At 33.8% G+C, this 527875-nt stretch overlaps 15 protein-coding genes, 1 long non-coding RNA gene and 3 other non-coding genes across 24 annotated transcripts; 10 read left to right on the top strand and 9 right to left on the bottom strand.

Annotated features, from left to right (window-relative positions):
• Positions 1 to 5507: 5507 nt before the first annotated feature.
• Positions 5508 to 6848, bottom strand: LOC129946897 (ATP synthase subunit gamma, mitochondrial). The gene is made up of 2 exons (XM_056057266.1): positions 6689 to 6848; positions 5508 to 6617 (listed from the first exon to the last, which is right to left on the bottom strand). Exon 2 carries the CDS (start codon positions 6604 to 6606, stop codon positions 5710 to 5712), a length of 897 nt encoding a protein of 298 aa, XP_055913241.1. The 5' UTR covers positions 6607 to 6617; positions 6689 to 6848; the 3' UTR covers positions 5508 to 5709.
• Positions 6849 to 9175: 2327 nt separating this feature from the next.
• On the top strand, positions 9176 to 35161 carry LOC129944454 (NCK-interacting protein with SH3 domain). Its single transcript, XM_056053887.1, has 10 exons — positions 9176 to 9318; positions 9500 to 9684; positions 18891 to 19040; positions 21408 to 22364; positions 22439 to 22636; positions 22709 to 22817; positions 29013 to 29222; positions 29303 to 29472; positions 29547 to 29734; positions 33313 to 35161. Exons 1-10 carry the CDS (start codon positions 9315 to 9317, stop codon positions 33368 to 33370), a joined length of 2229 nt encoding a protein of 742 aa, XP_055909862.1. The 5' UTR covers positions 9176 to 9314; the 3' UTR covers positions 33371 to 35161.
• On the top strand, positions 19391 to 21295 carry LOC129944455 (uncharacterized). Its single transcript, XM_056053888.1, has one exon. The coding sequence runs from the start codon at positions 19716 to 19718 to the stop codon at positions 21069 to 21071; it is 1356 nt and encodes a 451-aa protein (XP_055909863.1). The 5' UTR covers positions 19391 to 19715; the 3' UTR covers positions 21072 to 21295.
• Positions 35162 to 38851: 3690 nt separating the features above from the next.
• On the bottom strand, positions 38852 to 59429 carry LOC129946706 (branched-chain-amino-acid aminotransferase, cytosolic). The gene is made up of 8 exons (XM_056056989.1): positions 59072 to 59429; positions 44953 to 45153; positions 44666 to 44875; positions 40854 to 41084; positions 40661 to 40782; positions 40233 to 40414; positions 40008 to 40162; positions 38852 to 39932 (listed from the first exon to the last, which is right to left on the bottom strand). The coding sequence occupies exons 1-8, from the start codon at positions 59087 to 59089 to the stop codon at positions 39744 to 39746; spliced, it is 1308 nt and encodes a 435-aa protein (XP_055912964.1). The 5' UTR covers positions 59090 to 59429; the 3' UTR covers positions 38852 to 39743.
• LOC129948640 (U4 spliceosomal RNA) lies at positions 56139 to 56278 on the bottom strand. The gene has a single exon (XR_008781928.1). It is a non-coding gene; the product is annotated as a U4 spliceosomal RNA (small nuclear RNA).
• A 26987-nt stretch (positions 59430 to 86416) lies between the features above and the next one.
• On the top strand, positions 86417 to 88102 carry LOC129947575 (thrombin-like enzyme acutin). Its single transcript, XM_056058193.1, has 4 exons — positions 86417 to 86553; positions 86622 to 86787; positions 86857 to 87133; positions 87625 to 88102. The coding sequence occupies exons 1-4, from the start codon at positions 86487 to 86489 to the stop codon at positions 88003 to 88005; spliced, it is 891 nt and encodes a 296-aa protein (XP_055914168.1). The 5' UTR covers positions 86417 to 86486; the 3' UTR covers positions 88006 to 88102.
• Positions 88103 to 93568: 5466 nt separating this feature from the next.
• LOC129948623 (U2 spliceosomal RNA) lies at positions 93569 to 93762 on the bottom strand. Its single transcript, XR_008781915.1, has one exon. It is a non-coding gene; the product is annotated as a U2 spliceosomal RNA (small nuclear RNA).
• Positions 93763 to 100747: 6985 nt separating this feature from the next.
• Positions 100748 to 103513, top strand: LOC129946603 (trypsin alpha-3). The gene is made up of 4 exons (XM_056056852.1): positions 100748 to 100900; positions 102027 to 102222; positions 102299 to 102590; positions 103078 to 103513. The coding sequence occupies exons 1-4, from the start codon at positions 100828 to 100830 to the stop codon at positions 103432 to 103434; spliced, it is 918 nt and encodes a 305-aa protein (XP_055912827.1). The 5' UTR covers positions 100748 to 100827; the 3' UTR covers positions 103435 to 103513.
• A 5631-nt stretch (positions 103514 to 109144) lies between these two features.
• On the bottom strand, positions 109145 to 138795 carry LOC129948387 (ras-related protein Rab-27A). 2 transcript variants are annotated; one of them, XM_056059369.1, is made up of 3 exons: positions 138478 to 138795; positions 109873 to 110126; positions 109145 to 109809 (listed from the first exon to the last, which is right to left on the bottom strand). In XM_056059369.1, exons 2-3 carry the CDS (start codon positions 110047 to 110049, stop codon positions 109273 to 109275), a joined length of 714 nt encoding a protein of 237 aa, XP_055915344.1. In that variant the 5' UTR covers positions 110050 to 110126; positions 138478 to 138795; the 3' UTR covers positions 109145 to 109272. The 2 variants fall into 2 exon arrangements, with proteins under 2 accessions (XP_055915344.1, XP_055915345.1); XM_056059370.1 differs by having other exon boundaries at positions 138648 to 138795.
• Positions 124795 to 124988, bottom strand: LOC129948622 (U2 spliceosomal RNA). The gene has a single exon (XR_008781914.1). It is a non-coding gene; the product is annotated as a U2 spliceosomal RNA (small nuclear RNA).
• A 6062-nt stretch (positions 138796 to 144857) lies between the features above and the next one.
• LOC129946559 (migration and invasion enhancer 1) lies at positions 144858 to 145346 on the top strand. The gene is made up of 2 exons (XM_056056798.1): positions 144858 to 145010; positions 145063 to 145346. Exons 1-2 carry the CDS (start codon positions 144985 to 144987, stop codon positions 145322 to 145324), a joined length of 288 nt encoding a protein of 95 aa, XP_055912773.1. The 5' UTR covers positions 144858 to 144984; the 3' UTR covers positions 145325 to 145346.
• Positions 145338 to 148241, bottom strand: LOC129946558 (molybdenum cofactor sulfurase 3). The gene is made up of 4 exons (XM_056056797.1): positions 148017 to 148241; positions 147740 to 147884; positions 147172 to 147678; positions 145338 to 146984 (listed from the first exon to the last, which is right to left on the bottom strand). Exons 1-4 carry the CDS (start codon positions 148087 to 148089, stop codon positions 145370 to 145372), a joined length of 2340 nt encoding a protein of 779 aa, XP_055912772.1. The 5' UTR covers positions 148090 to 148241; the 3' UTR covers positions 145338 to 145369.
• Positions 148242 to 152940: 4699 nt separating this feature from the next.
• Positions 152941 to 154777, top strand: LOC129945371 (la-related protein 7). Its single transcript, XM_056055062.1, has 2 exons — positions 152941 to 153261; positions 153335 to 154777. The coding sequence occupies exons 1-2, from the start codon at positions 153039 to 153041 to the stop codon at positions 154687 to 154689; spliced, it is 1578 nt and encodes a 525-aa protein (XP_055911037.1). The 5' UTR covers positions 152941 to 153038; the 3' UTR covers positions 154690 to 154777.
• A 3163-nt stretch (positions 154778 to 157940) lies between these two features.
• Positions 157941 to 160119, bottom strand: LOC129945588 (activating signal cointegrator 1). Its single transcript, XM_056055417.1, has 7 exons — positions 159894 to 160119; positions 159714 to 159829; positions 159121 to 159650; positions 158598 to 159052; positions 158415 to 158536; positions 158151 to 158345; positions 157941 to 158079 (listed from the first exon to the last, which is right to left on the bottom strand). Exons 1-7 carry the CDS (start codon positions 159959 to 159961, stop codon positions 158006 to 158008), a joined length of 1560 nt encoding a protein of 519 aa, XP_055911392.1. The 5' UTR covers positions 159962 to 160119; the 3' UTR covers positions 157941 to 158005.
• Positions 160120 to 167105: 6986 nt separating this feature from the next.
• On the top strand, positions 167106 to 484359 carry LOC129944419 (mannosyl-oligosaccharide alpha-1,2-mannosidase IA). 4 transcript variants are annotated; one of them, XM_056053835.1, is made up of 7 exons: positions 230799 to 231704; positions 265579 to 266643; positions 478353 to 478965; positions 479042 to 479266; positions 479337 to 479475; positions 479544 to 479805; positions 482557 to 484359. In XM_056053835.1, exons 2-7 carry the CDS (start codon positions 265978 to 265980, stop codon positions 482707 to 482709), a joined length of 2058 nt encoding a protein of 685 aa, XP_055909810.1. In that variant the 5' UTR covers positions 230799 to 231704; positions 265579 to 265977; the 3' UTR covers positions 482710 to 484359. The 4 variants fall into 4 exon arrangements, with proteins under 4 accessions (XP_055909812.1, XP_055909810.1, XP_055909809.1 ...); XM_056053834.1 differs by having other exon boundaries at positions 230799 to 232002; XM_056053837.1 differs by lacking the exons at positions 230799 to 231704; positions 265579 to 266643 and adding an exon at positions 167106 to 168180.
• On the top strand, positions 434518 to 435172 carry LOC129944420 (uncharacterized). The gene is made up of 2 exons (XR_008781432.1): positions 434518 to 434695; positions 434774 to 435172. It is a non-coding gene; the product is annotated as an uncharacterized LOC129944420 (long non-coding RNA).
• A 6271-nt stretch (positions 484360 to 490630) lies between the features above and the next one.
• LOC129944208 (uncharacterized) lies at positions 490631 to 521904 on the top strand. Its single transcript, XM_056053485.1, has 7 exons — positions 490631 to 490855; positions 490944 to 491111; positions 515537 to 515699; positions 515764 to 516097; positions 516159 to 516381; positions 516438 to 520545; positions 520615 to 521904. The coding sequence occupies exons 1-7, from the start codon at positions 490810 to 490812 to the stop codon at positions 520949 to 520951; spliced, it is 5379 nt and encodes a 1792-aa protein (XP_055909460.1). The 5' UTR covers positions 490631 to 490809; the 3' UTR covers positions 520952 to 521904.
• Positions 521905 to 522165: 261 nt separating this feature from the next.
• LOC129944207 (putative nuclease HARBI1) lies at positions 522166 to 523738 on the top strand. 2 transcript variants are annotated; one of them, XM_056053484.1, is made up of 4 exons: positions 522166 to 522501; positions 522554 to 522986; positions 523045 to 523186; positions 523251 to 523738. In XM_056053484.1, the coding sequence occupies exons 1-4, from the start codon at positions 522368 to 522370 to the stop codon at positions 523427 to 523429; spliced, it is 888 nt and encodes a 295-aa protein (XP_055909459.1). In that variant the 5' UTR covers positions 522166 to 522367; the 3' UTR covers positions 523430 to 523738. The 2 variants fall into 2 exon arrangements, with proteins under 2 accessions (XP_055909459.1, XP_055909458.1); XM_056053483.1 differs by having other exon boundaries at positions 522554 to 522989; positions 523251 to 523725.
• A 129-nt stretch (positions 523739 to 523867) lies between these two features.
• On the bottom strand, positions 523868 to 524756 carry LOC129944789 (uncharacterized). Its single transcript, XM_056054452.1, has 3 exons — positions 524737 to 524756; positions 524492 to 524678; positions 523868 to 524440 (listed from the first exon to the last, which is right to left on the bottom strand). Exons 1-3 carry the CDS (start codon positions 524754 to 524756, stop codon positions 523868 to 523870), a joined length of 780 nt encoding a protein of 259 aa, XP_055910427.1.
• Positions 524757 to 527875: the final 3119 nt, after the last annotated feature.

Raw genomic sequence — 527875 nt, 5'->3', positions numbered from 1 at the left:
GAACATGTTCTAGGAAGACGGCTGAAAAACGACAAATCTCTGACTATTCAAGACAAAAGTTCTGTTTCATTTAAACCCCAAATTCTCCCTATAGAGCTGTGTCTTTTTGATGTAGTTTTAATAAATCGAAAATCGTAATAAGATTTATTCCAATATTAATATTTACCAGTTATTCAGCCTTATTGCGAAGATCAACCGATTGACGGTTGATAGACTATATCAATTCAAATCAAAATCGGTATTGTGAAAATCAATTAACAAAATATTGTGCTATTGTGAATGCCTTCAAAATTATTTTATTATTCTTGCAACCGACAGAAGTTTTGAAAACAAAATAAAAATGACTTCGACTGAATTATTTTTTGGTGATGATGAGGATTCAAATGATTCTGACCTCATTGAATTGGCGAGAATGCGAGGGAGTTTGAGAGATGCATCCAATCCTTTGGAACTGGAAAGCCAAATGTGAGTAGGTATAAAGGTTTTGATTTTCAGACATAAATAACTTAATCTGTACCTGCTCTCCTTCGTTTTCAGTTTTTTTAAAAAACTTTCGGCTATCCAAGTATGCATTTCATGATCTTTTTCAAAAAATAGAGGACAAGTTAAAGCCCTCCAAAAGTATTCGAGCCGTGCCCAATATTTCAAAACTAGCAACAGTGCTAAGATTTTGTGCACATGGGAACTACCAGTTGAGTTTAAGAAACGACTTTAATCTTGGTATTGCCCAATCAACTACATCGCTTGTCCTAAAGAAAGTCCTTGGTGTAATTGAAAACTTTTTGTGCCCAAACTGGATAAAGTTCCATTACATTGATTAGGAAGAAAGGAGGGCAAAAGTTTATTATTTTGAGAAAAGTGGCATTAAGATCATAGGCCCAGACAAAAATATTCGACATTACAACCGAAAAGGATTCCATAGCGTTAATGCTTTGATCGTAAGTATTTTGAAATAGATACATTTATTTAATTAAAGAAAAACTTAAATTGCATTGTAAAGGTGTGTGATCATTTAATGTGTATATATATAATGTTGATGCTAAACATCCACGAGCATCCCACTACTCGAACATATGGAATATGTCCGCACTGAAAGCAAAAATCGCAACAGATTACCGAAATGGACGCAACGACTTTTGGTTTCTTGGTATGTACTCAGCTTATATTGTCGTCTGAGAATTGCAAAGTCGAATGTGAAAAAAAATCTTCGATTTTGTTTTCAGTTTTCTTCTTCTTTGTTTTGCATTTTAGGTCGACCCATACTCTTTGCCACTTCTCTAAAGTAAGTTCTGGTGGCCCTAAGCTATTCAGCTTTACAGAATTTTTTTCCCATTTTGAATGTGCTCCATCTTTTGTGCAGAATCCCTTAGCAAGTTCAGTATTTTTTTCCATCAACTGGACTAATCTGCATATCTGTTTTTTGTTACTAATAACTTTTTAAGACCTTTAAAATACAAAATTAACGATTTTATAATTCGAAACTCACATTTGTTATTGCATTGTTTTTAGAATTTATAATTTTTTTCTTTGAAATGTTACAGCTTTTAAATTATTAGAGTCTCTACCACCGATAAGTTAAGCATCCCATCAGAATATTAATAAAATCTATTTTCAGAAACAAGAATTGTTAATCATGATTTAGAACCCCAGGAAAATTGCTGGGTTCTCCAATAAGAATACCTAATATGCATTGAAACCAATTTTTTTTCTACAACCCATTCTAGGAACATATGTTTTCTTACAATTACAAAACTTCAATTTGTGTCATTTATCTGGGGCTACAGATAAAACTTTTTTCTTCTGGTCCAGCCATTATTGTGCTTGATAATAGACTTGGTTTGGATAAGATAACTATTTAAGCTTAAACGTCTTAAAGAAAAACTACTTCTCTTTACTAACATTATTGTTTACACTATTGATTGATTCACTGGAAATATTGGACGGTGCACACCTTTTGACTTCTTCTGAAAAAGTTGAGGTTATGAAAAATTTTTTTAATATTCAAACCATAATAATGTTCTCGGCATGAACCCGGCCATTGCTTACATTTTTTATCTATCTTGTGCGTGCACTCAAGGGGTTATGAATACCCTTATAATGAATAAACACACTGCGAGCAATTGGGAAGAGAGGACAGAAGAAGAAAGGAGATACCGATGCATTTTATTTTTGAATGTCTACAGATCGTAATGAATGGGAATTATTGAACCTGATAAAGCGTTCTACATTCGTCTAGTGCAGCCAAAGAAAGAGTATCTATATTTAACAGTACAAGATAAATATAGATACTCTTTCATGATGAAATCATAAGACTTTGCGGCGGTGTTCAAGAGTAGCAAATATCTCAGTAATAGAACGATAAACATTTAGAGCTCTTTTTCAATTTTATCCAAAAGACTCAAGTACGTTATTGGAGCACTAGCTTAAATATGAGAATAATACTCGAATTTTGGACAAATAAATGCTTTTTAAATTATAGCCAGAGTTGGGGGAACAACGATTCCTGCGCTTATGTATGCAGATGATAAAGTCTTCTTTGCTGAAACGGTGGTTGGAATGCAACTTATGATGAATAGATTAGGAGTTTACTGCAAACACTGGAACCTGGTAGTAAAGTTACAAAAATCTAAAATGATGGTGTTCAGAGGAGCGGGGGGGGGGGAGGCAGACTCTCGAAAAACAAAAAATGGACCTTTAATTGAGATGCTGTGGAAACTGTGCGAGAGTACAAATACCTTGGGGTCCTTATAACTTCAAACCTCAACATGAAGAGACACCTGGACCGAAAACTATCCGAAGCAAAACGAGCGGTTTCTGCTGTATGGGAGCGATGCATCAAGAACAATTACATCAAACATAGTGCATAGCAGAGGTTATTCCGCTCTACAGCAGCATCAATTCTTTTATATGGAGCGCAAGTCTGGGGTTATCTTTCTTTCGAAGCTGTAGAGAAATTTCTTCGATACTTTTTAAAAAGTATTTTTTGTCTATCAAAAAATAGCCCAAACTACATATGTATATATGCTTTAGAAACGGGAACACCACCTATGATAATGGACACTCTTAGCGTGGATTTTAACTATGTTGTCAAGGTTATGGAGATGAAGAATTAAATAATTCCAAAAATCATTCTTAATAACATGATTCGGACGAGAGGATCAATGATGGTGGAGTGGGAGAGCGTGTCAACCGAATGCGGTATAAATTTATTGATTGGTCAAGATGAAAATCTTCACTAAGATTCAAGTTCAACGACATTCTCGAAAAACTTGGAAAAGTTCTGTATCACAAAAATGTAGTGGAAGCAAGATCCTCGGTGTTTAGATGCTTTTACACCGCCTTGAATACAACCTTATAAGCAATACGTATCTACTTAACGGCAATTCAATTAATAAGATAAGCATTGTTTTTAAAACGAGAGGGGAATTATTGAATTTGAATTATGTACCGCACAGATCTGATCTTCCAATACTTTGCAGCCTCTGCAATATGAAGATGCGAGAAGATACCTGTCATTTCATTGCAATATGCCCTGTTTGAAGGAGTTTCGGATAAGGTATTTTGAGAAGAGTTGCCTGAATGATGACGAGTTGATTAGTATATTAAACGGGGTGAGAGGATGGGATGTATTGAAAAATTATAGTTACATATATGTATGTATATAGTAAGGTCTTTTTTTTGTAGCTTTATTGATATATTTATATTCAAAATGTCAATCTGGTAGACGGCCATAGGCCAAACCATTTAGACTTAAGTATATATAATCACAGTTTATAATTTTATATACTTTGAAAAATAAAGTTATTATAACTAAACTAAAAAAAAAACTAAACTATAGCCAGATCAGAAAGGGTAAAAAGCTTCTTCCAAAACTAAACACTTAGCAAAATTGTTGGCGATGTCAATTATATTATAACTCCACAACAAGTGGTTTCTGATGCTCATAACTAGGACTGAAAGCTGTACGGTCTCATCGATGCAAGTAGCATTAAATTCTACATGGATTTTGATTTCCCATTGGACAACGCTGAACCGAATTTAATGAGTTTATCTTACACTGCCGATTGTAATCCACATCCGAAGAAAAAGGATTACAATCTAAAAACGAATATGAAAAGATGAGAGTATTATCATCAGCGAAACCATTTAGTAGGTTAGAAGTCTCAGACAAAAGATCATTTATAAAAATAATGATGAGTGTTCAAAACAAAACAGAGCCCTGGAGTACACTAATTTGAATTCAAAAGTTTTAAATAATTGTCTGTATATGGTATAGGATCTGAGTTAATCAAGAAACATCCGCAAAAACCCTTCAAAATGTCGAAAACTAGTTTAACGATGAAGAAAGGTCCTTGCTTTTCTTTAATAAATAATTATGTTGTTTTATCTCTATCAAAATATCTTAATTGGAAACATTTAAATTAAGCAGAAAAAAAAATTGGGTGTCGCAACAGTCTGTTGAGAACTAGGGCTTAATGACATACAACTCTCAACCATTCCTGTGGGCGAGTACTGTTGTCAGGAATGATGGTACAGGCAGGGATTGAACCCAAGACCTCTGGTATGACAGTCCACACGCACTAACCATCATGCTACGGGTACTAAGCAGAAATAACCATGATAAAAAAATGGATAACCAATTTAAGTAAATTTCACTTTGTTTCACTTGAGGCCAAAACTAAGCAAACCAAAGCGACCAGCATTGGCAGGAAGTTTAGGAGCTACAAATTCTATTTTCGACAAATTAAGCAATTATTTTAGTCTTTAATGAAGCTTAAGGATTTAAATCCAATCATTCCGGTAAAACTGATAGTAGAGGGATAAAATGAAATATTTACAGGCACTCAAGTAGTCTTGAAGTTTTGAATATCAAAAGGGAGGAAAAAAACCGAGTTGGCTAAAGCATTCCACATTCGTGATGTGCGGTTAAAAAAAATATTTGTAGGTCCGAAAATGAGCTTAGTTTAAACTGATGAGTATAATACACCCAATCTTTATCAAGATCCTCACCGCCTATCGCTTTAGTCTGAATCAACAGCTTTGACAAATTTAAAATTTGTCTTACCTTAATTTAATTCTTTAGGTCACTTCAAAACTTAATATTGACTTAAGGAACATTAATCCTTTTTTGGTGTTAAGGGAAATTATTTCCAATTTATTTGATGAGCCTGAACAATGTTAACTTTTTCCCAATAGTTGGGGGTCGTATCCATAAAATTTGAATGACAAATTGCTTGCGAAGTACATACATACAAATTATCCATCTACAGTCTATATTATCCCTTGACCTAAAGAACGATGTTTACAAGAAGCTTTTGTGGCCTAAGATCTAGCGCGTCTATCAGCAGAGAGGGTCGCATTTTCAAACAAGTGGCGTTGCTTAAATTGAACCCATCTGTTTATTTTCATGTACATGTATACCTACCTTAATATGGATTATTTATGAAGCACCTATTTGCTTGAAATAGTTTTTTTTAAGGGAATTCCAAATGAACAACAGTATCGTCTTTATTTTATTGGAATTTCCATTTATTCAATCTTGGATTGCAATTACATACATTTAGTTCTTATGTTTTGTTTGAGAGTTTGTCTTCGCTTAAGTTTGCAATCAACTTTCGCATAATTATATAACTAATCGAATATTTTTTGTTGTAGTTGTTGTTGTTGGATTTATTAGACAAAAACAAATAAATTATATTACAACATCGTTTATGTCAGAGCAGCAGCACCAGAAATAATTTCAATAAGTTCTCCAGTGATGACGGACTGTCGGGTACGATTGAAAGTCAAAGTCAACTTGTCAATCATTTCTCCGGCGTTCTTGGACGAGTTGTCCATGGCAGTCATACGGGCCGATTGCTCAGAGCAAGCACCCTCCTTCATGGTGTAGTAGATCAATGAAGCCATTGAATATTCCAAGTAGCTCTGGATGACTTCGGAATCCAACGAGTCGTAGACGACCAATTTCTCGGACTTCTCTACAACTGGGGCACTGTAGACGGGCAAAGTGCTCATCTCGTAAGAAACCACAGACTTGAACTTGTTGTAGACCAGTTTGCCTTCGGTGAAGTCATAGCCACAGGTCATGACTTCATGGGCAATGCGAGAAGCATCCAAGAAGGTGGGTGGCAGACGTCCAACTTCGTTGGCTACCAAGATGATGTTCTTGCTGTACAATCGCTGCAAAATTGCACGCGATTTGTCTCCGATGCAGATGACTTTGGTCTTGGTGTCATCGACGGCCAAAGCGTTACGAATTTCACGAGCCACACCACTGTGCACTGCACCACAGAGACCACGATCAGAGGTGACGGCGATCACAAGTTTCTTGACCTCAGCCTTTTCGTCAGCTGGAACTTCGGTCTTTTCGAAGAACTGCTTAGCTCCAACGCCATAGGGACGAGCCTGCTTCAGATCACGTTCAGCACGGGCGTACTTGGCGGCTGAGACCATTTTCATGGATTGCGTAATTTTTTGAATGTTCTTCACAGACTTCAATCGCATTGAAATCGACTTGAGGGTGGCCATACCACGCTGCTGCTGGAGTCCATTTTCAACAATTGGAAACAGGAGGGCGGTGGTGTTCAGTGCAGCGCGTTGCATCATTTTCGTTCAAGCTAAAAAATATTGTTTTTTAAATTGTTTAAATTTAATTTGAGTAGAGAAAGAAAAAAGAAATTTTCCTTACCAATTTTTCACGATATGACCGAAATGACAGAGGAATGGCTAATGGCTTATGTAAGGTGAAAACAGTGCTAGTAGATGAGTTGAAAAATGTATTCTATATGCACCGGTTTTTGACAGTTGTTGAAGTTGTCAAATAATTGTGTTGATTTTCTTGAAGTGTTTCAGCAGACACAGGAAAATGTGAAATGAATATTTTTTCAAAGTGCCGAGGAAATTCGATTATTTTGAGTATTTTTTTTATTTGAAAATAGGGTACTTTTTAATTTTATTTTAAATTTTAAATTCTAATTGGATTGAAAATACTTATTAGGATATTTTGTGTATTTGCATTGAGGGAATTTTTCAACGGAGCGCTGCAATCGTATGATTCCTTTCCTAGGGTACACACTACATCAATACCATCCAATAGGCCGGTCGCACTTCAGCAGTGCTAATTAAAAACACACAAAGTCATTTGACAAATAATTATTATAATTAACAATTATTTAATATTTATGGTCTGTTGTAAAAAAACGAAAAAAATACATATGTATCTGTTATAAAATACTGGATTTGATAGATTGTTGGCTTTTTGTCTTAAATCATAAATTTTAGATGACGTTTTTTATATTTTATGAAAAATGTTGTCAATTTATATCCATTTCGATGGCAATCGACAAAATTATTCACACTGATTACAAAATCCAATGAGTAGGCTGCAGAGGGAATCAAAATTCAATTTTGATACTTCTACTATAGCAAAAGTGGCAACAAATTACTTCATTCATTCATTTAAGGCTAGGCGCGCACATGCAACTTTTAGTTTCGAAACTGTTTGGTTTCTAAGCTGAGCCTTATAGACTTATATGAGAGTCCACGCACATGCAGAAACCATTCTGTCGCCCATTCGAGCAACTTTTTAGTTTGTGTTTTGACACAAACTAGACGATCACATCAAACAAATTCCTTAGTTTGTGTCACAATGAATTATATGTAACTGTGCGGACATTCAACTAAATCGTTGAATAATTTTCTGTAAGTGCAAGAGAGAAAAAAAATTAGTCAAAGTGAATAAATTTTTCCTGTGTATTGGTTTATTTCGTTGATTACTTTCAGAATTGCTTATGTGCGCGAGGTTTGGGCAACTAACGATCGAACTATTTGGTTTCGAAAAAGTTGCATGTGCGCCCCTAGCCTTATTGATGGATTTGGTATCTGTAATCGGTATTTTTCTAATATTTTGCGTTAATTTAGGCGTTATTCCCAGTACCCAGTAACCCCAATAAAAAATAGCTTTATAAATAGTTAAAACTAGAAATCAGCCATAATTTAAACACCAATATAGCAAAAATTAAAAATGCAGTTCTCATTTTCTGATGATAATAGTTAACGTAAAACCAGGAGAAAACACTATGAGTCCATCACATGACTTTATTTATTAATTTATTTCGTACAACCATTACTAGAAACTTCTATCAGAGGCAACGGCCTAGTTACCTTTTAGAGGCATAAAGAGGTCATAACTCAGATATTGTCTTCTGTATTTGTATCTATCATATTACTTTATAGTTCCGAGACATTTAGCTTCGATTTCGTCTCCGAATTCCACTTTAAAATGTCTAGTACTTGCTATACCTTATAGATATTGGTCAAAAATATTACTTTGCTAATGTCATTGAACTGTTATTTAATGGGTGTTTTTAAGGCATTTATTTCTATTTTAAATAAATTTTCAAAGTTCACTTTTCCACATACAACACACAAAAATGGGTAATTTTGACATTTATTACCTGTTCTTTGTTCTATACTTAATTTTTTGTTGGAGATTTATTTAATTTTAATGCTCAAATGTAAAAATTTCTTTATACCCAAACTCACACCCACTCAAATCCTATAGTGATCCGAAGTATGGGGGTTGCAGGCCTTACCATCAGTTCAAACAAAAGTTATTTTAGGCAAGTACAAAAATAGTAGGGTTGAGTCCGAAAAAGAATATATGACTTAAATATTTAAAACATGTTCTATTGAGACTCTTACCTAACTGTAAATAAATCAGAAGGAAATTCGTGGTGCGGTATTTATCCCAAAATCATTTTTAAAACCATGAAAAACCCTTATTTTTATAATAAAGCTAAATATTAAATTACATGCGGTTTATTTCTTCTTCAAATCCATACTTCTAATAAAAACACCTTCTACAATGTACAGTTTTTAGATTTACAAAAGTGTTTATTATATTTGAATCAGAATATTAACCAACCAAAAGTATAGTGTAGAATTAATGAACTGCACGATACTTCTATATCAAAAATTAGATATCTGTATATCTGCAGTTTTTGCGCCCTGGTCTTAAATTTCCTGAATGCAGCCACTATGTTGCTTCATGTAACCCACTCAAATTTTCTCTTACTTTGAACGCACCATTATGGTGGGAAAATACAAACAACAAAGCGCATTTTTGACATTTTCCTTTGTGCACGGTTTTCGCATATTGAGTTTTGATTTTGATTTGATTTGAGTTTTGAGAGTGCTAAAAAATTTCGCAGTACATTCGTGAATGGGTGGGTAGTTTTTTCTTGATTGCGAACAGAATTTATTTTAAAGTAAACAAAAACCCGAAAAAAGTCTAAATAAATTCTGGAATAATCATGGGTCAGTACTGAAATCTTATTTAGAATAAAATTTATTCAATTTGTTAAAGTTTGTTCAGAGAATTCCTTGTGTAACAAAATTTTCAAGAATGTCCTTTGAGAATATATATGCCTGTTCCTGTTTTAGCTAAAAAAAACGGGTCTTTTCCTGGATTTTCTTTTGGTTTTTTTTTTCGAAACAGAAACAATTGAAATGCTAAAAGCACTCTACGACTTCCAAGCTGTGTATCCAAAAACAATCAGCTTCGACGAAGGTGAATACTTTATCCTTTATCAGACGAGCGTTCGCCAAAGGAACTGGTGGCAAGTGGTCAGCATGAAGGGCAACATCGGATTTGTTCCATCTAATTACGTAATGACAATAAAGGTAAGGTGTGTTTGTGTAGACAAATTTATATATTTATAACTAGGTATGTGCGCGACCTATCCCCAAATGAGGAACGACGATGATATGGCCTTGAAAATCAAAAACGAATAGGTAGCCGAAGGTAATCAGATTTCAAATTGTGTTACAAATTATGTTACTGCGCTCGGCTTAGTTCGCTCAGCACAATTCAAAGCAAGGGAGCGAAGCTAACTCGGACAAAACAAAAGATATTTATGTCAATAACCGTGAAACAACCAGCCTTATATGATCGAGTTTATAAATGCACCTTCCTATCTAGATACCTACATCATAAATATATGATGAAAAATAGTTTCAATCGATTGTGTTCTGACTGAACATTAAAGTGCATCATCCTGGCGGGGGTACTTTTGTTTTGTTTGTTTTGCATAGGCGATTAAGGAATTGCTTGGCATGGGGATAAATTGCCTTTATCGAAGTAAATCAGTGCCAATCGGTACCCAAGTGAGTTCTATGGATATGATCGACAAGAGAGTCGAGAAACAAACGATGCATTCAAGGCTGAAGCATATAATTTGCGCATTCGATTCGATTATCTGGCACATGGACGACAGAGTTATTGTTTTTTTGTTTTGTTTTATCTTTTGCTCCTATTTGCCTTGTGTGTTTGGCTTTTTGAAGTGTCTTCTTTGGAAGCTGACACAGACCCTTCTTATAATGTCCCAATTTATTTTGAACAAGTTAAAAGAATGAACTTCCAACTACAATGGAAATTAATACAAACAAATTTATATTGCATAGAACACTGGAGAGAATGAAGGGTACAATGTTTGTTTTGGAAAATAGTGACTCTTTTTTTTGAAAGGCAAAGGCATTCACATGTTAAGCGATTTTAAAATAGCATTCTAATGTTTTAAATATCCAAAACTTTTGGCAACATTGATTGATGAATTTTTTAAGCCTTAAGATAATATTATCTGTTAAACAATTTTGTTAAGCGAGACAATTCCTTAAAAATTCATCCGGGATAGTTTAAAAGGAAACAGATTAAATTCAATGCATGTAATTTGTAAATTTGCATTGCTAAACATTAATAATCTTCAAGACATTTTTGCTCATTATTTTTCTAAATATTCAAATTATTAAAGAATGAATAAATACCAATTAGGTTTCAGTTTTGCTCCTGTTATTATAGATCGAGGTTCTGTTACTATAGATTTAGGTAAGGAATGAGTTGAAATTTTGTTGTTTTAAAAACCACAGTGAACCGCAAACTTGTTCGATAATAGGAATATCCGCCCGTTTGATATGTCTTTAGCAATAGATAACAGCCCAAAAAGTAATCATCCGCGCGCTGCCCACATTTGTATGCTTATGAAATCAATACAGAAACGAATACCACTAAAACCCCTTTGGAAAAGAAAGATAATGTCCAAAAAGTTAGATACATTCACCAGATACATTTTAAAGCTAGTTAATATAAAATAAAAGGCTATTAACGCTCTACACATCATTTGTTAATACCTTGACTCTAAAAATGTATTGTGGAAAGAGGCAAATGTCTTTTTTGTGACACGCGAGCATTAAGCAAGCAATAATTCTTTTTTTTTCGAATGGAAAGATTTTTACTGTTAAATAAGCTTATAAGAAAGAAAACGATACGATTTCATTTTATGGAACTAAAACTGTCGTTTCACTCCAGTGTCCCATCTCTCCCTTTTTTAGAAGGAATGTGATAAGTTGTACCATAGAGATGTGGTAGAAGTGTTGGTAATGGGTTTAACCTTTCACCATTTAAATGCCCTTTTCAATGAAGATGAATGGATTCTTCTATTGGATTTTAGTAAGATAAACAACAAAAAAGTGTTTTATTTTAACATCCTAGGTCTTCGAGAAGCTTAGGGTTAGTTTTTGGTGACTCTAAAAATGTGCTATTCCGGCTACTCTCCTTAGATGCTTAACTAAAACATGTCGCTCCGATGCCAGACTAGAATAACGGAGGTAAATGTGTTATTGAGGTCTGGACAATTGCTGTGTTTGGAAAATGATGAAAAATAATATAATGGGGTTCTTAAAGCACATGAGACTATCAAGGGATTCAATGAAACATTATTTACCCAATCCCAATGCATAATTGAGCTTTCTCCTAGTGACAGCACCACAGACACACAAACTGTCCGTAACAGGGTTGTTATATTGCGAGTACACCATCTTCCTCAGCAACGGCAAGTTTGATGTGCATATTCCCAGATAGTGTAAAATTAAACAACATATTTCTGGTAATAGATCCATACGAAATATTCGCGTTGTTTAAGTACACACGGAAAAACCAAAGCACTCATGATAAAGCACTTCAAAGACCGTTGCTTGTTGACCAGCAACAAATTTCTTCTAATAAATAAATTAGGCCAGGGATGGAGCAGACCTACCGTTGTTTAAGCAGTATACGAACGGCTAATTTGAGAAAGCACTTTTCATGACAAGATTGGTTCTTGGAGTATTTTTCAATTCCTCGATGGCACAGGCAGAGAGAAAAAAACTAATCGAGAGAGCCAAATTTCGTCGTCTCCGTTCCTTTGAAACCTCTTACTGTCATTTTTTATAGCGTGTTGGATTCGTATCGGTGTTTACATGTTTTCACCTCGGAGAAAGAATTGAGACATTTGATATTTCTTTCTCTCTCTGGGTTTCACAAATTAATTCTAGCAAACAATTTTCGTTTGTCAATAAATTACGGTAAACGTTATAACGGTAGATCGTGGTGAATTTGTTTTCCTTTTCTCTTTCTTTGAGTTTGAGATGGCATTAACAACCAAAACCAGAAAAGATGTATTCAGAAAGAGTGGAACAAGGTTAAGGTTTTTTAGACTAGACTTTATTTGTTATGAACAAGTACATGTTTTTTATAAATGTATGTTATGTTTATTTCAATAGCAATACCTTAACTAATAACTTAACTGCTGTTTTACCTATAATATACTGCATTGAATTATTTTACATCGAATTAATTATAAGAGGCGGAAATAATAAAGGTCTACAGTTTAGCGGGAATATTTATAAAAAATATCCATATCTTCTTGAATTGCAGTATATTTTCTGGAACTTAGTGTTTACGTAACATTTATTTGTCATAAATTAGCTTTTCAGCTTTTTTATACACCAAACAAATGAATTTTGAAATTTGACTGCGATAATAATTACTTGAACACAGCATTTTCTATGTTTATAGTTATTCAGGTTTATTTATGAATAGCCTTAAAAGTTTAGCAAACATCTATGAATAAGCCACAATGCACTGTCAGAGAAACTGTAGTTAGAACTTTCCCTCACAGATTTTTCTTGTCGCTATATAACTGAAAGATAAGATATAAATTAATAATAGAACTGGAAAACTTATAAAAATGATGCATAAGACTTAAATTTTGGTTGAAGAACAAATTTGTATATTCTTTTCACAAAACCACTGACCTAGCGAGAATACACATATTTTAACTGTTGTACAAAAGTACTTTTCGGCTTACAGTGTCGGACAAAACAATAGCACTTAATATCATTGGGTTACAATTTCTTTAAATAAGTTTCAAAACTTGATAAATTTGAATGAATTTTATTAGGTGAGCTTAAGTAACCTAGCTCTTGTATTCCAGAAAAATATATATATGTACATTACTTACATACTAAAGAAAATATAACAAAAGATTTAACAATTCATGGAAAATAATGGCGACAAAACTAAAGCACATAATTAAATTCTGTTCTTGAAAGCACTTGTTTTTCAATATTTTGTTGCGTAACCATAACTTTAATTACTGCTTGACATCTACGAAGCATTGACTCGATTAAGTTAGTTATAATTTCCTGAGGGATACTTTTCCAAGCAATTTCAGTTTGAGCAAAGAGCGAATCCTTATTCTTACAGCTACTCCGGTTAATCCGACGATCTACAATGTATTGAGATCTGGAGACTGAGCTGGCCACTTCAAAACGTTGATTTTATTTTCCAAAAACCAATTTTGCACTATCTTAGCCATGTGTTTTGGATCATTGTCATTTTGAAATATCTACTTTAACGGTATCTCTTCTTCCGCGTGTGGCAGCATGATGTTTTGAACGATGTCTTTATCCATAAAGTGATCCATTATGCCTTCTATGTTATGAATTGGACCGACTCCACCACCAGAAAAACATCCCCAGACCATAATATTTCCTCCTCCGTGTTTTATTGTTCCTCTTGTGAAACGTGGGTTTAATCTTTGGCCTTAAGGCCTGCGGACTTGCCTTTTTCCATCGGAACCCTGCAGATTAAACTTGGACTCATCCGAAAATAACACCGTCTTCCATTTAGCAACAGTCCAGCCTTCGTGCGCCTTTGCAATCCTGATCCTGATAAGTACACAATCAGTGTATTGACGCCTCTAGGCACATCGGACCATAGTGTTATATCTGCTAATTTCTCGTGTCAAACAAATCCAGTTAAAGAAAGAGCTCCAAAGAGAACCGTTTGGCAGTACGAGAAAGCCAACTGGGACGGTCTCAATAATTTTTTCAGGATCTTTAACTGGTCGCTATGCTTCCTCGATAGCGACGTAGACTCCAGTGCAGATATGATTTCTAGTATGATTCATTTGGGAATGGAAACGTTTATCCCGAATAGGGTTAAAAGTATTAAACCCAAGGATAAATCATGGTTCGATTCGAGCTGCAAAGAGGTTATCAAGGAGAAAGAGGTGAGCTTCCGGTGTTTTAAAGCCAACCCAACTGAGGAAAACCGGAAAAAGTTTAAGCAAGCCAGGAAGGCCTGCAACGCCTATATTCGAAGGACCAAATTTTTACATGACCAAAAATTACGGCGAAAAATACTGCAATGTCCCAAAGGCAGTAAGAATTTTTGGTCATTTGTAAAAAACATGAGGAATTCTTCCTCTTCCTCGGTTCCTACGCTTGTTGTCAATGACACCCCTTTAGTTAGCTCTATTGATAAAGCTAACTTATTTGCAAGGCAGTTCGCCGAAAATTCCACCTTACCAGATAGTGTCATGACTCCTCCAGTTCTTGAACGCGTAAATGATTCTATGGGACCAATCTTTTTTCGTACTCGAACTGTGGCGAGAGTTCTTAAAGATCTCAACATTCATAAATCCGCTGGCCCAGATGGTATCCCCGCTATTATTCTGAAGAGGTGTTCTTCCACGCTAGCAAAACCACTGCGTAAGCTTTTCCATCTATCCTATTCTTCTGGGCTCGTTCCGAGTAGTTGGAAAACTGCATTTGTTCAGCCAATTCCAAAAAAAGGCGAATCTTCTTCTCCCACAAATTACTGACCGATAGCACTAACGTCCCTTCTTTCTAAGGTCATGGAAACGCTGATTAATTATCAGCTTAAGAAATATCTTGAGGAACGGAAGCTTCTTAATGACCGGCAATACGGCTTTCGTAGCAATAGGTCCACTGGTGATCTCATGGTTCATCTCACCGAACAGTGGAACAGATCTTTACATCGTTTTGGAGAAAGTAAGATTATTGCACTTGATATTTCAAAGGCATTTGATAAAGTTTGGCATCTTGCTCTCTTATCGAAAATGCGTGCTTTCGGTATCGACGAATCTCTTCTTCGTTGGATTAGAAATTTTCTTTCGAACCGTTCAATACAAGTTGTTTTGGACGGATTCAAGTCTGAAACTCATAAAATAAACGCTGGTGTGCCCCAGGGCTCCGTTTTGTCTCCGACCCTCTTCCTCATTTTTATAAATGATCTCCTGTCTGCTACTTCTCATCCAATACATTGTTTCGCTGACGATAGCACTCTTAGCTTTTCATATTCGTTTCCAGACTCACAACCCTCCTCTTCGGATGTGGACCTGCAACGCCAAAATATGATTAGCTCATTAAATTCCGACCTACACAGCATTGTACAATGGGGAATAAAAAATTGTGTGGAATTTAATGCTTCGAAAACGCAATGCTGTCTTGCTTCGTTAAAGCGAGATAAACCGTCTTTGCCACTATCTATGAGTGGCACTTGCATCAACGAAACAGAAAATCTTGACATCCTCGGAATGTGCATCAGCAACCACCTTTTGTGGAGCGATCACATACGCGATGTTGCCAAAAATGCCGCAAGATGTCTAGGTTTTCTGAGACGTTGCAAGAAATTTTTTTCTCCGTCTGATCTGGCTACAATCTACAAAACCTATATACGTCCGAAACTTGAATATAACTCTCATCTCTGGGCTGGTGCTCCAGTAACTTATTTAAACCTCTTGGACAGTATTCAAAAAAGAGCTTTTAAAATGATTGGTGACATAAACACCATCAACTCGTTTACATCACTCGAACATCGACGCAAGGTTTCTTGCCTCACCCTTTTTTACCATTATTTTAACGGACTATGCTCTAGTGAAATAGCCAGTTGCATTCCTCCCCTTAAACAATTTAACCGTAATACCCGCGCTTCTAGGAATGCCCATCAGTTTACCCTTGAGCCCAACTTCGGACGTACTATGAAGTACAGAAATTCTTTTTTTAGCCGTACTACGCGAATGTGGAACGCCTTGCCACGCTCTATCTTTCCCTGTCATTGCAATGTTCAGAAATTTAAAACCAATGTACACCGACACCTCCTATCCAATCCTTCCCTCTTTTCCTAATGCTCACACTGTGTCTTTGGCATATTAAAGGTATAAAAAACCCTTTTAGTGTTTGCTAATTATAAAAAAAAAAAAAAAAAAAAGGTGAGTCTCGCCCGTTGGTTTCTCTTCGAGATAAAGGGTTTCCTAAGAGTTTTGTACGAGTGAAAACCAGTGTCCACAACTCTTCGTTGGACAGTCCGACTGGATACAGACAAACCTAGTTCACTTTTAATTGTTGTTGCCGAAATAAAAGGGTCCTTTTTAACCAGCCGGACTATCGTTTTATCATCTCCTATAGAGGTTTTTTTTGGTCTTCCACTACGATGCCATGTTTCCAAGCGACCTGAATTGCGAAATCGGCTTATTATTCGCGAAATGACGGAATAGTGAATCGCGTATTTTTTGCTATGCTGGTCACCGATTGACCTGCATTAAAATCCGCAATTATTTTCTTTTTAAAATCGGTGGGATATTTGTTACGAGACATTTTCATAAATTTTACACTTAACAAAATTGCAACTACTCTGTGACTTTTATATCAATAAGATGATTATTTTGTAAGCTTAAGTTATCCTAAATAACAGTAAAATTTATAATAGAGTAGAAAGAGACTAAGCTATTGTTGATAAAATGTGTACGTGCTATAGTTTCGTCGCGGTTGAAATGCAAAAATCTCTCTATTTGATGTTGTATTTACTTTGTATGAAAGTATTACATTTATTTTTACTCTTTTTTAAAAGCTGAAGCATATCCTCGCAACCCAGAAAAAAATCTTTTAAATATATTCAACTTTAATAATTTTATTAAGAAATATAAAATAAAGCTTAATTTAGTGCTATTGTTTTGTCCAACACTAGCTTAGTGGAAAGCAGTAAAAATAGCTAATCGCCAATTCACAAATCTTATGCAATGAAAATTGGCAACAGAAGTAACAAGTTGACGATCTTTTTATTTAGTCTATACTTAAATCGCTTATTTTCTGCATTTTGGAAATGTCGTGTTCGAGCGAAAATTAAGCGCAGCTAATAATAAAAAAAATAATAGTTGTAGTGCTTTGAGAGTTTTATGTTTCTACGTCCTAATTCTCATTGGACTGTTGCACCACCTAATTTATTTTACTTACTTAATAATTAAAACTGGCTTCAAATAACTAACTAATATTTCTCTAAATGCGTAATTTAGAATTGTAAATATTCATTTTTCTGGCACCTAACAAGAGTAATTAATTTCACTTCATATTCGAATAATATTAATCCCAAACGAACACAATGAGAATAACAAAAAATTGTTCATTCAGAATTTTGAATTTTCTTTGAACACCTCTGAATAGCTGACTTCATCCGCCATTTTTAAAAGGTGTTCGCCATTTTTCATGTGTGGGGAGTATGCACATCTTCTTGCATAAGTATTTGTTCCCCACATTTTTTTTTATATGGAGTTAATACATATGCAAGTTTATGTGTAAATAGAAGCTTGTAGGCAAAAAGAGAGCAACCGTCGAAGTTGGTTCTCTCGTTTAGTTTTTTTCTCTCTGGTACAGGCAGGGATTAAACCCAAGACCTCTGGCATGATAGCCGTACCGTACGAACTAATAATTGTGTATGTGTATCTTCGCTTACATTTAAATATAGCAATCAAGCAATTGTTGAGGGAAATCATTTTTATAAAAGAAAAAAAGAAGAGGTCTTAAGATCGAACCATGAGGAACCTCTCTAGTGGTCAGTATCAAAATTGTATTTCTAACTGAAACAGTTTGTTTTCTATCTCAAAGTAAGTTAGAAAGCAAAAGAACTGCCGAGAAAGATATATCATAAAATGATGAGAGCTTGAGGCATAGATCAGCATAGTCTACACTCCTACAGTGCCGAACGCCTTTTGAAAAAAAAAAAATCAAGCAGTACATAGAACGTGACATGGTCATCATCCAAAGCAAAGGTGATGTATTCAACTATGTTAATCTTTATGATAACAGTTATGCAGCTATAATTTTGCGGAAAACCAGATTGCTTAGATAAAAAGGATGAGCTAATGTTTGACTTCTTTATAGCGTCTGGCATTAGCAAAAGTTTAGCGATCGCCAAACGTTATAAATGGGTTGTACTGTAACATTTCTAGCGAGTTGATCTGCTTTACTATTTCCTGGAATTTCTCTATGGCCAGGCATCAAACAAAGGTGAATTTTAAACTGTTGTGCCATCTCCATTAGAGACGATCGGCAGTTATGAGTTTGTAGACGCAGAGTCCAAAGATTTGATAGCGGCCTGACTATCGGAGAAAATACGGATAACAGATGTTGATATAACGTTTTGCTACAATGTTTGGAAAAGCGGAATGAAAGTCTTAGTTTTAACCGTTCGGAGGACACGACTCCAACAACGCCAGCATTTGTTTTTGATCCATTTGTATAAAAGTGTAATTCTTTGTTTAAAACAAACAATCTTGTTGGCGTATTACTATTGATTTTTACTGGAATTTGTATTATTAGTTCTTTTTATGATGCTATTGAAAATTCCAATAAATGATTTATCTTAATATTTTTAAGTTGTGATATTACCAAAAAACGCTTAAATTAAAATAAAATATATTTTTTTCTTGTAGGTGCAACCAGACTTTTTGATTGGCTTTCTCAACTCCAGTATTGAATCCCTAGAACTTTCTAAAGACACAGAAATCAATGGAATCATAGCCAAAGATGAATTACTAGATCGACTAAGGGAGAAGAAAACAGCAATTGAACGTTTTTATTCCGTAAGAAACCTATAATCATTCACAATTCAAATAGTCCTGGAAAAAAGAAAGTTCAAAATAAGCAATCTGCTCGTTGAGCATGAATTGTAATTGTGAATATGCATTGGACTTCGTAAGTCATAATCGATTTGTCCGTCTTAAAAAATGTATGCAATAATCACCATTTTATTTGTAGAAGAAAAGCATATATGGGAAATTCTTATTTTCCATAAATTGTAGAGAAAGATATCAAAAAACTATTCGAATAGTTAAATGGTACAGTTTAAATTCAATACTGTCCGGATGGATTCCGAATCCCTTTTGGCATCTGTATCCGGAAAGTGTTGGATCTAAAATGTCCCATATAACCATCCGGATAACCTTTGCAAGGCAGTCACCTTGTAGTGGTGCGAAGGCTTAAGTTTCAATGATTCATTTGACCTGCCGTTTTTGGGTTCTCCTGATTCGGTAGTGATTTTGAGGAGATACGAACTAAGAACTGCCCCCCTTAATCCAGGGTGTAATGTGAACCGTGCCCATTGGATGGTTTGCAGTCAGGGGGTATACCGACTGTATTCTAACGGTGCCTCTCTGAAACCAGGTCGAATCAGAGAGTAACTTAGACCTTACCATACTAATGCGGAGCTCTTGTATGGTGGAACCCATTATTTCTCTAGCTACTCGTGGGAACAAAATATGCCAAAACAACAAAAACAAAAATACAATCAAAACTATACACAATTCAACACTCAGCGGGATGTTACCGCGAGTGAATACACAGACCGCATGGAGAGAGATCTCTGTGGAGTCGGTCCTATTCCGGAATACATGAAACATCTACAAAACCGGGAAAGCCTAGGGGCAGCATTAACCGGCAGCGAAGGGAGAATACCTCCCACACTTAAGGAAAATGACATCCCTACTACGTCAGGCGCTGGCGAAGTTAGAATACATGCCAAACAAGAGGTAGATAACACCCCTAACACATCAGGTGTAAATCAGGGGAGTGTACCTCTCACTCCAGCTGATGCAAATAGAGCCAAAGAAGACAACGATGATGGGAAGACACCATCACATTCCATTATGAGAATAAAAAAAACGCGAATCAAACCAGGTGCCCCAGATGATCTTTACAGGAAGGGTCTTAGTGGTGCAGGTTGCAAGTGGTTTCTTCGGTTTATAAAGCAGGGTATACCCCCTCTAGAAGCCAGGAAGATGGTTGACGAAAGGAAGACAAATCCAAGCATATTGGTAGAGTTTAAGAGGAAAACCGATGAACTAACTCCTTCCAATAATCAAAATTCCAAGAAAAACTTTATTCAAAGTGAAGCTGACACAGCTAAACCCCTCTCTCTGGCGAGTGCAGCTAACAGTATCAAAATTGCAGTTTTACCAACGAACTTCCCTCAGTCTACTCTCACTAGCTATGAACTTATAGTACTAAAAGAATTACTTATTAAGGAGATGTCTCTTGGTTGGAATCACAAGTTGAAGTTTAACGGGGTGCTTTTAAAGACTGGGTTTCTTTTAGTTAACTGTGCTGGGAAAGATACTGCTGACTGGCTAAAAATAAATGTACCCAAGCTCAGATCTTGGAGGGGCATCAAATTAACCACATGTTTGGAATCCGAAGTCACCAAAATGCATACGGTTACTGTGTTCTTACCAAAGAGCATGGATCAAGATGAGATGGAGTCCTTGGCATTAATCCAATCTCAAAATGAAGGATTAAATGTCCAATATTGGAAGGTAGTCAAGAGCAAAACTGAAGGAAGAGGTCAGCTGCTAGTACTAAGCATAGATGAGCACTCAGCCAAAAGGATAGCAACTTTGAACCACAAACTCCACTATAAGTTAACTATGGTTAACGTCGTAGGCCTCAAGAACACAATGACATCAAACTTGGTTGAGTCAGGAGAAGCAACTGATCAACAACTTCATTCAAATATTACCTCCATCGAACCGAACATCCCCTCCACCCAAGCCGACATCTGCACCACCCAACCCGACATTCCCATTACCAATCCCTCCTTTATCACTTCTAAAAATTAATTCCCTTACAATCCTGTCGTCCGTAATTTAATTTTGCTTTATTTTAAATATTTACAAACTTCTCTCATCAAAGATTCAAACTAAAGTTATTAAATTTATATAAAAATGTACCTTTAAAAATTCCTCAATTTCCGAAATAAAAATGTATCCAGATTTTTGTACAGAACCATTATGAAAACTCGTATAAACAATAAAATGCTCATGTAGATCTTTAACATTCCAAACCTTCCGTTTTTTCATTTAAATTCGCTCTCCGCTTTCAAAGACTTTCTTTTTTCCTCGTCTTTTGTTTATCTTTGGAAGAAGAATGTTTAACTTATAAAAATTATATTGAAGGGTGAGAATGAGAATGATAAAGAAGACAGCGAGACTTCAGAAATAGAACTGAAAAATCGATCTTCACCTCCATCCATTTCGCTGCACAGTCAAATGGAAAAGCAAATGCAGCCCCAATCAAAAAGATTAGATTGTGGCAAGAAATCTATGTCAAGCCCTGCTGTCGGAACAGCAGTTCCACCACAAATGATCCAAGAAAGCCCCAGCATGGGTGTTATTAGCAGTCAAAAGACTAACGAACCTCCACACAACACAGACAATCGCGACAACAGTATAACTTCAGAACCATCCGAAACAACAACGACAACCACAACGACAAGTGAAGAAGTGGTCACCATCTACAAGGATTCTTCATGCTTAGTCCAAACAAATGGCGCTGGGACAGATGCGAGTGAAATAACAGAAATCACACCAGTTGAAATTAAGATCATCGAAGATGTGGCCAGTGACGAGCAGAGTGAAAAAGAAGCAACAAACAGTATCAATACACATAATCATCCACACTTCCAGCACCATCATAATCATCCACAGCAAACAGATAGCGACAATGAAGATAGTGCAACGGCTGCAGCAATTATTGCAGTATCTGCGGCTGCAGCAGCTGGGAATGATGTCAAAGTCGATTCGGCAGATGTTTATCAAATTGTCGAAGTTATCCGAAGAAGTACGAATTTAAGCTTTGATTTGTCTTGCGAGGCATTGCGAGTGGTCCTCACTAGTTTGGAGCAGTTGTACAATGGTGCTATCAATCCGTACCTGGAGGCAGTGGCAGTTCATGTCACCGATAAAGTCGAAACGCCCAAAGAGCTCTTGGGCGAGACACACGATTCGAAGCGTCTGCAAGACATATTTTGTCAATTGGCCGATTGCAAGAATGACTCGGAACAACGCACGTGGATGCTTTACGAAGATGAAGATGATATTATTCAGTTTTTAGAAGAGCTTGTTGATATTTTGGTAAGTTTTAAAAATTGCTCTAAAATTTCAAGGACCTTAAATTTCAATTTTTTTTACTTTTTCTTCTATTTAAGGAAAATGCCGATGAAAATATTTGTTGTTATGAAATGTCTTGCGATCAATACGAAAGCCTCATCAATATGGTACAATTCTACCAAATGGAAACTAGCTGGCCAATTAAAAAACTCTTACTGAGAGCATTTACAGCTGCATGTCATTTGGATAAAACTATTATCGATATTTTACTCACTTCAGTGCTTCCTCTTGAAATTGTAAGTAAATGAAAAAGTAAAAATTTCTGCTTAAGAAAATAGAAATACATTTTTATTTATTCTAATTTGAAGGTTGAAGACATGAAAACTCACTTTTCAAACGTTCCAAAATTTAAAGAACTTGTAAAAATGCTGACAACAATATTTTCACAAGGTGAACGCATGCCTGTAGCTCATGATGGTATGTTTATTTTAATTTATAAATTTATCAATTAATTAATAAACAGGAAATTCCGTACAAGAGTAAATAGTGAATATTTAAACGGCAACAACCATTTTCAGTAGCAACTTTTATTATTGCTTTTAATGAATTTATTGATACATTATCCAAATATGGTACTGTACGGCATTTTCTGTATACGCATGATCTAATCATTCTTTCGAAAACAGTAAATTTTAAAAATAATAAATGAAATATCGAGATCAACATCATTTTATAAAAACAATGGGCAGTTGAGGCGACATAAGGGACTTAAAAGTAAGGAAAGTTTCTAGTATCTGATTGGCCATCTGATCAGATCGAAGGAAAACGCATGGTTTGATGCGAGCTGTAAAAAGGTTATTAAGGCCAAAGAAGTAAGTTTCCGTTGCTATAAAGCCAACCGTACTGAGGAAAGACGGAAAAAGTTCCACCAAGCCAGGAAGGCCTGCAACGCCATTATTCGACGGAGCAAATTTTTACATGAACAAAAATTACGGAAAAAAATACTGCAATGTCCCAAAGGCTGTACAAATGTTTGGTCATTTGTAAAAAACAAAAGGAATTCTTCCTTTTCATCGGTGCCTACGCTCATTGTCAATGACACTTTTTTTGTTAGCTTCTTAGAGTAAGCTAATCTCTTTGTTAGGCAGTTCGCCGCCTGTACTAGAGTCAATAAGTGATTCTATGGGACCAATCTTTTTTTTTTCGCACACGTACTGTGGCAAGAGTCCTAAGAGATCTAAACACACACATAAATCCTCTAGTCCGGATGGTATCCCCGATATTTTTCTGAAGAGGTGTTTGTCAACGCTGGCAAAACCACTGCGTAAGCTTTTTCATCTGTCCTACTCCTCAGGTCTCGTTCTGAGAGGATGGAAAACTGAATTTGTCCAGCTCATTCCCAAAAAAGGCGAATCTTCCTCACCCTCTAATTATCGACCGATTGCACGTACGTGCCCTTCTTTCCAAGGTCATGGAAACGCTGATTAATTATCAGCTCAAGAAATATCTTGAAGTTTGAAAGCTTCTTAATGACCGTCATCTCACCGAACAGGGGAGCAAATCTTTACATCGCTTTGGAGAAAGTAAGATTATTGCACTAGATATTTGAAAAACATTTGATAGGTTTTGGCTTCAGGCTCTCTTATCGAAAATGCGTGTTTTCAGTTTTCATGAATCCCTGCTTCATTCATTAGTAATTACCTCTCGGATCGTTCGATACAAGTTGATGGATTCAAGTCTGAAGTCCATAAAATAAATGCTGGTGTGCCCCAGGGCTCTGTTCTATCTCCAACACTCTTTCTCATTTTTATTAATGATCTCTTGTCTGCAACTTCTAATCCAATACATACTTTCACTGACGATAGTACTCTTAGCTTTTCACTTTCGTTATCAGACTCACATCCCTCTTCTTCGGATGTGGAATTGCAACGACAACATATGATAAGCTCATTAAAATCCGACTTAAACAGCATTGTACAATGGGGATTAAAAAACCGCGTGGAATTTAATGTTTCGAAAACCCCTTTCCATTATCCATGGATGGCACTTGCATCGAGAAGACTGAACATCTCGATATTCTCGGTATGTGTATCACCAACAACCTCTTGTGAAACGATCACATACGCGATGTCGCCAAAAATGCCGCAAGGTGTTTAGGTTTCCTTAGGCGATGTACAAAATGTTTCACACCTTCTGATCTGGCTGTTATCTACAAGACTTATATACGTCCACAGCTTGAGTATAACTCCCATCTCTGGCCTTACCTTAACCTCTTGGATAGTATTGAACGTAGAGCATTTAAATTAATAGGTGATAATATCATCATAATTTGTTACCGTTATTTTAACGGTTTATGGTCTAGTGAAATGGCCAGCTACATTCCACTCCTTAAACAGTTCAACCGTAATACTCGCGCTTCTAGGAATGCTCATCAGTATACCCTCGAGTCCAACGTCGGCCGTACTGTCCAATAAAGAGATTCATTCTTTAGCCGTACTACGCGAATGTGGAATTCCTTGAAAGACAGAGTGTGTTTCCTAATCATTGCAATATTTAGGAATTAAAAACCAATGTGCACCGACATCTCCTTGTAAACCCTCTCTCCTCTTTCTAGTGCTCACACTGTGCCTCTGCATAATAAGATTAGTAATATCCCCTTAAGTGTGTGCTTATTATTAAAAAAAGTCAACTTATGTCAAAATGACAATTGATCATGTTTTTTAATTCAACTAAAAGCTGAACTTTACTATTAAATTATTTATTATTTATTTTCTGCACAACTTCATTTAATGCTTTCTGTAAAAAGGTTCCTTGTAAATATTGAAAAGACTAATGGACTTGTAGCTTGCCTGACGAGTGTATTGTAGAAAATAATGATTTTGGTAGATTTTGTACTTGAACTTGAAGAAGAGGTTTGTGAAGTAAAGTTCTGAATTTTAAATTCATGACACTTGAAAAACTAACTAGTTCCCTTTATCAAAATGTACGTTCAAAGAATGAAGTTGACTGCAAATAAAGTCCCTTATGTTGTTTGAGCCTTTCCAATGTTTTTGTTTGTGATGTAAAGTTCTGAATTTGAAATTCATGACACTTATGACACAAATTTACGTTCAAAGAATGTTGTCTGAACCTTCACAATGTCTCACATACATTATTTAAAGTAATACAAAACTATCACAATTTTCTTAACTTAACTATTATTCTTAAAAAAGTAGATGCATTAGTTTAATAATAACTTTTAAAATAATTTTTAATTCAAATAATTGTCTATCTATTCTTCAATTTATAACAATTCCAATTTATCCGACATAGCATTCTCCATTGTTGTTCATATAGCCGTGTTTTTGGCATCATTATACCAATTATTGTTCAATTGCTTCAGATCTTCAAACCATCTCTTTTTCGGGCGCCCTGTTGGTCTGCTCTCCTGACCAGCTTCATTTTAATTCTTTCGTTAACTGTATTACGTCAATTTGTTCTTCTTCTTATTTGTTCGCTGCTTATTATTTGCATTTGTTGTATGTTTAAGAGATTTCTTTAATTTTGGTGAGATATATTCTAAGTTGCTTAAGGTCACTCATAGGGTTTGTAACCCGTACTTTAAAGGAGGTAAAATTGTTTTGATTACTTATTTTCTAGTGTCACTGCTTTAGTTCGAGTTTAAAATACCTTTCAAACTCCAAAACTGTTTCCATCCAGTAGTTATTCGATTATTTCTTAAGCTTCTTGTTTTTGAAACGATTTTATTTGTCCCAATTACGGCTTTGGTGATGTCAGTAAAGAAATGGCAAAGTAGTTTTTGGAATAAGTTTTAATGTTTTTCGATGAGCTATTTTTTTGTCTGAAGATGGTCAGTGGTTAAGAAACGTTCGCTAAATCCTGCTTGCTCTTTTAGTTGCTTGTTATTAATTGCTTCTTTGGTTCGCTAATATATTGTCTTCGATAAAAGTTTATATACTGTAGAAATCAGGCTTATCGGTTTATAATTATTATTCTTATCCTTATCTCACGTCTTATGTGGAAATATTATTGTACTTTGTACAATAATACGGAATACGTTGTGTTGTCAAAAAATATTTAAACGTTGACAGCATGACACAACAGCGGTGTTAAATCGCATGGTCTTGGTGTCCAGTTGATAACGCCACGACGAGAAATTACGCGGCCAGAAAATGTCTCTTGCAATAAAGCAAGTTGTGTGGCGTGTGGCACCGTCTTGTTGAGCTCGAATTTATATGTAAATAAATGTAAAATACTTCATAATGTGCCGTAAGACCGGCCTTATTTCTAAACACGACGATGAATCGACACATTCGGGTCTTCGGCAACCCTTTCACTTGCAGTAGTAATATTTTCTGTGGTACGAACGATACGATGATGCACAGGCTTTACAATATCTGTAACCAATCCAATCTCTTTAAATGTCTTCACAATTTTACCAATCACTGGACAAATATGTAAACCATAATCTCCTTTTACAGCACCATATGTGGCTGTGGCAGATTCACTGTTTTTGTAGTAGGTTTTAACAATTTGTATGCGTTGTACGATATTTAAGAGATCCATTTGCGTAAATGTCAGATTTTCAACTGAAAAAAAAATGGTTTAACAACTTAGTTTGACAGGTGCCGAATTCCGTACCTATACTTTTGAAACCGCAAAATGTATAACCCGTTATAATAACATGGGGATGGGAAAGATTAATTTTTTGATGTTTTTTCTTATTAAGTGGTCAATTCTTATTTTCATTCTTACCATTTTATAGTCCGTTTCGGATTTCAAGTTACTGACTGCAGATACATCTTTCATTCTGGTTATTTTAATTTTTAGAACAATGTCATATTCGCTTTTGTATCAGGTGTGATCCGCGTCAACCTTTTTTAATTTTTTTCTGAAATTTTTCATTACGTACATCCAAGTCATAAGCCTTATTTCTTTATCAATATCCACAGGGCCGAATTTAGAGGTCCAGAGGCCTCGGGGCAGTATAGAAGCGGAGGCCCCATTGCCCCAAATTATTTTTAAAATAAAGTAAACCATTTTTTTCACTCAAGTTTTTCAATAACTAGTTTATTGTGAAACCAAGCAGATTCCTTTAGTATTGAACAAACACATATAAATATAAAAGAATTATCGATAATTAAATTTTAGGGTAACCGAACGGAACCTTTCGAGCTTTTTTCGTCAGAAAATCGTTGATGATTTCGTTGAAATCCAGTTCTCGGTAAATCGCTTTCAATACTCAGGAAAGAAAGTATATTTTATAATTTTCATTCTTGAAAATGATCTCTCTCCAGTGCAAATTGTTACCATCAAAACCAAATACATTCAGAATTCAATTTTGAGGTTGTTGAATGAAGTTCTGAAATTTTGATTTTCTAGAATTTGGTAGTAAAATAGTTCCGAAGATTGATCTGTTCCATAGTCCTTTTCCTTTTGTATGAGTTAATCAAAGACACAAATTGAACCAACTCATTACCAAGACTAGGCCCTAAATCACCCGGATACACTTTCACCAATGCCTCTGTTGCAGCGTGCAAATTTTCAGCATCCATCTTCTCGGTGTGATTCAGGAATCCAAATCTCGAACGTACAGCTTCATAGGCATGCAATCTTTTAGTAAGAGAAACGGATAGATGGTCAATCACTGGAATAAAGGCGGATACGCTTTCCCATAATCGAGTGGATTCAACCTCACATTTATCGTTCTGGTGCGGGTTAGCCGTTGACTAAGACTTTCTTGGCTTCAGCAAGACCAACGAGTGTCGCTGAGCCTTTTCAAGACTTAAACTGGTCGCTTTTCTTCGCCGATAATTTCTCAATCAGAATTTGGTGCCGCTCTGTATTGGTTGTGAAAAAATTTTACAAATTCTTCACGAAATAAAAGAGTTGAACAGCCGATGGACAAATTATTCAATTGAAGTCATATACAACAGTTAATTTGTTGAATTGAATACCCAACCTCCGAGGTTGCGGGCAAGTACCACCCCACCCAGCCATTAAGCGATTGGTGTACTCCTGCAAGATGGGTAGTGAATTGGAAGTACTTCTTATCAGGGCCATTTAAGATTTTGATATTTCACTGCCTGTTTGCCTGATTGGAGTGAACAAATATATACCAAATAATATACCAATCTCTGTAAATTGTGCACTATATATTTAAGATAAAGAAATAATGTTATATTTTTAGCTACGATAAAAATCAAAAAATCAAATATAGATCAATGATTTTTGTTATTTAAGATCAATATAATTAAAGGTAAAAGAGCCAAAAAAAAAATACATATCAAAGAAAAAGATGTTTACTTCTGTTTATTAGTTGGAATTTAAAACAAAGAGTGTCTATTGTGGGGCCCCGGTTTGTGGAGGCCTGGTTGCCCTCCTCTAAATCCAGCCCTGCATATCCATCATGTATAACTGCAACAAAATCAAAAATATTATAAACAACCCTTCATTGAACACGAGTCTATACTCGAAAATATTGAGCCTATCTCTTAAACTTCATAAACTTATCTAGTCCTTTACCAATTATATTCTTTTTTTTGTCATACGTACATTACATACATATATTTTTAAATGACATTCCTCGCAGCTATAGCTTTAAGTTACTATTTTATAATTTATTACAATAATACATAATAATGAAATTTTGATCATTTCCTTTCTTTAAAGCTTTTCTCGGAGTTGACTTTAGCACTTTTCTCCTTGAAATTGTCGAAGGCAATCATCCAGAAATATTAATTGATCTGGTCATTTATCTTCTGCTTTCGTATAATCTGCAATTTGAATTATATTATCAAAACTTTGTTTTACAAGCAATGCAAAAGCTACCAACGGTTAAAGTATTCACAGAGAAAATTCTACTTCTTTTAAATCGTGAAGGTAAGAGACTTAATATTCTATCTTTTATCTATTTCTTTAATTAATTCGTTTGTGTCTTTTTTGAATTTAATTTTTCATAGAGGATCCTCTCAAAGTATTTAGACATGCATTAGTAACTAATTCGGTTCTTAAAATGATAACTGACATCTTTACAATTCCCGAAACTGCCATGTTGGTCTATACAAACGATAGAATAGTTGTATTCGATATTGTTGTAAGGCAGCTATCCGATTTATGTGCTGGTAATCCTGTAAGTAAACATTTTAAAATACTAACAAAAACATTCCAATAACATGATAAAAAAAATTGTTTTTTTAATTTTAGATGAGAGGAAAATATCTAAACCTTTGTCGTTGCATGGTTAGGAGTACCAACTATGAAAAGAATCAATACCGCAAACAAGAACTTATGAAAATATTTACTCGCATTTTTTGTGAAGAAACCGAATGCAGTGCTGAAGATCAGAAATTAGTTCGTGCAATAGCCAATGAGTTTCCTCATATATTTAAGGCGTAAGTTGTTGGTTAGGAGTCAAAGACTACTTTTTATTTTTTATGTTTAAGAGCAATTTAATTAATTTTTTTTCTAACCAATGTAATGTGTTTCTTTTAAATAATTATACATTTTTGTGGGTAATTCAGTGATATTATGAGTGGTATAGATGAATTTGTTGTTTTATGAAAAAGATTCATAGACTAAAAAATATTTAATTATTTAAAAGCAATACACTTACATTTAATTCAAGATGAGTAAAACTAAACTGTTTTTACATATAAATAGATTTGTAGCTATTGAAAGAAGAATACATTGTATCAACAGTGCATTAAATTCTAGTCATCAAGTTGCATTTATGTCGAAATTGCAATAAGTGTAAACGTTGTGAATACTCAAAATATTTTATATTTTACAAAATTTGTTTTTGTCTTCCAAAAAATATCACATTTTGTTGCCATACAATTTTTGTTACATTTTATTCCCTGGCCAACCTCACTAATGTTAACTAGATATGTTTTTGTGAGCCTTATGTCAAATACCTCATTGTTTTATGTGATGCAGTAGATCTTATTACATCCCATTTGTTCTGAAACTTTGTTTGGAGTTTAGTGTTATAGCCAACTTCATTAGTTCACCGTTTAGTCTAATTAGGGACGTGCGTTTAGAGAATCGTTACATAGTCGCACTTTATAAACATGAAATAATTTATTTGGGTCAATATTTCCCACACATTGGAATATTAGAAGACGTTCCGGATGGTATTCCCGATTTAATTCTAAAGAAGTGTTCTTCCATACTACCAAAACCCATGCGCAAACTTTTCCATCTATCCTATTTTGCTTGGCCCGTTGCAAGAAGTTGGAAAACAGTATTTATTTTTTAGCTAATCCCCAAAAAGGTCGAATTTTAATTTACCTCAAATTATCGACAGATTGCGCTAACGTCCTTTTATTCCAAGGTCCTGGAAACGCTGATTAATATTATAAGATTAAGAAATATCTTGAAGAAGAAAAGCTTCTAATAGATCCATTGGTGGTTTCATGCTTCATCTCACCAAACAGTAGGACAAATCTTTACATTGTTTGGGAGAAGGTGGCAATATTGCCCATGATATTTGTAAGGCATTTGATAAACTTCAGCATCTTGCCTTTTAAAAATTCAGTGTCGTCAAAAAGCCTCTTCGTTACTTACTTACTTACTTAAGGTAGAGCTACATTCCTGTGTGAACTAGGGCCTCACCCAACAAACTTCGAGGCATACGGGACCGTACATCACACGAAGAACTTTTTTCTCGAAGCGACCCAAGGTGCTTTCATCCGCTTTTGCCATAGTCCATGCTTCTGCACCGTATAGCAGGACGGGGATGATAAGGGTCTTATATAGCAGCACTTTGGTCCCTCAAGAGGGGACTTTACCACACAATTGCTTTCTTAGTCCAAAGAAAAAGCGGTTAGCAAGAGTTATTCTGCGTTGTTTTCTGCGTTTACAGCGGAGCCTAGGTAGACGAAGTCCTTGAATACCTCAAAGTTACGTCTGTCGATGGTGAGGATTTGACCAAGACGTCGGTGTTGTATGTCCTTTCTTGACGACAGCATGTACTTTGTTTTGCCCTCATTAACCGTTAAACCCATTTTTGCCGCCTCTGCCTCAATACTCACAAAAGCCCCATTGACATCACGCTGAGTTCTTCCGATTATGTCAATTGGACAGACTTTTGAAAGATAGTGCCTCTAGTGTTGACGTGTGAGCTCTGCAGTATTCTTTCAAGCACGATGTTAAAAAAATCACATGACAGCGTATCACCTTGTCTAAAACCTTTTTTGACATCGAAAGGTTCTGTTAAGTTGTTTCCAACCTTTATGGAGCAGCGTGAATTCTCCATGGTCATCCTGCACAAACGGACTAGTTTGACAGGAATGAAAAAAATAGACATGGCTCTATACAGCTAGTCCCTTTAGATGCTGTCACATGCGGCCTTGAAATCGATGAAAAGATGGTGGGTGTCGATTTGGTGTTCTTGGGCTTTTTCCAGGATCTGCCGTAATGTAAATATTTGATCAAGTGTGGACTTTCCTGGTCTAAAACCACACTGATAAGGACCTATCAGGTTGTTGACGATGGGCTTTAGACGTTCACATATTACGGCAGAGAAGATTTTATAGGCTATGTTAATTAGACTGATGCCTCTATAGTTGGTGCAGTTAAGAGGGTCTCCTTTTTCAGGATCGAGCAAACAATATACTGAGGTTCCATTCATCGGGCATGCTTTCTTCCAAACATATCTTACAGATAAGTTGGTGCATGGTCCTAACCAACTTATCTCCAGCTGCCGCTTCGTTGGATTAGAAATTTTCTTTCGAACTGTTCAACACAAATTGTTTTGACCGATTCAAGTCTCATACCCACAATATAAATGCTGGTGTGCCTTAAGGCTGCGTTTTGTCTCAGACCCTCTTCTTCATTGTTTAAATGATATCCTGTCTGCAATTTCTAGTCCATCTAATTGTTTCGCCACTTGGAGAGTGATGAAAGAAAAAGATTGATGAAAATAACATCAGTAACCCAAATACGGAGATTTGCTGTCTACCGTACTACGTGATTGTGGAATGCCTTACCAATTTCTGTCTTTAAATTTCATTTTTATGTTCAAGACACCTCCTTTCTTATTCCTCCCTTTTTTCCTAATGTTTACACTAGGTTTTTGGCATATAAAAGGTAGACAAAACTCTTTGGGTGTGTGCCAATTAAAAATATTATAAACCAGCATCCAACAAATCTCCTCTTTGATTCTTTGCCATTGTTCTAATCGAGGAAAAATTCAAGAGCTGCCATTTTTTACTTTAGGACAAGATTCGTTCGATCTATGGTCAAACGTCTACATGAAATTTAATACGTTTGATACTCTAGTTCAAATATAAAATCCCCAACCCTAAGTCCACAATCTGAAATCCATAATAACTAAAAGTGGCTTTTAATGAATTCGACATCTGTTTGTTCATTCCCGTTCATAATAACTGCTTTGGTAAACCATGTGCACTACTTGCACTGGAAAAACGGAAAGACATGCATATAGATTTAGTTGATTGGAAGCTTAAGACCATTAAGACCATGAAGCTTGTTGGTTGAGGCCCAGGTCCGCCCCGGACTGTAGCACTACCTTAAGTAAGTAATTAAGTACGCTTAAGACCTGTATATGAAAATATCATGAACATTACAAAGAGATTGTAGATTTTCAAATTGGTGATTGGTAATTTTGGATATTATTTTTGTATGTCTCAAATGTGTTGCATTATAAAATTCCTTACAACCCATTAACGCTGACAAAAACAAAACTTAACTTAAAAAGAGTGAATATTCACATACTTGAATTTGTTTTGTAAAGTTTATGTTGTTGCCGTTCTTTATTAAAAATAGTCCAATCCTTTTCCTATGTTATCTGCATATCTTCCTTTTTTTCTTTTGCTTACACTCCATTATCTGCATTTATCTTAATCTTGGGTTTTTTTTCCAGATTTTATTTGAATAACATTGATTTTACTTTTTATGCATGAAATTTATTTTTGTTTAAGTTTAATATATTTTAATTTGTTTTCAGAGTACTCACAACTCCAATTCAAACATACTACAATATACCAAATCTTTCATTAAATTGAATACCATAAAAACAAATATTCAATTTATTTCAATTGTGCCAAAATAAAATTTTAAACATAGTATTAATAAAAAATCACATTTAACAACAACCACACACAAAAAAAAAAACAATGAACAAAATTAAATTGTAGAATAATATTTAAAGAAAACAATCTAATCAGAGAAAACTTTATTTATTTATTTGTCATATAGAACATATAGAAATATATTAGGTATATATATTTTACCATAGATCCAATTGCTTTAATTTTTCTTAGAAATTTTAAAAGTTATAAAACAAAGTAAATCAATATATTCATATACATTCACCCATAAATAAAATATTAAAAATCAATAACAAAAAATAAACTACAACAACCAAAAACAAAACACAGATTCTAATAAATAAATTTAAAAATAAAATAAAAGGTTAAATGTTAAAGAAAAAAAATAGGACTAATATGTATTTAAAAAAAAAAAGATATATAAAAGAAATCACAATTGAACACTGATAAACTTCGTCGCATTTGAAAACAAAAATAAATAAAATTCATTCCTAAAACTTTGAGAGATTTGTTCTTTATATCTTTTGTAGAAAAATAAACAAAAATTTGTATCTAAGGCAATTTTAGGGAATTTCAAAACTCCGACTTCACTCCCTACAAATGGAAGCACTTAAGCATTTGCAAAAAAAAAGAAACATTCTTCTAAAATTGTCTTTTTAAAAATTGCATTTCTTTCGATCAATAATTTTCCTACTTACAATTCACGGAACAAATTAGAAAATAAAACATGTCATTTAGAATGATCTATCTCAAAATTAAATTCTGCATTCAATCACACACTCACTCAATAAATCAAGAGCCAAAATCCATTACAAAAAATGAAAACTATAGTTAGATTCTTATACACAAAAAATAGTTTTTCTTAAAAACAAAAGAATTCAAACTGTCTCAATTTCTAAACTAAATTTACAAGATTTTTTATTCAAAAAACAAAAATATCTCAAAACTAATCTTTTCCCCAAAAGTAACCCCAAAAAGGTTTGCTTAAATTCTGAAATTCTGAAAAAATACATTTTAAAAGAAGTATTATTAAAATTAAAACGAAAACCAAAAAATGTTAAATTTGACTATATAATCTATAACACAAAAGTTATAAATCCAATTTTAATAAAATGTTATATGTATTTAAAAACAAAAGAAGAGAAAAAATATATAATAACATATAAAAGTTAAATTCTAAAACGAACAAAATAAACTAAATAAAATTAAAGCTCTTTAGAAATAATTAAACTTTAGATGATGTCTTGTTTTTTTTTTCTTTTGAAAAATTAAAGTAAAATGTACTTGCCAACAAAATTAATACTCAAGTTTAATTTTAATTAATTTAAGGTTTAATTATATTAAAAATGATTGTTATGTTAAGTATAATGATATTCATAAAAAGAAAATAAAAACAAACAAAAAATTGCACTGAAGCACACAAATTCTTGATAGTTAGGTTTACAATTAGTATTCTAAGATATTTTTTTAGGTACAACCTTAGTGATGTTAAAATGCATTAGAATCATGATTGTTATTTTATCCGTATCCTCAAAAATCGATTTGTATTTTGTAATAATTATTGTCATTATTGTTTTTGTTTTTGTAATTTTAAGGTTTCAATAATTCATATTATTATATAAAGTCATTCGTAAAATATGTAATAATTGAGTAATTTGTAAATTATGTTCTATAATTTGTTATTTTGTTTTTGTTTAATTTTTTTCTTTTCTTTGGTTCAAATAAACCAATCTATAAAAATCAAAATGAAATAAAGTGTCTTCTTAGTTCTTACTTGTATTAAATCTGAATAAATTAATTGTAAAAGAATTTATTTTAGTTGGTTAGTTTGGCTAAATTTATGTTTAATCTTCTGAGTGAATCGTGTGTCTTTGTTCTCAAAGTTTGCATTTTCCTCAAAAATTACAAAAACAACTGGCTCTGGTTTTTCTTTTCTACAGGGGTTTTCCAGTAAAAGGTTTCATTTAAAATTTTTCGAAACAACACGAGTAATTTTAAGAGAAATCAATGGATGTTTATTTTATTCGAAAGAGGAAGCTATCTCATTAACAATGGAAAACATTACCAAAAGGTCACAACGGCTACGATGGCAGCACAATATCCTTTTTTATGAAATTTTCCATGACCAATTGTAATTACGCATTTATTTTTCTCTAAAAATGGTGTTTTCTATTTCCCGGACGGAAATTCATTTGCCTGAACAGCTGATACTTTTAAGTTCAAAAGTGAAACGAATCGTTCCACTGATTTGTGTTCCAATTCCACACAATTCCAATGACAGATTTCTGTCAGTAAACATTTTCGGTGGATTTCAATCAGGAAATTATTTTTGATGACAAAAATTTTTACTGATAACTAAATATAAACGGCCTGCCAAAAAAAATTCCAGTGTTTGTTTTCAATGATGAAAACTAATGATAGCTATAACTAGCGCCTTACTCGAAATGTTATGGAAAAAAACATGTGGCGTGGTGAAAAACGATTTTATATTATTTGTCCGTTCCCTTAACTACAAATTTGAAGCTGCAACTTCTCATGAATATAGTGCATTACATAAAGAACTTAAAGTTTATTTCCCTTAAGCGAAAATACTACTCTTTTTAAAAAATATACTCTCATAGAATTTAAATTGCACCAATTTACTTTGGGGTCTAATTATAAGGTTCCCGGCGGATCGTTTTCAATTTGACTCGTGTCGTTTTTTCTTATTAAGGAATTCGCGGCGAAGCGAAAATAGTTCTTCCTATATTCCAGTGATCTGACACTTTTGTTTTGACTTTTTCTTCCTATATTCCAGTTTTGACAGCTTTTGGTTTTGACAGCTTTCCAAACATTTTGTTTTGTTTTAATTAAATTTATGAAATTTGCGGTGATATTTTTCAATAAACAATTTTAAATCTATAAAAAAGAATCAATTATGGTGTACCTATATTTATTCTCAAAGGGATGAATCCTCAAGATTATGGGTGTCCAGGAAAATGAATGACTTTTAAAATTGTGTATTTTATTGTAGATTGAGCATAAATTATAAGAAAATTAAAATAAAGCTAACTCACATTTTTTTATAAATACAATCAAGAAAAAATCCACGAAATCGAACAGTGAATAATAATAAACACTTTCGCCTATGAATCCTCAAAAAAAAACGCTGTCATATTTCAAACCAACAAACATTGGGCAGGTTCAGGCGATATAAGGGACAGTTTCTAGTATCTGATTGGCCAGCTGCCAAAAACATGCTTTTCAATTAAGGCAACTTTATTGAAAAGTTATTTAGAAAGTAAGTCAAGAAAAATCTCCCTAACTATCAAGTCAAGTCAACTTATTTAAAAATGACAACTGATCATGTTTTTTCATTCAAGTGAAAGCTGAGCCTTACTACTCTATAATTTATTTATTTTTTGCACAATTCCATTTAATGTTTTCTGTTTACAATACAAAAGACAAATCGTAATCGACTTGTAGCTTGTCTGAGGAGTGTTTTTTAGACAATAATGTGTTTGGTAGTTCTTGTACTATGAACTTAAAGTAAACATTTGTGAAGTAAAGTTCTGAAATTGAAATTTATGCCACTTGGAAAACTAACTAGTTGCCTTGGTCAAAATGTACGTTCAAAAAATTAAGTTGACTGCAAATGAAGTCCCTTATGTTGCCTGAACCTACCGATTGGCTGCGATCAATCTTAGACAGATAGGGTATCCGGATACCTTTTTCTTAGTGTTTTACTTGAAAAATAACAGCTAATCAAAAACAGCTGATATGTCAAAAAAGGAATGCAAAGGTATCCAAGAATTGCTGGGGTACGTAGGTTTCTGACAGAACAGCTGATTCACACATGGTTGAATTTTAAAAAACTTAAAAATTGATTTCATCTTTTTGTATTTGTTGGTTACCAAAAGGATACAAAATTAAGTTGTTTTTGAGGATGTTCTGTACATAATAGACGATGAAGAAGCTATTTGCCTAAGAATTTTATTATTAATTTATTATTATCTATTTTTATCTTACAATTTTTCTGGGCGTTTTGTGAACAGCTGAAAGTTGTCATTATTTTTTGACAGCTATCTCAATACCTTATCGTTCAACAAGGTATCAAAAAATCCACCTATCCAAGAACCAAGATACCCTATCCAACATGAGATTAAACGCAGCCGTTATGACATTTCTAATTCATCTTCGAATTCAAATATTGAAATCGCAAATATCGAAATGTAGAACATAAAAATTCACTTCGTTTTGAGTTCGAAATAAATGATATTCGATATCGATGAAAGCAAATTCAGAATTCTGATTTATATTTTGAATCGATTTGAATTTTATTTTGAGTGAAAGTGAAATCTAGATCCTAGCTTTTTAATTTGAAAGTAAACTTTAAATTTGTGCGAGTATCATCGGTGAAAGGAACAATTAATGGCATACACTTTTTGAAAATGATACGTACGTCTCAAGTGGTTCATTCAAGAGCATAGGAACTGCTATCTCGCGAATAACATGACTAATGTCAATCTTCAATCTTAGTTGGCTTAATTCTGAAAACTTGATACTTCAGATATCGCCATAGAAATTATGCGGTCAATTTACTGTTGCGAAACGTGAAATTAGGTTCTCACCAAAATAATTTTTTAATAAGTTAAATGCTTAACTCGCCTTATGACTATTAGCGCCTTCCTTTTAAAAGCAGATCTCACCTAGAACATAGGTTTGAAATTCAGGAAGAAAATAGTCCGTAAACAAGATTTTCCTCATTTTTGATAATATAGATTCACCCAATAAAAACCATAACTTATTTTTTCAAAGGTAAACATTAAGAGTGTTTTGGGTTGTCCATCGTTCCAGATCCGGCAATTTTGTGTATTAACGTATCCATTGAGTATTCTTAGAGCCCGTTCACATAAAATATGACGCAAATTCAAGTCTTCTGGCTTATATTCTTCCTCAAGAAAAATACGCCAGGTTGTCAAGTATCTTCGCGTACACTTTCAGCTAAAGCTGCTAGAGCCAGTCTCTTCCATTCAAAAACTCTCAGCTATAGCTGCTATGGTCTCTTCCATTCGTACTGGAACTTGGAATAGTGACTTCAGTAGGTCGATTATGCACACCGTAAGTTTTTCGAAACTTCAGAAAATTTTTCTCCAAGGACGCTAATTTTCGAATTACAGTTGGATATTTTGGAGACGCTGTTTTGATGTTCGTTTTCCATTATGGCCAACGACACTGAAAACAAATGATAAAGCAGTTAAGAGGTCACGCGTGATCTTCTTAAAAAAAAACCTATTGAAAATATTTCAGGGGGTTCTAAAGAATAAAGTCTGAAGATCACAAGAAATAACACTGTCAGGAAACTTAGTTTTAAGAAGTTTGATATATTGAAGCGAGTTTTTTTTACTAAACACATTCAGTGTCCACAATAATAATTGTAAATAAAACAATTGTAAAATTATTTCAATAAAGGTATATTTATGTATTTCAATATCTATACAAATTCGGTAAAAATTAAATTATGATAAACTTAAATCTAATAAATGCACATAACTCCGGTACGGTTTGTTAAGATTTTGTCTTTTATTTTCACTTAAAATCTAATAAATTTGAAAAACTATCAATATCAATGTTTGAATAGTTAGGTAAAGGTTACTCAAAATTGTCTGGCTTAGAGTTCCCAATTAAAAAAAGAAACCGCTCAGTTATTCGTTAAAGGTATCAAACCAATAGATTTCCTTACCACTTTTGATTCTGAGCGGTTAACAAAAAGTAAAACCATATACCAATTATTATTTTTAGTGAGATTTTATAATATTTATTCACATGTCTCTTTTTCTTTTCTTTTTAAAACGAAAACATTTAAAAAAATAATAAATATATAGGGGTACCATAAATTTTATGGAATATAAAAATTGAAATTAATTCTCTATGGAATGAGAGAAATATTTTGTTCACAACCATATTTGTTTTTATACAATAAAATCCAGTTAGTTGTTTAAAAGAAACAAAAATTAAAATTCTTAATTTCCTTAAGACATAATATCGTACATATTTACATATTTCTTCACAACTCATCAAAGTTTCATGTTTTCCAAAATTCACTATTCAAAATATTAAATTAAAACAAAACAAAAATGTTTAAGTAAAAAATATCTTAATTCTAAATCTTAAGCTATTAAAAATAAATATGCTTAAAAACTAATTTAAAAATTTCAATATCTAAAATTAATTCGAGTCTATCGGGACTTAATTTTTGTAAGTCCTCAAAATAGTATAATCCATATTTCTCCTTGGTTAGTTGTAGATTCTTTTCGGTACTGAGATTGTTTTTTTGAGAATTTCCAATCTAATCAATCGTAATCGCCCAGGGATGATCGATTTTACCATATTGGATATCCCTTAGTGTATTACGCATCTTCTCAAACACTGGTTTCTCTTGCTCCAATGTTGGAATGTACAAATTCTGGTCAAGATAGCTTATTCGATTTATTGGGCTAACGACACAAGCGGTTCCTGCACCAAAAAGTTCAAGCAACTAAAATTTTAGAATTAACAAAAAAAAGGATGTTAGTGTTTTGGGATCATGTTTTTTTGAATTCGAAGAACTTACTCGTCCTTTGCTTAGAAGATCACAAACCATGGGCATAGTGAAGGTGCCTTCTCGGACTTTGAATTTACCCCACTGACGGGCTAGCGTTAGTATTGAATCTCTTGTGATACCAGGTAAAATGAGACCGTTCAATGGAGGTGTGACTAATTCTTTTTCTGAAACAAGCAAAATTTTAAAATTCAGTAACTTGAAATGTTTTATAGAAATAAAAACTAAATTATTTACCTCCTTGATCGTTAATGTAGAACATGAAAATGTTCATCGTTCCGACCTCAGTCAATTGATGATCCTCTCCGTACAACCATAACACTTGCTGTAAACCTCTGGATGCAGCTTCTTTTTGTACATTAATCGTTGGTGCATAGTTTGAGCCCATTTTACGATCACCTACACCTCCTGGCCACGCCCTAAACGTAAATAATAAAAATTGAACATATTAATATATAAGAAACACAAAGAATATAATTTCATGTTTTAGAATAAGTGCTTAATTGAAATTCCGGATTTTAGAAATCGGTATCCGACAGACTTAAAGGTCTCAATCAAGTATCCAAATACTCGACTCTATCAGAACTGTTTTGAATCTAATTAGTCTGAATAGTTTAGTAGCTTCGATATTTCTTTCAATTACTACTATAATCTCAAGAACGTACCTTGTATATCTGGGATCGGCTAACAATGACACTCCAACATCTTTTCCACTAAAATAACTTCCAACAGGGCATAAAATTGAGTATAATAACGCAGAATCTGAAGATGCAACTCCTAAAGTAGGCTGTAATGATATTAAAAAAAAAAGTTTTAGATAAACAATATTTTTTAACATAAATTCTCTTATTAACTTACATCAATACCAATCATTGTTGGACGAATATATAAACTAGCTGCTTCGGAATGTGGAACCCATTCTTGATCGATTGAAATTAATCGTGTCATGCACTTAACAAATTCTAATCCTTCAAAGGTAGGAAGGCCAGAACGTTTAGCTGATAGATTCATACGGCTCATATTCATGTCTGGACGGAATAATCGTATTCTACCATCCACACCTCGGTAGGCTTTCATGCCTTCAAATAGCTATAAAAATAGAAATAAAAGCAGACATTTAATTTTGGCATTTTAACCTTCCATAGACAGACAATTAAATATTCAAACAAAAAACTACATTTTTGTACCTAATAGATTTGATTTATTTAAAATTGTGTCTTAAAAGTGATAAGGACATACCCTACAACTTATTAAAAGAGACCACCTACTTGTAAATATTGCTTAGTAACCTGGGAGCATACATTTTTAAACTGAGGTTATCAGACATTTTAGTCCAGCGAGACTACTCTTATCATAATTTAAATGATTAAGCATTTCCTGAAGTTCTGCAAGAATTATCAACTTTTGGCAGCAAGGGAAACTGGTTTCTTCCGAATTGTAATGATATTTTAAAAGTCATGTCTGAATCATAATCTGTTAAAACCTGACTTATGAACTTGGACTTTAATGCGCAGAATATTGAACAAGTTCAAAGGCTCGGTATCATTAATTGTATTCATATTTCCATCCAAATGTTAAGTTATTGCGGTTTTAAAAGAAAAAGTTTTGAGAACTTGACCCATTGACAGATGAGTTTTGTTTTGGTTTTAGTTCATAGACGGAGTGGCGGGCGGTGGTCTAATTTGTGAAGACTCATTTTTACGTCTTATTATTTCTACTCACAGAGGTTTTTATTATTAATGTTAAAATTGGTCGCCTCAATAGAGACTCATGTGAACAAGGTAATGGAGGTACAAGTCTGTGCAAAAATTTGGATCGGATTTTAAATTAGAAATCAATTTAATTTGGGATGTGGAAAATATATTTTAACAACTTCAAGCAATACAAAATTGTATTTATTTTACGAATGGATAACAACATTAATCAATTTTAATACTTTTTTTCTAACATATAAACAAGAATGCTTCTCAATATCTAAAACCCATTTCTCTGCGTTACTATTGAAAACGGAAAATGATGTCAAGGCAACTAATTAAAGAGCAGGCTCAGATAGCATAAGGTACTTGAAGGTAAGGCCAGCTGCAAAAATATTACCTTTCAATTAAGGTAATTTTATTGGATAGTTCACTAGAAAGTAAGTCAAGAAATATCTCCTTAATTATCAAGTCAAGTTCACTTATATATGTCAAAATGACAGCTGATCACATTTTTTCATTGGCTGCGTTCAATCTCAGACAGATAGGGTATCCGGATACCTTTTTGTTAGTGTTTTACGTGTAAAATAACTGCTGATCAAAAACAGCTGAGATGTCAAATAACCCAAAGGTATCCAAGAATTTCTGGGGTATATTGGTATCTGACAGAACAGCTGATTCATCAAATCAACTCGAAATTTTACCGCAAAGCAACTTCTGCTCCAAACTACAATGCCAATCACTAGGATGAGGCCACATATTGTTTAACCCGGAAAATTTTACTACATGAGAGTAGGTACATATTTTTTTAAAACAAAGTGATACAATTATAGGGTTAATTAGAAAAGACCGTTGGAATTTCCCTACATTAATGAATGAGCTACCTAAAAAGGATATAAAAAGTGAGTCACTAGGATGAGGCCATTGCGAATATTTCGTTGTAGAAGTTCAGATCAGCAATTTTTTTTCAAAATTTGGGTTACAATATTTAAGAACGTTTTACAAATAACTATTTTTATTAAATTTCAACTACAAATGGGTTCCGGAAAGACGTTGACAGTAGCAGAAAAGGGGACAAATCGATGCTTTCAAGGAAATGGGACTCTCAAGCCGAGAAATAGCAAGGAAGCTGAACAGAAGTAAGACAGTTGTAAACAACTATCTTGCTGATCCTCAAAACTATGGAAAAAACCATAAAGGACGCACAGCCCAAGCAACAACATCCCGAGAAAAGCGGTTAATTTTACGTATTGCTTCACATTCTACTCAATCAGCTACTAAAATAAGGTCCAAAAACGGAGTATCAGCCAGTATTTCGAGAGTCCGAAGGATAATAAGAAAAGATGGTACTATCCAGAGAAGAAAACTCAAAAAGAAACCTGTTCTAAAGCAAGTACACAAGAAGCTGCGAATGAACTTTGCAACAGAACATGTCTCTTGGAGCAGTCAATGGAAACGCGTCGTCTTTTCGGATGTAAAAAAGTTTAGCCTTGACGGCCCCGATGGTTACAACTTTTATTTCTATGATTTAAGAAACGAGGAACTAATTTTGGGAAGACAACACAGCCGTACATCAGGTGTTATGGTGTGGGGAGCTATCACCTACTATGGCAAAATCGAATTGGAGTTTCTTTCTCTAACAATGAACGGAAACAGCTACAAATACTTGTTGGAACGCTTATTTCCTAAGATGAAAAATATTTTTGGACCTCTGCCTTGGCTTTTCCAACAAGACAATGCCCCCATCCTCACTTCCAGGGTTGTCAAAAGCTGGATTTTATCAGAAAACGTTGGAACGCTCATTTCCGAAAATGAAAAATATTTTTGGACCTCTGCCTTGGATTTTCCAACAAAACAATGCCCCCATCCACACTTCCAGGGTTGTCAAAAGCTGGATTTTATCAGAAAACGTAGAGCTTTTGCCATGGCCATAATCGAAAACGTATTGGCATGGCTATCTCGAAAAGTTTATGAAGGCGGTAGACAATTTGAAGACAAGGACTCCTTAATTGAAGCTATCCGTGATGCCTGGGACGAGATTTCACTTGACTATTTAAAAAAACTTTATGATTTCCAAACCGTGTGACGCACTTTTTCATACTGTTTTTAAGTAGCTCTTTAATTAATGTAGGGAAATTCCAACTGTTTTTTCTACTTAACCCCTTAATTTTATTACTTTTTTTAAAGAAAATATCTACCTACTTTAATGTAGTAAATTTTTATTGGTACGAAGTTTCCAGCAGGTATAAAGAACGAAAATCGGTTGAAAAATATGTGGCCTCATCCTAGTGATTGGTAGTGTATATCTAGGTATTGTTATTTCATAACATTCCTCGTTTCTGTTAGGATAGTTTTCTGTTAAACGTTAATCGTTTAAAACCGGAGATTTCACAAGTAAATTATTAATCGTATAGAATTCCAATTGAGCTAAGAGGAATTTTAAAATTAAATTAAATTGTTACACACCTATCAATTAAACATCGTCCGACGAATTAGTTGAATTATCCATTATATATTTTATCTTACAACAATTTTGACTTCGAAGCTTAAATGTTTCTCTGCTTTTTGTGAAGAGCTGAAAATTGTTATTATTTTTTGACAGCTATCTCGATACAGCTACCCAACTAGTTCAACAAGGTATATAAAAATCCATCTATCCAAGATACGCTATCCAACACGAGGTTGAACGCAGCCATTCAAAGATCACTGTACTTTATTACTGTCACTTGAACATAATTAAACTTGACTTGATAGTTAGTGAGATTTGCCTTGACTACATTTTTTAACAGCTGGCAAAGCAGACTTTGAAAACTTGCCTTACCTCCTATTCCCTTGAATAGATTGAACCTGCCCAATCTGTCAAAAGTCACCTTTCTTTTCGAACATTTGACAGTTACAGTTCAGACACTAGTTTCTTCAAATAATGTTAAATTCGAATTCTTTAACAAAAAACAACAATATATAACTTTGACTTACCTCAACCGCATAATGTAAAACTTTTGCCGCAGGATGAATAACTAAATTTTCTAATGGAGTAATTGCAGGTTTTTGCCAACCACCTAAACTTTTATGATATTCACATCGTAACATATGATCTGTAAAATGTTTTCCAAAACCTAAATCATCTGCATCTGGTTTTGGTTGAAGTTGTTGTGGTGTTGCCAATCTGACAGTTAAGTCTTTTGCCTAAATTATACAAAGAAGGTAAAACGTCAATAAATATTTGTTTTTATTTTTTGAAAAATAATCTTTGATTGACTTACAGAAAATTGTTGTCCAACATCGTCGTCATGTATTATTGGAGATGGAATTGTTTCATATTGTGATGATATTGTAGTTATTTGAAAACCATCATCGTCATCAAGTTTTTGTGATGATTGTGCGGTTTTGAATGATTGTTTGCTGCATAATCGAATGTTTTGACGAACGAAACCAATAAACCGATGTTGATTACGAAAGATTTCCTATAAATAAATTAATAACATTTATTATAACTTCAATAAATTTAAAATAAAATATAGTATGCATATAATTTGTAACATTTCTGTAACTTAATTATCCTTGAATATTTACGCATAAATAAATAATGTGCATTTCCCTTCCAATTTAAAAACATTGAGGGTCTGGTTATATTATTTACAGTGTTTAATTAATCAAAACATAAATTCAATAACCTATCAAATTAAGGGAAATATGCTAATTTTTGTAATTATTCCATTCGATTTCAGTTTACAGCACGCGTTATTTAAGTATCTACCCTTAAATTGAAGTTTTTTGATTTATTTATTTTTTGTCACATTATTTTGAAATCACATTAAGTGTGTTAATATATGTACCTAGGTATGTTATGTGACCTTCCATTACGTCGTGAATACCCTTTTGTAATCAAAATGCATTCTTAATTTTTAATGGAATTTTCTTAAAGTGAAGTGATTGACATGGTGCAGTGAGGACATATTTTGTGCCTTTTAAATTCAGACACAGATTGCATGTTTGAGTTCTTTATTTTAAACAAATGAAGTGACATTTGGGGTGTATCTGTCAGTTATCTCGTTCTTATGGTTAGATCATCAAATTTTACGATATTTGTTAGTCCTAATTTTTGCAACGCTCTCGAAGCCATTATTATCTAACTCACTCGGGTTTGAAATCCTAGCCCTGTTGTCAAAGATTTCAAACCTTTGCATCTAAAATGCTATACGAAATGTCAATTGTCATTTTCCAATTCAATAAAAAAGGTGCGTGTTTTATAGAGGTTGAATATTGATGTTATTCTTCTGATAAGCCAAATTGACTATAATCAGTCAAGTTCAAGGTATTTATTAAAAAAAAATATTTAACACTAACGTAACAATATTAAAATTGATAATGACCCAATGATGTAAATAAGTAGGTTTACCTAATATGTAAATTTTGTTTTTAAACAAATGATTTTGATTAAAGATATGGATTACATTCGACAAATTAATATTACTACCTTAGTAACAATCATTTTGATACGTTCTGAACTTATAAATTAGGTTAACTCAGTTGCTAGGTAGGTATACTGACTTAGAATTTTTATAGCTAATCTATTCTTAAACGAAAGGTTAAAGTTTTTTTTTAAATTTTTGTCTGTGTATAAATTTGTGTTGACGTAGGTCTATGTTCTTAAATACATATGCATGTATGTATAATTAATTGTATAGAAATTATGATTTGTATTATCTACAAGTATAAACCAAATTGCTTGAATTTCTTCAAACATACAGTGCATGACGCTTATAACAAATTTAAAAAAATGCACCGAGTTTTTATTAGTTCTTTAAATATAAAGAAATCAGTTTCTTATTGAATATCTTGAATATCTGTCATTTTTTGACATTATACTAAAAATAAACCGAAACGCCCTTTACAAACGCAAAAAAAGTTTGTGAAATATTACAACAAAAATACACTATGTGCAACACAAGCAATGAAGCAACTGCAACTATGCAAGAAGTTTCCTGAACTTGTTATTTCTTGAAAAAGTGATCCACAATCGTATGAAGATCTTAAAGATTTATTTTTTAAAGTTAACGTGAACAAGAAGCCACAAATGTGTAAATTAGTCACGGGAAATTTATAAAAAGGATACAATTGGCAAATTAATGTTAACGACACACCATCCTCTTTACAGTGAAATAAATATCTTTTAATTTCTATGAAAAAATACGAAATTTCTAATAATTACAACGAAATCTTTTATTTGTAATCTGCATACATAGGTGCTAAGGAATGTGAAAATAGAAGGTTCTTTGGTTCACGTTTATTTTTATCAATGTTTTCTTGTTTTCAATATGTTCTTATAAGCGTTAGGTACTGTATTCATTACTTGAATGAAAATTATCTTTTGGCGATTTGACTTTTACTTATTCTAACCAAATTTTTGTGAACTTTCAAACAATGTTATCAAATTTAAAAAATCTGATCAAATTGATGTTAAAAGTATTAAAAGGATTTTTTTTTCTGAGCAATACAACTACTTCCATAAAATGAAAGTGCTTGCCGATAATGCGCAAAATCTTAAACAACCTATTGTTCAAGCAATTTACTGGTTAGCGATTCGCTAAATATTTTGCAGATTAGCAAAAGACTCCAAACTTTTAAACCCTTTTTTTCGTTTTGCTAACTGGTAAATTGCTAATTGCCTTCTATTCAAAAATAGACATTCAAACATGTCCAGAAAGTGACAGTTCATGAAAATAAACAAAGCAAATACGCTGAAACGGACCTATTAAATGGAATTCCAAAATATTGGACTATTGGATCCGCTGCTCTTATAAGAAAAAGTTCAGATGTCAAATGGATTTAGGAAATTGCTTATAGGCTTTTCACACCAAACCCAAAACCCGGTTTTCGGCAAAATGTTTTCGAAAACACGAAAATCGTTCACACCGAACATTTACACGTTTTCATTTGACGTTTAAATTTGTTTGACACTGGCTATCAAATTTTTTATAAATAAAACAAATTTGTGAGTAAAAAGTTTTGTAATTTGAGAAGATTCAAATTATTTGTGAATAAATGAATTCTGAACAATTGACATTATTTTGAATATATAAAAAGAAAGATGAACAAAATATAAAGATTTTGTTAAACTTTTTTTCATCATATCAAGCCTCTATCATGAAAAAAACGTCGTTTTCTTTTGGTTTGGAGTGACAAGCCTATTACAGTTAAATTATCCAATACTTGATTTTAACTCTAGTTAAATGTTAAGAGATACTAAAATGTTAAAATTAGATAAATCTTTTAATCTTAATAAATTGCTAAAAATGGCTTTAACATTTTACTAAATCTTTTAAAATTTTGCACCTCTGACTTTTAAGATACGATTAATTAAAAATACTTATAGTGCTTTTCGAGTTTAATAAAACTCTCGATGTTTTCAGTTCCTACGCTAAGTTTATCTCTTTTAGAAGTGTGATTATTTATGTTACAGTCAGGAAGAGAAGGTTCTTTCCTTGGTACAGTTTCCCAAGTCTTTTCTTGTTTGGTGCATGATTACTTCACTTTTATGCAAAATATGATCTGACTTAAAGTTGTTAAAAACTCTAGAACTGTCAATATGTGTTTCGGTCCTTATTCAGTTAACAGGGTGGACAGTGAGTATACTCGTTACTATTCTAAGGCTATTCTATCTAAACTTATGGATTTTTAAAAATTTGTTTCCTTTTAAAATTCTCAAGAATTTGTTGTCTGCCTGCCTTTAGAGAGTTCTTTTCAGTTGTACACCTTATAGATGCTATAATTTGTATTTAATCATATTTTTACCAGTAGAGTTCAGATCCTATCAGTGTAGTCGTGGCACTTATTTTTACAAGAACTCAGAGTTACTTTTTATTCATTTGGAACTGATTTGAGGATATTACCCTCATACTTTGAGGAAGTCAATGATAACGAACTCGCTAACCCTAGGGCTACACGAGCGAGTAATCGACAACAAGTTATTTACAATTATTATAAACTTTTCAACTCGCTACGTTTAGCAGCGAGTAATTTGACAGGCGATAGATTAGATACAGCTGCATTTCTATTATGTCAAATCAATTAGAATCTTCGATCATATACGTAAATGTTTTAGCTAATTCGTTGATAATTTTGTTGTTAAGGCAATTTTTCCTCAATTTCTTATTCCATTTCTTGAAAAAAATACGTTTGTTGTTCTCTTATACTGATAAATGCATTGATAAGAGATTTTGAACACTATTTAAATTTTCGAACAGTAAAATATGTATGGCAGATAAATTTCTATAATTATAGCCTTGAACTAAGTGAGTTAGTAAAATGTTCCCTATATGTTTTTCAATATCTAAGCTTGCTTTTAGGTTTTTACTTCGGTAGAAAAACCAAGAGAAACATTTTACTACCTAAATCTCAGTTATCTGGTTGACCTAAAATTTTTAGTAAAATTCCATTACATTAATTTATTTCATCATTTCTTTTTTTAGTAGGTATTTAATTTTATAATCTCATGAAATAATTTTTAAAAAACATTTCAGGCATCGTGTCCATTTTTAATAATAATTATTGTTATTTTCGTAATTTTAATTTTGATAAACAATCGACATGATGCAATGTAATCGATCATTTACTAAATGATTTGCCCTTAGGTATTATACATTTCAAGGGTATTTAAGTGAAGTTGACAATTTTATAGATTTTGTAAGGTTTTAAAGTATTGTCCAATAAAGTTGCTTATTAAAGGCTGCTAAATGAAACATATTGTTATTTATCACGAACGGTGAATTTTTGAAAGCTGGAATGGATGGGCGGGATGAAACAATTTTTTAACAGTACTGAAATTTCTAGATCCAAGAACATTTTTATTTTTCTAAAAACGTACAATTTGAGAAAAATAAGGAATGTTATAACTTAATACAAAAATAGCTAGAAAATCGATGTTTTGAAAAGCAATTTGAGGATGAGTTTGTCTTTGAACAACTAAATACATGGACAAAGAGGATATTTCACCTTATCGCTGATGTTCTTCTTCCACTTGGCTAGACGATAGGTATGATGTTTTGTCAAAGTTAACAAACACAAAACGTTCCAGTGTTAAGCGTACAATAACGAGTGACATTTGGTTCGATATTCAGATTTGCAGCTTCTTAGGTGTCACAAGCACAATAAATTATGGAATTAAAACAGAATTACAATCGGTTACACATATCAGAATACTAAGCACAAATGCTTACAAAAAGGGACAATCATTGGGGAATTTCGACAAAGGTAACAGCTGTAACTTTAGTCGCAACAAATAATACGGTGAATATAGTTAAGGCTGTTAATTCAAGGGTGCAATCGGCTAAGGTGATAGTTGACTGTCATTTTTTTGATAGTCAAATTGACTATCACTTTCATTCCGTCTGTGTCATATGATTCAACTCAATTCAATTCGATTGAACAATTTCATATTCAAACTGTCAAAACAGGTTGTTGCCTTGGTGAAATTTTAAATATCTAATAAGTATCAAATTGGTTGATTTTTAATGAAATTCTTACTTTTCTTGTTTCTTCGAATGTCATAAGCTTTGTCGGTCACAGGAATATGTTTTTTTAAAAAAGCAAAGTGGACTTAGAAAATTGTTCAGTCGTTTGTGTAAGCGTCTGGTAGCTCTATTCGGAATAAACATATTTTTTTGACTATCACACTTTTTTGTGACAGCTTTTTAGGTATCAATTTGACGAATTCATAAAATCAGCAAATAATTCAACAAGTACGGAAAACCGTATTGTTATTATTAAGGTTAGTATTGACTAGTTGCGAGATATCATTTCTGTATGTCACGGTTGGGCTCTACAAATGCCATCCATACAAAATGATGCTTGTATAAGAGTTGCAGCAAGCAAAACGACTACGGCAGACGGATGATGTTTGCAGAAGCAACGCTGGAAATCTTGACGGAAGACACTGTTTTTATTAGGAGTAGCTAATAACCAAAAGCCCCCTCGATCACCGGATTGTAAATATGTAAACCACGAACATTTGAAGCCCTAAAAAAGACAATAACCCAAGACATTTGAACAGTTCCACGCTAAATGCTTCAGAAACCAGAAGAGTAGATATGCACAACTTCTCACAATGTTTTGAGGAGTGTTTTGACAAAAATGGTAGCACTTGGATGATGTAATTTTTCGTAAGTAATTTGTAAATAAATTTGAGGTCTGGTGAAAAAATTATTTTTTTCAAATCATACCTCCCTCGCTGCAAAACCCTATAACGTTTGTTTTTCAACTAGTGCTTATTTCGTGAATAACAACATTTAGCTCACGTCTGACTTGACATATTATTAGTCGTTTCCTTCAGCTCAACGGATATTGTCGTGTATAAGCAACAACGGTTAGAGATGAACGGTCGTCATTTCAGATGAAGCTCATTTTGATCTTGGCGGGTATGTAAACAAGCAAAATTGTCGAATTTGGGCCATAAAAAACTCGCACGCATGCATTGAAAAGCCGATATACCCAAAACGAGTCACTGTTGAAGCGGATTTCGGTCTAGAGGCACAATGTTGAACGAATTTTCACAAAAGGAGGAGAAGGATATTGGCAACATTTGGTTTCAACACGGCGGCGCTACGTGCCACACAGCGGAAACTATACTCGATGTTTTTGCCGATTCAAACAAAAATCTATCATGATTTTTTATCATGAGATCCTCAAAAAAATCATGAGATCGAATTTTAAATAAAAAATTACATTTGAGATTTCATTTCATTTTATTAAGTTTTAAAATAACATTTAAGTGATATTTTAGAGACAAAAATAAATAATTTACATAATATTATTTAAATTACATATTTACATTACTATTGGTAATAAATTTATGTAGGCCCTAGTTCACACAGGACTGTAGCGCCACCTTAAGTAAGCATTGGAATAAGAAATCCAATTATTGCATCCTCTTCAAGTCTGTTCCTGAATCTTGTTTTGAATAATGTTACTTTTCAAAATATTCTTTCAGTGTTGGCTGAAGAATGTGGCAGTGTGAATATTTCAAAAACAAATTTAGACAAGAGTGGATATGCCAAGCTATATTTCGGCAAATTTGATTTGGGCAACACACCAAAATTCTTCAATATCGTTTTCCTTTGATTGGTTATTTGTTTTAATATTTGAATTCATTAGCATTCTCCATTAATTATCTATCTCTTGGTAACAATCGTCAGCCACTAGATTTGGAAAATGTTTAATTAGGCGAAAAATTTGCTGAACATTTTTGTTTACAACATTTGATATTGACAAAGATTTCATTTCTATGAAGAGACTATTGTTGAAGTTAAATCTGTAACGGATATCCTTAGTAGCTTTAACTAAGAAGGACAAATAACAAATAACAAATAATTGAAAGCCTTGAACAATTTGTCAATCGAAAAAAAGCTACTTTTACGCCGTAATACATATCCCCATACGAAAGTTGATTTCCGAATAATGTAAAATTTGATATGGCTTTATCTCCAAAATAGCTTGAAAAGTTTAAAATGCTTCTATTCTTTTAGGACTGTTCTGAATATACATAATTAGAACATCTCAACATAAGTCTTCAATACTTGAACATTCAAATGAAGCGTAGAGATGAAAGGAGTAACAAACTCACTATATTGTAAGTTTAGGACATCAGATGTAAATAATTGCAAACTGATGAGTTCCCATCATCACTGCAGCTCCATCGCCATTAATGCCTTTTTTGAAGGAAGATTTAAAAAATCATGAGATTTTCAATAAATCCATGAGATCATGAGATGGGAGTGAAAAATCATGGTAAATCATGAGATTCGGCAACACTGACGATGACCTGCCCAGCGTTACCACTTTACTTCAGTTGAAGTGGATCTACTTCTTTTTTTAAATAAAATAAAAATCAACTTCCTACTTCGCACCATCATCAAAATATTGAAATCTACTTCATTTTTAAGATCTGTGTTTTTATCTACTTCAATTTTAATAAAAATAGATTGAATCTACTCCTTTTTTCTCCATATCACTCTTGTATGTAGTCTTAAAACTTTCTAGAGAATCAAAAATCGCTTGATTGCATTTGCGGTGAAGTTCCGTTTAACCCTTTTGTGATTTTTACTTTCGACATATAGGACCTGAATGGCAAGTTTTGCATTCGTAAACAAATTCGAATTCAAGACTTTAATCAAACATCATTTCGATGGTTGAGAAGTCGAAAAAAGTGGGTCCGCCGATTTTGTCTGTATGTTTTTCCTGTTTTTTTTTTCAAACTAAAAATAACAATAGTCCTAATACAAATTTGTACCGCCAAATACCTATCGATAATTCGAATTTTTAAAAAACAAATCGATAGATTTTTTAAATTCTTGCTAAAATTGTGTTCTTAGTTTGGCTTCTTTCAATATAAAAAAAATGTTTTTTTATTGCTCCAGAATGGTAACTCCGTTAGAACCGTTATTTTGTTTTTAACTATTTTTTTTTTTGCTAAAAATGTCATTGTTTTTATTTTTATTCATTTCGAAATTTGATGTCTTGAAAATGGGTCATAATTGTTTACAAAATCGAAATGCAAGACGTCTAATAATAAGTTCAAAACTATATACCAAAAATGTTTATAAATTAAAATTCAAAAACGATTTTCAAATACAAATTATACAAATACAAACAAATTAAGGTTTTCTTGAGAAATCAAATGGAATTTACATTTTTGAAAACAAACTATTTTTAATTCTTAAAATACAGGAAATAGTTTTAAACTGACTTATTTTGGATAAATGAGTTGGATACCAGTCGTACATTTTATTTCTTTTCTGTTTTATAATGTTATTTGTGATAGTTGTGCTCTTGTGATATTTTGGATTTGATTTTTTGTTTTCAATATGAAAAGATATTTTGAAGTTGTCGAAAAACAAAGATAAAAGGTTTGTTGATGTACTGAAATTGTATTACGATTACAATAACTATTTCTTGGAGAACTCGTCCTTTGCAATCAAAACATGCTAAAGTCATTTTATTTGACCAATACGAGCCCGATCTTTGCATTTTGTTGCCAACTAAGAACCAACCAAGAATTAATTTAACTTATTGAATTAGACCTAAATAATTCTAGTTTTTTTTTTAATATTCTTATAGAAATAATGTAATTTAAAAATATGTGGAATAATATAAAAATGATAATTTTTGAAATCTACTTCCATTTTTCTCAATCTACTTCACTTTTTTCCTAAAATCTACTTTCACTTTTTTTAGAAGTGGTAACGCTAGTGCCTTCTTGCCTTCTACCTTACTTTTTTGAGAAAAGGAATTAATTCTATACAATAACGGGCGCCTTGATAATTTTTTTAATTATGTATTATTAATTGCATCAGCGTTTGCCGCTGGGCTTCACAAAAGTGTAACACATTTTTTTAAAAAACGTATCAAAAGCGAACAAAATGTAACAAATTGAGAAAAATTATTTAAATCAAAGAATGTCTTGAATTCAATTTTTGTTTTTAATAGAAACATAAGTTTATATGATGGTTCGAGTTTGAAGGAAAGATAACAAGATTTCGACTAAACTGTAACTGAACGAGTTCGATCGAGTTGAATGAAGGTGATTTCAACTCAATTTAGGACGTAGGTGTAAAAATAGGTGGAAGTGTTGTTTAAGCGCACTGCACACTGATTAAAAAAAATCATAAAGTAAATTTTTAAAGAAAAACAAAGTTTGGAGAAAAAAGTGTAACAAAAAGACAAAAAAGTAGCATACAGTAGTTGGCATAAATATTTTGACGAAACCTTTTTCTGACTATTGAACCTTGACTTTGCTAATTATCGTTAAATAATGGCGAAAAAATAATTTGCAAAACAAAGACTATGTTTTTAGTCCTATGCATGCCAAATTTTGTATTGTTTACATTTTGCATTCTCTTTTTGCTCATAAAAATGCATGTAAACAACGAATTTTTGTGTGGCATAAGTATTTTGACGGAATCTTTGTAAACCTGTTTTTACACTTTGCACGTGCAAACCAAACAACTTATGTAATATTAAACTTTATTTGAAGTGAAACGTTAATAAAAAAATTAAATTTGATCAAAAGTTATAACCATGGTTAAAACAGTGGAGTTGAGTTTGGTTATCAGATCTTCCATTGTAGCAAAGTCTAACGCTGGAATGGTAGTAAAAGATATTGTAAATGAGTTTAATGTGTCACGTCAAACTGTGTACTATCAAACTAATAAGTTTACAAAGCATAATGACATAAGAAACTTAAGAAGATCAGGTGCTACGCGCAAAACAACGCCCACTGAAGACCGAATCCTTTTACGGAATTTAAAAGAAATATTTTTGTTAAGCCTCAAGAAGAATTTGATGGCCAAGAATCCAATCAGTGAGCGTACTGTCCGATGACGTTAAAAAGAAGGAGATTTCAAGACAATTAACGTTAAGGACGTACCGTACATATCAAAGGTAAACAAATTTAAAAGACTGGCCTTCGCAAAGGAACATCATGGCACAAGCCAAAGGAGTTCTGGACAGATGAAAGCTCCTTTGACTATAACTCTTCAAAAAATAAATTTTTTGTAAGATTGCCAAAGGTGGTAGTAAGGCAAAAAAAAGGCCCGTTTGTAAAAAAGTGAGCCACCGTGGAGGCTCTGTCATGTGTTGCTTATAATGCACTGGGTGACTTGGTTCCTATCACTGGCTCTATGAACAAAAGCCAATATGTTAGTTCCCTAAATGATAATGCCTTTCCATCCGGGGATATGCTTATTGGCTAATCATTCATCCTGCAACAAGACAATGCCCCATGCCACAAAGCCCGGCTGGTAATGAATTTTTTGAAGGATGTTGGTGTTACTACTTTGGACTGGCCACCTCAAATTCCAGATTTAAATATTATAGAAAACGTCTGGTCTCTTTTGAAACGCAAAAGAACAGTTTCTAAATGAAACCAGAGAGGAGACAATTCCCTTTGGGATGAGATATCTCCAGATATTCTTCTAAATTTAGTGGATTCAGTACCGAGACGCCTTCAAAAAGTTATTGAGCCAAAGGAGGTTATACATTTTTTACTAAATTCCTCATTTCTTTATTTTTGTCAAATTTAAACTTTGTTTTCTTAATAATGCATACTTGTCAAAATACTTATGCCAACGAGTGAAATCAATAATTTATTTATATCTGTTTAAGTTTCTATGAAAAAATATTTGTTTGACTATTTTAAAGATTGTGTTAGTTAAAAGGAAAAATAAAAAAAAATTGTTTATAAAGCCATAGTTAAACTGAAAAATGTACGATTTTTATTTCGTCAAATACTTATGACGAATTGCCGACTAGTGGAGTAACATTGTGGCAACGCTTCATTGCATGTCTAGTGCAAATTACAAATATGCTAATAACACTTTGAATTCTACCCTTTAGTTAATAGTTATATAGTTTAGTAGAAAGTTTTAATGAATCTTGTTAATATTTTTAATTAGCTCTCTCGAGCTTGCAAAAATTGCCGTAGCGGACGGTTTTTCACGTCCTCATGGCGGGGTATTGGTTAAAGTTTTCAACTAGCAATAATCGCACCTCGGTAGGACCTCATTGGTTACGATATCGCCTCTGCGCAAAGCTAATGATTCATAATTTTCTGCTCTTACTTTAAATTTTTTTAACCAAAAGATAGTGTGAACTATAAGAAATTAAATGAAAAATTTTCTTAACATCAACCCTTAGTTTAACAGAATTGCTTTTTTCACCCTTAAACAACACAAGACTTTATTTAGTGTTTTTGTTACCCTGTGAGTTGTTGTTGTTGTAGTTTTGAAATCGAGTTTTTGCCTATATGTATCTTACTCAGCGCATGACTGGACCAAGGGTAGTTTTGTTTTCATTGATAGCCATATCTTCATAGCATAGGTGCGATATACCTACAGGTATTTTATTTTGTAAGAATCAATCCAAGCAAACCCAAGAGAATCTTGTTAATGGTTATGGTCGTACGAACCTTTTTACTACGAAATATGGACTACAGACAGAGCGTATTCATATCCAATAACTATATGGAGGTTTTTGTTTTCATTTTAACAAGAAAAGTGATACTATCAGGAAATATGCAGATAGAACCGTAAAACTCGAAGAAATACCAATTCTGAGTACCTATTTTTTATATATAAAAAAGTTCTCTTAAAAGGACATTTCGTCTAACTACTTTCCCCGATTGGTTTACCTTTTTTTCTTACACTATTATTGACTTTTACCTGTTGTTTTGTAGCTTCCTAATAAGTGCCTATTAAAACGGGTCATTAAAGGTGAACCCACATATCCGGGTTATCATTACACAAATTTGGTTACATGTACACTACATTACTCAACGCTTGAAAGAAACGCGTTTACTGGAAACCTGCACAAATTTATTTAACTTTAAAACTCCGGAAATGGTAACAAAATCTGAGGACAATTCAAAGCAATAATTCAAAAGAAAATTCCATTTAATAAGCAGTACCAAATATATACATATTTGCAAGGGAAAAAGTTTTAGTTTCAATATTGTCTGTATTCCTTTACTTTTTTGTTGCCTTGAACTTTACTCAAAAGTCAATAAGGTATCTAGGAGGAAAAACAAAATTGTACTAATTTCGAATTTCGTTTAAGCGTTGTTTACTGTATCCTTTGAGATTTGTAAGAATTTGAAATGATGACGGAGTAAACTTGAAACTCCATCGAGCTTTTCTATAACATAAACCATGCAACAAAGGTAAGGTATATATACATAACATAGGTACCGAAATCCCTTCCATTCTATACTAAAAAGAGAGTATTGCCGTTTACATCAGGTTCCAAAAAACATGCGCATGATAAGTTAAACACGTTTGGCCTAGAGGCGAATACTATAAATACACTTTTCTAATTCTTCCAATAAAGTAAACAAACTTTGTCTCGAATTCGCCTTTTGATAGTTCAAATACCTTTTTTACTGATCTCTGACTTTGAAGCTATAATTTTAACAAGCAAACGCAGGGCCAAGTTAATACCAAGGTATCTATAAAAATAAATAAATAAGGTTGCGCAACAGTCCATGAAGAACCAGGGCCTAGTGACTTACAATTCTCAACCATTTCTGTGCGCAAGTAATGTTGTCAGAGATGGAAGGGACCTACAGTTTATATGCCGAATCCGAACGGCTAATTTGAGAAAGCACTTGAACTGATTTATCTTGGAGCATTTGTCAATTCCTCGCAAGAGGCACAGGCAGGGATAGAACTCAAGACCTCTGGCATGACAGTTCAACGCACTAACCATCATGCCACGGGTACTACACCAAGGTATCTTTTTATGTTTAATCCAAACTCAAAGATCACTAAATTGTCAAAATTGATGCAGTGTCAGAAATTGCTCATTATCGACTTTTTGATTGATTGTCTAGATCGACTTGAAATCTTCTAAACTTCAAAAAATAACAAATAGAAGGATCATAATTGAATATTAAATGTGAAATGTGATAGGGAGACAAATTTTACTGATTCAAATGTGCAAATTTGTTCAGAATTGATAAGATCAGTTCTTCGTTTACTTTGTTTCGTTACTCTGAGTCCCGACTTCTGAGATGTCAGTTGAAAGTATAAAACGAGTTAGAAATATTGAAACAATACATTTGATTCTCCAATATTTTCGAATTAAATAACTGCGCAGAAATTAATAAAATGATAATGAGATTTTTTTAACCGGTTTAATCTTAAGACTTCGCTTTTTAAAATATTGTATATTATAATGTTCTTATTAATTATAACTGAAATACTAAAACGTGTGGAGAAATTGCATTCTAGTTTGTCGATTAAATTTGACACCTAAGTAGTAGTGAATAAATATTTACCCACAAATTATTTAATTGGGTCTTATTTTATAATGAAACCCCAACTTAATTTATTCCCAAACTATTGAAATTGGCCTTAAATCATTTATTCCCTAAAAGTCCTCATGCATGTACATATGTTAGATACGTACAAAAGCTGCAATAAACCCCATTTTTTTGCATAGAAAGTGTGATTAAAATAAATTGTCTATTAATAAAAATACTTTATCAATATTTGATTTTTTATTCAAGATTATAGGCTGCTAAATTTAATTTACATTTAATTTTTCAACAAACTGCTAAAATTTGGCCAAACTCATTTTTGAATTAATTATTTTATCGTTAATCGTTTTTTTCTGTTTTTCTGTTTCGCTGTTTAGTTCTTAGTTAAAATAAACGTGTTTATTTGGATTAATTTATATTTTTTGGATAAACCTACCTACCGCATTGGCAAATTGTTGTTACCAACCATGATAAAAAAATATTTAAATGTAACAAAATTCAGAAGGCAGGTTTATTGGTTAGGATAGGAGGTACCTAACTAAGAAATAAATTATTTAAATTTTCAAACTTACCTTTGCACTTATAGCCATTTTTGTTGAAAAAAAAGTAACAGGTATCACTCAAAGATTTTTAGAAGAGATGAAATCTTTTTATTCAAGAAAAACTTTATATTGTTGAACACAACCTTTTAAATCTTGATAATTTCACTGGATTTTTGTTTGTTTAAAAAACGATTTTTATTTCACTCAAAAATTATATTTAATATTTTGCAGGTAGTTTTAAGGTATCACTGGGATTAATTAATTAAAATTCACTTTATTTAATTTTTCAAAAATACACAATTTAAAAGAAATATAAATAATTCAATAAAATTAAATTTATTCTAAATAAAACAACCAAACTGAACTAGCCGATGTCTGATTAAAAACTGAAGTCAATTGCGTCCGAAAGTCGTCTATCTATAGACTGCCTCTGTCTCTGCCACGATCACCATAGACTAACACACAGATACAAAATATTGAATAAAAAGTGGATTTTTTTTTCTTATAGGTATTTTATAGATAGGTTCCCGCTCTTAGACTTAGGCGTTATCAGTATAACTATACGATGTTTAGTACTGACATCTTGTCTACTTGTTTCTTAGAAATCATCATCAGAATAGGGTACCTTACCTATAGCAGAGGAAGAGGTAAAAATAATTGAAGATCAAAAACTCAAGAAACTGGCTTTTTGTATCAATCTCTTCAAATTAACTAATACTTCGAAAGATTGAAGTTAATGAAGAAAAAAGTATCTAGCTGTGTAACCTAAAGAACAAGTATCCTGACTACGTATCTCATGGATCGTGCGTGTTTAATCGATGACTAGCAATTATGGTTGCCACTAGGAAAAAACTTTGAAAAATGTTAATTTGATTTAATAGAGTAGTTTTTTTTTTTAAAGAATGAGTTATTAATTACATTAGTTTAACGAAATAAAATCAAGTTAAAAATTCAAATATTTAAGAAGTGACCAAAATATAAAAATGTGCAATTTTGGTTGGTTAGTAAGAACTTTGTCATTTTTAAGAAAAAGTTCTCTAGGTTTTGTTTAAAAGGATCTTGGAGGAGTGCGATGGCTAATAGTGCTATTTCACGCTGGACCCATGTTCTGAAACTATCGGTATTTTAAACGAAATTCACTTTATCGCACAATCAAATATCCTTAGTTTTCACAATATACATGTTACAATATCAATTGGAAAACTAGGAATAGAAATGCCCTGAAAATGCAATGATAAGGTTATTTTTTGTATGTTTCAGAATAGTGAATCATTTATTTTAAAACTCAAAAATTAGCACTTGCATAAAGTAGCTGATAGCTGCTAACCAAAGACTTTAAGTTAACTTTAAATAAAACAAAGAATTGAAACTTAATAATGGATAAAGCTAAAAAGGTAGCAATATAATTTCAAATTTGATTTTGATATTTGATTTGAAAAGAGGCAGATTAGCAGAATTTATCCACAAAAGTAAAAAAAAATACTCTTGAAGAAACCAAAACACAGAAACAAAATCGTAAAAAAATATATATAACTAAGCTTGGCATCTCAATCCACGTCCCCATTAATTTATTTTGAGAATCACTGAAACTCGAGGCTATATTGGCCTGTTTATGGATACTCCTGATTGCCAATAACCCTTTGTTTACAAAACATGTGAGGGAGCATTACTTTTTTTAAGCGCTTAAGAGATTTTGAAACTAAATAAATAATCTTGAGCTTTCTCTTGCTTTCGTTTTGACATGTAAATATAATAGTTGTTTTATCACCTTTCAATGAAGGTCCAGTCCATAGACACACCATATAAAGACCGGAATCTTTCGTACGTTTTACCCTCCAACACCTATTTGTTTACATTGTTGTATTTGTAATTTTGACATTACGTCCATTTTGAAATGTGAAATCCAACAACAATTCGATGCGGGGCATTAACTTGTTTTGACAGTTTTTTTTTTATTAAATTGCTGTGGTGAGAATTTTAGATTTGATTTTAGCTGTCAAATGAAGCATTTGTTGTTTTGTTAATTTGTTTAAAAATGCAGGATCCAAATGAAGATTCCGAATGGAATGATGTCTTCCGTGCAAAAGGTATCCTTCCACCCATGCCCGAGAATGCCATTGAGAAGCAAACTGGTGGTGAGAAGCAGAAAAATATCGAAGACATGAACATGGACGAATCTGAAGACTCCCAAGACGAAAGTGTTCGCGAGGAATATCTTCATAAACGATTGGCATAGACGCGAGCATTCGCAGACGAGGCTCTTTTCGGTTCAGTGTGGGCAATTTTCGGACAAGATTATGTCAACGAAGTGACCAAAGCTGAAGAAGGTATCTGGGTTGTGTTGCATTTGTACACAAACGGTGTGCCGCTCTGTTCCGTCATACACCACCATATGCAACAGTTCCTGCGGCCGATAGCCACCACCTGCATCCCAAATATGGTGTGTCTATGGTCCAGTCAAAACCATATCCAAAATCAAAAGAGTTGCAGCAATCCTAATTTTTCCAGAGAAAATATATAAAGGAAACAAATATTTTTTAATGATTTGACAAGTTTTAGCCTCAATTACGAAATTCTAAATTAAAATAAGAACTCGATCTAGTAATTCTCCTTTTCGCCATTTTAAAAAATATTTATAACTAGAGCTTTTCTTCACATCTAATAGCATGTTTCCATCAACAAATAATCCGAGATTTAAGCAAGTGTTTGAAAATAAATCATGAGATGTTTCCACAAAAGAAAAGGAGATTAATTTGACGTTTGGTTGATGTTATAACAACCAAACGTCAAAGTATTCTCCTTTCGAAAAGAAAAAAAATATGAAATTTGTATTCATTTTATTGATTTTTAATTTAATATTTTTTTAAATTATGAAGTGTTAATTTCTTTAAAAAAGAATGAGTGTCGGTAACTTTAAACTTTTAGTGTCTCGTCGATTGATTCTTCTCAACAATTTGAAAGTGGTAATGAGTGTTTTGGACAGGAGAATTCACTTTTATAGAAAAAAAGCCGGAAGTGCTTAATAAACACTTTGGTAGCTAGAAAGAACTAAAAATCTATCCAAAATAAATTTTTAAGAAACCAGCCTATAAGAAAAGTCTGGGTTAAGGTAAGTGCAATGTACAACAACCCAGTCTATTGTATTTATTATATTTCCAATTTCACAGATTCCTTCAAGTACATTTTGGGAAGAGGATGTTATTAAGAATGACGATGAATTCTTTAAAGAAAATTTCCGTATGTACCGACAGAATTTTGAAGATCTTTCTTCTCATCTTCAGCATTTAATGTAGATTTATTATTATATTATTATAATATTATTAAGTAGTCTTTCTTACAGTATTGCATTTATTTGTAAATACAGACCCCATTGATTTCTTTTCCTTTCTGTTAGTGAAAAGAATTTAATAACAAATTCTAAAAAGAAAACAAAAAACTTTACCTATACATATTCGTTAAGTTCTGAATTTTCACTTTTATTTCCTCTGAAGTATATCCCACCATAATCTCTGTCATTTCCTTGAAAACGTGAGAGTTTTTTCGGGGCGACTTTCCATTACCGCAGCACGAATTTCCTTCTCATTTTTTTTGTACAGTTTGGTAGGGGTCTCAATAGAACATGTTTTAAATATTAGGGCGAGGAAACAACTTTAAGTCATAAAAAAAATATTTTCTTTTTCGGACTTAACCCTACTTTTTTGTATTGCATTTTTTGAGCCTAAAACAAGTTTTTTTTAATTGATATGACGGCGTACTAACAGCTAGGTATGTTAGGGGGGGCATGCTGCCCCCCTGCAACCCCCCTGCTTGGGGTCACTATAGGATTTGGGGTGGGTGCGAGTTTGCAAAGTACTTTTCCATTTGAGCACTAAAATAAAAGAAATTACCAAGAAAAAAAAAAACAAGTATGGCAACACTGAACAAAAAACAGGGAAGAAATGTCAAATTCAACCATTTTTGAGTGTTTTGTATGGAAAAAAGTGAACTTTAAAAATTAATTAAAAATAGAAATAAATGTTTCCTCGCTCTAAAATTGCTATAGTTATTATTTATTTTCACATATCTATCGAATATAAAAAACCGCGAGTCGAAATTCGTGCTGCGGTAATGAAAAATTGAGCCGTTTTTTCTCTGGCCGATCAAGTCAACAAAAACAAAGTCAGCCTGTTTGTCGGCCCACAACTCCAACAAAAGCGCTTCATCCTCCGCTGCCCAGGTTATTCGTTGTTTTTTTTTTTTGTATTTGTTCACTCATCATCTGTATTATTTTTGTATAGGAACTTACATTTTATTTCGTCTGTGATTTCTTGAAAGTTGTTTATTGTTTTGAATATGAATCATATGGAGACAGATAGTTTTTGTTGACATTTCCATCTGTCAATAAACGAAATTGGCGTTTAAATGGATCGGTTCAATAATTATTCTCCGAAAAAAAAGTTTGTTTGATTTGACAAACTAATGTTTCCAATTAGATTTCAATGAGTTTTATTTGAAGTCTTCATTTGAAGAGATTAAAATTTGTATAGTAAATCTTTGAGATTTCAAGGCGATTTGTGACAAATCTAGCTAATTCTAGGTTTAGTGCCCGGTGGAAACGTAGTATAATCATGTCTCTTGAACTCGGTTTAAAATCATTTTTAAGTTCTAGGAATTTTAGATCTCGATTGAATGGAACTGATTTCTGTTATTTTTGTAGCACTTCGTAGATAGTCTTGACTCGAAATTCTGACATTTTACGAACAAAATTAAAGAGACATTTATTTTATCATTTGGTTTTTGAATTTCGTTTTAAATTGGTATTTTTTTAAATTATTATTTTATAATCAATATACACATAATCGTGTTGCACTAAAAATATTTACTCCAATAAAGATCAAATGAAATTGGTGTTGAGTCGATGAATCTCTAAAGCACTATTCACATGAGCACGACGAACGACCAACGAATGAACGAATATTCGTCGATTTTGACATTTCTGTCATATGAGAGTTTTAAATCCGTCCCAAATGAAGTTTGACTTTGACAACTTTTTTTTTGTGTTTTTTGTTTTCTTTTGAAAACAAACGATTTAGAAAAAGCTAACAAAGTTATTGGTGTCCTTGTTAATAAATAAAACAAGAAAAAGATTCCATTTGCATCCATTTAATGCGCATCGGAAAATTGAAGGAGAATATGTTTCCTAACGGTTAACTGTTCATCAAACTCCTGAAATTATTTTATGTATTTATAATACTCATTTGAATTTTATTATCAATCAAATTTTCTTTAACTTTGTATCCATATTTTTTCAAGGTGCCACAGCTGAACACCATTAACCACCGAAATCGAAACAAGAATGTTTTTTTTAGGTTAAGTACGCGTTATTATTTGTTGCGAGTGTGGATAATGTGGAACGCGAATAAAGTTTGACAGTTCGTATCAACTACAATTTTTTAGCGACGAATAAATTTGTTTTCTTAAATTTAAATAATAATGATATTGAAAAGTAAAAGTATGCATCATAAATCAAATAGAAACTATATTGCTATCGTTTTATTAAGAATTTGTGTGGAAATATGCCTTCAAACGTGTAAAATTTACATTTTGTAATTCATTCGTCGTTCGTTGGTCGCGCTCATGTGAATACTGCTTAAGAAATCATATGAATCATGCAATTTAAATGATTGAAAGTTTAAAGAAATCTTGTAAATTCAGTCAAAAAATTATTGTTTAGACGAAAAATGCACTAATATTGTTAAAAATTTACTGTTTTTAAATATTCAGATGCAGATTATGTCAAAACTGGCGTCTTGTCTTCTACAAAACAGATTTATGTAAACTTTTATCTGGTTATTTTGTCTCTAGTTTTTTTTTAGATTTGATGTTATTTTACGACATTATTTTAAAAGCTCTTATGTCTCTTTGTGCAGACTCAATATTTCTGCAGACTTAATATTTGTGATCTTTATAAATGGTATAATGTATAATTAGTCCCGCCTTTTCATGTTATAAATACATTTGTACAAATAAAATAAAACGCACCAAAAGTAAATAGTTAAATAGGTTTAAATATTTGTGTAAGTTTTAGACTTTATGAAATTGTCAGCGTCACAATATGATCCTCCTATTTATAATTTTTTAATTTATATATATTTTTTAGTTTATATATTTTATAAAAAATATTTTATTATTACATATAAAATGTGTTTGTGGTCTAAAATTAGTCCAAAACCAAAATGAATCAAAAAGTTACATTGCTGAACCGAATTCTAATATCCTAGACGCCCAAATTTGAGAATCTAATAAATCAAAGTTCTACCTTAAACTGAAATCTACATCAGAGTTCTTACGCTTCTAAACTTGAGGAAGAAATGATTTAGAGCTCAATCAAGTTAGAATCTATCAATAAACCCAGTTTTAAAGACTAGAACTTTAAGCAGAAATTAACCGTTAGTGTTATTAATTAAGACTCTTTTCTCCATTATTCTGGGAAATTTTGCTTAAAATTTATTTTGATATTTAAAAAAGTTGTTAAATTTAAAACTGAATAATTAAAATCTTAGCCTGTGGTAAATTAGCAGGTATATTTCAGTTTAATTTATAAAAGTGGTAACCATACTAACTGTAAGGTTGATTGAACAAACTAAAGTATAGGGGTGCTAAAATGTGTACAAGTACTTGTATCTTGTACTAAAAAATACACTACTATGTAAGGTAGGTATCTATCTGTCTGGTTTTGAAGAGAAAAAAAATATTGAGAGTGAGCGTCAAAACATGAAGAAAAGTCTCTCAAGTCACACAATTTTCTCAAAGCAAGTATATTGAAGACTCCTACCCATCTAGGTCTAGGTATATCTTGTCTTTTTTCACATTTTGATGACCCCTCTCTTATAGTCTTATACATAAAGTGTACATAATGTGAGTAAAAATAAAAAACTGCACAAACTATGCCAACAACAATATTTCCAACTGATAAGCCAGGTATAGCTTCTCCTGATAAACACTATAAAAATGTTGGAAATAAAGATACAAACACGTGCTATGCGTAAACAAAACAAACCAAAAAATTCCCAGACCAGCACAACAATATGTTGAGTTTGGAAAAATATGCGTTTTACGTTTTGAAATTCAAGGGTAAGGTTTGAGGTATGTTTATAAACATTATACCATTAGGATGATGCAATGTCATGCTACGACGTCATCATAACAATATCAGAGATTCTCTGGGAATTTAAAACAGCGTGGTGTGTTTTTTTCATATGGTATTTTTGATCTCACATAGTTGTTTTGGAAGAGTGAAGACTGAAGATGCATCTTTATCAGTTACATGTAAAATACTTTTTGAAAACAATCTGTTAACTCCAAAATTAGATAAGACGCTACTGGGTATTTTGATAGGAGAATTGCTTATGAAATTGAAAATATGTATTACAAAAGGTGCTTCAAAAGATGTCTTTTTTTTAAAGCTTGGTTTAGGTCAGCATTTAAATGACAACCTTTAGAATTCAAAACAAAATAATGTTAAGTAAGGGAGTTATAGGTTATCAAATGATTAGGCTTTAGGTTACATAGGTACCTACTTACCTACTTGTTTGGTAAGACTTTTCCAGTAGTGCAATAGATGTTTATGTGATTTTTGATAATAGTGCCTTTGACATTTCAAAAAAAGAGGTCCAAAATGTTTAACTGTTAATTTCTTTAGATTAGATTCTAGTGATGGTGTAAATAATATCAATATATGTACAAAAATCTATCTATCTTAAAATATTTAAATTGCACAGGTTGTCAAAATTGTGAGTGTCGGATATTATGAATGATTGCAAAGGTGGTTCCAAAGTGACAAAAAAAACCAGCAAATCATTTAAATATGCTATTAAAATGAAATCTGGATTCACTTTTATTAATTTTAGCATAATCGCAGGATTTATCAAACATAAAACGCTTATAAGATTGTCTTGGTTAATATTTAACAACATTATGTTAAATTAAACAGAAAATTCATAATAGAACCCTTACACCTCTCCTCCAACATTGATAAATTTGTTTTTAATAAAACTTCAATAACAAACCGTCATTGATGTTTTGATGAATAGATTTATTTTTATTTTCATTATTCTCCACCTTTAAAGTTGTTAGGTATAAGTTTTGTAAACAATCTAACCTAACTCACCATATTTTTGTTTTGCAAAAAAGAAAAACGCACTTAATTCTACTCACAAAAATACTTTTGTGAAGAAATTGAAAGCTTCAAGTTAAGTCAAAGTAAACAAGTTGATTATAATAGTTGAATAAATGTGGAACTATAGCTTGAAGTTCCTGTGTTTTGTTATGGTTGCCTCCGAGCCTATCTCGTCATGCTATGAAAAACATACGCTCTGTACCAATACATAATGAAATCAAAAAATTCCATAAATGACGAGGATTAGAGAATATAATAATTAAGTTCAAAACAATAACAATAACGAAATATTATTTAAACCACCGAATGAGTGTGATGTTTTGTTTTTTGAATTCATATAAATAAATTGAGATCTTGACGTTGCTAGGAGTAAGAAAATTATAACACAATACTAAAAAGTCATAGCTATCTACATAGGTATACAGATACGAGTACACGTTTTGTTTTTATAACTATGCACATAGGTAAACAAGTCAAGCCCCCAAGTATTTAGAGATAGATAGATAAAGAAGGTAAGTTGTGTCTTGTTGTTAGTTTTAGTCAACAAATGAATGAAAAATTGAAAACAACAAACTTAGATATGTACGAGTATTTATGCAGATATAAGAGCAATAAAATCGTATCATATAAATATATTTTTAAATTAAAGAAGACCAAACAATATTTGTTTCATAAAAAAAAGTCGCAATAAGCTTTGTTCAGTCGAATATTGAATATGAATGCAATTTAAAAAACTGCTTTGATTTTGACGTATCACTACGGTGACCATATTTTCCGAGACAAAATAATGAACAGTACCCAAAAAATGAGAAATGTTGACCAGTTTTCAAGATTTTTTTTGTATTTCATTGAGTAATAGTAAATAAATATAATATAATATGAATAAATTAATAAATATAGTATAATTAGGAATATGTATTTATAACTTAAACAAAAAAGAACTTTCATCGATAATAAACAAAACAAACAAAAAAAACAACACAGATTTTTTTAGTCTCTAACTTCTTTACAAACAAAATAAACAAAGACTTAAACTCTCTTATATCATATTGGATACTAGAACAACTTTGTCATTGAATATATTAACATTGCTAAAATAAGTACTTTTCGGAAGAATACATTTTTTTAATTAATTCTGGCTTTCCTATTTAATAATTCTTATATTCGATGCAATTTAATTCATGATTGCATTTGCAAATTAAAATGGACCTGATTCTTTCAATGTTTTTATTAATTTTTTTCGTTTGTTCATACATTGTTTAAAATTGAGAAATCTCTCTCTATAGGGGCGTTAGACCCAGGAAGGCATTAAAAAAACTCTACGATTTTTGAAATGTTTTTATACTGTACCATTTTTTCATTGTAAAACTTGAAAACTTCAACCCACTTACCTCCAGCACTCATTTGGCTCTCCTTCCATTCAAACATTTTTTGTTAAGAAACTTAATTTTGTACACATGAAAACTCGTCGAAAACATCAGTGTCATTAATTGAATATTGCTTTTTTTTATTATATACATTAAACTCAACTCCACTTCGTCCTAGGAAGGAGGTTATCCTTATTCTTCATTTATTTTTGGAATGAAGGATTTTCCAACAATGCAATAATTCCAACAGTCGGAGTGCACTCTCAAAATTACTTTTGAAAATGTCACTGTTTCATTCACATTCACTGAAATTTATTTTTACCATTGTCATGGTCAGTAAAATTCCATGGTAAAATTAATTTTCAGTGGTGAAAGTCATGCTGTGCGCAAGTGTAAGCGTATTAGTTAACTTATTCCCTGTATGTTAGGATGTATAATATGATCTGATTTTTGTAATTGTGAGATTAGGAAGTGTTAAAAAGAAAGACAACGAATTATGATGTAAACAATGCACAAATAATGAGCAATTTCTTAAATAATGAAAATTTTTATGTTTTCCGATACACAATAATTCATAATGAACAATTTGTTCAAATAATGAATTGTTCCATATAAAACTGAACGGATGGTCACCGTATATCACTGATTTTTAAAATAGTTCTGTTTATTTACTCTTCTACTGACATTTTGTTTGGTTATTATCGGGATAAGTTTTTTCAAGCTTATTGCGATTGTCAATTTTGAATTAAATGTTGAAATTTGTCAACAATTTTTTCAAAACTCTATTGCGATTTATCAGTTTTCAATATGTATTTGAAAACCCTTTTGTGAATGAACACAAATCAATACTTTTGTCAACCACAATTTTTATTGTTGCTGAAGTAAAATGTAAATTTTTGATTAGTAGAACAATTAAAAACTTTTAATACCATAATAATTGAATAATGAAAATTGACTCGTGTAAAATGTAAAAAGTTAAATGTCCTATTATTTTTCGTTTCGAGCTGTCAAACAGAACCCGAGCTATTCAACCAATGAGATCGATCGTTCTATCTCCCAATAGGATAGCTCGTTGTAACTGATTTAAACAAAAAATTAAATAACGACTGGCACTCTTAAGGCAAAACTATAATAGGCATAAGCAAACATAAGCTTATGTCAAAAACCCAACAAATATTCACTTAAAGTTTGTAAAATTACTGCGGATAGCCATAATGCAATTTTGCTCACGTATCTACATGTCAGATTTTACTTATGCGGCGAGCGACTGGAATCGCTTTTGCTTAGGTTTGCTTAAGTTAACGAAATTGAGAAAAATTTAACGAAACGGAGATAGACTCCATTATGTTCACTCGTACTGAGATTCTTTGTATTCGCACGATAACTTATTGCTAGCTTATGCCTATTATAGTTGGGCCTTTAAAGTAGAAGTCGAAAAGAACAGGCAATTTTCGTTCTTTCGAGGTATTCTTCCCTATTGTATGTAAAATAAAGAATAAACTTTTGAGAGTATCGAAAACTTTATATTTTTAACAATAGTGCTAAAGTAGTTATCAATAAAGCGCAATTGACGGAACTGGTTATGCTTATGGAATTTTGGAAATTCAGGACTGTTCGAGTTATAGTGAAGCATCTGAAGTCATTGCACAAAAAAAAATCTTAAAATATTAAAGAAAATTTTCTCAAAAGGTATTCAAGAAGTGAACAATTGCAATTAAACTTCACAAAGTACATTTTACGGCAATAAAGTGGATATCAAAAGGAGCATTGAGAACATAGAACATTATATGCAAAAAATGCACGAAACACAAAAGAAATTCTTAAAATAACGAAGGAAAAGTTGAAGGCGTACAAAGAAAGTAAGCAAAATAAATATAACTTAAGACTGTAACGTTGGAGTTTGAAAAACAATAGCAAAATCTGATGCAGTCTTAAATACATGCCTGGAGACATACTCAGAAATATCAAAAAATTTGTGTAGGTATGTTGTTTTGTAGGTTCATTCCTTCATAATATCAAATTCAAAAGTATTTCACACTTAAGACTCTTATTCTAGAGTTTTTGAACTAAGCTGTCTTCTTCTTTCCAAAATATCTTCGTTGTCATGGTACCAAAACTCCACGAAAGTAATTCAACTAAATATTCTGTTTTAAATCATTCAATTATAATATGTCTGAATTTGTTTATTTTTCTTTTATTCATGCTTGATAAATTAAACGTCAAAAAATGGGCTCATTCACACCTATCAATTTCATTCACAATCCGAATCCGAAATGGTTAACAGCCCTATTATGGCTATCAACTATCAATTATTTGATAACTGATAACTTCTATAAATTTATTGATAATTTGGTATTATGAGTATCAAATGATAACTTTTCACCCATTGTGACTACTAATCAATATACGATTGTGAATAGGTTTTGTTCGGTGTTTGACGTTTGTCATTTGTGTTGAGTTCTTGTGTTTTGGTCTATAAATAATTTCGGCGGATTAAGTTGTTTTCATTTAATAAATTTCTCTTTTTTCTTAATAATATTTTGTTCATTTATGAGTAGAATAGTTAGCAACAGAAAACAAAAAGAAAGGCTTGTGGAACTAATGGAAGGGAATCCTGAGGTTGCCAAAGGCATTTGTGCTAAGCCAGTCCTAACCAAAAATTGGGAAATATCGCTCTGGAACTGAATAGTACCGATTGATGGTATTTATCAACGAAGATTTTGAAGCTGATAGAATATTTGATGTGTATCAATATGTTTGATAGCCGTAATACCGAGTTTATCAATAAAGCTTTTAATCTTTTAATTCATTATTTATCAAAAATATTGATAATTGGTCACCATAATACCGATTCATTAATTTTGTTGATAATTATCAACTATTATCAAATATCGTGTTTATATTTGATAACCATAGTAGGGCTGTAAGTCAATCGTAGTGTTGTTCTAATATCATACGAAAAAACAGCTGATGAACAAATCATTTCATCTGTTGACAAAAAAATCTTAGAAAAACCCAGCATTGTTGGTTACTCAGCTATCGAAAATAAAAAAAAAAAAACTATTTGTCAGCAACTGACTGTTCAACTTTTGTTTTCGTACCAAAAATACCGTCGTTTTTATTCACACACAAATAATAACTAGTTTCAATGTTTTCTGATAATTTTTCCAATTTTGGCTTCTGTCAGCCGTTTTGACTGATAAATTTATTTACTAACGTATCCCATACTACACAGTATCTGATGGCCTATCGGCAGCCGAACGCAACCATTGTCAACCCGAATGATTTTGAAATAGATGTAGGATGTGTTCATTGATCGTATTACTTAGTTACACGTCTACACTTGCCTTATAGCCTTTTCACACCAAATCCAAAACCGGGTTTTCCGCAAAACGTTTTCGAAAACATTTACATGTTTGCATTTGACATTTAAATTTATTTACCAACAACTGTCAAATTTTGTATTGAAAAAAAAAAAAACAAACAAACAACATTTTAGAATGAGCCTCAGAACTTTCGATATACTATGCAATGTAATAAAGCATCTGGAAATGCAAGATACAAACCTTAGACTTATGTACATATATCACCATTCACCACCCACCGTCTCGAATGCGGATAAAATGAATATATCCAAGTACTTCTTTTCACACAGTGAACGTATAGAACATCTATATGGTATGTATTCTCTCAAGATTCAATTTTTTGATAATTCTTGAAGTCCAAACATTCTACTAAGGATTTGGCTTTGCCGTCGACACCCTTAAGTCGATAATCCTTTCCTGTGCTGTGATAGAGCAGTATACCAGCGCAGACAAGGCCGTAACACTAACTCGTCTCGAAGAAGAGTTTTAACTGAAGTTCTGGGGACGGGTGGAATTGGCTCACGACATGAACCAACAAGAACTATAGCTATCCTCTTTGTTCTCTTCAACCGCACCGAACAATTCACTAAGCTTATTGTCTAGAAAATATATCACAGACTCAACAACAAACATTTTCTTCTTTTACAACAAATTCAATCTAAAATACTGAGCTTATGACTATTGGTTCTGTTGGCCAAACGTGCCTTCAGAATCGCCATAAATTGTGGCCATCCGAACAACTTATAGGCTGGGTTGAAAAGATTCTGAACGATTTCGTGTAGGTCCTTATGGCCGGAGCAGAAAAGTTTAATTCCTAGTTCCAGATTCGTACCAAAATCACACTCATCCAGAGCGATCACTGAAGTTTTTATAATGGGCTGCAATTTCTCCATGACTATCTCTTTGGATCTTCTTGATGTTATCATCGCTCTCTATCTTGTCTTTCATACTTATTCTCATCCACAAATGAACTTATTGCCTTTCTCATATCTTCCTAACCCTTGTTATTTGTTTTGACAGCAGCCATCAGCTGTTTTGTTTACATTAATTTGAGCGCTGAATGTTTCAAAAGGTTTGTTTGTTTAGTTCAACTTTAAATTACTACTAGTTTTCGAGAGGTGTCATATAAAACTTGTAGTTTACGAAAACTTATGAGTTTTCGATGTAGGTTTTCGGCCAAAACCGATAATTTTGCGAAAACCGAGTTTTTGACTTGGTGTGAAAAGCCTATTACACTAGGAATAGGGTTTAATTAACTGAAAGAAAAACTGTTGTATAAAGATATAGGGGAAATTTTCGAACACGATTTTTTCAGTCAAATAAGCTGGAAAATCAAATAAACGAGGTGCAATTATGTGGAAATTACTGATTACTGGTTCTTTCGCTGTAAAAGTCACTTCAAGTTTTCAAAATGTTTCATATCTGTAAAATAATGAACATTTGTCTTATAGAAGAATTTTAATACTTACTTTTCTTTGATCTCCTCATACAGAAAAACAATAAACTAATTTTAAACTATATTTAAAAAATAGAGAGATTGATATCTTTATCAGAGAATCTACAAAACTATAAACTTTCAAGTTCAAGTTTTGCTAATTTCTTGAAGAATTCAAAAATAAAAGAATAATATAATTATTTTGTTAAATAATAATTCCAAATGCAATATTTTGAACAAATAAAAAGTTTAAAGTAGTACAAATTATTTATTAATCAAAAATATTGTTGAAGTTCCGTTGTTTTTATTTTTTTTGTTCATATATGCTATCAACTTAATTGCTTTTATTTATACCTATCGCTTTGTGTATAATATCGAAATACGCATAATTTAAAAATTCCTATACAAAATTTGCTTAGGAACTATTTTACACTAATCTTAAGCTTTAGGTTTACCTACGTCTACCTACACAAGTGTTTTTAAAATCAGGCCACTTTTTTGGTGACGTTTATCTAGGCATACGACATACGAGAACCTACCTACCGCAGCCTAGCGTATACCATTTATGTATACGACATGTTCCTGTGATGGTATTCGGTGGAACACGAAAACAAATTTTTTAGCAAAATCATATTTTGATCACTTTGACACAAAATATCTTTTTATCATAATAAATAAAAATATCTTCATAAACATATAATTTATTAATCATACACCGTACAGCTTTTGCAATCGAACTTTCGGCATAGATCTATAATAATACGTTTTGGCTTTCGTATGGAATTTTACAAGCCTTCTTTTTGAAAAACAAGTCTTTTGGAGGTGTGTGTCTGCCTCTGAACAAGATACAAATCTAGATATAGCAGCTATAGGTCTAGAAACAGCTAGTCTTGTTTCATTTTCCCCTTACGTTTACACCCGTTTAAGAATGAGAGTGAGAGACATTTGATGAAATCTAAGGTTTACAAAAACGTGAACGTGAATACAAGAAAATAAGAGAACAGGTGTATGCTGTATAGGTGTCGTAACCTCTTTTTAGTCTTTTTAGCCTCTTATGGCTCTTTCATTTTACATTGTATAGAGACGAGCCCCACCAAATTCAACCAATCACAAAGCGTGTTTTTCAAAGAGACCTTGACGCTCCTATCTCTGTGTTTAGCTGGCTTGGTTGTAATTTGTGTATGTGATAGATATTTACCAATTACTGGTACTGAGGAAAGATCTAGAAACTTTACGGATCATGAGAGTATCTTTCATACACGTTTTAGTACACTCATTATATAGTACTAAAAAGATAAACTTCTGTTGATGTAGTTAAGGTAGGTAAAGGTTATTTTGTTTTGAATTATGATGAATGAGTATTACATATTTTAAAGTAGCCTAAATGGCAATGGTCAATTGAAAGGAAAACTTATGGCTGAAACACGTTACGTTGGGCCTTCTTCGAGTTTGCTTTGAATGACACTTTCAATATGAAATTTGTAAAATTGCACTTCTGTCATTAGCAGCTGTTATTTTTTTTTCAAATAAAAAAAAATATGAGTTTTGAAATCGAAAAAAATAAATTTATCACGGAAGTAGCTTACACAGCCTATGACAACCAATGGGAATCCCTCCAAAATCAAATCTTTTTTGTTTGTTGACTTTTTTACAGCTGTTGAGCTGTCAGACAAAGAATATGTTCTGCAAATTTGAACTAGAGCTTTAACATTACGTTATTTCCTTACGATTGTCGAATGAAACGTAATGTCGAAGCTTCATTATGATAGCATGCATTGCATTTCTATAGCTGAACTCGTAAACGTGAGGCGAAGCCGAAGCGTGCTTGTGTTTCAGCCATTGAAACCAAATTTTTGTTTTGATGAATGAAGTTTCCACAAAAAACCGATTTTATAAATTGAATAAAATAAAAATAATAAGAAATGTGTTTTTTGAAAGTGTTCAATTTCGCTTTTAATTTGACTTTATATGATATGAAAAAGTCATCCCCGATTCTGTTCAAAAAGGGGATCACCGATTCCATTCAAAAAGTGGATCCCCGATTCCTTTCCATCTGTCTGTCTGTCCACTCCCCTACAGCCCAAACTATTAGGTCGATTGAGTTCAAAGTTCGAAAGTTAGTTTTTAAGCCGATTATCGTTTTTTTTTGGTTGTTTTTTCATATTTTTTTAAGACTAAAATAACAGTAGCCCTCACCCCATACAAATTGTTTAGTCAAAAATCGAAAATCTGATTTATTTTTCAAAAACTGTCCGATAGATTTTTATTAAATTAGCTCTAATTTTTAACTTTCCATAGGAAGAAGTTATTTTAATGGGTCCGTTTTGTCAAATTGAAAATTTTGACATTTCTCGACGTTTCAAGGTCCCTAGATTCGAAATAAAAGATTTTTAGGAAGATGTCTGTGCGTCCGTACGTTCGCGACGTTTATTTCTTTGTCCATAACCTCAAGAACCAGAAGAGATATCTAGACTTCTAATAAATGTTGTTATACAGATAATCAGGCACAAAAATGCAGAAAGGCTCTCAAGAAAATTGCGCGTGTGGTTTTTTTACCATAGCATTATAAAAGGTGAACATTTTGGTTAACTCTTAATATCTTACGAACCAAAAACGCTAGCGACTTGAATTAAATTTTGTATAATATATTGCAATGTGATACGAAACAAATATATTTTTTGAAAAAAAATCAATTAACGGTGTTTTTTAAAAATCAAAAAAAATGGAAAGAAAACTTTTGTCACCTCGAAAATGTTATGAATGCAAAATGATTGTATCTCCAAAACAATTTTGTGCAACGAAAAATAACGTTTTTGGCATCTGGTCAAATTTTGAAAAGAATCGAATAGACAGTTTTTTTTACAAAAAATAAAAACCTAAACAAAAAAATTATTAGAAGTTGGTAAACATTGATTTTCGACTCAAATATCTTTTCAAAACCTTGAGATTATGGCTTCCAACTTATTTTAACTTATAAGGAATATTGTTTTCAACATTCAGTTAAATTTTGAAAAAAATCGAATTGACAGTTTTTTTTTACAAAAAATAAAAACCTAAACAAAGAAATTATTAAAGTTGGTAAAACTTTACTTTCGACTCAAATAACTTTTCAAAAATTAAAAATATTGTCTTCAAACTTTTGTTATTTCATAGAAAATATTGTTTTCGATATTCAGTATTTTTTTTATAAAAATCCAACAGTCCGTTTTTTTTTATTAAAAAAAAAATAAAATCTACAAGAAATAGTATGCAAATTTGATAAACATTGATGTTCGGTTCTTGATATCTCTCAAATTAATTTCATTTAGCCAATTTGTAAAAATTAAAGAAATGGTACTTAATTTGGTAAAAATTAGTTTTCGACTAAAAATCTATTTAACAAAACTAGATTTTCAAACCAAACTATTTGTTTATATGAAAAATATTGTTGGTAATTTTAATTTTTTTAAGAATAATTCAACTAACAACTTTTCTAACCCAAACTTACAAACTTTTAAGCAAGACAAATCGACAACGGGATGGGAAGTTATCAGTGTGGGTCGCATTTCAGCCCCTTTTTTTTCTTTAATTGGCTTTTTTTAATTTTATCCTATATAAAATAAAATGTAAAAAATATGAAATAAATTTAAAAGCGCTCTAATGATTTTCGAAAAAAAAATGGCATTTAAATTTTTGAGGAGAAAATTATTTTATAAGAAAATTTTAACATTTTTTAATATAAGTCCTATTTGTAAAAAGAGTCTTTGGATACAGGAGCAAGTTCGTGCGATCAAGTAGTGCACTTTATTTTAATATATAACTTATTTTTAAACATGTAATAAATAGTATAAGTCAATTAACTTTGCTTAGAAATAGGGCGATGATAGGTGATTATTTTATGTCATGATAGAAGATAGAAGGAAAAATAGTTTGTTGGCTTTTGAACTTGAGATAGGTGATAGATTTGCGTAAGAGATACAAGTAGTATAAGCTTGGTGTAAATTGGTTTTGGCATTACAGTTGTTAATTTCTTTTTTTTTTTTGCATTTTGATACATGGTGCTAAATTCGCCATTTTGTAGTCTGCGAAAAGTTTAAGTCTTGTGAGCTACGTGAAATTGACTGCCTCGGATTCTGCTGCATTCTTTTACGAACAGCGACTATGTTTTTGGTAAACTTAGCGTTTGGTTAATCTACGGATGTTGGTTGATTGTTCATTAAGCCGGTAGACTTGAATTTGGCCACGAAACGTTGAATTCGACTTGAAAGGACAACCAAGTACCTCATAAAAAGGGGTCAACGTGCGCATCGTTGTTACTAGAGGACACCTATTTTGATAATCTATATGTATATAATTTACGTGTCAAGATGTTTGTCCATAATGGACTCCAAAAGAACCCAACCGATTTCAATCAAATTTGTAAAGTGTGTACAGTAATGATCTAACTTGAAAGACATGATAGCTTACATCTTAATTTATGATTGCAATATTATTTTATTGCAATTAAGTAAGTATTCAAAATATGGTGCTATGTCATACTTCCTAATGGTTCATATAAGATTGAAACATTTAAGTACATTCGATTCTTTATTATAAAAAGTTTTAATTTTGAATTAGACTTGTAGGGGAGAAGGGGGCAGTTTAGGACGGGGGCAGTATAGGACAACTTCAAAAAAAGTACTAAAACAAAAACTTTTTACTATCCAAAAAATTATATTAAAGTGGCAGCACCATTACAAACAACCATCTGCTTAATATTGTAATGGTACCAGCACACAAAAAATGTCATAGCAAAAGTGTGTTTCTGGAAGGCAGTTGTATTTTTGTTTGCTCCACGATGTAAGTATTTAATTTATAAATTTCGTTCAAGTTTCAAGTGAAAAGTGCTTTGAAGTTATGTTTATTTATTTTGTGATGTGATTCGACAAAGAAAATTAACAATTTATAATGTCTTTATAAAATTTCAAGCTTTTTAGTTTTTTCTCTCTCTCGGAGCACTTTTGGACAATACACAGGGGGCAGTTTTAGACATGTCCTAATCTGCCCCCTAATTATTTTTGTGAATACTGTTATACATTTTTTTGTTTGAAATTACTCTTTTTTGTTTTATATTATTAGATATATCTCTGAAAAATATTCAGAAATTATCAGAAAAAAAAGGAATCCGCTCCAAATGAGTCTGATTTGTGTAAGGCCATGGAACTTGTATTGGAAAAAACAATGTCACTGAGGAAAGCTGCACAAGTTTTTGGGATATCAAAAAGCACTTTGGGGTATACCTATATTAAGTAGATTATTAATTTCACAAAGATGAAAATTAAATAGCCATCATTTTTTTATGAAATACAAATGGTGAACGGATGCTACGGAACTCAAGAGGTAGCTTGTTAAAAATTCTGGGTGCTATTGAGGAGTACAAGTTTTGAAAGCAGGCGGTACTTGAGCAAAAAAACTTTCCTGACTGCGAAACCTGTAAGAAGTTAAGTTCTGATTAAGGAGGTTACCACTTCTAAAGAAAACAAATTTTAAGACTTTATAAAAATAAAGGTGCTTAAGCGGAAGAATCTTTGATCTTAAGAAAAGTTCAAAACTATGCTCACAGCGTTTTTTGTTCCAGATAATCCTAAGAATATGTTTCTGTACAACCAATAAAGGTTGCATATTATTATAGTTAAACGAACCTCCCCGACAAACAAGCCCATATTGCAACTTCGATTTAACCAAGCTAAAACAAACTATTTCAAGGAGTTTTCGCGAAGCGAATTTTCTAAGATGTTACAAAATAAAAGTCATAAGTAAACGATACTTTTTCAATTTTAAAGTATGAGCATTTCAATTTAATTTATTATCAATCAATAAACCGAGGTACTTATACTCAGATACTTGTTCGATTGTAAAGCATTTAGAGAGCAGTGAAGACTCACATTGAAACTCAGGTCACTGTTCGACACAGTGCATACATTTTTGCTAACTCCAAACTGTTTACAATTCGAGCTGTGGAATATGAATTTAAAATTTAAAACTAAGAACATTAGCTTAGTTTTATCACTTATGACAAGCTTATGCATACCGAACCAATGCCTGGGAACTTCTAAATCGTAATTAATATCAGCTATTAAGTTCGAATATGTACAACCAATATTATCAGCGAAACCTGTTACAGAACCCTTCAAGTCGAGGTAGAAGATGGAATTTATATATATTAGGAATACAATGGGACATAGAACCTAGCCTTGGGGAACGCCAATAGCTATATCTAAAGGTCCACTGAACGAATCTCTTATTTTAACTTTTTGTCTTTTACCCTTAAGATATGAACAAAACCATTTGATAATGAATACTCTAAACCCAAGTTTTTCAAGTTTAATTAGTAACAGATCGTGATCAACAGTATCAAATGCCTTATTAATATCAATATAGATAGCAGCTGCAAATTTTCTACTGTTAAGACTGGTATAGATCTGGCTGCAAAATGGAAGAAGTTCGTTTTCTGTTGATTTGCGCGATCTGAACCCAAACTGATTTTTACTAAAAAAGTTAACTTTATCCAAATACAATACAATTCTGACTTTCATTACTTTATCGAAAAGTTTAGAAAAAACAGGCAGGAGAGATATAGGCCTTTAATTATTAAGATTATTAGAATAAACTTTATTAAAAATTGGTATAACCTCAGCCATTTTTAAGTTGTTTGGAAAAATTCCACTATAAACACAATTATTAAATACATGGTACAATACATCACCGACATTAAAAGCAATACTTTTCAAAAAATTGTTAGAAAAACTGTTTCGTTTAGCTTTTTCCATGTCTATGAACAATGTCCATTTGTGGAAGATTTGGAAAATCCATGTTATTTTCATGAATTTACAAATGCTAGCGAAAGACAGGTCAACCAAAAATATTGTGTACCGATTGGTGCTAAATTAAATTGCCGTGTCAGCTAGTAAAGTTATATATTATTTGCACGTGTTTTAAATCGATTTTGTTAACTTGTTTATATATAATATTTGTTAATTTAATGTCTTTTTTAGATTTGGTGTTATTTAAGTAAATATGCTTTAATTTTATTCGCTCTTGTACTAAAAGGAAATCGAAATATACAACCAAAAAACAATATAGGTATAATGGGGCGTATACGTACTTTTTTATTTTATTTTATTTTTCAACAACTTGTTCCCCTTTCTGTTTGTTAACGAAACTGTAGTTTGTATGTTGGATAAATATACAATTAAGAGTAGGGCTTTATCTATAGGATCAACTTAGCATTTATACATAAATATTGAAAAATTGTTGTTTGAATGCTAAAAACACGCATTCTAAGTACCTATTTTAATCGGTGCAGTATAAATTCATCATTCAACTCGTATATAAAACTTTACGTATATAAACTGTATATACAAATAATATTCACTTGAAAATATACTTAAATTTATTATTCGGAATATCATTCATTTCGACCCCCTAGCTCGAGTCATTCTGATAATAATAACATTTTTTTTGTCTTTCTGCAAAAACATCCAACGTCATTAGCTTTATCAAAAACAAAAAATTAAGCTCATTATTTAAAAAAGATTTAAATATGAAAATAGAACAATATATAAAATACATTTATACAATGAACGTATTTAATAATGAAAGACGCATGATTTCAGCGTCATTCATCTCATATTTTTTATACACAGATAAGAAAAACAGTGATATAGTGAAGTTGAAAAATTTAACCAACTTACATCGGATTGATCTAGGCGTTTGTTTTTCACTTTCTTTTTCAAATCGTATTTTCAAAAAGTCTGATTTATACAGTCTCATTGATAAGATAGGAAAGCTTTTAGCAATAATATCTCTGCCCTGTTTCCTTACAACTAATGTCAAATGTAATTTACCTTCCTTTCATCTTCTAGTTTGTAAAAGTTGTCTAAAAATGTCCCATTATCCCTCTGAAATCCACCAACTTATATACAGAGAAAAATATGAAGGTCATTTAAGTAAAGGCTGGTTAAATTTAAAGGGCCAATGTTGATTTCGACTAAAATACAAATTATTTAGACAATTATGATAATATTAGTATGGTTCAATGATGTATGAAACAAAATATCGTCCAAATCGCCGACCTCGGCGGCACACCTCCATCCTTCATTGTCGTTAATGTGGGGAATTATCTCATCATTTAACTCTTGAATTATTGCTAGCTTATCGACGTACACCTTTTATTTCAAATAACCCAAAAGAAAGAAGTCCGACGGTGTCAAGTAACATGATCTTGTCAGGTAATTGTAAAACGACACGAAGTGTGATAACACGGTCATTGAATTTGTGGTGCTTTTGTTTTGTTAGCTGTGGGGCAAGTGTCACCATTCTGTTGAAACTACATTTTGCTCCACTTTTTCGGACCATAAACATTTGTTGCTATTTCTTGCCACAATACTGACCATTACCATTGAAGAGTCTTTAGTTCTTGAGCTAATTGCACCTTGTAAGCTTGTATGCAAGCCTATATGCATAATGGTCATCAACGACGAGCACTAGAGGTGCAATTGTTGGGCACGACGAAGAGTTGAGATGGATGGCCTTTCAGTCACACTATCGCGCAACAATATTCCCTGCAGTACAACCCGAACGAGCATTCACTGGTGTTTTCAAATCTCCTACAGAATCGGTTCACTCGAATTTTTGCAAAGCTTTTTCCGACTGTACGCACATTTAAAAACCCCATTAAATTTAACGATTAAAAATCATTTTCATAATAAGCCTGAACGCGTTGCCCAACAACCTCGTATGCGGACGGATTTACTGTTGACAACCCATGCAAACGAAATAAGGACAACGAACTTCGGATATGTACGTGGAATGTTAGGTCCCTTAACAGAATACGTGCAGCCGAACAATTAGCGGAAGCCCTAAACTACTGCAAGGCAGATATTACAGCCATCCAAGAAGTGCGATGGGATGGACCGGGCAAACGTAAACTAAAAGACTGCGATATCTACTACGGCGACTGCTACCGAGAACAAAGACAGCGTCTATTTGAGTGTGGATTTGTTTTTGTAACTAGACTCAGGCAAAAAGTCTTGAGTTTCAACAGTGTGAGCGAGCGCATCACGACAATCCGCATCAAGGCTAAATTCGCCAACATAAGCCTAATATGAGCGCATGCCCCAACAGAGGAGAAAGATGAAGACACCAAAGACAGTGTCATATTCTTCGAGCTCCTAGACAAGACATATGAGCAGTGCCCTGGCTATGACATTAAAATTGTCTTAGGAGATTTTAATGCCAAGCTAGGAAGAGAAGACATCTTTGGTGGCATAATCGGGAGATACAGCCTGCACGACACCACCTCCGACAACGGATTCAGGCTGGTCGATTTCGCTGCGGGGCGAGACGTTCTGGTAAGCTAGTACGCAGTTCATACATTTCAATATCCACAAGGGGACATGGAAATCATCTGATCAATCAACCGTCAACCAGATTGACCACATTGCGATCGGCGCACGACACTTCGTTGTAGCCAAGGTACGTCTACGGATATCCCGATCCAAGCCAAAACAAGGAAGTACTGTGAGAAGATTCGACTTTAGACGGCTACAATCGCAAGAGACTGCCATGTCCTTTAAGGAGTGCTATGTTGCCTGCATTAAGCATTGAAAACCAGTGGGAATATTGCCAGGTGCTAGGTTGCACACGGTCACCACAGCTAAACCCCTGGTTTGACGACGAATGCCGGTAAGTGCACGCAGCTAAACAAGAGGCATACAAAACGGCGCTGCACAAAAGGAGTAGAGCTGCTCGCGAGCTCTACGAGCAGAAGAGGATAGAGGAACACCGGCTAGATGGAAAAAAAGAGAGCATGAGAAGCGCGCGTCACCATGGACAGCTATAACTTTGAGGTAGTTAAGGACTTTGTCTACCTAGGCACCGCTATTAACACAGACAACGACACCAGCGCTGAAATCAAACGAAGAATAAAATCGCTGCTTCTTAGAAGACTTAGAAGACAATTGAGAAGTAAAGTCCTCTCTCCAGCATCTAAAATCACCATCTATAAGACACTCATCATCCCGGTTCTCATTTATGGCGCTGAGGCCTGGACCCTGTCAAAGAAAGATGAGAGCACCTTAGGCTGCTTCGAGAGAAAAATTCTTCTTGTAATTTTTGGTCCCGTACGCATAGATGGAGAATGGAGGAGAAGATATAACGACGAACTGTACGGGCTGTACAGCGACACTGACCTAGTTAGCAGAATTAAAGTCCAACGGCTTAGATGGCTAGATCATGTAGAGCGGATGGACATCAACGCTCCAGCCCGGAAGGTCTTCGAATTCAATCCCGAGGGACGGCGCAGTAGAGGAAGACCGCGACTCAGGTGCAGCATCCAGGTGGGAGAGGACCTCAACCAAATTGGCGTGCGAAACTGGAGACATCTAGCTAGGAACTGAGCTGATGGCTGGAGACGCATGTTGGTTGAGGCCCAGATCCACCCCGGACTGTATAGCGCCACCTTAAGTAAGTAAGTAAGCGTTGTCCAATTGTGTTTCTTGCCATGAGAATTATGATATGATATAAAAAAAATTGACTTTAAGGTGTGGTTCACATTCAATATCAGATTAAGTTTTTAAAAATTCCATTAAGGGGGTCATCCCATGTGATGGGTTTTCAAAATTCGAAGTCGTTTTAAAGATTGGACTTCGGGCTATTTTAAAAGATAAAACAAATAAAGGAATCGGTGGAAAGGGACCAGGTAAACTTACTGATAAAGTTATTTAGGAAATCTTAAATCTTTAAGGTTTTGAAGGTAATTTGAAAGTAATGTCGGTTATGGGATACCCTATAGGCCGCGAAGCCCATACTTATGTTGAGAAACGTGATGAAAAACGAATCTCACGTTCTGAGCGGCTCGTAAGTGATGCCTTTAAACAAGCCAGAATTGATGCAAGAGCTAAACAAATATGCTTTGAAAGAGTTTAAAGAAGAATAAGAAGGAATACTCTATGGACTAGGCATCGCCGATTGAAAGGTAAGTTGATATTTTCATCGTTAAGAGTTTAAACAAGTTTTTCTCAAAACTGTGTTTTTTTGAAACTTTCCTCCATCGTATCTCAAAAACGGCTTGACCGAATGACTTGAAATTTGATGGGTTGAATTTAGCACATGTAAACGCATGGAATGAACTATCGACAAGCAAAACTTCGCAACTTTTTTTCAAATGTCTCCCAAAAGTCCAATTTTTGGTATACTCATTTGATGATAGTTCATCCCATGCCTTTAGGATCACAGTTTAAAACGCCTTTTACTTTTTTTGTCATAAATAAGCCAATCAGCTGGAATCGTGGTGAAAGTGCGAGCCCATTTTTCGACTTGGAGTTTTTCACACCGCACTGTAACTCGTGTTCTTTACAATATTTTTAATTTAAATTTTATATTTATACTGTCGAACTTTGTTAATAAATGATAATAAACTTAATAAGGTTGTATCTATTTACTGGTTATAAAAAAATCCTTAAAATTACTTAAAATACATGAGATGACCCCTTTACAATTCTGTTGGATTCTTTTTTCTCCGTGTAGGAGATATTTAGGGTTTAGGTTTACATTTTGTGATTGCATTGCCCGTGTTTTGTTGGGAAATCTATCCATAGTAAAGTAGGATTTTACACGAATAACAAAAACAATATCCATAGTGAGAATAACACTGATAAAAGTTAGAGTAGAATCTCACTATGGATAGGTTTTTGACATTTATACGAGCCTCGAATAGATCTTATGCGATTTCGTTCTCAAATGTTGGTACGATTGATATTGCATTTGTTTCTCTATGGCTGTGTTCGTTGAGTAGTTCTGCATTTGGAATCATGTGTGTTTTCCATTGCGGAAAAAACAAATCTATTACTGTTGATATTATTTAGTTTTGTTAGTGAAAATGGACTAACTGGGCTTATTTTGCAAGAAAAAACAATAGAAAAGATATTTATGTTTTGCTATGTTTTCAAAAAAGGGTTTATCTCAGTTTAGAATAGATAAATCTCAACTCGATTCAGGTATATTAAGAATTGAGGCGAGCTGCAAGCTCGCTTTAACACCACATGTTAATGTAGTAGTCTACGAACAAACCAGCTTTTTGAAGTTTTATTTTATGTCAAATTTGTTTGGTTAAACTTAAAACTTTGAAATCGACCGCCAAGTCAATTGTGAAATGGAAAGCAAACAGACACCTTCATTCCTGTCCTACCGTTCATTCTTGTGGTCCTCAGAAGCACCACCTTCAACAAGAAGCGCAGTTTGGTGTCGATGAAACCCATGCAGTTCACCTGCATCTTGCGATTGAATAAGTCACAAATGGCAGAAAATGGATTCCGTGACGAAGTCGTGGAGAACGTTTGCGGTCTCTTGTTGAATTATCTGGCCCATGAATCCGCCACTCTGGCTTTCCCCGATCTGGTTGTACCGACAGTAGTAGCCTTGAAACAGTATATGTGTATAGGGTGTTCCAAAATTAACGCAAGATTTGAATTAAATAGAAAACGCCGTTTTTAGTCTTTTGATAGTTATATTTGTATTGACTCGTAAAGTACACAGGATAGGGTTATGTATGGAATAACACATCGGACAAATATACTGTTAGCTGTCAAATTGCTTTTTTTTCAGGGTTGCCAACACTTCACTGCACAAATGGCGGCAAATTCAAATCTTGCATTAATTTTGGGACACCCTATACATACTTTGAAAAGGGTTTTTGATGCAACTTATTATATTAATATATTCAATTCAAGTGTTGATGACTTTATATAGTGTGCTTTAATATTTGTGCATGCTTTAAAAAGTTCACGTTTTTTCTGTACTCAATAAAGAGCAGGTAAAATATTAAACTTAAAAATAAATGTATATGCGTCTTGTTGCATGCAACTTTTTTATAAGATCTTGCCGTCAAGTGTAAATATGGAATCATGCTTTTTTCATTTCTTTAAAATTGGAGTATAACAATAAAATGTTTATAATGTGGATGCACTTGTTAAAGCTTAGATAATTTATATCAGCACTCAAAATTGAGTACATTTGTTATATTTCTTGTCAATAACCATACTAAAGTTCTTTTCTTGCAACAGTAATTTGCTGTAAAGTCGTGTCTAATAAGGTCTTAACAATGCGTGCACTAGTTTTTATTTGTTTTTGTATATTTTTCAAATATTCGTTGGCTATTTCCAATGAAGGTAAAGCAGTGTTTTTAACTAAATGCATACAATACAAATAAATCATAGTGACATTTTAAAAATTAAAGATGGAAGAATTATAAATGGACATTTAACTGGAAATTCCAACACAAAACATCAGGTGTCAATTCGTGAGAAGATCTTAGATGATTTCTATTTTGGTTTGGGTTTTCTATGCGGTGGCAGCTTAATATCTCCAAATAGTGTTCTAACCGCAGCTCATTGTCTTCTAGAGTAAATTTCTATTCCGTTTATTCCCTACAAATATTTGGTTTTAATTATTTTTGTTTATTTTTTGTATAGTTCTTCGGAGAGTCCAATAAATGCCACGGCATTAATAGTTGCAATGGGAAATCTTGTAAAGAATGTTCGAGATAATGACACATTGGTATTCAATATCAAGAAATATTTGGTGCATCCAAATTATAATCGGACAACCATAACATTTGATATTGCGTATATATTTTTAGATGGCAAAGTACCAAACGATCATCCAACTATTCAACCAATTAGTTTGGTTGATACAAAAATGCCTTTAGGAACCGTTTGTGAAGTTACTGGCTGGGGATACACCGAAAAGGTAACTCAATTCAAATATTTTGTTATTTATTTAAGTTATCGGTTAATGTTTAACTTAGTTGATTCATTTGTAAGTGTTTTTATCCGACAAATTTCAATAAGTGTTAAGTTAGTGAAAAAAATTGATTAAAAATTTAATCCCTCGCATGCACTATGTAAGCAAATCAAAGCTATCAGTTTGACAGATGACGTTTGTAAAATTGTGTTAATAATAATTATTGAAGAAATATCTTTGCCTCAAATGTAGAGGTCGTTCTAAATGTCCATCAAATTTGCTTTCTCTTTTTTGAAGTGCATCAAGCTAAAACCAAAAAATATTTGACAGATCAACTTACTGTCAAAATAAATCTATTTTTAGTAGTATTCGATTGATGATGAAATAAAATTCAAGTTTTTGTATTTCATTGCACATGGATATTTAATAATGTAGAGTAGTTAATTCTGCTGTCAATTTTCAATAATACAAGTTTTTCTTATTTAAAACGATTTTAGGATGTTCCGTCAGATGATCTTTTGGCTGTTGATGTCCGAATTATCGATATCAATGTGTGTCAAATAGGCTATGACGGTATTTTAAAATTAACTGGTCAATTATGCGCTGGTTATATGACTGGTAAAAGAGATGCATGTGGAGGAGATTCAGGTGGCCCATTGGTGTGTAATGGAAAACTTACGGGAATTGTATCTTTTGGCGTTGGCTGTGGATCTGAAAGTAAACCTGGAATTTACACGGACGTTCTATTTTTTAAAACTTGGATTCGAAGAATTGCTAAGAATACTGGAAGTAGTTTTTCGACGAAAGTTTCTCTTTTGATTTTACCAATAATAAGTATTGTCCTTCTTAAAAATCATATTCAAATAATAATGTTATAGTTATAGGTATGTTTGTTAATAAAATTAAAATTCTGTTTATACACAGAAATGATTTATACAAAAATAAAATATAAATAGGTTTAGCCATAGCATGCATTCTAAAAAAATTTGTTTTCTTACTATGTTTGTAACACTTAAGAGTTCCCAATCCTTCTTGGTTGAAATAATATTCAAGCTTTGCTAAGTTTTCGAGTTAAACGATTTAAAACTTTCTATGCCTTTATGTACAATTAGGTCAAATATTATGATGATAAAATCAAAAGATGACGTTCTCTACGTCAAAGTGGACTTTTTGATGGCTACTTTATTACCAATTTTGAAGTCAAATACCTATATCGTGGCTGTGTCGAACTTTTTCTCCTCCATCTTCAGCTTTTTTTAATGGTTTGTTGACTATTATTAAGCAAAGTCTTAGCTTCAAGACTTTTTTTTGTGTACTCCAAAACCCATTTGTTTACATTGTTGTATTTGTAGTTTTGACATTAGGTGTATGAATAATAAAGTCCAGCAACAATTTGATGCGGTATATTTGCTTGTTTTGACAGTTTGTTTTTTTATTAAAGCCTAGAACGCTGCTGATGCGAAACGAAAATTTCCATACAAAAATGACATGACGAAATCATAAACTAAAAATTTCGCTGTGCTTTTCGTTTTTCAGTACGCTGTTGAATTACGAAATGTGTCATTTTAGTGGATAGCTGTACTAGATTTCTTAGTACAATTTTCCACTCTTTTCGTTCTCAATTTAATTGCCCGGCACATTAATTGCTTGCGAAATTTTGACGTTTAATTTTTTTATTGAAAACAAAAAATTGTTTAAAATAAAATGGATTTGTCTAATGTGTTCCAACAATACATTTCTGAATCGGAAACTCAGGATGTTGAAGATGTTATTTGTGATGTGCAAGAAGTGATGAAGATGAGCAGTGAACTTCAACTTCCAAAAAATAAACCGAAGAAAAAAAAATGATTTCTCTTCGGAGGAAAAAAAGAAACTGGCTTCGTTGGTCGAAGTTAGTGAAGCTATTTGGAAGTAAGAGCATAAGCTTCACAAAAATAATCCAGGCGTTGCGAGCCTCTGGAGTAATATATGTAGCTGCAGAAATGAAAAAACTATGTACTAACTGCTCAACAAAATGTGAATAAATAGAATTCTTTTCCACTTTTGCTTAACCAGCAGTTGACTGTCAGAACTTGTCAATTGTTTTTGACAGCTGACAGAACTCTCCAAAAATATTTTTCCGCTGTGGGTTTCGTTTTCATTTTGCTCTGCACTTTTAGACCGCCGAAAAAAACTCGTTTCACTTCAGCTGCGTACCTAAGTCGTGGCGAGGATTTTATATTTTCTTAATTAAGGTGATGTTACACTTTTATGTGTTTTTTTTTAATGTTGAAAAACTTTAATTATAGTTAAATTGTTAAAACTTATTTACCTTTTTTTAATAATCAAAATATGTACTTTTATGAAATAGTCATCATTTTGAAATTAAAAAAAAAGAATTATTAGAACATTCAAAAAAGATAATTTTTGGAACGCATAATTTTACTTCATATTACATTTAAAATAAAAAATAAAAAAACAATGTTTTTCTCCAAGTTTTTTCACATAATACAACAAATGTCTTGTTAATACAATTATAACTTTTTATAGAATTGGAAAGTGTATCTACTTAGTACAAACTTTTAAATGAAGTGAAGTTACAAACTAGCAATTTCTTGCTATTTTCGATCAAAAAGACCTCTGGCCACTAGGCCACCTTAAGAATCACGAAAATAGTACTAAGGGTTTATATCCAAAGATTCTACCTACTAAAATATGTATGCTTGGATTGGTGGAACAAATTTATTTTTATTTTAAACCGCCATCTCTTGTTTCTTAATCCCAACAAGCATTTTTGCTTCAGAAAGAAGTTTACTTGTCCGTCCGAAATACTTTGCCAATATTACACCATTCTTCTTTTAACATATAAATTTAACAAATTATAAAGAATAAGAAAGGTAAATTATTTATTTTTATAAGTTAACATTATATAATTATACATTTTGAAACAACCTAAAAACATGATATTTAAGTGACCAATTTGTTCTTATTAGATTTACAACAGTTTTCTTGTCAAGTTTATTATCTACAAAAACATACATAATTATAGGAAACAATATCACAAAATACAACACACTTTTCAGCCCACCCGATTTGATTTTGTATCCCTATATTCTGCATTAGATTTAATACATTCCAAAGAAATTCCCTTATTTTTGAATCTTAATCCATGATAGTCATATAAATAAGAAAAAAACGCTAGTTTCATTATTTCAAAAACAATTTTAAAGAGGGATTCTCGGGCGTATACGTACTTTTTTGTATTAAACTGTTCCAATATGTTAAAAGAACGTAAGCCGACTTAAGCGAAAATCGTGTTTTTAGTTTCACATATTTACCATTTTGTTTATCTTTCATTTAGTCTGGGTCCCATTACTCTATGACAAAAACTAGCAGTTAAATTTAAAAAAATCAAAGGAGCTTATGTTAAAATGGACAAAAAATGCATTTGCATAATAGCTTATGTCTATCTTGAGCCCAAATTGATCAAAACAAAAATAAAATATTTTTTTTTTGAAAAAGCTTAAGTCATGATATAGGCCCTTATTACATGTGGAAATCAAAAGAAATTATTGCTTAAGTTAACATAAGTTACTTTAAACCTACGCAAATTGAATCATTTAACAGCTTATGTCAACAGAAGCTATTTTAAAAAACGGCTTAAGTCCACATAAGCCATTTAACTACTTTAAATCGTTACAAAACACATGTCTTAAGACGACCTTAGTTATTTTTACGAATTTAACGGATGTCTTTCGCGGGAAATATGTGATTTTGCATATAGAATCATTTGTAAGAAGTTCGTAGAAGGGTAAGCTGCTCCTTTAGAAAATTTGGCCAAAGCAATGTTTTTTTTTGATTATTTGTTTGATTTCTATTTACTTCGCTCGTAAACATGTACCTAGTACAAGGGCGGATCCAGACTTTTCATCAGGGGGAGTCACACACTTAGATGTGTTTTTACTCACCGCTTAAAAATGTTCTCTAATGTTTTTTAAAGAATGCTAACAAAATTTAATAATTGCTAAAATGACAACTTTAGCTATCAAATTATTTAGAACACTATTGTCCAGCAAGTTTAAATATTTAATTTGGATGACTCATATGAAAGCATTCCAAGATTCTGTTGTCTAAATATGCCATATTTAAGGGCTAAAATACAATAGCTTAGAGCGTTTTTGGTGCATTTCGATCAGAAATGTAGGAAATTGTTTTGAAACGTTGCTTTTTTCCAAAAACAAAACACACTTTTCTTGTTTTCATTTCTATTAATGCGAAGAATGTTGCAAAAATTAAAAACTCCAGAAAATGAGAGAGAATCTGATATGTACAAAATGTCGGGCTTTTTTTGACGTAGTTTTTTCGAACTCAATTTCCGGGAGTCTATTATTACTACCTATCGTTATCAATCTGCTTACTCGTATTTGGATCTTAGAAAGGCGTCAACAAAACTTTAAAATTGTAGAGACAAAAAGATTTGGTTCTTGAATTTAAGGAAATAGTTGTATTTAAGAACATAATTTATCTAAAAATATTAAATTATAACAAAGTAACAAAGTTTTGTAGCACTCAGCAATTACACGTTTCAAAGCTTTTATATCAATAGATATGAAACGTTTATTATGATTTTCACTTAGCCATTAGTTAAACAAAAGTGTCACATGATTTTTTGGGACATTTATAGTATTGAAATTCATGTTTGAATCTCAGTTCTAGAGCATCCAAAGCGAAATCACTTCAAAAGTAGATTTATATAATTTTGTAAGATCTTTTGTATTCAACATAAAACCAATTTTGATAGAAATGAAATGCACGATTGGGTCGCAAGAACTTGATAATTTCTTCCAAAAAGTGTGTTTAAAACTATTGCCTATATTTTAAGATTTAAAAATGTACCTCAAAAATAAGTTCTTCTTAAAAATTTAAATGCCATTTTATTTGTCAAAAAATCTTGATTAACCTACTCTTTTTCGAAAATCATTTTAAATTTTGTCTTAAAAATATTTTTAGTATAACCACTAAATAAAGAGCTTATAAATATATGAACATTTTGTCATCTTTCTGAGTTATCGAGTTTTGTAAACAAAATTAGTATTTTATTAAAAATAAAAAAAATCATTTTTGATCATAAAAAATCATCATCACAGAAAGAAAAGAATTTTGAAATCGTTACATTAGTTCTTGAGAAAAATGAAGATTTTTTTGAGGGGTACCCTTCTGGAGCAATACAAAAATATGTTTTTCTTAAAGAAAGAAGCCAAATTAAAAACACAAAATTTTGAGAAAGTTTTAGAAAAATCACATGTTTGAACCAACAATTTTCTGTGGGGACTGCCGTTATTTTTTGTATTTATAAAATGATAAAAACTCCCTACACTAATCAGCTGAAAATCTTAATTTCAATCAAAACAATAGTTTGGACTGTAAGGACTAGGAAAGACAGACAGACGGAAGGAATCGAGGTACGACTTCTCTACCGTCGCAATGTCATATTTGATTAAAAACTCTAGGTTGAAATTGTTTACTAATGCAAGACTTGCTATATAGTTCCTATATGTTGCAGTTAAAATCACTTTAATAATCACTATTTCTGTGTGTCAAAAAAATGTAATAATAAAATTGAAGGCTAGTTTAAGGAATTCAAAGGCAACTTAATATAAAATTGATTATCTCTTATTCAAGGTTTCTTCTTAAGAACCTGAATATTTGCTCTTTTTCTTAGCAACAATTTTTATGAAAATAATTTAAATCATGACTTAAGTTTTTTCAAGTTCTAAGAGCCAAAATCAATATTTGAGTTGTTTTTAACAGCAAACCACTTTTTGGTGAATGTCGTTAAATTACTAATAAATCTTTAAATGAAATCTTTACTTATACAACTTAAATGTACAAGCTTTTTAGCCCATATGACCCCCCCCCTGGATGGTCTTCAGTCAAAAGTAGTACTTTTAGCAACAAAGTTTAAGGAAGTAAAATACAAATGTTGTTTTCATATACAAAAAATAAATAATTCATAATATAATGAGGGTCATTTGCATTAACACAATACGATTAGTTTTGAATTGAAGGGAATACCAACGAAAAAGCAAACAAATTATCCCCCAGGGGGAGTCATGAGCTGAAGCGTGTATGTGTATGTGTTTCAGCCATAAAAGAGGAATTCTCAGGCGTATACATACTTTTTTGCATTAAATAATGTTTAATTTAGCTTAATTACTAACAACTAACATCCACACAATGATAAAGTTTTCAATTGCGAGTTTTGTATTAAATTTAGAACTTATAACCGTGACTGTCCGTGAGTCTGACCCTAAAGAAGTCGTGAACACAATACATAACTACCGTTTCTTCTGAACGTCCACGTCCGTCCGCAGTTACATTCAAGATCTGAATAGGCAATTCATTTCAGTTTACAGAATCTGTAGATCATCTTTTCAGATTATTAAGTTTAGTATATTATTTTTAATTTGGGCCGATCCCGGCGGTACTGCAATACCGGGCCAACCCGCGACAGAGGTGGAGCAAGCCCCTAGCACTCCGTCTATTTCCAAAAATCAGTTTAACATTTGTTGTCCCCCGATGGGGGATCTATCAGATGTTAAGCTGATAAGAACAGATACTACACTTTGATCTTAGCCATAAGGCCGAGAAGCGATAACTTTTCCATGCTGCCCAACCACTACTTAACGTCGATGTCGACCATAAGGGTATGTGAATTTTTAAATGATAATTTTAAATAAATGCATATAAATAGTTGTTGGAATGAAACTGGATACGTATTTTTTTTTAAAACCACCCCAATTATTATGAAAAATATTTTTAGAAAAAAGGTTGAAGCAGCGTGTACATTACATACCTAGCCTATATCCATGGTCCATGGAGGACGAATAATAGGCATGTACAATGTACATATTATGTTACCAAAAAATTGTGCGAAGAGGATTGATGTAGTTAGGTACAAACTTGAGCAATGAGGAGGGTTTATGATTTACATAGTATTGCCTATATTTGTATATGTACTTCCTATATTTGTATATGTACTTCACAAATAAGAACATTAAAAATAAGAAATGTGATAAAGTTGTTCCTGATTAAATACAGTATTAAAAGGAGCAAGTTCATATTTATCTTCGTAATAAAAATAAGCAAGGCATCTATTAGGTATACGTACAGTAAAACCATCATAAGTGCATCTCTCTTAAGTTCCAGACCATATTAATACCTAAATTTATTTTTGTAAAACAATATTCTAAGTATTTTTTCAAATATAACTAATCTCACAAGTAACTTTGTCTTAACTGCCTTCCTTGCTTAACTGTCATTACTCTTGTGTAAGTATAGGTAAACATTTAAAATAAGCTGAATCCTTCAGAGTATTCTTTTATTTCAATTATTTTAGGATTCAAAAATAACTATCTTAATTAGCTACAAGGCGGGGTAAATTTTTAGTTTATAGTTTAAAGTTTTTACAGGTTTATTTAAGGTGATACACTTATCCAGGTTTTACTGTAAATTTATGAAATTGTCAGTACAGGCGTTGTTGTACATTAAAAATTGAAAAAAAAAATACCTGTGTAGTGTAGACAGGTAGAGAGAATACCTATGTATCAATCATGGAAAACAAAAAGAGTGCTAATGAAAGGTAAACATTCCTATCTTCCCTATACTGACAATTTTTATCGGAAAATGTATATGCACACATATGTATATAGTAGTACCCGTAGCATGATGGTTAGTGCGTTGGACTGTCATGCAAGAGGTCTTGGGTTCAATCCCTGCCTGTGCCACCATAATTTAAAAAAAAATAATTTTCGCGGGTACTGCCTCTTGCGAGGAATTGACAATTCCTTCAAGAGTAATTCTTGTCATGAAAAAGTGCTTTCTCAAACTAGCCGTTCGGATTCGGCCTTAAATTGTAGGTCCCTTCCATTCCTGACAACAGTACTCGCACACAGGAATGGTTGAGAGTTGTAAGTCACTAGGCCCTGGTTCACAACGGACTGTTGCGCCACCCCATTTGATTTTGATGTATATAGGATGATGCTGATGCCTTTATTTAAAAATTCTTAAAACCAATAAATATCTGTTGATTTCGGTACTTTTTATTTGTGGTGAGTAGCTACTCTGATATCAAAAGTCTAACATATGTTAAGGTAAACAACATTATTGGTCTAGTTAAATGCTTCTTGTATTAAGCAGAGTATACACTGATTGCATACAAATGTTGCTTCCTTGCGAAATTCTCTCCAAAATTTAGCCAAGCGTTAGTTAAGGTAAACTAACAACCACCAACTCCAGCTTTATTCACAATCTGTCAAAATTTTACACAGGAAACAAAGGTTTGAAAACACATACTCTGATGTTTATTCATATTTTTACTTGCAAAAAATAGGAACTATGTGGCAATTATTGCATTCGTAAAAAAATTGAACTCAAGATTTTAATCAAACATGACATTACGATGGTACAGAAGTCGATAAAATGGTTTCAACTATTCCGTCCATCTGTCTGCCTGTCTTCGCCCCTACAGCCAAAGCTATTTGGTCGATTGATATTAAACTTGAAAGATAAAGTTTTGAGCCGATTTTCGTTAGGCGTTTTAACAAAAATTGAAAAATGTTATATAAAAACACTCAAACTATTTACAAATACAAATATTGAAAAGTTCGGTTCTTTTTTTTAAATCAAACTGTCTTTACATTTTTGAAAATAAAAAATAACCTTTATTAAATTTTAAAATGTAGCAAATATTTGTAAAAATACTCTTTGGAGTCGGGTTAATATCATTTAAAAGCTATTTTCAAACCATGGCTAATTGGATTTGTTTCATATGTGCAACCACGATAGTGATTCTTTTTTGCGCTCGTGTAATCAGACTCAATATAATAAGAATTTATAAGCATTCAAAGCGTCTACAATTATTTTTGAAACACTTATAAATACTTAGCTGTCACTATTTGACTGACATAAAAAACAAATTTCAAAACTTAAATTAAAATGAAAAAAAAACTAAATATAAACGAACAAGATATTTTGTTTACTATTTCACCTGTCAAATATAGGGTTTTTTTGGCGCGGATAGATTTTTTTGCCCCGCTGCCGTGGCGGCCATTTTGTTTTGGTGACATCTGTCAAATCTTCAGTTTATTATTCAGCTATTTATGCAAAATCATCATGGCAAGTTACACGATTGAACGATAGACGTGGTTTCACTTCATAGTCGACTTTTTAACGTTTGGTGGCCAAATTTGAGACGACTAGTTCAGTAAACAATCAGCCAATACCCGTACATTTAAGGAACGCAAAATCGGTAGAGAACATCGCCGTGGTCCGGCAAAGCAGAACCCGATGCAGTCTATTCCTCGCCTTGCTCAAGAACTCGTCCTTTTGCAGACTTCAACTTGGCGAATTTCGCATCGGGACTTGGACCTAGACACGTACAAGATCCAACTGACCCAAGAGCTTAAAGTTCATGACCATAGACAAGGCTGTTTGTTCGCTGACTTGGCTTCGAATTGTTTGGAAGAGGACTCTAATTTTGTCCGAAAAATAAGATTAGTGATGAGACGTATTTTTGGATGAATCTGTGTTAACAGGAAAAATTGCTGTATATGGGAAGACATCAACCCACGCGAGGTTCACCAGGTGATAATGCAACCTCAAAAAGTTACTGTTTGGTGTGGATTTTGGGCCAGCGGCGGCGTAATTGGTGCGTATTTTTTTCAAAACGACATTAGTGAGGCGGTCACCTTAAACAATGAGTGCTAAATAACGATGATAACTAATTTTGTATGGCCCAAATCGAAGCCTATGGACCTAGACGATATGTGGTTCCAGCAGGACGGCGCGGCGCGGCGGGCGCTACGTGCCACACAGCACAAGAAACGAAATCTACACACAACATCTCTATACTTGGTGTTCAGCCAAAAACACTCTATTTGAAAATATACAGTTGTGTTCATAAAAATAGCAGTGCTGGTCACATTTTATTTGATTGTCAATTATTTAAATAACGGAGATTCTTACAAAAAAACTTAACATGTTACTTGCATTTTTAGCTTGAAGTTATACATTATACTCTACTTTTCACGGTGAACGCACATTAATTCAAGCTCTCTGAATATAGAGTGTTCATAAAAATAGCAGTGTCCTTGATTTTATAATTAAAAAGTGTTAGAAATTAATTTTTTTTGTTATTTTTCGGTAAATAAACATTTTACTTTTTAATAAAGTTTTAAGTATTTAAGTATTTGTAACATACTAGCATAAAAATAATTGATAAATATAAGCTCATAAATAAACAATGGAACAGTCAAGACACTGCCCGAAAAAAATTTGAAAACTTATTAGAAAACTTCGTTTGGAGGGAAAAATCTACCAAAATATTCAAGACATCCTAGGCTGCTCAGCAAAATTGGTCAATGACGCCTTAAAATGGCAAAATAAACCGTAAACGCGAGGCCCAAAAATGATGACTACTGCCAGAAGTGACAGAAAAATTGTTCAGTTAGCAAAACAGAACCCTTCCATAGGCTCTAGGAAAATAAGAAATGGACTTCAACTGTTTGTTGGCACCGTCACAATACGAAGACGTCTTTTAGAAGCGAAGTGACCAGCCCGAAGTCCCTGCAAGGTACCGTTCTTGACGAAAAGGCATGTGGCAAAGAGAATGGAGTTTTCCAGGGAATGGGAGGAATGTTCTGTGGAGCGATGACAGCAAAGTCGTTCTTTTCGGATCCAAGGGTCATCGAGAATATGTGAGAAGACCCCAAAATGCAGCAAAGGATCCACAGTACACTATAAAAACAGAGAAGCATGGTGGAGGAAAAATTATGATATGGGCTTGCTTTTCATACTACGGGGTCGGGCCAAGTATATGAAAATTATCGAGGAAGTTGCGTTACCCTATGCTGAAGAGGAAATGCCGTTGGCTTGGGTATACCAACAAGACTATGACCCAAAGCATACATATGTCAAAAAATGCAAAATCATGGTTTGCGTAGAAGAAGTTATCCGTTATGAAGTGGCCCACTCAATCCCCGACCTTAACCTCATCGAATATTAAGGGGATGTTAAGAACGCAGCTCATAAAGCAAAACCCAAGAATTCGAAAGAATTGTGGAAAGCAGTGCGTGATTCGTGGAACGCAATACCAATCAAAAGGTTTCAGGTTTTAGTGGACTCGATGCCACGTAGATGCGAAGCAGTCATAAAAAACAATGGTTATGCTACAAAGTACTAATTGTGAGCTAACACTATTTGTATACTTTCATATAACTTATTACAGTTTTTCTTACTTCTTACGTAATAGATCCAGTACTTCGTTATGCACTGCTATTTTTATGGACAGCCATATTTTTAAAAACGGTTTTTACTGTGACTAGTCTAACGGTAAAAAATCGATAGTCCTTTTTTTCAGTTATTATGAACAAAATATTTTATTTTGTTATTGGAAGTTTAATGAAATGTTTTATAACGTTAATATTGAAGGTCTTTTGGTTTTATTTGGAAAGCACCGCTTTTTTTATGAACACAACTGTAAATAGTTCGTACGTATCACCCTTCAAAACCCAATTGTTTACATTGTTGTTATTGTAATGTGGGCGAATTCAACGAGAAAAATTGTCGTGTTTTACGCATATTTTATGTATGTATTACGGAGTTTTTAGGGGAAATTTCATAAAATTAGATGAGAAATCACACGCATACTTAAATGAGTTTATGAGTCCGATTTCCGGTTTAGCTTGTAGGTAATATGGCTACCGAGGATTTTTGTCTTTACTAGAGTGTTTTTGTGTTCAACATTCAACTATTCGTTCAGTACTAAAAAAGAAATACAAATTTGAAGCACTGAACGTTCAAAGGTAAAAAAGAAGCACATTTTGTTGTTTGACAGTTCAGGATCTTCTCTGAACTAAAATCGAAACACTCTTTATATGCATACACACATTTTTAACTTATTTCTTAGTTTTTTTTAGATTTAGTTATACGTTTTTCTCAAGTTATTGTGTCACTTCAGTGAGACCGCAAAAATGATTTGAGGATTAAAACATATAATTTTCAAGCTGTCAAATAATTGTAGTCCAACTAATAACTTATTGGAAAACAAAAATAAAGTTAGTGAACTGGTAATTAGTTTTTCGAAAATAATTTGCGCTATCCCACCGATCGTCGAAATTTAAAAATGTCTACAATTTTAAACTTTTCTTGCAAAGCTCAAATCGAACACATTAATATAAGAGACTTAATCCGCCAGAAACTGAGCTGACGTTATAAACCAATTCTTTTGGATAGTTTTGACAGTACTCATGTAGGAAATAGTATTCACGATAGCAACCAATAATGTTATATTAGCAATCTCTTACGATAAAATAAATTCCCAGGTCTAAATTTCCATTACAAGTGTTTCTGAACGTACCCATTGGTGATCAACAGTATATCAACGTAAAGGTACGTTACCATTGAATACAATATTTAATATGGTTGTTATAGATACTCACCTTTTAGATCAAAAACTATAATCTGTTAAGAAATTTTATTTTGCAATAATAAAAGATATGAAAGTGAGTCCCCAATTAAACAAACAATCAAAATCCCATTGAGTCCACTTTAAAATTTCCTAAATGCGTGCGTTCCTATACCCAACACGCAATAAACATAAATATAAATGTAGGTAAGTATAATTACACCTTATACGAGTATCTATAGGAGGGTAAGTTTTTATAGTTATAATACACCTACTTACCTATCTCATAAATTCATTAATTAAAATTGTTACCCTCTTATCAAAGAGATATTATCTCTTTTAATTCAACTAGGTATATTGTTTCACAGTTATAGATTGTAGTATATCTATAGATATACTATAACTCTCATATATATATCTTAAAAAATATTTTTATAACATTGGAAATTCTTATCTTATTCTCTTATAGTGAAAATCAATAAATATGTTTTGAAGTTTTCTAATAAAAATAATATTAACTGTTCATTCTTGTCGTAATAATTTGCTCGTTTTCATTATTTTGAAGTAAGACATTTAAGACCAATAACTTTTTTGAAATTTGAAGGTACAATTTTTGTTTTTAGTAACACGCTTATACTCCAACAAAATGTGCCCTATCATTGAAAACCTCTAGAGAAATTGGGAGTCCCTCGGTTTTTTTTCGGTATCTTGAATTACCTTCGAAGGCAAATCGAATCCAATGACGGCTAAAATCCCAAAATATTTGTTTTTCTCGATATAAATTAGTTCTGCGAAAAATACTTTTGTGGTTGCCAAGTAAGTACATGAAATCACTTTAAAGGTGGCAACCCTGTACTTCTGTTTTCAGTTACTAAATATTCATGGACCTAGATACATAAACTTTTTTTTTAATCTCCAATCTCATAAGTTAAAAAAGGCCTTTTTGTATGATTCCAATATGTGTACCATACAAAATTTTGAAGTATCGATAAAATGCAACCAAAATTGTATGTGACAGATAAGATTTGACGTTTGTGCTTGCTTTTTATGCTTGCTTGAAATATCTATGTACATACATACATAAAAACATTTCCAGATATAAGAGTAATATCAATTAATTGAAAATAAAAATATTATATTGGTTTATTAGAATTTTTAAAAAGATCCAATTTTTAGTCAATCAACAACCAGTGTTCTGTCTACACTGCCATAATTTTTCACTTCGATTTTTTTTTATAATTTTAATTTTTTTGAAATGATTTTAAGATCCAATAAATTGACATTATGGCGCCTAAATCTGATTTTAATCTGTCTGATGACTTCAAAAAGTGAGTGAAATTTGTGGTCAAAAAGACAATACTCACCACAGTGATTTGACAAAAGTGATTTTTTTGACAACTACTTCAAAAAAAGTGGAAATCATTCGTTCATAAAAGACAAACATTTTACAAATGGTGACTTTGTACTTTTTTTTAACACATCAACAAAAATCAATTTTGACGTAAAGAGCACATATTTTGAACTCAGTTAATATTGATAAAATATTATGAATCATATGAAACTTACATCCAATTTCCTACAGATACCACTTTAAAGTGATTTGAGTTGTTTTGCTTTTCTATGCCTCATCAAGTTAGAAGGTTTTTCGTGTAACATTGGAATCACACAAATAATAATAATTTGATCAACGGATAACATACATTGTAAGAAATTGAAGTGTTATCATTCAAAGACCAAGATCGTTAACAGTGCCCTCTGTTATCTTAATTCGAAGGTGGATGATAAACAAACTAAAACAACAACAAAAAAACGATGGAATCATTAATTTATGACAAGGAAATTTGATTTAATTAAAAAAGGATAATTCAAAATTCAAATTTGTCCCCTTCCTTGCTTTCCATTTGCCAAAATAGATTTGTTTATTTGTTCAAATTTTCAGATTAAAATATTATACCAAGGCCAATTTTATTCAATTTAATTTGATTGTGAAATTATGTTGAAAATATTTAAGAAAAACGTCTTGTTTTTAGTTCCAATATCTTCTGAAGAAGGTAGATCAATCGAAAGATGTTCTAGTTTCAATTTGACAGATACTATGACAACTGACACTATACTTTAACTGTCAAGTAATAAAACCAACCCAATGAAATTCGTTTTTAATTGTGTTATTGTATGTCTGCGTAAATAGTTAGATTCCAATGCTGATAGCTGGAACTGAATTTGACATAACTCAAAAAAGAGAGTTAAATCATCCAAAAAGTTATAAGATCTACAAATTTGATTTTAGATAACAATAAATCTATAATAAAAATCAATCTACTTTTCCCAATGAAATGTAAAAAAAGTGTTTTTGTCGGATAAATTGATCTATTGTACCAATGGAAAACTTACCCGTACATTTATTGTTCTTATAAGTCAGAGCTTATATAATTATTATTTGTTTGATATTCACAGTTTTAATCATACAAGCCGACAACGATGATCCACAAGCTAGAATAATTAATGGTGAATTAGCAAAATCTGACAATACCAAACATCAAGTTTCAATTCGTATTAAATCAATGGATTATCCATTTGGAAGCGGACACATTTGTGGTGGGTCTTTAATTGGACCCAAAAAAGTTTTGACAGCTGCACATTGTGTATACAAGTAAGTTGTTTTTTTTTTTTTTAAATATTAAGTACCAAAGAAAATATTTATGTATTTTTTTTTTCTAATTATTCAGTTCTGAGAAAAAGAAATTCCGTGAGCCAAGAGAATTTTCCGTAGTTATGGGAACATTAAATCGATTTAAGCCAAGTGGAACAATAAGTTCTGATGTAACATCTTTAGCATATTTAAAAACATTTGACATTAAAACAATGACAGATGATGTGGCGATAATGTTTTTAAAGAAAGGTCTAGCAGTAAATGGAACACATCCAAAAATTCAACCAATTGCTTTAAATAATTTCACGTTGCCACCAGGATATATTTGTCAAGTTTCTGGTTGGGGTAAAACACATAGTAGTAATAAGGTAAGTAATCCTAGTTGTTTACAAATGGCCGGACTTGACAGCTTTGAATTTTTACTCTGCGAACGCACCCTTAAGCTAATGGTTAAACTATTAATGTCAAAAAATACACTTCGCTCATAATCTTCCGTTCGTGAGACAGTAACATTTAGAACGTTAAAGACATTAACGAAAAACGTTTATCGAATCGATCACAGGATTCGTATCAAATGTCATTTTTGACATTTCTACCATAGTACAAACGTCAAAAAATCGCTCCGAATCCACCCGCAAATCATTAATCGGATGAATATGCGGTATTTCAATAAAGGAAAAATAAAATATTATAACCATAAGAACACTTCATCTACAAAAATTTAAATAAGTGGTTTTCATGTAGTTGAAGTTGTCATTCAATGTTGTCAAGACCTTATTCGAAAAGCCATGTACCAAGAATTGGCTAATTATTAAGGTAGTCACACAATTTTGTATTTTTACTTTAATATTTCAGGACCTTCCGGCAGAGCTGCGCATCACAAATGTATCAATTGTTGCAAAAAAAGATTGCGTGGTTCCTTATGGCAACGCAATTAAACCTGGAATGCTTTGTGCTGGTTTGATGTTAGGTGGAAATGATGCTTGCCAAGGGGACTCCGGTGGACCGTTGGTGTATAATAATGCCCTTGTAGGAATTGTTTCCTGGGGTTCTGGATGTGGCCAAAGAGCGTATCCTGGTGTATATGCCGATGTGAAATACTATATTAACTGGATAACAAAAACAAATGCTAGTGGTAAATTAAGTTGGAGCATAAGAACTATGTCAATTGGGATAGTAATTTTGATTTTCAACTCAGTTAACTTTATTTAATATATACATATTTATATGTTTGTAGGTATTTAGGAACATTTATGTTTGTAAGAAAAAAAAATTAAATTATTATTACGTATTTTTTTGTTTTACTCGTTTTTGGAAAATATGTAAACTTCTTCTTTTTAAAAGTGGTAATCTCCACCTGGCCACTTGGGCACAGGTCTAGGGTTCAATCACTACCTGTGCCTTTTAAAGTTTTTTTTTGGCACAGGTACGCCATTAATGTAAACATTACTCATAGATAGGTACGGTTGAAAGTTGTAAGTTGTTAGGCCCTAGTTTTCAACGGATTGTTGCGCCACATACCAATTTCTATTCTTAATACTATGGGGAAGATTCTGACTTCGATTCTGTACATAAGGCTCACCAAGTGGATCGATAACACTAATCGTCTAAGCAAGTTTCAAGCTGGTTTTCTTTCGTGCTTTTCAACGATGGATCACATTTTTTCACTTACCAGTATTGCCAGGAAGTCTATTGAAAAGAAAAAGAAATTGTTTGCTTGTTTTGTAAATTTCAAAGCAGTATTTGATAAGGTCAATAGACAGCCTTGATGTATAAGCTCTCATTACTAGGGAACTCCCGAAAATTCCTGATGATTTTTTTTAAATTTTTAGAGTCACCAAGCGCCTCTGTATGGTATGGATCAGAGTTTTCGGATTGGTTTGAAACAACAGCGGGTGTTCCATAAAGCTGCATTTTTAGGCCAGTAATGTTTGCTTGGTTTATCGACGATATCTGTGATGAACTTCCACGAGGAATACTCTTCGCCGATATCCAAGTGAAAGTTTTTTTAGTTGTACTAGCTGAAAATCCTTTCACTCTGCAACTACAAATAATCAGATTGAACTCCTTCTGTGAGAGGTGGGGCTTGCATGTTAACATGCATACATTTTGAAACGCGTCAAAAAAAAGGCTGCCGGAAGAGAATTGGTCACTCAATAATAAACGTATTGAAGAAGTACAAGAGGGTAAATATCTTGGAGTTTTTTCACTTATAAACGGTGATTTTTTAAGAGCTTGAGAACTTTAAAAAAAAAAACGCGTAAAATTTGCAAAACTCATCGATTCTTTATTTGAAACGTTAGATTGGTCCATGACATTTACTTTTTGAAGATAATTTCATTTAAATGTTGACTGCGGCTGCGTCTTAGGTGGTCCATTCGGAAAGTCCAATTTTGGGTAACTTTTTCGAGCATTTCGGCCGGAATAGCCCGAATTTCTTCGGAAATGTTGTCTTCCAAAGCTGGAATAGTTGCTGGCTTATTTGTGTAGACTTTAGACTTGACGTAGCCCCACAAAAAATAGTCTAAAGGCGTCAAATCGCATGATCTTGGTGGCCAACTTACCGGTCCATTCCTTGAGATGAATTGTTCTCCGAAGTTTTCCCTCAAAACGGCCATAGAATCGCGAGCTGTGTGGCATGTAGCGCCATCTTGTTGAAACCACATGTCAACCAAGTTCAGTTCTTCCATTTTTGGCAACAAAAAGTTTGTTAGCATTGAACGATAGCGATCGCCATTCACCATAACGTTGCGTCCAACAGCATCTTTGAAAAAATACGGTCCAATGATTCCACCAGCGTACAAACCACACCAAACAGTGCATTTTTCGGGATGCATGGGCAGTTCTTGAACGGCTTCTGGTTGCTCTTCACTCCAAATGCGGCAATTTTGCTTATTTACGTAGCCATTCAACCAGAAATGAGCCTCATTGCTGAACAAAATTTGTCGATAAACACATTTCGAACCGAACACTGATTTTGGTAATAAAATTCAATGATTTGCAAGCGTTGCTCATTAGTAAGTCTATTCATGATGAAATGTCAAAGCATACTGAGCATCTTTCTCTTTGACACCATGTCTGAAATCCCGCGTGATCTGTCAAATACTAATGCATGAAAATCCTAACCTCAAAAAAATCACCCTTTAATTTAAATTTCTCTAAGTATGTCAAACAAAAAAGCAAAGATGCTAAAACTGCGTTGAGTTTATTATGGCCAAAGTTAGTTTCCAATCCAAAAATCGATCTTGTGTCAAATATCGGTGCTCAAGTTTTTGAATACTTGGCTTTCGGGGAGTTTGAAGCAATTCAAAAATATTTTTCCAAACGCTTGTTTAGATTACCAAATTCAACACCAAATTATGCTACGTGGAGTCTGGCATTACGCCAATATACATATACTCAAAATCTCAAAATGAACTCGGATTATTTGATAAGAGTGATGAAGAGGGATGAAAGACGTGTTCATAAAACCATCTTGCTAAGACTACTGCAACCTAATGCCACTCCTTTCAAAGAATGGAGTCAGCTAGTTATCTCACATGAAGCTTACTTTATTCGAGTCAAATGTAGATGAATTGAGCTCTATGTTTGCAAATATTACTTCTAAAATTGATGAAAGATATTGCAATCATCATCTCTCTAAAGCATCGTTAACATCCTCCAGGAATGCCTATAGGAACCTCAATCACCAATTACCATCAGAAGCTAACTATTTCAATAATGAATTATCGATCGAAGTCATATCTTTAGAGCACGAATTGAAATTTTAAATCTTAACTATGTGCCTCATCGAGCTGTTCTTCCACAAATTTATAATTTATGTAACAGAAAAGAAATAGAAGATATTCATCATTTTATTGCGGTATTCCCGATATTACAGGAAATTCGTCGATTACATTTAAATGAAAGCCATCTCACTGTAAACAGACTTCATTAGATATTAAATGGTTCGCTAGGATGGTCCACCCTATATAATTTCTGTAAGCACGCCCTACATTTCCGAAATAGTTTTCAAACGTAAAATCTAATCATTCCGTCAATTACCATTATTTAAAATATTTTAATTTTGTGTTTCAAATCACTTTAAAATTGTTAAACTTTTTATGTTTCAAATCATATTAAAATTGATATCTTTTTCAAAATTGTTAATGATTGCTTATCAAGTTTTTTCTATTGCTTAACTAATTTATTTTAGTATACGAATCCAACCAAATTGTTGTATTATTATAATTGTTTTTTTTTTTTTTTAATTTTCTAACATTTTTAAAATTAATTAATTAGTTCAATTATTTTACTTTTAATATTTTTCTTTTATTATAAAATGTCAAATCAGGCAGATGGAAGAATTGCCAAGTCCTCATTCTTAAGTAAGAATTATCGTTAAACATTAATTAGAAAAAAAAAAAGAATTTGTCTATCTATCTATTTATTTATTAAAACGAAGGTAATTTTTATGAAGTATTCTTTATTATGTCGGCAGTACCCCTGCGAATGTTGTCCCCCAAAGAGTCATCTTATTTTCAACGTAGACTAACGACTTCACATATTCAAATACAATATTGTCAAGCAGTGCAAAATTTCAGGATATTAGATTCCAATTCACAGGTCCTTAACGTAATACTTTACATTTAGGAAATGTTTTCTTCAATAAATCAATTGTGGCACGAGCTTTGTGAGAAGTTGCTCTACCATCATGTTGAAACCCCAGTAGAAAAGTTCCAGTCATCACGACTCGATAGCTGTCATCATTGATCATAAAGCAGACCATAAACAGTTAGTTTTTGTGGATGTATAGGTGTATCAACATTGGCTTGAGAATTATCATCACTCCAAGTCCAAACTGCATGTTTTTCAACAACGAACTTAGCCATGACTCTGATAAAAATTTCAAAGATTTTTGCAAATTTGTTCAAAGATACTTTCGAAGTACCGAACTCTTGTCAAACGCCTGAGTCATTGGCCCTCTCACAAAATTTCCCTCATTTAAATTCAATTCTTTGGATCTCTTAATCGTGAAATCGTTCGCAAAGCTTCAGAACTTGACGTTTGTTATAGCCCTGGTCCAGATGGTGTACCTTCTTAGACTTCAGTAAGGCCTTTGATAAATTGTGCCATAAAATGTTAACTTCCAAACTTAAATCCTAAGGCTTTAACGATAAATTCGTTAGTTGTGTTTGGTTGTACCTAAATAATAACAGCGTAGTTTTTAGGAATAAGCGGTCATCATATTTTTATACCAACTCTGGCGTACCACAAGATAGCCACTTAGGACCTTTACTGTTTATTTTAAGTTTATATAAGCTCTCATTACTAGGGATCTCCCGAAAAATCCTGATGATGTATTTTAAATTTTAAAAAGTCATCAAGCGCCTCTTAATGGGATGGATCAGATTTTTCGGGTTGGTTTAAAAAAAAAACAGCGATTGTTCCACAAGGCTGCGTTTTTAGCCCAGTAATGTTTGCTTTGTTTATCGACGACATTTTTGATGAACTTTCACGAGGAATACTCTTCGCCGATATCCAAGTGAAAGTTTTGCTATACGCGGACGATTTAGTTGTACTAGCTGAAAGTACCACAAGGTAGCCACTTAGGACCTTTACTGTTTATTTTGTACGTTAATGACTTACCTTCTATTATAAAACACTCATCTGTTTGAATTTACGATGATGACATTAAAATGTTCAAACGTATTGACTCACTTGACGACTGTTTACTCCTACAAGATGATCTAAATAGTTTTCGCGAATGGTGTTTTATAAATAAGCTTTTACTAAATATAGACAAATGTATATCGATGTGTTTTACACGCAAAAAAAATGTTTTGACTTTCAATTATCAATTAGACTCTTCTTATTTGACTAAACTCTCTACTTCCTCTGACCTACATACATTTATAGGTATTATTCTTGACTCAAAATTAACTTTCACAAATCATTATGACTATATTATTAAAAAAGCAAATAAGTCACACGGATTTATAAAACGGTTTTCACATGATTTTCACGACCCTTAAATTCTTAAACTTCTTTATATATCATTTGTAAGACCAATATTGGAATATGGCTGCATAATATGGGCTCCCTTTTATTCATTCCATATAAACAGAACAGGAGGAGTACGAACATTCATATGCGTCCGTTTCTTCACATGGTCCGATAGGCTCGAACTTCCACCGTACAATCACGCTCATAAATCTTCCATTGCTTTCTAAACACCGACAGTACATTCAGCTGTGCTTTATTATAAAATTAATCAATGGCTCAGTCATATCACCATCAATTTCGGAACAATTAAACTTTATTTATAGTCTTTCAACTATTAGAAGACAAGTTCCTTTACGTCCTACATCAAGCAGATCGAACTATGGTAAAAACCGTCCCTTCAACCAACCGTCCCTTTTACAACAAGTACTACTTTTTGGTATATTCCGTAAGCGATGATTTTAAAAGTAAAACATTTAAATTAAATTGTTTCAACACTTCAGTTTAGCTTCTTTTGTATGCAAATTGCTTAAAGCATTGTAAGTCTATTAATGTAAGATTAAATGTAATATTAGTCTAAAGTTCTAACGTTAGTTTGTTTAACGAATTCAATAAATAAAGACGTTACTCCACATACCAACTTCCCTGATGAAAAATAGGGTCAACGGCAAACTTGTCCCATTTACCGAGTTTCAGAAGCGTTTTATAAGCATCTGTATATTCACGTTGAAAAAAAAAACTGAAACTTAAAATAAATCCCATGACAAAATGGCCTACGGTTAAAATTTGTTGCCAACTTAAAGTTCTATACCTCTAAAAGAAACTACCCGTTAGATGCAGATGTTAGAGAACTATTACTTTACCTTAAGAGCCGTTTACTGCAAGACATTCAATCAAAACAATAAAATAATTTACACATTTTTAATGACAATATGTACCTATCAATATTAAAATACTCTAAAGAACACATTTAATTCAGCGACAGTTCAACAGTGGCAAAAATATTTTCCAATAAAAGTTTATACTAATAATATTAATAATACTAAATACAGCTATGTGAATGGAAACTTAACAATAACACTTCCTTTTCCTTCTACCACCTGAATCAAATCCTGAAGTGTCGATTTCATTTACCCCCAGCTTCACTGTATCCACCGAATAAAAATGGTTTGCAATACCTCGCTGATGGATTGGTAAATCAGTTTTACTCATCAGAAGTTCCATGCGATTCATGACCCTCTCCAGGAGCAAGTCGACTGCATGTCGAATATTTAAGCCAGTACAAGCACTTGTCTCTACATATGGCAGCTTATAACGATTTGCTACTTGTTGGATTTGTTCCTCACTCACAACTCTCTGATTATCCAGGTCGCATTTATTTCCGCACAGCACAACATCAGGATCTTCACAATAAGCGTGCATCTTAAGTTGTTCCAACCAATTGGTGACTTCCAAAAAAGATTTCTCATTTGTCAAATCGAATATCAAAAGAAAACCCATGGCATCTCGATAGAAGGCGGTTGTAAGACTTCGAAACCGCTCCTGACCAGCAGTATCCCAGAGTTGTAAGTGAATACGATGACTTCGTCCTTGTGTCGTGTACATCTAAATTATTAATACAGATCCATAAAATTCTTTGTCTTCGGGATTATAACAATATAAACTCACCACACGTTTCTCACGAAAGTCTATTCCAACTGTTGAAATGAAACGTGAATGGAATTTTCCATCTGTGTATTGATAGAGAAAGCTGGTTTTACCCACTCCAGAGTCTCCAAGGGCAAGGAACTTAATCAAATAATCATAGTCGATGGGAGGAAGCACAGATTTTGGTTTTTTGAGCATGATTTATTTTTGTATTTTATTTTTGTAGCAGAGTATCACAGTTTTTATTGTCAACAATATTATGTTTTTGTGTTATTCTGGAAAAAAGAAAAGCTATATTTAATAAGATACTTTGATCTGACAGAAATATGATTTATATCAACATTCTTCGGATTTAAAATGCCTCATGATAAATCTAGCAGACAAGAAGACATTTGTTAGGTTGACTCGCAGTGGCGTATACTTACTTTAAATCGTAGTACTTTAAAATAACTTTAAAATTTTTTAAAGCTTAGACTATTTTAATTATTTATTCATTCATACGACTGAATATTTTGGAAAGGAGTTATGAATAATTATCTCTTTCTTATTTATTAATCAATCAAAGTAAAATAAAAGTTAAAGGAAATGGTAAATGTGATACTTCCTTAAAATTAATTTCAATACATATTTAGATTAGATTTTTTTTCCTTATTTAATATTTCCTTGACTAAGACAGTAGTCAAACAATAAGTTCAAAAATGTAGGGTAATTAGTTACTTTAAAATTTAATTTCGTTTTTCGTAACTGCTAGTTTAAGTGGAAATAAAGTGTCCTCCAAGGTTTTGTTATTAGTATTTATTTTAAAGAAAGCAAGTACCCATTTAAAAACGAATTTAAAAAGGGTATAATTTCTTACGTTTTGAAAAATAAAAGCTGAGTTTAGTTTAGGTTAGGGCAACATTTTTTAAATTACTTTCTTTATAAAGTGCCTTATCTCCGTTTTTGTTTTTTGTTTAGATTCCAAAAGAATTAAAAAGGGACTGTTACCCACTCTGATAACTTTCTATTGATGCACGGTAAAGACTTTGCAATCTAAGATGTAAGTAACTGTTTTCTTTTGAGGTATATTGGAGAAGTTAAACAATAGAAGTATTTTTGGAAAGGCGCTGTCTTTATATGTGCAAAAAAAAATATTAACAACGACATTTATTACGAACTTTGAAATCAGTATTTTTCTTTGTTATCAAGATATTTAAGTCAAAATTCCATTTTAAGTACGCTTAAGTGTTTTTTTGTTTTAGGCTCTTACTTAATATTAGTTGGATTTTTTTTTTAATTTAACGAAATATTAATGACAAAAGTTTCTATAATAACATGAAAAAACTTCAACTTAATATTTTTCTTTGTTCTTCAGATACTTGAATTAAAAATGAATTTGTGGTGACTTTCCACATGCAGCGGCAACACTTGCCAACTAATCGACAGCTACATCAGTGCAATGGAACAAGAATAAATAAGCGACATCGTATGTTATACTACTGTTACTTTTTCATTTTTGTAAGCAGTAAACTGGAGAACAAGAAACAAAGCGATTCATCATTAATAAAATTAAATTGGGTGGCGCAACAGTCCGTTGTAAACCAGGGCCTAGTGACTTACAACTCTCAACCATTCCTGTGTGCGAGTACTGTTGTCAGGAATGGAAGGGACCTACAATTTTAGGCCGAATCCGAACGGCTAAATTGAGAAAACACTTTTTTATGACAAGAATTACTCTTGAAGGATTTGTCAATTCCTCGTAAAAGACAGTACCCGTGAAAAAAGTTAGGTGACACTGGCAGGGATTGAACCCAAGACCCCTTGCATGACAGTCCAACGCACTTTTTTTTTAATTCATTTTTATTAATTCAATCTTAAACCTATCTTAAAGACAACCTATCCTAGACAACATCATAAAACTAGCCTAATTATCCATATCTTACAACTAGCTTAATGGTCCCATACGGACACTCTAAGTTAAACTATAACACTTAAAATTAATGCCTTTCGGCCCTAAGATCTATTTTACTTCATTTAAATTTCATTTCATTTCTTTTTGTATTTATTAGAAAATTTGAACAAAAAACTAATATCAATATCCTTTTTTTATTTATTTTTACTTACAAACTACTTAAAGTTAGGTCCTTAAATAAAACTTAAAGCTAACTTAAACTACCTATTCTACCTATAAACTACTTAAAACTAGAACAACCACAGCAGCAAATCTAACGTTTTCGTTTTTATATTTTATTGTCTTTTTTGTACATTTTTTAATTTTTTTTTTGTTTTTTTTTTTTGTTTTTTATATTCCATGTTTTTTTTTTTAATTTCTTTAGTTTTTTATTTTTTTTTTTCTATTTTTTTTGTGCCACCATGCCTATTCTACTTAAAACAAAACCCTAAAACTATAAAACAAGTATGTAAGCCGGCCAAGGCTTAAAACCCCATCCCGACTACCAACTATCAAGTGCCGATTGAAGCCACCAAAACTGGTTCTCCTGCTTCACCCTATCACTTCGGTCCCGCTCGGACACAGCCCTACTGAACCGAAGGAGCTCTGCTCCGCCTTGTGCCATGACGTCCCGATTGTACAGGAGTCGCCTATCCACGGTTCGTCGTCTGACGTGGTAGATTAACGGAACTGCCAATCTATCCTGTATCAGACCGCATTTGTCTAAAAAGAGGAATGCCCCTGGTGGAATAAAGCCGCTCAAGCGTGCACTTTCAAAATACTCGTCGTTCGGATAAAACGCCCCGAAAATTAAATTGTTAGTCGAAGACATAGCTCTTGGAATGTGACCTCGAACGAGTTTTATCACGAAATTGTCAATTCTGTTGATTCGAGCCCCGTTGTATAGGACCTCGTTGGAAAAGTAATGCACATAAGAAGATTCGGCTGTTCGATATAAGCCGGTACAGCGTCGTAAACACTGCCGCTCGAACACCCGAAACATCTCCATCTGGGAAGGGGCAACGTTGAACCCCACAGGACAACCATACACGATCATTGGCCGTATGAGGGCCATGTAGCAAATTACCTTCACTCTGGGGTCAAGCCGACTGCTAAAAAACAGCCGTTTTGTCAGAGCGAAAGCTCCTCTGGCCCTGGTCAGAGCAGCATTTATATGTCTGTCGAAATATAAATACTAATCTAACCAGATACCGAAGTACTTCACTACACTTTTGCTCGCTAATGGCTGCCCGTGAAGATCAACGATGACCATCTTGCGCCAATTCTTGCACGTATCCCTCGTGGCCCTAGCCAACGGAACAGAATTGTCTCTGACTTTTGGACATTTATTTTCAGTTTCCAGTCGTCGCAATATCGCTGAACCTTGTCGAAATCACGCTGCAAGAGAATTCTAATAACTTCAACCTTTCGGGCCGTTCTGTACGCAATTAGATCGTCGGCGTACGCAATTGCCTTTGTAAGACTACCTATCAGATCGCTGGTGTAAATGCTGAAGAGAATCGGCGAATTCACCGCTCCCTGTTGAAGACCATTTTTAATTGAGAATGTTGTGGTAGACGTTACATTGCCACTTTTGACAACAAACTTTCTACCGTTAAGCATATCATAAAGTATGTACAACAATGGCTTGCTTATGCCAAGCCTGCTCAGTTTTAGGTAAAGACCCTCTAACCATACGGTGTCAAAGGCCTTTTCCAAATCAACCAGAACAGCACCTGTGCATTGTTGTTTTGATTTATTCCATTGGATATCAGAAACGAGTTTAGACGCAGCATGAATTGTGTCATGACCCGCCTTGAACCCGAACTGTTTATCCGGAATAATTTTTTAATTAAATTAATTAATTAATTAAAAGTGATTAAGTAGGGCTCTGTTTTCCAGGTCGTGGTTGGGGCGAATGCTAACATTCACCTTGTACACTTGCTGGAAAGCAGCTCCCACCGCCTCCACTTTTTCCTACGGATCTTCAATTATGTAAAAGTCATCGTCAAAGATGGCTTCCTCTGGATCTATTTGCGCTGTCCTGAGTACGTCTCTGTTCTCTTCAGTTCTTTGGAGTTAAAGACACGTTTTTTTTCCTGAATATCTTGTTGATTTTGGGGAACATACTAGGGTCACTCGAATTAACTGACCGGATCTTGCGGTCCCAGTACTTGTTTATTGATAACCTGTAGTTCTCCTTAATCAACAGATTGACATTTTTTATTGACTACTTCAGTGTCCTAACCTCCAAGTCGTGTGGGTCTGTAAGTCGTCTGTGCAAGTTTTTGAGTCTTGTCAGTAAGCCACTCTTGTGCTTTCGCAGTGCGTCAATTGTCGCGTTTCTGTAAGCGTCCATTTGGTCCCGTTCTCTGTACTTTGGGATTGTTCGTTCCATCGTTCGTTTTATTGTTTCGTCCATCTGTTGTAAATGTTGGTCAATTTCTGTATTTGTCAGGTTTCTGTTGTTTGGTGGGGCTATGTCACTCGAACGAAGTTCTCTCGCTAAGGCGTTGGTGAAACGAGGCCAACGCATCTTACTGTAATTGTAAGAGTGCGTTGCAACGTATTCCTCCAACTCCACGCGTTCGTTCGAATCTGCATTACAGCAGCCAGTCCGCAGTGATCACTGTAGTACTCGACTGTCTGTAAGCAGTTTCGCGGGTGATTATCCACTTTGTCTGTAACTGTCAGTCTGGTGTCGTACAGCAAAAGGTCCAGAAAGGAGCCGCTTCTTGGATACGATGGCCTTTCAGTAGCCAGCAGGTCGACGCCATATTCAACGCTGTAAAGATTCATCAAATTAAAAAGATGATTACCTCTGGGATTACTATGTTGATTTCCCCAATCTTCATGTTTTGCGTTCAAATCACCGGCCAAGATGAAATAGTTTTCTTCCAAGCTCAGTTTAAGTTCCCTAAAAACAATCTCGAGTTCTGATGCAAAGTAAGTGACCTGCGGAGCTCCAGCCGCATAAGCCTCAATCATATACATCCGCTTCCCTTGAGAGAGAGAGATGCATACAACGCAAACTTCTAGCGTCTTGAGCTTTCGCAATTCATTGTTGTATATGACTTTATAATTAATGCCTTTTCGTATAAAGAGAGCGACACCGCCCCCTTGAGTGGAGTCGGGCCGGTCTCTTCTGACGATATTGTAATTTTTATGAGTCAATTTGTGTTTGTGGTTTAGCTTAGTTTCGCTAGCCATAAACACATCGGGACTGTAGTCTTTCAACAATTGGAACATATTGGCTCTTCGTTCAATCCTAATCAGTGAATTTACATTCACAGCTAGGACTTTTAGGCGCGTCTCCGGCAGCGCGCCCATTATGGTCTAAATTGCGCCAGGCCAGGCAACAAAGAGTAGAGATGATCTACCCTTTTGCCTTGCTCCTTTATCTGACTTTGCAGTCCTGTTAGTTGACCTTGAATGCTCAACAACAAGGCTACAATGTCAGGCTGCACCTCTGGTGCCTTAGGCACAGAGGCCTTTGGGGCAACCGTTGGTGGAGCCTGTCTCGTGTTCTCATTCCCTGACACCATTTGGGCGTAGGAAAATTTGGGATCCACGAATTTTTGTGTTGGAGCCTGTCGAACTGTTTGACTTTTTTCGGCTTTTTGGCTGGCCTGTTTCTGTTTCATTTGTTGGACCTTAGGGCAACCCCTATAGTTAGCCGGGTGCCCTTGGTTTCCACAAAGGACACACTTGAGCAGGGTCAAATCCTCAACCCGCTCATTCCCCAGCTTACATTCTCCTTCTTTATGGGTTTCTCCGCACCTGACACAACGCAACTGCATATTGCAGTTGGCATTAGCATGGCCAAACCTCTGGCAGTTAGTACATTGTAAAATGCCGTCGTGCCTTTTTTAAGTATCCCAGCGTGCAGTTTGATAGTCGAGAGATGTGATTTTCTTCACACTTTAAAACTGCTTTGGGGCGATAATGTTACCAGGAACATTGGCAGCCTATAACCCCCTCGCCTGGACTTCACCGTAGTGAAAGGCTTGACCCCGATAAAATCGAGGTCGTCCGTGGCTTTTTGACGGAGCTCAGCTAAGAGCTCCTCCGGTTCCGTGCAGGAACTTATGCCCTTCAGAAGGACTGTCTTGAATTTTTCGCTCTTAGGCGTATAGCTTAAGAAGTCAGCGGTGGCCTGTTTGAGCACTTCTTTAAGTAATTTGTATTCGGCCAGTGAGAAGCACTGTACCGAATACCGCTTTTCTTTTTCATTAAGAATATTAATTAAAAATTTGGCCTTTGTGGCCGACTTACATACCTGTTTCAAGTCTTGCAGGTCAACCCGGTAGGTCCTAATTGGTGGCACCTTCTCCTTCTTGGGCTGTGTTTATTTCTGGTGTTGCTGCTGTTGTTACTGCTTCTGCTGCTGTTGTTTCTGCTGCTGCTGTTTCTGCTGCTGTTGTTGCTGCTGCATTGCTTTAGTTGAGGTTGATGGGCCCTCAACATTTGGGCCTGTCACTGCTGCTGGCTTCTTTTTATTTTGCTCTGCTCCTGTGTTTTTGGGAGTGGGCTTGGGTTGTGGTTGTTTTTGCTGCTGTAGTTGTTGTTGCTGTTGTTTTTGCGCTTCCTCTTCCTGTCGGCGAGCCTCTTGTTTGTGTCTGAGTGCGGTGAGGAGGGGCTCGATTTCCTCCTTGAGTTTGTTGAGGCTTTGCTCGAACTGGCTGATGGCTGCCTGTTTGGTTTGCAGGGCCTGCACCAGTTCGGTTTCATCTTGGAGGTCCGCCAATACCTCCAAAGTCTTCGTTGGCGGCGGGACTGGTTCTGGCTCCGATAGGATTAAATCCATATTCGGAGACCTGAAAAGCCCCTCTCCACCTTCGGATACATATTCAATTTTTTCAGACTCGGCGTAGTCTGAAAAATCGCTCTCGGTGGTAATTCCCCCTTTACCACTATGCTTCTTTATTTTCCTTTTTTTGTTGCTTGTAGCCTTTATCCACTGGTCAGATGCCTGACCTGATGTTGTTGCGGTTGTTTTTGGTACCGCTGCTGGCACCACCGCAACATCGCCTGATATGTTGGCAGAGGTATCTTTCGATACCCCTGCTCTTTTCTCCTTCTCCATTTCTTTTTCTTCCCAACAGATAAAATCAACAATTTCTCTGTTGTGAAAAAAAGCTATTAAATTTTTTGTTGACTCCGGCTGGGAATCGAACCCACGACCCTTGGATCTGCTTCCTGACGCCACTTCCACTGGGCTATTAAATTGTTGTTTATTAACTTTTAAATAAATATGAATAAAAAACACTTCTTCACACTATGGAAGTCAAAGATCGACTCAGTCCAACGCACTAACCATCATGCCACGGGTACTACCGCTATTCATCATTGACTTGGCATAAATCAAAGCGAACGGACCACAGTGCTCAAATAGCGAAAACTAAATGCCATTTTAATTCAAAATCTTTAACCTCATTTTTGAATTAAAATTAAATTTTTTATATTAAAAAGTAGTTTTTTTTTTATTTTTCATGTCGGAAAGCTACAATTGGTGACCCCGACGATGCCTGATGAAAAAGCCCCACATGTCAGCATGAGAGCAATCAAAGGACGCCCGACGAAGGTTACAATGTGGTTGGAGGCGATTCTCACGTCGTCAACTCGTATCGCATAAAGACACAAGAATTCATCAACTCAGACCCAGAGCTTTGGTTCTTTTTACTTGAGTCGCAGTTTGTGGTTAATCGGATTACATCAGACAACACGATGTACCATACGGTAATCTCGCAACTAACTCAAACTGTGGCGGAGAAAACTCTCACATTTTTGCGCAATCGTCCCACTATTAGTAAGTATGAACCTCTTAAGTAACGCTTAATTAAAGAATGTATGCCAAGCGAACAGGCAAAACTAAAGAAACTTTTGTCTCAAATGGAATTGGGCGGACGAAAGCCATCTAGGTTACTTGATGAAATGCGTAATCTTGCAATTGATTCCTTCGAATACAAGTTTTTGTCTACCCTCTGGCTAGGATGCTTGCCAGTTACCTTGCAGCAAATTCTTTCACCATGGAGCGAAGAGTCGCTCGAAAAGCTCGCTAAAATGGCTGATGGAATTCTGGAGACAACAGTTCTAGCTCCCCGTAGTGAATCTCAGTTAGAGAGGCTTGCAGATCGAATGTCGAATTTGTGCCAGCGCTTTGAGCAAATTTAGAATCAAACACCTGCATCTTCTCGAAGAAGGCGAGATAGTTCTACATTAGACAGTCTTAAAGGTTTCTTTTGGTTTTACCACAGGTTCGGAGAAAAAGCGACAAAATGGCACACCTTCATACCGTCTTTTAGTCTACGATAGTCTTACTGCACGAAATTTTTTAATCGACACAGGCGCCAACGTATCGATTATTCCTCCAACTAAACACAACTGAATTTCCCCGACAGCAAGTATAAAACCAAGATCTATGCAGAGAACGGTACGGAGATAAAATCTTATGGCCAGCAGCGATTGGTTATCTCTTTAGGTCTATGACGCAGTTTTTTTTTGGTACTTCATTGTCGCAAACGTTGAAACTCCCATCATCCGCGCAGACTTCTTGAATTTTTATAATCTTTCCGTAAATCTCCGCATCCGACAACTTATCGACAACATGACAAATGTTTTCAAATCTGGAGGGGTTTCTTATACACCACAGGAAACCTTGATAGACAATTCTAATAATTTTGCTTTTCTTTTGAAGGAATTCAAAACACTTTTTGAAGACCGACCTACGAAGCGCCAATATCTATCCAGCAAGGTTACACACTGTATTGAAAGCAAAGGCCAACCAGTCACTGCAAAGCCCTGTCGACTACCACCAGACAATTTAGCTGCCGCCAAAGCTGAGTTCTAGGAACTGATGGAGCTATGTATTTGCAGACCTTCATATGTTATCTAAACCTTCAGGGGCCTGATGAGCTTACGGTGATTACAGGCGGTTGAATGCAATAACAGTTGCAGACAAGTACCCAATGCTTAATGTACAGGATTGTGGACACATCGTTCACGGCCGCAAGATTTTTAGTACTATCGACCTTAAAATATCTTAAAACCAGGTGCCAGTAGATCCGAGTTTTTAGTTAGTAAAAAAATAGTGTGAAAATAGTTTTCTCTTAAAAAAAAAAACTAGAGATTAATGGATTTCACTCTCAGCTCCTTATGAAGAATTTTTAAAACAAAATTTCTCATAAGATAAAATTATATCCAAGCCAATGTCTCAAATTTTTGAAAAGTTATTTGAGTTGAAAATTAATTTGTACCTACTTTTGTTAATTATTTTTAAAATTCGATTTTTCTCAACATGTTATTCAATTTTTGCAACAGTATTTTTAAAAAATAATTGAATCGAAAATCAATCAATCAAATCAATTTGTACTAACTTTTATTAATTTTATTTGTGCAGGTTTTTATTTTTGTTTTTTAAACTGTCAATTCGATTTACCGAATGTTGAAAACAATATTTCATATAAGATAAAATAAGTTAAGAGCCATAATCTCAAATTTTTGAAAGGATATTTAAGTCGAAATCCAATTTTTAATAACTTTGACTAATGTTTTTTTTTTAGGTTTTTATTTTTTTTTTAAACTTTCATTTAGATTTTTTTTCAAAATTTCACTCGATGTTAAAAAACTTTATTTTTCGTTGCACAAAATTGCTTTACAGATTAAATCTTTTTTATTCGTAAAATTTTCGAAGTGAGAATTTTTTTTCAGTTTTTTTGATTAAAAAACAAAACATTAATTTTTATCAAAAAATATACTTGTTTGGTATAACGTTACAATTACAACGTCGTACGTACGCACGCACGCACGCACAGACATCTTTCTAAAAATCTTTTATTTCGACTCTAGAAACCTTGAAACGTCGAGGAATGTCAAAATTTTCAATTTGACAAATCGGACCCATTACAGTAACTTCCTATAGGAAATTAATAAATGTTGACTTATGCTGGTATGTCACTTTGCTTTTCCAACTACCCCCCGTCAAAACGTTATTCTTAAATACATATGAATATTCTAGAAGTCGGTAGCGTTGTTATATCGGGATATTTGGATACTTACTAATTTTACTTGTTTTTCTATAGTAAAAAAAAACACCTATTAATTTTTTGGAAAGTCCTTTTTGCATCTTAATGTTATTATCTGTAAAACTTTATTTGAAATACATAGATATCTCTTCGGCTCTTGAATTTTGGCTTAAGCCGACTTAAATTGTTTTTCTTTTGCATCAATTTTAAGAGTTGTTTTGTTTTTAAACTTAAAAAAAAAAAAACATTTTTTCCTTCACTAGAATTATTCAGATTCAAAATATTTTTTATATTCCGATGTGCATACGAGTAATTGAACATGATAACAAAATTCAAATCCAATAAAATAAAATAATGATGGTCTCTGTATCAAATAACTACAAATCCTACTTTTCCTAATTCCTGCAACTTCCTTGAATATTAAATTCCTGTAAGAATTTCATTTTTGAAACAAATAAAATGAAAAATAATACTTCTGATGAAGTTCAGTTGGTTCATCCTACAACACGCCTTTGCCCATCATAATCATATTTGAAAACTAACGATAGGATTTACTCTTGAGACGTGACAAAATCTCAAAAGAAAAGCCCTTGTAGGTTAAGTATAGGTAGGTATCACTTTACAAAGTTTTTCAGTGTCTGGCCGACTTTAACTTTTATCCCAACACTATGTACAGCTCTTCAACACACTCATTTGTATGGAGAAGCTATTTCAAGAAGATACAATTTTATAAAATAAAAATACTTTAAGATTATGAAAGTAGTTAAAAGGATAATAAAACTTTCTTAGCATTCAGTAGTTTTATAGGTATGCATAAGTAAAGTAAAGTAGTTAGCTAACTTTATTTATACCATTTAAGGCATAAAATTAATCCCTTTTTAAGTAAAGAACAAAAAGCTTGATAGGGTTGGTGGGAATATCATCATAAAGCTGGGAAGTTCTCAATTTTAAAGAGGATGACCCCTGTAGGTAAGCGTCTTTGCGTGCTTTAACTTTCTGATGAATGATATACACTTATACAGTGATTTCCCCTTTTAAGCCTTTAAGATAAAGCAATTATGTCCTTACCTACCTTCCACGATATTCATAATAATAAGAATAAGAAAAAAACAAGTTTCATTCTTTCTAAAAAGAAACTTAAAAGAGGGATTCTCAGGCGTATACGTACTTTTTTGCATTAAATAATGTTTTATTTTGTTTAACTAAGGCCCGGTGCACACATGCGTTTTTTGACGCCACGGTGACGCAGTGGCACAACACCGCTTTTGCGTCATACAGTACTCACAAATAAATGGAGTAGTGCACACACACGTGCGATGACGCTGCGTAACGGCGCGCGTCATTCTTGCGGGAAAAAATACTTGCAGGTTTTCGCGAGACCGCTGCGTCACCGCAGACGCTTTTGCTTTTGTTATTGATCGGTGCACACATGCGTCATTTTGCCGCAAATTAAATTTGTTAGAAAGATTTAAAAGATGGAAGAATTTGATATCGAATTATTTATTGATGAGATAAAAAAGTGTCCAGGAATATGGAATATTGCTTCCGAGGAATACCATGACCGGCAAAAGAACGGGTATTTCAATTGGGGGTATGGACAAACTCATATGTGTATCCTGAGACTTGATTTTTGGTGAAACTTTAACTTTTAACTCATCAAAAGATTTTACACTCATTCGAAAATAGTTAAAAAACTTTTCAGAATTTTCTCTTATATTTGTAAATGATGTATAAAATAATACTTTTGTTAGCCGATGATCAACAAAAGGAGTTTTTTGAACTAGATACCGAAAATCACTGGTTTCTTTTTATAAACCTCCATTGCTGCAAACCAAACGCAAACTGCAGATTGAGTCCTGCGAGAAAAACCCGCAAGTGTGCACTGAACAATTGCGGCACCGCTACGTCAAAAAACGCATGTGTGCACCGGGCCTTAGGCCAAACCAAACGAATGATAAAGTCATAGACAAACCAAAAAACATGTCTATGGATAAAGTTTTCAATTGCGAGTTTTTGTTTTTGTCACAAATTTAGAACTTATTATAACCGTGACTGTACGTGAGTCTGACCCTAAAGAAGTTGTGAGCACAACTACCGTTTCTTCTGAACGGATGACTGGACTGTTAGTCAAAATAACCACGTCCGTCCACAGTTACATTTGAGATGTGAATAGCAATTCATTTGAGTATAAAAATTTACAGATTCTGTAGAGTATCTTTATAGATATTATTAATTTCGTAAATTACACTGGAAAACAGCATGTTTGTTGCATGAGATTTCTTAAATGAATCTGAATAATTTTTCCACGCTGATTTCAAAAATATATGCTGTTTTTATGTGGCAGCTCTAGTTTTGGAGTAATGAAGGGATAGGATTTTTCATTGAAAATGCACATATTTTAAGTTTAAAAAATTTATTAAACATATTTATACTGAATAAAATTTTCGTTTTTTGGATTTTCTGGAGTGAGATGTATTATGAGAACTATTTTGAATGCTCCAACAATAATCAGCCATCATATGTTCATTCCAGTACCTCTGATACCTTTTCTCCATAGTGCGAATATCCTGGTGAAAGCGCTCTCCCTGTTCCTCGCTTAGGTCGCCGAGATTTTCAGGAAAATAGTCTAGATGGCTGTGAAGGTAGTGAAGCTTGATGCTCATGTTGCTTCCAAGCCGCTGGAAGTGTATCAGCAACTGCTCGACGTGCTGAATGTAGCCGTCAGACTTCCTATTGCCCAAAAAATTCCTCACTACCCAAACAAACTCTGCCCATGCAGATTTCTCGACAGCTGTCATATAGTTGATGAAATTTGTATCATCTATCAACTTCCTGATTTGTGGGCCATCGAAAATACTACTCTTGATTTTCTCACTACTCAATTTTGGAAACACTTTTACAATGTAGTTGAAACATTCGCCATCTTTGTTTAGAGCTTTTACGAACTGTTTTATCAACCCCAGTTTTATATGCAAAGGAGGCAATATAATTCGGTCTCTGGATACCAGTGGAGCATTAATTACATTTTGCTTACCGGGAATCAAAGCCTCCCTGGAAGGCCATTCTCTTTTTGTCCAATGCTCAGCTTTAGCTCGGCTGTCCCATAGGCATAGGTAACAGGGGTATTTTGTATAGCCACTTTGTTGGCCCAGGAGAAAATTTACCATTTTTAAATCAACACATAAAACCCAGTTATGTTCCTTGTACTTAATTTTGTCGAGAACTAAAGATATTGTAGGATATTCTTCTTTAACCTTTGTAGAATGAGCAATAGGTAAGGAACCAAGTTTGTTGCCATTATGTAAAAGTACACATTTCAAACTTCGTTTTGACGAATCAATGAACAACCGCCACTGCTCTGGATGATACTCTTTTAATCCCATTGCATACATTAGACCCGGAATATCAGTACAAAACACAAAATTATCTTTTTTAGTAAAGAAAGGAAGTAAATCTTTTTCCCTGTTACGGTAGTACGATATCTTTGTTTCTCTGGTCAACAAATTTCTTTCTTTCAATCGGGAAGCTAAAATTTCTGATGCCGTTTTAGACAGTCCAAGGTCCCTGATCATGTCATTTAGATCATCTTGATTTAGTGATCGGGGACTAACGTAGCAATCAAAATCACTGTTGCTACCATTGCCGTCGTTTTCGCTTTGTCCGCTGCACTGGTCTGAATTTTCCGAAGATGTACATGGTTGCTGTGGTGTTGATGTATAACCAATACTCAAAACTGGTCTTATGGCAGATTTTAAGTTGGGATATATCCACTTAGAGCAATTTTTATGGTTTATTCCTATGATTTTCGTTACACAGAAATAACAGTCGTCATGATGGTTGGATGGTTCACGCCAAATCATAGGAGCTTTGTACTTAAAAATGGGTCTTTTTTTGTTTGCCCACAGCCGCAAAGATTTAACACAACTTTTACATACCTGACTTGGTATCCAAGGTTTAGCATTTGATGGCAACGGAAACCCATAGTAGTCGAAGTATGCTTTTTTCACAAAGTCAGACACATTTAAACGAAATTTTTGGAACATATATCCTCCGCAAATAACACAAAAACAATCAGGGTTATTTAAACACGTCCTTCTTGAGGAAGACATAATGAAATTTCTAAAGGAACTACTTAAGTTACACCGCTATTAATAGAAACTATCGACTACTTAACGGTACCGTATCTCACTAAAGGTGGCCATAGACGACGAACATGCTCGCCGAACATGCTCGTGCTCGCCAGATATTCTTCGTGTATGGGCTAGTTCGCGAACGGCTCGTTGTTGGCGAAACATTTCGATTTTCTCGTGTTCGTTGGTTTCAATGTTCGCCGTGTATGGCCATGTTCGCGAGCAAACCTCATTTTTGCTCTAAACTTCGTTGAGTGCACATCAAAAAATAAACACATGGCCACAGCCAGCCGCGATTTTATTGAAGAATTCATCGAATTCTTACGAAATGAGAGTGCTATATGGGACTTTCTCTTTCACATAGATAAATTATCATAAGAGCAACGACTTGCTCCTTATCGCACATGATGTTTACTCTTTCGCGAACATTCATTTCGTTCCGATTCTTCAAAGAGTAAACATCATCTCATTTCGTAAGAATTCGATGAATTCTTCAATAAAATCGCGGCTGGCTGTGGCCATGTGTTTATTTTTTGATGTGCACTCAACGAAGTTTACAGCAAAAATGAGGTTTGCTCGCGAACATGGCCATACACGGCGAACATTGAAACCAACGAACACGAGAAAATCGAAATGTTTCGCCAACAACGAGCCGTTCGCGAACTAGCCCATACACGACGAATATCTGGCGAGCACGAGCATGTTCGGCGAGCATGTTCGTCGTCTATGGCCACCTTAACGAGAGCTGCTACAAAAAATCTGAGAGTAGATTTGAAATCAGAGAACCCAAATTAGTAAACAACGGTACAAAAATGTCATGCAACACAAAAAAGGTTTATTTTGTTTTTCTGTGTTATTTTTAATTTGGGCCGATCCCGGCGGTACTGCAATACCGGGCCAACCCGCGACAGAGGTGGAGCAAGCCCCTAGCACTCCGTCTATTTCCAAAAATCAGTTTAACATTTGTTGTCCCCCGATGGGGGATCTATCAGATGTTAAGCTGATAAGAACAGATACTACACTTTGATCTTAGCCATAAGGCCGAGAAGCGATAACTTTCCCTTCTTGTTCACTATTACTTAACTATAATTTTAATCAAAAGAGAATGTGAATGATTAGATAAATTCAATGAAAAAACTTCATGGAAATAGTTGTTGTATAATTTTTCTACCAGTTGTGAGCAACATTTCCTTCGACTTCCATACAATATTTTCGTTTTTGATGGGCACTGCGCAGTGCTGCAACCCCTATTTTTGTGATGATGACGTTGACGATGGGAATTGAGTGTAAACTACCCTTGTTTGTACACTTTGCCTACCTGAGTTTTAGAGCTTGAGTATTTCATTTTCTATCGCATTTAAGTAGTTGATAGTTGAACTATAGTAAATACCAATTTATATTTCTAGGTTAGGTTTAGGTCCCTAACCTTACCTGGCCTGTTTAAGTGCATTCAAAAGTTCTGTATACAAACAAAGGTACTCTGTACAGTTCAAAGAATTTTACATGTATCAGATCTTTTATGTTCGTCCTTTTGTGTTGAAAAGTAAAATATGTAAATGTACCTAATTATTATCAAGAGTATTCCAATCAAGTTACAATTCTTTGCTTAAATGATGAGGTATTGTTCATACAGTTTTCTTTTTTGAGGAAAGAATTTAAACTTTAAAAAATTTAAATTTAAAAGGGAGCCCATAGAGATGGACTTAATATGTATCAAATGAGCACATGCACAGGGCGCAAAATTGTCGGGGCGCATAACCAACAGCAAACAAGTTTTTTAACAAATACTGTATTATTAATTTTTATCAGAAAACTTATTGAAATAAGACCTTTTCATTACAAAGAAAAAACTATGTACAGCTAAAATAAAATGCACGACTATGTCATATCATGTATCCAAAGAGTCTGTTTACAAATATTTTCTGTACTTTAAAATTTGAAAATGGACCTGCAAAAAAAGTTTGTTTAAACGCCAAAAATTATGACCTATTTTTAAGATATCGAATTAAAAAAAAAGTTTAATATTATTAAAAAATCAAAAATAAAAACAACGACATTTTTTATCATCAAATATTATTGAGACACTATAACAACCTGTGCAGAAAATTCTATTAAAATCGGTTGATTAGTTCTTGAAAAGACTTAAAAACAAAACAACGTTCCAAGGGAGTGCACTTGCATCCAGGAAACCAATCAACTATCAGTAGGTACTAGGTATGTGTATTACAGATCACCTCTTATGGAATGATCACATATTCGACATCGCCAAAAATGCTGCCTTCTGATCTCGCTATAATCTACAAAGCTTGAATATGTTTTATTGATATTTTTACAAACAATGTTCTGTCAAATTAGCCAGTTGCATTCTACCCCTTAAACTATTTAGCCGTAATACTCGCACTTCAAGGAATGCTCATCAGTTTACCCTTGAGCTCAATTTCGGGCGTACTGTCAAGAGATTCTTTCTCAAATCGCACATCGAGAATGTGGAATGCTTTGGACAACTCTGTTTTTCCCTCCCATTTTGATGTTTAGAACTTTAAGACCAATGTGCACCGGTATCTCCTTTTAAATCCTTCCCTGTTTTCCTAACGCTCGCACTGTGTTTAAATATAAACATATAAAGGGTACTAATAAACCCTTGAGTGCTTTTGAATTATAAAAAAAGAGGCTGGGATGCGACCCACACTGATAACTTCCCATCCCGTCTGTCGATTTGTCTTGCTTGAAATATTGTCTGGTACCCGTGGCATGATGGTTAGTGCGTTGGACTGTCATGCCAGAGGTCTTGGGTTCGATCCCTGCCTATGCCATCTAAAGTCTTTTCACGGGTACTGCCTCTTGCGAGGAATTGACAAATCTCCAAGAGTAACTATTGTCATGAAAAAGTGCTTTCTCAAAATTAGCCGTTCGGAGTCGGCATATAAACTGTAGGTCCCCTCCATTCCTGACAATATTACTCGCACACAGGAATGGTTGAGAGTTGTAAGTCACTAGGCCTTGGTTCTCAACGGACTGTCGCGCCATCCAATTTATTTTTTATTATAAAATTTTGTCTATATGTACTCGTATCAATTTTTACCAAATTTGCGTACTATTTTTTGCAGATTTTATTTTTTATGAAAAACGAACTGTTGGATTTTTATATAAAAATTACTGAATATTTCTGTGAAATAAAATAAGTTTAAAGCCAATATTTTTAATTTTTGAAAAGCTATTTGCGTCGAAAATCAATTTTTACCAAGTTTTAGTATTTTTTTTAGAGTTTTATTTTTTGTAAAAAAAATGTCAATTCGATTTTTTTAAACATTTTACTGAATGTTAACAACAATATTTTTTGAAAGATAAAAGTAGTTTAAAGCCAATAACTACAATTTTTGAAAAGATATTTGAGTCGAAAATCAATTTTTACAACTTTTATACATTTTTTTTATGTTTTTAATTTTTGTAAAAAAACTGTCAATTCGATTCTTCTCAAAATTTGTCCTAATGTTGAAAACAATATTTCTTATCAGTAAAAACTTGTAAAAACTGTCAATTCGATTTTTTTCAAAATTTTGTGATTTTATATAATATTGTAAACAATATTTTTTGAAAGATAAAAGTTAGTTAAAGCCAATATCTTAAAGTTTTGAAGATATTTAAGTTTTATTAATTTTTTTTAGGTTTTTATTTTTTGTAAGAAAACTGTCTATTCGATTTTTCTCCACATTTTTCAGAATGTTTAAAACAATATTTCTTATAAGATAAAATGAGTTTAAAGCCTAAATTTCAAGTTTTTGAAGAGATATTTGAATCGATATTCAGTTGTTACCAACTTAGAGTAATTCTGTCAATTCGATTTTTCTCAAAATTTGATCAGATGTCAAAAACATCATTCTTCGTTGCACAAAATTGTTTTGGAGATTAAATCATATTTTAGTCATAAAATTTTGGAGGTGATACATTTTTTTTCTCAGTTTTTTTTATTTATAAAAAAACCGTTAAATGGATTTTTTTTCAAAAAATATACTTCTTTGATATCACGTTACAATATGTTATATAACATTTAATTCAAGTCTCTAGCGATTTTGGTTCGTAAGATATTTAGGGTTAACCAAAATGTTCACCTTTTTTTCAAACTGCTATGGTAAAAAAATCATCCAAGCAATTTTATTGAGAACCGTTTCTGCATTTTTCTGCCTTATCTCTTATATATCTTCTGACGTCGCGAACGTACGTACACATGCACGCACAGAAATCTTTCTAAAAATCTTTTCGACTCTAGGGACGTCGAGGAATGTCAACATTTTCAGTTTGACAAATAGGACCCATTACAATAACTTTCTATTTGAAGTTAAAAAATGTCATACTTTTGAGATATTATCCCTGATGATTTTCCAAATCTATAATCCTTTTCTTCAATATTAAGTTACAAAATATATAATATTTCATATAATATTCGAACAAAATTCAAAAGTTGAAAGCTTTCACTAACAAAATCTGAAAGAAACTGTAAACTATTTTTGCTATAATAGTTTTTTACAGAAAAAGGCAAAACGGTTTGAAAGTAAGTTTGTTTTTTGCAACGAATCTGTTGTCTAAACAATTCTTATATATCAAGTTTTTGAAATATGTTAAAAAATATAAAAATAATTTTGAAAAGGAGTCATTTTAAAACTTGAGTAAATAGTTAAATTAAGACCTTCGATTACAAATCAGCATTAAAAACTTAGTCCAAAAGGTATTTTCCAAAATTATAAAACTATTAAATTCAAGTTTTTCTCGAAACTTCATATACATATGTAGATTCCAATAAGGACTCAAAACTAATGAGAGTTTCCAGAAAATAAGTAAAATACAAAAATGCTTTAAAAAGTATCTAAAAGAAAAAGATTTGTTTATTTCAAAATCATCATATAATTCATTTTTAAAAGATATTTTAAGTTTTAACTTAACTCCATTTTTGGTTGTTTTCAGTATTTGTAAAGGGGCATATTTAAAAAATCTAATGGGATAGAAAAAAGGTAATATTCGAATTTAGGACATTTTAAAAAGTATTCTTTTGTGTGTGCAACAGAAAATAAAACGTAATTTTGTCGACCAATTCAAGGATGTGGCTTTTTTCTATAAGTAAAATGTCGATTGGGGTTAAAATTCCGAAAAATCGGAAACCCATAATTGCGAAAATCCAAAATCCCGAAATCTCAGAACAATGAAAACCCTGAATACCGAAAACTCAAAACTCGAAAAACCTAAGGTCCCGCAAACGATATATCGACAAATTTGCATACATTTTCTCTTGGGTTTAAGGGGTTCTGGATTCTCGGAACTATGGATTTTCTAGATTCAATATTTCGGTATTGTCCGTCTCCCGTTACTGGCATACCAATCGCTACTTATAAACTGTTGCTAATGCAAGACGCTATGAAAAAGGCAAACACCAGGTGGAACAACGGCACCACTTGTCAGGTCACAGAAAACATCTGGCCAACACTAGATTTTAAGCGATCACGGTGCTTGCTATCTATAAGCAGATCGCATATTAGCTCGATAATAAGTGCCATGACCGGACACTGTCTAATAGGAAAGCACGCCACGCGGCTAGACGTTTTTAGAAAATAACTTTTGCAGAAGCTGTATGGACGAAGAAGAGGAGGAAACAGTTGTTCACCTTCTCTGTATATGTCCTGCTCTAGCTGAAAAACTCAAGAATTACCTAGGAGAATCCTTCTTTAACGATCTAATAGATCTAAATCATATCAGCATAATCAGCCTCCCACGTTTCGTAAGGGACCCAAACTGATTCCATTGAGCTTAGGAGGAAGCCTCAAGATTCATGTGGTAACATAATGGGCCATTAAACTGGCCTAACCTTTTTAACTTTAACCTAACCTAAACTCCCGTGGACTGTAGGAAAAAAATTGAAAAATTATTAAAAAGTTCAATAAGAAAACTAGCATAAAATTCGAAAGTGACCTTAGTATGCTTGGTTAAGTATTAAGCTTTAAAAAATTGTCTTGAACAGAATTCAAAAGTTAAAAATGTCATTATCAAGATGAAAATGTCGTCAAGGTGAAAAATAAAGAAGATATGAAAGTGTTAAGCAATTTTCGATTTCACTCAAAAGAGTTTTTAAGCAGTTCGCTCAAGCAAAATTCTTTAAATTGGTCTAAGTTAGCTTTGGTCATGAACAACATTGTTTAGATAAGTGGAATTCCCACTTGTCGGGTTTACTGTAGGTTAACAAATGAAGTTGTTTTTCGATAAAGAAAACACTATTCTCGTGATATTTCATTTTTAATAAATCTAAACTTAAGGTTTTAAAAATGCAGTTGTAATGGTTGCCAACACATTTCACTACAAAAAATATTGAAAACTCAAATTTAGACTTCATTTTTGTGAAAACCTTTATTCATACTTCTTATTATTTGAATAATGTATAGACTTATCTGATACAAAGGTAGATTTTATAAGAAGATACATTTATTTGAAATTTTAAAATTGATTCTTAAGGATGAGATTTTCGTTTGATGTTTTGAAACATAATGTTTAACCATCAACATACATATCACATAAACATAAAAAGGGTCAACTTAACTTCTTCTTAAATAAATATCAAATGATACTTTATTTTACACAAATATACAGACAGAAAGTTAAATCTTCATTCGTCTAATTATAATGGTACGAGTAGGTATGGTGTTAGGAAGGTATACAAACAAATATCCCTTATTTTAAACATTTTCATTTCTGCCTGAATGCTTTTCACTTTGTAGCTACCAAAATTATAAAGGATATATATTATAATGTATCGTATACGATATGTAAACAGGCACTTAAATGTGATATATCATTTATATGGGATGTTCAATCTTTGAAGTTTCAAAAGGTTGAGAATCTTCAAATTATCTTTTGAAGCACACAAAAGAGGAAAATCGAAAGCTGTTAGGTATGACAAATAGCGGAAAAGTGATAAAACCAAATTAATAGGAAAAATGGATAAATGCCTAGGTAGCTAATTTTGTATTAATAAATATTAGAAGATGTTAGATATTAAAAGGTCACCATAGCAAACGCCGCCGCCGCCAGAGAGCTACTCGTAGGTGTAGCTTGAGATTATTTTACATTGAAAAACTTGAGAGATCTTTGAATTATATTACAACGTTTTTGATTTATTTATTGACTGTGTAAAGTTATAATACCTCTTAATGATCAATGTTATGGTTATATAACGCCGAGTTAAATCATTTTAAGGTAAATACTTTGCTTAGGGCCTACTAAATAAAAGTACTTTATCTGTACATAAGATACTTTAATTACACGGAAAGTGTCTTTTAATCTAAATAGAGCCTTAATAAACGCTTATAAACTATGCAATTATTCAATCCTAGAATATTTCGGTTCTCTTACGGTAGACGAATTTTGTTTCAAACCTACCTATAACAATGGTTACTTACTTACTTACTTAAGTTGGCGCTACAGTCCGGGGCGGACCTGGGCCTCAACCAACAAGCGTCTCCAGCCAGCTCGGTCCCTAGCTAGCTGTCTCCAGTTTCGCACGCCAAGTTGGTTGAGGTCCTCTCCCACCTGGGTGTGCCACCTGAGTCGCGGTCTTCCTCTACTGCGCCGTCCCTCGGGATTGGATTCGAAGACCTTCCGGGCTGAAGCGTTGAATTTGGACCCGAAGAATTTTTCTCTCGAAGCATCCTAAGACGCTCTCATCTTTCTTTGACAGGGTCCAGGCCTCAGCGCCATAGATGAGTCCTTAACTACCTCAAAGTTATAGCTATCCATGGTGACGTTTTGTTCAAGACGTCGTCTTTCGATGTTCTTTTTTGTCATAATTAGCTGTCATTTAAATTGTCATAAAATTGTATGATGTTTACCATCGATCCCTTCGCAATCGAAGAACGCGTTGAACTTATTAAAAATTACTAAAAAAAAATCATGTAAACATTAAGTGATGCTTCTTAATCAAGTGACGGAAATTGAAATACAGGGTTATCCATTTTGCGGTTTCAAAAGTAAACGTCAATAAAACACATATAAAATATTTTGTGTATGACATTTCTTTTTTTTATAAAGTTTGAGCATCGATTCTTTTGAGTTAATTTTCGACCAGTTTGTAACACATATTGGACTTATTTTTAAGTTGTGGAGCTGTCTGGCATGTGACCCCGTCTTGTTGAAACAACATATTCTGTAAGTTCAATAGCAGACAGAAAAATTCGGTTATCATATGATCATAATTGAAGGTGACAGTTGTTCCATGGTCTTACATTCGGGTCTTCGGCAACACTTTCACTTACAGCAGCGATATTTTCAGTGGTACAACCGAAACGATGAAGCACAGACCTTACAACATCCGTACATTTTTTTCACAATTTTGCCAATTTCCTGCGTATTTGGACGATTATGTAAACCATAATCTCCTCTTAAGGCACTATATGTGGCTATGGCAGAATCTCCACTTTTTGTAGTAGTTTTTAACAATTTGTATGTGTTGTGCAATAGTTAAGCGATCCATTTTCGTAAAAAAATTGTATTGACTTAGTTTGACAGATGTCGAACTCCAGCCCTATACTTTTGAAACCACAAAATTGATAACCTGTTATATAAACTCGAACTAATCTACTTGTTGTATAGGGTCAGTTACTTTGTAGTTTTAAGATGATAGTATGTCCATATGACATCTGTCAAACTAAGCTGTCATTTAAAGTCTCATAATATTATTTCAATGTTTACCATGGATCGCTTAGCAATCGAACAGTGCGTTGAAGTACAAGTTTTTTGTTTTCAACAAGCCATATAAAACAACGAATTATAGATTTATTGTGTGAGAACCTTTTTAGTAACTAGTAAGGCAAAGCTCAAAACTTATAACGAAATGAAATTTTCATCAAAAATGTATCACTGTGTGATTTTTTTCGAAGCCGAAAATTGTACGGCCCTATTATCGATATTACATCTAATTAAAAAGTTTTGAGTTTAAAATATTAAATGGGTTGGGTTGGGTGTGAGTAAAAAAAACACATTTTTTCAATGAATATCCTAATGATAATCGAAGTTAAAGGTTTATGAATTAAGCATAGTTAAGCTCCGCACTTAAACTTAAATTCTGAGAAATCGAAAATATAAAAGATAAAGTTAAAAAGAAGCAATAATCTTGACCATATAGATTTCTACGGGAATTGTAATTTTTAAGCTAAAATAAAATAAGCAATATATTAAGTATCACTTTAAGCATTAACTTTTAAGCTTGTATTTTCTTATATTAGTTTTTTTTTAACTTGGAATTTTGATTTTTTTTTTTGTTTTAAGAGGCTCTGCATCAAAAAAATTGAGACTACTTTGTAGCATACCTTAAAAAATGGGGATCTCCGTTTGTCTCTGGACTCACCCTTACATTCTATTTGCCTTATACACCTTTTTATTTATTTAAAGACAAAAAATAACAGCAAATTTGTTGATCAAAAATTTGTATTCTCAAAAACGATCCATAGACTTTTTGGATTTTTTTTTAACTTGGCTTTTTTGTGTATTGAAAGAAAAAATGAGTCTGTTATGCGACCCACACTGATAACTGCTCATCCGTGTCCGTCTATTGATTTTTAAAACTTTTACAAAATAAAACAATATTTGGTGTGAGACAATAAAACTCAAAGACAATTTTTTTCCTGGTTCTTATGACACTTGACTTGAAAGCCCTTTCTTACCAGTTTTTGCTGCTGTTCGTGCTTTTATAAAACTATTTTAACACCATTTTTTTAAAAAGTTTTTATTAACTTCCCATAAGAAGTTATTGTAATGGGTCCGATTTGTCAAATTGAAAATTTTGACATTCCTCGATGTTTCAAGGTCCAAGAGTCGAAATAAAAGATTCGTACGTTCGTACATCCGTACGTTCGCAACGTTTTTTTCGTAGCTCGAGAACTAGAAGAGATATCGATTTTAAATAAATTTATATATACAGATAATATTGCAGAAAGATGCAGAAAGGGCTCTCAAGAAAGTTTCGTGGGTGACCTTAGCAGTTTAAAAAAAGGTGAACATTTTGATTAACCCTAAATATCTCATGAACCAAAAACACTAGAGAATTGAATTAAATTGTTTATAATATATCGTAACGTGATACTAAACAAATATATTTTTTTAAATCAAAAAAACTGAAAAAAGAAAAATTGTCACCTCGAAAATTTTAAGACTAAAATGTGATTTCATCTCGAAAAAAATTTTTTACAACGAAAAATGATGTTTTCTTCATCTGATTAAATTTGAGAAAAATTTAATTGACAGTTTTTTTATAAAATTGAAAACCTAAGAAAACAGTATTCAAAGTTGATAAAAATTGAACTTCGGTCAAATATCATTTCAAAAACTTATAATTTGGCTTCAATTTTATTTTATCATATAAAAATTTTATTTTCAACATTAGGACAAATTTTGAGAAAAATCGAATTGACAGTTTTTTACAAAAAATAAAAACCTGAACGAAAATTTAACTAAAGTTGGTAAAAATTGATTTTCGACTTAAATATCTTTTCAAAACAAAAAATAATAACCTAAAAGAAAAATTAATAAAACTTGGTAAAAAGTGGCTTTTGACACATATATCTTTTCAAGACTTTGAGATATTGGCTTCAGACTATTTTTATCTTTCAAAAATTATTGTTGTCAACAGTAAAATTTTAAAAAATCGAATGGACGTCTTTTTTTCCAAAAAAAATAAAAAACTTAACAAAATTTGACAAAAAATGGTAAAAATTGATTTTCGACTCAAATATATTTTAAAAAACTAATTTTTACTTATAAGAAATATTGTTTCCAACATTCCAAAAAATTTTCAGAAAAATCTAATTGACAATTTTTTTACAAAAAATAAAAACTTAACAAAAGTTGGTAACAATTGATTTTCGACTTATATCTTTTCAAAACTTTGAAATATTGGCTTTAAACTACTTTTATCTTTCAAAATATATTGTTTTCAACATTAGATACAATTGTGAGGAAAATCGAATTAACACATTTATTTTACAAACAAATAAAAACCTACAAAAAAAAAACAATAATAAAACTTGGTAAACATTTAATTTCGACTCAAAATGCTTTTCAACAATTAAAAATATTAGCTTCAAAATTATTTTATTTCACAGAAAATATTGTTTTCGATATTCAGTAAAATAAAATCTATAAAAAATAGTACTCAAATTTGGTAAAAATTGAGACAAATCGACAGACGGGATGAGAAATTATTAGTTTGGGTCGCATCCCAGCCTCTTTTTTCTTATTTTAATTTAACAGCAAAATTTTGCATAGAATTAAATAATGTTGAAGTCAATATTATCAACTTTTCGCGAAATATAAGAATCAAACATTAATTTGTACACATCTTCCATTGTATTTTAGGTAGATTATTATTTTGTATACAAAAACAGAGTGTTGATTTTTTTTTATTTTAATAAATTTTTAAAATTATATTTTGTGTGTGATAAAATTAGTTTCGAAGTATTATGATTATTTCTTGCCAAGAAATTCGAGTCGAAAATCAATTTTAATTAGTTTTTTTTTTGTAAAAAAAAACGTTACTTAGATTTTTCTCAAAATTTTAGCAGATGTCTAAAACGTTATTCCTCGTTGCGTAAAATTATTCTGGAGAGTATATTATATTTTTGTTCATAAGATATTTTTTACTCAATACGACAATATTGACCGATAACAATGAGTAAATTTATTTTTGTTTTGCTCCAGAAAGGTACCCCCATAGAACCGTACCGGTTTTAATTTAACTAACTAATTCAATAGCCCGGAAGGTCTTCGAATCCAATCCCAAGGGATGGCGTAGTACAGGAAGGCCACAACACAGGTGGCGCACGCAGATGGAAGAAGACCTCAACTAACTTGGCGTGCGAAACTGTAGACACCTAGCTAAGATAAGGACCTAGCTGGCTGGAGAGACAGGTCCGCACCGGACTGTAGCGTAATTATAAAAAAAGAGGCTTTGATGCGACTAACACTGATAACTTCCCGTCCCGTCTGTTGATTTGTCTTGCTTAAAAGTTTGTAGGTTTTCGTGTTGTGTTAAAAAAGTTGTCAGTTGATTTATTCTTAAAAAATTCAAAATTACCAACAATATTTGTGATATAATGAAATAGTTTAGTTTCAAAATCTAGTTTTGTTTAATAGATTTTAAGTAGAAAACAAATTTTTACCAATTTAAGCAGCTTTTCTTAACTTTTTTTATTTCTTATATAAAGAAATACAAATTGGATGAATGAGAGATTGAGAATTAAGAACTGAACATCAAACATCGAAAACAATATTTTCTGTGAAGTAAAATAAGTTTAAAGCCAATATTTTTAATTTTTGAAAAGATATTTAAATCAATAGTAAATTTTTACAAAGTTTAAGTATTGTTTTTTTTTAGTTTTTGTAAAAAAACCTGTCAATTCGATTTTTCTCAAAATTTCGAATGTTGAAAACAATATTTCTTATAAGATAAAACTAGTATGAAGCCAATATCTGAAAGTTTTGAAAAGATATTTACGTCGAAAAACAATTTTTACCGACTTTTTCAATTTTTGTTTAGGTTTTTATTTTTTGTAAAAAAAACTGTCAATTCGATTTTTCTCAAAATGTTTGGAATGTTATAACCGATATTTTTTAGGAGTTAAAATTTGTTGAAAGCCATAATCTCAAATGTTTGAAAAGATATTTGAGTCAAAAATAGATTTTTAATATTTTTTTTAGGTTTTTATTTTTTGTAAAAAAAAAACTTTCAATAAAATTTTTCTCAAAATTTGACTGAATGTTAAGAACAATATTTTTTAAAAGATAAAAGTTCTTTGAAGCCAATACCTCAAAGTTTGCAAAGATATATGAGTCGAAAATAAATTGTTACCAACTTTGAGTGCTGTTTTTTTTAGGTTTTTATTTTTTATAAGAAAAATGCCAGTTTGATTTTTCTCAGCATTTTACCAGATGTTAAAAACGTTATTTTTCGTTGCACAATGTTGTTTTGAAGATTTTTTCTGCGCAACATTTTCAAGGTGGAAAATTTTTTTCTTCATTTTTTTGATTTATAAGAAACCGTTAATTTGATTTTTTTCAAAAAATATATTGGTTTGGTATAAAATTGAATTCAAGTCTCTAGCGTCATTTGTTCGTGAGTTATTTATGTTTAACCAAAATGTTCACCTTTTTTTAAAACTGCTATGGTAAAAAAAACACCCACGCAATTTTCTTGAGAGCCCTTTCTGCAATATTGTCTGTATAACAAAATTTATTTGAAATCGATATCTCTTCTGGTTCTTGAGCTATTGACGACGCAATACACGCGCACGCACAGACATCTTTCTAAAAATCTAATATTTCTACTCTAGGGACCTTGAAACGTCAAGAAATGTCAAAATTTTCAATTCGACCAATCGGACCCATTACAATAACTTCCTATAGGAAGTTAATAATTTTTGAGCAAGATATCTCAAAAACTGGTCAACATTTTTTAAAGGAATTCAAATCCATAAAGTAAAGCTTCTTTTGAGAAATATAATGGCATTTAAATCTTTAAAGTAAACTTATTTTGTCTGTACATTTTTAAATCTTAAAATATAGGTAGGTACTATTTTTAAAAGGACTCTTTGGACAAAGTATCAAGTTCGTGCGACCCAGTGGTGCATTTTAATCACTCATTATTTTATATAATATCGTGATACAAGCTATAGCCAAATAGTCATCACCACCATCAGATAAAACACTTATAGAATATTGGCTTACCTAAACCTTTATTTATTTATTTATTCCCTTTTATAATCTTTCTATAAAAAAAGAGACTCCATTGACATTTTTGAGTAAACACTGCAAATTTCTATTTTAAATCACTCATCAATAGGCCATAACCCTTTGTTTAAGCTAAAAATAACTTGCACTCTAGAAGGAAGAAGAAACCCCTTAAAGTAGGTAAGCTACCTAACCAACATAAATTAAGTTACTGATAACAACCAGCACAGAAAATGAGAGACCCATTTTCAATTTAAAAAACAACAATAATAGCACTTATTTACCTTAATTACTGATATTTAACTTGTTTCGAAAATAAGAAACTATACTTCTTGATGGAAGACCAACTATTTTTTTTATACTCATTAACTCTAACAGGTATTCTCACAAAGAGTTCCCCTGGACATCAGTTGTCCTTCTAGGGCTTTACATAATTTACGACACACAAACTTTTTGACACAATTTCATAAAGAATCTTAAGACTTTGAGCCTTTGGTAACACAATTTTATAAAGAATGTTCAAACTTTAAACACACAAAGAGCTAACTAAATTAATTGTCTCTAAGTATATACTAATTAAGGAACACAACAAAAAAAAAGCATCTATAAAATAAAGCAATATCCTGTTGCACGTACACGTTGTTGAATGCTCGTATATAGTGACGTAGATAGAAAAAGGATATCCTTCTTATATTCGTATGGAGCTATTGTAGAGTAGCCAGACAAACTTTGATTTTAAATAGACATCACAATCATGATATGAAATGAATCGAATGTAACATACCTACACCCTACACGAGTACACTATACACGCCACAAAAGTGTGTAACCAACATTAATTAGATTCCCGATATAGACGCAAAGATAAAGCCGGAAATTAGCAGAGGATTCACTTAAAACCACAGGAGATGAAGCTCGTTCTCGTCGTCGTTAACAAAACAAAAAATAACTCACTTGTTGCAAAAATTTTATAGACGAAACGACACAAAACAAAAATTAACAGACGGGAGTAGAAGTGTCTCTACTCTACGAACAGCCATCTGAATCTGATGCATAGACTTTCGAGTTTCGAGCAAATAGCAGCCATAGCATAGCAAAGCGTAGCGACAGACCCAGACGCAGACCACAGAAGGCACAAGACACAGCAACAGCACTGCTTTTTAGCTCTGGCCATCATTCATCAGTAAAAGCACTTTCATTCTTGGAAATTTAAACGGGAGACAAAAGGGTGCCAACAAAGTCGCCAGTGTCATCAGGATCTGAAAGAAAGAAGCTTTTACTCCTTGTCAATAATGCACTACGCATGTTCTAGTTCGTCCTGAATCCTGATGATGATGGTTAGGAAAACGTGAGTGCATTTTGAATCCTCACAACAACGAAGAGACACATATATACATACCTATTCGATAAGGTGAGAGAAGCTACAGACTATTGTTGAATTGTCGGAATTTATAGTTTAGAATTCAAATACCGACAAAGGACTTTTGAGAGCTTAGGTTTTGTTTTAAAATTAGTCTATTGAAAGGTTTCAAAGTACGAACAGTTTTAAATACCTTTACTTTTAGATAGAATCTTGTATGTGTTGTATAGATATTTTCGAGGGCTCTTACCCTCCAAGTATAAAACCTTTTATCGAAGTCAGTTTCAAAGAATTTATCTTTAAAAAGGTTTTAAAAATCTGTTTTTAATGAAAAAGTGTATAACTCCGAAAACTACTATCGAAAGAAAGTCTTAGGAAGCCCATTAGGAATGTTCAGCTTTTAGGACTATATACGATCTCGTTACAACATTTCGAGAAAGAAGAAGAAAATAAAAATACTTTATAGCATTATTCCCCAATAAATTGTTGCTTCGAAACAAAACCCTTATCAAAAGATTGTTTTTTTATATTGAGGTCATGGCTATGAACTTGTAATTTTAATTTATTCCTAAAAAATTAAAGATATAGCGCGAGTAACGAGAATTCTATCATGGTTTTAAGTATTACGCTTTGTTTTTACTTTTTAACGATATTATAATTTGTTATCTATGGAAAAAGGTAACGTTTTAACCTTGAACAATGTGAAGGCATAGCAATGGAATCAAAACAAAATCGAAAACAAAGTATTTCCATTAAAGTTATTCTGTAAGCCCAAGATATTGAACGAAACAATCAATATCGAGAGTTCAAGTAACGGATCTATGGGCACTTGGAATATGTTTTTTCTATTCGACTAGAAGCAGAAATCATAACGGACATTTTTCAAGGACGATTAATAAACTTCGAATTCAATCCCGAGGGCCGTCGGTGGAGTAGAGGAAGACCGTAACTCAGGTAACACACGCAGGTGCTAAAGGACCCCAACCAAGTTGGCGTACAAAACTGGAGACAGCCAGGCTAGGGACCGAGCAAGCTTGAGAAGCATGTTGGTTCATGCTCAGGTCCACCCCGTACTGCAGCGCCACCTTAATTAAGAAATTAACTAATAATGGACTCATCTACATATGTTAGTTTTGAATGATTGGAATGCATATCAAATGTTTCATCCAATTTTTCTTTTCAACATTGTGTCTTATATCTCACCAATAAGTGCTTAAATGTTGACTTCAAGAGCATCAATTGAAGCCTGCGTTGATTCGCACGATCTGGGAGGCCAATTCAACGGCTCCAAACATGAAATAAACTTTTCAACTCTCCTCTCAATTGGTTAATTGTTATTGAAATTAAAAAATTGAAACAAAATGACATTTCAAATGAGCCTTTTAGACTTTTCACTCCAAACACAAAAATCGAGTTTTCGACAAAAAGACTGTGAAATTTTGTATTGATGCGAAATTTGTAAGTACTTTTAATTATTATTTGTGAAAATAAAATGCATTCTGATCAATTAAGATTGAATTTAAATACATACAAAAAAAACTGAACAAAATATTAAGATTTTTTTAAACTTTTGTTCATTATTTCAAGCATCTGTTATTTGGGAAAAAAGTCGTGTGAAAAGCATATTTCAGGGATTTCCGATGCAGAGTATTTTTGACATGCTGTCACTTTTGCTGTCATTTTAGACATTTGACAAGTTAAAACTACATTATTACTAAAAATGTAGTGATACACGTCTAAAAAATATTAAACGTTTTACATTTGCAGATGGCATTGCTTAAGCACTTTTGGATCGTATCGAGTCTTCTCAAAATCATAGTTTATATTAATTTTTTATTTTATTTTCTGTAGCTATATGAAGCTACATGTTATTCGGCCTTACGTATTTGAAATCAAGCGGTACCGAGCTATAGTTGATTATGTAGGGCCCTATAGGAAAGACAACATTTTTTAACAAGATGGCGTTACTTACTACGTGCAAGCAACGAAATGGTTTGAAGTAGATTTTGTCAGAAGAAATTATAAGAAATGAGACGTCAGTGTCGACAGTTACCTTGATAACGCCGAATATCAAAATGAAATTGGAAAACCCTTCAAATCGGAAACTAATGCAATTAAAGTGAAAAAGCGATTTTTTGTGTTCTTAGAATAACACGTTAAGGGTTAAGCTAAAGCTGAGTATACATTATTGAAAGATTTTCCAATATTGGCCAAACTGTCAAAAGCTTTCCAATAGCAGTTTGGTGACAGTTGCAATTTCCTATCAAGTGAAAATTATCCTTTATAGGAATGGTTGATTTTATTGTAATATTCAACACCTTTTTTGGCCCAAACACTTTTTTTTTAAAACTAAAATATAAAAAAAAAGTGAAACAATTGTAAAGCAGTCAATAACGATTATCCTGTAAAGTTTGTTCATGGGTCCTTATTTTGCCAGATGGTCTTATTTCTTTTCATTTTCATAGTTAAACCACAATCACGGTTTCGCTCGGGCCGAGTTCGACATATTAAATATATACTATCCATTGCGAGCGAAAACTGGGTCGACGACTCTTTTCAGGTCATCTGACAAATATCTTGTTAGTTGAATGGCCTTATGAAAATGTTTCGCACCGTAGACAAATGACGACTTGGATTTGATTTCAAACCATATCACTGCATAAACTTGGCAAATAAACCTAACTAAATGTTGTAATGGCTCTTCTGGGTGTTATTTAGAAACATAGACTCTTAAAATGCGGTTAGCTGTCGTCAACCATCTTGAATGGACCATTGCTTCAGGATTCCTCGAAAAAATTGATCCTTCTTTGACACCATTACTAATGGCTGAACTCAGGCATTGTAACGATATATCAGGTAGGTTCACTTGAATGGTTTTGTAATCAGCCACGGTTAGATTCCGGCAGTTCTTAAGATCCTTACCAATATCACCAGGATATGCGTTTGGACCAGATCTTTTTCAATAAAATTTTTCGAAAAGGTGTCGTATTGGTAATTCGTTGCGGTGGAGCAATCAAATTGACCATTGCAAAGGTCGTTTAATTTTTGTTTTGATTTTTCGGATGATTCCATTTCTTATTCCGGTGTTATCGTTAGTACCATTGCACCCGATAAGCTTTAAATTATTTGTTGAAACTTCAGATTCTGTTAAACAATTAAATATAGCATTTGCTATGGTTTTTGATTTCCCATTTGGTGGTGTAACATGCCCAAGGTATCGCTAGTCAGGTTCTGTTAACAGGACAATATGTTCTTCATAGGAAAAGCCTTGTGCATTTTTTGTAACGTCCTTGCACCCTTCAAAATAAAGACCAAAATAGTCCAGTTCAAACGCACCTGCTTGCTGTGACCTTGACTTTGTCCTTTCCCCTCGAATTCTACTTCTGTCGATTATGTTTGACTGATCTGTATCATTTATTAGACCATAATCTTGTAAGACCGCTGTAACAAGTCTTGTTGATGCTTCAGTATCAATGTCTTCATCGGCATCGGAAGTGATATATTCTTGTTCGTTGTTATTTGTGTGTGCGTGTGCGTTGGTCGAAGTTTCAAGTGTGTTGAAGATGAAGGGCTAGGGCATGGAAAGTTTCTTTTAAGTGACTTTTGAAGCCTGGTGGATTCCGCAACATCGATATTCCCGATAACCATTTTTCTTTGAGACCTTTGGTCTTTCAAAAACAAACGTTCTTTACTGGCACTTTTTTTTCCTTAGGGCATCGACAAACTCCATTTTCACTGCAGTTACAAGCAGCTATATCAAATAGTTTTTCTCCGTCGCTTTTCAATTTATCCATTTTAAGCTCAAAAACTCCGGGCACTCGTCTACCCTTGGGCGTTTTAAGAAGACTAGCTCTTCTTTCGTTGTATTTAATAATGGCTTTTTTCAACACAGAACTTACCAACGGTCGGAATTAAAGACAAGTCATACATTTCCATGACTCTTGCAGCTGTAAGTGATATCCGCTTTTCCAAGAAGTTTCTTCGTTTTCTAGAAAAGTAAAATGAAGCGCAATATCTTTGTAAGTCGGTAACAAACGCGTCGACATTTTTTGTCCCATTCCAAACATTTGACAGACTTTGTTTTGGGAACGCGTTTCCATTTCACTTTGGTTTATTAATGAAAAAAAGATAATAAAAAAAAAGTTTATTAAATTTTGTGGGGGGTATAATTTTGATTTTGCAAAATTTTTGAAATCGCTATGGTCTAATATACATACAATGAACTCTTATGAGACAATCTGAAATGTTAGTTCAAGCTAGTGGAGGGCGTAATTCCACACTCAGGAAGCTTAATCGTCTGATAACCTAAACTACGACTCTTCTAAGTAACAATCTGAGTGTGAGTCCAATTTAATAATTGTGCTAAAAGAAAGAGATGAACAGATTATCTTTCTGATATGTTTCTCATCTTTTTCTTTGGCGGCAAAAAATGATCGTTCTCTGTGGTTGGTTGACAACTTTTGTTTCAGTGGTGTGCTCCGTAAATTTGAGTCAAACTTTGAATATTGTATTAATAATTCTTCTTTTTACTTCGGTTTAGATCGTTAATATCGTAGGCTCAAGCTTAACGCCTGAATACTCTTCATTTTGTCCTGTTTTGACAGCTGCCAACTGCATTGTCATTGCAATTTAGTTTGAGAATCTGTGCTAAGCAGCTGTTCAAAATAAAATAAATAAATAAAACTCTCTTCTCAACGCTCGACATTTGAAGCTTTGCTAATTCTTAAGTCAAGTTTTATTACACATGAAATAAAGTCAAATATCGTAAAGTCAGTAGAAAGTCTGTCAAAAGTCCGAACGACCTAACGCGTGGTTGTAGTTTAGCCATCATAGTTTCTAAACTCTTTCAAATTCCTGTAAACTTTTGTTATTGTTTTCTGCTCAAAGAATCTAAGCTAATTAAAACTTGGACGATATTGTTTACAAAAACATCATGCAATATCCAATTTGTAGATAATCGTCCAATTATTTGAAGATACAAAGGATGTAGACGAGTTCAAACGATTGCAAAATGCCAACCAATTTGTTGATAGAAAATATATCACAAATTATTTTTATCAAAAATTCACGATGATTGACTGCCATAGAAAATTGCCTAAAACTGTGTTGTGAAAAATCTACAAATCGTGCATACTTAGCTTTAAGCTGGCCATACACTACAGATAGAGCCATTTGGATCGCGTTCATTAGGACACTTTCCAAATTTGCCCGCCACTAATGACCGAGCCAAAGCCAATTTGATTATTTGATCAATTTTTTGAATGGCAAATAGAACTAGAGTAACTTATAAGAGGAAAATAGACATTAAAAATCTGTTTACTTCAATTATTGTATGAGATAGACTGAAATAGTTAGAAAGTTGTTAGACGGAACTAGAACTACTTGCCTCGTTGATTCCCCACACGCGACATGACCGAACCTTGTCTCCTTTGGTTCGGGCTCGATGATTTTGGAATTGCTGAAAATCCAGATGGACCGAAAGAGTTTCCCCACTCACCCTCGATTTTGGATCCATTTGGATATATCGTGCATAGCTTGCTATAATAATATCTTATAAGGTAGCACATGATCTAATTTTTATAAATTCTGATATTTTAAACGTGACAGGTTCTTAAATTTTTCATGGCCCATGGAATTTAAGTATGAATTTTATTAATTTTTAATGTGAAATTACTTTTTTGTACACATTTATAGCTTTTGTCATATTATCGTGGTTGTTCAAATTAAATTTAGTATCGCGATGTGATCCAGGCCTAAAAATATTTTTTTCGCGGACAAAATGTTGGTCATGACTGTACAACAGCCTGACTGACAGCTCTCTTGTAAACAAAAGAAAACAGCTGTTTTTTAATTTTATTTCTAATAATTTTGTATTTTATAATTTGTTATAAATTTATAAACTAAACACAGTCAACTTCTGATCTGATACCAATGGTAAAAGTCGACGTTGAGTATTGGTAAGAAATTCTAAAATATGTGTTTTCATACATAAATTTTCTTTCCTCTAAGTGGTCGTTGCAACTACGAATGGCATTGCAAAATGCTATCAGTGTTCCTCGAACAGAAACACCCTGGCACCGAGGTAACTTGTCACACAGGCCGACAAGGATCTTTTGAAGTGAAAATCGAAGATAGTTTGGTTCATTCAAAGTTACAAACAATGGCTTTTCCCGATCATGATAGTGTCTTGGAAAACGTCGAGAAAGCTGAAAAAGGTTTACCTCTAGACAAGGTCAAAGAACAACCAATAGAGAATTGTTCAATTATGTAAATAAAAAGAAATCTCATTTTTATTATTTATTTTATCAAACCATTGTTAAGTTTGTTTTAATTTGATTTGAATATCATCTCGACATGATATAAATACATTTTCCTTAAAATCAATCAAGGACACATAAATTCCGAATTGTATTTTACCCTTAAACTCTTTGGCTATTGTCCGAAGAGGCTCGATGGTCTTCTGACCGGAATGCTGATCAATGCAAACCATTTGGCAGCGTTTACAAAATCCATCGACTTTGAATCGAACACTCCCAATTGTGATTTCCTCGAAGTGGTTTTCCTCCAATGGGGTTTTTGTTTCGATTATCAAGTTCGCCCGAAACCTATCGACGGTAATGTCAAGATCTTCTTGTTCGGACTCTACCTTTGAAGCCAACCATTGGACGGAAGTTTTATTCAACAGAAGAAATTGTCCCTGATTAACAAGATTGAGTTCTTTGGCTTCACCATTTTTGGTCTTTCTACCTGCATTCTGACGCACCATCCGCATGCCAGGACACTCCAGACAGTCACTTATCCATTTTGCTGCCTCATCTCCACAATCCAAGCCTTCCACCATGTCATCACAAACCTTGCTCTGACAGACAGATGTTTGAACTGACTTCGCTATGCCTTCGGTGCTATGATCGAGGGGCACACTAATTGATGCCATACCAGGAAATGCTAGTTCCAAGACTCCAGCTTCAATATCGATGCGTGGCCTTATCAAACACATTCTGATGTGGGTCTTTTGGGTGACTGCCATGCCATTGCCATCCACAATCATCCAATTCCGATCGTATAGGAATCCTCGTTCAGTTATCTCCCAACTCCCATGGATTTCAAAGGACCCACAGCTCTTCACTGGATATATGCAAATCTTGGTCAAAGTTGTCTTCTTCAAACGTCGGGGAATATGTTCGAGGGCCCTGGGTATTGATTTAGAATTCTCCATCAACCTCAACCGCTCCCTGTCCGTTTTCAAATAACAATCGGCAATTATCCTCAGAGCTTTGTCGACATCATCCTTGCGCGTCATATAGCCAAACGACATTCGGACAGCACCTGTGGGAATTCCATCGATCAGGTCATTGTAATCACTGCATATATGACCGGCTTTGAATTGCTTCCGAATGACGTCATTTGAGAGTTTCAAATGATTCTGACAAGCACCAGGATTACAGAAGCATCCTGTCCTCAGTTGGACATTGAAAATAGCTGCTATGCACGCTACTTCTGCAAATCCCACATAAGTACCATCATCATGGAGAATATTAAAGGTTATTATGCCTCCCTGCTCCTGAACACTGTTGTAGTCAGTGTGGTTATAGAATTCAATAAGTTTCTGGCCGTTAGGATGCTTCAATTGACGCAAAACATCGTAGCAATATTTTGCCAAGTTAAAGACATGATTTGAAATTCTTTGGATTGGTTTAAGATCACCTCGTTGGGCAATCAATCGCTCATGGGTACGAAAACCTTCGAGGACTTTTGCGATCCCGAGAAATGATAGAGTTCCATCCTCGAAATGATCAGTGAAGCCATTGCGTTTTACATGGAAATCTTCGAGTGTCATTGAGATCTGTACAGTTCCACCGCCGTAGTAAGACTTCTTTAGCAGCTTTTCACCTCGTTTACTGACTATCAGGGCTCCAACACCTGTTGGATAGCTGATGGAAAAAATAAGACATTAATGCAAGAGAAAGAACAAACAACAGAAAGAAAACATAAGAACAGTCCACGGAAGGTTTCAGATTGTCACACGTTCTTCTACTAACCGTTCCTATTGATTTTGGTAAACGACGGTACCTATGCTTTATCAGTGACTAGACCGGTGGCCTCAAATGGTTTACTCACCCAAAAATCTTGTAGAATGATACACACACAAAATCGGCAGGATATTGGCTCAAATCAAGGAAATTCGTCGCAACAAAGGATGCTGCATCAAGACAGACATAGAAATTACTGTTGTCGGGACCAGAGGAGCTCCCGCGAACTCGTGTTCCCTGTGATCGCAAGCCATTTTTCTGAATGGCTGGAATAAGGCTTAATGGCAGTTTGTATCCACTGAAGTTGCATTGAGCTGAGAACACTACCAGCGAGTTGCTTGTCGCTTCTGTCAAATGTACATTTTCATCCCCCTTCAAGTTGTCCAACAGATCATCTTTTGTGAGGGCAACTAAGTCGTTGGTTCTAACGACTTCTCGCATACCCAATACTGATGTGTGATTTTCTTGACAGTAGTAAAACCTCCCACCTTCGCCGAAATTAAAACATTCTCCGGCCAACTTCAAAGCTGCCGTAGCATTGGCCGTGAAGACCACCGAATAATTATTAGCATCTGTGTTGAAATGATTGAGAATTCTAGAAATGTAAACTCTTGGAGCAACCATAGACATGGAACAATTATTTACAAGAAGCCTACCTGAACCGAACTTGGTCAACAAGATCACCAGTCACCTTACAGGTGTGTGGATTGCAAAACAGATTCTCTTTCAAAACTTTCTCAGCGTATTCAATTTGTTTTTCTGAATACAGAGTCGTTCCGGCGTGATCGAGGTAAGTGTTTTCTAAAATAAATAATAGAATAGAACATGAAGATAATCAATGTGATTCTTATCAATCAGCGCTTTTATCAAAAACAACATAATTCCGGAAATAGATTGTTTCGCAGTTTTGTTGATGTCATAAATTTACCCTACCCCCAAGACGTTTGAACTCCTGCGAAATAGTTTGAAGCTCCTCTGGAGTGAATTCTTCAATGAACTGTGTCATCTTTGGTTAGTATTTTCTTTATAGTTGTTAATGGAATGTGACAATTGCTAAGATAATTGTTATTTGAAAATTTGTTGTGAAATTCTTAAAAAACGATTAACTCCCAATGGCCAGAACCAACAGTAACAGAACAACAACCTCTTCTGGAAATTGAACTGTATTTGTTTTTATTTTTATATTTGATTACACAATTTTAGCCCGTACTGTACTTGATTTCAAATGAAAGCATTCAGAATGCATGCAATTTATGTGTAGGGTGACACATAGAAACAAATGTAAGAAATTAAAAGTGGGCCATTTAATCGAACCAAAACGTATCATATGATTTTGTTAGCATCATTCATTTTGGATGATACGTACATTCAAAAACACTGTGAGAACTTTTAAAATGAGAAATAAAAAACAAGGTTGAGTTTTTTAAGGAACTAAAGGGTTCCAAGTTTCAATTTGAATATCCCGTTATTTGGACAGGTGTCAGTTTTAAAGTTATCATCTTTTGACATTTAACACTACAAAAATGGTAAAAACTTTGTTTTCACAAATCGCAGAACTAAGCACTTTGGAGTCGTAGTGAAATCATCTTCTTGCCCGGTAATATTAAAACTCGTGGATAAATTTGAGTTGTTTTGTTTGTTTATACTGTGCGCCACTCAAGAAGATATAAAAAGAAGTGCCAGTTATTGGGAAAGTGGATAGGATTGGACAGAAGATATGGGAGTTGTACTCGAGTTTTGGACGATTATAGGCTTTATAAATTATACTCAGATCAGCAGGGATAAAACACTTCTTGCATCGGCTTTAATTATGTGCTTACTCCACAAGATATGCTTTGTTATGTACATATCGAGAAATGAATATTGTTCAGTATACCCTTGGATAGTGACATTGGGAGAAGGTTACGCTTTTGCGATAGTAGACAGTACTAAATTCTACATGGTTTTTGATTCCCTCATTGGACAATTCTCAAATTGATCATCATTTCCATGACCTTGGGAAGAAGTGACGTAAGTGCAATTGGGACAAGTGAGTTGTGTGAAGAATTGGAATCGCGCATGACACAGTATGAAAACCCATCTATAGGTCATAAAAAAGTTGTCCAACAAATTAAAAAAAAAAAAAAACTGCCAAATGAATTACTGTATCCATTATTAGTTTTCTAGAAACTAATGTAGTCATTACACCCTTAAAAGTGATTCCATCCTTTTAGCTACCATCTTCTACGTCGGTTTGGCGGACAAAATTAATGTTTAAACGTCATCTGTTGTTTCTTTGCGTCAAAAATCTTCTTTGACAGAAAAGAAAATAAAAGAAAAGAAAAGAAAAGAAGAGAAAATAAAAAAAAATAAAAGTAAAGAAAAGAAACTCATAATCATCTATTATAATAAAGTTTTACAAAACAAATAAAATACAAAATTAATTTCAAAAGTTTCTCCATATAACCGCTGAAACTTCAGAAGGGCTAGTGACGTTCAGAGAAACCAACGCGAAGTTGGCTACCAGCAGTCCATAATAGTATGTCAATGAATGAATGAAAGCTGAATGTATATTTGTTTTAATAGGGTAAAAGAGATCTGTTGAAATGAGAGGAAATAAGGAGGGGATTTAGGATAGGTTAGGAGCGCGGAGGATTCAATTACCACCCCATAAAGGTAGGAATTTCAATCAGTAACTCATCTTAAGGTTCGATTTGCCCAAAGAAACAAAATAAAAAGAAGGGAAACTCAACAAGATTTTCACCCTACAACATGATTTACATTACAAGGTTTTTATTAAAGTAAATGAAGTCTTACATACAAAAAGTTGTTATAACGTAACGATTGATTCAAAAAATGAAAAGAATAGAAAAACAGTTACATTAAAAAAAATTTGATTTGAAATTAATAGAAAAACGAATATTTATCCTTATCAGAATATGTACCCAGTGCGCACTTATATTATAACAATGCAGGGTCTTTTTCCATATGGAGGAGACTTTAGTCCCCGGGATCTCCCCAGAAATTTCCTATGTTTTCCTTTGTTCGGAAACGCTGTCTTTTTTCCGCTTGTACCCTACCTACGCGGCCCCGACGAACTCTACCCTCTTATGTACGGCTTTAGGAAAGGTACTTCAATTTTTTGGGATATTTAAATGATAATTTATGAATTTCAAGCGCTATTTAAAACCGATGTGAGATTGATTTTTTTTGTATGTAAAATTACTTGGTGATCCGGGAACGTCGACTAATCATCCCTCTGTACGAGTATTTCCTCGCGGCACCTCTTGATATTTACTGGATCTCCGCTGCTGCGGCTGCAGCAAAAAAAAAACAATCTCACTGCAATGTCCAAGTCGTATGTACTTTCACCACACATTTTATAATAATATTTCTAAATAACTGACCCTTATTCCTTTTTTTCAAGCTAGTCTTTCATGTCCTGTTGGTCTTATGTTTTTGTTCTTCTATGATTCCCCTTTTTATTATATCCTAGAACCACTACTGCTGAAGTAATAATGATTTGACTAGTGGTCTCTTAGCGGTTCAGCTATAATCTAACAGCTTAATAATGATTTGACTAGTGGTCTCTTAGCGGTTCAGCTATAATCTAACAGCACTGTCTACCGCAAGGTTCAACGGACTATTTCTTTTCAATTTTTTTATCTCTAAACCCTTGCTTTTAAGCTCGATTTAACTTCATTGTAATCCTATCCAGCCTATCTCTGAACCCTTTTTCTATTACTACATTCCCTTAGCTTTCCCATTTCGCCGAAACTTTAATTGAAATAATGTCTTTTTCTCTATATTGTCGACCTTGTCAAATATATCGGTTGCGCTGCCTAACCTCGTCATACTTTCTACTTTGTCTACTGTTCTTTTTCTTATTTATAACCCTGAAGGCCCAACTATAACAGACTTAACCGAGCTTAAGCCAGCTTAAGGGAACGAACCAATACGCAGATTTATATGTCACTAACCATAATAGACGTTCTGCTCAGTTTTGTTAAATTTCGCTAACTTTCACGCAATTACGCAAGAGCCATTTAAATGGCTTGAGCTTGAGCAAATGTCAAATTTCCTTAAGTTACTTGAATTCATTATGGTTACTTTTTATTTTGACGTAAACTTCTGATAACTTTTCGTTCGGTTTTGACTTTAGCTTACTTTTGGTTAAGTCTATTATAGTTGGGCCATTACCCTTTCTAACTTACTCTCAGTACGTCTGTAGTCTGTTCTGTTATTTCATCAAGTCTACAAGTAAAAGCGCGTTAACATAAATAAACACAACATTAAAAACAAACATTAATACCAAAATAAAAAATATGAAACCGGAAGTCAATTTAGGATTAGAAAAACTGCGTTGGAATGCCTAAGGTAAGTCTTTTCTTTCGCATATTCTGACCAGGTTCATTGACTGGAGTCTTAAGCAACATTCACATGAGCGCGACCAACTAACGACGAATGACTTACAAAATGTGAGTTTATATACGTTTGAAGACATATTTCCACACAAATTCTAAACAAAACGATAGCAACATATCTTTTATTTGATTTATGATGCATGCTTTTACTTTTCAATATCATATCAAATCCAATGGGGTGGCGCAACAGTCCGTTGTGAACCAGGGCCTAGTGACTTACAACTCTCGACCATTCCTGTGTGCGAGTACTGTTGTCAGGAATGGAAGGGACCTACAATTTTAGGCCGAATCCGAACGGCTAGTTTGAGAAAGCACTTTTTCATGACAAGAATTACTCTTGAAGGATTTGTCAATTCCTCGCAAGAGGCAGTACCCGCGAAAATTATTTTTTTTTTTTTTTTCAATATCATATATTAATACATTTAAGGAAACAAATATATTCGTCGCGAGAAAAATGGAAGTTTATACGAACTGTCAAACTTTATTCGCGTTCCACATTATCCACACTCACAACGAATAAAATAATCGCGCGTACTTTACCTAAAAAAATCATTCTTGTTTTGGTTTCTGTGGTCAAAGTCAAACTTTAATCGCGACGAATTAAAAACTTTCATGTGAAAGAAATGTCAAAATCAACGAATATTCGTCTTTGGTCGTGCTCATATGAATAATGCTTTACTCCATCCATATTCCTGGTCAGCCATTTAGGTATTTTATATTATTTTCTAATATTTTTAATTTTCCTTGCAGGAATGACAATTCTGGCCTATCGGTGGCCAGAACACTGTCAATATAAAAAGGTTCGTCTACAGACCAGATAATTTTATTACAAACATTTTATGCAGAAAGTGAAATATTGGAAGTGGTAAACTCAAAAAAGTAATTTCTGACTTCAAAAAGTGACGTTTCACTACAAATGTAAAATAAAATTTAAAAGTTCAAAAAGAAAAAAATAGGAAACCAATAACACAAATAAATTAGTAAAACTTTTTCTTCCTATATGTCCATAATTAATTCTTAGTTGCATTATCTTTAAAGCGGAAATACGGAAATAAAAATAACCTTAATTTCTGTCAAATATTCAAAGCGCAAATTGTTGTCGTTAGATGCACATCAAAAGAAGAAGTTAATCTTGGAATATCAACTTTTAAATTATTATAATGTTAAATAAGATAAAATTTTTCAATATTTACAACACAATTTTTAATCTAGAGAGTTTTATTTATATTTTTGATTAAATATACAAAATAATTCAAATAAGAAGAAAACACAAATCGTAATTTTGGCATATTTAAAGAAAATCCCATAATAACCACAAATGAATACATAATGTCATATTAGGAAGTATATCAATCACAAATTATATTTTGGTTATGAGTGTACCTCACCAATGGTACAGTTTGAAAGAAAAGCATGTCATGCGCGATCATAAACAAAATACAAAAGCCGAACTGTCAAAATAATGTGTGTCCTTTTCTTGTTTTCTAAACGTATAAAATACTTCTGAATTAATTTATGTTTTTTTGCAAAATAAAATAATACTTATTTCAATATGGAATCATCCACTGATAATACAGAAAATTCCAAAGTCAAAGAAGCCACAACATCCACCGTTCCAGAGTCTAAAGAAAAAGAAAACTCCCCTCGTAAAGGCGGCCATCGAAAGCGAAAACGAAAATTCCTCAATGCAATTCGTGAACAAATGGAATTTTATTTTGGCGATGCAAATCTATCCAAAGATAGATTTTTAATGCAACTAATTAGCCAAGATCCTTGTAAGTAGTCATAACCAAATAATCATCCTTGTACATCAAGTCTAAGTCCATTTTTTATTATTGTTTTTTTTAGTTGTTCCGCTTGAAGTGTTTTTGACTTTCAACAAATTGAAAAACCTCACTACTTCGACAGCGGACATTGTCAAATCTCTGTCCAATTCGAAGCTCCTTGAACTGGATTCGGATCAACAGAAAGTTCGCCGAAAGACTGCACTGCCCGTTGACCGGGATGTCGACCACAAGACATTGTATGTGGAGTCCCTACCGCCAACTGCTGACCACGACTGGGTGAAGAATATGTTCTCTCGGTTTGGAACGGTGGCATATGTATCCCTGCCAAGGTACAGCAAATCGAAGAAGATCAAAGAATTCGGATTTATTGAATTCGAGGAGGAATCAAGTGTGGAAAAGGCAGTTAAGGCGTTCCAACAATTCAATGGTGTCCTTTGCATGGAGACTGCGGATCCCGCTGAACTTACAAGTGTCAAGTCTTTCATTCGTGAACAAAACCAAGAAAAGGATGAGCAAGTAGGAAAAAAGGCAAAAAAACGAAGAAATTCCAGTGAATCGGGCAGCCAATCCGACACGAAACGTACAAAGCTGGAGTCATCTCAAGATGGAGCCACCTCAACTGCTGCCGAAACTGATGATCCCACAGAAAATAACGAAACGGAAGACGGTTCAAAACGCCGCATACGAAAACACAAGAAAAAGAAAAGGAAGCAAAACCTTAACGAAGACGGTGGCGAAGCAAATCCCGACGCTGATTTCGTTGAGATTCGTGTTCTACCCAAAAAGGATTGGAAACGTTTGCGAAACAAATACCTCAACATGCAACGCGAAAAGACCGCCGAACTGAAGCGAATGGCATGGAAGAATTCCCAAAACGAAATGTACACAACAAAACCCGTCGAAAAGCCTACCAAGAAGCTCGAGAAAATGAACATGAACTTCTACGGGGCTGGTAACGAGAACGACGAGAATCAAGCGGCCAAATTCAACGATCGCTCCAATGATCCACCAAAACTCAATCCAGCCGAGGAGAAGGCGCCCTTATTCTCCTATGAACCGGGCTTGATAGTTGAGGTTGGCTTTCTGGCGCCTTGTGTGACATTGAAGGAATTCAAGGCAGACATGCGTCAATATGAGACGGTTAAGTATGTGGATATCAAGGAGGGAGCTATGTCAGCGTTTCTACGCTTAGATTCTCCTCAATCAGCAGTTAATTTTGTGAAGCAGATCTCTTGTGCTGAATACAATTGTAAAGTGTTGAGTGGTGATACGGAAACAGAGTATTGGGAGAAGATCAAAGAAGATCGCGAAGCAAAGTTGAATAAGAAGGTGAAAAAGCCAAAGAAGCGAGGTCGGGAAAAGATGCAGAAGGTCATAATGAAACATATACGCTTTGGCGACGATGATACTGATTGAATTTCTAGGAAATTGAATTAAATTGATAAATGGAATACAATTGAATTAAGGATAAAAATAAATAATAGATTTATTGGTAAAAAAAAAATATTTTGTATAATTTTGAGATTCTAATCAGGAAGTAGTACTTGTGGCGTGCGTTGGACTGTCATGCCAGAGGTCTTGGGTTCCATTCCTGCTTGTGCCATCTGAAGTTTTTTTCACGGTAACTACCTCTTGTGAGGAATTGACAAATTCTCCAAGAGGAACTCTTTTCATGAAAAAGTGCTATCTCAAATTAGCCGTTCGGATTCGGCATATAAACTGTAAGTCCCCTCCATCCCTGCAGTTACTCGCACACAGGAATGGTTCAGAGTTGTAAGTCACTAGGCCCTGGTTCTGTACGGACTGTAATTTATTGATTTAATCAGGAGGTTAAAATTTGATCAATAGATTTAGATTAAAGAAAACTTAAATGGTACAGGAAAAGGACTATTTATCGGTTCCGGCAATCTTTAAAATGAAACATTAAAAAGCGCGGTTTGATTTCACTAAAAAAAATATATAATTCTTTTGCTTGTGAATTAAATGAAGAATGTTTGAAGAGAAACCGAAGATAAGTAAAAGTAGCAGTCACTTCGTTTGCGCTCTAGAAACTCTGTTAGCATTGAGTCTCGCCGCAGCTCCGTTTTGATACCATAACTCGTTTGACTTTGGAGTTGGAGCTAGGATTTAGTAAAGTCGATATAGAATTTGGGAATGCCTTCTATTTTAAAATATGAACTTCTAGATATTTGATTCTTAACCATGCCTGGGCTATTTCATTGTCACTCCTTTTTTAAAAGTCCAAATTAAGATAAAGTAACAACTTCTATATATATTGAATGGATCATCCTGCCTGACAGCGGAATTCAATTCTTCGTCGCCGTTATACAGTCTGCAGAAGTGGTCCTTCCATACCCTCAGCATTGACTGCGGTTCAACTATGATGTTTCCACTTTCGTCTTTGCAGCCTTCGGTTCTAGGTTTATGTACCTGTGAATTTCGTTTCACCTGTTCATAAGACTTTCGAACCTCATTCCTGCTTTTATACCCCTCAACATCTTCGACCGCACGCTTCTCATGCCCTCTCTTTTTCCTTCTGAAAAGTCGGCGCTCCTCTCGCCTCTTCTGCTCATAGAGCTCACGAGCAGCTCTCGTCCTTTTATGCAGCGCCGCTTTGCGTGCCTGTTGTTTGGCTGCATTTGCCTGCCGACATTCCTCATCAAACCAGGGGTTCCTTGTTGGTGGCTGTTTGAAACCCAGCACATCAGAGGCGGTTTCTCTGATTGCATCTTGGCAATGTTGCCACTGGTTTTCGATACATAGTGTTGGCAGCAGAGAACTTCGAGAGAGGTTACTTGTCACTCGGTCGGAAAAGGATTTGGCGATCTCTGGCGATTGTAGCCGTTCAACGTTGTATCTTCTCCCAGCACCTCCCTGTTTTGCCTTGGGTCTGGAAATCCGAAGTACTACCTTGGCTAAAACGAGGTAGTGGTCCGAGTCGATGTTAGCTCCTCGGAAAGTTCGTACATCCATAATGCTGGAAGCGTGTCTGGCGTCCATCGCAATATGGTCAATCTGGTTGACGGTAGATTGATCTGGAGAAGTCCAAGTTCCTTTGTGGATGTTGAGGTGTGGAAAACGCGTCAGAAGTGTTGTCGTGCAGGCTGTTCTTCCCGATTATTCCACCAAAGATGTCTTCCCTTCCTAGCTTGGCATTAAAATCGCCGATTTGGCATTATAAGGTTATTAAAAACCCTCTAGAGTGTGGGCTTATAATTAAAAAAAAATATCATATCATCATATGACTACCATAGTAGTCTTTGACTGGCCATAGTGGCCAGTCAAAGCTCCTGGAGAAGTTATGTAGACCTTCCATTAGATCGTCTTTTAGAAAATCTCACTTTTAAATTCAGTGTTGTTCGGAAGATAGACGGGAACGTTTTCGTGACAATTAGTTTAGGTTAGGTTAAAGTGGTTGTTCATGATGGAATCGGACACACTTAGGCCAGTTTAATGGCTTCTTCAGGCTTCCCCCTACGCTCAATGGAACCTGCTTGAGTCCCTTACGAAATGTGAGAGGATGATAATGCTGATATGATTTTGATCGTCAAAGAACAATTCTCCTAGGTTATTCTTGCATTTTTGAGCTAGAGCCGGACATGTACAGAGAAGATGAAGAACTTTTTCCTCCTCTTCCTCGTCCATACAGCTTCTGCAAAAGTTATTTGAGAATAGGTCTAGCCGCGTGGCGTGCTTTCCTATTAGACAGTGTCCGGTTATGACACCTATTATCGAGCTAATATGCGATCTGCTTAGAGATAGCAAGCACCGTGATCGCTTTAAACCTAGTGTTGGCCAGATGTTTTTTTGACCTGATAAATGTGACCTGGCGATGTTGTTCAATCTGGTGTTGCCTTCTTCATAGCGTCTTGCATTGGCAATAGTTTACATGTAGCGATTGGTATGCCAGTACTTGCCAAACGTGGTAGGATGGGCTGCACTGTACCGTTCCTGGCGAGTTCATCTGCCTTACAGTTACCTGGAATGTCTCTATGGCCCGGCACCCAGCAAGGATGAATATTAAACTGTTGTGGCATCTCCATTAGAGATGATCGACAGTTATGGACTGTATAGAGTTATTAGAGACAGAGTCCAGGGATTTGATAGCGGCCTGACTATCTGAGAAGATACGGATATCACATGTTGATATCAAGTTTTCTTTAAGCCAGGACAAGACTTCCTTTATCGCCAAAAGTTCCGCTTGGAACACGCTACAATGATTGGGAAGGCGGAATGAGAGACTTAATTTCAGTAGTTCAGAGTACACACCTCCACCAACCCCTTCTTTTTTTTTTTGACCCATCTGTGTAAAAATGGATTGACCCATCCTCCAAGAATGTCCTATTCTCCCAAAAAGATTTAGGAGGTATAGAAATCTGGAAGTTTCTGTCGTATTGCAGTTGGGGGATGGTGTGGTATGTGTGCTTTGGAACTGATTCTAAATACATAAGAATTACGGATTGGCCAATGTTGTTGTTAGCCCACTGCGATGAAGGCGAATAGCTGAGTTTGCAGCTATTTGTTGGCTGGTGTCCAATACCGCAGATGGGGTCGTGCGAAGCGATCCGCTTATACATAGGAAAGCTGAACGTGATAATTAAAAAAATTGTTGTTTTGATGTCTCATTGGCTGATTTTTGTGTTTTAAAAAAAAAACATAAATACATATATTTTGTACAACAATAAATTTGATTTATTTCATTTTTGTAATATTCCCATTTTAATACGCACTATCAAGTTTGTGCTGAGTTTTGTATACGAAGTAAGGCCATTGAAGCCGCTCTATGAACTTTTGGTTCAATTTGATCTACAATGAAAGAAAATGATGAATAACTGAGTTGTGGCCTTTACTTTGTTCTAATGGAAAAATGAACTTACAGATTTTATGTGACCCTTTGATAGGAAAGACCACAGGAAGAACTTGTGCATCTGTGCAAATAAAAACGTAGGGACTGTCAGACTCTCCATTGGGATATTTTTTCCTATATTCCTCTTGGGTGAGGACATCCTCGATATGAACACAACCAACAAGACAACCCGTTTGGTATTGTGATGGGAACTTAATTGAGTCATCTACCAGGATAAACAAAAAAAAGACAAATAAGATCCTGACTCATAAGGAAAGAATCCATCCAATCAAACCTTTATAGTGCGCTTTGTAGAAATCTTGAACTTCATTTATTTCCTCATTGCTAGGTTCTTTAACTGTCGATGCAATCCACATCCGACCACGATGACTGCTGTACCATGTACGTCCTTCATGTCTGAAAAATTGCCAAAGGATTTTGTTAAGCCCAAGTTCTGTTTTAAACTTATTATAGTTACTTTTTAATGCCATGCACTAAAAGAGTAGCATATGGCTGATGCATTGACAGACATCTGCGCATATCTTGCATTTCCATCAGTTCCTTGTCCTGCACCCGATTGTAAGCACAATCGACGTTTTCCATTCCATGGGTACTTTCAACTTGTGGACCGACTCGTACGTAAGATGGCTTGTAGCCCTCATTTCTTGTGTCGAATATACTGTTATCGTCTTGCGGATGCGCATTAGTTTTACCATTTGACCACTTATCACTTGTCTTGAATAACGTATCTTGAATTTCTTGACGCACTCTTTTCTCATAGTCTTCGGGAATGGCTTCCTCTTCTATTTCTCGACCAAATAAATCCATTTTAACTTGTCTCTCAGAACGATTCATGTGCCTTTTATCGTGCATTTCCTGCTTAAGACGTTCCAATTTTTCACGTTCAATATCCGAAAGCCAGACTGAGTTTTCCTACAAAAAACACACAATCTTAATATCTCCAATCTAGAGTAGCCTTTGATATAGGCGCTGACTCTTACTTGAAAATAATCTGATTCATCGTCAATGACCTCGGTTCTGACCTCACTATTGCGTTCGAACTCCAGAAGTCTGTCGCGTTGTTCGATAGCTTTTCGGAGAGCCTCACCGCCGCCTTTCTCCTGCAAAGTCTTCTTCAGATTCTCACCTTTTTTCGTCGAGGAATTAATGAGTTGCATCTCCTCCATGGAGCACACCAATTCGCCACAGAACAAACACGGTCCACTGCCCTCCTGTTCACAAACAATTCGACCGCAACTCAAACAGTTGTTGATCAAGTTGTGTTTTGAAGCTTCGCAATTGCAATGTCGGCGTCCTTTGAGCATGATGGTGTTTGGAATTTTGCCATCGTTGGTAAACAGGTTGACGAATTTGTTTTTCTTCTTTCCACCTCCAACACCACCTCCACCACTACCTCCGGCATTCCCACCGCTGGTGGTACCACTGCCGGGTGCGGTTTTATCTTGTTTCTTAGTAGTTTTTAACTGCGGTTGGGTTGGCATAGGGGCTTTTTTGCTTGGAATGATTTTGCCTAGAAATGCATATCATGAATCTCGGAGTTCAACTTATGTTAAAAAAGAAAGTTAAAACATACTGAAGAGCCTTTGTTTGCAGTCGGCAATGAAAAGACGATGTTCATCATATTCGGCATTCAGTAGACTTTCGAAGTAGTCATCGAGCTCTTCGGAGGTTTTGATGGTCATGATGAACCTGAGATTGGAAAGCTTTTTTTTAGGAAACACATTTCTTACTCCATGGCTATGCAAAGACTTACTTTACCATGTCATCTGGAACATCGAAATCTAAACAACAAGACAGGCGATCTTTGAGCCACTTTTCCATTCTGCAAATAAGTTAATATATTAGATTCCTGACGAAATTTCTTTAAAGTTCTTGGTTTTGTCTTGTGGTGGATCAATTCACTGATTTTGTGGGATTTTCTGTTCTTGTTGGAAAATGCAAGACGTTTCGTTTGGTGAAATTCTGACTCCAGGCTGACAGCTGACAATCTGACATTAGAAAAAGAAAAAAAACAAAACGTATAGTACACTTATGACGTTTTATTTTTATGGTCTATTTAACTGCAAGGTAGCGTTCTTTTTATGAGCCGAATTCGTTACAGAATCTTTGATTGAAACTTTGATGCTTCATTTGCATTTTAATTCAGAAAAACGGACGCTATGGAAAATTCCTTGACAAATAGAGATAAAAGGCCATGATGCAGAAGATATTAATTACTGCATTATAGGAAATTCAAGAAATTCAGACTATAAAGTTAAGAAGAACAGTTTTATTTTTGTTATGGCATCTTCGTCTGCAACGGTCGAAAAATTAAAGTATTTTATTGAAAGAACAAAGGAGTTGCCCCAAATTTCGGGTTTTGACATATATCTGCCTTTACTTCTTTGCACTATGCAGATGAATATCCATGTAAATTTACTTTTACTTTACTTTTTTGACTTAAAATAACGACATCATATTAATTGGAGAGAGAAAGTAGAACAAATATGGACAGATTTTCATTATATGGGAGGAGATTCGCAAATCATTAAAAGTCTTCAACATATTGGGTTTTCCCACATGCATTTACTCCACTATACTTTTTTTCATACTTACAAATCCACCATAATAATTAAGTATTAATCAGTGTATCTCAAAGGGTTTTCACACCAAATCCAATACCCAGTTTTCGTGAAATTATCGGTTTTGGCCAAAAAACCTACATTGAAAACTCAAGTTTTCCCATACATTTTTGGTAAACAAAAAGTTTTCGTAAACAACAAGTTTTATATAAAACGTCTCGAAAACTAGTAGTAATTCAAAGTTGAACTAAACAAACAAACCTTTCGAAACATTTAGTCATCGACATACTATACATGGACTGCTAGTAGCCAACTTCACGATGGTTCCACTTTTAACGGACAAAACACTAGCGCAAAGAGGGCTATGCGGATAAATTGTGTAACATTAAATACTTACAGCCACTGCTGTCGTTCTTGCTACTATAGTAGTATTTTACTATTTTCAGAGTCAGCTGCTACTCTACCCACGGACGAAAACTACTCCCCAAAATAAAACGGAAAAGAAATGTGTATTTGGTTTACTACAAAAACCAAAATTTAAAATATCCCCAATAATAGTGCAACAACAGAAAGAAAATTTTTAGACGAAAGCCTTATAAAAGATAAAAAAACAAATTCACTCAAGGTAGAAACGGTGAATGCCCTACTTACTGCTAAGGAACTTCTTAAAAACAATTTCACCGAAAAATGGGTGCCATCGAAAACTTTAATCTAGAATAACAAAATATTGTATAAGGTGCCAGTTATAGCTATCATTGGTTTTCATCATTGAAAACAAACATTGGAACTTTTTTGACAGGTCGTCTGTAGCTATCCTTAAACATTTCTGTCATTAAAAAAATTTCCCGATTGAAATCCACCGACAAAATTTTACTGAGTGAAATCTATCATTGCAATTGTGTGAAATTGGAACACAAATCAGTGGAACGATTCGTTTTGCTTTTGAACATAAAGTATCAGCTGTTCAGGAAAATGAATTTCCGTCAGTTGTAGAGAAAAATAAATGCGCAATTACACTTGGATATATTTATTTAAGCAGAAAATATATTACATTGATATCTTAACCTATATTGCACAATTTACAGAGTTACGGTATATAACTACCTTGCTACTGACTCAAAAAAAAATTCTTTGTGTGATTTCCGATGGATGATTACATAATTTTTATTTCTAAGTAAAGGGAAACATCATCAAAATGTTGTTCTGGATCGATTTCAGTGGTAGCTATAATTAACCCCTTAATGTTTGTAACTGAAAATATGAAACATACAATTTACAATAATGAATTTAATTTATTCATGAATATTTAAACATGTATGTTGATGTAAAATATAATTTTAATTGTCAATTTCTTATTTAATAAACAAAAAGTATTGAATTTAAATTATTTATTTCAACAATATTATTTTAAAATGTTGGCCTTTAAGCATTGAAAGCAAAAATTTGGTACGACATTACATCCCTCTATTTGTCTGTTTTCGGAACATTAACCTTCGCAATAGGCCAATTAACTTCGTATTTGGACATTATTATTTTCAGTTTTTAATATTGTTCAGGGGCCATGTGTTTGTTGTTTTTTTTGTTTTACTCCTTTTTTAAGAAAATACTAACCAAAATGACAGAAAAATACTTCTCCTGAAATTTTTAAAACGACAGCACTGCTCACAGCAAAAAAACATGGCATCGTTTATCTTCAACAAATTATACTAGATGTCAATACTTTCTATGTCAGAAAAAGCTTATCTCAACTAAATACAAACAGATGTCGCTAAATATTTCATACCTTTTTTGTCACTGGGCCTGAAAGGGCTAGTGTAGCTAATTTGAAGTGGAACCATTTTTATTAAAATTTTGTATGGAAAATTCACACCACTAGCAGTCCATGTATAGTATGTCAATGCATTTAGTAATCAAATTAATGTAAATAAAACAGCTGATGGCTGCTGTCAAAACAAATATTTAATTTTGAAATAAATTTGGTGGTGGTAAGTAATATTATTTATAAAAATTCCTTAGAAAATAAGAGTTATTGTTTTTTGCTTTTTATTTACAGAATATAGAAGAAAGAAAAAAAGAAAACTTCGGGGGAGCTGCGTGGCAACAGAAAAATTTACCAACGTCGAGCCCCGGCACTGTCGGTTCTTTTATAATCCTCCAGAGTTTCAAACGCTCTTTTTTAAGCGAGAAACGGGGATTCACTATGGCTAGTGGCATGACGACACAATGTGAACACAATGTCCATCGCCTTGATGGACAGCGATGCCAACATCAAGAAGATCCTCAGTGCTTTGGACAAGACAGGCGAGTCCTCAAAGATATAGTCATGATGAAATTGCAGCCCATCATAACAGCTTGTGATTTTGGTACGAATCTGGAACAAGGAATTGACCTTTTCTGCTCCTACACGAAATCGTTCAGAATCTTGTCAACCCCTGCCAGACGGCTACAATATATGGCGATCCTGAAGGCGCGTTTAGCCAACAGAAGCAATAGTTCATAAGCTCAGTATTTTGGATTGAATTTCTTGTGAAAGAAGAAGCAAGTGTTTTAAATAAAATTAATTTTTATTGTAACAGTTTTTTTATTATTGATTCTATGATATATTTTCTAGACAATTCACTTTTCCTTAGTGAATTGTTCGGGCCGGTTGAAGTGAACAAAGAGGATAGCTGCACCCAAGCGAGCTTGTAGTTCTTGTTGGTTTATGTCGTCCCCAGAACTTCAGTTGAAACTCTTCTTCGAGACAACCTAATGTTACGGCCTTGTCTGTGGTGATATGCTGTTCTATGACAGCACAGGAAAGAATTATCGACGTAAGGCTGTCGACGGCAAAGACAAATCCTTAGGAGAATGTTTGCATTTTAAGAATTTTCAAAAAATTGAATCTTGAGAGAATACATACCATATAGAACACCTTCCCTTTCAAAAGAAGTACTTGGAAAACGCAGCTAATGACAAATGTCAAGCTTACCCGTTCCTTTATGTGATTAGTCTAAGGTTTTAAAATTTCTATGTTCTAGCAGCCAAAGAAAGTTAGGACCAAAAGACTCTCTTAACCAAATGTATGAGCATGCTTTTCTTAAGAGTGGGTACCATATGTCACAAATTTGGTTTGTAAAGTAAAATAGTTGGGCTAGGCGCGCACATGATCCTTTTTCGTAACCAAATAATTCGATCGTTAGTTGCCCAAACATCGCGCACATAAGCAACTCAGAAAGTAATCAACGAAATAAACCAATATACATTAAACATTTATTCACCTTGACTAAATGTTCTCTCTATTGCACTTACAAAAAATTATTCAACGATTTAGTTTAATTACCACGCAGTTACCTTCAATTCGAGGTGATCTTCAAGTTTGTTTCGAAACACAAACTAAAAAATTGCTTGTTTACTTAATATGCGCGGATTCTCATACATATAAAGCTAGCATCACACTACCAGTGAATTCACTGACAACTGACAGGCTGTGACGTGAAAATTACGTCACAAAGTCGTCAGTGTGGTTGCGAGTAGTGTGATAGCCAGTTTTGGGACGTCAGTGAATTATGTCAGTGCACTGACGTGTTCACTGACAAGCCGAAATTGCGTCAGTAACTGACACGAAAAATGGCAAGTGTGATAAGTAGTCACTGAAATTGGGACAACTGGCTGACTTTTTTGACAAGAGTGTCAGTACACTGACAGTGTCCCATCACTGAAAACCCATGTAATTTCATGTGCTGTCAGTGTTGAAATCCTGTCAGTGAACTGGCAGGTTTTTTTGACATTTGCATGTTTTCTGCAGGGGGTTTTATTTATATAAAATGAGTGGAGGCAATAACGTGGCTGATTCCGAAGCATCCATTAAAGCCAAGAAGCGGGCTAAGCGTGAGAGGGCTATGAACCATAAGTGGATATTTGAGCAAGAGACGTGTCTAATAAAGCAAGTGGAAAAGCGACCACCGCTTTGGAACTGCACCCACCAAGACTATAAATACCCACATATAAAAAGTGATTTGTGGGGGGAAGTCGTGAGGGAATTAAACATCGACACGATCAAGGTCGAAGAAGCAAAAATCAAGTGGAATAATCTACGAAGCAATTTTAAAGCTTTTTTGAACAAGCAACGCACCAAAAAATATTGACAAGGTGCTATAGACGGAACCGCTACAGCTAAATACCCCCATTATTCGGAATTGATGTTCTTAGAATCGGCCGATGTGCAGCAATCATCGCAGTCCATCTCCACGTTGGAATTGGTAATTCCAGTTTAATTTTTTAACATATTTTATTAAGTTAATTTGAATTGCAGGATAATCCCATGACCGATGAAACCTTTTTGAACGATTTGGGTCAAGCGGCAGCAACGCAGGCAACAGACGACAATAGAGATGCACTTCCCCTGACTCCGACATTTATCTCTCAACATCGCAAGCGAGCAACATCAAAAACACCCGTTACGCCATCGCCTACACCTTCAAGCTCTGCAATGATTAAAGACTCGGCCCTAAATTTGCTGAACAAATTGGAAGACCGCTCTGAAGCCATCATACGCAAGGACCATTTTTGTGCATTCGGTGGCCTTATTGCGGGCCGTTTGCACCGTGCGTACCTTTGTAGTTGTAATAAAGACTTCCAGCGTTAGGTGGATCACCCACAAGAATCTTGCAAATGGCAGAAATAGTTGGTTGCGCTATGCGGAAAAGCAGTCGCAGGGAATTAAAACTCTCGCCGGTGGCCAAATAACGCAGAGTAAGTACGAGTCGTGCTTGAGCTGAAATACTTTGCGGAATTGCTTCACTGGCGTTAAAAGCACGTCAGTTTTTGAGACGTCACTGCCTGTCAGTGGTCAGAGAATTCACTGGTAGTGTGATGCTAGCTTAAGTCTATAGTGCTCAGTTTAGAAACCAGTTTCGACACTAAAAGTTGCATGTGCGCTCCTAGCCTTATGTAACGAATTTGGTGTGTAAAGTGAAATATTTACTTAACTTACTCAGAAAAACACAAACGCTCATATTGACTACTAATATTATGAAGTAAAACGGGTCATGCATTCCATGCTTAGAGTTGGCTGGGCTGAAATTTAACAACTGTCAAACTCAGTCATTCCGTTGATTTAGTGATGAGGCCGAATGATAATCGATTTTTGGCCGGTGCTTGTCTCGGGTGGTTTATAAAAGGTATAAGCAAGGTGGAGATGCCAAACAGAAAATATTTGAAGAAGTTTTTTTCAAGTCTGATGAATGATTTTGTCTTTAATGCAATTAGTAAAATCCTTCCAAGTAAACCTTTTTCTCTTTTTCTTTATTTTTTCCCAGATTCATATTGTGTAGTTTTTTATCCTAAAAATTAAGTAAAAAATACTTAAATAAATAAATTGCTCAGTTTAATTGTTTTTATTTTTACACAGTAAACTTATAAAAACAAGCGTGTGTTGTAAAAACATTACAGTACAAAGTACTTTCATATGGAAGGTAGCATGTAAGTGGATTGAAAAGTGTACTGGTGGCGCTTGTGATTTATAATTCCCAACTGCCACTTGGTCATTTCTATTAAATTCTATTTAGAAGAACATCAAATATTAAAAATCCCAAAAAAGATCACTGCTGCCAAACATTGCATGCACTATGAACATTAAATTTGAACTACCTTACCATCATCATTATTGTCTCCCATATCGTACAAATATCTTGACTCATACTGTACTCCAGCATAAACGGCAGTATTTTAATTCAAATGTCAGAATATACAAATGGCGAAAAACAGAGAGCACCCTATCATCATCCCGTTTCACTTGATAAGAGCAAATGAGAAAGTTACACAAAATTAATTTTAAAAAATAAAACGAAAAGAAACAGAGAAAAAATATACTAAAAAAAACCGTTTATTCAGTCAAAGAAAAGACGAGCGGACGGATAAATAAAGAAGAATTCTGTTATTTTGTTTTCCTAAATTATATACATCCCGTTATTCCTCTCCATTTGTCATTATTGTGTGGTCATTGTAATTTATAAATCAGCTGTTGCAACTACTCTACTCTCTCTCTTTAATTAATTAAGAGCTAAAATCGAATTGGAATTAAATTTGTTTTATTGAAAAGTAAAAAAAAGTCATTACACAGAATAAAACAAATCCAGATTTGTGCGTCTCGTTCTCGTCTCGCCTGTCGCCCGTCGCTTGTCGCCTTCGTTTGCGTTCCGTATTCGTATTTCGTTGTCATCCAAGACTCTGGCTGGTGTGGATCTCCTTTCTCTTTGTGGCAGATTCATTATTTTCGACTGCCTGCCTTTACATCTCTGAATTCACTACGAAAAGAATTGAAGTAAAAAAATGTCTTGCGGTTATTAAAATCGACGTTTTCCGTGATTTCTGTGGCGAATAAAGTGAAATTTTGAAAGAAAGTGCTGTCGATTGTCTCTTGCGGTGTTGATGTCAGCCAAGCTAAAAGAAAAATCCATACGCACACCCCTTTTTCTCTCGAACAATAAAATTCCCATTGCCAAAGCCTTTGCCTTTGCCTTTTGCCACCCCTAATTTATATCGTGCGTTGTTTTTTCTATTTTACTTCTGGTGAAATTTGTTTATGCGAAAATTGTATTTTTTTTCTATCGTCGGTCGTCGAGACTTCGTCAAGTCGATCAACGCAATCAAAAGTTAACTTGAAGTTGTGCAGTTGGCAGTCGGTTGCGGTTCTGTTCTCGCGGTTGTTATCCAACTCTGTAGGGAAGAAATAAAAATAAAATTTGTTGAAAACTTCTCCCACGACGACGACGACGTAACTAAATTCTTGTTTGCTCTTCCATCAACTTGCACTGCTGCCTGTCCTGTCGTTTTCTTGTTCGTTTTTCTGAAATCATGTATCGAATCGGTCCAATTGGACGGAAACCGAATTTCCATTCGCGTGAAAAATGTCTAATTGGCCTTGTACTGGCGACCTTGTGCCTTCTGTGCTTTGCTGGAATTTTCTTGCTTCCGGATAACTTTGGTGGCGAGCGCGTGCTCAAGGTGTACAAGAGTTTCCAAAAGGCCGGTCCTGAGATTTTCATACCGGCTCCACCGCTAGCTAACAACGGACATGGTGGCAAAGATCTAGATCCCCATGTGCTCGGGGATCGGGTGAAGTTGCAAGCCAAAATCAAAGAGGAACTCGGTGATATTCTGGATAAGCCAGAAATTTTACGACAAGCTAGTGATGAAAGTGTCGGTGGTGGTGGCGGTGTCGGAGCTGATCCTGGTTTGAATGAGAATGTAGGTGTGGCACCGGTTATTGAAAACGACCTTCAGTCGCAGCAGCAACAACAACAATTACTAGCCATGCAACAACAGCAACAACATCAAGTTGTTGGTGCCTTGCCACCGCCTGCTCTTAAAAATTCCTTGAACGATGATGGACAAGACATGTTGCCAGTTGGTGATGTTGCACAACTACAAATGCCCATGGATGGTCATCCAGATCCAAGTCCCTCGGTCGAGGAGAAACGAATGAAAGTTAAAGAGGTAAGTTAACTTTATTTTTAATGAAAGTGGTTATCTAGAGTAGATATTATACCAGTTATTGGAATTTAAGCATATAAAAATGAACTTACATTACTTTTATAGTTATGCGAGGCATTAACCTCAGAAAAATAAATTTAATAACAGTTTTTGTCATAAAAATAAATAAAATATCATTAAAATACTTCGGTAGTTAGTAAATATGTATTTAAGTGAAATGAAAAAAAAAAATGACGTAACTTGAAACTTCCTACTTATTTTGAATGGAGCTACCACATCATTTTGCTTATCAGTAGTACATATTATTTTAGTATGTACATTTGTACGTACGTAGGTGTCAATAGAAATGCCTCAACCTTTTATGAATCAAAAATATTTTATTAGATGGTACAAGTCAAATACATTGTGTACCTACATAAGTACCTACCTACCTAATTTGTGTTTGATCAGAGTGTGTTATAAAAAAGAAACAATAAACTGCTATTAGCCGGTTTCTTTGACAGTGCTTAAGTACTCAAGATTAGCAAGTAGGTAGATTGTTTTGTATACATATTATAATTTATATTTATAGTACTCATACAACAATTATTAAAAATGTAAATAAATGGAAGTAGAATAATAAGAAATCACTTATTTCGAAAAATGTTACAAACGTTCGATGTCGATAGTACCTATTTTATGTCAAGTTTATAAACAAACTTTTTGAACAGAAATTAGGTAAATTTAGTTACTTATCAAATATGTCATAAAACTTTAGCATGATTATTCGTAATTCTCGCAAAAAATGTACCAATTAATGACAAAACGATTCCTGTAGATAAAATAAAGGTAAGAATTCAACAGTAGAGGCCGGTCAATTACTTCAAAAAACAGCACTCCAAACTGCCTATGTATGAAGTAGGGGGTGCCCTTTGCAAATCCCTTACTTAGGCACACTATAAGAAACCAGTTATATTTATTATTGGTTTTCATCATTGAAAACAAACATTGGTATTTTTTGACAGGTCGTTTATAGCAGTCATTAAAAATGTCTGTCATTGAAAAAAATTGCTGATTGATATTCACCAACAAATTCTTAATTCGACGTTAATCTAACATTGGAATTGTGTGAAATTGGAATACAAATCAGTGGGCAAGTTCAGACTACATAAGAGACTAGAAAGTAAAGCAAGTTTGTTAGTATGTGATTGGCCAACTGCCAAAAAATTCGCTTCCAATTAAGGCAACTTCATTGGAAAGTTGACTCGAAAGTTAGTCAAGAAAAATCTCCCTAACTATCAAGTCAATTCCACATATGTCAATAAGACAGCTAATCATAATTTTTCATTCAACTGAAAGCTGGACTTTATTTTTTTATGATTTATTTATTTTCTGCACAATTCCATTTAACGTTTTGTGTAAAAGAGATCCTTGTAAAATTGGAAAAGAAATATTTCTTAACAACACAAAATGCAAGTCGTGAAGGACTTGTAGGTTGCCTCAGGAGTGTTTTGTAGACAATAACGTTTTTGATAATTTTTTTACCATGAACTGAAGGCATAGGTTAGTGAAGTAAAGTTCCAAGTTTAAAATGTATGTGGCTTGAAAAACAGCTAGCTAAGCTGCCTCGGTCAAAATGTACGTTCATAGAATGAAGTTGGCTGCAAATGAAGTCTCTTATGTTGTCTGAACCTGCTCAGTGGAACGATTCGTTTCACTTTTGAACATAAAAGAATCAGCCATTCAGGAAAATAAACTTCCTTCGGGAAAGTAAAAAAAATCATTTGTATCGAAAAAAAAAATTGGGCAATTAAACCTTTTTTTCTTTTTGCATCAACCCTGTACCTACCCCATATCCTATGCCGTGCCCAAGTATTGTTTAAACGCCATATTAAATTTTGTATTTACAATTTGTCATGTAACAATCTCACACATCTTAATTGTAATTGTTTATGTTCACAAAATTCCTCAGATTAGCCCACCCAAGATTAAAGGAATACCATTAAGCTTTTCCGACCAAGCTTAATATTTAGGCCTCATTTTAGACAAAAAACTAAATTGGAAGGCAAATACGGATGAAAGAGTAAAAAAGACTACTGTAGCGCTTTTTACTTGTAAAAAGGCCATAGGATCAAAATGGGGCTTCTCCCTAAAAATAACCCACTAGCTATTCGGCACTTCGGTAATCAGACCGATACTCATTTATGGAGTTGTCGTATGGTGGACCGCACTGGACAAGATGCTAAATCTAAATAAGCTCATCAAAGTGCATCACAGGAGCACTTCGCCAACCGCAGCACTGGAAGTGCTTTTAAACATAACACCTCTTGACATTTTCTCCAAAATGGTGGCAGCCAACTTATGTGTGAGGCTTAGAGCCACCTCTTAATGGAACAGTAACAATACTGCACATACTACTATTCTAGACAATTTCAGATCTATCCCAGATCGCTTAGACTATACCACCCAAAAATGGTATTCGGTAAAAGCTTCCATGTGTCCATCCCTTCAAGATCCTCCTGGGAAGAAGAGAGACCCCTGGAGGACGATGTGGTACACTTCTATACAGACGGTTCAAAGACCGATTAAGGAGTTGGAAGTGGTATCTATTCGGAACAACTGAATCTCAGTCTATCCTATAGACTTCCTATAGACAAATCAATGTAGTGTATTCCAGACAGAAGTAATGACGATTAAAGAAAACGTTATATCTTGCAAGGATATACGAATCTTCTTGGACAGCCAAGCCGCTCTTAAATCTTTCGCGTCTGTCTCCACAAACTCTCAAATAGTCCACGATAGCCGATCATCTCTGAATGAGATGACGGAACAGTTTAATATTGACCTCATTTGGGTGCCGGGCCACAGAGACATTCCGGGAAGTTGCAAATCCGATGAGCTCGCCAAAAACGGAACACTTTTGCCTAATGTTAGACAATGTACATATCCAGCACTCTCCATTAGAAGGAATAACTTTCTCGGTAATCCCTTCTTCGATAATTCCAGTAAATAATAATTTGGTATTTTTCTATGAAAAACAAATCAAAATTTTATACGAAGAATATCCGGGAACCTTCATATTACCACAAATCTTGGTAAATTGACAAATTGTTGTTTATCAAATACATCGCATAGCCTTTTTTTTTTGAATGTTTGCAGTTCTATAATATTTATATCATTACATAAAAACAAAACATTTGAATAATACCCAAAATGATGTTTTCCAATTACGTTATAAATATCTATTGGAAACTTTGTTTTTTATTCTTTTTAAAATCTCTATTTTAACCAATTTTCTTACAAATGTATTGAATATGATTACCAAACAACAATGAGTTAAAGTTTAGAAATTGTCATTCTGAACCTTTTGTTGCTCAATCTTGTGTTACCCAGGGAAGCCATCTTGGCTATTTTATGTTCATTCTGTCTGTTTACTATGTATCGTCATATCTACGCTCAAGTGAAGTTCTCGTTTTTGCTGACGACATGAAGAAAAAAAGGTCCACCCATGATCGTATTCTTTTACAAGCCGACATTAATAGTTTCACATTTTGGTGTGCGAAAAATAGCCTTTCACTCAAAACTTTAAATTACAAGACGATAACTTTTACTAAAAAACGAATCGGTAGTGTATTTGATTATTGTATATCACAGCAAAAACTCTGTCGCGTCTACACATTTAAAGATTTAGGTGTTCATTTTTGTCGCAACTTAGAATTTACCCATCACATTAATTTTATTGTTAATAAAGCAATGCATGGTTCCCTATAATTCTCTTTCTTTGTATGATTGCCATGTTTGTCCTCATCTTGAATATGATCGCAGGTTAGACTCCCTATTACGAAATTCATAGAAAACGTATTGAATCCTATGCCCTAAAGGGTCTTCCTTGGGATGATCTTTATGATCTGCCTCCCTATGAACATCGTATTCTGCTTCTTCTAATGCAATCTCTTCATCAAAGGCGTGTTAATAATGACTTTTTTCATCAAACCCATTAATAGTGAAATTGATGCACCTTGTTTACATTTGAATTACCGAGGCGAAACACATCACCTGCGTACATTTGATTTTATACATATTGACTTCCATAGAACTAACTATGGGAAGAATGAAGCTCATCAATAGATTTAAATTTAAAAAAAGTGGAATTCAAATCATTGTTGAGAACCAGTGCTTCACTATCGTAAACGTGCGCATTTTTGTTTTTATATATGGATTGTAACGATTTAAAATCATGAACTAACATTTGAGCAAATGACCTAGCTCATGTCTAAGGGGCCAGATATACATAGCTATCATTAACATCGGTCGGAAAAAATGTTTGAATCGATTGTTTACGGTGTTTCCGTTAGATTAGAAATGAAAATTATATACTGATCTATCGGAAATGGCACAAAGAATTTTTTGAGAAAAAAAGTGTAACTGCGCATTGATTTTTCTTTAAAAAATAATTTTCCTGAACATCTGAATCTTTTATGTTTCCACTGATTTTTGTTCCAATTTTACACAATTCCCATGACAGATTTCAATTTTTCGGTGGATTTCAATCAGGAAATTTTGTTCAATGAAAAACATTTTTAATGATAGCTATAAACGACCTGTCAAAAAAATTCCAATGTTTGTTTTCAATGATGAAAACCAATGATAGCTATAATAGGGCCCATACACTACACAAACTGTTTGAGCAAACGAATGTATTTTGTTGTTGTAAAAATGTTTGTGCAAACTGTTTGAGTGTCTTAAAAACCGCTTTTAAATATAAATTAAAATGTTAAATAAAATATTGCTTGAATACAAAATATTATAACAAGTAAAATGTTCCAAGTATCACTCTCTAATAGATTCTTAAAATATTCACAGCTTCCACCATTTTCGACTGATTTTGGTATATAAAGGGTGATTTTTTATATATTATCTTTTTGGCAACACTGGTCTAAACAGCTGACGCATGTTTCGTGTTTTGTTTCACTGCCAAACATCTTCAGTTTGGTCTATAATTTAATCGTCGTACAAACGAACAACGGTTGCAAATTATTGAATTTTATTATCAAAATGCGTTCTCTGCTAAGAAAGTTGATCGCGTGCTTTTTTGTCAAAAGATTGTGTTCAGCGATGAAGCTCATTTTTGGCTGAATGGGTACGTAAATAAACAGAATTGTCGATTTTGGAGTGAATATCAGCCAGAAGCATTGCAAGAGCTACCAATGCATCCAGAAAAAGACACAGTTTAGTGCGGTTTATGGGCTGGTGGCATCATTGGACCGTACTTCTTCAAAGATGATGCGAATCGTAACGTAACTATGAATGGTGAGCGCTACCGTGAGATGATATCCAACTTTGTTTTTGCCCAAATGCAAGAGCTTGACTTGCATGAAATGTGGTTTCAACAGCACGATGTCACCTGCCACACAGCACGCGAAACAATAGACTTATTGACAAGCAAATTTGGTGAACATTTTATTTCACTTCGGGACCGGTCAATTGGTCGCCTAGATCTTGCGATTTAACACCTTTAGAATTTTTTGTTGGGCTATGTTAAAGCTTATGTTTATACGGACAAGCCCGCTTCAATTGACTCATTGGAAGACAACACTGAAGCATTTATTCGTGAGATAATGGCCGATATGTTAAAAAAAGTATGCCAAAATTGGACTTAGTGGATAGCCCATTTGAGGCGCAATCAAGGTCAACATTTGCATGAAATAATCTTCGAACATTAAATTATATGAAAGATTTCATGAATTTTTCTGAATTGTATGCTTTTTTTTTTGCAAAACTTTCCTGTAGCTTTTAAAAAATCACCATGATGTGTGAACTTCTTAAAATTTGTTCAACTTTTTTTTTAAGAAATTTGGAATTACATATTCTGTAATTGGGTCTAGCCATTCATTTTTTATCAATACTAAGGTCGTTTTTATTTCTTCCACTTAAAGATAAACTTTTTTTGATTGAATTTAATCTTAATTAGGATACTAAAAAAAAAACAATACTGGAGTTTGATTTTTAAATATATATATCAAAGATTAAAATCATCTGATTTCGATTTTAGAAGCTAATTTAATTTTTTACCAAATAACGATATAAATTTCATAATTATCCTCCTCTTGCAGAATGAAGTAAACAAGTTTTGTTATTTCGTAAACATATAAATTGACTACTCCAAATTTGTATGCCTATAAATCGTTTGAAATACTTAAACTATTTATCTAAATGGAATATATGGTATGGAATGTATTTAAACAACTGTCGCTTGTTATCTATGTATGCATAAGTTATGGAGTTAAAGTTATTGTCGCGCCTTTTTTATTTTTCAAAACCAATCTCTTTTATAAGACAAACACCACTTAAATATCAAGTGACAATTGTTTAAACAAAGAACTCCAGAAGCCGCACTTTACGGTTTCCTAACAAATTATTATTTCGGGTACCTATAGTTCCATGCAGCAGTTTTAAACAAATACCATGCGTGTACCTAAAAACATAACATACCCTCCTACAAATTTTAAGTTTGTTTGTCGTAGATAAAATAAAAAAACGTAGATAGGTGAGAAATGATAATTTTGTCGTAGGTTAGTTATTTGAGGAGGAATGCTTTCAAAATAAAATTATTTGAAAAACTTTCATTGAAAGAATACAAAAGAGAGAAAAATAAGGATTAACACAAAATTCATTCATTCATTCATTAAAATAGAAAGAAAAGTTCTTCTGCAACTAAGTTGAAAAGTCTTACTCTTGGTTATTAAAGAAAACAATAATTGAATTATTATTAGGAATTTCTTGACAAATACCTTCATACATAAATATTGGCAGAGTTCTTATCATTAAATATGAACGAAGTTAAGTGACCTCTCCAAACAATCAGTAGATAGTGTTATTGGTATAATTTACTCCTCCCATAAATTCATCGAGATAAGACTTACAGTTTAAATGAATGAAAAATAAGCTAATGACAAATATGTACCTACTTAAAATATTGAAGTGGCATATAGAGCCTTCTACTGATTGGTATCAATAAAAATCTTGTTGTAGGAAATTTATTGATAACTCAGATTTATTGTATGTACAAATAAAAAGACCGGTGGCAGAGAGCACTTATAAGAGTATACTTATTCGGGAATGAGAGGGTATAAAAAGTCTAGGTGTATTAAAATTTATTAAAAAGAACCCATAAATTGTTCGTAAAAATTGTGTTCCACGATTTCTTGGCTTGAAATCAAAGTGAAAATTTTTGTTCTGGACTAAAGAAAAATTTAGAAAAAAGCAGTTCACTTCACAATAATGTTCAAATTATAAACAAAGATAGACTTAACTCTGTGTCTACAAACCCCTACTCTATCTCCAAGTGGTGATCGGGGGCCACGTGCAGCCGAACAATTAGCGGCAGATATTACCGCCATCCAAGAAGTGCGATGGGATGGACCGGGCAAACGCAAACTAAAAGACTGTGATATATAAAGACAGCGTGTATTTGGGTGTGGATTTGTTGTTGGAACTAGACTCAGGCAAAAAGTCCTGAGTTTCAACAGTGTGAGCAAGTGCATTACGACAATCCGCATCAAGGCTAAATTCGCCAACTTAAGCCTAATATGCGCGCATGCCCCAACATAGGAGAAAGATGAAGACACCAAAGACATATTCTTCGAGCTCTTGGACAAGACATATGAGCAGTGCCCTGGCTTATGACATTAAAATTGTCTTAGGAGATTTTAATGCCAAGCTAGGAAGAGAAGACATCTTTGGTGGCATAATCGGGAGATACAGCCTGCACGACACCGCCTCCGACAACGGATTCAGGCTGGTCGATTTCGGTTCGGGGCGAGACGTTCTGGTAGCTAGTACGCAGTTCACGCATCTTAATATCCACAAGGGGACATGGAAATCTCCTGATCAATCAACCGTCAACCAGATTGACCACATTGCGATCGACGCACGACACTTTTCCAGTATCCAGGATATCCGAACATTCCGAGAGGCCAACATTGACTCGGACCATTACCTCGTTGAAGCCAAGCTACGTCTACGGATATCCCGATCCAAGCCAAAACAAGGAATTACTGTGAGAAAATTCGACGTTAGACGGCTACAATCGCAAGAGACTGCCATGTCCTTTTTCGATCGAGTCTCTAATAACCTCTTAAGGAGTCCTATGCTGAGTGCATTAAGCATTGAAAACCAGTGGCAACCTTGCCTTGCAGCCATCAGAGATGCAGCCCCTAAAGTGCTAGGTTTTATACGGCCACCACAGCGAAACCCCTGGTTTGACCACGAATTCCGGCAAGCACATGCAGCAAAACAACAGGCATACAAAACGGCGCTGCACAAAAGGACTAGAGCTGCTCGCAAGCACTGCGAGCAGAAGAGGAAAAAGGAACACCGGCTTCTTAGATAGAAAAAACGAGAGCATGAGAAGCGCGAGATCGAGGAGATAGACGGCTGTCACAACAGGAATGAGGTCCGTAAATTTTACCATAAGGTAAAAAAAACCTCCCAAGGGTACCAGCCATGAACCGAAGCCTGTAAAGACGATCAGGGGAACATCGTAGTAGAACCGCAGTCGATGCTGAGAATATGGAAAGATCACTTCTCCAAATTATATAACGGCGATGACGAACCGAATTCCGCTGTAAGGGAGATAGAACCACTCAACCTCGGCGACGCAGATCAACAATTCCTCCTACCCGACCTTGACGAAGTGAAGATAGCTATGTCTGACGGCATCGCTGCCGAACTATTCAAAGCAGCAAGCGATGACTTGGTACGGAGCATGCACCAACTCATCTGCAAAATATGGTCGGAAGAAAGCATGCCCGATGAGTGGAATCTCAGCATAGTGTGCCCGATACATAAGAAAGTCTAAACTGCTCCAACTACAGAGGCATCAGTCTCCTTAACATTGCATATAAGATCCTCTCTGCCGTATTATGTGAACGTCTGAAGCCATTCGTCAACAACCTGATTGGTCCTTATCAGTGTGGCTTCAGACCAGGAAAGTCCACTATCGACCAAATATTCACACTACGGCAGATCTTGGAAAAAACCCAGGAGCTTCAAATCGATACCCACCATCTCTTTATCGATTTTAAAGCCGCGTATGACAGCATCTATAGGGAAGAGCTCTACCGAGCAATGTCTAGTATTGGCATCCCTGTCAAAGTTATTCGTTTGTGCAGAATGACGATGGGAATGCACGCTGCTCTATCAAGGTTGGAAAAGATCTCACCCATGCATTTGATGTCAAAAAAGGTTTTAGACAAGGCGATGCACTGTCATGCGACTTCTTCAACATCGTTCTGGAAAGAATTGAGCAAAACTCAACCGTCAACACTAGAGGCACAATCTTCCAAAGGTCCATCCAATTACTCGGATACGCAGATGATATTGACATAATAGGAAGATCAAAGCGTGATGTCAGTGGAGCGTTTTTGAGCATTGCGACGGAAGCGAAGAAGATGGGTTTAGTGGTCAATGAGGGCAAGACCAAGTATATGCTGTCATCAAAAAAGGACACTGAACGACGACGTCTTGGACAAAACGTCACCATGGACAGCTATAACTTTGAGGTAGTTAAGGACTTTGTCTACCAAGGTACCGCTATTAATGCAAAAAAAGACACCAGCGCTGAAATCAAACGAAGGATAACTCTTGCAAATCGCTGCTTCTTAAAAGTCCTCTAAAGTCCTCTAAAGTCCTCTCTCGAGCATCTAAAATCACCATCCGTAGGACACTCATCATCCCGGTTCTCATTTATGGCGCTGAGGCCTGTACCCTGTTAAAGAAAGATGAGAGCGTCTAAGGATGCTTCGAGAGAAAAATTCTTTGGATAATTTTAGGTCCCGTAATCATAGATGGAGAATGGAGGAAAAGGTATAACGACGAACTGTACGGGCTGTACAGCGACACTGACCTAGTTAGCAGAATTAAAGTCCAACGGCTTAGATGCCTAGGTCATGTAGAGCGGATGGACATCAACGCTCCAGCCCGGAAGGTCTTCGAATCCAATCCCGAGGGACGGCGCAGTAGAGGAAGCCTGCGACTCAGGTGGCGCACCCAGGTGGGAGAGGACCTCAACCAACTTGGCGTGAGAAATTGGAGACAGCTAGCTAGGGACCGAGCTGGCTGGAGACGCATGTTGGTTGAGACCCAGTTCCGCCCCGGACTGTAGCGCCACCTTTAGTAAGTAAGTAAGTAAGTAAGAATATAGGGGGCTTATATCTCTTTTGATCACTTTTGTAGGCAATGGCTCAGGATTAACTATCAGCAAGGCTTAAATAGATAAGATTACTAAATTTGCCAAGTGATTTAACAAGAATAAATAGCAATTGAACTCATTGTTTTTATAATTTACAGGCACTCAAGGGGTTATAAATACCTTTATGATGTTAAGAATAAAGTAGAGATAACGGTGCACATTGGTCTTAAAGTTTTGAATTCTAAAATGGGAGAGGAAAGCAGAGTTGGGTAAAGCATTTCACATTCTCGACGTTGATACTTGTCTCCGAAATCAAGCTCAAGGTTAAACTGATGGGCATTCCGCTGAATTGTTTGAGTTGGAAAATGCAATGTAAAAGTTTCGGTTATAGTTCTATCGTCTAAACTTGTTTTAGGGGCACATTCCAAAATATGCAAGTTATATTTAAATTTTGGACGAATGAAGGCAATAAATTACTGCCAAATGACCTAGCAGAATTTTTAAAAATGTCGAATATGTGATCATTCCATAAGAAATGATTTTTAATGCACATACCGTGTACTGAACGTTGACTAGTTTCGTAGAGCCACTCATGGATAAAGGTATCGGGGTGGGAACGCTTTAATGACAGGAGACAGAATTGAGTTTTTGAAGCATTTAATTCTACAAGGTTAATAATTTCCTATTGGATGGATAAAGCTGTCGAGATCGAAATTTATTGAGCTTATCATTCGCTGTCATTGAAGTCCACATCCGAAGGAATGTGAATCAAGAAACGAATATGGAAAGCTGAGGGTACTCGAATCAGCCACACAGTTAAATGGATTTGAAGTGGCAGACAAGAATCCTTTAGCAATATAAGAAAGAGAGTCGGAGACAAAACGGAGCCGTGGAGAACAGCAGCATTTATTTTATGAATTTCACACTCAAAACTTGTATTGAACGGTTTGAAAGGTAGTTTATAATTCAACGAAGAAGAGATTCCTCAATAAGCACTTTCGAAAGCTTGGCGCCAAACTCTATCAAATGTTTTTGCAATGTCGATTGCAAAAATCTTACTTTTTTTTTAAGGTTCCATTGTTAGGTTAGATGAACCTGACCTAAAAGTTCCACTGTTCGGTTAGATAAACCTGACTTCAAGGATGTATGAGCTGCCATTGGACGATAGTTAGAGGGAAGGAGAATTCACCATTTTTAGGAACAGGCCAGAAACATGCTATTTTGCATCTTCTCGGAAAGAGACCTGTAGAGTATTACAGTTGGAAAAGGCTTACGAAGCGGCTTTGCCCGCAGCTCTTTAATACAATAAAGGGATAATATTGATGCCAGTGGACTAATATATTTTAAGGTGTAAAGTAAAGAAATAATTTTAAACAAATGTACTACAAATTTTTAACATACCAATTTCGTACTCATTGATTCTAAAATAAATGTCTTGTAAATGAGTACCTCTAAATACCTACCTATTTATCTCACTATACTTATCTATATATGAGTAGCTATTTAAGCAGCCAAGATTTTTCTTTTCTTTATTAATTTTAATATAAATTCATGAGCCAAAGCGACAAATCCCATTTTTGAATTCAAACACATCGTTTTGAAATATCAAAAAAAAAAAATCTTACCTTTTGATAGAATTTTAAAATTCGCAAATATTAAGCAAATAAAAAAATGTGTAAAAATTCTTTATTCAAATTAAAACAAAATATACATACATATGTATATTATTTTGTGCTCTGAATTGTGAATCGCGTCAACGCAAAAATCTGTAAGCGTATTAAAATTCTATGGCTGACTTATAGATGTTAGACAAGGAATAAGTTCTTTCAGAGAAGAAAATGATTTCGTGTTAATATAATTATGTTAATTGTATTCACTAAATTTTATTGACTTAGAAGGTATATAAAACAAATCTAGTTTTTTTAATATATTATTTATAAAGTTCAACATGCAACTAGTCAGAACTTTTTTTATTCTTTTGAGACTGGTTTTTTCTATTTAATTTGCTAAAAAGAAATTTTTGGAGGAGGTATCGATAAAACATTTCATTTCATCATCGCCTAAAAGAAATTTTAAGACATTTCTGGTTAATTAATTATTATCCTTATCACACTATCGACAGAAAGATAAAACAAATTAAAAACAATTCTTATTTGTTTGTTAAATTAAACAGATACGAAGTACACGTCAATGAGCTTTATTTTTTAACATTTTTTTTGGAAATAATTCGTGGAAAATGACATGATAAATTATTACTAATGTTTTATTAAAATTTTAATTATATTTCAAATTTGCACAAAAGGTTCCTAATCATGTTTTGTTTGATTGATTTTCTAGATTTGAATGTTGTAAAAAAAGGTAAAGCTTGTGTGGATTAGGTTAGATAATATTAGAATTTTCTGGATTACTGGGTAATTGTGATCGCTTTAGTAAAATTTTTTGTTTATGTGGAACACCGAACATTTGCAATTTTCGAACGTTCGAAACTATCCCTTTTCTTTCTTTTTCTTCGTTCATACAGCTTGCATCCAGCTTATTAGTTCATAGTAATTTTCGTGTCACTAGACGTAGCGCGAACCTCAGAGGCCTAGCCCAACTATGTTAGCCAGTTTCAAGGAAACTGCCAAAGAAACAATGATGACACTTTCAACAAATCCAAATCCCGATACTGGAACGTCGATTTAGTTTGTAACATTTCTGAAAAAAAAATTCCTTAAAAGCCTATTTTTCGATCTTAAGGGTGGGCAAACCCCTTAAGTTTTTAGATAAGTGGTGAGGTTGGTACAGTGTTGGTTTGACTTGTTACTTAATCGATTTTAAAATGCTGTCCAAAAAAAGTAAAGCATTTCCACTTTCTGCCAATACGTAAGTTTGCAAATTCTTGCTATAGCAATTATTGGCACCAGTGTCGTGATTTCATGGCTATTTGGAAGTCTGAAAAGCCGATGTTGCTTTTTCTTTGATAACCAAAAAATTTGGAACGCAAAAAGTCTAACCGAATCTACGTCCCTTCTATTTCCCATAATGTTTTAATGTCTTGTCGGTAGAAACTGCCATTCTACTGATGTAACGAATTTAATTAAATTAAAATTAAACTGAATAATGATTTAAATAAAGAACCTAAGGTTTCGTTAAGTTTCGTTAACTGTCGCCAAATTAAAGCCCCAACTATAATAGACTTGACCGAAAGTAAGCTAATGTCAAAATCGAACGAAAAGTTATCAGAAGTTATCGTCAAAACAAAAAGTTACCATAATGGATTCAAGTAACTTAAGCAAATGTCAAACGAAATGCGTTTCAAATTTGACATTTGCTTAAGCTCGAAACATTTAAATGGCTCTTGCGTAATTGCGCGAAATTTAGCGAAATTCGACGGAACTGAGCAGAACGTCTTTTATGGTTAGTGACATATATAAGGCTGCGTATTGGTTCTTTCCCTTAAGAGAGCTTAAGCTCTCTTTTATTTGAGTCTTAAGTGCTATTTAAATGGCTCGAACATTCATCACAAATGTCAGATTTGAAACTCATTTCTACTCAATTTTAGGTGGAAATGTGTCTGTAATAAGTTTTGTAAGAGAAAGAAGTTATATGTATGACAAAATGATCCTTGTGTTTATAAAAACTGGGTCACTCCAATATCTTAATTTTCCGGAACGTGTTAAAAAAGTAGACATTGGTCTTTCTATCGCAATTTATAGGACGAACACTACTAAGTAGCCTTTTGAGCTTGTTTCGTTCATTAAATTTTTCTATTTTTTAAATAAATAAAGTGCTTTAAATGATTTTTAAGTTGAGTTTCGTAATACATTTTGAATAACTCAATAAAGTTTGTATTAAAACAATTGAATTGTGACAGTTGAAATTTAACATTTGCTTAAGCAACCAGAATCCATTATGGTTTTTGTTTTAACTTTTAACGATGACTTTGGAAAACTGTTCGTTTCATTTTTATATTACCTTAAGCTTGGTTAAGTCTATAATAGAATGTCATTATGGTGTTTTCCAATAAGAACTTGCAAACTTGCTCAATCGGAAAAAGTACGTCGTCACTTCAAATGGTCCACCGGCTACAATTCTTGAATCAGCGCTTGATCTTGTATGAGTGTGAGACTAAATACGCCATAATGTGGTTTAAGCGATGCCCAATTTTTGAGAATGCATTGAAATTGACTGATTTTGATATAAGGCTACGAATGCCTTAACGGCAGCGATATTGTACACACCTCGAACAAACAGTTTACGTACTGATTTTTGGGACTAAACTTATCTACTAGGGCTAGAACTACAACCGAATGTTAGAGTTAATGCTCTTAGAGTTGCTCGTTTGGGTTCGCTCATTACCATGATGAAAAAAAGATTTATTCCCAAGATTTTTGGGCAGAAATTGTTGGTGAAATTATCTTAGAGGTGGAAAACTGCCAAAAAAAGTGTGTTTATTGGCAAAAATTGTGTTCCATTTAACCAATGCGACGAAGCCAACCGAAAGGACGATGCTTATAACAGTCAATTTACGTACCGCAACACGACAATTGACAGACCAAAAATGTCTACCAAAAGAAATTTTTTGCGCAAAATTTGTCAGGAGAGGAAATTATTTACTCTCTCGTGCGAGCTCTCTTCTGCCCAAAACTACAAACATTTGGTAGTGTGGAACAGCATTTGAGCAAAATTTGTTAACAATTGGCAGTTTTGGCCAAAGTTGCGAACAGACCTAATGTTGAGTTAACTGAATAAACCAACATTGACAGGTCGATGATTAGTAAAAGTATTATTGTCAAATGTCAACGATAGATAGATAATAAAGACACACCTTAAGACTTCTACCAAAAGAAATTTTTTTGGGCAGAATTTGTCAGGAGAGGAAATTATTTAACTTTCTCGTTCGAACTCTTTCCTGCCCAAAACTACAAAAATGTGTGTTATGTGGAACAGCATTTGAGCAAAATTTGTTAATAATTGACAGTTTTGGTCAAACGCCAAAATATACAAATCCTAAAGGCCTGGTGAAATACAACACGGTCGGGCAGGAAGCTACAAAACGCACCACTTTCTGATTCGTCAAACAGAACGCGGCAAATTTCGGCGTTGTTTTGACCCAGTTTTTAAAATAAAGAAACTCTTTTTTTCTTTTTTTTTTTATAATTTGCTGCAAAAAAAAATAGCTCAACTTTCCATTAGCACAGCACGAATTTCCTCGTCTTAATATTTAAAACATGTTCTATTGAGACCCCTACCTAACTGTACAAAAAAATCAGAAGGAAATTCGTGCTGCGGTAATAGATAGTCGTCCCACAAAAATAATTCAGCAAACTATAATTCAGCTGAATGATAGTCACTTAACGAGTGAAATTTTTAATTTATGGGCATATATCTCAAACTCTCATGACATTATTGAGTTCTATGATTTTAAACGCGGAAAATTCGATGCAATGAATATATTTCTTGGTTCCATTGATTGGGAGACTATCTTTTAGGATAAAGATTTAACAAGCCTCTGATAGTTATATTTTAAGAAAAATTGTTAAAAAAAATCTCCAACCTTCCTTGGTTTAAGCCTTTAAGAATTATCTAAAGGATAAAACTATTTTGGTTAATCTTCATAAGTATTTAACCTTACAAAAAGAGTTTAATGTGCTTAATAAGTTTTTATGTAACAACTTTATCTTAAATGCTGAATCACAAATCAAGGTTGACTGTATACATTTTTGGAAATTTATTAACACAAAGAAAAAATCAACTGGATTACCAAATTGCATGGAGTTTTGCGGCAGCACTTCCAGTGATTTGTCAACCATATGCAATCTTTTTGCTGATTATTTTGAGTCGGTATATTCTCTTACATCACCTAATGTATCTCTACAGTTTTCACCACCTAATGTTGTCGATGTCGGTAGCATCAATTTAAGCATCTGAAGCTTTAAGAGGTATTAATGAAAATAAAAGTGCTGGTATTTCTTCTAAGATCATCAAAAAATGTGCAACATCTCTCGCGATACCCCTTTGCTTTATTTTTATTATTTCCCTGCCAACTTATCAATTCATAGATCTTTCATCTCTCCAATATTCAAAGCAGGATCGAGACGAAAAGTATGTAACTATAGACCAATTTGTAATCTATCTGTAATTCCAAAAATATTTGAAAAGATTGTTTGTGATAAACTTTATTTTTTTACCAAAATTGTAATTGTTGAATCTCAGCTCTGTTTCGTGTCAGGCAGATCAACAAATTTTAATCTCACTGTTTTATGTAATTCCGTAGTAAAAGGTTTTGATAAAGGTTTTCAGACAAACATAGTTTTCACAGATTTTGCTAAGGCCTTTGATAGGGTAAATCATGAAATTCTTGTTCATAAACTTTCTTTGGATAATGGATAAAATGGATAAGCCCAATTGGTCAAAATAGATAAATTCAAATCTAAAGCTATCAAAGTAACATCAGGAGTTCCACAGGGGAGTCATATTGGACCCTTGTTTTTTATACTTTTTATAAATGATGTTCCTGATACTTTTAAATTTTCTAATTATATATTGTATGCTAATGATGTTAAAATGTTTAAAACCATTAAATCTGTTAATGATTGTCTATTATTACAAGAGGATTTTGACGAATTAGCATTGTAGTGTAATAGAAATTTACTCTTTCTGAATGTCTCTAAGTGTCAAAGTTTTACGTGTTTTAGGAGAAAATGATACATTTTGTTTGATTACTCAATTAATGACATTGTTTTGGAAAAAGTTACTAAAAAAAAAATTACTTAGGAGTCATATTAGATCATAAACTTTCTTTTAATTTCCACATTGATTTTGTTGTAAATAAAGCTTATAAGATGCTCGGCTTTGTACGAAAGAACACAAAGGAATTTACTGATCCTTACGCGCTAAAATGGCTTTACTCAGCCTTTGTCAGATCAAATCTTCAGTATTGTAGTGTTGTTTGGAATACGTACTATAACACTCATTCCTTAAAAATAGAAAAAGTGCAGAAATCCTTCACTAGATATGCTTTTAATAAGCTTAATTGGAGTATTGATAGACCTCCATATCTTGTAAGGTGTCAGCTCTTTGGCATTCAAACGCTTGAGTTAAGAAGGAGATATTTTTCAGTAATAATGGTAAAAGATATCTTAAGTAACCACATAAAATGTCCTTTTTTTCATTGAATGTATTAATTTTATTTTTCTTGCAGAAGGCTCCGTATGGTTTTCTACCTACGTGATGAATTTTTTAGAAGCAATTCAATTCTGTTCAAGAGATAGTTTTAAAAGATATGTCATGTCGTGTTCTTTGTAAAAATCTACAATGTTAATTTGACCGTCGTGTTCTTGGTACAAATCTACAACTTTAATTTGACCGTCGCGTTTTATTTATAACAGCTTGCCTTGTTAGGGTGCGTTCAAAAATTGAAGCCCAAGTTATCAAATCCTTATTAGAAAACGCGGAATTATGTAAGAAAACATTTTAACAATCGTCGGCAACAACTGTCATGTGCAAATAGGTAACTGAACTGCAGGTCCGTAAGACTCTCAATTAAAATTCATAATCTATTTAACATCAAACAAAAAAAAAATTACATCAGTTAAGTAAATATTAAAACTGTCTGAACTCAAAAATAAGTACACAAATGTTTTAGTATCTACTTTTTTCTAAAAAAAAAATACAAAACAATTATTATTTTCTACGACTTTTGTTATCACCATACACTCTAATCATAATCTGAATAAATGAATAATTATTATATATTAATCGACAGGAAATCATTTTGCCGGTTGCTAATGTTTACACAAAAATAAATAAAATTCCATTGTATTGAATAGGCAAACTTAAAACAAATAATAATAACTAACAGAAAGACCCCTCCTGGTTTCTATTTCTACAATAATATTTAAAAAAAAAACGAAAAACATAAAATTAAATAAAAATCTGTTGGCGCTGCCTCCAACTGGTGTCAGTGAACACATTTTGACATTGGCCATCAGCCAAGTGGAACGCACGCCATTATTTACCGGCAAAATGCCTGGCATTTCTTTTTCAACAACTTAAACTGTTATGCATTAGCTTTGAAAAATTATTTATAACATTATTTTCGAAAAACTGATTATATCTCCACTGCGCCGACACTCCATACAAAATGGTGTACTATATGCAATGCAACAACGTGGAATTCCGTTTGTAGATTTTTGTTTGTCAAATCAAATTACCAACCTACACACATTTTACTCCGTCGTCGGTCGGTGGGTCGTCGTCGTTATTCGAGTATTGTTGTCACGTTTTCTAGATTTTCACTTCTTGACTACCGCCGCTCCGGTTGACTACGACTTAAATGCTGCTAGCAACAAAATGACTTGACTGAAATAAATAAAAATAAAATAAAATCATTTGAACTGTAGTTAAGTAGCCTATCTAGTACAGTCACAGTCATATACAAAACCCAGATTGTCCGAGAGATGTTTTGAACTTTGAACACTCCGAGATCAATTTTATTTTGTTCGAGTTTTCAAATGCAATAGGTAATGTTTTTTTTTTTGTATATGAATCTCAACACTAATGACGCCGCTCTGCCCTCGCACGCCGCAGCTTGCTGCCGACAAAATAATGATGATTATTTTGCTTTAATTTGTTAAATGTTCTAGATTTTAAAATTGTACGTATTTCTCGTTGGTGTGTTTTTTGAATCACAAATGAAGCCCAAACATAAGTTGGGGACCATATTGAGGTCACTATCGCCATATAAACGAATACAACGAGAAATAGGGTCTTAAAAAAAAAGAAATAACACATTTTGTGTGCAAATTGACCAAAGTTAAGAAGCTGTTGAGTTGCTATAAAAATAAGAAAATGCTTACTCTAAGCTCTAAGGTAAAAATAAAAATTAATAAAACATTTCCTCATATCCATGAAAAAAAAAGAAAGAAATAACTTAAAGAAAGTGTTTATTTTGATGGAAACAAAAAATTAGGTCAGTTAATGAACTTGCGTAGCTTTTTTTTTAAAGAACGTTCATAGTTGGCACTGGTGAAGACTGCGACGACGACGAAGACGGTGAGACCGGCTGTATGAATTTTAAATATTTTTTCTTTAAGGTTTTTTTTTAAGTTAGGTTATAAAATTTTGTTGGGTTGTATTGGATACACCATTGTTTAAATTTGAGGAATCATTGTGGAAGGAACACAAAATCCCAGTTTTTCTCATGATGATGTTTGAAAAGATTTAATTAAGTGTGTTAAGGTCTTATAAATAAGTAGGTATGTGGATTTTCAGAAAGAGATAAGTTGAGTACAGAGAAGAATATTGTACAGTGTTTATCTTTAATAGTTAGTGATACTTGAGGCTCCTGTATTAGACGCTTATCTTAAGTGTTTCTCACTTCTGATGAAGCGCATTACAATTTAAGTGGTCATGTTAACAAGCTTAATTTTAGATTGTTGAGTTTTGGAAATTCAAGGGCAACTCAACAGCATTAGTTTTTTCAATTGAGATGCATTAATTGGTGTATTGTAGTTACAGAAAAAGTATTCCAGAATGAGGTTCCAAGGTACTTTTTTAGTGAGTTTGATAATATCAACAAAAACAAAACAAAGCACATAATTTAAGGTTTGTTTAATAACATGGCTATATTATAAATCTATATTAAATAAGCAATAATGAAAACAATGCATACAAAATCTTCTACAAACAAAATACGTCAAAACAATGTCGGGGAACAAGATGTCTAGGTTTTTTGAGACGTTGCAAGAAATTTTTTTCTCCGTCTAATCTGGCTACAATCTACAAAACCTATATACGTCCGAAACTTGAATATAACTCTCATCTCTGGGCTGGTGCTCCAGTAACTTATTTAAGCCTCTTGGACAGTATTCAAAAAAGAGCTTTTTAAAATGATTGGTGACATTAACATCATCAACTCGTTTACATCACTCGAACATCGACGCAAGGTTTCTTGCCTCACCCTTTTTTACCGTTATTTTAACGGACTATGCTCTAGTGAAATAGCCAGTTGCATTCCTCCCCTTAAACAATTTAACCGTAATACCCGCGCTTCAAGGAATGCCCCTCAGTTTACCCTTGAGGCCAACTTCGGACGTACTATGAAGTACAGAGATTCTTTTTTTAGCCGTACTAGGCGAATGTGGAACGAATTGCCACGCTCTATCTTTCCCTGTCATTGCAATGTTCAGAAATTTAAAACCAATGTACACCGACACCTCCTATCCAACCCTTCCCTCTTTTCCTAATGCTCACACTGTGTCTATGGCATATTAAAGGTATAAAAAACCCTTTTAGTGTTTGCTAATTATAAAAAAAAAGGAAGCAGTAGTGAATGATTTGCTTATTTACGGAGTATTTAAACCACATATAATTAAAAAAGGAATTGGTGCAAAGGCCATTTTGTGGTAAGAACTGATAAGCAACATCATTCCTTATGTATATGGCGAGGCCATGGTGGGTAAAGAATAAAGGCACCAAGCTATACCCATGAATACAAAATTCAGCAGGATCGGAGTCCTCACCTACTTAGTGCCAAAACAGCCTAAAGTTACACTGATAATAATAACCTATCAGGCTATTGATGATGGGCTGTAGACGTTCACATATTACGGAAGAGAAGATATGTATGCGATGTTAAGGAAACTGATTTTTCTATAGTTGCTGCAGTTTAGAGGGTCTCCTTTTTTCAGTTTTGGGCAGGCAGTACTGAGGTTCCATATTTTACAGGTAAGTAGGTTCCTAACCGAATAATGTCCAGCTGCTTTAAAAAGTTCGTTATATAATCCATCTGTTCCAACGAATTTGTAAAACTTCAGCTTAGAAATTGCTATCTCTATTTCGTCTAAGTCGGGAAGAAGGGACTGTTGGAATATTGAATGGTCATCCTGTCTGACAACGGAGTTCGGTTGCTCATCGCCGTTATACAGTCTGCAGAAGTGGTTGTACTTTTATTTCCATTTTCGTCTTTGCAGCCTTCGATTCGATTCTTATATTTCCGACCAAATTCAATATGTTATTATACTCTATTGACGTCAAATGTTAACTCTTTCTTTGATACCCCAATAAATTTATTTGTTTATCGTGTTTATCATAAATAAATATAAATAACAATAAATATAAAAGAAAAGGTGGGGTGTTAGGAAAGAAGGTGTGATAAGACTTAACGCTGCACGTAAAAATGAATTCTTGTTTTTTATTATCTATGTGATTAATTAATTTATTTGATGAGTGTGCTTCCTGAAACATTTCATTTCTGATATGAATTTTGCTACCTAATTTACAACCAAAATATTATACCAATTTATATCTAAACAAACAAATGTATTTCTTTTAATAAATGCATAAGTACTTCAACTTGAATTTACAACTGATAATTAAATTCAAGCTAAACGATTGAGCTTGTTTTGCTTTTTATGAATAGAAACACAAATAAAAAGCTGCACATCTTTGAGTGTTCTTTGTTAAAAGTGGATTTAGATAGAAGTTTTTACATTTTACAAAATTAAACTATTTAAAAAAATATGAGAACTTTGCTTAAAAACGACAAATACTGATCTTTTGAGAAATCATCCTAAAAAAAGCCTTAAATTAAAGTTAAACGCATATAAGTTTAAGGTCTTAAGCTTCAAAAGAACCAAGAATAATAATTATAAACAACTTTTGGAATTAGCAATTTGTTCACTTAAATAAATTAGCTAATATTGATTTAGTTTTGTTTAATTTCTGTTCTAATATTTACTTCTCAATGATTAAAGAAACCGGTTAAACATTTTAAATTAACTGATATTTAATTCCATGCTTGACACATACTTACAATTTTATTATTTAAAAGTACAGTGTCATTCGTTTTTTGGTTTCGATACTTAATCAAAATAAAAAACACATTTTTGATGAAAATAACCTTTTTCTATAAAGTTTGAACATTGGTTATTAAATGTGAAAATCTATGGCATTAAAATGGCCGCGCCGAGAAATTAAACTTCAATAAATTTTTCTCATATTTCGGGTGGCAACTAAGCCATAAATAAAAAAAAAACTTAAAAACCATCCTTTGTGAAGTCCCACTGAAAAATATCAATTAATTGACGTTGTCACGGCTTTGGGAGCGTGTCGGAATCACGCTTTATAAATACCGTTTTTAAAAAATCCCGACATTTTTTTTTAATCCCGTCTTCTAAAAGACTGATTTTTTGAAATCCCATCTTTTAAAATCCCGCTTATTAAAAATCCTGATCAATTACAATCCCGTCAAATCCCGTCAACCCAACCCCAACGCTTTAATTAAGATGATACTACAACTTTACGGATTGCTTGCGTAGCCTATCAATTATTAAGACCATAACTGTGGCAACGTTTGACAGGTGTCAAATGACACCTTTACCAACCTAAAACAACAATATGAATCGCCCTAAACTATACTTAAATGATTTTAATTTGTAAGTGTTTACTTGCTGTAGCTTGTTTCAAGACTTAAACAGAAGAAACAGTTCTGCCATCAATAAGTGTCAATCAAAAATTGAAATAGATATTTTGTAACAAACTAGTAAACTTTTTATAAAATGGTATCATACTTCAAATGTTTAGTATCGAACTTTTTTAAATCAATTGATTGAGCTGAAAGAATAGAACTTGACATCTCAAGACTTGCCTTACCATCGCAACCCGTTTAGCAAATCTTAACTGTCAAATCTTAGTTCTTTGAAGTTTAAGACGCTCCCTGTCAGCTTAAGATATGAATTATTAACACAATGCGCTTTGTCACAATTACAGACCCGCCTTTATAATTTCAAGGTTAGGATCTTGGTTGGTAAGTATCCAAAGAACACTCGTTCTCTGATCATAGATATATCCAGTCCATTGATTTTTCGAAGCTATCGGAAAACTGACTGGGCTTCATTCAGGAACTCATTACAGAGTTTACTAGAACCTGGACTACCTAGTCCTTCCTCAAACACTAATGAAATTGACAAAAAAGTCAATGACCTTACCTCAGCTATGAACAGATCGCTAGAAATTTCTTGTCCACTTGACTCGCTTAGGAAAGAATGCAGAAAACTTTTCAACCGAGCCAAAGCCGCAAGACTAGCCTCTCACTGGGACTCTTACAAAGAATCCCTAAGAATCTACAAGAAGGCACTAATTAAATTTAAGCGACCTTCTTGGCGATCCTTCTGTGGCACGATAGAAGAAACCTTTGAAGCCTCCTGGTCCAGCGACAAATTCAAGTAATGAATGGCTTTACTTACTACTGATCCTAGTAGTACTCTTACCGAAACTTACAACAATTATATACGTTCAAGATCAAATACAACATATTTACAAGGTCTGATCACAAGGGACAAGCTAGAATGGGCTCTCAACAGCTTCAAACCATTTAAATCTGCAGGACCAGATGTAATCATACCAGCCGAGTTAAAAAACGACTTCTGCATAATTGCAAAAATCCTTGAAACAATTTTTACCAACTGTCTTTACCTGGTCCATGTTTTCTCGGCATGGAGAGAAGTTAAAGTTGTTTTTATACCCAAAGCAGGTAAATGCTCGCAAGTCAATCCTAAAGATCTACGACCTATAAGTCTATCATCATCATAGTATCGATACAAGACTTCTGTCTTCGTCTCAACATGCCTACTGTAAAGGTCTCCTCTGGAACCTAGTGGTGAATGAAATCCTAACTAGTCTGGATGCGGAGGGTTTCAGAGTAATAGCCTATGCGGACGACGTTGCTATAGCAGTTTCAGGAAAGCATCTTAACATCCTAAAAGAACTCTTACAAAATGCCTTGCACAGACTAATACTTTGGGCTGATCTGTGTGGACTGGGTGTTAACCCACACAAAACCGATCTGGTCTTATTTTCGAGGAGATACAAAATTCCATTTGTCAACCCTCCCTATATTAAAGGAATCCAATTTAAATTTTCAGACGAGGCTAAGTCCCTGGGTCTTGTCTTAAATAAAAAACTAAATTGGTTATACACATCGGTAATCAGACCGATTTGAACGTACGGTGTGGCAGTATGGTGGACTGCTTTAGAGAAAGGTATAAACAGGGATAAGCTAAATAAAGTCCAACGTTCAACTTGCCTATGTATAAGCGAGTCGCTTCGCACGACCCCGCCTGCGGCACTGGACACCTTGCTCAACCTAACACCTCTTGACATATTTAGCAAACAAATAGCTGCAAGCTCTGCTAAAGTTTCGTCGCAGTGGACTAACAACAACATTGGCCTCTCCGTAATTCTAAGGTACTTAGAATCAATTCCAAAGCACACAGACTACACCATCAACCAACTACAATTCGACAGAAACTTCCAGATTTCTATACCTACCAGATCTTTTTGGGAGGATAGGACATTCTTAGAGGATGAGTCAATCCACTTTTACACAGATGGCTCAAAAACCAAAGAAGGGGTTGGTGGTGGTGTGTACTCTGAACGACTGAAATTAAGTCTCTCATTCCGCCTTCCCAATCATTGTAGCGTGTTCCAGGCGGAACTTTTGGCGATTAAAGAAGTCTTGTCTAGGCTTAAAGAAAACGTGATATCAACATCTGATATCCGTATTTTCTCTGACAGCCAGGCCGCTATCAAATCTCTGGACTTTGTCTCTACAAACTCTATAACAGTCGATCATCTCTAATGGAGATGGCGCAACAGTTTAATATTCACCTTTGCTGGGTGCCGGACCATAGACACATTCCAGGTAACTGTAAGGCAGATGAACTCACCAGGAACGGTACAGTACAGCCCATCCTACCACATTTGGCAAGTACTGGCATACCAATTGTTACTTGTAAACTGTTGCAAATTCAAGACGCTGCGAGGAGGGCAGGGACTAGGTGGACCAACATCACCACGTGTAAGTCACAAAAACATCTGACCAACACTGGATTTAAAACGTTCAAGGTGCAGCAGATCGCATATAAGGTCGATAATAGGTGTCGGAACCGGACATTGTCTTATATGACTTTCTTAAATGACTTTTGCAGAAGCTGTATGAACGTGGAAGAGAAAGAAACGGTTCTTCATCTTCTCTGCACATACCCTGCTCTGACTCGAAAACTCAAGAATTACCTAGGAGAATTCTTCTTTAACGATCTAAACGATCAAAATCATATCAAGATTCATGTGGTATCACAATGGGCCATTAAACTGGCTTAAGTGTGTCCGTTTCTATCTTGGACAGCCACTATAACATAATCTAACCTAGGCCATATCAGGACAGTTTTTTTATTCGTTTAAATAGTTGAAGAACGTTGAAGACCTCAAGAACGTTAAAAGCCGTTCAAGAAAATAACTCAGTACCCGCCCTTATTTTTCAATTGCCGTTTAATCGTTTTAATATGTGGCTAAAAAAGCTATGGAAGAATTCTATTCGATGTAAAACTGTTGAAGCTTCAGTAGTTATTGTGACAGTTTCTTGCTTATTTATAAAATAAATGTTCACATTATGTATACAATTGCTTTAAAGTGTAACTAGTATAACTTTTTCGATTAATTAGTGGAAATACAAACAAAAAACACATGCAGCAAACAACTTAAACCTGTTTAAATGTTTATTTACCAAATAAAAATATAAAAGCATTCAAACGTCTGTTCTACTTACGCAAGAATTTATACTAGAAAATAACTCACAATAACTATAAATAGTTAAAAGCTCATGGTTTTTGATGCTGCTATTGGATTAGATAATCACGATTCACGAATAAGTATTTCGTTAAATGGTGTAATGATGTTAATCAATTTTTTTTTTTTTAATAATCGCTAGCACTTTGTATTGCATGCGGTTAAAAACAATATCAGCAACAAAATAAGAACTTTTAAAACAATAATTTCAACGATAAATTAAGAAAAATTAATAACTGCTAAAAATTGTGTAAGACGTGTTAAAAAGATGGACATGAAAATTCAGACATAACGAAGGGAGTGCCAATTAAAATTATGGTCCAAAAATTTGGTTTCAATTGTTGCATTTTTATTGTAAATAAGTTTTGGAAACAAAATTTTGAAGCTTTACAATTAAAAACAATGAACACATTCCCACTGCTAATTAAGACTTCCATCAACAAAACAAACTGTGAAAACTTGGTAATTTATATTATAAAAATGGCTTCCTGTCAGTTATGTTAAGCGAAAAGAAGTACGAAGCGACATCTATGGGAAAATCTTATAGCCGTCATATTGCTGAGTGCATGTTTTTATCTCATCTTCATATCGTTTAACCCGATTTAAAGACTATAACCAAGTAATTAACTCTTCTTTTTTTGTGTGTGTTGTATTTAACACAATTTGACTTCACAGTAAAAATATTAACTATTTACAAAAATAATGCCAACATTCCTGTCATTTGCAGCCTTTCAAATAATATATAAAAACGTCATTCTCATATTTTCCATAGAGTTATACCTACTCGTCTGCTTTCCCAAAATTTCACTTATCATAATTCCCAACGTATTACCACTGTCACTGGTTTGGCTTTGCCATTGTCATTATAATTTCTGAAATGCCGTCAAAGTTTGAAATTTTTTTAATTACCCAACATAGCAGAAGCAATGTACTCTTTAGGGGACAAACGCGATGATTGACGCTACAGCTTGACGACGACACGATTCCAACTAAAAAAAAAATAATAAAAACAAAATAAGTCCCATCCATATGCATACAAAATGAAGGTATTTATGAGACAACTGAATTTTTAATTAAATACGATTAACTGCGCATGCAAATAAAATTCACACCGCACACTGTACAAGTGTACACTGAATCTGCACTGCACTGTAGAAACTACTACGAAATGACGCTGTCAATGTTTTTTGAATGAAACCATTCAAAGAGCATTCCGATGAGAAACGTCATCATTTGACTTGTGCTTGTGTGAATCTTTTATAATATGCGATGCATGTGCTGACAATCTCCCCTGAGAATGATCCGTGTAAATGTAATTAACGTTTCTCTGACAGTTCGTTTCATTTAACTTGCATTATTTTATCACGATATCTACTTGAAGTCGTATAATCGTGTCGTTAAGTTTTGTATGTTTTCTTCGTTTTTGTTATTTTTGTTGTTGAGTAAATTTTTTCTGAGACATTTTACAGATCTACATAAACTACAGAACAGTGCTGTTGTTAAGTCTTCTAGTTCTTTTAAACGTTGACATGTCGTTTCTTCAAAAAAATGGAGTATTCAGGAATAAACTTGAATTCCCCATGTAGTAGTTTCTTGCATTTTCCACAGCTGCCAATATATTCATTTGAAATAGTATTAGTTTTCTTTGATTAACGTCATTTTGAAATGTTTCTATCAAATTATTACGTAAACTTTGTATTTGTGTTCTTTACAAATGTCAAACTAGAAATGACATTGTCAAAGTAAAATCTGACATTAGTCGCCATTTGCAAAAATTATATGATCTTCGATAACTTTTCCTCTGGATAACTGACGATGACAGCTCTTAGGCCACCTTGTATGTATTTAACATTAATTATTAAGCACTTACTTTTTTTTACAGCACTGTATATTGCACTTGTGGTTTAGACTTTATGATGTGCTGTCAGTCTTCGTGATGAAATAATTGACGTCTTTGTTTGGATCGGCCTAGATTCTTCCTAAAAACCAGGCCATTTACAAGATTTTGTGTTTGTTTTTGGATCATTCCTTTTCAAAACAAACAATTACTAAACTAAATTTCTCGACCCATATTTTTCTTAAAAAAATTACAATAAACAAATAAAAATAGACAAGGACATTGTTCATTCATTCAACCGTATTCCCGTCACAACAATATACGACGAAAAAGCTCTCTGCTGATTTTTGCGATGGGAATTCAAAAGGATTTTACTTCTTTCTCCATTTGTTTTTTTTATATTTTTATCCTTGGCCTGTGGGATATATGTATACATAATGTACACACATAGATCTATCGAAAGTAATAATTCATCCCATGAGGTGTTACTGAAAATGACAACGTTTGAATTTTCCACATCGAATTTATATATGGCAAATCGATTTTTATTAAATTATTATTTATTGATGTAAAATTTATAGCTGGAACATGTTTTTGATTTCAAAAAGGAGAAAATCTAGAATGTAATGTAATATAATTTAATGGAATGACGCTTGAGCGAATTTCAATGGAAAATTAGTTGATGCATCAAAATAGGCTTAGGTTTATAATAATTAATGGGATTTCTTTTGAAGTAATATAGAAATGTCAATAACTTAATTCCTCAATTCCAATCTCTTTAACTTTATCGTAGTTTTTGATCACTTCTTTAAATTTAGTTTGGATAATAAAGTATATTGAGTGCTGAACGCTTTCAATATGTTTAAACGCAGGGTGTTTTTCACAAACGTCAGTTTATTGTTTATGGGTGCGTTCCCTTATTTGCTTAGTGTGTTAAGAGTTTCAAAGTTGTGTTACTATTAAAGCTAAACTGACTATGTGCTTTAATGTGATTATTACATCTAACTATATTTAAACAATTGTTTAAAAAGCCGAAAAGTTGAAAAATCGACTAGTTGAAATTCGAATAATTGAAAGTTTTGAAAGTTTGAATAATAAAGTGTTTGAAAGTTGAATGGGTAAAAGTATGAAAAGTTGAATGGTTGTAAGTTTTAATGGTCGATTGAAAGTTGGAATGGTTACCACTTACTTACTTAAGGTACAGTCCTGTGTGAACTCACCCAACAAACTTCTCCATCTAGCTCGGTCCCTAGCTAGATGTCTCCAGTTTCGCGCTCCAAGTTGGGTGAGGTCAACTTTCACTTGTGTGCGCCACCTGATCCACAGTCTTCCTCTACTGCGCTGTCCTGTGGGTGTGGATTCGAAGACGGGCCGGAGCATTGGTTTCCATGCGCTCTTCGTGACCCAGCCAAGTCTACGTCGCTGTACAGCTCGTAGTTCCATCTTCTCCTCTACTTCCATTCGATGGACCGTATTTTACACGAAGAACTTTTCTCTCAAACTGACCCAAGGTGGTTTCATTCGCTTTTGCCATAGTCCATGCTTCTGCACAGTTTAGCAGGACGGGGATGATAAGGGTCTTATATAGGGACACTTTGGTCCCTCGAGAGAGGACTTTATCACTCAATTGCTTTCTTAGTCCAAAGAAACAGCGGTGAGCAAGAGTTATTCTGTGTTTGATCTCAGCGCTGGTGTTGTTTTCTGCGTTTACAGCGGAGCCTAGGTAGACGAAGTCCTTGACTACCTCAAAGTAACATCTGTCGATGGTGACGTTTTGACCAAGACGTCGGTGTTGTATGTCCTTTTTTGATGAAATCATGTACTTTGTTTTGCCCTCTTTAACCGCTAAACCCATTATTGTCGCCTCTGCCTCAATACGGCCTTGAAATCGATGAAAAGATGGTGGGTGATCTTGGGTTTTTTCCAGGATCTGCGGTAATTTGAATATTTGATCAACTGTGGACTTTCCTGGTCTAACATCACACTGATAAGGACCTATCAGGTTGTTGACGATGGGCTTTAGACGTTCACATATTACGGCAGAGAAGATTTTATAGGCGATGTAAAGTAGACTGATTCCCCTATAGTTGGTGCAGTTTAGAAGGTCTCCTTTTTTCAGGATCGGGCAAACAATACTGAGGTTCCATTCATCGGGCATGCTTTCTTCCGACCATATCTTACAGATAAGTTGGTGCATGTTCCTAACCTGCTTATCTCCAGCTGCTTTAAAGAGCTCGGCATTCAAGCCATCCGCTCCAGCGGCTTTATTACACTTCAGCTTAGATATTGCAATCTTTACTTCGTCTAAGTATGGAGGACGGAATTGTTGGCTTTCGTCGTCTAGTTTAATGGTTAAAAATGTTTTTATTCAAGCTTTCTACTGTTAAGTTGAATAGTTAAATAGTCGAATTGTGACAAGTTTGAAAAGTTATAGTTCAACTGAAAACTATTAAACCTTCAACCATTCATACTAAACTTTCAAACATTTGACTATTTAAACCATTTCACCATTCAAATTTTCAAACTAAGTTGAATAAATGACAGTTTGAAAAAAGTCGAATAGTTTAAAGGTTGAATAGTCAAATTTTTGAATTGTGGAAAGTTTGAAAAGTTTTTAGTTGAACTTTAACTTGTCAACATTCGACTTTTCAACCATTCGAAAATTCAAATTTTCAAACTAAGTTAAATAATTTAAAGTTTGAAAAAAAGTCGAATAGTTTAAAGGTTAAATAGTCAAATGTTTAAAAGTTTGAAAAGTTTTCAGTTGAACTTTAACTTGTCAACATTCGACTATTTAACTATTCGACTTTTCAACCATTCGATCATTCAACTATTCAAACTTTCAAACATTCGAACATTCAAACTTTTAACCATTCGACCATTCAACTTTTCAAACTTTCAACTATTCAACTTGGTTTGAAGTTTGTAAAATTTTAATGGTTGAAAGTTAGAAATTTCGAATAGTTGAAAGTTTTGGAAGTTAAGAAGTTGAACAGACCATTCAACTTTTCAACCATTAAACTTTTAGCCATCCAACAATTTAACTTTTAATTATTCAACTTCTCAACCATTCGACCATTCAAATTTTCAAACTTTCAAACATATGCAAACTTTTTAACTCTTCAACTTTCAACCATTCGACTTTTAAAACTTTTTAACCACTCAACTTTTGAAACTTTTAACTATTCAACTTGGTAGGTTTGTAAAGTTGAACGATTAAAAAGTTGAATGTTTGAAGAGTTTTCAGTTGAACTTTAACTTTTCAAACTTTGGACTATTTAACTATTCAACTTTTCATCCTTTAAACTTTTAAAACTTTTAACCATTCGACTATTCAACTTTTCAAACATTCAACTTGAACTCAAGTGTGAAAAGTAGAATGATCGAATGGTTGAAAAGTTTTCATATGTTTGAAAGATTGGAAAGTTGAATGATTGAAAGTTTGAAAAGTCGTTTCATTCAAATTTTCAACCATTTAACCATTCTACTTTTCACACCAAGTTAAACGTTTGAAAAGTCAAATAGTTGAAAGTTTGGAAATTTTACCGGTTGAAAAGTTTTCTGTTGAACTTTAACTTGTCAACATTCGACTATTTATTCAAATATTCCACTTAACATCAATTCGATTAGTCAACTTTTCAAACTTTCAAACATTCGACTTTTGAAGGTAGGTAATTAAAGATGGCAATCCAAAATCAGGTAAATAGTCCGCAGGACGAAGTTTGCAGTACAATGTTCTTTTCATGGATTGTTCATTCCATTTCCTCGATAAATACCTATCTTTAAAAAATCCAAAGTAAAAAAGATAATATTATTAAAATCATAATGTGAAGTGATTTTTTCTATATCATTTTTATTTACAGTAAAAAAACTACTTCTTTAAATTGCTTTTGCACTTTTTTATAGTTAAAAGATTTACCATCCAGAATACGACAGTTGTTACTTCAATCAAATTAATCACGAAAGAGCTCCGTCTTTTTATATCTTAAAAGACTCATCCAAGTTAAAATTCTCCTTTTTTATCTTAAAAAAATATCCTAGCAGTATATAAAAATTTATGAACAAAAAACAAATATAAAATCTGAAAAGCCAACATTTTTTCAATCATATAAATTTCTTTAGAGTAATCCTTCCCCGTACAATCCATCAAAGGTGTCAGCTTAAGAAAAAAATAAAAGAAAAGAAAGTCTCCAAGAATTTGATTGACATTAACTTAAGCTTCGTTTATAGTGATCCTATATACATCCTATACATCGTATGAACAAATTTGAATACATTTTTCCAAAGCTTATGTGTTTTCGTTTTGAAAAAAAAGGTATATCTTCTATATGAAGCCTCCTTTATCCTTTTTTCAGGCGATGCGATGGCAAAAATTGAAAAGAAGAGTGATGGTGCATTTTAGGTTTAACACTTTCTTTCCTTACCTTTTATTTGTATTTGTTGTTGTGATGAAAATCGTCGCTTTTCACAAATTGCGATAAGACATCATTTTCTTTCGCTATACATGCTTCGGATTGATGATGAAATCCCAAACGCGCTTCAGGGCATTGTTTGAAAAATATCACACTTGAACTATTTTGTAGACGTTCATGACATCAACGTAATTTTTTTTCTTCTTGGTTTTTCTCGTATGCGCTCTAGACAGGCTCAAGAAAAAACATTAAAAGTGATTATCCTGATTTACTGTACAGGGTGTTTTAGTGTTTTCAACGTTTTGAATGACTAATTTCTGCTAAGATAGAAATCTTAAGGAATTATTATACTAGATTTTTAATCCGGTATCTTACGATTTGATATTTTTCAAATATGAAGCTTTAAAGTGGAAACAAAAGTGTGTTAGAAAACAACATGGTGTATTTCCACATTTTTTCCGAAACACCCTGTTGTTTTTTTAACCCACAAGAATCTCATTGATGCACATCCTTCGGAAATTCTTAAGAAGAAGGACGACTACGAAGATGAGAAATAAAATCATAGGGATAGTGTTAAGAGTTGTAATGAATGTGCATTGGCCGGAAAAAAGCTTGAACGCTTCAAAAATCCATGAGAGATGCATTTTTAATAATACTGAAAGCAAAAACGAAAAAGTCACAAATAATTGCAAAAAAAAAAAAACAACGACGACAGCTAAAAGATTCCCTTTTTTCTTGGTTGACATTAAAGTTTGACAAAGATCATCAATTTCTATTGGACGAGGAGCATATACTGAACGTTAGATATGTTTATGTATGTACCTAAACATAAACATTAGTTGGTAATGAAACTGGCTGATAATTATTATGGAGATTTTAATGAAGGCTAAAAAGATAATGATGACATTGATTAAGGATACTATGAGGACACGGTATTGAAAATTATGAAAAAAAATGCTGTCTGCTTTTGGTCTTGAAAAATTTAATTTTCAAGGTTTTTTTCTCTTAAAAGAAACTATGCTTTAAGCCTGTATAAAGAAGCTAAAAATAAACATATAAATTGGTACAAAATCTTATTTCATTAAATACAAACAAAATAAAAAAAAACACCGACAAGTTTAGACATTAGCTTTAATCTTGGAAAATTATAAATTTATACTCGTATATTCAACTCAAGATCTTAATTTATACTCTTTTAACGCTTCCTTAAAAGTTGGAGCAAATGATATGATTTAAGTTAAGTTTTATCGAAATTACTCGTGGACAATTGACGTCGCCGAAACGGGAAAATACGTGATCAAATACATTTGGAATGCATCCACTGGCTTTAAATTTCTTCCTAATTTCAACTATTCTTGTCGTTGTCTGTCGGTAATGATGTGTCAAGTAAAAAAAAAATAAATTGGATGGCGCAACAGTCCGTTGAGAACTAGGGCCTAGTGACTTACAACACTCAACCACTCCTGTGTACGAGTAATGTTGTCAGGAATGGAGGGGACCTACACTTTATATGCCGAATCCGAACGGTTAAGTTTGAGAAAGCACTTTTTCATGACTTGAGTTATTCTTGGAGAATTGCTCCCAAGGGGCAGTACCCGTGAAAAGACTTTAGATGGCATAGGCAGGGATCGAACCCAAGACTTCTGGCATGACAGTCCAACGCACTAACCGCCATGCCACGGTTACTTTTGTAGCTTTTGTAGTATTAGTTAAATTTATTTTAACGCCTTGTTACATTCTTAAACGACCAATTTTCGTAAATGCCAAACATATTACGACACTTCAAATGACAGCTGAGTATGGCAGCTATCAAATGCCAGTGCTCCCAACTTGAAACCACGAAAATAATAACCCTGTATTTGGGTGGGGTTGTTTCTGGGTTGAATGGATGAATGGAACTGAGAATGATACTGAAAAAAGGAGACCCTCTAAACCGCACCAACTTTAAAGAAATTCGTCTACTTAACATCGCTTACAAAAACTGATAGGTCCGTTTCATTGCTACTTAAAACCAGGAAAGTCCACAGTCGTCAAAATATTCACATTACATCAAATCATGGAAAAAACTGAAGAACCTCAAATCGATACTCATCATCTCTTCATCGGTTTCAAGGCTGCATATGGCATTATCTACAGCAACGAGCTTTATAGAGCCATGTCTAGTTTAAGCATCCCTAACAAACTTGTCCATTTATGTAGGATGACCATGAAGTAATCGTTCTGCTCCATAAAGGTTGGAAACAACTTAACTGATTCTTTCGATGGCGATGTCAAAAAAGGCTTTAAACAAGATGATGTCATGCGATTTCCTTAACATAGTCCTTAAAAGAATAATGAAGAGCTCCAACGTCAACATTCGTTACGATGGGCCTGCTTCGAGGTTGCTTTGAATGACATTTCTAATATGACATTTCTAAAATGACACTTCTGTCATTAGCAGCCGTTATTTTTTCCTCAAAAGTTTGTTTTGATTTTTCGTCCAGTATAAATTTTGAAATCGACAAAAAAAAATATAGCAAAAGTAGCTTACACAACCTATCGTGGGAATGTTCTGCTCATGGAGCAAGAAGAAGCGCCGACTGAGAGACGTCGCGACGCGTCGGTGAGTCTGACAGCTCAATCTACGAAGTTCTTCAATCTATGAAGAGTTCTTCAAAAGAATAAACTTTGCAAAGCTAAATATAGAATTTTTAAAAGGTTTTCAATAATATGATAAAGAGAAATTTGTGTTTGCAAATGAGAGTGTGTTTTGAAAAGTTGTCGAAAACTAACACAAAGATATATCACCCCTTTTTGAAAATGTTGCATACAAAATCCTATCCAACGTACTGTGTGAGCGTCTTAAACCTTTCTGCAACAGAAATATCGGGCACGTACCAGTGTGGCTTAAGGCTAGGCAGAACAACGATAGACCAAATATTCACACTGAGGCAGATCCTGGAAAGAACCAACGAATTTCAAGTCGAAACCCACCATCTTTTCATCGACTTTAAAGCTGCGTATGATAGCATTCACCGTCAAGAGCTTATGATGGCGATGTCTGAATTCGGTATCCCGAACAAACTGAAAAATATCCTGGTTCTATTTATCAGATTTCTTGTTAGATTCTATCGGAAAAACTGATAACGAGATTCCCCAGGCCTTCCGATAGAATATATCAGTCTCTCCTGGTAACCCGTACCAGGAAAAATAATTTCCCCTCCGACAGAATATTATCAAAATTACTGATAAGATGTACCAGTTGCCTGATACAATCTAACAGGAAAAGATAATCATTTTCCTGGTACTTGCTACCAGCATACTGGTAGTATTTACCAGAAATATTATTTTTTCCTGGTAGAATGTACCTGTATTCTGGTAGAATTTACCAGGCCTTCGGGTACTTTTCCTGGTACCTGCTACCAGCATACTGGTATTATTTACCAGAAATATTATTTTTTCCATTTATTTACCAGTATTTACCAGTTTTTTTCCTGGTATATTTTATCAGAATACCAGAACCAGGAATATTTTTTGAGTGTAACAGCTCATCCGAGTTATTCCAAACTTGCGCAGGGTTTAGACAAGGAGATGCGCTGCCATGTGACTTCTTCAACATAGTCCTGAAGCAGATAATGCGTAAGGCAGGTGTGAGCACGGAGGGCACTATCTTCAACAAATCCACCCAGCTCCTATCCTATGCGGACGACATAGACATAATCGGTCGATCCAAGAGAGCTGTACTTGAAGCCTTCACAGCGATCGAAGAACAGGCGAAACTAGTTGGTCTTAAAGTGAATGAGGACAAAAAAGTACATGTTATTAACAAACAAAGCAACATCTGTCCACCGGCTAGGACAAAACGTCACTGTTGGTAGCAGCAATTTCGAGGTAGTTAAGGAGTTCCACTACCTTGGAACAAACATCAAAACTCCTCACTCGAAAGACCAAGTGTCTGCTATACAAAACTTTGATTTTATCAGTCCTACTCAACGGTGCCGAGTGCTTGACGATAAGTAAAAAAGGGGGAATTGATACTGGGCACTTCCGAAAGAAAAATTCTTCGATGGATTTTTGGCCCTGTATGCAACGATGGCGAATGGAGAAGAAGATACAACCGAGAACTGTATGAGCTGTACCCAGATGTGGATGTAGTGCAGAAGGCCAAGAAAAGACGACTACATTGGCTCGGCCACATCGAGCGAATGGACGACAATGCTCCAGCCAACAAAGTCTTCTCAGTCCAGCCCCCAGACGACAATGAAGTGCATGCGAGGGATCGTTCACAATGGAAAACTGCAGTATCTGAGGCTGAGACCCCTCATGGATTGTGAGCCGGATAAGTAAGTTTTTTGAAAATGAAGAAGTAAATAACAGTTAACAAGACAAGGGAAATAATTTTGACGAGCTTACTAATGAATGTCAGTTTTTTATACAGTTTTTTTTTTTTAATCTATCAACATCGTAGCCATCATTTAAGCGAATTTGACAGTCTAGTGTTCTTTTGAAAAGCAGTTGTAAATTGGAAACAAACTACAATTCAATAGCCAAAGGAATATGTGTTAAAATCTCTTGCAACAAAATTTTAGTAAGCACTATATATTGAACATCGTGATATTTTCTTATGTAGTTGGTGTTAAACAGTTCTTAAGAACAAAGGACATGTCACCAAAAATTGACATCTTGAGGTAACCCATTCAATTATGTTTTGGAAAAACTAGAACTGTCTTATTTCTTAGAAAAGATAGAATTCACTAAATTGTTTGGCCAGGAAAAAACACCTGAAAATAGTTGTTTGTTATTTTATGACCTAATAGTAACGTTTAATTTTTATTTGAACATTTTAAAAAAATTTTTACAAAACAAAAATACTTTTGTTAAAAAAAATGGTAGTACAAATTTCCGAGCAAGAATTTTCAAATCATATAATTCTTAAATTTTGAAAATAGAAGTTTATAATAGCGTTTTAAATTTAGAAAGTTATAAAGTTAGCATTTTAAAATTTATTAGGTGTTATTAGTTCACGGTCAAGTTAATCAGTGTTCTTACCTAACTTTTGTAAAATGGCCGAAAACAAATACTCAAACAAAATTATAAAATAATAGATAGAATTCCTACGCGGCGTGAGTTTGAAAAAAAGGAATTACCTCCGGAACCGGAAATTTAAAACATTGTGTAAGGAGAAAAAATTACTTCACTATGAAAATAAAGCTAAAATCCTAGTTAGTTGTAACACTACGAGTGAGTTCTGACAGAAAACGCAAAAAATAAATGGCAAGGTTTATGTTATCAATAGAAATCTCAATTGTGAGACTCTAAAAATGCATTATTTCCGACAGCTCAATCACTTGTCTACGAGCAGTGATACGATTCAATTTGCAGAACCAGCTTTTAACGAGGAACTTTTAGACGGAACAATCCAGGGGGATGAGGTAAATGCATCCATTAAAGTTTTTAAGGATGGTAAAGGTGCTGGTTCCGATAGAATATCTTCGGAATTCTACAAGTATCGGTCGGACGAGCTGATCAACAAGCTAACGGACATGTCTGTGGTACCACGGAATGATACCACAGGAATTTAAGGAAGCTCTAATTTGTCATATCCACAAAAAAGGTAGTACAATAGACTGATACAAGCTATTGAATGAACTGCAAGCTGGATTTAGACAAGGATATACAACCGTAGACAACATTTTTGTTCTACGTAGTATCGCTGATTTCTTTTTGGACCGAAACAAGAAACTATGTTTTTTCATTGATTTTAAGGCAGCTTTCGACACAATAGACCGAAATGCTTTGATGTATAAGTTGTATAGAATGGGAATGTCATATAAGTTTCGACGCGTACTGCAAAACATCTATATGGATACCAAAGCAGCTGTATGGGATGGAGAAAACGTTTCCGTAGTAAAAAATATGATACCGCAGAAAAACTTTTTCGATTTTATATTAAAAGAATATTTCGAATACCACCTAATTTTCCGAACTACATGCTTATGCTGGAAACCGGTATATTGCCACTATTTATTTAAACCCTTAGATGCCAAGTTGACTACATATGTAATGTTCTTAAAATGTGTGATGAGCGTCTCCGTAAAAAAGCAGCACTTCAGGCGATAAATAGCAAATCAAATTGGTTTAGAGATTGGATAGAGCTAGCGGAAGAAGCTAATATAGATCTTGCACCTAATGATTACTTAATGTGGAAACTCTCTCTGTATCAGCTAATTTATATTATAGATGATCGATTAAGATGTGAGTTTGCAGCTCAAGCATAAGAATCCATCTACAGAAACACAAATAGCAAGCTAAATTACAATCTAAGCCACAAAAACTACTTCCGTGGTGACTACACGACAGATCAAATATCAATGATTTTTAGATTAAGAGGTTAACTCCTTAATCTTAACTTTGCTATGTGAATTGTGTAATATGGGCGAAAGAGCGAACATTTTTCATTTTATAGGTAAATGTCCTGTTCTTTGAGAGCCTTTTATTTCTACCAAAATCAAGGTGGCGAGATTAAATTTTGCTCATGACCACATTAACTGGACTGATTAGATAATGGAGAAACGTACTCTTTTCGGACGAGTTCAAATTGAATTTCAAGGGTTCCGATGGTTGCCGTCGTGTTCGCAGAACAGAGAGTCATAGAGTCACTTAATCCACGTTACACCAAAGTTACTGTAAAACACAGAGAAGCTTACGTATTGTTGTGGGGATGTTTTTCACGGCATGGACTGGAACCGATTCATCAAATAGATGGTACAATAGATCGTTTTATGTACCGTGACATTTTGCAAAATATAATGGTGCCACACGCTGAGGATTAGTTGCCCCTGAAATGGATATTTCAGCAAAACATCGACCCAAAGGAAACCTCCAATACCGTTTAGACGAGGTTTAAGAAAACCCGATTGACGTATTACAAATGGCCAAAAATTTCCTCTGATCTCAACCCCATAGAAAATCTAAGTGAAAATTGTAGAAAATTGTCACTGTTATTTTCATGGTTAAGTTGTGTTTTAGAAGTGCTCCGAGAAAATATTTAATTTAAATAAGAAAAAGTGACAAAAATTAAACTGTAAAATTAAATATAAGTACATTAACCACACAACACATTGAAATTCTGAGTAAGTCCTAGAGCACTAAGCACCTAATTAAAGGCAACATTTAACTTTAGTTAGCTAACCTAACTAAATGAACAAAAGGGTGTTACAAGAAACCTCTCCAGAACATTTTAATTGTGAGAAGCGGTGAACCAACAACAACTTCAACAATATGTCATCGGACAACATAGCTGGCATCTCAATAGACAAACTAAAGGAGATTCTTGATGAAAAGAACAGGGAACTTGCAAAAGAACTTGTCTCAAAATCCGACTTTCAACAGCTTTATTCTGAGAATAAAGTAAAGATTGTGGAGTTGGAAAATCGCAACAAGCTTCTGGAAGAGCAAATGGACAATGGACAAACTATTGATGAAAAGCACCGAAACTAATGTTGTGGTACGCTTCCCTTCAGAAAACGGCAACAATCCCACGGAAAAGTCAAAATCTGTATGTGTTGGCTTGCTGGCAGAAATATAAATATAAGTGCATAGCTAATCCCTTTAAGAATCTCAAGAAAAACTATTCCACAATCGACCAAATATTTACGCTAACTAACATTGTTGAAATCTACAAGAAGAACCGCAAAAAGCTTAACGCATTTTTTATAGATTTTCAAGCAGCATTCGACTCTGTTTCTAGAGAGGAGCTTTGGGATGCGACCCACACTGATAACTTCCCATCCCGTCTGTCGATTTGTCTTGCTTAAATGTTTGTCTATATGTACTCGTATCAATTTTTACCAAATTTGCGTACTATTTTTTGTAGATTTTATTTTTTATGAAGAAACGGACTGTTGGATTTTTGAATAAAAATTACTGAATATCGAAAACAATATGTTCTGTGAAATAAAATAAGTTTGAAGTCAATATTTTAAATTTTTCAAAAGCTATTTCAGTCGAAAGTAAATTTTTACCAAGTTTTAGTATTGTTTTGTTTAGAGTTTTATTTTTTGTAAAAATTTGTCCAAATGTTGAAAACAATATTTCTTATAAGTAAAAGTTAGTTAGAAGCTATTATCTCAAATTTTTGAAAAGATATTTCAGTCGAAAATCATTTTTTACCAACTTTTATAAATTTTTGTTTAGGTTTTTATTTTTTGTAAAAAAACTGTCAATTCGATTTTTCTCAAAATTTTATCAGATGTCAAAAACATTATTCTTCGTTCCAAAAAATTGTTTTGGAGCTGAAATTATATTTTAGTCGTAAAATTTTGCAGGTGACACAATTTGAATTTAATTCAAGTCTCTAGCGTATTTGGTTCGTAAGATATTTAGGGTTAACCAAAATGTTCACCTTTTTTTCAAACTGCTATGGTAAAAAAACCACCCACGCAATTTTCTTGAGAGCCCTTTATGCATCTTCCTGTCTTATCATCTGTATAACAAGATTTATTTGAAGTCGATATCTTTTCTGGTTCTTGATCTATGGACGACGAGAAAAATGTCATGAACGTACGGACGTACGAACACACGCACGCACAGACATCTTTCTAAAAATCTTTTATTTCGGCTCTAGAAACCTTGAAACGTCGAGAAATTTCAAAATTTTCAATTTGACAAATCGGACCCATTACAATAACTTCCCATGGGAAGTTAAAAAAAATTGAATCCTAGTCGAGACAATTAAAGTTGATTTTGTTTTGGCCAACGCTATCGGCCTTTGAAAATGTCCACTTGAAATATTTTGGATTAAATAGACATTTTTTCTGGGATATGTTTTTTAGTTTTTAAAAACTAAATTTTTCAATAATAATTCCACAATACTGTTCCAATGGCTTCACTCTTTTTAACCTTCCGATGCCAAGTGGGGTTACCCATCACCCCACTACTTTTTATAAAATCTCAAAAGAATACTTTTCTCAGTTTCTTTTAATGTAAATACTCGATCTTTAATAAATTATAATAATTGATTTTCAGTTTCATTACTGTTTTTTTTTTATAAAAGGTGATTAGACGATGAACAACAGCAGATGCAATTCACTAAGGCAAAAAACCTTGTCTTCGGAAGGTTAACATTGAATATATCAAAAGGTAATTCAGGGTTCGAAAATGTATCTCAGACGCCATAATAAAAAACAGAATGAAAAGGGTTTTTTCTCATTTTAAATTTGTCCCCAATGGTGCTTGTTCTTCCACTCACCAGCGCACCGCACCGCACCGATTCAATTGTTTTTGTCGGTTTTATTCAATTTGTTCAGCCAGTGCAGCTTTTAGACTCGTATTGTGCATTATTCCCCATTTTTTTCTTCATTAGTATTCCTTCAATCCTACTTTAATCGAGTGCACGACATACAACACGTGGGCGTCTAGAGAATGTTCTTTTCGATTCATCAAAGTTCAGTGACATTTTACTTCACATTACCAAAAGCAAAAACAAATCTTCATCATCATCATCATCAGAAGTACAGTCGGCGTCGGCGGCGTCGTCGTAGTCGTAGTCGTAGTCGTCGGTCTTCCTAAGGGTGGCCATTGTACATAATATAAGAATTATAATCACTACACTGAACTGCGACAACCATCATTGTCATCAATTCCATCATCATCATCTTCATCATCCCGAATAAAATATAAGACCATATCCAACAATGAAGACACAAAATGACTGCGTCCGTCGTCGTCCTTATTTTTTTTTTTTACCCCATAGAAAGAGAGGTAGATAGTAAATCCGAATTCAAATCCGATTTCTTAAAAATCGATAAATGTTCTTTTTCTTTTAAATTGCTCAGCTTCCATTCTCAAGCTGTATGTTCTCAGTTCAGTACTGTTGGGATTATTTCAGCATCAATCATGATACCGAAAAAGGTGCACTCTGATTCTTTAGTATTTCCGTTTTCTATTTGAAAAAGAATTGATTTTGTTTTTGCTTTTTTTGAATGAACCACTTAAAAATGTCTGGTATATTTTTGCACAATTTGTTTACTTTTGAAAAATAAAAATAACAAATGAGTTTTTTATTATGATTTTTGATAAATAAAAGGTTGCCTTTGTTTACTTAAGCAAAATAAATAATTTATCATCAGTACAAATGTACTTGATCGCGATCAGTTTTGAAAGGAAAACAGTCTTTGAACAGACATTAAATTAAGTGTACGACAAAAATAGAATTAAGTAAAGAAAAATTTTAATGGAATTAAATTATAATTAAAGGCCAACGCTCCTTGGCTTTTGATATTTTGATTGATTGCTTAGCTGCGAATATTGTTTGTGATTTAAGACAGATTGATCTTATTTGATCTTGATGATAACTGATTGTCATTATAGAATCGAGATTTTGTTTGTTTTTTGAGTTTTGTATTTAAGATGCAATTCGATTCTTAAGTTTCTCAAGTGGCACTTAATTGATTAATAGGAGAGACTTTAGTTCGACTTGGTGGAAAAAAAGTGTTAAATTTGTCACTTTAGGAAAACGATGAAATCCTTTCTTCCATTGAACATATTTTCTTTTGATTTAACGCATTATGTTTATAATATAATTTATAATTTAAACTATTAGACATTTTGTTTGTCTTACTTTACTTTTGTTGGCGCTACAGCGTGCACATTGCATCAATGTTTTCTCTATCGATCTCTAGATTACTGTCTTCAGCATCAACTTGGTCGCTCCAACAGAGGTCTTTCTCTGCTTTTTGTTCCCTCTGGCCTGGCGCTAAACACGTTACGAACTTTAACTTCCATATTTAGTCTTTCAACATACCATCTTAACTGTTTAACACGCAGTTTTTTTACAGCAAGGATACAGCAAGACCGGGAGGATAAGGATTTTGTACAACGTCTCTTTATTTCTCAACTACTTCCTTAGTCCAAAGCTAGCACCACACTCTCAAAAACAATATTGAAACAGCTACATGACAGCTCGCTGCCCTGTGGTAATCCTCTGGTGGTTTTGAAGGTATTTGTTGAGTTTCTACCAATTTTAACGGAGAAGCGAGCGTTCTCTTTAATGTCATTCTAGTAAGGCGTATCAACTTGGCGGGAATATAAAATAGGTTGCTTTGTAATCGATGTAGAGGTGATGTTTATCGATCTTACATTCTTGGCTCCTCTAGAGGACTTGGTGTAAAGTAACATGGCCACATGTTAAGTGCCAATCAATTTGTTAGTAAGTGGCTTTAAGCGTTCCACTCGTGAGGCATACTTTCTCGTGACCAAATCTTGGCTACAATTATGCTCCTTACCAAATTATCTCTAGCATACTAGTTTTTCCTGTAGCCCGTCAACTTAGCTGCTTTGTTCGACTTCAGCCCCTTGATCTCATTTAAGTCGGGTGGGTCGGACTCCTGATCATCAACCAGATGGATTTGTTGAGTCTGTTTGTTGGCGCGATCTTGTACTTCATGGTCCATAAGCTGAAGATTGAAATAGACTTTCTAGGTTTTAAGCACTGCTACTGCACTATGGTATTTCCTTCCTTGTTTTTTGTAGGCCCGAGGGCGGCTGTTGAATCTTGAAGTTTTCCTTTTTTACTCCTCTGTAGAAGTTCCGCAATGAGTGGGAAACATTGAATCTGGTAAAGCATTCCACATTCGTGTAGTGCGACTAAAGAAATAATCTCTGTACTGTACAGTACGTCCGAAATTGGGCTTAAGGGTAAACTGATGAGAATTCCTAGAAGAACGGGTATTACGGCTGAATTGTTTAAGGGGAGGAATGCACCTGGCTATTTCATTAGAGCATTGTTTATGAAAGTAGCGATAAAATAATGACAGACATGAAACCTTACGACGGTGCTCGAGAGATACAACAGTTTCAGTTAGACAACGATCACCTATCAATTTTAGAGCTCTCTGTTGAATTCTAGAAGACGCAAGTAGTTTATAGGAGCACCTGCCTCAATATGGGAATTGTGCTCGAATTTCGGACGGATAAGCTTTATAGATTATAGCCAAATCAGAAGGGATAAAGAACTTCTTGCATCTTCGGAAAAAATCTAAACAAATATGTAATCACTCCACAACAAGTGGTTTGTAATGCACATACTTAGGACTGAAAGCTGTTCGGTCTCTTCGATGCAAGTACCACTCATTGATAGTGGCGTTGGCGTATTGAGTTTTCGAAGCATTAAATTTTACACGGTTTTTAATTTCCCATTTGACAATACTGTCAAGATCAGCATTTAATGAGCTTATCATACGCTGCCGTCGATAGTCCACATCCGAAGAACAAGGATGAGAATCTAAAACGAATATGAGAAGCTAAGGGTACTGTCAACAGCGTAACAATTATTTGGGTTAGAAGTTTTAGATAAAAGATCATTTATAAAAATAAAAAAAAGTGTCGGAGACAAAACGGAGCCCTGAGAAACACCAGCGTTTATTTTGTAGATATCAGATTTGAACCCGTCCAATACTATTTGAATTGAACGGTGCGAAAGATAATTTCTTACCCAACAAAGAAGAGATTCATCAATACCAAAAGCACGCATTTTCAATAAGACAGCTTGATGCCAAACTCTATCAAATGTCTTTGAAATATTAAGTGCAATAATCTTACTTTCTATAAAACGATGTAAAGATTTGTTACACTGTTCGGTGAGATAAACCATAAGATCACCAGTAGACCTATTACTACGAAAGCCATACTGCCGGCCATTAAGAAGCTTCCGTTCTTCAAGATATTTCTTAAGCTGAAAATTGATCAGCGTTTCCATGATCATGGAAAGAAGGGACGTAAGGGCAATTGGACAATAGTTAGATGGTGAGGAGGATTCGCCCTTTTAGGGGCAGGTTGGAGTAATGTAGTTTTCCATCCACTCAGAAAGAGACCCGTAGAATAGGACAGATGGCAGGGCTCACGAAGTGGTTTTGCAAGCGTTGAAGAACACCTCTTCAAAACAATAGCGGGGATACTATCCGGGCCAGTGGTTTTGCGAATGTCAAGATTTTTAAGTTCTCACAAACACGCTTCCATTTATATGATAAAACAACGGATAAATATTTCAAAGCAAAGCCTCAACGGAAGCTTACGTAAAAATAAGGAAGAATATCGATACTAAAACAGAACCTTGAGGTACTCAATTTTTTTTCTTTTTGGTACGATTGACACTTTTCACCATTTGCAAAAAAACTAAAGTACTTTTTACATAACGGTAGCTTTACGCTGATAGAACACTTTTGGAACATTTTCTACCTTTTGCAGGGTGTTTGATGCCACAAGAGGAGTCTTTAATGGCTGAATCACAAACATGCTTCAGCTTCGGCTTCACCTGACGTTTACGAGTTCAGCCATAAGAATTCAATGCATGCTATCACAATGGAGCTTCGACCTCACGTTTCGTTTGACAATCGTAAGGAAAAGAACGTAATGTAACGTAATGTGACTTCAAACGGAAGCTCTAGTTCAATTATCTGAATATTTGTTTTGTCTGACAGCTAAACAGCTGTAAAAAAATGTCAACAAACAAAATATTTGCTCTTTGGAGGGATAAAATAATAGATATGTCATTCAAATCAACCTCGAAGGAGGCTCACCGTAACGCAGACGAAGCCGAAGCTGAAGCGTGTTTGTGATTCAGCCATTACGCTTTCAAGAACAGGCATGTCACTCACTGGGAGCATTGAATTAACAGCAAATTGTGCTGCAAGCATATTGGCCTTATTAATAGAGCTTACAAAAAATTAGTTTCATTGGAAACAAACGTAGGAACTGACGATGACGTAGTGTTGCGCACATCTTTTACCAATGACCAGAAATTTGTACTACCTTTGGGGCTCTGTAGTATTTTTTGCCGTAATTTCTGGTTATGCAAAAATTTAATGCGTCGTATATAACCGTTACAGGTCTTTCTAGCTTGTTTGAACTTCTTTCGGTTTTCCTCAGTTGGGTTGTCTTTGTAATTCTGGAAACATAGATTTTTGGTCCTAATAACCATTTTATAGCTCTATTCAAACCATGAGTTTTCTTTGGTTTTGATAGATTTTACCCTATTCGGGATAAAATCTCATTCCACAAAGAATCAAGTTTGTAATCATATCTGCACTGGAATCCACGTCACTATCTAGGAAGCATAGTGACCGGTTTAACTTCCTGAAGAATTCGTTGAGACTGTTCCAGTTGGCTTTCTTATATTGCCAAACGGTTCTCGTAGGGTTTTAACTTTAACTGGCGTTGTTTGGCATGAGAAATTAGCAGATATGACACAATGGTCTGATGTGTCTAGAGGCGCTAATACACTGACAGCATATTTATTAGGATCAAAAGTAAGAGACAAGTCTAGAGTGTTGGCGGAATGACCTGCAACCTGTAGGCCTCTGTTTTAGCTTTGTTTTGTCCGGAGTCAAAGTAGGGATTTCTCGATGGTGGCTGTAAAAATCCTGGCACCACTTTAGCAGATGGATTGTCAAAAAAGTGTATTCATCGTAGTCTAATCAAAAATTGGTCATAGTTTGAAAGAAAAGGACCCAAAATGGACTTTTAAAGAACGAGTGTAATTGCACAATTAAATTATGAGTCGCTCAGAAGAAAGAAAAAAGCCCATGAGCAGCGTGGAGTCGAAGAGATCCAGGGATGTTTTAACAGGAAACAAGTGCGGAGCTTTTATAGAAAAGTAAAAAAAAAAACAAGGGGATTCAGCCGCCCTGGAGCCTGCAAAGATAAGGAGGAGAATACCGTAGTCGAGACGCAGTCAATGCTAAAAATCTAGAGAGATCATTTCAACCAGCTGCTTAATGGTGATGAAGTCAACGATTCCGCCAGCGAGCAGCCACTTCAAATCCATTTGGTTGACGATCTAGAGTTCCACCCACCCGACCAGAGTGAGATCAAACTACCCATCACCAGGCTGAATTCGAACAAAGCGGTCTGCAGGCGGAGCTTTTAAGTACGCTGGAGCAGATCTGATAAGGAGCATACACCAGCTAGTTTCTAAAATTTAGTCGGAAGAAAGCATGCCCGACGAGTAGAACGTAAGCACCGTCTGCCCAATCCATAAAAAAGGTGACCGCCTTTTCTTCGCCAACTACAGAGGCATTAGCCTTTTAAACATCGCGTACAAGATCTTATCAACTGACAACCGGGAAGGAACAACTCGAGGATAACCAAGTCAACCGACTTTTATTTTTGGAACACCACAATATTTAAATTTAATCTTAAGCCAATATATAAAGTTTGGCCCCTATATGCCTACAATCTATTTCATTCGAAAACAATGTATCTTATTAATCTTAAGACTATCTAATTCTATATATTAAAGTTCAATAAAAAAAACCTTGAATCAAGATCTTGTCCAGCGTATTATGTGAACGCCTAAAGCCATTTACTGACGAACTAACTGGCCCTTACCTGTGTGGCTTCAGGCCTGGAAAATCTACCATCGACAAAATGTTCACTCTACGCCAAATCCTGGAAAAGACCCAAGAACATAACAGCCAAACACACTATCTTATCATCGATTTTAAAGCAGCTTATGACATGTCTACACTGTCTACACGAACTATACCGTCCCGACTTATCAGAATGACGCTGGAAAATGCTCGTTGCTGCGTCAAAATTGGAGAAGACTCGACCGAAATCTTCCAAACCACCAGAGGACTTCGACAAGGCGATGCGCTGTCATGTAGCTGCTTCAATATTGTTCTTGAAAGAGTGGTGCTCATTGCGCAACACCAACGCCATCTTTCAAAAATCCACACAATTTCTTGGATATGCAGATGACATCGACATTTTGGGAAGAACCAAGCGAGCAGTGACAGGTGCTCTTTCTAATGTCGAGTCTGAGGCGAAGAAAATGGGTCTTGACATTAACGAGGACAAAACGAAGTATTTACTGCAAATAAAGTCGATTCACACCGTAGACTTGCTCAAAATGTGACAATTGACAGGTACAACTTCGAGGTGGTAAAGGAATTTGTTTATCTGGGCACTGTTGTTAATTCTGCAAATGACATCAGCGCAGAGATCAAACGCAGAATTACCCTTCCAGAAGCATGGACCATCTCCCAGGCGGATGGAGGACCTCTTGGTATCTTTAAGAGGAAGGTTCTGCTTACCAGCTATGGTACGCTTTGTGTCGGCAGGCGGAGAAGATTTAATCAGGAGTCTTACGAGCTGTACAGCGACTGCGTGTACAATGCTTAAGATGGCTAGGGCATGTCGAGCGAATGAACATCGAAGCTCCTGCCCGGAAGGTATTCAACGCCAAGTCTGAGGGAACAGAAGCAGAGGCAGGCCTCATCTCCGGTGGAGTGATCAAGTTGAGGCCGACGCACGTCTACTTGGTATTCGAAACTGGAGACAGCAATCTAAAGTTCGAGTAAGCTGGGGAAAGTTATTACTTGAGGCTTAGGAGCACAATGCGCTGTAGGGCCATTAAAGTAAAGTAAGTAAATTATGAGTTTTATCTTATCCAAGTAAATCGGAAGCCCATCATAAACTGATATGGACTGTTAACACATCTTAACATTATACTCTAAGGCAGTGTTAAAGTTTTGAACAAATTATTATGTATTAGATAAAAGAACAAAAATTCAAGAGTGGATTAAGACTTTAAGTCAGGGAGGGTAATAAACTCACGATTGTAAATCGATGAACAAATCGCCCACCTTCTGACATATCACAAGCTCTCAAAACTCCTTAAACCACAATAATTGTGATGGACTTATAAAATACTTCCTTTATAATATGAGAGAATCATGTGGTATTCTATTTCGCCTTAAAAGTTGCTATTTGATTTGTGGGCTTATGACCATCCAACTAAGTTATGACTTTTTTGTGTTAGCATGTAAATATATGCAAATAAATTATTATATTTGAAAAAAAAATAAAAGTTTAAACTAAACAAATCAAACTTAATATTAACAAAATATTAATACCATTTTTTATTTTTATTTTCAGGTAAGTTTATAAAATATTTGATGTCTAATTCAATATAACCATCAGGTATGTATTTTTATTTAACATTCCATAAATCAAGTCACTGGAATTTATTTTAAATCATGGAAGGATAAGTTAGTTTTAAAACCAACCTATCCTACAAATATAAGTGATTTAAAGAAGAGAAATAGCGTGCTAATTCCTTAAAAGGAATCATCCAAAGGGAACTCTAAAATGTGTTCAACAATTAAATATTTTAGATTTGTTTCAATTCAATTTTTCAATTTCAATTTCAAATGTCTTTATTCTTATTAACAAAAAAACTACATGGTAATCCTTAATAACTTATATATAAATAAGAATAGTTAGTGCCATAATTTATTTAAGAAAAAAAAATAGTATAAATGGCACATCTAATTAATACATTGTTTGTGTGGGGTGTACAATTAAAGGTTATTACAATTAAACATTATTATTAAACATTATTATTTATCAATAGAATTCAATACAAAAATAAACAGAATTAAAGAAACAATTCAGAGACAAGGTTAGTTAAATTGCAAATTGAAATAGCATTTCGATAGCATGATGATCCAAATCAAGAAGCCATATTTTTATTTTTTTCAAAAAAGACGTTCATATTTCTTATATTGCGAATGTTAACCGGTAGTGTATTAAACAGTTTACATGAAATAATTGGGTAAGAGTTTCTGTAACTAGTGGTGCGAAAAAAGGGAATATTGGCCAAGTAAGCAGAGTTGCTGCGAAGATTTCTAAGGTCCGAAATCGGACTTTGCAGATAACCTTTGATAAACACTTTGAGGACTTTAAAATAAAATAAATGACGAACAGGTAGGACTTGCTGGTATCTAAATAAATGCATTGAGTTAGCTAGTCGATGCGTTTTGCAAACATTTCGAATCGCAGATTTCTGTAAGACAGTTAGCTGATTAAGATGATTCACATATGCTCCATCCCAGCAACAAATGCCATATTCTAATTTTGAATGGAAAATTCCATAGTAGACCATCTTCAACATTTCCAAGGAGCAGTGTTTCCTCAAATGATAAAAATTCCGATTAGCTGAAAACAGATAGTTCTTTAAAAGCGATATGTGTTTGGTCCAATTTAAATTTTGGTCAAAAGTAATACCTAGGTACTTGAAGTCTTCTACAATTTCAATTGTAAAACAGTTTTTATTGCACAGTTGATAATTAGTACATTCATGTGAATGAAAAACTATAGGAATATCAGGCGATATTTTACGAGTAAGACTAAAATACATAAGTTTAGTTTTATTGCTGACTATAAGCTCATGTTTCGCAAACCAGCATCTAAGCAGATGAACATCATGATTTATTTCACATATTTGATTTAAGGGACTAGATGAACAGTAAGCAATTCCTAGGTCATCTGCAAAGGCTTTGATTCTACCAATTATTGGAAGCGAAAAAAGAGAATTTATGTAAATTAGAAATAAAACTGGACCGAGTACTGAACCTTGAGGGACTCCTAAGTGACTAGTTTTAGGGTCACTGAAGCAGTTTTGAATTTTCACTAACTGCATTCAAATCATCAAATGCCTTAGTTATGTCCACGAAAAGTCCAGTACAGTGATATTTACGATCTAAACTACTTTGCAGAATACAAACAAAATCTAGAAGAGCATCTTCCGCAGATCGTCCAGTTCTAAAACCGAATTGCATCGGACTAAAAAAATTGATTCTATTAAGATAAGCAAGCATTCTAGTTTTAATAAGTTTTTCGAAAACCTTGGAAATTGAAGACAACCAGGAAATTGGTCTATAGTTAGATTTATATTCTTTGTTTCCTTTCTTGAAAAGGGGAATAACTATACCAACCTTAAGTTCATCTGGAAATAAACCTGTTTTAATGCTTAGGTTGAAAATATGTGAAAGTATATCAACTATGTTCAATCCGATTCGTTTTAGAACTATATTTGATAAATTATCTCTGCCATGCGAAAAAGAGTTATTAAGAGAATTAATAGTTTTTAAAACATCAAGTCCCGATATTGGATCAAAGAAGAAACTATTGCTTTGCGAAATTTGATTTTCAGAAAAGTTACTCACGACGTTAGAACTCTGGGAGAAAGCATTCTGTCCGACCGACTCAAAATACTTACTAAATTCGTTCGCGACTTCTATGGGATTTGAAATCTTTTCATTACCATTACTTAGCACAATAGAACTTATATTATTCGAACTGTTACGGTTTAAAATACTATTTATTACTTGCCATTCTTTTTTTACGTTACCTTTCGCTGAGCTTATTTTTGAACGATAGTAATTATGTTTAGCGTCTTTTATTTCTTTATTTATATTTTTACACAGTCTCTTGTACCGTACTTTTAAATTTGAGTTGGATTGATGTTTGACGCATTTTTTCCATAATTTATTTTTAATTTTAATTTTTTTAATGAGAGATTTTTGTACCCAAGGCTTCAGACTTTTTTCCGATTTCTTTTGAGTAATTGTAGCACTAGATAAATTTATGTGGTCAGTTAAAATTTGTAGAAATAGGTCATATGCTTTGGATGCATCATTTTCAGACAAAACACATTCCCAGTTCTCAAAAAGCAATTTGTTATTTAAGCTTTGGTAGTTTATTTTGGAGACCGGGTTTTGAACATTGTAGTCTATTCTAAGTTTGCTGTATTTTAAACATTCTAAGTATAAACCTGTCATATTGTGATCGGTTATATGCAGATCTAAATTGATCCCATAAGGAAAATCAGCAGGAATATTTTTGAAACGCGCAAAAACATGATCAAGACAACTATAAGAACTTGGCCTTGTAATATTATTAACGTATGAAGTAAAACCATTTTCAGCAATAAGTACTTTGTATGTATCAGATATTGAACAATCAGTCAACATATCAATATTAAAATCGCCTACAATAACAAGATTTTTAGTTGAAATGTGGGACAAAAAATTGGAAAGTTCCTCAATAAAAGAGTTTGAAGAAAAGGCATGCAATCTATAAACACATATAAACGTAAATACTTCGCCTACTATATTGCAACACACCTCAATTAGATCTGCACTTTTAAAATCAATCACCCTTACATCGCAATTAAACAAGTTACTTACAAAAACTCCAACTCCACCAGAAGAAGTTTGTGTCCAAAAACCAAACAAACATATAAAGTGACACACAATAACAAGTATTAATTAATTTCTAGTTAGAAATTCAAATCAATGTTCCATCTGTAAGGATTATATTTCTAATTAATTGCAGTTATTTCGCACATTTTACACTCCCACGCTTTTCAATTAAATTCAAATTCTGACAATCACTTTTTTTCGTTATCAATTGTAATTCATTGCAAAAATTAGATTAAAATCAATGTGTTAGTCGTTAGTTTGCAAAATACCCTCACTAATTACATTTTAATGTCCAGGAAATACTTATATTGGCTATGGCTAGGCTATGGTTATGACCTTCCCTCAACACCGATATGTAGTCTAAATATTGTTAAAAAAGTATTCAAAACATAAAGCCCTTTAAGAATGTCAACTAACCAACCAACCAACCCCTATATTCAAAAGGTCTCAGTTTTTGTTTTGTATTTAATTCAATTATTTGTCAAATGTACTCACTCGTATACAGAGGGGTGAATAGGGTAGTTTTAATACATGCGATTTTCTACAAGGGGAAAAAGACTAAAAGTACCTACATATCCGGAAATAAACTTGGCCTTGAAGTCGAGCATAATTCCCATAAAAAGGAAAATTGATGGCATATGAAAAAAACGTCTTTGAAGCCGAATTTATGTAAAAATGGGTGTACAAGTATGTGCCTAGGAGAAATAAGGAATATAAAATGCACGACTGGATTCGCAAGTTTTTTCTTCGAAGGCAATGAACCCCCCCCCCCCAAACAAAAAAAATTATTTATGTCTACTTTATGTGCAAAAACATCCCACCATAAAAAAATAGAAATGTTTAAAAAAAACGACAAAAGTTCCCTTCAATTAAATTTTTGTATGACTCCAGCGAGTTGGATTTGAACGATGCTATGGTTACTTTGAATTGACGACTTTTTGACAGATCGCCATTTTTATTAAGAGTGTCAACTTTACGAATTGGTAAATATCAAAGTTTGACTTTTATCAAGTTAATTGAGAAGAGTTTTAATAGTTGAAAATGAAACAGATAAATATTATCGATGGAAATTCGTTTAATTTTAGAAGACGAAGTTTCAATATTTGTCAACATTCTGTTGACAGTTGACAATCGCATCAATTAGTAGTTGAAAATCGCATTAAAACAACAACCAATTTCGTACTTAAATTTTAGATTTCCCCTATCAATTAAAAATGACAATTACATGAGTTGTAGTTGACAGTTGATTAAAACGACAACTAATTTCAATCTTACTTACTTACTTAAGGTGGCGCTACAGTCCTGTGTGAACTAGGGCCTCACCCAACAAACTTCTCCATCTAGCTCGGTCCTGCATGTCTCCAATTTCGCACTCCAAGTTGGGTGAGGTCACCTTCCACTTGTGCGCGCCACCTCATCCGCGGTCTTCCTCTACTGCGCTGTAATGTGGGTGCGGATTCGAAGACTTTCCGGGCCGGAGCATTGGTTTCCATGCGCTCTACGTGACCCAGCCATCTTAGTCGTTAGACTTTTACCCTTCTGGCTAAGTCTACGTCGCTGTACAGCCCGTACAGCTCGTCGTTTCATCTTCTCCTCCACTCCCCTTCGATGCATACGGAACCGTAGATCACACGAAGAATTTTTCTCTCGAAGCGACCCAAGGTGGTTTCATCCGCTTTTGTCATGGTCCATGCTTCTGCACCGTATAGCAAGACGGGGATGATAAGGGTCTTATATAGCAACACTTTGGTCCCTCGAGAGAGGACTTTACCACTCAATTGCTTTCTTAGTCCAATGAAACAGCGGTTAGCAAGAGTTGTTCTGCGTTTGATCTCAGCGCTGTTGTTGTTTTCTGCGTTTACAGCAAAGCCTAGGTAGACGAAGTCCTTGACTACCTCAAAGTTACGTCTGTCGATGTTGTTGTCCTTACAACATGTACTTTGTTTTGCCCTCTTTAACCGTTAAACCCATTTTTGCCGCCTCTGCCTCAATACTCACAAAAGCCCCATTGACATCACGCTGAGTTCTTCCGATTATGTCAATGTCATCAGCATGTGCCAATAATTGGACAGACTTTTGAAAGATAGTGCCTCTAGTTTTGACGTGTGAGCTCTGCACTATTCTTTCCAGCACGATGTTAAAAAAATCGCATGACAGTGCATCACCTCGTCTAAAACCTTTTTTGACATCGAAAGGTTCTGTTAAGTTGTTTTCAACCTTTATGGAGCAGCGTGAATTCTCCATGGTCATCCTGCACAAACGGACGAGTTTGGCAGAGATACCAAAACTAGACATGGCTCTATACAGATCGTCCCTGTAGATGCTGTCATATGCGGCCTTAAAATCGATGAAAAGATGGTGGGTGCAGATTTTGTGTTCTTGGGTTTTTTCCAAAATCTGCCGTAATGTGAATATTTGATCAACTGTGGACTTTCCTGGTCTAAAACCACACTGATAAGGACCTATCAGGTTGTTGACGATGTGCTTTAGACGTTCACATATTACGGCAGAAAAGATTTTATGGAAGATGTTAAGCAGACTGATTCCTCTATAGTTGGTGCAGTTTAGAAGGTCTCCTTTTTTCAGGATCGGGCAAACAATACTGAGGTTCCATTCATCGGGCATGCTTTCTTCCGACCATATCTTACAGATAAGTTGGTGCATGCTCCTAACGAACTTATCTCCAGCTGCTTTAAAGAGCTCGGCATTCAAGCCATCCGCTCCAGCGGCTTTATTAGACTTTAAATTAGATATGGCAATCTTTACTTCGTCTAAGTCGGGAGGACGGGATTGTTGGCTTTCGTCGACTATATTGAATAGATCATCCTGCCTGGCAGCGGAATTCAGTTCTTCGTCGCCGTTATACAGTCTGCAGAAGTGGTTCTTCCATATCCTCAGCATTGACTGAGGTTCCACTATGATGTTTCCACTTTCGTTATTGCAGCCTTCGGTTCTAGGTTTATGTACCTGTGAATTTCGTTTCACCTGTTCATAAAACTTTCGAACTTCATTCCTGCTTTTATACCCCTCAACATCTTCGACCGCACTCTTCTCATGCCCCCTCTTTTTCCTTCTGAGAAGCCGGCGTTCCTCTCGCCTCGTCTGCTCATAGAGCTCACGAGCAGCTCTCGTCCTTTTATGCAGCGCCGCTTTGCTTGCCTGTTGTTTGGCTGCATTTGCCTGGCGACATTCCTCATCAAACCAAGGGTTCCTTATTGGTGGCTGTTTGAAACCCAGCACATCTCTGATTGATTTTGGCACTGTTACCACTGGTTTTCGATACATTGTGGTGGCGGCAGAGAACTTCGAGAGAGGTTACTTGTAACTCGGTCGGAAAAGGATTTGGCGATCTCTGGCAATTGTAGCAATGTTATATCTTTTCCCCGCACCTCTCTGTCTTGCCTTGGGTCTGGAAATCCGAAGTGCTATCTTGGCTACAACGAGGAAGTGGTCCGAGTCGATGTTAGCTCCTCGGAAAGTTCGTACATCCATGATTGTGGAAGCGTGTCTGGCGTCGATCGCAATATGGTCAATCGGGTTGACGGTAGATTGATCTGGAGAAGTCCAAGTTCCTTTGTGGATGTTGAGGTTTGGAAAACACGTACGGGCTACTATGACGTTTCGCCCAGCAGCAAAATCTATGAGCCTGAATCCTTTGTCGGAAGTGTTGTCGTGCAGGCTGTTCTTCCCGATTATTCCACCAAAGTTGTGTTCCCTTCCTCGCTTGGCATTGGGCACTGTTCATATGTTTTGTCTAGGAGATCGAAGAACATATCTTTGGTCTTGTCGTCTTTCTCTTCTGTGGGGGCGTGCGCGCATATCAGGCTAATGTTGCCGAATTTGGCCTTGATGCGTATAGTCATGAGGTGCTCATTGATGCACCTATAGCTCAAGACTTCTCGCCTAAGTCTGGCTCCAATGACGAAGCCGCATCCAAATAAGCGCTGTTGGTTTTCGTGGTAGCAGTCACCATAGTAAATATCGCAGTTTTTCATCCTCTTTTTGACCGGCCCATCCCATCGTATTTCCTGGATGGCGGTGATATCTGCTTTATAGCGGTCTAGGGCCTCCGCTAATTCTTCCTTAACATTCCACGTGCATATCCGAAGTTCGTTGTCCTTTATTGGTTTGCATTGGTTGTCAACAGTAAATCCGTCCGTTTCCGCGGCTTGTTGGTGCTTCGCAACTATGAACTATAACTTCAATCAACTTGTCAAATATCAAAGTTTGACATTTAACAAGTTGATTAGAAGAGTTTTAATAACTGAAAATGAAATACATATGTATGTTGATGGAATTTTTTTTAATTTTAGAAGACGGAGTTTTAATAGTTTTGAACTATCAATTGACAGTTGATAATCAAATCAACTGATTGTTGACATTCGCATTAAAACAACAAACAAGTTTGAACAATTCGTACTTAAATGTCATTCTAAATTTCTAGATGACCGAGAAGTGAACATTTTCCAACTATCAATTGATAGTTGACAATCACATAAGTTGATAGTTGACAGTTGATTAAAACTACAGCCAACTTCGTACATTCGTGTGAATAAGTACCGTTCAAAAGTCTTTTATTTCTGATAAGAAAATCGGGCTGAAGAAACCTTTTTATCTAACTATGTAGCTCTTCCCTTTATCCAAAATATATATTCATGTAAAATGTAAGCACCTTTGTTAAACATTAATTCCAACATCTAATTGTTATCTATACAAAGGTTACATTAATTTTTATTCATTTTAGCCCCCAATTAAACTCCATTGTTTTGTAGGTATATAAATGTATATTGTATTTACTTTCTGTTAATCGTGTTTACACTTAACTTTTTCTTCAAGACCCCAATAACCAAACTACCAAAGCGTATATACCTACCTTTTGCCTACCTAATAACAATTAATTTTCTCCACCACTAGCCGAGTGGAAATAAAATTATTATTCTGTTCGATACCAATTCCCATCTAGGGTAAAAAGCAAAACCACACATTTATTTTGTACTACTCGCTGCGGAGGAGCTTACTATACCGTTTAGTGTGCAATGCTTTCCCGCCCATTTCTATGCTTGAGTTTTATTTCTATTTCTATTTTTTTTATTTTATTTGATTACTTTTCCAATCAATTTGCCATTTGAAATAACCTTCCATTTGCACACAGCGCCCTCTATATCTGTATACAATGGCCACTTTAAGTATACATTTTGCCTTTATTACTGTCTTTCGCTTGAATTTAATTCAACCCTTGGCCGTGATGTGGGGGTGCGGTCGATAGGTGGATAGGGATAAGTATATTCTTATTGTCAGTGGTTTCTAAATGCTGCCGGTAGGGTCGGTGGCTTTTTTATTCCAAATGTACATAATGCTATTCGGGTTCTTTTTTTTTTTTATTGACTAAAGGTATTTGTATAGCACACAGCATGGTTTACCTATGTTTGCTTTGTAATGTGTAACTGGCTTGGTTTCGATACTTAGCCGAGCCGGTGAAGCTGTTCGTTTATATTGCTTATGGTTTGTTGATTGCGGTATACAGTTTAGGTCTAGGTCTACAAGCTACAATCAACCCATTTAACCATCATTTTTGATATCGTTTTAACCATTTTATCTATAATTTTCCTTTTTTTTTTAACCCATCCCATCCGATGACCACTAAAGACTGTGGCAGCGACACCACATGGTTAATTTCAGAAACACTTGTCTAGACAAGAGCCTTAAACACCAAACGGATTAGTTTTTGTTTCCATTCGCCGGCCTTATATCATTGTTGTCTCTGTCTTTAATGTTGGTGGTAAAAATGTTTAGCTGTCATATCATATGTCATTCGCTAGTTCCCTTAACTGTCACAACTGCTCAGTTGGAACTAATCCCCTCATTACAATTGGATTATAATAGCTTTAAAGGTTTTTTTTCCTATGATTAAACTTCATTTACTCATACGAAGGGTACCTTCTGATGTTTTAAGAGTTTAACATCATGATTTAAATCACTTGTGGCATTATGGTATTTTTTGATCCATGAAGCACAATAATTGTTGCATGTACACTGTACAGTACATATAAATATAAGAAAGGAATGTAGACCTTGAACTTGCCAGCCAAAAAATGTTCTCGTAAATCACAAATAAAAAAAAACCAAGAAAGGAGAAGCCTGAAAATTCAATTAGGGAACGGCATCCTTTACAGACTTTAGCGAGTTGTAAATCAATATAAATGTGTATGTGTATACCAAATGTCAGTACCAAACATTTAAATATGTACTAAAGAAACAAAGTCGAAGGTTTTCACTGCCTTGCATTCTCTTTTTGCATTACTAAGTTATCAACAATAAATCAAAAAAAGAAATAATGTTTAAGTAAAAAAGTTGTAAGTGAAACTGTTTCGTGAAAAAAGAAATGGTCAAATTTTTAACCGGGTTCCTACTGACGTATATCATAGTTAAAATACCCCAAATGACATATTCTTTGTCCATATTTTGACACTTTGATATTTTAAATGGCTGCGTTCAATCTCAGAAAGATGGGGTATCCGAAAACCTTATTGTTGGTGTATTACGTGTAAAAGAGCAACTACTCAAAAACAGCTCAGATGTCAAAAAAGGTATCCAAGAATTTTTGGGGTATGTAGGTATCTGACAGAAATGAGATCAAAATTCTTCCAAACTATATCTAGGTATTGTCAATAGTACTCATAGTCCGACGAATCAGTTGAATTAAATTTTATCTTAGAATAATTTTGACTAAACAGCTTAAAGTCGTTTTTATTTTTTGACAGCTATCCAACTCGTTCAATAAGGTATCTAAAAATCCACCTATCCAACACAAGATTGAACGCAGCCAATGTCAAATTAAATTATATTCGTTAAGTTTTTGTATCATTGAACTGTCACTGTCATATGGGCGTGTTCAACAATTGTCTTTGATAAAACTTATATTAAAATATAGTTAAATGCTTTTAATTCAGATAATTTTTATCGTGTTAAGAAGATGTAAACAGTAGGCTACTTAAAATTTTACGCCATTTTGCACATTTGGGTTAAAATGTCTGTTGCTATAATCGAGACGCACTTATTACCTTCTACCACCCACATTCGCCTCCAGAGCAAAACAAAAAAAGCAAATACGCAACAAATTCTGACATTCTTAACAACAGCAACAACAACAATATTTCTTATAATCCGAGGAACTTGTGCAGAAAATGACAAATAATAACACTAAACTATACGTTCGTTAAGTTTTCAATTGTTTTTTATTTTATTTAACATTTACCATTTGTAATTCGATTATCATTATCATAAAATTTAATGTTTCGTTTTATTTCATTTTCATATTTAATTTTAAATGAAATATTCAATGTAAAGCTGAGCGAGCGTATTTTGTAGGTATACCTACAACTATTTGATGTTGCGTTCTAGAAATTCAATTTCATTCGAGATTCGAGAGAAAAATAGAGAAGTTTTGTTTTAATGTTTCAATTCAATGAATTTCACATTTAAATATTTTGTTGTGCTGGAAAAATGCATCATAGAAAGAGGGGAAATTTTGTGAGAGAAAAAGATAGGTATATATACTAAAGGTAGTCAATCTTAAAAGCTTTTCGTTTTATATTTATTGTAGCTCAGTTATAGAGTTGCCACATTTAAGTTATGACAAATATGAGTATGATTAATGAATTGAAAGCTTTTGTTTGGTTTCTTGTTCTGTTTTTTTTTTTTAAATATATTTTGTTAAACTTGGGGAAAATAAGTGATTAAAATTTCGATAATTGTTCCCATTTTCAAAAAGTGAAAATGAAATATTTGTGCTATCGAAAATATGGTTTTTAAAAACCTTTGGCTGTCATTTAAAATAAAAATAAAGAAATTGGGTGGCGCAACAGTCCGTTTCAGAACTAGGGCCTAGTGACAACTCTCAACCATTCCTGTGTGCGAGTACTGTTGTCAGGGATGAAGGGACCTACAGTTTTAAGCCGAATCGGAAAAGCAAATTTGAGAAAGCACTTTTCATAACAAGAATTACTCTTGGAGAGTTTGTCAATTCCTCGCAAGAGGCAGTACCCTTGAAAAAAAACTTTAGGTGGCACAGGCAGGGATCAACCCAAGACCTCTGGCATGACAGTGCACAGTGCATCGCACTAACCATCATGCCACGGGTACTACTGTCATTTAAAGAATCCAAATTCGAGCTTAGAAGAAATTGTAAAATACAAACAAATATTGTTTTAACTGTAAATTTATTCCAAAGAAAATTCCCATGACCCTCAACAACTTAAGTAAACGAAATAAAGAATTTCCTGTAGCGATTAAACAGCTTTGAATGTTCACTTTTAACACATCCTCAAACAAAATAAATAAACTGACACTGTCAAAAGCAGAACACTCAAGCTGTTCAAAAATTGTACCTTAAAACATTAAAACCAAACATTTTTGAACTTGAGAACAAAATAATTTCCATAAAAACTGCTGAAAAAGTTAAGGCAAATCAAAATGTAAGGAATTCCAGAGGGAAAGTATCATTAAAAAAATGAAAAGTTCAGTAATGGAAACTCTTTTGCATTCTTTAAATACAAAAATTAACAAAAAAGGTCCTAAATGTTTAGCCTTTGGGTTTTGAAAATAAATCAAGGCTTAACAAGACAACAACAAAACTTTTAATCGATTCTAATAGACACAAGTTCACTTTGAACACATCCTTAAACAAAATAAATAAACTGACACTGTCAAAAGCAGAACACTCAAGCTATTCAAAAAAAAACAACTTTAAAACCAAACATTTTTTGAACTCAAGAACCAAATAACTTCCATTAAAATTCCTGAAAAAGTCAAGGCACATCAAAATGTAAGGAATTCCACAGAAAAAACATCGTTTAAAAATTGAAAAAAAAAAATGCTTAAGGTCAATACCGGAAACCCTTTTATATTCTTTAAATACAAATTAACTAAAAAGGTCCTAAATGTTTAGCTTTTGGGTTTTAAAAAATAAATCAATGCTAAACAAGACAACAACAAAACTTTTAATCGATTCTAATAGACACAAGTTCACTATGAACACATCCTTAAACGAAATAAATAAACTGACACTGTCAAAAGCAGAACACTCAAGCTCTTCAAAAAAAAAACTTTAAAACCAAACATTTTTTGAACTTAAGAACCAAATAACTTCCATGAAAATTCCTAAAAAAGTCAAGGCACATCAAAATGTAAGGAATTCCACAGAAAAAACATCGTTTAAAAATTGAAACAAAAAAATGCTTAAGGTCAATAATGGAAACCTTTTTGCATTCTTTAAATACAAAAATCAACAAAAAAGGTCCTAAATGTTTAGCCTTTCGGTTTTAAAAATAAATCAAGGCTTAACAACAACAAAACTTTTAATCGATTCTAATAGACACAAGTTCACTTTGAACACATCCTCAAACAAAATAAATAAACTGACACTGTCAAAAGCAGAACACTCAAGCTCTTCAAAAATTGTACCTTAAAACTTTAAAACCAAACATTTTTTGAACTTAAGAACCAAATAACTTCCATGAAAATTCCTGAAAAAGTCAAGGCACATCAAAATGTAAGGAATTCCACAGAGAAAACATCGTTTAAAAATTGAAACAAAAAAATGCTTAAGGTCAATAATGGAAACTCTTTTAAAAAAAAGGTTAAAAATGTTTAGCCTTTGGGTTTTAAAAATAAATCAAGGCTAAGCAAGACAACAACATAACTTTTAATCGAATCTAATAGACACAAGTTCAACAGGTAACCAATAATTTCCAATAGAGTTGCTACTATCTTCTTATTAACAGTTATATTAAATTGTACTAAAAAGTATTTTTAACTACAAAAAGCATTAAGTTAACTCTGTAAAAGCGTAAACAATGGTTTTTCGTTGGAGCTTTTTAAAAATTTGCTAAAAGCTTCATCACACTATAATATCTCACGAAAGCTAAGTAAGTTGTCATTGAGCTACCCCTTTGAATGTCTCTTTTATAGTAGCGTTCTCTGTTTACGTTTAGCCTTTCTTCCAGTATCCATAAGCTCCACTGGAAAATATTGTTTAACTGTACATTTGTACATGGGATGGTGAAGCATCCACTATAAAGCTGGTTATAGCTGCTACTGGTACTGCTGCTGGTTTTGATGCTGCTACTGGTGCTGGTTCTGGTGCTTTGGCTGATGGTGCCTCTGAGCTGATATTATGCTCCCAATAGGCCAAGCAAACTGATTGCTAAGTAAATTCTTACGATAACGTCGTTTTTCCTCTCATTCTCTTTTTTAGTTGAGGAGATATAACAACCACTTTTATCACAACGTTCTCGTGTCGGTCGGTCGTTCGCTATCGTTTTATCTCGCTTGCTCTTAAGCGAAATTCAAAGCTGTGCTGGGATATTTGCCTTTCGGTTGTTATTTTTGTTGTAGGTATATTTCAAATCGACAGGGAACGACCGACAACGAGCGACGTTCGAAAGGGTAGAGTCTCAATATAGCGAGAAAATTCATACAACTACAACAACAGCAACAACATCACAAAAATGACAAAGGAAAATCTGAGCCACAAGATATGTAAGAGGGAGCAAATAATTCCACTCTGCTCCGCTCCACTCTGCTCCACCTTGATGTTGTACTGCTGGATATACTGCTACTATACTGCTTTTGCTCTTTAATTTTGTTCTGCGAAGCCACCATTTAGTTGTTTACTGTTAGTCGTCGCGATTTCTGTCGTCTGCGGTTGCCCTTAAAAATAAGATATAACTTATTTTTTTTTTAAGATAAAAATCCGGAAAAAGCGCGTACGACGGGATGTGAAGAATTGTGTCTTTAACGACGAAAATTTTTTTGTTTATTAACTGCTTCGCCTTTCGCTCGTTTTTTATTTATCCTGTTTTTGATTTTTGATTTTTGCCAAAATAAAAAAAATATAAATAAATAATCTTAGATCAAATAAGTGGTGAAATAAAAAATTTTCAAGAAAGGATACAAAGCATAATCTCGAGAGATATGCACTTTGATCAATTTCACAATTGAACCAATAAATTCTAAACAAAAGAAAAAAGAAGTGTCGGTAACACAAACGGAGGATCAACAGCGGTAATTTGTTTGCCATTTTGTCACATCACGGCTCCTACGGGAATTCAACACAAATTCGCCGCGCCGTTGTGTGTTTGTTTCCATAAACAAAGACCACTGTGATCAATTTTGACAGCTGACTTACGTCACAGCTGATTTGATTGTTGTTATTTACACGAAGCGTGATCAGAAATTGCATTGCATCTTCGCCCGCTCGTTTCGAGTTCGAAATTACAAATTCGCCGTTGAAGATCGATAAAGTAGTGTCGCTGCTTAAAGAAGTTTTCGCAGTTTGTTTTTATCAGAATAAGACACATTTTGTGTGTTCTGTTCGATTTAAAGAGTGTAACGGAGTCAACGGAAGTTGACAGGTTGATTTTAGGTTTCCGTGTGATCGGTAAAAAGTTGTTTCAATCAAATTCGCCGTAAGTTTCTGAACAAGTGCATTCAACGATAATTTTTAAGAAAAAAATAAATAATTATAATCTGTGATTTAAAATATTTGCACATAAAAGTATTAATCAAGCATTTGTTATAATAATAATTGTCCTTTTTCGATAAAGTAGTTTGTTGTTAACGGCAGTTGTTGTCAAGTGTCAGTTGTAGTTGTCATTTTAAATTCTTTTTTGAAAAATAGTTTTTCGTGCCGAAGATAAGTGAAAACTGAAGTGAACTCTAAGCACCACAGAAAAAAATAGGAAAAAAGGAAGCAAAGTGAAAAAAGTAAATACCTACTTGTATAAGAAACAAAAAAGGAAATCCTCCATCCAAATAAAAATTCTTGGCAATAGTTTGTATTTGTTTTGCGTGGCACGCCTCCCCGTATATCTAAAGTGCAGACGATGAACGACGACGTCGACGATGATGACGACGGGGTTAAGTGTGCTGAGAGAATAATGAATAGAAAAGAATTGGGTACAAATTCTTATGCAGTTCGGTGCACAATATGCTAAAAAATCCTCGGGAAAAGCGAAATAAAGAAAAAAGGGAAAAACTATAAAAGCCGCAGGATTTAGCCATGCAATCGTGTGTCTCATGCTTTGCTCAAGCTTCTCATCGTCACCCTCTCCATTCCTTTGGCACCGTTTTGGTGCAGCAAGGGTCCAAACGACTCTACGTGAATAGTGTAGACTTTGGGGTACGAGAAGGGATCTTTGCTTTTTAGCGACCTGCGAGCTGCGAACAGTCTAAGCCACGACACGACCAACGAAAGGACGAACTAACTATATACATATACCGTTAGCGTTCGTTGATGAAGGATAACAATTTCTCTTGTATTTATATACACACATCCGCTTTCATTCGGAAAAATATGAGTCTCCATGTGTACGTTGGTATATCTCCTATTTCGTGTTTCTATCTCCTTTTTGTTTTGTTCTGTTTTCTTTAGTGTCCTTTGCATTTTAATTATTCAGAGCACATAGTTGTAGGTCCTTGTGGGTAATTGTATCCATGAGGCGGTTTTACCCTATTCCTACGTGTCCTGTCCAACTCCGACCCGACCCGACCAACCAACCAACCTCTCTCCATTGGGATTGGAATTTGGACTGGGAGTCATATTCACTGCAACGTCACTTACCTAGATAGATAGCATAGGTGAAACTTGGTAGGTTATGTTACCTACAATCTATAGCTCTATGGGTTTGTAGAAGGGGCGCTTCTGTTTCAGGTGAATTGGATTTGTTTATTTTTGTTCTCCTTTTCCTTGTTTGCGTTTTTGCTGTTTTATGATGTACACCTTCTTTCTTTGTTTCTTTTCTTTTTTTTTGAACTTCCTGATCCTTCCCTGTTTGCTTCTGCCTCGGGTCCTGGTTCTGGCCTGGTCCTCCTATGGCGATGATGGTATCGTTTTTGCAGTCTTTGTTTAAATACAAATCGAAAATTCATTGACACTCGGTGCTGTTTTCTGTGTTTGCTTTTTTTTAATATCTTCCTCGTGCTCTTTTTTCGTGAGAGTTGCTTCGTGTAAAGTGCCTCCAGGGTTCTTTGACTTCTTTTCTTGTGTTTTGTTGTGGACTTTAATGCTATGGAGTGTGAGTCATGTTTTATTGCAGTTAATTTAAAGTTCCTTTTTTTTTTATTTTTGGTGTGTTTAAATTTATACCTAATGCCATTAACCGAAGTAGTTTTTTGTTCGTGTTTATTTTTTATTAAACTTTACATTTTTATTTTTAAATTCTTCATATAAATGTGCAGTGCATAAATGTGTAAAAAGAATTGAGGTCGTTTTTTTTTCAATCTTTAGGGAGAGAATGTGAATTCGCCGCAGTTTTATTTTTCGCCTGAAGCAATATTGTTGTTGGTTGCATTTTTATGGTCTGGTAAACATGTTAATTAAATAATGTTATCTCTTATCCATGTGGGGAATGGATAATTTTGTTGATGTTTTTTAACTCTTTATCTTTTCATGAACTTGAAGATTTGTTAGATTGTTTACATAATAATATGAGTAAATAATTGTTTAATTAAAGAATGAGTTAATCATCTTTCTTGTTCTTCTTGTATGAATCAAATTTCTTTTACATTTTGTTCCTCCTTAAAATGTTTCCAATAGTTTTAATTTATACACTTATACAGTCCGGAACATTTAGATAGCGTCACGTATCTTATTTTATATTCTTTAACTTAATAATTTACGTAACTTCGAATTTGATGAGAACCTATGGAATTTTGTATTTTGTTGCAAGTTAAAATTGCATTTTTTTAAATAAGAGGAGCTTCAAATAGTTCCGAAATCGTCTGAAATTATTTCGTTTAGATACACTTAAATCCAATATTTCTTATTTGTAACATTAAAAGAAAACTACATCATTTTCTTTTTTAACCCTTAGTGGACACACCTCATTTAGGCCCATTAGTGGCCACACGGTGTAACTCATTACCACACGATGAAAAAGATGCTTTTTTAAGCCTTTTAGCTGATTTTATCATTTTAGGGGAAGAGAACTTCAACGTTTCTCATGGTTTAGATTTTTTAATTTAAAGTCGAATTAAAAAATAAACGCAAACGGCCACACGGGCTAACTAATTACACCAGGCCAAGGAAACTAACTTTTAAAACCATGCATTTGTGTTGGCTTACTATGTGGCGAAGGTACTTCTTAAAATGACCTGCCACCATTAGATGCCATTTGCTGTGTTAATTTAAAAGGTTTAAGACTTCTTATTTCACCTGCAGTAAAGAATTACCTCGTGTGGCTGCTTAAGGTTAAGAAAAGTATTTTATGTATTTGTTTCCTATAGCTTGAAAAATGTGTCTTTCATGGAATCATACAGGATTAAAAAAAAACGGGGAACACTTTTAATAAACATTACTATTTCGACAAGTGACAGGTCACATTTTATTAATTTACAACTTTAAAAATGTCAAAACTTTTTTTCATAAACTATTCGACAATTTGGTAGAAATGTAGGAAAATACCAAAAAGTTTTAATCTTTTTGTTTCATAAAGAAATTGGCATTGTCAGGAATTGTCCGACAAATTTGCCACTGTTGTTTTTGCGCTTTGCTCCGTTTTTAACTTCCCATGGGAAGTTATTGTAATGGGTCCGATTTGTCAAATTGAAAATGTTGGCATTTCTCGACGTTTCAAGGTCCCTAGAGTCGAAATAAAAGATTTTTAGAAAGATGTCTGTGCGTTCGTGTGTACGAACGTACGTCCGTTCGTCCGTCCGTTTTTTCGTCGTCCATAGCTCAACAACCAGAAGAGATATCGACTTCAAATAAATTTTGTTCTACAGATAATAAGGCAGACAGATGCAGAAAGGGCTCTCAAGAAAAATGCGTGGGTAGTTTTTTTTGTCCATAGCAGTTTAAAAAAGAGACAATTTTGGTTAACCCTAAATATCTTAAGAACCAAAAACGCTAGAGTTTTGAAACAAAGAAGTATATTTTTTGAAAAAAAATCCAATTAACTGTTTTCAAAAACTGAAAAAAATGTGTCACCTCGAAAATTTTACGAACAAAAAATGATTTTATCTCCACATCATTTTGTGAAACGAAAAATAACGTTAAATAACATAAAAAAAACATTACTCAAATTTGATAAAAAATTGACTTCGACTCGAACATCTTTTCAAAACTTTGAGGTTATGGCTTCCACCTAATTTTAACTTACAAAAAATATTGTTTTCACCATTCGGACAAATTTTGATAAAAATCAAATTGACAGATTTTTAAATAAAATTAAAAACCCAACTAAAAAAATTGATAAAAGTTTTTAAAAATTGATTTTCGCCTCAATTATCTTTTTAAACATTTGAGATATTGGCCTTAAACTACCTTCAACTTTTAAAAAATATTGATTCAGCATTGAGTACAATTATGAGAAAAATCAAATTGACATTTTTTTTACAAAAAAAAAAAAAAAACTTAAAAGAAAATTTACATAATTTGGTAAAAATTGATTTTCGACTCAAATATCTTTTCAAAACTTTGAGATTATGGCTTTAAACTTCAAACTCTTATCTTTTAAAAAATATTGTTGTCAACACTCAGTAAAATTTTAAGAAAAATCGAATTGACAGTTTTTTTTACAAAAAATTAAAACCTAACAAAAAACAATACTAAAACATAGTAAAAATTTACTTTCGACTCAAATAGCTTTTCAAAAATTAAAAATATTGTCTTCAAACTTTTTTATTTCACGGAAAATATTGTTTTCGATATTCAGTAGTTTTTTTTTTATCTAAAAATCCAACAGTCCGTTTTTTCATAATGAAAAAATAAAATCTACAAGAAATAGTATGCAAATTTGGTAAAACTTGATGTTCGGTTCCTGATATCTCTGAAATTAACGGTATTTTGTTGGAAAATCTATCCATAGTATAGTGGGATCTTATACTAATAACAAAAACAATATGCATAGTATGATTAACACCGATAAAAGTTAGAGTAGAATCGTACTATGGATAGGTTTTTGGCATTTGTACGAGTCTCGAATAGATCTCATGTGATTTCGTTCTCAAATGTTGGTACGGTTGATATTGCATTTGTATCTCGATGGCTTTGTTCGTTGAGTAGTTGTGTATTTGGAATCATGTGTTTTCCATTGGGGAAAAAATCAATCTATTACTCTTGATATTATTTAGTTTTGTTAGTGAAAATGGACTATCTGGGCTTATTTTGCAAGAGAAAACAATAGAAAAGATATTTATGTTTTTCCAAAGTTTCATCTCAGTTTAGATTAAATAAATATTCATGGTGTTTCCACCGCACAAAAAGATTTAAAAATGATTAACTTTGACAGCACTTTCTAAAATGCAAATGGTGTTTCGATGTTTCTTATGAAGTAAGAATAAGTAAGATAGTTTGATTCGTGTTAAACAACGAAGAACTGAATAGTTCAGCACCATACACAAATATTCTACCTTTTCCATGTGCAATTTTTTTTTCAATTTGATTAAACTAAAACTATATTTTGTACACAAACATTCAAATAAACAGACCATAACACATTATCTGTAAAACCAACTCCTCTACACAAGTTTTTCTTCGCAAATTTTGACTCGACTCCGATCCCCGACGGATCAACACCACATGTTAATGTTGCAGTCTACGAACAACACCCTCCTTGAAGCAATTGTTAAATAAACTTTTTTTTATAAAATCTCAATTTCCAGATGCTTCCTTACCATTTCTTCTTGAAAATTGTCCACTTCGGTAGTTTTAGTTAGTTTTTTTGCTAAGTTAATTTTAAAATTTGATTTTCACAAAACTTTCATCTATTTGTGTGTGTTTTTTTTTTAAATTATTATTCTGACAGATCTTCTTTCAGTTGTACCAATTTTTAAACACAAAAATCTGGCTAATATTGCGGTTCGTTTTGTTGGCAATTTCTCACTTCACTATATATGGAATACCAAAAAAAAGCACTTATTAATTTCATTTATCCAATTTGTAAAACTTTAAGAAATGCTACTTAAATTGGTAAAAATGTGTGTTTCGACTAAAAATCTAGTCTAGATTTTCAAACTAAACTATTTCTTTATATAAATTTTGTATGTTGTATATTATATTGTTGGTAACTTTAAAATTTGTATAAATAATTCAACACTAACAACTTTTTTAACCCAAGACGAAAACGTACAAAGTTTTAAGCAAGACAAATCGACAGACGGGTAGGGAAGTTATCAGTGTGGGTCGCATCCCAGCCTCTTTTGTTTTTAAACGGTGATTTTTTAAGAGCTTGAGAACTTAAAAAAAAAAAAACGCATACAATTTGCAAAATCTCATCGATTCTTTATTTGAAACGTTAGATTGGTCCATGACATTTACTTTTTGAAGATAATTTCATTTAAATGTTGACCGCGGCCGCGTCTTAGGTGGTCCATTCGGAAAGTCCAATTTTGGGTAACTTTTTCGAGCATTTCGGCCGGAATAGCCCGAATTTCTTCGGAAATGTTGTCTTTCAAAGCTGGAATAGTTGCTGGCTTATTTGTGTAGACTTTAGACTTGACGTAGCCCCACAAAAAAAATAGTCTAAAGGCGTCAAATCGCCTTGATCTTGGTGGCCAACTTACCGGTCCATTCCTTGAGATGAATTGTTCTCCGAAGTTTTCCCTCAAAATGGCCATAGAATCGCGAGCTGTGTGGCATGTAGCGCCATTTTGTTGAAACCACATGTCAACCAAGTTCAGTTCTTCCATTTTTGGCAACAAAAAGTTTGTTAGCATTGAACGATAGCGATCGCCATTCACCGTAACGTTGCGTCCAACAGCATCTTTGAAAAAATACGGTCCAATGATTCCACCAGCGTACAAACCACACCAAACAGTGCATTTTTCGGGATGCATGGGCAGTTCTTGAACGGCTTCTGGTTGCTCTTCACTCCAAATGCGGCAATTTTGCGCTTATTTACGTAGCCATTCAACCAGAAATGAGCCTCATCGCTGAACAAAATTTGTCGATAAAAAAGCGGATTTTCTGCCAACTTTTCTAGGGCCCATTCACTGAAAATTCGTTGTGGCAGATCGTTCGGCTTCGGCGGATGAAATGTCAAAGCATACTGAGCATCTTTCTCTTTGACACCATGTCTGAAATCCCGCCTGATCTGTCAAATACTAATGCATGAAAATCCTAACCTCAAAAAAATCACCCTTTATATCATCTTGTTGATAACTTTACATTCCTCATAAATAATTGAACTAACAACTTTTAAGCAAGACAAATTGACAGACGTAATGGGAAGTTATCAGTGTGGGTCGCATCCCAGCCTCTGTTCGTTTTTAGTTTCAGGCGCTTCAAATGTCAAGCACTCTTGATCAACATACTTATTGTCATTCGGCTAACTACTAAACTTCTACTTTTCATGTAGTTGAATTAAAATTTAATATTTTCTTGGCACAATTTCTCAAAACTTTTAGATTTAGTTTAAAAAAAGAAACAATATGTGAGCCTTTCCAATTATTACGGACTGTATGCATATCTCTTATATGCGTATGCTATGTTCCTGAATGCAACTGACAGAAAGAAGTGACTTGAATCAAAGTGAATAACCAACAAAGTTCTGAGATATTTGATGTATATTTCTATTCATTCTTGGACTTTATTACTTAATTTTAATTGACTTTTTCAGAACTCAGAACTATGACCAAGTTCTTATTGATTCAAAGAGGAAACTTTTTGATTTCTTAAAAATGTCTGATATGAATATATCAAATGTTTAAAGGTTTTCCATTGAAATTCTTTGAAAAGAAACGTTCTTTAACCTTTTTAAAAGAAATGGACCGAAATCACTTAAGCGTGCTACTTTTGTTACCATGAGAGAGACATTGACAAATTGTTCAAAATATACTTCTAATCGATACAAGAAAAATTGATTATGAATCATTTTTTTATAGAAATTCAAAATTTTTTAATTTTTAGAAGTGTGATGGATTAATTTTATTGTTATGAACCAAGTGCATGAGTTTCAGCTTAGAACAAATTGTAATCTATGTACTTCTAAACTAATATTATAAAGCTGAAAAGTGTGTTTGCTTGCTTGTTTGAACGTTCTTATCTCAGAAACTATTGCTCTGATTTGGATAATTCCTTCAGTGCTATAAAGCTTATTTATTGAGAAACAGTATAGAATATATATAACACTACTCACCAATAAAGAATGTTTCAAAATCAGGCATATTTAGTTTTTCCTCGAATGAGCTTCCACTGCGTGCGCTGGGAAGAACGTCAAAGTTTAGTTAAATAAATGTATGACTTACTTATTTCTTTGAACAATTATACTTATATTCATAGTTCTATAAAAATTTGGAACTAATTTTCAATTTCAATTTCCGAAAATGGTGATAGGAAATTTTAGATTAATGAGGCGCAATTGATTCCAGTATTATCAAACATCATGTAAAAGAAATATTAATTCCTTCACATAAACAAAACGTCGCCGTGCGTAGCCACTGAAGTAAAAAGCATATTGTGTAACAATCGACTTATTAGAACTTATCCATATAAAAATGTTTCTCAATCGAAAAGTGTGGTCCTTTCATTATCCGCTGGGTTTAACCACTTCCAAGCTTTTGTGTATGGGGCTACACTTCAGTCAGTTTAACTCTATCCTCTTTTTCACTAAAATTCCTGATTGTTGCTTTTCTATGCTCCCTGAAAAATATGGTATGCATCAGAACGACTAAGTTGGAAACACTTTTTATGGTACAAGTGGCAGTTTTGTAAATTCTGTCAAGTCTTTCCAAGAGGCAGTAAGCCGGATCAAACTATTGCTATTGTTCAAACTATTCTTAAGGTAACAAAATACAACTTTAATACTTACAAATTTGTATTTGTGTTTAACAAGCTACAGCACAACACTCAAATACTTAAACTCTTTAATTTCGTATTAAACAAAAATTGTGTAGTAATGACCCTACAAATTGACCAAAAAAAGACATGACTTATGCGATCAGAATTAAACTAGCAGCCATTTACATTCCCCTCATCGAAAAATTTAACCTTGAACTCAGTTTATCCTTATGCCCAACTTATAACGTTCTGTCAAGTAAAGAGATTTTTTTTTTCAGCCGCACATCAAGAATGTTAAACAGTTTACTCGGCTAAATGTTTCCCACAAATTCAATTCCAATGTGTATCTGAAATTAATTTAAAATCCTATCCCCCATTACTAACTTGAGGCATTGTGTTAAATATTTTAAAACTTCTGTCAAAATTTATCGAATTAATAATATTCGACAGTACTCCACCTTAAACGGAAAATCTTAAGATAAAAGCGAACATACAAATATATTGTTTGTAAGTCTTATTACTTCTAATGAAAGATCAAGATATTATATCTCAATAGGCTTCTTTTTTTATCTTACCATAACAGTCAAGTAATTATTCTTAATCTTGATTTGGTTTTTATTCATTACAAAGCATTACTAAACCAGTCATAAAACGAGTACTAGATTTTCGACATTCTCCTTCTTCCAAAAACCAACATTGAATAAAATAGTTATCTTGACCATTTAGGTAGGTATATACAGCTTTCAAATGTCTTTCAACTTGATTGAAAAAAAAAATAACAAAGCAAAGTCTTTGATTACAGTAAAACCCAAGTATGAATTCTTTATTTTTGGTTTCTTGAATCAACTCATTTGATGTGCTATTAATAATATTTCTTTAAGATCAAATCAAGGATATTTTTTTTTCAATAGTCATGTTTTAATTCAGGATAAAGAATATAAGGCATTTTACTTCCCAAAAGAAAATACTTAGATTCGTGTTCTTTTTGAAACGTAATTATTAAATTATGATGCACGTCAAAGCGTAATCTAAAGAAGATAGTGTACTTAACGTTCAAAAGGATCTTAAGGTTAACTTACTTTTGTTTACTTTAAGCTAATAAATTATTGTGAGCATAAATTAATTTTTCTTTGAATTCACATTTTATGAATTTTATTTGGAATTATATAAAAGAAAAAAAAAATAATGTCTTGATTCAACGAAGGTATCATATTAACATTTTAGTGTGTTTTTGACAAGCTTAAAATTGGAATACCTTTAATAGAAATTCCAAGGTATAAATGTTGAAATTGAAAAAGCTGTTGACAAGAACATAAATGTGCACATGTACATAAGTTAAGTACCACTTATGAACATCATGAGCAAACATAGATGTAGGTAAGGGAGCTTTCATTTAAACGATAAGTTACGTACGTAGGTGATGAACAAAATATCGTTGTCGTTGAAAAATTTAAGCAGCGAATAATGAATTCAAAGACATTCATAAAATTGCTGTCATCTGCAAAATCACTTAATTAAAGAAGTCATATGTCAAAGAATTTATGTAAAGTGATATGAATGTATAGAACTGACCGTGAGAGAATTGACGACAAAAGATAGCTCCTTTATCAGACCATTTAAAAAATACCTTAGACGTCTAGGGAAATTCCGTCAAAACTGAAGAGATTCAATTGCATACATTTCTTAAAAACTTCCAAAAAGGAGCTTCAACTTGAAATAGAGGTTTTTTGAAAAAAAATTCTGTAAACATTCCTGAACTAATATAAACGAAGAATAAATTAACCTTCAAGATTTTCAATAAGAATGCGTTGTGTCAGACTAAATTTGAAATGCCAAAAAACATGAGAAATTAGATGACCTACGCAGAAGACACGAAACGAAAATTGTTGAATTTAATTTCAAGTTTAAAAAAGGGCTAAAGAATTCAATTGATCAATTGATTGATAGTATAGGGGTTCTTCAGCAGGGAATGTTGACAAAAGTAACATTTTTAATCCGCCTTGAGTAAGAAAAGACGGGAGGGTAACTCCTTAAACCAAAAACATAGCGTACAGTGTTGTTAAACGTAACGTCTGTTGTTAGCACCACATTTGGAAAATATCTCAAATCCATAAGTCAGAATTGGGTTTTCGCTATCAAGAGGCGAGTTTGAATCGGCGTAATTTTTGCCTACGGCGTAGTTGATATGAGTGTCCTAGTTATGATGCGTTTTAAATGTCACTTAAAAGATTTTGACAGTTTGCACGTATTCAATTACAGAGCCATTAAATATTATATTATAAAATTGGTTCTAGACCAACTATAGATATTTTGCAGATAAGATTCAATAGAACTTACGCAGTTTTCAATAAGTCCGAAGGAACAGCTTTTGAATAATTGGACATCGTCAGCATACATGTGAATAGAAGAATTTGTTCTTTGCCTTTGAAACTCGTTCATACCAAGGGAAAAAAGTAAAGGTCCAATAATAGAGCCTTGTGGAACACTTTTAATTGTGAGAAGAAAACTCGAGCATCTGTTTCCTACAAAAACAGCTTGTTTTCTGTTTGCAATGTATGATATAATTAAATTAGCAGATCAAGGTTAAAAGTTATACTCGTACTTAGTCAAGAGTTTGTGGTCTAAGGTGTCAAAAGCCTAAGAAAAGTCGAGCAGCACGAGAATAGTAACTATATCAATGTCCATGGCCTGTCTTATTTCTTTCACGACGTTTATTATTTCCATTATGCAGCTGTTTTTAGGACGAAGATAGGATGGAATAAGCCTAAGAATGTTTTGATGTCTGATTTGTTTTTTGAAGATGGGACTTAATTTAAACAATTTTCACTACCTTGGCTAGTTTCAAGTCATTAGAATTGTGTTCTTTGTATGTGTTACAAAAAAAAGAATGATTGGAAGTACAGCTTTGATGAAAACTAGATGGAAATCATCCACTGCCATAGAATTAGATTTTGTAGAAATAAGCCTTTCAACAAACATCCTTGTTTTGCATTCTTGAAAAATTAAACTTATGTGAGTTTGTTGCATTTAAAAATTTGGAGACGTTTTAAATTTTATTCTCAGTATCGAAAGGCAATGTGACGAACTTTATTCTGCTATGTTATTTTTCCAACTTAATCCTAGTGTCCGAAAAATGTGTCTATAGCTGTCGACCCAGAAAAAGAAAAACTAAACCGTATCCTGTAAGCATGTGCCTATTAATGCATTTTAAAAGAGATAGCGACCTTGCTCATGATCCATTGTTCTTTATTAAAAATATGTTGTAATATCATTTGTGGAATGAACGATTCAAAAGATTGACTAAGAATCGAAAAAGCTGAGTTTTCATCAATTCTACGGGCTACAGTACCAATATTCTCAGTTGTTCTTGAGCGAAAAAACCAGCCGAGTTTTCTTCAATTCTACGTGCTACCGAACCAATGTTCTCAGTTGTTCTTGAGCGACGCACACGTTTTCGATTTAATATCATTTGTGAAATTAATAAGTGAAAACATCGAAAAAGCCAAGTTTTCTTCAATTCTACGGGCTACAGTACTAATGTTCTCAGTTGTTCTTGAGCGAAAAAGCCGAGTTTTCTTCAATTCTACGGGCTTCAGTACCAATATTCTCAGTTGTTCTTGAGCGATAAAGCCGAGTTTTCTTCAATTCTACGGGCTACAGTACCAATGTTCTCAGCTGTTCTTGAGCGACGCACACGTTTTCGATTTAATATCATTTGTGGAATTAATGAGTGAAAAGATCGAAAAAGTCGAGTTTTCTTCAATTCTACGGGCTACAGGACCAATGTTCTCAGTTGTTCTTCAGCGAAATGTTCTCAGTTGTTCTTCATCGATAAAGCCGAGTTTTCTTCAATTCTACGGGCTACAGTACTAATGTTCTCAGTTGTTCTTCATCGATAAAGCCCAGTTTTCTTCAATTCTACGGGCTACAGCACCAATGTTCTCAGTTGTTCTTGATCGAAAAAGCCGAGTTTTCTTCAATTCTACGGGCTACAGTACCAATGTTCTCAGTTGTTCTTGAGCGACGCACACGTCTTCGATTTAATATCATTTGTGGAATGAATGAGTTAAAAGATCGAAAAAGCCGAGTTTTCTTCAATTCTACGGGCTACAGTACCAATGTTCTCAGTTGTTCTTGAGCGAAAAAGCCGAAATTTATTCAATTCTACGGGCTACAGAACCAATGTTCTGAGTTGTTCTTGAGCGACGCACACATTTTCGATTTAATATCGTTTGTGGAATAAATGAGTGAAAAGATCGAAAAAGGCAAGTTTTCTTCAATTCTACGGGCTACAGTACCAATGTTGTCAGTTGTTCTTGAGCGACGCACACGTTTTCGATTTAATATCATTTTTGAAATGAATAAGTGAAAAGATCGAAAAAGCCGAGTTTTCTTCAATTCTACGGGCTGCAATACCAATGTTCTCAGTTGTTCTTGAGCGAAAAAGCCGAGTTTTTTCAATTCTACGGGCTACAGAACCAATGTTATCAGTTGTTTTTGAGCCAAAAAGCCGAGTTTCCTTCAATTCTATCGGCTACAGTACCAATGTTCTCAGTTGTTCTTGAGCGATAAAGCCGAGTTTTCTTCAATTACACGGGCTACAGTACCAATGTTGTCAGTTGTTCTTGAGCGACGCACACGTTTTCGATTTAATATCATTTTTGAAATGAATAAGTGAAAAGATCGAAAAAGCCGAGTTTTCTTCAATTCTACGGGCTGCAATACCAATGTTCTCAGTTGTTCTTGAGTGAAAAAGCCAAGTTTTCTTCAATTCTACGGGCTACAGTACCAACGTTCTTAGTTGTTCTTGAATGACGAATATCACTAATACCTCTCAATGCCCGTGGCATCGTGGTTAGTGCGTTGGACTGTCATGCCAGAGGTCTTGGATTCGATCCCTGCCTATGTCATCCAAAGTCTTTTTCACGGGTACTGCCTCTTGCGAAGAATTGACAAATTCTCCAAGGGTAATTCTTTTCATGAAAACTGTAGGTCCCTTCCTTCTCTGCCAACATTACTCGCACACATTAATGGTTGCGAGTTGTAAGTTACTAGGCCCTAGTTCTTAACGGACTGTTGCGCCAACTAATATATATTTTGTTTAATACCTCTCAACAGCATACATTTCTCCACCAGTGCCACTGGTTTTGTTGAAATCCAAAAAAGGTTAGTGGAATTAATTTGGTCTTCAAATCACAAACATTTAACTAAAATTTATGTCAGCAACATTTGTTTTTAACCAATTATTTTAAAACAGTTGCCACTGCTTTTTTTTTAAACTTCTTAAACTTAAGCTTAGCCGATGATATTGTTTGAAATTTCAATTGCTTGATACATTTTTAAAAATTCTGCTAAGCAGTTAACTTCCTGCATAGTTCCTAAAAGTGTAAATTAATATTTTTAGATTTTTTGAAGAACATCATTTGTAGTAATATTAAGTTAGTTTTTCAAATACTTCTAATAAATTATTTTATTGGAATTCAAGCTGTTATTTATTTTCTAAAAGAATTCGGAAAATATTTTACGTTTCTTTTTTTTTTATTAGTATTAATTTTTTCCCATTTCTGTTTACTGAAGTTTATTTATGATGACCTTTTGCGTGTTTTTTCAGCCCATCTCATCCAAAAACATAATAATATTCATTGGAATTTCATAGTTTTATGTTTAAAAAAAAAAATATACATGTGTATACTTTTAATTATGGGCCATAGCTGGTGCAAGTTGTTTTCCATTATTTAGCCATTTGATTTTTGCATCAATAGTTTTCTAATTAACTCATTCTATCCCAATCTATTTTATACATACATATGTTACATACCCTACACAACATTACGTTATATGTAACATATTTGTAAAATTGTTACTTAATCATCTATTTGTTTTCAAAAAATAAAACGGAAATAACAAAACACTGATTAAATATTGATTATTTTTTTTTCTTAATCACTTCATTGACAAAATACTGTGGCGTATACGTACTATTTTTTTTTATTGGTTTGTTTTGTGTGCGGTTTCAGGACAAAAATGAAAACGTGATGCAATAATTAAAATAATGATAATAATTTGTATCGTATAAACATATTAATACTCGTATATACATATTTAAAACAAATAATTGTGGACAATTCAAATCTAATTTAAAGCTATATTTGAAAAATTTTAATTAAATTTTGTTCTGTTCGATTTAGAGAATAAACAAAGCTTAAAGCAATTTCCCGCTGAAAACAAACAACAAAAAAGAAAACAAAATTATCATCACAGCAAAATCAAAAAGAAGATACGCAAATTTCCGACATATGGATGGGAGCAATTTGTTTTTCTTCTTTTATTAGTATTTAAAAAACGTAACAATACTTGATTGTCTATTTTAAGATCTTTTGCGAATTGCGCTATCAAAAAAAAATTGAATTATTTGAAAATGATAACCCGGTTCCTATAAATTAAATTTCAAATAATAGAGAACTTCTATTAATTTGTTCATCTTTTTAGTTAATGGCATAAGTTTCAGCACAAGGTGTTCTTCAAAAGGTTTCATTGCCTCCAATGACGCTATCTCAACTAAAGTCAATTGAAATAGAAATAAGATATTGCAACTATTATTATAACCTCGTTGTTTGAGTATAATTTAATTGCGTAAATATGATATATTATTTACTTAGTTTGGACATAAAATAACTGTATGTGATGTCAATATGGAGAAATTGGATATTGAAATAAATATCATTTTTCTTTACATACATATGAGGGTTTGTAATATCAATTAAGATTAAAAGGGGGATAGGCACATAAAAGGTGTTCCTACAATAAAAATGACCAAAGAGCTTAGAATAGATTAAATGTAGGTCAAAACTTATTGTAATAATCAAAGATGGATAGTGCAAAATACTCGTATTAAGGAAGAAAAATACGCTTGCTGAAAACTATTAGCAATTCTTCCATTAAAGGTCTTATACAAAAAAATGAGAAATTATTCTTGAGAGACTTTAACCAGACTATTAAATAATTTTTAAATTACCAAAGACAATATTAGTTCTCCTTACTTAAAGATGACTATTCCTCTGGACCAATAATAAGTCCTGAAATTGTCTACAAAAAAAAAGAAAGGATTAGCATCTCCCCTTCTTTGTATATTAACATTCGCATCTCTAAGCTGAGGTTAATTCGCAACCAAAAGGATGAATGCATTTATGACACTTGTCATTAAAAAAGTAATAAGTCTGACATTAGTAATTGCAGGCCAATATCAAAACTGCCCTATATTTCTAATCTGTTTGAACTAGTTGCTTGTGATAATATAACTTCTAACTGCAAAAATATTTAATGTAATTGACAACATGGTTTTATGTGAAAACATAACTCATTATTCTTAAGCTTTTGAGGGTTTCCTCCTCGATTCATATTAAGAATTTCTTCTTATCTTCAAGATATGTTTTTAAATTCAGAAGTTATTTCTCCCACATTGCCAGATCAGGAGTTCCCCAGGGTAGTAATTTAGGAACTCTACTCTTTATCTTAGATATCAATTATATATCTCTTTATCTCTTTATGATATACAAATTTTCAAAAGTATAAAATGTCTGTAATCTGCGTGTGAGACCAGAGTCAGGATCTTCCTTTGAAACGCTGTTCCTTGGGATTAGATTTGAATACCTTCTCGCCTGGAGCTTTTATGTCTATTCGCTCCCATCTTTTTAAGTCGGTGGACTCTTTTGAGTAGATCTGTCGCTATACAAAACGTACAGTTGGCCGTTGTATCTTTTCGTCTACTCCCCATCTATGCAGATGGCACTAGGTTAGGTTGGGTTAAAGTGGCTGTTGGTTGGAACACACTTAGACCAAAGTATGGTCGGTTGTGATACCACATGGATCAGTTGATCAGCTTAACTCGTCGAACCAATTGGAGCTCCGAATGTAGCGTAGGAGACAAAATTTTTTAGATCGCTGGTATCGTTGAAGTAGTTGTCTCCAAGGTGGATTCTACGTCTTTGTGATAAGGCAGGACATACGACAGAAGATGAGAGATTGTCTCTTCCTCCTCCTCGTCCATGCAACTTCTACAAAAATCATTTGGAGGGGCTCCAAGTCGAATAGCATGCCTTCCTATCAAGCAGTGTCCAGTCAGGACAACAATAACGTAGCTAATTCGCAATCTATTCAGAGAGATTAATGGTTTTGAGCGCCTGGCGCTAAGATTCGGCCAAATTAGTTTAGTCGCTAAACAGATGGTGGTGTTTTTTCACCTGAAGTTTGTTTTCTCTATGGTATCTTGTTTAAACATGAGTTTACATGTAGCTAAGGGGATACCTATACTAGCATTGTGAGCCAACAAAGGTAAAGTTGTTCCGCTTTTGCGAGTTCGTCAGCTTTGCAATTTCCTGGAATGTCTCTATGGCCCGGAACCCAGAAAAGGTGAATGTTGAACTGTGTAGCCATCTCCGTAAGAGATGATCGACAATTTAGGGCTGTTAGTGAGTTAGTGGAGACAGATTCTAGGGACTTTAACGCAGCTTGGCTATCCGAGAAGATGCGTGTATCGTTAGTTGATATAACGTTTTCTCTAAGCCATGATAGGACTTCTTTTATAGCCAGGATCTCAGCTTGGAACACGCTACAATGATCGGGTAGACGAAAGGAGAGACTTAAGTTTAGTCTATCTGAGTATACGCCTCCACCAACCAAATCCTCCGTTTTTGATCCGTCTGTATAAAAGTTTATAGGATCATCGTTCAAAAATTATGTATTCTCCCAAGAAGACCTGGGAGGTATAGTCACTTTGAAGCTATAGTTATTAAACTGAGGATGGGGTATGGTGTAGTCAATATTACCGTTTATAGTTCCGAACGAGTTCAAAATAGTGGTGTGGCCAATTCCATTATTGATCCACAGAGAGGAGGCTTGAAGCCGTATGGCTGTATTAGCAGCCATTTGTTTGCTGAAAATGTCCTGCGTTATTGGATAGAACAGAACATGAAGTGAGGCAGAGGGGGTAGATCGAATTGCTCTTCCCATACACAGGCAGGCTGTTTGTTGGAATTTGCTGAGTTTATCGCGATTGGTCGCTATATTTAGCGCCGTCCACCATACCGCTACTCCCTAGGTAAGGAAAGGCCTTATGACCGAGATATATAGCCAGTGTGTAATGCGGGGCTGTAGTCCCCATTTATTAACAATGGCCTTTTTACAGGAGAACAGGGCTACTGTGGCCTTGTTTATTCTCTCATAAATATTAGGTTTCCAACTTAATTTCTTATCCAAAATGAGACCCAAGTATTTACTATAATATAGAGGGGATAGGACACCACCTTGTGGCGTACCTCTGCTGACACGCCTTTGTGCAGTAAAATCGCCCAGTTTTGAATTGATAATCCTGCTTATCAGCATCTGATTAATCAATTCGCTGATCGACTTATCTACCTTCAGAGATGACAATACACGTGCAATTGCAGATTTTTCGACATTGTTAAATGCACCTTCTATATCTAAGAAGGCAACTAACTTCGATTGTACGTACTATACTGTGTATAGCCGTTTCAACTGATTTCCCTTTGTTGTAGGCGTGTTGAGCCTTTGAAAGGAGGGACTTATCAATACTTGCCCTTAAGTTAATGTTGATCAAACGTTCAAAAGTTTTGAGAAGGAATGATGATAAGCTGATGGGTCTTAGGTCCTTAGGGTTAACGTGGCTGGATTTTCCAGCTTTTGGAATAAAAACGACAGACAGGACTAAAAACCACACAAAGAATTTTTGTCTTCAATAATCTTTAGACTTTCACATCTTGCCTTGACACGGTCTATACCTCATAGCCATATCTGCGAACCATGATGAGTATCTTATATATGGTGACTTTAGTTGCTCGAATCAAACACCGATTTGCAAGAGTTGTTATTCGTTTGATTTCTGTGCTTGTGCCATTTACTGAATTTATAGTGCCGCCTAGTTATAGCTGTCCATTTGGAAATTTTGTCCAAGACTTCCAATGTCCTTTCTGGATGACAGCATATGATTGGTCTTGGCCTCATTTACCAATAAACCCATCGTCTCCTCTTTCGTCGTAATGCTTAAAAACACGCCTTTGGCATTACTTTTGATTTTCCAATTATGTCATTGGAGTATTTGAGTAACTAGACAAACCTTTGAAAAATTTTGCCTCTAGTGTCGACGATTGAGTTTTTCACAATTCTTTCAAGAACGATGTTGAAGAAGTTGTATAAAAGTGCCTCATCTTGCCTAAATCCTTTTTTAACATAAAAAGCTTTGGTGAGATCTTTTCCAACCTTGATAGAGCTGGTTGCATTTCCCATAGTCATTCTGCACAAACGGACTAGTTTGACTAGGATGCCAGAAACTAGACATTGGTTACTCTGTATAGATTTGAAGTTGATAGGTTTTTTCCAAGTTCTACGGTAATGTGAATATTTGGTCAATGGTGGGTGGACTTTTCTGGCTACACTGATATGTTCCTCTCAGGTTGTTAACAGACGGTCCCAGGTACTCACATAATGCTGCATAAAGGATCTTTCAGGCTATGTTAGGGAGACTCATTCCTCTGAAGTTGTCGCAAGTTTTGATTTTCCTCATCGATTGCTTACTTCTGACCATATTTTCGTACATATTTACCAAGTTATCGCCTGCTTCTTCAAATAATTCGGCAGCGATGCCATCCGCTCCAGCAGCTTTGTTGTACGAATTGAAAAATCAGAGAAAAGACTTGATCGATATCCAACATAAAGTGCTAATATTCCGAATCCCTCATTTGAAGTAATTTGGTCTTAAGGTGTAATACTTAACAGTTTTCTAACTTTTACATTATTGGCTCTTCACTTTGGTTGAAAATTGTTATTAAGTGTTTTTAACTCTTTTATAATTATTTTAAAGTATTTCAGAAAAAGCGTTATAGTTTAATTATCTGTATTTTGTGTGTGTTTCTTGTTATGTCATTTAAACGATCCTTTAAGCTCATTTTAAAACCATCTAACACTCTCCTCTATACATCGACACAAAATAAAATCCTTTGCTTTGAAGTAATTATAACGCATCCCTGATGATAGCTAGATTATAAATACAAGGGTACTTATAATGTTGCTACGAATGTACATATACATATGAATATTTTGAAATTTTATCACTGGTCACAGTCACACCTTTTAAATTAAAAAGAAAAAAATTAAAACCTAATCCGAGCCCAACATCAAAAGCTCGTTAAAGTGTCCTCAAAATTTTGTTTTGACACTTTTTTGTCTTGTTGTTGTAGTTGTTGCTGGATGGTTGTTTATTTTGTCATTCACCTTGATGATGATGAATAATAATCATAAAGTTTCTATTCATTTTCTGTATGTCGTCGTCGTAGCTCGTTCCAAACAACATAAAACTGATGGGTATATAGTGATGCTAAAAAGTATTTCCTCCCTCATTAACCCTATCAGAAACCACCACAAAAAAAAAAACGACTACAACTACGACAAGGACGAGGATGAGGATGAGGATGAAAATGACGATGACTACGACATGAATTCCTAGTTGTAAATTCCAACAAAAGCATAATTTACGCAGGTACCTAGTACCAGTATCAGTAGAAGAACAACCCAGGAACTAGCACGTGCACATAAACTTATGTACAATATCATATCACAACCCATAGCCAGCCATCAGAGAGGCCACAATAAGGCAACCTTCACCATATAGAAGCCGAAGCAAAAGCAGAAGCAGCAGCAGTAGCTGAAGCCTATGTTCTCAGTCTTAATTAGGATGGATGCATAGTTCTAAAGCTACCGCATCATCATCATCATCATCAGCAGGAACGATGCTGCAAATTCTATACCTATACTATTTTTTCCTTGTTTTTGTATTTTGTTGTTTTTTTGTTTAGACTTAATTATGACAGCAGAACATATCCTTGTTCTTCCTCTTTTACTGCCCATCGCATCGCATCGACGATGACGAAGAAGACAACGACAACAGACGCCACAAGGCTAACTGACCTTGTACCATTATCGATATACCTAATACAGTGTTGTTTGCAAAAGAATGTTTATAAACTTTTATTGTTTTCCTGTTTTGATTGACTTTTCAAAAAAAAAAAAAAATTTAATCAAATTTGTTTAAGTAGTTTTTGAGAGTGCGGAAAAGAGTCAATGATTTATCTCAAAAAACTTTCTATTGTGTGGAAACATTCCTATTTCCTTATCCTTAAATTTTTTGAAAGCTATGATGTTATATTTTTTTTTAATGAGGTTTAGAACTTTAAGTAATACCATACAAATATTTGTCATTTATTTTTTTAATATATTTTGATCGGTCCAATTTGCCACTAATTTTCTTTTTTTCCAAGACCATTTTTACAATTTGGATGCGTTATTCTAGTGTTAAACAGTTCATGATGTATTTTCTAATCTTGCAGAACAAAAGTGTCAACATAGTTTGACATCCCAACTGTCAAACTGTGATGCTTTTTTGTAGAAGGCTGAGGTAGAATCTTCGTCGCTGCAGGACATTCCCAAAGAAACAAACGTCTTCTCTGGAGACGTGTAGCAACCATATAATTCACAGTAGCTCTATGTAGCTCATATTATATGGATTCTCGATTTATTCGAGAAAATATGCTTCAAGACAAGGTGTAATGGTCATCTTCTGATGAGCCCAACCATTATATGGGGACGAAACGCATATTTGAACACCATGCTGGTTTATTTTTATATTCATTTTTCATGGTTTTAAAACATATTTATTAAATTAAAACAAACAGTTTAGAGGCTTCAGACTCAGATTGTAATCAACTTCTTGTAACTGTTAAGTTCTTAGAATTATGATAACACTAGTTTAAAATACGGATATAAAGACAAGTCTCTAACAGAGATTAAGGAATTGTAATCGGGACACTATCCGCGACGACAAGCTTTTCCGGAGTACTTGCAGAAGGAATATCGGAACGTTCACTGTCCCTAACAGCAACATGCCTAAGCCTTGTCCGTCGAACCTTGAATACTTAGAAAAAGTGGACATCGGAATAAACGGGGCTAATATTTCTTTGTTCCCCTGGCAGCAAGCTTTGTGTATTAGCAAGAAGCAATGTCCGTGAAGGCCTAGAAAAATGTAACTCCGGAATAAACGGTTGGAAAACTTTCCCTGTCCCCAGCAGCAAACTAGAAAATAATCGGCCGGCTTAATACCCGTCCATTTTACACTTTGCTAAAGTAAAGTAGATAACTTGTATTAAAGGAGTGAATAGGGAAGTGAGGAAAACTGTAATTGGAATTGTAAACGAGATTAGTGCTAGTACCCAATCTAACTAAAGGCACAAGACAGTTTTCTAATTGACATTTCACCTCCATATATGAAATTTCCAGTTATAAGTGACTGCGAATTAAAAGCAGGGGAATGAGCTGTCAAAAAAAAAAAGAATTGTATTTCTTAATTAGCTCAGCCTCATCAGAGCTCAGAGCGCCCCTATGAGCTATGAATAAAAGGACTGAGCTAATAGGATTAGAAAGCAGAACGCTGCTAACTTCAAGTTTATTGTGTTCTGTAGAAAACAGATGACAAATTCTTAAACTTTTGACAGTTCAGTTCTCTAGTGTGTTTGAGGCTCAATGCCAAATTGGGCTATTTTTCGGAGCTTGTGCTATTTTTCGAAGCTTGGGCTATTTTTGTCCTCAACTATGAAAGTTATAATTAGCCCAAATACAAACCTGAATAAATTTTAATCGAAGCTATTAGATTTTATTTAAATTGAAATTGGGCTATTATTTGGGCTACAATTTTTTTAATTTTTAAATAGGGATATTAAGCTTGTTGTGGTGGTAGCAGTTGTTCCATTTTTGTCTTTGTATATTAGCTATACAGATTTTAACAGTAGACTGGCAGATTGGGCTAATTATCTGAATTTGGAATATTTTTTTCCAAAGTTGAAGCGCAATCATAATTGAGCTACAAGTAGCCCAAATCTAAATCTGAATAATTAATTAATTGAAGCTTGCAAATTTGTTGCTCAATATAAGGCTATTATTTGGGCTATTCCGATTTTGGGCGTTGCCACAATTATTAAATTGGGATATTGAGCAAGTTCTGTTCGCACCTGTTGTACTACTTTCTTCTTGTATATCAGCAATATGAATTTTAGTGATAGGCAGGTTTGACAGATTGGGCTATTTTTCTGAATTTGGAATATTTTTTTTACTAAAGTTGACTGGAAAATTTAGTTTGAAGCACAATCATAATTGAGCTACAATAATTGAAGCTTTCAAATTTGTTGCTTAAAGTTAGGCTACTATTTGAGCTATTCCGATTTTGAGCTTTTCCACAATTTTTAAGCTAGTTCAGCACACGGCAACCCTATTGTGTTTCATAGAGAAATCATTGAGCTCTGATAAGACACTGTTCAGAGCGTACTCGACGTGCTTCAAAAGAAAAATACTTATTGTCTCAGCTTAGGGGTGATAGATGGAAAGTGTAACACTTCGATACGACCATAAACACTTCTCATGCAGCTACAAAAACACCCTTTTACCTGTTTTGTTCGAATTTATTTTTTTTGAACATCACTGTAGCTCGTTATTCGAATTTCCTAAACGGAATCGCTTAGTATTTTCTCCATAATGCAGACAATTCCGAACGGAAGTTGTGCTGCCGGCTGATGATGTTGGTTCATTTTAAAGGCAAACACAGTCAGCCATCGTTGTCGTGTTAGATTGATAAAACTCTATGATGTTGGTATAAAGAATATTTCAATCCTCAAAACCAACCCAAATCCAAAACCGAAGCAACTAATCAGATAATCTTGACACGTTCGACAATCTACAATGCTCCGTCTTTATGTTATTGGGAAGCATTTTTTCCGGAGCGGCAAGGCAATCGGAAATATACATTGTAGAAGGGTTTGGTTTAGGTACACCCCTTTTAGTTTTGAAATAAAATTGACAATTGGAAGTTGCAACTGCTGCAATATTGCATGATTTAGGTATGATTATCGCTCTTATTCAGCAGTATATGGTTTGTATGAAATTTGACAAATTGCAAATTGCTTTTGATAGTTTAAAATAGACAGTATAGTGATTGTCATTGCAGTGTCTAGATCGTAACTTATATACATTCGTAGTAGCAGCAGTCAGCAGCTTTAGCGGCATAACAAAGACTCGTTGTTGACAGCGACTGTTGGCAGCTGGCGGCTTTACTGACGACGTGACGACGCGGAACGAGGCGTGATTTGAAAGCCGGAAATAAAAATTTACTCTCTCAAGTACAAAGAGAATATTGTGATGTAGTTAGGGTGCTATTTGATGCTGCGATATTCAAATGACTGGCTGCTTATTATTGTTATTATTATTTTTCCGCTCCGCAAAACAATGATAGAGATCAGCACTGTTTGATGTTTGTTCAAAAATAAGTTCTGAAGAAATATTTAAAAACACAGACAAAACTATTATTAATAATAGTTATAAAAGATGCTTGAAACAGTTGTGCAAAAAAGAGAATGTTTAATGTTTTGACTCTAAAACGTCCTCAGTTGTGGAATAAGAAAGTGTTGAACATTTTGCCTTTGAAGTGCTACGAGAACGACAACGACGACGAGTAAAGAATTAGTTTACAAAAGTTGCAACTTTATAGTGTAAAGATTTAGTTCTATTTGAGTTGGATGGAACGTCTCTTTTATTTTTTGTTTTGTATGAATCATGATTTCTTTTATTTCTTTAATAAAACTTTGAACTTTCAATTGGTTTTCTTTTTAAAAGTCAAACGATAGTTGGCATTTAATCAACCGTCATTAGGTTGTTAGGTATTGAAATCAAATAAGAAACATCAAAGAATGAATACTTCGTATGCACATTCAACTTCTCTAACTCAATTTTAGCTTTGAAAACCCATTGAAACAATCTTAATCTGTTGCAATTTCTAACCTTTTTTCTGTTTTTATTTTCTAAAGCTGCACTTTCGTTTGTATTTATGTACAGGTGGAGGTTGAGTTCAACGAATTTAGAAATAAATCGGATTAATCCGATGTTTTGGAAGGTATAGTGTGGTAGAGCCACTAAAAAAATACCTATTTATAAATGAAAATACTCACTCACAGTTAAATTAACCCAATGACAAGCTTGAGTTTTAAAAACGCGAATCACCCCGTATTGCTATCAATTGAAAAACGACTTTAAACGTATTTTGGTACACTTGGGTGTATACGCAATTTTTTTGTTCTTAAAATGTTTTGATTATGTTATACTGGGTTTTTAAATAAGAGAGTGCGTATTTTTCAAACAATCAATGATGGTTTATTTTATATTCTAAAGAGGAATGAACTTCTCTTTTACGGTCAGAAAACTTTTACCAACATTGCTAATGTTTTGTTGCAATCCTGTTTAGCATTCATTAAACATCTTTCACTTCCTGCCATAACAAATCAGTTGTCATAAACCACCATAAATAAGGCCCGAAAACCGTACCAAACATTAGCACATTGAAAATTTAGAGGCTTAAATACTATCAAACTTGGATTTTCAAAGCTCTAAGTGTGACAATTCCTTGCTGTAAATCGACCAACCTCAGTTCTTTGATTTCATTATTTGCACACTTGGTTTGGTAAGGTTAAAGTGGCTGTACGTGATGGAATAGGACACACCTAGACCAGTTTAATATCCCATTGTGATACCACATGAATCTTCGGGCTTTCTTCTAAGCTCAATGAAACCAGTTTGCGTCCCTTACGAAACATGAGAGGCTGATTATGTTAATATGATTGAGATCGTTAAGATCGTTACAGAATAATTGTCTAAGGACTGCTTTGTCCTCTTTATCATCCATACAGCTTCTGCAAAAGTCATTTGAAAATACGCTTAGCTGTGTGACGTAGTTTGCTATTAGACAATGTCCGGTTATGACACCGATTATCGAGCTTATATGCGATCGGCTTAGAGATACTAAGCACCGGAGATTTGATAGAGACCTGACTATCTGAGAAAATACGGATATCAGATGTTGATATGAAGTTTTCTTTGAGCCAGGAGAAGACTTCTTTTATCGCAAAAAGTTCCTCCTAGAACATGCTACAATCATTGCAAAGGCGGAAATAGAGATTAAATTTCTGACGTTCAGAGTACAAACCTCCACAAACCCCTCCTTTTGTTTTTGATCCATCTGTATAAAACTGGATAACTCGTCTTCCAGGCAAGCCCTATCCTCTCAGAAATATCTGGAAAGTATAGAAGTCTTGAAGTTTCTGTCAAATTGCAGTTATGAGATGGTGTATACTGTGTGCTTTGGAATTGATTCTAAATACTTATTGTTACTGTTAATCCACTGCTACGACCTGTCAGGCGAATAGCAGATCTTGCAATTGTTTGTTATCAAAATAAAGAGCTTCAAAAATGACAGCTGCATATGTAGCGTGGTATTAAAAATGAAACCCTTCGAATAACTCCATGTTTGCGCTAAAAACTTGTAGAAAAGGAGTGTGATTGGATTCTAGTAAGTACCTTCTACCCACCAATGACATTCCTTCATTATCATCATTAAAATGTCTATATCTATCTATCTGCATAAATCTGAGCGCGCCAATGAACTATTCTTTATTCCTATTATACACCTACCTAACTACACAACCAATAGGCGATCGCTTTACAATTCAAACAAACATGTTCTGCCTCTTTCTTATCTTCAGATAATTTATTTTCCATCCTGGTTCTTCTAATATGAAATTTAAATAAAGCTCTCCAAATATGAAAATTGAATACACAAACAATTGTTTTCTTTAAGTATGCTTGCAAATATTTTTCATTTCCGGAATGAGTTGTCCTAGGATGAGTTGTGTCTTGGGATGAAACTAGCTTACCGACAAAAAATGTTGTGTATTCGATAAGTTCATTCAAATACACAAACCATTCCCTTAACATAATATTTTCCGAGTATTTCATATTTTTATTATAATCAAATTTTAAGATTTGAACAAATTATAAATTAATATTGAATAGAATACAATTCGCATGGTCTACGGAAAATTCTCTTGGTTTTGAGACCTTATGGAGAGCCTTAAAAATGGAGTTATTTTGACAAATTAAATGGCATTTATATCTTTAAGGACAAACTTATTTTACAGGTATATTTTTAAATCTTATATAGCTACTTTTTTAAATAGACTCTGCATAAAGGAGCAGGTTCGTGCATTTTATTTTTAAAACATATGGTGTTCAATCTCTCAATACTTTTTTCTGAGTTGTTCTTTTTGACAGCTGTCACTTGATTTGTCCTCAGTTCGGTTTGCCATTTCATTATGAATAGACTTACTTCTGAAAATTTTGCATGTCGTGGGTCTGCGAAGTCACCTGCAAAATCTTGCGATTTATTACCACTCGTCTATTTTTTATGCGGTTATGTGTCGTTTCTTGTTTATGCAGATAAGCCCGAGCAGTTTGACACCTTTGTAAAAAAAAAACATACTGCCCAAATGCTGCAGATATTGTCGAAAATTAGGCCTCTTAGCTGGAATGTATTGGACCCAGCTTTAGTGACCACTTGACTAAAATTTTGTGTATTATTTTCTTTATTGTACGAGTTTTATTAAAATCACGATATCCTTATTTTAGTTCCATTTTTCATTTAATTTTGATCTAATGACTTGTTAAGTTGTAATAATATCAACAAAAATATTCTTAAATTGCTTTGAAAATTTCAAATTTAAGGTAACATTTAATTTGAATTGGCTGTGATTGCGATCCCGTGTTGTTTTGTGAAAATCTAATATTGTATTGTAATAATATTTACCGCACACGATTCAATTGAAAATTGTGATTATATTGTCATAGCAAATTACTGTCATTAGTTTTTCTTTTCTATTGCATAATAAATTATAATGGTTTTAATAATAATAAAACATGACGCCGAGACGACTTGTTAAAACTTATTTCATAGTTTTGCATGTTCTAACAACTTTGATATAACGTTTATAGGTGCCCACTTGTACCACGAATAAAAAGTGTGTGGCCTTAATGAATAAAATAAATTGCATAACGCATAAACAGTGATCATAGAAAATTTGTTATACCATTTATCACTTCCGGTGTTATGTTATTTTTTACTGATATAAAAGATCACGATGCTGTAAGCTTGTTATAATAAATCAATCAATCATTTGAACTTTGATTTAAACACTTGTAAGTTGTAATCACCATTGAATACACTTGTAAACTTAAATTTGTAATTGAAGAATCTTAAGTTAAGCTTCTTATCATGGATGAAAGTGACATTTTACTACAACCTGTAGAAAGCAAAGTGCACATTCATTTCGATCAGCAAACTTTGCCTAAGAGTACCAGTCACCAATTAATAGTTCTATAAATAACATTTGTTTTATATCACTTGTTCATCGTGAGAAATGTATCTTGATACTTCCATAAAGAAGTTTACGCCATTTCTTGCCCAAGTATTTTTATACTTGACCTATTGACATGGGTTTGTAGTTCAAATTTAAACAGAAGCTTATTATGCACCTTGTTAGTTGGATCCATTAAAAGCTTATTATTATGCTAAACTACATTTCACTTAAGTAATATACAAACTTATTATCCAATGAACTTTGATGTGCCTTTTATACACATAAGTCTTATACTATGCGTGATCGCATACATATGAAGCAAGTCTTTGAGAATAATAATTATCTACTTATAACTTCCTATCTCACCCATCCAAGAATAGCGCATTCAAATGCAATTATTTCTTTTAATTAATAGAACTAACTATTTCTATACACATATTCGTAACGAATGTAAGCTTGAATTTACATAAATTCCTTTGATAAAGTCAAATAAAACAAAATAAAAGGAAAAAAGAATATAAATAATTTAACAGTTTGACCTACTTAACCTAAATGAATTGTCAAGTATAAATAATGTATGCACCTTGTACAGAGAGTACAGTAATCCTTACAAGGAGTTAAAACAAAAGATTTGTGGTTTAATTAAAAGAAGATAATAGGGTTATACCTAGTTTATTCTTGGTTTAGTTCATTGCCATACTATGAGCTCATTTTTATGAGTTTGTTTGTTTTCATCGCTTTTATAAAATTGAGTTAAGAACAATCTGATAAAATGTTCATTTAGCATTGAGAATAACTTTTGTGATATTATTAAAACTTGCAGTTCCAAGAAATAATTCGACAAATGATTTAATTGGACTTTTGAAAACCAATTATTGTTCGGTATGAATACATACATCAAGGATATTAGAGCCTTTTGAATGTTTTTTTTTAGACGTGTGGTTTTTAAGAAAAAATAAAACACATTCTTATCACAATATCCGATCGAAACTTAATTTTCTCCGAATTTTAAGAAATATTAGCAATTCAAGAAATATCACTTTAATTTTTCTCTTTTTAACTGTTTGTTGAACAAATTTTCCGGAGTTGCAACCGATTTATGCGAACTTTGTATCATTAAAATGTAAAATAAAAAAAAATTGTATAAGTCAGAGAATTTTACGATACTAGAATAGGGCTAGTAATTGTTCTGGCCAAGAATTTAGCTTCATAATTTAAAAAAAGTGGTGCAGCGGGCTTGATCAAATTCTAGCCAAGATGGCCAAGTTTCCACTAATTTTGACAGAAATTGAGGCCTTATGTCAGCGCTAATGCGTTTCTTCTTTCAAGGCGTCAATGGCCTCAGGCTTATATCCGAAGACAAGTAACTTTACGTATTTCGACAAAAAATAGTGTAGCAGTGATTAATCCGCACGAATTTTTAAGCCACGCTATAGGTCCGCGATGCGAGGTAATGCGCTCACCAAAAGTTCCACTAATTTTGACATAAATTAAGGCCTTATGTAAGCTCTAATGCGTTTCTTCTTTCAAAGCGTCAATGGCCCCAGGCTTATTTGCGTAGACAAGCAACTTTACATATTCCTACGAAAAATAGTCTAGCAGCGATAAATCGCACGAATTTTTAGGCCATGCTACACCAAAAGTTTCCTTCAATTATTTTATTGTTTCGTTGGCTGTATCGGTTCACGATCTATTATATTGGTAATAAACTTGCACGATTTTCAACTGTTGTTCAAAAGAGACCAACTTCGAAGAAAGTATTGTCAGATTAAAAACCAGTAGTACCCGTGGCGTGATGGTTAGTGAGTAGGACTTTCATGACAGAGTTTTTGGATTTAGTCCCTGCCTGTGCCATCTTAAGTTTTTTGCACGGGTACTGCCTCTTGCGAGAAATTGACAAATTCTTCAAACATAATTTTTGTCATAAACAATGCTTTCTTAAATTGGCCTAAATTAGCGTAAGACTGTAGGTCCCCTTCACCCCTGACAAAAAGTTTTCGCACACAGGAATGGTTGAGAGTTATAATCCTTTTTGTTAGATTAAAAACCATGTGTCTAAAAAAAAGAACAAACAAAAAAACTTAAATGTACGAGTAATAAAAAGTAGAGGTCCTAAATGGTTGCCCTGTGGAACTCTAGTCAAATATGAAAAATTTAATTCCTTTTTGAGTTAATATTTGTGCTTCTTTAAACTACTTTGGGAATCATTTATTTTCTTATCGTCATTTATTTAAATTGGGTTCTTTTTAGGTACAAAATCCAAACTCTTAATACTTCTTCGAAATACTTGTTCCTGAATGTTTTAAACTTCGTAGGAAAGTTATACAAGCTCTTAAGAAAAATTACATTGGTTTTAATTTCAGCTGTCATTTTCAATGTCAACAAAGAAGATGACTTTTTTTTCCATTTACGATAGCAAATTGCTTGGTAATTTAATAGTTGTTTTAGTTATTAAAACTTATTATAAAAGTGGTTATTGAAACATTCGATTTTATGCATTACGCGTTGTTTATAGTTGCTGTAATGGACAATAGGACAACAATAGCAAAGAATCCTTAAAATTGTGAAGAAATTTAAAGGAAGTAGAAGCGTTAATGAAGTAGTAAGGGCAGAAGATCATCGTTATGCAGGCTTAGTCGAAAATATTGCTTCTATTTCAATATCCCAATATTTGCAACAATTGAAGCCAGCTGAAAAAAAGAATCCTATTCGAAAAAAATACCGATTTTTGTTGTTGAATCCATACAAAGTGACATTTCGTCGGATTTACTAAAAGATGAGCAGACGGTTACCGTCAATTCATAAAGACTGATAACTTTTCTTGGCTGGTGATTGAAGACCATGGAAATAAAACGCCAAATGATTTAATTGGAAATTTGAAAATTGTTTTTTCCTCTCTGGATACATACCTTTTGTAGAAAAAAAAAACAAACAAAAAATCTTAAATCTTCGAGTTATTGAAAATAGAGGTCCTAAATGACAGCCTTGAGGAACCCTAGTTAAATATGAATAATTGACACTCTTGTTGGGTGTTTATTTGGGCATCTATTAACTTATATCCGAATCATTTATTTTCTCATCGTCATTGATTTTAATTCGCTTCTACTTCAGTTACGAAACGATAGCTCTTTAGATCTCTTCGAAATACTTCCTCCTCAAAGTTTCGAACGTTTTAATAAAGTTATACAAACACTAAAGAAAAATTGCAATAATTTCGTGGTTTCAATTTGTTAGCGCTGATATTTGAGGACTGTACGCTAGTACACTAAGGACTGTCAATCTCAACAGTCATTTCAAATGCAAACATATTAGATGAATTTTTGTCATTTACGATAAATGTTCCTGATTTTTCAAGTCAGTTGCAAAGGTATCGTTGCATCAATACAAAGTGGCATTTGGCAGTATTTCTTTAAAGATACCAATAGGCAGATGGTCACGGAGCGATATGGTCGAATTACTACATTTTCTTTGCCTGCGATTGAAGACCCTGACTTGGACGATATATGGTACCTACAAGACGTGCGCGACAAGCTACACAAAACTGGCGGGCGTCCTGAATCTTTTCCATGAGTATTTTCCTGGTATTCTTTTGACGTTAATTGACACTGAAATCATGTGGTTTAGGGTAAAAATGGCGATCTCAAGGCAACCTAGCCTGAGATCCAATTACCGCTGTAGTGCGTCGTTTGTACGGGTTTTGTTATAGGTGGGCCATATCTTCCTAAATATAATGCAGTTGGGTAAATTGCTCCACCTTCGGTTTGATTCAGTTTGGTAGATAGAAAAGATTTTACCCTTCATAGCACCAAGAGGAATGATAACCATTTCTGCAAGCGAGCTATGAAGGGTCGATCCTTGCCTGGCTAGCTCGTCAGTCCGTTCATTTTCCACGATATCACTATGGCCCGGAACCCATATCAGGATGACGCCGAGGTAAATATTCAGGCTTGCAAGCTCATCTCGACATTGCTGGACCAATTTAGATGAGGATGTGGCCGAGTTAATGGCTTTGACAGCTGCCTGACTGTCTGTGAAGATAGCCGCATTTAGGTTTTGGTTTGGGCTTTGTTTTAGTATCTTAGATGCCTCCGTTATTACCAGCAGTACAGCCTGAAAAACGCTAGCAAAGTCAGGAAGCCTAAAGGATTTAGGTACATTTAGGGACTCAGAAAAGATCCCAGAACCAACTCCGCACTCCATCTTAGAACCATCAGTAAAGATGGTTGTGTCGAATCCTATCGACACGATGTCATCCTTCCAATTTTCTCTGGATGGGAAAATAACGTTAAAACCCTTACTATGGCTCAAAGTAGGAGTGCAGTAGTCAGTGTCTACCGAGATAATATCTGAGGGAATCAATTTTGTTGTGTTGCTGTGACCATAGGGTTTTGACAGCCAGCTGTTTGATTTCTTCAGCCTAATAGCGCTGCAGGAAACTATGTACATATTTAATAAAAAGGCCGATTGGTAGAAGATCCAAAATAACGTTTAAGGCGTCCGTTGGGCAAGTACGCATGGCCCCTGTGGTGCTAATGCAAGCTGTTCTCCGAACCTTCTTTAGCTTATCAATATTATAGGCTTTGCTAAGAGCAGGCCACCACACAATCGACCCATATGTTAAGATCATCTTTGACTGAAGTCCCCACTTTTTGCCGAAAGTTTTGCTGCAGGCGTAGAAGGCAACACATGCCTTCTTAACCCGTACTTCAATATTTAGTTTCCAGTTTAATAGGGTGGTTTAAAACCCTTAGGTTTTTTTCCGGTGATGATACGCAAAAAACTGTTCTTCCCCTCAAATTCTTTAAACTAAAAACACAATAAAACCCGGTATTGCCCAAATTATAGCCGAGATACCAACGGAAATGTGCGAAAAAATAGTTAAAATATATCTCCGAAAAATTGTTTGATCTTTTTTAAAAACTGAAATCGTTGGTTTTCCAGAACCTGAGCTCTATCTTTTTTAAAATAATTTTTAACGCATGTATATTTCTATTTTTCTGTCTTCATTGATATTTGTTTCTATTAGAGCAATATTTTTGATCAGTACATTACCTTATCCCTTAAAGCACAAGTTTGTATTCTAATGAACACGTTTTCAAGTTGAAAGAGTTATTTTTATTCAACACTAACCAATTGAATATAAAATAAGACAAAAATACCCTTTAACTGTTTCAATTTCCCTTATATTCTTCTTCGTATAAAAATCGTCTCTCCTGGTGACAATTAAAGGGTTTTTATTTCCAACTTAATATTTACATATGTCCACACTTATTCATCCTAACTCTCTGTCATTAGTCAACCTTTTGTTCTTTTTTTGTATTGTTTTAAATAATTAAATCAATCCCTAAGCTTAACAAACAATCGTATTATTTTATAGTAGATACCCAAGTTAAGTGAAAAAAAAATTAACCGATTAAAAGGGATTCATTTTCAAGGATTAAATTATTTAAATCGCTGTTTTGTTTCGCTTAGTGATTTAAACAATCATGATGATGATGAATTCCACCAAATCAACAAAAAACAATTCCAAAGTCCAAAAAAAAGGAGTAAAAATAAAAAAACGGACATCAATCAACTCTTTGATGAGATAAAAATAAATTACGAATTATAAAAGGGCCACAATCGCACTTTCGAGCTCTGCGAGTAAATAAATCCCTCTGTTTATAAATATTTTATTATTTTTGTGTTTTGTTTTTTATTTGTTTTTGTATTTTAAATTAACCAGATAAAATGACATTGATGGTATCTAGGTATGTGTACTTGGTTTTGTTTACCCACGTGTGTTGAAAATAATATACCTCCTATGATTATATTCCTCGAATTTGTGTTTTTATTTTTGTGTAAATCTGGGCTTCATTTCCTATTCAAACCCATATGCGACCGACCTAATTCCTCCAGCATACTTAAGTAGATATCATACCACAAAATAACTTCCGGATTAAGTTACTCTGCTCTCGTCGTCGTTCATCAGCACAACAAATACTAACGGATGAGAAACAACAAAAAAATGACAAAATTGCAAAGAATTTTCCCTCCCCCTTTATCCCACCCCTCCCAAAACATAAAATAAAAAGGAAAACGCATGTGACAGCTTAGTCACCAAAAAAAACACAGACTCCAGTAAAATGTCAATTGTTTTTCCGTTTTATTTTACGCATTCAACGCTGCTGCTGTCACATTCGCAATCAATTCATGTGACGCAAAAGCTCTCTTGTTCTATTCAAATTCAAAAAATGTAAAAAATACATATATCCTCTTTCCACACAGGTATAAAAAGATAGAATCAAATAAAAATAAAGAACAAACCAAAAACAAAAATCTCTGTAATCAACTGACATTCATATCGTTTCGGTTTCCTCTCTGAATTGTGTCGTATAACAACGCCGCCGCACATTCACTCTTTGTAAACCGACCTACTTGCGCTAACAAACCAAATGTACGCGTCTCTCCCAAACAACAGTGCTCAAGATTTATTCACTAAAAAAATATAAAATCCAAAAAAAAAACCTTCAACAAAAAGATAAAGTGCCTTCCATTATTTTGGATTCTGTGAAACATACAAAATAAAAAAAATCAACGACAAAATTAAAATAACCGAAAACAAAAATTGTAACATCTCTGCCATCGCATCGGCCGCAAGCACTATTGCTGTGGGAAACGTCAACGATGTGCAGTACGAAATGTTGTCGTATGCCAACTCTGCTTGTCATTGGTATAACGATAACAATAGTCCTTGTCTTTATCACTGGCATCACTTTGACAAACAGTCTCAACATATCGAATATAATTAAGCTTCGTGAGAAGGTGGCTAGTGATTCGGTGAGTGCTAGCGCCCATCACCACAACAATCAGGGACGGGATTATAATTTGCTAGCGACAAATCATCCGAAAAATTTAAATCGCAATAAAATTGTTATCGAAATCGGTTTAAGGAATTACAGTGAATCGAATGATGGACCGATAAATGCGGCCGCCATTGGTGGCGGGAATATCGATTCGATTGTTTTGAGTTCAAATGCAAATTCGAATTCGAATACTAATGCGAATGGTGGTGGTGGTATGATAATGGCGGATGCTTCGGCATCTCCATCTTTATTGCTGTCATCGTTATCGTCAGCGTCAGTTTCATCGCCGTCTTCATCATTATTTAGTGAGAGTGAAACACAAAAGACAGAAGCAGAAGCAACGCCAATGGTAGCAGAAGAAGAAGTTGGTGAAATTGTGGCAGCTGTGTTGTCGAACAGAGCTAGAATAGCGCGGGAAAATCAGTTGGATATATCCGATCGTAATCCAGCAATGATTGATTTCGAAAAGCGAGAAGTTGTTAAAAAGGTAAATTTTCACACTTCTTGTTAACATTTTTACTTCATTATTTACTTTTTTTAAATGGAAGGTGTGAAATATTTGATTTTTATTTTTGTTGGTTTGTAATAAACTTCTAGAGTTGTGTTTTTTTTATTATCAATAGCAAAGAATTACTTTTTAGCAAATAAATAACGATTTTTCTTAGAAATATTTTAAAATAAACGCTAAGAATGGAATGAATGTTATTTTTATGAGATATAAATTTGTTTACGAGCGTTAAAATAGAAATAGACGCATTTGTATTTGGTATTTGCAGACATAACCATTTTTTAGCATTTACTTGCAATATTCAGAAACAGTGTTGGTCAAAACAAAAGCAACTTTAATTGCCTCGATTTTGAAATAATTAAAAAACAATTTTAGAATTCAGTTATTGTTTATTTTTGGTTTTAAAATTTAAATAAATATTTACAGTTTCGAAGTTAAAATAAAATATTTAATTGTTTTTGTAATAGTTTATTAAATAGAGTACAATTACTACAATCAGTTTAATATTAGACTGTTCAAAATAAAAGCAGCTTTTAAAAAATGTATATATTTTTTTAGTCTTACTAAAATGCGATGGTTAGTGCGTTGGACTGTCATGCCAGAGGTCTTGGGTTCAATACATGCCTATGCCATCTAAAGTTTTTTCACGGGTACTGCCTCTTGCGGGGAATTGTATAATTCATCAAGACTAATTCTTGTCATAAAAAGTGCTTTCTCAAATTAGCCCTTCAGATTCGGCTTAAAAACTGTAGGTGCCCTCGCACACAGGAATGGTTGAGAGTTGTAAGTTACTAGGCCCTATTTCTCAACGGACTATTGCGCCACCTAATATATATTTTATAGTCTTACTAAAATATTGCTAGTATTTGATAGTAAACCCCTTGTTTTTAATCACTATAGCACATCTTCGAGGCATGGAGTCAGTTAAATTGCTTATAATGCTGTTTGGGATATATTCGCAACCAAATCTATTTTGATATTTTTTATTTTTGCAATTAGTTCTTACAATTCATCGATCTACAATTTCCCATCGATTTTCCATGGGGTGAGACTGTTCTATTGAGACCTGGAGACTGTGGCTATTGTAACATGTTAACCCGATTTTCTTGAAACCACGTCTTAACCGTATTGGACCTGATAATATAAGGTTTGGGCGTTGTCCTGCCGAATTATCCAATTGAGAGGCAACTGAGCCTAAAAGCATAAAACGATCTATTATACCATCTGTACCAATCGGTCCCAGTCCATGCCCTGATAAACATCCCCCCACCATTAGGTAACCTCCTCCGTGTTTCACAGTAGCTTTGGTGCAACGTGAATTTATTGCCTCTTAGGCTGGTCTGCAAATACGACGAAAACCATCGGAACCCTTGAAATTGAATTTGAACTCGTTCGAAAAGACTGCGTTCTTCCATTTTCTAACCGTCCAACAAAAATTAGGGTGACTGTCCTACTTGGCTTATTTAATGAACGGTTATAAAAAATATTTTCTTTTGTGGTCTATTTAGAAGTAAAAACATAATGTATTGAATTTAACATAAAGATGGATGTAGTTAGTTGTTAAGGTTTTGACCAACACTGTATGCACAAGTCTTTCAATAGAGACACGAATCCCATGCTTCATTGGATTAGTAATTACTTTTCGGATCGTTCAATACAAGTAGTATTGGATGGATTCAAGTCTGAAAACCATAAAATAAAGGCTGGTGTGCCCCAGGGCTCTGTTTTATCTCCAACACTCTTTCTCATTTTTATTAATGATCTCCTATCTGCAACATCTAATCCAATACATTGTTTCGCTGACGATAGTACTCTTAGCTTTTCATATTCGTTTTCAGACTTACATCCCTCTTCTTCGGATGTGGAACTGCAACGACAAAATATAATAAGCTCATTAAATTCCGACCTAAACAGCATTGTTCAATGGAAATTAAAAAACAGGGTGGAATTTAATGCTTCGAAAACGCAATGCTGTCTTGTATCGTTAAAGCGAAATATACCCCCATTGCCATTATCCATGGATGGCACTTGCATCAATGAGACTGAACACCTCGATATTCTCGGTATGTGGGTCCAACAACCACCTCTTGTGGAATGATCACATACGCGATGTCGCCAAAAATGCCGGAAGGTGTTTGGGTTTCCTTAGGCGATGCAAGAAATATTTCACCCCTTCTGATCTGGCTGTTATCTACAAGACTTACATACGTCCAAAGTTTGAGTATAACTCCCATCTCTGGGCTGGTACTCCTGCAACTTACTTAAGCCTCGTGGATAGTATTGAACGTAGAGCATTTAGATTGATTGGTGATAATATCATCATAAGTTCATTTACTTCGCTTGAAGATCGTCGTAGGGTCTTTTGTCTGACCCTCTTTTACCGTTATTTTAACGGCTTATGCTCTAGTGAAATAAACAGTTGCATTCCTCCCTTTAAACAGTTCAACCGTAATACTCGCGCTTCTAGGAATGCTCATCAATATACCCTCGAGCCCATCTTCGGTCGTACTGTTAAATACAGAGGTTCGTTCTTTAGCCGTACTACTCGAATGTGGAATGCCTTACCACACTCTGTCTTTCCAAGTCATTGCAATATTCAGGAATTCAAAACCAATGTGCACCGACATCTCTCTCCTCTTCCTAGTGCTCACACTGTGCCTCTGCATAATAAGGGTAATAATATCCCCTTGAGTGTGTGTTTATTTAAAAAAAAAGAAGATAATAACATCCAAAGCTGCATAAAGGGCTTTGAAAAGATATAGTATTTTTTTTAACTATAGGAGCTTAAAAAAAGTAAACATTTTGCTTGGCCCAAATATAAATGCCATGACACAAAGTTAGTGGCATTTTAAAAAATAAAATAAATTTCCTTTTTTTTCATGGAAAATAGGTAGGTGACAAATACCTCGAATATTTAACGAACAGAAAATGATGTTACCCTAAGAATACCTTTATATAACGAAGAATAACGTTTTTAACTTCGAGTAAAATAGAAGTCACGGTTTAAATAAAAAACCTACAAATCACTATCGAAAGTTCGTAAAAATTGGTATACGACTCGAATATATTGGCAAAAATTAAATACAGTCCGTAACATTTGAAAAGCCTCACACATAATTTATTTTCCAACTTGAGATAAAAAAAAATTAAGTGATTTTAAAAATCTTCCGGAATTTTGTGAGGTGGTTTTATTTGTAGTCGCAAAAACGTATATTTTTTTGTTACATTAGAATGTCCTCAATATTGTTTATTTTGGTGAAAATGAAAAAAAAATTTTTTTTTAAGAACACAGTTTTATTTATTTTATGTAGTTAATAACATCATTTTAGTACTTTGTACAGCCACCATTATTTTGAATGACGTCAAAAACGCGATCTTTTAGGGAATCATCCAAAAATTTTAGGAGATCTAAAGAAATTTGTGCCCAGGCCACTTTAATGCCTTCAATAAGCTCCTCTTTATTTGCGTACTGCTTACCACCTTCATTAACTTTGCGTTTCAAACATTTTCGATTATGTTAAAATCTGGAGAGCGGGGTGGTCAGGATAATTGTTGAATATTTTGGTCTTGCAACCATGCGTTAATTACACCAGCAGTGTGGACTGTGGATAGATTGTCCTGCTGAAAAATAATTGGAATCGGTCCAAAAGTATCCTGGAACTGAGTTAGTGCTGTTCCTAATATAGTCTTGAAGTGTGCCGCCGTCATTTTACAATTCCCAAAATATAAGTCAATTGTGGCATAAAATGATGCAATATCTCCTTACTTACTTACTCCTCGCTCTCGGTTATGATGTCGATCTAAAAATAACTATTCCTTTCTTAAATCATGGGAGTAATTTTATATATATATATAATAGTTATATCCGTACGGCCCATCCAACTAGAATTTTTCTCTTCTGAAAATATCACTTTTCGCCAATCGTTTGAATGGCTGCTGCCATTGGCATTCCATGCCATTTGAAGTCTTGCAAAATTAAGCCGCTGTTACTTACGCCCATTGTTCAGTGATTGTTTTTTCTTAAGTGTTAGTCACTTTAAGTGTCCAGCACCTTTAATGACCCTACTTATGGTCATTCGGCTAACTTCTAATCCAACTTCGTGCCCTATCTTATTCATAGGGTAGAATTGTAATATTCCGCTTGTCTCGGCTCAAAAGTACTTTAGAAGTACGTCCTTTGTATTTTTTTCCATAAAATAAGGGATCTTTAAAATAATTGTTTATCACTTTTGGGCTCCAATTAAGTTTATTAGCTATAGATCGATTAGAAACCCCTTGATTACTATAGGCCTCTCTTTTGGCTATTTCCGTTGCAGATAATAAATTTTGTCTGCCCATTTAAACGATTTAAAGAAAAATTAAATAGAAACAGAAGAAATAAACTATTTATAAACTCCCGCCGGCTTCCACTTCCGATACTCACTCTGACAAATTTTTGCTTAAACTGTGTATTAAGTCAAATGAGGCTATTCTAATGCTGCAAACAAAAATGAACACTTTATTGACTGCAAATAATTTTAGCTCAAAAAAAACCGTTAATGTTAAGAAATTGGCTAAAAACTGTCTTAATCTCAAGAAAACTCACTTATCTTTAGATCTAATATGTATTTCGTTATTTTTTCATCAAAAAAGCATCGAAAACAGTTAGCTGCAAAAAAAAAAACAAAAGGTGATATTATCCAAATGTTACGGACTGTATATCGCTATCAAAAAATTCAGAAGTGACAATATTACGCAAAATTGCAAAAAATTGATGTTTGATTCGAATATTTGGACACTCCAAGTTTTTTCATTATATAGAAAAATTTGTTGTTAAAACGTTTTTAGAAAAATCCAATCAATATTTTTAACCTAATAAAAACTTTCAAAAATGCTGCTAAAATTGACAAAAATTAATGTTCGACTAAAAATCTAGGTAACAAATTTCTTCTGGGATTCGGATTAAAAATCGGAATGGTTCAGAGTTGTAAGTCTCTAGGTCCTAAATCTCAACGGACTGTTGCGCCACCTAATTATTATTTATATATTTTAACATTTTTGCCAAGTTTAGTTTAAGTTCTTAAAAAAAAGTCAACTTTTTTACAAAACACGATAACCTACAAAAACAACATAAAACTAATATGAGGTGGTTTTCGACCTAAGTATTATGAGAGCAAAGAAAATATTGACTCCTATTTTATTTTAATCTCACACAAAATATTGTCATAATTATTTTGTTCAAGCTTTAGCGAATGGACAGACTGACAATTATGTTTTTAGTGTAGGTCTTACCTTAGCCTCTTTTTAAAATAAGTTTTAACAATTCCAATGCATCGTAGTAAAGAAATTTATCAATAAAAGCATTTGAGCCTAAAAATACAAACAACAAATAAAGTTGCTTTAGCTCTGGCCAACACTGTACTGTAGGTACATTTTTGAACTTGGTTACTCTACAATTCCAAGGAAAAACTATAAAATAAACTCTTGTTTTAATATTTTCTAGTAAAGTCTTGTGGTGGTCGGTACCTATATTCATGTATGTAGATTGAACATACACACAAATATCAAATAGAAGATGTGAATGTTAATAAGAATTCAAATGAAAATCTCATTGATATTCGAAAGACATCTTTATCGATTAGAGATTCGTCGAATTATTGAGGTTTTCTTTATTTTTCCACCACAGCTGTCTTGTATAATGCACGAATAACATGTTCAATGCATTTAGTTTTATTTTTTCGTTGCAAATTTATTTTCAAAACCAAATTTTCTTAACGTTAAGTTTTAGCAAAAATAAAAACTCTATTCCGTTCCTCCGTTCACCACCAAAATTGAAATTTTAAGAGATGTACGTGATTTTAAGAGATTCTTTGAATCTCTTATTACTTATAACAATTTGCATCGTGGATATCTCTTGAATATTTTAAAGAAACTGTCCATTTGAATTCTTTGGAGTGGGAAATTTCCAGAATCAGAAATATAATGACATATGTTAGAAGATGCTTATTTTAATTCAGGCCATGCTTGGTCACATGTCAGTAAGTGTCCAGGTTTCTTCTCCAAAGGTTTTGTCTAAGGATTTTGAATTTATATAAGTTTACTGAAAGTTGATGCTGTATGAAGAAAATATTTTGTTTATATCTTGAATGCTTCTTTGGTTTTTCTTAAAGTTACGTGATTTAATGCTTAAAATTCAATGCAATTCCTTTCCATTACGTACTTAAATTCTTAGTTCTTTGAAGTAATAAAAAGTATTAAGAAAATTGAAAGTATTCTCGGACTTATGAGCACTGTTGCTAACTTATTCGTATTTTAATCACGAGTTTTTTATAATTCAGCAAAAGAAAAATTCTGCTTACAATATTCCAAAAACCCGAAATCGATGAAACCCAAAATGCAGCAAATTTAGAATTTCGAAAAGACAAAATCTCAAAATCTGGAAAAATGCGGAAAATGATTTAATTTTCTAATAACGATCAGCTCATTTTTGGCTCCCTAGAATTTTTACTTGGATTTTTGATTTGTAATTATAATTTAAATTTTCGACATTTCAAGGATTTCATATTATCGGTTTATTGGGTTTTTAGGGAATTTGACTGTGTCCTATAAAAATAATTGTAAGGGTTTATTACAAAAGTATGATAGTCCTTATTTTTAAAATTCATTTAAACAATACAGTCAAACTTCGCTATAACGAACTTCTACATAAGATCTCTCTATTACGAATTGATTTTGAGTACACATCTTTTTGGTTACTTTTTCGGTGTGTTTTGATCCTCCTTATAACGAATTTCCATAAAGCGAATTTTTCTATAAAACGAACAAATTTTGTTGCTGGAAATCCAAATCTCATACGTTTTTGTTTCCACATCACGATTATTTAAAATTTTTTTTTTTTTTAAAACAACAGCATGAGAAGAAAGAATAGCTTCCAGAATTTCTTTATTAAATCATAACCAAAAGGATTGACTAACAAAAAACAGATTTTGCTATGCAATTTAGGATTCCTCCCAGTAGCTTATATCAACAATTTTAAAAAACGAAGCAGTGACTTTAAAAAACGTAGAAGACGAGGAATAAATCACTAAACGCAAAAGACTTCGAAAATGTCTTCTCGAGGATATTGATGAAGCAATGAAAAATGGATAACTGCCGCGGTAGGAATCTTCCTGTCTCTGAACCACTGATGAGACAAAACCCAAGAAGTTCACCAACGCAACGGGACACGAAGAATTTGAAGCAAGTGCAGGATGGTTGGACAAGTTTAAGAAACGGCACGGAATCGTTCAAAAAATCAATCATATGTGGGGAAAGTGCAGATGTCAACACACAGGATTGTGATGATTGGGTTATAAATGTTTTGCCATGATTGGTACAAAATTTCAGCAAAAACGACATCTTTAATGGTGACAAGACTGGTTTGATTTTCAAATGCTTACCCAATAAAGCGCTGGCATTTAAAAATAAGAAATGCTTTAATGTAAGACAGAGCTAAAAGAGAATTACTGTCCGTATTGCAAGCAATATGGCTGGGTCGGTGAAGCTTAAATTGCTTGTTATAAAGAAGGCTAAAAATCAAGATGTTTTAAGGAAATACAATCTCTGGATGTAGATTATCAGTTCAACAAAAAAAAGGCATTACCTACAACTTAAAACAACATTACAGAAAACGAATTTTGTCGAACATATTGACACAAATGGACGAAAGTAAACCTGTTTCGGCCAAAGACTTGCTACAAGCCGTTCGAAATCTAATCTGGAATGTTAACGTCAAACCAGAAACAATTGCAAATTGTTTTTGAAAAGCAGCTTTTTCGAAAGATGGCATGCAGACTCATTGCGATGAAGATTACTTCCTTTCACTATCTGGTTTAGCTGCTTTACAGTCGTCATTTAGAGCAGTAGCAAACAATAGTGCATCATTTGAAGATTACGTTAATGTTGATATTGATATTCTGACAAGGATTAAAAAGGTCCAATGAAGATATTCTCTGCAGTGTTTTCGAAAATCGTGGAAATACGTTCTATTTCCGGAATGTATATTATTTAATTAGTTGTTTTACGTACACTGGATGAAGAAGAATTGGCCAGTCAAGAAGAATTGGCGAATACCGATACGATATAACCTACGACGTGTTTCGAAATTTTCTGGAGATGAAGAGTAACGCACCGACTAATTTATTTTAATCTCTTAATTTATTAGACAAAATGCAGTCCAAACTTAAATCACTGACTTCTTTAAATAAAAGTAAAAACAAAAAATTTCTGTATAAAGTATTTTCTAAACAAGCGAATGGTCCCGTGCAAATTCGATATAGCGAAGTTTTACTGTAAATGATGTGTGCATAATTCCTTTTTTTAACTTCAAATAGGAAGTTACTGTAATGGGTCCGATTTTGACATTTCTCGACGTTTCAAGGTCCCTAGAATCGAAATAAAAGATTTTTAGAAAGATGTCTGTGCGTGCGTGTGTACGTACGTTCGCGACGTTTCTTTAGTCGTCCATAGCTCAAGAACCAGAAGATCTATCGACTTCAAATTTATTTTGTTATACAGACTATAAGGCAGAAAGATGCAGAAAGGGCTCTCAAGAAAATTGCGTTTGTGGTTTTTTTTTTACCGTGAACATTTTGGTTAACCCTAAATATCTTATATGTAACGTGATATCAAAGAAGCATATTTTTTGGAAAAAAATCCAACTTACGGTTTAAACTGAAAAAAAAAAATTTGTCGTCTCCAAACTTTTACGATTAAAATATGATTTCATCTCCAAAACAATTTTGCGCAACGAATAATAATGTTTTTGACAGCTGATAAAATTTTGAGAAAAATAGAATTGATAGTTTTTTTTACAAAAAATAAAAACCTAAACAAAATTAATAAAAGTTGGTAAAAATTGATTTTCGACCCAAATATATTTTCAAAACTTTGAGATATTGGCTTTAATTTACTTTTATCTTTCAAAAAATATTGATGTCAACATTCAGTAAAATTTTGAAAAAAATCGAATTGACAGTTTTTTTTACAAAAATTAAAAACCGAATTAAAATTAACAAAAGTTGGTAAAAAATGATTTTCGACTCAAATATCTTTACAAAAATTTGAAATATTGGCTTCAAACCAATTTTATCTTATAAGAAATATTGTTTTCAACATTCGATGAAATTTTGAAAAAAATCGAATTGACAGTTTTTTTTACAAAAAATAAAAACCTAAAAAAAATGTATAAAAGTTGGTAAGAATTGATTTTCGACTCAAATATCTTTTCAAATATTTTAGATATTGGCTTTAAACTACTCTTATCTTTTAAAAAATATTGTTCTTAACATTCAGTAGAATTTTGAAAAAATCGAATTGTCAGTTTTTGTACAAAAAAATAAAAATCTAAAAAAAACAATACTAAAACTTGGTAAAAATGTACTTTCGACTCAATATGTTTTCAAAAATTAAAAATATTGGCTTCAAACTTATTTTATTTCACAGAAAATATTGTTTTCGATATTCAGTAACTTTATATAAAAATCCAACAGTCCGTTTTTTCATAAAAAATAAAATCGACAAAAAATGGTACGCAAATTTGGTAAAAATTGTTAGGAGTAAATATAGACAAACTTTTAAGCAAGACGAATCGACAGACGGGATGGGAAGTTATCAGTGTGGATCGCATCCCAGCCTCTTTTTAATATTTTAATAAATATGTTATTCAGGGTGATTCTTCTGAAAGCCAATGCAACCGCATGAAGTAACAGTGTGGTACCGATTGTCAAAAGTGAGAGTTACGAGCTATAGTAACCTTCATTCATGCAAGTTGGTGCCCCATGCCAGAAAGCCTATGCCGCAATCGATATTTGGTTGTTCAATTATAAAATTGTGTTAACATCCATCTTGTGATTCCATTTCCATGAACTTGACGTTTTGAAATTTCGAAATTTCAGTTGTTAAAATTTAAATAACTTTAATAAAAATTGAAAAAAACCATGAAATTCCACTTCAAAACGATTTTATGTATTTTGATGTACATATTTTTTATTTTTTACTGGACTGTATAGTCAAAAGGTACAATTTTGCTGCATTTTTATTTTTGGTACAACAGGGCGTATACTTACTTTTTTTTTAAACATTGATATCAAAGTAGATTTGTTTACAAAATCGAATGCATCACACTATTTTTTTTCCAAAAATTGGAAGTTTTGTTGTCAAATCCCTTACAGATTAGATAACAATTCAATATCTTTACCAATTACTACAGAAATGAAGGAATGCTATACGAAAAAAGCAAAGTACATATATTCTCAGAATGAAATAACTTTTCAGCCACAGTAATTCTTCCATAGAATACATTTTCTTAGAAATATTTATTTTGCCAATTATCGTCATGTGTTGAACCTTGAAATGTTTGAAAAAATAAACACTTACAAAACCATGTCAATAAGGAAGGCATGCTCAAAGTGAATGGTAACCACATTGATTACACCATAATCAATGAATCAAAACCCCATAGAAGCAGCAGCTGGCTTAAACAAAATTTAAGATAAACGTTGTCAAACCGCAGTTCATGTGCATGTGGAATCCAAAGAGACGACAATTTACCCTATATTCATATTTAAAGTAAAATAAAACCCTATACCCCGACGCACGCTGCACCACCATCAGCCAATCAATATTATAAATTTCCAACAAACATGTACTTATAATTAATTTCAATCATTAACCATAACCCATACGAGTGTGTGTTCAAAGCTGATAACACAGAGTTAAACCACAAATCCTTTAGCCTTACTGACTTACCATTTACTCTGCCTGCCCCTCCCCAAAAAGATGTCCTTATAAGCAGCAAATGTAATTGTCGCACCAACAAACTACGTCAATTGAAAATACATAACATACATAACTCTATGTCCCTAATACCGTATAAAACTTTTCGTGTTCGCATTCCATTGCCCCAATTATTATACCTACAGATATCCCCATTTACGACCTCTTTCTTTTTAGTTTTGATTTCTTTTTTTTTTCTCTACTTCACTTCACTTTTTTTGTTTTCGTTTTCATTCTCAACTCGAGAGTTTTTATTTAAACAAAAACAGAAACAGAAATACCTTTAACGCATTCCTCCTTTTATGGCAAGGAGTCAGCTTAGGTCGGCTTATATTCGTATAAGGTAAAGGTGCTCTTCTGCTTGGGCTTGAGCTTGAGCCTGAATGCTAAAAAAAACAATTCTAACAATTCCTTTGTCTTTTTCAAAAAAAAAAAAAACGAAAAAAAAGTTTTGATTGCGTGCGGATTGAGAGAATCTTAACAGAAAATCTCTTAACAAATCTTCTTAAAACATTTCTTTTGTTTCAAGAGGGAACAAAAAAGAGAATTCCATCTTAAACTATACCCATTCTTTAAATATATGTTCAAATATCCGACCTTTACGGGACCCAAATACTACTACCTACACATTATCTAATTCAATCGTATCGTATTTATAGAGAAAATTAATTTAAATCTAAGCTATAAGCTCTGATTTCAATTTACGGTAGGTTTGTATGGTCTTCATTATTTTAACTCTCTTCTTCGAACAATGAAAAGAAGAGAAGAGAAGATGAAAAAAGGTAACAAACAAAAATAAAATAAAAAACCATAAACAACAAAATTTCATCCTTAACATCTTTTGAATAGAAATTCCATATGCGCTATTTCTTTTTTGTTTGTCCTTACTTTTTAGACTATCCAACCCTACCCAACCCAACCCAACTTAACCACTAAGCTTCTTCTTCTTCTTCTAAGGTCCTTCTTTGCTTTGCATACCATGAAAATGTAAACCTACTCTTCTATACGTACTTCAAAGTTTGGAAGAAGTTTCGATTTAGAACTTTTGAAACAAATTTTATTCACAATAGAGGTTGACTATGAGACTTTCTCAAAAAAATATACATAAAACTAATATATATATATATGTATATATAAAAAAAGGAAGTAAATGAACCAAAAACTTTCTTTTCTTTGCTTCCTTCCTTTTTTCTTGTTTTTGTAATGTGCATCATCTCGGTGTCGTGTACCGGAAAGAACATTTGAATAGAATGTTATGGTCTTTGTCCAGACCAAGAAGCTCTCAGATCCATAATAAGGTATAAGGGATAGTTGTTTGGAGTTAAAGAAAAAAAAAATGCGAAATGGAATTAGTGAAGATTTTATAATAAAGATGATATTAGGATTATTACGATGCTAAAAATTCAAAATATCCTTGGTCGAGGAATCTTTTCTAAATCAAATTAATTTCGAATGAAACAAAGAACGGATTTAGAAATTTGGTAGTAGCAGGAATGGCTTTAGCCTTCACATAATATCATCTTACTTACTTAAGGTGACTGTACAGTCCTGTGTGAACTAGGGCCTTTCCTACACACTTTTGCATTCAGATAGGGACTGAGTCTCCAGTTGCACACTTCAAATTGGGTGATGTCATGTTCCACTTATGGGCACCATCTGATCCGCGGTCTTCAGATGCGGCCTTGAAATCGATGAAAAGTGTGTGGTTGTTGATTTTACGACTTTCCTCGTCTAAAGCCACAATGATGGGGACATGTAAGGTTGTTCGCTATGAGCCTTAGATGTTCAAATATTAAGACAAAGAAGATTTTGTATGAGATGTTGAGAAGGGAGATTGATTCCTCTAAATTTGATGCAGTTTTGAAGGTCTTCTGTGTCAGAATTTTGAAAACAATTGGTGAAAGCTCCTAACCAAATTATCTCCAGTTGTTTCGAAACGCTCTGCTTTTAAGCCATCTGCCCAACGACGATTTTAAAACGTCACAATATTTTTGTATCCCGTCAGTCATTGAAAATTACCAAAATTTCTTACAATCTAAATGATTTTGTGTGTCAATGTTGTCAGGCAATATTAGGGGTGACATTTAAAAGGGACATATGTCTTTGCTTTAGACAATTGCTGAATTTTTGTTCAGCCTAATAATATACCGGGTGTTCTTTAAAAGGCATATAACTTTAAGCTAGTAGTATTATTATAAATGTCGTCACGTTTCCGTAAATTAGCCTACAACATTGGCAGTGTTATTTCGGATAAACTTCACCAAACGCTGCAAAAAGTTATAAATTATTCAACCTCCTGATTAGACTACGCCTGAGCCAGCAGAGGTTATGTACTAGAAATCATATTTAAATATTAATGTCAGAATATTATCTTCAAAATAAATTAAATTCCATGTCAATTTAAAGAAATTAACTTTGCGGTTATTCATTTAAAAGTTCTATAGTTAAAAAAAACACCTTTTTCAAGCGATGGGAACTTTAATATTGTTATATTTTATCTCGTCTCTGCGACGACGTCAAGAGCTGTTTTTGGTGTGGATTTTGTTTTCTTGCCTGGGTTAAAATTTGATATGTCTTAAACGCCTTTACTGAAGTAAGTTTTTACGATTGTCAAAAACAATACGAGTGACAATGTTGCCAAAATAATCATTTTCAGTTTTGTGCCGTTGAAATTGACATATGTCGTTATTAAAGGAATTTTGAAAATTGCTGGCAAATTCATTATTATTAAGCTGGATTTTTTAACTATTATCCTTTTGGCAACACCGACTGGTTTTAACAGCTGATGCACGTTTTGCGTGTTTTGTTTCACTGTCAAACATCTTCTGTTTGGTCTATAATTTAACCATGAATCGTCTTACAAACGAACAACGCTTGAACGACAAAATTATGAATTTTATTATTAAAATGCGTGCTCTGTTTTCAAAGCAAATGGCGCGCTTTTTAACAACAAAATTGGGTTCAGCGACAATGGGTACGAAAATAAGCAGATTTGTCGACTTTGGCGTAATTATCAGCCAGAAACATTGCAAGAGCTACCAATGCATTCAGAAAAAGTCACAGTTTGTTGCGGTTCATGGGTTGGTGGCATTATTGGACCGTACTTCTTCAAAAATGATGCGAATCGTTACGTTACTGTGAATGGTGAGCGCTACCGTGAGATGATATCCAACTTTTAGTCCAAAATGCAAGAGCTTGACTTGCATGACATGTGGTTTCAACAAGACTAAGCCACATGCCACATAGCACTCGCAACAATGGACTTATTGATAGCCGAGTTCGGTGAACATTTTATTTCACGTTCGGGACCGGTCAATTGGCTGCCTTGATCTTGCGATTTAACGCCCTTAGACTATTTTTTGTGGTGCTATGTCACGCTTCAATTAACGCTTTGGAAGACAACATTGAAGCATTTATTCGTGAGATACCGGCCGAAATGTTGGAAAGACTATGGCCAAGGTCAACATTTGCATGAAATAATCTTCAAGCATTAAATTATATAGACCGTACTATCGATTCAAATAAAGATTTTATGCATTTTTCTGAATTAGATGTGTTTTTTTGAAAAACTTTCCTATAGCTTTTAAAAAATCACCCTACATAAAGGGTGGTAAAATTTTAAGGGCCGATGTTGATTTTGAATAAAAACAAGTTATTTAGGAAATGATTGTTATTTGTTTTTATTGCGATAATATTGTTATGGTTCAATTATGTATGAACCGAAATATAGACCAAATTTTTGATAACGCTGAGGCATAGTTGAGGTTCTATGTCGACAATTTACTGAATTATCTCATCCTTAAGCTCTTGAATTGTTGCGACGTGGACATTTTCCATCAATAACCACAAAAAAAAAGTCCAACCATGTAAAATCCTTTGATCTTAGCGGCCGATTGACATAGCCATTACGTGAATTAACACGGCCATTAAATTTGTCGTGTAAAAGAGTTATTGTTTCGTAAGTTGTGTGGCAAGTGCAACCGTCCTGATGAATCTACATATCGCTCACATCCATTTCTTCCAATTTGGGCCATAAACAGTTCGTTATCATCTAACGATCTCATTTTGGGAAAATGAAAATAAACCTCACCAAACACTCACCTTTTACGGGTAGGTACATTGCTTTTTCGCCAATCACTCAAATGCGGAAATTCTGCTAATTGATGAATCCACTGAGGTAAAAATTTCCCTCATCACAGAAAGTGATTTTTTCGAAAACTGATCATTCACTGTTGCCATCCCTTGCCACCATTCTGACTATTGAGGACGAAGAAACTTGGAATAGTCAAGAAGCTTAAGTTCTTGATTAAATTGCACTTCCTATAAGATTGTAAATGGAAGTCTTTATGCTTAATGTTCATCAACGATGAGCGTGAAAGGTGCAATTGTTGGGCTTCACGACCAGTTAAGGTGGACGGCTCTTAAGCCGCACTATCGTCAACAGCATCAATATTTTCTGCAGTACGAGCTGTTCGGGAAGCTTGCACTGGTATTTTCCTACAGACCGAATTCGCTCAAATTTTTGAACGATTTTTCTGATTGTACGGACATCTGGACGATTAATTGACCGAAAACGAAATTAACGAAGCTTACGTTATACATTTTTATTTGTATTTATTTCCATGGTTAAGTTAGTCTGAAATTAAGAAATGTCAAATGACAAAACTTAGCCTTAAAATTTGGGTAAAATTTCTTACAAGAATTTTAAACAAGGGAAGTGCAAAAATGTTGTATGTACGAGTATTAAGTTGCATATCAGGCTTTGACTGATATTCGAAGATTTTCCTTACTTTCTTTTTTTTGCTGTCCATCGACAAATAAACTATTTATATCTCAAAAAAACTTTTGATTAGGCGCTAGATATATTTTGTAGAACGCTGCTTCGTAGCTGTAGTTTCCTGAGGCAATTTTTTGCCACATCGTGATCACAACTAAAGTGCCAATTGTGGATTTAATGCTTACTCGAAGGACTATAAATTCTCTAACTACTTCTTTTGGTAACTTTTTCCATTTGTTGTTATTGGTGTTTGAGAAGATAATTTGAAAAACTAAACTACTTAAAAAAAGTTGGCGGTTGAGAACTAAAATGTGGTTTGTTTTTTAAATTGACTTACATTTATTTGAACAAAATTCTCTAGGGTTTTAATTTACTTCGCTCTTTATTTGAGTTCACATGATCTAGATCTAAGCCTAGGCTAACTATAATCAATTCTGGAAGACCTTCAAATAGATCAGTAAGTCCGAAACCCATGTTGAAAATATATAACATTTATCTTCAAAATACGGTATTGTAAATCTGAAAGAAACTAAGTTGAGTGACTACAAACGGCTTCGTACTTCTTAAAAACATACCAAAAACATTGTTTTCACTTATCCGAAAAAGTTCTATTTGTTAATTGCTAGAGATCGAATAAGAAAAATAATAATAAAAATGAAAATGTAAGCAGAAAGCAACAATGCTCATTCTTTCATATCAAAGATAAAAAGAAGTGGCCCTAAGTGTCTGTGTTGAGGCACTTCTGATTAAGCAATATTATTTAAGGTTTAATTTAGCAAGTCTTTTTCTGGATACGAATAAATTCAAGAGGTGAAGCTTAAACCTTATGCTTTAAGTTTATATATTAGTTCTGAGAAATCTAAGCAAGAAAGGATTATTTGAAGAAAAGTTGTAATTGTAATTTCAAACTGTTGATATAATCCATAATCCTGTGTCATGCGATTTATTTTCACGGGTACAGATTTTTGCAGGGAATTGACAAATCCTCAAAGAGTTATCGTTGCCATGAAATGTGCTTTATCAAATTAGGTTCGGATTCGGCTTAAAACTGTAGGTCCCCTCTTACCCTGGCAAAATTTTGAAAGCCACTAGGACCTAGGTACCAACGGACTGTTGCATCATCTAAGGTTTATATTTGGACATTGAACTACAAGTTAACAACGCCACGCATCCTTTGATCACAAAGAAACGTGGTCCTAAGTGACTGTCTTGAGGAACTCTTGATTTTGTAGTAAAATAGTTTTAAAGAGTTAAGAATGATCTCCCACATTGAACCAGATGTGCAAGATAACGAATGACGGAGGCAAATCTTTCAAGTTCAAATACCCTTTAACTTATCTGTGTAGCTAAGGTGAATTTCTTTTGTTCTCTTTCACAAACAGTTAAGATTCTGTATATAAATGCCAACAACCGTCTTTCGATCGTTGACTTAAAAACCACATTGCAGATAAAGTCACCCTTTTATTTTATTTGTTGAGCTTAATGGTATTAAAGTAATTGAGGGGGAATTACTTTTTGCAATAGTTCTGAAAGAATAACCATATTCCATCAGCCATAAGTGTAGGTATACAGCTATTATCCTTAAGTTCAACTACTTACGACCCCAGATGTGTATTAAAATTTAATATTGAATTTCATTCCTTTTATAGCAATGAAGTTAAGTTAAAAGGCGCAGAAGATACTCTCAAAGAGAATAAGAATGATATAAGGAAAATATGAACAAGGAAGAAGGAGAGTAGCAAAAAAAAATTAAATAAAATCTTCAACTAAAAAGAGTTGGGCGTTTTTTTGGGTGGGTGTTTATGGGTGGGTGTGTTTTTAAAAGCAGCTATCCTCTTCGATGTAATGTGTGTAATGTGTCTGACTTTTATGCTTAAGCAATAAACATTTCACTTGCCCTAAGCATGCATGCCATACACAATGAATATTTGTTGGATGTGGTCTGATGTTATATATTATCATCATCATCATATCCTTTTGGTCCTAGCTGAATAAAATAAAAAATAAGCCTCCTTCTCGTACTCGTACTCGTTCGTATGCATAGATTTGTTTATATGCTAAAAGTGAGGTTCAAAGGGTCTTAAGTCTTAACTCATCCCCTTAAGTGCACTATTATTGATTGGCCAGGAACAGAAGAACTGTGTGGTGATGTGTGGCCATTTATATGAAGCTCTCTTACTGAAGGTGATGGTTGTTTGTATTTTTTTATTTTTTTTTCGGGGCACAAAAGTATCCTTTTGTTGAGTTTGTTTGTATTGGGTTAACTTGTGCCTTGCAGAATTTCTATTTCTTTTTCTTTTTTTTATTGACATAAGCCTGGTATTTATGGAGATGATTTGATGCTTTTAAAGGAAAACAACCGACTGAAAGTGAATGAATGAATATAAAAAAAGAAAGAAAGATTGATGAAAATTGTTGTAAAAAAAAGCTTGCCAAAAAAATAAACGATGAAAACAAAATTGAATGGAAGAAGGGAATGCAGATTTATATCTATTTAAATTTGTTTAAGGGGTGAATTCTTAGAACGTTATGATTGTGTACTTAATGTCTTGAGATTATATTTAGTTTAATATTGGTGTATGTAAATTTTAATAGGTATATTAAATTTTATTTCATACATTATGTATGTACATAAAAAGGAGGTAAATTAAATTTATTGGTTTATGCTTTGAGTAATTCAAAAATTACTACGGTTTTTCATTCATTCAGAAAAGTGTAAGTTTTTAATAATAAATCAAATTTAAAAACAAGTTAAAATCTTGATTTCAAAATTAAATATTATTGAATTGAAAGATGGTGTAAATTATTCTTAAATTTAAATTATAGACTGAATTAATTATCAAAAACTGACATACAAAAAATTCTATTTCGACAAATACAAAGGGTTTCCAAAATTTTAAATTGTGTGTGTCCCGAAACGACTACGAACAAAATTTGGTGTCATCTGTGAAGTAAAATGTTGGCAATCCCGAAGCAAAATATTTGAAAGCTTGCAATTTCCGCAAGGCAATTAATATTGGAGACTTTTTAAAGGAAGCATGTTTTCATTGTTGAACTTTTAACCATAATTAAGAAAAATGCTCAAGCGAAGTTCAATTTATCATAAATGTTGGTTAACGGCGTGCATCATTTGATCATAAAGAAAAGTGGTCCTAAGTGACTGTCTTGAGGAACTCTTGATTTTGTAGTAAAATAGTTAGAAAGTTTTGAAATATGATCTTTAACATTGAACCAGATGTGCTAGATAACGAATGACGGAGGCAAATCTTTCAAGTTCAAAAACCTTTCAAACTTATCTGTTTAGCTGCGAAAAAGTTCTTCTGCTCCCTTTCACAAGCAGTTAAGAATCTGTGTATAAGCCAACAATTGCCTTAAAAATCCACATAGTTTTTTTTTTTTCTAGCTAATCGTAAGCTTAAGAAATTGAATCAAAACGTTCAAACCAGCTCCTTTGAGAATACTAATTATCTTGTCTCCAATAAGTAAACTTTTTCCGAAGACGCTCTTTTGTGAGTTTCCATTAAAATTGGGCATCTATAAAAGAAGTGGTCGTTTTCGTCAATTTAGTTAAGTAATGGGTAATTACGATTACATTTACTTGCTGAATCACTGGCCTTTGTTATAAACTCCTCTTTTTTTATCTACTGCGCTGATGGGGTCATAAATGGTTAAGTTTTGCATATGTGTGGTATGTTTTCACAGAGTGTAAGTTCAGAATGTTCTTGTTCATTTTAATCGTTTTAATATGAAGTCTACCTGCATTTTTGGATATTTGGTAGTTTTTTTAGGCAAATGATTTCGGGCAAGTGATCGAATAAGTTGGCTTGACAAAAATTTCAGCCAAGGTGCCCAATTTTCGACTATTTTACCGTGAAGGGAAGCTTTGGGCCCGAATGCCAGAAATAATGCGCCGAAAAGTATCTTTAAAGGTGTTAATCGTCTGGGGTTTACCTACATAGACAAATAACTTCACACAACCCCACAAAAAAAGGCCCACGACTCCAGGCAATACGCTCCCCAAAAATTTCCTCCAATAAATTGATGTGTCTTGCAAACTAATAAGTTATTAACTTCCCAAAGAAAGTTATTAAAATTGGTCTGATTTGTCCAATTACTTAACGTTTCAAGGCCCCTAGAGTCGAAATAAAAGATTTTTAGAGAGTTGTCTGTGTACGTTCGGGAAGTTCTTTTCGTCGCCCATAGCTCAGAAACCAGTACAGCTATCAACTTCAAATAAATTTTGTTATACAGATAATTATCCAGAAAGATGCAAAAAGGGCTCTCAAAAAAAATTGCGTGGGTGGTTTTTTTTACCATAGCAATTTAAAAAAAAAGGTGAACATTTTGGCTAACCCAAAATATCTCGTGAACCAATAACGCTAGCGAGTTGAATTAAATTATACGTTATATAAAGGGTGATTTTTTTGAGGTTAGGATTTTCATGCATTAGTATTTGACAGATCACGCGGGATTTCAGACATGGTGTCAAAGAGAAAGATGCTCAGTATGCTTTGACATTTCATCATGAATAGACTTACTAACGAGCAACGCTTGCAAATCATTGAATTTTATTACCAAAATCAGTGTTCGGTTCGAGATGTGTTTCGCGCTTTACGTCCGATTTATGGTCTACATAATCGACCAAGTGAGCAAACAATTAATGCGATTGTGACCAAGTTTCGCACTCAGTTTACTTTATTGGACATTAAACCAACCACACGAATGCGTACAGTGCGTACAGAAGAGAATATTGCGTCTGTTTCTGAGAGTGTTGCTGAAGACCGTGAAATGTCGATTCGTCGCCGTTCGCAGCAATTGGGTTTGTGTTATTCGACCACATGGAAGATCTTACGCAAAAATCTTGGAGTAAAACCGTATAAAATACAGCTCGTGCAAGAACTGAAGCCAAACGATCTGCCACAACGTCGAATTTTCAGTGAATGGGCCCTAGAAAAGTTGGCAGAAAATCCGCTTTTTTATCGACAAATTTTGTTCAGCGATGAGGCTCATTTCTGGTTGAATGGCTACGTAAATAAGCAAAATAGCCGCATTTGGAGTGAAGAGCAACCAGAAGCCGTTCAAGAACTGCCCATGCATCCGGAAAAATGCACTGTTTGGTGTGGTTTGTACGCTGGTGGAATCATTGGACCGTATTTTTTCAAAGATGCTGTTGGACGCAACGTTACGGTGAATGGCGATCGCTATCAATGCTAACAAACTTTTTGTTGCAAAAATGGAAGAACTGAACTTGGTTGACATGTGGTTTTAACAAGATGGTGCTACATGCCACACAGCTAGCGATTCTATGGCCATTTTGAGGGAAAACTTCGGAGAACAATTCATCTCAAGGAATGGACCGGTAAGTTGGCCACCAAGATCATGCGATTTGACGCCTTTAGACTATTTTTTGTGGGGCTACGTCAAGTCTAAAGTCCACACAAATAAGCCAGCAACTATTCCAGCTTAGGAAGACAACATTTCCGAAGAAATTCGGGCTATTCCGGCCGAAATGCTCGAAAAAGTTACCCAAAATTGGACTTTCCGAATGGACCATCTAAGACGCAGCCGCGGTCAATATTTAAATGAAATTATCTTCAAAAAGTAAATGTCATGAACCAATCTAACGATTCAAATAAAGAATCGATGAGATTTTTCAAATTTTATGGGTTTTTTTTTTTTTTAAAGTTCTCAAGTTCTTAAAAAATCACCGTTTATTATGACGTGATACCAAACTAGTATATTTTTGGAAAAAAATCCACCTCGAATATTTTATTAAAAAAATGATTTCATCTCCAAATTAATTGTGTGCAATAAAGAATAACGTTTTTGACATCTGGTAAAATTTTGGAAACATTCGAAGTAACTGCTTTTTTCTATAAAAATAAAAACCTGAAAAAACACTACTAAAATAAAATTGGGTAAAAATTGATTTTCGACTTAAATATCTTTTCAAAAGTTTGAGATTTTGGCTTCAAGCTAATTTTGTCTTAGAAGAAATACCGTTGTCAATATTTGGTAAAATTTTGAGAAAAATCGCAGACAGTTTTCTACAAAAAATAAAAACCTAAAAAAACATTACTAATAGTTCGTAAAAATTGATGTTTGGCTCAAATATTCTTTCAAAAATTTGAGATTATGGCTTTAGCCAAATTTTGTCTTATAAAAAATATTGTTTTCAACATTCTGTAAAATTTTGAGAAAAATCGAATTGACATTTTTCTACAAAAAATAGAAACCTAAAAACTCAATAATAAAACTTTGTAAAAATTTATTATCGACTTAAATTTCTTTTAAAAATTAAAAATAATGGCTTTAAAATTGTTTTATCTCAGAGAAAATATTGTTTTCGAGACTCAGTAAATTTTTTATAAAAATCTAACAATCCGTTTTTTCAATAAAAAATAAAATCTACAAAAAATAGTACGCAAATTTGCAAAAAATTTCTGACTAAAAATCTTGTTAACAAAAATAGTTTTTGAAATCAAACATTTTCAATATAAGGAAAATATCGTTGATAAATTTTCATGAATAATTTAAGTGACAACTTTTTTAACAAAACACGAAAATCGACAAACTTTTAAGCAAAACAAATCTACAGACGGGATGGGAAGTTATCAGTTTGGGTCGCATCTCAGCCTTTTTTTAGCAATTAAAATTAAGTCCATTCATTATGAAATGGCAAGCACTAGGTATAAATCAAGTGACAGCTGTCAAAAAGACTAATCCCATAACAAGCATGTCCATTGTTTTGGTGATTATGTTAAAAACCACACGTCTAAGAAAGAAAAGCATACGTTTCAAAATACTATTTTGATATTTCATACATATTGTAGAAAAATCGAATTGACAAACTTTTACTCCTTCAAGTTAATTTTTTACTCAAGTTTTATTGGGAACAAAAAAATATATCAAATTCAAACTTTTTTTCGCCTTATTTATAAAATTGTAATTATTTTAGGTAAAATTTAAAAAACTCACACAAATGTTACCAAAAATAAGCGACAAAATATTGATTGATCGTCTTACAAATTTACCAAAATCTCTTTTCAAAATATTCTAATGCTTTATTAATATTTAAACAAGAGGTTTTTGCTGAAAGAATGAGGTTTAATCTTATTCTTTACATTGTTTTTAAAATTTTGAAATGATAAAAATTCTAAAAATTGCTAAAAAAAAAATTCAAACTTATTTTGTCTTTCAAATATTTTTTTTTATAAAAATACAATTGAAAGTCCAAGAAAAATTCTACCAAAAATTCTTTTAATTTTTTGACATACCGAATATTTCAAAAGAATTTCTTTAAATGTCAATTACTCTCATTACGAAAAAATATGGCTCTAAAAAGAATCAATTGAAAGTTATTAGCAAAGGTCGCGTCCCAGTTCCCCTATTTTTTATTTGCATCTAAAAGCATCCTTGATTGATAAGGTAATTTAATTGTTAATTTAATGACTTAAATTGGGTTTTTGCAAATCCATAATTCGTATTGATGAACTTCAAATTAAATTTTGCCATAAACAATTCTCTCTTTAAATTATTGCTTTAAACGCATATCGATTCTATTTTAGGACAAAATTGTTTTATTTATCATTTTCTTTTGTTTATAAATACAACTCTCGTATCTTCGCTAAAAACTGTTATTCAACCCCTTGAAAAAAGGTTAATTAATTTAAGTGTTATTCCCGCCTTTCAATCACTTTATAATACCAATTAAACAAATTAATGCTTAAAAATCGATTAAACAAAATACACTTGAGTGCAGGCAAGCAATTTGTATGTATGTTTGTATGAATACGTCATCTTCATCATACACCACACACACACTAACTTGAAGACTTACAGAAATAAAACCAATTAATCTTAGGCTCTTCAAAGATATGAAGTACAAAAAAAACCCTTTATTTTGTGTTTTATTATTTTAAAGCTTTGGAATTAATCACAAGTAAATACGAATCCAAAAATATAGAAAAGGGCATACATGAATTATTATACTTTATACACATTCCGGCACACACATCAAAATACAAAAAGACTCGCAATGTTTTTGCTTACGCTTAGTGACTTATTTATAGCTGTGTCCAGAGTTGCCATGTCCCGAACTTTATCGATAGCCCAATTTAAAATTATTTTTAGCCCAAACTCAGAGGCAAAATAGTAACCTTAATAATAGCCCAATAAGTTTAAAAATTTAATAAAAAATACTATACTTATTTCGTTTAAATGTGCGAGGAAAAGTATAAACCAACATAAGATTTGGACTTCTTAGAACCCAATTATTAATGGGCTAGTTGTATACTAATTATTATTGTGCTTCTTATTGCCCTTTTTTTATTTGGCTGTAATATTAAAGTTTTGTCGTAACAAAATAGCCCAAATTCCAGTAAATAGCTGAATTTTGGATAGATAGCCCAATTTTCGATAAATAGCCCAATAAAAAGCAAACTTTAAAGCCCTATGTTTGGTAAGCAGACCTGTTTCTGAAAACTAGCCAAATAGTTCTTACCTCAATTTGCGATAAATATACCAATTTTCAATAAATAGCCCAGTTTTCGATAAAAAGGAAAAAAATCCGATAAATATCCCAGTTTTCATTAAATTAGAAAATTTCTGATGAATATGAAAATTTCCAATATGTTTCTCAATTCTATAAACAGCCCAATTTCCGATAAATAAGTGCATTTCCTATGAAAAGCCCAATTTCAGATAAAAAGTCCTATTCTTGATAATAGCCCTTTTTTAAAAATTTCCAATTTCCAAAAATATGCATATTTCCTATAAATATCCCAGTTTTCATTAAATTATATAAATAGCCCAATTTTTGATAAATAGCCCAGTTTGTAGCTCAATTTCTCATAAATAGCCAAATTTCCAAGAGATATGCATATTTTGCATAAATAACCCGATTTCCGATAAAAAGCCTAATTTCCCATAAATATACCAATTTACAAGAAATAGCGCAGTTTCCGATAAAAAGACACTTCTCCGATAAATATCCCAGTTTTCATTAAATTTAAAATTTCGGATAAATTTGAAAATTTCCGGTATAAATCCTATCCCATAAATAGCCCAGTTTCAGATAAAAAACCCTTTTTTAATTAATAGCCCAATTTTTGAAAATTGTTGCTCAATTTCCTATAAATAAATTTCGATAACTAGACACATTTTCGATAAATAACCCAGTTTTTATCTTATTTTCTGATAAATTGCCCAATTATCGATAAGTTCCGATAAGAGTTTTCAATAGCCCAGTTTTCGATCCAATCTGGCAAGCCTGGCTGGTGCTTCCTGTACCTTCTATACCAATTCTCACGTCGACACATCAAACACATATTTGTACATATATTTCTCACATTACGCATATTTATGTGTACGCATAAGCCATAAATAAAAGCACCCAATAAAGTTCATAACTTTATTAAGGACATCATATCAGCAAGCATACACATTGTGGGGGGTCGTTGTCGTGCGTCGTTCGTCGTTCGTTGTTCGTATTTAGGAATATCCTTCTGACATTAGGTACCTTACCGCCTACAAAAATATGTAATATGAAAACAAAACGTATACAGGGGAGAGTCCACATATATGATGGGACACAAAAGGCTCATCACAAAGTAAGGGAGAAAAGTCTAATTAATTTCTTATCCTCAAAAATAGCTCCTACGATCAACAACGCACATTACAGCGAAAGGTACTTAATGAAGCAGAAGATAGGAGCGTGTGTGGGAAGTGAAAATATACGACTAGAACTACCCTTAGCAATAAATCCACATCCCCAGTCACATGACGATGGAATTGTGAAGATTGCCATGAAAAGGAAAAATTTCTCTCTTTTTGTCTGAATTATAAATTTTGTTTTTATTAAATATTTATCATAGTTTGTATTCTGGGTAAAAGTTATAAGAACAACAACAAAAACAATGACAAACTGGTAGAACTCTTTAGTTTAAGTTAAAACCCAACTGACCAAATCTTAAATACCGTTTATATGTATGTGTGTAGTTAGTGTCCTCTTTTATAATTGCGACTACTGTTCCTTGAAAATGTTTTGGAATATATTTGCATGAATTTAAGGACTAAAATTTTTGATTGCCTTTATTAGTTTAATATTTTTATTTTTGACAAAGAATTTTAAACGAGCATAGGAATTATGGTCAGCCGAAAAGTATGATACTTTTGGCTCTAATAAAGTGGTGGTTCATTAGGCTCTTAATTGTTGGTAATGATATTACGTAGATAATTGCTATTTGGCATAAATATAAAAAAAATAAGAATGATGGATCTCTCAGGTTCAAAGTTTGTTCAAGTATTTTGGTACTGGCACAATTGCGTAAATTGAAAAAAATCGTTTTCATTACTACTTTTTTAAACGATTAAGTTGCTGTTAAGTTGAATTCAAATATCTCCTTAGAATTTGTCTACCACGTCAGGTTTTTAAAAAATGTCTCTATAAAAATTATAAAGGCAACCAAAAACGGCAATTTTGAGCCTTAAAACACTTCATTGAAAATCATTTTTCAAAGCAAAAAATCTTTGTCTTTTAAATACAGTTCATATCATTTTAGTTTCTAGAAATTATCATTAGTTCATTTTACTTTGTATGAAGTTTTGTTAAAGCTTTAATTTAATACTGTTATGGTTTTGAAATTACGTTAGTTAATCTTTAATACTGATTTCAAATCCAAACTTCGATATTAGGTATCTGCTCTAATTTTAAAAATACAATTTTTCAACATTACATTATTTTTAAATATTTCAATATTTTTTTCAAAGAATTGTAAAGCCTCGTTTAGGATTCGTTACAATTCTTCAAAAAAAAAAAGGTTTAATGGTTTAGCGTTTCTTTAAGATATCCAACACCTTAGATGACTTTCAAACATTTTTTAAAATAATGCAAATATTTAAACTGAATATTAAAAACAAGAATTATAGATTTGCAAAACAATCACGAATTGTTTGACAAACAAATACTTCATAGACTTACGACAGAAGAAGGCCCGCATTATTTTTACCTTTTTTCGTGAAATATCTCAATAAAATAGAATAAACTGATAAAACATAAACCTTTCAATTGTGATTATGGTGAAAATGAATATCAAAGTAATGCTCATATAAAATATAATGACGTTTTTGTGTTTCGAATTTTTAGCTTAGAACATTTAAAAATACTTAAATTCACCAATATTTCAGTTTTCCGCGTACAACTTTTGAACAGAGAATTATGTCTGCTAAAGTTAAGGAAATAAATGCATATATATTAGATTGATTAGATTATTATTAATTATATAATAATCAATTTTGTAAATTTGTTATACTTTTTTTTGTTGTAAATAATCCCTAAAAATTGCAAAAGCCGCTTAAATAAATGCAACTAATTTGTCATTTGTCCTAAATGCAAAACTTCCTAAAGTAGCATTTTCATGGAAATTTAAGACTACCATTTCTTAATCTTGTCTTCAAACGGGTTCTTCCTAAAATTTTAGAGTAGAAATTATAAAATATTGCTACTTTAAGAGGAAGAGTAACGATATTAATTATTGGGGTTTTTCGTTCTTAGCTTCTTTGTTGCGTGGCACGCATTCCAAAAGTACAATTTTCGATGACGAAACATTCCGTTTCTAATCTCTCCAAGAAATTTGATCACGTCTGCAATAGTGGTGATGACCCAAACATCCAATGTCAACAATCGTCCACCCAGTGCCTTTCCACGATACGTTCTCTGGAAAAAAAATATTGGGACATCATCGGTGGGTTGAATTCTCTTCGTTAGAAATTGACGATAAGTGACTTATTCGACAAACGATCTAAAAAATAACTTGTCTGACCAGTTAAACCTACTGAAATCGGATATTGATTGCTGTTTTCAAAGTTCGTCTTCCTGGCTCTCCTCCTCTTCCAATCAATTAAGTGATTCAACAAACGAAAAAACGTTAACGAATTGAAAAACATTAATTGTATACTTTCTAGTGTTTCAACTGCATACATATCTATTGCTTACGATCTAAGTAATCAAGAACAAAAATATACGAGTGTGCAACGTGATCTTAAAAGTCTTAATGTCCAATCGCTGAAAATTGAATCGCTTCTCTATGACTTCATAAAACAATGCGGCATACAGTCGTGTGATATCGGGAACTTATCCATTCGTGATGAAATCCATGCGGCGTACCTGGGTGCTGACCCTCTGCAACAATCCACCTCAGTAAATAGCATTGCAGAAGAAGAAGTTATCAACAAATGTGGCCATTCCTGGTAGTTATCCGATTGGAATTTAAGAAACAGTAGGCTTGAATCTGCTAACATGGTTCGTGCTGAATATTTGTCCCGGATATGCTGATGCTACAGGGAATCGCTCCTATTTTTTTGTGTGCGAATGTTTTCAATTGTCTGGAATAAGATTCAAGTTCCTGATTCCCTCCAAATATAACTGGATGTTTCATTACCAAAGAAGATATATACTACTAGGTCGAATGCGGCTTTCCAGAATTAGTATCATTAATAATTTAATTAAGTCCAACAAACCCAAACCTATTCCCAAAACTAATACCAAAGCTAATCCTGAAAAAAATATTGAAACCAACTGGACTCTTAAAACACAAATATTTCCAAACTTTTCTCTCTCTAACCAATTTTCGTCCATTCAACGGAAAACTTCTCTTACCTCTATAAAGCCCTCATCCAAACGTCCTCATCCTGAATATGCATGCCAAGTATGGTCTCCCTTCTATAAAAAACCATTCACTCAGAATTGAAAATGTTCAAAGACGTTTTGTTCGATTTGCCTTACGTGACCTCCCCTGAGATAACACATGCAACTTGCCTCCTTATGCCGATCGACTAAAACTTGAAGGTTTGCAACCCTTATATATTAGACGCAAAAACGCTGATATATTATTTGTTCACCAATTGTTAATGGGCAATAAAGATTCCTCGGCACTCTTGAGTGATATACATCTTAACACCAACCCACGAAATCAGCGATCTGTCTCCCATTTGTATATCCCTCATAACCACACTAATTACGGACACTTTGAACCAATGTCCAGTATATTTCGTCACTGTAACGCTGCTATGCTAGTCTTCGATTGTAACATTACCAAATCCCATCTGAAAGATACCCTTTACTTTTTCCCTTTTTGAGTCCGAATTCCTCATCCCTTTTAATTTTAAGTCTAATAAAATCAAAATTGTTAGCTTTTATGTGGGCCTTATTAATTAATGTTGACAACTGATAACAAGGACTTAAAAAAAACTTGTTAAGTTATAACTTGTATTAAGTTGAATAAATAAATAAGAAAGACCCACAAAATAAGGTCAAAAGGGGTCAAATTACACAATCTTGGTTAAATATGGATTGTGTCTTGAGCTGTGCAGCACGATTATTTAGAGCTTTGATGCCTTTGATGTCTTCGGTGTTTAAGTCGACCAATTCATGCCACTTTGAAAGTGGTGATGGCCTTGCCAGCATCATTTACGAAAAAGTACGGACATACCGCTGACGCTTCCTTCTCAAAATCAAAACCAAACAGTAACTTTCTTTGGTTGTGGAACCTAGTGAATCTTGCCTCAGATTAAGGCTCAAAGAACGACGAAAAATTCGCCATTTTCAGGTCTGCCACAGGCCAAGTTCTTGTGAGCGACTCGAAATTGACCGCCTCGAATTCTGCTGCACACTTTCACGAACAGCTGGGATGTTTGCATTTCGTAAACGTTCGGGCGTTGGCTGATTGTTCACTTATCCGGTGGACTCGAAAGCGTAGCTTCCAATGAAAATTTGTCTTTAGTGACTTAGCGAAAGAAGATATTTTGACAGAAATAAAAAAAAAAAAATTGACCGCACGGAATGGTCAAAATCAACCCGTCCCTACTGAAAAACCCTTTAAAATTTTTGTTTAAACTAGAGACTTTTTTGGTTTTCTTAATTCTACATTTTTAAGAAAAATTTACTTTTATCTTTAAAAATATTAACTATATAATATCTGCAAACAAAATATGTTTGCCCAAGATGTTCATGAATTTTCTGTCAACATTTATTTATTTATAATTCGTCAAATACTAAAGTTAACAATTCTTAATATATCCTTAAAATCTAAAGACTTTAACTAGACTGTTGCAAAATTTAATTTGTAATTTATACTTTTTATATTATCGTTTGGTAAATTAATACAAGAGTCAAATTTATTATAGATTTCAATTAATTGATTATCATGACACCACGGAAAGGATTGTAGACAAAAACGCAAAAATCTTTTCTGAATGGCTTCGAATCTTGTGACGGCTACGGCGGCGTAGTAAGATGACCATACTGTACAAGCATATTCCAGGACTGGTCTCACAAATGAAACAAAAAGTAATTTTAAAACATATGGATCACGGAAATCACGGCCAAATTTTTATAAAATTTTAATGTCATCAGCATATAGACAGTGATTTTTTAAGAGCTTGAGAACTTTTAAAAAAAAAAAAAACGCATAAAATTTGCAAAATCTCATCGATTCTTTATTTGAAACATTAGATTGGTCCATGACATTTACTTTTTGAAGATAATTTCATTTAAATGTTGACCGCGGCTGCGTCTTAGGTGGTCCATTCGGAAAGTCCAATTTTGGGTACTTTTTCGAGCATTTCGGCCGGAATAGCCCAAATTTCTTCGGAAATGTTGTCTTCCAAAGCTGGAATAGTTGCTGGCTTATTTGTGTAGACTTTTGACTTGACGTAGCCCCACAAAAAATAGTCTAAAGGCGTCAAATCGCATGATCTTGGTGGCCAACTTACCGGTCCATTCCTTGAGATGAATTGTTCTCCGAAGTTTTCTCTCAAAATGGCCATAGAATCGCGAGCTGTGTGGCATGTAGCGCCATCTTGTTGAAACCACATGTCAACCAAGTTCAGTTCTTCCATTTTTGGCAACAAAAAGTTTGTTAGCATTGAACGATAGCGATCGCCATTCACCGTAACGTTGCGTCCAACAGAATCTTTGAAAAAATACGGTCCAATGATTCCACCAGCGTACAAACCAGACCAAACAATGCATTTTTCGGGATGCATGGGCAATTCTTGAACGGCTTCTGGTTGCTCTTCACTCCAAATACGGCAATTTTGCTTATTTACGTAGCCATTCAACCAGAAATGAGCCTCATCGCTGAACAAAATTTGTCGATAAAAAAGCGGATTTTCTGCCAACTTTTCTAGGGCCCATTCACTGAAAATTCGACGTTGTGGCAGATCGTTCGGCTTCAGTTCTTGCACGAGCTGTATTTTATACGGTTTTACACCAAGATCTTTGCGTAAAATCTTCCATGTGGTCGAATAACACAAACCCAATTGCTGCGAACGGCGACGAATCGACATTTCACGGTCTTCAGCAACACTCTCAGAAACAGACGCAATATTCTCTTCTGTACGCACTGTACGCATTCGTGTGGTTGGTTTAATGTCCAATAAAGTAAACTGAGTGCGAAACTTGGTCACAATCGCATTAATTGTTTGCTCACTTGGTCGATTATGTAGACCATAAATCGGACGTAAAGCGCGAAACACATTTCGAAGCGAACACTGATTTTGGTAATAAAATTCAATGATTTGCAAGCGTTGCTCGTTATTAAGTCTATTCATGATGAAATGTCAAAGCATACTGAGCATCTTTCTCTTTGACACCATGTCTGAAATCCGGCGTGATCTGTCAAATACTAATGCATGAAAATCCTAACTTCAAAAAATCACCCTTTATTAGGACAGATGAATTTTGTATGATCTAAACCAAGTCATTTATAAATAAAACAAATAGAATTGGACCAAGGTGACTACCCTGGGGGACACTAGATTTCTCAACAAATTTACTTGAACACTCATTACTGAATTTAACACTATAACGTCTATCTTGCAAATATGAGGAGATACAGTTTATGAAACTGTCGTTTAAAAGTAATGTTTTATAAAACAATTTATCAAAGGCCTTGCTGAAATCAGTAAAGATACAATCTACTTGTTCACGTTTTTAAAAAACATCTAAACAAAAGGACGTGAAGTTAAACAGATTAGTAAGAGTTGAACACTTTTTAACAAAACCGTGCTGATTATCACAGACAATTGAACTACAGTGAAAAGAAAGGACGCTACTCAAATAGTTTAGTTATTACAGATAGTTTAGCAATTGGTCTGTAGTTTATTATTTCGTTTTTAGGACCTTTTTTGTGTACTGGTATTATGACTTAAAGACGTATTGAAAAGAACACTTAACGGCTCTGCTAAATACGCAGCACATTTAAAATGGATGATAGTACACCGTCGGGACCAGGACTAAAACATTCGTCAAGTTGTAGGATACTATTAAGGACAGTATCTTCACTTATAACGAAATTGATAAAATTTAAGTGGAGGAAATTTATAACAGTGGTAGAGGTGTTAGGAAAACTAATAAATAGTACTCGTTATATAATCTAAAAAAGCATCTTTGAAGTAGTTTGCAAATATGTTAGCAATTATTCTCGGCTTATTACTATTTGATGTCGAATCAGTCATTAAGTTAGGGTACCCACATGTTTTCTTCTTACGATTAACGAATTTCCAAAAAACTATCAGGATTATTTTTAAGGTTTAATTCAATTTTCCGAATGTAGTCATCATATAGAATGTTAGAGTAGTCAGTGAAAATTGTTTTATTATAATGAACGTCCTATAATCTTCATAAGTTCTTGTTTGACTGTACTTTATCCAAGCAATTAAATGCTTATAGAAAAATATCGTGTATTATTTTTAAGTGTGTGGTGTCAAAGAGTTTTGTTTCGAAATTGAAGAAAAAGGCTTTTTCATTAACACTTAATCGTATCTTACAAAATGTAAATATTTTAAATCAATCATAAATAAAGTATATTTGCGTGACACAGAAGTTGGCTTAAGTTTTTTTTATATTTATGTCAAAAATAGCAATAACAACCTTAATTGAGTTTTATACTTTATTATTATAGTTGGTAAAATAACTTGCAATGAACGAGTTTTACTATTGACGAACAACTTTTTTGGTAGCAATGGACTTAATATAGGGGTCTATCCAGTTTCTTTTATGGTCTCATTGCCATAACAAATTGGACAAAAAGCTCTCAGTTGAAATGTAAAGACTTTTTTTTAAGATCATGGTTAGGCTATTTATCTATGTGCCTTGTAACTGAAAAATAAAAATAGATGGTACTTCATAAAACTCAAAGACCAGTCCAAATATAATTCAATTGTGGTGACCAACGCATGCATTTTAGTCATTCGAAAAATAGCTTAAATTTTGTGAAGATTTAAATAAATTTTACAATTGATGGTTGATAGAAATAATGATTTCGGCTTTAAGTTTGCAAATGAAGTAACTTCATTGATTTAGATAGAAAAATGTATAATTTTATCTTCAAAAAGATTTTACAAAAAATGAGTATTGCTAGTTTAAAATAAGTTTTGACAATAACTTTAAGTTGTAAGTTGCCTGTCAGGTTAAAAAGGAAATTTAAAAAATATATAAGCTTAGTAAGTAGATTACGTTACATATTTACATGTGTTATGAAAATTCATTTATAATAAGATTGCGATATTTAATTGACGCTTTTAAAAAGTAATATAAATTTGAGTAGCAGTAGCCATTAAGAATGTTGAGAAGTTGAGAATGAGAAAGTATGCCGCTGCCAAGAAATTTTTTCCTGTACGTTTCGATTTCGTCTTATGAAACAATAATGTAGCTAGAGGGACGTTGAAAAACCCTGCGGTAAATCTGTTCCAATGTGCAGAGCATAGTTAGGCGTATTTCCGGGCAGTAAAAAGCATATTTTCATGAAGAAACGCTACAATTTTTCGACTTGGTTGTATTCGCGGTATCCCCAAACTTGAGCACATTACAACATAATAGCTTTTGAGGCGGCATTGTATATTTTCAACTTTGTTGAGTGTTGGACGGTATTGTCTCGCAGCAGTCTCGACCACGTTGCATTGATGGAATTCTTAGATGCTCCAAATGTGTTTTTTATAGCACTACGCCAAGATATTTGTACTGATTAGACACCTTTATTTCTGAATTATTGTACAACCATTTTTAGCAGACTGCTCTTCTTGCACCATTGCTAAATATTACTATTTTCGACTTATCACGATTTATTTCAAGATTCTATTGAATGCAGTAAGTTTTCAAACCCTCAATGAGCTGTTGCAAATGGGAAGGATTATCTGACAACAGTACGATATCGTCCGCATATAAAAGGGCGTTTATTTGAAGATCGTCTTAAACAATAACGATTAGAAGTTCCGCATGGATATCATTTAGAAACAGAACGAAAAGAAGTGAGCTTAGCACACATCCTTGACGAACACCTTTCTTCGTGGGGAAGAAGTCTGACAAACACGAACCATCCCAAACACCTGCAGTATCCTTATAAAGAGACTTTATAGTAGCCAGTAATTTCGAAAATATTCCCAGAGTCGAGAGCTTATAAATAAGAGCATTATTGTCAATGCTATCAAAAGCAGCCTTAAGAACGATGAAAAAAGCGTAGAGTTTCTTCTTTTGGCAAAGTTGAAGTTGAATTATGCTAAAAAGATTATAAACTTGGTCCACAGTAGAATAGTTGGTCCTATATGCACCTTGAAATTCATTGATGATGTTGTTTTTTTCTAACCAAGCTGACAGTCTGTTCAAGAGAACTGTAGTAAACAGCGTATAGAGCGTATCCACTATCCAGTAATAAAAGTTCTCTATAGTTTGACACAACATTTGCATATAATGGATTTTCTAAAAGATGATGGTAGCGTTGCAGTTTCAAGAATCTCATTGAATAACTTCTGTATTTCTTCAATAAGAGATGGACATGCATTTTTATAAAATTCATACGGTATTCCATCAAGACCAGGAGTTTTCAAATCTTTGATTTGAATGGGGTAATCTAACTCTGGAACATGTCGCTGAGGAAGACCGTACGAGATACTGAATCATTTGATTGCGAGAGTAAGCTTTCAAAATGAATTTTAAATTCATTTACTTTTATTGACGTTGTGGTTTTAATCGACTGTCCGCGTATTTGCTTAGCAATCTTCCACCACTTTCGGGCTGAATGAACATATTCAAGACTCCTAGTAAGGCTAACGAAATAATTTAATAAATATGATTTCAAATCATGAAAAATAAATAAAAATAAACCAGCATGGTGTTCAAATATGAGTTTCGCCCCGATGTAATGGTTGGGCTCATCAGAAGATGACCATTACACCTTGTCTTGACGCATATTTTCTCGAATAAATCGATAATATGAGCTACATAGAGCTACTTTGAATTAAATGGTTGCTACAAGTCTTCAGAGAATATAAATTGTAGCTATTTTTATTTCCTTGCTATGGGAATTTGAAGTTCAAATGTTTGACTGTTAATAGTCGAATTGTTATTTCCTCAACACCGTTTAATTTAATAAATGTTATTTAAAATCATGGAAAATTAATAAAAATAAACCAGCATGGTGCTCAAATATGCGTTTCGCCCCGATGTTATGGTTGGGCTCATCAGAAGATGACCATTACTCTTATTCTTTTAGTGTCAATTCTGTCAAGATTAACTGTCATTTATTAAGATTCTCTTTCAAATTCAATAGGGAATGTAAAAGTTGAACGTTCAACAATGGAAATTATAAAGTGGTCCCTCTGTTTCATCAATATTTTCAAGTGCTTCGTCCATTTTACAGTCACACATTTTTTAGATGAAAATAAAGTGAAGTAACATTTTCTTTTTTTGCGTCGTCGTCAATCCCTCATAAATTGTATTTTACAGTTTGAAAATAGGGATAATACTTTACTAAATATATCAAATTAAGTTTAATTTGACACATTTCGCTAAGACACATTTAAATAGTCAAATAAAAACTACCATCCTATGTTTCATAAAAATTGCTTATGTCAAAATTTAGTAAATTTTATACTTGTCTGTTAGAAATTAAGTTCAAGGTTTTATATTCTCAAAAAGCACTTAAGTTCAATAAATTACACTTTTTCTTCCCTGCAATCTCATGAAATGATACTATTAATGTCTTATAATGAGGTCAACCGCAGGCATCAAAAATAAAAAAAGTCTCCAAACCACATAAGTCATAAAATGACCACTAATATAACACCAACCTTGTATTATTATTTATCCTCTTGAATAAAAGCTTGTAGGATTATTTTTATTTTGTCTGACTAAAATAAATATAGTTAAAATGACAAATTGAATTCAAAATCAAAATGTCACAGTTCATTACCATTCATAGCTTTTGCGGCCAGCAGGCGGTGCGGCGCGGCGGTATCTATGCTCGTAGATAAATGAAAACAAAATAAAATAACAAACGACAAATACTCGTCGTACATAATAAACTAACAAAAATCAACGCCCTGAAATTATTGTGATAGTTTATGTAGCAGCCAGTATCCCTGTAGCCATCACATCAAGAATGATGCTAGGGAAGGATTAATGAGACTCCCATAAATCGCATAAAACATTTTGACAGATGGAGAGGTTCCTAAAGCACCAAAAATGTTGAGTCCATATTCGTAACAAGTACGACAATATGACTTTGAGAGAGAAAGCATAAGCTACAGTTTCAGTAGGATATGGTACGAGACAATATTGTGCCTTCAGCTATTACATACATCAGTTAAAGTAAGTAACGAATGTCATTTGTCAAAGTCGGTCTATAAATTTGGTCTATAGAAAACACACATAGATGGAAAATGCGTAGGCTAAATAATCATCAGAAGCTTAGTTTACTTTGAAGAACTGTCTTCTATACTTGATTATGAATGCCAAGTTCATCTAAGTACGAATTATGTATATTTTTGGTACTTAAGTAGGTGTTACTAGTCAGTCGTCAAAATCTTGAATGTTTAATAGGTTGATTATGATGAAATGTCAGCTGGCAGAAACTTAATAATATTCGATGGTGATTGTGGAACCAAACAGATCTAAAAATCTGTCAGAAAATAATGTTGCTTCTTTAGCATATTCTCCGCAATGAAGATGGCCGAACACAGTGGGGTAGCTGTCGCCTTAATTAATGACGAATTCGGAATACAAAATTCGAAGTCTGCAAGTTAAATCGATTTCATGTTTTAAGTTATAAGCTAAGGCTACACTTTGACATTTTGCTCATGGGTTCGTTCAACACTCTGGTTGAATTGTAAACGAGCTATTTGGGTCTGTTCAATAACCATTTCACAACTGCATACATGCTTTGACAGGAAGTGCTGCAATGGTGCTTGTTCAAAGATTTAATGTCGAAATAGTTTCATATGAGTTTTTTCTTTTGTCTTGTCTGATTTCGAGCTACATAGGTTCAGTTTGAATAAAGAAAATGTGGTGTTTTCCTTTTCTATGGCACCTTTGGGTCTTCTCATCCATTGAGCAAAGTGTTGCCCAAATAAAATCACTTCCGATCCGAAAAACTCGCCATTGACTGAAGTGTGTTTCATTGGTATTTATTTCCCTCGTTTTTCTTGTTCTTATTTTTTTTAAGTAATCAATTCTAATTTCCCGATTTTATTTTCATTAATTCGCAATAAAGTGCCTCCTCTTCGCTCGCGTAAAACCTCCTGCCCACGATATACCCAACCCATACCTATCTAAATCAGCCTTTTATCATGAACATCAGGCACAATTTCGTTTGGCGTCCGTCGTCGTTTCTGTGAAAAACGACTGGACCCATCTTAATGTCACATCACATCACAGATTCCTATACTCGACTCGTACATATTATTATTATTTCCACTCAATTGAGACCCAAAGCCAAGTGGTAAATTAAATTCACCTCTGTATCGCAATTTTAAATTTTAATTACCGCTCTCTGGCGGGCGTCTGGCCGTTGCTGCTGATGCTGCCGATGGCTGTTTTGAACGCGTCACGTTTGCATTGTGTGATGGTGTTATCATTATCGTTGTCATTGTTGTTGCTCTGGTCGTTTGTCTCGTCCTCTCTTCCTCCATACACGCTATAATAAATTGTACTTTGGAAATCTTTGAACAATGAAATCGAATTCGAATCCGAGATTTGTAGTCTGACAGGTCACAGTTCGGTATCGCGCCATTCATTTAAACTAATTATAAGGTATAAAGTCACATTTCACATATGTACATATATATAAAATAAATGGAACATAATAGTGTTTTTGGGTTTGATGTTGAGGTTGGTGGCGAAATTGGGACAGAGTTGCCATACTTTTTATAAATATTCTAAAAAAAAGGTAAAAATCAACAAATTGCACACATGGCGAGAGCGAATATGAGTGTTTCGAAATTCGCTATTGTGAATTGGAATTTCGAAAATTAAAATAGTTGGTTATTATATCAGTCAATTCAATTTTTCGAACAAATTTAAATCACTTGGTTTATTAACGTAATAAATAAAAAACAACAAGAACAACAAGAAATTTTCGAAATCGATAGAAACTTAGAAAATTCAATTTAATTTGACGCGAATTGAAAAGTTATTTCAATTCACTTGCGATCGAATGGCAGAACATGGCCAAATAATGATATTGTAAAAAAAACATATTGAAGCCTGACAGTTGCATCGCTTGTTGTCACTTTGACAGCTCCTGAAACAGAAAAAACTGTCACTGATATTTCTTTTTTTTCTTCGGGAAACCTAAAACATTTTTTTTAAAAAAAGGTCGAAACTTTTAATAGTTTGTGTTTTAATCACATTTAAATTAATATCTTATCTCAAGATTCAGTAAGAGCTATAGTTACTGTTTTTAAATAAACTTGATTCTATGATATAAATATGACGTCAATATCTTTCCCAATTGTTTCTAGTTGTAGTCTTGAACGATAAATGTTGTGACAGGTACATACATTGCTTGTTTTGACACATTAACTGCACTGAGTCAATGTGTTGTCAATTTTCAAAAGCCAAAATCAATACCATTGGCTGCGTTCTGGATAAGGTATCTTGGATAGTTGGATTTTTAGAAACCTTGTTGAACGAGTTGGAAAGCTGTATTGAGATAGCTGTCAAAAAATAAAAACAACTTTTAGCTGTTCACAAAAGCAGAGAAACATTTAAGCTTCTAAGTTAAAATTATTGTAAGATAAAACATTTAATGGATAATTCAACTGATTCGTCGGACGATGATGAATTGATAGGTGCGCAACAATCTAACAAATTAAAGATAACCTTAATCTGTAATCTATGTTAAATTTCCTCTTAGCTCAATTGGAATTATATACTATTAATAATTTACTTGCGAAATCTCCGGTTTTAAACGATTTACGTTTAACAGAAAACTATCCTAACAGAAACGAGGACTATTATGACTATTGTGATCATAATTACCTTTTAAACTTTCGATATCTTTTTCATCGTCTATTATGTACAGAACATCCTCAAATACAACTTAAACTAACATTTTGTATCTTTTTGTTAACCAACAACTACAAAAAGCTGAAATCAATTTTCAAGTTTCTTGAAATTAAACCATGTGTTGAATCAGCTGTTCTGTCAGATACCTACATTCCCCAGGAATTCTTGGATACTTTTTTGACATCTCAGCTGTTTTTGATCAGCTGTTATTTTACACATAAAACACTAACCAAGTCTGTCTGAGATTGAACGCATCCATTGAGACGAGTAGACGCCATGGCTTTGAATGTGTTCCAACATTGACAAAGCACCATTGAACATTTTAAGTGGTTGCGAAAAACACTTGCTGCTATTTAAAGGAAGAAAGGAAGTATTATTTTTGTTCCCTGGTGCTTAATTCGGATAGTAATTTTACACCAAATGCTTTTCTTTTCACGTAGATTCGACCAATTTCGGGGGGACATCAAAGAGTGAACGTGTTGACCTTTGACATTAACTGCGTTATTATATTATTACTGTCCGCAGTAACAAATGGTATTGACAATATTTTCAAAATACTGTTGCTTTTACAAAAATTGGAGTCCATTATTTCAGAAGAATCTGACAGCTAGATGTCATTTGTCACTTTCACAGCTGCTTCTTAAAAATTAGCAGATTTAAAATGGCCTCCTAATCTGTCCCAAATGGTGTCATGTTTCATCAAAATAAAATATTGAGTTGACACAGGGTAAGTTCATTAATGTAAAAATGCACCAGTAGATAGATTTGCGTTCATAAATGTAAATACCCTGCATTACAGCAGTCGGTAACTCTGTTAAAAAAAAAAAACAATCTGGCAGCTGAAATGCGATCAAATCTGCAGTCATTTTATTTATGTTGCCGCTCTGCAGAAAAATATCAGTACAGGTCATCCTCATAATTGAATATTTATACTTATTTTTTTGGCAAAAATAAAGAGTTTTTGTTATTAATAAGTTGAAATATAATATTTAATCAAAGAAAAAACTTAATTATTTCTGTCATTCTTTTTTTAAAGATGTTTTCTATACTGACATTTATAAACTGGTTTTTAATATTGTATATCTGTCACATTCTTGCAGTAGTTTTTCTTTTCATAAATACATTGTATGAATTTTTTCGGCATGACTTGTGTAACTAATTGCATTTTGGAACTCACCCCACACTTTTGTGTCAAAATGTTGACAGCCCTTATTGGTCTAAGTTAATGTCAATGGGATGACTTGAAGTGTATTTCGAATTGTCGGTAATCGGAATGACCGTGTGTCTGAAGTTTAATAACAACAAAACAAATTTTAAAAGATACAGGTTTACATGTGGGCGAAGTTTTTATAGTTGTACATTAAATCCTTCTTAAAACATTCATCTCTTAAGTAATTTTTTTTCATTTGTTTACTGCTTTAAAAAAAAAAAAGTGGCTGGAATGCGACCCACACAGAAAACTTCCCACCTCGTCTGCTGATTTGTCTTGCTTAAACGGTTTGTAGGTTTTCGTGTTTTTTGTTAACAAAGTTGTCAGTTAAATTATTCTAAAAAAAACAAATTATCACCAATATTTTGCATATTGCTTGATTTCAAAATCTATTTTTATTTGTAAACCAATTCTTACCAATTTTAGTAGCATTTTCGTATAATTTTTTGTAGATTTTAATTTTGTATGAAAAAACTGACTTGTTGGATTTAAAAAAAAATTATAAATTTTTACTATGAGAAAAAATTACTTTGAAGCCAATATTTTTAATTTCTAAAAGATATTTAAGTCGAAAGAAAGGTTTATTTTTACCAAGTTTAAGCATTGTTTGTTTTTTTTTTTTATTATTTGTAAAAAAACTGTAAACTCGATTTGTCTCAAAACTTTACCAAGATAAAATTAGTTTGAAACCATAATCTCAAATTTTCTAAAAGATATTTGAGTTGAAAATCAATTTTTACCAACTGTCAATTCGATTTTTCTCAAAATTTTACTGGATGTCAAAAACCTTATTATTCGCTGCATAAAATTATTTTTGAATTTTGAATCAACTTTTGTTTGTAAAATATTCGAGTTGACAATTATTTTTTTGAATGGAGTTTTTTTTTTATTTATAGAAAAACCGTTGATTGGATTGTTTTCCAAAGATATGCATACTTGTTTTCAATCACGTTAAGATATGTATTACAAAATTTAATTCAAGTTGCTTGCGATATTGGTTCGTGAGATATTTTGGGTTAACCGAAATGTTCACCTTTCTTTTAAATTGCCATGGAAAAAAAAAACAGCTACACAATTTTTTTGAGAGTCCTTTCTGCATCTTTCTGCATTATTATCTGTATAACAATATTTATTTGAAGTCGATATCTCTGCTGGTTTTTGAGCTATGTACGATGAAAAAAACTTCGCTAACGTACGGACGGACGAAAGTATGCACACACGCACGCACATACATCCCTCTAAAAATCTTTTATTAAGACTGTAGGGACTTGAAACGTCAAAAAATGCCAAAGTTTTCAATTCAAAAAATCGGATCGACTACAACAACTTCCTATATGAAGTTAATAATTTTAAAAGTTGACTCAACTGTTAAATAACAAAATTGGCAGTACTTGTAAAATATTAATGCTAAAATTAACTTCTACAAAAATTAAATATTTAACTTTTAAAATTACTGTTAGGATTTAAAGATTAGTCTTACATTTTTGAAAACGTTTTCCATCCTTAGAATTTGCCTCGAAAAACTACTTAGACCGCCTAAATCATCGTAGAGAGAAAAAAATGTCTACCTGCCATCATTAGCTATGTTATATTTTGGAGATTGCAAAATTTAAGGTCGCATTCTTTAGGCCAATTCTAAGAATACAATTTTTGCATTGAACATATATAAAGGATTACAAAATAAATAATTTGATTAGCGCAACAGTCCGTTGAGAACAAGGGCCTAGTGACTTATAATTTTCAACTATTCCTGTGTGCGAGTATTGTTTTTTAAGGGATAGAGGGGACCTTACAGTTTTGAACCGAATCCGAACGGAACTTTTCATGAAAGGAAGTACTCTTGGACGATTGGTCAAATCCTCGCAAGACGCAGTTCCTGTGAAAAAAAAATTTCGATGTCACAATCAGAGATTGAACCCAAGACCTCAACGCACTAACCATCGCGCCACGGGTACAACTTATTATTTGTGTTCAATATAAAGATTGCATTCATTGAATTAGGCTAAAGAATTTGACTTAAAATTTCCCAATCACCAATAATTTGACCTTAAAAAGACTGCAATCACCCTTTTATAAAAGACTGCATTCCAAAAAGATTACCTTCCCAAAAGATTGCATTGTCAAATGATTGCATTCCCAAAAGAATTCATTCGCTTACAAGCCTGCCCCCCAAACACGCTATAGACAAATTATTTTTGAAACTTCTTGACGCATTTTCTACTTTCAATATAATTACGAGCCAATTTGTCCCCCCTTTCCTCTAATTCATATGTGTTACACAATTTTATTATCCTTTCAAATTTTTTTGTTTAAAGAACTAAACAGAAAATATTCAATAGATTCACGTTTTTTTTGCAATACATTACGCAATCTGGCAATCCTGGAAGTTGGGATTGAATTTTGTTTGCGGGGACAATGTTATTAGATCACTATACAGAAAGAGGGTAAACTTCTGTATGGTTGATGTGGATGGTAGAAGGGAGGGTTATAATAGGAAAACTATAATACCTGTTGAACTTTTGTTGAATCACATTTTTTTTCTTGTGTTGAAAATATGTTTAAATGTGTTTCTGTAGGATATACCAAAAAAGAAAAAGGATGTCGTAGGATGTCACATGGCACAACCTCATACAAATACATATAAATGGCGTATAGTATAGTACTCGTATGTTGTTGTGACTCTAGTGCTCTTTAGCAAGGACAATTATTGCGTTACCCTAACAGTTTGACGTTAGTACATATAGAAAATGTAGTTAGTATCATCACATACTCGGATGCCAAGAACAGCATTTTTTGGTCTATATGACAATAACAAAGAGACACACATAACAGCATCAGCGCAAGGAAGAAGGATTCGTTCAAATTATAGAAAAAAACTGCACATCATACAGCGACGTCTAAAAAGTATTTTTATATATATTTTGTTTAACATTTATACGAGGATGTTATAATTTATTGTTTTTGTGCTGCATGTGAATATTATTAAATTTCCATATTGTCTGACTAGGATTTTAACACACAAAGTGTAGTTGAAGGACATAAATTGTACAATCTAAATATGTGTATGAATATATGTATATTTATGTACCAGGACATAAAATGAAGGCGATTATTATACGTATACGATGATGGTGGTGATGTTGATGATGATGCTAATGACGTTTAGTGCGCGCGTCAGAGCAATGTGAGGATGATGGAAAAAGTTTATTTAATTTTCTCAGGATAAATGCTTTCTAGAATATTCAATATTGTTTTGTTATATTTTTGTAGGAAAGGAATATTTTGTAAAAGATTAAAGGTTATTTATGAAAATCTATAGAAATCTACAAATACCTCTGTTCGGAAGTACAAAACCCTGAACTTTAAAGGAACCAAAAATCATTGGGATTTGTTGATGGTATAAATGTTAAATATCAATGATGATTATGGCAGGAATTTCTTCAGGTGTGATGGATTGTTGACTATTACGATGAAAATATACGCATACAACTTTTCAATGGAAAATGTGGTCGAAATAAATGGAATAGCGTGGGGGTAGTTGTGGACAACGTGAATTACTCAGAAGCCCAAAGTTAAACAAAATCATGGCTATAGGCTTAGAATATGGGCTATTTTATTTCAAAACTTGCTATCCTCTATCGTTTTCAGCTGCATTGTGTTCTCATCAGAACTGGAAACAAACATAGGGTTGTATTTTGCGGGGTTTATGTAAAAACGAAAACCAGGAAAAACGAGAAATTTATGAAGCTTTTAATTTTCATATTTAGCGTGAAACTTTACACAGTTTTCAATATTGTGAGAAATTTTGTTCAACAAGCCACAGGCGGTCGGGTTACTCGGTTTTATTTTGAATATCACTTTTAAAGTTGTCAAAAATGAAAATTCTGACAAGTAAAACCTACGCTACAAAATTGGTGAGCATTAGATATACAGTACCAGTTCGCAGGACTAAATCACTTTTGGAACGACATGAAGCACCTTCCTTGCAGGCAGGCAGAACAAATTGTAATTGACAAACTTGAGATGTTGGGACAATTTAGTGGTGTGAATAATAGAAACCTCGAAGCCTTATAAGTCACCCAAGATTAAGAAGCGAGAGTTTTTATAAACGATCTTTACCTCAAAGGCAACATAAAATAGCAGAATTGTTCCATTTCGAAAAATCAAGAATAAATTTCGGAGAGAGTTTCCATTCTCAATGTGTTACTGTTTGGTATGGTTTTTTTGTTGGCTGGCGAAGTGATCGGAAAATGATAATCACAGGTCCCGACGTAATAGATTCGTACTACGAATCCCGAAAAAGGTATCATAGCTCCGTTCTTATCGAAAAATTCTGCTACGAAATTCGGAGTTCTGAAAAGTGGTATCACTAGCTCCGAATGATTTTTTTGTAGGAGCAATTCAAAACTAGACACAACAGTTTTGACTACCAAAGTGAATGGATACAAATTGACAAAAATGTAAGTTCAAATCCAAAATTATTGTGAAAAATATATATATATTTTGTTTTAAAAGGACCTTAAAAGTAATTACAACCAAAACACAGTACCAAAGGCTATTGGATTTGCTCCAAGAAAACTCTGAAGTTGCTCAAGGGTACTCTAAAGCAATAAAAGAGAAAGTCGCCGCCTTTTGGGATAAAGTAAAAGAAGAACTAAACAGACTTGGTTTACCTGTAAAAGATGCCAGCAGCTGGAGGAAGGTACATTTAATTTACATAATGCTGCGAAAAAGGTCCGTCTAAAATCTCTCTTTGTTTTAGGTATGGTTAGACTGAAAGGTGTATATTAAAAGAAAACTAGTAGAAAATAAAAACGAAATCAAGGCTACAGGTGGTAGAATGTACAGAACAGAGCAGACCTTGAAGAAAGTGGTATTTGGAATTAAAAGCTCTCGTTCGTTTGGCATCAACAGTTCTTTGGAAGATCAAAATTAACAACTTAACGAAGTTGTTGTTGAAGATAATCAAAATACAGATGTGTCGATGTCCTCAGACGTTCGAGAAGTGGTCGTCAACGCCAGCGTCTCAAAGGCACTCAAACTGGTTCCATTGAGCTTAGTAGGAAGCCTCAAGATTCATGTGGTACCACAATGGGCCATTAAACTGGCCTTAGTGTGTCCTAATCCTACTAGCTTTAGGATTAAAATACCATTAAAAGTGTTTCTTAGAGCCATGTTGGTTTTTTCCTAGACCTTAAGGATGGAATTCGTGACGAAGTCGAGATGTTATGGCTTTTAAGTCTTATTACCATCCGTTGGCTCTTCTTAATTCATGCTCGATCTTTTAAATATCAAAACGAAACTTCTTGTTGGAAAACTCTGTATTTTCTATAAAATTTCTTGATTGAAGTGCGTCTTGTTAAGAATTATTGACACTTATCAAATGTTACTTAAATGTCACCCAACGAAGAAATTAGTTGCAGACATTATTTTATTGACTTCTGTCAAGTTACAACTCATCATCATCATCATCATTGACTCGACAACCGCAATCTTAGCAAATCTCTCCATTTATCCCGATCGCGAGCCGATGCAATCCAGTTGTGCACCCCAAGGCCTCGGGCGTACTGGTATATATGCAAATCTCTCCAGCGTAAGCATGGTCTTACATAATACTTACCCCAAAAGACTTTCCGGGCTGGTTTCTTTCGCTCAATAGGCTTAGTTTTTGTTACGATACCTGCTTTGAGGTAAATTGCATAAAGTTCATGATCATAGCGTCTTCGAAATCATCCTTCCTCACATAAGGGGACATCAATTTTTCGTTAGAAGTGCCTCATGTATCAGATTCTTAAATGAATACTGGCAGAAAAGTCGTCCTATTCAGCATAGAATTTATGGTAAGGTTCTGGATTTAAAAGGCTTTAACAGACTTTAGGCTCTTGTGACTATGTTGTTATCGACTTCTTCCATTGACCCAAGATTTGTGAAGGTTTGCATTACTTCAAATTTCGCTACCCTGATTGTTTGACCAACTGTCCTGGCTTTTCCGATAATGTCGACGTCGCGTCGTCTGTGTAAGCAATACTCTCGTTTTTTGTAAGTGAAAGAGTGACAGATTGCTTTCTCCAACACCAGTTTAAAGAGAAGTCAGGCGAAACCATCCCCTTGACGGAGTCCATTATAGATGTTGATTGGTCTGAATAGCAATCTGGCTATTTTGACATCTCCTTTCTTGTGTATGTGGCAGATTCTGGCATTTTGGGCTCCTATACGTGCACTATAATTTCATGAACTGCTCGATGTTAAGCTGGAGCTACTAGTAATAAACTTACCAAGTGTTGGGTTATATGGACAGGCTAGTTCCTTAGGTTGGCGTCAGGCTGATAACCTGCTCCATAAAAGACAATCTCATCACGAGACGAGACAACAAGCCTCGGAAATGGGCGGATCATACGACGAAAAATTAGAAAATTCAAATTTTGATTAACTGTTGTGATTTTGAAGTTGAAAGAAATGCATCATGCAAAGTTTACGAAAAATATTAGTGTGAAAATCTTCACATAGCCTTGAGTTAGCTGTTTGATCCAGCACAGTGCTTTGTATATGAAAAATGAGCGTAGTTAGTTGCACCTACCCAAAAATACTATTAACTCCTCTTAACCTTCAACATCAGAAATATTTTTTTTCTTTGATATCAAAGAATTTTTTAAATGTCACTCTTGTTCACCGTGATAATAAAATCGCCCAAAAGTGTTCCAACCAACCCCACTTAATAATACAACTGACTTGAATCCATGTCAATTATTATTTTATATGAATCTTTATGAATTTTTTTAAATTCTGCCTACAAAAAATAAAAACAAATACAATTTTTTTACGGAAACTCTGGAGCATATAATGTTCAACTTGTTTTTACCTCTGGCTATTTTAATGAAAGGAATATAGTCCTTCCTTCACACCCATACATATGAGTACATGTATTTGCACACTATATTTATATGTGTGTGTTTTGTCTTTTATACTGTTAGTTGTTAATTTGGGCCTTTTTTCCGAATGCAATTATAACGAGTAAAAAACAAAAAAAAAAAAAGAATTCTGAAGGCCTTTCCTCTTTTACTGTTTAACGCTGGGTTTTCCTTTTTAACACTGCATGCGAAATGTATGGTTGTGTTTGTGATTTCTGAATTAAACGAAATTCAATTATATTTTCTCTGGTTGAAAGTGATATGTACAATATGTACATCATATTTACGCCGAAAGGGCTCACTTATAGCAACCATGAACATAACCAAGTATTCATCAGCACCCTTTTTTCCCTAGCAGCAACATCAGCATCATCGTCACCATGGCAGAGACCAGAGTACATATGTACATGAACAGTTGTGGTCATAAAATGTAACCTTAAAACGCCACAAATTTAATTTACCAAGTTATGTGTTTTTGTGTCAATTGAAATGTCTTTTCTTTAAAGATCAATTACCAAATTTTTTGTATAGTGTATTTTAACTGGTCAAAAAATTATATTTCACTTCAATGGGAAAAAATAAAAGCTCAACTCCATGTGACAGAAAAACCATCTGGGTCAAAAACTTCAAAACTTTTCTAAGGCTACCTTAAACCTAAATTTCTCTCAAGGTTAAGTAAGGCATGCTCTTTATATTATCAAATAATACAAGTAAATCCTCTCTTGCCTAACGTCGGTACAGATTAGAGCCCGAATAAAAGAAGACTACTATATAGAAATATTTTCACAACACACCGTACTATGATTTGAGCATAAGAACCTGAATGGAAGCTTCTCTAGATGTAAACCAGGGGTGCCAAAAGATCTGCATGGTTCTGAAATTTAATCGTTTGAGTAACGAATCTAAGTTTAAAGTATTTAGAAATAGAAGACCGTTTGTAAGACGTCCTTCACTTAAACAATTGTACTCTTAGAATATTAAGTAGGCTGCTAAGCACGTCGTCGTCGGTCTACTACTGATGGTTTTGAAATCTTTCACTTCTCATAGAGTTGACCCATTATACTGATCAATTCCAAAATGACTGGTGAAATCATTGGCTACAATTTAAATAGCGAAAAGATCTGGACTAAAGGTGCAGCCTTGTCGGACTCCGCATTGAGTTGCAAACTAATCCGATTTATTTTTTCTATCCCAAACTGCTGACTTTGTATATGTTTTGAATTAGTTTTTCAAACTTTTGAGTCATATAAAGTCCGTATAGCTTGTAAATAAGATCATTGCGATCCACGGTATCAAAAGCGGCTCTGAAGTCTACAAAACTTTTGAGTCATATAAAGTCCGTATAGCTTGTAAATAAGATCATTGCGATCCACGGTATCAAAAGCGGCTCTGAAGTCTACAAAAAGAACAAATAAATGATCAATGATGGAATTTCTAGACCTTAAACCAGCTTTAAACACACTTTAGAGATTTTTCGAAGCTATCCATACTATAAGTCGCTTCTTGAGTGCAGCAGTGAACATTTTATGCGTTGAATTAAGAAAGGATATATTTCTATAGCTCAATGGGTCATAAGTACTACCTTTTCTTTATGTTTGTGAAAAATAAGGGTTCCTTAAACTGATTTGAAACTATTTCATCAGCTTTTGGATAAGATAATTTGTCCCATAATCAAAAAATTCAACTGGTATTCGGTCAACAACTGCTGATTTGCGATATAGCTTTTTCCGAAAACGGTGAGTCCAAAATAGGGTCGCAGAAGCCAGGATGAGCGTAGTGAAACTTCAAAAGATTCCTCTATTTAGGATTCAAGAATTGTTGAAAATGGTTACGCAAATTTTCAGGTCTTAATCTGACAACAAAAGTATACTTTTTATCATTTTAAATTCGAGCTAGATTTCAAAATTCAGAACAGCTCATCGCTAGACTTAACATTCTTTCTTCAGATTCTAAGTATAATTTCTTACTTTCTAAATAAAAGTTCCTGAGAGTATTAAAAATGGTTTTGTGCAAAAGTTTAAGCCATACATAAGACACATCTCTTGCATCACCCTTAGCTCGGTAAAAGGAAACGGAATGGTTATTCTAATTGCCTCTTACAAACCCAAAATCAATTACGGATTGTCCTCTAACAAACCGTATATTCTCCACAGGGTCCTCCTTTACTAATCCCGTTGAAAATTCTGAATCCAAAAGAGTTATTTGGATGATTTTTCAAAAAGATAAAGACCAAAATCATTGATCTTAGTTCGTCAAATCCTGGCTTAAATCCTATTCTTTTTAAGCTTGAGAATATCCTGCTCAAACGTCTGATAGAAACCCAATCGATAATGTATTTAAAAAGGGTACTTTAGGCCTTGAAACCCAAAGTAAGGCTTTACACTGAGAAGGATATTCAAATAAAATTCTCCACAGTGTAATTCAGCCTTGAAAAGTTAATAAAAAAATGAATTTCAAATAAATTACTATTATTTAAAAATGTGTAATTTAAAGCGTTGAAAATACAATCTGAGAGTTCTTTACTGTACGTGACCTAGTGGGTTTTCTAAGACTACGCCATAAATCCATCTGACACGGCTAGAACTTTAAAAATCTATCCATAACACTCGAACATTATTGTAGTTTTTTACCTCAACTTTTTACCGATATTGTAAAGGACTATACTCTAGTGAAATAGCCAGCTGCATTGATCCTCTCAAACAGTTTCACCGTAGTACTCGCGCTTCTAGAGAAACCCAGTAGTTTACCCTCAAGTTTAGTTTCAGTCGTATTGAAAAGTATAGAGTTTCGTTCTTTAGCCGTACTACACGAATGTGAAATGCCTTACCACGCTCTTTACTGCAATTTCAAGGCATTCCACATTCTTGTTGTTCGGCTAAAAAACGAAACTCTGTACTTCCTTTCAAACTTCTCCATTTCACTCATCATGCTCATGTGTCTTAAAATATTAGATTTCCAATTTTTCATAAAAAAAAAACTACACTTTAAGTGACTTTATTAAAGAACCACAACTGTGTATGCTGGTTTATTTGTTCCGTTTAAAGTGCAGTTCAAAAGTAAGGATCCACTTTGATGAAAACATATTAAAAAGGATTTTTGTTTATTTTTCTCGTCTCTCGTTACATCAAAAAGGATAAAAGATAAAATAGAAACAGAAACAAATGCCATAATGGATTAGATATGGTATTTAGTTTTAGAGAGAGCTTTGCGTTTGTATTTGTAAAAGGAAATTCCATAAACATTTTTGTTTAATTAAATTCATCGAAAATTTATCTCCAATCGATTCCCTCCAACATTCGATATTACAAAATACTCTATGAAATAAATTCTGAGAAATTTTAAAACTACAAATGTATCTATCGGTCAGAAATTCTAGATCTATTTCTATTTTGTGGAATCTGAAAACTAAAGTTATTTGTCCCAATTAAATGTAAAAGCCACAACGTTTCAAAACCTCACATATACACTGTAATATGTTTCGTATGTCATCAAGAAGAAGTGTATTTCCGTTGCACTAATTGAATTAAAATTCAGTTTCAGTTCCAGCCAAGCCAGGCTATAGGCCAGGCCAGGGATGTTGAATTTTGTTTGTAATATTTAAATTGCATTTAAATTTTTAATTAAATTAAATTAAATTAAAAAAATGATGTATTCGTTTAACTTTAACATCGGTAAATGATATAAAATAAATTATTAAAAATTAATTTAATACATGGTTTATCATATTTTTGTTTATGTTTATTTTCAGGTAAGATGACATTGAATACTTTTCCGTATATCCCTTCCGCTGTTTTTCCTTGTTGTATGTTATTTTTTGGTGAGTTATTTTATGTATGACAAAATAAAGAGTTTATTTTTATAATAACAATTTATTACTTTTAAGTAAGTCTTTAGTGAATACAATATTTTTTTGTGTCTGTACCTTAGAAACGGTAAAGTTTTCCAATAAAACAAAAGAAAAACATTAAACGAACGAAGAAAAAGAAAATCACTGACCTTTAGGATGTCATGTCATTGTCAAGATTATATTATAACCGACTTCTGACACAGACAATAGAGATTTTCCTCAAGTACGCGTTAGCAACAAATAGAAATAAAACTTTTCAAACAAAATAAAGTTAAGACATGGTGATGGTTTAAGGAGTTGTAAGCTGAATTAAAACAAAAAAAAAAAAGTGAGAAAAAAACTGGAAACAATTCTTTGGAAAGAGGATGTTGTCACAATAATGAGATTTTCTGTGTTTATATATATTTTTAAAAGGTTTTCTAATAGAAAATTGACTTATGGTGATGATAGAAGATTTAAGCGTGAAGTAGTTAAAAAAATGTCAAACTTAGGTAACTTGGCATGATTTTGATTGAAATACTTGAGTTTGAAAATCGTTTTTAATGTCGTATGAATTTGTTGTTGTATTGTTAATTTCGGGTTTACAAGAAGGGTCATATTTTTAGAATCACCTAAAATTGTTATTGATGACGGATTATTCTAGAAAAAAATATTCTTTTTTTCTTTTTAAATAAATGAGTTAAGTTATTCTGAGTCCATAAGAATCAAAAATTGCCAGGTTGTGGTCTACGAAAATTTGAGTTTCTGATGGAAACTTATTGACTAGGTGGGCACTTTCCCAAGCAGTGGGTAAAATTTTTACTGAAGCTAGGAAATACAAAGATTGTGTCGACCATTAAATTGACTAAGGGCCTAATAAGTAGCTCAAAGACTGCGTTCATAAAATAGTCTTACTTACTTAAGGTGGCGCTACAGTCCTGTGTAAACTAGGGCCTCACCCACCCAACTTCTCCATCTAGCTCTGTCCCTAGCTAGATGTATTCAGTTTCGCGCTCCAAGTTGGGTGAGGTCACCTTCCACTTGTGCGCGCCACCTTATCCGCGGTCTTCCTCTACTGCGCTGTCCTGTGGGTTTAGATTCGAAGACTTTCCGGGCCGGAGCATTGGTTTCCATGCCCTCTTCGTGACCCAACTCAAAGACTGCGTTCATAAAATAGTCTTACTTACTTAAGGTGGCGCTACAGTCCTGTGTAAACTAGGGCCTCACCCACCCAACTTCTCCATCTAGCTCTGTCCCTAGCTAGATGTATTCAGTTTCGCGCTCCAAGTTGGGTGAGGTCACCTTCCACTTGTGCGCGCCACCTTATCCGCGGTCTTCCTCTACTGCGCTGTCCTGTGGGTTTAGATTCGAAGACTTTCCGGGCCGGAGCATTGGTTTCCATGCCCTCTTCGTGACCCAGCCATATTAGTCGTTGGACTTTTACCCATCGGGCTAAGTCTACTTCGCTGTACAGCCCGTACAGCTCGTAGTTACATCTTCTCCTCCACTCTCCTTAAATGCATACGGGACCGTAGATCACACAAAGAACTTTTCTCTCGATGCGACCCAAGGTGCTTTCATCCGCTTTTGTCATAGTCCATGCTTCTGCACCGTATAGCAGGACGGGGATGATAAGGGTCTTATATAGCAACACTTTAGTCCCTCGAGAGAGGACTTTACCACTCAATCGCTTTCTTAGCCCAAGAAACAGCAGCTAGCAAGAGCGCTGCATTTGATCTCAGCGCTGATGTTGTTTTCTGCGTTTAAAGCGAAGCCTAGGTAAACGAAGTCCTTGACTAACTAAAAGTTACGTCTGTCGATGGTGATGTTTTGACCAAGGCGTCGGTGTTGTTGGTAATTTCTTGACGACAGCATGTACTTTGTTTTGCCCTCAGTAACCATTAAATCCATTTTTGCCGCTTCTGCCTCAATACTTACGAAAGTCCCATTGACATCACTATGGGTTCTTCTGATTATGTCAATGTCATCAGCATATCCTACTAATTGGACAGACTTTTGAAAGATAGTGCCTCTGGTGTTGACGTGTGAGCTCTGCACTATTCTTTCAAGCACGATGTTAAAAAAATCACATGACAGCGCATCACCTTGTTTGAAACCTTTTTTGACATCGAAAGGTTCTGTTAAGTTGTTTCTAACCATTATGGACGAGTTTGGCAGGGATGCCAAAACAAGACATGGCTCTATACAGCTCGTCCCTGTAGATGCTGTCATATGCGGCCTTGAAATCGGTAAAAAAATGGTGGGTGTCAATTTGGTGGTCTTGGGTTTTTTCCAGGATCTGCCATAATGTGAATATTTGATCGACTGTGGACTTTCCTGGTCTAAAACCACACTGATAAGGACTTATCAGGTTGTTGACGATTGGCTTTTGACGTTCACATATTACGGCAGAGAAGATTTTGTAGGCGATGTTAAGTAGACTGATTCCTCTATAGTTGGTGCAGTTTAGAGGGTCTCCTTTTTCAAGGATTGGGCAAACAATACTGAGTCTCCATTAATCGGTCATGCTTTCTTCCGACCATATCTTACAGATAAGTTGGTGCATGCTCCTAACCAACTTATCTCCAGCTGCTTTATAGAGCTCGGCATTCATGCCATCCGCTCCAGCGGCTTTATTAGACTTAAGCTTAGATATGGCAATCTTTACTTCGACTATGTCGGGAGAACGGGATTGTTGGCTTTCGTCGTCTGTGTTGAATGGATCATCCTGCCTAACAGCGAAATTCGGTTCGTCGTCGCCGTTATACAGTTTGCAGAAGTGGTCCTTCCATATCCTCAGCATTGACTGCGGTTCCACTATGATGTTTCCACTTTCGTCCTTGCCGCCTTTGGTTCTAGTTTTATGTACCTGTGAATTTCGTTTCACCTGTTCATAAAACTTTCGAACTTCATTACTGCTTTTTAACCTCTCAACATCTTCGACCGCACACTTCTCATGCCCTCTGTTTTTCCTTCTGAGAAGTCGGCGTTCCTCTCGCCTCTTCTGCTCATAGAGCTCACGAGCAGCTCTCGTCCTTTTATGCAGCGCCGCTTTGCGTGCCTGTTGTTTGGCTGCATTTGCCTGCCGACATTACTTATCAAACCAGCGGTTCCTTGTTGGTGGCTGTTTGAAACAGCGGCTTCTCTGATTGCATCTTGGCAATGTTGCCACTGGTTTTCGATACATTGTGTTGGCGGCAGAGAACTTCTAGATCGTTTACTTGTAACTCGGTCGGAAAAAGGATTTGGCGATCTCTTGCGATTGTAACCGTTCAACGTTGTACCTTATCATAACACCTCCCTGTTTTGCCTTGGCTCTGGAAGTCCGAAGTTCTACCCTGGCAACAACGAGGTAGTGGTCCGAGTCAATGTTAGCTCATCGGAAAGTTCGGACATCCATTAGCATGTCTGGCGTCGATCGCAATATGGTCAATCTGGTTGACGTTAGATTGATCTGGAGAACTCCAAGTTCCCTTGTGGATGTTGAAGCGTGGAAGTGTACTGGCTACCATGACGTTTCGCCCCGCAGCAAAACCTATGAGCCTGGATCCGTTCTCGGAAGTGTGTGGGCTGTTTTTCCTGATTATTAAACCAAAGATGTCTTTCTTTCCTAGCTTTGCATTTAAATCGCCCAGGACAATTTTAATATCGTAGCTAGGACACTGCTCATATGTTTCGTCCAAGCGCTCGAAGAACATGTTTTGGGTGTTGTCGTCTTTCTCTTCTGTGGGGGCGTGCGCGCATATCAGGCTAATGTTGCCGAATTTATCCTTGATGCGTATGGTCATGAGGCGCTCGTGGATGCACCTGTAGCTCAAGACTTCTTGTCTAAGTCTGGCTCTAATGACGAAGCCGCATCCGAATAAGCGCTGTTGGTTTTCGCGGTAGCAGTCACCATAATAAATATCGCAGTTTTTCATCCTCTTTTTGCCTGGCCCATCCCATCGTATTTCCTGGTTGGCGGTGATGTCTGCTTTATAGCAGTATAGGGCCTCCGCTAATTCTTCGCTTGCACGTGGTCTGTTAAGGGACCTAAGCGAATATCCGAAATTCGTTGTCCTCAATTCGTTTGCGTAGGTTGTCAACAGTGAATCCGTCCGTATCTGAGGCTTATTGGTGCTTCGCAACTAAAGGTATTGTTTACGTGGCTAGGAAGTCACCCCGATTACGGCACAACTCTCAACCTGGAGGGCCAGATCCTAAGTATAACTCCAAGGACGGGGATCCGGATAAACCGCTCCTTACAGGCCTGCGCTCCGAATAAGTCGTAGAAGCCTTATAAGGTGTTCACTAAGTAGTTCAACCTTACTGGAACTGTAGACGCCACCGTTGATTCCATCTGGGTAATTCCTCCTCTGCCGTCTGGATAAGGAGAGTAGCCTTAGTGGAAACACCTCCCCGTTTTCTGCCACCAACAACTTTCCACTGGGGTTTGAAACCAAGCTCTAGTTGAGGTACTAAGCGCCCGATGTTCACCACGGGGATGTGAGAGTAGGAGTTGAAAGACAGAGGTGGGTTTTGTGAAAAACCTGTATACGCTTGTGTCCTCTTGTGTTATTTGAATATGTTGATGGTACTAATTCACAGTTATTGTCTTGTTAAAAGAAAGCTTACAAGGAATGTTTACTCACGATGCTTCTTTAAATTGCACATTAGTGTATCATTAAATAAAATTAAAGCTGTGCCAAAGTTTTGAAAAAGATCAGAGCGACTTAGAAGTTGTAGTTTTCTTGTAGCAAAAATACAATATAATTCCGTTTAACGGAATACAATCAAAACATTCTTCCAATCCATGTTTCGAACTTTCTAATGAAAACTTTAAATATTAAATCTGAAATGCGTATTAAGTTACAAAATCAAAATTAGCCCAGTTTTAGACGAATTAGTTTCTAGTACTAGTTCGTGAAGGATACAAGTTTGTTATGTCTAAGTTTAAATTTGGCCTTCCTTGGTTATTAAAACAAAACCAAAACTTGTAGAAAGTCGAGTTCGGCTCTCTCGTTGGTTTAATTTTGGTTAATATAATAAACAATAATTTGTTAATATTACGAGTAACAAGCGTTTTCTAAACATTTCTTAAATTAATCTACAATTTCCACCTCGGAAACAATAACACACCGCGATATTGAAATTTTTGAGTCCGCCAATCCGAAAATAGGCTTAAAACCACCATTTTATAGGGTCTCGCAATCGTGTCTAGACTAAAGAGAATTAACTGACTTAATTCTCTGCACCTTAAAATCGTTTGTTCAATTTTCTTTTGTATGGGGAAACTTTTCTTCCCAACCGCCTAAACCTTCTCAAATTATGAAAAAAAAAAGTAAGTAAGCTGAATATAACGTCTTTCGATCTAAAATGAACTCAACAACTACGCTTTGGTGTCGTTGATGTTTGAAGCAAAAACTTGCGACTCAGGCAATAATTTAAAATTCTTACCAAACAAGCATCAGGTGGCATGCAATGACTTTAGTTTATTCTAAACACGACATACATGCCATGCATAAATAGGGTTCTTTAAAATGTAGATACGATATACGAGAGGGTATAAGGTAAGCTATGTCCATATATCCGTGCTGTATAAGTTGCCTGTCAAAGCTCAATCGTAAGGTGGTAAAACTAATGAAGATATGTAAAGACACTGATGGTTAAGTTCAGTCTTTATAGTCCCCAGCACGGATATACAAGAATGGGAACTTTCAAACTATTTTTAGCTTTTCAACTTGAAAGAGAAGAAGAATATGTATTGTATAGGTACCTATAGCTGAAAATAACTACGAAGCTACCTACTTGAAAAACTATTTTCCATGATCAGAAGTGCATATTGTGTGCTGTGCATCCGTGCAGATGCATATATAGATGCAAGAATCTGCCAATCGGACATCTGAATTGCTTCTTGACCTGCAAGGCGTTTTCAAATACAAAAAAAAGGAAATGGAAATTAATTAAAATAAGAACAACAAAAAAAAACACCCTGCTCTGAAGAAGTGCATAATTCTAGAATCGCTTGCTATGGCATGTCATGTTTTATGCTCCACTATATTCACCATCATCCCATCGGCATCACTATCGCCTGAGAGTACGCAATTACCTTCCAGTACCACTGTTCATTGTTTTTATGGATTTAATTGGTTTCGCAGATGTTACTTCTTCTACTTGATGGTGCCCTGAATTATTTTTTCATCTATTGTTTAGATACATTTGTATCTATATACAAAAGCTACTCATCTCAGAATTATACAGAGATTCACGAATATCAAAATATTTAAGTGTGTGTTTGTTTTTGGGTGTTTCAACATTTTTGAATTGTCTTACTATGGTACGTGTGGCGCGTGAGATATTCACAAAATGACTTCAAGCTATTTTTGAAGCTCGAGTAGCTGGATATGAGAAAATATCTACGAATGTAGGTAGCATTTCTGGGTGTGAATGTTTTGAGACTTTAGATGGTTTTGCTTGCTCTTGGTGCGCGATATTGAGCGTATTTATATCCTTTTCTTCTTTTTTTGTTTTTTTATTATTTGCATCATAAAACTAATTTAGAAGTCAAGGAATTACGTGCCGAAAATAGCGGATTACAAGATTGTTTCGTAGTTTTTTTAAATTTGAATTTACACAACATTCTCCAACATAAATATACATATCATATTATATGTGAGATGATATTTTTGAATTTTTAAACAAGTCTTTTTTTCAAGAAGGTAGGATTTATCAGGTGAGTTACCAGGGACATGGCGTACAGAAAAAAAGGGAAGGGGCGGGATTTTTATGATAACTTTGATTTATTGTTAAATATATGTGCATTTGAGTCCTGGAAAAGAATTTAATATTCAAGAGAAGGCTTTGTATCTCTGGATTTATAAAAAAAGATGTACGCCCTTATGAACTAAACAAGAACTCCTTATCCTCCTAGATCTCTCTAAGTTCAAAGTACTAACACAATTACTCTTTTTGAAGTCTAGACCTATATGCAACTGGACCAGAGCCTCAATCAAAGTGCTGCTTCCTACCAACTTGGCTCGTAGCTGGTTCTAAATACCAAGCCTCTAGTTTAAAAAACACTAAGCTCGTAGCTAGTTTCCTCTAACTTTGAACACCAAGTTAGTCTACATACACCTTTTGATGTTTAATTTATCAGCTGTCTCGATTGAAATTCGGTTTCTTGGCTTTTCATTACTTAAATGGTTCCTAACCGGGTTATTGACGGCGGTGGCTTATTATCTAATCACTCTACCTTGACCGTATTTTCGCCTATTCATCGTGAGCTTACAAATGGCTTATTAACGGCTATCAACGCCTCGGTTTAACCGTCTTATCAGTAGCTTTTAACTGTCATATAAAAAGCTTTTAACCGTCTGACAAACGCCCCCTAACCGACTAATAAACGGTTCTTAATCAATTCATCAACGGTTTCTAACTGGCTTATAAGAAAATGTCTTGAGCCAGCATTTAAACTGCTTTTATTTATATTGTGAGCTAATTTACTTAAATCGGGATCTCTTTCCAGTGTTGGGGGTGAATTCTTACCATGCCTAACCCGACAGCAGTTATACGGTTTACTTCAAGTTCGTATTTTGTAGTCTTTGGAGCTCAACTCTATCGTTCTTTGAAATAAGTAACGGCAAAGGAATTAAAACCTTTTAAAAAGACATTTTTTTTTTAAATAACCCTCTCCCAAAATATAAACTGAGTCCGGTATTGCTCCCTTACATTGTCCTTCATTTTATAATAATAGAAAAAAAGGTATGATGAAGTTAATTTCACCTTTTACAAAGTGTATTGTTCTACATGAAGGTCTTAGGAGAGTATAAATATTGGGATGAAAACAAAAATAGATTGAGATTGAAGAAAAGTTGAAATTCCTTTAAAAGGACTATTTATACTCACAAGTAGGTATTTTATTGAATTATACAATATATACAAAACATTTCGTTATTTATAAAAATAAAACAAAGAATTTCAACTTATTTGCACAAATTAAATATGACGAAAAGGTTTGAAGCAATTTGAACAAGTATTTTATTTTGAATAAATAAAAATGGTTTGAGGATTTTTACTTAATGTTTTATTAATTTTGTGCTGGGTGTCCTTTAAAATTTTGGTTTAATATTGTTTTCATTGTTTTTGTAATTTCAATTTAATAAAGGTCCTTTTTAAGGAACCGATGTTGTGCGTTTAATTTAATTTTAGATATAAGTCAATAACAGGAAAATAATTTGAAATTACACTTGTTAGAAATTTTATATCCTTCAACACACGGTGCCAAAACCAAATCGAGACTTGGAGTTGAGAGATCTGTAGAGTGGGTATGCTTTGTGCTACTTCTTAAAGATTTAACCATCTACTTAAAACGCTAAAATAGGAATAGGATTTTTTTTAAATAATTCTTTACTTAAAAAGTGACTGTTCTTGTACTGTTGGATGGATAGGTCCTTTTTTTCGTTGTTTATTGCTCATTTAACTTCTTTGATGAATATTAGTTACAGGAAGTTTAAAGCCATTCTTGCTTGGTCTATTTCTATGCAAATGCCAACGTCATCATCAATTTTGAACCTAACCTGAGAAGCAATCATAGTGAACATTTAACTTGCAAAAATGTATACGAACACCTTACATGCTAAATTCTTATGCACTTTTCATCGATTACGATACCAATTTATTTAAAGAGCAACTGTTAAAAAGATTAAGTAATTCGATCAGTAGTAAAAATCATCTTTTGTCACGTTCAATAAAAGTTGTATTCGATGGGTTCACGCCTGATAATCATAAAACAAGCGCTGGTGTGCCACAGGACTCTGTCCTTTCTCCTACACTCTTTAGAATTTGTATACATAACCTAATCTTGTGCAAATAAAATCAAGCGACCTACTTAGCTCATCAAATTCGTTTTTATATTCGTAACTATGAGGATTTTCAATGGCAAATGGTTAGATTAGTTAAATGGGCTTTAATAATATATAGGATTGGCTCAGAGTTGAACCTGTCGTCGCAAGCTCATCAGCTCTCTCGTTTCAAGGCAGATCTCTGTGATCTGGTACCCAGAAGAGACTTAGCTGTAAGCTGAGATTCTTGGTGACAGGTATCATCATTGGCTATCAATGACAATGGTGATATCAGTTCGAGACCTGTTTTGCACAGTTTGTCACTGCAAATACTTTGGCTTGGAATAAACTGCTTCATCGTGGAGCCAAAGAGAGATGGCAATATTGAGTGTTTTAGCAAAGAAACCTACACAACCTACTCCCGCATATATTTCGAGCCGTCACTTTACATAGATATTGTAGACTCACTTATGTGTAGGACATTGTTCATCTATTCGTTCCCAACAGAGAAGTTAATTCTAAAGGGTTTAATGAAATTGAGACTTAGAGTCATGTACATTGTTCTCTTAGCATTTATGTATAAGAGGCAGCAGTTTTCTTTCTAAAGGTCCAGAGGTAGAAGATTGAGTGTTGCGCCAATTCCTGAATTGGTAGTGGTCCTCACTGCTTCTTTTATGCCTATGCATGCCATTCTCTATACCCTTTTTTAAGCTTTCTCTAGCGCATACCACCATACCATGTTACCATAATTGTAGTGTATAACCACAGAAGAATTTCGTCCCCAGTTTTTACTGAAGATCCTATTGCATACGTAGAGTGCGTTCAGAGCTTCTTTAGATCTTTCCAATGTACTTGGACCCCAGTTCAGGTTTTTATCTAGAATTACTCTTAGGTATTAAGCTTGATTTTATAATTAAGATGGAGTTCCTCCTTTACTAGAAATTGTATAATCTGGTATTTCCCTCTCATTTGTAAAAAGTACTCAACCTGTTAACGGGGTTAATTTTCATTCAAGTCACAGTTTTTTAAATTCATTAAATGATGAATTCGCAATATTTCTAAACATTGAATAATACTCTTGTACAATAAATGCTTCATGAACTAAATTAAACCTATTGTCGGTAAAGCGTAATCATCATTTTTGCCACTATTCATGAGTGGCACTGGCATTAAGGAATCTGAATAGTTCTGATTTTCGGTAAGCATATTACCAATTATTTCTTGTGGAATTGTCAAATGCCAAACTTCGCAAAAAAATGTCGCAAAATGTTTTGGGATCCTGGGATTATGTACAAAGTTTCCGTCCCTCCCCTCAATTATCCGGCTTTTATTTTTTATAAAACATATTAGTCAGTAAATTATTTAAGTCTCTTATACAATACTCAAAGTACTCAATGATTTGTTGAAATATTTGCATTGATTCATTTAAGTCGCTTGAACACTATCGTAATGATTCCTGTCTCACAATATTTTATCGTTGTTTAACAGATTATGCTAACAGCCAGTTGTGTTTTTCTCCTTAAGCAACTCAACCGTCATCAGTATTGGGTCGAGACTAACTTTGGTCGAAGTTTTTGAGTACAGATTTTCGTTCTCTAACGAATGTGAAATGCGTTTTTCACACTTTGTAATTTCCTGTCATTCACAAAATTCAAAAATTATTAAAATTGCTTTTACGCCTTTATTTTCAAAGAAGAGCATTTCAAATGCTTGGTTAGAATAACTTCGTTACACTTCGATAATATTTCTTGTCTCACACTTGTGTACTGTTATTTTAACCGAATATGGTCTAGTTAAAAAGGCAGTTTCGTTTTTCTCCTTGAGCCATTTAATCATCATCAGTATTGGCTCGAGACTAGCTTCGATCGTATTTTTAAGTACAGATTTTAGTTCCTTTGCCGTCTTAACGAATGTGGAATGCTTTACCTTTCTTACCTTAAATATTCCCTGTTATTCACAAAATTTAAATGATTGGTTAAAAACTTAGTTACACACTGCGGTAATATTTCTTGTCTCAAACTTGTGTATTGTTATTTTAACCGAATATGCTCCAGTTTCGTACTTCTCCTTAAGCCATTTAATCATCATCAATATTTGCTCGAGACTACCTTCGGTCGTACTTTAAGGTACACATTTAAGTTCTTTTGCCGTACTTAACGAATGTGGAATGCTTTAACGCGCTTAAATATTCCCTGTTATTCAAAAAATTCAAAACCTTACTTCCTTTCATTATGCTCGCACTGTGTCTTTGTCACAAAAAGGGTACTGAAACCCCCTTAAGGTTAAGTATGATGTAATTCCAAATAAAATTATTTAATATAATTGAAATATTCTTTTGAAATTAATTTCGTAAATTGATACAATTCTTCTTGTTCGTGTATTGTTGTTCTTGGAACCTATTTTACTGGATATTCTTTTGTTTGTTCCCGTACCTACAGAACAATATGTGGCCTTTATAAATGCAATTAAATTCAGATAAATTTCTGTGATAATAAAACTAGTCCAAGAACAAAAAACACTCTTTCATGCTTTGATGAGAAGAATAATGCGAAACATTAAATCAAATGCGATAAAATTTGACCTATTTTGTGCAGCATGAATAAAAACCTATTTGTTGCCACCAAACTTTGCGATCATATAGAAAACTAAAAAGATACAAATAAAATTAATTCGGAAAAAACACACATCAATCCATATCAAGCAGCAAAACAGTGACTTTTCTCTATAAATAATCAATTAGCCGAGGCTCTGTTGCATGACACTAATTGCAGAATAACGAAATTGTTTTTCTGATCTCAGTTCTGATCTTAGGAAAATGCTTTTTGTTTGTTTTTCTAAATTTTTTTTTTTGTAATAAATCTCAATGGAATTATTTACATGGATATGAATCTCTGACAGGCCCTCTGTCTGCTCGTGATGATAACAATATGCTTTATGTCGATTTTATAAGCACGTGTGTTTCATCTTAACCTAGAAGATAAATAAAAACAACAATCTTAAAGCTTAGAGCGCAATTGAGCGTTACGTTAAGACACAATGTGATGTCTCTATATAAATTGATGATAATCTTTCTAATGAGATGCATAGACAATTCAAAAAAAAAACAAGATTCATAACAGTATAGTTATAGTTTACATTATGCGTGTCAGTTGAAATTATAAAAAATTAAATTTTGCATCATGTAACAATAGAAATTCATATCTAATCTGCTGTACCTATAATTTTCATCAATTATCCTGTTTAAAAAAAAAAAACAACAGAAAAGATTTTAAAATGGGCACAATATGATTATTAAAAAAGTCGATAACATCAAGAATGTAACATTTCAATTGAGTGACAGTTGTGAATAAACTGTCAAAACATGCAACTGCAATTATATGTCAAATCTGTCATTTTGTGTTAGAGACAAACAACAATCTTTGTTTTCTTTTCTTTTTATAGCAAACAACTTATCTTAAGGTCAAATTACTTAAAAGAATACAACAATTAAGGACACTAATTTGAATAGAGAAAAACTTTGAAATTAAGTCCACAGCACTGCCTTACCTTCATTTAGATTTCAAGTCTTAGTAATTAATTTTTGACGAGGTTTGAGGTAAACAGTTAATTTTCCTACATTGGGAGTTTTCTTAAATAAAAGGGCAAACATTAAACTAATAATATAACACTTTAAATGACAGCTAAGTTTGACAGATGTCAAATGCCAGCGCTACCAACTTGAAGAAGTTGTATTAATGATTTGTTAGGCCTTTAAAATGCCAATAACCTCAACTGTATCAAAGTCTGCTAAAGTGCGACTTTTTGACGACGTAAAGACTTAAAATTTAGCACATTTCGAACTTTAAAATTTTCGATTTTTCCTTTGTGTAGTTTTCGATTACCGGTGCCACTGTATCCAATTACTTTCTATAGAAGGGCTTAGATTAAAGTAGGCATTTCGAAATTTTGTATAATGATACATTTTAAAACAGTATTAGCCTCAAATTTGTCTCTATGCAGGCGTGGTTTCCACCCATTTTTGACCAATTTCACCAAAATGTTCTTTGAATACTTAAAAATTTGCATCTTAAGACTGCTACGAAGGTTTGTGTTTGGCTTGTAAAGTAAGATTGTTCATCTATTTATCTTCGAGAATATCATCGTTTGTTTTGTTAAGTATAAAAGTTGGTTCTTCAGCCGTGCTACTTACTTACTTACTTAAGGTGGCGCTACAGTTCGGGCGGACCTGGGCCTCAACCAACAAGCGTCTCCAGCCAGCTCGGTCCCTAGCTAGCTGTCTCCAGTTTCGCACGCCAAGTTGGTTGAGGTCCTCTCCCACCTGGGTGCGCCACCTGAGTCGCGGTCTTCCTCTACTGCGCCGTCCCTCGGGATTGGATTCGAAAACCTTCCGGGCTGGAGCGTTGATGTCCATCCGCTCTACATGACCTAGCCATCTAAGCCGTTGGACTTTAATTCTGCTAACTAGGTCAGTGTCGCTGTACAGCTCGTACAGTTCGTCGTTATATCTTCTCCTCCATTCTCCATCTATGCGTACGGGACCAAAAATCACCCGAAGAATTTTTCTCTCGAAGCATCCTAAGACGCTCTCATCTTTCTTTGACAGGGTCCAGGCCTCAGCGCCATAAATGAGAACCGGGATGATGAGTGTCTTATAGATGGTGATTTTACATGCTCGAGAGAGGACTTTACTTCTCAATTGCCTTCTAAATCCAAAGAAGCAGCGATTTGCAAGAGTTATTCTTCGTTTGATTTCAGCGCTGGTGTCGTTGTGTGCATTAATAGCGGTGCCTAGGTAGACAAAGTCCTTAACTACCTCAAAGTTATAGCTGTCCATGGTGACGTTTTGTCCAAGACGTCGTCGTTCAGTGTCCTTTTTTGATGACAGCATATACTTGGTCTTGCCCTCATTGACCACTAAACCCATCTTCTTCGCTTCCGTCGCAATGCTCAAAAACGCTCCACTGACATTACGCTTTGATCTTCCAATTATGTCAATATCATCTGCGTATCCGAGTAATTGGATGGACCTTTGGAAGATTGTGCCTCTAGTGTTGACGGTTGAGTTTTGCACAATTCTTTCCAGAACGATGTTGAAGAAGTCGCATGACAGTGCATCGCCTTGTCTAAAACCTTTTTTGACATCAAATGCATCGGTAAGATCTTTTCCGACCTTGATAGAGCAGCGTGCATTCTCCATCGTCATTCTGCACAAACGGATAAGTTTGACAGGGATGCCAAAACTAGACATTGGTCGGTAGAGTTCTTCCCTATAGATGCTGTCATACGCGGCTTTAAAATCGGTAAAGAGATGTTGGGTATCGATTTGAAGTTCCTGAGTTTTTTCCAAGATCTGCCGTAGTCTTAATATTTGGTCGATAGTGGACTTTCCTGGTCTGAAGCCACACTGATAAGGACCAATCAGATTGTTGACGAATGGCTTCAGACGTTCACATAATACGGCAGAGAGGATCTTATACGCAATGTTAAGGAGACTGATGCCTCTGTAGTTGGCGCAGTTTAGAGGGTCTCCTTTCTTATGTATCGGGCACACTATGTTGAGGTTCCACTCATCGGGCATGCTTTCTTCCGACCATATTTTGTAGATGAGCTGGTGCATGCTCCCTACCAAGTCATCGCCTGCTGCTTTGAATAGTTCGGCAGCGCTGCCGTCAGCTCCAGCAGCTTTGTTTGACTTCAGTTTAGATATAGCTATCTTCACTTCGTCAAGGTCGGGTAGGCGGAATTGTTGATCTGCGTCGCCGAGGTTGAGTGGTTCTATCTCCCTTACAGCGGAATTCTGTTCTTCATCGCCGTTATATAATTTGGAGAAGTGATCTTTCCATATTCTCAGCATCGACTGTGGTTCTACTACGATGTTCCCTTGATCGTCTTTACAGGCTTCGGTTCGTGGCTGGTACCCTTGGGAGGTTTTTTTTACATTTTGGTAAAATTTACGAACCTCATTCCTGTTGTGACATCCCTCTATCTCCTCGATCGCGCGCTTCTCATGCTCTCTTTTTTACCGTCTAAGAAGCCGGTGTTCCTCTCTCCTCTTCTGCTCGTAGAGCTCGCGAGCAGCTCTAGTCCTTTTGTGCAGCGCTACACGAATGTGAAATATTCCCCGGTACTCCTTTTCTTTTTCCAAATGATCGTAATGTGTTGTAGTCGTAGAAATTATAGTAAAACCAGTTGAGTGCGCTCTCATCTTAAAATAAGGTCGTATTTTGAATGATCCATTTGAATGTCAAAAGTGGTGGAGCCTGGACATAAAAATTAAGAAATTACAAGCCTTTAACTGTCATGTCAGTTTTTTCACTGTTACTGCCTCTTGCGAGGAGTTGACAAATTCTCCAAGAACAATTCTTGTCATAAAAAGTACTGTGTCAAATAAGCCGTTCGGATTCGGCTCAAAGCTGTAGGTACCCTGCATCTCTGACAATCGTACTCGCACACAGGAATGGTTGAGAGTTGTTAGTCATTAGGCCCTAGTTCTCAACGGACTGTTGCGAAAAATCTCCTTAACAACTTATTCGCCAAATTGTTGCAATAATTACAACCTACAATCTTGCCACGTAAAATCGGTTAATATGGATTGATGCCTAGTTTAACATTTGTTTGTTTTTCTGTCAAAGATAATGCTTAAACTTAAACTTCCATTTCAAAATTGACAAAAATCAGGATCCTCTATAAAAACTTTAGTTTAATCTGTTTTTTCTATCGCTTTTAAAAATATTTGTGTTTGGTGGCTAAAGAAGCTAAGTTAAAAACGTCATCATTTCAAACTTATACCTAATAGTTTTGGCCATTTAATATAAGATTCATATTATCTTAGAATATACAACTTTAGTACACTAATGAATGTGGTAGTGGCGCTAGTGATTTCCCCAGTTCTCACCTTTACCAAAATAAGTTTCTTGACCGGCTTCCTAGGTATCTCGGTAGTCGTTCCTCTCCATGAGTTTACTTTAGATTTTATATGAAACTATTTCGACTCATTTAAAAAGCTTGAGAGGATTCATGGTGAAACTACAAACCTAACAGAATATTTGGACAGCTTGATATCATTGATAGATTTGAAGCTGCTACATTTTATTTATTTATAAAGGTTAAAAACAATAATTATTTGCTTTTTTTCAACAATATTTGAATTATTAGCCCAATTAAAGAGCAACTACCTAATTTAATATTGTCACCATTATTTCCAGGGTCACATGTGTTTCCATTATAAGCCCTGCTTAACCTTTGAGAACTGTTCGAGTTTTCCCAGTTGCTCTCTAAGCTTATCATGTTTGCATTTTTATTTTAATCCAGAATTTTTAAGTCTTATTCTTTCCTCCGCTGATGCAGTTTATTTCCCAAACCACTTTAAAAAAAAGAATCCTTTGCCACCGCCAAAAAACCGACTTAAATATCATTTTCCTCAACTTAAAAACGAATCGAAATGAAAAAAATGAAAAACACTTGAGTGCAGTTACACCATTTTCTTGTTATTTTACAACTAAATGCTCCATCCAGCTTAAGTGTTCTTAAGTGATCTCATATCACACTTGTGAAAAAACCAAAGGATATACATATATACACACATAGAAATATAATATGTGCACACTTTGTTAACACCAAAGTTTCACACAAAACGATTTATATATCACATATTCCTGCTGCTCTACATATATGAGGTTCTCAAAATTCGCTTCCATTATCCTTGACCTAGAATAATATTATGTATAGATATTTTTCTATTTTTGCCTATTTTTTCAAAACCAAAGACTAGAAGCGGCGAACTGGCTTTAGATACACCATCCCCCCATCCTTCTCAAACTGAAAAAAAGACGCAAAAATTAAAACCCCAATACATTTCAATCCTCGCACTTCAAGAATGATAAAATATTATCCTACTATCCAATCCAAAACGTGACCTCTCTCACTCTGTATGGTGGTCGGTCCACTATCGAAACATATTGCCATATGACTTTTTAGCCATCCACATCCCCCCATATGCTTTTTGATCCTTATAATCACATTTATCACATTTCGAAAAGGAGCAAAAACTATACACACTCTACATTTACTATCCCAGCACTCGGCCTCGAGTTGTTCTTTTGCTTAATCTCATTACGCCTAAGGGTGTTTTGATATTTTCGTCAAAAAACACAAAAACGACTTCAAAAAAAGGAAGAAAAATATCAGCCATGCTTTATGTCACAAATTACACTCTTTTTATCTTTCTTTCCATTGCTGCGTGACATTCAAACTTCTTTCGTTCAAACAAAAAAAGAAGCAAAAATTGCGGCTATCCTGTGATGAACAAAAATAAGCACAACAATAACAACAACAAAAACTGACACACAATCCAAAATGATATACGACTCACTGTTGCTGATAATAATTTATAACTTTCGAATAGCTTCAAGCGAAGAAGCTTTTAATGACAATCGTTAATCTTAGAGGAGTTTTATTTTTTTCCTGTTGTTCTTTTGGTTTTTTGCTGTTTCAAGACATACAGAAGAAAAAAGAAAACCCTAAGCTATATTTTCGAAATTACACACTTCCTTAGGAGTAATAAAGAAAATGTCCAATTTGTTGTATCTGTAAACTAACCTTCATAAAAATTTTTGGGGATCCTTAAAGGCATGAAAAATATTCGCCAAAGTCAGCTTTTTTGGTGTTTTTTTTTTAAGAAATCCCTAAAGTAAAAAATGGAAAATTACGTACGGCCGCGGCGGTGGCTGTGGCGGTATTTTATGTATATATATATTTACGTTCGTATACACGCAAGTTTTTAACTGTTCGAACCCCCTGACTAAAAAATAGCATAAAAATACGAGTTAACTCGAATTTTCACTTAACTTTTAAGAACCATCAGTGAGGATATTCCCAGCTTAAGGGGCTGTAGATATATTCTCATTCGTAGAATGAGATGTAGGGAGGAAGGAGGTCCATCGGGTAGGAGTTACTTACTATGTGTTTTTTTTTCTTTGTCATACTAGAAGAAAGGGCCCGGAATTTGATCCGGAAGGAAAAAGTTGTACCAAAAGTTAAAACCAGAAAAAACAGTGCTTAAATGTCGTGAGCATCAATCGACTTCTTTTAATAATCTGTTTTCAATTAAACAGAACTAAAATTTGGGACAAGCGAGCATTTTCTTTTGAAGAATGTTTCAACCTTTATAAATTGCGATAGGTGGCTCGAAATTATATCAACAAATTAAGGCATAAAGGATGGTTTTCGTCTATTCAAAAGCAAAACTAAAAAATTCAGAAAATACACTTTTAAATGACTGCACATTTTTACCACAATTTTTGGGTATATCTTTTTACAATAAAGCTTCAAATCTCAACTTTTTAAATTAAAAAAGGTAATTTAAATCGCATTATGTGAAATATTATCTAATGCATCAGGTTTTCTAGTATAAGGTTTGATTTTGAATAGCCGGTATTGAAGCAGCTTTGAGTTTTGAAGCTGCCATCTATTGACACTCGACCCGAGGAAAAAGTTCTACATCACAAATCGCAGTTTTCCAAGAAATTTTTCCAGACCGATCACAACTACTGGCCACCAAGATCTTGTGATTTAACATTTTAAGCTTTATTTTTGACACAACGTGAAAAACTAGGTCTAGGCCATTGCTTCGACATCGACTATGAACCTTAAATATGCGATGTTAGTGAAGTTATCCTAAACGTACATCACCAAACGTGAGAATTGGAGATAGAAAATTGTATGGAAATTATATGGTGCTGCAACCGAAGCCGTGGTGGTTAATTAATGGATATAGTTTACCATTATTAATGCTACTCCTTCGTTTTTGCAATAAAATGAACATGGATTGAGTACTTTTAAAAAACATTATGTTTCATTGAAAATCATAATGAAACCTCTTATTGGAAATGCTCATATTTTTGCTTGTGTCAAAATAGTAAGGTAGTAGATATATTCATCATGGAGACATTCTTTCCTGCAATGTGAATTTTTTGTCATGCAAACAGTTAAATCTCAACAACGGCCTGTTTTAGTTTCTTGAAACTAAGTTGAAACAATGGAAGTACACTTAGGCGTATACGCAACTTTTTTTTTGCGAATTTGTCTCCATTGTTTGTTTGAGCGTGTTTGTTTAGTTCATTCCAATTTAGTAATTTAAGGCTCGTAGGTTTTTGTTATAAACAATTTTTAACTCATTTGAGATATCTCATTTATGTCTAAACCACAGGTACGTTTCAACGTTTCAAGATCAATTTTCGAGGAATACCTAAGACACATATTTGATAAAAAATAAACTGTTGATTATGAATTCGCTTATCTAAAGCGATTTTAAGTCAAAGACCAATGATCTTAATTGACGCAAAAAAAAAGCCTAGCGGTCCCTAAGGAACCATTTTCCATATACATAACACGTTAATAGGGTTGAATTTTTAATAAGTCGATTGTTTCACCTGCTGTGCAACGACGTTCTGAAACCACATGTCAAACGACCTAAAGGCCTATCATTTTGCGAAAATAAGTTCAAATAAAACTCATAAGCGCTTTCGAAATTTCATGAAAATTAATCTGTTTCTGGTAAAAACTGTTTATCAATTGTCTCTCCGTTTTGAGATAAAACTACCTATTTTCTTTATTATATACAAATTGTTGTTTTTTTTCCTTCAGTCAAAAACCATTGAAAAATTTTCCAACAGTCTATTAACATTTTCAACAAAATCTATATTTTATTAAAAATTGACTTATTATTCATTTTAGAAGTCAAAAAAGACTTATGTTCATCATTTATTTTGTAACAATCTAGTAGTTAAAATGTGTCCACTTATTATTTACAAAGATTTGACTAAGTAACAAGACTCTCACTTTATAAAACAAACATTTAAAAAAAAAAACAAAACTATGATTGAACAACGCCTCTCGGGTCAACTAGTTGTATGTTGTTTATTTAGATCATTCGTCCCTATATTTCGAAACGTAGAATCTAAACAACCTAGAATGTCAAAAATTAAAAACACATTCAAATAACCTAATTTATGCTTCCTAGAAAAATGTGTACCTTAATACAGCCCTGTCCTAATTTTGATGGTCGTTGAAATTCCTTTGCCCGAAAAAAAACATAAATTTGCTGAAATTTGCCTTTATTTTGTTGTTCTTGTAGAAAATTTTGTCCTTCTTGTTGTAATAGGCGTGTGCCTTTCTGCCTTTATGTTTTTTTTTCCTTGCTATCAAAACCACCCTTGAAATCACAAGAATACAAATGTTTTTGCTGTCGTATACCTATGCTCACTCTTAATGTTGTTGTATACAACTTACCACTTGAATTATATATCTACACCTATGTGTGTCGTACCACCTCTACTCTCACAGGTTTTTATTTTTCTTCTTCTAAAAACGCGTCGAACAATAAGCATTTTGTTTTTCTTCTTTTTTTCTTTTTGTTTAGTTTTATTTTGTGGTACACACTTTGTGAACACATCCCTTCTGTATGGCGCGTAATAGTATGCTAGGCTTCATCCGTTTGCTGGATGCTGCCTGCGTCGAATACCGCTACTACGACGTACGTTGATGTTGCTTCAGTGCTAAATTGGACGAAATACTTGGGGATGGTTGTGTGTGTTTCACAAAGTTGAAGGGTTTTAGTTTTTTTTTTGGTTGAGTTTTTGTGTTTTCCTGTGAAAACTCACAATCACTCACATACTAATGGACTTATTTGTAGTCCTCCTGGTTATAGGTACGAGTATGTTGGAAGAGATGCAGCCATTTTCCACATAGGCTCTGTCCGTATATCATTAATTTTTTCGTTTTTCTGGGTAAAAAATACATTAGACTGGCCGAAATATTGAAGTATATTTTTTGAATACATCCTAGAAAATATTTTCAAGAATGATTAACACAAAATTATCGTCGAAATTTTGACAGCTTATTGTTTACCAATATTTAATGTGAAAGCTTTCAATTCATTTAAGAAAACAAAATGTCCGTGGAAATATTGATGTAGAAAATTGAACGCCCAAAAACAAATATATAGTTAAAAATGTTCGTCAACCCAAACGTTTTCATGAAATTAAGCTTTAAGTAAAGGTACATTTTTGTCAAGGTTACTTTTTAGCTTATGAATTTCAAAAATAATCAAAAAGTCAGTGTTCACAAAAGAAAGAAAATGTAGTGTTCTGAAAAAAAGATCTGAACACATTTTTATATAAAATGTATCATTCAAAAGTTATTCACACCTGAAGTGTTAACAAAATTAAACTTAAGTTCTTACCGTTTCTGACCCAATTTCGAGGTTCTTTTCAAAACTTAAAATGTATTAAATTTTTTGACCTAGTTTAATCTACACACATCTACGTACCTACATTAAATAAGAAAACGAATTGTTTTGAGAAAAGCCGCGAGATGATATTGTGTTTTGGTCTTTGTTTTTTAAAATTTATTTATAGTTGAAAAAGAAAAAATAAGGATAATTTGTCAATGTTGTGGGATGTGAAATTGAAAGCAATGAGTGGTAGTTCACTAAATTTCCTAAATGAATGCTCTTAAATTGAATTCTCAAGAAGGAATCAATATTATTATGACTATGATAATAATATTGACAATTCATTGTTGCAAAGCCATCAGCAGAAGAGGAAAGAGGAAACAATTCGGGTAATAAGTTGAGAAAAGCTTATCTATAGCAATCGATGCAGAAGTGAAAAGTTCGTTCTTGTTGATTCTTCGCTTGTAGAGTGCTTCATCATTAAGATCATGGGCGATGGAGAAAAATTGAAAAGCCATAAATTATTGAGTAACAAGAACCTGTCTACCTACTTGAATATATATAAATGTAAATATAAATGGTTGAGTGAATTTTTGTGGTCTATTTAAAAAACAATTTAATTTGTGGTTAATACCAAACTAATTAAATTAAAATTGATTTATTTAATTAAAAAGTAGGATTCTTTAATTTAAATTGCTTTTAATTTGTCTGCATAAAAGAGAAGTTTGTTGTGTTAAAAAGTGGGGGAGTGGTACAAGTGATTATTGATCACATCACAGGAACTGAAATTCTGCCTTTCTTACTGAGGTTCTTCAACTTATTGTAAGTTTAGTTTTTCGAAGAAGTTCTTAAAAGAATGTCTTTTGCTATGAAGAAACATATGTTTTTGGTTGGTTTCGTTTATTACTAAACATTTATAGTGTCAAAATGTCTATCAGACTTAATACCATCAAAACATAGAAAACTTTTAAGAGGCTTAGCGATTTCAGTAATTTTGTCATTTGTTTACAATACGATCCATTGGAATACTTATTTTATTTTATTTTATATCAAAAACGTTCTTATTATCAGTAAACAAATAATGTAGGTAATTAAAATTGTTTTCTTAAAATATTTAAGCTCAAAAATATACTTTTTCAATTTCTTTGATTTACACAAAAACTGTCACTTGAATTTTCTGCAGATTTACATTTAATTCAAATGAGAAGTTTTTAGATTTTGAGATATTGGAGACCACATAAAATATCAACGTCTTTTATATAATATCTTGATGTAATTTTCTATTGAACTAAATTTTTTAAATTTTGATAACCTTAAAAAGACCAAAAAAACGATACAAATCTTAATTTGGCATAACCGATTATAAGATTTTTTACTGGGAAGTTTAAAGTAACGTTTTTCAAGTTATGTGTGAGAGAACTTTAACTTGTTGAATTCCTTTGAATTTTTGGTGCATGAAATCTGTTAAAATAAGAAAAAAAGGGGTGTGAAATTTGTAACATTATCGTCATTTTGAAGAACTATTTCTACGAGTATATTGTGGATTAAAATTAATAAGTTGACTCATTTTTAAAAAAATGTGCTGTGCTATTAATAGAAAGAAACAGGATAAATGCCTTAAAATGCAACACGCTTTATTTGTTGTATTGGCAGAATATATTGCGGAGGACTTTATTTTTCGACACCTTTCTGGAATTCTCCCACTAGCTTTCTTTTACTTTGCTGTTTTGTTAAGAACAAAGAAAAAATTTTCGAACCACTGATTTTTATAATTTCTTAATTTAGCTGATTTAGAGGCCAAACTTAATTATATACATTTTTAATGAGCTTATAGTTAGATATGATAAAAACTCTTTTTTTTTAAATGTACTATCTCAAGGTCAAAAGGAAATTGCAATGAAAATTATGTCATTTACAAATTTGTTCATAGCCCAATAAAAATAATGCCAGAAAATCACAAAGCATCCAAATGCACTCAAAAAACTATTGTTTTTTCCATTCCCTAGTGCAGATAAAAAGTCGCTCTAGCCAATACTAAATTTTAGAAAACTCTTTAGAGATTGACGAACTAAATTGCTGACCGTTGAATAGTGACTATTGCCTCCCCTAACATCTATCAAAAGTTTAATTCGCGCTTGACATACCTTGAATAAAGTTTTTTGCGAACTCGTCGTCTGAAGTATCCCAATCCTCAATCCGACCAGATCTCAGCCCACTTAGTGTCTCGGGAAGATCAGTTCGCTTCCTTATCATTTTTTCCAGCTGATCCCAAATATGTTCAATAGGATTCATCAAGCCATTACATCGATTTCTACTTCTTCCAAGTGTTCATTAATGCACCTATTCACGTGAGGTCCCACATTGTCTTGAATCAGCAAGAAATTTTTAGCAATAAACGTTGCGAAAGGAACCACATATTCTTCCAAAATTTTCGTGATTTAATAATTGGAGTTTACCGATCACTTCACTATGAACCGCCAAGTTATTCCATGCACGGAATAACTGAAATTGAAATTCTGCTCACAAAATGACGTAACCTCCTAAACAAATTTTCCGCTGGGCAACTGTTGTCGAATTGTATTGTAACCTGATTTTTACACATTCTTTTACGTCCATCTAGTGAAGAGAACTTTACCCTATTCGGCCTCGGTTCAATCTTCCAGCAAAGCAGAAATCATTTTTAATCCCTATTCATGAATCAGGGTCTAAACACCAAATATCAAATACCGTCCGATTTGTAAATTTTCGTCTATTCCAAAACTCTTCGAGAACAACCACTAATCTTTCTATTTTTTTTCAATTTCATTTTAAATAATCTCGAAGAAGGACATCAAATTGATGTAATTTAGACCGGTTTTTCAGAGGCATTTCACTCTATTTTAATGAAGAAATTAAAAAACTTAGGTTTTTATTCTAAGTTTTTGAAATGGTTGGAATTTTAGCTTAAGGGTCGAGGTCAATTTGTTTGCATTGACGATGTTCTCTCAAAACTAATTTTGAATTAATCTGGTGTGCCCCAAGGTAGACATCTTGGACCCCTTCCTTTCATAGTTTTTATAAAGTAAATTATCTTCCTCAATTTTAATCAACTTCTTTTCGCCGATTTAAAGTTTTGTCATTGCATATAATCTATTAATGACTGTCATTTCTTACAAGACGATATTTCGAAATTATCCCAATGGTATACGAAAAACCAATTATATAGGGCTCTAGGAAAGTTTTTTAAAAAAAAAACACATACAATTAAGAATAATGCATGGAATCTTTATTTGAATCGATAGTACGGTCCATATAATTTAATGTTTAAGGATTATTTCATGCAAATGTTGACCTTGTCCTTGACTGTACCTGAAACGGTCTATCCGTCCAATTTTGGCATACTCTTTCCAACATTTGCGGTATCTAACGAATAAATGCTTCAATGTTGTCTTCCAATGCGTGAATTGAAGCGGGATTGTCTGTATGAGCTTTAACATAGCCCCACAAAAAATAGTATAAAGCCTTAAATCGCACGATCTAGATCCAATTGAACGGTCCCGAACGTGAAATAAAATATTCATTGAAATCGCCTCTTAATAAGTACATTGTTGCGTGCGCTGTGTGCCATGTGGCACTGTCTTGTTGAAACCACATGTCACCCTAGTCAATCTCTTGCATTTTGGACAAACAAAAAGTTGGACATCATCTCAAGGTAGCGCTCACCATTCACAGTTACGTTACGTTTCGCATCATCTTTGAAGAAGTACGGTCCAATGATCCCAAACTCCAAAATCAACAATTCTGCTGATTTACGTACCTATTGAGCTAAAAATGACTTACGTCGCTGAACACAATTAAATGGAAGAAGCGCGCGATGAACTTTCTTAACATTGGACGCATTTTGATGACGATTCAAGGTTAAATTATAGACTAAACTGAAGATGTTTGACAGTGAAACAAAACACGAAACGTGCGTCAGTGTTGCCGAAAAGATAATAGCTAAAAAATCATCGTTTATTTAAATGTCGCTAAATGTCAATGTTTTGCTTTTTGCTGCAACTTTTCTGAAATCATCTTTGACTACAAAATTGAGAATCAAGTTCTGGAAAGAGTAAAGGAGAAGAAAGATTGTGGAATAGTTTTTGACCCTAAACTTAACTTTGTTAAGCACATTGAATTAAGTGTGTTCTTAGCAAACTCCATGCTCGGTTTTATCAAACGCAACAGCATCGACTTTAAGACCCTTTTGCTCTCAATTCACTTTTTACCTCATATAAATAAATACATTTTCATAAAAAAAAGAAAGATTTAAATGAAATGAAAAAAAATTTTTAGAAACCGATTTATTGAATAAATTTTTCACTTTATTTTTGTCTTCAAATTTTTGTAAAAATCGAGCCATGATCTTTAAAAACGAACACATAAAAAACAATTTACAATTATGACCAATTGTTCCCATTAACCATTGACAAAACAATCGAAATTCACCCTAAAATTACAAGTACATATATACACACGTCTAAAGGATTTATAATGCAACATTCCGATAAAATGCTTTGTTTTGTTTTCTTCTTAAAGTGAAACACAATAAAAACACTTCCAATGAATTTATGGCAAAAGTAAACTTAAACAACTAAATAAGAAACTATTTGCATGTTTTTCGGAGCCTAAAGCTTTTCTAGGTATAATTTCTGTCCCAGCCAAAGTTAAGCGCAAAACAACGAAAAACCTACAACCGCTAAGCAGTTGAGATGCTTGCCCATTGCCTCATCGGCAAGCATTGAAAGATCTACAAATGTCCCGAAGCAAAAAAACCGGCAAGACCCATAAAAGCTTATATCTTCCTTCTTCTACTACCGCTCTTATTTGCTACTCTGCATGTTTTTATTATATTTACTATAAAAACGACGATACCCTTAAGTGCGCTGGCGCTTGGAGAAAATAGCTTTTGTATCAAAAAGAGGAAACAAAACAAAAAAAAAAATATAGAAACCTCCTAAAGCCAGAGAACCTGAGAGACCGAGAGCCTAAGAGCCCTAGAGCCCGAGAGGCCGAGATATCCCGAGCAGCAAAAGAAAAGTGATGATTATGACGGTGAGTGTAGAAAACTGATGAAGTGTATAGCCAACCAATCACCCCCATCTTTATCTCTCCAATCTCCATTATGGTATAGTGGCTGTGGCAGGGCTTTTGTTTATTAGCGCAAAGAAGCTTGAACATGCTTCAAGTGTGCGCTGTGTGGCGCTATTTGTTTTTATGTTGATTTGTATGGCAAGCGGGGGGTTGATTACCGCCACTGCCACCGTTGTTGGTCTTTGGTCGTCGTTGTCGTTACCGTATGCACCATCCATTCCAACCAAACCAACAAACTACAGCGACGTCGACGAGCGACGGACCGGACTATTTGAAACAAATGTATGTAGGTATCTAGGGGAGAGAAACGTATACGATAAAATAAAAGATATCCACTTGCAGAGGAGTAACGACAACGACAACGAGTAAGTTTTTGGATGATTCCATTTTGTTCCACTTGCAACAAGGCGACAACGAAGACAGTCGACATCGCGCAGCAACCATGAACAGGTTGCTGGTGTACATACGCGTCGTTCAACAACTCTGGTGTCGTCCTCGGTCTAGTAGTTGCAATAATTTTCTTTCATCTCAAGTCAAGTTTTTATTAAACTAAAAAAAAGAAAATTAACCGAAATTTTCTTTCAGTTTCTTCTTTTTTGTTTGTTGTGTGTTTCGGTTTCGGTTTTCAGTTTTGTTTAAACAATTAATTTATGATTAAACTTTTATTTGTGTTGAAATAAATGAAGGATAAAGTTGTAATACACACGACATTCCAAATCAACAGCGGTATATACAAAAATATTTCAAAAAAAGCCCACTCACTAAGCTAAGCGTGTCTATATCTATACGACGAGAGTACAGAAATATAGAAGCGTATAGAAAGTAACAGTAACATTGGTATAGTAGCTCGCCTTGTTTACATTTTTCACCTTCACCCTCTCGTACAAAGAGATGTATAGAAGATCCTTTTTTTTTTTTGTGTTTTTGGTCCTATTTGATTTTATTTTTCATTTCGTCCTGTTGGCTGTTTGCAAACACATCATCTAGTACTACTCTCTACTCTCGTATCTAGGACGAACGTTATGGTATCTACATTTAAATTGAAATATATCTAAGAGATGTAAATGTCATTGAGTGTGTGATGGATTGTATGCTTGGTTGATCCTTGCGTGAAGGTGGATGGATAAGGATTTGGATTCATATTCAGATTCAGAGATACGATAGAAGAGATATCCTCTTATATAGGGTGTATTTTACATGTTTGTTGTTTTCGTCCTATCTCTTATATCGCTTGTTTAACTTTTATATATTTTGTTTTATTGTGTGTTTCGTGCGACATAAGGATTCACATAATAAATATAAATAGTGAAGGAATAAGTGAGTGAATTTTTGGTTTGTGAGGGGGGGGGGAGAACAATGACAACAATGTCAAAGTAGAAAATATACAAAATAATAAAAACAAATATGACACGTGTGACATGGTGCGTGAGTGCGTGCGTCGTTTGTGTCAAATTCAGACGTTTTCAAGAGCATCAAAGATGTTTCCTTTTTTTGGAATGTATATGTCCTTTTTGGGGGGCATACAAAAAACAATCACTTTTCTAAGTGGAATAGGGAAGACATTTATTTTCTTGTAATTCCCTATTTGCTTTTTCTTTTTTTTCTCTTTGTTTTGGTTATTAAAAAAGGTTTTGTGTAAGGATAAAAACACTTTATTTTGTGTGCTTTGATGTGTGTAAATAAAATACCCAATGTCAGTTTGTTTTAATATTCTGAATTTCAAGTTTATATAGGATATTCATATTTCTCTATATCTATTTACCTACCCTTACTTATATCTTTCATAAAGGATATCCTTTTTGTTTGTCTCTAAGAAATGATTTATACCTCGTTTTTATTTTCTGGTTGTTTTCTATGGGGATAAGAAGTGAATTGGTTTTTTTTTTCCACCGACTTGATAAAGGTAGATATACTGAATTGTTGAATATAGGACAGTCATTATATACCTACTTTATAGCGGTTATCAAAAATTTTGCGTGAAATTGAAGTACCCTTTTATTTTAGCTGATGTTACAAAAAAAGGGAAAAAGCGACTATAAATCTTGCAACCAAACCACAAGGTCATAATGACGATGTTTTAAAGTGTCTTTAGAGCTTAAAACCCGAAATATGTCAAACTAATTTTAATAAAAAAAAAAAGAAGCGCAATATATCCTTAAAAATGGGTTACAATTGCTAAATTTGTATAAAATATAATACCTCTTCCCCTTTTATTGTCTTTTTTTTATACGAGGATATTTGTTAGTTAAAAGACATTAATCCCTTTTTTTCAAATATATATTTTATAATCATAATATGCATTTCATAGGCCTTGAAAATCAAAGTGCCATTTCTAGTTTTTCAAAATTTTATAAAATAGAAAATGTATATTTTACTATGAAGTCATTTACAATTTTAACCTTAGTTGTATCTTCGAAATAGGAATGCATATATGCATTGATTCAAAAACCGCAGGTTATTGTCATCAGCATTCAAAGTTACAGTAGTACCCGACCCGTAGCGTGATGGTTAGTGCGTTGAACTGTCATGCAAGGGGTCTTGGGTTTAATCCCTGCCTGTGCCACCTAACTTTTTTCACGGGTACTGCCTTTTGTGAGGAATTGACAAATCCTCCAAAAGTAAATATTTTCATGAAAAAGTGATTTCTCAAATTAGCCGTTCGGATTCGGCATATAAACTGTAGGTCCCTTCCATCTTTGACAACATTGCTCGCACACAGAAATGGTTGGGAGTTGTAAGTCACTAGGTGCTGGTTCTTCATGGACTGTTGCGCCACCTAATTTATTTATTTATTGAAAGTTACAATCTACTCAAGATTTTAAAATCATAAAATGTCTCAAATATAAATTTTGGTTACATTAAAATTTGATATTGACGTGATATTAATTTAAATCGAATGCTTCTCGTCTATGTTTGCCGTCGTTCAAGAACCAGTCGCATTGCAATTTTCATTCTAAAGGCAATACCTATCAAACCTCAAACCAATCTCTAATATTAACCCGAATGCTACACATTAGTATGTCCCCAACATGTTAAAATCCGGCTCGAAGGACCAAAACGCTCTAATAATGAAATAAGTTGAAAAAGGATAATTAAAGTCGATTCGTTTAAGTAAAAACTAAATAAATAAGAAAATATATTCAGCTTTATGTGGCTCTATAAAATAAAAGACTTTTTTTTTAGCTAACTAAAAAATTACATTATTGGGATTTTTTTTTATCATGAGATACATTTTAAACAGAATATAAATTAAAAAATTAAATAATTTACTTTAAATTGGCATAAAAACAATCAACATTTTAAAAATAAACCTAAATAAAACACACACTGTGATAGATTTTGATGAACATTTTATTTCATTGTAAACATGGACTTTGCCATTTAGTGTGATGAACAATATTATTTAAATGTTTGCCTGTTGATGTTGCAAAAACGTAAATTTACACACTCAGTAAGTCTTAATAGCTTAACCGTGTTATTCGATTGTAAAAAAATGACAGACATTAAACTAATTTTATGACCTTTAAAGTAATAGCTCATTTTGACAGCTGTCAATTTCCAGCGTTAGCATCACGAAAACATGAACTTTGTCTAACTTTATAGAGAACAAATAGTAAAATTGACTTAGATCTAATGTATTGCTTTATACATTCAAGTTGTTAAAGTCAAACCAATGAATTGATTATTTAATCAACAAACAACAAATTGGAAAACCAACTATTAAAATTTGCTTAGTGTTCATAATACATACTAAGGTACTTTCAGACTGTATAAGTCTTAAAAAGTAATTATTGACAAGTGCTCTTATTTTTTTGTACTGTCAATAAAAAATGAATTAGAACTGAATTGAGTTTTGTTAAATTTTTAAAATTATTCTTGATTTACTTAATGGAAACCAATTTTATCTCATGATTCCATACATTTTTCTTTTTTGTTTCCACTTGAAAGTCGCTAGAAATATAACATTCGATAGATATAAAAACAATTGAAATTTACAACTGTCTTCAATATTTTATCGTTCACCACTTAATTGTTCTTTTAATAAACAATATATCTATTTGATTTAAACTCAAAAAGTATAGTAGAAATCTGAAGTGATTAAATTTAAGATGACGTAAAATGATTTGTTTTCTAGGATTGATTTATTGTCCAGTAGAGTGCTTACAAAACTATGACACTAATAATAACACAAATGAAAGATTGATTTTAAAAATGTCAAATTTTATTGGTATTGTACAATATTTTTGGTCTTCTAACATCAAATAACTTTCCCCAAACTGGTAATTTAACACTTCAAGAGAAAAGATGAACAAATCTTCTTGCCAAAATATGCAAATATCTCAAGTTCTATTAACATAAAAGGATAAGAAGTTTCATTTTAAATAGTCCGCAGATGTTGAACTTTGTAAGCTGTTATCTTTTGACATTTGACAAATAAAAACCTAGATTCAACAACCTTCAATTTAACTTCAAAATTAAGAAACGTTCCACATAACCAACGCAACGAAACAATCTCAAAGAAATCGTGTTATTTTTCGAATTGGACACTGACATCACGTGTTTTAACAGCTTTAAAGTTGTTTCTTTAGGGCCACGAAAATATATAAGCTCCATGAAGTAATCATACAACAAAATGAAACATCTTATTGGAAAACATTTTTTAGTACTTTGGATTGTACACATGGCTTTAATAAGTGAACATAACCTATTGTTATAGGTCTTGAGACCCTTATATCTTCAAGTTTCAAATGCTTCCCTTTTTTACCACTTTTTTGCAAAGTATTGCTGACTCTTCAAACGTAAATATTGCCATTAAAAAGTACTTATTGTATTGTAATACTCGAACTTCTAGAATTGCCCATAAGTTTACCCTTGAGTTCAATCTCGGATGTACTGTTAAGTAAAGATATTCTATTTCCAGCAGCACATCACGAATTTGAAATGTTTTATTTTAAGACAATTGTTTACCGGAATTTTTTTAAACTACTAGTGTGTGCAAGTTATTCAAAAAGAACACTTAAAAAAAAGGCTTAATGGTACCAAAAACTGTTTGTTGGTCATTTAAGATGTGAATATTTCAGAAAGTCTGCTTTTCAGAGTTAAAAAATGAATATTTGTCTTGTTGCTACAGAGACCCACGATTGTTCTAAAAACTCAAAACTTCCATTTTTTTGCAAGCGTTTGCATTAAATTAAACGTTTAAAAATAATATATATGCAATTAAATACTTATTCAGCTTTTAGAGTAACGAATATACTTTCTGTTTTTTTTATAGGATATTTTTTTTACCATTTTAGTTCAAGAAAGTGTCATCGTTTATGTTTCAGTATTTTCTAAAATCATAAAAACAAATTGACCTTTGGTTTATCATCATTTTAACCCCCCCCCCTCCCCATCTGTACACGGCCTTGAACAAAATGATAAATAAATAAAAATTAAAAACAATCGAAACTCTAAACATTTCTTCACACACAAACCAATTGACATTTATTAATCTTTGTCAGCACAATTGCGTGGTGTTTTTTTTTTATATCTATTTTCAATTCTTGTTATTTTCGGAGGTTTTATTTCACGTTTAAACGGAGACGCGCGGGAGAATAACTGAATAATTGTGATGGATGATATTTTAATTTTTTTGTGATCTAAATATTAAATAATTAGAAGCTAGAAAGAAAAAACCGAAAAAAAACGAAACCTCAACACATGTGACAAGTGAATTTTGAAGTTCAGCTATGAAAGATGCTTTTGGAAACCAATTTTAGTCTTTCGAAAAGTTTAGAACGGGTTTTGTCGTTTGTTGTAGTTTATCATCGTGCGTTGTAGCTCACCGCTGTCTTAAAGTTACGATTAACCGTGATACCTAAAACTAGTGTTTACATTTTAATAATATGTCAATACCGTCGCTTTTGTTCTTGTTAGTTTTTAAACAAACAAAACTGATTAAATATAGTTTTCAAAGAAAAAATACTTTCTAATATTGATTTTTGTGGTTTTGCATTGTAAAACATGAACAAATAAATTAGTACAAAACTGCCAAAGCAAATAAATATCTGTCTATTGAAAAATAACTTAATACATAGTATTGGCTCGTGAGAAACTTTAAAATACTATTCTCTTCCTGATGCTTGTGTTGCTGGTGAATTTTTTTCGAAAGTTCTTATAAAGTTCATTCAAACCATTTTTGCCTTTTCTTTAAAATGTCACTGTTCTGAAAATCTATTAGACAATTTTTCCATTGTATTCGATTTATTGAGTATTTCTTTAATATGTTCGAAATTCAATTATTAAAGTTAAAAAACATGTTTTTGTTTTAAATTGTTCGTTTGTTTTAATAAAAGATTAAAGGGTGTGAGTTTCAGTAAATCATATCACAGGTTTAATTTCGTGTTATATGTGTTGTTAGAATTTCTTTGTTGTTTTCATATTACGTATGAATTTATTGATTTGTTTATCAAACTGTCATGCTTAAAAATTGTAATTAATTTTCTATTCTTGGTATGTACAATTCGGTTTCTAACATTTTGCCCGGTATTTCGCTATAGGCTTGAACCTTCATAAAGCCACACAAAAAATAGTCTCAAGGCTTCGAACGTGAAATCAACTCGCCTCCCAATTGGTCCATTATAACGCCTGTTTCTGGCATGTGGCATCGTCTTGTTGGAACCACATCATGAAAGTCAAGGTCTATCCATTTAACCAGGAAGGAGCTTCGTCACTGAGCACAATTTTTCGGAAGAAATGCGAATCTTCGGTAAATTTTTTAAGATCCCATTCCATTTTTGAACCAGCTTTACAACTAAGTTTTTTCTTATTGATCGGAACGACCGGCCGACGTCGAATCAATAATTTACGGTCATAATTAACATGGCCAGTGTAACAGTTGAGATGTTATCCTCAGCATTTTAACTGACCATAAAATGGAAGAAGCTCACAAATTTTTAATAATCAATAAGTCTTCGTTTGTTAGAATCTTCATGGTTGCATTTACGATCAAATTGAAGATGTTAAAGAGTGTAAAACACTGTACGTGAGTTGTCAAACCCAGCGTTGCCAAACAGAAAATATTAAAAATTAATTTTTGGTTTTCTGGGTGTTTTATTTATGGTTAATTTAGTTTCAGAATGAACCAAACCAAGAAGTGTAATATTACAAAAAAGGGTCTAAGTTTTGAGATAATATAATACATTCCGTAAACTGACAAATTAGAGACTTCTTCATGTTGAATTGTTCTCACGTTAAAGAACTTTAATTTTGTTCTCAAAAATAGGGTTTGAGGTGGTTCATATTTCTCACAATTCTGCTTCTCTTTTTCTTCAAGCCTTTGGGAATGAAGCTTCAAGAAATTCGTTTCTGCTCGCTTCTTCTACCGCTTGAAAAAAAATTAAATATTAAGTTTCAAAACTTCATGTACATTTCTTTTACTGTTGTAGGAATTAGTAGAAGCGCACACTCAAGGGGGGGTATTACTACCCTTATAATTTAAAGACACATTGTGAGCATTAAGAAGAGGGGTTGAACAGATTTGTCGGTGCATATTGGTTTTGAATTCCTGAATATTGCAATGGCTGGAAAAGACAGAGTGTGGTAAGGAATTCCACATTCGCAAAGTACGGCTAAAGAACGAATCTCTGTACTTGACAGTATGATCGAAGCTTATCTCGAGGGTAAACTGATGAACATTCCTAGAAGCACGAGTATTACGTTTGAACTGCTTAAGGATATCTATCTAGTGTATCTGCTTTGTCTTAATAATATTTGAACATTAAAATTCCAAGTTTTCCTCAAAAAGTCAGACAAATTTATCAAAAATTTTTTTAATGATATTTAAATTAAACGTATGATTTCTTCGGCCAAAAGTTCGCTCTTAATTTTGTATGCTTACTTTTAATAGCTTCAGCAAAATATACGAATTTTAAATCAGAAACATGATGACGCTTATAATAGCTGGAAACAATACAGGTTGAATGAATTACGGCGCGAGAATTGCTCACTTCGTAATAAAATTGTAGCGGGAATACGTATGGTCAAATCCCAAATGTATTCTAACCAGCTCAGTTCATCTTTAAATGGCCTTCAGTTGTTGAAAAATCTACGAAAAATTGGCATTGGCGAGTCAAGTCCTCATTCGACAGAAGATCTGGATAATGCTTGTTTCCTTACCATCACAACTATTTTATCCTTTGAGCTTAGATCCTACTTTTTATTTATAGATCAACCATTTGAAGATTAACCTGGTTTTGGTTTTAGTTCAGTAAACAGTACTTTTGTTGTAGAAAGTGTACTTTCTATAAAGTCAAATGCTATTGGGCTGGATGAAATTCATCCTACATTTTTGAAAATGATTCTGCCGATTGTTCTGCCTAATCTTACTTTTATGTTCAATACAATTCTGATGACAGGTGTCTATCCACGCCTATGGAAGTTGGCTAAAGTTATACCTTTTCCCAAAAACGCAAATCGTAAAGAATTTATGCCTGAATCTATCTTACCATTCTTGTCAAAAGTGTTTGAAAGGATTTTACAAAGACAAATCCGTTTTCATCTTGAGGCAAAATCGCTGTTCACACCACTTCAATCTGGTTTTCGTGAAAAGCACAGTTGTATCACGGCACTGTTTAATGTTACTGACAAAATAAGACAAGACAAGCTTTGGATAAGGATGAGGTTACGTTTCTAGTGTTGCTTGATTTTTCTAAGGCTTTCGACACTGTCAATCATGCTTTGATTTTTCAGCAGGTGCTACAAGGCTTATCTATTCTTATTTGAGTAATCCAATGCAAGCTGTGCACATTGGGAATAGTTGATCTGATTTTCTACCTCCGTTTCCGGTGTCCCTCAGGGTTCTATACACGGTCCTCTGCTGTTCTCAATCATGTCAACGAACTGCCATCAATTATCAAGAACTGTTCGGTTCATATGTATACGGATGACGTCTAATTATACATGAGCTGTCCCATTGGGCTCATTGAGCATGCAGCTTTTTATGTAAAGGAAGACCTAGAGAAAATTGAAAAGTGGTCTCAATTAAATGCTCTCCTTTTAAATCCAAACAAATCTAAGTGCGTAGCAATATCAAGGAAAAGTCTTGATCTCAAATATTTTCCTTCGATTGTACTGAGCAATGGTTCAATTATCAAAACTATAAAGACGTTTTTGAAAAAGAAAACAAATTAAAAATATAATCATTGTATGAGAGCGGAAAAAAAATTTTCTTTCTCACAATGCCAAATATTATCTTTACCATATTTCAAAAAATGGGCTCTCTTTTTTTGATTAGTTTTTAACTTAATCCTTTAGTATATTTTACATGATTTCTGAAGGAATATTAAATACTTTAAAATGTAATTTTCCAAATTTTTCATCCCATCCTGGAAAAAGACTTTTCAATCTTTCTTTTTTAAGTATGTAAAAATGAATAACTTACAACAGTTGAGTGCAGAAAGAAGTAAAATCCTTATTATCATACTTAACGATATAAATACGACTTGTGAAATCAAGAACTTAATCCTTCTCTTTTCTGATCATTTATGCAAATTCAACATCCTTGACTAGCTACGATGACGACTGTTTTCCAAAAAATAAAAGTATATCGTATTTTTTATATTCAATGCAGTTTCCATTCCAATATGACTTACAAAATAGCATATTCGTTCCGTGTTAGCCAATTTTCTTCGTTGACATTTAAACCTTCTCACGAACGTGTGGTTTTAATGCCTATGTTATGTTCGTTTCGCAACCCTCAAAAGTACACTGATTTTTGACGTCGACAAAACTAAACTTTAATTTCCATAAAAGAAAACTTAAAAAATAAAAAAAAAAGTTTTCAAAACCTCAGTTGAATTTTTATCAACTTAAACTTACACACGTCCTAAAGGTTTTTCCTTAGTAAACCAAAAATATATTGTATACAGAAAAAAGAGTTATGTACGTGAGTTCTTGTTTTACGGCAGTGTACCTATACCATACAATATAGACCTTAGTGGCGCCTCCCTTAATTTATAAAACCCGCAGTATTGAATTTTGCACGTTTCGTTTGTTGTTTTTATATATTTTTTTTGTTTACAGACAAATAATCTCAAAAAAAATAAAAAACGCAAAAACAAAACAAAACACACGTGTCTTTTGGTCCGAATAGTGTAAGGTATAGGCTTCGCGTAACGTAGTATAAAACAACAAACGTACTTAAAGGACAATTTTTCCTTATATACGTTTTTGTATTTTACTTGATTTTTTTGTTTTGCTTTTCAATGGAAAAGTTCTTTATGTAAAAAAATCCTTCCTTGTCGTCACAGCCTTTTGCAACAACAACAAAAAATAAGGAAGAAAAATCTGCAAATGAAACAATTTATATAAAGTGGGGTGGAAAAAGCTTTCCATTTTTTCCTCGAAAACTTTTTTTTTTATAAATTTGAAAGATCCAAAAGATAGTTTACGGTTTAAAATTCTATTCAAAAGAAACTTGAGAATTTATAGTGACTTATGTTGCTTAACCAGAGACTTTAGAATACGTGTAATTAGCTAACCGGAGAATCTATTCAAGAATCTGGTTAACTATACAATTCATACATAATTTGGTCACTTGACCATAAAGTATTAAAAGCCCGTGCAGATAGTAAACCTAAGAGTTAAGGGCTGATTAGTTTATTTATAGTGAGTTTGACTGCTTAACCAGTGATTTCAGAGTTGGTGTGGTTAATTAACCCTGTATTTTAGGTGTAATTAACCAGAAAATCTTTAGTCAATTCGACTCGGCTAGTGTCTTAAGAGCCTGTCGTAGCTTTTTAAATGGAGAATTTAAAAGTCATAAAGATTTTATAGTTAGTTTGGTTACTTAACCAGAAAATGACCCAAAAGCTGGGAGCTGTAACCAGAGTTAATAATAATTCTTGTACACTTAATCGTTTGATCAAATTTCATGTTTTGATGTGAGTTCACTCGAGAATTTAAATTTGATTAAGCAGAGAATTTGCAAGCTTGATTGCTTAAAAAAAAATGTAGAATCCAAGGCGTGAGTAAAATCGAGCTGAATAATTTGAAAGACTTTGTTCCTTAACTAGAAATTTAACAGTCCATGTGGTTAGCTAACCCAAGAAATTACAGAGACTTCAAAGTCCATGTGGTTAGTCAACCCTAAAAAATAGAGCTGCTTCAATAGAGAATGAATATAAGTTTGGTTACTTGACCAGAGAACTAAGGGACTGTGTGTTTCTCTCGAGTTAGGAAAGTTTAACCTAAATGATTTAAGATCCAGTATAGTACACAAAATAAATTAAACATTTATATAATAAGTTAGGTTGAGAATTAAGAATTTGACATTTTTTAGTTAAATGAATTACTTAATCGACTTAATTAAAAGTCCTTGTGGTTAGTTGACCCAAGATTTTTTAACAAATTTGGTATTTAAGCCTTTTTTCTAATAATACTCATAAATTGAATTCTTTTATAATTAGCGAACTCTAAAACTGTTTTATATAACTTTAATATCGAGTTTTAATCATTGGTTATCTGAAATGTGTTTTGTTTTGACTTGACGTGGGTTAAATATTTACTATACTTTCACATCATATCTTATGGATTCTCTAACTAAAATTTAAGGTTATATGTTAAATCTGTAGTTTACCAATTGTACAAATCATTGATCTTAGAAAACCCATGGTTAAGAACACACAATTTCAACTCGACTTCAACCTTGATTTTGTAAATAATATGCTGTCTGTGTTTGTACATAACATCTTTCGGTATACAAAAAGCAAATTAAAAATGAATACAAATAAATGCAAGAGCCTTAGTTTAATTATCAGGACCTTAATTAGTCCAATCCGAGTTGAAACTTTAAACTTAGCTTATTAGATATTCTCCTTGGTAAAATGGACCACTAATTAACTTCTTAAACGATGCTTATTTGCAAGACTAACCACTTGGTGCTCATGACAAATCCTTCCACAGTACTGTTTTGTAAAGTCGTGTACGTGTAACGACTTGGTAAGAATAAAAATTGCCTCCTGCAATTTTCCGTTCAGATTTTAGATTTTTTGTTGTTGTTTTTGTTTTTGATACAATTTCTTCTTTAGCTTTGCAATGGATGATGAAGGTTTTATTTCTTGTTGTTTTTTTATATTGGAGAAAGGTAAAAGGGGTGTTAGGCTGGTGCATAACCCCCCCATACCAATCGACATCAAAACCCATGCTCTAGCTCTAGAAGAAGAAGCACACCCAGGAACAGCTAGCGGCTGAAAGCAAAATTAGAGCATGCGGAAGCCTACTTCAAGCTCTAGGTAGCAGCTTTATGCACCATCTTAGTTTTTTTTGTTCGTAAAGTACCTACATCCATACACTGTACGTAAGTTTCACAGTACATCACACAGGTATATTAGTGCACTTACCTACGAATATGCATGTGTATGTATATGCGTGTAATGTTAAATTCCAACACACACAAATAAACATACTTAAACATATCAAATACATGTATGAAAACAGGATTGCCAAATTATGTGTTATTTTTCGGAGCAACATTTAGTTTTCAGAAACTTTATTTTCTAAAGTTTTTAGAAAGTTATAAAAATTGGTCGTGTCAAGGAAATAGGCTCCAACAACTTTTATAGGGATCCCAAAAAGGATGTGTTTTTTTTAAATAAAATAACTTGGAAATGGAAAAAAACAAAGACAATTTTTTTTAATTCAAATGAAATTTATTTTATTAAATAGTTAATCGTATAATAAATAAATTGGGTGGCGCAACAGTCCATTGAGAACTAGGGCCTACTGACTTACAATTCTCAACCATTTGTGTGTGCGAGTACTGTTGTCAAGGAAGGAGGGGACCTACAGTCTTACGACGGATCCGAACGGGTAGTTTGAGAAAGCACTTTTCGTGACAAGAATTGCTCTTGGAGAATTTGTCAATTCCTCGCAAGACCCTTGAAAAAACTTTAGGTGGCACAAGCAGGGTTCGAACCCAAGACATGACAGTCCAACGCACTAATCATCATGTCACGGGTACTACAGTTAATCGTATAGAATTATAATTAAAATATGAGTTTTGGCATAAGACCAGCACGGTTAGCTCGGACGTAGTCTAAATTGGACTTCCAATTTTCGATACATTTTTTCCAAAATTTGTAGTCGTATTTCGGCAATTACTCGGCGATTGTTGTTCTCCAAGTGGTAAATCAGTAAGGTTATCAGCGTGGACTAGCGCCCTCGCATAACCTCAAAAAAAGTTTCCAAACGGCTTCAAATCGGATTATCTTAGTAGACAATTTACGGGTCCCTTAAGAAAGCATTTCCGCCGGCCGCCGCCGCCTTCTTCTTTAAATTTAAATGAATAAAAAGGTCAGAAATCGTTGGCTGGTCACAATTGGCTGTAAAGTTCTGGCAACCATCGTTTTTAAAGCAATACGGACCTTTAAAATACACCAATCAATCACATTCTGCGAATATAATGAAAAAGTGGCAGCCAGTTAAAAAAGTATGGCCAACTTAGCAGAGAACTAAAGCTTAGTGATTTGCAACTCTTAACCATTCCTGGGTGCGAGTGACCCAACAAACTTCTTCGACTAGCTCGGTCCTTAGTTAGATGTCTCCAGTTGCGCAGTTCAAGTAGGGTGAGGTCACTTTCCATATGTGCGCGCCACCTGATCCGCGGCCTTCATCTACTGCGCCGTCATGTGGGTGTAGATTCGAAGACTTTCCAGCCGGAATATTGGTTTCCTTGTGTTCTACGTGACCGAACTATCGCAGGCGTTGATATTTTATCTTTCTGATTAAGTCTTCGTCGCTGTACAGCCCGTCGCTCTCCGTTCCATACTTTCCTCCAATAACCTTCTTTGCATAAGGGTTCGTAGATCACGCTAAAAACTTTTCTCTCGAAAAGACTCAACGTGCTTTTATCTATTTTTTATTCTTAACCTCATGGCATAATGGCTACGATGAAAGTCTTATTTAAAGACACTTGGAAGCTCGAAAAGAAAATTTACTACTCAATTGCTTTCCTAGCCCAATGAAACAGCGGTTAGACAAAAGCCTTAACTACCGCAAAGTTACGTTGTAGGTCCTTTCTTGACAACAGCATGAACTTTGTGTTGCCCTCATTAACAATTAAACCCATTTTTGCCGAGTCTGTCTCAAGCCCTATTGATATCACCCCGAGTTCTTCCGATTATGTCAATTCCATTAGCATATGCGAGTAATTGGACAGGCTTTTGAAAGTAAGGGTCTCTAGTATTGACGTGAGAGCTCTTCACTTTCAAAAACGATGTTAGAGAAATTACATGAGTTCTTCGACTTGCAGTAATATTTATTTGTATGTCTTTATTAACTTATGAACTTTTCCATGAATATTCCTAGAATTAGAATTAGATTTCGGTTTTAGCCAAATTTTTAATTTTGCAGTATTTTGCGTAGAAACGAAATCTGGCAATCCTGTTTGTAGTAAAGTACGATTACATTGGCTACGTTATTGCTTGCATACGAATCAGCTTTTTCATTTCAAACTCTTAGGTTGACATTTAATATCACAACATAGGTAGATAGTACATATATTTTTGTTTTTTAACATCTCTACAAAAACACACAGTTTTAGATATAAAAGCCTTTCCGTTTCCTTTTTCACTAAGATTTTTTTCTTTAAGATTTATCTCTTGATTCAGATTTTCTTCTTTTTTCAAATACATGTATTTTCTTGTGCGCCACAAAGATAAGCAAAGTACGACTACAAGTAGTATCTCAATGTTAATAAAGCAACAAAATAAACATATATCCTTGAATTATTTTTGTAGTATAATTCTTGAGGATAGATTTACCTTATGTACCGCATATGCGACCATCATCACCAAAAGACAAACAAAAGGATGTATAAAATAAGATCGTTTATGACTTTTCTTCAAGTATCAAAAAATTAATTTTGTATTTTTTTTTTTTTGAAAAGTAAAGGTACACGTTTTGAATAGAGGCTATAGGCAGAAGATAGGTAAGGTACTACAAGGTAGACAGACAAGTGTATAAAATAAAAAAGGAAACTATTTATATGAAAGGACACATCCTTAAGCCGGAAAATGTATTGATGTCGATGTCGGTACAACAACAACAAGAAAATAAGAGAATGATGGCTTTTAGAATATCTAACTTCAGCTCGAGGTACAAAACTCCCGTGTATCTGCAACATACACACACTACAAGAACAACTTTTTATAGTGTATAAAAAGAATTATAATTTCATATATATGTACCACCTATGTATGTTGGAAAAAGTTTACTTTCTTTACTTTTCTGCAGGATATAAAGGAAGGAAGGATGTTGTATTCGAAATGACTGAATTTGGAGGTTGCAGTAACTATGCTTAATTGTGTGTAGGAATAGTGCCAGAGCAGAAAAAATATATATGTATATATTTATTTTTTTAAATAGCATCTTCAAACTTATGCTTATACTTTCTTGTTGTGTAGTTGGTTGGTTGGGTTATGTTCGAAGTAATAATACTTTTGTTGGTTGCGGAATAAAGTTAAAGGAACTGTTAGCGCTATTGCTGCCGCATCAGGAACTAAATCGCGTGCCATTTATTTATATCTGGGTCTTCTTGGAAGGGAGTGGATTTTGGTGTGCACGCTTTTTTTTTGTTATAATATGTTTAATAATTCTTTTAAGTTTAATCGCTTTTAATGAAAGTTAAGAAAATTGTTTCCTGCTCTTATTTTTACGAAATTAGTTCAAACTATAAGTGTTTTGAGAATTATTAAGTGTAATTAATTTCCATTTACTTACTACCGCTCATTATTCTGCAAAAAAATAAGACATTCTACAAAAACAATAAACAATTTTGTGAGTAAATAAATAAACAAAACTTGGAAGTCAGCTAGCCCCCCCCCCCCAATTATTAAAACCCACGAAATTCTTAAATTTCGATATCAGTTTTAGAACTTATAATGAACATCATGTTCTTACCTAAATAAAAGGAAACGTACTTCATTTCGTGAAACTCTCGAAATTTTAGTAGAGTATCATTTTAAATTCTGTTCATTAATAAAAAACTTACTTATCGCTACGTCATCATCGGTTATAATACTCGTTTACCTATTATAAGCTCGATTGATAAAGCTAAGTTGCTTGTTGCTCAGTTTCCTGTTAATTTGACGCTATACAGGTCCTCCTGTACTTCAGAGCGTAAAGAATTTTATGGGACGAATCTTCTTTCGCAGTCGTACCTTGACATACACATCTGTTAACCCTATCTCCTATCGCTCTGAAGAGATTTTCTTCAACGCTGCCAAAACGACAGCATAAGCTTTCATCCTTCCTATTTTAAATGTCTCTTTCCGAGTGTATGGAAAACAGCGTTTGTCCAGCTGGTCCTTATAAAAGGCGAATCCTCTTCTCCCTCTAACTATCATCCAATTTCACGCCCTGAAAACGCTGATTAATTATGAGCTTAAGAAAAATCCTGAACGAAAGCTTCTCAATGACTGCAATTTGGTTTTCGTAGCAATAGGTTCACAAGTGATTTAATGGTTTATCTAATCCGAGTAGTGGAGCAAATCTTTACATCGTTTTGGAGAAAATAAGATTGCTACACTTGATTTTTCAAAAGCAAGTATTTGATAGAGTTTGGTACCAAGCTCTCTTCTTCGTTGAATTAGAAACTACCTTTCTGACCTTAAAATACAAGTTGGGTTCACGTACGTTGATGCGATTCACTTCCTTTTCTGGCACCTCTAATCCATTAAATTCTTTCGCTGACGCCAGTACAGTTAGCTTTTCATATTCGTTTCTAGATTTACATCCTTGTAATTCGGATGTGAAACTTAAACGGTAGCGTATGATAAGCTCATTAAATTACGATCTCCAGAGCATTGGACATTCGGGAACTATTAACCATATAGAATCTAATAATTGAAAAACTCAATGGTCTCTCCATAAAGCGAAGCGTTAGTTAAAGCATAACTTCCGATCACACTATCCATAAGTAGCGTTGGCACCCAGGAAACCTTTCAACTTTTAGCACTCGGTAGACAACCACAGATCATCTCTTATGGAATTATCACATATTTTAAAGTACCGAAAATGCTGCTAGGTGCTTACAATTCTTGCGAAGCTATGGGCAAGAAATGTCTAAGCCCTTTGAAAATGGTAGGTGATAGAACTTCAACTGAAAAATGTACATCACTCGAATACCGCCGCAATGTTCTGTAAAATAAGCCCCACCCCCATCAAACAATTTGGCCGTAAAAATCGCACTTTCAGGAATCAGTTTACCCTTGAGCTTAATTTCGGATGTACTTTTTTTTCTCTAACCGCACATTAAGAATGTAGACTGTTTTTTTTTTAACTCTGTTTTTCCCTTTCATTACCTCCCCCCTCAAACAATTTGGTCGTAAAAATCGCAATTCCAAGAATTAGTTTACCCTTGAGCTTTATTTCGGGCGTACGTTCATTACTCTAACCGAACATTAAGAATGTAGAATGTTCTATCCAACTCTGTTTTTCCCTTTCATTACCTTTCCCCCCCCCCCCGCTAACAATTTAGCCGTAATACTCGTAATGCCAGGAATGAGTTTAACCTTCAGCTTGATTTTGGACGTACTTTCTTTTCTCTAACCGCACATTAGGAATGTAGAATGTTTTATCCAACTCTGTTTTTCCCTTTCATTACCTTCCCCCCCCCCCCCCGCTAACAATTTAGCCGTAATACTCGTAATGCCAGGAATGAGTTTAACCTTCAGCTTGATTTTGGACGTACTTTCTTTTCTCTAACCGCACATAAGGAATGTAGAATGTTTTATCCAACTCTGTTTTTTCCTCTCATTACCCCCCTCCCCCCAAAAAATTTAGCCGTAATACTCGAAATGCCAGGAATCAGTTTACCCTTCAGCTTTATTTCGGACCTACTTTCAAGCATAGGTTCTTTTTTAAACCGCACATTGAGAATGTGGAATACTTTATCCAACTCTGTTTTTTCCTCTCATTTTTATGTTCAAAACTCTACGACCAATGTGCTCCGATATATCCTCTTCCCTTTTTCTATAACACACTCACTCTGTTATGATGTACATATGCATAAAAAGGGTGTTAATAACCCCTTGAATGCGAAGGTAAATTATAAAAAAAACTCTCCCAGGAACTACGTCACGACGCCTTTCTTGTAACTTCAAATTTGTTTTACAATTTTTCAGTGATTTTAAACAATTTAAATGCATAGTTGATCTGTTTATCGCGCCATTTTTACTAATTTTGAAGTTTTTATTCGTCAAATGTCAAAAGATGACAGATTCAAAAGTGACAGCTTTTCAAACACCAAGCTATTCAAAACATGGCATTTCTTGATTTGAAACCAATTTGGATGATTGACTTTCATTTCAGAAAAACTTTAGTTAATTTTAAAATTTTTATCGAAACACGTTCAGAATTTATTTGAGATCATTTTCTTTTGGTGGACACGCACACTTTTTTGTCAATTTAAAGTCGTGAGAAATATATGAACACTTTTGTAGTCCCTTTGATGACTGCAAAATAAAACTTTTCCGATCAAAGTTTCATCGATAAACGTCATAAAATTTGGTTCAAACCGAAACAGGGAAGACAAAACCATAATATTTCTGTTTTATTTATTAGTTTAACATTCAATATAGCTTAAGTGTTGATTGATCAAATTGTGTCACTTCAAAAACTAAAACAAAAACCAATTGAAATCGAACAAACCTCAAATCACTTCCAATAATAAATTATTATAAATAACATTATAAGTATGACTGTAAATATGTTTGTATTTCCAGTACCGAACAAATGTTATGTATTGTTTCAGTGTCATTAACTGACACTTGACTTGTCATTTGAAAAGTGTCACAAAACTTCATTTATCAACATTTCCTATTTGATGCAAACTTAAATCTTCTCAATTCAATCAATAACAATAATAATGTGTCAGAATGTACATCACTATACATTTGTTTATAACTTTGTATAATTTTATTTTATTTTTACTTTCAATGACAGCGACAAAATGACAAATGATGTGTGTCTTTTTTTGAAGCCGCGGGATGTGTGACTTTCAATTAATAATAATAATATTTTTTTTTTGAAATTCAAACTTAATGACTTTAATTAGTTTAGTTAATTTTTTGTTTATATCATCATTAGGATGTAACAATAGCAATTTCTGTAGTTTTAAATATATAATTTATTACATTAACTGATGATAGGGATTTACTGTACATACATATTTGATGTTTCATTAGCGTGAAATTAAAAGGTCAGTTCATAACTTCAATGTTCGTTTTTGGTTTTGTCTTATTGCTATCCCCAAACCCATTATAAACTCTTTAAGCACTTTAATAGCTAATTGCTAAAACAAATGTTTACAACAAACGTGAAGAAAAACTTAAAACAAAAAGAATTTAGACGTAGACGGTTTTTTTTTTGTTTTAGTAACGTTTAAGACCTAATTACGGCTATTTTGCGTGCAAAATTAACGTCTTACCCTAATTGGGTGTGTGTACCGTTTATGGTTATAAAATATGATGTTACACAAAATGTTCTCTTCTTCTCTTTCTTTCGGTTATTTCGAAAATACCTAACGAAAGTTTTTAAATTAAATTTTTTAGGCATTTTTATAACTTGATATTAAAGTTGGTATAATGAATATTTTTTATTATTTAATTAACAATGGCGTACATATTACATTTTATGAAACACAAAAAATACTGAGGTTTTTTTTCGTGGGAAGTTGGAAATCATTTAACTGTAAAGAGTTAACTTTGAAATATTGTTTAATAATGAAATAAACACTGCGGGGTGGCATGTTTCGTCGTTCGTAATAAATGTTCATTAATTTTTATTCCTCAGAAAGAATTTTTAATTTTTGTAATAAAGAAAAAAACTGCTGTTGAAATTAAGGAGTAAAAAAGGTTTTGTCCATAAGTCCACTGTTCAAACTGAACTGTATGTTCCAGCAGATATTTCAATGCATATAAAGGGTGTCCCAAGATTAACGCAAGATTTGAATTAAATAGAAAACGTCGTTTTTAGTCTTTTGATAGTTATATTTTTATTGTCTCGTAAAGTACATAGGATAGGGTTATGTATGGAATAACACATCGGACAAATGGCCTCCACGGCTTTGCATGCACATGCGCACTCTTTTGTTGAAATTTTCCATGACCATTCTGCAGAAATGTGGCTGAATTTCGTTGATGCAGCGTTGAATCTCCTCCTTTAATGCACGAGTGGTTGTGGGCTTGTGGACATAGACTTGTGATTTTAAATAACCCCATAAAAAGAAGTCTAATGGTGTTAAATCCCACGATCTAGGAGGCCAATTTTGATCACCGAAACGAGAGAGTACACGACCTGGAAATGTCTCATGCAGTAATTAAATTGTTTCACGGGCTGTATGACATGTGGCACCGTCCTCTTGAAACCACATATTGGACACATCAATATCATCCAATTTTGGCAGAAAGAACTGTGTAATCATGTCGCGATATCGAGCACCAGTAACAGTCACTGCTTGACCAGCATCATTTTCAAAAAAGTATGGCACAATTATGCCTCCAGCCCAAAATGCACACCATACAGTCACGCGTTGTGGATGCATTTGTTTTTCGACAATCACATGTGGGTTCTCCGAAGCCCAAAAGCGGCAATTTTGGCGATTGACAAAGCCATCAAGATGAAAATGTGCTTCATCGCTTAGGATGATTTTGCTCGAAAAATCAGGGTCCATTTGGTCATTAGGCTTCAATTGTTGTGTTAATTGAATTTTGTAAGCATGAAGACACAGATCTTTGGTGAGTATACGCTGTAGAGAGGTTCTTGAAATTTGCAATTCTTGTCCACGACGTCGAATTGAGGTTCCTGGATTGTCAGCAACACTCACGCACTGCTTCGACATTCACATTTGAACGGCTTGTTTTTGGACGACCAGTGTGTTTGGCGTCTCCAACGGATCCAGTCTCCATGAATTTTTCAATTAATCTCTTCACAGTTGACGAAGTTAAAACACTATTTCGACCATATTTTGTATGAAATTTTCGAACTGCAGCCGCCAAGCTTTCACTATTTTTGAAATGTTCTTTAATAATGAAGACATGTTGTTCTATCGTGTAACCCTCCATTTTTAATAACCCTATACTTGTAGTTGTCAAATTGCTTTTTTTCAGGGTTGCCAACACTTCACTGCACAAATGGCGGCAAATTCAAATCTTGTGTTAACTTTGGGACACCCTTTACATTACGTTATTAAACGAGACTATATTTTGAGATATCCAGATAGATGAATTTATCCGACGCTTGTAATATAAGTCAAAAGTCGATTATTGGAGAAGCGAATATTCTTTTCTGGTGAGCCAATTGCAGATTATAGTCAGTCAGATCTGTTGAATGCTGCCATATCAATGTTAAGTTATATAAGAAATATTAAAAGGTTATATGAAAGGAGTACAATAAAGGTGTATTCTCTGTTAACAACGAACATTTTGAGTATTATGTTTTGAGGAAGTTGGGTTAAATTGTTAAAAAAAATTGTTTTTCAAGATTTCAACCAATGTTTTTGGTCCTTCGAGCCGGATTTCTCATGTTGGGGCGTAGAAAAAATGAATTATAGCTTCTTCTTTTATTCCATATATAATTTATTTAACAGAATTAGTTGAAAAGATTAACATGCATGGCTTACAAGCCGTTTGAAAATGCAAATTATATGAATTAAATAAATACGTTTAGAGAGAGTACATTTTATAAAGTTCATTAAACAGTTAAAATATAAACCTAATATCAATGCAAAGAAGAGTCAAAAACAAACATTATAATATAAAATATTAATTACATACAAAATTATTACATTTATAATAAATAATATTAATATAATTATAAATAAGAACGAAGGTATTTTTAAGTGTTTCAATACATAAATTGGGCTTTTAGTTTAGCTAAAACAAAGTTTATAATTAGACCACATGTGTTAAAAGTTAATACACATATATAAACATGTGTATTAACTTTTAACAGATGCTAGAGCCTCTGAAAAAAAAATCGAATGATAGTTTTCCATCCAGTTTCTTCATTTTCCATTCCATTCCATGCATTTTCTCCATTTTTTATTCCATTCTTCATTGCAAAACATTCTTCAGTTGTAAAAAAATTTTTATTAAAATATAATCTTCTGATTTCCTGTACGATTGGACAAAACGCTAAGAAATGAGAACAATTTGGATTCAAATCATGTCTGTGAATTCTATAATTAAGCTCAAGCATTTCTTCTTTAATGTCATTAATGAAGAGGGAAAAAATCAAGGGACTCAAAATGTAACCCTGTGGTACTCTCGTTTCAGATGCAAATTGATTTGACAGTCTCATACCAATTTTTACCACCACTTAACTTGTATTTGATATTAGTTGTTCATATATTCTTAGGAACTTTGTAGACAAGCCTATATATGTGGAAGTTTGAAAAGTAGTAACCTTCTGTGTATAGTGTCAAAGGCGGCTTTGAAATCTACAAAAAATGCATAGAGGTTCTTTTTTTTATCAATAAAACGCTTAGCAACACTCGTTAGAGTAAAAATTTGGTCTATTGTAGAGAGAAGTCCTCGGAACCCAGCATGGAAACAACTTATTTTATTATTTCTTTCAACCCAAAAAACAAGCCTTAGGTACAGTAATTGAGTGAAAATTTTCCGCAGAGAGCTGAGAACAGAGATTCCCCTATAGTTTTGCGGTAGGTTAGAATCTCCCTTTTTAAAGATCACAGAAATGTATGAAGATCGGAAGTTATTTGGAGTTGTCTCAACTATATACATCCTGTTTATTAAAAGTAAAATTTTTTCTAGAAATTGTGAGCTGTCATTTGTGTTAAACTCGGCGGGTATGCCATCTAAACCCGGAGCTTTATTATCCTTAATTTTTTTTCAAATCCACTATTAGCTCTAGCATTGATAATCGGGAATCTAACTCATCAATATAAGTGGGTCTGCTATGGAAAATGTTTTGAAGTAAGAAGCCATCGATTGCAGAGACCGTTGACTTATTATTTCGAAACGCTACAGTGCGTACATTTGACCAAAATGATCTAGAATCATTACAATGTATGAGATTTAACGCCAAGTTTTTTAGATATTGTTGTTTTTTAAGGCTACACAATCTTCTGTACGAATTATTTGTCTGAAGATATAGGGACTAAGAGGCCAAATTATTGTTTTTTTATAGTCGGCTTATGCAAAATATTCTGTTCAAAATCACCGGTTCATGAAAGGTTTGATCAGTACTGCCTTTACAAAAGCAATGAGGTATAAAATATTCATACAAGTCAGTATGATGCATTTTGTGAACGCATTGATGATGCGTTTTTACAGTTCAACTGAATTTGAATCTGAATTCGGATCCGATACTATTCGGATAGTGCCGGATAACCGTATTTATATCTGGATACTCCATCTCGGATTCTGATTCGTATCTTAATTGATATTAAAAAATGATTTTTCTAAACTAAATATCAACAGTTTAAACCTAAGTATATAAAAATACATCCAACGGATCTAATAGAACGTGTATAGTATACTATCCGGATAGCATCGTATCTAGATTGTCTCTTTATAATTATATCCGGGTATCTAATATATTAGATTGTGAAGTTGTGTCATTTTAATACTCAACTATCCGAATACACTTTTTAACAAACTATCAATCGTATTATTCTTTTTTCAAAGTTTAAGGTTTTTGAAAGCTTTAGTTTAAATCCGACTTCAAAATCAATGTAGCACGTCAGGTTTTTAAGATATAACCTTTTTTAATTCGAAAAAAACCGTATATTAAGGTTTTTTAAACTATGTTTTTTATTATTTTCAATCAAATTCGTGTTGATTTCTCCAATCTACAATCCTTTACTTCTATATTCCGTTTAAGAATTTCAAGTAACTGCATTTTTTCAAAAATATCTCATTTGTTGTAAGCCTTCACTTGCCATACATTAATTTTAAATGAAAACTGAAGCATTTTTGCTAAAATAATTCTAAATATAAAAACGAAAAATGGTATGAAAGCCATTTTTGATCTTATTGCAATTTGTAGTCTAGAGGTTATAGCATCAAGTTTTTATATATTTATATATATTTAAGAAAAAATATATAAAAATAATATTGAAAATGAGTATTTCTGAGTTTGAGCGCATTTAGCGAAAATCAGTGTTTGAATTTGGAATCAGCAGCTGAAATTAACTCTAAAATTTTTTTTTCAAAAAGAAGACAACAATTCCATCCAAGTTTTTTCAAATCTTAAGATAGAATCAAATGTAGACCCATCACTGGTATCATAAATTACGAAAACTAAGTCAAATATTAAATGATTTGTATTTTGCACAATAATCACACAATTTGTTGTAAAGGTCTATTTTGTGTTTTAACTTATTCTTAAAAACACCGTTTTTGGTTGTCTTTTTCGTTTTTAAAAGGGCATGTTTGAGAAATCTGATGTGATAGAAAAATTAAAAGTCGATTTTCTAATTCAAAACATCTTAAAACGTTAAAAAGTGTTGGTTTGTTTTTACAGTCAATAAAAACTTAATTTTGTCAATGTTTTAAAAATGTTCAAATTATTTGAATATTCATGGACTGTTTGAAGACCTAATTTTGATTTAACTTCAATCTTCTAATATTTGCAAATTATTGAATGTAAACAATTTTTGTCAACACATAAATGAATGATATTTGTTTTTCTTTGTTTCACATATTTCCCCTTTTGTTCCCAAAACAATCAAACAAAGTTGGTAACGCAAAACAATTCAGATATATTACCAGGCTACTAAATTTAATTTCACATCTTTATTAAAGCCTTGAGTAAGAAGATCAAGTTCGCATCGACCATCCACTCAGTAATTTATTTGAAACCTAGAAATGTTTGAAAATAGTATCTAATTGATGAACTAATTTAACTGTCATGAAACACATTTAGTTTTGAAAACGAACCAACTTTAAATTAATATAATTTTATTACACTTAAACCCCCCTCCACTTCCAAAAAAATGCCATGAAATTATTCTCGCATTTCATATTATTTCTCAATCGAAAATTAAATGTTATTTCTATTTGTTTGTTTAAGTAACAAAATTTAACGCTTCGTTACATTTGTTATTAAATACTTATTCAAATAGCTTGAATTCCCTACCACGGGCATAACATTAAATTAAAAACCTCATTAGAATCAATGGAATTTTTGTTTGTTAAATGAATTCCATATTATATTGCCACATATAAGAATTAGTGTCAAATATCCTGCGCGCTATCATTTTATCAGCTTCCGGCTCATTGAATGTCCAAACAGGAAGTTAGTATATTTTAATTACCCTCAACCACATACATAAATTATAAAACCACCCCTTGACAGAGTTGACAGTAGATGCATAAGTTTGTATAACTCACTACCACTTCCATTTTTCTAAACACATACACATCTAAAATCTACATATAAAGTGACTTAAATAGTCAAATTAAGTGGTACCATAAAAAACAAAAAAAAGGAGGGTTTGGGGTATACAAAAAATAAATGAGGACAACATTCTCTAAACGCAGTAGAAAAACTCAACACTCTCTGTTTTACAAAGAAAAGAAGAACCCCCATCAACATCATCATCTTCATCGTCGTCGTCGAAAACAGAAAAAAGAAGAAAAAAATGAGTGCATTCAGCTTCCAAAAGAAGAACATTGCTCTTCAGCATGTTGACAGTTGTATTATGCTTCAGCTCCATGCAAGGATACTACCAAACCATGCCACATTCACCAAACATTCAACACATCCACAACACACAAACTAACACACACATATGCATAATTAAAATCACCACATAACATTAACTATTGTATTTTTTATAAAAAGGCAAAAATAAGTATATTCCCATCCCCCCCCCCATTTTTTATATTTTTGTTCTCTAATTTGCACGAATTGCTTGTATGGTGCGGGTGCTAAAAATGTTGAAACAGTTCAAGTGCTCCTGCTGTGTTCCACATTTTTTCTTAAAAAAAACAACAACAAAATAGCTACAACTACAGACGGAGCCGAAGAACGACTACAACAACATCCATAATAAATTCGTAGTAGAGGTGGTGCTTGTAGCACAGACTCAAATTCAGTGTAATTTATAATACCGTTAAGCAAACGTCAAAAAACTACAAAATAATAATACAAAATGTGTCAAAAAACTCAAAAAATCCCGCTGCTGCTGGTGGGCGGCGTGTGTTTTGTTATCGTTTTGGTATCGATAACCGGCATTACCCTCATAAATAATATCAATCTGTCAAATATTATCCGTTTGAATGAGAAAGTCGCTAGTGATTCGGTTGGTTTGCACGAGAATCAAATGAAAGACTTGAACTACGAAAACAATCATCCGAAGAATGTGTTTAAATATAATATGACATCTCAGTCACATGACAAAGATGATGCCGCCGCTGCTGCTGCTGGAGAAGAACAACGACCGTCAGTTAATGGAACATTTAACACATCCCACGAAGAAGAAGAAGAAGATGGCGATGATGATGATAATGAAGACACAGTACTGACAGAAAGGGTGGCAGCTGTCATGTGGCATGATAATAAATCACCATCACCAACGTTGTTGAATAATAATAAAAACAATAATGGCATTATCGAAGGAAAAGTGCTGCCAAATTTATTAAATTTCACTGATAAGGATCCCAGTTTAATCGACTATGAAAAGCGGAATAAAGTTAAACAGGTATTGATTGATATTTATTATTAAATACAATTTGTTATTTATGTTTCATCTAAAATTTTGTATCAACTATGATTGTAGAAATTAATGACTTTTTACCTATATAATGTTTTTTAATGCGGGGCTATATTTTTTGGTTTTGTTTAGTTTTGAATTTACTATTTCGAGGGTTGGATATGCATACGAATGATACAACTAAAAATGGATGAAATTAATGAGTATACAAATGAGGGCATTTAAAATTGCACCTGTTTATGAAAGTAATTTGTTATCTTTAGGGTATAATTTAATAACGTATATATTTCATTCTACTTTTAGATGTTAATTTGTATTTTGTTCTATTTTTAAAATAGAATTAATTTTGTTTTGTTGCTAAAAATAAAACATTTTGCAAATGCTTATAATTATTCCAACTCTTATATTATTAAATAGTAGCCTTAAATTAAGTGGAGTAATTATATTTCCCCTTAATTTTATGAGTATAGGCATAGTTTGTGTCTGTCTCAAGGTCAATCCACATTAGTAGACAAAAGTCATGATGCAACATTCGTTTTAGCACGAGTCCCAAATTTCACATTAAATAGATGTTGAAAGGTGTAGTTTCAGTCGAGATATTTAGACGTTAAACCAATAATTTAGAAGTATTTTTTGTAGGTTTTTGATTTTTTGTTTGATTGATGATTGTTCTTGCAAACTCGTTTATACACTGCTTAAAATATTTTGACAGTTTTTATTATATTTCTAGTTACATTTATATCACAACACCGAATTTTATTTAAATTTAATTCATCGCAAGTATTAATATTGTTAAGTTAATACAAAATGTATTTTAATTTAATAAAGTCAAACTTTAAAAATGTAATATCGATTGTTTCGATCTCTCTAAAACTTTAAAAAAATATTAATACAGATATTTTGTGTGAGCCGAAATTGTAAGTTCTTCTTTCTTCTAATAATACCAAAACCATTTCTTATCATTTTTTTTTTGTTTTTGTATGCTTTCGTATTTAAAAAAAAAGTTGTCAATTGAATTTTTCTAAAAAATAGCTCTTTCGCGAAAAAAATAAGATTGATTTCAATATCTTATTTATTTTCTGACTTTTTCAGTCGAAACCCAATTATTAACAATTTAAGGAACATTTTTGTAAGTTTTTATTTCTTGTGCTTTTAAAATACGGATTTCATTTTTCAAGAACATTATTTTACGTTAACTACAAAATTTCGCATAGCATAAAATAATTTTGAATTCAATACCGTCACCTGTTCTCGAAAAATTAAAACCATTAGTTTTAAACAATTTTAAGTTGTATTTTTTGTAGATTCTTATTTTTTACAAATAAAATTAATTGCTGCATTTTTATAAAAATTCAAACAAATCTTAAAAACAGTTTTTGTTATAAGATAAAATTAGTTTGAAATCAATATCTTTAACTTTTGCCCAAAATCAATATTAAACAACTTTTGGTAGTGTTTTTTTATGTTTACATTATTTTTAAATTGGGGCAGATGTCAAAAACGTTGCATATATATCCTAGGTTAGGTAATGTTATAGTGGCTGTCCAAGATGAAAACGGGCACACTTAGGCCAGTTTAATGGCCCATTGTGATACCACATAAATCTTGAGGCTTCCTCCTAAGCTAAATGGAACCAGCTTAAGTCCCTTACGAAACATGAGAGGCTGATTATACCGATATGATTTAGATAGTTTAGATCGTTAAAGAAGAATTCTCCTAGGTAATTCTTGCGTTTTCGAGCCAGAGCAGGGCATGTGCAGAGAAGATGAAGAACCGTTTCTTCCTCTTCCTCGTCCATACAGCTTCTGCAAAAGTCACTTGAGAATACGCTTAGTCTCGTGGCGTGCTATTATCGAGCTTATATGCGATCTACTTAGAGATGGCAAGCACCTTAAACGTTTTAAATCCAGTGTTGGCCAGATGTTTTATGTGACTTGACACGTGGTGATGTTGTTCCACCTGGTGCCTGTCCTCCTCACAGCGTCTTGCATTAGCAGCAGTTTACAAGTAGCGATTGGTATGCCAGTTCTTGCCATCTGCCTTACAGTTACCTGGAATGTCTCTATGGCCCGGCACCCAGCAAAGGTGAATATTAAACTGTTGCGCCATCTCCATTAGAGATGATCGACAGTTATGGACTGTTATAGAGTTTGTAGAGACAGAGTCCAGAGATTTGATATCGGCCTGGTTATCAGAGAAAATACGGATATCAGATGTTGATATCACGTTTTCTTTGAGCCAGGAAAAGACTTCTTTTATGGCCGAAAGTTCCGCCTGGAACACGTTACAATGTTTCGGAAGGCGGACTTAATTTCAGTCGTTCAGAGTGCACACCTCCACCAACCCCTTCTTTTGTTTTTGACCCATATGTGTAAAAATGGATTGACTCATCCTCCAAGAATGTCCTATCCTCCCAAAAAGATCTGTCGAATTGTAGTTGTGGGATGGTGTAGTCTGTGTGCTTTGGAATTGATTCTAAGTACCTTAGAATTACGGAGTGGCCAATGTTGTTGTTAGTCCACTGTGGCGAAGCATTGAGGTGAATAGCAAAGCTTGCAGCTATTTGTTTGGTAAATATGTCAAGAGATGTTATGTAGAGCAAGGTGTCCATTGCCGCAGGCGGGGTCGTGCAAAGCGATCCGGTTATATCTACATAGGCAAGCTGAACGTTGGACTTTATTTAGCTTATCGCTGTTTATACCTTTCTCTAAAGCAGTTACATTGACATTGCAATTTTCTTCACAGTTGATTTCATAATTCTAATCGTTTTCAACGTGGCGGGAAATTGCGTACCTCAATAATTCCTTCATGTATCAATACATTTCAATTTGAACACATTTGATCCTTATTTCACTGCATTACCTCTTATATCCTTTGAAGGATCTTACCATTAGTAACTCGGTATAAACCTTTGAAATTAATTCAACTTTAACATAAAACAAATCAAGTATTAAGTTTTTTTCTTATTAACTAACTTTGTTAGTTTCCCATGGAAAGTTATTGTAATTTGTCCTATTCATCAAATTGAAAATTTCGACATTTCTTGACGTTTCAAGGTCTCTAAAGTCGAAATAAAAGATTTTTAGAGAGATGTCTGTGCGTGCGTGTGTACGTTCGTTCGTACGTCAGTACGTTCGCGACTTTCGTCGTCCGTAGCTCAAGAACTAGTAGAGATATCGACTTCAAATAAATTTTGTTATACAGACAACATTGAAGAAAGGGCTCTCAAGAAAATTGCGTGGGCCGTTTTTTTTACCATAGCAGCTTAAAAAAACGTTAAAATTTTGGTTAACCCTAAATATCTCACGAACTAAAAAACGCTAGAGACTTGAATGAAATATTATATACTAAATTGTAGCGTAATGCAAAACAAATATATTTTTGGATTTTTTTATAAATCAACAAACTGAAAAAAAAAATTGTCACCTCGAAAATTTTACGAATACAAAAATGATTTTATCTCCAAAACAATTTTTAAAACGAAAAATAACGTTTTAAACATTTGGTAAAATTTTGAGCAAAAACTAATTGACAGTTTTTTTATAAAAAAAAAAACCTTAAAAAACATTACTCAAAGTTAGTAAAAAATTAATTTTTGACTCAAATATTTTTTCAAAAATTTAAGATTATGGCTTTTAACTTATTTTCTCTTATAAGAAATATTGTTTTTAACATTCAGTCAAATTTTGAGAAAAATCGAATTGAAAATTTTTTGACAAAGAATAAAACCCTAAAAAAAAATTATTAAGAGTTAGTAAAGATTGATTTTCGACTCATATAACTTTTCAAAACTTTTAGACATTGGCTTTAAACTAATTTTATTTTATTTTTTAAATATTTTGACATAAATCAAAATTGAGCACTATTTTAATTTTTTATTTTACACACAATTAAAAACCTAACAAATAATTAACAAAAGTAGGTACAAATTTAATTTCGACTTAAATATCTTTTCAAAACTTTGAGATTTTCGCTTAGATATAATTTTATCTTATGAGAAATATTGTTTTGAACATTCGATAATTTTTTTTTTGAAAAATCGAATTAAAAGCTTTTTAACAAAAAATAAAAACCTTAAAAAAAACATTTCTAAATGTTCTTAAAATTGATTTTCGACTCAAATATCTTTTCCGAAAATTTGAGAATAGGGCTTTCAACTTATGTTGTCTAATAAGAAATATTGTTTTTTTTTTATTCAGTAAAAGTTTGAGTAAAATCTAATTGATTAAATTAAAATCGACTCAAATATCTTTTCAAAAATGCAAAATATTGGTTTTAAACTTAATTTATCTCACATAAAATATTGTTTTAGACATTCAGTGAATTTCTTATAAGAATCCAACAGTCCGTTTTTTCTAAAAAAAAATCTACAAAAAACAGTACGAACATTTGTTAAAAATGATGTTCGGTTCTCGATGTTTCTTGAATTATAGAAGATATTGACTTCAAATTAATTTCATTGATACAATTTGTATTTATTTACATAAGAAATAAAAAAAAACTTTTAAGAAAAGTTACTAAAATTGGTAAAAATTGGTTTTCGATTAAAAATCTCGTCAACAAAAATAGATTTTGAAATCAAACTATTTCATCTTATGCAAAATATTGTTGGTAATTTAAAAAATTCAATTGTAACCTTTTTTTAACAAAACACGAAAACCAACAAACCTTTTAAACAAGAAAAATCGATAGACAGGATGGGAAGTTATCAGTGTGGGTCGGATCCCAGCCTCTTTTTTTATCTTCTTTGTAAAAGTTTTATATCAAAATCGATTTGTTTATTTTAACATTTTTAGTGTGATATTTTTTAAATGTGATTCCTATTTACATCAGATACCATAGATTTTTCTTTTACTACTTCAATCAAAAAGTTTACAATTAATTGAAGTCCTGTAATTCAAAGATTTATTTGCTTGTTCACAACAAATGGCAACTTTCCTTTTCCATTTAATAAATTACTTTTAATTATTTATATATATACGAGTATATAGGTATGTGCTCATATATTGATGTAAATCCAAACAATCCATTAAATAAATAAATTCCTTAAATCAATCAACATACTTACGCAGCATATACATATTAACCTAATTAATTCAGCGAAACTTGAAATAATTTAAAAGAAAACAAAAAAGTAAATTTGTATCCTCATTCCTGACTCCTCCTTCTCATTGCTCATATTTCATAGAATTTTCGTAAATTTCACTTTTAATTTATGGCCAAAACATCAAAATTGTCTGTCACGTTTAACAAATGATGCTAAAACTCTCGTTAAGTAGCAAGCCAAAAACAAAAGCATTAAATTTCTCATGGAAATTGTTGAAAATCTGTCAAAATATTCAAACGTCAATGTTGTAATCGCCTTCACTTTAATGTTAAAAAACACACACAACGTTTTCATAAAAAAAACCTAAAAGAAAAACCTCAACAGTTTCCTTTTTCTATTTCCGTTTTGTGTCGCGTCATCATCATCATCATCAGCGCCCAGCCGCGCCACGCCATTCTCGATTGAGGCGTGCTGTTTGCTCTTCTGCTCAATTGAAAAACTTGTCACCGCCACCGCCACCGCCATCCAAACCTCACACAAATATGTGTCCGGAAAATATGATCTACTTAGTAATCTTTTGTGTCAGGCGTTAAAATATGAAAATTTAATTCTTCAGCCCATTTTGACACACACTCCCCTCCCAGCTCGAGCTTGGGCACATTCCTTGCTGTGAGCATTCCAAACTATACACAAACAAAAACAACAATAAAAGACACACCATTTTTCCACATTTTGGCAGAGCTGAACCTGAAGCACAAAAAAGAAAAGGCACACCCATAAGGAAAACATTAGCCGCCAAGATTCAAGCTTTTTTTTGGCATTGGTACAACTAAAGTTTTGTCATGGTCCATATTTTTCAACGTCGCGTCGCGTCGGTTTGAATTTTTATTGGAAAATGATTTTTATCTGCGTTCAGTGTGTCTTTGCAGTTTAGTTGATTTTTGTTGATTGTGATGCCAACAAATCTTGAGATTTGTTTACTATCGAATCAGAATCAGAATCCGAATCAAATGAAAGATGAATAATGCTTCGGAAGGACCGACCATCATGGCTACTTGAGTCAATTTATGTTTTGTTTTTGGTATCAAGGTCAATTGGATAATATGTTTTATTTCTATTTTCTTTTTAAACAAAATTTTTAATATGAAGGATATAAAATTTTATGCGGTTGAATGTTTTTTTTTTTTGAATTGATGATTCATTGTGGGAAATATGTAGAATGGAATTTTATAAAAGACCGGCAGGCAGGTATTTAAATATGTTTGTTGGAAATGTGTTTTTCTATGATGATTATTTTATGGATATCTATTAGAATATTTTTTATTTGTTTAAAAGAATTTAATAAAAAACATTTTCTGGGAAATCAGCGAAAGCAAAGCGCTTCCGCATTGAGTTGAAAAATATAAGAGGAGCATTAAATTTTTTTTCTTTTGCGATTTTGAAAATCAATTTCATCATTTTGATTTTTGTGTACTTGAGTAAAGTTTTTTTTTTAATTGATTTTTAACTTAAATTTATTGGTTTTATTTAAGTGTTTTTTCCAACTAAGAAGAATTAAAAGGTCATCTCGAAAAAAGTCAAGTTTGACACGTGGATGATAAAGGTTTAAAATACAATTCATGACTGAATCGAATGAACTTTATTTGATGTTATAGGGATCAAAGCCAATATTATGATAGTTTTTGGAATATTCTTTCTTTTCTTACAAAATATGTAATATCATTGGTAAAGAAATATTATTTAAAAAAATAAAACTTGCTTCAAATTTTGTAATTAAAATACAATTCCCACAGTTAAAGACGGAAATTATTCAGAGCTCATGTAGTTGATTTGACATCGTAATCTGCTGAATCTTTTGTTTTATTTTAGAAGTCTTGAAGTACGACATCCAAAATTCAAAATAAAATCCAAAATATTGAACGAAAATAAAACAATATTAAAAACCAGGCTAGAATGCGACCTACCCTTTAATCCAACAGTTAGTTGTTGTTATCGTAAAATATTTAGTACTATCAAGCCGGTATTTTTCAGTATAAGAAATAAAAACTTTAAAACACACAAAATTGATAAAAATTGGTCTTCGACTAAAAATGTCAAAAAAAAAAGATATTGAAATCAAACTTATTTTATCATATGCCAAATATTGTTGCTAACTTAAAGTTTTTTTTTTTTTGAGAAAAATTCTATGGTCAAATTTTTAATTGCGACATGTTTTGTGCGAAATTTTGAACTCGAAATTTTAATCAAGCATGATATTACGATGGTAGAGAAGTCAAAAAAAGTGGGTCCCGTGATTCCATCCGTCTGTTTTGTCTGTCTGTCCACGCTCCTACAATCTTAACCATTGAGTCGATTGAGTTCAACCGTAGAAGTTAAGGTTTTGAGCAGTTTTGAGTTTGAGTGTTTTTTTCATTTTTTTTTAAATATCAAAACTAACAGTAGCCCCCATAAAATTTTGTTGGTCAAAAAACGAAAATTTTATTTTTCTCATAACAAACCGATAGATTTTTTTTTAAATTCGCAAAAATTTAATTTTTTAACTTGGCTTCTTTTAGTAAGAAAAACATATTTTTGTAGATAAATAGATAGATAGTTTATTTATTTTGTTTAAATTTTACAATGGTTTGTTACCGCACATTTTACAATATAGTGATTTGATACAATGTATCTTTCAGCTAAAATAGTATGTATATAAGTTTTATAAATTATCAATAAGGTTCATATAATTATGACCGGAGGAAAAGACAATAAAAACCTCCATTTAATGTAAGAATATAATAAAATCATAAAGCTAATGACTAGTAAGGGTATGAAGTCTATCAGGTTAACAGATGAACCAATAAATGAATAAATGATAATTTGTTAACAATAAGTATGAATAAATATATAATAAATTACATAAATATGTAAATAATTGAATAAATAAAATAAATAAATAAGCAAAACAAAAATTAACAAATAGATAAATAAATAAGTAAATAAATAAATAAATCAATACATAAATAAATAAATAATCAAATAAACAAAGAAATAATAAATTAATAATAATTAAATTAATAAATTCATTCATTTATAAATCAGTCGGTCCAAGGACAGATCCTTGAGGGACACCAAAATCAAAATGTATTATTTCCGAGACACTACTATTTACATGTACCATAAAACATCTATTTGAAAGGAAACTTTGAACAATTTTACACAGTTAAGGTGGAAAATTGAAGGAAATCGTTTTATAAATAATACCATTGTGCCATACTGAGTAGAACGCTTTTTCGATGTCTAACAATATCATTCCAGTAGACATACCTTGGGAGCGATTGCTTTTAATTAAGTTACTTATACGAAGCCCTTGATGAGATGTACTGGGGTATCTCCTGAAACCAAATTGTTTATTTGGATATAAGTTGTTATCAGTTATTGTTTGAACAATTTTGTTTTTAATTATTTTCTCATATATATTGCTGAGTATATAATTATTTTATATAAGAACCATCTTTGAATTGATATTTCGAATCATATTTAACCAACACCTCTGAGGGATCAAAATGTTCCCGTTGCTCAAAATTTACAGTTTGTTTCTTCTATCTTTTTTGATAGCGTTGAGTTGTGAAAATTTACGTTCAGCTGCTGCGCTACTATGTGGTAAACAACAAAGTTGTAACATGTACAATGACAGGTTTTCGAAAATTAGATCTCCCATACCGTCTTTCAAATTTTTAAGAAAAATGCGCAGTTGTACAATGTCATCATTCTTGAAACTTTCTATAACTTTCAGTCCTAACAGAGTTTTTGCCGGCTTTGAGAATTGGTATTACCTTACCTATTTTCCAAGTAGTAGGAAAGTATTGCATTTTCAAGCAAGCATTTATGACGAATGTAAGGAAGAGTATTCCGGTTTTAGGCAACATTTTTAAATATAGATTTTCAACTTGATCGAGCCCGCTAGATTTTTTTGTTTTAAGTGTGTGAACAACTGCAGCTAATTCTTCTTGAGTTGCTAACATATTTTGTAGTGTGTCAAAAATCATCTGGTTTATGTTTTGAATAGTTGTATCTACCAGATGATCTGTTGAAACATCGTCTAGGTGTTGTGCTACAGTGTGGTTTTGGGAGAAACTAAGAGCAAGAGCATTTGCTTTTTCCAAATCCGTATAATGGGTTCTTGAATAGTTTTTCAGAAAAGGAACCTGTCGATGTTTGTTTTTTACAATTTTTACAATATTCCAGAATAGTTTTGCATTTTTCTCTAAGGAACGTAGTTTATTATTCCAAACAAGATTTCTTTTGTTTAGTAATTCATAAGAGATTTGGCGAGTCAAATATGTAAAGTTATCATGAAAAATAGGTTGGCGATATTTTTGCCAGTTTCTTCTTTGAATGTTTCTATTTTTATAAGTTCCAAAGTATGCGGCGAAAGACTTTGGGGAAATGGTTTTTTTATAACTTTTGGAACAGATCGGTTTACAGAAGCAAGAATGTCTTGAGTATATTTATGCACCATGTTATCCAGTGGGAATATTTCGAAGTTTACTTTTTAAAATTAACCTAAAACGTGTCCAATTTGCATTTTTGAAATCTAGTTAATGTAGTTCTTGTTTTATTCCCGACCAAAGAAGTTCACATAATACAGGATAATGATTAGAGCTGAGCTCATTTAAAGTAATCGGTGAGGTTAATTGATCTAGCTTAGTCTTATATGTTGATAATTTAGTAACCATTTCCATAAGCAGCGAATTTAGCTCTTCAAGCGAAAAAAGAGTTCCACTGTTGTAGTTTTCATTTGTATGGACGTTATTGTAATTTGGCAGATGAGGAAGATTATCTGAAACATTTGATGAGAGTGTGTTTACATTACTTTGCACAATGTTTGATGACCAGTGACGCTGCCGTGGTTGAGGGAGAAAAGTACTGGTTATAGAACCGTTTTTAACTTCCCATAGAAAGATATTGTAATAGGTCTGATTTGTCAAATTGAAAATTTTGACACTTCTCGACGTTTCAAGGTCCCTAGAGACGAAATAAAAGATTTTTAGAAAGATGTCTGTGCGTGCGTGTGGACGTACGTTTGTACGTCCGTACGTCCGTACATTCGCGACGTTTTTTTCGTCGTCCATAGCTCAAGAACCAGAAGAGATATCGATTTCAAATACATTTTGTTATACAGATAATAAGGCAGAAAGATGCAGAAAGGGCTCTCAAGAAAATTGAGTGGGTGGTTTTTTTACCATAGCATTTTGAAAAAAAGGTGAAAATTTTGGTTAACCTTAAATATCTTACGAACCAAAAACGCTAGAGACTTGAATTAAATTTAATATAATATATTGTAACGTGATACCAAACAGGTATATTTTTTGAAAAAAATCAATATAGCGGTTTTTTTTATAAATCAATAAAACTGAAAAAAAAATTTGTCACCTCCAAAATTTTACGACTGAAATGTGATTTCATCTCTAAACAATTTTGTGCAACGAAAAATAATGTTTTTAACATCTGATAAAATTTTGATAAAAATCTAAAAAAAAAGTATAAAAGTTGGTAAACATTGATTTTCGACTCAAATATCTCTTCAAAAATTTTAAATATTGACTTCAAACTAATTTTATCTTATAAGAAATATTGTTTTCAACATTTGGTAAAATTTTTAAAAAATTCGAATTGACAGTTTTTTTTACAAAAAATAAAACTCTAAAAAAAAACAATACCTACTAAAACTTGGTAAAAATTTACTTTCGGCTCAAATAAAAAAAAATAAAAAAAAATTAAAAATATTGGCTTCAAACTTATTTTATTTCAGAGAAAATATTGTTTTCAATATTCAGTAATTTTTATATAAAAATCCAACAGTCCGTTTTTTTCATAAAAAATAAAATCTACAAATAGTGCGCAAATTTGGTAAAAATACATATAGACAAACTTTTAAGCAAGACAAATCGACAGACAGGATGGGAAGTTATCAGTGTGGGTCGCATCCCAGCCTCTTTTTTGTTTTTTAATTTCATCAGCAAATTATGAAATGATTTCAATAATTTTTTTTGAAAGAGTTGTTATATTGCCTTCACAATATTTGATTATCAAAAGTGCAATTTTTTTTTGTTTGGATTTTTAAAAAAATAATGAATTTTTTTTTCAAAATTCTATATCTCAAAAGCAGATCAACATTTTTTGTATGTATTTGAATGAATGTATTTAAAAAAAAAAAAACGCTGTATCGAATTTCAAAAAAAAAAATTAAATCTCAGGGGTTTTTTGGTTTATAAGATGTCATTTAAATTTTTGAAAACAAACTTGTAATGTAATGTAACCTCCTCCTATCTCATTGTGCATGAGCCCAAAAGAGCGCATAATTTAATAAAAAAGTTTGATTAAGTTGCTATCTTTTATCCAAATTAATGCATTTGGTACACATTTATGTATTTTTATAACTATAACTATTGTAAATTCCAACGATGGCCGTAACGGATTAACGAATGTGATATGTTTAATCAACAATCTATTTAAAAGTGTCTATCAAGACACTTTAGGCCTTCGCCTAAATAAAGGAATAATTACTAAGTACAAGTTAAAGAAACGGGCCGGAAAGAGTATATGTATTTTTTATTATAGAATCTTTTGTTCAACGTATACACATTATACCTATGTAGGTATTACGTACAACTTCTACAACTTCTGCTTACGTGCCACTTCATAACTAAAATCCAAAACGCACAAAAACCTGACTGTAAACAAGACATGAATAGCAATTTCATGTACCTGTTCGTATGCTTGTTTTTTTTTAACTTTAACGAAAAAATAAATAAACTGAACGTAATAACTCCATGTTGGTGCTGAAAACTTGTAGAATATAAGGAATGTGATTTCTTCCACCAATAACATTCCTTCATCATCATCATAAACATGTCTTTATCTATCTATCTGCATAAAACTGAGAACTCCAATGAACTATTCTTTATTCGTTTTAGACACCTACCTAACTACACAACCAATGAGCGATCGCTTTACAATTTAAACAAACATGTTCTGCCTCTTTCTTATCTTCAGTTAATTTATTTCCCATCCTGGTTCTTCTAATATGAAATTAAAATAAAGCTATCAAAAAAAAGCTTTGCACAAACTAGTTGAATACACAAACAATTGTTTTCGTTAAGTTTGCTTACAAGTATTTTCCATTTCCGGGATGAGTTATCGTAGGATGAGTTGTGTCTAAGGATCAAACTAACTTACCGACAAAAATTGGTGTGTATTCGATAAATTCATTCAAATACACAAACCATTTCCCTAAACATAATATTTTCCGAGTATTTCATATTTGTGTTACAATAAAAAGTTAAGTTTTTTTTTCAAGAAATTATGAATTAATATTCAATAAAATACAATTCGCATAGTCTACGGAAAATTATCTTTGTTTTAAGACCTTATCTCTTAAAATTAGTTCCGTATGAGAGCCGAAAATGGGAGACATGCTAACGAAATAATATATTTGATACTAATTCGTCCAGAATAAATTTCTATTAAAATGTATTCAAATAAAACCGGTCTAACGATTTTCAAACGAAAAAATTGAAAAACGGAGGTTTTTTGACAAATTAAATGGTATTTATATCTTTAAAGGCAAACTTATTTTACAGGTATATTTACAGGACTCTTTGCATAAAGGAGCAAATTCGTTCGATCCAGTTGCCCATTTTATTTTTTCTTACAAAACACGAAAACCTACAAACCCAACAAGAAACTGATAAGAAATGGTTTTCGACTCAAGTATTTTGAGAAGAAAGAAAGATATTAACTTGTGTCTTACACAAAATATTGTCACTATTAATATTTTGTTAAAGTTATAGAAGAATTTACATTAAGACACGAAAAAAAGTATTTAGTGTGTCTCGCATCCCAGCTTATTCTTTATTTATTAATCTCAAAACGTAACCCAATTTATCTATATAACAAAATTAAGCTTAGTATTGAAACCATTTTACAAATCCAAATATAAAAAATATTGAATTCTTAAAAATTAAACAGATTTTACCTTAATTATATTTCCATATATATCTAAAACTATTTTCTTAAATTAAATTAAATTTTACTAATAATTTTTTTCTCTTTTTCAGGTATGTAAATTCCAAAATTTGAAATTTTTCGGAATGGTTGGTAAATATTGACCCTTTTATTCTTTGATATTAGTGTTTTAAATATGCTTCATTTTTAAACTCTATATCTTAAATTTTCAAAATAAATATCAGCTATTTCCAAGAAAATCTATAATGCCCCATATACATACCTTTATAACTTCCTTAAAATTTTTAAACCCCATTTTATGTGCGATATATATTTAATCTTGTTAAACCAAATATCCTGAAAAAGCAAAATCCCTCAAATAAAAAAGGAAAACGAAATCAATTTGAAAGAACAAATCGCCAAGATTAAATTCATTACCAGTGAAATTAATATCCCAATAAAAGCATTAAAAGTCCCAAGTTCCAAGTCCTCCTTTTTTTGTGTGCCATATAAAAACCATACACCGCAGCACCATCCAAGTCAGTTCTATTTCTATCGCCTCAGTTCGCCGCCACCACCGTCATCACTCGCTCGGTCGTCCTAGCTTGATCCCCAAATGACAAAATCTATATCTCTGGCTTTGGCTTCCTCTAAATCACAACAGAATCCACTTACTTGTGTTTGGTAGCAGATTAATGTTGTTCCCTCCAACAACGGTCTATGTATATAAATATCTCTCTTAATTTTGCCCTAGCGCGTTCTAATTTCTAAGTTGACTTAACTTTATTTCCCGACGATGAAGATGACTATGACGATGACGTCACTTGCTTCATGGGTTCTTGCTCCAAGTTTGCTCCAGTTTATCTTCATCTTCATCGTGTGGCCCATACGACAAAAAAAGAGGAAGATGGATTTTATATCAAATAATTCATGACATATGTATGTATATAACTTCATATATGAAAGTATAACAAGTCGTATATTAGAATGAACTTGAGAGCTCCTTCGGTTGCAATTAGTCTTTCGTGTATCAAATAATGACAAGGGATGAAAGGTCGCGTTCCTTTATGTATGAGGAACAATTTCGTGTTCGCATGCGAGTGAGTGAAGGAAGATATTATGCAACCGGAGAAAGGAGAGTGTTCTTCTTTATTTAATTAAATTTATACGTTGCTGCTGCATCATCAACTCTCACACTTAATTCAAGACACACAACCGCCCGGCATCCATCTTTTATATATATATGCATCACTTCTTGTCAAATTGTAAATATCATCACAGTCTCAATTCACTAAAAGTGAGTCTGACAGTGAGACACTGACTGACTTGACACCTAGGGCGGCGCTGCACTGGCGTGGTAGCTGGATACCCGCACACATGACAGCGGACATGTCAGGCAATAAATTGTGCGCGAAGGGGTTTCTTTTTATAATTTGTTTGCTTTTTTGTTGTTTTTTTTTTTTAAGTTGACTTTTTTGTTTTTAAATTTATTTCAATTGAAATTTATTCTTTTGGCTGGATTTTATGGTTTGGAAATACATCACTAAGATAGATGTTAATGACAGGATTAGGTGTGCTTTATTGAATGCCACGGATGCTTTTGCATCCATTCTCACAATGTGTCAGCCTTAGTTTTTTTGAGTGACTTATAGAGATGAGAGTTTGAAAAGAGTGTTTTTGAGATTTATATAGAATGAAAACAGAAAATCCGTCTGAGTATAAATTATTTTAAACCGCAGCGACTTGTGGAAAGACGTTTGACGTTTCCTTTGAAAGATGGGTTTCTATATAAGCTACTGCTATTTTCTGTCGTTGTAGGGTTCATTAGACACAAAAATAGGATTTTCTTCTATATTTTGTGACTGCGAAAAAAGAATTCGCTTTCCTAGTTCAAGGTTATAGTCAATTAAGCTAAACATTGTAAAGACAAAGCCTTCCAAATTTTCAATCTCCAATTTGTTTTATCCTACTCTAAATACAAAATTTCAACTTTTTAAGACGAAGAACAAATGCAAGCATTTTAAACTTCCTTTGTTTTAAAATCTGTTAACAAAGGCTTAATATTGGGATTCGTTTTTGTACGAGGCTTAAGCAGATAAGTCGGTGTGCAGCCACAGTTTTTCCAAAAGAAATCAGACACTTATGCTTAGAGTATTCAATTCTCACGGTGGTAGGAATATTTAGACTTGTCCCTGCGGTTAGCGAAAATTAAACAGAGCAGTAACTACGGCGCAAGGCTTGTCCTAGGTTCTCTTTGACATTAACTACAAAATAATCAGTTGAAAACACAAGTTCCACGTCCCTGGCAGCAAACTAGCTCGATCCCTAGCTAGATGTCTCCAGTTTCGCGTTCCAAGTTGGGTGAGGTCTCCTTCCACTTGTGGGCGTCACCTGATTCGCGGTCTTCCTCTACTGCGCCGTCCTGTGGGTGTGGATTCGAAGACTTTCCGGGCCAGAGCATTGGTTTCCATGCGCTCTACGTGAGGCTAGGTCTTCGTCGCTGTACAGCCAGTACACTCCCCTCCGATGCATACGGGATCGTAGATCACACGAAAAACTTTTCTCTCGAACCGACCCAAGGTGATTTCATCCGCTTTTGTCATAGTCCATGCTTCTCCATGGTCATCCTGCACAAACGGACGAGTTCGGCAGGGATGCCAAAACTAGACATGGCTCTATACAGCTCGTCCCTGTAGATGCTGTCATATGCGGCCTTGAAATCCAGTAATGCCCTAACGTGAATATTTGATCGATTCTGGACTTTCCTGTAATTTCACATAGCTGTATGAAATGTTCTGTGAAAAGTCACTGTGAATTGAGAGGAGGTGAATGGGAAAAGCTATACCATTATACATTTCCTCAACTTCTTTCTATGTCTATGCAATAGTAGTGCCTACTTCGTGGTCTTTGTGGTATGTTTTAGTGTCTCAGGTTCAGGGTGATGGAGGAGAAGTGTAAAGCTTCGTTACAGTATTTACTATTTTCTTACAATTTACTAACTATTTAAGATTTTTATACTAATAGAATATTTTAACCATAGTAAAATGTTAAGATATATTAAACCGTTTAAAATTATTAAAATTATTTGTTATCAATTTTATAAGCCATTTTTATTTTTGTTGTAAAAATCAGTAGTAAAGTTTTGTTGCAATTATCTTGAAAATGGCATTTAAAAAGTTTTATTAAAAATTCAAACAGTCGTTTATCAAAAAGTTTCAGAAAGGGAGAAGTCGTTTCATAAGAATCATGAACATACACCAATTATAACTTTAATTTCGAATCATTCTTAAATTAAAATAGACCTACCCAAGCATTTTTCTTTTTCTAGCCAATAATTTTACAGATTTTTTTTTATTGAGAAAGTTTATTTTAAGCTCAGTCACAATCTTCAATTTTAATCTAAAAAAAAAATAAAAAAAAAATGTATAATCATGACATTGGTATATGATATATCAAGGACATGCAATGGAAGTCCTAGTTTTATAATTAAAAATAGAAAACAGTATGGGTTGTGTTTAAATTACTTGGCAACAGACACAAAATCGAAAGTATAAAGAATGCAAAAAAAAATGATAAATCAACAGCAAACATATAAATGCTGTACTTTGCATACTTTATAGATTTTTAAATTTGTTCAAGTTCAAGAAGTTGAAAGATAAAAGAACCTTAAAGAGTGAAGATGTTAACCAATTCAATAGCAATGTACAAGTACAGAAATAAGTAAAACCCCGGAAATAAAATAAAGCTGCGAAAATTTCAAGATTCTTGAATGAAATTCTAACAACTTCTTTGTGAACAGTAATAAAATTGTAAAAAATGTATTCCCTCATATTTTTTTTAAACAATAATTTTCTTTAAGGTGAAGAACTAAAGTTTTAGGAAATTGTTTAGTTTTATATTAATACGACAACTTTTTATATATATAAAGCCCTCTTGTCGAAAAAAAAAATAAGAGACAAAAGTGTATTTTATTTAGTGTTTATTTTACTGCGTACTTTAACGTTTCTTTATTTCCCTTTATATCCAATAAAAAGCTTCTTCACGAACAATTTTTTAATAAACTTACTTCACTTATTTGATTATTTGAAAATTCACATTCTAAAACCTTTCACCGTTTGCATTTTTTGGTATTCGTAATTATTGTTATTAGCTAGTTTGAAAAAGTATAAGACTTTTGCTTTACTTAAACGCATAGGGTCATATTCATAGTTCTTTAATTAGTACTGATTTTGTGTTTGCTAAAAGAACCTCTCATTTTTGTTATTCATAGATAATGAAAACCCTTTTTAAAACGATAGCCTGAAATCTAAAAATAAACACGATGGAACCTGCGTTTAAGTTGTTTTTAAATCTACAAAACGTCAAAAATAAGCAAACTGATTGAGAAAGTAACTTTGCGAGAAATTTTATTTAAAAATTTAAAATAAAAATGTCAAAAGGATTAAGCATATATCAATATTTTGATATTTTTCTGGATGTATGTTGGAATGCTACCACTCAACAGAAAACCAAAGCTCCACTAAACACGAATCGACCTCTTTGAAATAGTAGATGAGAACGATTTGTATGAAAGGTATCGACTCGAGAACATCAAGTTTATGATTGACCTTCTAAAAATTTAAGATTGAAATTCAATGACAAATTTGCGAATGTCTAGGTGTTTCCAAGTCTTTACAGCACCAGCGCTATTTACTTGCAATTTCTCAACTAACAGCGAACAGAATAATTTAATGGATTTTAAAGATTTTGGTTCTCCAGCTAACATATTTTATTTTGTTTTCCTCTACAAGCCATTTTGAAGTAGTTCAAGTCATTGAAATAGAATATACCTTAAACCTTTCTAACTAAGCAGAGCTGCCAAATTCTTTATAAATAGCAGCTGTGTGAAACCTAGATCTTAAATGTAGACTCTATTTTAAACAGAATCGGGTTTAAAAGATGACTGTGAATATGCCTTATTAAATTTAATTTGGTGTTTCATGTAAATTAAAAGTACTGGACCTAGAATGCTCCCTTGTGGTAACTCAGCCGATACATTACCAATTGCTTTCTCAAGCCAAAGGAAAAGATGTTAGCAAGAATAATTCTTTATTTGATCTCGACAATGGTGTTGATTTCTGCATTCTTAGCGGATCAGAGGCAAACAAAGTCCTTAACTATATCAATGTTACATCTGTCGATGGTGATGTTTTGACAATTGTCTTGATCTTATTAACCGCAAAATCCATTGCCCTCCTCTGTCTCAATAATAACAAAAGCCTCATTGACATCACGCTATGTTCTTCCTAATATGTAGTGTCATAAGCTTATTCGATTAATTGGACATACTTTTGAAAGATAGTGCGTCAAGTGTTAACGTGGGATCTTTGCACAATTTTTTCAAGAATGATGTTAAAGAAATCAGATGGCAGCGATTACCTTGTCTAAAGTCTTTTTTGGCATCAAAACGGTCGGTAAAGTTGTTTCCAACTTTCATGGAAGAGTTCGAATTATCATCATACAAAAACAGATGAATTTGGTAGGCATGTCAAAGCTAGAAATGACTCTAAAGAGTTCGTCTCTGATGATGCTGTCATATAGAACCTTGAAATCGCTTTGATATTTGTTTAGGTTTTCCAGGATCTGTCGTAATGTAAATATTTGATCGATTGTAAACTTTTCTGGTCTAAAGCCACACTGATAAGGACCTATCATGATGTTGACGATATGCCTTTGACATTAAAATATTACTGGAGAAAAGATTTTGTTGCGATGTTTAAGAGCTGATTCCCCTTTAGTTGGTGCAGTTTAGAAGGTCCCCCTGTCAGTAACGGACAAACAGTACTAAGATTCATCAGGAACGCTATATTTTACAGATAAGTTGGAACATGCTAGAAACTAAATTATTTCTAGCAGCTTTGTTGGACTTAAGCTTATGTATGGCAATTTTTATTTCGTCTAAGTCGGGAAGACGGAATTGTTGGCTTTCGTCGTCTATATTGGATGATTCACCCTGTCTGACAGGAATTCGGTTTGTTGTCGCCGTTATCCAATCCGCTGAAGTGTTTTTTCCATATCCTCAGAATTGAGAATGATGTTTCCACTTGAACACTATTTCTGCTTCTGAACCTCTTAACATTTTAGAAATTAGCATAGACATAGAATTGTATTACATATTCAGTAATAACCCAAACCTCGATTCGAAATATGAGTTATTTTCGACAGCTTATCTACAAACCTTTATAAATGTACCCAGGGCCTAAAATACAACCGACTTTTGAATTCTCTTCGCAACTTCTATTTTCTAATTTTATTATCTAAGTTTAATTTAAAGCTAAAAAACAAGTTAATAGTACAAAGTTGAACATTTTAATTATAGGTATTTTTTTAAATTTAACAATAAGCTTTCAAAACATTCTCCAAAGTCTCCAAAGAAGGGAATTGGGTTTTAATAAATGTGAAATTCAAAACTTTGCACATCACTATTTTTTTTTTTTGCTTGTGTTCCCTCGATATAGACAAACTTATTTACCAAAGTCTACCACATCATCTTACAGTGGTGGTTTTGGTGGTGACGACAAGGTTCGCTGATGATTGCATTACCGCCACCACATCAACTTTATATATACACAGTTTCCGGCATCAGCCAGGCAGGATTTTAGCTCCTCCAAAGTGAGCAAACTTTTCATTACACAAAAACTTTTGCTTCAAGAAGAACCAGAAGTTTCAGAAGACGAAGAAGAATCAAAAGCAGAAGAAGGATTCCAGACGGAAGTATTTTAAGATTAACCATAAGAATAGTTGGAACAATTACCTAACCTTGCACTTAACATTCATCGCATATTTGCAACATATTTCTAACTTCAAATGGCACATCTTGTCTCAGTCTTAGTTGTGTCCAGAGGCAGATACGCAGGCCTGATGCTACGAACAAAAGCATATAAAAGAAGACTATTAAAGCACATTTCACAAAATGGATTTGGAATTTTTGTTGTATGTTCTTTTTTGTATGCAGACAAATTTTAAGGACATTAAGAGCGCCTTTTGGCTGTGTTGTAGAATCCGAGAGTCCGATGATGGTGCTGACTTCCTAAATCACTCTCCAACCATACCATCTGCCACATATAAGAATGTTTCTTGCTTTAAATTCATTCCACACTGAAAAATTTAGCCGGGAAAAAGTTCTTTGATCCGAATGGGTGGTGCTGTGCTGGAGCTGAAAATGGGGCTGTTGGTGCTGCTCTGGATCTCTAATGTCAAATATCAATTGGGGTGACGTGCCTGATGCTAAATAAATATAAAATATGGAATGGGAGTAAACAGAGAGGCATTTTACAAATTAAAACGACTTTGATGACAAATTATCTCACGTTCAGGTGGTTTTTGCTTGACAAATGACTTACAGTGGGGTAGTGTTTGAGAAAAAGTTGACATAAATTTAAAACAAATCAATTTTTAGTTTTTTAGATAAACAGTTTTTAAAATTTTAGGTAATTTTTAGAAAGTTGAGAATCCTTAAAGAGTTTTTCCTTTTAAAATGGAACATCACTAATTTTTGCAATATTTCAACACAAAATCAAGAAGTTAAAAAATAAATGGTTCAAATGTTGAAACTGGAGACTGTGCCCCACTGTTTTTTTTCCCATTCAATGGCAAATACATTTTTTTTGTGACTTCTTCTGCTTTAAGATGAACTCGAGGGGGCTTTTATTTTTGACAGATAAAATGTTTCATTGGTTAGCTGGCATGCATTGAATTTTAACTTTATATCAATCGATTTTTATGTAGGTAGGTAGGCACCATTAGTTTTAAGCGAATGTCATGAACAAAGTTATGATTATAATTTGTTTTTTGTTTTTATTAATTATTAAATATTTTGTATTGAGAGTTATTAAGCAAGTATGCTCGAGCCTCTTTTTCGAGAAGAGTAATTCCGCATGGACTGCAGGGGCTATACATAATTGCTTTTGGCATGAATTTTTGAATTCTTCTTTATATTTATGCAAGGCTATACAACTCACGTCTTACAGCAGCTTGAGCATGAAGTTGATTATGTGATGTTTTGTGAGAAATAAGCAGATGTAATATTCCTTTTGTGTGAATTATATTTCAAGATCCTGAAGGCAAATATTTTGAAGATTACTATTATTAGTGCAGAAATATTTGAGAGTTGTATGTATATACACATATATAGGTATATTTTTTAAGGAACGTGACTTAATTAAAATGAGACTTAAGTTAATTCTTTAAATTAATGAATCTTATTAAAAGGTAGTTGAAATAATTACAAATGTGAAGAACATACTTCAGTAATTTTTATTGCAACAATGTCTGAAGATAAAAATCCAACAATAAAGTTTCTATAAAAAGGTGCTAACTTTGCTAACCTTGGTAACTTTAAATTTATAGTTGTTCGTTGCCAAAACTTTTAACACATAACTGAATCTTATTTAGCTTTCATTAACCACCTTGTAAAAATATTTTTTTTTATAAATGTGTTAATTTTGATTTCATTTTAACAAAGCAAATAAAACTAATTTAAAATACAACCATTTTAAGCAAACCATAACCAACTTACTTACTTTTATGTTTCTGTTTGATCCTCTCAAACAATGTTTGCGTTTTTATTAGAATGTTAACACCTTTAGATACTATAATTACCGAATTGTTTTCTTTAGAGGGTGTTCCGTTAAAAATTTGTATTTCGAAACATTGAATTATCCTTTGCTACTAAAGAATATATATGTTTTAAGAAATCAAGCTTTTTGTCAAAAATTATACCTATGTCCCTTTTAAAGGTAAAAAAGTAAATTGATGATGGATTTCGAGAAAAAGTTAAACTTCAACATTTTGCATTATTAAGGTTAAAGGAGTTAATAAAACACCAATTCGATAATGTCTCAAGATCTTCTTGCAATAAAATGTAATTCTGTTTTGTTTTTATACAACGAACGAATTTTGAATCATCAGCATTCATGAAATACCTTGAATGCCTTGTCTTCGAAATAAGCAGACAAATGTTTGCGGGAAATTTCGATCATAACGTGTTGTTCTTGATAGAGCATTTCCTCCAGTTAATAAAGATTTTAGCGAAAGACAAAATGATAACTTATGATGCCTCTAATGATCGTCACTGAAAAGTGTACTTTTCGATATTGAAAAAAATGTATTCTAAACATCAAACACCGAATACTTGAGGACGGTCTTGGAAGATTAAATTCTTTTCAAGTCCATATTCCAGAATATGCTGCAATACTTTAGAATCGACCTTACTAAAGAATTGTGCTTTTAATTATCTTATTAGATCTTTCAAAAGAAGGAAATAATCAAATTTACAACTTATTTTACGATAAAGTTTGGGAGTCATCCTCAAAAAGGATTCAACTTTAATCATTGATGAAAATATTGGGAATGTCATTTACAAACAACAAAAAAAGTTGTGGCCCTAAATGACTTCCTTGTGGAACCTCTAATGAATTCCTTAAGAAGATAATTAATGGAGTAATTCTTAATGATTTATTCCATCGAATGCTTTCGCAAAGTTTGTGAAAATAATATCAGTTGGCACATCTCCTGATATTACCCCATAAATAATCAAAGCTAGGTTTGTAGCGTTTGACCAACCTGACATAAAACTGATATGTGGCTACGAAACAATTCTGAAAGTTTGCTACAAACTAGTTTCTCGAATAATTTAGGTAATGCAAACATTTTACATATTGGTCTATAATAAGTGATTTCCTGCCTTGATGCCGATTTAAAAATTGGCTACAAAAATGAAATCTTACAGGTATCAACAAATTTGCCTTCGGTAAGTGAAAGATTAAAAATTATCGAAAATGGTTCAACTAGCGCCATTGCATAATTTTGTTTAAAAGACTAGCAGGACATTTCATGTGTTTAAAACTTTCCTAGAATGAACACATCATTCACTATTGTTTTCTTTATCGGAGACCAAACCTGGACAGAGATTCTACTTCTCAGGAATGTAATGCTCTGCCTGACTTCATCTAAAGAATTGTCTCCCTGAATCATCACACTAAAATTACGGTTATTACTCGCGATTTCAATGCTCACAATTTTTCGTGGCTTCTCCATTCGGGCCAGACAACACCCGAAGTAATGTGTGCTGAGTTTAACCATCTTACTCAACTTGGCAATGAGCCTGATCGAATATTGGACGTTGACGTTGAATTACACTTGACTTGTTTCTCACTTCTGGTCCTGATAAGTACACAATCAGTGTATTGACGCCTCTAGGAACATCAGACCACACTGTCATATCTGTGCATATATGACTCTTAGTATGAGTCATCTGGGAATGAAAACTTTTATCCCGAATAGGGTTAAAAGTATTAAACCTTAGACTAAATCATGGGTCGTGAGGTGAGCTTCCGGTGTTTTAGAGCCATCCCAACTGAGGAAAACAGAGAAAGGTTTAAACAAGCCAGAACGCATGCAACGCCCATATTCGAAGGACCAAATTTTTGCATGACCAAAAGTTACGGCAAAAAATACTGAAATGGCCCAAAGGCAGTAAGAATTGTTGGTAATTTGTAAAAATCATGAGGAATTCTTCCTCTTTCTCGGCTCTACGCTTGTTGTCAATGATACTCCTTGAATTAGCTCTATTGATAAAGCTAACTTGTTTGCAAGGCAGTTCGCCGAAAATTCCACCTTACTAGATAGTGTCATGGCTCCCCCAGGTCTTGAACGCGTAAATGATTCTATAGGTACAATCTAATTTCGTACTCGTACTGGAGCAAGAGTTTTAAAAGATCTCAACATTCATAAATACGCTGGTCCGGATAGATGCTGGTGTCGATTTTGTCGCCGACTCTTTTCCTCATTTTTATAAATGATCTCTTGTCTGTAACTTCTATTCAAATACATTGTTTCGCTGAGGATAGATCTCTAAGCTTTTCATAATCCTTTCCAGACTCACAACCTTCTTCTTCGGATGTGAAACAGCAATGAAAAAATATGATAAGCTCATTGAATTCCGATCTAAACAGCATTTTACAATGGGTAATGAAAAAACTTGTAGAATTTAATGCTTCGAAAACCCAATGCTGTCCTGCATCGTTAAGGCGAGATATACCCTCTTTGCCACTATCTATGAGTTGCACTTGCATCAACGAAACTGAAAATCTTGACATCCTCGGAATGTGCATCAGTTACCAACTTTTGTGGAACGATCATAAACACGATGTCGCCAAAAATTCCGCATGAAAAGATGCAAGAAATTATTCTCTCCATCTGATCTGGCTACAATCTACAAAACCTATATACGTCCGAAACTTGAATATAACTCTCATCTCTAGGCTGGTATTTAAAGAAGTGTTTTTTAAAATGATTGGTGACATTAACATCATCAACACCATCACGTCACTCAAACATCGTCGTACAATTTCTTGTCTTACCTTTTTTACCGTTATTTTAGCGGACTTTGCTCTAGTGAAATGGCCAGTTTTATTCCTCCCCTTAAACAATTTAACCGTAATATCCGCGCTTCTATGAATGTCCATCAGTTTACCCTTGAACCCAACTTCGGCCGCACAATGAAATACAGAGATTCATTTCTTAGCCATACTTCGCGAATGTAGAAAGCCTTGCACAAGCTCTATCCTTCCCTATCATTGCAATATTCAGGAATTCAAAATAAATGTACACCGGCACCTCCTATCTAACCCTTCCCTCTTTTCCTAATGCTCACATTGTGACTTTGGCATATTTAAGGTATACAAACCATTTTAGTGTTCATTGCCAACACCTTTAAAATGAGCAATGAATTTTGAAGTTAACGGCCTAACTTTTATCTATTAATAAGAAAACGAGGGATTGCAATACAAATTTGTTTTTGTCTTGACCATTAAAAACTGGAGTTAACTGTTACTTATAGTTTGTCCAACACTGTATATGAAAAACCAATATTTTATCAACTTGATTTTAAATCATATCGTGCACTTGGCCTGTCAATATTCTTTTACATTCAGCGTTTTGAAGACCAAAATACAGATTTTGCTTAAGCTTCAACTGAACTTTAACTTAATAAGGTTATTGTGTATGATACCACTTCAACAATTAAACAAGAAAATAAGACCATGTTTTTTTATTAAGTTAAAAATAAATCTAGCCTGATTTACAGACTTAAATTACAAATTAAATTCACAGTCATAATAAAATACCTGAAAATTATTTTATATTTTAACACATATTTTTTTTAAGACAAAAAAAAGCATTATAACTTTTACACAACTGACCATCAACAAAAAAATACTATTTTGTTTTTATAATTATACAATAACAAATAGTCCTGTGAAAATTCATTTAACAGTGGATAGCAAGGATTATAAACTAAAAAACTTGACTATAATACATTTTATAATTTTTTTTAACGAGCCAACTGTGACTTTTTTTTCTCTGCTCATAGAATACACAAAAGTACCAAACACCTGCTGAAAGCAAAGAATAATAATAATTCAATGCAAGCTTGTTCTATTTTAATTTTGAGCGAATAAAAGTAGGTTCCAAACCCCCACTCCCCCCACCACCTACAGAATCACCCAAACAAACGTAACACAAAATAAAAACAAAAAAACAGAATATGAATGAATTACAAAACTTCTACCACTCGGGGACCATTGAAAAATTGAAAAATGGTAGAACCAACTTTTTCTCAAAATAAAATAAAATTAAAAAATTGAAGAATAAAAAAAACAACAAAAAGTCACGTTCACAACTGTATACAATATCCTTGGTATGAAAAAATTGAAATAAAAAACGAACAAAAGGACATTCCACCAGGACTAAACTGAAAAAAAAAATAGATTTTCATATTTTCATTCTTTCTATTTTCTCTCACAGGCGAGGCGCAGCCTTATCCTTGACCTCTCGTATACTACTCGTATTCATCGTCGTCGTAGTCGTACTCGCAACTTGCAACACTCGTACTTCAACCAGTTGCTGATTTATTATTGAACACCAGACCTTATTGACCTTCCGTTTAGTCCTTAGAAAATATATATTTATCCTATGTGAACACCAATTAAATTGATAAGTCAAATGTCATTTCATCAGAATAAATTTCAGATACAAGATACAACCAACCTACTACTATACTAGTTTAGGGGTCGATTAAGTTATTATTATTCGTTGATAAAATTTGTTCGATATCCTTTTCAATTTATATTACTGTAGACAGAGGAACTAATATAACAACGGCAACGATACAAAAATGTATCCTACATAAATAAGGAATCAATTATTTGGGATCACCCCTGTAGTGTCGCTTTGATGATGATGGGATTTTCCTTATCAGAAAGCTATCACCAAAACCATCAATGTTATTCGTTTGGTCTATTATCCTTGAATGGGGGCATAAATATGTGTTTTTTTGAAATTGAATTTCTCTGGGGTGCTCTCGTTTGTGTCCCTTAAGTGGGTATATTTTAACAACAAACATAACCTCGGTCAATTTAATATCCTTTTGTATATGATGATGATTCTGATCCTGATGATGACGACGACGGCGAACGAGGACGACGAAACGGGTATTGAATTGGGACGACGCTTCCATCAGCAGTGTAGACCAATTGCTTTGGGATGTGTTCTGAGTTTTAATTGCCTTCAATTAGCTCTGTTGGTTTGGGACTGGAACTATAGACAGAGCTACTAGAAAGTTCACTTGGGACACTATAGCTGGCGCTGCTGCTTCTGGTTGGGTTCTTTTTTTTCAATTATATCCTTCATAATTATTATTTTTAGGAATATAAATGGTATTTATAGACGTTGAAGCCTTCAAGGAGATCAAATATAAATGAGTTTAAATTTTAGTTTACATACAACAGAGATTATTGCATTTAAACTTATTATGTACAAGTACATTGTACTTATGAAGATTGCAAAAGCTCTCGATTATTATATAGCCCTTGAGGTTTTGATAAACATTATGAAAGTATTCTAACGTATATTTTAAGCCTTCTTATAAAATTGGAAGATAAAGAGTTTTAACGATTTGATAAAAAATACTACGTACATATTTATAATTTGATGCTTTCATTTTTATGTCCCAACTTTTAGCTTTGTGTGTTTTAAATTTATATAGAAAATTTTCTCGTTTTACTAAATTTTCTCAATGCAATTTTCACTCGATTCATAGAATTGGAAAATTAAATTAATTTTATGTAAGAATTTATTCAGGCATTAACATTACCTAAATGAATAGGAAACTACAAAAATTCTGTAGAAACGTTCTTGGGGAAAAAAACATACCTACCTTTTAATTATAATTAGCCTTTGTTTTTTATTTTACATTAATGTTAAAATTGAAATGCATGACAGGGTCCAACGTATTTAGCCTTATAAATGATATTCATAGTCATCGAAGTAAATACAAAAAGAACTTTTTGTAATGAGTTCGATTTTCAAGTTGACAAAATTTGACATTTCTCGACGTTTCAGGTCCCTAGTCCTTAGAATCAAAATTAATGATTCCTACGTCCGTAGGTTTAGGATACTTTTTCTCAAGAGTCAGTAGAAATATTGGATTCAAATAAATTTAGTTTTTCAAGATGTCAACATATCAAAGATGCAGAAAGTACTTTCAAAAAAACAACATGGGCGTTTTTTTTACAATATCAATTTAAAAAAACCGAACATCTTTGTGGGCCTAAAATATCTCACGTACGTTAGCGACTTCCATTAAATTTCATATCACATTATTTGACGTGGTACCAATTAGTATCATTTTTAACAAGAATAACATTTTTAGCATTTGCTAAAAATCAAACTAACGTTTTTTCTTACAAAAAATAAAAACCTGATGAAGCTAATCTTTGCCAAGTGCGGACGAAATGGCTGCCCACAAATCGTTTCGTATTAAACAAAAATTAGTTAAAAAGTTAAAACAAAACCGATCGGTGCCCCAATGGATCCGTCTACGTACAGGAAACACAATCCGGTACAACGCTAAGAGGCGTACAAAATTGTAAGCTGTGGAACGTATTTTTCTGGCAATGTGGTTTATCTTAAATCCAATAACCACTAGGAGCCGAGATCTGCAGGACACATCTTCAAATTTTGTAATCATAATTTGGTGTGCAAGCTATTATAAGTTTGTCTTAAAAGCCTTTCTAAAAGTTGGTAAAAATTGATTTTCGACTCGAAAATCTTTTAAATAATTTAAGACATTGTCTTCAAAATAAATTTTGTTTTATAAAAAACATTGTTTTCAACATTTATTAAAATTTGTATAAGAATTCAAAATTAAAATCTAAAAAAAATACACAAAATTGGTAAAAAAAAGTATTTAAATTGTAGGTAATTAAAACTTTCCAAAATGCTACATTGATAACGTCAAGAAATGTCAAAATTTGAATTTCGACAAATTGGACCGATTACAATATTTCCTATGTGAAGTTAAAAGTTGGAACAGCTTATTTTCGACTCAAATGTTTTCAATTAAACTGAAGGGTTTTCAATTGGTGCTGGTAGATTTTGGCGCCTAGTAGCGGCCATTTTGTTTTGGTGACATCTGTCAAATCTTTTGTTTATAATTCAGTTGCTTATGTCAAATCATCATGGCAAGTTACACGATTTAAAGGCACGTTCGAATGATAAAACTTCATTATCAAAACGTGTGTTCGTTAACGTAAACGTTGAGCGCCCATTTTACGTTAGACGTGATGACCCTTCACAGTCGACTCTCTTAAACGCTATGGTGGCCACATTTGAGACGACCGGTTCAGTAAATAATCAGCTTACGCTCGTATTTTCAATGAACGCAAGATCGGCCCAGAACATCGTCAGGGTCCGTGAAAGTGTACAGCAAAACCCGAGTCAGTCTTTTCCTCTCCTTTCGCAGAAATTAACTTGGTGAATTTTGAGTTGGGACTTGGGTCTACACCAGTATAAGATCCAACTGACCCAGGAACTCAAAGTTTGTTCGCTGACTGGGCTTCGAATCGTTTGCAAGAGGACCCCAACTTTGGCCGAAAAATCATTTTTAGTGACGAGTCGCAATTTTAGATGAATGGGTGTGTTAACAAGCATATTTGCAGTATATGGGACGGCACCAACCCACGCGAGGTTCACCAGGTGATAATGCATCCTGACAAAAAGTTACCTTTTGATATGCACTTTGAGCCGGTGGCGAGCGTACTTTTTTGAAAGCGACTTTAGTGACAAATTGAAACATATGCACCTAGACGACAAGTGGTTCCAGCAGGACGGCGCTACGTGTCACACAACAAACGCCACGATTGACATTTTGCATGAACGGTTTGAGAGTAAGGCTATCTCTCGCAGAAGTGTTTTGAACTAGACTTTTTCTAGTTCTACTTCTTCCTTCGGGGTTTTTTTGATGTTTTAGCTCGGTGCAAATAAACCACAATCGACCGATGCCCTTAAGGTGAATAAAACACAGTCCTTCGCTCAAATTCAGCCAGATCTATGCGGAAGTCATTGAAAATTTGACCACTCGGGTCCGTGCCACCACCAGCCGAGGCGGTCATTTGAATGATGTCATATTCCACACGCCTCACACACAGCTTTTTTTCCATTTCAACATCTACCAGCCATTATTGAAAAACCCTCAACCCTTAACCCTAAAAGCTATAGAAAAATGATCATTAAAAAAAACATACAATCCAGAAAAATGCATGAAATCTTTATTTGAATACTCCAATTCTCTTTCCAACATTTCGGCCGGAATCTCACAAATAAATGCTTCAATTTTGTCGTCAATTGAAAATAGTCTAAAGGCGTTACTATATCTAGACGGCCAATTGACCGGTCCCAAACCGCCCATAAACCGCACCAAACTGTGACTTTTTCTCTTGCAATGCTTCTGGCTGATATTCACTCCAAAATCGACAAATCTGCTTATTTACGTACCCATTGAGACAAAAATGAGCTTCCCCGCTGAACACGATTCTTCGGTTAAAAGCGCGCGATGAACTTTCTTAATAGAGCACACATTTTGATAAAAAATTCAATAACTTGCAAGCGTTGTTCCTTTTTTAAAACGGTTAAATTATAGTCCAAACTGAAGATGTTTGACAGTGAAACAAAGCACGAAACGTGCGTCAGTTGTTTAAAGCATTGTTGCCAAAAAGATAATAGCTACAAAATCCGCCTTTATAACCTTAAGAAAGTGCTTTGAGAAGTGGCGTAAGGTACAATTTTAGGACCTATACTTTTTTTTACTTTAAAACAAACCATTTTTAGCGTTGTTACAAGTATTTATGTTAAGGTCGATGCTGCTGGTATTAAACTTCAGATAAGCTGCCCTACGTATTAATGAAAATATAAAAAAACATATTGACTTTAAGAAATTAAATCAATTTTGAGTCTGAACGTCAGCTTACGCCGATCAGATTGACTTAATAACTCTCTGCCACAACATTTAAATTAATATCGTGAAAGATCCAATACTTAGCGATGTTTATCTTTTTCCTATAAAAAAATGATGAAGTTGTTAAAAAATTGTATGCTTGCGCTTAAAGTTTCAATATCATCCACATAACATTCCTAGAAGCTTTTTCCAAAACAAGCGATAAAGGAAGTTAATACTTTTAAAGGTCAAACTTTTAAACACACATACAATTGTGGAGAGATTAAGAGTTAGCCACATAGAATTGAATTGAATAATACCCTTAAATTCGTTATCACTGAATTTGCTTTGATGTGCATTAAGAGCTTTATGAAAATAAATGTTTATACCTACCTACCCTAAAATTGAAACATTGTAACGTAACCTATTTTCTTTTGAAACCAAAGCAGTTACACGAAAGACTTTTGCTTTAAAATATTCAAGAAATGAGAATTTCCAATTAAAAGGATAATATTCCTCTTAGGAAGTAGAATAATATTAAATGGTATGCACAGCATAGCACATCGTACATTCCTTATCTGTCCTTAGAATTCTAGAACTCGCACTTGAATTTACATAATTCCCTCAAGCGTTTTAGAAAATTATTCATTCCACAAACTTCTTAATCACTTGAATCACAGATTTTAGAAAGTTTTCATTAAAACAAAAACAAAAAAACTACTGAAAATGTTTCTCTATTGCCAGACTTGAATTATACTTAAATGTTTAAATTTTTGTCTAACTTTATGAATGATTCAGCCCCTAAGAAGCGTGTGACTATTAAGATGATGTCAGGTTCACTCACCTTTTCATAACTTTTTTTGTATTATTGCTGTGCGAGTTCATGTCGATGGAACTTCCATTCCTCAATTTGAATTTATTTAATTTTTTTGTAGAGAACACTTCTTCTGACTCGACGACAATAACTTGCGTGTGATGCGACCTAATGTCAAAGACGACACAAGAGACGCGACAGACGGCAGTGGCAGCAACATTTTAGCACCTTTTTTGTTTTAATCTGTTTCCAACCCAGGACACACATTTCTCTTGCTTGCTTAGACTCAATCTATTTCAAGGTGAGCTTCTTCCACTTGAGAGCAACACAATAACCAACGACGACTATAGCGACACGTCAATTGCATGTTGTGCAAACATTAAATACTCGCGAACCTACTCGTATATCTTTGCCTCTCGTTCGCAATCTATTGAATATTATTCATTCGAACAGATAAACAAAAACAAATCGAATCCTCGAACCGCAAGTAAAACGCTTTTGTTGACTTAATATCTTAACAATATCCTAAGTGCGTAGACGGCGTTCAATGTAAATACTTACTGCATACAGTGTAACGTAAAATTTTGTAAAATTTACATATCCGAAAGTGTAGACGGCGAAGGAAAAAGGAAGAAGCATCTGTGGCAGCAATGGCAGCGGCATAAATGTATCGCTTTTCCGTTCAGTTCTGGGCTGTGTGTGTTCACACCAGATGCACAGAAAAACGAGATAATAAATTATCTGGCGTTTATTTATTATTTGCGTTCTGTTCTCCGCCGCATCCGTTCGCCTAAGTCGTATGTCTTTCTGCATCGTGCGTCGTCGTCGTCACCATCAGCAGCACCATCAGCGCCATCATCGCTATCCGGTGTGTGAAGATTTAGCTCTGGGAATTCCCAAGCTACTTATGTACGAGCTGCTTCAAGTTTACGAGCCAAGCATACCTGTGAATTGCTTTGAAAGCCTTTTATTGGCTCAAGACAAATATTCAAAGGCATAGGTGGGGCGAGCATAAAGGGTATATTTATGCTCCTCAAGCATGCCGCGGGCGGTGCCCCACCGCCACCGCCACTACCACCACCTGTCAATGTGTCTTCACTCGATCAGATCAGTGCTCAAATCATTTCGTCATTATATAAAGAGAAGTAAGATTTCATCGCATCATTTTTCAAGCAAATAAGTCGAGGGAATTCGTTATTTATTTAGGTATTGGTGCGGGACGAATGGGTAACCGGTGCGGCGTTGGTAAGTGAACGCATCTATAGAATCTGTTCCGAGCTTATCATTAATCTTATACGGATTCATGAAATTAAGCTGTTACAATTTATTATTTACTCTCTCACACACAAGCATCTTGACGAACAAAAGGAAAATACCTAAAGAAGAAGGAAGTTCAACTTTCTTTCCTGATAAAAGTTTATAGGGAAATTCTTTAAGGCATCAACTAAGAACGTTGAAAATTTAATAAAATTAATGATTTTTTTTTATTTCAAAGTTTGTTTTAATAGAACTTTTATATAATATGGCTTACAATAAAATTTGTGAGATAGGAAGTCAATTTTCTTTTTTCATGTAAGAGGATTTCCTAAAGTTGTATTTGATAAATGACACTGGATTTTTTGTTTCAAATAAGCATTGTATAAATTTGGAAAAATGTGTTTTATATTTTTTCCTAAAGCGGAAGTTGAAGTTCGTTACAACAAAAATAAATTCTGAATATCATATTTTTCAAAAGCCTAAAATACAATTCGCAATTTTGTAGTAAATGGATTAAGAAGGTTCCAACTAAAACTCACTTTAATTTTAAAAACTGCTACTTGGTTTTCATCATTTGAAAATATTTTAAAACCTGCTAACAACACTCTTGTCCGCACTAAATTTTACTTGAACAACGCCAAAAATTGTGAGTTTGGAAAATTAAGTTCGGGGGTTATACTTTACGAAATGGAACAAACAAACAAATTTTAGAGTTGACAAACGAAAACATAAAACTATCTTAAAGTATAAACGAATCTTCGTCAATGTTGCCTAAGAAATTCCATTCAAGGCTTCACACCAACATTTCTTCCAACAAAATGAAGGGAAATGAGCACTTGTAACGATGTAAACACGAAAAGCTCTCGTTTTGTCAAAAGTCCTTGGTGTTATAAATTTTCAACCAGAAACTGGGCAGTTATCTTGTCAAATCTGTATTGACAGTATATGTCGTCTTCAATCGGGTTTCCACATGCCCTGTCTTTGTAAGTTTTTGATTTTCGAAATAGCAATCTTCACAAAAATAGCTTGAAGGCATTTTTCAAAGATAGTTCGCTACACCACCACCACACTGAAACCACATATTAAAACTTAAAAGGTACTTTGGTCAATATAAACGATAAAAAGGGTTTATTTAGACCATAAATATTTAAAGAAAAAAAAAATTATCTTTAAAATATCTTCTCAAATACTTTTGAGTTGTACAGTTGATTTATATCTGACTACAAATTAGCGCCAATCCTATTTTATATTGTAAAGAGAGAAGAGCTTTAAGTTTAGCCTCACTTTGTCTCTGACAGCTAATTTGACAGTTCTGGTTAATTATTTTTAAATAAATGCGATTTGGAAGCAAAGAAACTCAATTCGTGTTGAATTTCGATAATGATAGGTTAATTGATAGATGCTCATTCGAAAATGATTGTGTTTCTTAAAATATTCCCTTGTGTAGTCAAGAGGGAGTTGTTTTTTTTTTTAAATATGTTCAACTTATAAACAAAAGACAAGAGCTAAGAGCTGTCACTGAAACTCACGAAAATTTGTCTGATTAATTTGTCGATCACAATCGGAATATAAAAATGCTCCCAAGTTCGTGGAAACGCTTAAGAAATATCTCAAAGTACAACCGCAATATGAAGAAAGAGTTTACAGCAAGCTCGCTTATGGAAAATATTGTTATGGATTAATTGCTTCTTCTTTGGATTATAAACTTCCTTTCTAACGTTTGAATACAAGTTGTATGATGGATGGTTCCAAGTGTGAAATTCATAAAATAAATGCTGGTGTCCCACAGGACTCCGTTTTGTCTCCGACTCTTTTTTAATATTTATAAACGATGTTTTGTTGGCATTCAATGACCATTAAACTGTTTCGCAGACGAAAGCACCCTCAGGTTTACATATTCGTGTCATGATTCACGTTATTTTCATTCGGATGCAGAACTTCAACGTCGGCTTATGATAAGCTCATTAAAATCCAATATCGACAGTATTGTCCAATGGAACATTATTAACTGTGTAAAACTTATTGCTTAAAAAACTCAAAGCTCTCTCCTGTTGTTAACCCAGCCCAAATTCCGCTATTCATGAGTGGCGATTGCATCCAGCAAACAAATCAACTTTCAATTCTGGTTTTGCGTATCACAAATCACACTTATGAAATGATCAAATATTCGACATTGCCAAAAATGCTGCTAGGGGCATAGTATTTCCCCGTCGACGCACTAAGGAGCAAGTCTTAAAACGGACCATCATCACGCCAACTCGCTCGGCAACTAGTCTGAATCTAGACTTTGTTTAGTATGGACTTTCACCCAGTTGCAGTTGGTGTTTTCTATTGGTTGAAGTGAAAATTTTAAGCTATATATTCTGAAAACCGTGGTATGTATTTAACTTAATGTAAAAGTTTTGTGATTACATTGCTTTTTTTTGTATTTTCTAGGGGAAGCATTGAATCACGCGAAAAATTAAGAATTTAGTGTATGTTTTTACAAGTTAGTGTTTTTATATAGTGCCAGGTGTTGTCGGGTTAAACAATTATTTTACGAATAAACTAGAGGTTTTTGATATATTCTAAAAGCCAAAACATTTTCGTGATCTTTCCTTCTGAAAAAAATATGAAGTTTACATGTTTCTCTCCAATAATTTAGCTTTCTTTCCAACTTTTGTTTCTTCCTTATACATTCGACAGCAAATTTAATGGAAATAAATCGAAACAAATTATTTATGCTTTTTCTTGAGAGCACATCAAAAAACTTAGATGATAAGTTGTCATTTATGGAATGTAGCCTCCGAAAGTGGTTGAATGTTCCCAAAACGATTTTCAAGCTTTTAGTCGTGGTTTGCGGCATTTCAAAACTGATTAAAAGCAGAGATGGATTTTTGAAAAATAATGATGAATGGCTCAATGCTTCTATATCAATTCGTAACTGGATACCGAATAGTGGGGCGGGACGCTCAAGCAAATGTTTCCAAGAATTGACGGCCCGCAGTAAACGACGGAAAACAAAAGAAGCCCGCTAGCAGGTACTTGTTAAAGAGTTTACCTTCGCCGCTAGCGTTAGCCAACGGATGACGGAAAATGCTGCAGCCTCTAAACTTATAATAGAGGCAACTTTTTCACCAACAAGGGTCACATAACTCAAAAAAATGATAGATACAGCTCAGAAACCAAAAATAAAAAACACACCCGAAGAAGCTTTAAATATCTTTGATCAAGGCGACTTTACAAGGAGACAGTGGGAGTTATTGCACGACTGAAACAAGAGTATTTTTCTTTGCTATACTCTCATTAGAGAAGCAAAGAAATTATGCTATCCAAAGCCAGTAAGACTTAGGAAAATGTGCAGAAGTTCTGCTCCAAGACTTACTCGATCACACTAGTACTAAGACTTTGTCTTTATCTTGAAGATGTTCTGGAAAACCTGGAACTAATTTCAAAATGTGGTTGTGATGGCTCTCATCAAAAAGCTTATCAACAAAAGTTTTCAGATGACATTCACGTCGCAGACGACTCGAATATATTCCAAAGTTCTCTTGTCCCATTGAGATTGCAGTCACATGTTGCAGACAAAAAACCCGACACCGTCATCTACTCGATTTTACCGCCCAATCCGCATTCGATTTTTCCATGAAACTGCTGATATCACTATGGAAGAAATAGAGTACGTTGAAGAACAAGCACAAGAATTACTGAAGACCAAAATAGTTATTACAGAAACAACCACTTTCGTTCGACACAAATCTTCTTCCAATGGTTGCCGCAAAAGTTTGTAATGCGGCAACTGGTACATCCTCTACCATGAGATGCTACATAAGTGGCAAAATAACCAAACGTGTTAATGCCTTTGAAGATACTAATATGGATGATCGTCAGTCATTGAGATTTGGCTTGTCAATTCTCCATGCTAGAATCCGTTTATGTGAAACGGTATTGATCTATCATACAATCAAGATGTTTTGAATAGCCTCCCTCTCACATCGGATCCTTTGATAAGTTGTAAACGAAAACGAAAATGCAGCAAAAGCCAGCTCTACTTAAGCGAAACGTTAGATCTTTTTGAGCCAGAAGAACTGGATTATCAAGAATTATTAGAAGAAACATTAAGACTGAACAGTTTAAATGAATCAGACTAAGTCAAAAACTATGTTTCTATGTTAATATTATTTTGTTTTCATATTGTACCCTGTATTTTTTACAGAAATATACATAAACTATACTCGTTTATGCATTTTCATTACTTTCTTTCGATCTTTGAGGCAAAATGCTCCGTAGTGCGACGGTGCAAGAAATTTTCCACCACCTCTAATCTGGCTGTAATTTACAAAGCCTTCATTGGTTCAAAACTTGAATATAATTCTCATATTTAAGCAGTTGCCCCTAAAACGAATAAAATCAAGTTTTGGATAGAATCTATAAAAGAGCTTTGGAAATGATAAGCGATATCCAAAAGGTTTTCATCACCCGAACACCACCACAATATTTTATTCCTTTCGTTGTTTATCCGATTTTGTTACAAACAATGTTCTGCCGAATTATCCAGTTGCAGTTGACAACCCCCACCACCCTTCAAACAATTGAGCCGTAATACTCACACTTCCAGGAATGATAATCAGTTTACACTTGAACTCAATTTCGGTATAGAGGTTTTTTTTTAACTGTACATCTAGAATGTGGATGGCTTAACCCAACTCTGTTTTTCCTAAAGGTCTTCCCAATTTACCCAAAGCCCACACTGGTTATAAACTTTAAACATGTTAAGGGTATTTATTACCCTCTCTGTGTCTATGAATCATTAAAAACAAAACAAGAAAATTGAAAACAATAAATATTGTTTTAATTTTGAAATAATTAAAAAATTCATGTGTAATAATCTGTCTCTTTCCACCACACCCTCGTAGCTTTTATTTTTAGGAAGGTTATGAAACAAATGTGTAGTACCCGTGGCATGATTGTTAGTGCGTTGGACTGTCATGCAAGGGGTCTTGGGTTCAATCCCTGCCTGTGCCACCTTAATTTAAAAAATTAATTTTCGCCTGCCTCTTGCGAGGAATTGACAAATCCTTCAAGAGTAATTCTTGTCATGAAAAAGTGCTTTCTCAAAAACTAGCCGTTCGGATTCGGCATAAAATTGTAGGTCCCTTCCATTCCTGACAACAGTACTCGCACACAGGAATTGTTGAGAGTTGTAAGTCACTAGGCCCTGGTTCACAACGGACTGTTGAGCCACCCCATTTGATTTGATGAAACAAATGTTGTGCAGATAAAAGTAAGAAAGTTATGGAAATGCCACAAGAAAAGGTGTTATTGTAGACGTTCCTTTAATTATGGGATTTGAAAATTACTTGCAAATTGTTGTCCACAGAAATGTTCTCTTTTGAGATAATGTCAAAGTTGGACTATTTTGTTTCGAGATTTTGTCCAATCGTGATTTACTTCTATACGATTTTTCATTGAATGAAACTGCTATAATTATTTATTAATTAGAGAATTAATTTTATGTAAATTTTCATAATTTATATAGTATTTACTTTAGTCCTTTATTAGTCCATATAATGTGTATTATATAACCCTGTTATCTTCTTTTGGGCAGCTATATGTGACATCCTTTTTTAATTAATTTAATAATATATCTATTTTATACTCAAAAGACTATGTAAAGTCTAGGTATTAGTTTTTGAAAGCTGTACTATTATCAAGTATTTATTTATTTAGGTATTGCCACCAGGGTATTTTCAGGAAAAGCTATTCACCTATACACTGCAGAAAATCAAGTCCAATATACTTTAAAACTTTATGTTGGGCATTTGGCAACACTTTTTTATTGTGCTGGATTTAACTTCGTTTCTATTCTATTTTCTCATTTAATATTATTTTGGTTTGTCCCTCGTAATCGCACACCTCTACTGAAACTTATACCCTCTTAAAATCGCTGCAGTGATTATAATTTTCTATTGTAACGCGCCTTCCCATAAGCACCAGCGAACTTATCTAATTTCGCTGTGTTGTATGCGGTTTTGAACTATTTATTTATATATCAAAAGCCGCACCAACAACTGCAGAATTCGATTTAACCACGCATACTTAATTGCACAATATTATATAAAAGCTATTGCAAAATGTTTTCAATAAATAAAGTGGAGTGCGTTTTACTGTACATACTCATAGAGTCCTTGAATATCTATGTACAGCTTCTCATATGAGCGTTGTTTTTGTGTATGAAATTTATTCCAGAAGACCGCGTCGCACATTCAAATCCCCGCGGTAATAAAATTCCAATAAATGTGTCCAATCTCCCTAATATTCATTTCAAAACTCAACTTAAACTATATAGACATTTTATTGAACGACAAACATATAGAAATAAATATTTCAACAGGACAAATATTGATATTGAATTATTCATAACAAATTTGATCGATTTGTCCCTTTGTGCATCCGTTTCGTACGTCGCGTCTCGTCGGGTCGTATGAAGTAAATTCTTTTTGTATCTATTTGATTTGGCAGCACTTAAATATGCAATCTGTCATTGTAAATTTTTACGATAGTAACAAAAACAACAAAGACATATTTATTGTCATTTTTCAAAAAATTTGAATTCAGCCATGATGGCGGAAAAGCCCGTGAGGCTTCCAAATTCTGTTATCCTTTCAACTATAGTCTTGTTGAATATTTTGTATTTTTTGTTTCTATTTTCGTTATAAATAATATATGTATTTTTTCGGCTTGGGCATATCTTTTTAAGAATAATTTTTCGTTGTTTTTTTGGTATGGAAATGGAGTTCCACATTTCACCAATTGTGCACAAAATGCACACCGCTAGAGTCATCGAAGGACTTGCTTTATAAATCGTGTCCTTGCTTATCTTTTCTCTTCTTTTCAGTTCTGTTGGGTTTGTGTTATTTTTTTCTCCTTTTTTTGTGTTTTGTTGAGAGGAAGTTTTCAGTTTGTATTTATTTTCATGTGGAAAACAAATTTAACAAGGAACGAAAAACTTAAAAACTTTGCTTGTTTTTTAAGTTTTATGTTTTCTCTTCTTCAGTGAAAAAGAAATAAAAACAAAGGAAAACTGTTGTTAAAAGTCGTATAGTGTTTTGCCTTCGTTTTTTTTGTTTGGTTTTGGGTTTGACGGCTCAATGAAGAATGAAAAATGTGCAATCGTGCCTTGAAAATTAAAAAAACAAAGGATTCCATGCAGCAAAATTGTTAAACTACAAAATATGTATTACTTTTGTTCTTTAAAAAACAGAATTGTCTTTATCAATTCTTGAGAATTATTGTTGTGGAATTGACATTTGAAAAAGTGGTTTTAAATTAACTGTGGCAGGAATTTGAAAAATTGCAATATTTGGATCCCTCATGAAGAAAATTAATTTTGCATTTCCTGCTTTTTTAAGTAATGAGTATTTCTTATAGGTTGACAGAACTGTTTTTTTATTTTCGTAATATTTCAAAAACAAGACATCATTGATACGTTAAATCTTCTAAAACTTCTAGCGATTTTCACTCTTCCAATTTTGAGAGAATAATATTTCCCTTAGAATGAGACCTCATTTACGAAAATTTGAACCTCCAACACTGCTCCACTGTTTCACTTGTAAGTTAAAAATTTAGCTTATTGAAATAAAGGTGCAAGACAATACCAGGAAAAATATTGCTTAGGGTCGTCTACTTTTTTGTTTGAAAAATCTTTCTATACACTACATCATGAAAATATCCCTGAACTCCTTTTTGTGATTGAATACTTCAAATTTTAGTTTTTCAATTGATTTTTTTTCTGCAGAAAATCACCATATCCAAAGAAAAGAAAAAATCATTTTTTCCAGAGATTATTCGATTTGCATTTTTCTGCAACAGATGGTGTTACAATAGTAAATTGTAAAAAAAAATTGAAAAATCTTTTTCGCACTATTGTCCTTTATCAATGAAATGCCTTCATTTTCCAAGTAAATGCAAGAAAGAATTTGGTCGTTGGTTCGTTTCTTCTAAAAAAAAGGTGAAACTTTATCCCTGAATTGAACAAAAGAAATATTGTTCTAATAAACACCTTCTTTAAGGGGGCCCATAGGTCAAAATTTGATTAATTTATGGGCTTGAGGAAGACAAATTGTGATGGGTTTATATTGCATGGAACAATAGAAAAAATATTCCTGTACTGTACGTACGTATTATTTTGAATACAGTAAGGCTCGTTTCACACTACACGGTTTTGACCATACGGCAAAAAACCGGACGGTATACAGCGGATCAATGGCTAATTACACATTATACGGTTTTAACCGTACGGTGAAACACGATATATGCAGGGTTCCTGTGCTTAATATACTTTTTCACAGGTTAAGTTCGAAATCTGCCGCACGAATAAAATCATATGATATGTGAAAACATGCATTTTGTCACGTACGCCACTATGCTTATGGCGCCGTCCGACTGCCGTATACTGTAGTGGCAATAGACGGTTGCTACACGGCGTGGCGCCGGCATTTTGCCGTGACCGTATAATATGAAAGCGTATATGCTCTTTTAAGCACTTCTAACAAAATGTCATCGTCCTGTCAAAACCGTGTAGTGTGAAACGAGCCTAAGAAATCATCATAGTTTAAGGTACCCTAATTTTAAGTCAAATTTTTCTCTTAACTGCGGAAGACAAAGTTTTTAAAGACATTAACTTAAAATATCAGTGCAGGAAAATGTTTCCATCAATTTTTAAGAAATTTCTATACATTTCGAGTAATCAAAAAAGCTTTTAAATGCAGGTCTCATTTAAAATTCAACATTGTCGGATTTTTTGTCGAAATGACACAAGTTTTGTTTCTAACTTTCTTATATTAAATCTTAAAAAAGTCCAAAACTTCCCAACAATTCTATAGTCATTGAAGTTTCTCTGTTCAGCAGAAATTTATTTGTCGTTACTTTCTAATTTTCCCACTTTCATATTTTGAAGAAACAATTTGACAGATTTTAAAGCTTTTAAAGATCTTAAAATAAATAACATAAACTTTTATTCAATATTTTAGGTTTTTAAAGTGTTCTGGAAAAAAATTAAGTAAACATAATAAATGAGTTAGGTAGCGTAACAACTCACAACAATTCCTGTAAGAGAGTCATTTCAGGGATGGAGGAGACCTACAATTTATGTGCCGAACGGCTAATTTGAGAAAGTAGGTACTTTTCATGCCAATAGTTACTCTTGGAGGATTTCCCAATTCCTCGCTAGAGATAGTACCTTTGAAAAAATCTTAGGTAGCACAGACAAGGATTGAACAAAAGTCTTCTAGCATGACAGTCCTGCGCGCTAACTCTCATGCCAAAGGAACTACTTTATCAAAAATTTGCATTTTTTCTCTAACTTTGGAAGTAATTTTGATAAGTCACAAAAGTCTTTTACTAACTTATTTACACGTAATTTCATAGCTTACCAAATTCATGGCACTCTATAGTAAATTAAGATAAATATATTCAGAACTTAAAGTTTTGGCAGAGCAACAAGTAAAAAATAAATGCTTAAGGACGTTTTATTGAAATTAACACTAGTTTTTTATTTAAATTGACAGAACATAATTAACAAGAGTAATAAATAAGAGTGGACCTATATGACTATCTTGTGGCATACCTGATATTCATCAAAAAAATGGGTTCCTTATGGTTGAGTCAATTTTGGTTTTCTATAATGTAATACCTTTCCCCTTAAGTTAATCAGCTCTCAAATATCCAACCACATCAATGTGACCTGGTACCCAGCAGAGTCTAATGTTATGCTGTTCTTGGTGACAGTAATTTGAAAGCTCGATTTGATTGTTGTCATTCATTGAGATTTGTGTCGCAGCTTTTGTCATTGCTAATACCTCAGATCTTCTTATTCTTATGGCTTATTCCATGTATTTTTCTCTAGAGGCTTCATCCAGACGAGCTATTAGGCAATATAAAGTTGGTTTCCAAGAGAAGAGGTTACTGTAGTTTAGGTCAACATCCACCCGTTCGGCAAGTTCTAACCAATCTTTAAACCGTCCACTTCGGGATTGGATTGTTTCGTTTGAAGAACTACTTTTTTTGGAAGACGATAATTTGGCATATCCAGAGCTTTGAGGATGTAATTGACCTGCTGCAGCTTGAGTCTTTTTATAAATAAAGGCGATAGACCTGATTCCAACATGATCATGTAGTTCGGGGTACTCGAAAAGAAAGTGGAAAGTCCGTTTAATGTAAAATCTAAGCAGTTTTTCTACTTGATCATATTTCCAACCTCCTTCGTAGACCCTGAATTTACTTGAATGCGTAATTTCCTTATTGATATAGATAGATATTTGTAATCTTTCACCAACTCTACTCTTTCACCATTATAGTACCATTTCTCACTTGAACCCAATCTTCCTCCGCCATTCCTAAAAACCATCACTTTTGATTTACTTAAATTTACCACTAGGTTCCACCTTTACAATATTCAACAAGCTTATTTACCATTAGCTGAAGGGACTGCGGTGTATACGCAAGTAGGACAATGTCGTCAGCGAAAAGAAGAGCTTTAAAGTTAACTACTGCGTACTCGAAAAAATTTGATTGACGGTGAAGTATCCCGATCTGAAGCCAGCTTCGAAGTCACTGAGCTCCATTCATATAAATGGATGAGCAGAATCGAAGTAAATATCTTATATGACGAGTTCAAAAACGGGATTCATCTGTAATTCTCCGGAACTTCAGTGTTTCCCTTCTTGTGGATTGGGAAAATCAAGGCATCCCTAAACTAGTTTGGGATGGATCTTCCCTCTAAGATCTAGTTGAATATTGCTGTTAGAGATACAACAAGAGTATCTGTACCAAAAAAATCAAATCAAATGGGGTGGTGCAACAGTCCGTTGTGAAGTATCTGTACCATAGCTGTAGAATTCTGGGGGTATACCATCTGAGCCCGCAGCCTTCCCATCTTTTTGGTTGTTTTTCGATATAAACACTTCTTCTCTGGAAATTGGTGCATCTAAAATATTATTATTGAAGCCAGGTTTGGCATACTGAATCTGAAACCTATTTGGCGCAAATGGGTTTAACAGTTGCTTGAAATATGTTTGCGGTCTATTTGAATTAAAATATAATATATTTTGTTCCATTTTCGGACCAGGTTCCAAAACTCAGACGACTTGTTACACTTTGCAAACTGTTGTGCTTGGGCTTCCGAATAGTCTTTTTTCGGCATAGAAGTTTATAATTCTGATTATACTCCATGTATCGGTCCTTTGAAAAATGTCTATTATACTTCCGATATGCGCTCAACCAAGCGTAAGAAAAGCTTCTCGCCTGCATGCATTCCTTGTCAAACCAAGGTTCCCTATATTAAGTTTTTCTTTTAATGTTATCAGGTATATGGTATTTTCCTTAAATGCTTTTTTCAATTTTGTTCAGACTTGCGTCGTATTGTTCCATCATCAGAAGTGTTCTATAGTTTGATGCTGATTCGTTTGACCAGCGTAGTTTCGGAATCAGTTGCATTTGAACATTGGTTTCATTTTTTTCTTCCCCATTAGTAAAGGATATACAAAGAGGCAAGAGTCTGAAAATGGTTTCTTTTCTATTTCCAGATTTATAACAACTGTTCTCCAGTCACCACCTTCCAAGCTGTAGTCAATAACCGAACTTCCTTGTTTTCCCTAAAATGTAAATTCACCCAATTTATCACCATCACTTGAACCGTTCATTACACGGAGGCCAAATGTGTTGCAAAGTTCAAGCAATTGACTTCCTCTTGCATTCCTTATTGTGTCTGGCATTCTCAACCCCTTCTTCAATCCCTATTCTTGCGTTTAGATCTCCCACCAGCAATATATTTTCTATTAGTGTGACTGGGTATACCAGGTTTAGAAACAAAAACTACTCACCTTAAGACCTCTGAACTCTGGCAATTTTAATGGTGAAAATCAGTTAAGAGCCCATTTTATCCTTCCGCTTATAAAATACCAATTCGAACTTCGTTTTCAAAGTAGTTTGTTAGATCTTATTCAGGGGGTGTTTGCATGAGTTCTAGGCTTTCTTGACAGAATTCTGCATTGGTTCCTCTCAGTGACCCAATAGGTCATGGTTCTTTGGCAAGAACTTTCCTAATGCTCCCTGACTTGTTCCTTTTTTTTTCGCGGAAATTTCTCCAAAAACTCTGCCTGGCTCGCTAGGTTTCTGCTTCAAATCTTCTTTGATCATCCTTTTGCAAAACTTACAATTTTTGTAGTCAACTTGGGAAGTAGACAAACCTCTATAATTTTTAAAATTAGAATACATTTTCAAAATATGAAGCAACTTTACTTGAAACAAAATATACCATTGAATTTTATTTTCATCAGAATAATTTTACACAATTGCTCGTTCGTTGTACATTTAAGTGCCACCCATAGTCCTGATATTTGTTCGCAGACTTTGTATTCTCAATTTCTCTCCATAAGCAATATTTTAAATATGAATGTTTAATGTAATTTTGCACTCAGTTTTTAATGCATTTTCATAGGTTATATATTATAATTACTCTCCAAATGAAATTGATGTATTTTATTAAATTAACATACAATTCAACCTCGTCCATCTCATTGTTGAAAAGATTTTAAGTATATATATTTTACATGCCTTGAAGCCTTGAAAAGCTTGCCAACACCAACAATATTTTTATTAATGATATAAAATTGCATATTAATATAATTATCCTATAAAACATTTTAAGAAACCATGAATCAACTAACCAATATAATTTTTCTTATTTTCTTTCAGGTATGCATCCGTCAAAAAAAAAAGGTTACTTAACGCCAGTAGGTATAAAGAAAATGCATTTAATCGTCAATACTTTGTGAATCTTTATAAATATGCAAACTCGTGTCAGTTTTTTTATTAAGTTCATCAATATAACAGAAGCAATGCATTAATACTCAAAAAAAAAAAAAATTTATTGTGTCGGTATTTTTGTATGCTTATTAAAATTTTAATTGTTTTCAAAACAAAAGACTTATTGTACTTCTTTCGTATGATCGAGGGGTAAAAATAAGGTGTACTTATAATGCTGACAGTCTGTCTGGAAAAATTAAGGCCATCGCATCAGTATTGCCAAATTACCTAAATCCCATAGCAACATCAGTATAATGCCTAGGAACGTCCTTCTCCAATATACAAAAATTACGACGAGAGCTTAACAACAATAGGCCTAGGCCCCGAATTGATTGAAGCAAAAATAGACGAACAAATAAAAATACAAAAAGTTGAACAAAATAATAACAAATGCAAATCATTCAATCCCATGATGATGCCAATATGATGAAGAAGATGTGTTGTTCCTTTTCATCCTATTTATCTCGCTCTACTTCATCATCATCATCATCATCATTGCTATATCCTCCTTACATTAGGAAAATTTACATTTTTTTCAATTCAAAAATTATTGTTTGCCTTTATTGCTTCGCTTCGAGCTCCAAGCATTGAGCCGAGAATCCGAACAGTGAGCAGTGAACAATTTCAACATCAAGCAGAATCACCCTCTATCGGGTCCACAAGTTTTAACAATTGATAATAATCAACCCTATACACCGCATAATAGATTGAAAATGGGGGAAGTTATTATCGAGCCCAACAACATGACTGCTTTATTAATTGGAACCCCCTCCTCAACTCCAACCCTTCTTTTTCCATTTTCCGTCCAACTCTCATGAAAATTGCTTCGCATTCCTATTCCTACTATTTTCATTTGTCTGAATGAGGGAAATCCTGCATTGAGTGCATAAGCCATAGGCATTGCAAAAATACAACAAGGATAAAAGATTACAAAAACAAAACACTACAAAAATAAAAGGACAAAAACAAGGAAAACCCCAGACCCCTAGAAAAAGATAGAAATTGAAAGAAAATCACTTTTCGTTGGCATTTTCCTTCTGCCAGAGTAAAACAGAGTAGGAGACTATAGTGCAGTACTATGCAACTATCTACTTGCATATTTATGCATGCAGTGTAGATTGTCACTGTGGCTGCTGAGGAAAATTCTGCAGACAGATAAAATTGATATTTTTTTTATAGTTGAGTTTTCTTGCTCATTTTTTGCTTCTTGGTGTCTGTGAATTAATTTGAATACATTTTCTTTAGCTTGCTGCTGTTTTCTCTAATGTGTCGCTGCATACATTTTTGTTGTTTCTTATTCGAAAAGGTGACAAATATTTTACTGCTTTGCTTTTTCTTCTTTTTTATCTTGTATCTTTAGTTGGTTATATAAGTAAAATATTGAGGTACATTGAGTAGATTTAAAATATTATTTTTATAAATACGTTTATTTGCGAAACAGGAAGAGAAGAAGAAGCAGAAGAAGAGGTAATAAAATGATTATTAGTTGACACAAATTCCATTGGAAATGATTTGAATTTTATTCAAATGTCTGGAAATAGTTTTCTTATTTGGTTTAAGAAAAGATTTTTATTTTATTTTCGTTTCTGGTTGAATTACATAAAATTCAATTGCAATATAAATGATATCACAGATAAAAGTAGAAATAAAAATAAAACAAAATAATATAAAATAAATACTCATACGCCGCAGTGAGTTATTTAAAAAAAAAAAGTGAGTGAATATTTTCCTTTGTTCATAACTTCAGTAAATAGATTGTAAAATATACAAACAAAATTTTTCTTTCGGAGAAAAAATACGTGCAGACAAATTGTTTAAGTAGTTTTTCTGTTTAAAATTTAAGTTGTTTTAATAAGCTCTTAAAATCAGACTTAACACCAAAATAGTTGACGACGGCAGTAGCTTTGTTAGTAGATTTGTTTTAAACCCTATTCATATTTTTAACATGCGTGGAACCACATAATAATTCATTATGAAAATCAGTTTTTAATCAAAAGAAACTTCAATTTATACACATTTAGGGTTATCCATTTTGCGGTTTCAAAAGTAAACGTAAATAAAACACATAAAATATTTTGAAAGTTGACATTATGTGTAAAAACTACATTATTTAAATGATCACCATTCGAATTGTTGCAATCATCGATTCTTTTGAGATAATTTTCGACCGCATTTTGACACTTATGAGGCGCTATCTCAGCCATAACTTGACGAATTGTGGTTCTTAAGTTCTCAAGAGCTAAATTTTTATCTGCATAAACACGGTCTTTCAAGTAGCCCCACAAAAAAAGTCCAGCGGTTTCAAATCGCATGACCTTGGCGCCCAGTTGATATCGCCATGAAGAGAAACTTTGAGAATTGTGTGGCATGTAACACCATCTTGTTGAAACCACATATTCAATAGCAGGCAAAAAAAGTCGGTCGAATATAAGACTCCGAATTGACGGTGACAGTCGTTCAAGTTTTCGAAGAAATAAGGTCCAATCACACTTTCGGACTTTTGTGGATGCAATAACCTCTCTTCAATTGCTTGAGGATTCTTAAAACCCCAAATACGACAAGATTGTTTATTAACATCCCAACCGATAAAATTTTATTCGAAAAATTGCCGTATAACGCCTGTTGCTTAACCACCAATTCGACGTATCTACGACGTTGTGAATGGTCACCTGGCTTCAGTTGTTTTGTGAGCTGGATTTTATATAGATGTAGGTAAAGATCTAAATGCAAAATACATCATTATGTGCCGTAAGACAGTCCTAATTCCCAAGAACGACGAGGAATCGACACATTCTGGTCTTCGGCGGTATCTTTAGTGATAAGAGCAAAACGATGATGTACAGGCCTTACAATATCTGTATCCAATACAGTCTCTTCAAATTTCTTCACAATTATGCCGATTGCTTGCGTAATTAGACGATTATGTAAACCATAATCTCCTCTTTAAGCACGGTATGTGGCTGTGGCAGAATCATTTTCGTAAATGTCAGACTTTTAACTAAAAAAAAATTAGTTCAATAACTTAATTTGACCGATGTCGAATTTCAGACCTATACTTTCGAAACCGCAAATTGGATAGCCCGTTACTTGTAATGCAAGTCCTATAAAATAAAATAAATTAGGTGGCACAATAGTCCTTTGAGAACTAGGGCCTAGTGACTTACAACTCTCAACCATTCCTGTGTGTTAGTAATGTTTCCAGGAATGGAAAGGACCTACAGTTTTAAGCCGAATTCGAATGAATAATTTGCACTTTTCTTGACAAGAATTACTCTTGGAGAATTTGTCAATTCCTCGCAAGAGGCAGTACCCGTGAAAAAAACTTTAGATGGCATAGGCAGGGATCAAGCCCAATACCTCTGGCATGACAGTTCAACGCACGAACCATGATGCTACGGGTACTAGATGCAAGTCCCAGCAAAGCAAACATCCCGATAGATTATTTACAATGAATTTCGTATTTAATTAAAACGGGCAACGTTAAAATTAGCTTACGTAAGCTACATTTAAAACGTAATCAAACAATCAATGATAAGCTGTGTAGAACTTAGACGTATTTCCTCATTTTCAATTTTAATTTGTGTATGTAAAATAACTTTAAACTAAAAAATTGTAGAAAAATCTATCTAAATAAAATAAGTAAAAGGTTTTAAGTACCTAGCTTTAACTAATTATTACTAGACGAATAAGTTAAATAGTCTAGGTTTGAAAAGTCTAGCTTAAGCTTCATGTATTTTATAGATTTTGTTTATTTATTTGACTTAACGAGCTTTAGCTAAAACTGAGAAATAAATTAAAGACCAATAATTATCTTAAATAATTTGTTGTATGCTTTTGATGACGTCCACTTGAGTTATACGAAATAAAGTTGATTTCTGAAGTGTACGAAGAAAAATTGAATACAATAAATCCAGAAATCCCCTCTTAGACCTTCTTCAATTCGGATAATTCTAACTGTTATCTATACAGCTTATTGTACGCATGGTATTTTTAAGTTTTGAATGAGAACCCAAACTGAAATCCTAGTATACTCAGAGGTCAGTAAAGCATTCCGCATTCTTATAAGTCCCTCAAAAAGCAATTGCACTTTTATTTTTGAAAATCGAAAATTCGTATGAAATCCATAATCCCGAGTTATGAACTTTTTTTTATTACATTTTGGTGGTTTATTAATTTTTATGTTAGTAATAAATTTAAAACAAAATTATGAAAAAAAACAACGACAATTGAATTTTTCAAACAAAATTGGCAAAACGTAACAAAAATATTTTGTATAAGTTAAAAAAAATTGTAGTCGTTCTGAAGATTGGTTTTTGGGATATTTTGGATCAACCATAATTTTCAGCAAACAAAACGTCCATAAAATTTGTTTGAAATATAATTTTTATAAAGTCGTATCTCTGCCAGTTCTTGAGATATTACCAACAATAAAATGTATCAAGAAATGACAAAATTTGACATTTGACAAATCGGACCCCTACAAAAATTTCACATGGTAAGTTTATACGAAATTTGTAAAGCCTTCTAGACAGGATCAACATATTCTTGATATCTTTGTAGTGTTAACTACAATACTCTAGCTCAAGCAATTTCTTATTCATGTGAATTGAAATTTAAGCTTACAAAAAAAATTAACATAAATAGCTTAATAAAACTAGCCTTTATACTGTTTAAGCTTTGTTTTAAAGACTTTTTTGATATGAATAGTTTAGGCTTTATTTTATTCAACCAAAAACTTATCTTATGCTTTAAAATCAAAGCATTTTCCATGGCTTTTTTGTATTCCCAAAACCATTTATCTAGAAAGCTCTGACTTATTTCACAATATGTTTTTTTTTTTTTAAATACAAATATTAAGAAAAAGTCAATCAAAATCCTAAGCATCCCCTTTTTGCTATTAATTTAAAATTAAAAAAAGAAGCTGGAATGCGTCCCACACTGATAACTTCCGTCGATTTGCCTTGCTTAAAAGTTTGTAGGTTTTCGTGTTGCGTTCAAAAAGTTGTCAGTTGATATATTCTTAAAAATTTTAAAATTACCAACAATATTTTTTATATACATAAAGAAATAGTTTGGTTTGAAAATCTAGTTTTGTTAAATAGATTTTCAGTCGAAAACAAATTGTTATCAATTTTAGTAGCATTTTAAATTTTTTGAGAGATATCAAAAACCGAACATCAATTTTTAGCAAATTTGCGTACTATTTTTTGTCGATTTTATTTTTGTATGAAAAAACAGACTCTTGGATTTTTATAATGAAAAGTTCTGATTATCGAAAACAATATTTTCTGTGAAATAAAAAAAGTTTGAAGAAAATGTTTACCAAGTTTAAGTAATGTTTTTTTTGTTTAGGTTTAAAACAAACTGGTAAAAAAAACTGTCAGTAAGATTGTTCTTAACATTTACTGAATGTTTACAACAATATTTTTTAAAAGATAAAAGTAGTTTAAAACCAATATCTTAAAGTTTTGAAAAGATATTTTAGTTGAAAATCAATTTTTACCAGCTTTTATTAATTTTTTTTTAGGTCTTTATTTTTTGTAAGAAAAACTGTCAATTCCATTTTTCTCAAAAATTTTACCAGATGTTAAAAACGTTATTTTCCGATGCATAAAACTGTTTTGGAGATGAAATCATTTTTTGTTCTTAAAATTTTCTAGGTAACAAGTTTTTTTTTCAGTTTTTTTTATTTAACTTTTAGTTTGATTTTTGTTTCCAAAAATATACTGGTTTGCTTTCACGATACAATATCTAATATAAAATTTAATTCAAGTCTCTAACGTAATTGGTTTGTGATATATTTAGGGTTAACTAAAATATGTACCTTTTTTTAAACTGCTATGGTAAGAAAACTACCCAAGCAATTTTCTTGAGAGCCCTTTCTGCATTATTTTCTAAATAACATTTATTTAAAGGCGATATTTCTTCTGGTTCTGAAGCTTTGGACGACGAAAAAAAGAATGTACGTATGCGCACCTACTTTTATTTCAAGTCCAGGGACCTTGAAACGTCAATAAATTTCAAAATTTTCAATTCGACAAATCGGACCCATTACAATAACTTCCTATGAGAAGCTAAAAAAGTGATAGAACTCCTTATCACGGAATAAATCTCAAAACCTTAAATGTTTCTTTTAAGTTTTATGCATCGATTTTGTGATGTGAAAAACTGGGCCTTAAAATTTCACATTGACCAAACCATAAAAAAACTGTCAAAACTGAAACTAGTTGCTAGAAAAATAGGTCTTATGCACCAACTTGCATTCCAAGACATATTATTAATAGTCTACACCACTCAATTGGCTGCCATGAAAGGCTTATTTAAGCCAATTCCAGACATAAAGGAACCCTCCTCTTCTCTTTACTTCTATACCCAGCAGATGCTAACGAGATTAAAAACCTAAAAGCCAGTAAAACTCCAAGACATTTTATGCTACCAGCCAGGGAATTGGCACAGGAACGTCTTAACCTATAGCTTCGAACATAAGAGTACAAAGTTTATATCATTTTATTTTCTTCAATATCAACTTAATTTGAATGGTTCAAAGTCATAAATTCCCGCGATATATTCAAATTTGTGTATTCTATTGCTGTACCATTTTATCCTTGCTTCCCTCATATTTTCCATACGATATTTCCACATAAATTCAATCGAACAGAAAACATCACCCTCAAAATTTCGTATCTATTTATAAGTAGATTCGTTTATGGCAATGAAGGGAATTTAATAGCCTAATAAAACTATGAAAAGCCTTTTTTAATGGAGCTTCCTTTTCTTTTTGATTATTAATATAAGATGGGAAGGGTAAGTCTAAATGTTTAAAATAAAAAAAAGTTGTATATCAATAAACTAATTGGCTAATATTAACAAATATTCACAATAAAATTCTGAATTCCTTCACTCATAATCTCATAATGTGAGTATCTATACAAAATTTCCCATAAAAAAGTTTCCCAATAAAATTAGCTTATAGCCACTTTGAAAAAAATATTCATTTCATCAAAAAAAAAATACTTGTTGATGATAAACGAATTGCTGCCATTTTTATTCACTTAAATTTGCACACGGAAGCCATAAATAATAAATAAAAATCAGCGAAAATGTTCACATATTTTGTATCTTTCTTTTTTTTCATTTTTGAATTTTGTGTCACCCGCAAGACAAGTGATATCAGTCATTCATATTTTAAAAGCTGTGTGATATTAAATTCTGATGTCCTCACCTCACCCATCATATAGCATCAGCTCTGCCGCCGCCGCTGCCACATATACTTTATACAACATATGCCAATTGCCATTAATATAATATTCACACGCACCTTTTCGGTCGCGGTATAGGGTGGCGCAGCAGCGGCGCGGTGGCGTAGCGAAGCGTCATCCCACGCAAATAGTTTGCAAAATCCATCATCAAAATCACTTTCGTAAATTCGATTTAATAGTCCAATCCATTTAAAAGGAAAAACACCCTGTCGCGGAGACCCAAACGTTCGTTATAATACATTCAATAAATACATAGAGACACATGTGTCTACCTAGAGTGTTCTTTTTTTAGTGGGGCCTTGTTGTCCTTGTTGGAAAAAGGATAATTTAAAACATCAATTTTGTTATTTATTCCAAACGGATGTACGAGTATATGTCACTTTTCGAGTGAGTGAGTGTCGAAGCCGTTTCAAGCCGACCAAAAGTGATAAAACCCCAAAAAATGAGGTAAAAACGCCTTCATATATGTATATAAGAGTGAAAAATATGTGCATATGTGTATATGTACGTTTGATAGAAGGTAAATGTCATGGAAAGGACATCAACCAAAAAACACTCTCAACCAATTCGTACTCGTACTCATATAAAAGCAGCAGGTTGATTTAATTTTATATTTCAAACTCAAATGGTTGGATGGGTGGCACTTAAAACATCCTTTGTGGTAGGCACCAAACTATACCACAACGTAGTGTTGCATAGCGTGCTAAATTTTATCCTTCAGACCGTTAAGGATGGCCCACCACCAAAAAGCAACATGAAAACATACAAACAAATAAAATAACATATAACAACAAATTTTCCTACATCACAATTTGACCTTGCTCTAGCTCTCTCTCCGAATTGGTTTACCTAACTTAACTTGTCTGCAATAAAATTAAATTTAACGAAAAACTACATAGTTTTTTTATTTTGGGAAAAAAATTAACTACATACCCTATTAATTTTTAACTAACCGAAGTGGATTCCCAAAAATTAAATAATTTTTGTATCACTTATAGGCAACCAGAAAGTGATAGCCAGTTTTCTAGGTGTCAAGTTATCTATGACATCTAGCTGTCAAAACATTTTAATAGGGGTTGCCATTTGGATATTATCACCTCTTGTGAATTTCATCAAATATTAAAATTAGTTGAAATGAAAATTTTGAGTTTTAAAAAAGACACAGAAAAATTAAGTGAACACAAATTAATCAGATGTGATGTCTTAATTTTTCTTAAAAACATCTCAATGTTGGTTCTGTGATTAAGTCTAAAAAAATAGTTGATTCTAAATATCTCCAGAACCAACTTTAATTTAACACGTTATTATATTACGTAGGGGAATATTTTATGTCTCACTATAATGGTCGGAATTTCGTGCCTTAAAATGTTTCCATTACATCAGGTTTTTAAGATATGTCTCTTTTAAAAAGCTTAGTAGGTCCCAAAGTGTTTTTAAGGCTAAGGTAAAACACAACATATCCGTTAACAATTTTGTACGCGAGGCATGACGCTTAAAACGTAGGAATTTTATGCTAGATGTCTTGTATTCAATCCCTTCCTGTGCCATTTTATTTTTTTTCCACGGGTACTGCCTCTGGCGAGGAATTGAGTAACCTGGATTCATTCAATCTCTTTCTGTGCACATTTATTGTTTTTTTTTATTGCCTTTGGCGATTAATTGACAAACCCTTACAAAGTAATTCTTGTCATGAAAAGAGCTTTCTTAGATTATCCGTTCGGATTTGACATAAAACTGTGAGTCCCCTCCATCCCTGACAACTTTGCTCTCGCACAGAAATGGTTGAAAGTTGTCAGCGACTAGGCCCTAGTTTTCAACGGAATGTGGCGCCACCTAATTTCATTTACTTATTTTATCTGTTAAAAATTAAATATGATGATTTTGCGAACTTCAAACCTTTATATTATTTTAGTGCCTTAGTAAGTTTCTAGAAATTCTCATTGATTTGACTCTATATAAAGTTTTTAGAAAGTCTTGATTTTTAGGCTCTCATAGTTTTGAAAATCCGTTTGCAGTTAAATTTTAGTTTTGATTTCGAATACCAAGTTCAATTTTAATTGCTCACATTTTAAAAACATCAGTTTTCAACATTATTTTTGTATTTTTTTTCGAAAACCTGACCTTAAACCTTTGTCAAAACGATCGATTCTTTACAACGACAAAAACTTCTTTTAAACCCTTGTGCCTTTTTGTGTTAAAAATCTTATAAGCATAAATGGTTCAGCGTCTCTTTGTGAATTAAGATTAAGATTAAGATTTTTTGAAAATTTTATGAAATGCTATAAATATTTAAACATAATATTGAAGTTGTTGATTGAGAACTTTTAAACATTAAGATAATCTCAAAAATACTGTTTATGTGTTTTATTGTAATGTAATATCTCAAAAATCTGACGTGATTAAGTGGTTTTCTAGTCAGATTTGAATTAAGACCGTTAAACCCTATCGAAAAAGTAAAATATTATTGCCAGAATCAAAAGCTTAAAAATCCAGACAAAAATCTAATTGACAGTTTTTAAATTACTTTTTTCTAAAATTCCAATTGACAAGTTTCTTATTAAAATTCACAAATGAATCTCACGAACTTTCTCCTCTATCCAAAAGCTTTGTTTAAAAATTGTACCTGTATTTTAAGATTCCTAAATATACCTGCTATCCAAGTTTATCTTCAAAAATTTAAATGCCATTTTCGAAAACCATTTTATGACTTTATTTTTTTATGTGTAAAATTTGTTTGAGAAATATTTTTTGTCTGGAATTATTTAGTGTTTATAAATATACTTTCAACATTTAAAGTTAGTTAAAATAATAAATCTTGAAAAAAATATATGTTTAATTTTTTTTTTTAAATTTAGAAAAAACTGACAATTTTTAATATCAAATATTATTTAGAAAATGTAAAGGTTCAGAAAACATTCAAATCGAATCATTAGTTCCTGAAAAAGTTTAAAAACTATATAACGGATCTATGAGTTGTAACTGTGTGGAACAATATAAACATTTGTTTTTTTTCTATTGAAAGAAGCCAAATTGAAGACATCAAAGGGGTAAGTGAGGGGGGTGAGCGGTACAACTAGTTCCAACTTAAATTTTCGCCGAAAATCAAAAAATCATTTGAAAAAATGAAAAAAATAAACATGATTTGCATGTTTTAGGATAAGTAAACAATGTTAGAAATTATTGCGATTTTTTAAAGTCTATATGTGTTCTAAGCTCAACAAATCTGCACTTGACTCCTTTTGATAGAAGGTCCTCAAAAAATACAGTTTAGTTAAAATTTTATAAAAATCAATCGGGTACTTTTTCAATTTTTGGCCAAATTCATTTTAATTTGGACTTGTGTTATTTTTGGTTTTGATCTTAAAAAATAAAATAATAATTAAAGCATGTCTGCTTAAAACAGCCAGACGAAATTGCTGGCACCGTTATTTTTCGACTTCTCTTCCATCTTAATGTCATGTTTGATTTAAATCTCAAGTTCGAAAATGTTAACGTTTGAAATACTTGCAATAAATCTTCTACATTAAGTCGCAAGTAAAAAAATCAAGTAACACAATTTGTTTACTGCCACGAATGGGAAATTTTTGAGGAAAATTGAAGTTTTGTATTCCTAAAAATAAAAACCTTTAAACAAAAGCTACTAAATTTCTTAAAAAAAAAACTATTTTGGATTCAAATATCTTGAAAGCAATAAAAAACAAACAACGACGTATTTTATCGTAAAATTTTAATAACATTTTGTAAATTATTAAAAAAGCAGTTGAAAGTTGTTTGGTTTCATATTTTCTAAAAATCGTACAAAATGATTTACGTCATAAATTTCTAGACAACTCAAAGTTCAATTTTTCGATAAAAATTCTTAAAATAACAATTTGACTTTCCAAAAATATCATTAGAAAATTGTTAAGATCATAAATGAGAAGTTATCAGCCTCGTTTTTCTTTCGAAATGAGGAAAAAGAACTCGTAATCGTTTTAAATTCTTCGTGAAAGTGACTTTTCATAAAAAAATTTAAACAACATTTAAGAAAAGTATTGAGCTCCCTACACACACTTAACATCACCCCACAGCATGTACTTACCACAAAGTAATACTTCCAAAAACCAAACAAATAAAACTCACCCTATATGAAGACATAAAACCAAAACTCATGACATGACAGACAAAATGCGGGCACAATATTGTTTGAATCTACATATATCGCCGGTCCCATTTATTCTGATATTCACGGTGTCTTTTTTCTTCTGTATATAGAAACACTTTTATGAATAAAAATAACTCTAAACTTATATTATACTTCTTTATGGAAATTGGAAAAATTTTGCCTTGAGCTCATTCTGCCTCTGCCGCTGCCGCCGGCCGTCGGAAAAAAATGATAAAAACGATCTCCTGCTGAACTTAAAATAGCAGAAAAAGTCAGTCGTTTGAATTGCTTGTTTTTCTTTTTTCAAAAACTTCACATCTCTTCAATGCTGCCAAATATCGTATGCAAATAAATTTAGATGAAAAATAAAAACAAAACAAAAATTTCCCACAACTGAATAGCACCCTCTCGGCATGGGGTCGGAAAAATGAACTTAACAGCAGCACTAGCTCAGGCAGTTTTTCCTCCAGTCAATAAGTGTATTCAAAAAGTTGTAAACTTTTTCTAGTCTGGCACATTAAAACTAATGATTGACGCAATTTAGCTCAAGGGGAGTGTTGGGGGGCAGCGGTGCCCGTAAAACAAACATAAATCTATACAACCCAATTATGCCTATATGTTCCCATCACTGTCCTAGTTGTTGCATTTCCAAACACACACCAAAGAGTTTCTTAAATTGCAATAATACTCGTAAACTTATTTCAGAAAATAACAAAAATATATTTTTCACTTTAAATTACAACCATTTCAAAAACGCAAACATTTTGCAAAGAATAAAACAACATTAAATAAAAACTGTAAATAAACATTTTGAGATACCGACACGGCACGGTCGCTGGCGGGTAACGAGCAACGTCGACGTAAACTTTTTGACTTTTATTTGTATTTATATTTTCATTTCGCCTCAAGGCAAAAGTCATCAACTAAATTAATAACAAAAAGAAGGAGACTTTTCGTGTTTTAAATATTAATTTTGATTTTGGATTTCAAAAAAAAAGTCAAAAGTATCGATATCGTTTTATTTTTGTATGAAAAACCGATTGCAATTTGAGTCATCATCATCACACAGGAATTTTATAGAAGTTTTGAAAAATGCAAATGCATTTAGTTTTTCGAATTGAGGCTTTTTGACCTTCTCTGAAAAATCAAAGAGACACAAAGAAAATTTATACTCGTTCGTAATTAAAATCCAAGTAGGTAAGGTTTTACTTTGAGTAAGTCAACATTCAATCTTTAGATACAGTATAAAGATTTAATGGGATTTCGTTTGTAAATCTTGTTGTTGTTTTCGAAAAGTTTAAACTTCTCATGTTGCATTTTTTATGAGGAAAGAAAATGATTTTATTTCAGAATGTTTACCGTGTGACTTTGAGGTAGTTAAAGTTTAAGTAAATGTAGAACAACAAAACCGACCGGTAAATCTTTATTGAGTCGTGTAATGGAACTTGGAGTAATAAAAAAGAAAATTCACGGAATAACATTTTCTTTCTTTCGTACATACAAAAAAACACAGGTTAAATCAAATAACGGTTAACTTTTTTGACATACTATAAAAAGACAAGAGAGTGTTTATTTTAGCATAATTTTGGGTGTGTGTGTTGTGAAATGATGTGGCATCGTTTTTGTTCCCCTACTGTAATCTAGAAGTTAAAGTTGCTTTAAGCACCTAAACATGTTGACTGAGTGTAAGTTAAAATACAGTATAAGTTAATATTTGCCTTAAATTGTACTTAAAATAAATAGGTTTTACTTTTATGAAAAGAATTAACATATTCTTGATATATATTCTGAGATTTGTGTGTTGTTTTTGACACCATTTGAACGAAAATGACAGTTTAAACACTTTTGAATGAAGTTTATCAATGGTGACGTGTTTTTGGCAGAGGTAAAAACACGAAAGGAGTTGATATAATTGAGGCTGGGATGCGACCTACACTGATAACTTCTCATTCCGTCTGTCCATTTGCCTTGCTTAAAATTTTTGTAGGTTTTCGTCTTTTCTAAAAAAAAGTTATCAATTGAATTATTAAAAATAAAAACAACTACAACATTTTGTATATGATAAAATAGTTTGATTTCAAAATCTATTTTTATTTTCGGGATGAGTTGTCCTCGGATGAGTTGTGTCTTGGGATGAAACTAGCTTACCGACAAAAAATAATTTGTATTCGATAAGTTCATTCAAATACACAAACCATTTCCCTTAACATGATAAAAAGTTAAGTTTTTTTCAACAAATTATAAATTAATATTCAATAAACTACAATACGTAAAAAAAATTTTAAATTTGTATGCCTAAAAAAATTAATTTAAATAAAACCGGTAAAATGATTTTTGAAAAAAAAATGAAAAATTGAGGTGTTTTTGACAAATCAAATGGCATTTATATCTTTGAAGACAAACTTATTTTGCAGGTATATTTTAAAATCTTTTGTAGGTAGTATTTTAATCAGACTCTTTGCATAAAGGACCATGTTCGTGCGATCCAGTCTTGCATTTTTTTTAAATTGCTATGTTAAAAAAAACACCTTCTCAATCTTTTTAAAAGTCCTTTCTGCATTACTATCTGTAGAACACAATTTATTTGAAGTCGATATCTCTACTGGTTCTTGACCTATGGGCATCAAAAAGAACTTCCCGAACATACTAACGTACGAACGTACGACTCTAGGGACCTTGAAACTTCGATAAATGTCAACATTTTGAATTCTACAAAACGGACCGATTACAACAGCTTCATATGGGAAGTTAAAAAATTATTTTGTGAACTTTTGATATGTGCTCTTGATCATACATACATATGAACACCTGGGCGTGTACGTACTTTATTATTATTGTTTTAAATTGATTCATTGATTTGGACTTTTTCTTTAAACGAATATGAATTGAAACCACAATAAAAGTGCTAAATGATGAGGAATGCTTTAATTGGCTGAAAAAAGGGGTTTTCCAGTACGAGGTTTCATTTGTCATTTACAAAGAGAACATGTTTTTTTTCTAAAATTTGCCTCTCTTTGTATTCAATAGATTTACGATTTGAATATATAAGATCCAGCATCGATTAAAAACCACTGCTCACTTGTTCCAAGAGAGACAAATTCTAAGGTGTTAAATCTATGATATCGGTGGGTAATTGTCATCACCTCTTCAAGAAATAACAGGGGAAGACTTTGTTGTTTACATTTTTCGTTGCGTCGTCGTTCGCAACAATGGTTCTAATTTTTGTCATGAAAAATCATATTTATATCTTGGTCAAGCATTCCATTCACCGTAACAATAACTTCAGCCTCAGAGCGCGAAAGTTTATTAAGCTGTCTAGGCTACAACCAGAAATCCATACTGCAAAAATAGATATGTGATCATAACGACGTAGATTATAAATATAGCGGGCATTATTGTTATTAGCTACATTCAATTTGCGGCTAGTCAAACGGTCTAGTTTACAAAAGATTTCACACCCATACAGAACAATTGGTAGCATAAGGGCCCGAAAAAGTAGCAGTTTAGTTTTAATCGGGATGAATTTTCGAGTGACTTGAAGATGTCGGAGATTACCATAGACTTTACCAATGGCACTATTTAGGTGGTCATCCCAAGTGAGAGTGCGATTCGATACTACTCCTAGGTTTCTAGCAGTGCTAACATATTCAATGGTTTAATCGTCAAGTTTCAAGAAGTTTAAACCCGATAGATCAAAGTTTTTGCGATGGATGGGGAGGGATATTTATGTGACAGGGTTAAGGCGGAGATCGTTCTTTTTTACCACTGTGAAATGAGGAGCAGATCCTCGTTCATTAAAGCTACGGCATCATTTTTAGCCCCAAAACGTCGACTTATCAGGAGCTGCACATCATCAGCATAAAGATGAATTTAATAATGTCTAGCAACTTGTGGTAACTCATTTATTTAAAGTGGGAAGAAGATTGGTCCAAGGACAGATCCCGGTAGCACTCCACTCAAAACATTGAGAAATGTGGACGAGTATCCATTGGCCACCACGCATTGTTGCTCTCCGCTAAGATACGAAAGAACAAGCTTACAGGACTCAAAAGAAAACACTAAGTTTATTCCCAGCTCTTTACAAAGAATTAAGTGGTTAACAATATGAAAAGCCTTTGAATAATCTAACATTGTTAAGTAAGTAAGTAAGGCGGGTTTACAACTGCGCTTAGGTTTTTGTTGAACAAGTTGTTTTCATAATGAAGTCTTTTTGTCGTTCTGACCATTAAAATAAATAAATTGGGTGACGCAACAGTCCGTTGTGAACCAGGGCCTAGTGACTTACAACTCTCAACCATTCCTGTGTGCGAGTACTGTTGTCAGGAATGGAGTTCTGACCACTACGACAACTTAATTACGCAGTCTGCAAAATAATTTGTGGAAGTGCTCCAGTTTGTAACGTAGGCGGCATCTCGTCGTGACATCAGAGCAGAGATTATAAGAAAAGCAAGAAAAAAATGTCTCTAACGTTGTAACGAATTGTATTATGCTAATAAGATTGTATGGTCTATAAACTGATCCAACTAAAACATTTTCGTGTTACAAACGATACTGACACAGACATATTCAAAAGTACAGTCGACATCAGATTTTCAGAAAATTTCGAAACCCTTCAAACTATAAAAATCATCACATACATATGCCTGGTAGAAACTAGGTTTCAGTTTTAATCAAGTCCAAAAACCGTCATGATTTGAAGATTCTTCTATCCCAAACCTAAATGTGAAATGAAAATAGCCCGACTCCCTGAAGATGATTTTTCGATCGTAATACGGATCATTTGCATGCATTTTAAGAACCAAATCAGCGAAAATACAAAGTTGCTGGTGATCGACCGGAATGATTCTTTATTTTAACTGAACTCTTAAAGCCGTATTCCCTAGAACGACAAGGAATCCTCAAACTTGGGCTTTCCTCAACACTTAAATTTTATTAGTTGTTCTTGAGTCACGCATATGGTTTTAATTCCTTATCATTTAATTGTTCAAACATCAAAATTATTGCATTATTTTCAAAATTTCTGCCCAAGAAATGTTGTCAATCCGAAATGTTCACCCTTTAGTGTAGTGAATTTTAACATTGTTAAAAACTGTATCACTCCATCAACGGCGAAATTTAAACTGGTCAAATGTAAAAAATTACAGCTGTCAAAAACGGGCTAATCAGAATAAAAGTGTTTAAAAAATCCCTTAATACTGAATTTAAATTGAATCCCTTACTCGTTCGCCTTTAAAAATCTTCATATGATTTGTAACCAATAATTTAAGCTCAAAAAGCCAACCAAAACATTTTTCAACATTATTATGAGGCTTTATCGACCCTTAAATGTGTGTAAAAACGTTTTGGACACGTGCCATTTAAATTTCCTCTTTTCCCCCGCCACACGAACATTGCTCTAATTTATTTTAATAATATAAAAGGTGGCATTCCTAACTCTCAAATAAATCTCTTGCCAACACATTAATTTTGAAAAATCCACTTCATATCCGTCGCGTCTTGTCGTTCCGTTTTTCTGTAAAAAGACTTAAATTATATATTTTCTATCAAATTACAGACACAATCGTGATAGCATTTTCAATTAACACTTGTTGCAGCAACATTCTGTGTATCTGTCTATAGAAATTATACCGAGTATAATAATTTTCTCACTGTCTGACGAATCAACCTTGTTCACACTTTACACTTCACACTTGGAACGACCCGATTCAGCTGCGTCATTTCCTCCATCCGTTCTTGCTGATGAGATATTGGTGGGGTGAATGGAGAATGGAGGTTAACCGGTCATTATGAATATAATCATTCATCCGTCACAAAATTAAGTGAAATTTAATTTAACAATCCATCAGTAGGCTATTAACTCTTTCGGATCAGTAGTCATAGAAAATCCAAGTTCAAAAACTTTGATACTCGTATGCAGTGTACATCATGGATGGAGGTGAGTGTGATGATGGGCGGAATACTGATATATTGGAGTTCCTGACGCTACCTTTGTCAACGAACGGTCTTCCGACCGACAACGTCCGGTGGTCGTTGCAGTGGTCTCGGAAGCACGATTCAATGAGCAATGCTTTACAGCGTTAAACTATAAATGAGCTAATTGCCACCATAAATAGAATCCTGGCTCTGAGAATCAGAAACAGAAGCAGAATCAGAACCATCATCGCAGCAGTAGCAGTAGCACCTGCCCTGGTATATCAGTAGGTGTATTGTGTATAGCCTCGCTATTTGCATGTACCCTCTTACAACAACAAACTGTTAGCCAACTGCGCTACTTCACATTCTAGGTACATGGGTAGGGTATATGGAGGCAAAGGTGGGCGGATAATTGCTCTCCTAATTATCAGCTGGGCGAAATGTTAATTGTAAATTTGTTCCAAGTGTGGATTTTCGGTTTTACGGGACCATGTACAATACTTATCTACAGACACGCTTGATTGCAATGACAATGCTATCTCCTACTCCGTGCGTCGCTGTTTCGGTCGTATTGCCGCCATTAAACGTTGAGGGTTGGCGAAGGCCAAAATGTGGCTTCGACATAACATTGTCAGTTCTCTGTATGATGCTTTGATAAAATTCAATTAGACCTTGGATGAGCTTATAATGGGCAAATGGGTTGGCATTATTATTATTATCGTTCGTTGGTGAGGTTGATTTTGCAAATTCAAATCGAATCGTTTCTAATTAATGGCATTTCACAATCCACAGTTAGATGAAGGCGTAAAATGAATAATATTATTACAGTGGTCATCAGATAAACACAAAAAAATAAGGCTTTAGATTCGCATAGGGGTTGTTTTAGAACAAATAAGTTGCGCTAGGGCTTATGAGAAAGTCAATGATTTAAATTTTGATTATTAAAATTAAATCTTCAACAACTAAGAATATGTTATTTTAAGAAATCTTTAAATATTTGTTAATAAAAGATAACAAATTGAGTTAAATTTATATATTCATACAGCAATATAAAGACTTTAATTACCTACATCACTTACAGGAGTCTAGACATAGTCGCTCGTGATAGTAATTTAAGTTCCTATACGAGCAAGTCGTATTCGTGTGCATTTCCCATTCAAGCAGTGTGGTGAGTTGTGAATGAATAAATAATTCTGTTTGTAAATGTTAATTATATGACAGTTGACACTATTATTATTGAGGTCAGTGTAGGTAAAATAAATTTAGAGGTGGAATGGCTTGTGAAAAAAAGTCTATTGTAACTTACATGCCAGCTATCCACCATTCCTGTGTGCGAGTAATGTTGGGCGATGGAGGGGACCAACAAATTCAAACGACTTCTTTCAAAGCAGAAGAAAAAAACGTTTAGATGGTTTGGGAAGAAATTGAACCCACCTTTAGCATTACAATACTACACACTACCCATCACGTCACGGAAAATACGAACTAATCACCCTTATTTTGAGATTCGTTTTCGATCGAAAGTTATTCGAATTCGAGAAGATTTTATTTTGATATTCGATCGATTCGAAAGGTTGCTGATTCAATCGAAAGTTCATTCAAAAAAAAAAAAACTAAGTAAATTTTGACTTTCGAGTGATTCGAACCAAATGTCATTTTTGTGTCGTTCAGATATTTTCTGGTGAATAGCTGAAGAAAGATGTAAGTTTTAACAATTTTTATACGATAATTAAACGAAATTGGTTATATTGACGAGTTTTTTTTTGTTATTTCATAAAGGGCACAGTCACATTCAAATTGGACAAATAGGGAACAAAAAGAAATCCTGATAAGGTTGATGGAGGAGAATCCGCAGATAGCGAAGGGTATTTCTGTAAACCGTATAGATGTTGACCGGTTTTGGAGAGATGCTGCCGTGAAGCTCAATAGCCATGGGCCTCCATCTAAAGACGGTGCTACGGTATGGACAAAGAAGTTCCCCCCTGTATCTCGATGGAAAGCTCATCCATGACATATTTAAATGCCCGTTTATTGAGGCGAAAGTTCCTTACAAATCTACAAAACAAAATCAATTTAGTCACCAGGATTTATTTTTGCAATAGAAAAATTTCACATCAATTTTATAGGTACTTACTTTAAATCGTCAAACTCAAACGGATTTGATGCGTCCATAATCCTTCTTCTAAGAACATGTTCTCGTTCTTTGCCATTAGAATTAAGAAACAAAACTATTGCCCTTGTTTACTTTCTCCAAAATAAGAAAATCTACATCGATTTGAAGTTTATAAACTTTGATTGTTTTCATTTCAATTGAAAGTGTGACCATGTAAGACGAATATGCATAACATATTAAACGGTATAAACACAACATGAAAATTCAAACCAAAATGGTTACGTTAGTTGAAAAATGTTTAATTTCATGTCTTGAATGTTTTTCTTTATCACTTTATTAACTTTACTTTATTTTTCAATCCAGAAACTGTTAATCTGTGACAAACTCTGAATTAAAAATAAGACTCTTCAAGAATAAAAATTTAGTGTGGTCACACTAAATCAAATCAAAATGTCAAATCATTTAGAACAGCTGATCTCCAAAATACTGTTCATTTCGGTTCATTTTCTGCAATGAATAATTTTCATTCGAATCTCAAAATAAACAAAATTCATTCGAACGAATAAGTCTAGTCACTCGAATCAACGTTTCGTTCGAATCTCAAAATAAGCATGAATAGCTTAACGTAAACGTTCCTATTGTCAATTTGAAAGCTAATTTCATCGATATTTTTAACACAATTTTAAGTTATCCTTTTTTAAATATTAGACTTTGGATTTCTTAAGACCGATGCACTCCTGAACGTTGACACAGATCGTTGATTGCAAATTGCTTATATGCTTGAAACTTTTACGAATATCAAACTTTATATATTTTTCCAATCGACATAAAGAATCTCTTTTCGATTAAAAGGGGTTAGGTCAACTTAGAATTTTTTAAAAATAATTTTTTACAATATTAAGTGGTCTAAAAGAACCTCAAAACTGTTGTTCCAAAGTAATATGGCGGGATAAAAACGGTAGAAAGGCGCAATTTTCGACCACTGTTTGCAGCGATTTGGGTCATGTGTCAGCAATAAGGCACTGAATATTTTCTTGCAAGGCGTCAATCGTCTCAAGCTAATCTGAGTAAACAAGCTTATTCACATACATCTAAAAGGTTTTTCAATTGGAGCGTCTAGATTTTGGCACCCCCCCGTAGCGGCCATTTTGTTTTGGTGACATCTGTCAAATCTTCTGTTTATTATTGAGTTGTTTATGACAAATCATGTAAAGTTATACGATTGAACAGCACGTTCAAATTCTAAATCTTTATTATCAAAATGAGTGTCCGTTAACGCAAACGTTGCGTGCTTTGCTCCCATTTTACTGTAGACGTTGTAGCCTTTCACAGTTGACTCTTCAACGTTTAGTGGCCAAATTTGAGTTCGCCGCGGTTCTTGAAGGTGTACAGCCGAACCCGAGGCAAAATATTCCTCGCCGTGCAAGAGAAATCGGCGTTTCGCAGACTTCAACTTGAAGAATTTTGAGTCGGGCCTTGGGCCTACACCCGTACCAGATCCAACTACCCAGGAGCTCAAAGTTCATGACCATAGACAACGCCGTTTGTTACCTGTCTGGGCTTCGAATCGTTTGGAAGAGGACACACATTTTAGGCGAAAAATCATTTTTAGTGACGAGGCGCATTTTTGGATGAATGGGACGAACCAACCAACGCTGTGGGTTTTCTTGAAGTCGCAGGTCTATGCAAATAAACCACAATCGATGAATGCCCTAAAGGTGAACATAACACAAGCCATCGCTCAAATTCATTCTGATCTATGCAGAAGAGTCGTTGAAAATTGGACCACTCGGATCCATGCCACCATAAGAAGCCGAGGTGGGCATTTGAATGATGTCATGTCACCATTATTGAAAAACCGTGAACAACAGCAATATTCTGCTATTCACGTAGATCGTATATTCGATTCACCCATTGGATTCCCTTTCACACTGCCTTTGCATTCTCCTATCCATCGGGTGAACTACATTATCCCAAACCAATTTGAAATTTGAATAAACAGCTGTTAATGTAAAAATCTTGGGACTGTTCGATAAATTGTTTTTATTCAAACAAAAATTAAGTTTAATCAATCCACCTAAACAGAATAATTTGTGTAATCTTTGGAAATGGGCAGTATTCGATTTTTTATTCCAATTGTAAGCAGAGAAATAAGAGAATCCTCAAACAGAGAGCTTCGGAGAAATGTTAAAAAGTGTTTTCCTTCCCCAAAAAATGTTAATATTCTTTTATTTATAAAACAAATAATCTAAATTTAGCAATAAACTAGTTTACACTTACATACAAAAATGTACATACAAAAATGTACAAATTAACAAATCACACATCAAATGAAAAATCCGCTGCATTTCAAATGGGGATCTGAATTGTATAGAATGAATGCTTTTACGTGAATAGAAGAATACCGCGCAGTATTACCGACGTTACCGACATACACAGATTCTCTTCGAATGAATAGCTGAATAATGATAAGTGAAAATTCAAGTAAAATTCCCCCCGATGAATAGCAGAATAGACCTGTAAATCAAGTGACACCTGTCAAACGGACCAATTCTGCCATAAAAACTATTGCCAGATTGAAAACCACACGTCTAAAAAAACAATCGAAAGTAGTCACTGTTATAATATGTAAATAATAAAAGATCAATTCTGGGATTTTGATTTATTTTGTAGCATATTTGAAAAAAAAATATTAACATTTTGCCGGCTATTATATTTGAAACAAGTCGACAACAACAAAAATTAGCTTTTCATAGAAGATAAGTACAAATTTAACTTATCTTTTTTCCTTTACCTTTCCTTTCTTTCATTCGACAACTTCACATTGTTTCAATTTTGTTTGTCAATTAGAATTGAGAGTTTAGGATTTGTTTTAAGGGTGAGCTCACATCAAAGATAAACTTCTACGAAGATATAAAAAAAACATTCACGATTTACCTTTTAAAACCTAGATTTAAAATTTAAAACACATGTCTCATTTTATTGATACTCAAAAATTAAAGATGTAAAATCAAGACATCAAGGAAGAGAAGGTAGTCTAGTTACCTTTTCACTGACATACAAAAATATTTGTATCAATTTAATTAACTTCATTAATCTCTTAGGTATAATGTAGTACCTCAACTCACCACCACATCAAATACAATTTAATTAAGACGCTATTTTATTCACAACAACACAAACACCATGAAAAAAAGAAAGGATTTTTCTATCTCTTAATTAAAATATTTTATCGAACCTACTTAAGGCACAATTCACATTCTGCACCCATGATGATAAACACATCACATCAAGAAGCATAACCTGGCGGTAAGTAGGAAATAAAAATCTACTATCAACACATACATTTATAGGCAGTTAACATTATATGTACATAACATACAAAGATATTTGGATATGTGGGAGTATAGGTGCACCCTTAATTGACTCAACGAAATAATTTATCATCTCGTTTGTAATAAAATAGGTGTGTGTTCGGTTTGGTTTGGGCCTTATTTTTCCATTTACTGTATCGAACTTACTCGTACTTCCAACTCAACACACATTAAGTATGTACATACATATGTTTAGTATGTGTGTATGTATATGTGTGTGTATATAGTGTACACTCACATTATGTCAAGGTTAACTGGTTAATTTTCCTCAGATTTATTCCGGCAATTAGGCTGAACATATTAACTTTTGCTTGCTTGCAGACATTGTCTGATTACAACATAGCTTATAACCAGATTCCCTTAATTGCCTACTTACTCGTAGTCCTCCGTAACATAACCTACACTGCGAGCGCATATCAATTTGACTTAAATTGCTCTTTTTATTATTTAGTTTTTTTTTACTGTTGCTCTTGAAAACAATTAAAATGGTTTTTCTTAGAGAAGGAAACAAAAAAAGGATTGTCGAACATGTTGGTTTTGAAAAAAAAGAAAATTGCTTTTGCAGTTGTTTTTTTGCAGAGCTAACTTGTTTGTATTTTTTCGAATACTTCAACTTTTGAAATTGATCCTTAATTTGTATTAGGTTGATTTTAACTGATTTCCTGATATTTTCTACAGAGTTAAACGAAGTTGCTATGTTAACAGCAATTAGTTGGTTATTATAAACTGAGATTTGGTTAATTTTAACCCTGGAATGTTTTTGCGCATGTAACGAACAGATTTTCGAATTACAGTCCCTGGCCATATTATAAGACGCAGTGCAGAATTTTTCTAATTATTTGATTATACGCAATATTTTTTACGTTCAACAATGGATGTATGGTTAAATTTGTATGGAGCTCCATGCCACACAGCCCGGTCCATAAAAACTTATTTGAGGGAAGAAAACATCCCTCTGTTGGACTGGCCGGGAAACAGGCACGATATAAACCCAATTGAAAACGTGTGGGTGCTGATGAAGAGGGAAGAACCTAAAGATGCGGTCACTTGAAAGAGTAATTCACGTGTGGAATTACCACCCACAAATGCAGGAAATAGTCAAATCATGCATTGATAGTATGCCGCGCAGAATTGAGGCTCAACAAAATATTAGTAAAAATTACCAAAATAACAACAAAAAACTAAAAAAATATTAATTTGAAAAAAGAATTCTTTTAATCTGTTGCTTTATTTCTAGGAAGAAGTTAATATTCTGCATACAAAATCATTTAAATGTATAACAGTATTCGAAAACCTGATTAAAATAACTGGAAACTAAAAAGTGCATAAAATCTAAAGTGGGCTTAATAATAAGGCTAGGGACTGTATAAGTCCGACCAAAATTAAATGGATTCACTTAACGTATGTGTTTGCCCTTTTTTACTCCATTTTTGTTAGTTAGGTCCATATAAAGGACAATTATTACTAACAAGCTGTCATATTTTTAAAGTTCCAAGTAAAAACTACGCCATTACTAAAAATGCAACTGTAAGTACACAAGAGCGGAGCGCAGTTGTATGGAAAAAAAATAAAGTTGTTAAAATAAAAAACATACCCTTCCAAAAATTGCGTTGAGTCATTAATTAATTTTAAGACCTTTTTTAACTTCCCATAGGAGGTTAATGTAATCGGTCCAATTTGTCGACGCCCCAGAGTCGATAGAGAGATGTCTGTGCGTGCGTCTGTACGTACGACCGTACGTTTGCGAGGTTTTTTTCGTCGTCGATAGCTCTATAAATAAAAAACACTGCAAACAATATTTGTCACCTCGAAAATTTTACGAACAAAAAATGATATTGTCTCCAAAACAATTTTGTGCAACGAAAAATAACGCCTTTAACACCTGTTAAAATTTTGAGAAAAATCGAATTAAGAGTTTTTTTTAAACAAAATAAAAACCTAAAAAAAATTGATTCGACTTAAATATCTTTTTCAAAATTTAAGATAATGGCGTCCAACTAATTTTAACTTATAAGAAATATTGTTTGCAATGTTCGGAAAAAAAATTGAGAAAAACCGCATTGACAGTTTTCTTACAAAAATTAAAAACCACCTAAAAAAAAGTTAACAAAAGTTGGTAAAAATTGATTGTCGACTCAAATATCTTTTCAAAACTTTGAAATATTATCCGGTTTTTTTTTTAGCATTCTATAAATTTTTCCCAAGAAAACGCATCGTCAGTAACAAATTTTTGTATTTAAAAATTGATACAACTGAAAGAAGATCTGTCAGAGTAATAAAAAAAAACACACACAAATAGAAGAAAGTTAAAAATTCATTCAACAATTGCAGCTTTCACATAAAATAAAAACTTCAAGAAAGGGGTTTGTTCGTAGACTACTACATTAACATGTGGTTTTGAAGCAAGGTTGAAGCTCGCCTTAATTCTTTATATACCTGAGTCGAGTTGAAATGAGCTTGATTTTACTCTATTCCGGTCGGGTATAGGAGTCTAGTCAAAATTTGTGAAGAAAAACCTGTGTGGAAGGGTTGGTTTTACAGATAATACATTACGGTCTACGGGTTCCATTCCTGACAACAGTACTCGCACACAGGAATGGTTGAGAGTTGTAAGTCACTAGGCCCTGGTTCACAATGGACTGTTGCGCCACCCCATTTGATTTTGATTTTTTTGACATTACGGTCTGTTTATTTGCTTATTTGTGTACTAAAAATATTTTTTTTTTAATCAAATTAAAAAATTGCACATTGAGTAGGTAGCATATTTTTAAATATATGGTGCTGAACTATTCAGTTCTTAATTGTTTAACACGAATCAAACTAGCTTACTTGCATTTCATAAAAAACATCGAAACACCATTTGCATTTTAGAAAGTGCTGTCAAACTTAATCATTTTTTAATCTTCTTGTGCCGTGGAAACACCAAAAAGATTTATTCAATCTAAACTGAGATAAACCTTTGGTGGAAGCATAAATTATCTTTTGTACTGTATTACTTGCAAAATAATCCCATTTTCATTAACAAAACTAAATAATATCAACGTCAACAGATTGATTTGTATCCCAATGGAAAACACATGATTCCAAATACACAACTACTCAACGAACACAGCCATCGACATTCAAAACAATATCAATCGTACCAACATTTGAGAACGAAATCACATAAGATCCAAACTCGTATAAATGTCAAATGTCAAGAACCCACCCGTAGTAATATTCTACTTTAACTTTTATGGGTAGTAGATATTCATACTACGGATATTGTTTTTGTAATTCGTGTTAAATCCTAATATACTATTGATAGATTTTCCAACAAAACACGGGTATTGGCTTCAAACCTTTTCATTTCACCTTGAAAAAAAATTTGTTAAAAGTTCGATAAAAATCGAATCGACAGTTTTTTTCACAAAAAAATAAAAACCGAAAAAAAAAATTAATAAAACTTGGTAGAAATTTACTCCCGACTCAAATATCTTTTCTAAAGTTCAAAATATTGGCTTCAAACTAATTTTATCTCACAGAAATTTTTTTTTTTGACGTTCAGTTTTTCGACAGTCCGTTTTTTCATAAAAAAGAAAATCTACAAAAAATAGTACGCAAATTTGGTAAAAATTGTTGTTCGGTTCGCGATATTTCTTAAATAATTAAAAAAAAATGCTAATAAATTGGTTTTCGACTTAAAATCTCGTTAGCAAAACTAGATTTTGAAATAAAACTATTTCAGCACATATATGCAAAATATTGTTGGTATTTTTTAAGAATAATTCAACTGACAACATTTTCAACACAACACGAAAACCTACAAACTTTTACGCCAGACCAATCAACAGACGGGATGGGAAGTTGTCAGTGTGGGTCATATCCCAGCCTGTTTTTTAATTTTTAAAATGAACACTAGGGGTCGCTTATTAGTACTAAAAATTGTAAAAAATCGAAAAATTAGCCAATAACACAGATCCGTTCTGTTTGTTCGTTTTGGCTGACAATATCCCAAAACTGTTTTGTTGTAAAATCCATAACCATTAGAGGTTCAATTAAACGACTTTTTTCTTTCTGCTACGAATCAATAAGTTCGAAATATTCAGCGGCTTCAAAATTGAAATTTGGAACTTCGAACTGTCTCGGATTTCCAAAATTATTGGTTGTTGCTCTAGCTTTAAGAATTCGTCGAGCAGCAATTTAGCGGTTGTATTGGCTGATCGTCCAACAACATGGTTACCAATATATTTGTGCAATGCCCGAAATATCCGGAGCTAGCAAAACCGGGTGTACTACCCTTTTTCAGTTCATCTGGAAAATATGCTGAGAGTTGAATGGCTTTATGAAAATGTTTTGCACCGTAGACAAATGAAGACTTATATTGAATAAACTTGACAAATAAATTGAACTTTATGTTGTAATTGCTCTTTTGGTTCTTGTTTAGAAACATAAATTCTTAAAATGCGGTAAGCTGTCTTCAATCATCTTGAATGGACCATTGCTATAGTATTCGTCGAGAAAATTGATCCTTCCTTGATACCATTTATGATGGTCATACAAATTTCTGAACTTAGGCCTTGTAAAGGTGTATCCGGTAAGCTGACTTTAATGACCTTGTAATCAGCCACCGATAGCTTCTGACAGTTCTTAAGATCCTTGCCAATATCACCAGGATATGCATTTGGAACAGATGTTTTTCCATACAATTTTCCAAGAAAGTGTCGTAATGGTAGTTCGTTGGCATGGAGTCAGTAAATAGACCATTGCAAAGGCCGTTTAATTTTTGTTCCGATTTATCGGATGATTCCATTTCTTATTCCGGTGTTATCGTTATAGTCCTGTTGCAGCAAATAAGCTTTAATTTGTTTGTTGAAACTAAAGATTCTTTAAGAAAATTTAAATATTGTATTGGCTAGGCTTTCCGATTTCCTATTTGGTGATGTTACATACCCTATGTTTCGCGAGTTAGGTTCTGCTATCAAGACAATATGTTCTTTAGTAAATATCTCCAGAATTTTTTGTAACGTCCTTACTATCGTCAAAATAAAGTCCGAAAAATTCAAGTTCACACACATCTGTTTGCTGAGGTCTTGATTCTAATAATGTTTTACTGATCTATGTTATTAATCAGACCATAATCTTGAAAATCTATCTGCCACTATTGCAACATAAAAAGAGATTTTGGGTTCGGGCCAAGTGAATCAGTATAAGCATTCCTTTTTGGTAATCTTGTAGAAGCTTTAGTTTCAATGTCTTTATCGATATTTGAAGAGGTGTATTCTTTTTTATTGTTATCTGTTTGTGCATCGCCCGGTTCTTTCAGATGATCTTGATGTTGAGAATGTTCTTTTGAGAGATATTTGAAGCTTGATGGTGTCGGTGACATCAATATTCCCGATCATCATTTTTCTGATAGACCTTTGATCTTCTAAAAACGAACGTTTAAAAACGCTCAAAAACTTCGGATACTCTTCTGCCCTTGGGCCTTTTAAGAAGATCAATTCTTGTTTCGTTGAATTTAATAATATTTTTCTCAACACACAATTGTCGGAATTGAAGCTAAATCATAGATTTTCATAACTCTTGCAGCTGTAAGTGAAATGCGCTTTTTCGATGAACTTGAAATTTTCAACAAACAAATGTGTGTTACTTAAGAAGAAGAAAACATTGCACTTGTTTTACATATAGTCTTAAGATTTTTTAAATTCAGTAACCACAAAATAAAACAACAGCAACGTCGTATATTCATTGATTGGGTCTAAGAAATGTATCTAAAAAAGTTCGTATTTTTACCGAAAAATCATCTTCAAAAATGTGGCCCATTTTTATCGCTGCGTGAAAAGTTAATAAGAAAAAAGTCTCGCATTCGATATTTATAGTATTTTTAATCAACATAACTTTATCTATCATCACTTGTCACTATTTATTACACTACATGGTTCTATCCTAATATCATAATAAATGTACATATCACCTTCATTATTCACACATAACTCACCCAAATGTATTATCAAATAGTCCTTCGTTGACATCATTTGTCAATAAACAAAAACAAACAAAAAAAACAACCAAAACCTCCTGTTTCTGGTTTTTATCATTAGTTTAATGTGTTTATGTAACTATAAGGATCCCATATGTAATAAATTTTATCATGATGGTAAACTCCCCCTTTAAAAATAAAAATAAAACAGAAACTCCAGGATAAACAACCTGACATGTGTTTGTGTCCTTTTTTTTTAGAGTTTCTAATGAAATCAAAATAATTTTTCAAGGACATTGAATCGTATTACATTTTATCCCACAAAATACCTTCTACCATATAAATTTATTAGAAAAAAATATTATAAATCAGGATATGGAAGATAGTTATGCATCCTCCACATCAAGGTTGATGCAAGCACACTCACATAGCTTTTGCTATTTTCAAAAACACCCTCAATTTTAGTTTTCATTTTTAATTCCAATATTTAAAATTTAAAATAAAAAATAGAGAAAAAATATATGGACATGAAAAGGTCCATTAAGTTCCATATGGCTTATCTATTGTGTAGAAACATATATACAGTCATGTGGTAAAAACGTAATGAAAACACTCTTTATGTAGGAATGAATATGACCATAAGACACCACCATCACCGCAATAAATCAACTTCATAGAAGAAAAGAGGAAAAAAAGTATTCACTACATCACGACTTTTCCTCTCTATAGCTTGAAAGTTTAGTTTAGTTCTTGATGCTTTATGCAAGCCACATCCACTTTCCCTTTGTATAAAATTTATCAAAAACGAAGAAGGAGGTGAAGAAAAAGAAGAAGCGGCAGCAAAATGACAAAAACACACTTAGTTGGAACTCATGGATAGAAGGGGAGTCTTGACCACTCTCATGGTCAGGTGTGTAGGACATTGCCAAGGCCCTAGAAATACCAGGCGCTATGATATTGAGAAACATTTAGCTTTTTATGATTGTTAAACAATGTAGGAGAGAGGCTACCTAAGTTTGGTATTGATGTAGAAACCGTAGAAAGCGAAACTTTTTCAATTTAATCAATGGCTTAAGAAAATCTATAATTACAAGAACATTGATATTCCTATGCAATTGAATCAAAGAGGGAGTAAATGATTAAATGAGTGAGTGATTCCAGTAAAACCGTCTCGAATATTGGCCTCGAGATTGTCGAAAGCAATTGTCTTTTTGTCGTTAAGAAAAAACGTACGTGAAATGAACGAGAGATGATCAATCAACAGATTTGTATAAGAATGCAATCTTTTTCGAATGTAATCTTTAGCGAATGCAATCTTTTAGGATGTTAATTTAGAGATTGCAGTCTTTTTCGAATGTAATCTTTAGCGAATGCAATCTTTTAGGATGTTAATTTAGAGATTGTAGTCATTGCATTTTCAGAAAAAAAACTATTCCCATAAAATTTGAGCCTTTATTATTAATACTTAGTGATCGCGTCATTTTCAGATTTCACTTATAAAATACACGTACATTTTGATATTTTTTTTATCTTATAGCTGAGACGCTATAAGATTAGAAAACTTTATTTTCAAAATGATTTTAAATGTAAATTGGGGGCGTTCAAAAGTTGTTTAGTACAGTCATTAATGACGATTAGAAGGTTCACTCGTTGACTCTCTAGATATAGCACACCGTCAAAGAGTTGACTTTTCCTTGGACACGTGTTTTAAAGTATTTAGAATATTTCTTCCCAAATATTTAACAAATGTCCTAAAATCCAGATCTTTTTTAAGAGGGTTATTAATTTTGAATTTGATAGATTGACAGGTACTAAATAAGTTAACGAGTGATTTTTTTAATACCTATACTCTTTTTAACTTTTCAGTCGACATCTCACGAATAAATCCTTTAATGTTGGCTTACAGTAAATCAAAGCGGGCTTGTGGCTATAAAAATGAGCCTTAACATAACCCCCCCACAAAAATATAGTCTACAGGTGTTGAATTGCACGATCTAGGTTGGCCACCTTATGCGTGATATAAAATTTTTACCGAACTCGTCCCTCAATTAGTAAATAGTTCCGCGTGCTGTGTCACATGGGACCGTAGTGTTGAAACCACATTTTCTGCAATTCAAACGCTTTCATATTATGTTTCTTATTATCGCAATGAAACACTAATCACAGTTATAGTAACAGAATCATCTTTGAGGAAATACGGCCTAATGATTCCGCACCAAACTGACTTTTCTAGATTCATTGGTAGCTTCTATAATGCTTCTGGCTGCTTTTTTCTTCAAATACGGAAGTTTTGCCTGCTTACTTATCCCGCATTTAACCAGAAATTTGCATCGTCGCTGAACGCAATTTTTGATAGAAATTTTGAATTTTCGGTCAACTTTTCAAGTTTCCCATTCATCAAAAAATTTGGCGCTGTGAAAGATCATTCGGCTTAAATTTTGCATCAGCTGTATTTTGAAAGTCTTCCCACCTAAATTCTGCTGGAAAATTTTCCACAAAGTGGAGTAAATGTGTCCCAATTGTTGCGAAAACCGGCGAATTAATAATTCACGACCATCACTAACTCTGGCCGATACAGCCCCTCCCCCACTCTGTTTGTTCAGTTGGAACCCTACGTTAGCGAGTTGGTAGTTTAATGTCCAAAAATGTAAATTTGGTGCCAACTTTTTTCAGTAGCCTCTTCAGTAGGTCTGTTAAACTGGCCATAAAATGGAAGGTTAAATTATAGCTCAAACTGAAGTTGTTTGGCAATACGAGTAAAAGAAAGCGGAAAACGTACGTTAGCTGTCAAAATCTATGTTTTTGTGTTCGAATTTTCAAGAAAACAATTATTAAGAAAATTTATCATGAAATTGTAAACATTTTTGAGAAAACAATGCATTCCACAAGACAACCTAATACAAATCTTTCCGAAGCAAATGCTTCTCGACGCTCGAACTAAGTGCCATCTACACCTCAACCTATGAACCATTTTTATTCGCTTCTATTACTGACCAAACTATCCATTCACTCATTTTACATTTTTTTGATTTGCCTACAAAATTTCACTAACTTGGCTATTCATAAACATGGCTGATATCATTTCCTCTAACAAACAATTTTTCTCAAAATTGAAAGCTCTACCAAAGTGTCAATTACTTCGTGTAGTACGGGTCCCTTAACCATTTTTTTATAAAGTTCATGTTTTTCTGCCTCTATCTCGTAAATTGCAACATTTATAGAAAAAATGTATCGCACAATTTTATAGAAAATTTGATATCCTACAAAAAAGTCCACAACACCAAACTGTTAAGGTAAATATTTTTCGAGTTATACGCCTTTGAAGTTCAAGATATTTTTCTAAAATTTAAGTCTACAATTAATGAAAATTCAATGCTACAAAAGCTTCAACAAATAATGTCTCGAAAAATATCAATAAATTGATAGCATTAAACGATTGCAATCTTTTAAGTTAAAATATTTGGTGAATTCAATGAATGCAATCTTTTGTTTCAATTCAATCAATGATTTATATTGAGTGCATTCACAAGAGTCTGCATTCGCCAAATTTTTGATCGAAGCACATTAACTCTATATACTTGACGTCATTGTCTATAATGAAGGTCTATTTCCCAATGAGGAAGGAAAACCTCGTGTTTGCTTAGTACATTTTTGACCAAGAAACACGGATTAGTTCACGAAGGCACTACATAAAGGTAACATAATAACGTGCTTCAAAAAGTACTTAACATTTTTCCTCATTTCACGACTTGTTAAAGTGTTTCTCTGATTTCTCATTTCTCAAGAACATTTCACATATTATTCGTTGTGGCCTTTAAACCGAACTGACATTCGAAAAATACGGCCGTGCCTTCGGTCTAGCTTTTGCAATTTTCAATGGCGACAATGGGAAATTGAAAACGGCCGTCCAGCAAAAACTAACGAATGAATAAACGAACGAACGATAGAAGAAAAACCCAAAGAGAGGGAAACGGAAAATCAAGAAAATCCATACGCTTCGACTGTTTTTTTTTTTTATTATTCAAGGACAGTGTTGTAGCTTTCAGCTCCTCTGTAATACCATGACGTAGTAGTGGAGATACCCAGAGGATTTCCTTGTTCGCCAATGACACTTTCGCCCCTAACCTCAAGCGCATTACCGGATTACGCCGCTCTGCCGCTTTGTCGCTGCTGTTGCTTTTGCCTTTGCTAAAGGGAGTGGGTGGTATTGGCGATGGCTATGGATATATAGCGCTTAAATGTGTAAACCAAGGGAACGAAGATAATATAATATTGTGCTGTCCATCGAAAATCTGGTCAAGCATAAGAAGTGGGTTAAGTACGATTGGCGTTGCTATTCGTAGGTCGTCGTTGTCGTTGGTCGTCTCGAAAGTACTTTGGTTTATAGGCAGAGTCATCACAGGCCCAAGCACATATGCAACACTGCCTGCCTTGCTCGGTTTTCCTCTTCTCCTCTCTACTCTTATACCGCATGCCTTTCCTTATATGCCTTGATGTTGACAATGAATGTTGTCGGTCACTGAATGACCATGTTGGTTATGTGTCAAGTTTTGTTTACTCTTCATCGATGTGCGATGTTATGTTTGAGGAAATGTGTGATGCGAGCTATAGTGTGGAACTTTCTGCCTGGCCATTAAAAGGGATTTGTATCTGAAGTACGTATATTATAGTCATCATCATGGTTAAGGTACTGACATAGTTCGATCCTTTCAATGCATAGACATACATCCAATAAATACTTATATACATACGTATGTATGTATATGTGTGTTAGTATTTGTATATGTAGTGCACTTACAAATGGGTGATAGTTGTTTGCACTTTTAAGTCATTGGGTCATCAGCTTTTGCTTTAGCCTTAGCTTCAACTGGAACTATAGCTATTTTCGAGCCTTAGGATGTGGGATCAAAATGTCATTTTAGGCACGATTCGATTGTTGCTAAGGTAATTACTGGAATTGATGGAGAGTAAGCAAATGCTCTAGCATTGATGGTAAAGTAAGTACATATACATATACATACGTTAAGTTTATATTTGTTTCGAAAACGTTGGCCAAGGTTTAATGGGATTCCAATAGTGGTTTGATTTCAATTCTGTTTAAGTTTCATGTACATAGTTAAAGAGACTTTAAGAGTCATAAAAAGTAATTGTTTTTTTAAAGGTTTTTTTTTGTAACTAGAAAGTTAATTCCTTTGGATTTGTCAGATATTGATTGTATTAAAAAAATCAATTCAGTCGTGGAGGGTCATTAATTTTGCGGTTTCTAAGTTTAATCTTAATAAAACAGTCTCAGCAATACATTTTTGATGACGGTTTCATTTCAATATAAACTTTGGACTTTTTCATTCAAATTTCCACTGTCAGAGAAGTTTCGTTCCATGCTATTTGTTGGAGATAATGTTTAACAACTTTTTCTCCAATTTCAGCTTAACTTGAGTATACTTTTGGTTTTTAATGCGACCTATTCCGGGATTATTTACTAAAATAGCATGGCTTGGATAGCTCCGTCGATATAGAATTGCATGATCTTGGTGGCCAATTGACGACACCAAAACGTAAAATTAGGCTATAAGAACACTTCGAATGACAGCTGAACTTGACAGGTGGCGAATTTACGCTCGTCCGTAATACTAATAGGGATACTATTTTTCGTCGTCTATATCTCAAGAACCAGTAGAAATATCGACTTCAAATAAATTCGTTATACAGACAATAACATCAAAAGATGAAGAAAGGAGTCTCAAAAATATTAGGTATGCGTTTTTGTTTGCTTGCGACTTGTGTTGCACTCGAGATTTCAATCAAACATGGCATTATGATTGTTGAGAAGTCGAAAAAACTGGGTCTCCTGATTTCATCCGTCTGTCTGCCTGTCTTGGCCCCTACAGCCCAAAGCTTTGGTTCAATTGAATTCTTTCAATATAAAGAAGTATTTTTGTATGGGTCCAGAAGTGTACCCTCCCCTCTCCCTCCATAGAACCTTTATGTTGTTTTTAAGTTTTCCCAACTGCTTTTAATAATTTTGTAATTGTTTTTATTTCTGATTTAAAAAAATAAATATTACTTTTTCAAAATTCGATATCCTGCGATTGGTTCATCATTTTTTACGAATTTCAAATATAAAATGTGTATTAGTAAGCTCTTTAAAACTGCATATCACAAGTATTTTTAAACTAATTAAATTTATTTAAATAATCCGCTCTAACGATTTTCAAATACAAATTTCGAAAAGTTAAGGTTTTCTATAAAATACAGGGAATATATTAAAAGAAACTATTTGGGCACATGACAAGTTTGTGTGACCTAGTCCTTCATTTTATTTACTATGGATTTTTTTAAAAATTTTGAAGTTTTGGTTGACCATAAGTATTTCACAAACCAAAAACAGCAACGACTGAAATAAAATATTTATCACCTAATTTATTTTACGAACAAAAACGATTTTTTTCATAAAAAAATAATGATATTTAGAAAAACGAAAGTAATGCTTTTTTTTACAAAAATTAAAAACCTTATAAAGAAAATTACTGAAAGTTGGTAAAAAATGATTTTTGACTCCAATATCTTAGAAAAAAATATAAAGATACGAAAACTGAAACGTTTTTAGAAAAATCCAAACGGTATTTTTGTTATAAGACAAACACTTTTTTAAAAATGCTGCCTTAACAAAAATAGATTCAATATAAAACTTACTGAACAAGGATTGAACGTTAACTTAAAAGGAAATTAAAAACAATAGAACAGAAAGTCAAGTCCTCACAGTTCTTCAAAAATGTAATGCGTACATAGCCTTTTGTTCAAGGTCAGAAATAAAAATAGAAGAAGAAATCGAATAACATTGACTTAGGATAAAAAAAGTAATTTTCTTCTTGTAACAATTTTTTAATAAGTCAAGTCCAATATTACATAATCTTGTATAAAAAGCAAAGTATTCTGGCAGGAGACATAAAAAGAGCACAGCATGCAACATTTTTACTTTTGCAAACAAACACTTTTACCTTGAAAATTGTAATAATGTCTTTTGATCCGATAAAACAATGATGCATTTTTTAGCTCTGATACAAAAAAGAAACAGTATGTTAGAAGCATCATCAAATCAAACTAAGAGTTAGCTCAGTATTGGTGCCCTTAGCCAGAAAGAATATGATTGGAATTCTAGCAAGGCACAAAGTTCTCCTTAAAATTAGCGAAAAAATACTATCTTCACAATAGAATACGCTAAATAGAGCGCCCATTACTTACTTAGGTCCGCAGCCCTGTTAAGTCCGTTGGGAACCCCTCAAGGGGCACAGGGGCTCTACAACGCCTACGCACCATCGTGTAGGGTTTCCGGAGATGTGTATCAGCTTCCTCCAACTCTTGCCTAGTGACGCTGATTCCGCCTCAAATGTCCTGCGCCATGTGCTTCTTGTGTGAGCGGATTCCAGTCTTTACCCTTTCGAAGCGTATGTCCAATCCATTGCCACTAACGTCTTCGCATTTGCAGCTTTCTTGTTATGGCTGAGGTAACCTTCCAAGTGCTGCACCCATAGAGAAGCACAAATTCCACGTTCGAGCGAAACAGTCGTAGCTGTGTTCTTAAACTGATAGTTATTTCTTCAAATTTTCGATACCATACCGAACGCCACTTTTGCTTTGCCCATGCGGCAGATGACGTGTTGTTCGGTTCCGCCTTCGATGGAAACGATATGTCGAAGGTATTGAAAGCTCTCCACTTTTTCCACCGGTTGCGATAAAATATTTATCACTTTTGTTTTGCCGGAATTAATTTTCGGCCCCACAACTTTTGCTTCTCTCTCCACACTTTTTGTCATTTGATGGAGATCCATGATTCAACCAACCAACCAACCATATTGGATCCGTCCTGACAGATCCTAGCCCTGTACATCCCTTATCACCAACAAAAACAATATTGGCGACAGAATACACACCTGTCTGACTCCGCTTCGGATTTCAAAATCATCTGACAACGTACCCATCGTGCAGAACGTGACACTTGCTTTAATAATAGCAATTAGTTTTTCTGGGGTGTCTATCCTCACCTAAGCTAAGCTAACCAGATATTACTCCCTGCTAACGCTATCAAAGGCCTTCTCGAAGTCGATGAACAGCAGGTTTAGTGGTGATCGATATTCAACGCGCTGTTCAATAATGATCCGCAGGGTGTTGATATGATCAATACAGGAAGTTCGGCATCGAGTGTGGCCTAAAGGTGTTCTCTGATGCGTTCCAGTATGATTTTTGCTACTATTTTAGCAGGTAGAACGCAAACTCCACTCCAGTTTTTTTTGGGAGCTTGACGATAGTAAAAACATTATTCCATTCATTGAATTCATACAAATTTTTATCAAGAATAAGGATTCTAGTAAGTCCATACCAAAGACATCGTTAATACTTTGTTATTTTTTATCATTCTCTCCATTTACCCACTTAACCAATTTATTTTCGTACCTCTTCAATAAACTAACTAAGATCCAATTAGTAAATTTTAAAATGTTCATACCCTTTCCAATACACTTTAATAAATTGCAATTCAAGGCACAGTTGAAGATTCTTTCCATTTATGAATTCTCAAAAATCCTAAATCCCAATTTTCTATTATAAATATATATCGTAAATGTTATTAAACAAAATTAAAGAAAAGCTCATTACTTTATATATCACAAAACCACATTTTCTAGACTGACCCAGACAGTCTAATATTTTGCACTTAAAAAATCTGCGGTAATTTTCACTCCCTCATCTCACAGACTGCCATGAAAATTAAATAAATTAAATTTATTTTCATAACATTTCTTCTAGTAGAAGTTTGCTATGAATAATTCCATGTTCAAAAATAAATTCAAACTTTCATTTCCCCGAGAAAAAAAAAAATGATTCTCCATACAATAATTCTTTCATTTTATGATTGCACATTGGAGCATTGGTATATACAACAAACCGCACTTTTACCACTCAAACCAACCAAGTACTTCCTGGAATAGCCTCAAGGCAAAATGGCACCATCATCAACATCCAATGCAACACCATCATCTAGTTCTAGGAGCTAGAAGCAAATGTACACTTTACTCTTCCATTGGATAGTTGGAAATAAAACCCTGAATAAAATAAAAAAAACATCTGATTGCCTCCAAGGGAAAACATCGAGACATCATCTTGCATTATAAAACGACGACGGACTACATTTTTTGTATACTTGACCCTGAAAACATTTTTACCGCAGTTTTGTGAATGAATGAGTTAAGTGAGCGATTTCCCAAATAGAAAAGAAGTATTTTATTTCTAAGTAGGCCAATAAAGACGACAGACAGAATAATGTCCCTTAAATTCGTTGTAGGTCATATTAAATGCGTCTTCGTCGTTCGTTGGATGATCTGTTTCCCTTGGATGCTTTATAGCAGGACATTTATTTTGCCTTCCACAAAAAAGCCTATGGCCAGCCTTTATGTTTTATTTTTTTTGTGGGTTTATTCAGACTTCCATTTTTCTATGAAGGAATTCCACAATTAAGGAAAACAGACATCAGAAATTTCAAACAAGTTATAAGACGTCATTCAATCGCAGAAACTTACACAACAGACGTTACTTTATAAAGTTACTCACTGCAACAGACGTCATAAATGCCCAATTTCTGGACAGTTCACCGCCAGTTCAACACTGTTAGAGAGTTTTAGAATTCCGCTTTTACTATAAAATGAAAAAGTGTTAAAAACACTGCGTTATCTCTTTCATCTAATCATCGACTGATTTCACTTACGTCCCTTCTCTCCAAGGTCATATAACTGCTTTCCAATTATCAGCTAAGAAAATATCTCGAAGACCGAAAGTACGGCTCTTACAACAACAGAAACAGTGGAACAAATCTTTATATCGTTTTCGAGACAGTTGATATCTCTAGAACATTTAAAAAGGCTCTCCTTACGAAAACCGCGCCTTCGGTTTTAATGAATCTAACCTTTAATACAAGTTGTATTGGAGTTGTGTTCAAGTTTGACACCTACAAAATAAACCCTGGTGTACCCCAGGGTTCTGTCCTGTCTCCAATAGTCTTTCTCATTTTCTAAAACTACTAATCCACTTACTCTTCAGTCATGTCGTCAATACTTTCATTTTTCTCTTATATTCGTGTTCAGTCTGCATCATCGCGAAGTTTACAAACGCGAAACTGAAGCCATGTAAAAAGTTTCTCTAAAACACCACCTTCCCTCCTTCCTGAAGTTGCTATTACAAATACATTTATCTAAAGCTTAAGTATAACTACTTTCCTTGGAATGTTGTTCCATTAACTTACTCATGTCTCTGGAACTCAATTGGGAGAAGGGCGTTCTTCAAAATTATTATTGAAAATAACATTGTTGTCGTAATGTTTCTTGACTTACCCTTTTTTTATCATGATTTGGACGGATTATGCTTTGCTTTCGTCTCCTTTAGCAATTCAATTTTCATATGTATACCCAAAACCCTTGTCAAATATAGAGATTTGTTCTTTAGCGGCACAAGACGAATGTAGAATTCCTTACCATAAGTTTCTTTCTTTCACTGTCAGGAATTCAAAACCGTTGACTCCTTAAAAAACTACCTTTCTTTTCCAAATTCTCGCATGAATTTTAGTTTCAAAGTTTTTGTTTTAGAAAGTTTTTTCTTTGAACCGGGTAAAATTTAGCTTGGAATAAAGTCTCCTTTCTGTCCTCGATATTTGTTCAAAAGGATCCTAATAGAAATGTCTGCTATTGTTAAAAGCACACCCCTTTCTTTTTTTCGTGCTCTTGTCTTCGACATCTTATTTTCTTTTCAAAGTTTTCCTCACAGACTTTTCTCTTCTTCTATATTTGATCACACCTTCCGTTCAAGCATCCATAAGACAGGAACCCATTTTTTTTTTTTGCACTTCACTTTGAAGAAGTGAAGTTTTTGTATTCCTTATTGAACCTGTTAAGCTCACTTCTGTCATGAATCTTACAATAGTTACTCTCCCTTAACCAGTGCTTTCAGTTTCAATGTGACTTATACTAGTTTGGGGGGGTTTTGATGTGGGTTAAGTTTTTTCGTTTGCTCCATCCAGCTTCCAGCAGGCAGTGATGCATAAATAAGCTTGCAAGGCTTCGCACTTCTTTGAGTGCTTTTCTCATCGTCGTCGACGGTCGTGAGTCGTGACTATATTTTCTTTTTATTTGTGCCTGGCAGGCAACAGTTTCCATTCAAATTACGACTCACAGCAGAAGTAAAACCCTTTGTCGTTTATTTTCAATTTAAATAGAAAAAGCTATCGTCATTTTGTGGAAAATAATATTTTGTATAACACAAAGGAATAGCAGTTTTGTGTTATTATGAGTACTCGCTGGACTTTTCTGCTTTTTTAAATTAGTTGCTTATTAAAATGTTCTTTAAAACAAAATACATTTTTGTGTTAAGTTGCAAGAAACCCAAAGCCAATATTAATTGCTTCCTCAAAAGAAAATTTTTAAATATTTTCAAAAAAAATTGACTGCAAATGCTCCTTGGGCACTCTTCTGATATCTACGATATACACATTGGGGTTTTCAAATAAGAAGTTTCATATTAAATACCTATTTGAGTAAATGTCACTTTTGAAGGTTACTCACATCTTTTGACGTTTGACAAGTTAAAATATCGTCATTACTTAAAAACTGAACGCCACACGTTTAAGACACGCATTGAATTTGGTAAAAATCCCTACGAAACTGCAGTTCACAGTTTTGAAAAAAGACTGAAAACTCTCATTGATAACCCTGCCACCTTCTGAATAAACATAACTCTGGTCACTGCGGCTAGCTATAAAATAAATACAACCATTGCATGTGTGTTTTTTATGTTTCCTACTATAAAAGACCGCAGTTATTTTTATTGACCTATGCCACACGCTTTCATGTCGATAAATTTATCGCTCCGTTTAAGAGCGAAATATATACGACAAGTTCGAAGTGGAGAAAGCAAAACGAGATGATATTTCTGAACCAATATGGTTTAGTTTTTAACTGCAATGCCAAAAGGCAAGGTCTTTATTGATATTGATGTATATTTTGTATACAACTTTCATATTTCTCTGTCCCATTGATGTCCCTTTTCACACCACCCCTTTTCCAATAAACAAAACAAAAATTAAAAACAAAAATCGAAAGTTTATGTTCAGGGTGTAAAGAATAAATGTTATGGTACATTGTCTGAAAAAGCATTACCCGAAGGTATAAACAGTGGAATTACTAACTTTAAAATTGGGATAAATTAAAACGAAAGCCAGGCAATATAATAAGAATTTTCTATATAGGTTAATTTCAGAACCTCGAAAATTAGTTTATACTATTTTGGATAGATGGCTGCTATGTGTAACAAATGGAAAGGCAGTACGAACTATACTTAAAAGAAATGAAGAAGAGAATATTTATAAACAGCCCTATTCTGCTATTCACGTGGATCGTATTTTCGATTCACCCATTCTATTCCCTTTCACACTGCCTTTGCATTCTGCTATCCATCGGGTGAACTACATTATCCTAAACCAATTTGACATTCACGTAAACAGCTGTTCATGTGACAACCTTAAAGGCCCAACTATAATAGGCATAAGCAAACATAAGCTTATGTCAAAAACCCAACGAAAATTCACTTAAGTTTGCGAAATTACTGCATAGCCATAATGCAATTTTGCTCACGTATCTACATGTCAGATTTTACTTATGCGGCGAGCGACTGGGATCGCTCTTGCTTAAGTGTGCTTAATTAACGAAACTGAGAAAAATTGAACGAAACGGAGCTAGACTCCATTATGTTCACTCGTATTGAGATTCTATGTATTTGCACGTTTACTTATGCGCGCATATGCTAGCTTATGCCTAATTTAGTTTGGCCTTAAGAATGTTGGATACATTTTTTTGATTCATGAAAAAATTAAGTTTAATCAATCCAATTGTTTAACTTGTGTAATTTTTGGAAATGGAAAGTATTGGACTTTTTTATTCCAATTGTAAACAGAGGAAAGAGACAATCCTCAAACAGAGTACTTCGAAGAAATGATAAAAAGTGTCTTCCTTCTCCTAAAAATGATAATGTTCATTTATTTATAAAACAAGTATTCTAAATTTAGCAATAAATTAGTTTTCACTTACATTTTGCTTACAAAAATTAACAAACATCAAATGAAAAATCCGCTTCATTTTATATGCGGATCTGAATTGTATAGAATGAATGCTTTCACGTGAATAGAAGAATACCGCGCAGTATTACCGACGTTACCGACATACACAGATTCACTTCGAATGAATAGCATTTCACGCTCGTGAAATATTTCTGAATTTTATTATTCCGATTCCAAATATGAAACCTGATTTGTTTCCCAAATCTTTACAGAGGTCGAAATTGCATGAGTGCTTTTAATAAATATATGAAATGTGGCGAAAAGTGTGGATCTACGAAAATGTTATCCAGTTGATAAAAATTTAAGAACTAAAAAATGGGATCCAGTTCACGAATATTTTAAAAATAAAATCAAAAACGCCAAGCTGTGTCTCAAATTTCGGCAAATACCAATTATAGAGAAAATAAGTAGACAAAAAACAAAGCGTTCACACCAAATAAAAACATTTCTGAAATATTTCTGCAACTTTTTTGAACTATGTTTTCTGAAATTTTATCTTTCGTGTGACACATCTTTACGACATCGTTTTATTTTAATCTACATTATATAAGTTATTGGCAAGATTGAAATGCAGCTCAAGAATAAGCTATAGTTTTTTAAAAAAGTTAAACCGATTTCCAAACTATCAGATTAACTAAAAAAATAACACCTTAATATGTTCTCTCTTTGAAATAAACATCGTTTTAATATTCTTCGTTAAGTCATTTACTGACAATTTTTTTTGACAGTTAGTCATTGGTTTAAGGGTGCGTTCACAGGTAAACTTCAATGTTGTCAAATACCAATTTGTAAAATCTTTTTTACGGTTAAAACTTTATCATCAAAAGTTTGACTGTTTCATTCTTATATAACAACTCATAACTGCCCCAAGCTGATGCACATCCAAAAATGATGCTAACTTTATTATCTACCCCATTGTGAATTGTTAGTTGCACAATTCAGTCCCAAAATGACCGCAGATGATTTTATTTTGTTGTTATTTTGTTGCAGCTACTGCTGTTAAGCACAGACAAATGTTCAAAACAAAAACCGAACTGTGTTATCATGCGGATGCGGATAATATTATATTATATGTTGAAGGTCGTTAAATGAAACATAACAAAAGTACCGACATCTTCCGCTGCAGTAATTATATTTTTATTTACAAAATATCGATGTCTCGAATGCGGCAAATCGTGGCGTGGATAAAATATAAAAAAAAAATAATAACTTGATGCACTATACAAACGCCACACGATACAAAATACAATGCATACAGATGTTGCAGGCAGGAGACGAAGGTCTTGTTCTATTGCCGTCATCTCCTCCTCTTGTTTCCTGAAGATAGCGCAGTGCACTCGGAAGGCTTTGAAGATGCGTCAAATATCGATCTAGAATTTCCAAGTGTCAATTGAAGTCTATTGATAGCTTTTGATACGCTCTCTCCCAACATCTATGAACGCCCGATTTAGATATCGGCGAAAGTGTTTATAGTGCATGAAGTGAAGATATAATCGGGGAAAGGAAATTCTCCCTCTAGCAGACATTCTAATAAAGACCACGACCATGAACTAAAATATAAAAAAAAATTGAATTGAATTGAATTGCTTAACTGTCAAGTTCATAAGCGCACATATCAAAACATTAAATGGATAAAAGGGTAAAGAGACCGTAAGCCGAGGGGTGAGAAAAGGCTTTATCAGTTCTACTTTTGATGTTATTGTTGTTGTTACTAGTCAAGAACCATACTTTATGGAATTATAATTGACTTTTGCGTAAGACAATAATAAATATAGGTATTAAGGGCCGTCGAATTAAAAGAAGAGAACTATTTTCTTGCACGAAACGGTCATCCTCATCACCGTATATCTGCAAAACTTCTTTGGTTCATCCACACTATTCTGCTATTCGTCAAATTGTGATTGAATTTATGATTACAGAGCTTCGGATAATGGAACTAGAACGCAGATGCTTGTGGAGGTTATTTCTTCTATAACTGTTGCCGGCGATGGAGTTTAAAAATAGATGTATTCCTGCACTTAAAAAAATGTCTAACAAAAATATTTAGTTTTTCTTTAAGACGTTCAATTTTAAAAAAGTATAGAATACCACACGGCTCTGTACTTGGACCTATACTTTTTCATATTAGTCTTTTTTTGTAGATAGTTGGTGTTTATTTGTTATGATTTATCATCTTTATACTTCTTTTCGTCAAAAAAATTTGAAATGTATTATTCTTGATTGGTAAAAACGTTATTGGTTTAAACAACGAACCAATAGTTTCTTAGAACTTTGCATATATGTACAATTCATATTTTTCGATCATTCACAGAGTGGTCTAATCTGAACACACAAGCTTAATTGTATTTATGAAAGAGTTTATTTCATTTCCAATCAAATTTTTCACAACAGCTTTTTTTTTGTATTTTCTAAAGAAAGAAATGGTGAGGAGAAGCTTTGAAATTTTTTGATTTCATTTTATTTATTTATTTTATTTTCAAAGGATACAATATAAATGAATTTACATTGTCCGGGTTATAACGCCGGGGTGTACTATGCCCATATGGCGGTTACTGATAATACAATTTTCAGAAGGTTTATATATTAATATTTCAAATACATATATTTTTATCTATATAAGTTAAATATATACATAAGTTATTATTTTTTATTTACAATTTTTAATATTAAATATAATGGATTTATTAATTTAATACATGAGTAGTTGTTACATTAGTAGAGTGTGTAAAGATAATGATATTATATTTTAAATTTGAACTTTATGCATTGCTAACAGCGGAAACAATTTTGAAGTACTGGGATGTACTGAAGGATCTAATAATTCTTTAATGCTGGGAACGTTTCCCCTGAAATGTTCCTTTGTTATTCTGCAGCATTGCAAAATATGTTTAACTGTTAGTAGTTCTCTGCAAAAGTTGCATAATGGTGGGTCTTCTTTTTTAAAGAGAAGCGATTTGTTAAACATTGTGTGGCCTAGTCTCAACCGTGAAATCTGTACTGCTTGAGATCGTTTTAAGTCTTTGTTATAGGTTACAGGTAATAAATTTGGCTTATGTGTTCTCAGAAATGATTTTGATTGATTCCATCGATTCTCTGATTCCTCTTGAATAAGCTTGAAAAAATGAATCCATATGGAGTTTGCAAATGGTGGTATTTTGTATTCTAGAGGCATTATAGTTGCTTGGCGTGCACCAGAGTCTGCTGTTTTATTCCCTGGAATTCCTACATGTCCTGGTGACCATATTAATTGAATGCTTGGACATTCTGAGCAGAGGTGGGCTCTAAGAGCTTGGCACCTGATTTTTGTTGTTTTAAATAGCCAGAATTGCGCTGGGAGAGTCATTGCAGATAGCTGTTTTGACAGTTAAATTTATGGCATATTTGAACGCTTCCACTAATGTCATTATTTCACCAGTATACGAATTTTGGTCAGGGGTGATAAGTTGTTGGAGTAAAACTTTGTTGTTGGTACTGTCAAGCCTATAAACGCAGTATCCGGTTACACCATCTTTAGAGGATGCGTCAGTGTATAGAACGCAACCAAAATTGCCAATTTCTATGATTTCAGCAAACTTTTGTCTAAAGACTTCATTTGGTGTGCTTTCTTTTGAAGATTCTCTTAAAGAAATATTTGAATAAGATATCTAGAAAACAGCAAATTAAAGAGAAGGGCTTTAAAATAAAAATTGAATATAGATAAAGTTGGGGTAATAATTAAGTCCAACTAAAATCAGAAATCTGTGGCAATTTACTTGAATGGTATAAAGTAAAAAACGAGTGATTGCGACAAAAATATGTCTTAGAAATAAGCAATTTTAACATACTTTTCAATTTAAAAATGCATTTGAAGACTAAGAAACCTCTGAGACAGTTTTTCGAGATGGTATAAACTGGTATAATGACTACAAAAGCAACTTAAAAATTTGTATTTCAAAACTTTTAATTGAATACTTTGAGAGTTAAAATTCAAAGCGATTAAATTTGTTTATTCTTAGGAGCAGTTCACGTTTCAATACTTGCTTTTATTTGTTTTCGACCATTCAAAATTAAAATTGAAAAAGCCGTGAAATGCTTAAAAAATATATGATTTAATATCATTGTATCGTTATTTACCTTTGTGCATATTTGTTTTAGGTTTTCTGACTGGTATAAATTGGTCTAATAAAAGCTAAATATTATATTTAAATTACAAGTCATTGTACCCAATAAAATTCACTCTTGCTATTTATTTTAGTTGCGATGATTTTTCTCTCAGTGTAAACATTTCTATCAAAAAGAATTCCCTCGTGAATAAAATTTTCTTTGTGTTGTTTTCTTTTTTTTTTCTCAGTGCAGTATTGCTGTAAGTACGTTTTATATGATAAATGTGTAATCATAAAATATTCCAAGAAGGGGGCTCTTGAAAAGTGAATGGTGTGAACTAGTAATTGGAAAATTTTCAAACTATGTATTTTTCATTAAATGTCTGAATAAAACATTTGATGTTCGTGTGAAAGGGCTTGAATTGATTAACACCGCATATATAGTTGTTACACCGTGCCGCGCCATAACGCCACCCGACCGCTCAGCCGCATGTCGCCGGCTTAATAGCTGAAAGTTTTGCCGCCATAATGGGTATATAGGGTGTTGTTTTATCTGTTAGCTTTTATTTTTAATGTTAATATTTTTGTTATTCGTTTAAACTTGCATGACATTTTTTATTTACTTTTATAATCAATTGCGATATAAAAATATAAATGTATCCGGAGGGCAAGTTATGCATTCCCTTTAAAAAAGGGAACATTTAAAGAAAACATCGAGTCAAGTACAAATTTGCTAATTTTAAAGCGATTTATTTTGATGGAATATAAAATTAACTTTCATCTTAAAGATGAAGTTAAACATGCATTGTAGCAACAATAAAATTTGTTGTACTTCAGCTTCAAAGCATTTGAATACTTCGGATATTCAAAGTATCATTTTTCCGAGAGGCATTATATTTGTTTGTATGTTGAACGAATCAAGGTCCTGGGTGATATCAGAACTATCCGGAAAGTGTCTGATTTTGATGTCTTGTCCGGGAATATCTGAAGTATTATATAGAGTGTCTGCATACTCGTTTGTCTAAAATTGATCAGTTTCCAGGGTGATATCATAATTATCCGAAAAGTGTCTGATTTTTGTGTCTTGTCCCATGATATCTGTACTATCCGGATAATTTAGAGTATCTGGGTGATATCAGATTCATTCGGATAGTGTCCGGTTTAATGTCTTGTCCGAGGATTACTGAATTTTTCGGATAATGAAAAGTATTTAGATATTAGTTTGTCTAAAATTGATCAAGTTCCAGGCTGATATCATAAGTATCCGGATAGTGTCTGATTTAGATGTCTTCTCTCAGGATATCTGATTTATCTGGATAATTTAGAGACTATTTAGAGTTCTAGACTCGTTTGTCTAAAATTGACCAGGTTCCATTGAGATATCATAATTATCCGAAAAGTGTCTGATTTTGGTGTCTTGCCCCATAATATCTGAATTATCCGGATAATGTAGAGCATCTGGGTGATATCATAAGTATCCGAAAAGTCTCTGATTTTTGTGTCTTATCCCAAGATATCTGATCATCCATTCAATGTGGAGTATCTCGATATTTGTTTGTCTAAAATGGATCAAGTTCCATGGTGATATCAGAACTATACCGATGAGGTCTGATTTTGATGTCTTATCCCAAGATATCTGAATTATCCTGATAATGTAGAGTACCTGGATATTCGTTTGTCTAAAATGGACCAAGTTCCAGACTGATATCAAAATTATCCGATTAGTGTCTAATTTTGATTCCTGTGATATCAGAATTATCCGGATAGTGCCTTGTTGCAGGATATCTGAAAAATTCGGAAAAAAAAGTACCGTCATATATCGATAAATTACCTGTCAGGAATTTGAATACCAATCCATTATGACATCCATAGGTCAAGTAATTTAAAAAATGTTAATATAACGTATAAAATGAATCTGAATCCGGATATGTCCGATCTTAACGGTCTCATAATAACTATCCGATTATCTGGATTTTTGACACTGTCTGATTAACTCACTGTGAAACTGACAATTCGGATGGGATATCTCAATCATATGGATCTGCCAGATATCAAAAATATTCAGATATTGTCTAAAAATTAAAAACCTAAGCAAAAAGTAAATTATTTTCAAATACTCGTGCATTTAACAACAAAACATACAAAAAATATTATCTACTATTTGCATGTATTTAATGATAAAAACAAATTAAGTATAATTAACCTTTATTTACGATGACAGCGACACGCCTGACGGACGGCAACTGATCATATTATTTATGTGTTATTAAATTTTCCAATAATTATTATAATTTTACACAAATACCAACAAAACAGTAATTCTCAACATTTTTCAATTGTTATTTTCAACGACTCATTGTTTATAAATAATACACACAAAATTACAAAAAAAAAGCATCGACAAGTGGAAACTCTTCAATTCAAAATCACCAACAACAATAACAATGACAACGACAATCACTCGTCATTAAGTAGCGACAACTTGTCTTGAGCATCCATTGTTTTCTTTTGTTAAAATGTTGTCATTTTTTTTTTAGTTTGTCATTATTTGTGAAATATTCTCATTGAGCTTTTGTTAGTGTCACATGCATAAAAATGTCTCATCTTTCAAAAAGGCTGCTGGCCTGGGCACAGTCATTTATTAATCGATTTAAATACTTTTGGAAACAAAAAGGGGGAGAAAAAATAAAACAACAGAAAACAGATGTGATGGAAACATGTCGGTCACATATCTCGAATTACCGACATAAATATTAAAGGCACGTTTACATTCGGCATATACACAACATATTTTACCATGTAAGGTACATAGCTATATGATATTAATTCTGCGAAAAATTCATGGTCATATATTGAATGGAAATCGGTTCCTACTGGAAATACCCTCGTAATATGAGCGAGGAGGGGGTGTGAAATATTATAGCCCCTCTAGAGAGCGTAGAGTGTAAGTGCTAAGTGGTAAAAACACACACCCAGAAGCAAAATGACAGACAACCAAGATCCAACGTTTTAATTACACTCGGTTCAGGAAAACATATTCGATGACGGACAGCACGGCGGCAATGACAACAATGCCGACAGATTAATCCAAACAAGCATCGACATCGACTGACTACTGTATCGACACCATCCCGCGTTTATTTCGTTCCTTCTTATATTTTTCTTTTATTATAATGGATGACATGCCAGTTCAAATATTGCCCCTGATTGACATAAAAATTCTGATGGACTTTGGTATCGGTATTACTCGTTTCAATGTTATTGATACTTTTGTTATAATAATAACAAATATTTCTTCAATCTTCTTCTTTCACATGTCGTGATGGTCAATTAAAAGTATTATTATAGAAACTTAATGCGTCATGTCCGTCATTTTAATTACAAATACTTGATGTTGTTTCTTTTTTCCTTTATGAAATATGGCTCAGAATACTGTAGGGTAAATACTCTTAATCTGGTAATAATTTTATATTAAATTTAAATAAATAGCAATTATTTAATAAAGATTTGTGTGTTGCATGAAGACAAACTATTATGTATATTCTTGAGGTTCTTAGACTTTTTATGACCATTAATTAATATTTGAGTGGTGGAGATCTTTGTTTGAATAAATTATTATATAGTTTAATGGTGTCACTCTTGTCACATGACATTTTCTAGCACCTATATAAATATTTATTGGATTTCATATGGACACAATTTTCCAGCTACAGGGTGACCAAACAAGTAAAGCAAATAAATTTAAATAAAACGTCAAAGGTGTGCTTTGATTGAACGGTCCTATTTTATCAGGCCTTTTCTGCTATTTATCGGTGGGAATTTAACTTGAATTTTCACTAATCATTATTCTGCTATTCATTCGAAGTGAATCTGTGTATGTCGGTAACGTCGGTAATTCATATCCGTATATAAAATATGGCGGATTTTTAATTTGATGTCTGGTTTGTTAAATTTTGTAAGCAAAAGTAAGTGAAAACTAATGTATTGCTAAATTTAGAATATTTGTTTTGTAAATAAAAGAATATTAAGATTTTTATGGAAAGGAAGACACTTTTTAACATTTCTCCGAAGCTCTCTGTTTGAGGATTCTCTTATTTCTCTGCTTACAATTGGAATAAAAAATCGAATACTGTCCATTTCCAAAAATTATACGAATTATTCTCTTTAGGTGGATTAATTAAACTTAATTTTTGTATGAATCAAAACAATTTATCCAACATTCCCAAGATTTTTACATAAACAGCTGTTTATTTGAACGTCAAATTGGTTTGGGAAAATGTAGTTCACCCAACGATGGTAGCAGAATGCAAAGGCAGCGTGAAAGGGAATCGAATGGGTGAATCGAATATACGATCCACGTGAAGATCAGAATAGGGCTGTATATTAAATTGAGTTTTATATCTTTCAATTTCATAGAATGTGGTTAGCTAGCATACACAAAATATTTGACGTATTGAAAGCTGTCAAGTCGTATTATCACGGCCAATTGATGAATAATTGAAGCGATGCGTTTTGTTGGAACGACAAGCTTTGGTCAAAATAGCTCCGTAAAGTTCTATCTTTGTCTAAGACCATTTACAATGACGCATACTCCTTATTTCAAAATAAACAATGTCAAATAATGCCGTCAAACTACAGCAAAAAAAGTAAATCTGTGTAAAAGCATATTGATACTAGGTCGAACGGCTGAGGATTGTATTCGCAGTTTTGGTTTTTGTCATAGGCCAAAAATAGGCTTCGTACGAAAAGATGATTTCTCTCAATCATCCGGAAATCTAATGCCAAATTATTGAATTCACGATCGATTTTAATTATGTTGTAATTCTAGCGGCCGATCAATATTAAACGGATGTAGGCAATAAAAACTGAGTTGTCATTATGTCGACTTTTCCTGATCGGGTTTCTGGAGTCGAATAGAAAATTATCAGTTAATGAGTTATGAGTTATGAGTTATGAGTTATGAGTTATGAGTTATGAGTTATGAGTTATGAGTTATGAGTTATGAGTTATGAGTTATGAGTTATGAGTTATGAGTTATGAGTTATGAGTTATGAGTTATGAGTTATGAGTTATGAGTCATGAGTTATGAGTTATGAGTTATGAGTTATGAGTTATGAGTTATGAGTTATGAGTTATGAGTTATGAGTTATGAGTTATGAGTTATGAGTTATGCATTATGCATTATGAGTTATGAGTTATGTGTTATGAGTTAATTAAGAAGTTTCCTTTAGTTTGTGTCAACTAACTTTTCTTGTTCGTGGCTTTAGGTCTTTAAGATCGTATTCACTCGACGAAATGCGGCCTACATATTTATATAAATTTGTACATATTATAATGACGAAATGAAAGTTACTTACTTAAAAATAAGAGGAAACTTCAATATTTTTTTAAAACTTTTTAATCGCTACCAAAAATGTTTGGAAAATATAGTTTAAGCCAATTTTTTAGAAGTGATTTAAACTAATTTTTTTCCTATTCGCAAAGTTGTCAAGAATATAGAACAACAAATGTGTGAATTGTTAATTGCAAATATACTGAAAAATGGGTGATGAAACTGACTTATTTGTAATTGCTACCTTTTTCTTTCCGATTTGTACTTTTTATGCAAAACCCATGATTTCTTCTATGTTTAAAACAAACACTTAGGAAAAACAAAATATGAAAAACTCAAAATCCTTTAAATCCAGAGATCCAAAATCTAAAATCGGGAAAACTAAAAATTTGGACAAATGTTTATATTATTTAGTTCTTAGATATTCGTTATAAAGCTCATTTTTAGATTAAAGTATGAACAGTTGTTTGTAAAATATATGCAACCATTTCTTTGAACAAGTTTAGAAATGACTCTTGAATTTTCTTTGAACTAACCATTGGTTTTTCAAAATTAAAATGATTTCAAATACTGCAAGCCAACCTTTTTCTTAAAATGCACCAATAGCAAACTATTATAATACTTTAAGAACAAAGTTTTATACAGTTGATTTATTTCGTTATTATTTATTTTTTCTACCCCTCAGATCGTTCGATACAAGTATGAGTAGTATTGGATGGATTCAAGTCTGAAGCCCATAAAATAAATGCTGGTGTGCCACAGGGCTCTGTTCTTTCTCCAACACTCTTTCTCATTTTTTTAATGATCTCCTGTCTGCAACTTCTAATCCAATACATTGTTTCGCTGACAATAGTACTCTTAGCTTTTCATATTTGTTTTCAGACTTTCATCCCTCTTCTTCGGATGTGGAACTGCAATGGCAAAATATGATAAGCTCATTAAATTCCGACTTAAACAGCATTCTTGAATGGGGATTAAAAAACCGCGTGGTTTATCGTATCATTAAAGCAAGATATACCCCCATTGTCATTATCCATGGATGGCTCTTGCATCGAGGAGACTAAACATCTCGATATTCTCGGTATGTGTATCACCAACCACCTCTTGTGAACCGATCGCATACGCGATATCGCCAAAAATGCCGCAAGGGGTTTAGGTTTCCTTAGGCGATGCTAAAATTTGTTTCGCACCTTTTGATCTGGCTGTTATCTACAAGACTTATAAAAGTCCAAGGCTAGAGTATAACTCCCATCTCTGGGCAGGGGCTCCTGTTACCTATACTTAAGCCTCTTGGATAGTATTGAACGTAGAGCATTTAAATTGATAGGTGATAATGTCATCATAAGTTCATTTACTTCGGTTGAACATCGTCGTAGATTTCTTGTCTCACCCTTTTTTACCGGTATTTTAACGATTTAAGCTCTAGTGAAATAGCCAGCTTCATTCCTCCCCTTAAACAGTTCAACCGTAATACTAGCGCTTCTAGGAATGCTCATCAGTATACCCCTGAGTCTAACTTCGATCGTACTGTCAAGTACAGAGATTCGTTCTTTAGCCGTACTACGCGAATGTGGAATAACTTACCACACTCTGTCTCACCTAGTCATTGCAATATTCAGGAATTCAAAGCTGTGCCTCTGCATAATAAGGGTAGTGATATCCCTTTGAGTGTGTGCTTATTATAAAAATAATGACATGTTTGGGATCGTAGTATTTTCGGGACTCCAAATTTGTGTTTTCCCCCGAAAACTGTGCCCTCCTAACATCCGAAATAGTCTTCCGTCAATATTTCTTAAATCTTTTTTTCATTTCGAATATTCATAAAAAAAAAACAAAACAAAATAAATTATCACGTGCTGGTGTCGATTGAAGAATTTTAATTCTCAAGTCCCATGACCACAGATCAGCTGCTTAAACTATTACCTAATAAATTATCATAATATTTAATGTGTACTTAGTCATAAAATTGTGTTAATTTCAATTGTTATTGAATAAATTTATATTTTTTTTTCAATGAATATTAAATAACTCTTCATCTCATCGTCGAGTCGTCTTCTCTAATAAATGCATGATTAAGATCTCCTATAACAAGTCTCCATCAATGACTAAAGCTGATGAACATATGGTAGTAGATAATAATAAATAAATCGAATAAACACGTTAACTACAACTTTTCACATCTAATTCCAATTAAATATTAAATTATTGTAACTAGATACCCGAGAAGCCAATGTTAAGAACAAAAACAAAAAACAGTATCGATAAAATCACATTTAATGTGATCAACTGCAATTGACCCTATAAGAGAACGTTTATAGAAAGACAGAAAAACTTGCATTATACTGAAGATGATTCCTCAAGTGATATGACCACTAGGACCACTTAAGACTCAAAAGTTGCTGTTTTTATGAATGTTTAGTATCATTAATGTCGTCTGCATGGAAATCCCTTGCATTTGTCTATTAAGTTCTAGAAGATGAACCATAAAGCATCTTAACTTCTTAACCCTTTAAATAAATTGTTTATTATTTGCTGTCATACAGACCTGAGTTATTGTCTCTCTCTTGATACTTCATCGATGTCGGAGCTCGTTTTATTAGAAATAAAAACTGATGAATAATTGTTTAAATGATTTATTGCATTCCATTGCAGTAATGAATCACTTTCAAGAATTTAGTTCCGCGAAGTTCAATTAATTTTATAGTTCTTTAATTTAAAAAATTAGATTTTCAAAATAATTATAGAAACTATGATAAGACAGAAATATGTTTGCATGCAGTTTGTCAATTACTATCTTTTTTTAGTTTAAGCAATTACAAGTAATGGATTTGTAAAAACAAATTAACTCAAGATTTTAAACTTCTTGAAACTAAAGTCGGTTGATAGATAAAGACTGGAAATGTGAAGCTTAAAACTAGAAAGCAAGAAAAAAACAACCATAGAAAACTACGGAAGACTTTCTAGTTTCTAAATATTAAACGAAAATTCCGATTTTGACCTAAAAATGAGACTCAAACGAAGCCTAATTTTTGGCTCACCAGTTATGTCAATGGAATTGTGTCTTTACCAATAATTGGTTTGCTAAAAACAAATGTCTTTCAACAATATGCGAAAAATGGCTTCCTGGCTGAAGACAGTAAAACTCGTGATTATTTTCCAAATCAATAATCCACATTTACAATTTTGAGTTTAAATATTTGAAATATTTCATAAAATGTTTGAAAAATCTTTAAAAGTTGTAAGATCTCACCCGTCTTACATAAATCTTAAAGAAAAAATAAATTAATAATATAGCGCAAAAGTCCGTTGATAACAATGGCTTAGTGACTTACAACTCTCAACTATTTCTGTGCGAGTAATATTGTCAGGGGACCTACAGTGTTAAGCTGAGTCCGAGCGGCTAATTTGAGAATGCACTCTTCAGGACAAAAATTACTCTTCGAGGATTTTTCAATTCCTCACAAGAGGGATTTCCCGTTTAAAAAACTAGGTGGGACGGCAGGGATTAAACTCAATTCCTCGGGCATGACAGTACTACAACAAAAAACGGTTTTCAATACAAAAATGAAAAATGTAAAGTAATAATAAAGTAATTTTTGTTCTTGTAACGAATCGTCTGAACAAGTCAAATTAAAGGTGGGTGTCCATTTGACAGTAAACGTGCTGCGAGTCGCTCTCAAGCTGCTCTCGAGATCGATCTCGCAAGTGGACATAGTCTGGAGAGTAGAGTAGAGTTGACTAATTACTCTTGACATTCGATCTTTTTGAAAGTCACTCGCAAGTGGACACATGTGTTTACCACTATCCGAGAGAAGCTAGCGGAATACCAACACAGTTCGTATTGTGCGAGTAGCTGTCGGGACTAAACATGGCAAAGCTGTGGTAACTATGTCTTTTATTCATATAAATTTGATTTGAAAATACATTTTTCCCATATGGAGTTATTGTAATGGGAGTTATTGTGGGGGATTTGTCGAATTGAAAATTTTGACATTTCTCGACATTTCATATTTCCCTAGAGTCGAAATAAAAGATTTAAAGAACGATGTGTACGTACGTTCGTACGTTCGTACGTCCCAAGTTTTTTCGTATTTCAAAGCTCAAGAACTAGTAAAGATATCGACTTCAAATAAATGTCTCTATACAGATAATAATGCAGAAAGATGCGGAAAAGGAGCGAAAATTGAGTGTTTGTTTTTTTCATAGCAGTTTATAACCCCAAGTATCTCACGAACCAAAAACTCTAGAGACTTGAATTAAATTGTATATTATATATTGTAACGTGATACCAAAGAAGTATACTTTATGAAAAAAATCCAATTAAGTGGTAAATTTGTCAACTCGAAAATTGTACGAATAAAAAATGATTTTATCTCCAAAACAATGTTGTACAACGAAGAATAACGTTTTTAACAAATTTTGAGAAAAATCGAATTGACAGTTTTTTGCATAAAAAATAAGAATCTAAAAAAACATTACTCAAAGTTGTTACAAATTGAATTTTGACTCAAATAACTTTTCAAAAATGTATGATTATTTCTTACTTTTTTTATCTTTTAAGAAATATTGTTTTCAAAAATTTTGAGAAAAATCTATTTGAGTTTTTTAACAAAAAATAGAAAATTAAAAGAAAATTTAACAAAAGTTGGTAAAAATTAATTTCCGACACAAATATCTTTTTAAAAATTTGAGATTAAGGCTTTCAACTAATTTTAACTTATAAGAAATATTTTTTTCAACATTCAATCAAATTTTGAGAAAAACCTATTTGACAGTTTTACTTTAAGCAATTTACTTGGTAACATTTTACTTTCGAATCAAATAGCTTTTCAAAAATTAAAAATATTGTCTTCAAACTTTTTTTATTTCACAGAAAATATTGTTTTCGATATTTCGATAAAAACTCATATTTTCATAAAAAAATAAAAATTACAATGGTACGCAAATTTGGTAAAAGTTTATGTTCGGTTTTCGATATCTCGTGAACAATAGAAGATATTGACTTTAAATTATATTCATTCATCCAATTTGTATTTATTTATTTAAGAAATAAAATAAAATGCTACTAAAATTGGTAAAAATAGTTTTTCGACTAAAAATCTCGTTTACAAAAATAGATTTTGAAATCAAACTATTTCATCAAATGCAAAATGTTGGTAGTATTTTAAAGTCTTTTAGAATAATTCAACTGACAACTTTTTTAGCAAAACATGAAAACCTACAGACCTTAGTGGACACCATTATGAGAGTACTCTCAGCAAGAAAACTCTCAATATTCTAGCTGAGAGCTCGCGATAGCAAAACTTTTAAAATTTGGCTCTCAAATGGACAGTCTCCCGAGAGTTGCTCTCGAGATTTAACTAGCAGAAGTACTCTCAAATGGACACGCACCTTAATACTAGTTTCCAGCATTTTTCTTAAATTTAAGCAGATAGTTCAGAATCGCAGTTCGGATTACAAAGCAGCAATCGAAATAAAGTAACACACATTTTTGAAACCCATGAAAGCATTAAATTCAAGGTTATTATAAGAACTTTGTACAGATTCAAATGACGAAAGATTCGTAACTAATGAAAATTTCCTGAAACTAAGTAAAATACTAAATTGAGGATTTTTGATTTGCAAAACCTTCACAAATATTTTGCTAAATTAGCTTAAAAAACACCGTTTTTGATTTTTTTTTAGCATTTTCAAAGATAAATATTTTTTAAAACCCGATATAAGAGACAAATTTTAAGGTAAGATTCGAACTCAGAACAAATTAATCCTTTTAAAAAAAGAGGATTGTTTTGTTTGTGACAGAATGAACATTTTATTTTTCCGCTTTTTTGCTGATGAAAAGGCCGTACTACAGGAGTAAAAGTTTAATCCTCGTCGAAAGTCTTTACAATAATTTTATCGTTTGCTATTGCAGGCCGTCAATTATGACGACCATAATTATCGCGTTGTTAAATATAGTAAATGGCCAAGATTCAGCTAATATTATGAAACTTCAAATGATAGCTGAGTTTGACAGGTTTCAAATACCACGAAATGAAAGATGTTAAACAATCAAATAAATCATAAATATTTTAGGTATTTAAAAGTAGAGGCAGAAAATGTATTTCAGGACCTATAATAAGACATGTTGCGTCTTCTGCCATGCCAGAAGTCTTGGGTTCAATCCTTATCTGTACAACTTGAATTGACAAATCAAAAATGCCCTATCATGAAAAGTATTTTACCAAACTCGCCATTCGGATTCAGTGTAAAAATTGTAGGTCCCTACCATTCCTCTCATACAGAAATGGTTCAGAGTTGTACTTCACCAGGCCCTATTTCTTTATGAGCTGTCGCGCGACCTAATTTATTTATTTTATTTTATTGGTGGTAACGCGTTCTTTTGTTGAACAATCCAATCCAATTTCGTAAATAGCAAACACTTAACTAATATTTTGGCACTTTAAATGACAGCTGAGTTTGACGGGTTTCAAATGCCAGCCTTACCAACTTGAAACAACTGTTAAATCTAATAAGCTTATGTGTCATTCGTATACCATGAGATTGTTTTAAAACCCTTTTAAAAACACTTTTAGAGCTTTTGAAATTGGTTTTAATAAAATGTATAAAAAGCTGTGGTAGTTTAAAAATACTTTTTTTAAGAAACTGAGTTTTGAGCCCGTTTTTTATTATATTCATTCGGTTCCAATTTAAAACTTAAAGTACCCTTAAATGCGAAGGCTAATGCTTTAATATTCATAGACTCACAAAGTATTCTTATTCCTTGGAATTCTCTACTCTTTTTGTTTTGTATTCAAAATCTTATACAACGCACTTCAAAAGCACCATTAATATTGTATTCTCTTTTAAGGCACACACAAAAAATTACTATTTATTAAAAATTACAGAGCTTATTCTTCTTCTTGTATCTTCTTTGAAGTGAAGTATGAGAACCATTCTAAGAACCCATCTTCTCTGTGACAGAGCTCGTGTACAAACAGTTCTCAGAAGTAAGGTTGGTTTTCATAGAATTTTCATGGACATCACTGAAGCGAAATAAACCAAAGGACATTTTTTTTTAATTTTCTAGGCTCGTAGTTCTCTTCGAAGAAGAAGAAAAAAAAGCTTATACAAAATCGCAAGTTATTAGAAAAGTAATCATCTGTGTTTTAGGCTTTTTATACTTAGGCAGGTACTATACTAGGACCGACCGAGGACCAACTACGAAAGCAAAAAAAATCAACTTCTCATTATAAAAGTCAGTGATAAAGAATTTTTGAATGGATACAAAGGCAGAAAAAAGAAATGTTTCCTTCATTTCCAAGGACTAACAGTGTTGTGTAGGTATTAAAAGATTGTTTCTTATTCGGCTTATTCGTTCTTTTCTAATGCTCTGAGTTTTTTTGTATATACCTAATGTTGGTTTGTACTTTTTGTCTTTTTGTTCGTGCGGTATAGTTTTTGAAACTTTAAGGACTTTGTAAAGGATTCTCGTTAAGATAAGCGTAGGAAGTATCCTTGTCCCCATTTTTATTTCTTGGTTAACCACCAGCAATCAGCCATAAGTGTATGGTTCAATCAACCGATTTGGTTGTTGGGAATAAAGGAGCCTTTGGATGAATGAATGGGTACGAGAATCAAACGAAGGAATAGGCCGTTTTTGAAATCATGTTTGGTAAACCACAAAAATGGCAATGGATACAATCTAATCGTAAGAGCAACTAAATGCCACCTAGTCGAGGGACTTATTTCTTCGGAGTTGCCATTTCGATCTCAAGTTAGTTCGTTTCTCATTTAGCAATTCAATTCTCAAAGGAATTTCCATAAAAGCAGGGTTCCTTTTAGTTTTGTTTTCCTTGTGTTGTTTGGGCCCACACAATTTTCGAAGAAAACAAATGTTATGTAGATATTGTGTGCGTATACGAGTAAACAGTTATGGCCGAAATAATAGAAACAAAAACAATTTTTTTAATCCAAAACGTTATTTTTGTATTTTTTTTTAATAAGCGCGCACTAAAGGGTCTTTTTTATACCCTTATTATGCCAAAGGAGAGTCTGAGCACTGAGAATTCCTGAAAATTGCAATGGCTGAGAAAACAAGAGTGTATTTAGGAATTCCAAATTCGCGTTGTACGGGTAAAGAACGAATCTCTATACTTGAAAGTAGGACCGAAGTTGGCCTCAAGGATGTACTTGTGAGCATACCTTGAAGTACGAGTATTAAGCCTAGTACGCTGCTGATGCGAAACGAAATTTCCCATACAAAAATGACATGACGAAATCATAAACGAAAAATTTCGCTGTGCTTTTCGTTTTTCAGTACGCTGCTGAACAACGAAATGTGTCATTTTAGTGGATAGCTGTACTAGATTTTTTAGTACAATTCTCCACTCTTTTCGTTCTCAATTTAATTGCCCGGTATATTAATTGCTTGCGAAATTTTGACGTTTAATTTATTTATTGGAAAAAATTGTTTACAAATCAAAATTGAAAATTGTTTACTCGTGACTTTCGGTGTTTTTCATTTTAATATATATATGTATATATAATATATACACAAATATTTTTCCGTTGTGGTTTTCGTTTTAATTTCGCTCTACACTTGGAGACCACCAATGGAAGTTTACCAAAACCAGCAGCTGAAAAATTAGCCGTCCTTGGCCGAAGCCGGGATTAAAAACCAGGATCTTTGATAACAACGAAATTACAAATAGAGATTTTGAGATTGACAGAAGGTCAAATCTTGGTAAAAAAAATGTATGAAGAATATCAAGTATGAAAGTTATTAATTGTTAATCAAATTGGGAAAAAAAAAATCAAACGGTTTAACACTTCCCGTAGTACCGGGAAAACAGACTTTTGACGCGAAGGTCAGAAGGACGAGTTCGAGGTATATGAAACAAAAGAAAACACTTCATTTTCACTTTCTCCAACAGCTACCGTAGTCCTTCCTCAACAACTTTCCTTAAAGCAGAACAAAATCTTCAATTCAATAAAATTAAAAAAAAAATTAGCGTACAAAAATTACGTCTTTTTCAAAAAAAAAAACACACAATTTTCGTAAATCTTCTAATCGCTTTGGGTGCAATCCAAAAATTGACCATCATCATGGCGAGCTTGATCCTTCCGGCTACTTGCCCTCAGGCAATCCTCTCGGATCTTATGCGTGGTGATTGATCTGTCTCGGTCCCGCAACTTCCTCCATCCATAAGATTGGGGTGTGCGACCGAGAAGCCAGGTATCTTTCATCGCACGCGATCTCTTTAAAGAGGTGATGCGATCACCCTGTAGCTCTGTAAGTGAGTTCAGCTCTTCACTTTCGAACCCATTCCAGCCAAGAATTTCTGAAAAATCACGAGGAATTCCATCGCATTACCGGGTACCTACACGCGCTAGATTTGGGTTGAGAAAAAACTACTTATGTCGTATTGAAGAAAGTCGGTAGTCAAGCCTATAATTAAAATGAAAGTTATTAATATATTCGTTAATACTTTATGATGGGCTCTCGGCCTAAAGACCATCGGCCTACTAAGTTAGAGATGGTGTGACTTTCCTGCACACATTGTTGGGCTGGGTATCGTCTTTATGCCTTGATGACCTTATTTATCCAATCCTTTCGTGGAATCCTTTTGCACACTTTGGTGAGACCTGTTAAATTTGCTTTCCCAAAATGCTAGAAGAGCAGGTTACTAGCTGCTGGTCCAGGTTTCTACTAAACTCTTCTAGAATTTTTAGGCCGCAGTAAGAATTCGTTAAGGGTGGTTAGCTACAATTGAGGTGAAACTTGTTGTGGTAAAATTTATCGCAACAAAACCAAGTAAAACCCGCATTTGTATCTCAAATATTGGTTTGTTATTCAACATTCAAAAAAGAGGAGTTTTAGAGTGTTTTTTCTTTTCCAGTTATTGTAATTAAATCTATAAAAAGGTTGTATTTTTATTTAAGACTTTATCCGAATAGCAAAACATTCAATTTCTGAAAAAAAAAAAACAATGGCATTTAATTCCGCCGCAAAGTTTCCGCCAAAATAACGTAAACACGAATGTTTTTTTAGACTTTTCCACTTGTATGCCCATTTCAAATACTTTGATGTAGCTTTTGCATGGCATTTTAGATAATTTATATTTAAATGCAAAAATAATTAAATTTGAAATTAACAAATGTTCCTAATATTTTGGTCATTGCTATATACGAAACGGAACCGAACGCAGAAAAAAGGATGTGTTTAAAGTTTTCAATTTGTGTGTTGTGTGTGCAAGTTCGGGTGCTGGTGAAAAACAGAACTTTTTGGGTTCTGTTTTTCAGTTTAGTTGTAATTATTTTTAATTATAAGTTTTAATTAATGGGCAATTTTTTTGTTCAGCTTTGTTTCTCTTGTTAGGTGAAAGGTTTAAGTTCCGTTTTTGGAGGGTTTTTTAAATATGCATATGTTGGGTGTTTGTGTTGAGAAAAGCGTGTTGCGTTCAACAGTTGAAAATTTGTTATGAAACTAATTTTGCATAAATAGGAACAAGTTAAGTGTGTGTGTTTTTTTAGAGGCAATAATTTATAGTTTTTAATTAATGATAAATGGCAGCAAAGGAAAACCTTTTGACTTAACGTCTTGCATAAAAGTTTTTAAAAACAACCAAACTGCTGTTTGTTGTTTTGCAATGTGTTCGTATAATTTTATGTGGCTTTAGTGGTCATGGATATTCAACAGGGTGTGCCATTTAGTGGTTTCTTGTAAGTCATAGGTTATTTAATAGTGACAGCTATTCCCAATTCGAAATTTTGACAAAAAGTCAGACTAAACATGAGCATAAAGCATAAAACATAAAAGCTTAAATGATCTGAAGATATTAATGTCACACTAAATATGAATTTTTTGTATTGTCTTAAAAATAAGTCTTGTCTTAAAAACTCAAAGCTTAAACTGCAATTTTTTGAAAGGTTTTTTGAAAGATTATGATCCGAATTTATCAGTTTTCCATCAATTTGAAAGTATTTTAAATAATTTCTAACTCTGAAACGGTCCTCGAAATCTATTTTTGAAACATATGCATAGCATTTAAAAACGAAGACAGATTTTAAATAAGCAAAATTTGAATCTTTATCATTTTAATAATATTGACAAAAATTTAAACCAATAGCTAAAAACAACACTTTTTTAACGAACTAAAACTTGTCCAAAATTCCTTAAATTTAATGTAAAAGCAACACAATAATTAAAAAAAAAAAAATTCATCGGTTTAAATTTCAAGTTACCTTTTACCTAAATTCTGAGACAACATTTTTTTCATCATTTTTTATTCTAAAACCGAAATCTTTCCAACTAAATTTTCAAATATTTTACTTATTTCCTTATTTTTCTCTTCCTCTAGATGATGATCCATGCCTGGCAGAACTACAAACTCTACGCGTGGGGCAAGAACGAATTGAGACCGCTCAGTCAGCGAGCACATTCAGGCAGTATATTCGGAAGCTATGATCTTGGGGCAACCATTGTTGATGGCCTTGATACACTGTACTTGATGGGTCTTGAGAAGGAATACCGTGAAGGACGTGATTGGATCGAGAGAAAATTCTCATTGGACAATATCTCAGCAGATTTGTCTGTTTTCGAGACGAATATACGTTTTGTTGGTGGTCTTTTAACCCTCTACGCTTTCACCGGTGATCCAATGTACAAAGAAAAAGCTCAACATATAGCCGATAAATTATTACCTGCCTTCCAAACACCAACTGGTATTCCATACGCATTGGTCAATGTCAAGACCGGAATGAGTAAAAACTATGGCTGGGCATCGGGTGGTAGTTCGATTTTGTCCGAATTTGGAACATTGCATTTGGAATTCTCGTATTTGAGTGATATCACTGGAAATCCATTGTATCGGGAACGAGTTCAGACAATTCGACAGGTGTTGAAAGAAATTGAAAAACCCAAAGGACTCTATCCAAATTATTTGAATCCAAAGACTGGAAAATGGGGACAACGTGAGTACTGAACAATATTGTCTTTAATTGAAAAATTCTTGAAATTTACATTCTTCCATTTTATTTTTTTGTCTAGTTCATATGTCACTTGGTGCTTTAGGAGATAGTTTTTATGAATATTTGCTCAAGGCTTGGCTACAATCTGGACAAACCGATGAAGAAGCACGACAAATGTTTGACGAAGCCATGACAGCGATTATTCAGCGTATGGTTATGACAAGTCCTAGTGGATTGACTTATGTTACTGACATGAAATTTGATCGTCCTGAAAATAAAATGGATCATTTGGCCTGTTTTGCTGGTAAGTTTTTGTCTTTTGCATCTTCTCGTCCCAAGTCTCAATAAATATTTTGAATACACAAAAAAAATAGGTGGTCTATTTGCCCTTGGAGCGAATACAAGACAAAATGAACATACTGAAAAGTTCATGGAAGTTGGAAGGGGCCTAACGAATACATGTCACGAAAGTTATATTCGAACTCCAACAAAACTAGGACCAGAAGCTTTTCGGTAAGAATTTTTTTAATTAAACAAACAAATTTTAAATAATAAAATAAATGTTATTTCTGTGTTTATAGTTTTGGAGAAGCAGCTGAAGCTCGTGCAATGAAATCTCAAGAAAAATACTATATTCTTAGACCAGAAACATTTGAAAGTTATTTTATTCTTTGGCGACTGACCCACGATCAGAAGTATCGTGATTGGGGTTGGGAAGCGGTAGAGGCCTTAGAGAAACACTGTCGGACACCGCACGGTTATTCAGGATTGAAGAACGTGTATCAAGATGTACCACAAAAAGATGATGTACAGCAGAGTTTCTTCCTTGCTGAAACATTAAAGGTAAGGATTGAATATATGCAACAAAACCGTTAAGAGTCAACTAAAAAAAACGAGTTGGTATAAACTCAATGATATAGAATTATTTTATGTCAGTTTTAAATGTTCAAGGAATTTGAGAAATTCATAGCATTTCACCGCTAAACTTTATCAAGATTCACTTAATTTTTCAACCTGGTTCTTAGCTTCTTTAAGCTGATTTTACTCGATTGACTTCTATTGTTGTGGAAATCAACTTACTTAGGAGCACTGAGTCGGATCAATTGAAATTCAAACAAATCACTTCCAAAGAACTCAACAAAGTCCAATGTCAGTAGTCAAAAAGAATTCATCGCACGTCTTATTTTTACTCTTCTAGCACATTTGACCAGAGTGTCATGTTTTCAAATTTATCGGGTCGAACAAGTCCAGTTAGAGAAAGAGCTCCTTAGAAACTCGTTTGACAATTCGAGAAAGCCGAGTAGGACGATCTCAATAATTTGCTCAAAATGTGCTCTATATAAAAGTATCAGATCCAAAGTAAGTTATGGCTCGATTTGAACTGAAAAGAAATTATCAACAGCTTCAGGTGTTTTTGAGCAAACCTAACTGATTAAACCCGGTAAAGGCCTAAATCGTCCATATTCCAATGATTAAATGTATGAATGACCAAAAATTTGTTAAAAAAATTTGTAAAAAATAAAAGGCCGCTACGCCCCTTGTCAATGACACTCCTAACTTGTTCGAAACGGCGCAAATCGAACATTGCCTAATACTGTCAACACCTATGATTCTATGGGAGAACGACCAATATTTCTTCGTACTCGTAATGTGCCGAATCCTCTTAAAAATCTTAAATGCGCTGGTCCGGATGGTATCCCCGCTATTATTCTGAGAAGATGTTATGACACGCTAGGAAAAGGCTTGCGTAAGCTTTTTCATTTATACTATTCTTCTGAGCTAGTACTGAGTAGTTGCAAAACAGGATTTGTTCAGTTAGTCTTGAAAAATTCTAGTCCCCCCAAATTATTATTAATGTCCAATTTCACTTACGCCCCTTATTTTAAAAGTCACGAAAACGCTGATTTATTAACTATTTAAAAAACTTGTGATCTCATTGTTCACCTCACCGAATAGTAAAACAAGTCTTTACACAGTTTTGGAGAAAGTAAGGTTATTGCTCTTGATACTTCATACGCATTTTTATTTGGTCTTCTTTCTATGTTGCGTTTGCAATTTTCTTTGGAACAGCTCCAAATAAGTTGTATTGGACGATGAAAATTAAATGCTGGTGAGCCACAGGGTTCCGCTTTTTCCTCGAATCTCTTTCTCATTTTTACAAATGATCTTTTGTCTGAAACTTCTAACCCACTACATTGTTTCGCTGATGACAGTACCCTCTGCTTTTCATATTCGTTCTTAGATTCTTATCCTTGTTCTTCGGATGTGGACTACCGACAACAGCGTATAATTAGCTCATTAAATTCTGATCTTGACAGCATTGTTCAATGGGGATTCAAAAACTGTGTGTAATATAATGCTTCGAAAACTCAATGCTGTCTACTGTCACAAAAACGTAACCCTCCCCCAATGCCACTATCCATGGGTGGTACTTGCATCGAGGAGATTGAACAACTAACATCACAATCCACTTGTTGTGGAATGATCACATAATTGACATCGCCAAAAATGCTACTAAGTGTTTACGACGATGCAAGAAGTTTTTTACCCCTTCTGATCTGTCTTTACAAAGCTTTTATTCGTCCAAAACTTGAGTATAACTCTCAAATTTGGGCTGGAGCTCCAATAACGTACTTGAGTTTTCTGGATAGAATTGAAAAAAGAGCTCTAAAAATGATTGAAGATAGTTCTCTTACCGAGACATTTACTTCTCTTGAACAACGCCGCAAGGTCTCATGACTGTCAGTGTTCTATCGTTACTTTTATAAACAGTGCTCTATTGAAATAACCAGTTGCATTCCTCCCCTTAAACAATTCAACCGTAATACCCGTACTACTAGAATGCCCATTAGTTTACCCTAGAGCCCAATTTCGGACTTACAGAGATTCTTTCTTAAGCCGCACTGCACGAATGTGGAATGCTTTACCAAGCTCAATACTTCACACTCATTACATTGTGCACACATTAAAAATAAAGGTGCATCGGTTTCTCCTTTCTAATCCTATCCTCCTTTCTTAATTTCACGTACTGTGCTTAATCATTATAAGGGTATTCATAACCCCTTTAGGCTCTAGAGGCAAGGACAGACAGAACAATTCGTCAGAACCACTTTCTTCGGCTTCTCGCTTTCAAAATTTTGTACGAATGCAAAAAACAAAATTTAGTTGAAGCCACTTGAACATCGTCTTAAAGTTTTTTACCTCACTCTTCTTATCGTTTATTTAACAAACTATGTTTTAGTCAAATAGCCAGTTGCACTCAATCTCATACTTGAGCTTCTATGAATGCCCAATCGGTTTAACGTTTACCTTTTATCTCCAATCTGGTCGGGTCGTACTATGATGTACAGAGATTCGTTCTTTAGCCGTACTACGCGAATGTGGAATGCCTTGCCGTGCTTTAAGAATTCACTTCAAAATTAATGAATACTGAAACTTGTCTAAATCCTTTTGAGTTATTAGTTAAAACGACCGTTTTCTTTTACTACCTTAACTTCAATATCTACTGAAGGACATCATCATCTTAAGCTATTTTCTCTTAACCCTCAAATAGATATACATATATTAATAATAATTTAAATTACTTCATTCCAGTACCTGTACCTGCTGTTTTCCGATGACTCACTGTTACCCCTAGACGAATGGGTATTCAACACTGAGGCACATCCCCTACCCATCAAGGGTGCCAACATTTACTACCGCATGGCGACAACATCATCGTCGGTGCCTTCATCAAATACACCTTAAGGCGATTCTCCATTAGTTGTAATTTACAAATTAGGTCCATTAATACAATTATTTATGCATCTCTAAGTATGGTCTGGCTAAAACGCTAAACCAATGACAGAAAATACAAAAAGAAAATCCAATCAAATCAAACGACGACGATGATTATGATGATTTGTGGTATTTTTTTGTTTTTAATTTAAATTAGTTTTCCGTCGTTAAATTTGTTGCATAAGAAAATACCAGATACAAAAACAACAACAACAAGTAAAGTTCGCGGTCGTTTCCGCAATATTGTGTTCTTGATATAAACAAAACAAAATGATATTTAAAATAAAATTATAATAAAATAATTAACAATAATAGAAAAACAACAGAAATAATAACAACAACAGTGAAGTGATATGATGTGTGTGTAAATATTGCTGCAAGAGACAGTCTCAGGGCATATTCTTGAGACCCCCTTCTTCCCCTCTTGACACATTTCTTTATTTTTATTTATAATTATTATAAATAAACTTTTATTTAAGTTTGTTTTTCTTTTATATTTTTGTCTTGTTAAGTTGCATTGTATTAAAGCTAAATCGAATATTAGTTTATTCTTTTATCTTCTTCTGTTTTTCGTGATCATTTTTACAGGCAGCTTTTATTCTGAATTGTTAATAATTTGTTTTTAATTTTAATTGAATGCTGTTACTGTTTTAATATTAAACAAACAAAAAATTAAATATAAAAGAAAAATCTTGACTCTGGGGTACTCATTATGCGTAAGCGTGTGAATAAACTATATAGGACTTACCGTTATCTTTATATCTACATTATATTAATAAAATAACTTAGTAATCTCATAGATGTGTATGAATTTATAAATATGTAATACGAAAAATCACTTTTTGGGAAATTTTCCTATTTTTACATCAATTTTATTTTTTTAATTAATTAATTGCATGATTGTATAATGAATAAACAAAGAATCATCATAAGAAAATTAGTTAATAAAACTTTTAAATAAATTTAAAAAAAAGTAAAAAAAAAAAACAAAAATTCTCAATTGTAAATATAATAAAAAATAAAAATATAAAACAAAACAAAAAGTAAATCAAATATATTTAAATATTTAAAGTAAAATGTACTCGTTTTCTGTTTTGTTTCTTACTTAATAATAATGTTTTTTTGTTTGTTTTATATTTGTTTAGGTAATTCATATAATTATAATGTTAATTGCAATTACAAAACAAAAACACAAAATTTAAATTAATATGTAATTGTTGATTGAGCGACCATTAAAATGAAACAAAGAAGCATATTTGTAATTTATAGTTTGTAAAATTAAAAAACAAAAAAAAAAACTTTTGAAAAATAATATAAACAAAATTCCAAGGGATATAAATTTAATTCAAATATTTATATATACATTATAAAAAAAGGTAATTACAAAAATTTACGAAAACAAAAATGGAACAGATAGTTTTTAATGGATCACCATAAGAATTTTATAATAATTATTAAAAAAAAAAAACAAGATTTATTAAGTAACAAGTACAAGAGAGTTAGGAAAATTTTAATCAAAGATAAAGAAAACAAAAATAAGAACAACAATTTTAAAATATATATAACAACTTGTGTAAATTAAAAGAAAAAATCTACATTAATAAAAACTGAAAAACTTAAGTCTTTTAATGAACATTGTATTTTTTTTTCTTGACAAATTTTAAAATTTGGTTGGAATGTTTTGGGTAAGCATTCTGGTATTTATAAGTTTTGGACGGGATCGTAACGAAATTCCGCAAAACAAAATTCCGCGTAACGAAATCCCGACGATTAACATGGGAGAATATCAACAGCCTTTTGTACAATAAATCAAAAAAGAATATGAATTGTCCTTTGCTCAATAACTGCTCACGAAACGAAAAATTAAAAAAAATAAATGATCTTAACGAATTTCTTGCTACGGTTGGCAAAAAAATCATAACTAAATGTCCGACTCAAAACATATTCTATCCCACCAAACTGCAATTGGAAAGTTTTATACTAGGAAAGACAACACCAGAACTTATAAAAACTATTATGTGTGGACTTAAACCATCAAAAGCTAAGGATGTAGACAATGTTTTTTCTTCACTACTAAAGGAATGCAGTACAGAGCTTTGTAAACCAATCTCCATACTAATCAACAAATCATTAAGAGAGGGATATGTTCCAAAGATGATGAAAGTGACCAGGGTTATCCCTATCTTCAAAAGTGGTGACATAGATGACTTCAATAGTTATAGCCCTATTTCAATTCTACCTATTATATAGAAAATTATGGAAAAAGTTGTAAACCAGCAATTAATGGAGTATATCGAGCGTAATAAGCTCTCAACCTCTAAACAATATGGATTCCGGAAAAAGTCAGGTATGAGTACAGCGCTGATAGATATGGTATCAAACCTTCAAAAAAATAAGGACAACCGTAGTAATGTTGGTGCACTTTTCATAGACCTGTCAAAAGCCTTCGACACAGTCGACCATACAATTTTGCTGAGAAAGCTCTTTGCCCTAGGAGTAAGAGGCTCCTCCTTCAATTGGTTTAGATCCTAACTCTTAGAGCGTTTTCAGTACATCAAAATAGACGATTGCACGAGTGAAAGACAACCGGTTACGACGGGAGTACCACAAGGAAGTGTTCTTGGACCAACCCTTTTTTGCTTATACGTACAGGACTTTGCAAACCTCCCACTGAATGTACATCCAGTTCTATTTGCAGATGACATAAGCTTGTTGTATTCCACAAACTCACCTGCAGAGATCGAGTGGCAAATGAATTCTGATCTTAAAAAGATTGAGACTTGGATGAACGCGCAAAAACTATGTGTAAACGCCCGTAAAACGAAGTATATCGTATGCACCAAATCCAATACCCCACTACGAATTGTGTAACAAGAAGATGTAGTTGAACGAGTCAGTGAATTTAAATATCTTGGCCTCTGGGTGGACTCAGCGTTAGATTGGAACTTCCAAATTTCGAAACTATCGAAAAAACTGTCTTCGCTTGCTTTTGGTCGAATCCGATACAGCGTTCCTGAAAATCTAAAACGAACAATGTACTTTTCTCTTTTTCATAGCCATTTGACCTATGGAATCAACATTTGGGGTACAGCAGTTCATGGCCTTCTACAAACCTTGCAAGTAGTGCAGAATAAGGCATTAAAAAACTTGTTCGGATTTGATTGGCTTACAAACACCCGACGGATTTATAAACAGCTGCAGATTTTGAATGGTCAAAGATGAAATCGAAATAAATATGGTGACTCACATTCACAAGATAGTGCTTACGGAGGTTCATACACACACCCAGCTGACTACAAGAAGTAACTTACACCATACAACATACTCAAAAAAATATGGAAGATCCAAGATCCAAGTCTATTCAGTATTATAACAAACATTCTGATGAGATCAAGAAATGTAATACTTTAAAATTTAAACTTCACGTTAAAGCCATGCTACTGTCAAAATACAATATTTAAAAGGTCAATGTTAATTGTCATAGAGTAAACTGTAAGAATAAATTTTGTCTCCTTTTCAAATTTTTTGTCTCTACTGTATCTTAGTATGTCACACAAATTTCTTTTTTGCTATTCAATTGTTGCTTGATGTTTAAATTTCCACTTTTTATTAAATTTTGTTTGTTGTTCCCATTGTCAAATACTTATTGTACTTATATTTAACACTTTTAATTACATAATTACATAAACATTATTGTAAAAACTATACAGCCTGTTACGAGATTCATCTCATAAGGCATTCTGAATAAATAAATAAATAAATAAATTTCATATTTTTTGTGTGACACGCACAGAAAATGGTCGGAGTAACGAAATCCCGCCGATCACCGCCGGATTTTTCTACTCCTTTTTTGCCTGAACAAAAATTTGTTCCTTCTTCTCGCTTATCGCTTATTATTTTCATTGAAAATTTAGTTTGATGGCGTAAACTTATCCCGGCTAAGTTAGCCTTCTTCAGGGTATTTGTATGGAAATAAATAATTTTTGGCAGTCCTTAGAGTCCTATTTAAGCTAAAACCGATTTTATCTCTTTGAACATTTTTTGTAGCTCTAAAAAGTTCTTTTAAAACGCTTAAACAGCGTTTTAAGCTAGTAAATGTCTAGCTTCAATTTTCAACGTTCTAAAAGGCTTACAAAATAAAAACGCCTATTAATGGGCAGCGAACATAACACGCTTAAAATGGTTTTTTAAGCGTAAAGGCAGATTCACATATCGAATCAACCAAAACATGAAAAAGCACTTCGAGCGCTATCGCCACTCTAAATAGAGCTCTGAGTAAGGTGTTTACCTCACGGATTTTCAAGAAGAACTGAAAATAAAGCGAAATGAGCACTAATTTTACACTCTTTTCAGAGGATGCATGGCTGTTTTTTCTATTAGCTTTGGATACGCCTCCTTCGTGCTTGTTGATTCTCATAATTGAGAGTGAAGTAGGAAATTTTGCGATAGTATCTAATCATATAGGATTACAGCATATTACTTTTGTTTAAAAAAGTTGTTGACATAGGTGCCTGCCTGGCGACTTTACATACCCTAAGCGAAGCAACGGAGTTGCGTGAGCCGGTGTCAAGTCAAGCCCGAAAAGTGGAGTTTAAATCCTGAGATCCCGCGAATCGGGTCACCCACATGTGTTTTTATTCAAAAAAAGCTGTTGATATTGGCGCCTGCCTGACGAGTTTACACACTTTAGGTTAGCTTGGAGTGGCTGTCCAGATGTCATTGACTCACCTAGACCTGAAGGGTACATTGTGATACCACTAATGAGGTCACTCATAGGAGAGTAATGAACTTAAACAAGCCATTTTGTACTTTTAATAAAGTTAAAGAGACATTTTGTGTCAATCGTTGTACTCTGTACTCTGTGACCATCTAGCATTTGTTGATTCTAGAGCATATTGCTTGAGAAGATATTTGCATGTAGCAAGTGGTGTTCCTATGTTATGTTTTTGTCTAACATGAGGCAGAAGTGTTTCGTTTTTGGCGAGCTCATCGGCTTTGCAATTTTCCAGAATGTCTCTGTGGCCCGGCACCCAAATGAGGTGAATATTAAATTGTTCCGTCATCTCATTCAGCGATGATCGACATTCGTGGACTATTTGAGAGTTTGTGGAGACAGACGCGAGAGATTTATGGCTGAATCACAAACACGCTTTAGCTTTGTCTACGTTTTACAGCTGTTGAGCTGTCAGAGAAAGCAAACGTGAATCGTGAGGTCGAAACTCCACTGTGATAGCATGCATTGAATTCCTATGGCTGAACTCATTAACGTCAGGTGAAGCCGAAGCTGAAGCGTGTTTGTGATTCAGCCATTAAGAGCTCTAAGCCTCATACATGAGTTGGCTGCCACCATTATGGAGAATGGCGTACCTTCTACGAGAGGATGAGGTTGTGTGCAACATTTTTTAGAAACTGCACTTTTTCACCAGATGTTCTCCTTCTTAGAACCCTCTTGAGGTTCTCATTCCTCTTCATGGCTTTTGTTGTTGGTGGCTCTTCTCCTCTCCGAACTCTTTCGACTGCCAATTTAGCTACAAGGCATTCTTTCGAAAGATCCGAAATCAGCTTGTAGAGATCTGCATGCCTTTGGTTGACTACAACTTTAAGGCGTCTATGCCACGCTTCAACGCTGTTTTTCGTCCTCTGGAAACTGGTCTCACTTGACGCCGCTCCCGTTGTCTAGAACTCTGGCTTGTAGCGTGGTCTTGGTATGGAATTGCCAATATAGTTGGTCTTAAACCACTTTGCCAGCGTCTTTGTTTCAGTGAATTCCAGAGCTCCATATGCTGGCTCGAAATAGGTCATTACCTTATCTGGAGGTACAAATGCTTTCATTGTGCCCATATTTTATTTGGAAAATTTTGGACTTTCCGCCAAATAATTTGTCGGGAAGAACGTTTGGGCGGACCTTATTATTGCCATTTTGAAATCGCTTATGATTTGTTCTGGACTCAAAGGTATGTTGAAATCACAGGCGCATTTCAGGAGTTGAAGCCAGAACTCGTCATATACCTCCCTTGATTTCCGACTCATGAGGCAGTAAACTAGAGGACAATGATTCCATCTATATGGCCATGAACTGAAAACAGTTGCTCCATAATAGTTGGAACCGCCGCAAACATGCCATCAACCAACCAGCATTTTGACTCTATGCCACAGATTCTCTCGATTTGATACACCAAAACCAATACAGTGCTGTCTTTCAAACAATCTTAAAAGTATCCATGACTCTCATCGAAGAGTGTCTCCTTTCCTATGAAAACAGCGGTGTTGAAATAATTTGAAAAGGGAGCGAAACGGCAGGATTTCGTTACGCGGGATTTTGTTATGCAGGATTCTGTTCTGCAGGCTTTCGTTGTGCATGCTTATTTTGAGATTCGAACGAAAAGTTGATTCGAGTGACTAAATCTGTTCGTTCGAATGAATTTTGTTTATTTTGGGATTCGAATGAAAAATATTCACTGCAGAAAATGAAACGAAATTAACCTTATTTTTGTGATAAGCTGTTCTAAATGATTTGTCATTTTGATTTGATTTAGTTTAAATGAAAACAATCAAAGTTTATGAACTCCAAATCGATGTAGTTTTCCTTATTTTGGACAAAGTAAACAATGGCAATAGCACCGTTTTTAGATGAAGGCCCTTTATAAAATAACAAAAAAAACTCGTCAATTTCAAGCTATTCAGCAGAAAATATCTGAACGACATAAAAATAATATTTGATTCGAATAATTCGAATCTTAACTTAAGCTCAAAATTATGCCACTCTTGTTTTTTTTGTTGAAAAGGGTAATTATAAATTGACAAATTTTCCATGTCTGCAAATAAAAATAAAGCTCATGTGAAAGAAAAGTCAAAATACGCGAACACCCACAGTTCGCAGTTCGTAGCTCATGTGCAAGATTAAAATTTAAAATAGCAAAATAAATAAATTGGGTGGCGCAACAGTCCATTTGAGAACTAGACCCTAGTGTCTGACAACTCTCAACATGGATGGAAGGGACCTACAGTTTTTAAGCCGAATCCGAAAGGCAAATTGGAGAAAGCACTTTTCATGACAGGAACTACTCTTGGAGAATTTGTCAATTCCTCACAAGAGGCAGTACAAGTGAAAAAACTTTAATGGTTTTGCAGTGAATTTTTGAACTTATTTTCACTTCAAAAATTATTTTTTATCTTCAAGAATAAATTATTTATATTTTTCGATGTATTTTGCATAAAATACAAAAATTACGAAATGTTACTCTACCCTTATATATTTTTAACATTTTAAGTAGTATTCACATGAGCGCGACCAACGAACGACGATTTGATTACAAATTATGAGTTTATATGCGTTTGAAGACATATTTCCGCACAAATTCTTAACAAAACGATAGCAATATGGTTTCTATTTGATTTATGAAACATAGTTTTACTTTTCAATATCACATATTAATAAATTTAAGAAAACAAATTTATTCGTCGCGAAAAAAATTGTAGTTGATACGAACTCTCTGCGTTCCACATAATCCACATTCGCAACGAATAAAATAATCGCGCGTACTTACCTAAAAACATCATTCTTGTTTTAGTTTCAGTGGTGAATGGTGTTGGGCTGTGGCTCCTTGTCAAACTTCACTCGCGACGAATTAAAAACTCTCATGTGAAAGAAATGTCAAAATCGACGAATATTCGACTATTCGTTGGTCGTGCTCATGTGAATAGTGCCTTAAACCAAAACACACTACTCTCGACGGTAATACAGTTCAGAAAACTTCAAACACACCTACACTACCGACTGTTGTGTATTTCTCTTTTTGCCGCCATATTCACCACTTCGTTTGACTTCTGCCAAAATAAAATAAAATACAAAGCCTCATATCATATCATACAATAAAATAAACTAGCGAAAAGCAAAGACATGCCGATGCTATCGTGAGTTCTCTGTTTGCTATTTTGGCACAAAAACAAACTAAAAATAAATACAAAAATCTTCACATTATTAATTCCAATAACTATGTTATCTGAAGATTAATTGAATAAAGCAACAATTTGTTTTAAGGAAAGTCTTTAATTTAATTTTACAACAAAATGGAAACAGTTTTTCTTAATTCGGACATTGCTCGAATGGTGCTTGGTGAGTTTGTGTTTTATTTTTATTTTTCCAATTTTGTCCAATTATAACTGTAGTAACTGTAATTTTTGTTTTATAATTAATTTAAAAGGTTATTTACGAAAACAACGTTTGGATAAAGCCGCCGAAGTATTTTGTAAAACAAGTCCATTTCTCGAAAAGGAATATGAAGTTCTTAAGCAAGGATATCGTTTATTTGGATTCAAGGAGGATCTCCTTGAGACCATCATCAAGGAATACTGCAAAATTACAACCAAAGGTACAGTCTAAAGCTTAAGTTTTCATTTTGTGTGCATCCTGTAACTTAATTTATTCGAATATCATCGTTGGTATCTTTGGGAGAGGTCTTTAAAGTTGATCTTTTAAGTAGAAATTCTTCTTGCAAAAAGAGGAATGCGCCATTTCTCTTTCATTGACGCGTTCTTATCAGAAGGCTTATTAAATTAAATATCAATACAATTTTACGACAGGGGAAATTAAATGGTCAGGTTAATATATTTTAAAGAACAAGCTTAGGTTACTCAAAGTTTCTTAAAAGTACGGACATTTAATTTTTTTTGCGAATTGGAAGCAAAAGCAGCAGGTGCCAGGTAGGTAGTTACATAGACTCAACTTAGTTTGTGCGTGAAAGAGGAGGGTTAGGCTTTTAACTTTAATATAAAAAGAAAATCAATTAATTTCACATTTATGTAGGTAAGTGATGCTACAAGTCAAAGTTGGGGTATGTAAGAATTGTTTGTCTGCTTAACCTGTGAAATTTGTTTGATTGAAAATAACTTCTAAGAAACAGACTCACAATAATTAGTGTCAATGAGTCTTTTACACATTTGTCTGTGTTATTATCACTTTTTAAAACAATTCTTTCGATTGTTAACTTCCTGCTGGAATACCATTGATCTTATCTTTTCATGGGAATTAATTGGAAAACAATTTTTGCAATTTTTTAGCTATGTGCAAACATTATTTTCACACGTTTTAGGGAATAATAATTCCCTGAATTATGTAGATAATATGGCCTATTTTCCCTAGTACCCGCACTAACAGGTATTACCCGGGTACTATAATTTCGGGTACCCACGTTTTTGCGGGTACTCGGTAAAATCCGGATACCCAAAACATATTCGTGTATAGTTGTAAAAAAAGATTGACAACATACATAGATAAGTATTCGGATTTTGGTTCGCTTATGTGTAGCTCTAGTTAAAAATAAACAGATTCATAACAAATTTTTTTATTTAAAAAAATGTATCTTTATATGAAAAGTGTATATTTAATAAACGATTCCGGAGAAGAAGTAGTTATTGATTAAAAACACAATAATTTTTTCGTTAAGAAATTAAAACGTGGTCAAAATAATTACAAATAAAAACTTATTTAGGACTTGATTGTAACAATTTTTGATTGCTCATCAAAAATCTCAAAAAGCCAACATTTTATGGCAACAGACTTGATCTTTTAGGTGTAACAATGTTACCTGCAGCAGAAAAACAGCGTTCCGAGGATACCAATTTCGCTGGTATACATAAATACATTTTGGCCAACAGTGCTAGGTTTGGATATTTTGCCTCATTATTTTCCCACCAGTAGTACCCTTATAATGATGGTTAGTGCGTTAGACTGTTATGCGAGAGGTCTTGGGTTCGATCCCTGCCTGTGTCACCTAAAGTTTTATTCACCGGTACTGCCTCTTGCGAGGAATTGACAAATTCTCCAAGAGTAATTCTTGTCATGAAAAAGTGCTTTCTCAAAGTAAGCGTTCGGATTCGGCATATAAACTGTAGGTCCCCTCCATCCCTGCAATTACTCGCACACAGGAATGGTTGAGAGTTGTACGTCACTAGGCCCTGGTTCTCCAGGGACTATTGCGCCACCTAATTTATTTATTATTCATTATTTGCTCACCATTTCAAGGCCTCGAAACATTGTAGTTTATGTGTGGTTCTCTCAGATACATATCAAACTCGTTGACATCTTCACAATCAGATTTCGCATCTAATAAAAAGTCCATGGCACTTCGCTTCCCATAAACGATTTCTCTATTCTCGTTGGGCAAAGAATTTTATGTTAGATGCCGCACATGGTTTCTTATAACATCTTTCATGTGTTTAGCTTCGACGTCTAAGTTTTTGTGTCTTGGATCCAAAAATGATGAAATTTGTTCCGTGAGAACTTCTTCGAATTCACCCCTAAAACCTTATTTAAAACCTCTGCTGCAAACTTTCTCTTATCATTTCTACGAATTTGATAGTATTTTCGTCGTTTATTAATCAGCCCATTGGTAGGTAGGCAGAAATGGCGATCTCAAGGCAACCTAGCCTGAGATCCAATTAGCGCTGTAGTGCGCCGTTTTGATACCAAAAACTCGTTTGACCTTTGATTGAAAGGTATAGATTGATAGAGAAGCTTCATAGCGATTATGTTAGAGCCATTTTGTCGCATTGAGAAAAAAGATTAGGTCTCTAATCTTTGTCTCAGATAGCTCATCGAGTTCTTGAAACAATGCTTTTCCAAAGCATTTCATTCTGGTGCTTGCCAAAGCAGGACATTTGCAGAGGAAATGGATTATGGTTTCACTTTCTCTTTGGTCACTACAACTACGGCAAAAGGTGTTGTAAGAGATACCCAACTTCTCTGCATGAACTCCTATAGGCCAATGTCCGGTACAAATCGCAACAATGCTGGCTATGTCTTGCCTTGGCCTGCATAGAAGATCGTTTGCACCGGTTTTGTTATAGGTGGTTTTGCAGTTCAGTAAATTGCTCCACCTTCGGTTTGATTCAGTTTGGTAGATAGAAAAGATTTTTCTCTTCATAGCAACAAGAGGAATGTTAACAATTTCCGCAAATGTGAGCTATGAAGGGCCGATCCTTGCCTGGCTAGCTCGTCAGCCCGTTCATTTCCCACGATACCACTATGGCCCGGAACCCAGATCAGAATGACACCGAGGTTAATATTCAGGTTCGCAAGCTCATCGCGACATTGCTGGACCAATTTAGATGAGGATATGGGCGAGTTAATGGCTTTGACAGCTGCCGAACTGTCTGTAAAGATAGCCACATTTCGGTTTTTGTTTGGGTTTTGTTTAAGTATCTTACATGCCTCCCTTATTGCCAGCAGTTCAGCCTGAAAAACGCTAGCAAAGTCAGGAAGCCTAAAGGATTTGGCTACATTTAGGGACTCAGAAAAGATCCCAGAACCAACTCCGCACTCCATCTTTGAACCGTCAGTAAAGATGGTTGTGTCGAAACCTATCGACACGATATCATCCTCCCAATCTTCTCTGGATCGGAAAATAACCTTAAAACCCTTACTAAGGTTAAAAGTAGGAGTGCAGTAGTCAGTGTCTACCGAGATAATATCTGAGGGAATTAATTTCCTAGTGTTGCTGTGACCGTAAGGTTTTGACAACCAGCTATTTGATTCCTTCAGCCTAATAGCGCTGCAGGAAACTATGTATTTAATAAAAAGGTCGATTGGTAGAAGATCCAAAATAACGTTTAAGGCGTCCGTTGGGCAAGTACGCATGGCCCCTGTGGTGCCCACGCAAGCTGTTCTCTGAACCTTCTTTAGGTTATTAATATTATAGGCCTTGCTAAGAGCAGGCCACCACACAATCGAACCATATGTTAAGATTGGACGTACTACGGCTGTGTACGTCCATAAAATCATCTTCGACTGAAGGTAAAGAGCAAGAGTTCACTTTTACTTTGGTTAATTCCTAGTCCACAACTAGTGGCCCAGTTGCTAACCAAAGCTGACTCCGTGATTTCACTAATCACAGAGGTGTACTTTCCTGACACCAATAGCACTAAATCATCCGCGTATGCTACCGCCTTCACTCCACATCTCTCTAATTTAACGAGAATTGTATCCATGACCAGAAGCCATAGAAGAGGCGAAAGAACACCACCCTGGAGTGTTCCCCTATTCACGTGTTTTGTTGCGATTGTATTGCCTAGAGAGGCTCGAATCTTCCTACCACTGAGCATGGAAATAATCCATTCTCCCATTGCCCATTGATAATCGGTCGAAGAATAGAAATGGTGATATTTTCTTAGCATAAAATTGTAGTTGCAAACTGAAATGGTTTTAGAGTTTTGGCCATAGCTTTTAACAGTGCCTATTCCTTCTCGCTTATTTCTAGCTTCAGTGCCAGTTTTGAAAACGTTATAGTTCTGTCCGCCAAAACCGCAACGACAGCTGCTCGATTTACTGTAAGCCTTTCACACATGAGATACGATGAACTCCATCTTGTAGGGCAACTTTGAATTAATTTTGCATTCTTGTAAGCCAAGTTGTAGATGTTTCTTACTTAATTTAGAAGCAGCCATATTAGAGTGGTGGAAGTGACCTACTAAAGTCTATAGATCTATCTATATTGCCTTTCTTGTCGAAAGTTTTTGAGAGAATACTTCAAAGCAAATAAACGAGTTTCTAACACGGTTTGACTTATTGACCTCAAGACAATCCGGCTTTCGAAAGAAAAATAGCTGCTTGACTGCCTTGTTAAGTGTTTCTGAGGTAATTAGAAAAGCAGTTGATATGGACAACGTCACTTTTCTAATTCTTCTCGATTTCTCTAAGGCCTTCGATGTGGTAAATCACAACATTCTTTGCCTTAAGCTCTCAAATTATTTCAATTTTTCCTCCTCTGCAGTCGATCTATTGTTTTCTTATTTAACAGAACGTGAACAGACGGTTGAACATAATCAACAAAAATCGATCTTCTTACCTGTTGCGAATGGTGTTCCACAAGGGTCAATACTAGGTACCTTGTTCTTTTTAATGTATGTGAACTAGTTGCCTAGTATTGTAAAAAATTGTTCCATTCGCATGTATGCCGACGACACTCAGCTGTACCTAAGTTGTCCCTTAGGAATGATTGAACACTACGTTGCATGTATTAATGAAGATTTAAAAAGAATCGATCAATAGTCAATAGAAATTTGCTTGCTACTTAACCCGATAAAATCGAAATGCATCGTCATCGCTAGCAATAAGATGGATGTGTCATGTTTTCCTCAAGTTGCTCTCAAAGAAAATGCCATCATGTATGTCGACAAAGCTGTAAACCTCTGTGTTTTGTTCAATATGAGCCTGACTTGGGAGGACCATATCAATAGAACTGTGGATAAGTGTTATAGTGTCCTTCGTATGCTTTGGCCATCTCAATATTTAATTCCAATAAAAATCAGAGTTCTTTTAATAAAAACGTTTCTGCCTTTAATCACTTACGGTTGCGAAATTTTCTACAAACTTGACATCGAAAGCAAAAGAAAACTTAGTGTCGTCCTTAACTGTGCTGTTCGTTATGTTTATGGACTTAGACGTTTTGATCGAATATCCAATTACGTGATTCAATTTCTCGGAATGACACTAAAATACTAAAAGTGCTTGCATTTTTTTTCAGTGCAAGTTGGTATGCTTCTACTGATTGCAAGTCATGTTTAACGTACTGAAGATACAACATTCGCTGCGTTATCAGTTACAACTGCACATGCTTTCCCTTGTAGATCCCACTCTGCTATGACCATTTCTAATATAAGTGCCAAGTTTTCCGCAGTGTGCCTTTGTTCCATGTGTTCTGCACATAATACGTAATTTTTTAGTTCCCACTTATCATTGACATAGTGCACAGTAACTGATACGAATTAGTCCTGTGCTCTGGACAGAAGAAGCTGACCCTATCGCATCTTTAATTTTTTCATAAACCTGATTATATAATAGCTGTAACCTGGATAAAATAGTTGAAGCTGCTGGAATTTCATAGTTGTCAACAACAGACATAAAATGTTTAAATCCATCACTTTCCACGAAGGCAGTTGCCTGCGAAATTTGTTCTTGTCGCTTAGCGTTGTAAGTTTCATCATTTCGGCGTCTTTTTTTTTTTGGAGGATCTGCACTACTGCTGCTCCTACTATTCAAAACTGTGGAACTGTTTGATGAAAAAGTCGTAGAACCCGCATTTTCGGGATCGGGACTAAAATAAGTGCAATCAAACAAAATTTATCTCTTAAAACAATGCCATTATTTTAAACATTTTATATTAGGTGTGACAAAAAGCTAGATCGTGTAGTTGGTTTAAAACTAGAAAAATGGAACTAAAGGGGTTCTATTCCCCTCCGTTCAGCCGATAGGGGCAATTATATTAAAACTTCATATATAAGAGTTTTAAGAAAATCCCATATCGAGGTTATTTTTATTTTGTATTAGCCTGGGTCTGGCTCGAACTGGTACCTTCCAAGTAACGATTTTTTTTTATCTGGATTTTCTGCGAAACGGCTCTAACGATTTTAATTAGATTAATAAATTTGGAATTATAAGAGTAGTATTGACTAAACTGCGTTTTTATTTTTGGCTCATAACAAAATTTTGCTTTTAAGGCCTTTTTTGAAATTGACTGACAAAAAGTTAACAAGGTCTTAATTGAATTTATTAAAGTTTTGTTAAAAATAATTTTTCTTGACTATCTTTAAAACACAATTAAAATGGCAAAAATAAATATGGACTCAAGATATTTTCTGCAAACTTTGTAACTAGAATTTGTTGGTTATTCTTAAAAGGCCAAGTGAAAATCTTTGTTATGTTTTAGAAAAAAATGCGTAAGTTTTTGCCTAAAAAAACATGTAACATATATTTACATTGGTTAAACGTTTTTTAAGACAGTAGTTGGATGTTCAAATGGTAGACATGTGCATTCAAGAGGACACAAGCGTCCACAGGTTTTTCTCAAAACCCACCTCTGTCTATCAACTCCTACTCTCACCTCCCCGCGGTGAACATCGGGTGCCTAGTACCTCAACTGGAGATTGGGTTCCAACCCCAGTGGAAAGTTGTTGGGGGCAGCAAACGAGAGAGGGGGGGAGAGGTGTTTCCACTAAGGCACCTCTCCTTATCCAGGCGGCAGCGGACGAATTCTCGAGATAGAATCAACGGTGGCGTCTACAGTTCCAGTAAGGTCGAACTACTTAGTGAACACCTTATAGGGCTTCTTCGACATATTCGGAGCCCAGGCCTATAAGGAGCGGTTCATCCGGCTCCCCTTCCTTGGAGTTATACTAAGGATCTGGCCCTCCAGGTTGGGGGTTGTGCCGTCGGGGTGACTTCCTGGCCACGTAAAAACATCATAGTCTCGAAGCAACAACAAGCCTCGGATACGGACGGATTCACTGTTGACAACCCACGCAAACGAAATAAGGACAACGAACTTCGGATATGTACGTGGAATGTTAGGTCCCTTAACAGACCACGTGCAGCCGAACAATTAGCGGAAGCCCTAAACTGCTGCAAGGCAGATATTACAGCCATCCAAGAAGTGCGATGGGATGGACCGGGTAAACGCAAACTAAAAGACTGCGATATCTACTACGGCGACTGCTACCGAGAACAAAGACAGCGTCTATTTGGGTGTGGATTTGTTGTTGGAACTAGGCTCAGGCAAAAAGTCTTGAGTTTCAACAGTGTGAGCGAGCGCATCACGACAATCCGCATCAAGGCTAAATTCGCCAACATAAGCCTAATTTGCGCGCATGCCCCAACAGAGGAGAAAGATGAAGACACCAAAGATATGTTCTTCGAGCTCTTGGACAAAACATATGAGCAGTGCCCTGGCTATGACATTAAAATTGTCTTAGGAGATTTTAATGCCAAGCTAGGAAGAGAAGACATCTTTGGTGGCATAATCGGGAGATACAGCCTGCACGACACTACCTCCGACAACGGATTCAGGCTGGTCGATTTCGCTGCGGGGCGAGACGTTCTGGTAGCTAGTACGCAGTTCACGCATCTTAATATCCACAAGGGGACATGGAAATCTCCTGATCAATCAACCGTCAACCAGATTGACCACATTGCGATCGACGCACGACACTTCTCCAGTATCCAGGATATCCGAACATTCCGAGAGGCCAACATTGACTCGGACCACTACCTCGTTGTAGCCAAGGTACGGCTACGGATATCCCGATCCAAGCCAAAACAAGGAAGTACTGTGAGAAGATTCGACGTTAGACGGCTACAATCGCAAGAGACTGCCATGTCCTTTTCCGATCGAGTCTCTAATAACCTCCTAAGGAGTCCTATGCTTCCTGCATTAAGCATTGAAAACCAGTGGCAACATTGCCTTGCAGCCATCAGAGATGCCGCCTCTGAAGTGCTAGGTTTCACACGGCCACCACAGCGAAACCCCTGGTTTGACGACGAATGCCAGCAAGCTCACGCAGCGAAACAAGAGGCATACAAAACGGCGCTGCACAAAAGGACGAGAGCTGCTCGCGAGCTCTACGAGCAGAAGAGGAGAGAGGAACACCGGCTTCTTAGACAGAAAAAAAGGGAGCATGAGAAGCGCGCGATCGAGGAGATAGAGGGATGTCACAACAGGAATGAGGTTCGTAAATTTTACCAAAAGGTAAAAAAAACCTCCCAAGGGTACCAGCCACGAACCGAAGCCTGTAAAGACGATCAAGGGAACATCGTAGTAGAACCACAGTCGATGCTGAGAATATGGAAAGATCACTTCTCCAAATTATATAACGGCGATGACGAACCGAATTCCGCTGTAAGGGAGATAGAACCACTCAACCTCGGCGACGCAGATCAACAATTCCGCCTACCCGACCTTGACGAAGTGAAGATAGCTATATCTAAACTTAAGTCAAACAAAGCTGCTGGAGCTGACGGCATCGCTGCCGAACTATTCAAAGCAGCAGGCGATGACTTGGTACGGAGCATGCACCAACTCATCTGCAAAATTTGGTCGGAAGAAAGCATGCCCGATGAGTGGAATCTCAGCATAGTGTGCCCGATACATAAGAAAGGAGACCCTCTAAACTGCGCCAACTACAGAGGCATCAGTCTTCTTAACATTGCGTATAAGATCCTCTCTGCCGTATTATGTGAACGTCTGAAGCCATTCGTCAACAACCTGATTGGTCCTTATCAGTGTGGCTTCAGACCAGGAAAGTCCACTATCGACCAAATATTCACACTACGGCAGATCTTGGAAAAAACCCAGGAGCTTCAAATCGATACCCACCATCTCTTTATCGATTTTAAAGCCGCGTATGACAGCATCTATAGGGAAGAGCTCTACCGAGCAATGTCTAGTTTTGGCATCCCTGTCAAACTTATCCGTTTGTGCAGAATGACGATGGAGAATGCACGCTGCTCTATCAAGGTCGGAAAAGATCTTACCGATGCATTTGATGTCAAAAAAGGTTTTAGACAAGGCGATGCATTGTCATGCGACTTCTTCAACATCGTTCTGGAAAGAATTGTGCAAAACTCAACCGTCAACACTAGAGGCACAATCTTCCAAAGATCCATCCAATTACTCGAATACGCAGATGATATTGACATAATTGGAAGATCAAAGCGTGATGTCAGTGGAGCGTTTTTGAGCATTGCGACGGAAGCGAAGAAGATGGGTTTAGTGGTCAATGAGGGCAAGACCAAGTATATGCTGTCATCAAAAAAGGACACTGAACAACGACGTCTTGGACAAAACGTCACCATGGACAGCTATAACTTTGAGGTAGTTAAGGACTTTGTCTACCTAGGTACCGCTATTAATGCAGACAACGACACCAGCGCTGAAATCAAACGAAGAATAACTCTTGCAAATCGCTGCTTCTTTGGACTTAGAAGGCAATTGAGAAGTAAAGTCCTCTCTCGAGCATGTAAAATCACCATCTATAAGACACTCATCATCCCGGTTCTCATTTATGGCGCTGAGGCCTGGACCCTGTCAAAGAAAGATGAGAGCGTCTTAGGATGCTTTGAGAGAAAAATTCTTCGGGCGATTTTTGGTCCCGTACGCATAGATGGAGAATGGAGGAGAAGATATAACGACGAGCTGTACGGGCTGTACAGCGACACTGACCTAGTTAGCAGAATCAAAGTCCAACGGCTTAGATGGCTAGGTCATGTAGAGCGGATGGACATCAACGCTCCAGCCCGGAAGGTCTTCGAATCCAATCCCGAGGGACGGCGCAGTAGAGGAAGACCGCGACTCAGGTGGCGCACCCAGGTGGGAGAGGACCTCAACCAACTTGGCGTGCGAAACTGGAGACAGCTAGCTAGGGACCGAGCTGGCTGGAGACGCTTGTTGGTTGAGGCCCAGGTCCGCCCCGGACTGTAGCGCCACCTTAAGTAAGTAAGTAAGTAAGTTGGTAAGAAAATGTCATTATATTGAAAGAATTTGCAATAAATTGCATTTCAGTTTTTCGGATAGTAAGAAAACTTTAAAGTGTTGTTGTTATCATGCTCTTGCACCCACGCATTTTATTTCTTTCCTCCACCCAAGCTACACGCTCTATCTTTTTGTTACACTGAATCACCCTGTACATTTTCTTAATCAAGTTGTTTAAATGAATAAAATTTAATTCTTAATCAACATTTAAAAAAAATGTTTTTTCTAGAAATTTTACTGAATTTTTTTATTTCAAATATAAATGCTCTAATGAAATTCAAGTCAAACACTAACCTTTCTGGATCATATTTATGAAAAAATCTGAGGTGTTTGTTCATTGATGAAGGGGAGTGGTTGTAAGAAATTGCAGTGCCTCAAACATTACAGATAACTTCTGTTTTATTCTTACTTAATTTGCAGAACCGCCAAACCCAGCTTTTTGTTTTTCCATTCATTTTAGCACTTGTTCACTTCAGATGATAGTCAGAAACTAAACTACCAAAATACCAATAGGCAAAGCATTGCCCTTAATCTTGTTATCAAGTCTAGATACTAACAGTTAACCGCAATCATTTTAATAAACACACTGCAACAAACAGACCAGCTGTTTTGGCATTAAGTGAAACTCAGATAGGTGAAGATTCCGATCATTTGGAATTTAATCTATATGGGTATAGCTTAGTGCCATTATTTTTTCCACACTAGCCGTATATATAAGAAATGATGTTGCGTACCAACTTCAACCACAATATGGTTTGTGCTCTCACACAAACTTTAACTTCATGTGGCTAAAATTTACGGGTCATAACATAAGTACATCATCCACGCATATTTTCTATATCGAAGTCCAAATCTGGACAGAAATTCAACTTTTAACGAACTTTATGCTCCTACCGACTCCATTCAAAGAATTGTTGCCCATTATCCTCACACTGAAATCGTCATTGCGGGAAATTTCAATGTACACAATTCTTGGCTTCGTTATTCTGGCCAGTCAACACCGGAAGGAAGGTATGTTGAGGTCTTTGCTGAGTTAAATCTATTAAACCAGCTTGTCGATGAGCCAACGCGAATCCCTGACGTTGCAGGTCAATCCGCCAACACCCTAGACTTGTTTCTTACTTCTGATCCTAATAAATACACAATCAGTGTATTACCGCCTCTAGGCACATCAGACCATTGTATCGTAGCTGCAAATTTCTCATGTGTAAAAAGCCCAGTTAAAGAAAAAACTCCTATGAGAACCGTTTGGCAATATAAGAAAACCAACTGGGACGGTCTCAATGAATTCTTCAGGAACTTTAACTGGTCACTATGCTTCCTCGATAGTGACGTAGAGTCCAGCGCAGATATGGTTACAAATTTAATTCTTTGTGGAATGAGAGATTTTATCCCGAATAGGGTTAAATTAATCAAACCTATAAAGCCAACTCCATTAAAGAAAACCGGAATAAGTTCAAACAAGCTAGAAACCAAATTTTTGCATGACCAGAAATTAAGGCAAAAAATACTACAATGTCCCAAAGGTAGTAAAAATGTCTGTTCATTTGTAAAAAACGTACGAAACACAACGTCATCCCCGGTTCCAACGCTTGTCCGTAATGACTCTCCCTATGTGAGCTCGATCGATAAAGCCAATTTGCTTGCAGCACAGTTTGCTGTTAATTCGACACTACCGGAGAGTGTCATGAGTCCTCCTGTTTTTGAGAGCGTAAACGATTTTATGGAACGAATCTTCTTTCGCACTCGTGCAGTTGCAAGAGTACTGAGAGACCTTGACATACACAAATCCGCTGGCCCGGATAGTATTCCCCCTATTGTTCTAAAGAGGAGTTTTTCAACGCTGGCAAAACCACTGCGTAAGCTTTTCCATCTGTCCTATTCTACAGGTCTCTTTCCGAGTGGATGGAAAAATGCATTTGTCCAGCCTGTCCCTAAAAAGGCGAATCCTCCTCACCATCCAACTATCGTCCAATTGCACTTACATCCCTTCTTTCCAAGGCCATGGAAACGCTAATAAATTATCAGCTTAAGAAATATCTTGAAGACGGAAGCTTCTTAATGACCGGCAGTATGGCTTTCGTAGCAATAGGTCCACTGGTGATCTCATGGTTTATCTCACCGAACAGTGGAACAAATCTTTACATCGTTTTGGAGAAAGTGAGATTATTGCACTTAATATTTCAAAAGCATTTGATACGAGTTTGGCACCATGATCTCTTATCGAAAATGCGTGCTTTTGGTATAGAAGAATCCCTTCTTCGTTGGGTTAGAAATTACCTTTCGGACCGTTCAATTCAAGTAGTGTTGGACGGGTTCAAACCTGATATTCACAAAATAAACGCTGGTGTGCCCCAGGGCTCCGTTTTGCCTCTGACGCTCTTTCTTATTTATATAAATGATCTTTTGTATGAAACTTCTAACCCACTAAATTGTTTCGCTGATGACAGTACCTTCAGCTTTTCATATTCGTTTTTAGATTCTTATCCTTGTCCTTCGGATGTGGAACTTCAACGGCAGCGTATGATAAGCTTATTAAATTCTGATCTCGACAGCACTTTACAATGGGGAATCAAAAACCGTGTAGAATTTAATGCTTCGAAAACTCATTGCTGTCGCCTGTCGTTATCCATGAGCGGCACTTGCATCCAGGAAACTAATCAACTTTCAGTACTCGGTATGAATATCACAGATCACCTCTTATGGAATGATCACATATTCGATATTGCAAAAAATGTTGCTAGGTGCTTAGGATTTCTCCGAAGGTGCAAGAAATTTTGTACCTCTTCTGATGTGGCTGTAATTTATAAAGCCTTCATTCGTCCAAAGCTTGAATATAACTCGCATATTTGGGCAGGTGCCCCTAAAACAAGTTTAATTATCTTGGACAGGATCCAAAAAAGAGCTTTGAAAATGATAGGCGATAGAACTATAACCGAAACAATTACGTCACTTGAACACCGCCGCAATGTTTCATGCCTTTCGTTGTTCTACCGATATTTTTTATTTATTTATTTATTCATTCATCTATCGATTCTCAATCTTACAGATTGCTTAAAACTAATATAAACTTAATTCATATTTACATTTTCACTTAATTGCAATTTAAATACATTTCTTTCAAGACTTATATCTAAATTAAATATAAGTTCATTAAATAATTTCATACATCTTGTGAATGGTTCATTACAACCGTAATTATATCTATGCAAGGGGATATAAAACAAATTTCTTGATCAGATATTTCTTCCTGGAACATAGATATTTAAGAGATTTAGCAAAATAGGGCATTTTATATGGTAAGACAATATATCATATACAAACATCACACAATTTACAAGGCGCCGATTTCTCAGCGTAGATACCATAAATCTAGTGAAAGATTTTTGAACTTTTTCAATTCGATCTTTTGAAACTGTGTAAAAAGGATCCCATACTACTGAAGCGTATTCCAAGTGTGGGCGGACGAGAGAAGTATAAACTGCTTTAATTGCGTAAGGATTAGAAAACTCTAAGCAATTTCTTTTTAGGAAACCTAGCATTGAGTTTGCCTTTGCCACTATAAAATCTACATGGAGGGAAAAATTAAGCTTTTCATGAAAAACAACACCAAGATCTTTTACTTCAGATCGTCTTTCTAATGCAGTGTTTGAAATGTCATAGTCATACAAAATAGATGTTCTTGACCTAGAAAATGAAAAAATAGTACATTTTTTAGTATTAAGTACAAGAAAATTTTGTTTGCACCAATCTACTATTTTATTTAGATCGCTTTGGATATTAAGACAATCATTTTTGGATTTCACTGTAGAAAAAAGTTTGAAATCATCAGCAAATAACAAACCCGTTGCATATTGCAACAATAACATCATTCACATAAACTAAAAACAACAATGGTCCAAGATGGCTTCCTTGAGGAACACCCGATGAAACCTTTATTATTCTCGATGAATAGTCTGAAATTTTTACTATTTGTCTCCTATTGACTAAGTAACTGGAGATCCACTGCAGAAGGGTTGAGTGAAATCCAAAATATTTTAATTTTTTTAAAAGCTGCATGATACAAAGGCTTTCAAATGCTTTCTAAAAATCCATGAAGATAACGTCAACCTGAGAACCGGATTCTAAAGCATCGGACACATATTTGGTAAACAACGACAAATTTGTAGTTGTTGACCTACCACTTACAAATCCATGCTGACAAGGAGATATAGATTCTTTTATATAAAAATAAATTTTGTTTTTAACAATGAGCTCGAAAAGTTTTGGTATAGCAGAAAGTTTAGAGATAGCACGATAATTTTCAATTTTATGTTTCTGTCCAGCTTTAAAAATGGGTGTTATATATGAAATTTTCCAATCATCCACGATACGTTCTTTGGAAAAACAATATTGTGACGTCATAGGTGGGTTGAATTCTCTTCGTGTAGACATTGACGATAAGTTAAAGGTGCTAACTTGGTCGGCAAACGATCTAAAAAAAAACTTGTCTGACCAGTTAAACCTACTAAAATCTGATATTGATTGCTGTTTGCAAAGTTCGTCATCACGGCTCTCCCCCTCCTCCAATCAAATGAGTGAAGTTACAAACCTCAGACTCGTTAACGAATTCGAAAACATTAATTGTATGCTTACTCGGGTTTCAACGGCACTCATATCTATTGCTTACGATATAAGCAATCAAGAACAGAAATATACGAGTGTGTACCGCGAGCTTGAAAGCCTTAATGTTAAAACTCAAAAAATTGAATCGCTTCTCTACGACATCATTAAACAACCCGGCATACCGTCATGTGATATCGCGAACGTATCCATTCGTGATGAAATTCTTGCGGCAAACCCGGCTGCTGTCTCTCTGCAACAAACCACCTCAGCGAATACTATTGCAGAGGACGAAATAATTAACAAATGTGGCCATTCCTGGAAGTTATCGGACTGGAATTTGAGACTAAGCAGGCTTGAATCTGCAAATAATACATGGTTCGTGCTTAATAATTGTCCCGGATATGCTGATGCTACATGGGTTCGCTCCTATTTCAAAAGAGAATACTGTGTCAATATCTGCGAATGTCTTCAATTGTCTGGAAGAAGATTCAAGTTCCTGATTCCCTCCAAATATAACTGGATGTTTCATCACCAAAAAGGATACTTACAAATTGGACAAATGCGGCTTTCCAGTATAAGTAGCAATAATAATCTAATTAAGTCTAACAAATCCAAACCTAATTCCAAACCTATTCCCAAACCTAATCCCAAACCTAATCCCAAACCTAATCCCAAACCTAATCCCAAACCTAATCCCAAACCTAATCTTAAACCTAGTCCTAAACCTAATCCCCAACCTAATCACCAACCTAATATCAAACCTTATCCCAAAAAAAATATTGAAACTAACTGGACCCTTAAAACACAAATCTTTCCAAACTTTTCTCTCTCCAACCAACTTTCGTCCCTTAAACGAAAAACTTCTCCCACATCTGTAAAGCCTCCACCCAAACGAGTTTCTTTTAAAACCTCTCATCCGGGTCTTGGTTTTTGCTCTCCGATGGTTGATGCTCCTGCTAAAATACCCGCTTATACAAATTTCATTCATTCTCACACCATTAACCCTACTTCTTCTTCATCAGTTTCCCAAGAACCTCAAGGATTCCTTAACCCAATGATCCCTCCAAATGTTAAATTAACTAAACATTTATCTGAGGCCAATATTAATGATCGGTATGTTATGTCCCGTCTTAGAGACCACAAAATCTACAATAATGTTCGTCTTTACCTAGCTTTCCTGCACGACAAACCAGATTCTGTTTGCTTTGAAGGTAAAACAAATACAAACATTAAGGTTTTAATCTCCCAAGAAGGCCTCCCTACCAAACGTGATGCACTTATGGAAATTTTCTTGAAATTTCATGATGGCCTTGAAATTTCTCCTCAAAAAGTGAGAGAAGACCTTACCTCTTTTGCGTCTTTTATCTCTTCAAAACGACTATCTCATATCCAAAAATCCCGTGCAGATATGAAGAAATACTATCGCTCCTAACCTAAAGACCACTAAACCTAAATGTCTTAGCCTTTACTATCAAAATGTAAGAGGGTTAAGGTCTAAAACTTCTGCCGTCTTTAACAACTCCCAAAACCTTCCTTATGACATCTTTGCCCTTACCGAAACCAACCTTACACCTGATATCCTTAGTACTGAACTCTTCACTAACGACTTTTCCATCTATCGAATGGATGTCGTGGAATGTGCGAGTAATACACACGGTCGTGGTGTGCTTTTAGCTATCGCTAATAATTTTGAAAGTTCATTACTCTGTATTCCCACTTCAATCGAATTTGAAGGTGTATCAGCTAAGGTTACACTCCCTAAGTTTTGTCTTTTTGTCCTTTGTTGTTACATCCGGCCAGCCCAACAAATTAAAGCATACCAAGCCGCTGTTAATGCCATTGATTATCTGCTTGAACTAGTGCAACCTAATGATTTAATCATCGTTCTAGGTGACTTTAATCTTCCCCATCTCAATTGGTCCACCTCAGATGATCAGACATCCTTCTTTCCAACTAACATCTCTTCTGAATCTGAATCGCTGTTCATTGATCGTCTGTCTGATTGTGGTCTTTTTCAACTAAATGGAGTAGCAAACTTTATGGGGAGACACCTCGATCTCATATTCTCATCTGATTGCGATAACTGTGTTGTCTCCCCGAGCCCTCATCTTCTCTCAACCTTGGATCGCTATCATCCACCCCTTAATCTCTCCTTCCCCATTGAATTTGAAGACAACTTTTTTGAAATGGAAAATTACTGTTATGATTTTCGTAGGGCTGATTTCTCCAAACTTAACAATCTTCTTAGCTCAGCCGATTTTGAATTAAGATCCCTCCAATTAACAGTTGAGTCCCTTACAAATTGGTTTTATTTGATTCTTTCGTACTGTATTGAAGAATCAGTACCGTTCTCTCGTAGAAAAGATTTCACCTCTGCTCCCCCTTGGTACAACAGAGAGCTCCGTAGCCTAAGAAATACCCGTAACAAGCTTTGGAAGATCTTTTTACAGTCCAAATCTGATACTGATCACAACAACTATCTTCTCGCCTATAATTCTTTCTCTGAATTAAGGGAATCCCTTTATAACCAATATCTTAACCAAATGGAAAATAACCTTCTTTCTGATGCAAGGAAATTTTTCAAGTTTATAAATGTCAAACGAAAATCTGATGGGTTTCCACCTTCAATGAGTTTCTCCAACACAATCTCCTCTGATCCAACAACCATATCAAATCTATTTGCTAATTACTTTAGCAAATCGTATACTGAACATCTGCATGATCCTGATCCACACTACTTTAGTTATTTAGATGGTTGCACTCAAACCTCCCTTTCATCGTTTACAATAACTGAAGAATTGGTACTTGCCAAAATCGTAAGCCTCAAAGAAAACTTTAGCCCTGGTCCTGATGGCGTCCCATCAGTTGTTCTAAAAAAATGTATGCATTCTCTGTCAAAGCCTCTTACTGCACTCTTTGAACTCTCTCTTTCCCAAGGTGTGTTTCCTCATATATGGAAAGATTCATTTATATTTCCCATTCATAAACAAGGCAATAAAACTGAAATTAACAATTATAGACCTATTGCTAAACTGTCATGCATTCCAAAACTTTTTGAAAGCTTAGTTTATGATTCCGTTTATTTCCATTGCAAGCCTTTATTCTCCCCCGCTCAACATGGTTTTCTTAAAGGTAGATCCACTACGACTAACTTAATTGAATTTATATCCAAAGTTTTGTCAGCCCTTGAGAATGGCAAAGAAGTTGATGTCGTATACACTGATTACAGCAAAGCCTTTGATAAAATATCCCATAACATAATTTATCTCAAACTAAGAGCTCTAGGCTTTCCATCTATATTTATAAACTGGATAAGCTCCTATCTTGCGAATAGAACTTATAGAGTCCTTTTCCGTAACTCAGTCTCCAGTCCTATACATGCAACTTCTGGAGTCCCACAAGGTAGTCACCTTGGCCCCCTTCTCTTCGTCTTATCTGTTAACGATGTCTGTCTTAAATTAAAAAACTCAGATATCCTAATGTTTGCGGATGATAAGAAAATTTTTAAGATTATCTCTACTCCATCTGATTCCTTACTTTTACAAAATGATCTTAATATCTTTTTTGTTTGGTGCATGCATAATTTCCTAGAGTTAAATGTAGGTAAATGTAAACAAATGACCTTTTCGCGCAAACAAATTCCATCTCATAGAGTATACTACTTCCTTAATGACGCCGTCAACGTAGTCGATTCTATTAGAGATCTTGGTATTATGTGTGACAAACACCTGAATTTCCATTCCCATTTTGACCAAATTATTAGTAAAGCTAATAGATCTCTCGGTTTTATTAAGAGATGGTCAAAAGAATTTTCCAACCCCTATGTTACTAAAGCGCTTTACATTTCCCTAGTCCGTCCTCATCTTGAATATGCATGCCAAGTATGGTCTCCCTTTTATGAAAACCATTCACTCAGAATTGAAAATGTTCAAAGACGTTTCGTTCGATTTGCCTTACGTGGCCTCCCCTGGGATGATACATCCAACTTGCCTCCTTATGCTGATCGACTAAAACTGATAGGCTTGCAGCCGTTATATATTAGACGCAAAAACGCTGATATATTGTTTGCTCACCAATTGTTAATGGGCAATATAGATTCCCCGGCACTCCTGAGTGATATTCATCTTAACACTAACCCTCGAAATCTGCGATCTGTTTCCCTTTTCTATATCCCTCATCACCGCACTAATTACGGGCACTTTGAACCAATGTCCAGAATTCTTCGTCACTGCAACGCTGCTATGGTAGTTTTCGATTTCAACATTTCCAAATCCCATCTGAAAGATACCCTTTACTTTTTCCCTTTTTGAGTCCGAATCCCCTGTCCCCTGTAATTTTAAGTTAAGTAAAATCAAAATTGTTAGTTCTTGTACATTAAAGAGCTTTGATGTGGGCCTTAGGGCCCACATGAATTAATGTTGAAAACTGATAACAAGAATTGCAAAAAAAAAAAAAAAAAAAAAAAAAAAAAAAAAAAAAAAATGTTAAGCTAGTTTTAAGTTAAGTTAAGTTATGATAGCTTGTATTAAGCTAAATAAATAAATAAATAAATAAATAAATAAATCCAGAAAAATTCCAAGAGAAAGAGATATATTAAAAATTATTTGAAGTGGCCTAGCTAACGATGTGCGGAGTTCTCAAAATATGATGTTGATGTTTTAAATGCGAAAGCTAATATTTTCTACTTATGTGATGAGTGCATTGATTTTATTAAAATATTAAATGAAAATCATATAAAGTTAATTAAAACAATTAAAGAAAATCAAGAAAATTTATTAAATATGATGGAGGTTAATATGAAACAAATTTCGGATAAAGTGAGTGAGATAAAAAATGTATGCAAGCCGGTAATGATCGCGAGTGCCAATAGAGAAGTGCATAACGAGAAAGAAACATATGCGTCTAAGGTAAAAAAGGGTCCGCAAGTTATCTTAAAGCCCAAAAGCATACAAGAAAGTGCGATAACAAGGGAAGAAATAAAAAAGAATATTAACCCTTCATCTCTATCTATCAATGTAAGCAGTGTTTCCAATCGCCGGGATGGTGCAATTGCTATTGAGTGCGGGAATGATGAATCGAGTGTAAAAATGCAAAATGCAATCAAAGAGAAAATGAGTGAAAAGTATGATATTCAAATACCAGAAATGAGAAATCCTAAAGTGCGCGTATGCGGCATGAGTGAAATGATGAGCAGTGATGTTATTATTGAATCAATTCAAGCTCAAAATAAAATTGTATTCAAAGTTATAAAATGCATTAAAGTTTATCAGTCTCCAAAAAATAAAAAAATGTTCAATGCTATTTTGGAAGTAGATGGTGGAGCATTTCAAGAGTTATTGTGTGCTAAAAGAATAAATATTCAATGGGACAGATGTGTTATTTATGAAGAAATTAACGTCAAAAGGTGTTTTAAGTGCTGGGGTTTTAACCATAACGCGAAAAAATGTACCGGGGAGGAAACCTGTGTAAAATGTGCCGGAAACCATAGTAACAAAAACGATTGTGATAGCGAAAATACGAAGTGCGTGAGTTGTATCAGAGCAAATAATACCCTTCATCTGAATGTTGATGTAAATCACGATACAAGAAGCTCTAAGTGTCCTGTTTTGCAAAGAAAAATGCAAAGTGAGATGCAAAAAATTGCCTACTAGCAATTAAATAGCTGTAGGTGTTTCTTTGCCAACATACAGGGGCTGATAAATAATTTTAGTGAGCTTGAAAGCATAGTCTATCTGGAAAGTTTTGATTTTATTATAGTGGTGGAAACACATGTAACGTCAAATATTGACAGTACTGAAATTTGTTTAAGTGGTTTTACGACAGTAAGGTGTAACTCTGTTTCTTCCCATACGGGTGGAATTGTTTGTTATGTTAAAGAACAGTGGCAAGTTGTTACTTTAGAAAGTGTTTCAACACATATGGATTGGTGGATTTTGGTTATTAAAGTATCTTCAGGTTCACAAAGTTTTATATTAGCCGGTCTTTATAGGTCCCCAAGTTCGTCTTTAGCAAGTTTTTGCGATTGCTTCAAGGAATTAATGGAGCGAACAGTAATGTATGGAATAGACATTATTCTCATGGGTGACTTTAACATAGACTGGCTTGTGAACAGTACTTATAAAATTCGTGCTCAACAGGTAATTAGTGACAATGCATGTAAACAGTTAATATCCGAACCAACAAGAATAACTCCTACATCTCGTACTTTACTTGATTACGTCGTTACAAACAGTTTTAGAGTTCACGCTGAGGTAGTTAAAAAATGGAAAATAAGTGATCATGAAAGCATAGAAATAACAATAGAAACAAGAGACAAAGTGAAAAACGTAAAAAAGCAAATACAAATTCTGAAATACAGCAAGTCTTCATTCTGTGATAATCTAATCGGGAACATTTATTTATTGAATAATATCTTTAACTGTGATAACGTTAATATTATGGGGGATAACTTTTGTAATATGACAGCTTACGCGGTTGATTCCCTTAAAATTACAAAGACTGTTAATGCTACTGATAGAAACGAATGGTACAGTAATGAGCTGAAAAGAATGAGAGACACTAAAATTTTAAAATATAATCAGGCCATTTGGTCAAATACAGCTAATGATTGGCAAAATTATAGAGTCGCGCGTAACAGGTTTAAAGCAGAAATAAATAAAGCCAAAAATAAATATGTTTCGAATAAAGTTCAGGGTGCAAAAGACCAAAAGTCAATGTGGCGCATAATTAAATCCCTAGTGTTAAATCAAAAGAAGAGTTCTATTAAAAGTATTAATTTTGATAACGTAATAGTGGACGACAAATACCAGCTAGCGGAAAAACTTAACCATTTTTTCGTCAAGAGTGTTATTGAAATCAATAAACTAATTCCAAATGTTTCTTATTATGATTACATTGAAGACAATGATAAAACATTTAGGTTTGAGTTTGTTACTTTTATTGAGTTAAAGACTTTTATCAAAAATATGAAAAATAAAAAAGATGCAAATATGTTGTCTGTTAATATGATAAGTGATTCATTCCACATAGTTGGTGACGGTTTGTGCAGATTAGTAAATGAATCTCTAAGAGAAGGTATTTTCCCAGATTGCTGGAAGGAGTCAATGGTGGTTCCTATCGCTAAAGTCAATAACCCGTTGTATCCTGAAGAATATCGTCCAGTAAATATGTTGCCAAATGATGGAAAAATTTTGGAAAAAATTGTTCAAAAGCAACTTCAAAAATACATGGAAGAAAGCCAGTTGTTTGTGGAAAGCCAATCAGGGTTCAGAGAGGGACACAGCTGTGAATCTCTGATCAATCTTATTATTGCTGACTGGAAGACAGCAGTACATCAGAAAATGAAAATAGTTGCCGTGTTTATTGACCTGAGGAGAGCCTTTGAAACTTTGGACAGAGAAATTCTATTAAAAAAACTTTACAAATATGGAGTGAAAAATAAAGAACTGAGCTGGTTTCAATCATATCTGCAGAGGCGTACGCAAAGAACTAAGGTGGAAGAAGCTGTATCCGAATCGATTAATGTTAATTTAGGTGTTCCGCAAGGGTCGGTGTTGGGAACATTATTATTTATAATTTATGTTAATGAAATGCCTAGGGTTGTTAGATATTCATTTTTAAAACTGTTTGCCGATGATGGTCTATTATATTTTGTTGGTAAAAGCATTGAAGAATGTATTGAAAAGGTTAATTTTGATTTAATGGAGCTAAACAAATGGTTTCATATGAATAAATTAAGCTTAAACGTGGGAAAAACAAAATGTATGTATATTAATGGAGAATCAGAGACTGAAATTAAAATTGATAACCAGGTGTTAGAAGTTGTAGAAAATATAAAATATCTTGGAATTATGTTTGATAATAAGTTGGAATTTAATACACACATTGACTATATATCAAAGAAAATTGGAAAAAAGATTGGTTTCTTTTCAAGAATTAGAAAAAGAATGTCGACTTTATGTGCAATAAATGTGTATAATACAATAATTAAGCCCCATTTTGAATACTGCTCGACCATAATTTATCTTGGTAATATAACGATGATAGATAGATTGCAAAAATTACAAAATAAAGCAATGAGGATAATTTTAAAATGCCATTGGTTAACACCAATTGCAAGTATGTTAAGTATGTTAAAATGGCTTAGTATAAATCAGAGAACCATTATGAATGTGTTAGTCTATGTTTTTAAAATGAAAAATGGAATGCTTCCCAGTTACTTGTGTGATAAAATCAATTATGTTAGTAATGTACATAGTCATAATGTAAGAAATAGATCAGATTTTCGTCTTCCACATTTTAGAACTCGATCAGCACAAAATATGCTTACACATAATGGCCTTAAATTGTTTAACGGGCTTCCAAATGATTTGAAAACAGAAACAAATTTGAAAATATTTAAGAAAAAAGTTGTACACTTTGTAAGAAATAGATATGCATATGTATAAGTTTAATTTTATTATTTATTATTAATAGTAAGTTGTAAATAGCTAAAATATTGCTAAATAAACAAATCAAATCAAATCAAATAAACATTTTTTGATTACAAAAGAAGGAATACCATCCGGACCCGCATTCAAACTTGGATTTAGTTTTAAAATTCCTTCCATTATATCTTCAAAAGACAAGAACAGATTACCCAAATTCATGTTTGAAAACGATATTTCTTCATCTTCTGTATTAGGAATAAATGCTGTAAAATGATCTTCATACACAGTCTCAAAAAAGGAAGCAAATAAGTCACATGTAGAAGCTAAATTAGAAGAGATTTGATTATTATATTCCATATTAGTAAATACTCCAGAATTTTGTTTTTTTTGAATTTATAAATGCCCAAAATGCCTTTGGATTTCTTGTAATTTGCGATTGAATATTAATCATATATTGTTTATACAGAAATCTATTATGAAAATCATATTCACGACGTAACTGACAATATCGGTGTCTATCAATTTCAGATTTCGTTGTTTTAAATTTTTTGAAAGATTTATTTTTTTTACATTTTTTAGATTTCTTAGTCTATGGTTATCCCAAGGTAATTTAAAAACAGATTTCTTACGAATTTGTGGAACGAATTTCAAAAAAACAATCGTACATGAATTGTAAAAAGTTTTCATAAATAAGATCAATTTGTGTTCCAGAAAGAATATATGACCAGTCTAATGAAGATATGTAATTATTAAGTTCAATGTAATTCCCTCTTGCAAAATTAATAATAAATTAATATTTTTATAAACAGTGTTCTATCGAATTAGCCAGTTGCATTCCCCCTTAAAACAGTTCAGCCGTAATACTCGTATTTCTAGGAATGCACATCAGTTTAACCTTGAGCTCAATTTCGGAAGTACTGTCAAGTATAGAGATTCTTTTTTTAACCGCACATCGAGAATGTGGAATGCTTTACCCAGCTCTGTTTTTCCCTATAATTTTGATATTCAAAACTTTAAGACTAATGTGCATCGGTATCTCCTCTTTAATTCATTCATAACATTCATAGAAGTGTTGGAACAAGTGTTTCGAAAATGACGTGAAACCGTGTGCGTCGTTGAATAATTACTTAATATTTTCTGCTGTAGAAAACCCAGGATTGTCGAATCCTTGTCGGTTTGTGGAATTTTATATCAGAACTAAAATTGTAAGGCTTTTCAAGTTAAAATTTTCATAAGACCTCAAGCGGATAAATAACCAAGTTTATTCTCTCTTTAAGTTTAATTTCTTACAGTTTACCAAATGAAAGGGGATTGTATCAAATCGTCTTTGTGAGTAAAACTCTAACAATTTCAATTAAGAATAGTCCTCTGAAGAACTTCCAAGGATATCAAAAATCTATTTAAAATAATTCAGACTTATTCATATTTAACTTTTCCTTTTTTTTTTTTTGAATCTTTTAGTGGACAAGGCAATTGAATTAATGCCGCTGTCTGTGCGAGATAATTTGCAGCAAAAGAATCTATCAGCAAAAGTAAGTTCCTTGATTCATCATCACCACACTCATTCATCTCCCCTAATTAATGAAAACAAAGAAAACACTTCAGCAGCAAATAAGCGTAAAAGGTTGGTTTAATTTTTCAATTTTTCCACTTAAACTTTCATAAAAATATTTGTTTTTGTTTAATAGAATATCAACGGGAAGCACAGATTGTGATATTCAATTTGCAAATGACGATAGTATGCTTCCACCAGCGACCGTAATCAAACGTCCTCGAATGTCACGACCTTCAATGCCAATCAAGAAAAAAACCACCAACCCAAAAGACATTGAAATTCTAAGTCAATCGGAATTTTGTAATGATTCCGTTGATGACGATGTAGATGACGAGGATGCCGATGCTGATGTCGAGGACGAACCTGCGGAGACTTTCAAACTACCCAGCATAACACAACACTCCACATCAACCCCACGGTTATTAAATTCCAATTCAGAAGAAGATTTGGCCTTAACTTCGGTTCCAGTAAGTATTTATTTCTATCCATGTAACTATTCTATTTATAAAACTAAAATTCTTAAAACAGTTACAGGACATATCGCAAGCGCTGCTTGATAACCAAGAATTTCAAGAGAAACTTGTTAGAAATATCAATAAAGCCTTGCAGAGCTCAACATGCCCGCCATCGACCTCCGAAGAGAGAGCAGGGGACAACTATTTGATGGACGAATTGGAAACAGTTGTAAAAAACGCCACAGAAGCAACTGAAGTTGATCCAATATTTGATGAGTTCCTTAAACGAGTTGTTTGTAAGTTAACAGTAAAGTTAAAATTAATCAAATTCCTAAAATTTGTTTCACTTTAGCTGCTCAAGTTTTTCCCAATGATCCATCGAATGACATTTCGGAGATAGAGCAACCACTGGAAGAAGAAGAACCGCCAAAACAGCCGCCATCCCAACAACAAACGGTCCAACCTGACTCCGTAATAGCACCACCACCACCCATTCCCGGTGTTAACATCAACAATAACACATCATTCGGGTCGTTGATCGATCCGAATTTCTCCATATCCAATTTAATTGTTTTGAATTCGAATGAAAGCGCCCAGAAAAACCATCCACACGACCCAGTCATGGGAAACAATGCCGATGGCAGTCAAATAATCAACACAAGCACCCTGGACAACCAGGTGTACTTTGACCATTCCACCGGTCAACTGACGTGTCCGCTGATCCTCTCCAGCGATGGCCTCCTGAATCTCCCATTCTTCATAAACAATGAGCTCATACAACAGCTGCAGGGTGACATTAATCTAGACACTTCTCGCATTGAGATTCCACTGGCGGAACCTTTGATTCTATCTGCCGATCAAATGCCCGCAAATGCCGTGATTCTGAGAAGCTCACAGAAGGTCGAAATTCCTCCCAAGGCGATATCAACCATGCCGCCAAGTGAAAGCAACATAGGTGCCGAAATACCACAACATGGAACAACCCCATCGACGGGTATTTTGAATGCAAGGAGCTTCAAGAGTTTGTCTACACCCAGGAAGAAGTCTCACGTAAGGACACTGAGTTTCTCCCCTATGCCTACTGGGAAGCAGCTTCTAAAGCGAATAGCTCCAGCTCCTGCTCCTGCTCCTGCCCCTGGAGCTGCAATTATAGACAAGGAGGTGGCCACCACATCTACCCGTGAGGATGAAGTAACTATCGTTAACAACGTCGAAATTGCTTCACGCATCGAAGTGATTCCCGAATTAGAATCGGAGAATTCCAACAGTGTCAGCAATCAAACTGTCATCCAGAAAGACCTTCAAGACACTCCGAAGCGAAAGGAAAGATCAAGGACCGTCAAGCGAGTCCTCTCCAAGGAAAACGAAGAAGGCACAGCAAAGACCAAGGTGCAATCACCTTCACAACAAGAAAACGAGGAAGTAGAAGACAGTGACGAGAAACTAGCAAATAAAATTCTCATAAGTCAAATGCAATTGAAAGAATGGAAGCGAATGAGAGAAACAACCCAATCGAACTTCGACACATATTTGCGGCAAGTCAATGCCGAACTTCCAAAACCATCCCGGCGGAATCCACCCAAGAGGAAAAAGCGAAAAATCCTATCGCCTGGTGGGAAAAATACACAAGCCACAAACAGCACAAGGTCAAAGACGCGGCTTAAAGCAGCCAAGGAGAAAACCCAGGCAGCCAAGTTGGCGGCCTCGAAGGCCCAATCAAAATCGACCACCACAAAGAACAAGAACAAGAAAGAAAAAAGTCCAACCGACGCCGCCGTGGCCGCTTCCCTAGCCCCGAGTACAACAGCGATGAAGAAGAAGAAACGAAAGCAAGACCTCGTGAATAAATCGGTCTACAACATTAAGATCCCCACGCCTAACAGCAAGACAGAAACTGCCACAAAATCTGCGAAAAAGGTGACGAAAAAAAGTCCAACTACCAAAAAATCCCCCGCAAAATTGAAAGTTGCCAAAGAAGCCGCCGAAAGTGTGGTGACTTTCATTCAGCCATCGGTAGCAGTAGCAGGAGTAGCAGCACCACCACCACCAACATATCATCCAATTGTCAAACTAGAAGAAGAACGTGAGAAACGAACTGCTAATATAGCCTGCCTACTAGACACGCCCTTCAAGGCGTTAGACGAGCAACTATTGGTTCCACCGCCAACACCCGGACTGGTTCCGTCTTCCCTAGACACCCCCGTCTTCAAGATGATTGATTCATTTAGAAATTTCTCCGAAGTCAAGAACAGCAACATCTTGACTCCCCAATTTGCCATCACTCCCGGTTGCACACTGACGCCCTTTCCCAAAGACACGCCGCGAAGTTTAACCCATCAAATACCAACGGATTATTCCTCGGGCGGCTCATACTACAGACCCGATGAGTCGGATGATCTGGACAAAATAATCGACAAACAACTTCGGGATTCGGCCCAGAAGCGAAAGACCGATGAGACGCCGATTGTCACTCCAAACAAATGCTCGGATCTGGTCGAGCAGAAGATTCCCTGTGAACCTGTGGTTCTGAGTCGAGTGAAGTCGTTTGTGGACGAAGATGCAGTCCAAGCTCCTGTCGATCTGCATTATACCCTTGCAGCTGGCTTGCCAGAACTTACTGACGACGAAGAAGATGAACTTCCTACGTCAGCCCTCTCCACAACTTCGTCATCTTCATCCTCGTCCTCATCGTCATCGTCGTCTTCCTCATCATCGTCATCGGCGCCATCATCACCAAAGCCAAAGAATCTTAGCAGTGCTTCTCTGGTCAATATGGACAATCTCTCGGAGATAAGTAGCACCGAGGATGATGACTGGAGCAAAGACGTACCGGAAAAGGTTGCTGCTGCAACAGCGGACGATCCCTTGGCAGCGAATTCACAACTAGTGAATAACGAGTGGGAAGTGCGGTATCCTGTGAGAAGTTGGCTGACGCCCAAAAAGGCTGACCCTTCTCCTGCTCCTCCAAAACCGCCAATGGTCGTCATCGAGGATATCCAAAGCAAAGTCATCCGCCAGAAGCAACTCTCGGATTTGGAATTGAAAAAGCAACGAATGAAGGCGAAATTGTCCACAGATCTGAAGAAACCCTCTCGACCGATTTATGTTCCCCCCGTAGTGATCAAGCCTCACTCACCCAAGTCCAAGTCATCCATCCATTCGACGACGGCCAAATCGAAAATAACCACAATTCGAAATCAGTACGTCATGTCGACGGTGACGACGAAAGAGAAGAAAGTGATGAAAGTTATGACGCCCCTCAAAATCACCGAAGTGGATATTCTGGAGAACTCACCGCCCGGACCGAGTAATGAGAAAATTGATGTCCTCACAGCCTTGAATCTTTTGTCTGCGAAAAAGAAGACACCTGAGGGTAAGGCGATTAAGTCTTCCTTAGTCGTTGCGAGCACTTCGGCAAAGGCTTTGAAAGCCCAAGCCCAAAAGAAGGTGGCGCCAAAGGAGTCGACGACGAAGGCAAAAAGCAAGATCAAAGTCAAAGTAAACATCAAACCTTCGTCTTTAGCGAAAACTACCAAAAAAACTGCACTCAATTCGAAAAAATTGAATCAATCGAAATCGTCACCCAAACGTCCTTCCACCGTGAGGCAATCATCTCGAGCCGTTCGAATGCCAAAAGCCCTTGAGAATTTCTCAACCGCGTCGAAGAGAAACAATGGAGTAGCAACGCCTCCAACGACGGCTCCTAAGAAGAATGTCAAACCGACGCCAAAAACATCCAAAAAGAACCAAACTGTTTTAGTTACGGACCCAGTTCCAGTTCTCAAACCACTTATTATGCCATTCGAAATGAAAATGGAGAAGATCGATCCGCCCAGGGACGAACTAGCGGAACCAGAGGCAGCAGTCCATGAAAATGTACTCAAACCGAATTCGCTTAAATCTTCTCCAGAGACTATCAAATCCCTCGAAACTGTCCCTCCTTGCAGTGACAGTGTTGTTGCTGAAGATGATGAGGATGAAGACGAAGACGATCCTTATGAGCTCTGCGAGCTTACGCTAATCGATGAATCCGATACGAAGCGATACCGACACTTCACTTACAACGGTCCCGATGGGGTCGAGCCACCAACTCAAACATCACCCAAGAAATCTCATGAATTGAATATATTCTTGAATCCAAATGAGAAGCACTGCGTAAAGGCTTCCGAGGAGTTTGTTTTATTTTCCTGCAGCCCTAAAAAGATTTCCCCGCCAACTACTCTCAAGAGTGTCGTTCGGAATATTCCAAAAAAGCGACCAATTAAAATGTCGATTTGTGAGACGGAACCCGTCACTGAAGCAGTTGATGCACAAACGGCAGCAGGACAGGTGGAAGGCCAAATATCTCCTCCCGAGCAACGATTTAATTCACCGCCCAGTCTGACATCCACTCCAATTGTTCCACCGCTTAAGATTTCCAAATTGCAGAAGGCAGCTGCCTCGCGGGATAAAAAGGCTGAGTGAGTATAGTCGACGCTTGCTTTTGGTATTTTTCATTTAATGGTTTTCTTTTTTGGTGAAAATTTCAGAAAGCTCATCACAACCCGCTCCAACAAAGATCACAAAAAATGTACAATAATCTCTCAACATCAAAGTCCTACAAAAGCGCCCGCCGAGGAATCTCCACACCCCTCCAAGTCATGTGCAAAAGAACCCGTTGATTCATGTTCACCTAATCAATCCCATGAAAAGGATAACAAACCAAGATCCAAAACTAAATCAACGACTAATGTCGATTTAAAGTCATCGCCTTCTTCGTCTACAGTTTCTTCCTCAACTCATCCAAAGAAGCAACCGGTTGAAGCAAAAAGTTCAACTGAACTTCCACTTGACATAGATGTAATACTTTCAAAATTACATGGCTAAGAAAATAAGAAAAAGCTGTAAATTACAGTTAATAGTTGTTAATATTTACTTTATATTTATTTTTGTTGTTTTTTTTTAAACTTATTGTTTTAAAATGAGAGAGAACAGTTAAAAACACAAAAACAGTCCCGATACTTTACTGACTAAAATACTAAATGAAGTTTTTTCTTTTTTTTTAAATAAAATGTATGATAACTGTAAAAATATAATGTTCTATTTTACTCGATGTAGAATTTAATAAAATTATGTATATTTATGTAAAAAATATATAAAAACAAACAAAAACTAAAATATATTTAAGAAAACCTACCTACGTTAATAGATAGATAGAATCCTTATGTAGGAAGTTATAAACATAATTATAAGCTATAAGATATCTTATCATTCGATTTTAGGGATTATCCAACATTTATATATTTTATTTATTATAATAATAATATTATGTAAATTTAAAGTATTAAGTATTATGTAATTAAGTGGCAGACTAAATTCGTGAATCGAATCTTCAAGGTTTCTGCCTTTCTAATAGATAATAATAAAAATGTAAAATACGAAAATTGATGGTGTTTTTCTTTGAGTTAATAATTGTTGCTTCAAAAAAAAGAAATATTTAGCAAACATCCCAATTCTAAATATTCCCTGGGAAAAGTTCTCCCTGGGAGATGTGTTCTCCCGAGAACAGAATTATCTTATTCTGAATTCCCCGGGAGATTGTTTTTCCCTTCGAAAGCGGGAAAGAAAATTATGAATGTTCGAAACAGCTGTTTTGCAATATTTGATATACACTGCCAATCACTAGGATGAGGCCACATATTTTTCAACCGATTTTCGTTCTTTATACCTGCTGGAAATTTCGTACCAATAAAAATTTACTACATTTGAGTAGGTAGATATTTTCTTTAAAAAAAGTAATAAAACTAAGGGGTTAAATAGAAAAAACAGTTGGAATTTCCCTACATTAATTAAAGAGATTAAAAAATGAAAGAAATGTTTACAGTTTTTGGTTTTCAAACATTTATTTATTAAGTTTTTCTCAATTAATAATGAGTATGCCCCCCATTTTTCGATATGACCTCTATTAGACGGTTTGGAATGGAATCATAAAGTTTTAGTCAAGTGAAATCTCGTCCCAGGCATCACGGATAGCTTCAATTAAGTAATCCTTGTCTTCAAATTGTCTACCGCCTTCATAGGGGCGTATTATCACTCGCGAGTCGAAAATTCGCTTAAAGTCGAATGTTTTGGCGAATTAAAAGTTTGGTGGTATTACCAATGGCGAACTCCGTAGTTCGTCTTTCAAAACAAAACTGCCAACATTAAAAATTGAAAGTGAAATGTCATTCATTGTCATAAATATTTATAAAGTCAGATTGAAGAATATTGTTTTTTTGAAAAAAAAAGTAAATAAAAATAAAGATGATTAGCAGCGTTGAACTGTTTTTCGAGGATGAAAATGAAGAAGTAACAAATAAAGAAGAAAAAATCATGATCTGCAGATTGAGGAGAAGTTTAAAAGATGCTTCCAACCCACTGGAAGTACCAGATAATTTGTAATAAAATTAGCAATTACATGGATAAAATTTAACTAGTTTTTTTTCATAGATTTGTGTTATACTTTCGGCTTAGCAAACACGCATTTCAATATGTTTTAAGTCAGATAAGTTCAGGATTTCAAACGACTCAAAGTTCTGCAATTCCACCAATTTTAAAACTTGCGTGCGCACTACGATTTCTCGGATGTGGAAGTTATCAAAACAGTGTAGGAAATGACTTTGAGCTAGGTTTCTCCCAACCTACAGTTTCAGTAGTTTTAAGCGAAGTTCTTAATTTGCTTGAAGCAAGAATCTGCCCAGTTTGGATTAATGCAGATATGTCCACTAATGAAAAGCAAGAAGCGAGAAACTATTTTTTTCAAAGAGCAGGCTTACCAGGGATAGTTGGATGTGTAGACGGAACTCACATTGGTATCATAGCTCCTGCTCAGTTACAACACCAATATTTAAATAGAAAAGGTTTTTACAGCTTAAATGCGATGGTGGTAAAGTACTTCAAAATTGAATCTTGATGTTTAGGTAAAACTTTTTCTTTTTAAGGCTTGTGACAATAATGGAGTAATACGATTTATTGATGCTAGATATCCTGGTTCTACGCATGACTCGTTTGTGTGGAATCATAGTGCGTTAAAGGATTTGTTGGAAAGGTGGTGGATAAATGGAGAGCGGTCAAGATATCTTGGTATGTGAATCATACTCTTATATTAGCATATGTTTAAACAATTTTTTGTTTTTAAAAATTCTAGGAGATTCAGGTTATCCTGTACTGCCGTATTTAATCGTTCCATTTAGAAATGCCTCCTCAGGGTCTAGAGAAGGACTATTCAATAAAAAACATGCGAAGGCAAGAAACATTATTGAGAGAACAATTGGCGTTTTAAAAAGTAGATTCAGGTTAGTTTTGAATGAGCGAAAACTGCACTAGAGTCCACAGAAAGCCATCAAAATAGTTAACGCTTCTTGTGCACTGCATAATATTTGTAGAAAGTACAACATTCCAGATCCAGAGGCAGTGGAAGAAGAAACCTTGCAATCCAATGAGATTGAAAATGAACCAACGGAATTGGACACTGCTAATTTATCATCAGAAGGTACCCGAATAAGAAATGAAATATTATTTTCTCTTTAGGAAATGTTTTTTTTTTTTATTTTTCTATTTTATACTTAAAGCTAATAATAAGATACAGTAGAATAATAAAGTAAAGAAGTTAAAAAAAATCTATTAAAAAATTCATAATATATACACAGATGATAAATATTAATAAAATGAAAATAATAATGAAAATAAATAAAGAATTTAGTTTAGTAAAAAAAAACGATTTCATACATTTATATACATTTGTTCTAATTCTACTTTCTTATACTATTTTGGGTGGTATTGTAATTTACATTCTAGTTTTTTTATTTTCAAATCCAGAAGATCTTTATGTTGTTGCGCCTTCTGCACATTTTTTCTCTTCTTCCGTTTTTCCTTTGCTTTCAGTACCTCAACATGTTCCTTGTTTACTTCATAATTCTTTCTTGAATATCTTGCCATTTCGGAAAGAGATTTTTGAATTGAATCCGACGCAACAAGAAGTTTTTCTTGAGTCTCCGTTTGTTTTTGGAAGAGTTTGACTCGTTCATCCACAAACTTTCCCCTGTTTCTACGACATTCGTTGATTTTTGTTGGCTGGGCTGATGTCATTGCCATGGGAGCATCTTCAACTTCAACGTCTGCATTATTTGAGTCGGGTTGTTCCACTGTTGCAGTTGAATTTGTTCCAAATGTATTACCCATTGGATTTACAGCTTGCTGCAAACTTAGCAAATTGTCAACTGCCTGTTTCAAAGGGGACAAAGTCAACTGCCGAAAAGGTCCTCCACCTGTTGCGACTACATCCTTTTTATTTGTCGCGATTTTCTTCTTCAATTTCAATTTATAGTCCAGCCAAACCTATAATATTTTATTTTATAAAACCGTTTTGTAATATTCTTTGTTACGTACCTTATGCCACTCTTTACCCTCTCGTATAGGAGGTCCCAATGCGTTTAGCTCAAGGGCAAACGAATCCCAATATTGGGCTTGGTTTTTTTTGGATGATCCAAACGTCCCGACACCCTTGGCAATGTCGGGGTTTGCCTCTATTACCTCCACCAACTTTGAGAACTGGGCGTTGTTGGTCCTTTTAATGCTATACCAATAAAAGTTGTAATTATAATTTGTTTAATAATTATTTAATTTGTTCTTACCTTTGTCGATTTTCACTCATTTTTTTTATGTCGCAACAAAAAATCTAGACAACTATGTATTTCGAATTCAAAAAAAACTGTTTTTTTCAAAGTCACCAAGAATTACAGTTCCACCGATTATGACAGATAAAGGCGAGCATTCGCCAATTGTAATAGAACGACATTTCAATTCGCCAAATTTTTTAAGTTTAAGGCGAACGTCAACTTGGCGAATCGCAAACAGTAATGCGAAAAAGTCACATTCGCTTATTTGAATAGGCGACTCGCGAGTGATAATACGGCCCATAAACTTTTCGAGATAGCCATGCCCATACGTTTTCGATTATGTTCAAGTCCGGTGAATAGGGTGGCCATGGCAAAAGCTCTACGTTTTCTAATAAAATCTAGCTTTTGACAACCCTGGAAGTGTGGATGGGGGCATTGTCTTGTTGGAAAATCCAAGGCAGAGGTCCAAAAATATTTTTCATCTTCGGAAATGGGCGTTCCAACAAGTATTTGTATCTGTTTCCGTTCATTGTTAGAGAAAGAAACTCCAATTCGATTTTGCCATAGTAGACGATAGCTCCCCACACCATAACACCTGATGTACCGCTGTGATGTCTTCCCAAAATTAGTTCCTCTTTCCTTAAATCATGGAAATAAAAGTTGTAACCATCGGGGCCGTCAAGGCTAAACTTTTTTTCATCCGAAAAGACGACGCGTTTCCATTGACTGCTCCAAGAGACATGTTCTGTTGCAAAGTTCATTCGCAGCTCCTTGTGTACTTGCTTTAGAACAGGTTTCTTTTTGAGTTTTCTTCTCTGGATAGTACCATATTTTCTTATTATCCTTCAGACTGTCGAAATACTGGCTGATACTCCGCTTTTGGACCTTATTTTAGTAGCTGATTGAGTAGAATTTGAAGCAATACGTAAAATTAACCGCTTTTCTCGGGATGTTGTTGCTTGGGCTGTGCGTCCTTTTTGGTTTTTTCCATAGTTTTGAGGATCAGCAAGATAGTTGTTTACAACTGTCTTACTTCTGTTCAGCTTCCTTGCTATTTCTCGGCTTGAGAGTCCCATTTCCTTGAAAGCATCGATTTGTCCTCTTTCTGCTAATGTCAACGTCTTTCCGGAACCCATTTGTAGTTGAAATTTAATAAAAATAGTTATTTGTAAAACGTTCTTAAATATTGTAACCCAAATTTTAAAAAAAATTGCTGATCTGAACTTCTACAACGAAATATTCGCAATGACTCACTTTTTTATATCCTTTTTAGGTAGCTCATTCATTAATGTAGGGAAATTCCAACGGTCTTTTCTAATTAACCCTATAATTGTATCACTTTGTTTTAAGAAAATATGTACCTACTCTCATGTAGTAAAATTTTCCGGGTTAAACAAATTCCAACAGGTATCGGACCGAAAATCGGTTGAAAAATATGTGGCCTCAGTGTATGAAACAAATTTTAAAGAAAAAAAAAATTTATTGAATGTGACAATTGTCCTTAAAATTCTTTTATAATTTTATTAACAAATAAAGTAAAACTCGACAAAAATGTTGAGCATTGCACGTAGAATTTTACATGAAGAGGAGGTTGAAGAAAGTCGATATCGACAGCCAAGAGCTATCAGAAGATCTTTAAAGGATGCATTCAATCCTTTGGAGTTGCCACAATGGCTGTGTGTACATTTGCTCTTTTTTTTCTTTTTGGACGACATGTTAATAAACCTTTTGGTTTTTAGGTTTCAAAAATATTTTAGAATCAACAAAATTGCTTTTAAGTACTTGTTGGATGTTTTCATTAGATCCTGTGAACCAGGTAAAAAGTGTTTTTCAGTTCCTCCAATTATAAAATTGAGCGCTTGCTTGCTTTTCTTCACTGAGTGATCATACCAAACGGGGGTTGGAAAAGACTTTAATGTTGGTTTATTGCGGGCGAGAATAAAGTTTTTTTTGAGGAATATTCTTTGGGGAGGGCGAGGCTTCTTGAAAAAGCTTTTGTATTTCTGTATCGTTGAGCACTCAACTGGTGATGAAATCAAAACTTTTTCGGGTGGCCCTATATTTTCCTTATTTCCTTTCCTCTTTGGAACGGCGCGGCGCGGCGGCGCCTAAACCAAACGTTGCTGCAGCGACACCTTCCACAGACTCTTTTATGCCAACTAAATCATATATGGCGTGTTCAAAATTAGAAAATTTGTATTCTTTGTTAGGTCCTCCACCAGTGGCATTTTTCGATTTTAAATTTTCAGCCGCCTTTGCTCAGACATATTTTTTGTGGTCACTCCAATCTTCGATAATAAGGTAATAAACAAATAAGTGTACAAAAATTGTTGTTAATGCTTACTTTTTTTCATTCTGGAATTGTTTTTATCGGCGGCGCACATGAATTTAATTCCCTCTCTGTCTTCTCCCAAAACTGTAAAACTTTTTCTTTTGGCCTGCTCTGGAATCCACAGGCGATATCCCGACATTCCTCCATTAAATTCTGCAACATTTGCAGCTGCGACTTATTAGTTGTTTTGGACGAGTAAAAACTTTCCCTTTTTTTGACATTTAGCATGTCTACTTTTTTCCCCTAGAGTTTTTTCCCTTTTTCGAAGATTGTTTGTAATAAGGGAAATGGTAAGAGGAAAAAATTCCCGGGGATTTTTTGTTTGTAATAAGAGAATGATAAAAGGGGAACAAAGGGGGGCTATGACCCCCTCTGCGAGGAAATTCGTTTGTTTTTTTCGTAGGAATTCCCTTCAATTCAAAACTAATCTTATTGCGTTAATGGATAATGACCCCCATTATGTTAGAATTATTTTTTTTTTGTATACAGCTCTGTGAAAAAAAAATAGCAACAACCACTTATTGTAGTTTTAAATGAAAGAAATTTTAAACAAATGATAGTTAGAATTTTATTTCACATTTTAACCCTTAACTAAAGTCGTAAATATTTCCTACGGTTCTGAAGTCGTGGGTCCACTGGACCCAGGCCTTTTAATAACAGAAGTCGTGAATATTTCCTAAGGTTCTAAAGTCGTGGGTCCACTGGACCCAGGCCTTTTAATAACAGAAGTAAAGTAATCTATAAACGTAAACACTTATCTATTATAACTAATATTAAATAAAACTTTTTTGTGTGAAAAATAATAGCACCAACATTGAAAAT

The sequence above is a fragment of the Eupeodes corollae genome, chromosome 2 (genome assembly GCF_945859685.1).
Source record: "Eupeodes corollae chromosome 2, idEupCoro1.1, whole genome shotgun sequence".
NCBI classification, from domain to species: domain Eukaryota; kingdom Metazoa; phylum Arthropoda; class Insecta; order Diptera; family Syrphidae; genus Eupeodes; species Eupeodes corollae.
Note: the sequence above shows the minus strand (reverse complement) of the source record. Positions and strands in the feature narration are given on the sequence as shown.

Excerpts from the sequence above, each read along its gene's own strand:
- LOC129948387 (XM_056059369.1), bottom strand. The coding sequence starts at position 110,049 with ATGCTCAAAAAACCAAAATCTGTGCTTCCTCCCATCGACTATGATTAT. Across the intron at positions 109,810-109,872 it reads ACTTTCGTGAGAAACGTGTG|ATGTACACGACACAAGGACG; the intron begins GTGAGTTTATAT and ends TTAATAATTTAG.
- LOC129945588 (XM_056055417.1), bottom strand. The coding sequence starts at position 159,961 with ATGGAAAAGTGGCTCAAAGATCGCCTGTCTTGTTGTTTAGATTTCGAT. Across the intron at positions 159,053-159,120 it reads ATGAATCAGATTATTTTCAA|GAAAACTCAGTCTGGCTTTC; the intron begins GTAAGAGTCAGC and ends TGTTTTTTGTAG. Across the intron at positions 158,537-158,597 it reads TTAGTGCATGGCATTAAAAA|ACATGAAGGACGTACATGGT; the intron begins GTAACTATAATA and ends GCAATTTTTCAG.
- LOC129944419 (XM_056053835.1), top strand. The coding sequence starts at position 265,978 with ATGTGCAGTACGAAATGTTGTCGTATGCCAACTCTGCTTGTCATTGGT. Across the intron at positions 478,966-479,041 it reads GACTGGAAAATGGGGACAAC|TTCATATGTCACTTGGTGCT; the intron begins GTGAGTACTGAA and ends TTTTTTGTCTAG. Across the intron at positions 479,806-482,556 it reads TCCTTGCTGAAACATTAAAG|TACCTGTACCTGCTGTTTTC; the intron begins GTAAGGATTGAA and ends ACTTCATTCCAG.
- LOC129946897 (XM_056057266.1), bottom strand. The coding sequence starts at position 6,606 with ATGATGCAACGCGCTGCACTGAACACCACCGCCCTCCTGTTTCCAATT.
- LOC129944454 (XM_056053887.1), top strand. Across the intron at positions 22,365-22,438 it reads AAGAGCTTGTTGATATTTTG|GAAAATGCCGATGAAAATAT; the intron begins GTAAGTTTTAAA and ends CTTCTATTTAAG. Across the intron at positions 29,223-29,302 it reads ACTTCTTTTAAATCGTGAAG|AGGATCCTCTCAAAGTATTT; the intron begins GTAAGAGACTTA and ends AATTTTTCATAG.
- LOC129947575 (XM_056058193.1), top strand. The coding sequence starts at position 86,487 with ATGCGTGCACTAGTTTTTATTTGTTTTTGTATATTTTTCAAATATTCG. Across the intron at positions 86,554-86,621 it reads GTTGGCTATTTCCAATGAAG|ATGGAAGAATTATAAATGGA; the intron begins GTAAAGCAGTGT and ends TAAAAATTAAAG. Across the intron at positions 87,134-87,624 it reads GCTGGGGATACACCGAAAAG|GATGTTCCGTCAGATGATCT; the intron begins GTAACTCAATTC and ends AAACGATTTTAG.
- LOC129944207 (XM_056053483.1), top strand. The coding sequence starts at position 522,368 with ATGATTAGCAGCGTTGAACTGTTTTTCGAGGATGAAAATGAAGAAGTA. Across the intron at positions 522,502-522,553 it reads CTGGAAGTACCAGATAATTT|ATTTGTGTTATACTTTCGGC; the intron begins GTAATAAAATTA and ends TTTTTTTCATAG. Across the intron at positions 523,187-523,250 it reads AGAGCGGTCAAGATATCTTG|GAGATTCAGGTTATCCTGTA; the intron begins GTATGTGAATCA and ends TAAAAATTCTAG.
- LOC129944789 (XM_056054452.1), bottom strand. The coding sequence starts at position 524,756 with ATGAGTGAAAATCGACAAAG. Across the intron at positions 524,679-524,736 it reads ATGAGTGAAAATCGACAAAG|CATTAAAAGGACCAACAACG; the intron begins GTAAGAACAAAT and ends TTATTGGTATAG. Across the intron at positions 524,441-524,491 it reads AGGGTAAAGAGTGGCATAAG|GTTTGGCTGGACTATAAATT; the intron begins GTACGTAACAAA and ends AAAATATTATAG.
- LOC129946558 (XM_056056797.1), bottom strand. The coding sequence starts at position 148,089 with ATGACACAGTTCATTGAAGAATTCACTCCAGAGGAGCTTCAAACTATT. Across the intron at positions 147,679-147,739 it reads GTTGACCAAGTTCGGTTCAG|AATTCTCAATCATTTCAACA; the intron begins GTAGGCTTCTTG and ends TTACATTTCTAG. Across the intron at positions 146,985-147,171 it reads TCATTCTACAAGATTTTTGG|CTATCCAACAGGTGTTGGAG; the intron begins GTGAGTAAACCA and ends TTTTTCCATCAG.
- LOC129946706 (XM_056056989.1), bottom strand. Across the intron at positions 44,876-44,952 it reads ATGTTGGACAACAATTTTCT|GCAAAAGACTTAACTGTCAG; the intron begins GTAAGTCAATCA and ends TGTATAATTTAG. Across the intron at positions 41,085-44,665 it reads TTTTACATTATGCGGTTGAG|CTATTTGAAGGCATGAAAGC; the intron begins GTAAGTCAAAGT and ends CTATTTTTATAG.
- LOC129946603 (XM_056056852.1), top strand. The coding sequence starts at position 100,828 with ATGATTTTAAGATCCAATAAATTGACATTATGGCGCCTAAATCTGATT. Across the intron at positions 100,901-102,026 it reads CTGTCTGATGACTTCAAAAA|TTTTAATCATACAAGCCGAC; the intron begins GTGAGTGAAATT and ends TGATATTCACAG. Across the intron at positions 102,591-103,077 it reads AAACACATAGTAGTAATAAG|GACCTTCCGGCAGAGCTGCG; the intron begins GTAAGTAATCCT and ends TTAATATTTCAG.
- LOC129945371 (XM_056055062.1), top strand. The coding sequence starts at position 153,039 with ATGGAATCATCCACTGATAATACAGAAAATTCCAAAGTCAAAGAAGCC. Across the intron at positions 153,262-153,334 it reads ACTAATTAGCCAAGATCCTT|TTGTTCCGCTTGAAGTGTTT; the intron begins GTAAGTAGTCAT and ends TGTTTTTTTTAG.
- LOC129946559 (XM_056056798.1), top strand. The coding sequence starts at position 144,985 with ATGGTAAAAGTCGACGTTGAGTATTG. Across the intron at positions 145,011-145,062 it reads AAAGTCGACGTTGAGTATTG|TGGTCGTTGCAACTACGAAT; the intron begins GTAAGAAATTCT and ends CTTTCCTCTAAG.
- LOC129944208 (XM_056053485.1), top strand. The coding sequence starts at position 490,810 with ATGGAAACAGTTTTTCTTAATTCGGACATTGCTCGAATGGTGCTTG. Across the intron at positions 515,700-515,763 it reads GCAGCAAATAAGCGTAAAAG|AATATCAACGGGAAGCACAG; the intron begins GTTGGTTTAATT and ends TTTGTTTAATAG. Across the intron at positions 516,382-516,437 it reads GTTCCTTAAACGAGTTGTTT|CTGCTCAAGTTTTTCCCAAT; the intron begins GTAAGTTAACAG and ends GTTTCACTTTAG.
- LOC129944455 (XM_056053888.1), top strand. The coding sequence starts at position 19,716 with ATGCCAAAACAACAAAAACAAAAATACAATCAAAACTATACACAATTC.